Source organism: Rhinolophus ferrumequinum, chromosome X, assembly GCF_004115265.2.
Source record: "Rhinolophus ferrumequinum isolate MPI-CBG mRhiFer1 chromosome X, mRhiFer1_v1.p, whole genome shotgun sequence".
NCBI classification, from domain to species: domain Eukaryota; kingdom Metazoa; phylum Chordata; class Mammalia; order Chiroptera; family Rhinolophidae; genus Rhinolophus; species Rhinolophus ferrumequinum.
This window is the reverse complement of record NC_046284.1, coordinates 42910074-43486789: the sequence shown is the minus strand read 5'-3', so window position 1 is coordinate 43486789 and position 576716 is coordinate 42910074. Positions and strand designations below refer to the sequence as shown.

Genomic DNA, 576716 nt, shown 5'->3' with positions numbered 1-576716 from the left:
ATTATAAAGATTCTGGCTCTTTACTCTGAATGAGATGGTGAGCCATTGAGGGGAGGGCTCTAGTTAGAGAATGAGATAGGGTCTGACTTATATTCACTATTTCCTTGGGCTCACTTATCTCCACTCACCTTCATCTCTTCTCCACTTTGATCACTTGTCCCTATTACCAACCCCTGTATTTTGTCATTGTCCCAAACCACTGAAATCTTAAACTCAAGTATTATGATCACATGAATTTACACATTCAACTTCATTCTAATTATGCTTTCTCACCTCATCTAAATCTCTCATCTCTTGAATCTGCTGAGCTCTTCATGGATATCAGTCCTCCTGGCTTCTCCTCTTTCCCTCTCTCTCCTAAACCCCATAGTGCATTTCTTCCAGCAATTCTCATGTGTACGTGTGGGGACAGAGCCCCAGAAAGCAGTTTCCAGGCTCTCGGCCTCACATAGAAAGGTGCTGGCTCAGGTAGTAAATGGCCATCGACTGTGATCAAATGGCCATCAGCTGTGGCTAGTTGGCCGTCAGCTGTAACCAGTGAGCCAGTGGCCTCGGATATAACTGCCGTGGCTACGCTAGCACAAAATGGGGGCTAGCAAGAAGATGGTGGCTGGCAAGCACGGATTGCAGATTGCAGAGAAGTGGACAGCACGTTGCAGAGTGTGGCTCCTGCTTCTGTGTCTCCAACCCAGCTGCCAGCAAGACTATAGTGGTGTGACTCTCCTACCTATGGCTCCATAGGTGTTCCTTTTTGGCCACACCATATCCTGCGTTCTTGTATGGGGAGCGGGAGCAAAGACCCCGCAGGCTGCCCTGCATGACAAATGGCACAGCGAGCAGGGTCTCCCGCACGACAGTAAGTTTCCTTGTCCAGATATTCTTATACTACAGTAGTTCAGCAAAGTCCAAACTACACATCCTATCAGTGAATCTTGGTCCTGGCTGCACATTAAAATCACCTGGGGCACTTTTTAAAAACAATGCTGGTCCCTGATTTCATTGGTCAAGGATGGGGCCCAGATGTAGGTATTTTTAAAGGTCCCTCAGTGATTCTAATGAGCAACCAGATTGAAACCAGAATTATCCAATATCTGCCTCTTCCCTTTCTCTCTTTTTTTAAAAAAAAATTTATTGGGGTGACAATTGTTAGTAAAATTACATAGATATCAGATGTACAATTCTTTATTGCATCATCTATAAATCCCATTGTGTGTTCACCACCTGGAGTCAGTTCTCCATCCATCACCATATATTTGATCCCCCTTACCCTCATCTCCCACCCCCCGACCCCTTTACCCTCTGGTAATCACTAAACTATTGTCTGTGTCTATGAGTTCTTGTTTCTCATTTGTTTGTGTTGTTCTTTTGTTGTTTTTGATTTATATACCACATATCAGTGAAATCATATTGTTCTCTGCTTTTTCTGTATGACTTATTTCGCTTAGCATTACACTCTCAAGATCCATCCATGTTGTCACAAATGTTCCTATATCATCTTTTCTTACCGCCGAAAAATATTCCATTGTGTATATGTACCACAACTTCTTTATCCATTCATCTATCGAAGGACATTTTGGTTGTTTCCATGTCTTGGCCACTGTAAACAAAGCTACAACGAACATTGGAGCACACGTGTCTTTATGTGTAGATGTTTTCAGATTTTTTGGGTAGATACCCAGGAGAGGGATTGCCGGGTTATATGGTAATTCTGTCCGTACTTTTCTGAGGAACTTCCACAATGCCTTCCATAACGGCTGCACCACTCTGCATTCCCACCAACAGTGTATGAGGGTTCCTTTTTCTCCACAGCCTCTCCAACACTTGTTACTATTTGTCTTGTTGATGATAGCCATTCTGATTGGGGGGGGCGGGGAGGGAGGTGATATCTCATTGTGGTTTTTATTTGAATTTCTCTGATGATTAGTGATGTTGAGCATTTTTTCATATGTCTATTTGCCATTTGTATTTCCTCTTTGGAAAAATGTCTCTTCAGGTCCTCTGCCCATTTTTCAATTGGGTTGTTTGTTTTATTGTTGTTGAGTTGCATGAGTTCCTTGTATATTTTGGATATTATCCCCTTATCAGAGGCACTGTTTGCAAAAGTCTTCTCCCATTCAGTTGGTTGCCTCTTTATTTTGTCAATGGTTTCTTTTGCTGTGTAGAAGTTTGTAAGTTTCATATAGTCCCATTCGTTTATTTTAGCTTTTACTTCCATTGCTTTTGGAGTCAAATTCATAAAATGCTCTTTGAACGCAAGGTCCATAAGTTTAGTACCTGTGTTTTCTTCTATGCAGTTTATTGTGTCAGGTCTTATGCTTAAGTCTTTGATCCATTTTGAATTAATTTTGGTACATGGTGACAGATAGCAGTCCAGTTTCATTCTTTTGCACGTGGCTTTCCAATTCTCCCAGCACCATTTATTAAAGAGGCTGTCTTTCCGCCATTGCATGTTTTTCGCTTCTTTGTCAAAAATTATCTGTCCATATTTATATGGTTTTATTTCTGGGTTCTCAATTCTATTCCATTGGTCTATGTGTCTGTTTTTCTGCCAATACCATGCTGTTTTGATTATTGTAGCCCTGTAGTACAAGCTAAAGTCAGGCAGTGTGATACCTCCAGTATTGTTCTTTTTTCTTAAAATTATTTTGGCTATTCGGGGTCTTTTGTGGTTCCAAACAAATCTGAAGATTTTTTGTTCTATTTCTTTAAAAAACGCCATTGGAATTTTGATGGGGATTGCATTAAATCTGTATTTTGCTTTGGGTAATATGGTCATTTTAACTATGTTGATTCTTCCTATCCATGAGCACGGAATGTCTTTCCATTTCTTTGTGTCATCTTTAATTTCTTTCAAAAATGTCTTATAGTTTTCAGCATATAGGCCCTTCACAAGTTTATTCCTAGGTATTTTATTCTTTTTGCTGCAATTGCAAAGGGAATTGTTTTTTGTATTTCTTTTTCTGAGATTTCATTGTTAGTATATAGGAATGCAATGGACTTTTGTACGTTGATTTTGTAGCCAGCCACTTTACTGTATTCGTTGATTGTTTCTAATCGCTTTTTGGTGGAGTCTTTAGGGTTTTCTATATATAGCATCATGTCATCTGCAAAGAGTGGTAATTTAACTTCTATATTCCCAAAGTGGATGCGTTTTATTTCTTTCTCTTGCCTGATTGCTCTGGCAAGGACTTCCAACACTATGTTGAAAAGCAGAGGTGATAGGGGACAGCCCTGTCGTGTTCCTGAATGTAGAGCAAAGGGCTTCAGTTTTTCACCATTAATTATGACATTAGCTGAGGGCTTGTCATATATGGCCTTTTTATGTTAAGATATTTTCCTTCTACACCTATTATATTAAGTGTTTAAATCATAAATGGATGTTGTATCTTGTCAAATGCTTTTTCTGCATCAATTGATATAATCATATGATTTTTGTCCTTTATTTTATTTATGCGATATATCACATTGATGGATTTCCGGATGTTGAACCATCCTTGTGCCCCGTGGATGAACCCCACTTGGTCGTGATAAATGATCTTTTCAATACATTGTTGTATTCGATTTGCTAGAATTTTGTTTAGGATTTTTGCATCTGTATTCATCAGACATATTGGTCTGTAGTTTTCTTTCTTTATGTTGTCCTTGCCAGGTTTTGTTATCAGGGCAGTATTGACCTCCTAAAATGAATTAGGGAGTACTGTCTCTTCTTCTATTTTTGGAAGAGTCGGAGCAGGATTGGTATTAGATTCTCTTTGAAGGTTTGGTAGAATTCACTAGTGAAGCCATCTGGTCCCGGACTTTTGCTTTTGGGAAGGTTTTGGATGACTGATTCAATTTCATTACTGGTGATCGGTCTGTTTAGATTTTCCAGTTCTTCATAGTTCAGCCTTGGAAGGCTATATGTTTCTAAGAACTTGTCCATTTCTTCTAGGTTATTGAATTTGGTGGCATATAGTCCTTCATAGTATTCTTGGATGATCCTTTGTGTTTGTGTGTTATCCGTGATAGCTTCCCCTTTTTCATTTCTGATTTTGTTAATTAGTGTCTTCTCTCTTTTTATCTTAGTGAGTCTAGACAACAGTTTGTCTATCTTGTTAATCCTTTCAAAGAACCAGCTCTTTGTCACATTAATTTTTTCTATTGTCTTTTTGTTCTCTATTTCATTTAGTTCTGCTCTGATTTTTGTTATTTCCTTTCTTCTGCTTACCTTGGGTTTCACTTCTTCTTCTTTTTCTAGTTCTTTATGGTGTACCATGAGGTTATTTATTTGGGATTTTCCTTGTTTCTTGAGATAGGCCTGTAATGATATAAATTTCCCTCTTAAAACTGCTTTCGCTGCATCCCAAAAGTTTGGTAGGACGTATTTTCATTACCATTTGTTTCTATGTATCTTTTGATCTCTCCTCTAATTTCTTCTTTGACCCAGACGTTCTTTAAAAGTATGTTGTTTAATCTCCATGTATTTGTGTTTTTTCCTGCTTTCTTTTTGCAGTTGATACCCAATTTCAAAGCCTTGTGATCAGAGAATATGCTTGTTATGATTTCAATCTTCTTAAATTTGCTGAGGCTGATTTCATGTCCCAATATATGGTCTATCCTTGAGAATGTTCCATGTATACTAGAAAAGAATGTATAGTCTGATGTTTTAGGATGAAGTGCTCTGCAAATGTCAATTATGTCCCTTTCATCTAATGTGTCATTTAGGGCTGCTACTTCGTTATTTATTTTCTGTTTGGATGATCTATCCATAGCTGTCAGTGATGGGTTTAGGTCCCCTAGTATAATTGTGTTTTGGGTCAATTTCTCCCTTTAGTTCTGTTAATAGTTGCTTGGTATATTTCGGTGCTCCCTGATTGGGGGGATAAATATTGATGACTGTTATGTCTTCTTGTTGTATAGTCCCCTTTACCATTATGAAATGTCCATCTTTGTCTCTTGTTATCTTTTCACCCTGAAGTCTTTTTCATCTGATATCATTATGGCTACACCTGATTTTCTCTGGCTAACATTTGCTTGGAGTGTCAATTTCCACCCTTTCACTTTGAGTCTATGCTTGTCCTTGTAGCTGAGATGTGTCTCTTGGAGACAGCATTCGGTTGGGTTTAGTTTTTTGATGCAATCTGCTACTCTGTGCCTTTTTATTGGTGAGTTCAGTCCATTTACATTGAACGTGATTATTGATATGTGAGGGTATCCTGTCATTCTATCTTTAGTTTTCTGATACGGCTGTGTCTCTATTGTTTCTTTGTCTTTTTGTTGTCTATTATTTCTGTGTGGTGGTATTCTATGATGTTTCCCTCTGTTTCTTCTTTTATTACAGTATGTATTTCAGTTCTGGATTTTTCTTGAGTGGTTACCCTTAAGTTTAAGTAAAAGAAAGTTTGACATTTAGAGTATTCTATTTTCTTTAGCATGCTTACTTTTCCATTCCCATATTCCGGTTCAGGCCTTTAATCTCCCCCTTTTTATGTTTTGGTTGTTACAAATTGTCCCTGTTGATGGTGGTCGAATAGCCTCCTTTAGTATTTCTTGTAGTGCAGGTCATGTATTAGAAAATTCCCTCAGCTTCTGTATGTCTGGAACGGTCTCTATTCCTCCTTCATATCTAAAGGATATGTTTGCTGTATACCTTATTCTTGGCTCATAATTTCTCTCTTTCAATAGTTTGAATATTTGGTTCCACTCCCTACTGGTTGTAGAGTTTCTGCTGAAAAATCTGATGATAATCTAATGGGCTTTCCTTTGTAGGTTACCGTCTTCTTTTCCCTAGCTTCCTTGAGGATTCTTTCTTTGTCATTGATTTTAGACAGCTTCAATACAATGTGCCTTGGAGAAGGCCTGTTGGGATTGAGGTAATTAGGTGTTCTATTTGCTTCTTGGATTCGAGGACCCAATTCTGTCCACAATTTTGGGAAGTTCTCATCAACAATGTGTTTGAATATATTCTCTGTTCCCTTGTCTCTTTCTTCTCCTTCTGGTATGCCCATCTTTCTATATTGCTCTTTCTGATGGAGTCAGAAAGTTCTTGTAGAGTTCTTTCATCTCTTTCAAGTCTCAAGTCTCTTTCTTCTTCCGTCTGTGTAATTTCCAGGTTTCTGTCTTTGATGTCACTGATTCTTTCCTCCATCTGGTCAACTCTACTACCTAAACTGGTTATTTCATTCTTAATTTCTTCTACTGAGTTCTTAATCTCCAGATATTCTATTTGGTTCTCTTTTAAAATTTCAATCTCTTTTGTAAAATGTTCATGTTATTCTTTGATTATGTTTCTGAGTTCATTAAACTGCCTTTCTGTGTTTTCTTGCATCTCGTTGAGTTTTTTCAGAACTGCAATCTTGAATTATCTGTCATTTAAGTCACATATTTCCATATATTTAAGTTCCTTTTCTGGAGAGTTTTCACTTTCTTTCTGAGCTGTCTTGTTGCCTTGGTTATTCATGGCAATTACTGATTTATTATTTCTCTTCCTGGACATCTACAGGAGTCACTTCTGCAACAAGTTGATAGGAATAAGTCTTTCTTTTGTTTTCCAATACTTGTTGGTAGAATGTTTTATTTTCTCTCCGACTGCAGCCTTTTATTTCTCTCACACGGTAGTGCTATGTTTTCTCTGCACTATTCCAGCTTCTCACACAATGGGGGGATTCCCTGGGAGCTGGGCTTCTCCTCTGTTAATAGTTCGCTTGGGTCACAGGGCTCAGTGTCCTTGTGGGGATGCGGAGAGGTTTTGAAGTTCCAAAGCTCTTCCTGCACCAGATTCAGAGCCCGTATATTTCAGCAGTTCTGTTTACTCCTGCAGGGATCCACTCAGATTGGTGGGGCCAAGCGGCGGGGTGAGTTGTGAGAGGTGGCCAAGAGCAATATCGGTGACCACCACTACAGCCGGTTCTGCTTCCACAGCTCCCTCCCCTCTGCCGGAACTAGTTGGGCTGTGAATCCTTGTCTGCGGTCCTCAGTTCTCAGAACAACAAATATTCTGTTCTTTTGATCTGACACTGCTACTGTTCTACTTCTAGCACAGGCCAGGTTGGGGCAGGATGAGCTCTGGGAGAGTAGGCAGGAGGCGACTAGTCTCAGTGCCTAAGTCTTCCGTTCTCTTCTCTGCACTGACGGCGTAAACCACCGTTTTCAGCCTTCTTCCCTCAGTCTTTGCTCCGAGGTCTCTGCCGTGAGCGTTGGGTTCAGCCGTGTTATATGCTGCCCCCTCAGCCCTGTGGGCCAGAAGCGGAGCCCTAGCAGTCCAAGTTCTTCCCTCTCCCGCAGCTGCAGTAGTTCTGAGATGCAGCGAGCTTGGAGCACTGTGCTAGGTCTGCGTCCTGCGCCCGCCTTAGTGGCTCAGTCTCCACACGTCTCCCTTCCCTCCTCCCTGACTCATGCGATTCACCCACCTTTCAGTGAATTCAGTAGTGGGCCTCTTCGTGTTGCCCCTCTGCTGTGCAGGGAGTCCTTTGTGGAGTTATTGTTGTTCGATTAGTTGTAAATTCTAGGGGAGCTTTACAGAGGCTCACCTCACGCCGCCATTTTGATGACGTCTGCCTCTTTCCTTTCTATACGTCAACACATGGACAGGAAACCATGCTGAATTGTTCCCTTAAAACTGCTTGGACATTTCTCACTGTGACTTTAGTACGCTACATCTCTCATTCATTTTATTTCTCAAAGCAAAGTGTACCACCCTTCTCCAGCCTCCAAACCTACTACCATCCCTGTAACTCTTAGAAGATGGCTTCATTTTCCATTTCATAGAGAAAATGGAGGATTCCAGTACCTCAACATCCTGCTCTGCCGCCTCAAACCTAGAAGTATATCTGTCCATTTTTATTCTATTCTCTCCTCTGCCTCTTCCAAAACGTTCCTCTATTTTGTGATCTTCTATATCTTATTTACCATTGGCTCCCTTCAAAACATCTACAGTCTCTTTTATCTTTTAAAACCTTCTCTTCAACCGCATATCCTCTGTGGGGACAGAGTCCCAGAGAGCAGTTTCCAGGCTCTCGGCCTCACGTGGAAAGGTGCTGGCTCAGGTAGTAGATGGCCGTCAGCTGTGGCTAATTGACCATCAGCTGTTACCAGTAGGCCAATTAGCCTCTCATATAACTGCGCTGGTGCGCTGGTTGGAGAGTCAGTCGACTCGAGTCAATCGGTTGGTTGGTTGGCAGGCAGAGAAGTGGACGGCAGGTTGCAGGTTGTGTGACTCCAGCCTGCAGTGAGAGTATAGTGGTATGACTCCCCTACCTATGGCTCCTTGGGTGTTCCTTTTTGGCCTAGCCATATCCTTCATTCTTATGTGGGGAGCAGGACCAGAGATCCCACAGGCCGCCCTGCATGACACATGGTGGAGCGAGTAGGGTATGGCACCGGCCAAAACTCTCCGAAGGATGGAGGAGCAGTTTGTGCATGTGAAAATGCAGTCTCTGGAAGCCCATGAGGAGCCGCCCCAAAGACGGGGAGGACAGTCTGCCTGAGAGAGACGTGACCCCTTGGTGAATTGGTCCTCTAGAGCCTCCAGATGGCATGTCGCCCTGTTGGCCATAGCAGGCATCACCGGCTTTTTGGTGGGCTGGTGCTGTAGGCTCTTAAGGTTGCGGACATCTTACACCAAGGCCTCCACCCTCTCAGACACCTGGCATGGCGAGCAAGTTTCTGACCAGGAAGGAATGGTGTCTGAATCTGGGCAGGAGGACAGGTGGCCCTCACACAGTGGGTGGTGCCCGGTGGTCACTGTTCTCAGAAGTTGGAACTCCAAGGATGGGAGGGAGGACGTGGATGGCTCTCCAGGCGGCATGGAGAGGGCCCTGTAGGTTTTGGCTCTGTGGTTGCCAGAGGAGGCGAGGCTACAGGCGGCCATGTGGGCTGGATATTCCTCACCGCTTTGAGTGTCAACACAGAAAATGCGCTTCATGAAATGGCCCAGGTGCCGGATCAGGTGTCCCAGTTGGAAGCGCTGGAAGCTCGGGTCTGCCTGTTAGAAGAGGGGCCCCACTGTGGAGACTCTGAGGCAGAGGGGGAGGAAGCTAATGGTGACAATGTAGCTCCCAACCCCCAAGCCTGGCCAATCTTGAAGCAAAAAGTAAAACGTGAGCAACCTTTAGGCCCCATGGGCATTGCTGCAGGCAACCCAGCTGTGACTGAGTTCACAACCTACACCCCTTACACTCCCACTGAGTTGCAGGAGCTGGGGAGGCAGTACAGACAGCGCCCTGGAGAGCCAGTCTCTGCTTGGCTATTACGTTTATGGGATGAGGGAGCAGACAACATTCACTGCTCTCCAAGCGAGATGGGAAAGCTAGCCTTCGTGACAGTGCATCTGTCCCTGCAACCAAGGTTACCGAACTGCCATAGGTTGGCCCAAGACCAGGGCAACCACACTCTAACAGAGTGACTCACTGCTGAGGTACACACAGTATGGGGACAGGCTGGCGAGCTGCCTGACACTGAGTCAATGGCAGTCATATACGGAACTTACTCAAATCACCCATGAAATGGGTATGAGACGTGCTATTTTCAACTCAATATGCAGGGGCCAGATGACAAGCTTTTTACAGCCAGCATGAGAGATCTGGTTTTGGATCCTTGGTTGCCATTCTTATGCCCTATGTGGGGAGACGGATCCATGAAGTTACAACTGCCATGGCCACCCTAGGGGATGTTGAAAGCCGGAGGCAAAGGAAGTTAAGACAGGAGGTCCCAGCAGTTGAGACCCGGAAGCCCAAATCAAAAGTAAAGGGGCAAGGTCACGGGCCTCAGAGAGCAACACGCGCACAGATGTGGCATGATCTCGTGGCAGCAGGGGTCGATCGGGAAAAAATAAACCGACAACCCAATGCACTCTTGTTGGAACTTTGGAAACAGTTGCATCCAGAACTGCAATTCCGGAGAAGCCTGAAGGAGAAGTCTGGGAAAGCGCAACCCATGTCCCTTGATTTCATGCGGCCGCTTAAGGCTGACACCTTTCAGCTTGATTATGGGTGGGGCCAAGGTACCTGGTCAGAGTAGAAGAGAAGGGACTGGAGGCCCCACGTGGAACTCTCCATACATTGGTCCCCTTCTAATGTGCAGAGGGTTTTAGCCCTAGTTGACACTGGTGCAGACTGCCGTCTTGTTTATGGGAACCCAGAACTGTTCCCCGGACCAGCAATCTGCATTGATGGCTACAGGGGAAAGACTGTGACTGTAAAAGCTGTTTCCTTACCACTGGTATAAGAAGGCTTCCCCCTCATACCTACAAGTTTTATGTCTGCCCCTTTCCGGAGTATATTCTAGGGGTGGACGTGCTACCTGGCCTCAGCTTACAGACGTCCGTAGGAGAGTTCCATCTCCAGATCCGGGTGGTGAAAGCAGTGACACGCAGGCATGCTCACCACCCTCCTCAAGTGTTGCCAAATCCCTGGCTCGTGGTTACAGTGTGACAGTATCACCTTCTAGGAGGGCAGGAGACTGGTGGTACCCTAAGAATCCCAGGAGTCTGGCTGTACCCAGAAGGACTGGTGGTGCCGAGAGAAACCCTGGCTGTATCCAGAGAGCCTGGCTGTGTCCAGGATACTGCATTCCCCTCCAGGCTCCTCCCACAGGGACCCTCGGGGAAGATGCTTGTCGCGTAGATTGTGAGGCGAGACCCTGTAGGGGTGGAGTGTGGGGACAGAGTCCCAGAGAGCAGTTTCCAGGCTCTCGGCCTCACTTGGAGGTTTGCTGGCTCAGGTAGTAGATGGCCGTCAGCTGTGGCTAATTGACCATCAGCTGTAAACAGTTAGCCAATTAGTCACTGATATGACTGCCGCGGCTGTGTTTGTTGGTGAGTCGGTGGGTCGGTTGGCAGGCAGAGTGTGAATCCAGCCTCCAGTGAGGCTGTAGTAGTATGATTCCCCTACCTATGGCTCCATGGGTGTTCCTTTTTGGCCTAGCCATATTCTGCGTTCTTATGTGGGGAGCGGGAGCAGAGACCCCGCAGGCCTCCCGCACGACAAATTGCACAGCTAGCAGGGTCTCCCGCATCACACGTGGTGCAGTGAGTAGTGTCTCCCGCACGACAATCTCTCTTCTTCCTTTCACAGCCAAGCTTCTTGAAAAAGGAATCTACCGTGTTTCTCGGAAAACAAGACGTAGCTGGACAATCATCTCTAATGCATCTTTTGGAGCAAAAATTAATATAAGACCCGGTCTTATTTTAATATAAGACCGGGTCTATATAATATAATATAATATAATATAATATAATATAATATAATATAATATAATATAATACAATATAATATAATATAATGTAATATAATATAATAACTGGTAATATAATGTAATATAATATAATACTGGTATAATATAATATAATATAATGTAATATTATACCATAGCGGGTCTTATATTAATTTTTGCTCCAAAAGACACATTACAGCTTATTGTCCAGCTAGGTCTTATTTTCTGGGAAACACGGTATATTTGTTTATAAAACTGCCTGTGGGTTGTCTCTGCCTGGAAATTCCACTCAACGTGTCCAAAATTGAACTTGACCTTTTATATACTGATTCCACTAAAGCAGAAACCTGAGTCATCTAAGATGCCCTCTTAATCTCCCTTATTTTCTGCAATTACCAGTTCCTCCCAAGTCTATCTCCAAAATAGATATCTATTTGCTCCCTTGCACCTTCACTGCCACGTCTCTAGATTTTAGTCATCTCTCATCTGGACCATTACAATACCTGCCTAACTGTAATGCCTGCCTTTATAGCAACCTCCTTCAAGTTGTCTTCCGAGCCTGAATAATCTTTCTACCATGCAAAATGTTACTTCCCTGTTCATATGACATTAATAACTCCCAGGGACTTATAGCAGTGGTTTCTAAGTTATACTTCATGGATTCCTGTATGTCTTTTGGAGTGAAGATGAGAGGCAGTGTGCTGAGTGGACTGTATACCAGAGCTAAATTCTTAATTTAACTAGGGCAACTGTGCTTTGTGCCTGTTTTTCATTCTGGGCATATGAGGACATTTTCCATTACAGTAGAAATTCTACAGCAAGAAGAAAAGTTTAAATGCCATTGACCTTGATCTTCACCACAAATGCTAATGAGTTCACTGTTTATCAGTAATAGAAGAGTATTTCTTACATCAAAATTGTGAAAGCTTCATAGAGCTGTGTCCAGAAACAGTGTCCCCTCCAGATGTGTAAATTTGGTTGCCAAGCCCCAGACAGAGGGCCCTCACAGCTTTATGTGACTTTTTGCGAGTGTTCTAAGGCTCCTCTTTTTCCTTTTTTGGTTGCTAGTACCTCTTGCAGATATACAAATTGAAGAACTCTCCCTGAAGAACACCCATTGCCTTGATGCAGGCAGCATCCCTGGTTAACTTCAGATAGCAAATTACACACTGTTCCATAACTTGCATTTTTTCCATTTGACATAGCTCTAATATATTTCTAAGTGATTAAAGAGTCTTTTTTAAATCTGCAGAATACTCCACTGAATCAAAGATTGTTACATATTTACTTTGTGAAATGAAGTTATTTTCCCTTTCTCAGAACTGGGAGAACGTTATGACACCCTGTCCAGCCCCCATGCCATGATCTCAGTAGGAACTGATTCCTAGTGAGTTTAATTCTCAAAGTAGCTCATGGACAGTGGCCCTTATTCGCTCTCCCAAACTGTGATTTGAGTTCAGGCTGTAGGCTTTTCATCTACATTCAGGAAAGGGGACAATGTACACCCTCACTTATAAAAGGAAATTTTGACATTGACAAATCTGATGGTTCCCAGCCACATGGTGTAAAAATAGTCTTAATTTATCCAGTTTAGAAAATGTTTGTGGGTGAGTCATCTGTAGCCATACCCTCTGTAGCTTGATCTGAGCCTCTAGTATCGTCTCTCCTTAAATAAATATATGTGTGTGTGTATATATATATAATTTTGTTTTGTTTTGTTTTGTTTTTGTGTTGTTGTTTTTTGTTTGTTTCTTTCTTTTTTCTTTTTTTTCCCCCAAAACTGCTATTAAGTAAAAACACTGAGCTGGTTATCAGGTTTTAATGCTGATTGTGCCACCCAATTTACTGTATGACCTTGGGCAAGTCACTAAACAGTCCTCATCTGAACAAGAAGGGTATTGGACTGGATGGTGTCTGGGCTCCCCTTCAGCTCTGATACTCTGGGTCTTTGATGCGAGGAGATAACTGGTGTGGAAGTGCTTTGAAAATTTCCAAGTGCTATATCACTGTGAAGTGTTATTAATTAAATCTACTGCTTTAAGTTCCCACAGCAGCAGAAGGGGAAGTAAAGGGGACTTCCTGATTAATATATATATATCTGGACAACTCAACATCTGAATCATCTAAAGTTGGCATCTTTACTGGCAAGTAAAATAATAAGAGCTATTATTTACTGAGAAATGATCATATGCCAGCATGATCCTAGTGACTTTCATATACATTTTTGTTGTTCAGCCTTACACTAAACCTATCATTATTATTATTTTTGCCTTTTAACAAATGAGGAAACTGAGGCTCAGGGAAGTTATGTGGCTTGGTTGACGTCACACACCTAGTAATTGACAGAACTAAGATTTGAACCATGATTTTTTCTGATTCGAAAGCTCACGCACTTTCAAGTATGTGAAAATTTGGGACTCGGGGTCTTGTTTTCTAGTTCAGTACTTTTCCAACTTTACTGTGAAGATAAATCACCAGATCTTGCTAAAATCAGATTGCTGATTCCCAGGTCTGAGGTAGAGCCTGAGCTTCTGCATTTTAAACAGGCTCCCAGATCCTGTTGAAGTAGCACGTCCATGGACCACATACTCTGAATAGCAAGGGGCTAAAAGTCTTTCTATAGAAATCTCCTGGCTTTCATTTGCCCCAGGAGCAGGGCCGCATAGGCAGTGCCCTGCACAACTCCATGGGCCACTATTTGCATTATACTCTCTGTGTAGCGTACCTTCTGGAGTTGTGTACTGTGGGTGCTCCCATCCTGGAGTGAGAGAACATGGTAAACAGTACATCTACAGACTTTTCCTCCACCTGGGCCAAGTGTGAAGAAAGGAAAGTGCTCTTTATCCCACAAATGAAAAATTGATCAGTGCAGCTGAGGAAAAAAAGAAAGCAAAGCCAGTCTGCTCACAATGAGGGTGGCCCATTTGGTGTTTTAGGCAAGATGGGGAGGAGGGAGAAAAGGAAGCTGGCTAGCTGGCTAGCTGGCTTGGCTGGCTCCATTCTTATTCTAACAAAGCCCTGATTCCAGGCTGCAGCTGCTGCCTAGCCTGGAGCTTGGGCCATTCATAGCAGCTTGCTTTAGAGTGCCAGACCCTCAGAACAGGTGCAGTCCCACTTGTAATTTTGTGCAGCCCTGACTGTTCAGACTGGGAGATGATTATCACTGTGAATCAGGGATTACTGCTGATTTCCCAGCTACTCCTGAACAAAGGGACCATCCTTGAAACAGCTGTCTCTTCTGGCCAGAGTGAGACTGACTGCCCCTAAGGCAGGAGTGTCCAAACTTTTTTCAATGTTTTTCACCAAAGGCCATATGCGGTAAAATACACAAACAACCGGGCCACTCACTCGAGGTGAAGTACGTGTTGCCTCACCTGGTTTATTTAAGTAAACTAAATATATTTTTGGAACTTGCTGCAGGCCAATAAAAAATGGATTGCGGGCTGCAGTTGGCCCGTGGGCCGCAGTTTGGACACCCCTGCCCTAAGGCCATGTGGGCCTCAGGGAGGTGACATTGAAGTGGAAAGGGGCAGAGGAAAATCAGACCCAGGTAGCAGTTCTTCTAGGACAGGTCAAAGTGTCTGAGAGTCAGAAGGCTGGGGGCTGAAGTCCACAGTCCTCAAGCAGGAGATCAAAACCTAAAGAGATATCTCTAAGCTCCCTTTCTCTGGTTGTGGGCTGTTGCTTGGAGCAACCCTCAACCTTGGTCTGAGGTCAACTGCAGTGGCCTAGGATGCAGGAAGGCCAGCTGGCTATCATTGTCCCCTTCCTCCTCTGCTCAGCCTCAACACCAGGCTTTGGGAACAAGGAAATTTCCTATTCACAGAAAGGCAAACCTACAGCTCTATGGTTAAGACCAGCTCCAGGGTGAGGCAGCCTGTATCCAGATCTTAACCTGATTACTTACTAGCTGCATGGACTTTGATAATCCTTTGAGTTCCCCAAGCTTGTTTTGTTACCTCTCATAGAAGAATAACAATAATACCTCAGGCTACTGTGAGGATTTATTATTAACATTAATTTATTGTTAATAATAATTAACACTGAGAAGCACCTACTGTGGATTAGGTACTCTTTTATGCACGTTATATACTGTAATTCACTAAATCTTCAACATAACCCTATGAGTAGGTGCTCTCATTTCCCCCATTTTATAGATGTAGAATGCGAGGACCAAAAGGCTTAAGTAACTTGTCCAGAGTTACACAGCTAGTAAGCAGCAGAGCTGAGCAGTAAACCCATTCATCCTGCTCCAGAGGCATCCTCTTAAGCACTATGCTTTATTTACTTTACTGCACAAACTCACGTAAGTAGAGTGGTGAGGACAGCACCTAGCACACGTAAATCCTTGGTAAATAAGGCTGGTTATGATTCACTAACCTGATGTAGCCTCACTGTTTCAATGAATGGCTAAATATGTGTCACCTGAAAATGGAATATATTTTTCTAATATGAAAAATGGATTTCTACAGCTAGAGTCTCCATAATGGAAACAATGGTGGTCTTTGTTGTCCCCAGGGCTCCAGCTCTATTCACTCACATGCAAAGAAGGATAGGTCAATTCATTTTGCTACTTGGTTTCACAGACCATTTTTAGTGTCCAGAGCAGGTTTTTCTCTCTACCCATCAAACCTCCTCTTTATTCTACAGCTTCTTTAGGCCCACTGCTTCCCCCTAAACCTTTATCACTATAAATTTGATTCAGTTAGTATGTCAAAGATAGAGGGAGAGTATGAAGCAGGGAGGGAAGGAAGAATTAGAAAGAGAAGGAGAAAGAGGATGAGGAGGGGGAAGTGGAGAAAGAGGAGAAGGAGGAGAAGGAGGAGAAGGAGGAGAGGGAGAAAAAGAAAGAGAGAGAGAGAGAGAGAGAGAGAGAGAGAGAGAGAGAGAGAGAGAGAGAGACCAGACTCCCTCTTCAAAAATGAGAAGGAAAAATAGGACCAACAGTCCTCATTCAAATCTAATCTTGAATAGTATATCGGCAGAGTTGTTTTTTATAAGAATGTTTATTGACAAGAAAACATGTCCATAATATACAATTAAGTGAGAAAAGCAGGCTGCAAAATATATTGAGTGTGACACCATTTTTGAGTGTGTGTGTGTGTCAGTATACAAATATAGAAGAAAGGACTGGAAGGAAATATGCCAAAATGTTAACTAACAGTACTTATCTGTAGGTTGTGAGGTTACAGATTATTTTTTCTCCTTTAAATTTTTTGTAATATTGTCAGAATTCTAAATGAATATGAATCACTTTTGTAAATAAATCAAGTTATAAGGAAGAGAAAAATATAGGGTCAAGATATGTCTGTATAGTTTGTATCAGTGGTGGATCATGCCCCCAAGAATGCCCTGTCCTAGAGAACAATGATTGTGTCCTGTGCCAAATAGCACTCTGTGTACACAAAGGAATGCTAGACTACACAGCAGGGTCTCAGAGAGCTTTGAGGTGCATGCTGAGCTCTCAGTCAGCTCTGAGAATGTCTAATCTTCCAGCCCAGACAGGTAGGTAGGGATGGAGAGCCCTGATCTGTGACGTGCCCACTTAGGACACCCTATGTCCCTGACTGTGGTCCAGAAAACCAGTGTTACAGTTAAAATCCTAAAGGCTCGCCATATGGGGCAAAACCTAGAACAGGGCTAGAGGGGCAAAAGTGAACACATCAGAAACTAATGAGTGAGGGAAGGTCAGAGTTGATAACAGAAAGATGAGGCCTAGAGGTATCTTTCTTAAGCTGGAGGTTTCTTATACTGGATTACTGTGTGGGGTATGGCTGTTTTGGAAATGGGTAAAAGGTTTCAGGCAACGAATCACCAGAGGCCAGCAATTCACATGCCTTTGGGGGCCAGGCTAGTAGAATAAATGACTACAGGGACCTGTGTGAGGACTATGTTGGCTAAAGAGAACAATCCAGTGTAAAAGAGCTGTGGGAAACGTGGGATTGTGGGCCCAGGGTTTCGATATTTTAAGACTTTTCAAGAGAATATGGAAACCCAGATATTTATATAAAATCTTAAAAAAAAAATTGTGAAGACATTACAGGCCAAGAAAAATGCTTATGTGGGACACAATTTTTTACACTTTTTATTTTTTAAATAATTATAAATTCACAAGAAGTTGTAAAGATGTTATGGAGAGGTCCTAGGTACCCTTCACCCAGTTTCCCACAATGGTTACATTTTACATAACCATTACACATTATCAAACCAGAAAATGTATTTTGGCACAATGTGTGTATACAGTTCTATGTCAATTTATCACATATGTGGGTTTATATATCCAACATCACAGTCAAAATACAGAACTACAGTTGTCCTTCCATATCCATGGGTTCTGCATCCACAGATTTAACCAACTACAGATTGAAAATATTTTTTTTAAAAGTTACCATTGTAAGTTAACATTGTTACTGACATGTACTATGTAGTTAAGCTTATGATGGGTGAGTCTGTACTGAATATACACAGACTTTTTTTCTTGTCCATTATTCCCTAAATAGTACCGTATAACAACAATTTACATAGCATTTATATTTTATCAGGTATTATAAATAATCTAGAGATTATTTAAAGTGTAACGGAGGACTTGCATAGGTTATATGCAAATACTACACAATTTTATATAAGGGACTTGAGCCTTTGTGGATTTTGGTATCCTTGGAACCAATCCCCTGCAAATACTGAGGAACCACTGTATTACCACAAAGATCTCCTTCCTACTACCTCTAAATATTCACACCCACTTTCCTCCCCCCACCATCCCTAACCCCGGGCAACTACTAATCTATTCTCCATCTCTATAATTTTGTCATTTCAAGTATGTTATATAAATACAATAATATAATATGTAACCTTCTGAGATTGGCTTTTTTACTCAGCATAATGCCCTAGAGACCCATCTAAGTTGTTGTATATATTAATGATTAATTTGTTTTTAATGCTGAATAGTATTTCATGGTTTGGATAGACCAGAGTTTAACCACTGGCCTACTGAAGGACAATTTTGTTTTTTCCAATTTTGGGCTATTACAAATAAAGCTGCTATAAACAATTGTGTGCAGGGTTTTGTGTAGACAGAAGTTTTCATCTCGAGGAGTGTGATTGCTGGGTCATAAGGTAAGTGCGTGTTTAGTTTTATAAGGAACTGCCAAACTGTTTTCTAGAGTGGCTTTGCCATTTTCATTCTCATGAGCAACATATGAGTAATTCAGTTACTCTACATCTTTGTGAATATTTGGTGTTGTCACTAATTGTTTACTTTAGCCAATCTCACAGGTGTGTAGTGATACCTTTTTCTAGTATTAATTTGCATTTTCCTAATGGGTAATGATGTTGAACAACTTTTTATGTGTTTATTTCCTATCTAAATATCCTCTTCAATGAAATGTATATTCATGTCTTTGGCTCATTTTCCAATTGAGGTGTGTGTGTGTGTGTGTGTGTGTGTGTGTGTGTGTGTGTGTGTTTACTGTTGAGTATTGAGAGTTCTTTATATAATCTAGATACTAATCCTTTGTCAGATACATGGTTTTCAAATATTTTCTCTCAGTATTAACTCATCTTTTCTTTTTTTTAAACAATCTTTTACAGAGCAAAAAGTTTTTAATTTTTCAGTTTTCATGAGGTCCAATTTATTATGGATTGTGTCATGCTTAATAACTCCTCACTAAGCCCTGGGTCCCTAAGATTTTCTCTCGAAAAGTCTTCTATAAACTATACATAGTTTATTAAACTATGTGTATGTAGAGTTTTACATTTACTTTATTTTATTTTTTTATTATTATTATTTTTAAATTTATTGGGGTGACAATTGTTAGTAAAATTACATAGATTTCAGGTGTGCAAATCTGTATCACATCATCTATAAATTACATTGTGTGTTCACCACCCAGAGTCAGTTCTCCTTTCATTACCATATATTTGATCCCCCTTACCCTCATCTCCCACCCCCCAACCCCCTTTTTAACATTTAAATCTATTATCTATTTTGAGTTAATTTTTGTATAAGGTGTTAGATTTAGATCAGAATAGTTCTTTTGTGTGTGTTATTTTGTTTGGTTGGTTTTTTGCCTATGGATGTCAAATTGCTACATTATCATTTGCTGAACAGGCTATCTTTTTTTCCATTGAATTGTTTCTGCCCCTTTGTCAAAAATCAGTTGTGCATATTTGTATGGGTCTATTTCTGGGCTATCTGTTCTGTTTCATTGATTTCTGAGTCAATCCCTGTGCTGATGTGAAGCCTTAATACAGGTAAAGCAGTTACTCTTACTTCATTCTTCTTTTTGAAAATGGTTCAACTATTCTAAATCATTTGTCTTTTGAAATATAATGTAGAATAACATGTTCTAAATGCACAAAAATCTTGCTGTGATTTTGATGGGAATTGCATTAAACATGTATATCGATTTTGAGAGAATTTATACTTTTATTATACTGAGTTTCCCAAACTATGAGCCAAGTATGCCTATCCATTTATTCAGATGTTTGATTTATTTCTTCATTGTATATTTTGAAATTTATTGGGGTGACAATTGTTAGTAAAATTACATAGATTTCAGGTGTACAATTCTTTATTGCATCATCTATAAATCCCATTGTGTGTTCACCACCCAGAGTCAGTTCTCCTTCCATCACCATATATTTGATCCCCCTTACCCTCATCTCCCACCACCCACCCCCCTTACTCTCTGGGAACCACTAAACTATTGTCTGTGTCTATGAGTTTTTGTTTCTCATTTGTTTGTCTTGTTCTTTTGTTGTTTTTGGTTTATATACCACATATCAGTGAAATCATATGGTTCTCTGCTTTTTCTGTCGGACTTATTTCGCATAGCATTATACTCTCAAGATCCATCCATGTTGTCACAAATGTTCCTAAATCATCTTTTCTTACCGCCGAATAGTATTCCATTGTGTATATCCATTCATCTATCGAAGGACATTTTGGTTGTTTCCATGTCTTGGCCACTGTAAACAAAGCTGCGATGAATATTGGAGCACACGTGTCTTTAAGTATAAATGCTTTCAGATTTTTTGGGTAGATACCCAGGAGAGGGATTGCTGTATGGTAATTCTATTCATAATTTTTTGAGGAACCTCCAAGCTGCTTTCCATAGCGGCTGCACCAGTCTACATTCCCACCAACAGTGTATGAGGGTTCCGTTTTCTCCACAGCCTCTCCAACACTTGTTACTATTTGTCTTGTTGATGATAGCCATTCTGACTGGAATGAGGTGATACCTCATTGTGGTTTTTCTTTGCATTTCACTGATGATTAGTGATGTTGAGCATTTTTTCATATGTCTATTTGCCATTTGTATGTCCTCTTTGGAGAAATGTCTCTTCAGCTCCTCTGCCCATTTTTCAATTGGGTTGTTTGTTTTATTGTTGTTGAGTTGCATGAGTTCCTTGTATATTTTGGATATTAGCACCTTGTCGGAGGCACTGTTTGCAAAAATCTTCTCCCATTCGGTTGGTTGACTCTTTAGTTTGTCGATGGTTTCTTTTGCTGTGCAGAAGCTTATAAGTTTCATATAGTCCCATTCGTTTATTTTAGCTTTTACTTCCATTGCCTTTGGAGTCACATTCATAAAAGGCTCTTTGAACCCAAGGTCCATATGTTTAGTACCTCTACCTCTGTTTTCTTCTATGCAGTTTATTGTGTCAGGACTTACGCTTAAGTCTTTGATCCATTTTGAATTAATTTTGGTATATGGTGACAGATAGCAGTCCAGTTTCATTCTTTTGCATGTGGCTATCCAATTCTCCTAGCACCATTTATTGAAGAGTCTGTCTTTCCTCCATTGTATGTTTTTAGCTTCCTTGTCAAAAATTATCAGTCCATATTTGTGTGGTTTTATTTCTGAGTTCTCAATTCTATACCATTGGTTTATGTGTCTGTTTTTCTGCCAATACCATGCTGTTTTGATTATTGTAGCCCTGTGGTACAAGCTAAAGTCAGGGAGTGTGATACCTCCAGTATTGTTCTTTTTCTTAAGATTGCTTTGGCTATTCAGGGTCTTTCGTGGTTGCAAACAAATCTGATGATTTTTTTGTTCTATTTCTTTAAAAAGTGTGATTGGAATTTTGATGGGGATTGCATTAAATCTGTATATTGCTTGGGGTAATATGGCCATTTTAACTATGTTGATTCTTCCAATCCATGAGCACGGAATGTCTTTCCATTTCTTTGTGTCTTCTTCAATTTCTTTCAAAAATGTCTTATAGTTTCAGCATATAGGTCCTTCACATCCTTGGTTAAGTTTATTCCTAGGTATTTTATTCTTTTTGCTGCAATTGCAAAAGTAATTATTTTTATATTTCTTTTCCTGAGATTTCATTGTTAGTATATAGAAATGCAATGGACTTTTGTACGTTGATTTTGTAGCCAGAGATTTTACTCTATTCATTGATTGTTTCTAATAGCTTTTTGGTGGAGTCTTTAGGGTTTTCTATATATAGCATCATGTCATCTGCAAAGAGTGATAATTTAAGTTCTTCATTCCCAATTTGGATGCCTTTTATTTATTTCTCTTGCCTGATTGCTCTGGCAAGGACTTCCAACACTATGTTGAAAAGCAGAGGAGATAGGGGACAGCCGTGTCGTGTTCCTGAACATACAGCAAAGAGCTTAAGATTTTCACCGTTAATTATGAGATTAGCTGAGGGTTTGTCATATATGGCTTTTATTAGGTTAAGGTATTTTCCTTCTACACCTATTTTATTAAGTGTTTTAATCATAAATGGATGTTGTATCTTGTCAAATGCTTTTTCTGCATCAATTGATATAATCATGATTTTTGCCCTTCATTTTGTTTATGTGATGTATCACATTGATGGATTTGCTTATGTTGAACCATCGTTGTGCCCCAGGGATGAACCCCACTTGTTCGTGATGAATAATCTTTTTAATGCATTGTTACTTTCGATTTGCTAGAATTTTGTTTAGGATTTTTGCATCTGTATTCATCAGAGATATTGGTCTATAGTTCTCTTTTTTTTGTGTTGTCCTTGCCAGTTTTTGGTATCAGGGCAGTGTTGACCTCCTAAATTGAATTAGGGAGTATTATCTCTTCTTCAATTTTTTGAAAGAGACTGAGCAGGATTGGTATTAGATCCTCTTTGAAGGTTTGGTAGAATTCACTAGTGAAGCCATTTGGTCCGGGACATTTGCTTTTGGGAAGGTTTTGGATGACTCATTCAATTTTTTTTACTGTTGATCAGTCTGTTTAGATTTTCCAGTTCTTCATTTTTCAGCCTAGGAAGGCTATATGTTTCTAAGCCGTTGTCCATTTCTTTTAGGTTATTGAATTTTGTGGCATATAGTCCTTCATAGTATTCTGGGATGATCCTTTGTATTTCTGTGGCATCTGTGATAACTTCCCCCTTTTCATTTCTGATGTTGTTTATTAGTGTCTTCTCTCTTTTTATCTTAGTGAGCATAGCCCAGGGTTTGTCAATTTTGTTAATCGTTTCAAAGAACCAGCTCTTTGTCACATTAATTTTTTCTGTTGTCTTTTTGTTCTCTATTTCGTTTAGTTCTGCTCTGATTTTTATTGTTTCCTTTCTTCTGCTGACCTTAGATTTCATTTGTTCTTCTTTTTCTAGTTCTTTAAGGTGTAACACAAGGTTATTTATTTGGGATTTTTCTTGTTTCTTGAGATAGGCATGTAGTGATATAAATTTCCCTCTTAAAAGTGCTTTTGCTGCAACCCAAAAATTTTCTAGGATGTATTTTCATTGTCATTTGTTTCTATGTATCTTTTGATCTCTCCTCTAATTTCTTCTTTGACCCAGTCGTTCTTTAAAAGTATGTTGTTTAATCTCCATGTATTTGTGTTTTTCTTGCTTTCTTTTTGCAGTTGATCTCCAATTTCAAAGCCTTGTGATCAGAGAATATGCTTGTTATGATTTTAATCTTCTTAAGTTTGCTGAGGGTGATTTTATGTCCCAATATATGGTCTATCCTTGAGAATGTTCCATGTACACTAGAAAAGAATGTATAGTCTGATGTTTTAGGATGAAGTGCTCTCCAAATGTCAGTTATGTCCATTTCATCTAATGTGTCATTCAGGGCTGCTATTTCGTTATTTTCTGTTTGGATGATCTATCCATAGCTGTCAATGATGTATTTAGGTCCCCTAGTATAATTGTGTTTTGGTCAATTTCTCCCTTTAGTTCTGTTATTAGTTGCTTGGTATATTTCGGTGCTCCCTGATTGGATGCATAAATATTGATGACTGTTATGTCTTCTTGTTGTATAGTCACATTTACCATTATGAACTATTCATCTTTGTGTCTTGTTATCTTTTTCACCCTGAGTCTGTTTCATCTTATATTAGTGTGGCTACACCTGATTTTTTCTGGATACCATTTGCTTGGAGTGTCAATTTCCACCCTTTCACTTTGAGTCTATGCTTGTCCTTGTAGCTGAGATGTGTCTCTTGGAGACAGCATATGGTTAGGTTTAGTTTTTTGTTCCAATGTGCTACTCTGTGCCCTTTTATTGGTGAGTTCAGTCAATTTACATTTAGGTTGATTATTGATATGTGAGGATTTCCTGTCATTCTGTCTTTAGTTTTCTGGTAAGACTGAGTCTCCATTGTTTGTTTGCCTTTTTGTTGTTGTCTATTATATTTATGTGGTGGTATTCTCTGATGTTTTCCTCTGTTTCTTCTTTTATTACAGTATATGTTTCAGTTCTGGATTTTTTTTTGAGTGGTTACCCTTAAGTTTATGTAAAAGAAGATTTGATATTTAGAGTATTCCATTTCCTTCATCATGCCTACTTTCTCCATTCCCATATTCCCGTTCAGGCCTTTACTCTCCCCCTTTTTATGTTTTGGTTGCCACAAATTTTCCTTGTTGATGGTGGTAGAATAGCCTCCTTTGGTATTTCTTTTAGTGCAGGTCATGTATTAGAAAATTCCCTCAGCTTCTGTATGTTTGGAAAGATCTTTAATCCTCCTTCATATCTAAAGTATATCTTTGCTGGGTATATTATTCTTGGCTCATAATTTCTCTCTTTCAATAGTTTGAATATTTGATTCCACTCCCTTCTGACTTATAGAGTTTCTGCTGAGAAATCTGATGATAATCTAATGGGCTTTCCTTTGTAGGTTACCGTCTTCTTTTTCCTGGCTGCCTTGAGGATTCTTTCATTGTCATTGATTTTTGAAAGCTTCAATACAATATCCCTTGGAGAAGGCTTGTTAGGGTTGAGGTAATTGTGTGTTCTATTTGCTTCTTGGATTCGAGGATCCAGTTCTGTCCACAGGTTTGGGAAGTTCTCATCAAGAATTTGTTTGAATGTATTCTCTGTTCCCTTCTCTCTTTCTTCTCCTTCTGGTATGCCCATTATTCTTGTATTGCTCTTTCTGACGGAGTCAGAAAGTTCTTGTAGAGTTCTTTCATTTCTGTTAAGTCTGAAGTCTCTTTCTTCTTCCATCTGTGTGATTTTCAGATTTCTATCTTCGATGTCACTGATTCTTTCCTCCATCTGGTCAACTCTACTTCCTAAGCTGGCTATTTCATTGTTAATGTCTTCTATTGAGTTCTTAATCTCCTGAAATTCTATTTTGTTCTTTTTTTTTAAATTTCAATCTCTTTGGTAAAATGCTCATGTTGTTCTTTGACTGTGTTTCTGTGTTCATTATACTGCCTTTCTGCATTTTCTTGCATCTCGTTGAGTTTTTTCAGAACTGCAATCTTGAATTCTCTGTCATTTAAGTCCCATATTTTCGTATGTTTAACTTCAATTTCTGGAGACTTGATTTTCTTTCTGAGATGTCTTGTTGCCTTGGTTATTCATGGCCATTAATTATTTATTATTTATCTTCCTAGACATCTATAGTAGTGGGTTTTGCAACAGGTTGATAGGAAGAGGTTTTTCTTTTGTTTTCCAGTACGTGTTGGTAGAATGTTTTATTTTTTCTCCGACTGCAGCCCTTTATTCTCTCTCACACTATATTGTTGTTTTCTCTGCACTATTCCAGCTTCTTACACAATGGGCGGAATTCCGTGGAAAGCGAGCTTCTCCTCTGTTAACAGTTATTCTGGGACATAGGGTGCTGCGTCCCTGTGGGGATGCAGAGAGCTTTTGAAGTTTCAAAGCCTTTCCTGCACCAGATTCAGAGCGTGTGTGTTTCAGGAGTTCTGTTTACTGCTGCAGGGATCCTCCCAGATAGATGGGAACAGGGCCGTGGTGCGTTGTGAGAGGTGGCCCAGAGCAATGGCAGGGACCGCCATCACAGGCAGTCCTGCTTCCACAGCTCCCTCCCCTTTGCCGGAACTAGTTGGGCTGTGAATCTGTGTCTGTGGACCACAGTTCTCAGAACTGCAAATATTCTTTTCTTTTTGTCTGACACTGCTCTGTTCTGCTTATAGCACTGGGCAGGTGGGGGTGGGGCAAGCTCTGGGAGGGTAGGGAAGGGGCGACTAGTCTCAGTTCCTACGGCTTCTGTTCTCTGCTCAGCAGTGAGGGCTTAAACCACTGTTTTCAGCCGTCTTCCTCAGGCTTTGCTCCAAGGTCTGTTCCATGAGCGTTGGATTCAGCTGTGTTATATGCTGTCTCCGCAGCCCTGTGGGCCATAAATGGAGCACTAGCAGTCCAAGTTCTTCCCTCTCCAGCAGCTGCGGTAGTTCCAGGATGCAGTGAGCTCAGAGCACTGAGCGAGGTCTGTGTCCTGCACCTGCGCAGCTCCGTCTCTGCACTTCTCCTTTCCCTCTCCCCTGCTGGTGCAATTTACCCACCTTTAGGTGAATTCAGTAGTGAGCCTCTTCGTCTTACCTGTCTGCTGTGCAGGGTGTCCTTTGTGGAGTTATAGCTGTTTAATTTGTTGTAAATTCCAGGGTAGATTTCCGGAGGCTCACCTCAGGCCGCCATTTTGATGACGTCTGGAGTTAATTTTTTAATATGGCATGAGGTAGGAGTCCAACTTCATTCTTTTGCAAGTAGATATACAGTTTTTCTAGCACCATTTTTTCAGAAGACTTTTCTTTTCCCATTGAAGTTTCTTGGCTTGCTTATCGAAAATTAATTTATCGGAAAAGTGAGTGTTTATTCCTAGACTGTCAATTCTATTTCATTGTTCTCTATGTATATATGTGTGTATATGTAGATATCTAGATATGTAGAAATATAGATATGGATTATAGAGATATAGATACATCTTCCAATCCATGAACATGAGATGTCTTTCCATTTAATTATGGTTAGGTCCCATTTATTTTTCCCATTTATAAAAGTCTCTTTAATTTTTCCAACAATATTTTGTGTTGTTCAGATGATAAATTTTGTACTTATTCTGTTAAATTTACTCATAAGCATTTTGTTATTGTTGATGAAATTTTAAATGGAATTGATTTCTTTATTTTATTTTCATTTGTTTATTGCTACTGTGTAGAAATAAAATTGATATTTTGTACATTAATCTTGTACCTTGCAACCTTGCTGAAATTATTGTGGTTTTTCTTTAGTAGATTTCTTAGGATTTTATAGATATAAATCATGACATCTGTGATTAGATACAGTTTTACTCCTTCTTTTCCAATCAGGATACCTTTTATTTCATTTTTTTGCCTAGTTGCCCTAACTAGAACTTCCTGTACAATGTTGAATAAAAATGGCAAAAGCAGACATCCTTTTACTGTTCCTGATCTTAGGGGGGAAGTTTTTAGTCTTTTACCATTAAGTATGATGTTAGTTGTTTATTTTTGTTTGTTTTTCATAGATAGTCTTTATTAGGTTGAAGAAATTCCTTTCTGTTCATCGTTTGTTGAGTGTTTTGTGATGAAGGGATGTTAAATTTTGTCATATGCTTTATTCTGTGTCTATTGAGATGAACATGCGGTTTTGTACTTTATTCTATTGAAGTGCTGGACGTTACATTAAGTTACTTAATTTTTTAATGTTAAGCCAAATCTGTGCTCCTGGAATAAATCCCAGTTGATCATTGTGTATAATCCGTTTTAGATATTGCTTGGTTCAATTTACTAGCTATGGGGGTCTTTTATATTTATTTACTTTTTGCTTTATGAAGTTGAGGAATTTCTTCTCTATTCTTTTTTCTTTAATTTTTAAAAAAAGTTTTATTAGTTTCATGTATACAAAGCACTGTAATAATTAGACATTTATCATTTATACCCCTCACAAAGTGATAAGCCCCTCCTACAATCTACTTCCCTTCTGACATCGCATACAGCCATTACATTTCCACTGTCTCTATTCCTTATGCTGTACTCCACTTCTTGTGAATATATATATATATATATGTATATATATATATACACACACACACACACACACATACACACACACACACATAATTATAGTTGAGAATTTTTTTTTAATCATGATGAATGTTGGATTTTGTCAAATGTTTTCCTGCATCAATTGACATGATCATATCATTTTTTTTCATATAACCTGTTGATACTTTAGATTTTCAATGTAGCATGTTGTATTTTCATTTTCATTCTGTTCTGTACGTAAGAAGTCCTGGTAGTCTTGACAGGGTTTTCTGTTCAAGATGTCAGGTGGGCTGGACTTTTATCTGGAGGTTTATGGATGAATCTACTTCCAAGCTTATTCAGGTTACAGGGGACAATTTATATTTATGAAAGTTGCCTAGATGGCCAGATACCTGTCTAGGGAGGAAGTGGGTTCTAACGGAATGAGCCCAGCCCAGGAATGAGGAGATCTGGCTTCTCCTGCTGACTTTGATTCTTTCTATGGAAAATGCAGCACTGAGCAACACACTTCTAGTTTAATTTCCCCGACCCCTACCCCTGCCGTAGCACTAATCAATCTATAGTCTTCTGCTGCTAGATGTTAATGCAACCAAAGAGATCACAATGAACTTAAGATTTCTTGATTAATTATTTTTTTGTCCTAGTCAGCAATACTTTCTTTAATTTCTCAGTGCTTGACTCATATTCTCAGGTCACTTGGCTCTATTCCATGCTCCAAGTACCTTTTACCTGTACTGGGGAGAGGGTTTGGGTGATGTGATGGAGCTCTGAGCTGCTTGGCAGTGGCAGATGTGCTATCCCTGTCCTTGGATGAAGGCATATTCCCTAAAGAGGAAGGTTTTAAGAAAATGCAATCTCAGAAAGGTACATTTGGAAATGGTAAGGGGAGAGAGAGAGAGAGAGAGAGAGAGAGAGAGAGAGAGAGAGAGAGAGAGAGAGAGAGAGAGAGAGAGAGAGAGAGAGAATGATTGAGACGTGTCAGGGTCCTGTAAATAAATGAGGAATCTTGAGAAACTGGTAGGAAAAAACTGAAATCATTATTTCATCTCAGGCCAAAGGAGGCACAGAAAGAAACCTGCTGAGGCAAAGACAAGTATCAGGGATTATCAATTATCCAGAGACCACTTGTGTTTGAGATCCTCAGTGGGAAGGAGCTTAAGATACAGAGACTGAGAGATCTATTGCTTAGGTGGGCAGCTAGAGTTGATGCAAACTGCCCAAAGCAGGACTTGTGATTTTTCTCCTACAATGTTCCTCTCCCCATCAATCTCACTTAGTAAATCTCACTCACCTGATTGCTTAAGTCAAACTCCTAGTTATTATCCTGAGTTCTTCTTGGTCCCTTACACATCACATCCTAGCCGTCAACAAATCCTGTTGACCTCCCTTCAAAATATATCCTGAATTTTCCCACTTCTCACCACCTCTTCAGCTATTACCTAGTGTGAGCCACCATCATCTCTCTCCTGGACCACTGCAACAGCCTCCTAACTGGTCTACTTGCTTTGATTCTTGTGGCCCCAACCTCCATTGTTGGATATTCAGGTTGTATACTACACAAGGGTACCATTGCTCTGGGTGTGCCATTTTTATCACAGACACATACTAACTTACATAAGAGTGTGCAGATAGGTGCAGACATTTTGGGCTTCTTGGCTTCAAATCTGAGAGCAGAGGAAGAGAGTCTGCTCCTTCATAAGCCTGTATCAGTGCACATGGTGTTGTATAGACTCTGGAGAGCACACACACACACACACACACACACACACACACATAAACACATACATTCAATGTCACACATGAGAGGGCTCTGTCCCACCCAAGCCCTGAATTTACTTGTCTCACTCACCATCCCTTATTCTCACAGTCTAAAGTCCCATCCCTCCAATCCACAGTTTCTTCATCTGGAGGGTGATGTGGAACAGTGGGGTACAAGGTTCAGTTGATGTTACAGGTATTCCAGTGATGTGAAATGCTTCAGTGAGAAGAATGTGGATGCACACAACCAAGGCTGCTGCCTGCCAGGACTCTGGCAAACTCCCTTGGGCAGGTCTTAAAGTTGTTTAGGATTTATATTAAAAGACTGACCTATTTTTAATTTGTTTTAGAAGAGGGGTGTCTTTTTTGTAATTCACACAAAGACACTATATCTGATAGTGGCAGCTCTGTGACCAACAATCTCAGGTCCATACAATGGTCAGCAAGAACTTTATCAAACATTTGAGTATACTGATCCTTTGCTTAAAACCTTCCCTTTATTTCCCAATGATCTTTGAATGAAGACAAAATTCCTTACCTGGCTTACAAGGCATGAATGATCTGGTACCTGCCTCCCTCTGCAGCCTCATCTCATATTACCTTCTCTCATGCCTTCTTGCCAACCCCAGCCACACTGACTTTTTGCCTGAAAGTTCATTTCTGTCTTATTCATTGCATTTCTTGTCTATCTGTAACACCCTCCACTTTCAGTTTGTGAACTCTATTAAGCAGGGACTTCATGTTTTTCATTATCGTGTCTTCATCACTTAATGCAGTGCCTACCATGTAATAGGTGGTTAATAAATATTTGCTGAGTGAATAAATAAATGAATAGAAAAATGGGAAATGCCAATCCACTTGAATGGCTCTAAGGTTCATCTTGGTTTAACCTCATCTCTAATGTGGTTTTAAATCCTCTGGTGAAATGAGATGGCCAGAAAATACAGGCTGTTAAACATCAGTAAGCTGAAACATTGGTTGGGTCAGGATAATAGTCAGCATATCCAGCAGTTATTGTGATATTAGCATGTGCTGGGCATTGCTCTAGTCACTTTACTCTTTTCACCTCCAGAGTAACCTTATGAGGTATAGCCTTAGTGTTATTCATCCATTTGATGATGAGCAAACCAAGTTCCAGGAGATTCAGTAACTTGGATTCAAATGCAGGCAGTTTGATTTGACTCTGCTGTACTGCTGAAGAGTGAGAATACTCCCATTTCCTCTGGATTCTTTTTTGAAATGCCCTGGGAGTGGTTTCCTCGTGCAACCTCATTGTCTTGAACCCAGCCCTGGGAAGCAGGTAGGAAAGGGTCACATATTATGTTGGCAAGCAGCAATGCGTTCAAATCTAGTTAGTGTCCTCATGGGGAAGGAGCCACCTCGGTGATTGACAAGTCAAATTAAAAAGCTAAGATATTTTTTACTTTATTGGTATTGAAATCTATAAAACTATCAAATCCTAAGCCACCCTCACCAAACTGAAAAAGAGTTGGAGTCACAAAGTAAATTTAACACCTCTTCCATTTTTTCTGACTTCAAGTGGAGTGCTTCCATTGAGGTGAGAATAGCATTAGCTTGAAACTTTTAGGGGCTGAAACCTCAGCTATTACAGGGCTAGATTGCACCCGCCACCTTCACATGGGAAGAGAAATTGACACAGGGAAGAGGTACTGAGTAGGCATGCTATGCTGCCCTGACTACGCATAAAAAGAATGAAAAATAAAACAAGAGAGGGGAAAGGAAGATGTGGGGAGCCATGATTTCTTGTTATTCTGAAGCCTTGCAGACTGGCTCAGTTTTAGCTCCTAAGGCATTGTCTCTGCCTGCACCTGGAGGGTGCTTACAAGCTGCTGAGGAATGAGGTGGGAACGGCCAGTTTCCGGACACAGATCACTGATGATTATCAGGGTAATTGGTGGGCTTTGTCATGAGAAAATGACTTTGGGGAAGTTTCAGTGATTCTGTAGTTTATATGTAAAAGTTGAAAATTTTACTCTCAATGAGGTAATGCACACTCGTGATTGTTAAGCAGCATGTACACAGATGGTATAAATTGGTAAAGGAAAGTAAACTCGGTGCTTCAGGATCACTGAAGACCGGCCGCATCATCATTTGTGTGAGTGTCTTTTTTCATTCCCACTCCCCCATTCAGGTACTGTTCGATTTGTGGCGGCTGGCACGCCACAGGAAGAGTAATCCTCATCGTTAGATATTAGCATACTCGTGGGCATAATAAAAATTTTTTTCTCTATCCAACTTTTTTTGATCCACTTTCAAAAAGATGACTCTTAAAACACAATTTGAAGTCAGTTTGCACCTTCGTGTTCAGAGCCTGAATCACAAATCTGTGGGCTACATATGGGGTTGCCCCAGATATTTTATCAGAATCCTAGAGCCAGAGAATGGACCTAACAGACCATTTGTTAGGTCTGTTATAAAAAAAAGAAAAATTTATTTTACTTTATAAGTGGGAAGACTGAGGCCAAGAGAAGGGTGTTGATGAATTGACCTGCATTGTGAAGGGCAAGGGGGTGAAGAAAAATGTTAGAATCAATACAGTGTCTGATAAATAGCTAGTCATTTGTCACAGAAATATATACACAATGCAAACAATACCCCTCTCTGTGACAGAAACAGAGGGGATATTCTCAATAGAGGGAAGGCCTCAGCTGAAGGGGCTAAATGGGGGTTATTCATCCCTCCAACCCCTTTCTGCATTGCAGAGATTGGTCCAATCTACCACCTAGGTTTTCTGTGGGCTCTCAACATTTTGCTCCACAGAGACTTCTAAACATTGCTTCACTAGTGGCTTGTGGCGTCTAACCTCTGTGGGAGTGATGGGGCCGTGTCCTTTTATTAAGGAATCCATTCTTTTTCTTTGAAGCACAGTGCATAGCTTTTTACAAATTGCATGACAAAAATAGAAACACAGCCAGTTCTCAGCAAACCCCTGTTTAGGAGATTCAGGGCAACCTGTCCTTCAGGTAGTGTGTCTACAGAGTGTGCTCATTTCTGAACTAGATGGTAAATATTTTAGAGAAGGAGACAGAAAGCAAACCATTTCTTCCACTTCTGCCTTAAAGGGAGATAGACTTTAAACAGGGTGGATCTGAAAACTCTCGAGAAAATCAGCCCAAGTGCAGTAGTAGACCCTGCCCGAGGGAGTCAAAGTAGTGCGACTTGGCTGTGAGACCTTGGGTACCTCACTTCCCCTCTTTGGTCTCTAGTTTTTAATCTTCCCTTTCTGCTTCACAGGGTAGCTAAAAGGTATAAATGTGGAGAAAAAAGACACACATATGCTTTGGAAACTGTTAAACTCAACATAAGTGCAGAGTATTATTGTTGTTTTATGTCTTCTCCTTGCCTCTGATCGTTGGATCATCTTGGTGTCTGACCTATAATTTGAATTGGTATAAAAAATTCCAGGGCAAGTCTAAGGTCTCTGGAACTACAGAGGGAAGAGGGTGGAAGGGGTCAGTAAAGGTAGAAACAGACCCCGCATGAATCACAGCCCCACCATTTCCTTAACCTCTCAGTGTGTATCTTTCAGCAGCTTGTCGACTCTCTCTGAGCCTCAGTTTCCCCATCTATAAAGTGGATGATAACCTCTTATGCCAATAGTACTAATGAAATAGGCATTTGATAATAATTATTGATGTTAATTGGCTCTGTCTGCTGAGAAGAACTGTGATTACTTAATGTCAGTGCATGGCTAGTCCTTGGCAAAAAAATATAGATTGCTGGGCCTCACCTCAAAGAAATTCTGACTCTCTAGGTTTGCAGTGGAGCACAAAATTATGTATTTAACAAGGACTCCAAAGGATTCTGATGTGGGACCAGATTTGGGAACCACTGGTCTAAAGAAGTGTTTTTCAATACTGCTTGGGAAATCAATGTAGTGGGAAGTGATCAGCATTAAAAAAACAAAAAAGAATGGAATAGGAAAAGACAGTATGCACTGCATACAGTAAGGGTAAGTATTGTTTCATGAAATGTTTGTTGTATATTTATATACACATATAATTCAGTAATGTACGCTATATGAATGTCAAATGTATTTCTTACTGTAGGTCACGGTGAAAAGTGTTTGAAATACACTAGAAGACACTATCTTCCATTTGGGGACACTACTAGCTAGAGAAATAAGCTGTCAAGTCCCAGCCCAGACAAGTAGAAGTGACCAGCAAGAGAATGGACATATCCATTTCTCCTCTCTCCCCATCTCTCTGATGCTATGTTTGGGTCGACAGAGTTGGTTGTTCTCTAATTGAAATGAGTTCTATTATCATGTATTGAACCTGGCCTGATATATAAGGGCAACTTGGGGGTATTTTTTATAGGTACCAGGATAATTTTATTGACTCCATTAAACAGAAAATGCATCTGAGTTTATTCGGATGTTTAATTCCTCTTGGTTAGTGAGTGCTTTGTACACACGCTTCACTCCTCTCCTTCTCTCAGACTTTGATATTTATTTTACCATTTGAAACTTTTGTTGCCTTTGTGAAATCAAATAATAAGCTTAGAACTCTGTTTCAATTGACATCAACTGACATCAGTATCTTTTTCCTCTTTAATTGGTATGTTGAGGATATTAGCAGCCCTAAACCTTTCAACCACATGCTCCATCTAAAGGGAGCGGATGCTCCTTGGCTCCAGTCCATTTTGGTCTGGTGACAATGGGCTCACCTTGTCAGCAAGGCCTTCTCAGACCACTCTCTATGAACTACAGTTGCCACTTGGTATCTACAGGGGAATGGTTCCAGGATCCCCCGGTGGATACCAAAATCCACAGATGCTCAAGTGCCTTATATAAAATGGTGTAGTATTTGCATATAACTTACACATATTGCCGTGTATACTATAAATCATCTATAGATTACTTGTAATACCTAGTACAATGTAAATACTATGTAAATAGTTGTTATACCATATTGTTTAGGGAATAATGACAAGAAAAATACATGTTCAGTACAGATACAATGATTATAGAGGCCTAACCACGTAGTACACATCAGCAGCAAAGAAACTTTTTTTCCCCCCAAATATTTTTGATCCATAGTTGGCTGAATCTTTGGATGTGGAACCTGCAGATACTGAGGGCCAACTTCATAGGTTTTGCAGGATGCCCTTACCCCTACCACTTCAGAACTCCTTATAACCCCCACCTTTATTTTCCCCATGGTGCTTATCACAATCTAACACACTATATTGTAAGTAATAAACAGATGATGAAAATAAGCACATGTATCTAGAACTTTTTTCTGGAAAGATTGGAAATCAAATTTTATGTAGTATTTGAATTTTAAAATGTTGTTAGATCAGGTTTTTCTTTTTTTAAATTTTTATTTTTTTTTAAATATTAGTTTCAGGTGTACAAAACAAAATAATGATTAGACATTAACACCCCTCACTAGCGAATAACTCCCTCCCTCAAGTCTACTACTCCTCTGACATCATGTAAAGCTGTAAGAATACCATTGACTATGTACCGAGGGTTCCCAAAAATGTATACAAGTGGACACTTTAGTCAATGTCGCTCAAGCAGTAGTTCGCCATAATCAGAAGTGTCTGGACACTGATGGTAACCACTTTGAGCACCTCTTGTAATTGCAGAAGTCAAACATGACTTGTATTCATCTTTTGTTATCGGTATATATTATTAGAATTTTAATGTTTTTTCCTTTGTTAAAATGTGTATACATGTTTTTGGCACTGTGTGTGTGTGTGTGTGTGTGTGTGTATGTGTGTGTATACACATACATATGCATACACACATATATTTAATTATCATTGACATTCAATACTAAATCTAATTCAGCTTCAGGTGCACAATGCAGTGGGCAGGCATCTACACAATCTATGAAGTGACCCCCCTGATAAATCCAGAACCCATCTGGCACACTACATAGTTTTTACAACATTATTGATTACATTCCCCATACTTCACTCCCTTGTGAATATTTTGTGACTACCAATTTGTACTTTTTAGTACCTTCACTTTTCTTCCCCATCTCCAAACCCCACTCCCGTCTAGCAACCATCAGTTTTTTCTCTGTACCTCTGAGTCTGCTTTGTTTGCTTGTTTATTCTGTTCTTCAGATTTCACATATAAGTGTGATCATATGGTATGTGACTTTCTCAGTCTGACTTATTTCACTTAGCATAATTTTCTCTAGGTTCATCCATGTTGTTGCAAATGGTAAGATTTCATTTTTTATTTTATTTTATGGCAGAGTGATACTCCATCGAATAAATGTACCACAATTTCTTTACCCAATTGTCTATTGATGGGCATTTCGGTTATTTCCGTATTTTGGTTATTGTGAATAGTGCTGCAATAAACATAAGGGTGCATATATATTTTTTGAATTAGTTTGAATTGGATTTCTTTGGATAAATACCCAGGAGTGGAATTGCTGGGTCATAAGGTAGTTCCATTTTCAATTTTTTGAGGAACGTCCATAGTGTTTTCCATAGTGGCTGCACCAATTTGCAATCCCACCATCAATGCACTAGGGTTCCCTTTTCTCCACATCCTCTCCAGCACTTGTTGTTTGTTGATTTATTGATGATAGCCATTCTGACAGGAGTGAGGTGGTATTTCATTCTGGTTTGTATTTGCATTTCTCTAATGATGAGTGACATTGAGCATCTTTTCATGTCTATTGACCATCTGTATGTCCTCTTTAGAGAAATGCCTCTTTATGTCCTTTGCCTATTTTTTAATGGGGTTGTCTTTTTTTGTTTGTTTGTTTGTTTGTTTGTTTTTTGGTGTTAACTTGTATGAGTTTGTTATGTATTTTGGATATTCACCTCTTATCAGATGTATCATTGCCAAACATCTTCTTCCATCCAGTAGGAAGTCTTTTTGTTTTATTAATGGTTTCCTTTGCTGTGAAAAAAGCTTTTTAGTTTGATGTAGTCCTTATGTTTATTTTTTCTTTTGCTTCCCTTGCCAGAGGGGATATATCAGTAAAAATATTACTAAGGGTAATGTCTGCAAGTTCACTTCCTACATTTTTTTCTAGAAGTTTTATGGTTTTGGGTGTTAACCCTTCCGTCTTTAACGTATTTTGAATTTATTCTTGTATATGGCATAAAAAGATGGTCCAATTTCATTTTTTGCATATATCTGTCTAGTTTTCCCAGCACCATTTATTAAATAGACAGTCTTTTCTCCAATGTAAAATTTTGCTTCCTTTGTCATAGATTAAATGACGACATAGGCATGGATTTATTTCTGGGCTCTCTATTCTGTTCCATTGATCTATGTGTATGTTTTCATGCCAATACCATGCTGTTTTGATTATTATATCCCTGTAGTATGATTTGATGCCATGTAGCAAGATACTTCCAGCTTTGTTCTTCTTTCTCAGGATTGCCATCACTATTTGGGGTCTTTGGTGTTTTGATATAAATTTTAGGATTATTTGTTTCAGTTTTGTGAAAAATGCCATTGGTATTTTGATGGGGATTGCCTTGACTCTATGTATTGCCTTGGATATTATGGACATTTTAACTACAGAGGGTGCCGAAAAACAAAACAAACAACAACAACAAAAAACTGTATACACATTTTAAGAAAGGAAAACTGTATTAAAATTGTAATACTCAATATATACCTATAACAAAAGATGAATGCAATTACAAGATGTGCTCAAAGTGGTTACCATCAGCATCCAGACACTTCTGATTATGGTGAACTACTGCTTGAGCAACGTTGAATAAATTGTCCACTTGTATACATTTTTTTGGCACCCCTGGTACATTAATTCTTTCTATCCATGAGCACGGTTTATGTTTCCATTTATTTCTATCTTCTTTAGTTTCTTTCTTCAATGTATTATAATTTTCGGAGTACAGGTCTTTTACTTCCTTGGTTGAATTTATTCCTAAGCATTTTATTTTTGATGCAATTGTAAATGGAATTGTTTTCTTAAATTCTCTTTCTGATAGTTCGTTATTGGTGTATACAAATGCAACTGATTTCTGAATATTAATTTTATATCCTGGTACTTTACTAAATTTATCAGTTCTAATAGTTTTGTAATGGAATTTTTGGGGTTCTCCATATATAGTATCATGTCATCTACAAATGATAATTTTACTTCCTCCCTTCCAATTTGGATACCTTTAGTTTCTTTTTCTTGTCTGATTGCTGTGGCTAGAAGTTCCAGAACTATGTTGTATAGAAGTGGTGATAGTGGACATCCTTGCCTTGTTACTGATCTTAAGGGGAATGCTTTTAGCTTTTCCCCATTGAGTATGATGCTAGCCGTGGATTGTCACATATGGCTTTTATTATGTTGAGATATGTTCCCTCCATTTCTACTTTGCTGAGAATTTTTATCATAAAAGGCTGCTGGATTTTGTCAAATACTTTCTCTACATCTATTGATATGGCCACATGATTTTTTATTTTTCATTTGGTTAATGTGGTGTATCATGATGATTGATTGCAGATATTGAGCCAGAGTTGCATACCAGGAATGAATCCCACTTGATTGTACTGTATGATCTTTTCAATGTATTGCTGAATTTGGTTTGCTAATATTTTGTTGAGAATTTTTGCACCTATGTTCATTACAGATATTGGTTCACAGTTTTCATTTTTTGTAATGTCTTTGTCTGGTTTTGCTATTAGAGTAATGATAGCCTCATAAAATGAGCTTGGGAGCCTTCCCACCTTCTGGATTTTTTGAATAGTTTGAGGAGAATAGGTGTTAATTCTTTTTTGAATGTTTTGTAAAATTTACCTGTAAAGCCATCTGGTCCAGGGCTTTTGTTTGTTGGGAGTTTGTTGATTACCGATTCAATTTCCATGGTAGTAATCAGTCTATTCAGGTTTTCTGTTTCTTGTTGAGTTAGTCTTGGAAGGATGTATGCTTCTAGAAAATTATCCATTTCTTCCAGATTGTCTAATTTGTTGGCATATAGTTCCTCTTAGTAATTTCTTATTTATTTTTATTTTTATTTATTTATTTATTTTATTATTTTTTTCTGTGGTGTCTGTTGTCGCTTCTCCTCTTTCATTTCTGATTTTATAAATTTGGGTCCCCTCTCTCTTTTTTTTTCAATGTGTCTGGCTAAAGGTTTGTCGATTTTGTTTATCTTCTCGAAAAACCAGCTCTTGGTTTCATTGATCTTTTGTATTTTTTTTGTCTCTTTTTCATTTATTTCCACTCTGATCTTTATTATTTCCTTCCTTGTTCTCCCTTTGGGCTTATTTTGCTGTTCTTTTTCCAATTCCCTTAAGTGTTGATAAACTTGATTTGTGATTTTTCTTGTTTCTTTAGGTAGACCTGCATTGCTATGAATTTCCCTCTTAGGACTGCTTTCACTGATCCCATAGGTTTTGGGTAGTGTTTTCATTTTCATTTGTCTCGAGATACCTTGTGATTTCTTCCTTGATCTCATAGTTGACCCATTCATTATTTGGTAACATGTTATTCAGCCTCCATGTATTTGTGTGTCTTCCAGTTTTTTTCTTGTAGTTGATTTCTAATTTCATAGCACTGTGGTCAGAGAAGACACTTCATATGATTTCAATTTTCTTAAATTTATTGAGACTTGTTTTGTGGCCTAACATATGGTCTATCTTGGAAAATGTTCCATGTGCGCTTGAGAAGAACGTGTATTCTGCAGCATTGGGATGAAATGCTCTGAAAATATCGATTAAATGTAAGTGGTCCAATGTGTCATGTAAGGCTGCTGTTTCCATATTTATTTTCCATCTGGAAGACCTGTTCCTTGAGGTCTTCTGGTGTGTTGTCAGTGGTGTGTTGAAGTTCCCAACTATGATAGTGTCACTGTTGATCTCTGTCTTTATGTCAGTCATATCTGTTTTATATATTTAGGTGCTCCCATGTTGGGTGAATAGATGTTTACTAGAGTTATTTCCTCTTGTTGGATCGATCCCTTTATTATTATGTAGTGCCTATCTTTGTCTTTTATTAAAGTCTTCGTTTTAAAGTTTATTTTGTCAGATATAAGTATTGCTACCAGCGCTTTTTTCTCATTTCCATTTCTGTGGAATATCACATTCCATCCTTTTACTTTCAGTTTGTGTGTGTCTTTTGATCTGAGGTGGGTCTCTTGTGTACAGCATATGTATGGGTCTTGTTTTCTTATCCGTTCAGCTACCCTATGTCTTTTGAGTGAAACATTTAATCCATTTATTTTTAAAGTGATTATGGGTAGGTACATAGTTATTGCCATTTTAGTATTCATATTCCTAATCTTCATTAGTTAGTTTGTTTTCTCCTTTATTCTGCTTAAAGAAGTCCTTTTAATATTTCCTACAACACTGGCTTGGTGGTAATGAATTCCTTTAGTTTATTCTTTCCTGGGAAGCTCTTTACCTCTCCTTCAATTTTAAATGATAGCCTTGCTGGGTAGAGCAATCTTGGTAGTAGGCCTTTTTTTTTTTTTAATCACTTTGAATATTTACTGTTACTCCCTTCTGGCCTGCAACATTTCTGTAGGATTGTCAGCTGATAGTCTTGTGGGAGCTCCCTTGTAAATAATTAGCTGTCTTTCTCCTGCTGCTTTTAGGATTCTCTCTTTGTCTTTAACCTTTGTCATTTTAACTATGATGTGTCTTGGTGTGGGCTTGTTTGGGTTCATCTTGTTTTGGACTCTGTGTACTTCCTGGGCTTTTATGTCATTTTCCTTCACCAGGTTAGGGAAGTTTTTGGTCATTATTTCTTCAAATAGGTTCTTGTTCCCTTGCTTCCTCTCTTCTTCTTGTATTCCTGTCATGCAAATGTTGTTGTGCTTGATGTTGTCCCACAGGTCTCTTAAACTTTTTTTATTGTTTTTATTATTTTTTCTTTTTTGCTGTTCCAATTGGGTGAATCCTGCTACCTTGTTTTCTGAATTCCTGATTCAATCCTCTGCTTCATCTAATCTGCTGGTGATTCCTTCTAGTGTATTCTTCAGTTCAGTTATTGTATTTTTTTAGTTCTGACTGGCTATTTTTCATGGTTTCTATATCCTTTTTTATGCTTACTATCTCATTGTTGAAATTCTCACTCAGTTCCTTAAGCATTCTTATAATCCAGTGTTTTAAACTCTGTCTCTAGTGGGTTGGTTGCCTCTGCTTCATTTAGTTCCATTTCTGGAGGTTTCTTCTGTTCTTTTATTTGTGACATGTTTCTTTGTTTCCTCATTCTGGCTGCCACTTTGTATTTGCTTCAGTGCATTAGGTAGATCACCTATGTCTCCCAGTCTTTTCTGGGTGGCCTCATGTAGTATGTGTCCTTTGTAGTCGAATTGAACATTTTCTCTTATTTCCTGTGTGTGTGTTCCAGAGGTGTCCCTTGTGTTGTGTGTTTTCTCCTGTTGTTGTTGAGCCTTCATTACTTTTGGCATGTCAGTGGGTGGGATTGACTCCCAGGCTGAGTAGCTATGAAGATTGTCTATGCTCACAGTATACGTGCTGCTGTGTGAGGGCTGACCCCTCAGAGGAGCCTTCGCCCCTGTGGGCTCTTGTACCTGTTGAGAACCCCCTTTGGGTATGCCATTTGTGGGTCTAACCGGGTAGTGCTCTGGTGTTGTCTGAAGCTGACTTCTGGGTGTGTTGTTTCTTGTGTCTCTTGGGTGGGGCTCCCATGCAGTGCAATTTCAACCCTGCTTGTTACCAGACCTTGGCTGCCTGGTGGGTGTCTCAAAGCTGTATGTGTTTGGGTGTTCCCTGTGCTGGCCCTGGAGGTATGTGGGAGTGGTCTCTCTGTGAACTGAGGCAGGCTGCCTCAGTGGGACTGAGGCAGTTTAGCAAAAGGCCCAGAGACCCCTAGGCCTTTTGTCACCTATCCGTTTCCTGTAAGGCCCAGTTGTTGAGAGATCCTCCTTAGGTGTATGTGCTGGCTGGTTGACCTGGTATTGAGAGTGCCCTTGAAGGATGCAGCACTAGCTGGGCAGGGTGGAGTTCAAGCGAGCCATGAGAAGTGACCAGTGATTTTTACAACGTTAATGCAGATTCAGATCTTTTGCCAGTACCTGGCCTTTGACCACCTTGTACAGTGCCCTGAGGACACTGGAGCCAGACTCCTCCTCAGACTTACAAATTCCTGAGAGCTGCTCCTGAGTGGTTGCAGTGCAGTTTTGGGGTCACTGTTTACCACCCAAATCACCCCAGGCCATTGCTGGTTGTCCGCTGCTGTAAAAATATGTCTTGTGTGGTTTGCGGGGGCAGGGCAGATCACCCAGGAGCCCAGAGTGCCCATGGCAATGCAGCACTAGGTGGGTGGGGCAGAGTTGCAGGGAGCTAAGGCGTGTGGCCAGTGGTTTCTACAAATTCAGTGTAGTCACAGCTCCTGGACCAGTGCTGGGCCACACCTCCGCACCAAACGAAACAAAACAGAACAAACAAAACAAAAACAACATACCAAAACAAAGCAAACCAAAACAAACCAACCAAACAAAAAGCAGAATAAAACAACAACAACAAAAACACCACTACCACTACAACAACAACAACAAAAATGGAAGAAATAAAAAAAAGCTACGTCCAGCCACTGCCTGTTTATGAGGCAGTGCACATCTAGGATTAACATTCTCTAGGAAATGTTTCCTGGCCACCACAGCCCCTTCACCAGCTTTAATCTGCAGCCTGTGTGGCAGGGCCAGCAGACCAGCAGTAAAGATTTTCCCAGAGTAGCACCAGCTATGCAGAGGGTGTGGCCCCAGGGCATCACCAAGGCAGTGCACATGCATGAGGATTCCACCAAACCCAGACTGGTACAGGCCCAGACTTGGCCCTTTGGGGGCAAGTTTGATCCTGAAAAAATGGTGCCCTCCTCTATAGGAGGCCACACGTGTGCAGGCTCCACACAGGGAAAACAATAGCTTCCATCTCTCCAAATCCTGCGCCAAAGGCACTCAACTCAGTCCTTCCCCGCATGTCCTTGGCCTTCCCGAGCTGCCATCCTTCCACCAGGGACCAGGTGGGTGCCTGCCAGCAAGCAAGACTGTGTGCTGGCTCTATGTGAGGGCATCTGGGCTTCCAGGCTCCTTGTGTCCTACCGGGAAGGGCATGTAGAGTCCTCACTGTTTTTCACCGCCAGGTGCCATGGGAACTCTTCCTCTCACCACAGGACCCCTGGGCTGGGTTGTATAGCATGGGGCTGCGAGGCCCCTTTCTCCTCAGGGGGGCCCTCACTACTGAGGTGTCCCTCCCAGTGTTCAACCTTTCTCTGTGTGCCTGGGGTCAGCCCGTTTTGCATCCCCGCCCCTCCTACCAGTCTCAATGTGGCCTCTTCTTTATGTCCTTAGTTATGGTGGTTCTGTTCATCTAGTGTTCAGATGAATCTTGAGGTTGATTGTTCTATAATTTATTTGTAATTTTAGTGTGATCCTGGGGTGCAGTAGGCATAGTATTTACCTAATCTGCTGTCTTGGCTTCTCCAGATCAGATTTTTCTAGAGAGCTTGGAAATCCAAATATTTATTAGGTTGGTGCAAAAGTAATTGCCGTTTTTACAATTATTTTTAACCTTTTAAACTGCAATTACTTTTGCACTAACCTAATACGTAAAATCTTCTGATTTTTAAATGGTAGTTATGAGATCAAAAATGTTTAAACATTATTTGGGCCAAAGAAAATATGTCTGTGGCCCAGATTTGGTCTGTGGATCACCAATTTGTGACCTTTGTCATAGATTTGTGAAATGCTGGGGCTCTGAGAGACCCTAATTGACATCTTCTATTGAGGAAGTATAGCCTCAGAGAGGTTAGGTACCTTTCTTATAGACAAGTGGTTAGCTCATAGCAGAACTAGATATTGCACCCGTCATTCTTGCCTCCTAGTGCTCTCTCACATTCACCCTGCTACCTGGTAGGCTGCCTCCCTTCTGCTGAGCGTTGAGTTAATATGCCCTGTGTTAAGTTCATTCTCCAGTGCCCTCCTCACAAAGGACTTAATAGAGTCATCACCACCCATCTGATAAGCCCCAAGCTCTGCTCAACACAGAGTATATGAATTTACCTTCCTTTCCAATCTCAACCTTGGTTATTGCGTCCTGGCTTTGTATTGCTTTTGCTCCAGTGATAGAATCAATACAACAAGGTCTTTATAGGGATGTTATTAGCATTGCTCTCAGCTAGCTGTGCCTTTGGTAGAATTGGTGTGGCCTACTGCAAGGAATCTGGGGCTCAAAGTCCAGAGGGCTGAGCTCAATTCTCAGATATGTGACCTTAGACAACTTACTTATCCAACCTGGCCCTCAATTTCCTTAACTATAAAAATGAGAAAACTAAGATCTGCCTTTCTTATCTCTCTGGTCTTCTGTGAAGCAAAAATGAGATAATATGTATGACAGCTCTTTGAAAAGAGAACATTTTACAACTCTAAGGGTATAGTATCATTATGAAGTCAGCAAATAATTATTGAGAACCTACCTTGTGCAAGCTGATGTACAATTTATTCAGGGCATGCCAACCTGCTCAAGGACTAGCTATAGTACAATTGAGAAGAAGGAACATATGTTAGTGGAAAGAGAGCCAGCACTGTAAAGCCAGAGATGACCAGTACCAAACAAAATGAATAGTGTGTGGTGAGAAATTGTGATGGAATAGGCCAATCATGGAAGGATTCATGGAAGGAGTTGCATTTGAACTATGCTTAGGGGAGAGAAAAATGGTAGTATTGGGTTGGCAGAGGGAAGAAGTATTGGGTTAGACAGAGACAGTGGCACAAGTAAGGGCTGCAATCATGTGTGGTGGAGGCTGAGAAGCAGATAATTGCTTTTTGGTATTCTTCACTTGGCTAGAACACAGGAGAATCAATGAATGCTTCTCTTGAAACCAAAGCAGAGTCCAAGTGTGACAGTGGGTATGGTATGGTTTATTATATTATAGGAGGGTCTATTACTGTAAAATGATCATAATAATAGTTCCCACCTCATAGTTCCCACCTTTAATGCTATTGTAAGCATTAAATGAGGTGATATGTTTTAAACATTTAACTCAGTGCTTGATGCATGATTAGTACAAAATGAATGTTAGCTATCATCATCAATTTTCATCTTATGCTGAAGTCAGGAGGTAATAACATGGGCTACGTCATCTTAGTTGTGATACCATGGACAAGTCATATCACTTCACTGTTTCTCAGTTTTCTTATCTTTAAAATGGGAGTAATAGTTGTGCCAACTTGAAAAGAGCTATTGTGAGGATTAAATGAATTAATCCAAACAATGTGCCTATCACACAATGCCTGGCACATGATAAGCACTCAATAGATGTCACCTACTATAATGATTATAGCCAGGTAAGCATTAATGTAATATTAATGCATAACAAAAAATTGGGGAAATTGAGAAACATAAACAAAATCACAGGGAGGAGTTTGAAGGGGAACAGCCTGCAACGCCTATAATTTTAAAGAGGGTGGTCAGGGAAGACTTCATTGGGAAGTTGATCTCTGAGTCTATCCCTGAAGGAAGTAAGGGAGTGGGCCACGCAGGTATCATCTCATGGAAGAACATTCCAGGCAGAGAGATTAGCAATAGCGAAGCCCTCAAGTTAGGAGCATGCCTTGGATTTAAGAAACAGCCAAGAAGCCTTTGTACCAGAAGTGGAGTGAACGAGGTTAATGGTAATAGGATAGGAGATCAGAGAAGTCATAATGGCGGTTCGTTTAGGGTTTTGTAGGCCATTGTGATGACTTCCATTTACAGGGAGTGAGATTGAAAGCCATGGGAGCATTTTGTCCAGGTGCGTGTGGGGGGGGATGTGATATAACTTAGTCATTTGGCTCTGCTATAAGCAATGCGTCCCTCCCGCACAGGCCTTGGACAATAATTAACAAGAGGTGGCAGTTCTAGAAGTTCTCGCAGGGCTGTCCTTGCCACTGTATTGACTGCAGAGAGAGGGCTCATTGGTCCAGAGGAGGGACCGAAGTGGAAGTCATGGCATGGAGAATGGGAGAAAGAGATGCAATCTCTTAGAGCTGAAAAGGACCCAATTAATATAATTCTACCATTGGGTATTTGTTCATCCAACTTGACTTAAAACACTCACTGCCTCACGAGTCTGCTCAGCTTTTTGCAGGACCCTCTCAAGGTCAGAAAGCCTTTTGATAAGTTTACTGAAAAATCAGCCTCCTTCACCACTGTGTGGCAGTAGTCCTAGTTCTGTCTCCTGGGCAATCCAGAATAAGTGTATACTTTCCATAGGAAAACACTTGAGATTTGAAAGCAAGTGGGTATCCTGTATATCCCCTGACGGTTCTGTTTTTCATGGCACATGTCTCTGGTCCCTTCAAGAGCCATTCCTGTTATGGAATGATTTCCCAACCCTTTGTAAATCTTGTGGACCTCCTTTGGAGGTGTTTCACTTTCTCAGTGATCCTCTTAAAATGTGGTACCTAGAATAGAACCGGAGACTCCAGGAGAGAAGAGCACATATTGCAGTGCAACAATTATGTTCTGGGATCCAAAAAATGTACTTTGATTCATACAACCTAAAATTGTGCTTTGTTTTTCGCAGCTGAATAATTTAACTATATTAAACTGTTAGCTCAAATTATGCTTATGGGGTCAACTCAAACCCCTAGATCTTTTTTGGTTTGTTTGTTTTTCTGTGACTTGCTGCTAAGCCATGCTTCCCTTATTCTGGCCTCACAAAATAGACTTTTAAAATTTTAATTGAGGTTATTTTTTCTTATCTTATAAATCTCACATTTTTCCTTTTTTTTTTAATTTTAGTGCAGTATTCCAGCCCATCTGAGCTCATTTTGAATCTCAATTTTGTTCTTCAATTTATTTGATATCCCTGCCAGCTTGGATCATCTTCAGAGTTGGTAAGTACATTTCACATGTCATCTAAGTTATTAATAAAAGTGGAAAAGCCCTGTGGCCTTTCTATAGTGTTTTTTTCTGTGGGTTGCCACCTATGCTTTGAGTAAAATTCTTTAATCAATTGCCAATATATTTGACTTGTGTCATAATCTGGTTAATATGTTGCTATCTTATCTTAGTTCATTCACGAAAAAGTTATAGGAGACAATTTCAGACGCACTGTTGAATCCAGATATGTTACGGTTACAAAAGACAGGATGGATAAAGGATGATCTAAGAAGGAGCCTTTTGTTTTGAAAAATGGAAACTATTGTAGCTTTTTCCAATTATAGAAATAATATTGGCTTGTTGTTAAGGTCAACAGCATGCCCAAATATACAAATTAGAAAGTGTAATTCTGTGCCAACACCCTATCAGATAACTGTGGTTATTGATTTTGTGCATACATAAATATGAATCTGTGATTTAAATGGAATCATACTATAGAGACTGATGTGCAACCTGCTTTTTTCACTTACAATCTTTTGGAAACATTTTCCCTTATTAGAACATATAGTTCTACCTCATCCTTTTTTTTTAAATTTATTGGGGTGACAATTGTTAGTAAAATTACATAGATTTCAGGTGTACAACTCTGCATTACATCATCTATAAATCCCATTGTGTGTTCACCACCTGGAGTCAGTTCTCTTCCTCATCCTTTTTTACAACAACACAGTGTTCTTTTCTGTGGATGTTTTTTAAATTATCTCATCAATCCCATATTGATGGACATTTAGATCATTGACAAATTTTTGCTGTTACAAGCAGTGTTACATGATGACCTTTTTTTGTTAGCTTGATGAGACGTTGTGCTAGGTGCTGGTTGCTGGCTTCTTTAGATTTCCTGTTCTTTTCTGATCTTGTCAATGTTCTAAGTGCTCAAGGACTGCTTCCACTGAAGAAAGAACTAAATAGGGGGCTGCCAACTCCCTACTCATCATGGTTTGAGTTTGAAAATCTATACCTTGTCATCCCTTGGAGTGGAGTTAAGGCTGTTTGAGCTTCTGGGAGCCTTAGAAAAACCATAGCACCAAAGATCAAGCCCTGAGTGACAGACAGACTTGATGGTAAGCTCAGTCCCTGGCAGGCAGAGGTGAGGTGATTAGGATTAAGAAGGGGAAGGAGTTTTTGTTTCTCATTTGTTTGTCTTGTTCTTTTGTTGTTTTTGGTTTATATAACACATATCAGTGAAATCATATGGTTCTCTGCTTTTTCTGTCTGACTTATTTCGCTTAGCATTATACTCTCAAGATCCATCCATGTTTTCACAAATGGTCCTATATCATCTTTTCTTACCGCCGAATAGTATTGCATTGTGTATATATACCACAACTTCTTTATCCATTCATCTATTGAAGGACATTTTGGTTGTTTCCATGAGACACAAAAACTCATAGACACAGACAATAGTTTAGTGGTTACCAGAGGGTAAGGGGGATCGGGGGTGTGAGATGAGGGTAAGGGGGATCAAATATATGGTGATGGAAGGAGAACTGTCTCTGGGTGGTGAACACACAATGGGATTTATAGATGACGTAATACAGAATTGTACACCTGAAATCTATGTAATTTCACTAACAATTGTCACCCCAATAAATTTAAAAAAAAAAGAATTGGAAAGAGAACTGCCTTGCCTTTGAGCCACTATTCCTTATCACACCCTCAACTCTGTCAAGTGGGGCTACTTGGTGGTCCCTGAATAGGCTCCACCCTTCTCGTCTTCACACCTTTCCTCCTCGTTTGGGGCTTCTTCCCTATACACATACACCTCCCAGAACAAGGTTGGAGCTAATTGCTCTAAACTTTCAGAATACTTTAAGAGCCTGGGCTTGAGAGTCAAATCTGTGTTTGAATATCAGAGCTGCACCAACCTAGGTCTGTGATCTTAGATAAGTCACTTATACTTTCTGGGCCTAGTTATCCTCATCTATAGGATGAACATATACCTGTATAAGACATTTCAAAACACCTAACCCGATGCCTGGCTGATATGAAGCACTTAATAAATGTTAGCTGTTATTATCACCATCAGCATCATGATCATCATGGGTGATCATATTACCTATACAATAGAGTTGTGAAGATTAAATGAGAACATATGTCAAACATCTAACACAGTGCTCAGCATAAATTGAGTGCTAAATAAATGACAGCAAATATTGTTTGTATTTATATCTCTGTATACTTACCTCATTCTCACTTGTTCCTATCTTGATCTCCTCCTCTAATTTATAAGCTTTCTCTAGAACATAGAGTTTTCTCTCTCTCTCTCTTTCTCTCTCTCTTTCTCTCCCTCTCCCTCCTTCTCCCCCCCCCAAAAAAAAACAAACAAACAAACATAAAAGACCCAGTGCTGGGGATTAATGGGACTCTTTAAAATGTAAATGAATGAATGCTGCCATCACTTTTTCTAAGCCCTTTCATCACTGTATTGTTTTCTAGTTCGCATGTCTTCCAATAACCCATTAACTGGTCAACAGGAATTTGTCCCTAGGTCAGGTCATAGCATACATATACCAACCACTGAGCCACTGATCACAGAATCAGCAATCTACAGAATCTTAGCTTGTGTGTTTATCTGAGTAGAATGGATTTGATACCACTCTCAGGCTTCTGCTGTCTAGATGGAAAGTGTCATTAGTCAACAGTCTAGTTCAGGCTACCATCAAGTCCCTCTTAGACTATGACAACAGATTCCTTAATTGGTTCCCGGCTTTCATTCATGTCATCCACATAGCAGCAAGAGCAAACTTTAGAAAATAGTAAGTCAGATCACATCATTCCCCTCCTCAAAACGCTCTAATGGCCCTCACCTTATGTAGTATAAAGTACAATTTCCTTACCATGATGTAAAGGCCCTGAATAATCTGGCCCCAACCAGAATATTTCTGCCAGTATCTCTCCAAACTCATCTTGTTCCACTCTTTCCTTGGCCCACTCTGTAGCCTTCCATTGTGAGAACACACCAAGCTCATTCCTGCTTCAGTATCTTCATTCTCATTCTGCCCTCCACCAGAAATTGAATCTCACCAATGCCGCAACTTCCTCATGATCCCTTTTGTCCTTCATGGTTCCACTTAAATTATATTATCTCACAATAATATCGTTTATTTAGGCCTTCCCTCTACCCTATCTTAAGCAGGTTCCCATTCACCCTGGTACTCTCAAACTCATTGGTTCTCAGACTGCACTTCACACTAAGAATCACCTAGAGAACATTAAAAAGAATAATCACCAGGTTCCCTTCTAAATCACATAAATCAGAATCTCTGGGGATGAGGCAAAGATTTTTTTTCTTCAAGTTATTGGGGTGACAATTGTTAGTAAAATTATATAGATTTCAGGTGTACAATTCTGTATTACATCATCTACAAATCCCATTGTGTGTTCACCACCCAGAGTCAGTTCTCCTTCCATCACCATATATTTGATCCCCCTTACCCTCATCTCCCACCCCTCTCCCCCCTTACCCTCTGGTAACCACTAAACAATTGTCTGTGTCTATGAGTTCTTGTTTCTCATTTGTTTGTCTTGTTCTTTTGTTGTTTTTAGTTTATATAACACATATCAGTGAAATCATATGGTTCTCTGCTTTTTCTGTCTGATTTATTTCGCTTAGCATTATACTCTCAAGATCCATCCATGTTGTCACAAATGGTCCTATATCATCTTTTCTTACCGCTGAATAGTATTCCATAGTGTATATATACCACAACTTCTTTATTCATCTATGGAAAGACATTTTAGTTATTTCCATGTCTTGGCCACCGTAAACAAAGCTGCAATGAACATTGGGCAAAACGTATCTTTATGTATAAATGTTTTCAGATTTTTTTGGGTAGATACCCAGGAGAGGGATTCCTGGGTCATATGGTAATTAATTCTATTTGTAATATTTTGAGGAACCTCCACACTGCCTTCCATAATGGCTGCACCAGTCTGCATTCCCACCAACAGTGTATGAGGGTTCCTTTTTCTCCACAGCCTCTCCAACATTTCTTACTGTTTGTCTTGTTTATGATAGCCATTCTGAGTGGGGTGAGGGATATCTCATTGTGGTTTTTATTTGCATTTCTCTGATGATTACTGATGTTGAACATTTTTTTCATATATCTATTTGCCATTTGTATGTCCTCTTTGGAGACATGTCTCTTCAGGTCCTCTGCCCATTTTTCAATTGGGTTGTTTGTTTTTTTGTTGTTGAGTTTCATGAGTTCCTTGTATATTTTGGATATTAGCCCCTTGTCGGAGGCACTGTTTGCAAAAATCTTCTCCCATTCAGTTGGTTGCCTCTTTATTTTGTTGATGGTTTCTTTTGCTGTGCAGAAGCTTGTAAGTTTCATATAGTCCCATTTTTTTATTTTAGCTTTTATTTCCATTGCCTTTGGAGTCAAATTCATAAAATGCTCTTTGAACCCAAGGTCCATAAGTTTAGTACCTATGTTTTCTTCTATGCAGTTTATTGTGTCAGGTCTTATGCTTAAGTCTTTGATTCACTTTGAATTAATTTTGGTACATGGTGACACATAGCAGTCCAGCATCATTCTTTTCCACGTGGCTATCCAATTCTCCCAGAAACATTTATTGAAGAAGTTCTCTTTTCTCCATTGCATGTTTTTTGCTTCTTTGTCAAAATTATCTGTCCATATTTAGGTGGTTTTATTTCTGGATTCTCAATTCTATTCCATTGGTCTATGTGTCTGTTTTTCTGCCAATACCATGCTGTTTTGATTATTGTAGGCCTGTAGTACAAGCTAAAGTCAGGGAGTGTGATACCTCCAGTATTGTTCTTTTTTCTTAAGATTGCTTTGGCTATTTGGGGTCTTTTGTGGTTCTAAAGAAACCTGATGATTCTTTGTTCTATTTCTTTAAAAAATGCCATTGGGATTTTGATGGGGATTGCAATGAATCTCTATATTGCTTTGGGTAATATGGCCATTTTAACTATGTTGATTCTTCCAATCCATGAGCACGGAATATCTTTCCATTTCTCTGTTCCTTCTTCAATTTCTTTTAAAAATGTCTTATACTTTTCAGCATATAGTTCTTTCACATCCTTGTTAAGTTTATTCCTAGGTATTTTATTCTTTTTGCTGCAATTGCAAAAGGAATTGTTTTTTGTATTTCTTTTTCTGAGATTTCATTGTTAGTATATAGGAATGCAATGGACTTTTCTACGTTGACTTTGTAGCCAGCAACTTTAGTGTATTCGTTGATTGTTTCTAAGAGCTCTGTGGTGGAGTCTTTAGGGTTTTCTATGTATAGCATCATGTCATCTGAAAAGAGTGACAATTTAACTTCTTCATTCCCAATTTGGATTCCTTTTATTTCTTTATCTTGCCTGATAGCTCTGGCAAGGTCTTCCAACAGTATGTTGAAAAGCAGAGGTGATAGGGGACAGCCCTGTCGTGTTCCTGAACTTAGAGCAGAGAGCTTCAGTTTTTCAAGATTAATTATGAGATTAGCTGAGATTTTGTCATATGTGGACTTTATTATGTTAAGATATTTTCCTTCTATACCTATTTTATTAAGTGTTTTAATCATAAATGGATGGTGTATCTTGTCTAATGCTTTTTCTCAACAATTGATATAATCATGATTTTTGTCCTTTATTTTGTTTATGTGATGTATCACATTGATGGATTTGCGGATGTTGAACCATCCTTGTTCTCCGGGGATGATCCCCACTTGGTCGTGATGAATGATCTTTTTAATGCATTGTTGTATTCGATTTGCTAGAATTTTGTTTAGGATTTTTGCATCTGTATTCATCAAAGATATTGGTCTGTAGTTTTTTGTTGTTTTTTTGTGTTGTCCTTACCAGGTTTTGGTATCAGGGAAATGTTGGCCTCATAAAATGAGCTATGGAGTACCGTGTCTACTTCAATTTTTTGGAAGATTTTGAGAAAGATTGGTATTAGATCCTCTTTGAAGGTTTTGTAGAATTCACTAGGGAAGCCATCTGGTCCCGGACTTTTGCTCTTTGGAAGGTTTTGAATGACTGATTTAATTTCGTTAGTGGTGATCGGTCTGGTTAGATTTTCCAGTTCTTCATGTTTCAGCCTAGGAAGGCTATATGTTTCTAAAAACTTGTCCATTCTAGGTTATTGAATTTGGTGGTATATAGTCCTTCATAGTATTCTTCGATGATTGTTTGTATTTCTGTGGCATCCGTGATAACTTCCCCTTTTTCATTTCTGATTTTGTTTATTAGTGTCTTCTCTCCTTTTATCTTAGTGAGTCTAGCCAAGGGTTTGTCAATTTTTTTAATCTTTTAAAAGAAGCAGCTCTTTGTCACGTTAATTTTTTCTATTGTCTTTTTGTTTTCTATTTCATTTAGTTCTGGTCTGATTTTTGTTATTTCCTTTCTTCTGCTGACCTTGGGTTTCATTTGTTCTTCTTTTTCTAGTTCTTTAAGCTGTACCATGAGGTTATTTATTTGGGATTTTTCTTATTTCTTGAGATAGGCCTGTAATGATATAAATTTCCCTCTTAAAACTGCTTTCGCTGCATCCCAAAAATTTTGGTAAGATGTATATTCATTGTCATTTGCTTCTAAGTATCTTTTGATCTCTCCTCTAATTTCTTCTTTGACCCGGTTGTTCTTTAAAAGTATGTTGTTTAATCTCCATGTATTTGTGTTTTTTCCTGCTTTCTTTTTGGAGTTGATATCCAATTCCAAAGCCTTGTGATCAGAGAATATGCTTGGTATGATTTCAATCTTCTTAAATTTGCTGAGGCTGATTTTATGTCCCAGTATATGGTCTATGCTTGAGAATCTTCCATGTACACTAGAATAGAATGTATAGGAGGATGTTTTAGGATGAAGTGCTCTGTATATGTCAATTATGTCCATTCCATCTAATGTGTCATTTAGGGCTGCTCTTTCGTTATTTATTTTCTGTTTGGATGATCTATCCATAGCTGTCAGTGATGTGTTTAGGTCCCTTATTATAATTTTGTTTTGGTCAATTTCTCCCTTTAGTTCTGTTAGTAGTTGCTTGGTATATTTCGGTGCTCCCTGATTGGGGGCATAAATATTGATGACTGTTATGTCTTCTTGGAATGGTATGTCTTGGAATGGTTATGTCTTCTTGGAATGGTAGAGTTCCCTTTACCATTATGAAATGTCCAACTTTGTCTCTTGTTATCTGTTTCACCCTGAAGTCTGTTGCATGTGATATCAGTATGGATATACCTGATTTTCTCTGGGTATTATTTGCTTGGAGTGTCAATTTGTACCGTTTCACTTTCAATCTATGCATGTCCTTGTAGCTATGTCTTTGCAGAGATGTGACTCTTGGAGACAGCATATTGTTGGGTTTAGTTTTTCGATCCAATCTGCTCCTCTGTGCCTTTTTATTGGTGAGTTCAGTCCATTTACATTTAGGGTGATTATTGACCTGTGAGGATTTCCTGTCATTCTATCTTTAGTTTTCTGGTAAGGCTGTGTCTCCATTGTTTCTTTGACTTTTTATTGTCTATTATTTCTGTGTGGTGGTATTCTATGATGCTTCCCTCTGTTTCTTCTTTTATTACAGTACATATTTCAGTTCTGGATTTTTTTTGAGTGGTTACCCTTAATTTTATGTAAAAGAAAATTTGATATTTAGAGTATTCCAATTTCTTCAGCATGCTTACTTTCTCCATTTCCATATTCCTGTTCAGGCCTTTACTTGCCTGCTTTTTATGTTTTGTTTCCCACAAACTGTCCCTGTTGATGGTGTTCGAATAGCCTCCTTCAGTATTTCCTGTAGTGCGGGTCATGTATTAGAAATTTTCTTGAGCTTCTGTATGTCTGGAAACATCTTTATTCCTCCTTCATAGCTAAAGGATGTCTTTGCTGGATATATCATTTTTTGGCTCATAATTTCTCTCAATAATTTGAATACTTGGTTCCACTACCTCCTGGCTTGTAGTGTTTCTGCTGAAAAATCTGATGATAATCTAATGGGCTCTCCTTTGTAGGTTACATTCTTCTTTTCCCTGGCTGCCTTGAGGATTATTTCTTTGTTGTTGATTTTAGACAGCTTCAAAACAATGTGCCTTGGAGGAGGCCTGTTTGGGATTGAGGTAATTAGGTGTTCTATTTGCTTCTTGGATTTGAGGATCCAGTTTTGTCCACAAGTTTGGGAAGTTCTCATCGACAATTTGTTTGAATATATTCTCTGTTCCCTTCTCTCTTTCTTCTCCTACTGCTATGCCCATTATTCTTATATTGCTCTTTCTGATGCAGTCAGAAAGTTCTTGTAGAGTTCTTTCATTTCTTTTAAGTCTCAAGTCTCTTTCTTCTTCCATCCGTGTCATTTCCAGGTTTCTATCTTCAATGTCACTAATTCTTTCCTCCATCTGGTCAACTCGACTACCTAAGCTGGTATTTCATTCTTAATTTCTTCTATTGAGTTCTTAATTCCAGATATTCTATTTGGTTCTTTTTTAAATTTCAATCTCTTTGGTAAAATGCTTATGTTGTTCATTGATTTTGTTTCTGAGTTCATTAAACTGCCTTTTTGTGTTTTCTTGCTACTTGTTGAGTTTTTTCAGAACTGCAATCTTGAATTCCCTGTCATGTAAGTCACATATTTCCATATCATTAATTTCCTTTTCTGGAGACTTTTCACTTTCTTTCTGAGCTGTCTTCTTGCCTTGGTTATTCATGGCAATTGCTCATTTATTATTTCTCTTCCTAGACATCTACAGGAGTGGCTTCAGGTTGATAGGAAGAGGTCTTTATTTTGTTTTCCAGTACTTGTTGGTAGAATGTTTTATTTTCTCTCTGACTGCAGCCTTTTTTTTTTCTCTCTCACACGGTAGTGCTATGTTTTCTCTGCACTATTCCAGCTTCTCCCACAATGGGGGTATTCCCTGGGAGATGGGCTTCTCCTCTGTTAATCGTTTACGTGGGTCGCAGGGCACAGTGTCTGTGTGGGTATGAGGAGAGCTTTTGAAGTTCCAAAGCTCTTCCTGCACCAGATTCAGAGCCTGTATGTTTCAGCAGTTCTGTTTACTCCTGTAGGGATCTGCCCAGATAGGTGGGGCCAAGGGTGGGGTGAGTTGAGCATGGCAGCCCAGAGCAATGGCGGCGACCACTACCACAGCCGGTCTTGCTTCCACAGCTCCCTCCCCTTTGCCGGAACTAGTTGGGCTGTGAATCTGTGTCTGTGGTCCACAGTTCTCAGAACAGCAAATATTCTGTTCTTTTGACCTGACACTGCTACTCTTCTGCTTCTAGCACCAGGCAGGTGGGGGCGGGGCGATATCTGGGAGGGTAGGGATGGGGCAGTTAGTCTCAGTGTCTATGGCTTCCGTTCTCCACTCAGCAGTGAGGGCTTAAACCACCGTTTTCAGCCTTCTTCCTTCAGTCTTTTCTCCGAGGTCTCTCCCGTGAGCGTTGGGTTCAGCCGTGTTATATGTTTTCCCCTCATCCCTGTGGGCCATAAACGGAGCCCTAGCAGTCCGAGTTCTTCTGCCTCCCGCAGCTGCGGTAGTTCCGGAATGCAGGGAGCTCGGCGCACTGAGGTAGGTCTGTTCCTGCACCCGCGCGGCTCCGTCACCGCACTTCTCCCGTCCTGCCCCGCATGCTTGATTCGCCCACCTTTCAGTGAATTCAGTAGTGGGCCTCTTCGTCTTGACTGTCTGCTGTGCAGGGAGTCCTTTTTGAGTTATAATTGTTCGATTAGTTCTAAATTCCAGGGGAGAGTTACAGAGGCTCACCTCAGGCTGCCGTTTTCATAACATCTCTTGAGGCCATGATTTTTAAATGCTCCTCCAGTAATTTTAATGTATAGCCATGGTTTACAACCTTTACTCTCACCCATCAGCTTGTTTATTTCCTTCTTAGTACTTATCACAAGCTACAATTATTTCACTTATTTCATTCATTTATTCAATAAGTATTTGTTGAACCCCTACCATGTGCCAAGCACTGCTTGAAACACAAATACAGGGATTAAAATAGTGAACACAATAAACACAAATACTAACCTTTATGAAACTTCCATTCTAGTGGGGAAGACAGAAAATAAATAAGATCATTAAAATATATAATGATACATGTATATAGTGGTATGGAATGAATGTATCCCGCCAAATTCATATGTTGAATCCCTGACCTCCAAGGTGATGATATTTAGAGATGGAGACTTTGTGACGTAATTAGGGTTAGATGGGATCATGAAGGTAGAGCCACGGTGTCATTAGTCACCAGCCTAGTTCAGGGTACCATCAAGTCCCTCTTAGACTACAATAACATGGTCTGATGGGATTAGTACCCTTATAAGAAGATACACTAGCGAGCTTCCTTTTTCCTCCCCATTCCATTATGCCCATACCCACACTCAAGAAAAGATCATGTGAGCACAGAGCAAGATGGCAGCTACCTACAAGGCAAGAGAACGGGACTTGTAATGAAACCTACCTTGGTGGTTCCTTGATCCAAGCCCCTAGAACTGTGAGAAACAAATTTCAGTTGTTTAAACCATCCAGTATATGGTATTTTGTTATGGCAGCCTGAACAGACTTAAGACATATGGTAGTTTAGATAATGATAAGTGCTAAGGAGAAAAATAAAGCATAAATGGAGATGTGATATTTTTTCGGTGGGGAGGGAGACAAGTTTTAGATAGAATGGTCTGGGAAGGTGAATCTTGAGTAAAGACATAAAGGAAATGAGAGATCTAGATCTGCAGCTATCTGGATGTACAACATTCAAGGCAGTGAAGAGTCAGTGCAAAGGCCCTGAGACTGGATCATACCTGGTGTATTTGAGGAACAACAAGGGGTCCAATGTGGCTGGGGAGTGGAAAACAAGGGGAAGAGTAGTAGGAGATAAATTAAGACAAGTAATGGGGGAAAGCTAATGTGGAGCCTTAAAGGTTATTGTAACATCTTTGGTTTTTACTCTGAGTAAGAAGGAATATCATTGAATAATTTCTAGTAGAGTATAACGTAATCTGACTTAGATTTTAATAGGCTCACTCTATCTGCCATGTGAGAATAAACTGAATGGGGGTGGGGGGTCAATGGTATAAGTAGCAGAACCAGCTAGGAGGCTTCTGTAGTAATCCAGGTGAGAGATGATGATGGCTTAGAAAAGGATGGTAGAAATGGCAGTGATATGGGAACCACTGAGAAATGGTCAGCATCTGTATGTATTTTGAGAGATAGAGTATATAGGATTTGTTCACAGACTGTTTGTTGGGCATAAGACAAAGTGCAGTCAAGAATGACACCACAGTTTTTTGCTTGAGCATCTAGAAGGGAGTTGCCATTTAACTGTAATGGAATGGACTGTGGGAAGAGTAGGTTTTAGTGGGGAAATATCAAGGGCTTAGTTTTGAACTAGATAAGTTTGAGGCACCTATTAGACATTCAACTGGAAATGTCAAGTAGAGAAGTGGACAAACCTGAAGTGCATAGGAGAGGTCTGGCTTGGAGGTAGAATTTTGAGAGTGATGAAACTGGCTGAAACACCTAGAGTGTAAGTTTAGGTGGAAAAGAGAAGAGGTCCATGGAATGAGTCCTAAACCATTCAAAAGTCTAGACATTGAGTTGACGAGCAACAAGCAAAGTGGACTGAGAAGCATCAGAGTAGAAGAATGAAATCCATTAGAATGTGGTTTCCTGAAAGCCAAGGCAAGAAAGTGATTAAAGGAAGAGAATGGTCACTTAGGTCAAATACTGGAGAGCTCAAGTAAGATGAGGACAGAGAAATAACTGCTGGATTTTTTTATGTTTTTATTTTTTTATTATTTTTTAAATTTTTAAAAAATCATTTTTCAAGTACTATTGACATACGATGTCATTGGTTTCAGGTGTACAAAACAACATGGTGATTAGACATTTACACACCTCACAAAGTGATAAGCCCAGTAAGTCCATTACCCATCTGACAATTTACATACTTATTACAGTATTATAGACTATATTCCCTATGTGGTACTTTACATCCCAATGACTATTTTTTTCAATTATAGTAGACATTCAATATTATTTTATATTAGTTTCAGGTGTACAGCATAGTGGTGAGGCATTTATATAATTTATGAAGTGATCTCCCTTGTAAGTGTAGTACCCACCTGACTTTACCCATAGTTATTACAATATTATTGACTATATTCCCCATACTGTACTTAACATCCCTGTGACTTTTTCGTAACTACCAATTTGTACCTCTTAATGACTTTACATTTCTCACCTAGTCACCCAACCCCCCTACCATCTGGTAGCCGTCAGTTTGAGCACAATATGTATGAGTCTGTTTCTGTTTTTTTTTATTTTGTTCTTTAGATTCCACATATAAGTGAGATCATATGGTATTTGTCTTTCTCAGTCTGACTCATTTCATTTAGCATAATACTCTATAGGTCCATTCATGTTGTTAAAATTGATAATATTTCATTATTTTTTATGGTAGACTAATACTCCTTTGTATAAATGTACCACTTCTTCTTTATCCAGTCGTCTATTGATGGGTATTTCAGTTGCTTCCTAATCTTGGCTGTTGTAAATAGTGCTGCAGCAAACATAAAAGTGGATATATGTATTCGAATTAGTATTTTGGATTTCTTTGGATAAATACCCAGAAGTGGAATTGCTGGGTCATAAGGTAGTTCTATTTTTAATTTTTTGAGGAACCTCCATATTGTTTTCCGCAGTGGCTGTACCAATAGTGCACAAGGGTTTCCTTTTCTCCACATCTTCGCCAATGCTGGTTGTTTGTTGACTTATTGGTGATGGTGATTCTGACAAGTGTGAGGTGATATTTCCTTGTGGTATTAATTTGCATTTCTCTGATGATTAGTGATGAGGAGCATCTTTTCATATGTTTATTGGCCATAGGTATGTCCTCTTTGGAGAAATGTCTATTCAGATCCTCTACCCATTTTTTAAATTGGATTTTTTCTTTTATGTTGAGTTGTATGAGTTCTTTATAAATTTTGGATATTAAGCTCCTGTGAGATGTATCATTGGCGAATATCTTCTACCATTCAGTAGGATGTCTTTTCATTTTGTTGATGGTTTCCTTTGCTGTGCAAAACTTTTTAGTTTGATGTGATCCCCTTTGTTTATTTTTTTTCTTTTGTTTCCCTTACCTGAGGAGATATATCAATGAACATATTACTAAGGATAATGTCTGAGAGTTTACTGCCTATGCTTTCTTTTAGGAGTTTCATGGTTTCAGGTCTCATATTTACATTTGTATCCATTTTGAGTTTATACTTGTATATGGATTAAGAATGTGGTCCAGTTTCAGTTTTTTACTTGTATAGGTCTATTTTCCCAGCACCATTTATTGAATAGACTGTCTTCACCTCACTATATATTCTTCCTTTGTCATAAATTAAATGAACCTATAAGTGTGGGCTTATTTCTGGGCTCTGTATTCTGTGTCATTGATCTATGTGTCTGTGTTTATGCCAATATCATGCTTTTTTGATTACTACGACCTGGTAGTATATTTTGATATAAGGTTGCATGATGCCACTAACTTTATTTATTTTTCTCAAGATTGCTGTGGCTATCTGGGGTCTTTTACGGTTTCATATACATTTTAGGATTATTTGTTCTAGTTCTGTGAAAAATGCCTTTATGTTTTGATATGGATTGCATTGGATCAACAGATTGCTTTGGGTAGTATGGATATTTTAATTATATTAATTCTTCCTACCCATGAGCATGGTATATGCTTCCATTTATTTGTATTCCATTTAATTTTACTCTTCAATTTCTTATAATTTTTTGAGTACAGGTCTTTTACTTCCTTGGTTAAATTTATTCCTAGGTATTTTTATTTTTATTTTCTTATTATTAGTTTCAGGTGAACAAAACAATGTAATAGTTAGACATTTATACCCATCACAAAGTGATAACCCCCCTCCCCCAATCTATCCATCTGACCACATACAGCCATTACATTTCCTCTGTTTCTATTCCTTATGCTGTACTCCACTTCTTGTGACTACATATATATATACATGTAATTATATATACTTATATATAATTATATATATAATTTTATATATATAATTATATATACATATATAATATAAAATTTTGTATGTATATTATTCATATATATGGATAATAACGAATGTCAGCTATAATATTGCATATATATAAATTACATAAATATATAATTTATATGTATATAATATCATAGCTGACATTCATTATTATCCATATATATGGATACTATATTTACATATATATAATTGTATTTATGCATATATTTATATATATATAAAATTACAGTTGACATTCATTATTATCCAGCTTCAGCTTCAGGTGTACAGCGCAGTTATCAGACATCTACACCGTCCCTGAAGTGGTCGCCCTAATAAGACAAGAATCTATCTGATACCCTACAAAACCTCTATGTTATTGATTATATTCCCCAAACTGCCTTTTGTATCCCTGTGGCAATCTTGTGGTTACCAATCGTGCTTTCTAATCCCCTCATCTTTGCCCTCATCCCCACCCCACCCACATCTAGCAACCCTAAATTTTTCCTCTATGTGTCTGAGACTGTTTCTGATTAGTTTGTTCATTTATTCTATTCTTTAGATTCCACATATAAGTGAGATCATGTGGTATTTGTCTTTCTCCATCTGACTTATATCATGTTCATTGGGTCCATCCATATCTTTGCAAATGGTAAGATTTCATTCTTCTTTATGGCTGAGTAATACTCCATTGTATAAATGTACCACAGTTTCTTGATCCAGTCATCTACTGATGGGCATTTTGGTTGTTTCCATGTCTTGGCTATTGTAAATAGTTCTGCAATAAACATAGGGGTGCATAAATGTTTCCAAATTAGTGTTATGGATTTCTCTGGATAGATACCTAGGAGTGGAATTGCTGGGTCATAAGGTAATACCATTTCCAGTTGTTTGAGATACCTCCATACTGATTTCCATAGTGGCTGCACCAATCTGCAATCTCACCAGCAGTGCACGAGGGATCCCTTTTCTCCACATCCTCACAAGCACTTGTTGTTTGTTGATTTATTGATGATAGCCATTTTGACTGGGGTGAGGTGGTATCTCATTGTGGTTTTTATTTGTACTTCTCTAATGATTAGTGAGGTTGAGCATTTTTTCACATGTCTGTTTGCCACCTGTTTGTCCTCTTTAGAAAAATGACTCTTCATGTCCTCTGCCCATTTTTTAATTAGGTTGTTTATTTCTTTCGTGTTGAGTTGAATGAGTTTTAAATATATGTGTGTATATATATATATGTATATATATATATTTTTTTAAATATATATATAATATATATATATTTAAAATACACATATATACATACACACACACACATATATATACATACATATATATACATATATATGTATGTGTGTATATATATATATATATGGATATTAACCCCTTATCAGATATGTCATTGACAAATATCTTCTCCCATTCAGTAGGATGCCTCTTTGTTTTATTTATTGTTTCCTTTGTTGTGAAAAAACTTTTTAGTTTGACATACTCCCATATGTTTATTTTTTTCTCTTCCCTTGCCCAAGGCGATATATCAGTAAAAATATTACTCAGGGTATGTCTGTAAACTTTCCTCCTACATTTTCTTCTAGGAGTTTTATGGTTTCAGATCTTACATTTAAATCTTTAATCCATTTTTAATTTATTCTTATATATGGTGTAAAGAGGTGGTCCAGTTTCATTGTTTTGCATGTGTCTGTCCAGATTTCCCAGCACCATTTATTGAATAGACTGTCTTTACCCCACCGTACATTCTTGCTTCCATTGTCGTAGATTAAAAGACCATATAGGCATGTTTTTTGTTTTTTTTTTTTTATTTCTGGGCTCTCTATTCTGTTTCATTGATCTATGTGTTTGTTTTTATGCCAGTGCTATGCTGTTTCAATTACCATAGACTTGTAGTATAATTTGATGTCTGGTATTGTGATACCTCCCACTTTGTTCTTATTTCTTAATATTCCCAAGGCTATCCAGGGTCTTTTATGGTTCCATATAAATTTTAAGATTATATGTTCTATTTCTGTAAAAAATGTCCTTGGTAGTTTGAGAGAAATTGCATTGAATTTGTATATTGCCTTAAGGAGTATGGACATTTTAACGATATTAATTCTTCCTATCTATGAGCATGGTATGTCTTTCTATTCATTTGTATCTTCTTTAATCTCTCTCTTCAGTGTCTTATAATTTTCTGAGTACAGGTCTCTTACTTCTTTGGTGAAATTTATTCCTAGGCATTTTATAGTCTTTGAAGCAAGTGTAAGTGGAACTGTTTTCTAAATTTCTCCTTCTGATATTATATTATTGGTATATACAAATGCAACTGATTTCTGAGTATTAATTTTGTATCCTGCTACTTTACTGAATTCATTTATCAGTTCTAATAGCTTTTTTGGGTGAGTGTTTGGGGTTCTTTATATATAGTATTATGTCATTTGTATAAAATTACAATTTTACTTTCTCCTTACCAATTTGGATGCCTTTTGTTTCTTTTTCTTGTCTGATTGCTGTGGCTAGAACTTGCAGAACTATGTTGAATAGAAGTGGAGACAGTGGGCAACCTTGCCTTGTTCCTGACATTAAGGGGAATGGTTTTAGATTTTCCCCATTGAGTATGACGTTAGCTGTAGGTTTATCGTATATGGCCTTTATTATGTTGAGATATGGTCCCTCTATTCCCTCTTTCTTAAGAGTTTTTATCACAAATGGCTGCTATATTTTGTGAAACGCTTTTTCTGCATATATTGATATGATCAAATGATTTTTTTCCATTTTATTAATGTTGTGTATCACATTAATTGATTTGCGGATGTTGAACCAAATTTGCATACCAGGAATGAATCCCACTTGATCATGGTGTATGATCTTTTTAATGTATTGCTGAATTCTGTTTGCTAATATTTTGTTGAGGATTTTTGCATCTATGTTCATGAGTGATATCACCCTGTTATTTTTCTTTTTTCTTTTTTTTTTTTTTGGTGATGTTTCTGTCTGATTTTGTGATCAGGGTGATAGTGGCCTCGTAAGAAGTGTTTTGGAGCCTTCCCTCCTTCTGGATTTTTTGGAATAATTTGAGGAGAATAGGTGATAATTCTTTTTTGAATGTTTTGTAAAATTCACCTGTAAAGCCATCTGGACCAGGGCTTTTGTTTGTTGGGAGCTTGTTGATTACTGATTCAATTTCCATGGTTGTAATAAGTCTATTCATGTTTTCCATTTCTTCTTGAGTTAGCCTTGAAAGGTTGTATGCTTCTAGAAAATTTTCCATTTCTTCCAGATTGTCAAATTTGTTGGCATATAGTTACTCTTAGTAATTTCTTAAAACTTTTTGTATTTCTGTGATGTCTGTTGTCACTTCTCCTCTTTCATTTCTGATTTTATTACTTTGGGTCCTTTCTCTCTGTTTCTTCATGAGTCTGGCTAAAGGTTTGTCAATTTTATTTATGTTCCTGAAAAACCAGCTTTTGGTTTTTTTGATCTTTTGTATATATATATATATATATATATATATATATATATATATATATTGTCTCTATTTCATTTATTTCCAATCTGATCTTTATTATCTCCTTCCTTGTACTCCCTTTGGGCTTGTTTTGCTGTTCTTTTTCCAGATCCCTTAAGTGTAAAGATAAATGGTTGACGTGTGATTTTTCTTGTTTCTTTAGGTAGGCATCCATTGCTATGAATTTCACTCTTACGACTCCTTTCACTGCATCCCATAGATTTTGGGTCGTCGTGTTTTCATTTTCCTTTGTCTCGAGATATCTTTTGATTTCGTTCTTCATCTCATTGTTGATTCATTCATATTTAGTAACATGTTTTTCAGTCTGCATGTATTTGTGTGTCTTCCAGGTTTTTTCTTGTAGTTGATGTTTAATTTCATAGCTCTGTGGTCAGAGAAGACACTTGATATGACTTCAGTTTTCTTAAATTTATTGAAACTTTTTTTGTGTCCTAACAAGTGCTCTATCTTGGAAAATGTTCCATGTGCATTTGAGAAGAATGTGTATTATGCAGCTTTGGGGTGAAATGCTGAAAATATCGATTAAATCCAACTGGTCCGGTGTGTCAATTAAGGACCCTATTTCCATATTTATTTTCGGTGTGAAGGACCTGCCCATTGTCAGTGGTGTGTTGAAGTTGCCTACTATGATAGTGTTACAGTTGGTCTCTGTCTTTATGTCAGTCAATAGCTGTTTTATATATTTAAGTCCTCTTATGTTGGGTGCATAGATGTTTACTAGGGTTATGTCCTCTTGTCGGACCGATCCCTTTATTATTATGTAGTGCCCATCTTTGTCTTTTAACATATTCTTCATTATAAAGTCTATTTTGTCAGATAAAAGTATTACTACCCCAGCTTATTTCTCATTTTTGTTTGCACAAAATATCTTACTCCAACCCTTCACTTTCAGACTGTGTGTCTTTTGATATGAGTTGAGTCTCTTGAATACACCATGTACAAGGGTCTTGCTTTCTTATCCACACAACCACCCTATGTCTTTTGAGTGGAGCATTTAATCCATTTACATTTAAAGTGATTATTGATAGGTACATAGTTATTGCCATTTTTAAAATTTGCAATTACATTGTTCTCATCTTTCTTCTGTTTACAGAAGCCCTTTTAATATTTCCTGCAAAGGTAATAAATTTCTTTAGCTTATTCTTTTCTGGAAAGCTCTTTATCTTTCCTTCAATTTTAAATGATAGCCTTGCTGAATAAAGCAATCTAGGTTGTAGGCCTTTGTTTTCCATCACTTTGCGTATCTCCTGCCATTCCCTCCTGGCCTGCAATATTTCTGTAGAAAAGTCATTTGATAGTCTTATAGAAGTTCTCTTGTATGTATCACTCTGTCTTTCTCTTGCTGCTTTTAGGATTCTCTCTTTGTCTTTAAGCTTTGCCATTTTAACTATAATGGGTCTTGGTGTGGACCTGTTTGGGTTTGTCCTAGTTGGAACTCTCTGTACTTCCTGAGCTTGTATGCCGGTTTCCTACATCAGGTTAGGGAAGTTTTCGGACATTATTACTTCAAATATGTTCTCCATCCCTTGCTTCCTGTCTTCACCTTCTGGTATTCCTATGATGTGCATGTTGTTGCGCTTGATGTTATTCCAGAGGTCTCTTAAACCACATTCATTGTTTTTTATTCTTTTTCCTTTTTGTTGTTCCATTTGGGTGGTCTCTGCTAACTTGTCTACTAAGTGGCTGATTCGATCCTCTGCTTCATCTAACCTGCTGCTATTTTCTTCAAGTGTGTTCTTTTTTTCAGTTATTGTATTCTTTAGTTCTAACTGGTTGTTCATTATGATTTCTCTATCCTTCTTTATGTCGTCACTAAGCTCCTTAATCGTTCTTATCATCAGTATTCTGAAGTCTGTCTCTGATAGGGTGGTTACCTCTATTTCATTTATTTCCAAATCTGGAGGTTTCTTCTGTTCTTTTATTTGGGACGTGTATCTTTGTTTCCCCATTCTGGCTGACTCTCTGTGTTTACTTCAATGTATTAGGTAGATCCCCTTGGGTTCTTAGTTTTTGCTGGGTTATTGTATATAGTATGTGTCCTTTATATTTGACTTGCACTATTTCCTTCTTCTCCTGTGCGTGTGCTCCAAAGGTGTTGTGTGTTGTGTATATTGTCCTGTTAAAGAAGATCTTTAATTGTTTTTCGCTTGTGAGTAGGTGGGGTTAACTCCTAAGCTGACTAGTTGTGAGACTTGGCTCTGCCCACAACAGGATGTTCTGCTGTGTGATGGTTGACCACTTAAATGAGGCTTGGCCTCTATGGACTCTTGTGCCTGTAGAGAATTCCCTCTGGATGTGTCACTTGTAGGTCACACCCGATATTACTCTGATTTGGTCTGGAGTTGACCTCTGGGTTTGTTGAATCTTGTGCCGGGCCCTGGTGTAGGGCAATTCAGAACAAAGCAAATCACCAAGCACAACAACAACAACAACAACAACAACAACAAAGAAAAAACCAAATACATTCACATGTAAAAACAACCAACAACCCACACTCAACACAGGCAAAAATACCAAAGATATAAAAGCGAAACAAAAAAGCAGCGCCAGTCTTGGCTTAAGCCCACCAAGTAATCTCCAGGTTGTCCTCTGCTGTACCAAAGAGTCCTCTGCGTATTGTGCAGGCAGAGTCGGTTACCTGGTGCCCAGAGTGACGTTGGGACTGCAGATTTAGATGTGTGGGGCTGAGGGGTCTGGATGTTAGTTTTTACAAAGTCAGTGCAGTTTCTGCCCTTGCCTGCACATATGCACCCTGAGAGTAGCACCACCAGCCCTGCGTCCAATTCTCCGAGTCTTAGGGCACTTCTTCTGTGTGTGTGTGTGTGGGGGGGGGGGGGGGGGGACGGGAGATTTCTGAGTTCCTGAAAGCCCAGAGCTGCATCTGCTGCCTACTGATGATCCCTGGAGTGTCTCTGCATTTGTAGTTGCCCTGCCCTAGGCAGGCCAGAAAGGGTAGGGGCTGGGGATGGAGGAGTCTTCTCTCTTCCAGACCAGCAGTGTCACATTCTTCCAGCAGGCCAGAAAAAGTGGAGGCTGGGGGTGGAGGAGTCTTCTCTCTCCCAGCCCTGTAGTATCACACTCTTCCCAGCCTCTTCCTTGGGTCAGAGCTGCAGGCCAGGTCTTCACAGATCATGAGCACTATGGCTCCTCTGTAATCTGACACTACTCCTCAGTTCAGGGGCCAGCTTAAGTCTCTGGAAGGGCATTGGTAGGATTTGGAAAGTGGGGGGGAGGGGCCCAGGTCTGGAGTTTAAGTCCATTGTCCATACTAGGGCTCAGTTGGAGGTCTCAGCTGAGGTTACTGCCTCAAATGCTGGATATACTGCTCTCTCAACGGAAAGATCAGCTGTGGGACGCAGGGAAAGAGCCCCCCTGCTGGATTTTGTGGTCTCTGTTCCGTCCTAGGAACAGAGGATCCCCTGCGTCTCTGCAGCCACAGATGCGGGCCGTGTCTCCACTCCGCTCCCTTCCCTCTTTCCCTGCTCGTCCAATTTGCCCACCTTCAAGTAATCCTTGTATGAGTCTCTTAACAGTTTTGTGTGATGAGCAGAGAGTCCTTTGATGAGTTATAGATGTTCAGTTTGTGATAAGCTCCGGAGGAGAACTCAAGAAGTCCGCCTTGCTGTCGCCATTCCTATGACCTGCATCTATTAATATGATGCTTTTTTTCATTCTGTTTATGTGGTGTAGCATGTTAATTGATTTGTGGATATTGAGCCAACCTTGCATCCCAGGAATGAATCCCACTTGACTGTAGTATATGAACTTTTTAATGTATTGCCAGATTTGGTTTGCTAATATTTTGTGGGGTATTTTTACCTCTATGTTAATCAGGTTTATTGACCTATATGTTTCTTTTTTTTGTATCCATTTAACATATCTTGTAAAAGTGGCTTGATGATAATGAATTTCTTTAGGTATTTCCTGTCATGGGAGCTATTTATCTCTCCTTCAATTTTCTTATTAGTTTCAGGTGTACAAAGCAACGTAGTGGTTAGAGATGTTTAAACCCCCCCAAAATTGATAACCCACCCCTAAGCTACTGCCCCACTGAAATCTTATATAGCTTTTATGATACCATTGGCTATCTTCCCTATGTTGTTCTCCACATGCCGTGACTATATATATGTATATATTTAGTTATAGTTGACATTCGGTATTATTCTACTTCTGCTCTTCAGGTGTATAGTGCATTGGTCAGGCATCTACACAGTTTATGATGTGATCCCCCTGATAAGTCCAGTGCCCATCTGACACCTTACATGACCTTTATAACATTGTTGATTATATCCCCCGTACTGTGTTAGCTATCAATTTGTATTTCTTAATACAATACTTCACCTTTTTCACCCTGACCCCAACCCTATTCCCATCTATCACCTGATAGATCTAGTACCTATCTGGCACCATACCAAGTTATTACAATATTGTTGACTGTATTCCTTATGTCATACCCTACATCCCCATGACTACTGTATTGTACCAAATTTTTTCTTCTTAATCCCTTCCCCTTTCACCCATCCTTAACCCCCCTCCCAACTTAAGGAAGGCCCTCTAAGTTTCCTTCTAATACTGGTTTTGTGGTGATGGAACTCCTGCTTTTTCTTGCCTGGGAAGCTCCTTACCTGTTCTTCAATTCTAAATGACAGCCTGCTGGACAGAGCAATCTTCAATGTAATCATTGCTTTTCATCACTTGGAATATTTTGTGCCACTCCCTTCCTGCCTGCAAAGTTTCTGTTGAGAAATCAGCTGACTGGTTTGTGGGGACTCGCTTGTAGGTAACTAACTACTTTTCCCTTGCTGCTTTATGATTCTTTCTTTATATTTAACCTTTGGCATTGTAATTATGATGTGTCTTGTTGTTGGCCTCTTTAGGTTAATCTTGTTTGGAACTCTCTGTGCTTCCTGGGCTTGTATGTCTGTTTCCTTCACCAGGTTAGGGAAGTTTTCTGTCATTATTTCTTCAAATAGGTTTTGAATTCCTTGTTCTCTTCTCTTTCTGGTACCCCTACAATGCGAATGTTGGTATGCGTGATATTGTCCTCATTTTTTTTGGATTCTTTTTTCTTTTTGTTCTTCTGCTTGAGTGTTTCCTGCTACCTTATCTTCCATATTGCTAGTTTGATCTTCTGCTTCATCTAATCTACTGTTGATTCCCTGTAATATATTCTTTGTTTCCATTATTGTATCCTTTATTTCTGACTGGCTCTTTTTTATGGTTTCTGTTTTCATTTTTATGAGATCATTGAGCATTCTCATAACCAGTGTTTGCAATTCTGTGTCTGATATATTGCTTATCTCTGTTTCACTTAGTTCTTTTTCTGCAGCTTTGTTCTGTTCATTCATTTGGGACATGTTTCTTTGTCTCCCCATTTTGGCTGCCTCCATGTGTTTGTTCCATGTATTAGGTAGGACTGCTATGTCTTCTGGTCTTAATAGAGTGGCCTTTTGTAGTAGGTGTCCTGTGGAGTTCAGTGGCTCAGTCTTTCTGGTTACCTGAGCCACTTGCTCCAGGTGTGTCCCTTGTGTGGGTTGTGTGTGCCCTCCTCTTGTAATTGAGACTTGGTTGATAATTGCACATCAATTTGAGGCAGTGATGCTTGGGCTCACTGGTTGTGAAGACTGGCCTTGATTAAAGTAGAAAAGTTTGTGCAGGGACTGATCCTACAGAGCAGGATCTGCCTCAGCAGGACTCTGGTGCCTATCCAAATCGCCCCTTGGGTGTGTTATATGTGGAGATGGCTACGTGATGCCCCAGCTTGTTTTGAAGCTGGCCACTGATGGCGCCAGCCCCAGGACCACCTTGGAGGAGATCCGTTCTAGGTCAACTTCAGCCACACTTTGTGCCCCACCTGAAGCCAGCTAGCCAGAGCCAAAAAGAAATCCGCAGATGTTTGCTGCCTGTGGTGTGCTTGGAAGTGCCTTGAGAGGCCAAATGGCGAACCAAGGCCTGCTGCCACTAGTACTGGCTTAGGGCTGCTCAGTCAGAGATACAGGACACACTCAAGGCAGATACTGCTTTTCTGGGTTCTGCGAACCTTTGAGATACCCTAGGAAAGCATGCAGCTTGAGCCAAGGTGAGCAGTCTGCATGAAAAAACCACTAAAAGCAGCCTGGGTGTGCCTGAAAGTTGGGTGGGGTCAGGTCTTAAATCGCCAGGGCTGGGTGAACAAGTGGCGGAGACTCAAAAATGGTGCCACCTGTGTTCATACTCTGGGAAGACAGAGGGCTGAACAAAGAAGCAAAGTGCCCTGCCAGCTCCTCTATCCAGGAAAAAGCTGCCTCTCCAACCCCCATTCCAAGCCAGGCAACTCAATTCACCACCATTTGTCCCTGCCTCCTTTCCAGCTGCTGCCGCAGTGCTGGAGTTCAGAGCCAGTGATCCCGTTGGTGGGCAAGACTGTGCACAGTCTCTTTAAGAGGAGCACCTCTTTTGTTGTTTTTAGTTCGTATACCACATATCAATGAAATCATATGGTTCTCTGTTTTGTCTGTTTGACTTATTTCGCTTAGCATTATATTCTTAAGATCCATCCATGTTGTCACAAATGGTCCTATTTCATCTTTTCTTACCACCGAATAGTATTCCATTGTGTATATATACCACAACTTCTTTATCCATTCATCTATCGAAGGACATTTTGGTTGTTTCCATGTCTTGACCACTGTAAATAAAGCTGCAATGAACATTGGAATGGGATTTATAGATGATGTAATATAGAATTGTATACCTGAAATCTATGTAACGTTTCTAATAATGGTCACCCCAATAAACTGTAATTAAAAAAAAAAAAGAATGAAAGAGGAGCACCTCTAAGTGCGGTCACACTCAGACTCATTCAGTAACAATCTACCCTGGTTTTCAAAACCAAAAATTATGGGGACTTCTCTCCCTGGCACTGGAACCCTGGGCTGGGTTGGGGTTAGTATCCCTCATTCCTTCAGGGGATGGGGGGGACCTCCACAGCCGAAATAGCCCTCCAGATCTTTAATGCTCACACGTGGGTGTGGGACCAGCCAATGCTAAGTCTCTGACTTTCCTACCAGTCCGGAGGTGGATTCTTCTTCAATTCCTTATTTGAAAGGCTTCAGTTCAGCTTGATTTTAGGCAATTCTCAATAATAGTTGTTTTGTAGTTTAGTTGTAATTTTGATGTGGTTGTGAGAAAAGATAAACACAGCGTTTACCTACTGTGCCATCTTGGTTGTCTCTCCCTCAATTTTAAATGATAGCCTTTCTGGGTAGAGTAGTCTTGGTTGCAGGCCCTTGTTTTTCATCACTTTGAGTATTTCATGCCATTCTCTTGTGGCCTGCAATCTTTCTTTCTTTCTTTCTTTCTTTCTTTCTTTCTTTCTTTCTTTCTTTCTTTCTTTCTTTCTTTCTTTCTTTCTTTCTTTCTTTCTTTTTTTTCTTTCTTTCTTTCTTTTTTCAATTAAAGTTTATTGTGGTGACAAAAAGAGGAAAAAAGGCCTGCAATATTTCTGTTGAGACATCAATTGATAGTCTAATGGGAGCTTCCTTATAAATAACTAGTTGTCTTTCTCTTGCTGCCTTCAAGATTCTCTCTGTGTCTTTATCCTATGCTATTTTAATTATGATGTGTCTTGGTGTGGACCTCTTTGGGTTCATTTTGTTTGGGACTCTCTGTAGTTCCTGTGCTTTTATGTCTATTTCTTGCACTAGGTTAGGGAAGTTTTCATTCATTATTTCCTCACATATGTTCTCAATCCCTTGCTTTCTCTTTCCTCTTTTGGTACTCCTATGGACCAAATGTTGTTACACTTGATGTCGGCTCAGAGGTCCCTTAAACTATCTTCATTTTTTGGATTTGTTGTTGTTGTTGTTGTTGTTGTTGTTGCTGTTCTGATTGGGTGTTTTCTACTACCATGTCTTCTAAATCACTGTTTCAATCCTCTGCTTCAACTAATCTCTTGTGATTCCTTGTAGTATATTTTTCATTTCAGATATTGTATTATATCTTTCTTTTTTAATTAAAGTTTACTGCGGTGACAATTGTTAGTAAAGTTACATAGACTTCAGGTGTAAAATTCTGTATCACATCATCTATAAATCCCATTGTGTGTTCACCACCCAGAGTCAGTTCTCCTTCCATCACCATATATTTCATCCCCTTTACCCTCCTCTCCCACCCCCCACACCCCTTACCCTCTGGTAACCACTAAACTATTGTCCGTGTCTATGAGTTTGTATCTCACTTGTTTGTCTTGTTCTTTTGTTGTTTTTGGTTTATATACCACATATCAGTGAAATCAGGTGGTTCTCTGCTTTATCTGTCTGACTTATTTCGCTTAATATTATAATATCAAGATCCATCCATGTTGTAACAAATAGACCTATTTCATCTTTTCTTCCCGCAGAATAGTATTCCATTCTGTATATACACCACAACTTCTTTATCCATTCATCTATTGAAGGACATTTTGGTTGTTTCCATTTGGTGGGTTTTTGGCCACCATAAACAAAGCAGCAATGAACATTGGAGCACACATGTCTTTATGGGTAAATGTTTTCAGATTTTTTTGGTAGATACCCAGGAGAGGGATTGCTGGGTCATATGGTAATTCTATTTTTAATTTTTTTGATGAACCTCCACACTGCCTTCCATAGTGGCTGCACCAGTCTGAATTCCCACCAACAGTGTATGAGGGTTCCTTTTTCTCGACAGCCTCTCCAACACTTGCTACTATTTGTCTGGTTGGTGCTATCCATTCTAACTATGGTGAGGTGATATGTCATTGTGGTTTTTATTTGCATTTATCCGATGATTAGTGATATTGAGCATTTTTCATATGTCTATTTGCCATTTGCATGTTGTCTTTGGAGAAATGTCTCTTCAGTCCTCTGCCCATTTTTCAATTGGGTTGTTTGTTTTTTTGTTGTTCAGTTGCATAAGTTCCTTGTATATTTTGGATATTAGCCCCTTATCGGAGGCACTGTTTGCAAACATCTTCTCCCATTCATTTGGTTGCCTCTTTATTTTGTCGATGGTTGCTTTTGCTGTACAGAAGCTTTTAAATTTGATATAGTCCCATTATTTATTTCAGCTTTCACTTCCCTTGCCATTGGGGTCAAATTCAAAAATCGCTCTTTGAACCCAAGGTCCGTAAGTTTAGTACTCATGTTTTCTTCTATGCAATTTATTGTTTCAGGTCTTTTGCTTAAGTCTTTGATCCATTTTGAATTAATTTTGGTACATGGTGACAGATAGCAGTCCAGTTTCATTCTTTTGCACGTGGCTTTCCACTTCTCCCAGCATCATTTATTGAAGAGGATGTCTTTTCTCCATTGTATGTTTTTTGCTTCTTTGTCAAAAATTATCTGTCCATATATATGTGGTTTAATTTCTGAGTTCTCCATTCTATTCCATTGGTCTACATATCTGTTTTTCTGCCAATACCATGCTTGTTTGATTATTGTTGCTCTGTACTACAAGCTAAAGTCAGGGAGTGTGATATGTCCAGCACTGTTCTTTTTTCTTAAGATGGCTTTGGTTATCAAGGGTCTTTGGGGTTTGAAACAAATCTGATGATTTTTGTTCTATTTCTTTAAAAAATGCTGTTGGGATTTTGATGGGAATTGCATTATATCTTTATATTGCTTTCGTAATATGGCCATTTTATCTATGTTGGTTTTCCAATTCATGAGCACGGAATGTCTTTCCATTTCTTTGTGTCTTCTTCAATTTCTTTAAAAAATGTCTTATAGATTTCAGCATATAGGTCCTTCACATCCTTGCTTAAGTTTATTCCTAGGTATTTTATTCTGTTTACTACAATTGCAAAAGGAATTTTTTTTTAATTTCTTTTTCTGAGATTTCAGTGTTAGTATATAGGAATCCAATGGACTTTTGTACGTTCATTTTGTAGCCAGCAAATTTACTGTATTTGGTGATTGTTTCTAATAGCTTTTTGGTGGAGTCTTTAGGGTTTTCTATATATAGCATCACGTCCTCTGCAAAGAGTGATAATTTGACTTCTTCATTCCCAATTTGGATGCCTTTTGTTTCTTTCTCTTGCCTGTTTGCTCTGGCAAGGACTCCCAACACTATGCTGTAAAGCAGAGGTGATACGGGACAGACCTGTTGTGTTCCTGATGTAGAGCAAAGGGCTTCAGTTTTTCACCGTTAATTATGAGATTATCCGAGGGTTTGTCACATATGGCGCTTATTATGTTAAGGTATTTTTCTTCCATACTTATTTCATTAAGTGTTTTCATCATAAATGTATGTTGTATCTTGTCAAATGCTTTTCTGCATCAATTGATATAATCATATGATGTTTGTCCTTTATTTTGTTTACATGAGGTATCACATAGATGGATTTGCGTATGTTAAACCATCCTTGTGCCCCTGGGATGAACCCCACTTGGTCGTGATGAATAATCTTTTTAATGCATTGTTGCATTCAATTTGCTAGAATTTTGTTTAGAATTTTTGCATCTGTATTCATCAGAGATATTGGTCTGTAGTTCCGTTATTTTTTGTTGTCCTTAGCAGGTTTTGGTATCAGGGTAATGTTGGCCTCATAAAATAAGTTAGGGGGTATGGTCTTTTCTTCAATTTTTTGGAAGAGTTTGAGCAGGATTGTCATTAGATCCTCTCTGAAGGTTTGGTAGAATTCACTGGTGAAGCCATCTGGTCCCAGACTTTTGATTCTGGGAAGGTTTTGGATGACTGATTGAATTTTGTTACTGTGATCGGTCTGTTTAGATCTTCCGGTTCTTCATAGTTCAGCCTAGGAAGGCTGTATGTTTCTAAGAATTTGTCCATTTCTTCTAGGTTATTGAATTTGGTGGCATATAGTCCTTCATAGTATTCTTGGATGATCCTTTGTATTTCTGTGGTGTCCGTGGTAACTTCCCCTTTTTCATTTTTGATTTTGTTTATTAGTGTCTTCTCTTTTTATCTTAGTGACCCTAGCCAACATTTGTCAATTTTGTTAATCTTTTCAAAGAACCAGCTTTTTGTCACATTAGTTTTTTTCTATTATCTTTTTGTTCTCTATTTCATTTAGTGCTGCTCTGATTTTTGTTATTTCCTTTCTTCTGCTGACCTTGGGTTTCACTTGTTCTTCTTTTTATAGTTCTTTAAGGTGTAACATGAGGTTGTTTATTTGGGATTTTTTTTTGTTTCTTGAGATAGGCCTGTAATGATATAAATTTCCCTCTTAAAACTGCTTTCGCTGCATTCTAAAAAGTTTGGTAGGATGTGTTTTCATTCTCATTTGTTTCTATGTATCTTTTTTTTTAAATATATAACATACTTTAATATATATTAAAACAACAATAGCAAAAATGAAAGAGTAAAATGAATCACTTAGGATGAACTGTTTTCAGTTTTTCTTGATGCCTGTAAGTTGTCTTCTATATGCCTGTTGACCTCAAATAAATAGACAGATATTTCTCTAGCAAAATGGGTTTATTCAGAACAACACAGACTTGCAGTTTAGGACATGTCGTCTAATGGTGCACCTTTTGACCTCTAATTTCTTCTTTGACCCAGTCGTTGTTTAAAAGTATGTTGTTTAATCTCCATGTATTTGTCGTTTTTGTGCTTTCTTTTTGCAGTTGATATATAATTTCAAAGCTTTGTGATCAGAGAATATGCTAGGTATGATTTCAATCATCTTAGATTTGCTCAGGTTAGTTTTATGCCCAATATATGGTCTATCCTTGAGAATGTTCCATGTACTCTAGAAAAAAATGTATAGTCTGATGTTTTAGGATGAAGTGCTCTATAAATGTCAATTATGTCCATTTCATCTAATGTGTCATTTAGGGCTGGTATTTCATTATTTATTTTCTCTTTGAATGATCTATCCATAGCTGTCAATGATGTATTTAGGTCCCCTAGTACAATTTCGTTTTGGTCAATTTCTCCCTGCAGTTCTATTAGCAGTTACTTGGGCTATTTCCGTGCTCCCTGATTGGGGACATAAATATTGATGACTATTATGTCTTCTTCTTGTATAGTCCCCTTTACCCTTATGAAATGTCTGTCTTTGTCTCATATTACATTTTTCACCCTGAAGTCTCTTTCATCTGATATCAGTATAGCTACACCTGATGTTCTCTGGATACCATTTGCTTGGAGTGTCAATTTCCACCCTTTCACTTTAAGTCTATGCTTGTCCTTGTAGCTGAGATGTGTCTCTTGGAGACAGCATATGGTTGTGTTTAGTTTTTTGATCCAATGTGCTACTCTGTGCCTTTTCACTGGTGAGTTCAGTCCATTTGCATTTAAGTTGATTATTGATATGTAAGGATTTCCTATAATTCTATCTTTAATTTTCTAGTAAGACTGTGTCTCTATTGATTCTTTGCATTTTGTTGTTGTCTATTTTTTCTGTGTGGTCGTATTCTATGTCCCTTTGTTTCTTCTTTTGTTACAGTGCATATTTCAGCTCTGGATTTCTTTTTTGAGTTGTTATCCTGAAGTTTATGTAAAAGAATGTTTGATACTTAGAGTATTCCATTTTGTTCAGCATACCTACTTTCTCCATTCCCATATTCAGGTTCAGGCCTTTACATTCCCCCTTTTTATGTTTTGGTTGCCATAACTTGTCCCTGTTGATGGTGGTCAAATAGCCTCCCTTAGTATTTCTTGTACGACAGGTCGTGTATTAGAAAATTCCCTTAGCTTCTGTATGTCTGGAAAGGTCTTTATTCCTCCTTCATATCTAAAGAATTTGTTTGCTGGGTGTATTATTCTTGGCTCATAATTTCTCTCTTTCAACAGTTTGAATATTTGGTTCTACTCCCTCCTGGCTTGTAGAGTTTCTGCTGAGACATCTTATGATAATTTTATGGGCTCTTCTTTGTACGTTACCGTCTTCTTTTCCCTGGCTGCCTTGAGGATTCTTTCTTTGTCATTGATTTTTGACAGCTTCAATACTATGTGCCTTGGAGAAGGCCTGTTGGGGTTGAGGTAATTTGGTGTTCTATTTGTTTCTTGGATTCAAGGATCCAGTTGTTTCTGGAAGTTTGGGAAGTTCTCATCAACTGTTTGTTTGAATATACTCTCTGTTCCCTTTTCTCTTTCTTTTCCTTCTGGTATGCTAATTATTCTTATATTGCTCTTTCTGATGGAGTCAGAAAGTTCCTGTACAGTTCTTTAACTTCTTTTCAGTCTCAAGTCTCTTCTATTATCCGTGTCATTTCTAGGTTTCTATCTTCAATGTCACTGATTCTTTCCTCCATCTGGTCAACTCTGCTAACTAAGCTGGTTATTGCATTCTGAATTCCTTCTCCTGAGTTCTTAATCTCCAGAAATTCTATTTGGTTCGTTTTTAAAATTTAAATCTCTTTGGTAAAATGTTCAAGTTTTTCTTTGATTGTGTTTCTGAGTTCATTAAACTGCCTTTCTGTTTTCTTCTATCTTGTTGAGTTTTTTCAGAACTGCAGTCTTGAATTCTGTGTCATTTAAGTCACATATTTCCATGTCTTTAAATTCATTTTCTAGAGACTTTTCACTTTCTTTCTGAGCTTTCTTGTTGGCTTGGTTATCCATGGCAATTAATGATTTATTATTTCTTTTCCTAGACATCTACAGGAGTGGGTTCTGCAACAGGTTGATAGGAAGAGGTCTTTCTTTTGTTTTCTAATACGTGTTTGTAGAATGTTTTATTTTCTCGCCAACTGCAACTTTTTTTTTCTTTCTCACACTGTAGTGTTTTGTTTTCTCTGCATTATTCCAACTTCTCACACAATGGGACGATTCCCTGGAAGGCAGGCTTGTCCTCTGTTAACAGTTCGCCTGGGTCATAGGGCACCGCGTCCCTGTGGGTATGCGGAGAGCTTTTGAAGTTCCGAAGCACCAGATTTAGAGCCCATGTGTTTCACAGTTCTGTTTACTCCTTTACGGATCAACCCAGATAGGTGGGGACAGTGGCACGGTGAATTGTGAGAATTGGCCCAGAGCAATGTTGGAGACCACCACCACAGCCAGTCCTGCTTCCCCAGCTTCCTCCTGTTTCCCGGAACTAGTTGGGCTGTGAATCTTTGTCTGCAGACCACAGTTTTCAGAACTACAAATATTCTGTTCTTTTGATCTGACACTGCTAGTGTTCCGCTTCTAGCACTGGGCAGGTGGGGGTGGGACGAGTTCTGGGACGGTAAGGAGGGGGCGGCTAGTCTCAATGCCTAGGGCTTCCGTTCTCTGTGGCAGTGAGGGCTTAAACCACCGTTTTCATCCTTCTTCCCTCAGTCTTTTCTCCAATGTCTCTGCCGTGAACGTTGGGTTCAGCCGTGTTATATGCTGCCCCCTCAGCCCTGTGGGCCATAAATGGAGCCCTAGCAGTCCGAGTTCTTCCCTCTCCCGCAGCTGTGGTAGTTCCAGGATACAGCGAGCTCACAGCACTGAGGTAGGTCTGCGTTCTGCGTCCAGGTGGCCCCGTCTCCGAACTTCTCCCTTTCCTCCTCCCCTGCTCACGCAATTTGCCCACCTTTAGATGAATTCAGTAGTGAGACCCTTTGTCTTGCCTGTCTGCTGCACTGGGAGTCTTTTGTAGATTTATAGTTTTTCAATTTGTTGTAAATTCCAGGGGAGATTTCCAGAGGCTCACCTCACGCCGCCATTTTGATGACATCTCCCTATTATTTCTTTCTGATTGGATTCTTTTTATGGTCTCTATGTCCGTTTTTTATGCTTACTATCTCTTCATTGAATTTCTAAGTTCCTTAAGCATTCTTTTTTCTTTTTGTTTTTTTTCTTCCTTAAGCATTCCTTTAAACAATATTTTGAAGTCTGTGTGAAGTTGATTGGTTGACTCCATTGTTTTTAGTTGTTTTTTTCCTGTTCTTTTATTTGGGACATGTTTATTTGTTTTCTCATTTTGTGTGCCTCTGTGTGTTTGTTTCTATGTATTACGTAGATCTCCATTGTCTCTCAGTCTTAGCCTGTTGTCCTTATGTACTAGGTGTCCTGTGTGACCCAGCAACTCAATATCCCTTTTCATCTGCTCTGTGTTTTCCAAGAGTGTCTCTTGTGTGGGTTGCGTGTGCCCACCCATTGTAATTGAGCTTTGATTGCTTTTGGTATGACAGTCGGTGGGATTGACTTTTAGGCTGTCTGTCTGTAAGGATTGGCTACACCCGTAGCACATGAGGTGCTGTGTGGTGCATGACCCCTCATAGGTGGATTTGTGTCCCCCAGGCTTTTGTGCCTGTTGAGACCACTCTTTGGGTTTGCTGCTTGTGGTGTTAATTTGGTGGTGCTCCAGTGTGGTCTGAAGCCTGCCTCTGGGTTTCTTTTTTCTGAAGCCCCTTGGGAGGGGCTTCAGTGCAGTCTAAGTTCAGCTATTGCCTGTAACTGGCCCAGTGCTACCTGGTATGAGCTACAAAGCTATATGTAGTTGGTTGCTGCCTGTGCTGAACCTGCAGGCATGTGGGCGTGACCTCACTGTAATCCAAGGCTCGCTGCCACCAGTATAAGGCCTGAGGAAAATTATCAAAATGCCCAGGGAATGCCAGGGCTGTTGCCATCTACCAGCTGCTTATAAGGCTCAGCCCCTGAAAGAGCCTTCTTAGGTGCACAGGTCCAGCTGTTGAAAGTGCCCCTGGTAATGCCATTCTATTTGTGTATGTTGGGGTCCCAGGGATTCACCATTGTGGTGTGGATGGTGTTCCCAAAGTTAATGCAGATTCATTTTTGCACCAATGCTGAGCCTGTGGCCACTCTGGAAAATGCACAGAGAAAACTTCAGCCAGCTTTCACTTACCTTAGGCCCACAGATCTCTGAGAACCGTCTAAGAAGGCTGCCGTGCCATTATGGAAAGCAGTGTGGAGTTTCCTCAAAAAATTACAAATACAATTACCATATGACCCAGCAATCCCTCTCCTGGGTATCTACCCAAAAAATCTGAAAACATCTACACATAAAGACACGTGTGCTCCAATGTTCATTGCAGCTTTGTTTATGGTGGCCAAGACATGGAAACAACCAAAATGTCCTTCAATAAATGAATGGATAAAAAAGTTGTGGTATATATACACATTGGAATACTATTCAGCGGTAAGAAAAGACGATATAGGAACATTTGTGACAACATGGATGGATCTTGAGAGTATGATGCTAAGCAAAATAATTCAGACAGTAAAAACAGAGAACCATATGATTTCACTGATATGTGGTATATAAACCAAAAACAACAAGAGAACATGACAAATGAGAAAGAAAAACTCATAGACACAGACAATAGTTTAGTGGTTACCAGAGAGTAAAGGGTGTGGGGGGTGGGAGATGAGGGTAAGGGGGATGAAATATATGGTGATGGAAGGAGAACTGACTTTGGGTAGTGAACACACAATGGGATTTATAGATGATGTAATACACAATTGTACACCTAAAATCTATGTAATTTTACTAACAATTGTCACCCCAATAAATTAAAAAAAAAAAGAAAGAAAGAAAGAAAAAAAGGCTGCAGCATGAGCTGGGACTGATTACCAGACACTGCAACTTTGCCAGGTGGCCTCTCAGCATGTTGTGGGCCCTTTGCTGTTATAAAAGCCTCCTGCAGCTTGCAGGGTGGGGCTAGCCACCAAAGAGCTGAGAGTGCCCCCAGAGATGCCACATGTGGTCCCAGGGATTCACCAGCATGGGGTATATGTGGAGTTCACCATGCCAATGTCGTCTCAGATTTGGCTGTGTGGGGGTGGATTCAACACAGGAAAGATGGTGCCTGCCTGTAGGCTACATGTGAGGTAGGTTTCACACAGGGATAATGGCGGCTTTTCTGCTAACCCTCACTCTGAAGCCATAAAACTTAGTCTTTCCCTCTATGTCTCTGGTAACTCTTGAGTTACTGCCCCTCCCTCAGTCCATGGTGAGTGCTTGTAAGCAAGTGAGTCTATGTGCAAGTCTCTTAAAAGGATGTCTGTGTTTCCAGCCACCTTTTGTGTCACCAAGGTGGGTGGAATCCTCACTGATTTTCACTGTCAAATGTTGTGGGGACTCATCTTCCTGCACTAGGACCCCAGGGCTGGGAAGCCCAGTGTGGGGCTGGGCCCCCTCACTCTTCAGGGGGTCCTCCATTGCTGGGGTGTTCCTCCTGGTGCTCAACCACTACCTGTGGGTTTTTGGTCAGCCCGTTTCACATCTCCAACCATCCTATCAGTCTTGGTGTGGCCTCTTCTTTATATCCTTAGTTGTAGGGGTTCTGTTCAGCTAATCTTCTGATTATTCTTGAGGTTGATTGTTCTATAATGTAGTTGTAATTTTAATGTGGTCAGGTGAGGTGGCAGGCATAGTTTTTTCCTATTCTGCTATATTGAAATCTCACCTGGTTTTGACCATTGGATTTTGTATCATTTAGATAACCAGTGACCTTGATCAGAACTGTGATTTGAGTTGAAGAGAGAAGTAGATAACTTGAAGACAATGAGTGTGAACAATTGTTTCAAGGTTTTAGTACAAAGAGGAAGAAATTATTAGGGTAGGATCAGTATCTGGAGAGTTAGTTAGGGTTGAGAGAGGATTTTATTAATTTTTTGGATGAGATAAATAATATTCTAATGAGAATGATCTAGCCTCCCACATTAGAATATAAACCCCTTGAGGGCAAAGACTTTGTTTTGTGCATTCTAGCACCTTCCACAGTGTCTAGCACAGAGTAGGCACTCAATAAATGTTGAATAGTGAATTATCAAATGAATGAAGGAGTAAATGAAAGTAGATGTAAAAGACTTGAGTACAAAATAATAAGACGATAAAGTAGCAGGTAAATTGGATAGCATCACCCTGGCTTCAGTTGCAGTCATTCCTTCCACACTCCTGACACAGTAAGCTTACCTTAGGGCCAGACAGCCTAAGCATGGGTTAGCATGGCGCAAGTCCCTTTGCCAAGAAGGCATGCTATGTCTGTATTCATCCGTTCCAGGGAGCAGACCAGCTTTGGGACTATAAGAACTGGGTGTGGCCAGACAAGACCACAGATTTCAACAGTGCACCAATAGAGAAACCCCTTTGCGTGATCACCATTCTCTGGACATGGTCTGTCTGCAGCACAGGGTGAGACATGTGCCACAGTGGCATTCCAGACTGCCTCTGCTGTCTGAAGGGTAATAAATAACTTCATGTAGCTTAAACCAGAGTCCAAGTAGAAGAAGCCCTCGCCCATGCAGTGTCCTTGGCACCTGCTCCATCCTAGTTGCTGCATTGTACAATTTCCACAGTGTAAGGTGATGGGGTTGGCCAAGTGGGGCTCCCCCATGATGCCTATGACTCAGCTGTTGCTGGAAAGATGTCATGGTCCAGCGCCGGGCTAGCATATACAAGACACTCAGCAACTTTTGAATGAATGAACCCTTTAGGACTCTGAGAAGTGAAACAAAGGGTGAGATAGAATGCTTCTTTTCCGTGCTTATCCTGTCATCCCACCTTATCCCATGCACAGCTCTGTGCAGGAACACAGCCAGCAGCAACAGCATGTCCTGGCTTTGGAGGAAGGGACAGAGAAACCCCTGTAGTCAGTTGGGAGCAACACCAGACAGACCTTTTCCATCTCCTTACCTTGCACCCAGAGACTCCATCATTGTGTCAGGTCTTAGGAGTCCAAAAATTCATTTCAAGCAACATTGACCTAATACCTGATCTGGATCCCGCCCTGCATATGTTTTCAAAGTTGAGACTATAATACTAAATACTACAACAACCACTATTGTTGTTACTACTACTACTACTAATTGCAGTTAACACATACTGAGCACCTACTATGTGCCAGGCACTGGGCTAAGCACTTTACATATATTATCTTTTGTACTCCTCACTTCACCCTGTGAGGTGAATACTATTATTGTGTCCACTGAACAGAAGACATTCAAGCTATGAAGGGAAAGAGCTGAGATTCAAGCCCAAGTCTGTCTCACTGTAGAATCACTCTACATGGCTTCCTGTTATAGCATCAATGTGCTCTTTTAAAAATGTAAATCAGATAATATCATTCCTTGGCTTAAAAGCTTCCAGTTGCTTCCCATCACATGTAGAATAAAATCCAACTTTTTTCCTGAGCCATCAAGGCCTGCAGAATCCAGCCCTTGTCTGCCTCTCCAGTGTTGTCTCATTCTCCTCTTTATCCACCCCTGTAAAACCTGGACTAGGTTCCATGGCTGTAGCAGCTCCCTGCTTTCGGTACATTTGGTAGGTTGAGTTGGGTGCTTACTCCTGTTTACAGTGATGGTTCCTTTGGAAAATACCTTCCATAGTTCAAACAACCATCTTGGAAGCCTTATTTGTATAAGTTGGAAGCTGCCTGTGATTGTCAGCTTCACCCATTGTCAGCTACACCCATTGTTCTAGGGGTACTTGTTGAGCTATCTTAGTACTCTCTCTCCTCTCACTTGTATTGTAATATCCTAGAAGGTTGACATTGTCCCAGATCCTGGCCAGTACTAAGAAGAGTTTGATGCTCAGAGGTAAATCTGAGCCCAAATTCTTATTCTGTGACTGTTGGAATTTGGCTAGGGCAGTACAGAAACAACACTGGACTAGGAAACATATGACCTATATCTTTCTCCAGTTCTCTCACTCATTAACTAGGAGAACTTAGATTAATGCTTTTACTCCTCTAAGCCTCAATTTCCTATCAGTCAGTGAAAGTAATAGTTTCTGCCCCTAAGCGGTTGCTTTGAATATCTAATGAGATGATCTATTGGATAGCAGTGTTCTGGAAAGTATAGAAATTTGCATAATGCCTACTCAGTACTTACTGTATTTCAGATACTGCTCTACGCTTCTCACATGAATTGTCTCCATCAGTCCTCAGAAAAACCCTGTGAGATTAATATTAAAGGTATCTCCATTTTACAGATGAGAAAAATTAGGCACAGAGAGGTTGAAATTTGTTCATCATTACATAGCTGGTAAGTGGCGGAGCCAGATTGTGAATCCAGGCAGTTTGACTTCACAGCCTGTAGACTGAGCCACTTACATATGTAAGGTATTGGGTTTTATGTGGGGCATGTCTTATTCCATCTGGGTTGCTATAACAAAATACATTAGGTAGCTAATAAACAACAGAAATTTATTTTTCACAGATCTTGAAGCGGGAAAGTCCAAGATCAACATGCTGGCAGATTCAGTACCTGGTGAGGCCCACTGCCTGGTTATAGATGCCCATATTTTTGCTATAACCTCACATGGTGGAAGAGAACAAGAGAGCTCTCTAAGGCCTCTTTTATAAGTGCCCCACCCTCCTGACCTAAAGGCGCCACATCCAAATATCATCATACTAGGAATTAGGTGTCAGCATATGAATTTGTGGGGGACACACACATACAGCCCATAGCAGGGGGCAGGGTAGTACTATTTTTAGAATTAAAAAAAAAATCTTGCTATAATTTTGTCCAAGTGTTATACCATTCTTCCTCTTATTGGATCACATGCTACTTAGGTTCCTTCACCTATTACTATTTAGCTTAGTGGTAATGAACTCTCATCCTTACCTAACCATCTTACCATTCCCTTCCTCAAAGCCATAAGAGGTTCTCAACAAACATATTAATTCCATAAAACATAATCTTCCCATGTCCAGAAAGGAGTATACATGCCTGATGGTCTCATCCCTTTGTGTGTTCCCAAATACAGAGCACATCCTATATGTCAGGCCCTGTTCTAGTCAATGGGGGATACAGCAGTAGACAAACAATGAAAAAAACCACCTTCCACAACATCATTTCTGCAGTGTTCTTGCTCAAAATGCACAACCTTAATCTAACCATGAGAAAACATCAGACAAACCTCAATTGAAGGAAACTACAAAATAATTGGTCTAAACTTGTCAAATTGTCAAGATCAGAAAGACAAAGAGTGAGGAAGTGTCACAAATTAGAGGAAACTAAGGAGACATGACAACAAATATAATATGAGATTGTGGATTGAATCCTGGAATAGAAAAAGGGCATTGTGAAAAACCTGGGGAAATTTGAATAATATTTGTATATTAATTGAAATATTGTATCAATGTTAATTCCCTGTTTTTTTACAAATATTTTAAAAGTATTTGCACAATAATACTTTATTGTATAAAGTATTACTATTAGGAGAAGCTGGATGAAGATATATGGCAACACTCTGTGCTATGTTTACAATTTTCCTGTAAAGTCTAAAATTATTTCAGGCAGTTTGAAAGCAAGCTGGCAGGCAAAAAAATGACCAAGGCCAAAAGGATACAGGGCAGGGCACTGACAGTATCTGCTGTATTTCCTGAATCTCAGTTTCCTCATCTATAAATTGGACCCAATAATAATGTATCTTAAAGAATGTGTATGAGAACCTGATTTTGAAGTAGTATAGAAATGTACATTTTCAATATTCAGTTTTGTGACAAAAGCTACAAAATTAATTAATATCATCTCTCCATCCTCCAGAAAAATATTTTAATAAAATTTATTTCAAAAGAAAAAGTTAAAAATGTCCCTTCCTTCCTGAGGCTTATTTTGGGGGAGGAGGGAGGGCATATGAATGAATAAATAAAACATCGAGGGCATATAAATGAATAAATAAAACAATCTGGAAATTACATAATATGTTAGAAGGCAATGGATGCAATGGAGAGAAATAAATCAGGAAAGGGAGATAGACAGGAGGAGAGGAACAATTTTTAAGTAGGAAGGTCATAGAAAGCCTCACTGAGCAGATGACATTTGAATAAAAACTTTAAAGAGTGGGAGCAAGAGCCCAAAGAAGGAGAGTACCACTCAGAGGGAACAGAATGTGCAAAAGCCCTCAGCCCTGTGTGGCTAAAGAAGAGTGAGCAAGGTCAGTTTGCTTCATCTGTGGTCTTAAAGATAATGGAAAACAAAACTGGCCACAGGGGAAGGATTAGGGAAGTGAAAAAAAAAAAATAGACACCAACTAGAGGGCCTGCTATTATCCTGTATTTCCAGCAGAGTCACATATGACAGCAACATGAAGGGAACAAAAGAGCAGGGCAGTGAAATTGCTGAAGTCTCGAATCCCTGTCCAATTTCTGGTGAGGAAACATCATTATTAAGTACCGTAACAATTCTAAGTCTCCTGTGCTTTATTCCCCTCTGTTCATTGACCTCTAATGCTCAGTGTGGCAGTAATACCACAGCCTGAGACATCTTTATGATTTTGCCTTAATGAGAAATGTAATTGGTAGCATAGAGGGGTAGGCTGATTTTTCTTGGACTAATAAGTGGAATTGACAAAAAAATTGAGAACATACGGGTTTGGTTTAGGATTATTATCAAAAGTCCAGAGTCATTCACTTAGCATCATTTGGATGTTTGGGACTCGTAAAGCATGCACTAAACAGAATGCAGGCAATAATGTCACATGGGAAGCAGCCCCCTGTCCTGATACCTACCTGCAAAAGACAGGCCAAGTACCAGAGGAGTTTCCTGGAGGCTCCTTGACTGGCAGCCACGCTTATTCTTCCAACTGTGCAGAAGCAAACATCCACATGGGGAGAGACCAGTAGATAGAAATGATGTTTTTGGAATACCTTAATCTATCTGGAAGTCCACACTAGTGTTCTGGCCTTGTTCTTATAGTGTTATAATGATCAGAGGAGAGGATTTAGTGTATAGTATTCTGAAAGTGTATATTACATATGTGTGAGTTGTTACTATTATTGTTATTAAGTACTATGGGGAGGGGTAGAGAAAGTAGATCTACAGCCATAGTGTTCTCTGGTTCCCTACTTGTTTCATGTTATACAGTGGACATTACCCTCTTTTTAGAAATAATAGCTACCATTTTTGAGCCTTTCTATGTGCCAGCCACTGTGGTAAATGCCTTGCATGCATTATCTTATTTATTTCTTATAACAACCCCATGAAATAGGTACTGTTTCTCTCTCTATTTTCAAGTTAAATAAGTGATGCTAAGAGATATTAACTAACTTACCCAAGGTTAAGTTAGTAAGTGGTTAGAACTAGGATTTATGTGCAGGAGACCAGCTCTATGATTCTGTGTCCTCCTCTCTGGGCTAACATACCTTTTAAATACCACACACAAGACATACATGCTGTGAAATGGCAGATTTGGGTCTCCAAGAAGGAGGGTGCAAACTTTGCTCTTTGGGCTCCATACACAGGGATGACTGTAAACAGGGACTCGGGACTCCCCCCCATGTCAGTGTACCACCCAGCTTGGGATGATGGTGGACAGAAGTGGGCACTGGGATGCTTGAGGAGGTGCTGTGGGGATATCTGGCTTCCTAACTTGAAAGACTGGGCTGGAAAATGAGCAATCGACCAACTCTGAATTCTAGAAATACCCAAAGTGGCAATCACCACCTTCACCCCATCTTTGTTTCTGTGAGAAAGCTAGAGACCCAGAGCAGTGCTGACACTTGCCCAAGGTTGCTAGAGCCAGCAGCTGAAGTAGAACCTTGATCTTCAGCAAGCAGTGTCACTAGAACTTATTACTCCTCCCATCCCCACTGGCCCCTCAAATTCAGTGGCAGCACATTTGCGGCAACATGGATGGATCTTGAGATTATCAGGCTAAGCGAAGTAAGTCAGACAGAAAAAGTAGAGAACTGTATGACTTCACTCATATATGGGATATAAAACTGAAATCAACAAAGAAACAAGAAAAACAAATAAAGAAACAAAACCTCATAGACACAGACAACAGTTTAGTGGTTACCAGAGGGTAAGGGGGGAAGGAGGTGATAGATGAGGATAAACGGGATCAAACATATGGTGATGGAAGGAGAACTGACTCTGGATGGTAAGCACACAATGTGATATATAGATGATGTATTACAGAGTTGTACAGTTGAAACCTATGTAATTTTATTAACCATTGTCACCCCAATAAATTTAATTAAATTAAAAAGTGTAGACCACCGTGCCATCAAAAATCTGCATATACATTTTGACTCCCCCAAAACTTAAAATAAAAATTCAATGGGCAGCAGTCAGAAAAGGCATCTCTTTGTGAGTGAAGCCATTGCCTGAATAGTGGTTCTCAGTGTGGCAATGTCACCTGGGAACCTGTGAGAAGTGCAAATTCTCAGTTCTTACCCTGGACTTAATGGGGCTGGAGCCCAGCAATGTGTGTCTTAACAAGCCCTCAGGATGACTCTGATACTTGCTAAACTTTTAAAACCAGTGGTCTAGACTGAAAGGCAAAGCACCAAGTGCTACAGACATCAGTATGTGTTTGGATCATCAACTCACACACCACAATGAATAGTCTTTATAGGGAAGGGATGTGACAAGGACTCAAGCTCTCGAGCCACACCTGCATAGCAGTGTCATCTTCAAATACACATGACAGTGATGGAGAGACATACGAAGACTGAGAGGGAGAGTAGCCAGTACTTGTTTATCTGCATGTGCATTACAGATAATGTAGTTTTGTTACCTCAGCAGCTCCCCAGAAAGGCCAGCTACTCTGCTTATTTTTGTGGAGGGTGCATCCCTGCCCTCAGGGAAACTGCCACCCAAGATTATAGAATCATCGAGTTGGGAGTGAGCTTAGAGATTACCTACACCTTTGCCCACTGCTACCACATCCCTAGTGATGCACCCTACTAGCACTCTCTTGACTTCAGCATTACAGAGCTATAGTGATAGTGAGCTTGGCTTCCTGTAAGGCAGGATGGAAGTAGGTAGGAGGAGGAAACACATGTACAGGTAACTACAATAATAAAAAGTAGTATACGTTCTAGAGCCAATGCTATGAGAACACTGAGCCAGGAGGAATGAATTTTAGCTGTGGGAATTCAGGGGAGGCTTTATAAAGGAGGTGCTATATGATGTGGGCAAGATTTCAACAGACAGAGATGTTAGAGCAAAGAGTGTTGTTTCCATATTTCCATGAACAAAAATATGGAGGTATGAAAATGCAAGACAAATGCCACAAAACATGTTTAGGCAGACTAGATAAAGAGGACAGGCTCTAGAGTGAGGCTGTTTGGCTTCCAACCCTGACTCCACGCTTTACTAGCTGCCTGAGCTTGGGCAAGTTATTTAACATTGGCCTCTATTTCCCTACCTGGAAAATGAGAGTAATTTAACATACCTCATTGGGTTGTGGGAAGGAATAAATAAGATAATGATATGAAGTTGCCAACAAAGTGTCTGGCACATTGCAGGCTTTCAAAAACATTTTTGGCTACCTTATTTCATATGTAACAGCAAATGAGATGGTCTGCCTGGAGCACTGGGTATAGGACTGGGTATAGGACTGGGAGTGTTGGAAGCAGTCTTTGATAGTAAGTAGGTTGAATGCTAAACTAAGGATTTGGAGCTTTTATTCTGAAGGCAGGGGAAATATGTATTTGGAGGATTGGAGCAGGATGAAAGGACAAAGGGAGAGTAAAGAGGCCACTGTATCTTAACTGTGGCAATGGGAAAAAAAAAACCTGAAAGGGATGGGACAAGAATTAGGGTCAGAGAAGGAATATTTGAGTTAGTCTGAACTCCACTATTACATATAAACCTGAGCGCAGGTTATCAGTGTGTGTGTGTTTGTGCATAAAATATTAAATATGTATATATTATATTAAATATGTATGCACATTTAAATGTGTATATTATATTTAATATATTAAGTGATTAGAGAATGAAAATTAATGATTGGAAAGAATATTAGCCAATATTTTACAGTTTTGATGTGAAAGACAGTCCCTTTGTTAACTTGAGTTAAGCTATGTGAAATTTCATATTCTAAGAAGACACTTCCTGAAGCTGGCCTTTTTGTAAGAAAATTTGAGATATGTACAACTCACACATAGTTGGTAAATTTAAGCACATTCTGTCTTACTGGCAAGGACCAAAATCTGTAATAAGGTAAGTAGTCCTCTGATGAGAGATGATTAGAAATGGCAATGACAGTGCACACTGGGTCCTAATTAAGGAATTTTCTAATGGTTGTCTAGGAATATAAGTGTTCTCCATTTGGATATTGGCAATAACTAGAGTATTCTTTAGTTCCTAATCAGGATAAACACAATTCAAAATGTTCTCGAGTCCTGGGCCACAGGAAATGCTCTCATTTGGCACATTACTTTGTTCCTGCAAAGAGTAAATACACTAACCACTCACAAATATTTTGTCATTGACTAACTGAAAAATTCATCTGTCTGTAAAAAGCAATCTATCTGAATAGGCTAGTTCTCTTGAATATTAAGGAATATTGATACATAGTAAAAGCAAGTCGATTCGTCAGGCATTTTCAAAACTGCTTTGAAGCCCATGACCCCTTTTTACTTTCACCTTTATTCCAGAATATATTCACAACACATACAAATCTCAACTCAGCCTCCTCTGTTAGAGCCTTTCAAATAAAGCTGACTTTCTTTGGCTGCTGTGAAACAGATATTTGAGTGGGAGGGGTGCAAGGAGTGGGTTACGGCTGCTTCAGTGCTAGGGAAATGGTTCTGCACCCATCAGACTCTAAATTGTAAAGTTTTGGTCAGCTCCCTTTCAAACCTGTCAGGCTTCCTCTTCATCTGCTAACATATGGAAACAGAACAGATTCATTGAAGCAGTTAAACTGTGGAGTTAAGTTGACACAAATTCTTTCAGGAAATGCAAAAGCTAATCTTATGGGATTAACTTTAGTCTCTTGATTGCTCCCCATCTGCACATTATCTTTCTGTCCACTACAGCCCCAGATTGCCACATCTGCTCACTTTAGCAGCTTGCTTTCCAAGCCAAGAGAATTTGAGAACATTCTAGTTATGAGAAAGCAATTGTCAAAATTTAGAGGAACTTTGTGGCCAACCCAAAGAGAAATTTGGCCCTCACCTTAATTGATTTGCTGTATCTCTGGTGTTCTTGTCCCACTATCTGCCCTTGTTATTCTGCAATTCAAGGTGATGCAGCCAATTTGTTAGATGTAGATTTGTGGAGAACACAGCACAGAGCATATACCATTAAAGGCTTCATCATCATTATTATTATTATTATTATTATTATTATTATTATTATTATTATTATTTTGTAAAGAAAGAGGGACTCTGCTGAGCAGCTGTAGGGAAAATAGCAGGATGGAAAAATGAATGTTTGGTTTCCATTAGAGAGGAGACATCAGAAGGCAGTGAAGAAAGGCCCAGGCAACTTCGTAGTCAGTTAGTGAGCAACTTCGTAGTCAGTTAGTGATGTCAGAACTCAGATTAAAGGAGACATGGGGTCTAGGCAAATTATACTCAGGGCTTACCCCACTAACAAGAGTTCTACCCCTGTGACACACAGGGCTCACAGACAAGCCTATCACACAGAGGTTCTTAGCTTTGGCTGCACATCACAATCTCCTGGAGAGCGTAAAAATGTATATGCATTGGTCCCTCCCTCAGAGAGTCCGTTGTAATTGGTGTGGGTTTAGGGCCACAGCATTGGCACTTTTTAATAGCTCTCCAGATGGAAAACAAAATCACCATAAAGGACATCACTGAGACGAGTGGCCACATTTAAATATGTACTATATATTAGATAATATTATTGTATCATTGTCAGAATTTCTGAACCTGTGCTGTGATTATGCAAGAGGATGGCCTTGTTCTTAGGAAATACATGCTAAAGTATTTACAGGTGAAGAACGTGATGTCTGCAACGTACTCAAATTAATTAGGAGGGGACAACCACATAGCAATGTAGAGAGGCAGGAAAAAACCAAATATGGCAAAATGCTAACATTTGGTGAATCTAGGTGAGGACTTACCCCGCTGACAAGAGTTTTTTGTACTTTTTAAAGATCTCTTATGTTAGTTTAAAATTATTCCCAAATAAAAAAAAAATTAAAATATCCAGCTCCCCAGATGAAATAATGTACAACCAGATTTGGAAACCACTGGATTCAGAAAACAGAGGGAATGGGGACCTATTATAGATGAGTGGCAGTGAAAGCCTTTTGAGCCACTGTCTTACATCAATGCTTCTCCAACTTTAATGCTCATACAAATCTCCTGGAGGTCTGGTTAAAACTCCGTTTGTGATTCAGAAAGGTTGCAGTGGGGCCTGAGATTCTGCATTTTTAATAGACTGCCCAGTGATGCCAAAGACACTGGTCCAGGGGCCACGATTAGGAGTAACAAAGTTCTAGGACTGAGTAACCCCACCGTAAATCTGTTAGCTAACCAACAAGTATTTTGGAACCACCTACTCTGGGCTCAGCACTGTAGGAGAAATTATGTAATTGAAGGACGTTGGGCATGTGGAGCTCCGTGGATTGGCAGCCCATCATCTTGACCTCTTGACATGGCAACTCCCTGTGAGCCACGTGATCTGGCCCTGTGAGAGTTACTGTGATCCACAGAACAGCACACAACAGAACAAACATAAACAAAAGCTTATAGCAAATGGAAGAATGACTCAGTCTCTTCAAAAGCAAGCCCGTGATACAGGTCATAACAGAAGTTCAGCCCTTCCTGGTGGGTGGCACTAGGAACTTAGCTGAGGCTCTTGCAGAGAGCAAAATAATTCTGCCTGAGCATGGCTGCCCGCTCTAGCATGGGGACTCATTTATTAGAGAGAGATTTCCAAGGAAGATTCCTATATTCTGCTGGTTGTACCATGTTTTGAGTTTGTTGCTTCTGCTGTAAAAGGAGCCAAAATGTCTCTCCCTGGTGGGAGCATATGGAGAAGAGGCCCTGCCTCCATCAAAAGTTTCCAGTCCTCTTCCCAACTCCTTACTCTATGGTAGCTTCCTTTCCCTCTGCCTGCATGCTATGCTCACTTTTTTTTTTTTTTGATATTTCATGTTTACTGTATTACTTATAAGATGTGATTTTAAAAACATGATGTATGTAATCCATATCATTGTAAAAAAATAGGAAAATACAGATAAGTAAAAGTTAAGATCACCCTATTTCCAAAATTTAGACATAATCACTGTTAGCATATTGATATGTTTTCTATATATCAAAAGACTCATTTACAAAAGACCTGAACTTGGCTAAGTTAATCTTTCAACAAATATTAATTACTTATTCTGAGAAGATATGAGAGATACATATTGCTGCCTTCAAGGAGCTTGCAATCTAGTTCAGATATGCTCACTTTTTTAATTCACTGAATTAGAGAGTAGCCTGTTATTTGTACCTCCCTTGCTTGTGGTCCAAATCAAGGCCAACTGACATAAAGCTCAAGAGGCAGCTGAGCTTTAATGAACACACAGCCCCATAGAAGCCTCTAGAAGACAAATGAGAATGGCTGGGGAAGGTCCATGATGGTAGACTAGGTATACACCATCCCTACTGCCTCCCAGGATCACAGCAAAATTACAAATAAATTATAGAACAATCAACCTCAATAATTATCATCGGAAGACTAGCTGAACAGAACCCCTATAACTAAGGATATAAAGAAAAGGCCCCATTGAGACTGGTAGGAGGGGGAGAAATTTGAAATAGGCTGATCCCAAATCAACAAATAGTGGCTGAACACCAGGAGGGACACCTTGGTGGTGGAGGTCTCTCTGAAAGAGGGTGGGATCCCAGTCCCACACTAGGCTCCCCATGTGTCTTGTGCAGAGAAGAGGAATTCCCACAACATCTGGCTGTGAAAACTCACTGAGGACTATGTCTGTCCATCCCAGTAAGATGGAAAAAAAACTGAAAACCCATATGCCCTCTTTTTTTTTTTATAATTAGTTTCAAGTGTACAAAACAAAGTAATAGACTTTTACACCCCTCACAAAGTGATAGCCCCCCATCACACATACTCAATTGCAAACATTCATCTGATCTTTGGTGGAAGGGCAGCAACTCGAGAGGTGCCAGAGAAATACTGGTAAAGAATGAGTTGTGTGGCTTCGCAGTGAGGGCTGGAGGGACAGAAACCATTGCCCCAATGTGGAGCCTCCCTCACATGTAGCCTACAGGAGGTGCCATTTATTCTATGTGACCACTTGCCCAAAGGGGCAAATCTGAGACCACATTGGTCTGGTAAAATCTGTGTGTGAGTGTGTTCCACTTTGGTGATGCCCTGGGTTCCCACCCCACACAGTTAGTACTGCATCACCTGGAGCACTTTTATCTCCTGTGTGCCGGTCCCGTCCCACAAACTGTGGAAGACTTTACAGCAGTGGATGGCCTGCAGTGGCCCATGGAACATTTGGAGTAGGCAGTAAGCCACAAACTGCCATTGCCTCTCTTGGGTGGGTCTTGGGAAACTGCAGGCCTGAGGCAAGCAGTGGCTAGCCACAGTGTTCTCAGGGTGTTTTTGTGAAGTGGCCATGGGCCTGGCAGCAGTGCAAGAACCAAAATTGCATTAACTTTGTAAAAACGTCTGCTCACACCACCTAACTCCGTGGATTCCTGCCCTGCCCACCAAGAGCTGCATTGCCAGGGGCAGTCTTGGCTCCTGAGTGACTGGCCCCACCCCACAAGCTACTGAAGTCTTTTATACCAGCAAACAGATTGCAGCTGCTTGGAGAACATTTAGTGGTGGACGATGAGCCACAATATCTGCCACAGTCTCTTTTTTGGTGACTCTCAAGGATCTGCAGGCCCTAGACAAGTGGGCGCTGGCTGCAGTATTCACAGAGCATTTTGCACAGTGGTCACAGGACAGGAACTGGTGCAAGAACTGAATCTGCATTAACCTTCTTAAAACCACTGGCCACGCATCATAACTCCCTGGGACCTTGCCCCACCCAGCTAGTGCTGTATCTCTGGGGACACTCCCAACACTGGGTAAACCAGACCAGCTCATATACCTAAGCAGGTTCTTTCAATCACTAAACCTTATAGGCAGCTGGCAGGTGGTAATAGGCTTAGTGGGGCCCTGCACATTTTGCTAAGCTCTCCAAGGCCCAGTACTGGTAGCAGCTGGTGTTGGTTCACAGCAAAGCCACCTCCATATGCCTCCAGGTCCAGCATAGGCAGTGGCCAACCACATATAGCTTTGTAGCTCATACCAGGTATCCCAGGCTGGTCACAATCAAGGCTGAAATTGGCTTACATGGGAGCATCTCCCGAGAGACACCAGAAACAACACACCCAGAGCCTGGCTTCAGACCATACCAGAGCAATACTTGGTTAGCCCCACAAGCAGTACACACAAAAGGTGGTCTCAATAGGCACACATAAGGGTCACTCCTGGAACACATGCACAGGAGATCAGTGAAACTGCACCAGAAATGTGTCTCAATAGGCACAAGAGCCCATGGGGGTGAATCTCCCTCTAAGGCCTCACCCCTGCATCAGCTCATACATTGTGGGCATAGCCAATCCTCACAGTCAGTCAGCCTAGGAGTCAGTCTGACCCACTGACTTGCCAAAAGCAATCAAGACTCAATTACAACAAGAGAATACACACAACACACATAAGGGTCTCTCCTGGAACACATGCACAGGAGATCAGTGAAACTGCACCATTGGACCACACAGGACACATCCTACATAAGGCCACCCCCCCAAAAGACTGAGAGACATAGGAGATCTACTTAATACATAGAAGCAAGCACAGAGAAGTAGACAGAAGGAAACAAAGAAATGTGACCTAAGTAAGAGAACAGGAGAAAACTCAAGGAAATAAAACTAAATAAAATGGAGGCAACTACCCTACCAAAGACAGAGTTTAAAACAATTGATTATAAGAATTTTTAAGGAACTTAGTGAGAAGTTCAACAAAGAGACAGAAAGCATAAAGACGGGCAAAGAAACCATACCAAAAAAAAAAAAAGTCAGAAATAAAGAATACAATAACTGAAATGAAGAATACACTAAAAGGAATCAAGAGCAGATTAAGTGAAGCAGAGGATCGAATCAACAATTTAGAAGACAAGGTAGCAGAAAACACCCAACCAAAAAAAAAATAATAAAAACAAAGATACTTTAAGGGGCCTCTGCGACAACATGAAGCATAACAACGTTCGCATGATAGGAATACCAGAAGAAGATAGGGAGCAAGGGCTCGAGAACCGATTTGAAAAAATAATGACTGAAATCTTTCCTAACCTGCCAAAGGAAATAGACATACAAGCTCAGGAAATATAGAGAGTCCCAAACAAGATGAACCCAAACAGGCCCACACCAAGACACATTATAATTAGAATGGCAAAGGTTAAAGACAAAGAGAGAATCTTAAAAGCAGCAAGAGAAAGACAACTAGTTACTTACAGGGCAGCTCACATAAGACTGTCAGCTGATTTCTCAACAGAAACTTTGCTGGCCAGAAGGGACTGGCAGGAAATATTCAAAGTGATGAAAAACAAGGGCTCATAATCAAGACTACTGTACACAGCAGGACTAAAATTGAGGGAGAGGTAAAGAACTTCCCAGACAAGAAAAAGCTGAAGGAATTCATTATCATCAAGCCAGTATTACAAGAAATGTTATAAGGACTTCTTTAAGCAGAATAATGGAGAAAACAAATAAACAAATGGAAATAAAAAATATGAATAAAATGGCCATAACTGGGCTGGCCCGGTGGCTCAGGCGGTTAGAGCTCCATGCTCCTAACTCCGAAGGCTGCCGGTTCTATTCCCACATGGGGCAGTGGGCTCTTAACCACAAGTTGCCAGTTCAACTCCTCGAGTCCTGCAAGGGATGGTGGGCAGAGCCCCCTGCAACTAAAATTGAACACGGCACCTTGAGCTGAGCTGCCACTGAGCTTCCAGATGGCTCAGTTGGTTGGAACGCGTCCTCTCAACCACAAGGTTGCTGGTTCGACTCCCGCAAGGGATGGTGGGCTGTGCCCCCTGCAACTAGCAATGGCAACTGGACCTGGACCTGAGCTGCGCCCTCCACAACTAAGACTGAAAGGACAACAACTTGAAGCTGAATGGCACCCTCCACAACTAAGATTGAAAGGACAACAACTTGACTTGGAAAAAAGTCCTGGAAGTACACACTGTTCCCAATAAAAAGTCCTGTTCCCCTTCTCCAATAAAATCTTTAAAAAAAATGGCCATAACTATGTACCTATCAATAATCACTTTAAATGTAAATGGATTAAAAGCTCCAATCAAAAGACATAGAGTAGTTGAATGGATAAGAAAAAAAGACTCATGCATATGATATCTATAAGAGACCCACGTCAGATTAAAAGACACACATAGACTGAAAATAAAGGGATGGAATAAGATATTTCATGCAAATGGAAATGAGAAGGAAGCTGGGGTAGCAATACTTATATTAGACAAAGTAGACTTTAAAATGAAGACTTTAATAAGATACAAACAAAGACATTACATAATGATAAAAGGAGTAACAAGAAGACATAACCCTAGTAAACATTTTTGCACCCAACATAGGAGCACCTAAATATATAAAACAAATATTGGATGACATAAAGGCAGAGATCAACAGTAACACAATCATAGCAGTGGACTTTAACACACCTCTGACACCAATTGACAGAACTTCCAGACAGAAAATCAACACTGAAATAGCAGACATAAATGACAGGCTAGAGCAGATGGATTTAATTGATATATTTAGAGCATTTCACACCAAAGCAGCAGAATATAAATTTTTTTTTCATGTGCACATGGAACATTTCCCAGATATATCACATATTAGGCCACAAAAGGAGTCTCAGTATATTTAGGAAGACTGAAATAATATCAAGCATTTTCTCTGACCACAATGGTATGAAACTAGAAATCGAATACAAGAAATAAAAAGCATACACATGGAGGCTAAATAACATGCTTCTAAATAATGAATGGGTCAAAAATGAGATCAAGGACGAAACCGTTGAGACAAACAAAAATGAAAACACAATGACCCAAAAATCTGTGGGACACAGTGAAAGCAGTCCTAAGAGTGAAATTCATAACAATGCATAGCTACCTAAAGAAACAAGAAAAATGTCAAATAAACAGTCTAACTTTACACCTAAGGAAACTGGAGAAAGAATGCAAACAAAACCTATGAGTACAAGGAAGAAAATAATAAAGATAAGAGCAGAAATAAACAAAAGAGAGGCTAAAAAACACCAAAGATCAATGAAACTAAGAGCTGCTGTTTGAGAAGATAAAATTGACAAACCTATAACAAGACTCGTGAAGCAAAAAAGAGAGAGGTCCCAAATAAGTAAATCAGAAATGAAAAAGGAGAAGCGACAGTGGACACCACAGAAATACAAAATAATAATAATAATAATAATAATAATAATAATAATAATAATAATAATGAAAATACTAGAGAAACTATATGCCAATAAATTGGATAATCTGGAAGAAATGGATAAATTCCTAGAAGCATACAATCTTCCAAGGCTGAATCAGGAAGAAACAGAAAATCTGAACAGACTGATTATTACTAACAAAATCCAATCAGTAGTCAACCAGCTCCCAACAATCAAAAATCCTGGACCAGATGGCTTCACAGGTAAATTTTACCAAACATTCAATAAAGAAGTAACACCTATTCCCGTCAAAGTATTCCAAAATATCCAAGAGGAGGGAAGGTCATTTAATGAGGCCATCTTTACCCTGATTCCAAAACCAGACAAAGATATTATAAAAAAAGAGAATTATAAGCCAATATCCCTGATGAACATAGATCCAAAAATCCTCAACAAAATATTACTAAACTGAATTCAGCAATATATTAAAAAGATCATACACCACAATGAAGTGAGATTCATTTCTGGTATGCAAGGTTGATTCATATCTGCAAATCAATTAACGTGATACACCACATAAACAAAATGAAAAGCAAAAATCATATGATCATATCAATAATGCAGAAAAAGCATTTGACAAAATCCAGCAACCATTTATGATAAAAACTCTCAGCAAAGTGGGAATAGAAGGTACATATCTCAACATAATAAAGGTCATATATTACAAACCTACAGCTAATATACTCAGTGGGAAAAAGGTAAAAACATTCTTCTTAAGATCAGGAACAAGATGCCCATGTTCACCACTTTTATTCAACATTGTACTGGAAGTCCCAGCCACAGCAGTCAGAGAAGAAAAAGAAATAAAAGGCATCCAAATGGGAAAGGAAGAAATAAAACTGTCGTTATTTGCAAATGAAATGATCCTAGATTGAGAACCCCAAAGATTCCACCAGAAAACTATTAGAACTGATAAATGAATTCACTAAAGTAGCGGGCGGGATATGAAATGAATATTCAGAAATTGGTTGCATTTTTATACACCAATATCAGAGAAATTAAGAAAACAATCGCATTTACAATTGCCTCAAACATTATAAAATACTTAGTGATAAACCTAACTGAGAAATCAAAAGACTCAGAGAATTATGAGATATTGAAGAGAGAAATTAAGGCAGATACAAATAAATGGAAACATATACCATGCTCATGGATAGGAAGAATTAATATAATTAAATTGCTCATATTACCCAAAGCAATCTATATATTCAGTGCAATCCCTATCAAAATACCAATGGCATTTTTCAAATAACTAGAACAAGTAATTCTAAAATTTATATGAAACCATAAAAGACCCCAAATAGCCACAGCAATGCTGAGAAAGAAGAACAAAGCTGAAGGTATGACACTCCTGATATCAAACTATACTAGAAGCCCATAGTAATCAAAAGAGCATGGTATTGGCATAAAAACAGACACATAGATCAATATAACAGAATAGAGAGCCCAGAAATAATTCCATGCATATATGGTGGTTTAATCTATGACAAAAGTAGCAAGAATTTACATTGCGGTAAAGATAGTCTATTCAATAAATGGTGCTGGCCAAACTGGACAGATGCATGCAAAAAAAATGAAACTGGACCATCTTTTTATGCCATATACAAGAATAAACTTATAATAAATTAAAGACTTAAATGTAATATCTGAAATCATAAAACTCCTAGAAGAAAATATAGGAAGTAAACTCTCAGACATTACCCTTAGTGATATTTTTAATAATATATCTCCTTGGTCAAGGGAAACAAAAGAAAAAATAAACAAATCGGTCTACATCAAACAAAAAAGTTTTTTTTATTTTTTCACAGCAAAGGAAACCATCAATATACGAAAAGACATCCTACTGAATGGAAGATAATTGTCAATGATAAGGATGTAATCATCAAAATTTGTTAAAAATCTCATACAACTCAATACCAATAAACAGTCCAATTAAAAATGGGCAGAGGACATGAAGAGACATTTCTCCAAGGAGCACATACAGATGGCCAATAGACATATGAAAAGATGCTCAACATCAACATCAATGCAAATAAAAACCACAATGTGTTATCACCTCACCCCAGTCAAAATGGCCATCGTCAATAAATCGACAAATGAGAGTGGGCGAGGATATGGAGAAAAGGGAACCTTGTGCCCCGTTGATGGTATTGCAAATTGATGCAGCCACTATGGAAAACAGTATGGAGGTTCCTCAAAAAATTAAAAATAGAACTACCTTATGACCCAGCAATTCCACTCCTGGATATTTATCCAAAGAAATACAAAACTCTAATTTGAAAAGATAGATGCACCCTCATGTTCAATGCAGCACTTCACAAAAGCCAAGATATGTAAACAACTGAAATGCCCATCAATAGATGATTGGATAAAGAAATTGTTGTACATTCATACAATGGAGTATTACTCTGTCATATAAAATGAAATCTTACTATTTGCAACAACATGGGTGGGCCTGCAGGGTACTATGCTAAGTGAAATAATTCAGACTGAGAAAGACAGATACCATTTCACTTATATATGGAATCTAAAGAACAGAATAAAGAAACAAAACAGAAATACTCTCATAGATACAGAGAACAAATTGGTGGTTACTAGACAGGAGGGGTTTGGGGTGATTTGTGGGAAAGGTGAAGGAATTAGGAAGTACAAGTTGGTTGTGACAAAATAGTCATGGGGACGTGAAATACTTTATGGGGAATATAGTCAATGGTGTGAAAACTATTTGTGGTGTCAGGTGAGTGCTGGACTTACTGGGGGGATCATTTTATGAATTATGTAAATGCCTGGCCACAGTGCTATATTCCTGGAACTAGTGTAGAATGATATTAATGTCTACTATAATTAAAATGTATCTATAGTCACAGGTTGTAAAGTACAGCATAGGGAATATAGTGAATGGTATTGTAATAGCTATGTATGGTGTCAGATGAGTAGTAGACTTGTTGGGGTTATCACTTTGTGAGGTGTGTAAATGTCTAATCATTATGTCATTTTGTACACCTACAACTATTAAAATGAAAAAGAAAGGCTGGGAGTTGGCAGACCTGCATTGGTTTGGATAATAATTTTGCCACTTTGTAGCTGTGTGAAATTGTATAACTTAACATTTCTGAGCTTTAGGTTCTTTATCTGTAAAATGGGGCCAATAATAGCACTAAATTCATAGGGTTCTGAGATTAAATGAATTGGGAGCATAGCAAGAGCTCAATAGTTGGAAGATACTTATTTGATGGGTATGTATTGAGTTTCTTCTACGTATAAACAAAGAGCAGTTCAAATCCAGTCTACCCCTACCTGCTAATTGTGCATCCTTGGGCAAGTTACTTTGTTTTATCTCTCAATATCAGTTCCCATGTTTTTAAATGAGGCTGGCACTAGGTATTATATAACTTGCAGGATTGCTGTAAGGAATAAATAAGGTCAAGTGTGTTAAACATGTGTCAGGCATATAGAACAGTGCTCAGCCAAAGTAATTGTTGTGTTTGCTATTACTGTCATCTCTGAGTTTCTTCTTATTATGAGTAGATTTACTCAGCAGCCAAGAATTATTTAAAATGGTCTTTTGCAGTCTCTCCCGGTAGACCCTCCCCAATCTGCATTATTATTTTCTTGATGGTCATGTCCTTTATACCATTCCAGTGTCTCCATGGCACCTGGCAGAGAGTAGGTATTTGGTGCCTGAAGCAGAGAGCATTATGCAGCAAGCACATCAATCAGTTGGCTTTACTGTCTGGGTTTAAGTTTTTGCATGTCCACTTTGCTTACTGAGTGACTTCGTAGCTACTCCTGGAACTTGAGTCTCCATTCTCTCATCTGTAATATGTGTGCGATAATTCCTACCTCTGGAGCTTGCTGTGAGGATTAAATCTAGGCACATAGTAGGAGCTTAATAAGGATTAAGTGTTATTATTGTTGCTATTATTTAGAAAATTCACAGTCAAGCATCATAGGAATTATTCTGAGAAATCTCTCTCTCTCTCAAACACACACCACCTCCTGAGTGGGCAGCACTGAGAGGACAGGTAACCGGAGAGACACAAACAGGTATTCATTGCCCATGAGTGGCTCTTTGAACCCCTGGCCAGGGCAGCATCTGCATAAAATTCTCTCTGGGACCATGGTGCTCTAACCCCTTGAGTTCTTTTTAATATTGAAGTAAAATTCTCGTAACATACAATTAACCATTTTAAAGTGAACAACTCATTGGCACTTAGTTTGATCACAATATTGTGCTACCACTACTCCCTGTGTTCTTTACAATTGACTACCCATGTAAGCTGGCTGTATCCAGAGGAATACAGCAGTCATTCACTTCTATCATTCCTCCTGTCACTGTTCTGTACCTCTCCCCATCCCCATTTTCTTCTTCTCTCCCATTTTCCAATTGCTCCATCTCTCTCCACCATCCTGCTCTTTGGAGCAATGGGATAAGTTTATCTGACTGACATGTTTAGGGAGAGTGTGGGTGTTGACCCACTGAAAAGATGCTCAGCCCCAAGGTTGGCACTAGCAGAGTATGTGTTAGGACTGCCAAAGCCACTTCTTGCCATTGCTGAAAGCAGGCATAGCACAGTGGCAGCTGCCCAGTGTGGCTTAGCTTTCTGGTGGCCCAGGTGATGAGAAAGGGATTATTACCAATTATGGCCTCTGAGAGTTGCAGTCCCCTTTGTTATCATGTCTTCCATCTTTGGGCTTCTTGTGGTTACAAATAAATTTGCTCCGTATCAAAGCACCTATACAAAATAACCTTAACAGGCTCCACAGCCTCATAAATATCTACTTTGTAGTTGTACTTGTGAGCAAGAGCAACATCTTGAGTATTTTAAAATATAAAAAGAATAGTTTATAGGTACTGAATTCTTCCTGTATGCCAAGCAGTGTGTTAAATGTTCTACATGAGTTGTCTCTAGAAGAATTCTTACAATGACTCTAAGAGGTGGGCATTGTTACTATTTACTTTTTGTAGATGGTGAAACTGAGACATAGAGCTGGTCAGTGACTTGTCCAAGGCCATATAGTGAGTAAGTAACAAAATCCATATTTTATGCCACTAAGTAATACTGTCTCCCCATAATCCCAGCATGGGTGTTAATTAGTTGATTGAACAGGAAAAAAATGTACGAACCACAGATAGTAGCTTCCTTCATTCACTTACCTGGATTTTAGTTCTGCCTCATGAATTTCCTGGCTTTATGACTTTGGACATGTCACCTAACCCCTCTGAATATAGATGTTTTATACAGATATTTCTTCATCTATATAATTGGGGTAATTTTCTAGTCTTATCTCCCTCAGATCTGTGAGTATAAGATATAAAACCATCCAGGAAAATTTTTTGCAAAATGTAAAGAGCTAGTATGCCAATGTCAGGAGTTGATATCACAAATAATGGCTTCCTGGGATTGTGTTACATGTTGGAGAACTAGAGCTTCTTTGGTGTTCTGTAATAACCCAGGGAAGCTGCACATTTTTCTGGCTCAGTTAAATCCTGGACAAGCCATTACCATTTCCACTTTTCATGGCTCTGTGAACTTTTAAGCTGTAACCAACTTCTTTGAATTCCTTATCTGCATCTTTCATCAAGTGTAGTTGGAATACCACCGGGGAAATCCTCAGCCTTTGGTATATCAAGGTATTAAATAAACTCAGTGAAGCCTGTCATGCGGGGTGTCATGTGGGGTCTCTGGTCCTGCTCCCCACATAAGAATGCAGGATATGGCGAGGCCAAAAAGGAAACCCACGGAGCCATAGATAGGGGAGTCATACCAGTATAGTCTCACTGGCAACTGGGTTGGAGACACAGGAAGCAGGAGTCACACTATCTGCAACCTGCCATCTACTTCTCTACCAACCGACCTCTCCTGCCACCTGTAATCCGCACTTGCCAGCCCAGCCACCATCTTCTTGCTATCTCCCCATTTTCTGCTAGGGTAGCCATGGCAGTTACATTAGTGTCCAATGGCTTACTGGTTACAGCTGACGGCCAACGAGCCACAGCTTATGGCCATCCAATCACAGTTGAAGGCCATTTACTACCTGAGCCAGCACCTTTCCATGTGAGGCCAAGAGCCTGGAAACTGCACTCCTGGCTCCGTCCACACAAAGCCATCTAAGATGTCTCCAGCCTATTCCATTTTTGCAAAATCACAATTTACCTGTCACAGATGTTGTGGTGCAGATTAAATTATGTGAAAATGTCTTATACAATGAGAGCACCTGCCTCATTGTGGGTGTTCAAAAGATGGTGACTCTTTCAGTGATTCATTCTTGGGGAGAGGGAAGAAATGCAAAAGGGGAGGGAGGCAACAGCAAGGGGCAGGCAGTTTGGGTAGTTGGGACTTCTTGATCACAGAGCGTGCCAATTTCCCGATTCCTTGAAATGAAGGTGAGGTTTTGAAACACAGCTGCCTCTTGTTCACACAGGAGCAGTACATGCACATGGCTGTGTCTGACTTCCCATGTAGGTTCTTTATGTTTCCCAGATGTTGGGAAGTGGCAATGGGATGAAGCCTAGTTAAAGGCCTACCTGTTCCACCATCCTTCATTCTTCACCCCTCTGGCATGCAAACAACTTAGCTGCAAAGCAGGCAAAAGTCTCTGACCAAGAAATAACTTTTATTATCCCTCAAAGCAGACATGAAGGACAGGGGAGCAGATAAATCCAGGGAAACAATGGAGAGGAGCAGTCTCCTAAGTCCTGTGTAAAGTTGCTTTACAGAATTAGTAAATTTTTTTAGAAATTATAAATGTTGCACGTGTTTAGCGCCATACTTGAAAAAATACACAGGCATACAAAGAAAAATAAGCATTGCGCTCCTCTATCCATTCCCTCTCTGCAGAGTAAGTAATAGTAACACCCTGGGTCGAAATCCTCCCCCAACCTTCCTGTGCACATGCAAATACATGCAGGCATGGAGCACATCTATAGGGTATTTTGCTGTCTGTACTAGAATGGGACTGTGATATATACATTCCTCTGAAGCTTGGCTTTTGCACTTAAGAGTACATCCCAGTACATCAGTAGTTACAGATCTTGGCTCATTGTTTCAAATGTCTGTATAATAAGAATATACCAGGATTTATTCAGCCATTTATTTATTGATGAGCTTTCAAGTTGTGTAAGAATTTGTGGTAATTCCCCTGAAAAAGGGCAGCAGCCTCATACATCTGGGCATTTTTACCTGTGTTAGTGGGAAGATTGCTGGGTCAAAGGGTTTTAATTTACCTATGGCAAGATTGCTTGACTGGTATTTATAAATAGCATTCTGATTTCCTCCTTTTATTATCAAAAAGTTTATTTTTCATCCATTATGCAGATTGCATTTGCCTTCTCAATTAATGTATCGCCCCATAGTGAAGGGTATGACTTGAAAAGGACTTCTGTAAAGAGTGGGCATCCAAGGATATGATCTTCTCTTTTGTGGGATCCCTGAAAGAGGAAGATTGTAATTTATCAAACTGGACTAAATTATCTTGATGTCTTCCTTTACTGACTGAGTCCAATTATTGTCCTTCCCTTTCTAGCCATGATAACCCTAAGCCCAACCTTGAGAAGCATACAGAAAATAAATTTTGTTGGCAGTAAACATGTTCTGGGTTCTCCCTCAGATAAAGATTCCTTTGCAAAATAATAAGAGGGACTAGAAAGGCTGGAATAGGAAGATAAACATATATTACAGAAAATGAGGAATACCAATCTGCTTTACTAATTTCTTTTGCAAAAGTATTGCTGAATCATGCCTTTTAATATCACGGACATGGTGGGGCATGGTTGTTCATTGTAAAATTCTTTCAAACTTGTATAACAAAATGTTAAGATGCTAATATGTGGCTTGATTTATAAAAATTCCAGTCACATATCATTTTCCATGCATGTAATGTCTATATAAAAATATTTTGCCATATATATTATACTTTATGCTTTTAAAGCACTTTCACAATCTAATTCCAGCCTTCCGGCAGCCTTCTATGACAGGAATTACTCTCTTCATTTGACAACAGAGAAAATTAGTCCTGGAGAGGTAAATGACTTGTGCAAAGTCACATACATAATTGGTAACAGGGTTAAGCTATAAAGAACCTACATGGGAAGTCAGACACAGCCATGTGCATATACTGCTCCTGTGTGAACAAGAGGCAGCTATGTTTCAAAATCACACCTTTGTTTCAAGGAATCAGGAAATTGGCAAGCCCTGTGATCAAGGAGTCCCAACTACCCAAACTGCCTGCCCCCTGATCTTGGGATTCCCCATCTGGTGTTCATTCTACTTAGGGAAGAGGGGTGTATCTGGAGATCTTAAGTCTATTTCTCATCAGGCCTTTGCTTTAGTCTCATTTGATCTAACCCAATTTCTTTTACTTTAGGTATACGGATCCATGCTTCTTTCCATGGTTGATTTAATGCTGATTGAACACCAGTAATGTGCTAGGCGCTCTAGGGACCATTGAATTAAATCTGGTTAGTGCCCTGTAGCTCCCAATCTCAATTTGTTGGAGCCCAATCTAAAATAGTTATTGCTCTGGACAGACAGTACAGGCTTATAAGAACATTCTTCCTCTCTAAGCTTGTTTCTCACCATTTTTCCTTAGGACCTCTAAGGGAATTTCTTATTGTCAGACAGGAATATCTGGTAACTGGTCTCTGACTAGTCCAAAAAAATAGCCCTTTATTTTTCCCAATTTGTGCTTAAAGGTGAATGTGTCAGTTTGTTTTCCTTTCCAGAATAACAAAGAGAGGACAACTTTCTCTTCTGAGGACTCAGAAGTGCCACTTACCTAACATGGTTTGGGGCACACTGGAATGGGTTCTCTGACCCCCAAAATTTCCCTTATCATCTGAAATGTCCTTCTTAGAGAAACCCTTGCCTGCTTCCTGACTTTCATATCCTGTCAGTTATCATGGTGTGTTGACCATGCTCTGTGTATGTCCTTGGGAATATTTCAAACATCTATCCTTTTTCTAACAATTTCTACTGCGATTGACCTTGCCACCTTAAACAGTTACAACAAGGTCCCAGCAAACCTCCCTACTTATATCATCTCTAGTCCATTCTACATTCTATTGGCAGAATTATATTTCTGAAACACCATTCTGGTCATGTCATACCCCTGGTCAAAAACCATAGCTGGCTGGAATGGTAGTTATCAAAGCCCATTTGTTAGTTTGTTCTTTGTTTTTCAATTAGCAGGGGGGCACTTTTTTCAAATAAAATACTAGGCAATTAAAATCCCAGAATGAAAATCATTTAAAAGTAGACATGCTCACACAATGCAGTATATAGATGACGTATTACAGAATTGTACACTTGAAACCTATGTAACTTTACTAACTATTGTCACCCCAATAAACCTTAATTTAAAAAAATATAGATATGCTTTAGTTGAAGCGAGGAGGGAGGACCCAGAACCTCCCTTCTTTCAAGGGCCTCAGGGAATACAGTTTGAATTAAGACCACTGGCCTATACATGAGGCCCCAATCCCTAAGTTTGGCATTCAAGACTGCACTAATCTTACCCTAACATGCTTTTCCTGTCAGACTTCCAACTCTTCTTTGGGGAAAGGAACCCTTTGCTCTAGTAGTTTGGTCTGCTCTCTCTTCCTCACACATCTGTGGCATTCCCCACTATTTACCCTTGCACGTGTCACATCCCTGAGACTGAAATGACCACTGCTGCTCTCTCTTCTTGTCTGAGTTGCATTCATCCCTCAAGGGCCAGCTCTAGTCCTCTTTATTTCAAGAAACCTTTCCTGGCTCCGCTTTTAAATAGGGACTCACTTCCTGTGGCTATAATGACTTTATCTTCCAAACAAACAACCACAACAAAAAAATGGAGACAGAAGCTATTCAGCAGAGATTTCTATAGACTCTGTTTTTATGTACTCCATCTAGCTAAATAAGCCTTATGTCATGATTGTTAAATGTGGGTCCAAAATTCCCTGAGTTTGTGTCCAGGCTTTGCTACTTATTAGTCATGTGATTCTAGTTACCATGCCTCAAGTCCCTCATCTGTAAAATGGGAACAATAACAGTACTCATCTCAAAGGGTTACATGAGGATTACATTGTGCCATGCTCCTAGCACACTGTTTAACAACTTAGTATGCAGTTGGTAAATATTAATTGTTATTAGGATAGCCCAGACATGAGGTGATAAAGGGCTGATCTAAGGCAGAGGCAATAGGGTGTCCACTGAGGGCAGATATGTTGGGAGGTCTAAAAGTAGGGAATTATGTACAGAATAAGATAAAGAGACTAACACACAAGCGGTGGAGGGTAAAACAGATTGCTCCATCACAAAGTGGGGAAGGAAATGTCCTGAGAGGTTGTTTTCCCAAAGCCCCTATCAGCAAGGCTCAATTATCACTGAGCCTGTGCTCAGTAATCAAATTTATCAGTCATGAGTACTTTAGCAATTTTTTTCCCAGTTAATTGGGAGCTAAGAGGATAGCCATTTGGAATTGGACCACAAGACAGAATGTGTTGGAGGGGTGAAACAGAGCTCGAGAGTCTGTCAGGAAAAGGAGCTTCTGTGGCAACAGGTGGGGGCACTGTACCAGGCATAGCATAAGCTTTCTATAAATGTTAGCTGGTATCATTAAGACTTCACTAGTTGCCTGGGGCAGGTTGAGACAGTGCCAAGATAACTGAATAGAGACATGAAAAAGCCAAAAGAGAAACTTTGGTAGTTTGCCAATGTAAAAGTGTGTGTGTGTGTGTGTGTGTGTGTGTGTGAGAGAGAGAGAGAGAGAGAGAGAGAGAGAGAGAGAGAGAGAGAGAGAGAGAGAGAGAGAGAGAGAGTGTGTGTGTGTGTGTGTGTGTATGCTAGAGTGCAAAGAGAGAGGTCACAGGATCCAAATTGATTTTCTTACCTGGAAGATTATTAGCTGTTTAAATTCTTTCAAAGAATAGCCATTATTCCAGATAGAATGGAGGACCACAGAAAATATTACTATTCAGTGAACTCTTTGGGGGCAAGGTCCATGCCTTACTCATCTCATGTGTACATCATCAGTTCTTGTTCAATAGTTGTTCCGTATACAGTTGTTGAGGAAAGGAAGGGAGGAAGAAAGGAGGGAGGGAAGAAGGGAGGCAGAGAAGAAAGGAAGGAAGGATGGATTAGGATACAATGATTAAAGCATCTGTCCCAGGGAGTTTTGGAGGTAAATAGAGGTTTCTGACCTGTTCCTTTTATTCTAAAATTGGTGTTTCCTTTGGCACTCACAATGATAAATAGTAAAAATTCAACAAGGATAGTAGTCCCTGTTTTTGGCTGGAAATGAATATGAGTTTGGCATGGAAGAAGCGTAGAGACTAGACCTGGATTTATTTTTACCTCCTGGGAGTGAGATGAGAGTGACATATGGCTCCAGTCCATTCATTTTGTGTACCATCTAATGAAATTCATATCTGATGTTCACTCTGGGTAAAGGCAAAGCAAGGATAAGAGCTAAAAGCCAATTCAATTATATAAAATCAATAAATATTTATTAAACGCCCACATTGAGCAAAGTAAGCAAATGTTGAGTACCTACTCGGTGTAAACACAGCAGAAATTATGAATGGTTCCCTATCCTAGGGGATTTACAGTTTAGGTGAAGACTCAAGCTTAATGTACCTGAAGCAATAATAAATAATGCAAGTCAGATTAAAATTCAGTCCAACAAACATTTGTTAAGCATTTGCTATATGCCATTCATTGTAGATTCCATGATTAATAATAAGCGCAAACAGGTGATGTGAGGAAGATAGTGAACTAGGATGCTCCAGGCCTTCATGAAAACATCAACTAAACATATAAGGACTGATTAAAATAACATTATAGGAACTCTGAAAACCAGTCAAAGACAAATAGCAACCAAGCAAATGCCCAATCAAGAAAAAGCTACATTCAAAATGGCAGGAAATTTCTTGGCATTTTACTCACCTTTGCCTCACCCCCTCCCCAGTTTGATGCAGCATGCTTGGGAGGAATCAGCCCCATTCCTAGTTCCCACCCTTGGGATAGAAGGAGCAGAGTGAAACTTGTTTGCAATGTTCTGAACTGTCTGTGGGCTACCCAATGAACTGGTTTCTGTCTCACCTGACTCAGAGATTAGATGGAGAATGGCAGCATAATTTAGAAGTCTGATTGAAAATGACAGTGGTAATGACAGGTGCTGCAGTGTGTGAAAATTGCAGAAGAATTGTGGATGCCTGGGAGCAAGAGATTATGGGAAAAGGAATACAATAGAATATCGAAGGCCCCAAGAAAAAGCAAGGGTGAAACTCTGGGAAATTAAGACATTTAAAAGCAGCTGGAGAAAATAAAAAATAAAACCATATGTACACAAGCCAAGACAGGATGTATACCCAGAAAAAGACCTGAAAAGAACTTAAAAGCTTTGACCTGGAATAATCCCAAGGCTCAGTGGCCTGCTAATTATTAAAGGTCTTCCACATTAGTCTGCAGAGACTTGAAAAGGTGACTGCCTTGTTAAATGTTCAATTTTGAAAAAAGAAAGATCACAAGATACAAAAACACAGGGAAAACTGGCGTGTTAAAAGGAACAAAATACATCTCCAGTAACTGACCCTGAAGAAATACACACATTGGGCTCACTAGACAAAAACTTTAAAACAGCTGTCTTAACCATGCCGAAAAAGCTAAAGAAAAACACAGACAAAGAACTAAAGGAAATAAAGTGCTATGGACTTAACTGTGCCCCCCATTCACATATTGAGGTCCAAACCCCGAATGTGATGGTATTTTGAGATGGGGCTTTTGGGAGGTAATAGGGTTTAGATGAAGTCATGTGGTGGGTCTCTCATGATGGGATTTGGGCCTTCATTAGAAGAGACACCAGAAAGCTTGCTTATGCTTTCTCTTTTTCTCTCTCTGTCATGTATGGACAAAGCAAGAAGGTGGTTGTCTACAAGCCAAGAAGACAGTTGTCACCAGAACCCAACCATGCTGACACCATGATCTCAGACTTCCAGCCTCCAGAAGTGTGAGAAAATCAATTCCTGTTGTTTAAGCCACAGAATCTGTGGTATTTTGTTGTGGCATCATAGACAGACTAAAACATCAGAAAAACAATATATGAACACATGAGAATATCGACAAAGACAGAAATTATGCAAAAGAACCAAATTCTGAAGCTGAAAAATAAATGAATTGAAAACTGCACTAGAGGATTTCAAAGGCAGAGTCAAACAGACAGAAGAAGTAATTAGCAAAGTTGAAGACAGATCATTTGAAGTTATCAAACAGACAGAAGAAGTAATTAGCAAAGTTGAAGACAGATCATTTGAAGTTATCTAATCTGAGGAGCAAAAAGAAATGAATAAAAGTGACCAGAACCTAAGAGACTTATGGGATATCATTAAACACAGCAGTATGGACATTATCAGAGTCCCAGGAGGAGAAGAGAGAAAGTACAGAAATTTGAAGAAATAATGTCTAAAACTTCCAAATTTGAGGAAAGACATAGAATATACACAAAAGGAAATGAAAAGGGAATCTAATCCAAGATGTTTAATAAACTCCAATTAGGATAAACCCAAAAAGATTCACATAAAGGCACACTACACTAAGTCAAAAGAAAATGACAGAGAATCTTGAAAGCAGCAAGAGAAAAGTGACTTGTCATATATAAGGAATTCTCCCACAAGACTATCAGTAGATTTCTCAGCAGAAATCTTGTAGGCCAGAAGATAGTGGGATAATATATTTTAAATGCTGAAAGAAAAATAAACTGTCAACTGAGAAGTCTATATCTAGAAAAACTCTCCTTCAAAAATGAGGGAGATATATAGACACATACAAGACAAACAAAAGCTGAGGGCATTTATTCCTACCAGACCCACCCTGAAAGAAATGCTAAAGGAAGTCCTTCAAGTTGAAATGAAAGAATACTACACAGCAATTTGAAGCCATATGAAAATATAAAGTTCTTCAATAAAGGTAAATACATGGGCAAATACCAAATGTGTGTGTGTGTGTGTGTGTGTGTGTGTGTGTGTGTGTGTGTGTAGTTTTTGTTTATAACTCCTCTTTGTATTTTCTAAAGGATTTAAAAGACAAATGCATTAAAAATATAAATCTATGTTAATGGGGTACACATTATATAAAGATCTAATTTGTGACATCAGTAACAAAAATAGAAGAGTAGGTGGAGCTATAAAGGAGTAGAGTTTTTGTATGTGTAAGTTGGTATCAATTAAAGGCAGATTGTCATAACTTTAAGATGTTATGGTAACCACAAATAAATTATCTATAAATATACATAAAAGGAAACGTAAAGAAAATCAAAGAGCATGGAATGGACATGCCTCAAGGAACAGAAAGTGCAGGCCCTTTCCCGGGGACAGGAGGAAGGCTGCTAGCCTTCTCTGGGAGATATATCTCACTTGACTGCACTCGACTACATTAATTCCAGGAAGTGAAGAACTGATGTCGATCAGGGACTAAGATACAATGCCATCTCATGCTGCCCTGTTCTCTCTGCCTGGTATTTCAGCAAATTTGTATAGGATGCTTGGCTTGGTGGGACAACCTCCCATGCAGCTTTCAGATATTTCTGTTCTTCTCCTGCTGATTGTTCTCTGGTACCCTCCCTCAGGAATTGGCAACCTCTGAGACCTCAGTGAGTTTTAAGGGGAGGAGGTGAGTTTTATGGCGAGGTTCCTTTTGTCACATCCTCCCTAAACCTCCTTACTATTTCTCTGCATCTATCAAAAGACTACAGCAGAATTCCCACCTTGATGCTGAGGAGGAAGCCTCCCCTCCCTGACAAATACTTATCATTGTTCACTGAGGAGAAACTTTGGGTAGAAGGGTAACAGGATTGATGTGTGAGAGTTATTGGGAATCTGCAGTGAGAGGGAAGGGCAGAACTGAAAAGATCTAGGGAGCTTTTCAAGAGAGGGGCTGCTTAGTTCAAGTCAACTATTGTTAAATATTAGATTTCAATACTCCACACCAGAACTTTCACATGACATTCACTTTGAGAACTAGATTAACGATAGAATTCATTTGCTGTTTTTTTCATTTTTTTAAAGATTTTATTGGGGAAGGGGAACAGGACTTTATTGGGGAACACTGTTTACTTCCAGGGCTTTTCCCAAGTCAAGTTGTTGTCCTTCCAATATTAGTTGTGGAGGGCACAGTTCAGCTCCAGGTCCAGTTGCTGTTGTTAGCTGCAGGGGGCGCAGCCCACCATCCCTTGCAGGAGTCATGGAATTGAACCGGCAACCTTGTGGTAGAGAGGACACGCTCCAACCAACTGAGCCATCCGGGAGCTCAGCGGCAGCTCAATGCAAGGTGCCGTGTTCAATCTTAGTTGCAGGGGGCGGAGCCCACCATCCCTTGCAGGAGTCGAGGAACTGAACCGGCAAACTTGCAGTTGAGAGCCCACTGGCCCATGTGGGAATCGAACTGGCAGCCTTCGGAGTTAGAAGCATGACACTTCAACCGCTTGAGCCACCTGGCCGGCCCCTCATTTGCCTTTAAGATTCCAAAAAGATTAAACTTCCTAGTTATATTGGCCGAATGGATGGATGGATGAAGGAACTTTGGATGTATGGATAAACCATAGATGAACACATGGATTGATGTTGGATGTATAGTTGAAGGGATGTTGGATGGATGGATGGATGGATGGATGGATGGATGGATGGATGGATGGAAGGACAGGCAGCCTGACTGAGACAAAACAAAACAAAAACACTGAAGTTGATCTGCTTGCTTCCTGATTGTTTTTGAAGTTCAAGACAGCATACCTCAAGACATCAAGAAATACTTCCTGTTCATTTCCCATTCCTTTCATTAGGTTTTAAATGTTCCCAACAGTGGTACAAATGTTGCATCTTAACTTAGTCAATACATTTCAATAACATTAATTCTCACTGTGAAAGTTTAACCTTCATTACAGGTCAGTTTGTTCTTAGCTAAACTCTCTCCATTGTCTTATAATTTTGGCAACTAGTGAATAACTAACTCCAAGGAACCCATGATCACCCTTGTCCCAATCAAATTACAAAGTGAAACTAGTGATGTGGTCAAAGCTAGTTGTTTGAAATGGTTCATCCGCTGGAAACAAGACTTTTCACTCATTAGCATATACATGTCACACATACAGATTGATTACCTACTGTTAGACAAAACATAGCTCCCATCTTTGGGGAGTTTACAGTATAGTGGAAGAAATTGATATGTGAAATAGGGAACTAAAATGCAGTAATGAGTACTATATTGGAAGTAGATAGAAAGAGCTGGGAGAGTCTAGAGCAAGGGGTGATTAACTACTTGAGAGGGTTAGAGGTTTCTTATAGGAGGGATGTACTGGGAATCCCTGGAGGCCAACTCAAGAAGATTAGGCTTCCTCCTATATATAGAGGGAAACCAACGAAGGGCTTCTTTGAGCAGAGAACAAAGTAGCAAAATATATTTCAACACTTTCTGGTTGACTCTGGCCCATCATCATGCTCAGTTACTACAGTGACTGTAAAAATCTATGGATAAATCAGTTCTGATTTCCAAACATTTGGTGAACCATATCAGGGGTGGGAGCAGCATTTTTCTTTGTTGTTGTTTGTTTGATTGTGTACTTGTCATTGTTCTTTTTTCCCTCTAGTATAAACACTATTTTCATCGTTCTCAGCCTCCTTTGCCTCTTCAGCAGTGGTCAGAACATACTCTTATTTAGGGGTTACTACTACAACCTATTTTCAGCTTTGGTTCTCTCTCTCTCTCTCTCTCTCTCTCTCTCTCTCTCTCTCTCTCTCTCTCTCTCTCTCTCTCTCCCTCCTTCCCTCCCTCCTTCCCTCCCTACCTCTCTCCCTCCCTCTCTCTCTCATTTAACATTTTAGGCATCTGTGGATAGAACTCAGGGGGTCTATGAACTTAGATGGGAAAAAAGTACATTTGCATTTTTACTAATCTTTAACTGAACTTTAGCTTTTTCTTCAACTACAAATGCAGTAAATGAACCACAGTAGTATTAGCAGTAGTTAATAAAGAAGTTCATATATGATTACATTAAAATATTTTAATTAATAGGGTTATTTCAATATAGTTGGTTTCCTTGGTAATCCTACATATTTTATACAGTTAAAAACATTGTTCTGAGAGGGATCCATAGTTTTCATCAGACTGCCATGGGGATTCATAGCACAAAAATGTTTTTGAGGCCCAGCATTGCATTTACTATAACTGCTTGCTCTAGAAAGTAAGGAGTAACACATTTCTTTTTGGTTAGCATGTTGGCATCTTTTATCCAGAAACTTGCCCAAGCTTGTAAACATTTGGATCAGTGCTCTTGAAGACCATGAAAATGGGGTTGCATTTGCGTAATTACAGGCAAAAAAAGGGACATTGTGTGAACAACTCTAATTTTCAGCCAAGCCTGATTTTTAGGGGTCAGACCTCTGGATGCAAGATAATCCATTTACTGTTCTAGTTCTCCTATTATTTGCAGGAACAGTCAAAAATTGAGATTCAGGTAGGTCACCGTAATGCAGGGTCTCAGCTCCCGCTCCCCACACAAGAACACAGGATATAGTGAGGCCAAAAAGGAACAACAACAGAGCCATAGATAGGGGAGTCATACCACTATATTCTCGATGGCAGCTGATCGAGACACAAAGCGAACATACGCCAGTACCCCAACGAGGGGTCTTCCTGCACCCCAGTCTCGCTAGTGTACAGGCAAGACACAGGAAGTAGGATCAACACGATCTGCAATCTACAATCCGCTTGCTAACTGGACTTGCTAGCCGCAATCCACACTTCCTAGCTTAGCTGTGGCAGTTATATCAGTGGCCAATGGCTAACTGGTTATAGCTGATGGCCAACTGGTTACAGCTGATGACCATCTACTACCCAAGCCAGCCCCTTTCCACATGAGGTTGAGAGCCTGGAAACTGCTCTCTGCAACTCTGTCCCCACACTCACAATACTGCATTTAACTCTTCTTCTCTGGATGCCTGTGGGGACAGAGCCAGGATTGCAGTTTCCAGGCTCTCGCCCTCTGTGGAAAGGTACTGGATCAGGTAGTAAATGGCCATCAACTGTGATTGGATGGCCATCAGCTGTGGCTAGTTGGCCGTCAGCAGTAACCAGTGAGCCATTGGCCACTAATATAATTGCCGTGGCTACATTAGCAGAAAATGGGGGTCCTAGCAAGAAGATGGTGGCTGAGTTAGCAAGCGCGGATTGCAGTCAGCACGGTGGATTGCAGCTAGCAAGTGAGGTTGGTTGGTTGGCAGAGAAGCTGCCAGTGGATTGCGGATCATGTGGCTCCTGCTTCCTGTGTCCCCAACCCAGCCACCAGCAAGAATACAGAGGTATGACTCCCCTGTCTATGGCTTCGTGGGTGTTCCTTTTTGACCTCACCATATCCTGCATTCTTATGTGGGGAGCAGGAGCTGAGACCCCGCCTGATAACCTGCATGACAATGCCCCTGTGAACAACTTACCTGTGTAGATCAAATGAAGATAATTAAAAACAAAGGTAAGACTGCCTGATGCTGAGCCCAAGCTAGGCAGGTACTCACAGACACTTGTTAAAAAAGAGACATGGAGGACGTGTACATTTCATGGGGGATGGGGGATTTTGCTCTGTTTTCCTTTGTCCTGATGACTGATGTGGAGGAAGAAGTGGGGGAAGGGCTTGGCCCAATTTTCAAGAAAATGAATTACTTTGGTTCAGCTCCGTGGCAATTCAGGGTCTAATGAGGTAGGTACTTAATCAGCCAGATTTTTTTCCTTGTACACTTCTTCAAGGGCCCTTTATGGGTTCACTGTCAGTTTCTTTCTTCCATGCTCATATACTTGTCTTCTTTTCCCTCATTACTAACATGCAGGAAGGTGCACACACACACACACACACACACACACACACACATCAATGAGCAAGTCACACTGAGAATTTGAGACGTGCTATACAATACATACGTACACAGCACCATTGTTACTTGATTTATTATCATTGGATTTAGGTATGCCAACTCTGAAACATTCCAACCCTGTATAGTGAGAGTTGGGTGGAACTTTCATATTCACAGCCTCCCTCTGCACACGTAAGACACACACACATACACAGACACACACACACACAGTCTTCATGGCCACAGTCCCATACACATGCATGTTACATGTAGCTATGAGAAGCCAAATCTTCATACCCATTACTTACTTCTTTTAGCGATAATACTTGTTCACGCATACATGTCTATGGGGAGTGCACATTGCTAAATGTGCCACGCTCCTCTTCTTCCTCTTCCTACCCCCATACCTGCAGACCCAAACACATACACACACACACAGAGTCATTCATATCACATAGGACTAAGAGTAGTGGATGGCAGATGCCTACCTAACAGCCACTACACAGACCTGCAAAGGTCCCAGTTTGGCCTGCATTCACCTTGCTGTTTCTGCTGACATGTTGAAAAGTAACTCACCCTAGGTTGTTTCTAATTTTTGTAGAGACATCTGAGCTGGCAAAAGAAGAACTCAGGTGGACCCTTTGATAAGACTTTTCAGCATGTGGGAATGCAACTCTCTTGGTTAAGATGTCTAGCTAAAGTTACAGGATATACTGGGAAGTCTGCCACCGACACATTTTAAAGATGATTCCTTGACACCAATTTAGCCATTTAAAAATTTAGCTTAAGTGATTCTCATTTGATTAATTGCTTTTAGGGAGTCTGTCAAAACCGCTCACTTACTCCAGCCCACCAATGTTTGAAATTCCAAAATAACACTGTAACTGGGGCAGTGGCTGGGAACAGCTATAGTCGCTAGAATGGAGACAGCCTGGTGTGGTGGCTTGGACCCAGTGGTAACTTCTTAGGGGGTGTTTATTGGGCTTCCCAAGCTAACAATGAGGAGAAGCTGACCTCATGTTGCCAACCACTTGGTTTGAACACAAGCTGAGCACTGAGAAATGCTGGACTCAGTGACCAGTGGTGGATGAGAAGCCCTATATTTACTGGCACCATGCTTAGCCATGGCTATCAGAACTTCAGGGCAGAGGAAACATTGAAGCAGACCAAGAGGTGATCTTTGGATTTACATCCCTCTCCTAGAGTTACAAAGCTCACCTATATATTTTTTCCCCTCAACTCTCTCAAGGGCTGTGTCGTGAATCTGTTTTTCTGTGAATAAGCAGATCAATGAAGCAGCTGGCTGGAATCATATTGTGTTAATTATTTATTGCTATGTAACAAACAACCCCAAACCTGAGTGGCTTCACACACTATCTTCATGTCTGGGCATCAGGAATCCAGGCACAACTTAGCAGAGTCTATAATAAGGCTGCAATAAAAGGTTTTGGGCAGGGGTGTAGTCATTTCATGGCTCAACTGGGGAAGGGTCCACTTTTAAGCTTACTTAGGTGGTTGTTGGGAGGATTCAGTTACTTACAGGTTGTTGGGCTGAGGGCCTCAGCTCTTTGCTGGCTGCTGGCCAGAGACTGCCCTCAGTTCTTTTCCACAAGGCCTCTCCAATGTAGCAGTTTATTTCATCAATGTGCCCAAGCTGAAGAGGCAATGGAGAGAGAGTTGGATTAACAGTTTGTGGTATCCTAATCACTGAAGTGGTATCCCATCACTATTGCAATATTCTTTTCCTTAGAAGCAAGTTGCTAGGTCCAACCCACACTCTATAGCTGTGGATACCAGAGTAGAAAACACTGAGATCCATGTCAGAAGCTCTTGAGTAGACATAATATAATGGAAAATAATTGGCCTAGGAGGCAGGAAACTTGTCTTTTAATTCTGCCTCTGTCGTTACCTGGCTGTGGAAACTTAAGCAATTTTCCTTATCTTCTCCTTCCTATATTTTCCTCATTATTGGAAAGGGACAAATAATACCTGCTTTAAGGATGAAACAAGGTAAAAAGTATAATGATACTCTGGGGAGCTTTTGGTAAATATTGTCTTATTTGGATTTCCAGTCAAGATGGCAGAGTAGGTAAACACTATGCTTGCATCCTCTCATGACCACCTGAAAGTACAACAAAACTACAGAACAACCATAACTGACAATCACCTGAAGTCTAGCTGAACCAAAGTGCTACAACTAAGAACACACAGAAAAAGCCACCTCGAGACTGGTAGGAGGAGCACAAATGCAGAATGATCTGGTCCAATACCTGTGTGAGACCATTAAAAGTCAAGAAAGGGAGACGTCATCAAAATGGCAGCGAGAGATGAGCGTCTGTAAAGCTCCCCTGGAATTTACAACTAATCGACCAACAATAACTCCACAAAGGACTCCCTGCACAGCAGACGGGCAAGACGAAGAGGCGCACTACTGAATTCACCTAAAGGTGGGCGAATCGTGCGAGCGGGAGAGGTGGGAAAGGAGAAATGCAGAGATGGAGCCGCGCGGGCACAGGACACAGACCTAGCTCAGTGCCCCAAGATCGCTGCATCCCACACCTACCACAAATGCGGGCGAGAGAAGAACTCGGACTGCTAGGGCTCAGCTTATGGCCACAGGGTTGAGGGGGCACCATATAACACGACTAAACCAAACGCTCACCGCAGAGACCTTGGAGAAAAAACTGAGGGAAGAAGGCTGAAAACGGTGGTTTAAGCCCTCACTGCCGAGTAGAGAACAGAAGCCTTAGGCACTGAGACTAGCCGCCCCCTCCCTACCCTCCCATAGCTCACCCCGCCCCAACCTGCCCAGTGCTAGAAGCACAACAATAGCAGTGTCAGATCAAAAGAACAGAATATTTGCTGTTCTGAGAACTGTGGAGTGCAGACACAGATTCCCAGCCCAACTAGTTCCGGCAAAGGGGAGGGAGCTGTGGAAGCAGGACAGGCTGTGGTGGTGGTCGCCATCATTGCTCTGGGACACCTCTCACAACTCACACCGGCCCTGGCACCACCTATCTGGGCGGATCCCTGCAGGAGTAAACAGAACTGCTAGAACATACGGGCTCTGAATCTGGTGCAGGAAGAGCTTTGGAACTTCAAAAGCTCTCCGCATACTCACACAGACACTGCACCCTGTGACCGAGGCAAACTATTAACAGAGGAGAAGCCTGTCTCCCAAGGAATCCCCTCATTGTGTGAGAAGCTGAAATAGTGCAGAGAAACCATAGCACTACCGTGTGAGAGAGAAAAAAAAGGCTGCAGTCGGAGAGAAAATAAAACATTCTACCAACAAGTACTGGAAAACAAAAGAAAGACCTCTTCCTATCATATCAACCCATTGCAGAAACCACTCCTATAGATGTCTAGGAAGAGAAATAATAAATCAGTAATTGCCATGAATAACCAAGGCAAAAAGACAGCTCAGAAAGAAAGTGAAAAGTCTCCAGAAAAGGAACTTAAAGATATAGAAATATGTGACTTAAACGACAGAGAGTACAAGATTGCAGTTCTGAAAAAAAACTCAGTGAGATGCAAGAAAACACAGAAAGGCAGTTTAATGAATTCAGAAACACAATCAAAGAACAACATGAGCATTTTACGAAAGAGATTGAAATTTTAAAAAAGAAACAAATAGAATTTCTGGAGATTAAGAACTCAATAGAAGAAATTAAGAATGAAACAACCTGCTTAGGTAGTAGAGTTGACCAGATGGAGGAAAGATTCAGTGACATCAAAGACAGAAACCGGGATATTACGAAGATGGAAGAAAAAGAGACTTGAGACTTAAAATAAATGAAAGAACTCTACAAGAACTTTGTGACTCCATCAGAAAGAGCAATATAAGAATAATGGGGATACCAGAAGGAGAAGAAAGAGAGAAGGGAACAGAGAATATATTCAAACAAATTGTTGATGAGAATTTCCCAAACTTGTGGACAGAACTGGGTCCTCGAATCTAAGAAGCAAATAGAACACCTAATTACCTCAATCCCAACAGGACTTCTCCAAGGCACATTGTATTGAAGCTGTCTAAAATCAACGACAAAGAAAGAATCCTCAAGGCAACCAGGGAAAAGAAGACGGTAACCTACAAAGGAAAGCCCATCAGAATTTTCAGCAGAAACTCTACAAGCCGGGAGGGAGTGGAACCAAATATTCAAACTATTGAAAGAGAGAAATTATGAGCCAAGAATAATATATCCAGCAAAGATACCCTTTAGATATGAAGGAGGAATAAAGACTTTTCCAGACATACAGAAGCTGAGGGAATTTTCTAATACATGACCTGCACTACAAGAAATACTAAAGGAGGTTATTCAACCACAATCAACAGGGACAATTTGTGGCAACCAAAACATAAAAAGGAGGAGAGTAAAAGTCTGTACTGGAATATGGGAATGGAGAAAGAAAGCATGCTGAAGAAAATGGAATACTCTAAATATCAAACTTTCTTTTACATAAACTTAAGGGTAACCACTAAAAAAAATCCACAACTGAAATATGTACTGTAATAAAAGAAGAAACAGAGGGAACTCTCATAGAATACCACCACACAGAAATAACAGAAAACAATAAAAAGGCAAAGAAACAATGGAGTCACAGCCTTACAAGAAATCTAAAGAAAGAATGACAGGAAATCCTCAAATATCAATAATCACCCTAAATATAAATGGACTGAACTCACCAATAAAAAGGCACAGAGTAGCAGATTGGATCAAAAAACTAAACCCAACCATATGCTGTCTCCAAGAGACACATCTCAGCTACAAGGACAAGCATAGATTCAAAGTGTAAGGGTGGAAATTGACACTCCAAGCAAATGGTACCCAGAGAAAATCAGGTGTAGCCATAATAACATCAGATGAAGCAGACTTCAGGGTGAAAAAGATAACATGAGACAAAGATGGACTTTTCATAATGGTAAAGGAGACTATAGAACAAGAAGACATAACCTTCATCAATATTTATGCCCCCAATCAGGGAGCACCTAAATATACCAAGCAACTACTAACAGAAAGGGAGAAATTGACCAAAACACAATTATACTAGGGGACTTAAATACATCATTGACACCTATGGATAGATCATCCAAACAGAAAATAAATAACGAAATAGCAGCCCTAAATGACACATTAGATGAAATGGATATAATTGACATATATAGAGCACTTCATCCTAAAACATCCTCCTATACATTCTTTTCTAGTGTACATGGAACATTCTCAAGGATAGACCATATATTGGGACATAAAATCAGCCTCACCAAATTTAAGAAGATTGAAATCATACCAAGCATATTCTATGATCACAAGGCTTTGTAGTTGGATATCAACTGCAAAAAGACAGCAGGAAAAAACACAGATACATGGACATTAAACAACATTCTTTTAAAGAATGACTGGGTCAAAGAAGAAATTAGAGGAGAGATCAAAAGATAAATAGAAACAAATGACAATGAAAATACATCCTACCAAAATTTTTGGGATGCAGCGAAAGCAGTTTTAAGAGGGAAATTTTTATCATTACAGGGCTATCTCAAGACACAAGAGAAATCCCAAATAAATAACCTCATGTTACACCTTAAAGAACTAGAAAAAGAAGAACAAGTGAAACCCAGGTCAGAAGAAGAAAGGAAATAATAAAAATCAGACCAGAACTAAATGAAATAGAGAACAAAAACACAATCGAAAAAATTAATGTGACAAAGAGCTGGTTCTTTGAAAAGATTAACAAAATTGACAATCCCTTGGCTAGACTCACTAAGATAAAAACAGAGAAAACACTAATTAAGAAAATCAGAAATGAAAAAGGGGAAGTTATCACGGACACCATAGAAATACAAAGGATCATCCAAGAATACTATGAAGGAGTATATGCCACCAAATTCAATAACCTAGAAGAAATGGACAAGTTCTTAGAAACATATATCCTTCCAAGGCTGAACCATGAAGAACTGGAAAATCTAAACAGACCAATCACTGGTAACGAAGTTGAATCAGTCATCCAAAACCTTCCCAAAAGGAAAGGTCTGGGACCAGATGGCTTCACTAGTGAATTCTACCAAACCTTCAAAGAGGATCTAATACCAATCCTGCTCAAACTGTTCCAAAAAAATTGAAGAAGAGACAGTACTCCCTAACTCAGTTTATGAGGCCAACATTACCCTGATACCAAAACCTGGTAAGGACAACACAAAAAAAGAAAACTACACACCAATATCTTTGATGAATACAGATGCAAAAATCCTAAACAAAATACTAGCAAATCGAATACAACAATGCATTAAAAAGATTATTCATCACGACCAAGTGGGGTTCATCCCCGGGGCACAAGGATGGTTCAACATCCACTAATCCATCAATGTGATACATCACATAACCAAAATAAAGGACAAAAATCATATGATTATATCAGTTGATGCAGAAAAAGCATTTGACAAGATACAACATCCATTTATGATTAAAACACATAATAACATAGGTATAGAAGGAAAATACCTTAACATAATAAAGGCCATCTATGACAAGCCCTCAGCTAATCTCATAATTAACGGTGAAAATTGAAGCCCTTTGCTCTACATTCAGGAACACGACAGGGCTGTCCCCTATCACCTCTGCTTTTCAACATAGTGTTGGAAGTTCTTGGCAGAGCAATGTGCCAAGAGAAAGAAATAAAAGGCATCCAAATTGGGAATGAAGAAGTTAAATTATCACTCTTTGCCAATGACAGATGCTGTATATAGAAAACCCTAAAGACTCCACCAAAGAGCTATTAGAAACAATCAACGAGTACACTAAAGTTGCTGGCTAAAAAGTCAACGTAGAAAAGTCCATTGCATTCCTATATACTAACAATAAAATCTCAGAAAAAGAAATACAAAAAACAATTCCTTTTGCAATTGCAGCAAAAAGAATAAAATACCTAGCAATAAACTTAACCAAGGATGTGAAGGACCTATATGCTGAAAACTATAAGACATTTTTGAAAGAAATTGAAGAAGTCACAAAGAAATGGAAAGATATTCCGTGCTCATGGATTGGAAGAATCAACATAGTTAAAATGGCCATATTACCCAAAGCAATATACAGATTTAGTGGAATCCCCATGAAAATCTCAATCACATTTTTTAAAGAAGTAGAACAAAAAAATCATCAGATTTGTTTGGAACCACAAAAGACCCCGAATAGCCAAAGCAATCTTAAGAAAACAGAACAATACTGGAGGTATTACATTCCCTGACTTTAGCTTGTACTACAGGGCTACAATAATCAAAACAGCATGATATTGGCAGAAAAACAGACACATAGACCAAAGGAATAGAATTGAGTACCCAGAAATAAAACCACATAAATCTGGACAGATAATTTTTGACAAAGAAACTAAAAACATACAATAGAGGAAAGACAGCTTCCTCAACAAATGGTGCTGGGAGAATTGGATAGCCACGTGCAAAAGAATGAAACTGGACTGCTATCTGTCACCATGTAACAAAATTAATTCAAAATGGATCTAAGACTTAAGCATAAGGCCTGACACAATAAACTGCATAGGAGAAAACATAGGTAGTAAACTTATAGAACTTGGGTTCAAAGAGCATTTTATGAATTTGACTTCTAAGGCAATGGAAGTAAAAGCTAAAATAATCGAATGGGACCATATGAAACTTAAAAGCTTCTGCACAGCAAAAGAAACCATCGACAAAATAAAGAGGCAACCAACTGAATGGGAGAAAATTTTTGCAAACAGTGCCTCCGATAAGGGGCTAATATCCAAAATATACAAGAAACTCATGCAACTCAACAAGAAAATAACAAATAACCCAACTGAAAAATGGGCAGAGGACCTGAAGAGACATTTCTCCAAAGAGGACATACAAATGGCAAATAGACATATGAAAAAATGCTCAACATCACTAATCATTATTGAAATGCAAATAAAAACCACAATGAGATATCACCTCAACCCAGTAAGAATGGCTAACATCAACAAGACAAATAGTAACAAGTGTTGGAGAGGCTGTGGAGAAAAAGGAACCCTTATACACTGTTGGTGGGAATACAGAATGGTGCAGCCGTTATGGAAGGCAGTGTTGAGGTTCCTCAAAAAATTACGAATAGAATTACCATATGACCCAGCAATCCCTCTCCTGGGTATCTGTCCAAAAAATCTGAAAATTTCTACACATAAAGACACGTGTGCTCCAATGTTTATTGCAGCTCTGTTTACGGTGGCCAAGATATGGATACAAGCAAAATGTCCTTCGATAGATGAATGGATAAAGATGTTGTGGTATATATACACAATGGAATACTATTCGGCGGTAAGAAAAGATGATATAGGACCATTTGTGACAACATGGATGGATCTTGAGAGTATGATGCTAAGCGAAATAAGTCAGACAGAAAAAGCAGATAACCATATGATTTCACTGATATGTGGTATGTAAATCAAAAACAACAAGAGAACAAGACAAACAAATGAGAAACAAGAACTCATAGATACAGACAATAGTTTAGTGGTTCCCAGAGGCTAAGGGGGGTGGGGGGTGTCCGATGAGGGTAATGGGGATCAAATATATGGTGATGGAAGGAGAGCTGACTCTGGGTGGTGAACACACCATGGGATTTATAGATGGTCTAATACAGAGTTTTACACCTGAAATCTATGTAATTTTACTAACAATTGTTACCCCAATAAAATAAAAATAAAAAAGAAATTCAAGAGGGATATCTCAGCTGCAGAGGTCCTCCCAGAGGTGCAAGGGGACTCAATCCCAAACCAGGCTCTCCAGCCCGGGGTATTACTGCTGGGGAGAGGAATCCCCATAACTTCTTGTTGTGAAAACAAGCAGAGATTTTAGCTGAGAGATGGATGGTGCATACAGATCCAGGCGATCCTCTTAAAGGGCTTGAACACATAAGTATCCATTGATGGAGTCACTCACTTTGAGCGCAAGTCATGGGGCAGGACCTTGAAAGTCATCAGAGACATACAGGAAGGAACTGTCTTGTCAACTCATAGGGCAAGGGCTGGAAGGGCAGCTGGAGGAATTGGTGGAAGCCATTTTTCCTTTGTTGAGCCCTCCCTCTTCCCAGCATGCAGACAAAGGTGGGCGCCATATCTGAGTCTCCATCAATCTAGCTAACACCATGTATTTCCCCTGCCCCGGTGATTCTGAGACTCCTCTCACCCAACTTTCAGTGACACCTATCCAAATTCCAGTAGATTTTCTGGACAAAGGCCTGCCCTGGCTCATGCTGCAGATGTTCCTAAAATCTTTCAAAGGTTTACAAAACCCAAACAAGCAGTATCTGGCTTCAGCGTGTTCCCTACCTCTGGGTGAGTAGCCCTAAGTCTGGCACTAGCAACATCTGGTTTTGGTTCTTGTCTAGGCCTCTTGAGACACCTCCAAGCACAAAGCTGGTTGTGTCTACTTGCAGATTGCTATGCGGCTCATTCCAGGTGGCTCCCAGCAGGTCACAGGCTACAGCAGAACTTGGCCTGCATTGAGTCCCCTTCCATTAAGCCTCAGGGCTGGCATGCCCAGTGGCCAGTTTTGGAATGAGCCAGATGACACACACAAAGGGCAGACTGAATAGGTATCAGAGATTAGCTATTGTGAATCCTGCTCTATTGGGGTCAGGTCATGTACATTAACTCCTCCATTGTAGTCAGGGCCAGTCCTAACAACTAATCAGCCCAAGGGTCAGTCCCTCTCATTGACTTGCAAACAGCAACAAAGGTTCAAATACAGCAGGAGGACACAAACCACCCACACAAAACACATACCTGAAGGACCCAGCTCAAGTGACCAGGGAGACTGTGTCACTGTATCCCACAGCACACTTACCCATAAGACCACTCTACTAAGACTGGGAGACATAGCACCCCTACCTAATATATAGAAACAAGCCCAGGGAAGTAGCCAAAATGGGGAGAAAAAGAAACATGTCCCAAATGAAAGAACAGAACAAAGCTCCAGAAAAAGAAGTAAACAATACTGGAGACAATCTATCAAATGCAGAGTTTCAAAAACTGTTTATAAGGATGATCAATAATCTCAGGGAAAACTTCCACAAAGAGGTAGGAAATATAAAAATGGAGATAGAAAACATATGAAGGAACCAGTCAGAAATATGGAATACAATAACTGAAATGAAGAATACAATAGAGGAAATCAAGAGTAGATTAGATGAAGCAGGGGATCAAATCAGCAATTTGGAAGATAAGGTAGTAGAAAACACCCAATCAGAACAGCAAAAAGAAAAAAAAAATCCAAAAAATTAGGAGAGTAAGGGGCCTCTGGGACAACATCAAGCATACCAACATTCACATCACAGGAATGCCAGAAGGAGAAGACACAGAGCAAGGAATTGAAAACCTATCTGAAGATTTAAAGACAGAAAACCCCCCTAACTTGGTGAAGGAAATAGACAGATAAGCCCAGGGAATTCAGAAAGTCCCAAACTAGCTGAACTGAAGCAGGCCCACACCAACACACATTATAATTAAAGATCAAAGACAAAGAAATAATCTTTTTTTATTAAAGTTTATTGGGGTGACAATTGTTAGCAAAGTTACGTAGATTTCAGTTGTAAAATTATGCAATACATCATCTGTATATCACATTGTGTGTTCACCACCAATAGTCAGTTCTCTTTCCATCGTCATATATTTGATCCCCTTTACCCTCATATACCACCCCCTCCGCCCTTAACCTCTGGTAACCACTGAACTATTGTCTGTGTCTATGAGTTTTGTTTCTTCATTGGTTTTTCTTGTTCCTTTGTTGTTTTCAGTTTTATATACCACATATCAGTGAAATCATATGGTTCTCACTTTTTCTGTCTGACTTATTTCACTTAGCATTATAATCTCAAGATCCATCCATGTTGTCACAAATGGCATTATTTCATTTTTTCTTATGGCAGAATAGTATTTCATTGTGTATATATACCACAACTTTTTTTCCAATCGTCTATCGAAGGACAATTTTGTTGTTTCCATGTTTTGGCCCCCATAAAGAAAGCTGCAATGAACTTCAAAGCACATATATCTTTATGAATAAATATTTTCACATTTTTGAGGTAGATACCCAAGAGAGGGATTGTGGGGTCATATGGTAATTCTATATTTAAGTTTTCTGAAGAACTCCATACTGCCACTCATAGTGGTTGCACCAATCTGCATTCTCACCAACAATGTATGAGGATTCCTTTTTCTCCACAGCCTCTCCCACATTTGTTGTTATTTGTATCGTTGATGATAGACAAAGAGAGAATCTTAAAAGCAGCAAGGGAGCTCCATACAAGGGTGCTCCGATAAGACTGTCAGTTTATTTCTCAACAGAAACTGCTGGCCAGAAGGGATTGGCATGAAATAATGAAAGCAATGAAAACCAATGACCTGCAACAAAGATTACCCTACACAGGAAAGCTATCATTTACAATCAAAGCTCAGATAAGGAGCTTCCCAGACAAGATAAAGCTGAAGGAGATAATCACCACCAAACCAGTATTACCAGGAATGTTAGAGGGACTTTTTTAAGATGAAAAAAAAGATCAAAAATGTGAATAATCAAATGGCAATAATACATATCAATCAACAATTACTGGAGAAAGCCCACCTTCCAGGGACCCCACCTCCCCCATTGTGTGAGAAGCTGGAACAGTGCAGCGAAAATACAACACTCCAGAATGAGACAAAATAAAAGGCTGCAGTAGGACAGAAAATAAAACATTACACCAACACCTACAAAGCAAAAGAAAGACCTCTTCCTTTGAATCTGTTGCAGAACCCACTCCTAAAGATGCCTAGGAAGAGAAACAATAACTCATTAATTGCCATGAATAATCAAGCTAACAAGGCAGCTGAGACAGAAAATTAAAAATCTCCAGAAAATGAACTTAAAGACATGGAAATATGTGACTTAAATGACAGAGAATTCAAGATTGTAGTTCTGAAAAACTCAATGAGATACAAGAAAACACAGACAGGCAGTTTAATGAACTCAGAAACACATCAAAGAACAAAAATGAACATTTTACCAAAAAGATTGAAATTTTTAAAAAGACCCCAATAGAATTTCTGATGATTAAGAACTCAATAAAAGAAAGGGAGAATTAAATAGCTAGCTTAGGTAATAGAGCTAATCAGATGGAGGTAAGAATCAGTGACATCGAAGATAGAAATTGGGAAAGACACGGTTGGGAAATGACATGGATGGAAGAAGAGAGAGACTTGAGAGTTAACACAAATGAAAGAACTCTACAAGAACTTTCTGACTCCATCAGAAAGAGCAACATAAGAATAATAGGCATACTAGAAGGGGAAGAAAGGGAGAAGAGAACAGAGAGTATATTCAAACAAATGGTAGACAAGAACTTCCCAAACTTGTGGAAGGAACTGGATCTTTGAATCCAAAAAGTAAACAGAACACCTAATGACCTCAATCCCAACAGGTCTTCTCCAAGGAACATTGTACTGAAGCTGTCAAATTTAATGACAAAGAAAGAATCCTCAAGGCATCCAGGGAAAAGAAGATGGTAATCTACAAAGGAAACCCCAGTAGATTCTCATCAGATTTTTCAGCAGAAACTCTACAAGCCAGGAGGGAGTGGAATAAAATATTCAAACTATTGAAAGAGAGAAGTTAGGAGCCAAGAATAGTACATCTAGCAGAGATACCCTTTTGATACTATGAAAGAAGAATAAAGACCTTTCCAGACATAAAGAAAGCTGAGAAAATTTTCTAATGCATGACCTGCACTACAAGAAATACTGAAGGAGGCTATTCGACGTGAAAAAAAAAGCCAAACAATACAAAACCAAATAGTATTCCATTGTGTATATATACCACAACGTCTTTATCCATTCATCTATCAAAGGACATTTTGGTTGTTTCCATGTCTTGGCCACCGTAAACAAAGCTGCAATGAACATTGGAGCACACGTGTCTTTATGGATAAGTGTTTTCAGATTTTTTGGGTAGATACCCAGAAGAGGGATTGCTGGGTCATATGGTAATTCTATTTTTATTTTTTGAGGAACCTCCTCACTGCCTTCCAGAGCGGCTGCACCAGTCTGCATTTCCACCAACAGTGTATGAGGGTTCCTTTTTCTCCACAGCCTCTCCAACACTTGTTACTATTTGTCTTGTTGATGATAGCCATTCTAACTACAGTGAGGTGATATCTCATTGTGGTTTTCATTTGCATTTCTCTGATGATTAGTGATGTTGAGCATTTTTTCATATGTCTATTTGCCATTTGTATGTCCTCTTTGGAGAAATGTCTCTTCAGGTCGTCTGCCCATTTTTCAATTGTGTTGTTTGTTTTGTTGTTGAGTTGCATGAGTTTCTTGTATATTTTGGATATTAGCCCCTTATCGGAGGCTCTGTTTGTAAAAATTTTCTCCCATTCAGTTGGTTGCCTCTTTATTTTGTCGATGGTTTCTTTTGCTGTGCAGAAGCTTTTAAGTTTTATATAGTCCCATTCATTTATTTTAAGACTATACGTTCTTTTTTAGTGTACATGGAACATTCTCAAAGATAGACCATATATTGGAACATAAATCTAGCCTCTGCAAATTTAAGAAGATTGAAATCATACCAAGCTTTTTTTCTGATCACAAGGCTTTGAAATTGGATATCAACTGCAAAGAGAAAGCAGGAAAAACCACAAATATGTGGAGATTAAACAACATACTTTCAAAGAATGACTGGGTCAAAGAAGAAATAAGAAGAGAGATCGAAAGATGCATGGAAACAATTGAGAATGAAAATGCATCCTGCCAATATTTTTGGGATGCAGCTAAAGCAGTTTTAAGAGGCAAATTTATATCATTACAGGCCTATCTCAAGAAACAAGAAAAATCCCAGTTAAATAACCTCACATTACATCTTAAATTACTAGAAAAAGAAGAACAAATAAAACCTAAAATCAGCAGAAGAAAGGAAATAATAAAAATTAGAGCAGAACTAAATGAAATAGACAAGAAAAATACAATAGAAAGAATTAATGCAAGCAAAAGCTGGTTCTTTGAAAAGATTAATAAAATTGACTCACCCTTGCCTAGACTCACTAAGATAAAAAGAGAAATGACACAAATAAACACAATCAGAAATGAAAGAGGGGAAGTTACCACGGATGCCACAGAAATACAAAGGATCATCCAAGAATACTATGAAGGACTATATGCCACCAAATTCAATAACCTAGAAGAAATAGACAAGTTCTTAGAATTATATAACCTTCTTAGGTTGAATCATGAAGAACTGGAAAATCTAAATATACTGATCTACAGTAAGGAAATTGAATCAGTCATCTGAACCTTTCCTAAAAGTCTAGGAGCAGATGGCTTCACTAGTGAATTCTACCAAACATTCAAAGAGGATCTAATAGCTGTCCTAGTCAAACTCTTCCAAAAGATTGAAGAAGAGGCAATACTCTCTAACTCATTTTATGAGGCCAATATTACTCTGATACCAAAACCTGGTAAAGATAACACAATAAAAGAAAATTACAGACCAATATCTCTGATGAATACAGATGCAAAAATCCTAAACAAAATTCTATCAAATTGAATGCAATAATGCATTAAAAAGATTATACATCATGACCAATTGGGATTCATCCCCCAGGGCACAAGAATGGTTCAACATATGCAAGTCGATCAATGTGATACACCACGTAACAAAATGAAGGACAAAAATCATAAAAAAAAAATTACTTTCAGTGTAAATTGATTAAATACTCCAATCAAAGATAGGATGGCTGAATGGATAAGAAAACAAGACCCTTACATATGCTGCCTACTAGAGAGTTACTTCAGATCGAAAGAACACACCAGCTGAAAGTAAAGGGATGGAAAAATATATTTCATTAAAGTGGAAAAAAAACAAACAAAATACTGGCATAACAATACTTATAGCAGAGAAATAGACTTTAAAAGAAAGGCTATAACAAGAGGCAAATAAGGACTGAGTGATCCCACTTTTTGGTATTTGTTGGAAGCAACCCAAAATGCTACTTCAAGGGGACATGTGCATCCATATGAGGTCTGACAATTAAGTTGAAGAACTCATCCTAGAAAAAGAGCTGCATACCTCATTTTGAATATCACTAAATTTATCTTTGAAGTACTCCTCTTGGGAAGCTATGCACTAATGCCAGCGCCTAGTCCACCCTTCAAAGCAATATTGGAACTCTTTTTCTGGAATGGCCATCAGAGCTGTCGTCGTATTACCCTTGGTATCTTGAATGTCATGAAAATATCTTCCTTTCAATATTTGCTTTATCTTCGGGCAAAGAAAGAAGTCATTGGGAACCAGATCAGGTGAGTAGTAAGGGTGTTGCAATACAGTTATTTGTTTACTGGCTACAAACTCCCTCACAGACAGTGCTGTGTGAGCTGCTGAATTGTCATGATGCCAGAGCCATAAATTGTTGGCAAAAAGTTCAGGTCATCTACCTTTTTCACACAGTCTTTTCAGTACTTGCAAATAGTAAACTTGGTTAACTGTTTGTCCAGTTGGTACAAATTCATAATGAATAATCCCTCCGATATCTAAAAAAGGTTAGCAACGTCGTTGCAACAAGTTCGCAAACTTAATTTTCAGACCTCGTATAGTCAATAGTATTGTGATAGTGTGATATGATGTCACATGGTTGTTGGACTTATCATGGTGATCACTTATTTAGTTATATGAATGTTGAGTTACTGTGATTTACACCTGAGAGTAATATTATATTGTTTGTTAGCTATATTTTAATTAAAAAAAAAAAACAGAAATAAAAAGTACTGTCTCATTTTCTGGGTTGAGGGTTCCATCTACCTGCATTCATTCAAGAGAATGGTGTGTAATTTGTAAGTCATAGGCAATTGAGCTGGATCTTTGCTTTCAATGTGAGCTTTGATATTAACTATGTGACCTTTGTCTAATTACTTAATCACTCTAAGCATCCATTTGCCCATCTGTAAAATGGGAATGATGATAATACCTACCTCACAGAATTGTATGGAATAAATAAAATAACATTTATAGAACATTTAGCAGGACACTTGGCACATAGTGAGATCTCAATAAATGTGACTTATTAATTTTGTTCTTATTATTTTGCAATCATGTGTGGGGGGCATACTCACATACTCTTAAAAAAGAATTCCACAATAATGTCTTAGGGTATTTCAGTGTCATTATCACCTCAGCAGAGCTTGGTACTCTTTCTTCTAATTTCAAACTCTCATCTCTCATCCCCCTGCGCGCGCGCGCGCACACACACACACACACACACACATACAAGTGTATACACACAATTTTACTTCACATTTCTCTCCTATATTTCATTTCTATACTTTATTTTCTCCATGAGAATGGCAGCTAGAGAGTAAAACTGAAGGATAACCTATTTCCTGGGAGATAGTCACAGTAACCTACTCGGAGAGCTCAAATATTCCTAAAGAAGATAGATAGGTGATAGATAGATAGATAGATAGATAGATAGATAGATAGATAGATAGATAGATAGATAGATAGACAGACATACAGATAGATGATAGATAGATAGATAGATAGATAGATAGATAGATAGATAGATAGATAGACAGATAAAGGGAAAAAAGCCCAGGGGTGATTTAAAAAAAAAATGATCCTGAGAGCAAAAAATGGAGGTCACCTTCCACAAGCAAGAGGCTGTGGACAAAAATACTTTGATGATCACATAGTTATTACTTCTCCACTCCCCCTTCTCCAACAATGTATAAAATCCAATTTTTGCATGAGATTGTCTGGCTGATCTTTTAGATAACCTCTTTATTTCTCCATGGATGCTGCTGTTTCAGTCCTTTGGTAATTTTCCAAGTCTGGGCAAATACATTAGAGTGGGGCCAAAGGGTGTGCTTGTTGTTACCATTCATCTATATTTTTCACAGGACAACCTCTGTATACTGTCTGAGGTACTGGACTTATTTGAAATTGACGTTGACAGCTGTGCCAGGACCTGTAGTATAGTGGAAGGAACTCTAGACTACCAGAGAGGAGACCTAGGTTCTCATTTCACCTCTGCTGCTATTCACCATATGACCTTAGGTAAGGCTGTCCTCTGAACCTTACTTCCTTGTTTTCTCAATGGCAATGATAATATATTGCCTGCTGACCTCATAGCCTTGTTGGGACACTCAACTGAGATGTCAGGAAAGCATTCTGAAACACATTCAGTGCTATGCTAATGTAGGTAGTTGTGGTCAACAAGGGTCAGATTCTGCGTCTTGTTTTATCTCCTGCACTCTGCAGGAACTTGCCCAAAGCTCTTAGTCTCAGTTTATTTACCATAAAATAGCCACTGCAATTCCCAGAGGGAGTTGTAAGCAGTTGGCTGAATTTTCCCAAACCACCTGTTTTTCTTTACTGTAACTAATGTCATGCTGGGGACTGAATGGCTCCTGACATGAGAGTGGGGTGGAAGTGGTATGGTGTGGCAGCAGACAGATGTTGTGGTCATGACTATGAGACATTATTAGCTATATGTTTTCAGGCTTTCCTAGAGAGAGGAAGACACAAGTAGAAAATGCTTTTAAAATAGTATTTTAAATGCTGTGCAAGTATAAGATATTACATTTTAGCCTACCTTATTTATTATTATTCTTACTGTGTTGAGCACAGTGCCAAGTTCTTTACATGCAGTATCTCATTCCATCTTCACTTCACCCTTGTGAAGGAAGTATTAAATATATGAGGAAATTGAAGTTCCAAGAGAGGATAAATAGATTTATCAAAATCAAACAGCTTGGAAATAGCAGAATCTCTCTCCAAACTCATCTTGAGAGGTGAATGAAACCAGCCCCAAATTATAGGTCAGAGGTTACTAAATAAACAGAGTGATAAGGAAACTCCTTAAAGATAAATGGCTAGATAAAAGGCCATACTTATTATCTGTATATTTTACTGCCATTCCCATCAGCTCAGTGATCTCTAAGCAGTCATTACTTGAATGTGTACTAAGTGCAGGGGGCTTGCCGAAGGAGGTGGCAGTGGACATAGAGCAGAGGCCAGATGAGACACCAAGAGACACAAAACTAAGTTTGACTGTCCATGGCAGTGTGTTGAGTGTCTGTTGAGTAAGTAGGAAGGCCTGTGGCCCAAACCATGGCTGCTTTCTCACTCAGGTCCAAAGCAAACCATTATATGTCAAAGGGTCTAAACATGCAGGCTTAATATACTTATTAACAAATTTCTTTACAGAAAGCTTGTCCAGTTTCTACTAGCCATGTATAAGAGTGTGCATAGGCCATTCTCTTGCCAGCATTAAGTCCTCTAATTTTTATAAAAATTGTTTATTTGATGGGCAAAATTTCCATTGCTTCATTTTTATGTATTTTATTACTAGGTGACATTGAATAATTTTCACATATTTAATAGCCATTTAGAGTTCTCGTTTAGAAAGTGTTTGTATCTTTTGCCCATTTAACCATTAGAGTCTTAGTATTTTTCTTAACAAATGTGTAAACTCTTTGTATATAAAGACTATCAACCCTCTGTCACATTTGTGGTGACTTTTTTAAAAAGGTTGTTGGTTCCTTGCAAGTGTTTTAAAATTGAGAGGATTTCCACTTGGTGTTTGGTTTGGTGTGGATGGCTTTTTAAATCTTCCCACATCCCTTGCTTGTTAAAAAATCTGGTCTTTTCTTGGTGTTATGGTTTTTACCTCTCAAGGAAAAGCAAGTTTTTCAGTTTTGGACTGAAGTAGAGTGAATATTTTCTTTCCCTTAATCAGAGAGTCAGCATAACTCTGGCAAGAAACAAATCGAGCCTGTAAAGTGACAGACAGCACAGGTCTACTATGTTCCTAGGACAGTGCCTGGTATATAGTAGGTACTAAGAAAAATTAAATCAAGTATGAATCTTCCCCAAGAATCATTATTATCAGTTATAGCCTCATGACTTATCACCTGAGTTGTGAGGCAAACTCCCTTCTTTCTCTCTTTCTCTCAAATTCTTTCCCAATATTTAAAAAAAATTATCAGATTATAACAGGAAGAGGATATCTATAGGTATTCATAGGTCTTTAGCACTAATAATCTCCCTTTCAACAAGGGATTCCCAAGATGCCCCAGGTTTTTTGTGAATATAATGGAGAGGCCTGCAACATAGTCATTAAAAGCCCAGATTCTGGTGACAGAAAGATCTGGGTTCAAATCCAAGTACTGAAACTTACCAGCTGTTTGGCTATTTGCAAATTATTTGACTTCCCTATGCCTCGACTTCTATCTCTGTAAAATAAAGATGATAGTATTTCCTATCTCACAGAGTAGAAATGGTTCTGAGGATTAAGTGAGATAATGTATGCAGAGCATCAGACACAGAATAGGTAAGCACTCATTGAATGGTAGCTGCAATTATATCAATAATAATGATGTATTTATTGGGAGCAGGAGGCAAGGATGGAGGTAGTGTCAGGGACTGTATCATAATGGACATTGACATGAAGTTCAAATACATAGATTCAAGTTCAAACTCTCTCATCAACTCACTCTTTGACTTTGTAGGAGTTCCTTTCCTTTGTGGGTCTGGTGCTTTGATAGTAAATTGCCCTGCTATTCTGTGCCGAGCTGGGCTATGGTAACTAGCCCTATCATTGTTATAGCAATGGCAGCAGCATCCTAATCTGCCTTGTGCTTAGGAAAAGGCCTTTCTGAGGTTATATATAATGTGGTCTATGGGAGTCCAGAAGGAGTAAGTATTAGGACCAATGTTGTGCATGTTACAAAGAGGTTTCAACCCAATAAAAGAGTTTTTCATAGTGCAGTGATTCAGTAAAAAACCACATTGCCTGGGTTAGAATTCTGACTCAGACACTTACTAGCTGTCTGACTTTGAGTATCTTAAGTTTTCTGACACTCAGTTTCCTCACTGTAACATGGGGATAATAATAGTACCTACATAATATGGTTGTTATTAAGATTAAATAGTTTGATACTTGTGATTTGCTTAGATCTATATTTGACATATATGAAGCACAATATAAGGGCTTGTTAAATAACAAAATAGAAAATATTGGAAGCTCACTAAAAGTTGGAGGAAATGCTCTGATGGGTAGCAAGTTCCCTGTCACTCCCAGAATGCCAGTAGAGGCTGGTAGTATTAAATATATATCAAAAGAGAATTACACAAGAGATTTCTGGTCAAGATGGCAGAGTAGGTAAATGCTGTGCTCACCGCCTGTCAGGACAACAAAACTACAGAACAATGATCATTGAGAATCCCCCGAAGTCTAGCTGAACTGAAGCCCTACAACTGCAGACATACAGAAGAAGCCACCTGGAGACTGGTAGGAGGGGCGGAGACATGGAATGAGCTGGTCCCCCACACGTGTGTGACCATTAAAAACCAGGAGGGATATCTCAGCTGCAGAAGTACCCCCTGGAGGATTGAGGGATCCTAGCCCCACACCAGGTTCTCCAGCCCTACACCAGGCTCTCCAGCCCAGGGTTCCAGTGCCAGGGAAAGAAGTCTCCAAAACTTCTTGTTGTGAACACCAGTGGAGATTGTGGCTGAGTGAGATGGAGGACGACTGGAGTCCCAGGCACATCTGTTAAAAAGAGCTTGCACAGACTTTTTCACTGACGGACTCATTCTGAGCTCCACCACTGGAGCAGTGGCTCAAAAAGCGCCATAGAGACATACAGAGAAAAGCTGAATTGTCTGCCCTTTGGGCAAGGGCTGGAGGGGCAGCTTTCTCCCAAAGGGAGCAGCTGGTGGAAATCATGTTTCTTTGTTGAACCGTCCCCCATCCCTGCGTGCAGATGCAGGCAGATGCCACATCTGAGTCTCCATCAAACTGTCTATCACTTTTTGTCCCATCCTAGTGATTCCCAGAGACCCTACCTCACCCAACTTTCAGGCACACCAAAGCTGCTTCTAGTGGATTTTTCATGCAAACAACCTGTTTTAGCTCATGTTGTGGACTTTTCTAAATTCTCTCAAAGGTTCACAAAACCAAAACAACCAGCATGTAGCATCAGCATGTTCTGTACCTCTGGCTGAGCAGCCCTAAGCCTGGCACTAGTGACAGCCAGCCTCGGCTCACAGATTGGCCTCTAGAGGCACCTCTAAGCTCAGTGCAGGTGGTGATCATTTGTGGATTACTTTGTCACTCATACCAGGTTGCCCTGGGCAGAGCACAGGCTGTGGCTAAGCTTGGCCTGCAGTGGAGTCCCTCCCAGGAATGCCCAGGGCGGGCACACCTGGTGGCCAGCTTTGGACCAAACTGGAGCATCACCTGGCTGCCTCCAAAAACAGCACACCCAAAGGGCAGATTGGGCAAGAACCAGAGACCCACTAAAGTGAACCCTGCTCTATAGGGTCAGCCCTTGTACCACAGCTCATCCACTGTAGTCATAGCCAGTCCTCATAACCAATCAGCCTGAGGGTCAATCCCTCCCATTGACGTGCAAACAGCAACCAAGGCTCAACTACTTCAGGAGAGCACACACAATGCATACAAGGGGCACACCTGGGTCACTCGGCTCTGGTGACCAGGGAGACTGCATCACTGGGTCCTACAGGACATCTACTACATAAGGCCACTCTGCTAAGACCGGGAGGTATAGCAGCCCTACAAAGAAGCAAATGCAGGAAGGCAGCTAAAATGGGAAGACAAAGAAACATGTTCCAAATAAAAGAATTAAACAAAGCATTAGAAAAAGAACTAAACAAAATGGAGACAAGTGATCTACCAGATGCAGTGTTCCAAACACTGGCTATTAGGATGCTTAGTGATCTCAGGGAGAATTTCAGCAAAGAGATAGGAAACTTAAAAAGGGAGATAGGAAACATAAAAAAGAACTAGTCAGAAATATAAAATACAATAACTGAAATGAAGAATACATTACAGGGAATCAACAGTAGATTATATGAAGCAGAGGATTGAATTAGCAACTTAGAAGATAAGGTAGCAGAAAACACCCAATCAGAGCAGCAAAAAGAAAAAAAATAATCCAAAAACTGAGGCGACTTTAAGGGGATTCTGGGACAACATTAATTACACCAATATTCACATTATAGGGGTACCAGAAGGAGAAGAGAGAAAGGAATTGAAAACCTACCTGAAGAAAAGGTGATGGAAAGCTTCCCTAACCTGGTGAAGGAAATACATATACAAGCCCAGGAACTGTAGAGAGACCCAAACAAGATGAACTGAAACAGGCTCACACCAAGACATATCATAATCAAAATGCCAAAGGTTAAATACAAAGAGAGAATCTTAAAAGCAGCAAGAGGCAAGCAGTTAGTTACCTACAAGGGAGCTCCCATAGGCTGTCAGTTTATTTCTCAACAGAAATTTTGTAAGCCAGAAGGTATTGTCAGGAACTATTCAAAGCGATGAAAATTAAGGCTCTACGACCAAGATTACTCTTTCCAGCAAAAACTGAAGGACAGATAAAGTGCTTCCCAGACAAGAAAAAGCTAAAGGAGTTCATCACCACCAAGCCAGTATTACAACAAATGTTAGAGAGAGTTTTTAAAGAATAATAAGAAGAAAACAAAGAAAACCAAAAATATAGATAATAAAATGGCAATAGCTACATATCTATCAACAATTATTTTAAGTGTAAATGGATTAACTTAAATTCCCCAATCAAAAGACAGAGTGGCTGAATGGATAAGAAAACAAGACCCTTATATATGCTTTCTATAAGAGAATCACTTCAGATCAAAGGGTATGCAGAGACTGAAAGTAGGGGGATGGGGAAAAGATATTTCATGAAAATGAAAACAACAACAAAATAGCTGGTGTAGCAATACTTACCGCATAAAAAATATACTTTAAAACAAAAGCAAAGAAGGACCCAGTAATCCCACATCTGGGTATTTATCTGAAGAAACCCGAAACACTACTTAGAGGGGATATGTGTATCCACATGTTCACTGCAGCATTGTTTACAATGGCCAAGATGTGGAGGTAGCCTGGGTGTTCATCGATAGAAGAATGGATAAAGAGGAGGTGGTACATATATACAATGGAATACTGCTCGACCATGGAAGGAATGGGTTCTTGCCATCTGTAGCAGCATAGATGGTCCTGGAAGATATTGTCGTAAGTGGAGTATATGAGACAGAGAAAGACAGATGAAATGTGATTTTGCATGTATGTAGAATCTAAAGAAAAATAAACAAACAGATAAAACAGAAACACTCATAGATACAGAGAATATTTTTGATTGCCAGATGGGAGGGGGGCTGGAGGTTGGTGAAAAAGGGGAAGAGATTAAGAAATACAAATTGATTGTTACACAGTAGTGTTACACATGAGGATGTAGGATCTAGCATAAGGAATATAGTCAATAATATTGTAATAACTATGTATGGTGTCAGATGGGAACTAGATTAATTGGGGTGATAGATAGGAGGGCAGATGGGGGCAGAGTGGAAAAGGTGAAGGGATTAAGAAGTACAAATTGATAGTTACAAAATATTCATGGGATGTAAAGCATAGAGAATATATAATAGTCAATAATATGGTAATAACTATACATAGTGCCAGGTGGGTACTAGACAATCAGGGGAATTATTTCTTAAGTTATATAAATGTCTAATCACTATGCTGTACACCTGAAATTCATATGAAAGAATATTGAATCTCAAAATAAATAAAGTGTTACAAAAAAAGAAGAGGATTGGGCAAGATGGACTTTTTACCATCTCTTCATGATTAGAAGTTCTATGACGTGCCTCCCCAGGTCACCCACATAGTCATTAGTAAAAAAGACCTATGATAAACCCAGGTTAAGCCAGAACATGAAATTTTCTTTCCACTCTGCCACTGTCATTTAAGTTTGTTTCCTTGGATGACATTTTTGAATTGATCCATGAAATTCAGTGGTATGAGGGGCAGGCTCAACCAGCCACCCTTCCTGTGCTCACAAAGCAGCTATATTCTAAAAGCCAGTTTTACTTTGTGTCTCCTTGTTAGATACTGGACAACTTTGATTGACAAGAGGCTTTTGTTGAAACTGTTTCATTAATGTGCTAGATGTTGTTTGCTGATTTACAATCTTCCCATTTGTAAGGTTCCTGTTGCTATTAAAGAAGAGGAATTATCATCTCATAAAACTGATGCCTCCCTTTGTCAGTTTTATATCTGATCTAGCTTTTTCTGCATTTGCCATTTGGCTTTAACCTCTTATTTGGGCAGAAAGTAGCATCCATTCATCCACATGCCACTCACTAAAGACCAGAAGAAGTATGCCTCCAGGTGAGGTTTCTCAATAATGGGGGGGGGGGAGAGAGAGAGAGAGAGAGAGAGAGAGAGAGAGAGAGAGAGAGAGAAAGAGAGAGCATTACTCTGAGCTTGGCACACCAGGCTGATACTTTAATAGAGAATGCAGACAAAGGGCTGTGTGCAAACTGGGAAAGAGATGATTTCTCACTTGGAGAACCAGGCTAGACTGCAACCTACACAGATGTGGCTTCTTGAGTGATTTGAGAGGGAGTGTTAGTGTACCCTGCCCTGAACTAGGCTGAAATCCAAACTAGGAAGGCAAAACAAGGTGTGAGCACATAAGTGAATGAATTTATCCGATGTAGCTAAGCCCATGGGGTGCCCTGTGGCTAAGAAGGGTTCCTCTGAGGCACATAATTCCTAGGGTCTTGGCTGAGGCACACCTGCCAACCCTGAGACTCCAGAGGGACATCCTCGTTAGAGAAGGGCTGGGCCCCTGGAAGTTCTTAACCACTCCAGGAAAAGCAGGTATAGTGAAAAATATCATCAAGACGCCATTAGAGTAGTGGAAGTTGGAGGTTTGCATACATTGGAAGACTCAACCTAGGTCCAGAAACAATGCCACTCAGTGACTGCACATGGCAGTATGGCCTTGTAATCAGAGACTTTGGTTCATGTCTCTGCTTCGCCAAATTCCACTAGATGAGTTACTTAACCTTTCCAAGCCTCGATTTCCTCTTCTCTAAAATAGAGATGATAAGAAAAGTCACTGATTTATTGGGCTCTTGTGAGAATTACATAAGCTGGAATGTAGGTAAAGTACTTAGCCCTCTTCTTGGCAAAAACCAAGTGCCTAGTAAATGTGAACTCTTATCATCCATCATCATCATCATCATCATTTTGGATCAATTACTGGAAGCAGATAAATATCACTATTTAAGAAGATACATGTACATTTTCATGCGGTTTTTTATGCATACAATATTTCACAATAAAAAGAATAATTAAAAAGAGAAAACAAAAGCAATGTTACATAGTGGTTAAGAATGTAGGACAAATCATGGTTCACACCGCCAGCTCTATGATGTATTCCCTGTGAGTGTCTGGGTAAATCATTTAGCCACTCGAGTCTCAGCACCAACCTCAAACAATATTGTGAGAATTAAATGAGGAAACCCCCATAAAGTGCTTAGTGCAGTGCCCTGTGCAGAATAAACTGATTTATATCTGGTAATTATCAATAAGGGTGTTTTCCCTTCTACAACTCTCAGCTCTGTTGTGTTTCATGTGATTCTACCAGTTTTCATCCCATCATTCTGAGCTTACCATAAGGAAGTACAGAGTGTCACTGTTGGTTTCGTGAGAGGGTGGTTGGGATTGAGACCATCAGGCCCTAGAGAATAACCCAGCGATAATGAAAAGAGGCAAAACATGGTTAGGAGCACAGCCTATTAACTAAAGGCACTGTGATTTTGGAAGGTAATTGTTTTCCAGTGACCCCCACAGCTGAGTTTGTTCCCTATGGACCCTGTATTATGATACAGCCCCTTCCTCCCAGCCTCCCACCCCACTGGTCAGTCCTACACTCCTGGCTGATGCATTTGTCACTTTCTTCAAATATTTGTGTGTGGGGACAGAGTCCCAGAGAACAGTTTCCAGGCTCTCGGCCCCACGTGGAGGGGTGCTGGCTCAGGTAGTAGATGGCCGTCAGCTGTGGCTAGTTGGCCGTCAGCTGTAACCAATTAGCCAATTAGCCACTGATATAACTGCCATGGCTACACTAGTGAGTTAAGTCTGGAGTCGAGCCGGTCGGTTGGGTGGCAGGCTGAGAAGCGGATGGCAGGTTGCGGATCGTGTGACTCCAGCCTCCAGTAAGACTATAGTGCCACCAGTGAGACTATAGTGGTATGACTCCCTATCTATGGCTCCGTGGATGTTCCTTTTTGGCCTCACCATATCCTGCGTTCTTATGTGGGGAGCGGGACTATAGACCCCGCAGGCCGCCCCACATGGCATTGTGAAAAGCTTCCCAGAGCAGGAAGCCTCTCTGTTGCAGAGCACTCCATGAGAAAGATGAAGCAGTGGTTTCTATGGCAATGCTTTGGCACTTATTAGTGTTTTCATAGGCACTAAAGCAAGAGCTGGGGTTCAGACAGACCCGTGCTGGAAAGAGATGTGGAAAAGAGAGGTCTGGGGAGTACAGAATTGCTCTCATTTTGCCCTCTTGGGTGGTAGCCCTTGGGGACAGTCCTGGGGGAATGTTTGGGACACAACTAAATCAGATGGCCTTATAGGGAGTTAGAATTCTCCCCTGGGAGCTCCAGAACCACTTGTCTCCCCCAATATCCCCTATGTTTACCACTAGATTCAGCTTCTTACAATACCTCTTCATCCTGCAACTCCTCTGCTACTCAAAACCATTGCTGCTTTCCCCCACTATCTAGAGATAAAGTCTAAATCTTGGCATTTGAGGCCTTCCACACCTTCCTTGTTCTAGAAGCTCCTGTTGCTCCCCTCACCCTACCTGTGGGTACAAAGTCAGGAGTGCAGTTTCCAGGCTCTCGCCCTCAGGTGGAAAGGTGCTCACTCGAGTAGATGGCCATCAGCTGTGCCTAGTTGGCCATCAGCTGTTACCCGTTAGCCATTAGCCACTAATATAACTGCCATGGCTACACTAGTAGCAAATGGGGGCTAACAAGAAGACGGTGGCTGGGCTAGCAAGAGCGGATTGCAGTTAGCACAGCAGATTGCAGCTCGCAAGTGAGGTTGGTTGGCAGAGAGAAGTGGATGGCAGGTTGCGGATAGTGTGGCTCCTGCTTCCTATGTCTCCAACCCAGCCGCCAGGGAGAATATAGTGGTATGACTCCCTTATCTATGGCTCCGTGGGTGTTCCTTTTTGTCCTCACCATGTCCTGCATTCTTATGTGGGGAGCGGGACTAGAGACCCCACATTGCCACCCTGCGTGATACATGGCGCAGCAAGCAAGGTACGGTACCGGCCAAAGCTCTCCGAAGGGTAGTGAAGCAGTTTGTGCGTATGAACACTCAGTCCCAGGAAGACCAGGAGGAGCAGCTGCTGGAGAGCTGGACCCCTGTGGAGGGGTGGGAAGATGTGGATGGTTCCCCAAACAAATTAGGACAGAGAAAGTGAAGGTCATTGTAGCCCTGTGGGCTGGGAAGTGCTTGCTGAGGTGGTCACCCCCAGGTTGGGGAGGACTTGGAGCCCTCGCCCTGCAGAGAGGGCACACATTGTGAGGCTAATGCACAGCCCTGGCAAATGACTGTGGACTATGGGGAATGGGTTCCATTCCTAATTTAATGGACCACTTGACTGTTTGCTTGGGAACGTACTGACATGTAGTGGAACTGGCGGATGTTTGCTTTTGTGTCACAACTGGTCGCCATCGAGAATACGTGAGAAAGTCTGGCTGTGCCCAGAGAAAGTGGCTGTCATGCAGGGTGCCATGGAGGGTCTCTGGTCCCGCTGCCCACGTAAGAACGCAGAATATGGTGAGGCCAAAAAGGAACACCCACGGAGCCATAGATGGGGAGTCATACCACTATATTCTCCCTGGCGGCTGGGTTGGAGACACAGGAAGCAGGAGCCACACTATCCGCAACCTCCCGTCCACTTCTCTGAAATCCGCAACCCACACTCCACCATGCTAATGCAATCCGCACTTGCTACCCACCCTTTTCTTGCTAGCCCCCATTTTTTTCTGCTAGTGGAGCCACGGCATTTATATTAGTGGCCAATGGCTCACTGGTTACAGCTGACGGCCGTACAATCACAGTTGATGGCCGTTTACTACCTGAGCCAGCACCTTTCCACATGAGGCTGAGAGCCTGGAAATTGCACTCCTGACTCTGTCCCACACTCCACTTCCGCAGGGTCTCACCTCTCAATCCATGCGACAAACGTCTTTCGCGAGGGGCCCTGTGTGAGGAGCCTGGAGGTGAATGTAATATCCTGAACACAGCCAGGCTCTCTGGGCACAGCCAGGATTTCTCAGAGCACCACCAGTCCTTCTGGGCACAGCCAGACTTCCTGGGCTTCTTAGGGTACCACCAGTCTCCCCGGGCACAGCCAGGGCCTCTCAGGGCACTGCCACTCTCTCTGGGCACAGCCAGACTTCCTCGACTCAGCCAGGGCTCTCAGTGCATTGCCACTCTCACTGGGCCTCTCAGGGTACTGTGCTGGAACAACAGCGACTCACAGTCAAGGTACTTACATATTCTTGATGGCGGCTGGTCAAGACACAAAAGCAAACATCCCGCCAGTTCCATTACATGGTGGTATGTTCCCTAGCAAACAGTCAAGCGTTCCATTAAATTGCAGATGGAAGGCAATTCCCCATAGTCCATAGTCATTTGCCAGGGCTGTCCTGGAGGTGAGGGACGACCTTGACCTCACCCTCTTCTCCCTCAGAGGATTCAGCAAACATTTCCTCCTGGGACTACTACTCCTGCATCCGGGCTGCCTAAGCAAGAACTTCCCAGCCAACAGCGCCACAACGACCTTCACGTTCTCCAGCCTATGCTGGTTGGAGAACCATCTGCGTCTTTCCACCCCTCCACGTGGGTACAGCTCTCCGGCATCTCCTCCTCCTGGTTTTCCTGAGACTGAGTGTTCATATGCACAAACCGCTCTACTGCCTTTCGTAGAGCTTTGGCCAGCACAGTACCTTGCTCGTTGTGTCATGTGTCATGCAGCGTGCCATGCGTGGTCTCTGATCCTGCTTTCCACATAAGAATGCAGGATATGGTGAGGCAATAAAGGAACACCCACAGAGCCATAGATAGGGGAGTCATACTACTATATTCTTGCTGGCGGCTGGGTTGGAGACACAGGAAGCAGGAGCCACACTATCCGCAACCTGCAGTCCACTTCTCCGCAATCCGCAACTTGCACTCCACCATGCTAACAGCAATCCGCGCTTGCCAGCCACCATCTTCTTGCTAGCCCCCATTTTTTTTCTGGTAGCAAAGCCACAGCAGTTATATTAGTGGCCAGTGGCTCACTGGTTACAGCTGACGGCCAACTAGCCACAGCTGATGCCCATACAATCACAGTTGATGGCCATTTACTACCTGAGCCAGCACCTTTCCATGTGAGGCCGAGAGCCTGGAAATTGCACTCCTGGCTCTGTCTCCACAGTGGCAGTGCCCTGAGATGCCCTGGCTGTGCCCAGGAAGTCTGGCTGTGCCCAGAGAGAGTGGCAGTGCCCTGAGAGGTCTGGCTGTGTCCAGGAAGTCTGGCTGTGCCCAGAGAGAGTGGCAGTGCCCTGAGAAACCCTGGCTGAGCCCATGAAGTCTGGCTGTGCTCAGAGAGAGTGGCAGTGCCCTGAGAAACCCTGGCTGTGCCCAGGAAGTCTGGCTGTGCCCAGAGAGAGTGGCAGTGCGCTGAGAGGCCCTGGCTGTGCCTGGGGAGACTGGTGGTACCCTAAGAAGCCCAGGAAGTCTGGCTGTACCCAGAAGGACCGGTGGTGCCCTGAGAAACCCTGGCTGTGCCCAGAGATCCTGGCTGTGTCCAGGATATTGTATTCACCTCCAGGCTCCTTGCACAGGGCCCCTTGCAGAAGACGCTTGTCGCATAGATTGTGAGGCGAGACCCTGTAGTGGTGGAGTGTGGGGACAGAGCAAGGAGTGCAGTTTCCACGCTCTCGCCCTCACGTGGAAAGGTGCTCACTTGAGTAGTAGATGGCCATCAGTTGTGGGTAGTTCGCCATCAGCTGTTACCGGTTAGCCATTAGACACTAATATAACTGCCATGGCTAAGCTAGCAGCAAATGTGGGCTAGCAAGGGCGGAGTGTGTATTGCGGATTGCAGAGAGGCAGATGCCGCCAGCGAGAATATAGTGGTACAACTCCCCTATCTATGGCTCTGTGGGTGGTTTTTTTTCGCCTTACCATGTCCTGCATTCTTATGTGGGGAGTGGGACCAGAGACCCCGCATGACACCCTGCATGACACTACCCTATGCACCTTTTATTTCAATAAGATTGTTCAACCTCATTCTACCTCCATTCCTATCATACTTAGAGGGTTTCTATTTCCCCTCTTTCTCCCATACCAGTCTCCTTGCTCAGAGTTCCTAAAACCCTCAGTCTTGTATCCAGGGCTTACCTTTACTTTAAGACCCATCTTAAGCATCAGTTTCTTCAAGAAACTTTCTCTGACCACCCTGACTCAATGAACTCCCCTTCTCTGAACTCCAATTGCGTTATTGCTCTGACCCATCATGAATTTGGTATTTAAACATATGCTACTTTTACAGTTGTTTTACAACTGCTTACATGTCTCTATCTAACTAGACTGTAAGTCCCTTCCTGAAAGGGAATTTAAAAAAGAATTTCTGGTTTTCCCACAGCATCTAGTACAGTACCCTGCTTATAATTTGGAATTAATTTGACAATATGTGCAAAAAGTTTATCCAGTGCCTGGTATATAGTAAATGCTGAATAAATATGTGGTATTATTAAAATAACCCTCAAATAGTTCCTGATGGATGCCCTGGTACCTTAATCACCACTTCCACTCAACACATCTCAAGCTGCATATGGTGCCTCTGGGGCATTCATTTAGCCTCTGGCTGGGAGCCTTCAGGTAGGTTTGCAAAACTCAGTGAGTGGCCATTGGCCTTATCTTCATCTGCTGCTGTCCACTTACCACTCTAGCTCTCAGGGCTGGCTATATAATTTGAAGGGTCTGGTGGAAAATAGAAATGTGCGGTCTCCGGTTAAAACATTAAGAATTTCAAGACAGTGAGAGTACAGCCTTAAACTACACATGGAGTTCTTCTGAGTGTGGGGTCCTGGGCAACTGTAAATGTTGTACAACCATGAAGCCAGCCCTGCTAACCATTCTCATTCGTTATGCTGTTCCCTAAGTCTTTGGAACAATAGACAGGGGAAACCCACATATAGCAAATACATATCAAATGGGTCTAGATTATTATACTAAAAGCCAGTTCTATACAAGTAAATCCATTGCAAGTCAAATCACCAAGTGGTCAAGTATCCAAGCAACCAATTGTCATATTTGTAGTAGTTTTTATTTTGTGTTCTGTTTGCCTTTGCTCAGGCCTTGCCCAGGCCCCATGGACTGTGCCCATGTGTATGCTCTCAACTTCTCATTCCACAGGTCTCAGCAAATTGGACATAAAGGAAACACTGTAACTATTTTATGTCCATTTTGTCCCCATGTTCTGATTTCTTTTGAATCAGTCATGGTTTCCTCCAGTGAATAGCCACTCCATCACCCCATACCCCACTCACAAGTAAACCATGCAGTAGAAATTGATGAATATTTAAGAATAAACACTGAAAGTAAAAAGCTGCTTCTGTGCTTACTGCTATTAAGGTTTCCAAATCACAATAATCTGTTGCATTTGTTAAACATTGTCAACTTTTACCTAGTATTTCCATCTGCATTATCCATGGTGATTATTTACAAATTTTTATTTTGCTTCCCACATGTGCTTCTCTTTCTTGTCGTCTCCTTTCTTGCCTTCTTTGGCATTGATTTTATTTTTTATCATTTTATCTTTCTCCCTACTAGTTTGGAAGATAAAAACCATTTATGTTCATTTAGTTGTTACCTAAAAATTAGAGCATATATATTTAACTTGTTATAGTTTTTTGATCATATTTTTACCCCACTCATGGATAATATCAGGAGCTTAGCACAGTTTAACTCCATTTCTATAAATGCCGTATAATTTTATTGTCTGTCTCTGATATGTCCAATATCTGAAGTATTTCAGGGTCTGGTTCTATTAATTTGCTTTTTCTGCAGGATCCTGGACACAGTACCTTATTCCCTTGTGTATCTGGTTATCTTTGTATGCCAGTTGTTGTACTTGAAAAATTATTCATAGGGATAATTTGTCACCCACGATAAAGTTATATTTCTTCAGGCAGAGAATTTATGTTTGTTTTGGCCACGATCCTGGGGGCACTGATAGTCTGAGACCATTTTATTTTATGACTTAAGTTTTCCTTGACAATATAAACTCAGGCTGCAAGTCCACAATATTCATGTGTAGTTCACTCTTTCCTGCAAGTATAATCACTTGGAACCCTAGATTTCTTTGGAGAAGAATTTCCTACCAGATATCTCACCTTCTATTGGTTCTGGGATTTGATTTCTGTTTCTTTTGACCCACCAGGCTTTCAACATGAAAATTGCCATTTGCTGACATTGGAAAATGTCCTTGGGGCAAAAGAACCTACCTCCATTCTTACTCAGATCTCTACATTCCCATTATCACTTCAGTTTTGGCCAATAGTACTTGCCTCCTTGTTAATTTTTTACTGATTTCAAGAAGATTAAAAAAAATATATTTGTCCAGAGATTTTTGTCTGTTTCAACAATTATAAAAAACCAAAGTATACTGCATGTGATTCTGTCATCATGCTTAGTAATAGACAGGTAGACTGAGAAGCCAGAACTGTATAGGAGTATATTTTGTAGATGAGGAAACTTCTTGAACTTATTTGCCCAGAGCCACACAGTGAATTAGTGATGGGTCTGAAAGAGAACCTACACTTCCGTCACGTATCCCTTGCCCTATACTTTGTCACTATCACATTATCAAATGACGGAGTGTTATTTCCCAAAGTTCTACCCCTTTTTTTTCCAAATGTGGGCAGGATGGCCATTGGTTGTTGCTGTTATTCTTTCTATCAACCTTCCCTTATTGGCTGCTACTAGCAACATTCTCTAAGAGCAATATGTGCTTTCTTCATTTGTTTTTTGACCACCCTGCTTTGTGTAGGAAACCCTAGAAAAAGGGTTGGAAACTTTTCCAAAGCAGTGGTGTCAAGGTTCCTGGCCCTTTCCTTTTTTTTCTGTCTAAGTTCCCTGATCACACCCTGGATGTTGCTTTAGAAATATGGAGATAAGTGTGGCAGTGAGGCCTGATCATTGGCAAATATATGGGTACCTCTTGGTACTGTGACTACCAAGGTGCCCTGTGGTGGCCTGACTACTGCTGCTGATGAACAAGGTCTCTGCTCCTCCCCATCTACCATTATCTCTCTCCTTGCAGTAGTAGTCCCTTAGGTGTAGCTCTGAAGAACCTATATACCAGAGTTCTGGGATGCTTTTACACACATGTATTAGTTTCTCCATCTGTGCTGTCATCTGTGACTACCATAATTTGATCTGGGAATGTGTTTAAGTAGGTTAGTGGAACAAAAACTCCAAGAAAATATGCCATTTTGGCATTTCCAACATAAACTGGATCATTGAGATTGTACCTTTTTCAGGGGCTGGTGTAGGAGACTTAGAAATGTCTGGGAGATGGAGGATTCAGGCTATGACATATGACATGAAAACTAGCAGTGGTTTAGATACCCTTTGCTAGGGAAGCCCAGTGGACTGACACCCTAGTCACAGACCTCCCCAGACTTTTCCATCTTTCCTCTCCCCAATGAAATTGACTTCCACCTTAGAGTTTAGGCACTGTAGCAGATGCTACAGGTAAAATCAAGTACAGGTATCTGGAAAGAGGCCAACAAGCATGGGGAAAGTGCCCAAAATGTATACAAAATTACACTGAATGTCAGTTTGAAAGTGCTAAGGTGGTTTGACACTAGTGAAAAGAAGAACCACACTGCTAACACTTTCCAATATGTTATGGGTGGATACTGCCCAGTTGCCAGGATTATATTATATTTTCATTTTCAGTAGTTATATTTTTTGACATTTTGAGCACAGTATTTCGAGTGATATTTGAGAAGAAGTGTGGATAATTGAGCCTATGCATCTATTTTTTTTTCATTTAAATAGGAGATATCACTAATCTTGCTATCCCCCTAAGTGTGATGTGATTGCATTCAATGTCTGATGTTTTTCCAGGATAATGAGAAGGAAGATAACTGGAAAGTTGAGAAAGGAAAATGATTGGAAAGTTGGATTCACTAAACAGAAGTTAGATGTATTCTGTTAAGTAAGGGCCATAGGGCTGCATATCTTGCCAGTTGTCATGCCTAGTGACATACCTCTAGTCATAGAGGCTCTATTGTAATGAGCAACATTTATTTTTCTCTAGGAAGTTATGATTTCAAGACTGCCTAGGCACCTGCCTCGATAGCCAATCCCACCTGCTGTTTTCATGGGCCAGAGCTGAGCTAGGCTGTAGGGAGAGTGGGTGACTTTCAGTTTTACATTGGTAATGATGGTCTGGGGCTCCAGTGGACAGAAACTTTTCAACACTATTCACCTTTATTTGACCCTGCTTTTGAGCTTTTGTTTCTGACAATCCCATGCCACTAAGCTGAGGTAACAGCCTTCTCATTTACTGATCTACATTTCATGCTGTAACCTCATCTCTTATGGTTAACAAGGGCCACCCTAGCTGACTTGCTCAACTGGGGTCCAGAAAAGAGTCTTGACTGATAGTGGGCAGACAGAGCTGTATGGAGCTGATACAGAGAAAGGCAAGAATGGATCTATCATTTTCTGAGTACTTACATCATTCTGGGTGCTTCACATGCATGAATTGTATTCATTCACTGTCAACAAAAGGAAGGGTCAAACTGGCTCAATCCTAAAGAGTGGGAGGCTGACTTGTTTTCCCTGCAATAGATGAGGTGTTACTGTGTAGGAGAGGGATTACTCGAGGAAGAGTAAGGAGCCTGTGGTAAACAAACATGACTTGAAATAAGCCATTTCCCTTTACTGGGTTTCAGTTCATCCCTCTGTAAAATGGCCACATAATCTTTGCTCAGCTTATCACACAATATTGTTGTGAGGATACAGTGATATTGATTAGGCAGTTTAGAAAAGTAAAAAATATTGCATAATTGCATGTGTGGCACTATAGAGTCAGAGTACAGATGGGGTGGAGAATTCTAAATCTCATCCAGCAACTTGCCACCTGTGTGAGTTCGGCAAGTCATTTAACCTCTGTGTCCCTCAGTTTCCACATCTGTAACTGAAAACATGGATAATACCTCTTCATAAGGGTTTTGTAAGGAAAAATGAGATAATATATGAAAAGCATTTAGAATAGTACTGGCACATAATAAATGCTATGGAGTACTATTTAATGTTACAAATATTAGATATTATGAGTAATCTATTCCCCTCTCTTTCCCATATGCACTCTCCAGGTGTTAATAACCCTTAATGCAGCAGAACTAGGGTAATACTGCAATTCTATATATATCATATATTAGCTGTCAACATGCAAGGGCATAACACATAACCCTGCTTTAGAATGCACATATCCCACAGCATCTGGCTGTACAGGGGATGGGAGCTCAATACTCCCTGGTGGATGAGAGACAGGCCTCCTTAAAACTGAGAGCCTTTGTGGTGAATACCGTAAATGATTCATTTACATAAATCAGGATGCTTTTCAACTTTCAGAAACATCTTTACTGCATTAAGTGAGATATACAGGTGACTAGAGGAAGATACAGCATCATTTCATCACTCTACAACATTTAGTGAACACATACTTTGTGTCATTTTGGAGGTACACATAGGACTAAGGTCTAGTCGCTGACCTCAGAGAGTTGATCATTTAGTGGGAGAGATAAGACACATACTCAAACTCAACATGTTGTAAGACAGGACAGTGTTAATTACGAGGCTAAATGAAAACATACTCATATCCTTTATAAGCTCAAACTGTGTTAATGGTTGTACTTTTTGTTTGGGCCTAAGAATTGTAAAGTGTTGTAGGTGCGAGGGAAGGGAAGGATCATTTCTTGCCAGATCATCAGGAAAGGCACTGAAGAACTTAGGGCCAAGGGCACCAGCAAAGCTCTGGAGATGAGAACATGCAGAGTATGAAGGCACCAGGGAGTAGCTTGTGTTGGCTTTCACATAGAATACACAGGGGGACTTGCTGAGGGATAAAAAGGCTGGAAAGTTTGGTTTGGGCTGGGCTTAAATGCTAATCTAAAAAGTTAGGTTTATGTTGTAGGCAATGGAGAACCATGGGGAATTTTGAGCAGAGGAATTTCATCAGCAAAACTGCCCTTTTAGAAGGCACTCTGACAGCAGAATACAGGAAATGCCATCTCCTCAGGCCACCTGAAGGACTTCTCTCTTACAATGGTATCTTTCTCTTCTGTTTCATCAATATTTCTCTCTCCACAGATTTGTAATGGTAGCCTACTGCTTTCAAAAAACAAACAAATGATTTCTAAGAGCTTTTACTTGATCTTTGAGTGTCCCTTAAAACTTTCCCCTTCTTTTTTTTTTAAATAAATGTAGTGTTTTCTCTTCTCTTTTAAAAGAAAATAATTAAAATACTTGGCTCCCCTTATGGTATCTATTTCTGTCTTCCCAGCTTTTTGGTACGCTTCCTGTTGCAGGCTTTTCTGAAATGTCTGATGTTCCTCAATTACCTACTCACATTTAAGAGTGAGGCGCTAGAAAAAAAGGGTCAAATGTATGGTGACGGAAGAACTGACTCTGGGTGGTGGGCACATAATGTGATATATAGATGATGTATTACAGAATTGTACACTATGTAATTTACTAACCATTGTCACCCCAATAAATTTAATTTAATTTAAAAAAAAAAACAAAACAAAAAAAACAAATGAAAACCCCCATTTGACTCCACACTGCCTGTCAGCCTCTTTCCCATTTCTCTACTGCCCTAATAGTGAAATTTTAGGGGATGGGGAGGGAGGTATCTATACTCTTGTTTCTACTTCCTCACTTATATTAATAATTATCTTCTCAACTTGCTCTAGACAGGCTTCTACCCCCAGGTATGTTATGGTCAATACTCATGTCAGAGTCACCAATGACCTACATGGAGTCACATTCAATAGTTGTTTCTCCACCCTCTTTTTGCAACACTCGTCTTTTGATTTTTCACAGCCCCATACTCTCCAGTTTTCCTCATATCTCTCCAACCATTCTGTCTCAGTCTACTTTGCTAGCTATTTCTTCTCTACCTGATCTCTAACTGTTGGAACACCCCACAGCTCAGCTCTAGGTCCTCTCTATCAGTACTCTCTCTTAAAACGATTTTACTCAGTTTCATAGTTTTGAAAATTATCTACAAGCTGATGATACCTTTATATTTTTAGCTCACCTCTCCATTGAGATTTAGACTCATGTATCCTGCTGTAACCTTACATCTCTACTTAGAGGCCTAATAGCATCTCAAACTCTTGTCATGGCCCTCCATATTCTCATGAACCATGCACCTCCCCTCCCCGACACCATACTGTTCCTACCTCAGGCTTCCTCATCTAAGTAAATGATGCCATTTGTCCAAGACCAAAACCCGTCTCATTTTTGATCTTACTTTCTCTCTCCCAACACATCCTATTCATCTGTTGATCAAAAAAATCCTATTGGCTCCACCTCCAAAACATTTTTTAAAAGTATCTATTCTATCTCCACTGTTCTCATCTTGGTCTAAGCCACAGTCATCTCTTTCCAAGACTACTGTAATAGTCTCCTAACTGGTCTTCCTACTTCTATTTTTTCTATTTTTGCTCATATATAATTATTAATTATAAGGTCTCTAATTAATTCTCCACAGAGTCTCCATAGTGAACTTTTAAAAATGTCAGTCAGATCATGTCATTCATTTGCTTGAAACCATCCAATAGCTTCTCATTGAACTTACAAAAAAAAAAAAATCCAAACTCTTTCCTATGGCCTACAAAGATCCCTATAGGACCTGGTCCTTGTGTGTTTCTTCAGCATCATCTTGTGCCATACTCCCTCTTGCTTACTATATTTCAGTCTCACTCTTTTCTGTTCTGTAAACAAGCTAATTAGGACCTCTGCACCAACTCTTCTTTTCTTCTTGGAATGTTCTTTACGTGTGACAGGTTTCTTCTTGTCATTTAGATCTCAGCACAAATGTCACCTTCTCAGAAAGACCTGTCTTGACCACCTAAAGAAGCCTCCCTTCCTTGCCATCACTTTCTAATACATCAACATGCTTTAATTTCTTCATAGTATTTACCAAATTATCTTGTTCTTTAAAGAACAAGATAATTGTTCTTTAGTGTTTACTGACCTCCCAAAGTAGAATATAAGCACCATAAGAACAGAAACCTTTCCTGTCTCATTTGCTATTGTATTCCTGTGCCTGAAATAGTGTCTGACATGTAGTAGACACAATAAATATGTATTGAATGAATGTTGAATAAATTAATTGGCAACACAGTTGTGGCTGCAGTAACACAGACAATGAAGCCTTAAATTAGATTGGTGGTAGTAGGAAGCAAAAAGTAGGAAAAAAAGCAATATTAGACCAGACCCACCCAGATTTCATCTAAGGTTATTTAATACTGGAAACACTGGACAACTCTTTCTAGGTCACTATTTCTGTACAGAGTATCAAAACTGGGACCACAAATCAATTAAGCAATAAGTAATTATCCATCCATTAATCATAAAAAAATAAATGAAGGAATAGATCAGCACAACTTGTTGTATGGAAGTTATAGGAGTGGAAGAAACAGGTAAATGGTGATTCCATAATTTCATACCATCAAAACAAAGCAGGAAGTTTGGGAGAAGAAGTGCTGCTGGGTGAAGTGAGGATAACAGGTTTGGTTTGGAACATATGATTTTTAACTCATCCCCTGAGGTTTCATGCAGAGACTTTTAGTGTGGGTCTAGGATTCTGCAGGAAGGGCTGAGGGGGAGATAGAGATTGAGGATATTATCAAACTAGAGATGAGAGTTTAAAGTAATGGGTGCGGGATCCTTGAGGAGTACAAAACAACTGAAAGATAGAGGAAATCCTTATTTCAGGGGATCTGTTTATCACATCTCATAGCTCCCAGCAAGTACAACTGGAAAGTGTGGATTATAATAATCTCTGATTACCCCAGCTTCTTCCCCGCAATTCACTCCCTCCCTTGAACAATCTTCTGTATTTTTTCCCAGGCAGTGGGCCCCAAGCATTGGCTGTGAAGAGGTATTGTTATCCTTCCTGACATCAGCCTCATCACATATGCTCCTCACCACTAACAGGGATTCAAGATAAGTGATGGAGAATACCTCAGAATAATTGATATCTGTTGGACAAAAAGCCTGGCTATAAAGTCATCACCACTATTTTGCTTTCCCAATATAAATGCACATTTTGATCCATCAAACACCAGAAACAATGCAGTCAGCAGCAACAATCTCACCCAAACACATAAAGCATTTTGTAAATCTGGCTAATTATTATCAGTTGAAATGTTGTTATACTTTTATTCATTGCCAATGTGTGGCTTGGCAAAATGAAAGAGCTCATCTGAGTTAGTAGCAAAGCTGGGATGAGGTCCTTAGACCTCTAGGCCCAGCTCCTCAGCTCAGAAAGAGCTGTTGGCAACAATCTCAGATTGTTATCCAACCCTCTCACTTTGTCAGCAAGCAAGGTCTAATCCTCTATACTGGGCTTCATCCTGAACCCCTGATGGGAGCCAAGGGTCTGTCAGAGACTGATTGTTCTGCTTCCCTTGGCAGATTGGCATCAGCAAGTGTCAGAACTTGTGCAGAGTATATAATAGGATCCCTAATGACGACATGACAATGAGGGTTTTGTTTCAATTGAAGGGCTTATTTGTCGTATGTGTGTGTCTAGACCCTACAAAGCAAACCTGGTAGCAGGGAAGGGGAGGGAGAAGTCTATAAAACAGAGATTCAGAGAACAAGGTGGCAAGTAGCCCAAGACTATTAGCTGCTGCAGAAACCAAACCTAGAACTAATTTTGTCCTGGGTCTTGGGCTTTGGGCTTGACCAGAAAGAGAAGGGTAGGTTTAGGTGTTCATAGTGGGCTATTGTCTTCTGAACAAGACAAGACAGTCTGAATTTGGACTTTGGAAAAAAATTTCACTCCAATTGGGGGAAAAAAAAAAGACTAAGCTTCACTGACATAACAACTTTATGTGTTTTGCACCTCTGTATCCCCAGAGCCTAGAACAGTACCACATAGTAGACACACAATAAATATTGAATACATTAATGAATGAAAAAGAGATTTGAATATAAATCCCAAATCTTAAAAAATAATTAGTTAATTAAAATGTATTATGGTTACAATGGTCAACAATACTATATAGATTTCGATTTCTAGTGCACAATTGTATAATACATCATCTATATATTGCATTATGTGTTCACTACCCAGAGTGAGTTCTCCTTTCATCACCATATATTTGACCCCCTTTAACCTCTTCTACCATCCCCTCACTTTCCCTCTGGTAACCACTAAACTGTTGTCTGTGTTTATGAGTTTTTTTGTTTGTTTGTTTTGTTTTTTCTTAAGGAGCGTGCAGCTCTCAGTGGCCCATGTGGGAATAGAAATGGCTATCTTGGTGTTATTAGCACCATGCTCTAACCAACTGAGCTAACTGGCCACCCCTGTGTCTATGAGATTTTGTTTCTTTATTTGTTTCTCTTGTTCTTTTGTTGCCTTCAGTTTTACATCCCACATATGAGTGAAGTCATACGGTTCTTGACTTTTTCTGTCTGACTTATGTCGCTTAACATGATAATGTCAAGATCCATCCACGTTGTTGCAAATGGCAATATTTCATCTTTTCTGATGGCAGAGTAGTATTCCATTGTATATATATACCACATCTTCTTAACCATCATCTATTGAAGGACACTTGGTTTGTTTCCATGTCTTGGCCACTGTAAATAATGCTGCTACGAACATATGAGTATATATATATCTATAGATAAATGTTTTCAGATTTTTTGGGTAGATACCCGGGAGAGGGATTGATTACTGAGTGGTATGGTAACTCTATTCTTAATTATTTGAGGAACCTCCATACTGTTTTCCATAGAGGCTGTACCAATTTACATTCCCAACAACAGTGTATGAGGGTTTCTTTTTCTCCACAGCCTCTCCAACCCTTGTTATTATTTGTCTTGTTGATGATAGCCATTCTAACACGTGTGAGGTGATATTTCATTGTGTTTTTTATTTACATTTCCCTAATAGCTCCTGAAGTTGAACTTTTTTTTCATATATCTATTGGCTGTTTGTATGTCTTGTTTGGAAAAGTTTCTCTTCATATCCTCTGTCCGTTTTTAAATTGGATTGTTTGTCTTTTTGTTGTTGAGTTGTGTGAGATACTTATATATTTTGGATATCAGTCCATTATCAGAGGCATTGTTTGTAAATATCTTAAATATCTTCTCCCATTCAGTTGGTTGCCTTTTTGTTTTGCTCATGGTTTCTTTTGTTGTGCAGAAGCTTTTTAGTTTGATATAGTCCCATTCATTTATTTTAGCATTTACTTCCCTTTCCTTTGAGGTCAAATTCATGAAATCCTCTTTGAACCCAAGGTCCATAAGTTTAGTAGCTATGCTTTCTTTTTCTTTTTTTTTTTAAGCTGGATTCTATGTATGAGAGAATCTTTTTCTTTTTTATAGATTTTATTGGGGAAGGGGAACAGGACCTTACTGGGGAACAGTGTGTACTTCCAGGACTTTGTTCCAAATCAAGTTGTTGTCCTTTCAATCTTAGTTGTGGAGGGCGCTGTTCAGCTTCAAGTTGTTGTTCTTTCAGTTTTAGTTGTGGAGGGTGCAGCTCAGCTCCAGGTCCAGTTTCCATTGTTAGTTGCGGGGGGCAGAGCCCACCATTCCTTGTGGGACCCGATGAGTTGAATCGGCAACCTTGTTGTTGAGAGCCCACTGGTCCTTGTGGGAATTGAACTGGCAGCGTTCGGAGTTAGGATCACGGAGCTCCAACCGCCTAAGCCACCGGGCTGGCCCACCTATGCTTTCTTGTATATAATTTATTTTTTTAGGTCTTATGTTTAGGTCTTTGATCATTTTGAGTTAATTTTGGTATATGATGACAGCAGTCTATTTTCATTCTTTTGCACATGGCTTTCCAATTTTCCCAGCACCATTTACTGAAGAGGCTGTCTTTTCTCCATTGTATGTTTTTGACTCCTTTGTCAAAAATTATCTTTCTGTATTTATGTGGGTTTATTTCTGGGTTTTCAGTTGTATTGCACTCGTCTATGTGTCTGTTTTTCTGCCAATGCCATCCTGTTTTGATTATTGTTGCCCTGTAGTACAAGCTGAAGTCAGGGAGTGTGATACCTCCAGTATTGTTCTTTTTTCTTAAAATTGCTTTGGCTATTTGGGGTCTTTTGTGGTTCCAAACAAATCTGATGATTTTTTGTTCTATTTCTTTAAAAAAATGCCATTGGGACTTTGATGGGGATTGAATTAAATCTGTGTATTTCTTTGGGTAATATGGCCATTTTAACTATGTTGATTCTTGCAATCCATGAACATGGAATGTCTTTCCATTTCTTTGTGTCTTCTTCAATTTCTTTTAAAAATGTCTTACAGTTTTCAGTGTAAATGTCCTTCACATTCTTTGTTAAGTTTATTCCTAAGCATTTTATTCTTTTTGTTGCAATTGCAAAAGGAATTGTGTTGTTTTTTTAAATTTATTTTCCTGAAATTTAATTGTTAGTATATAGGAATGCAATGGGTTTTGTACATTGATTTTTTAGCTAGCAATTTTACTGTATTCCTTTGTTGTTTCTAATAGTTTTTCACTGGAGTCTTTAGGGTTTTCTGTGGTAAAGAATCATGTCATCTGCAAAAAGTGACAATTTAACTTCTTCGTTCCCCATTCGGATGCCTTTTATTTTTTTCTCTTGCATGATTGCTCTGGCTGGGACTTCTAATACTATGTTGAATAGCAATGGTAATAGGAGACAACCCTGTCTTATTCCTGAACGTAGAGTGAAGGGCTTCAGTTTTTCACCATTAATAATGATACTAGCTGAGGGTTTGTGATATATGGCCTTTATTGTGTTATTTTCCTTCTGTACCCATTTTATTAAGTGTTTTAATCATAAATGAATGTTGTTAAAATTTTGTTGATATACTCAGGTTCTCTTGTATTAACTTTTACCTAGCTTTCACTGGAAAGTTTAATTTGGTAACATTCCAGACCAAATGCCAAAACCCCACAGAGATTGCTTTTTAAAAAGTAGTCTTGTGCTCATTTCTTCCTTTTATGTTTTTCTTTAGACATAGTCTTCCATATTGAACATTTTATGTTTTTTTTCTTCTGACCTGATAATCATTGTAAGCTCCAATTTTTCCTCCTTCTGTCACTTAGTTGCTGCTGCAGACTGAGCTTCTTATAACTTGGATTTCCATTTTTATACTGATTTCTGTTTACAGTGACATTAATGGGTGTAGCCCTTATGGAAAACGTTTGTGTTCATGGTGTGTGTGTGTGTGTGTGTGTGTGTGTGTGTGTGTGTGCGTGTGTGTGCTCTCGCATGTGTGTAGGCAAATTTAACTGCCTGGAAGAAGGAAAGCAACCTAAAGAGGGCAATGGAGAGTGATGACTTAACATGTAAGTGAAATGATTAGGCACTTCTTAGCCTGATATTAGAGCCATTATAAGTACTAGACAGGAGACCAGGTCTCATTGAGACCAAGCCCCAAATTGACCCTAAGGTGGAGCTCTCAGTTAAAGGCAGTGGATGGCCTTCCAAAAACACACAGTTGGTGAACCCAGTAACTCTCGGAAGCTCCAAGGTCATTTTAAAATATAAAACTGGGAAGCCTGGAAGACAAGCAGGTCCATGGCTGTAAACAATGCCTCCACTTACCTGTGAGGAAGACATTGGGGGCATCAGGCCACACCCTATTCCCTTGGCCTAGCGTGAACGTAGTTCCTTATGCTGCCTAATTCAGAAACCAGAATCATGAACTCCAAGCCTTCCTCCTAGCTTCTCCCACCATCTCCAGAAATTGCTGAGGAAAGGAAATTAGCATTAAGTTAGATCCCTTATTGGTGAATGGGCAAGAATTGAAGGAACAGGCAAGTGTCAGAGGTCGTGAACAATCTATATGTCAGCAACACAGAAGAATGAGTTATTTAAGAAAACAAAACACTGGAATGTGAACAAGATGCCCTCCCTTCCAACGTTTTATGTAGCTGTGTAGTTTAAACAGAACTGAATTTTCTTTATCTTATAGAGAATGCAGACTAATGGTCAAGGTTCTTTCTTTCTTCTTCTTTTTTTTTAATTTATTGGGGTGACAATTGTTAGTAAAATTACATAGATTTCAGGTGTACAATTCTGTATTATATCATCTATAAATCCCATTGTGTGTTCACCACCCAGAGTCAGTTCTCCTTCCATCACCATATATTTGATCCCCCTTACCTTCATATCTCACCCCACACCCCCCTTACCTCTGGTAACCACTAAACTATTGTCTTGTCTATGAGTTTTTGTTTCTCATTTGTTTGTCTTTTTCTTTTGTTGTTTTTGGTTTATATACCACATATCAGTGAAAGCATATGTTTCTCTGCTTTTTTCTTTTTTGTTCCTCTACCTTGTTGTGTTAATAATGGAAGCTAACATTTATTATTTATTATGTGTTAGACAGTGTCTTAATCTTCTTAAGCACATTATCTCACGATTTCATTTAATCCTCACAATGGTTCCCAGGGGGGCAGTTACAATTAATATTGTCACTAGGTTTAGAGGACAATGCTGAGGCTTAGAGTGGTAAGTTTTGCTAACTTGTACAGCTACTCAGTGACAGAGAAGGATTTGAAGCAAGGCTCTCTAACCTCAGAGCCAAATCTGTTAAGCAATTCAATATAATAGGTGTGTTCCTTTCTTTGACTCTTTTATGTAAGTAACAATTTTATAAAGTCTTAAGCTGATGCAGTGGCAATGGAAGTGGTGATTTTGTAAAAAGTTTTGGCTTCTTTCATGGAAGATGAGAGTTAATAACAACTGCCATACCTCTTTTTCTATGTCAGAAAAGCTCAAAAGATAAGTATATTGTGGTATATTTATACTTTTATTAAATAACAAACCATATCATATATGTTATTAAGCTATGAATAAACAATGGTGGCTTTTACTCTGGAAACTTTTGATAGATGTACAGTACAGGTTATCTCATGCACACAATTGTATTAGGTTCACATGTGTTCTTCTTAGATATGTGACATACTCAGGAATGTACCCCCTGTGTAACTGAGGTGAAAGATATTTGAGGCAAGGCCTTCTTATATATTTACTTCCACGAAAGAACTAAGATTAGAATATAGACAGGTGTAAGCTCCAGGGATACTTGATGGAGTGAGCTGTGCCTGATTGAGGAATGAGTTTCCACTGCTGTCTCAGGAGTGAGTGAGAGAGTTGGGGCCACAACACTTTCTAAAGCTTAAGGTTCATAATGTTCTTTGCCAGCTAGCTACCAGTGTCTGCTAGTGCAGGTGGGGGAACTGAAGGCTTAGTGTCTTCCAGGATACAAGATTAAATAAGCTTCCAGTTCCTGGAACAGATCCAGAAGAACTGTTACATTGTTTCTATTTCTTTATCTATATAGATATTAAATGACAGAAAGTTATAGACCATTGAGTAGTCACCAGTTGGTGGCTTTTCTAGAGTACCGTAAGTCCTCCCTTAACATTTTTATAGGATCTGAAACTTTAAGCAAAACATAAAATGAAATGATGTTTTACCATAGGCTAATTGATATAAACAAGAGTTAGGTTCCTACATCTCATCAATGTTATAGCAAAATGATATTGAATGAAACAATGTTATTCAAAGACCTACTATATCTGTTACCTATGTGCTATGGTTATCTGGTTGTAATTTGCTCAAAGGTCCGTTTCAGGCCCAGGTACTTTTGACACACTACACACTATTAGGAGGGATCTTTCCAAGGTGGAGCCTCTCAGATCAAGCTACATACAGTGGGGTAACTCTCACCCCAACTAAGACCCTCATTATGATGCCATACCACACTGCATAGGCTGTTACACAGCCAAGATAAGACTTTGGCACAGCCCTTCAGGGCCCTCCACTGATCAGAACTCCATACGTCACCTCCTCAGACTGAGGTCCTCACCATCACAGTGCATACACCAAGGCAGCCTTCCTGGCACTCGTTCATGTTCCACACACCACCAGGCAGACCTTGCTCACGGGAGAACCCATACCCCAACTGTGTATTGGGTAAGAGCTTTCTTTTTGAGATCACAAAGATGTGATATACACTGAGACAAGTCTGCTCTACACCAGAATGTACCCTACAATCATGCAGCCTTGACCTCCATGACCTACTTAAGCACTCTTTCCTCTGTGAGACAACCCTTGCTCAGGTTGGAGCTTTCACTGAACTTCTCAATGCAGTGAAACCAGCCCTACCTAGTATGTCATTATGCTGCCACTCTACAACTGCATGAGGTCAATCCTGACCACCCAGTCACCACTTCTCACAGGACAACCAGACCAGAGACTCTCCCATTGCTGGGTGCACTGTGAGTCTGATTTCACCAGCTTTCACCTTCACCAGGGCCTATACTGCCATTTTGCTCAGAGTAAAGTAACTGTCTCCCAGACTAGGGTCCACATCTCACCATAAACAAAGTGAAATGACTTTTCAATCCCCCTAATCAGTGCTGTGTGATACAGTAGTCCAGGTAAGATGTGCTTAGCACACAATACTGCAGGGACACAAACCAAATAATTTCTTAAAGAATTCTAAATTTGATGTAAAATTGTGAAATAGAGTTCTGCTCATGATGGTGGAGTAGGTAAACACTATGCTGTCCTCCTCCCACAACCACATCAAAATTTCAATTAAACTACAGAACAGCCAAGATTGAGAACTGAATGAAGTCTAGCTGAACAGAAGTCCTATAACTAAGGATATGCAGAAGAAGCCATGATAAGACTGGTAGGAGGGGCAGAGACACAGAACAAGCTGGTCGTACACTCACTTGTGAAAATTCAAAGTCGGGAGAGACATCTTGGCTGTGGAGGTTTTCCCAGAGAAGTGCGTCGTCAAAACCCACATTGGGCTCTCCAGCCCAGGATTCCAGTACCAGGGAGAGAAGTCCCCATAATTTCTGGCTGTGAAAACCAGCAGAGATTGTGGCTCAGTGAGACAAAATGTGGCTGGAGTCCCAGGCTTTCCACCTAAAGGGCCACACATGGACTTACTTGCTGATGGACTCACTCACTCTGAGCTCCAGCACAGGAGCAGCAGCTCAAAAGGTGCCAGAAACATGCTGGATGAGCTGAATTGTCTGGCTGCAGGGCAAGGACTAGAGGGGCAGCTTTCTCTTAGATAGAAATGGTGGCAGAAGCCATTATCCCTTCACTGAGCCCTCCCCCAACTCAACCTGCACAGGCATGCGGGTGCCATATCTGAGTCCCCATCAACCTATCTAACACTGTTCTCCCTACCCTGGTGATTCCCTGAGAACCTGCCCCACCCAATCTGCAGGCCCACCCAAGTCACTTCCAGTGTTTTTTTTTCATATAAACGACCTATTCTGGATAATGCTGATGACTTTCTTTAAATCTCTCAAAGGTTTACAAAACCTAAACAATCAGCATATGACCTCAGCATGCCCTGTACCTCTTGCTAAGCAGCCCCAACGCTGGCACTAGTGGCAGCCAGACTAGGTTCACAGCTCAGCCTCTTCCAGGCACCACCAAGTGCAGCATAACTGGCAACAGTCTGCAGATCACTTTGTAGCTTATACCAAATGGCCTGGGCCAGTGATCAAACAAAGGCTGACCTTGTGCTGCAAAAGAGCCCCTCCCAAGAGACACCACAATCAACACACGTGGTACCCAGTTTCAGAACACACCAGAGCACCACCCACCCTCCCCAAATGACACAACTAAAGGGCAGAATGGACAGGGACTAGAGCCCTGATAAAGTGAACCCTGCTCTGTAAGGTCATTCCCTGCACAACAGCTCCTCCACTATAGTCATGACCAGTCGTCACAGCCAATAAGCCTGAGGGTCAGTCCCTCCTACTGATGTTCTAAAAGCAACCAAGGCTTTTAGATCAAGGCCCTACAACATGAGGACACACACAAACACACAAGGGACATACTGGAACACCTGGCTCAGGGGACCAGGGAGACTGTGCCACTGGGTCCCACATGACACCTACTACATAAGGCCACCTACTATTAAGACCAGGAGACATAGTAGACCTACCTAATACATAGAAACAAACAGAGAGAGCCAGCCAAAATTGGGAGACAAAGAAACATTTCCCAAATGAAAGAACAGAACAAAGCTGCAGGAAAAGGACTAAACAAAACAGAGAAGCAATCTACCATATGCAGAGTTGAAAACACTGATTATAAGGATGCGAAATGAACTCAGTGAGAACTTCAACAAAGAGACAGGAAACATAACAATGAAGACAGAAAACATAAAAAAGAACCAGTCAGAAATGAAGAACACAATAACTGTACTGAAGAATAAATTAGAAGGAGTCAAGAGTAGATTAGATGAAACAGAAAATCAAATCAGCTATTTGGAAGATAAGGTAGCAGAAAACACCCAATCAGAACAGCAAAAAGAAAAAGAATTTTTAAAAATTAGGACAGTTTAAGGGGCCTCTGATACAACATCAAGAGTACCAACATTCACGTCATAGGAGTAGCAGAAGGAGAAGAAAAAGAACAAGAAATTGAAAACCTATTTGAAGAAATAATGAGAGAAAAAAGTTACTAACCTGGTGAAGGAAATAGACATACAAGCCCAGGAAGTGTAAAGAGTCCCAAACAAGATAAACCAAAAGAGACACAGACCAAAACACATCATAATTAAAATGCAAAGGTTAAAGCCAAAGTGTGAATCCTAAAAGAAGCAAGAGAAAAGCACTTAGTAAAGCCGTCATCAAAATGGTGCTGTGAGGTGAGCCTCGGTAAGGCTCCCCTGGAATTTGCAACTGGTCGACAAACAATAACTCCACAGGGAACTCCGTGCACAGCAGACAGACAGGACGAGGAGGATCACTACTGAATTCACCTAAAGGTGGGCGAATCGCACGAGCGGGGGAGGAGGGAAGGGAGAAGTGCGGAGACTGAGCTGTGGGGGCGCAGGACGCAGACCTAGCTCCGTACTCCGAGCTCGCTGCATCCCGGAACGACCGCAGCTGTGGGAGAGGGAAGAACTCAGACTGCTAGGGGGCTCCGCTTATGGCCCACAGGGCTGAGGGGGTAGTATATAACACGGCTGAACCCAAGGCTCACGGCAGAGTCCTCGGAGAAAAGACTGAGGTAAGAAAGCTGAAAATTCTGGTTTGGGCCGTCACTGCCAGGCAGAGAGCAAAAGCCTTAGGCAATGAGACTAGCCACCCCTGCCGACCCTCCCAGAGCTCACCCTGCCCCCACCTGCCCGGTGCTAGAAGCAGAACAGTAGAAGTGTCAAATCAAAAGAAAAGAATACTTGCTGTTCTGAGAACTGTGGACTACAGACACAGACTCCCAGCCCAGCTGGTTCCGGCAAGGGGGAGGGAACTGGGGAGGCGGGAACAGCTGTGGTGGTGGTCGCCACCATTGCTCTGGGCCACCTCTCACAACTGACCCCGCCCCTGGCACCACCTATCTGGGCAGATCCCTGCAGGAGTAAACAGAACTGCTGAAACATACGGGCTCTGAATCTGGTGCGGGAAGAGCTTTGGACTTCAAAAGCTCTCCGCATACCCACACGGACACTGCATCCTGTGATCCAGGTGAAATATTAACAGAGGAGAAGTCCGTCTCCCAGGGAATCCCCCCATAGTGTGAGAAGCTGGAATAGTGCAGAAAAAACAGCACTACCGTGTGAGAGAGAAAAAAAAGACTTCAGTCGGAGAGAAAATAAAACATAATACCAACAAGTACTGGAAAACAAAAGAAAGACCTCTTCCTATCAACCTGTTGCAGAACACACTCCTGTAGATTTCTAGGAAGAGAAATAGTAAATCAGTAATTGCCATGAATAACCAAGGCAAAAAGACAGCTCAGAAAGAAATCAAAAGTCTCCAGAAAAGGAACCTAAAGATATGGAAATATGTGACTTAAATGACAGAGAATTTAAGATTGCAGTTCTGAAAAAACGCAACGAGATGCAAGAAAACACAGAAAGGCAGTTTAATGAACTCAGAAACACAATCAAAGAATAACATGAGCACTTTACGAAAGAGATTGAAATTTTAAAAACGAAACAAATAGAATTTCTGGAGATTAAGAACTCAATAGAAGAAATTAAGAATAAAATAACCAGCTTAGGTAGTAGAGTTGACCAAATGGTGGACAGAATCAGTGACATCGAAGATAGAAATCTGGAAATGACACAGACGGAAGGAGAAAGAGACTTGAGCTTTAACAGAAATGAAAGAACTCTACAAGAAATTTCTCACTCCATCAGAAAGAGCAATATAAGAATAATGGGCATACCAGAAGGAGAAGAAAGAGAGAAGGGAACAGAGAATATATTCAAACAAATTGTCGATGAGAACTTCCCAAACTTGTGGACAGAACTGGATCCTTGAATCCAAGAAGCAAATAGAACACCTAATTACCTCAATCCCAACAGGACTTCTCCAAGGCACATTGTATTGAAGCTGTCTAAAATCAACGACAAAGAAAGAATCCTCAAGGCAGCCAGGGAAAAGAAAACGGTAACCTACAAAGGAAAGCCCATTAGATTATCATCAGATTTTTCAGCAGAAACGCTACAAGCCAGGAGCAAGTGGAACCAAATAGTCAAACTATTGAAAGAGAGAAATTATGAGCCAAGAATAATGTATCCAGCAAAGATATCCTTTAGATATGAAGGAGGAATAAAGAGCTTTCCAGACATACGGAAGCTGAGGGAATTTTCTAATACATGACCTGCACTACAAGAAATACTAAAGGAGTATATTCCACCATTACAAACAGGGACAATTTGTGGCAACCAAAACATAAAAAGGGGGAGAGTAAAGGCCTGAACCGGAATATGGGAATGGAGAAAGTAAGCATGGTGAAGAAAATGGAATACGCTAAATATCAAACTTTCTTTTACATAAATTTAAGGGTAACCACTCAAAAAAAAAAAATCCAGAACTGAAATATATAGTGTAATAAAAGAAGAAACAGAGGGCAAAATCATAGAATACCACCGCACAGAAATTACAGAGAACAACAAAAAGGCAAAGAAACAATGGAGACACAGCCTTACCAGAAAACTAAAGATAGAATGACAAGAAATCCACACATATCAATAATCACCCTAAATGTAAAAGGAGTGAACTCACCAATAAAAAGGCACAGACTAGAAGAATGGATCAAAAAACTAAAGCCAACCATATGCTGTCTCCAAGAGACACATCTCAGCTAAAAGGACAAGCATAGACTCAAATTGAAAGGGTGGAAATTAACACTCCAAGCAAATGGTACCCAGAGAAAATCAGTGGTAGCCATAACGATATCACATGAAACAGACTTCAGGGTGAAAAAGATAACAAGAGACAAAGATGCACGTTTCATAATGGTAAAGGGGACTATACAACAAGAAGACATAACAGTCATCAATATTTATGACCCCAACCAGGGAGCATCCGAAATATACCAAGCAACTACTAACAGAACTAAAGGGAGAAATTGACCAAAACACAATTATACTAGGGGACTTAAATACATCATTGACAGCTTATGGATAGATCATCCAAACAGAAAACAAGTAACGAAAAAGCAGCCCTAAATGACACATTAGATGAAATGGACATAATTGACATATAGAGCACATCATCCTAAAATATCAGACTATACATTCTTTTCTAGTGTACAGGGAACATTCTCAAGGGTAGACCATGGATTGGGACATAAAATCAGCTTCAGCAAATTTAAGAAGATTGAAATCATACTAAGCATATTCTCTGATCACAAGGCTTTGAAATTGGATGTCAACTGCAAGAAGAAAGCAGGGAAAAACACAAACACATGGAGCTTAAACAACATCCTTTTAAAGAACGACTGGGTCAAAGAAGAAATTAGAGAAAAGATCAAAAGATACATAGAAACAAATGACAATGAAAATACATCCTACCAAAATTTTTTGGATGCAGCAAAAGCAGTTTTAAGAGGGAAATTTATACCATTACAGGCCTATCTCAAGAAACAAGAAAAATCCCAAATAAATAACCTCACCTTACAACTTATAGAACTAGAAAAAGAAGAACAAGGGAAACCCAAGGTCAGCAGAAGAAAGGAAATAACAAAAGTCAGAGCAGAACTAAATGAAATAGAGAACAAAAATACAATAGAAAAATTAATGTGACAAAGCTGGTTATTTGAAAAGATTAACAAAATTGACAAACCCTTGGCGAGACTCACTAAGATAAAAAGAGAGAAGACACTAATTAACAAAATCAAAAATGAAAAAGGGGAAGTTTTCACGGAAACCACAGAAATACAAATGATCATCCCAGAATACTATGAAGGACTATATGCCACCAAATTAAATAACCTAGAAGAAATGGACAAGTTCTTAGAAACATATACCCTTCCTAGGCTGAACCATGAAGAACTGGAAAATCTAAACAGACTGATCACCAGTAACGAAATTGTATCAGTGATCCAAAACCTGCCCAAAAGCAAAAGTCCGGGACCAGATGGCTTCACTAGTGAATTCTACCAAACCTCCAAAGAGGATCTAGAACACATCAACAAAATAAAGGACAAAAATCATATGATTATACCAAGTGATGCAAAAAAGCATTTGACAAGATACAACATCCATTTATGATTAAAACAATACAATCGGTATAGAAGGAGAATACCTTAACATAATAAAGGCCATATATAACAAGCCCTCAGTTAATTTAATAACTAATGGTGAAAAACTGAAACCATTTGCTCTACATTCAGGAACACGACAGGGCTTTCCCTTATCACCTCTGCTTTTCAACATAGTGTTGGAAGTCCTTGCCAGAGGAATCAGGCAAGAGAAAGAAAAGGCCTCCAAATGGGGAATGAAGAAGTTAAATTATCACTCTTTGCAGATACTGTACATAGAACACCCTAAAGACTCCACCAAAAAGCTATTAGAAACAATCAATGAATACAGTAAAGTTGCTGGCTACAAAATCAACGTACAAAAGTCCATTGCATTCCTATATACTAACAATAAAATCTCAGAAAAAGAAATACAAAAAACAATGTCTTTTGCAATTGCAGAAAAAGGAATAAAATACCTAGCAATAAACTTAACCAAGGATGTGAAGGACCTATGTGCTGAAAATGATAAGACATTTTTGAAAGAAATTGAAAAAGAGACGAAGAAATGAAAAGATGTTCCGTGCTCATGGATTGGAAGAATCAACATAGTTAAAATGGCCATATTACCCAAAGCAATATACAGATTTAATGCAATCCCCATCAAAATCCCAATGGCATTTTTAAAAGAAATATAACAAAAAATCATCAGATGTTTTAGAAACCACAAAGACCCCGAATAGCCAAAGCAATCTTAGGGAAAAAGAACAATACTGGAGGTATGACACTCCCTGACTTTAGCTTGTACTACAGGGCTACAATAATCAAAACAGCATGCTATTCGCAGAAAAACAGACACATAGAGCAATGGAATAGAATTGAGAACCCAGAAATAAAACCACATGTATATGGACAGATAATTTTTGACAAAGAACCTAAAAACATACAATGGAAGAAAGACAGCCTCTTCAATAAAAGGTGCTTGGAGAATTGGATAGCCACGTGCAAAAGAATGAAACTGGACTGTTATCTGTCACCATGTAACAAAATTAATTCAAAATGGATCAAAGACTTAAGCATAATACATGACACAATAAACTGCATAGAAGAAAACATAGGTACAAAACTTATGGACCTTGGGTTCAAAGAGCATTTTATGAATTTGACTCCAAAGGCAATGGAAGTAAAAGCTAAAATAAACGAATGGGACTACATGAAACTTAAAAGCTTCCGCACAGCTAAAGAAACCATCGACAAAATAAAGAGGCAACCAACTGAATGGGAGAAGATTTTTGCAAACAGTGCCTCCGATAAGGGGCTAATATCCAAAATATACAAGGAACTCATGAAACTCAACAACAAAAAAACAAACAACCCAATTGAAAAATGGGCAGAGGACCTGAAGAAAAATTTCTCCAAAGAGGACATATAAAGGCAAATAGACATATGAAAAAATGCCCAACATCACTAATCATCAGAGAAATGCAAATAAAAACTACAATGAGATATCACGTCACCCCAGTCAGAATGGCTATCAGCATCAAAACAAATAGTAACAAGTGTTGGATAGGCTGTGGAGAAAAAAGAACCCTCATACACTGTTGGTGGGAATGCAGACTGGTGCAGCCGTTATGGAAGGCAGTGTGGAGGTTCCTCAAAAAATTACGAATACAATTACCATAGGACCCAGGAATCCCTCTCCTGGGTATCTACCCAAAAAATCTGAAAAGATTTATACGTAAAGACATGTGTGCTCCAATGTTCATTGCAGCTCTGTTTACGGTATCTGGCTTCATTTGCTTAGCCATAATGTTCTCAAGATTCATATATGTTATAGCATGTATGAGTACTTTATTCCTTTTATGGCTGAATAATATTCCGCTATATGGATATTCCACATTTTGGTTAGCCATATATCCGTTGATGGACATTTAGGTTGTTTCCACTTTGGGACTTTTATAAATAATGCTTTTATGAGCATTCCTATACAATTTTTTGTGTGGGTATATGTTTTCACTTTTCTTAGGTATATACCTACATAGGAATGGAATTGTTAGGTCACGTGATAACTATATGGTTAACACTGAGGAACCATCAAACTCTTTTCCACAGTGGCTAAACCATTCTTACATTATCATCAACAGTGTATGAGGGTTTCAATTTCTCCTAATATTTGCCAACATTGGTTATTTTCCTTTTTAAACAAAATTATAGGTATCCTAGTGGGCATGACGTGGTGGTATCTAATTGTGGTTTTGATTTGAATTTCCATAATGATATTGAGCATCTTTGTATGTTACTTGGTTATTTGTATATCTTCTTTAAAGTAATGTCTTTTTAAATCCTTTACCATTTTATTTTACTTTGTTTAATTTTATATATTTAATAAAAGCACAGGAAGTTTATTGAAACAAATGTACACACTTCAGAAGGAAGTGTGGGCAAACTCAGAGAGACAACCATGCCAAAGAAGTCCCAATCAGGGGTTTTTATCCCCTTAGGGCCAGGCATTGGTGACATCCCATTGATGTGGTTCATTCATCTTCTCCCCACTGTATGGGACCCTCTGTTTCCCGCTTTTTTCCTTATTTGGCTCCTCTGGGACTGCAATGGCATCAGATAAGTGAAGGGAATCATAGTAACCACAATGTAAATGAGATTATAGTGACATTAAAATTAACTTAAAGTCAGGTCCCACTCATAGGGATTAGCCCAACTGGATGAGACTGGTTCTTGTTTTTCTCCAGGTGCACGTGCCGAATACAATCAGTTGTTACTTGTGTAAGCAGTGAGGTGCCTCATGTTGTATCTTGGAGTGGGTGGTCAATTTCCGAGGCCTTATCCTGCCTCATAAATCCTTTCTGAGAGATTTTTGGACCCATAATCATATACGTTGTTGAGGGAATGGAGGTCAGACTTCTGTAACTGCTTCAGGCTGAATTGAGGCGTCGACCCTACCTGGCCTGGGGCCAAAAATCCCTCTCTGTCTGATCTAAGGGGTCAAGACCTCCCTCTAGTGTGGTCTCTGTTGAGGGCATCGGTTTAAATCCCTGAAATGCCATCATTTTTATGTGGAACTTTTGTAACCTGGAGGAGACAAATTTGACATGGAGGTTAAAAAGACATAGTCTGAACAGTAACAGTGTAGGATAAAGATCAAGGGTCCCAGCAGGGGCATAAACCGGGTTATGGAGGGGAAAACATTCTTTACAACCTGCTAGATGGAGTCAACCGTTGGATTAAATCCTTTCCAATTTTAAATGGATGTTATCTGAATTATAGAGCTGTAAGAGTTCCCTACATATTCTAGATACAAGTACTTCATCAGATACATGATTTACAAATATTTTCTCTTTTTGTGTGAGTGGTATTTTCCCTTTGCTGATAGTATTCTTTGACACAGAAAGTATATATAGTTTTTAATTTCAATGAAGTCCAGTTTATTTTTCCCCTTTGGTTGTTCATAATTTTGGGGTCATATATATATATATTTTTTTATTGTTTAGTCCACTTTAATATTAACCCTTATGTTTCCTTCTTAAAGTTTTATACTTTAGCTCTTATATTTATTTAGGGCTTTGAACCATTTTGAGTTAAATTTTGTATATGATGTAATGTTGGAGTCAAATTTATTCTTTTGGATGTGCATATTCAGTTGTCCTGGCACCATTTGTTGAAGAGACTGTTCTTTTCTCTTTAAATGGTCTTGAAATTTCAATTCTATACCACTGATCTATGTCTATTCTTATTCCAGTACCATGCTATCTTGATTATTGTGATTTGTACCAAATTTTAAAACTGAGAAGTATGAATCTTCCAAATTAGTTCTTCTTTTTCAAGATTTTTGGCTATTCTGAGTCCCTTGTGTTTCCACATGAATTTCAGGATCAGCCTGTCCTTTCTGCAAAGGCCATTGGAGTTTTGATAGGGACTGCATTGAATCTATAGATCAATTTATGGAGAGTTGGCATCTTAATAATATTAAATCTTCCAATCTATGAACATGGGATGTCTTTCCATTTACTTAAGTCTTAATTTCTATAAACAATGTTTTATTGCTTTTAGTGTACAACATTTGCACTCCTTTGGTTAATGTTATTCCTAAGTATTTTCTTTTTTAATTAAACTTTATTGGGGTGACAACTGTTACTAAAGTTACATAGGTTTCAGGTGTACAATTCTGTAATACATCATCTGTGTATCCCATTGTGTGTTCACCACCCAGAGTCAGTTCTCCTTCCATCACCTTATATTTGATCCCCTTTACCCTCATCTACCACCCAAATACCCCCTTACCCTATGGTAGTCACTAAACTACTGTCTGTGTCTACAAGTTTTTGTTCCTTCATTTGTTTGTCGTATTCTTTTGTTGTTTTCAGTTTTATGTAAAACATACCAGTGAAATAATATGGTTCTTGACTTTTTCTCTCTGACCTATTTCGCTTAGCATTATAATCTCAAGATCCATCCATGTTGTCATAAATGGTATTATTTCATCTTCTCTTATGGCAGACTAGTATTTCATTGTGTCTATATACCACATCGTCATTTTTTTTCTTTTTTTTAAATTTATTGGGGTGACAATTGTTAGTGAAATTACATAGATTTCAGGTGTACAATTCTGTATTACATCATCTGTAAATCCCATTGTGTGTTCACCACCCAGAGTCAGTTCTCCTTCCATCACCATATATTGGATCCCCCTTACACTCATCTCCCATCCCCCCCACCCCCTTACCCTCTGATAACCACTAAACTATTGTCTGTGTCTATGAGTTTTGTTTTTTTTTAACTTAGACATTTATCATTTATATCCCTCACACTGCGGAACCCCCTCCCCCCATCCACTATCTCTCTGACATCGCACCGAGCCATCCCATTTCCACTATCTCCACTCCCAATGCTATACTCTGAAAATTGTAAATGTATACATACATATATATATATATACACACATACATATATATGTGTGTGTGTATATATATATATATATATATATATATATATATATATATATAAAATATTATAGTTGGCATTCATTAATGTTCAGCTTCAGGTGTACAGTGCGGTGATCAGGCATGTATATCTTCCCAGAGATGGTCTCCCAAATGGGACACGTGTCTATTGGATACCCTACAAAATCTTTACAACATTATTGATTACGTTCCCCAGATTAATTTTCAAAACCCCGTGGCCATCTTGTGGTTACTGATTGTTCTCTAATCCCCTCACCTTCCCCCTTATCCCCACCCCCCCGCCCATCTAGCAACCCTCAGTTTTTCCTCTTTGTCTCCAAAACTCTTTCTGATTAGTTCATTCACTTATTCTTTTCTTTAGATTCCGCATGTAAGTGAGATCATATGGTACTTATCTTTCTCTGTAGGACTTATTTCACTTGACATAATGTTCTCTAGGTCCATCCATGTTGTTGCAAATGGTAAGATTTCTTTCTTCTTTATGGCTGTGTAGTACTCCATTGTATAAATGTACCACAGTTTCTTAATCCAGTCATCTACCGATGGGCATTTCGGTTGTTTCCATGTCTTGGCTATTGTGTATAGTGCTGCAATAAACATAGGAGTGCATAAAGATTTTTGAATTGGAGTTTTGGATTTCTCCGTATAGATACCTAGGAGTGAAATTACTGTATCATAGGGTTGTTCCATTTTCAGATTTTTGAGAAACCTCCATACTGTTTTCCATAGTGGCTGCACCAATCTGTAATCCCACCGACAGTGTACAAGCGTTCCCTTTTCTCCACATCCGCGCCAGCACTTGTTGTTTGTTGATTTATTGATGATAAGCCATTTTGACTGGGGTGAGGTGGTATCTCATTGTGGTTTTTATTTGCATTTCTCTGATGGTTAGTGAGGTTCAGCATTTCTTCATATGTCTGTTTGCCATCTGTATGTCCTTTTTAGAAAAATGTCTCTTCAAGTCCTCTGCCCATTTTTTAATTGGATCGTTTGTTTTTTTGGAGTTGAGTTGAGTGAGTTTTTCATAGATTTGTGATATTAATCCCTTATCAGATATATCATTGGCAAATATCTTTTCCCATTCAGTAGGATCCCTTTTTGTTTTATTGAGGGTTTCCTTTGCTGTGAAAAAACTTTTTAGTTTGATATAATCCCACATGTTTATTTTTTCTCTTACTTCCCTCGCACGAGGGGATATATCAGTAAAAATCTTACTCCAGGTAAAGTCTGTGAAGTTTCTTCCTATATTTTCTTCTAGGTATTTTATGGTTTCAGATTTTACATTTAAGCTTTTAAGCCATTTTGAATTTATTTTTGTATATGGTGTAAGGAGGTGGTCCAGCTTCATTTTTTTTCATGTGTCTGTCCAGGTTTCCCAGCACCATTTATTAAATAGACTGTCTTTACCCCATCATACATTCTTGCTTCCATTGTCGTAGATTAAATGGCCATATAGGCATGGATTTATTTCTGGACTCTCTATTCTGTTCCATTGATCTATGTGTCTGTTTTTATGCCACTACCATGCTGTTTTGATTACTGTAGCCTTGTAGTATAATTTGAAGTCAGGTATTGTTAAACGTCCCACTTTGTTCTTATTTCTCAAGATTGCCTTTGCTATTCGGGGTCTTTTATGGTCCCATATAAATTTTAGCATTATATGTTCTATTTCTGTGAAAAACGCCGTTGGTAGTTTGATAGGAGTTGCGTTGAATATGTATATTGCCTTAGGCAATATGGACATTTTAACTATATTAATTCTTCCTATCCATGAACATGATATGTGTTTCCATCGATTTATATCTTCTTTCATTTCTTTCTTCAGTGTCTTATAATTTTCTGAGTACAGATCTTTTACTTCTTTGGTTAAATTTATTCCCAGGTATTTTATAGTCTTTGGAGCGATTGTAAATGGGATTGTTTTTTTAATTTCTCCTTCTGATGTTTTATTATTGGTATATAGAAATGCAACTGATTTCTGAATATTAATTTTGTATCCTGCTACTTTACTAAATTCATCTATCAGCTCTAATAGCTTCTTGGTGGAGTCTTTAGGGTTCTCTATATATAGTATCATATCATCTGATTATAATGATAATTTTACTTCCACCTTACCAATTTGGATGCCTTTTATTTCTTTTTCTTGTCTGATTGCTGTGGCTAGAACTTCCAGCACTATGTAGAATAGAAGCGGAGATAGTGGGCAACCTTGCCTTGTTCCCGATCTTAGGGGGAATGGTTTTAGCTTTTCCCCATTGAGCATGATGTTGGCTGTGGATTTGTCATATATGGTCTTTATTATGTTGAGATATGCTCCCTCTATTCCCACTTTCTTAAGGGTTTTTATCATAAATGGCTGTTGGATTTTATCAAATGCTTTTTCTGCATCTATTGATATGATCAAGTGACTTTTATTTTACATTTGTTAATGTGGTGTATCACATTAATAGATTTGCGGATGTTGAACCACCCTTGCATACCAGGGATGAATCCTACTTGATCATGGTGTACGATCTTTTTAATGTATTGCTGAATTCTGTTCGCTAATATTTTGTTGAGGATTTTTGCATCTATGTTCATTAGAGATATCGGCCTGTAGTTTTCTTTTTTTGTGGTGTCTTTGTCTGATTTTGGGATCAGGGTGATAGTGGCTTCGTAAAAAGTGTTTGGGAGTCTTCCCTCCTTCTGGATTTTTTGGAAGAGCTTGAGGAGTGTAGGTGATAATTCTGTTTTGAACGTTTTGTAAAATTCTCCTGTAAAGCCATCTGGTCCAGGGCTTTTGTTTGTTGGGAGATTGTTGATTACTGATTCAATTTCCCTGGTGGTAATCAGTCTATTCAGGTTTTCTGTTTCTTCTTGAGTTAGCATTGGAAGGTTGTACGCCTCTAGAAAATTGTCCATTTCTTCCAGATTGTCAACTTTGTTGGCATAGACTTGTTCATAGTAATTTCTTAAATTTTTTTGTTTTTCTGTAGTGTCTGTTGTCACTTCTCCTCTTTCATTTCTGATTTTTTTTTTTTAATTTGTGTCCTCTCTCTCTTTTTTTAAATGAGTCTGGTTAAAGGTTTGTCAATTTTGTTTATCTTCTCTAAGAACCAACTCTTGGATTCATTGATCTTTTGTATTGAATTTCTGGTTTCTATTTCATTTATTTCAGCTCTGATCTTTATTATCTCCTTCCTTGTGCTCCCTTTGAGCTTATTTTCCTGTTAGTTTTCCAGATCCCTTAAGTGTGAACATAAACTGTTGATTAGTTTCTTTCTGTTTCATCTAAACTGTTGATGTTTCTTGTTTCTTTAGGTAGGCCTGCAATGCTATGAATTTCCCTCTTAGGACTGCTTTCACGGCATCCCATAGATTTTGGGTCGTCGTGTTTTCATTTTCGTTTTTCTCGAGATATCTTTTGATTTCTTCCTTGATCTCATGGTTGACCCATTCATTATTTAGTAACATGTTATTCAGCCTCTATGAATAGATGTGTCTTCCAGTTTTTTTTTCCAGTAGTTAATTTCTAATTTCATAGCACTGTGATCAGAGAAGACAATTGGTATGATTTCAATTTTCTTAAATTTATCAAGACTTCTTTTGTGGCTTAACGTATGGTCTATCTTGGAAAATGTTCCATGTGCGCTTGAGAAAAACGTGTATTTTGCAGCATTGGGGTGAAATGTTCTGAAAATATCAATTAAATCCAAGTGGTCCAATGTATCATTTAAGGCTGTTGGTTCCATATTGATTTTCTGTCTGGAAGACCTGTCCCTTGTTGTCAGGTGTGTGTTGAAGTCCCCTACTATAATAGAGTTACTGTTGATCTCTGTCTTTATGTCAGTCAGTACCTGTTTTATATATTTAGGTGCTCCTATGTTGGGTGCATGGATGTTTACTAGGGTTATGTCCTCTTGTCGGATCGATCCCTTTATTATTATATAGTGCCCATCTTTATCTTTTAATATGTTCTTCATTTTAAAGTCTATTTTGTCAGATATAAGTATTGCAACTCCAGCTTTTTTCTCATTTCCATTTGCATGAAATATCTTACTCCAACTCTTCAGTTTCAGCCTGTGTGTGTCTTTTGTTCTCAGAAGAGTCTCTTGTATACAGCATGTACAAGGGTCTTGCTTTCTTATCCACTCAGCCACCCTATGTCTCTTGATTGGAGCATTTAATCCATTTACATTTAAAGTGATTATTGATAGGAATATAGCTATTGCCAGTTTGAAATTTGTAGTTAGGTTGTTTTGATCTTTCTTCTATTTACAGGAGTCCTTTTAGTATTTCTTGCAATGCTGGCTTGGTGGTATTAAATTCCTTTAGCTTATTTTTTTCTGGAAAGCTCTTTATCTCTCCATCAACTTTAAATGATAGCCTTGCTGGATAAAGCAATCTAGGTTGTAGGCCTTTGTTTTCCATCACTTTGAGTATCTCCTGCCACTCCCTCCTGGCCTTCAATGTTTCTGTAGAAAAATCATTTGATAGTCTTATGGGAGTTCCCTTTTATGTAACCCTTTGTCTTTCTCTTGCTGCTTTTAGGATTCTCTCTTTGTCTTTAAGCTTTGCCATTTTAACTATAATGTGTCTTGGTGTGGACCTGTTTGGGTTTATCCTGGTTGGAACTCTCTGCACTTCCTGGGCTTGTATGTTGGTTTCCTTCATCAGGTTGGGGAAGTTTTCGGACATTATTACTTCAAATATGTTCTCAATCCCTTGCTTCCTCTCTTCACCTTCTGGTATTCCTATGATGCGCATGTTGTTGTGCTTGGTGTTATCCCAGAGGTCTCTTAAGCCATCCTCATTGTTTTTTATTCTTTTTTCTTTCTGTTGTTCCATTTGGGTGATCTCTGCTACCTTGTCTTCGAAGTCGCTGATTCGATTTTCTGCTTCATCTAACCTGCTGGTAATTCCTTCAAGTGAGTTCTTAATTTCGGTAATTGTGTTCTTTAGTTCTAACTGGTTGTTCGTTATGATTTCTACATCGTTCTTTTTGTCTTTTCTAAGCTCCTTAAACATTCTTATCACCAGTGTTCTGAACTCTGTTTCTGATAGGTTGGTTACCTCTATTTCATTTGGTTCAAATTCTGGAGGTTTCTTCTGTTCTTTTATTTGCGACGTGTATCTTTGTTTCCCCATTGTGGTTGACTCTCTGTGTTTGCTTTGATGCATTAGGTAGATCCCCTAGAGTTCTTAGTTCTTCCTAGGTTATCTTATGTAGTATGTGTCCTTTATATTTGACTTGCACTACTTTGTTCTTCTCCTCTGCATGTGCTCCAAAGGTGACTCTTGTGTTGTGTATATTGTCCTGTTCAAGAAGATCTTTAATTGCTTTTTGCTTTTGAGTAGGTGCAATTAACTCCCAGGCTGACTCATTGTGAGACTTGGCTCTGCCCAGCGCAGGGTGTTCTTCTGGGTGATGGTTGACCACTTAAATGTGGTTGGCCTCTATGGGCTCTTGTGCCTTCAGAGAATTCCCTCTGGATGTGTGACTTGTAGGTCAAACCCGGTGGTACTCTGGTTTGGTCTGGAGTTGGCCTCTGGATATGTTGAATCTTGTGCCTCTTAAGCTGGGCCCTCCTGATTTTTGTGTTCTCTGTTCTGCCCTGGGATCCCGTGCGTGTTTGGAACTGCGGGTGCCACCGTGGTTTTTTTCGCTGCCGCCACCGCCGCCGCCGCCGCCGGCCGGGACTCCGCCTCTGTCGCCTGCCGGGACTCCCAAACCTAATTTCTTTTTATATTTTATTGCATTGGCTAGGATATCTAATACCATATGGAACAGTGGTTCTTAATGATTATCCTTTAATTGTTTTTTTAATTATAATGAAAAACAATGCTTTTTAATTTTCACCATTAAACATGCTTGCTATAGGTCTCTAGTAGATACGTTTCACCAAGGTAAGAAATTCTTAATTTACTGAAAGGTTTTTGAAATCATATATGTATGTTGTACTCAATGTAGCTCCAAACTTGAGACCAAGTACCATTTTCATTAGAAAAAATGCATAGGCAGCATGGACTTCTGGGCTGCAGAGCATTAGCTCGGTTTGAATTGCACTCTTGGCAAATGGACCCTGCAAATAGACCCTGCCAGACATCTGTGGAATCTTCTAGAATTTAAAAAAAAATTCCCAGAGGAAAGGCTCTGTATACACCATACAAGCTCAGTCTCACCAAGAAACAGGATCTTCTTGAAGGAAGAGTGGTAGAAAAGGGTGGCCTGGAGAGGTCTAGCCCCAGCAGATGAGATTTCTGCTGTAGACTCTGTTGCCTGCCTGCCTTAGGTTATCAAGCCAATGGGAACAGAAGAGAATGGAGAACTGTGGTTTGTTACACCTCCATCAAGCTGTAGAGCCATTGGGTGAGGAAATTACCATATTTTGCCGTGTATAATGCACTCCCTTGTATAATGTGCATCCACGTGTTTGGCCCAAACTTACAAGGAAAAATCTTTCATTGTAATTTTTAAATTCAAATTTTTATTTGTTTACATTTAGGTACTTGTTTTTTGTATTATAAAGGAATTTTAGCAATTTTTTTAACATATTATGGTATAAAAAATTTTATGTGACAAATAGTTGCAAAACACAAGAACAGATACAAGGTACAAGAAATTTTATGTACCGGTAACAAATTTATATTTACACACTATAGAAGGTCAAGAACTCTTTGTTGTTGCAAGTTCGTCATAAGTTCAACAAAAGCAGTTATCATATTCCAAGGCATTATTTTGCATACTGATATTGTTACTGATTTCTATAGTTATACTTTTAACCTATAAGCACCAATAAAAGAATTAAAAACATTTATATAGATATAGAATTAGTACTACCCATGTATAATGTACATCCTTATTTTTCCCTCACTGATTTAGGCATAAAAGTGCAGATTATACACGGCCAAACATGGTACCTCATTTTTTTCCCCTCTGCCTCAGGGAAAGAAAGGCCACTACTTTGAAGTCCATCATCCTGTCATTGTGGCAACCACAGGTTAGGGTTGACTAGCTTTGCCCATTCTATGCCACACTATTTGCAGTTCCATATGACAGCTTTAGCTTCTGCTACCTGAAAATAAGTGTTGCTACTTACTTTAGTTTGGAAAAACTGGTGGCTGAAGCCAAATGCTTAACAGGTGCTTTCCTCAAAAGAACCTCTCTCCCTCACACTTTTAGTAAATACCTGGAAAGCAGAATGGAACAAAGTATTCTTCTGTCAGGTAATGATCATGTGGAAAGAGCTAGATGTCCACAAACCTGGATGCTAATACTAGCCCCTTTCTTCACTTGATGTGTGAGCTGGGACAAATCAGTTAATTTCTCAATGTCTCAGTTTCCTTTCTTCTAGAAAGGAATTAAAATTCCTTAATTCTTGGAGATTTAATTTAATTTAAAAGTGAGGATTAAAATAGTATCTACCTCTAAAGTCACTGCAATGATTAAAGGAGATGATATGTATAAAATGCTTAGCAAAGGATATAGCAATATTTAGTGTTCACAAAATATTATCTGTTAGAATGAAGTAGTGAATGGAATCATTGTGAAAAACCTCAGAATGAAAAGGAATAGACACTATCTTATTCTATATCAATCTTTCTCTAGTGACTTACAAGCAGACACTCACTGAATTATTTGAACCTAACTAGAGGACACCAGGATTCCCCAAAGAGGTCCTCAGTAGCCCTCTGCTTCTGTACTAGCCATCTCTTCTTGTGGGTGAGGGTGGACAAGTGAAACTGGATAGTCATTGCAAAAGCAGTCACTCCTAGACATGGAAAGAAGCTCTAGACCCCTTAACATTGTTCAAGATTAGCTGGACTCTGAGACTGATTTGAATTAACCCCTGATTAACTCCAAGATTGTCCTGGCCTTGCAGGGAGGTTATTGGCTAGGAGAAGAACACAATTCCAGGACTGCTCTACACTACAAACCCCTTATATGCACCTTGAACTACGGTAGTTTGTTTACTGCTCTGAACAGAATGCCTTGGTTGTTTAAGTGGCAAACCAGGTAGTGTCTCTAATTTGGGCTCTCATATGCTCCTACTTTGGCTAAACCATTCCCTTACTCTGTATGAACAATTTCTTATTTGCAGAAAGAGAATGACATTTGTGAGTTACACCTCTTTCACCAGGACTTTGTGAGGAAGAAAATTAGAAAAATTTAAAACAACAATAACAATAGTAATAATTATGCTACCATTTAATAAGTACATAGTCTGTGTCAGGGAGAACACTGTTAAGTACTCTGCATATTTTGTCTCATTCAATTCTCATAGGAATCTTTTGAGGTAGGTACGACTAATTCACCAATTTGACATATGAGGAAGTTGAGGTCCAGAGAGATTAAGTAATGTGCTCAGGGTCTCATAACTCATACGTTATAGTTTCTGTTGGTATTGCAAATGAGGTATTTTTTCTATCAGCTATTCTAATAAATTATTGCTGAAGTATAGGAAAGCTATTGATTTTTATAAGCTGGAGTTTTATTTAAGCACCTTGCTGGACTTTCATATTGGTTCTAATATTTTATCAGTTGATTGTCTTGGATTTCTATATAGCCATATTTTTTCTAAATAACAGAAATTTCATCTTTGGCTTTCAAATCCATATTCTCTTATTTACTTTTCTTACCTTATTGCATTGGTTAGGACCTCAGAATGATGAATATTAAGTGGTAACAGTGGCCATTTTTGTCTTGTTTCTCATCTTTTTTTTAATTTTTATTTATTTATTTATTTATTTATTTATTTTTAATTTATTGGGGTGCAATTGTTAGTAAAATTACATAGATTTCAGGTGTGCAATTCTGTATCACATCATCCATAAATCACACTGTGTGTTCACCACCCGGAGTCAGCTCCCCTTCCATCACCATACATTTGATCCCCCTCACCCTCATCCCCCACCCCCAACCCCCTTACCCTCTGGTAACCACCAAATTACGTTCCCCAGATTAATTTTCAAACCCGTGGCCATCCTGTGGTCACCAACTGCCCTCCAATCCCCTCACCCTCCTCCCCACCCCCCACCACTCCCGCCCATCTAGCAACCCTCAGTTTTTCCTCTTTGTCTCCAAAACTCGTTCTGATTAGTTCATTCACTTATTCTTTTCTTTAGAATCCGCAAATAAGTGAGATCATATGGTACTTATCTTTCTCTGTCTGACTTATTTCGCTTAACATAATGTTCTCTAGGTCCATCCATGTTGTTGCAAATGGTAAGATTTCTTTCTTCTTTATGGCTGCGTAATACTCCATTGTATAAATGTACCACAGTTTCTTAATCCAGTCATCTACCGATGGGCAATTTGGTTGTTACCAAGTCTTAGCTATTGTGTATAGTGCTGCAATAAACATAGGAGTGCATAAAGATTTTTGAATTGAAGTTTTGGATTTCTCCGTATAGATACCTAGGAGTGGAATTACTGGATCATAGGGTAGTTCCATTTTCAGATTTTTGAGATACCTCCATACTGTTTTCCATAGTGGCTGCACCAATCTGCAATCCCACCAACAGTGCACAAGCGTTCCCTTTTCTCCACATCCGCGCCAGCACTTGTTGTTTGTTGATTTATTGATGATAGCCATTTTGACTGGGGTGAGGTGGTATCTCATTGTGGTTTTTATTTGCATTTCTCTGATGGTTAGTGAGGTTCAGCATTTCTTCATATGTCTGTTTGCCATCTGTATGTCCTTTTTAGAAAAATGTCTCTTCAAGTCCTCTGCCCAGTTTTTAATTGGGTCGTTTGTTTTTTTTGGAGTTGAGTTGAGTGAGTTTTTTATAGATTTGTGATATTAATCCCTTACCAGGTATATCATTGGCAAAAATATTTTCCCATTCAGTGGGATCCATTCTTGTTTTATTGATGGTTTCCTTTGCTGTGAAAAAACTTTTTAGTTTGATATAATCCCACATGTTTATTTTTTCTCTTACTTCTCTCGAGCGAGGGTATATATCAGTAAAAATCTTATTCCGGGTAATGTCTGTGAAGTTTCTTCCTATATTTTCCTCTAGGTATTTTATGGTTTCAGATCTTACATTTAAGTCTTTAAGCCATTTTGAACTTATTTTTGTATATGGTGTAAGGAGGTGGTCCAGCTTCATTTTTTTGCATGTGTCTGTCCAGGTTTCCCAGCACCATTTATTGAATAGACTGTCATTACTTCATCGTACATTCTTGCTTCCATTGTCGTAGATTAAATGGCCATATAGGCGTGGATTTATTTCTGGATTCTCTATTCTGTTCCATTGATCTATGTGTCTGTTTTTATGCCAGTACCATGCTGTTTTGATTACTGTAGCCTTGTAGTATAATTTGAAGTCAGGTATTGTTAAACGTCCCACTTTGTTCTTATTTCTCAAGATTGCCTTTGCTATTCGGGGTCTGTTATGGTCCCATATAAATTTTAGCATTATATGTTCTATTTCTGTGAAAAACGACGGTGGCAGTTTAATAGGAATTGCATTGAATATGTATATTGCTTTAGGCAGTATGGACATTTTAACTATATTAATTCTTCCTATCCATGAACATGATATGTGTTTCCATCTATTTATATCTTCCTTTATTCCTTTCTTCAGTGTCTTATAATTTTCTGAGTACAGATCTTTTACTTTTTTGGTTAAATTTATTCCCAGGTATTTTATAGTCTTTGGAGCGATTGTAAATGGGATTGTTTTTTTTTTAATTTCTCCTTCTGATGTTTTATTATTGGTATATACAAATGCCACTGATTTGTGAATATTAATTTTGTATCCTGCTACTTTACTAAATTCATCTATCAGCTCCAACAGCTTCTTGGTGGAGCCTTTAGGGTTCTCTATATATAGAATCATATCATCTGCATACAATGATAACTTTACTTCCTCCTTACCAATCTGGATGCCTTTTATTTCTTTTTCTTGTCTGATTGCTGTGGCAAGAACTTCCAGCACTATGTTGAATAGAAGCGGAGATAGTGGGCAACCTTGCCTTGTTCCTGATCTTAGGGGGAATGGTTTTAGCTTTACCCATTGAGAATGATGTTAGCTGTGGGTTTGTCATATATGGCCTTTATTATGTTGAGATATGATCCCTCTATTCCCACTTTCTTAAGGGTTTTTATCATAAATGGCTGTTGGATTTTATCAAATGCTTTTTCTGCATCTATTGATATGATCATGTGATTTTTATTTTTCATTTTGTTTATGTGGTGTATCACATTAATTGATTTGCGGATGTTGAACCACCCTTGCATACCAGGGATGAATCCCACTTGATCATGGTGAATGATCTTTTTAATGTATTGCTGAATTCTATTCGCTCATATTTTGTTGAGGATTTTTGCATCTATGTTCATTAGAGATATCGGCCTGTAGTTTTCTTTTTTTGTGGTGTCTTTGTCTGATTTTGGGATCAGGGTGATAGTGGCTTTGTAAAAAGTGTTTGGGAGTCTTCCTTCCTTCTGGATTTTTTGGAAGAGCTTGAGGAGAATAGGTGATAGTTCTTTTTTGAACGTTTTGTAAAATTCACCTGTAAAGCCATCTGGACCAGGGCTTTTGTTTGTTGGGAGACTGTTGATTACTGATTCAATTTCCGTGGTGGTAATCAGTCTATTCAGGTTTTCTGTTTCTTCTTGAGTTAGCCTTGGAAGGTTGTACGCCTCTAGAAAATTGTCCATTTCTTCCAAATTGTCAAATTTGTTGGCATATAGTTGCTCATAGTAACTTCTTAAAACTTTTTGTATTTCTGCAGTGTCCGTTGTCACTTCTCCTTTTTCATTTCTGATTTTACTAATTTGGGTCTTCTCTCTCTCTTTTGTTAATGAGTCTGGCTAAAGGTTTGTCGATTTTGTTTATCTTCTCTAAGAACCAACTCTTGTATTCATTGATCTTTTGTATTGTTTTTCAGGTTTCTATTTCATTAATTTCTGCTCTGATCTTTATTATCTCCTTCCTTGTGCTCCCTTAGGGCTTATTTTCCTGTTCTTTTTCCAAATCCCTTAAATGTGAAGATAAAGTGTTGATTAGTGCTGTTTCTTGTTTCTTTAGGTAGGCCTGCAAAGCTATGAATTTCCCTCTTAGGACTGCTTTCGCGGCATCCCATAGATTTTGGGTCGTCGTGTTTTCATTTTCGTTTGTCTCGAGATATCTTTTGATTTCTTCCTTGATCTCCTGCTTGACCCATTCATTATTTAGTAATAAGTTATTCAGCCTCCATGAATTGGTGTGTCTTCCAGTTTTTTTTCCTGTAGTTCATTTCTAATTTCATAGCATTGTGATCAGAGAAGACAATTGGTATGATTTCAATTTTCTTAAATTTTTCAAGACTTGTCTTGTGGCTTAACATATGGTCTATCTTGGAAAATGTCCCATGTGCGCTTGAGAAAAAGGTGTATTTTGCAGCATTGGGGTGAAATGTTCTGAAAATATCAATTAAATCCAAGTGGTCCAATGTATCATTTAAGGCTGTTGGTTCCATATTGATTTTCTGTCTGGAAGACCTGTCCCTTGTTGTCAGGGGTGTGTTGAAGTCCCCTACTATAATAGAGTTACTGTTGATCTCTGTCTTTATGTCAGTCAGTACCTGTTTTATATATTTAGGTGCTCCTATGTTGGGTGCATGGATGTTTACTAGGGTTATGTCCTCTTCTCGGATCGATCCCTTTATTATTATATAGTGCCCATCTTTATCTTTTAGTATGTTCTTCATATTAAAGTCTATTTTGTCAGATATAAGTACTGCAACTCCAGCTTTTTTCTCGTTTCCATTTGCATGAAATATCTTACTCCAACCCTTCACTTTCAGCCTGTGTGTGTCTTTTGTTCTGATGGGAGTCTCTTGTATACAGCATATACAAGGGTCTTGCTTTCTTATCCAGTCAGCTGTCCCGACCGGCGGGACACTACACGAGGGACCCCGAAGCACCTAGAAGGGAGGAAAATGGGAGACACAAAGACCGGAGACAAGACAGGAATTCTGATCAAGTCTCTCTTTATTGCAGCTCAATCATGGGTTATATACTTTTTTGTGCTGGGTGGAGGGGCATTAACATAAGCAGGGTTGCCGCAGGCTGATGGTCTTAAGCCCTCTGGACATACCCTACAGAATGTGAGTGTTATCTAAAGACCCAAGTAACTTCCTCTATCTCATGCTTCTCAGTCATGTGATGGTGCCTTACAGGCACCCGCCCACTACAGTCAGCCACCCTATGTCTCTTGATTGGAGCATTTAATCCATTTACATTTAAAGTGATTATTGATAGGTACATAGTTATTGCCATTTTTAAATTTGTAGTTAGGTTGTTTTGATCTTTCTACTATTTACAGAAGTCCTTTTAGTATTTCTTGCAATGCTGGCTTGGTGGTATTAAATTCCTTTAGCTTATTTTTTTCTGGAAAGCTCTTTATCTCTCCATCAACTTTAAATGATAGCCTTGCTGGATAAAGCAATCTAGGTTGTAGGCCTTTGTTTTCCATCACTTTGAGTATCTCCTGCCACTCCCTCCTGGCCTTCAATGTTTCTGTAGAAAAATCATTTGATAGTCTTATGGGAGTTCCCTTTTATGTAACCCTTTGTCTTTCTCTTGCTGCTTTTAGGATTCTCTCTTTGTCTTTAAGCTTTGCCATTTTAACTATAATGTGTCTTGGTGTGATCCTGTTTGGGTTAATCCTGGTTGGAACTCTCTGCACTTCCTGGACTTGTATGTTGGTTTCCTTCATCAGGTTGGGGAAGTTTTCAGACATTATTACTTCAAATATGTTCTCAATCCCTTCCTTACTCTCTTCAGCTTCTGGTATTCCTATGATGCACATATTGTTCCGCTTGATGTTATCCCAGAGGTCTCTTAGGCCATCCTCATTGTTTTTTATTCTTTTTTCTTTCTGTTGTTCCGTTTGGGTGATCTCTGCTACCTTGTCTTCTAAGTCGCTGATTTGATCCTCTGCTTCATCTAGCCTGCTGGTAATTCCTTCAAGTGAGTTCTTAATTTCGGTAATTGTGTTCTTTAGTTCTAACTGGTTGTTCGTTATGATTTCTACATCCTTCTTTATGTTTTCTCTAAGCTCGTTCGTTATGATTTCTACATCCTTCTTTATGTCTTCTCTAAGCTCCTTAAACATTCTTATCACCAGTGTTCTGAACTCTGATTCTGAGAGGTTGGTTACGTCTGCTTCATTTGGTTCCAGTTGTGAAGGCTTCTTCTGTTCTTTTATTTGGGACGTGTATCTTTGTTTCCCCATTCTGGCTGACTGTGTTTATTTTAATATATTAGGTAGATCCCCTAGAGTTTTTAGTTCTTGCTAGATTATCTTATGTAGTATGTGTCCTTTATATTTGACTCGCACCGCGTCGTCCTCCTCTGCATGTGCTCCAAAGGTGACTCTTGTGTTGTGTACACTGCCCCGTTCAAGAAGCTGTTTAATTGCTTTTTGCTTGTAAGTAGGTGGGGTTAACTCCTGGGCTGACCCGTTATGAGACTTGGCTCTGCCCCCGGCAGGGCGCTCTGCTGCGTGAGGTTTGACCACCCTAATGTGGTTTGGCCTCTATGGGCTCCAGTGCCTGCAGAGAGCCCCCTCTAGGTGTGTGACCTGCAGGTCAAACCCGGCAGCACTCCGGTTTGGTCTGGAGTTGGCCCCTGGATATGCTGAGTCCTGTGCCTCTCAAGCTGGGCCGCGGCAGTGCAGCCTCAGAACAAAGCAAATCACCAAGCACAACAGCAAGGACAACAGCAAAAAAAAAAGAAAAAAATCAAGTACATTCATATGCAAAAAAACAGCCGATAACCCCCGCTCGACACAGGCAAAGATATCAGAGATATAAAGACAAAGCAAAACAAAACAAAGCAAAGCAAAACAAAAAGCAGCGACCGTCTCGGCCTGAGCCCACCAAGCAATGTCCAGGTTGTCCTCTGCTGTACCAAAGAGCCCCCTGCTTATTGCGCAGTCAGAGCCAGTCACCTGGTGCCCAGAGTGACTTTGGGACTGCAGACTTAAATGCGTGGGCCTGAGGGGTCTGGATGATAGTTTTTACAATGTCAGTGCAGTTTCTGCCCTTGTCTGCACTTATGCACACTGAGAGTAGCACCACCAGCCCCTTGTCCAGAACTCCTGAGTCCTAGGGCACTTCTTCAGTGTGTGTATGTATGGGTGCGGGTGGGAGATTTCTGATCTGCTGACCGTGCCTCACAAGCTGGGCCCCGGCAGGGCAGTTTCAGAACAAAGCAAATCACCAAGCACAACAGCAACAACAACAACAAAGAAAAAATTCAAATCAAATACATTCACATGCAAAACCATCTGATAACCCCCACTCGACACAGGCAAAGATATCAGAGATACAAAGACAAAGCAAAACAAAACACAACAAAGCAAAACAAAAAGCAGCGACAGTCTCGGCCTAAGCCCACCAAGCAATGTCCAGGTTGTCCTCTGCTGTACCAAAGAGCCCCCTGCTTATTGCGCAGGCAGAGCTGGTCACCTGGTGCCCAGAGAGACTTTGGGACTGCAGACTTAAATGCGTGGGCCTGAGGGGTCTGGATGATAGTTTTTACAAAGTCAGTGCAGTTTCTGCCCTTGCCTGCACATATGCACACTGAGAGTGGCACCACCAGATCCGTGTCCAGTACTCTTGAGTCTTAAGGCACCTCTTCAGTGTGTGTGTGTATGAGTGCGGGCGGGAGATTTCTGATCTGCTGAAAGCTCAGAGCTGCTCCTGCCTCACTGCTGATCTCCTGGTGTGTCTCTGCAGCTGCACCCGCCCCGCCCTAGGCAAGCCAGGAAGGGTGGGGGCTGGGGTTGAAGGGGTCTTCACTCTCCCAGCCCAGCCGTGCGTCGCCCTCTTCCCGCAGGCCAGAAAAGGTGGTGGCTGGGGGTGGAGGAGTCTCTCTTCTCCTAGCGCAGCCAAAATCACACACACTTCCCAGTCTCCCTGGGTCAGGGCTGCCCGTCAGGATTCCCAGAGCCTGAGAAATACGGCTCCTCTGTAATCTGACGCCACTCCTCAGTTCAGGGGCCGGTTTAAGTCTCTGGAAGGGCGGGGTAGGATTGGAAGAGCGGGGCGGGGGTGGGGCCCAGGTATGGAGACTGTGTTCTTTGTCTGCACTACGGCTCTCTAGCTGCCCTCCCGGCGGGAGAAATCAGCCGTGGGACTCAGGGAAAGAGCCCCCCCTCCTGGTCCCTGCGCTCTCCGCTCTGCCCTGGGATCCCGTGCGTGCTCGGCACAGCGGGTTCGCGGTTTCCAGTTTAAGTCTCTGGAAGGGCGGGGTAGGATTGGAAGAGCGGGGCGGGGAAGGGGCCCAGGTATGGAGTCTGTGCTCCTTGTCCAGCGTAGGGCACACTGGCCGCTTTCCCGGCGGGAGAAATCAGCCGTGGGACGCAGGGAAAGAGTTCACCTCCTGGTCTCTGTGCTCTCCGCTCCGCCCTGGGATCCCGTGCTTGCCCGGCACAGCGGTTTTCGGTTTTCGCTCCCGCCAGCTGAGGCTCCGTTGCGGGCTGGGATCTCCCGCCGCTGCCGGCCAGGCGTTTTCACTCCGCTCCTCTTTTTCCTTCCCCTGCTCGCCCAATTAGCTCACCTTCAAGTACTCCTTAGCTTCAAGTAATCCACGAATCTCCCCGCTATTCTGTGTGATGAGCGAAAAGTTCTTTGATGGGTTATAGGTCTCGTTTGCAACAAGATCCGGACGAGAACTCAGAAAGTGCGCCCTGCTGCCGCCATTCCTATGACGTCACCTTGTTTCTCATCTTAATGTTTTGTCAGAAAGTACTACTAATAAAAACAAATGTTTATTGAGTACTTGATGTTTCCTGTAATCACCTTTACATATTTTATGTGGTGTGTGATTGAAAAATACGGTGAATGTTTAAATAAAAAAAAATTATTATAGTAAAAGACATATTGCCATTAATCCCCCTCAAAATACTCCTCCTGTCTTTGGACATACTTATCCCATCATTCTTGCCACTTTCTGAAGCAGTTCTGGAAGTCTTCTTTCATGAGAGTCTTTACTTCATCCTCTGTCATGACAAGGTTCTGTGTCACACATCACTTCTGGTACAGCAATTTCTATAAAAAATATTTCGTTGTGTCCTCACCCACCTTATTCACCAGATCTGGCACCGTGAGACTTCTGTCAAAGTCAAAATGACCATGAACGGAAAATGTTTGAATTGATTCAGGACATCGAGGCAGGCATGACAGCGCAACTAAAGACTCTCATGAAAGAGGACTTCCAGAACTGCTTCAAAAAGTGGCAAGAACGATGGGACAAATGTGTTCGAAGGAGGTGGAGTATTTTGAGGGGGATTAATGGCAGTTTGTCTTTTACTCTAATTTTTTTTTTAATTTAAACATTCACTGTAATTTTTTAATCACACCTCATATATCATTTAATCCTCATATCAATAGTATAAAGAAGGTACTATTGTTCCCTCATTTTATGGATGAGGACATTGAAGCTCAGAGAGATTAAGTAATTTTGCCAAGATCACACAGCTTGTACTCGTATATGATGGAATGAAGATCTGAACCTAAGCTGTCTGACTCCAAAGCTTGTGCTCCTAGCCAAAATTACCTCCTGGTAGTTTTCTAAAGTTTTGTTGAGGAATTTCTCTTCTATTCCTTGTGTGCTATGGGTTTTTGTTGTAGACTGGTATTAATTTTTGTCAAATGTTTTTTCTGCATCTGTTGAAACGATTGTATAGTTTAACTCTTTAATCTGTCATTGTAGTGAATTACATTCATAAATTTGCTAATGTTGAACTATCCTTACATTGCTGGAATATACCCTACCTGGAAAATGTATCATTGATTAAGCTGTTAGATTTCATTTGATTTAGGATTTTTTTATTTATAACCATAAGTGAGATTAGTCAATAATTTTCTTCCCTCTTTTGTCCTTTCTGTCTAACTTGTGGAAGCGTTTTATCTTTTTCTACACTGTGGAACAACTTGTATAAAATGGGAATTTTCTATGATTTAAACATTTGGAAGGATAAAACTATGTATCCTGCTAATTTGTCCTGTGATTTTTGTCTATGATTTTCTCTTCCTTGTTGGGTAAATTTTACTAATTTGTCTTTTTTCTAGAAAATTTTCCATTGAAACATATTAGCTTAAAATTTTATGTAGCATTCTCTTATTTGTAATATCACCTTGGTACCTCTATTCATGACTACATTTGGCTTCCTGGTGGCATTTATTTGTATTTCCTTATTTTTTAAATCAGTACTTTTTTAAATGAAGGTTTGACTTTAAAAAAATGTTTTGGTTTTATGAATCAACTCTATTTTGTTTTCTATTTCCCCATATTCTGATTTTATCTTTATCAATCCCTTCCCTCTAGTTTTTACTGTGTTTTTATAACTTCTGGCATTGATAGCTTAATTCATTTATTTTCCATTTATTTTTTCTAATAAGTGAATTTAAGGCCATATGTTATTCTGTGAATATTGCCTTGACTGCATCCAACAGAATTTGACATGTACTGTTCTCATCATTCAGTTCTAAAGCATTTGTAGTAGCAATTAAATTCCCATTTCACTTAAGAGTTATTTAGAAGTGTTTTTAATTTATAGATTTATGTTGTGTTGGAGCTGTGTGATGGGAGTGGGATAGTTGGTTGGCTTTTCTTTGCTGATTTCTAATTGTTTTGAGTCCTTCATGACTGGATTTTGAATCTGTGTTCTCAATCAATATAAACAGTAATTGTTTGTCAGTGTGTGTCTCTGTCTGCTTCCCAACATTGAGGCAGTGTGATATTGGCTTTTTTAATACTCAGCACTACCTTGGAATGAACATTTGGGGATGTAAGAAATGAGACTGAATGTCAGCTCCAAAAAGTAAGTTGCTCCACCAAGAAAGGGGCAGCTTTTTCCCTGAAGAGCTTGCTCTTCAAGGTTGGAGAGAAAGTATTTGCCTTATGAGACCCATTTGCCAAGCAGGAAACCCTTACCATGTTGACTAATCTGATTCTAGTGGTTCATAGTTGCCCCAAAGAGCCCTAGCTAGTTGGTTATGGGCACATCCCATAGGTCATGTGAGACTGAGGAAGGAGAATCTTCAAAGTCCTGTTCTGGAGAAAAAGCAATCCATCTGTGCACGGAGGTTAGGACTTTTGGTTCATTTTAATTCTATTCAACACCACTGCTGTCTTGCTCTTCAAATCCAGTGTCCATAGCAAAGGGGGCACTTTGCATATTACCTTATAACCTATGATATTTCTTTGCTTGTGTTTATAACTCTTGTGTAGGTGTCTTGTCTTCCCACTTACATTTTAAGTTTCTTGAAGGCAAGGACTGGATCCACAGTAGTTCCTCAAGCACTTAGTACAGAGCTAAGCAAAACAAATGCATCAATAAGTGCTTGTTGAAAGAATAAATGGAATAGATAAATAAAGACCAGATGTTCTTAGCAAAGTAAAACAAAACTAAAGCTAAATACATCTTTATCCTGCTTCACAGTCTGGATGCGTATTTCATATCTCTTTATACCTTATCTATAAGAACATAGTCTCATTGCCATGTGTCACAGGTCTGTTTATCATATCTCAGGATAGGGGCCTCCTTCAGACTGCTCTCAGGGTGTCTCCCTCCTTCCACTGCTACTGCCAATCCCCCATTGCTGCCTGATACATATATCCTGAGAATGATGGGTGTTAATTTGTTTTTCAAATGAATAGAGCCACTTTCTCCCAACTTGACCCCAGCAGAGTGTTTTGTTTTCATGCCCACATCCTTTGTTTCTAATGTCCTTGCTTCCTTGATTGTCCTTAATTGGACTATTCTTCAGACTGAATCTGACTGTCTTTTTCTTCCTCACTTCTGTATTATTAATAAAAGTGCAGGATAAAGTGGGACCTGACATTGCATTCTACTAGCCTCCCTACGAGATATTCCTGTGCAGTGCAGTGGATTATCTACTAGCTCTTTCTTTTCTATGTTCAGTTTCTATTCATTCAAGCCATTACAAAACAATTTTGAATTATATGGGCACAAGGTAACCCCGAAACAAAGGAACAAACGGGTTGGGATTCCAGGGCAGTTGCACGAACCCAGAGCTTTTGTGAAGTCCCTATTTTACACTGCTGAATTTGATCATCTATATGAACAAAGCCTGTTAGTTTTGAACTGTGTGTGCTTCCAGTGAGTTTACTAGCACTGTGTGACTTCAAAGTGGTTGCAGTTGTGTGTCTAGGTCAGGGCATGCCTTAAATGGAGACATCTTGCCTTTCTGAGGCTCAGCTATGTGTGCTGCAGAAAAATCTTTGCAGTTCCTCACTGCAAAGGAACACTGGGAAATCTTTTCAGTTCAGGTTGAATTGGGGGGCAGGGATAAGGAGGGAAAGCTTTTTTTAAGCACAAGAATGTTTTAATCTAATTTTAAGGCCTCCTTGTACTTGTAGTCATCACTATACTCATGAGTCACTCTTTCAAATGAATCATAGACCTTAGAGCTGGAAAATACCTTTAGGCCTGATGTAGATCCCTTCCTTTAGCTAGGGATGCTACACAATAGCATTCCTTTTACAGGTGAGGCAGTTAAGGCCTACAGAAAATGCCATTCTGTAGTCCCAGGATCATCTGAAAACTCCATACTTGACCCTGACACTGTTTGAACTTTGCCTGTGTTGTGCTACTGCCTTCGTAATTGATTTGATTTGATGATGCCCTCCAAAGAGTCTAACCATGTTACTACATGCTGGGCACCTTGTGGGAAGAATTTTCACTTCCAACTCCTATAACTGAGGGTAGATCTGACTCACTCCTGTTTGCCTGTAGAGAATTGTATCCTCTAAAGCAGTGATACTTTCCTTCAGCCTCTGGAGTTGCATGTGGTTCTTTCAGGTGCAACCTGCCATTTCCCAACCCTTTGATGTCTATATTAAAGTTGATACTTCATAGGGTACATGTACTTATCAGTTGGCTCTCAGGGTTAATGAATGATTGCAAATCAGACTCCAGAATCCATGTAAGTGACCCAAGCTAATGGGGCAGCCTGTTGCATACTTATAGTTTAGCTGGATGTTAAAAGTGTTTTGGAGGATTCTTACATACACCATTGAGGTAACCAGTTCACTGAGGCAATATTGGTCTTTGGAAATCAATAGAACTGGATTCTTAGACTGGCTCCACTATGACATAGTGACTACCTAACTAGCAATGTGGCATTGGACATATTACTATAAACTTTCTGTGCCTTACTTTCCTTACCTTTAATGGGATAATAATAGTACCTGTGTCACAGGTTTGTTGTGAGGATTGAGATAATCCACATAAAGAATTTAGCTCACACAATGTGAACCACATTATAAAGATTTAATGCATTGCTATTATTATTATTATTATCATCGTCATCATCATCACCATCTCCAGCTATATTTTAGAATTGTTGTAAGGTTATGAAATAAAATTATATAAACTATATGGCAGGGTTTTTTGTCCCCTGTAGATTCCAAAAAATAGGCACTCTTACGATTATGGTTATTAAAGTGCGGGGAGTATAACATGAAGCTGTGACATTTATGGAGCATGGTTTATTTGCTCACATAGGTGGTTTACCTTGAGCAAATAGTACTGTTCACATTTTCTAATGAAAGCCTGCTTGTCTGCACCAGAGAGTAGAGTGATAAACGTCATGGAATCCTTTAGAAATGGATCACCTTTCAGAGTTTTCTCATTAACGCTTTGTCAGTTTTCTAAAAGTAGTCTAAAATGTACTCTCAGAAAATAATTTCTTTTGCAGGTAGAATTGTGACAAATGGTATTACCAAGGTGGCTAACTAACAGATACACACATTTTTCAAGGCATAATTTTGAGATTTGCTCTGATTACTTGAGGTCAAACTTTGTTTAATTTCAGCGTCCACCCACACACCCTACCTCCTACATAAACACACAGCCAAACTTGTGTACAGGAAATCAATAACAAAAGGTAGGAGTCAGAAAGATCTTGATTCTATTCCAAGCTCCACCAGTTGCTAGCTCTGTGACCTTTTCCAAGTCTCTGAATGTGTCTGAATGTTAGTTTCCTTATCTATAAAACTGATATAGAAATAGTTTTCCAATCCTTTATCCAAAAGCCTGGGGCCAAATAAGTTTCATAATTCAGTTTTTTTAAAAAAACACCTTCGGTGGGATTTGGAACAAAACCCAGTAATCAATCACATCAATATTTCTGCAATGAAACATGTGAATATTTTCACTGAGAGGGCCTCACAGATTTTGTCACTGCTTAAGTTTTGGCAGGAAACTTATAAAATACTGTTTGGTTTTAAGGGCTTTCTGGAATTTGGAATTATTGATAATGGAATGAAGAATTATACCTGACCACATAAGATTATTCTAAGGGTAACATGAAATACATTGTATGTGGCAGGGGTCCCCCTTAACCAACATTGAAATTCAGACACATCTGGGTGTGTGAAGACCCCCAGATGTCTATTTGCTTGAGATGATCTGTAGAAAGGAAAAGGCTCTATGAGGAAGACTGTGTCAGAAAACTGGGACTATGGGGGTGCAGGAACAATATGGTAGGACATGATGGTGTTTGTCCTCCAGGCACAGAAGCCAAGTTGAAAAGTCTGAGTTGGGGTGGTGGGGGTTCTGGCAGAAGAGTGACACTGCAGGAAGAAGCTGAAGCTGTTCCGCTCACACCAGCCTCACTGAGACATAGGGTAGAAGCAATGTTGTTTCAGTGTCCAAGTGACAAAGTGTTGCACAGAACAGAAAGTGGCCATTTCCATACAGCTGGGTACACTCATTGGTGACTTCAGGTAGAAACTCCTGAAGGGAGGACCGCACCATTCAGGCCCCTTGTGGATTTGCAGAATCCATGCCCTTCACCAACAACGGCCTCTGTTTTCCCACAGACAGAGGAAAATATCAGCAGCTAGGGCAAGGCAGAGGGGCTGCCACAGACTGTTTTTCATTAGGAATGTAAGCTCCCTAAAAAAATGGATTCTTTTGTCTGTTATAGTCCCGCTATATCCCCAGCAATTGGGCATGTGCCTGGCACATAGTATGTAGCTAAGAAACATTTTTTTCAATTAATTTATTAATAGCTTATGTTCTTGAGGAGAAAGAATAGAAGAACAACACAAAAGGACTGTTCTTGAGGACTGTCATGTCAAAAATAACTGGGGGAACATTAAGGGGAAATGAGGCCCTCTGTTGAGCAGGTGGGGACACATGTGAGTTATTAAAATGTGTATGATCTCACTGGGAACGAAGGTCAGATATAGCCTGGGGAAACCTGAGACCTAACATTTTATAAAGTTTCAAAATGCCTTCTAGACCATTCTGGGTATTAGATAAACTTCATATAGACACCAAGTGGCTCTTGGAAAGTTTCTAATTAGAAAGGAAAGCTTCAGGATGGAATCAGGGTGAAGGAGTAAGGGCTGATTCTTTTTGGGTTTTTGCTTCTCCATTTGGCCCTTATGATACTGGTTTAGAGGAAGGAAGAGGCTATAATAATTGGATGGGGTGAAAGGCAAAAAGAAAAGATTTTCTGTTGTCCTCCACTGTGCCAGGAGGAAACAAGTTTTACTTGAATTATTACTATTAAGGTGAATTCATTTGCACCATGTGCTGCTAAGCATGGGGGAAATACAAGCTACAAATGTTAAGACATCATCAAAATGGCAGCGTGAAGTGAGCCTCTTGAAATCTCCCCTGGAATTTACAACAAATTGAAAAACTATAACTCCACAAAGGACTCCCTACACAGCAGACAGGCAAGACAATGAGTCTCACTATGGAATTCACCTAATGGGCAAATTGCTCCAGCAGAGGAGGACGGAAGGGAGAAGTGTGGAGACGGAGCAGCACGGGTGCAGTACTCAGACCTAGCACAGTGTTTAGAGCTCCCTGCATACCGTAACTACCGCACATGCAGTAGAGGGAAGAACTCGGACTGCTAGGGCTCCGCTTATGGCCCACAGGGCTGAAGGGACAGCATATAAAACTGCTGAAACCAATGCTCACGGCAGAGACCTCGGAGCAAAGACTGAGGGAAGAAGGTTGAAAACAGTGGTTTAAGCCCTGATGCCACAGAGAACTGAAGACTTAGGCACTGAGACTAGCAGGACCCTCCCCACCCTCCCAGAGCTCGTGCAGCCCGCACCTGCTCGGTGCTAGAAGCGGAACAGTAGCAGTGTCACATCAAAAGAACAGAATATTTACAGTTCTGAGAACTGTGGTCAGCAGATACAGCTTCACAGGCCAACTAGTTCCGCCAAAAAGGAGGGAGCTGAGGAAGCAGGAAAGGCTGTAGTGGTGGTCGCTGCCATTGCTCTGGGCCAATTCTCACAACTCACCACGCACCTGTCCCCATCTAGCTGGGAGGATCCCTGCAGGAGTAAACAGAACTGCTGAAACACATGGGCTCTGAATCTGGTGCAGGAAGAGCTTTGGAACTTCAAAAGCTCTCCGCATCCCCACAGGGACGCTGCACCCTATGACCCAGGTGAACTGTTAACAGAGGAGAAACCCGCCTTCCAGGGAATCCCCCCATTGTGTGAGAAGCTGGAATAGTGCAGAGAAAACATAACACTACAGTGTGAGAGAGAAAAAAATGGCTGCAGTCAGAAAGAAAATAAAGCATTCTACCAACACGTACTGAAAAACAAAAGAAAGACCTCTTTCTATCAACCTGTTGCAGAACCCACTCCTGTAGATATCTAGGAAGAGAAGTAATAAATCACTAATTGCCATGAATAACCAAGGCAACAAGACAGCTCAGAAAGAAAGTGAAAAGCCTCCAGAAAATGAACTTAAAGATATGGAAATATGTGACTTAAATGACAGAGAATTCAAGATTGCAGTTCTGAAAAAAACTCAACAAGATGAAAGAAAACACAGAAATGCAGTTTAATGAACTCACAAACACAATCAAAGAACAACATGGACATTTTACCAAACAGATTGAAATTTTAAATAGAACCAAAGAATTTCTGGAGATTAAGAACTCAATAGGATCAAAATGGTGACGTGAGGTGAGCCTCTGTAAATTTCCACTAGAGTTTACAACTAATCAAACAACTATAACTCCACAAAGGACTCCCTGAACAGCAGACAGGCAAGACGAAGAGGCCCACTACAGAATTCACCTAAAGGTAGGCGAATCGCGCGAGCAGGGGAGGAAGGAAGGGAGAAGTGTGGAGACGGAGCCGCTCGGGTGGGCGACGGACGCAGACCTAGCTCAGTGCTCCAAGCTCACTGCATCCCGGTGCTACAGCAGCTTCAGGAGAAGGAAGAACTCGGACTGCTAGGGCTCCGCTTATGGCCCACAGGTCTCAGGGGGCAGCATATAACACAGCTGAACCTAATGCTCACGGCAGAGACCTCGGAGAAAAGACTGAGGGAAGAAGGCTGAAAACAGTGGTTTAGGCACTCACTGCAGAGCAGAGAACAGAAGCCTTAGGAACTGAGACTGGCCGCCCCCTCCCTACACTCCAAGAGCTCGCCCAGCCCCCACCTCCCCAGTGCTAGAAGCGGAACAATAGCAGTGTCAGATCAAAAGAACAGAATATTTGCAGTTCTGAGAACTGTGGAGCACAGACACAGATTAACAGCAAAACTAGTTCCAGCAAAGGGGAAGGAGCTGTAGAAACAGGACCCGCTGTGCTGGTAGTCGCCGCCATTGCTCTGGGCCACCTCTCACAACTCACCCCACCGCTGGCTCCACCTATCTGGGAGGATCCCTGAAGGAGTAAACAGAACTGCTGAAACATTCGGACTCTGAATCTGGTGCAGGAAGAGCTTTGGAACTTCAAAAGCTCTCTGCATACCCACAGGGACACTGTGCCCTGTGACCCAGGCGAACTATTAACAGAGGAGAAGCCCATCTCCCAAGGAATCCCCACATTGTGTGAGAAGCAGGAATAGTGCAGAGAAAACAGCACTACCGTGTGAGAGAGAGTAAAAGGCTGCAATTGGAGAAAAAATAAAACATTCTACCAACAAGCACTGGAAAACAAAAGAAAGCACTCTTCCTATGAACCTGTTGCACAAGCCATTGCTGTAGATGTCAAGGAAGAGAAATAATAAATCAGTAATTGCCATGAATAACCAGGGCAACAAGAGAGATCAGAAAGAAAGTGAAAAGTCTCCAGAAAAGGAACTTAAAGATATGGGAATATGTGACTTAAATGACAGAGAATTCAAGACTGCAGTTCTGAAAAATCTCAACGAGATGCAAGAAAACACAGAAAGGCAGGTTAATGAATTCAGAAACACAATCAAACAATGACATAGCATTTTATGAAACAGATTGAAATTTTAAAGAATAACCAAATAGAATTTCTAGAGATTAAGAAACTCAATAGAAGAAATTAAGAATGAAATAGCCAGCTTACGTAGTAGAGTTGACCAGATGGAGGAAAGAATTCAGTGACATGGAAGATACAAACGTGGAAATTACACGGATGGAAGAAGAAAGAGACTTGAGACTTAAAAGAAATGAAAGAACTCTACAAGAACTTTCTGACTCCATCAGAAAGAGCAATATAAGAATAATGGGCATACCAGAGGGAGAAGAAAGAGAGAAGGGAACAGAGAATGTACTCAAACAAATTGTTGATGAGAACTTCCCAAACTTGTGGACAGAACTGGATCCTCGAATCCAAGAAGCAAATAGAACACTTAATTACCTCAATCCCAACAGGCCTTCTCCAAGGCAAATTGTATTGAAGCTGTCTAAAATCAATGACAAAGGAAGAATCCTCAAGGCAGCCAGGGAAAAAGAAGATGGTAACCTACAAAGGAAAGCCCATTAGATTATCATCAGATTTCTCATTAGAAACTCTACAAGCCAGGAGGGAGTGGAATCAAATATTCAAACTATTGAAAGAGAGAAATTTTGAGCAAGACTAATATACCCAGCAAAGATATCCTTTAGCTATGAAGGAGGAATAAAAACCTTTCCAGACATACAGAATCTGAGGGAATTTTCTAATACATAACTTGCACTGTAAGAAATACTAAAGGAGGCTATTCCACCACCATCAACAGAGATAATTTGTGGCAATCAAAATATAAAAAGGGGGAGAGTAAAGGCCTGAACTGTAATATGGGAATGGAGAAAGCAGGCATGTTGAAGAAAATGGAATACTCTAAATATCAAATTTTCTTTTACATAAACTTAAGGGTAACCACTCAAAAAAAAAAAAAATCCAGAACTGAAATATATACTGTAATAAAAGAAGCAACAGAGGGAAACATCGTAGAATACAACCACACAGAAATAATAGACAACAACAAAAAGGCAAAGAAACAATGGAGACACAGCCTTACCAGAACACTAAACATAGAATGATAGGAAATCTTTACATATATACAATCACCCTAAATCTAAATGGACTGAACTCACCAATAAAAAGGCACAGAGTAGCAGATTGGATCAAAAAACTAAACCCAACCATATGCTGTCTCCATATATCTCAGCTACAAGACAAGCATAGACTCAAAGTGAAAGGGTGGAAATTGACACTCCAAGCAAATGTTATCCAGAGAAAATCAGGTGTAGCCACAATGATATCAGATGGAACATACTTCACGGTGAAAAAGATACCAAGAGACAAAGATGGACATTTCATAATGGTAAAGGGGACTATACAACAAAAAGACATAACAGTCATCAATATTTATAACCCCAATCAGGCAGAACCGAAATATACCAAGCAACTACTAACAGAACTAAAGGGAGAAATTGACCAAAACACAATTATACTAGTCGACATAAACACATCATTCACACCTATGGATAGATAATCCGAACAGAAAATAAACAACGAAATAGCAGCCCTAAATGACACATTAGATGAAATGGACATAATTCACATATATAGAGCACTTCATGCTAAAACATCAGACTATACATTCTTTTCTAGTGTACATGGAATATTCTCAAGGATAGACCATATATTGGGACATAAAATCAGCCTCAGCAAATGAAAGAAGATTGAAATCATACCAAGCATATTCTCTGATCACAAGGCTTTGAAATTGGATATCAACTGCAAAAAGAAAACAGGAAAAAACACAAATACATGGAGATTTAACAGCATACATTTAAAGAACGACTGGGTCAAAGAAGAAATTAGAGGAAAGATCAAAAGATACATAGAAACAAATGACAATGAAAACACATCCTACCAAAATTTTTCGGATGCAGCGAAAGAAGTTTTAAGAGGGAAATTTCTATCATTAGAGGCCTATCTCAAGAAACAAGAAAAATCCCAAATAAATACCTCATGTTACACCGTAAAGAACTAGAAAAGAAGAACAAGTGAAACCCAAGGTCAGTTGAAGAATGGAAATAATAAAAATCACAGCAGAACTAAATGAAATTGAGAACAAAAAGACAATGTAATAAATTAATGTGACAAGGAGCTGGGTCTCTGCAAAAGATTAACAAAATTGACAAACCCTTGGCTAGGCTCACTAAGATAAAAAGAGAGACGACACTAATAAACAAAATCAAAAATGAAAAAATGGAAGTTACCACGAATGCCACAGAAATATAAAGGATCATCCAAGAATACTATGAAGGACTATATGCCACCAAATTCAATAACCTAGAAGAAATGGGCATGTTCATACATACAGCCTTCCTAGGCTGAACCATGAAGAACTGGAAAATCTAAACAGACTGATCACCAGTAACGAATCTGAATCAGTCATCCAAACTTTCCCAAAAGCAAAAGTCTGGGAACAGATGGCTTCACTAGTGAATTCTACCAAACCTTCAAAGAGGATCTAATATCAATCCTGCTCAAACTCTTCCGAAAAGTTGAAGAAGAGACAGTACTCCCTAACTCATTTCATGAGGCCAACATTACCCTGATACCAAACCCTGGTAAGGACAACACACAAAAAAAAGAAAACTACAGACCAATATCTCTGATGAATACAGATGCAAAACTACTAAACAAAATTCTAGCAAATCGAATGCAACAGTGCATTAAAAAGACTATTCATCACGACCAAGTGGGGTTCATTCCGGGGCACAAGGATGGTTCAACATCCACAAATCCATCAATGAGATGTATCACATAAACAAAAAAAGGAGAAAAACCTATGATTATGTCAATTGATGCAGAAAAAATATTTGACAATATACAACATCCGTTTATGATTAAAACACTTAATAAAATAGGTATAGAAGGAAAATACCTTAACATAATAAAGGCCATATATGTGAGATCCTAAGCTAATTTCATAATTAACAGTGAAAAACTGAAGCCCTTTGCTCTAAGTCAAGAACAAGACAGGGCTTTCCCCTATCACCTCTGCTTTTCAGCATAGTGTTGGAAGTCCTCGCCAGAGCAATTAGGCAAGAGAAAGAAATAAAAGGCATCCAAATTGGGAATGTAGAAGTTAAATTGTCACTCTTTGCAGATGACATGATGCAATATATAGAAAACCCTAAAGACTCCACCAAAAATCTATTAAAACAATCAACAAATACAGTAAAGTTGCCAGCTACAAAATCAATGTACAAAAGTCCATTGCATTCCTATATACTAATAATGAAATCTCAGTAAAAGAAATTAAAAAAAAAAACAATTCCTTTTTCAATTGCAGCAAAAAGAATAAAACATCTAAAAATAAACTTAACCAAAGATGTGAAAGACCTATAGGCTGAAAACTAAAAGACATGTTTAAAATAAATTGAAGAAGACACAAAGAAATGGAAGGACATTCTGTTCTCATGGAGTGGAAGAACCAACATAGTTAAAATGGTCATATTACCCAAAGCAATATACAGATTTAATGCAATCCCCATCAAAATCCCAAGAGCACTTTTTAAATAAAATACAACAAAAAATCATCAGATTTGTTTGAAACCACAAAAGACCCTGAATCTCCAAAGCAATCTTGAGGAAAAAGAACAATGCTGGAGGTATCACACTGCCTGACTTTACCTTGTACTACAGGGCAACAACAATCAAAACAGCATGGTATCGGCAGAAAAACAGACACATAGACCATTGGAATAGAATTGAGAACTCAGAAATAAAACCACATAAATATGGACAGACAATTTTTTGACAAAGAAGCAAAAAGCATACAATGGAGAAAAGACAGCCTCTTCAATAAATGGTGCCGGCAAAATTGGAAAGCCACGTGCAAAAGAATCAAACTGGACTGTTATCTGTCACCATCTACCAAAATTAATTCAAAATGGATCAAAGACTTAACCATAAACCCTGAAACAATAAACTGCATGGAAGGAAACATAGGTACTAAACTTTTGGACTTGGGTTTAAAGAGCATTTTGTGAGTTTGACTCCAAAGGCAAGGGAAGTAAAACCTAAAATAAATGAAGGAGACTATGTCAAACTTAAAAGCTTCTGCACAGCAAAAGAAACCATTGACAAAAGAAATAGGCAACCAACTGAATGGGAGAAGTTTTTTGCAAAGAGTGCCTCCGATAAGGGGCTAATATCCAAAATAGACAATGCACTCATGCATCTCAAAAACAACAAAAAAGAAACAACCCAATTGAAAAATGGGCAGAAGACCTGCAGAGGAATTTCTCCAAAGAGGACATACAAATGGCAAATAGACATATGAAAATATGCTCAATATCACTAATCATCAGAGAAATGCAAATGAAAACCACAATGAGATATCACCACACCACAGTTAGAATGGATAGCACCAACTAGACAAATAGTAACAAGTGTTGGAGAGGCTGTGGAGAAAAAGAAACCCTCATACACTCTTCGTGGGAATGCAGACTGGTGCAGCCGCTATGGAAGGCAGCGTGGAGGTTCCTCAAAAAATTAATAATATAGTGACGTTATAGGAATGTAGGTAGCAAGGATAATTTTTTGACTTCTCCTCCGGATCTTATCACAAACGGGACATCTATAACCCATCAAAGGACTCTCTGCTCATCACAGAGAACAGCTAAGAGACTCGTCCAAGGATTACTTGAAGGTGGGCAAATTGGGCAAGCAGGGAAAAAGGGAAGGGAGCAGAGTGGAGACGAGGCTAGCATCTGTGGCTGTGGAGACACAGGAGATCTCAGGATGGAACAGAGAACACAAAAGCCAGGAGGTGGGCTCTTTTCCTGAGTCCCACTGCTGATCTCTCCCACAGAGAGAGCAGCATATCTAGCACGTGAGGCAGTAACCTCAACTGAGACCTCGAGCTGGGACCTAGGTTTGACAAAGGACACAGACTCCTTACCTGAGCCCCTCCCCCCACTCTCCCAATACTACCCCTTCCAGAGACTTACACTGGCCCCTGAACTGAGGAGTAGTGTCAGATTACAGAGGAGCCTTAGTGCTCAGGTTCTGGGAAGACCAGCATGCAGCTCTAACCCAGGGAAGTGGCTGGGAAGAGTGTGATTTTTGCTTGGCTGGGAAACACTAGACTCCTCCACCCCCAGCCACCACCTTTTCTGGCCTGCTGGAAGAGTGTGACAAGGCTGGGAAGACCCCTCCATTCCCAGCCCCCACCCTTTCTGGCTTGCCTAGGGCAGGGCAATTACAACTGTGGAGACACACCCAGGGATCAGCAGTAGGCAGCAGAGGCAGCTCTGGGCTATTAGCAGCTCAGAAATCTCCTGCCCGCTAAGACACACACAAGGAAGAAGTGCCCTAAGACTCAGGAGAAATGGGCACAGGGCTGGTGGTGCTACTCTCAGTGCGCATAAGTGCAGGCAAGAGCAGAAACTGCACTGATTTTGTAGAAACTACCATCCAGACCCCTCAGCCCCACTCATCTAAATCTGCAGTCCCAAGGTCACTCTGGGCACCAGGTGACCAGCTCTGCCTGCACAATACACAGACAACTCATTGGTACAGCAGAGGACAACCTGGAGATTACTTAGTGGGCTTAAGCCAAGACTGGCGCTGCTTTTTTTGTTTTGTTTTATTTTTTTACCTTTGATATCTTTGCCTGTATTGAGTGTGGGATATTGGTTGTTTTGACATTTGAATGTATTTGTTTTTTTCTTTGTTGTTGTTGTTGTGCTTGGTGATTTGCTTTTTTCTGAAATTGCCCTACACCAGGGCCCAGCTCAGAGGCACAAGATTCAACACACCCAGAGGCCAACTGCAGACCAAACCAGAGTACTACTGAGTTTGACCTACAAGTTGCACACCCAGAGGGAATTCTCTACAGGCACAAGAGCCCATAGAGGCTAAACCTCATTTAGTTGGTCAGCCCTCATGCAGCAGAACATCCTGCTGCGGGCAGAGGTAATCTCACAACTAGTCAGCCTAGGAGTCAACCCCACCTACTCACAACCTAAAAGCAATTAAAGATCAACTTTAACAGGACAATATATACAACACAAGAGTCACCTTTAGAGCACATGCAGAGGATAAGAAGGAAGTGGTGCACGTCAAATGTAAAGGACACATACTACATAACATAATCCAGCACGAACTAGGAACCCTAGGGTATCTATCTAATACATCAAATCAAACACAGAGTCAGCCAGAATGGGGAAACAAAGATACACGTCCCAAATAAAAGAACAGAAGAAACCTCCACAACTGGAACCAAATGAAGCAGATGTAACCAACCTTTCAGAGACAGAGTTCAGAACACTGATAAGAATGTTTAAGGAGCTTAGTGACCACATAAAAAAGTATAGAAAAATCATAATGAACAACCAGTTAGAACTAAAGAATACAATTACTGAAATAAACACCTCAATTTAAGGAATTACCAGCACGTTAGATGAAGCAGAGGATCGAATCAGAGACTTAGAAGACAAGGTAGCAGAGATCGCCCAAACGGAACAACAGAAAGAAAAAAGAATAAAAAACAATGAGGATGGCTTAAGAGACCTCTGGGATAACATCAAGCGCAACAACATGTGCATCATAGGAATACCAGAAGGTGAAGAGAGGAAGCAAAGGATTGAGAACATATTTGAAGTAATAATGTCCGAAAACTACCCCAACCTGATGAAGGAAACCAACATACAAGCCCGGGAAGTGCAGAGAGTTCCAACCAAAATAAACCCAAACAGGTCCACACCAAGACACATTATAGTTAAAATGGCAAAGCTTAAAGACAAAGAGAGAATCCTAAAAGCAGCAAGAGAAAGACAGAGGGTTACATACAAGGGAACTCCCATAAGACTATCAAATGACTTTTCTACAGAAACATTGAAGGCCAGGAGGGAGTGGCAAGAGGTACTCAAAGTGATGGAAAACAAAGACCTACAACCTAGATTGCTTTATTCAACAAGGCTATCATTTAAAATTGAAGGAGAGATAAAAAGCTTCCCAAAAAAGAATAAGCTAAAGGAATTTATTACCACCTAGCCAGCATTGCAGAAAATATTAATAGGACTTCTGTGAAGAGAAGAAAGATGAAAACAATCTAACTACAAATTTAAAAATGGCAATAGCTATGTTCCTATCAATAATCACTTTAAATGTAAACGGATTAAATGCTCCAATCAAGAGACACAGGGTGGCTGAGTGGATAAGACAGCAAGACCCTTGTATATGCTGTATACAAGAGACTCACCTCAGATCAAAAGACACACACAGGCTGAAAGTGAAGGGTTGGAATAAGCTATTTCATGCAAATGGAAATGAGAAAAAAGCTGGGGTTGCAATACTTATATCTGACAAAGACAAACTAGACTTTAAAATGAAGAATATATTAAAAGACAAACATGGGCACTCTATAATAATAAAGGGATCGATCCGACAAGATGACATAACCCTAGTAAACATGTATGCACCCAACATAGGAGCACCTAAATATATAAAACAGATATTGCCTGACATAAAGACCGAGATCAACAGCAACTATCATAGTAGGGGATTTCAACACACCTCTGACAACAAGGGACAGGTATTCCAGACAGAAAATCAACAAGGAAACAACTGCCTTAAATGACACATTGAACCACTTGGATTTAATTGATGTTTTCAGAGCATTTCACCCCAAAGTGCACATGGAACATTTTCCAAGATAGACCACTGTTAGGCCACAAAACAAGTCTTGATAAACTTAAGAAAATTGAAATCACACCAATTGTCTTCTCTGATCACAGTGCTATGAAATTAGAAATGAACTACAGGAAAAAAACTGGAAGACACACCAATTCATGGAGGCTGAACAACATGTTACTAAATAATGAATGGGTCATCCATGAGATCAAGGAAGAAATCAAAAGATATCTCGAGACAAACGAAAATGAAAACACGGCAACCCTAAATCTATGGGATGCAGCAAAAGCAGTCCTAAGAGGGAAATTCATAGCATTGAAGTCCTACCTAAAAAACAAGAAAAATCACTGATCAACAGTTTATCTTCACACTTAAGGGATCTGGAAAAAGAAGAGGAAAATAGCCCAAAGTGAGTACAAGAAAAGAGATAATAAAGATCAGAGCAGATATAAGTGAAATAGGAATTAGAAAACAACACAAAAGATCAATGACTCCAAGAGTTGGATATTAGAGAAGATAAACAAAATTGACAAACTTTAGCCAGACTCATCAAAAAAAAAAAAAAAGAGAGAGAGGACCCAAATTAAATAAAATCAGAAATGAAAGTGGAGAAGTGACAACGGATACTACAGAAATACAAAAAAAAAAAAAAAATTAAGAAATTACTATGAGCAACAATATGCTAACAAATTTGACAATCTGGAAGAAATGGACAATTTTGTAGAGGCATACAACCTTCCAAGGCTAACTCAGGAAGAAACAGAAATCCTGAATAGACTGATTACCACCAGGGATATTGAATCAGTAATCAACAATCTCCCATCAAACAAAAGCCCTGGACCAGATGCCTTGACAGGTGAATTTTACAAAACATTTAAAAAGGAATTATCACCAATTTTCCTCAAGTTCTTCCAAAAACTCCAGAAGGAGGAAAGCCTCCCAAAAACTTTCTCCGAGGCCACTATCACCGTGACCCCAAATTCAGACAAAGACACCACAAAAAAAGAAAACTACAGGCCAATGTCTCTAATGAACATAGATGCTAAAATCCTCAACAAAATATTAGCAAACAGAATTCAACGATACATTAAAATGATCATACACCATGATCAAGTGGGATTCATCCCTGGTATGCAAGGGTTGTGCATCATCTGCAAATCAATTAATGTGATACACCACATTAACAAACTGAAAAATAAAACTCACATAATCATATCAATGGATGCAGAAAAGGCATTTGACAAAATCCAGCAACCATTTATGATAAAAACCCTTAAGAAAGTGGGAATAGAGGATCATATCTCAATATAATACAGGCCATATATGATAAACCTACAGCTAACATCGTACTCAATGGGGAAAATCTAAAACCTTTCCCCTTAAAATCAGGAAGAAGGCAAGGTGTCCCACTTTCTCCATTTCTATTCAACATAGTGCTGGAAGTTCTAGCCACAGGAATCAGACAAGAAAAAGAAATAAAAGGCATCCAAATGGGTAAGGAGGAAGTAAAATTGTCATTATATGCAGATGACATGATACTATATATAGAGAACCCTAAAGACTCCACCAAGAAACTACTAGAACTGATAGATGAATTTAGTAAAGTAGCAGGATACAAAATTAATATTCAGAAATCAGTTGCATTTCTATATACCAATAATAAAACATCAGAAGGAGAAATTAAAAAACAATCCCATTTACAATTGCTCCAAAGACTATAATATACCTGGAAATAAATTTAACCAAAGAAGTAAAAGATCTGTACTCAGAAAATTATAAGACACTGAAGAAAGAAATGAAAGAAGACACAAATAGATGGAAACACATATCATGTTCATGGATAGGAAGAATTAATATAGCTAAAATGTCCATACTGCCTAAGGCAATATACATATTCAACGGAATTCCTATCAACCTACCAACGATGTTTTTCACAGAAATACAACATATAATCCTAAAGTTTGTATGCAACCATAAAAGACCCCGGATAGCCTCAGCAATGTTGAGAAATAAGAACAAAGTGGGAGGTATAACGCTATCTGACATCAAATTATACTACAAGGCTACAGTAACCAATACAGCATGGTACTGGCATAAAAACAGACACATAGATCAATGGAACAGAATAGAGAGCCCAGAAATAAATCCATGCCTATATGGCCATTTAATCTACGACAATGAAGGAAGAATTTATGGTGGGTAAAGACAGTCTGTTCAATAAATGGTGCTGGGAAACCTGGACAGATACGTGCAAAAAAGTGAAGCTGGACCACCTCGTTACACCACATACAAAAATAAATTCAAAATTGCTTAAAGACTTAAATGTAAGATCTGAAAGCATAAAATTCCTAGAAGAAAATATAGGAAGAAACCTTACAGACATTACCCGGTGTAAGATTTTTATTGATACATCCCTTCGCACAAGGGAAGTAAGAGAAAAAATAAACATGTGGGATTACATCAAACTAAAAAGTTTTTTTCACAGCAAAGGAAACCATTAATAAAACAGAAATGGATCCTACTGAATGGGAAAAGATATTTGCCAATGATATGTCCAATAAAGGGTTAATATCACAAATTTATAAAATCTCACTCAACTCAACTCCAAAAAAACAAACAGCACAATTAAAAAATGGTCAGAGGACATGAAGAGACATTTTTCTAAAAGGGGCATACAGATGGCAAACAGACATATGAAAACATGCTCAACCTCACTAACCATCAGAGAAATGCAAATAAAAACCACAATGAGATACCACCTCACCCCAGTCAGAATGGCTATCATCAATAAATCAACAAACAACAAGTGCTGGAGAGGATGTGAAGAATAGGGAACCTTGTGCACTGTTGGTTGGATTGCAGATTGATAAAGACACTATGGAAAACAGTATGGAGGTATCTCAATAATCTGAAAATAGAACTACCTTATGATCCAGCAATTCCACTCCTAGGTATCTATCTGGAAAAATCCAAAACTCTAATTCAAAAAAAAAATTTATGCACTCCTATGTTTATTGCAGCACTATACACAAAAGCCAAGACATGGAAACAACCAAAATGCCCATTGGTATACGACTTGATTAAGAAACTGTGGTACATTTATACAATGGAGTGTTATGCAGCCATAAAGAAGAACGAAATCTTACTATTTGCAACAACATGGATGGACCTACAGAACATTATGTTAAGTGAAATAAGTCAGACAGAGAAAGACAAATACCATATGATCTCACTTATATGTGGAATCTAAAGAAGAGAATGAGTGAATGAACTAATCAGAAACAGTTTCGGAGACATAGAGGAAAAACTGAGGGTTGCTAGATCAGAGCGGGGGTGGGGATAAGGGGGAAGGTGAAGGTATTAGAAAGCAGTCAGTAACCACAAGATGGCCATGGGGTTACGAAAGTTAATTTCGGGAATGTAATCAATAATGTTGTAAAGATTTTGTAGAGTATCCGATGGACACTTGTCTCGTTAGGGAGACCACCTCAGGGAAGTTGTAGATGCCTGATCACTGCAGTGTACACCTGAAACTGAAGGTGAACAATAATGAATGTCAACTACAAGTTCATATATATATATAAATAGTGGATGGGGGTAGGGGGATTGACACAGTGTGAGGGATAGAAATGATAAACGTCTAACTATTACTTTGTTTTGTGCACCTAAAACTAATAAAAAAAAAAAGAAGAATAGAATTACCATATGACCCAGCAATCCCTTTCCTGGGTATCTACCCAAAAAATCTGAAAACATTTATCCATAAAAAGAAGTGTGCTCCAATGTTCATTGCAACTTTATTTACAGTGGCCGAGACATGGAAACAACCAAAATGTCCTTCAATAGATGAATGGATAAAGAAGTTGTGGTATATATACATAATGGAATACTATTCAGATTTAAGAAAAGATGAAATAGGATCATTTGTGACAACATGGATGGATCTTGAGAGTATAATGCTAAGCGAAATAAGTCAGACAGAAAAAGCAGAGAACCAAATGATTTCACTGATATGTGGTATATAAACCATAAACAAACAAACAAAAAAAAGACAAACAAATGAGAAACAAAAACTCATAGACACAGACAATAGTTTAGTGGTTACCAGAGGGTAAGGGGGGTGGGGGGTGGGAGATGAGGGTAAGGGGGATCAAATATATGGTGATGGAAAGAGAACTGACTCTGGGTGGTGAACACACAGTGGGATTTGTAGGTAATGTAATACAGAATTGTCACCTGAAATCTATGTAACTTTGCTAACAATTGTCACCCCAATAAACTTTAATTTAAAAAAAAATGATGAATTGTACACCTGAAATCTACGTAATTTTACTAGCAATTGTCACCACAATAATTTTTTTTTTTTAAAAATGTTAAATATACAACATTTCTTGTGACATGTGGTAGACATTCAGTAATGATTTTTAAATAGATGATATTTTCCTCTAATGCCCTTCCTCCATCCCTGATCCCTGACTATGAGCTTCTTGAAGTCAGGGAACACAGATTGTTTCTTCGCTACCTAGCATGCTTTCTGACATATAATAGGTGTTAATCAAAAATATTCAGTGAATGAGTGAGACACATTGATAAGTAGGACATGGTTATACAAATTAATGCCACAGAAATAGTTAAAAGAAATTATCTTCTCTCAAGCTGATTAAATCCTGTCTGACATGAACACTAATAATTTACTTAGCAAAGAGTTATTTGGTAGGAATGCAAAAGGTAACTTTATTCCACCCTAGGTCTGGAATTATCACAAAACTGAATTGGGTAGATCCAAATGAGTGAAGTTTTCTTTGTGTTTTTTGTCATGGCTTTTGACCTTCCTTCCCGTAAATCAGAATACAGCACAGAAAGTATAACCAGTCCTTTTCTTCATAAGATTTGGTATATCATAGTTGCTGGTTTCAGTTGGCTCACATGTCCTAAGTAGTCCCTTACCTCATTCTGGTTGGTTGATGACTGTTTTTATGAGGCTTTTGTGAATTGCTTCTCACCTAAATTCGCTTATTCATTTCTCTGCAAGCTGACTTTTAAAACGGCTTCACTCTTGTAGGATTGAATCATTATTCATTCTATATCCTGTCTCACTTGTTACATGGCTAGTTTTTGGTCTCTCTTTTCCGTCATTTAGTCACATGAGCCGTTTCTGTTCTCCTTAACCTCTTCTTTAAGTGGTGCCATTCTTCCTTTCCTTTGACACAGTAAGCATGCTCTGAACATCTGAATTGATGAATTATATTCTTGTTTGTGTATTTCCTTCTTCCTCTATTTTCATGTCAGCCAATCCTTGGCCTCTTTGAACAGCTGCTGCATATAAGACTTCATCTATGAATTGTTCATTCTGAAAGGTGCAATACTATTCTCTTCACGGGGAGCAGTGAAGGGATTCGCCATCCAGGCAGTACCCACAATTGCCCTGTGCTTTCCCCATTGCATACACCAACTTTTTTCTTTATGCAGTATGTCTTTCACTTGGTTCATAAATACCACATACCACTAGATGCCTGGTAGAGTGCTAGGCACTGGAGAGATAGTGGCGAACATGGCCTCGCCACCAAGCACTCATCTTTCTTATTTCATTTATGGACAGTCAATTCTTTTATCCATAACGTGAATAGAGGCAACTTCAAAATCACATATTGATTGCAGATGTACCCATCCTGATTAATTTTATGTTAAAATTAATTTTTTATTTCTTGAGCTATAACGTTCAACAACCCCATGGTGTGCTAGAGAACTGACAGGATGCTCCATTCAAATGTGTCTATGAAATATCCACAGAGGCCCACGTGATACTGCACAATGTTTGTCCAATATTTCTTACATGCACGTTTCTATTGCTTCCTGGAATATCTGTCTTTGTGAGCATCCAGAGGGCAGGCACTGGAACAGTTTGACTTGGTTTGTAGGGAAACTAGCTCAGAGTCATATCATTCCATTGCATATAAACTAAGGTATACAAGAGGCCACTGATTAACTGGACTTAATTAGTTTTCTTTTTCCTATCTTTCTAAGAGCAGTGACTGTGAAATGAAATGAAACGACATGACATGACATGACATGACATGAAATAATATTAATCACAGGCTGTAGATGTTTAGCCCTAATTGTGACGCAACCTTTAAACATGGGCTGCTTATCCTCCTTCTGTCCTTATGGATTTTTATATTCCACCCTCAGCTCTAGCTGTACATCAGATAGCAAAGCTCCTCCTGGTTGCTTCATTGGGGCCTGCCTACCTTGCTATGATGTAGTTGGATGGCTCCAAATCGTTTCCTAGCTGAGCAGAGTAAATGATAAGCTCTGGTGTAAATCTTTGTGGATGGTTCACACCCAGGGTTGTTTCAAACTACCTTGTCCAGCAGCTGAGTCTTTGAGCCTCTAAGCGTTTCTGTAATTTATATTTATGAATCAGAAACTTTGAAACTATCTCTTGACTAACTCAGAAGAATGTCTGATGTTTTATTTTATTTTTGTGCTTGATTTTTATTGTGTGTGTTTGGCACAGTAAATTATTTGAAAAACTACTGTCTCTAGGAGCTTTGCAAATGACCTATTGGATAAATGGCCTTGTCCATTTCTCTGAGCTTTGGACTCATAGTTCATCCAAAGTGGGCCAGGGAGAGAATCTCCTTAGAGGAAAATCTATTTGATTACACTAGTCCTCCTTTATTTCTGGGGGATACATTTAAAGCCCCCCCCCCCGATAGATACACCTGAAACCGCAGATAGTACTGAACCCTATATATACTGTTCTTTTTCCTGCACATACATACCTATGATAAAGTTTAATTTATAAATTTGACACAGGAAGAGATTAACAACAATAACTAATACTAAGAACAATTATAACAATATACTGTAATAAAAGTTATGTGAATATGGCATTGTTAATTAAAATAAGGGTTCTTTGAACACAAACAGCTATACCATGACAATCTTATCTGATAATCAAGATGGCTACTAAGTGACTAATGGGACGGGTAGGGTATATAGCATGGATAAGTTGGACAAAGAGATGATTTATGTCCCAGTTGGGATGGAGCAGGAAGGTGTGAAATTTCATCATGCTATTCAGAACAGTGCACAATTTAAAACTTATGAATTATTTATTTCTGGAATTTTATATTTAATATTATTGGACCATGGTTGATTGCCTGTAACTGAAACCACAGAATGCAAAACTGTGGATGGATGGACTACTGTATTATTATTATTATTAGTAGTAGTAGTAGTAGTAGTAGTGCAAACAGGTTTTCCTAAAGTTGCAGAAAGCATTCAACTTATCTTCAAGTGTTGAATTATTTTTAAATGTCATGTTTAGGATTTAAAAAAATAAATTTATTGGTGTAACATTGTTAATAATGTTATATGAACTTGAGGTGTACAACTTTGTAATACTACATCTGTATACTGTATTGAATGCTCACCACCCGAGGTCTAGTCTCCTTCCATTGCCATATACTTGACCCCCTTTACCCTCTTCATCCTCCCCCTACTCCCTTCCCCTTTCATAACCACCATAGTGTTGTCTGTATCTATGAGTTTGGGTTGATATGGGTGAAATCATACTGTTCTTGACCTTATCTGTCTGACTTATTTCACTTATCATAATCCTCTCAAGATCCATTCATGTTGTCACAAATGACAATATTTCATCTTTTTATGGCTGAGTAGTATTTCATTGTGTAGATGTACCACATCTTCTTTATCCAATCATCTGTTGAAGGACACTTAGGTTGTTTCCACATCTTGGCTACTGTGAATAATGTTGCAATGAACATAAAGGTACATATATCTTTACGAATAAGTATTTTGAACATTGTGGACTAAATACCCAGAAGAGGAATTGGTGGGTCATATGGTAGGTCTCTTAATTTTTAGAGGCACCTTAAACATCATTTTTAAAACAAAAGAATGTAAGTATTTAAAAATGACAATGTTATTTTAAAATAAAGCATTGCATTATAGCCAATCAAAATCCCCAGACCAGAAAATGGTTTTTCAATTTAGTCAATCTGTTTTAATCCAGGTTATCCCAAGGCTTCGCTACAGTAGCCATGAGATTGCTCCCCAATCCCAATGTCACTCCAGCTTTCTAAATCAGCACGCATAAAAATGCATGGTAGCAAAGAAAAATGCTCTGAGACAGGGACTGGCCCTTGACTACTAATATGGTCAAATTGCAATTAATCAGAAAGCTGTGGGTCAGCAGCACTGGGAGGCATTTTAAATTTCTGTTTAACCAAAAGCCCTATTTTTGTCTTAAGCTTCTTGGAGTTGATGAAGTCTTGCTTTCATGTATGAATACAGAACTCTGTCTTTGAAGTTATGGAGTGGATTACTGTATGATGACTGAGAACCCTGGCGGTAGCCCACATCACAACAAAATGTGTGTGGAAGGGCTCTTTAGTAATGTGATTAGCAATATTTCTCCACCAAAAATACCCCTCTCTTATCCTCTCTTCCAAAGTCTGCAGTGGCTTCTACATTTCCACTTCTGCAATTCATTCTTTTTAGTCAAATATTGCCCATGCTAGCAGGATCCTCCTAAAATACAGATACCTAAAAGAAACAATAAATGAAATTGCTAAGACTATACTAAGAAGTCAATCAAATTTTCTTCTTCCCAGACTCAAGAAGGAAATCGGCAGCAACTTTAGCTCATTGGCTGGGATGGCTGGGAGAAGTCCCTGAAAAGAATGATGGAACACAGGAAAGGAGAAAACAAATTAAGACTAGTTTAGTCCCCTTGTGTCCACTGGTCATTGTCTTAAACTGTAAAGAGAAGACTGATATCAGTTTGTGTGTGTGTGTTTGTGTGTGTGTGTGTGTTTGTGTGTGTAGGTTACAGTAGAATATAGAAAAATAATAATAAATTTATTATTTGAAGCTGCTGTTTTTGGGATTCTAGATCATTTAGATTTTACTAAAAATCTAAGGAATTTGAAGGCTGTGTGGTATAACTAGAACAGGATAACTTCACCACACTCCCCTCTACCAGAGGAATCCAAATAGAACCAGGCCTGGGATTGGGAAAGAAGGATAAATCCTCAGCTTCCCAACCCCCAAAATAGCTCTGATAAAGGTCTGATAATTTCAACTGGAGTGTATGGACAATAATGCTCTCTCTACTACTCTCTTAAGAACAGAATTTGCTTTAAATGACAAAAAGCCGGATTAAGAGTGTTTTCTGGCCTTACATGGGTGGTGAAATTTAAAAAGGGTCAGACATCCTAAGATTAATGAGAAAGTACACCCTCCTCCCGTTTACAAAGACACCCCGTTGTCTTTCAAAAGATAACCAGCAAATTGCCATGGAAATCTGCCCCAACAGGCAGTGCTCAAGTGGGAGTCAGAGCCTTTGTTAGCAGGGCGTTGTGGAGGTTGGCACCATAGTGAACACAGTTAAGCCTCATTAATTCCCTGAATGGGGTTAAGGCCAATCTTGATTTGTAAGAAGCTTGAATTTGAAAATATGTTTAAAGAAATGCCATGTTATTATTTCCAAAAACCTGAGGTCAAACTGCTGGCTGGGTCTGTGCTCTGAGCTGCTGGGACTCTTAAAGCCTCGAACAAACAGATAAGGACTGTAATTAGCATATTGGTCATTTGAATGTAAAGAATGTAAAGCAGTTAGAGTGGCACTTAAAAACCGCGTGTTAGCATATTCTCCTAGCAGGCTGTCACTTTCCTATGTTTATAGTGTTAATTTGCCTAGCAACCTGCTCCTTTTCCTTTTTGGCAGTAAACTTTAGCCTAGCATGTCAGAATTCGTTAAATTTTCCGTATTAGTACCTGGAATGAATAAGGAGTGTGTGTGTGTGGGGGGGGGGGAGGTGAACAACTTTTAAAAATCAACATGAACATATTTTAAAATTCTATTTAGCTGACCTTTAAAACTCATCAGTTGATTCATATTTATTATTTGCTGAGTATGGAATGTATTCTCTTGGATGACTATAAGGGGAGCAAGCTGTTTCAAATGCCCCTCCCCCACAAGTGGCCTGATCAAGTAAACAACAGAGAACGTTGACTGTAATGAGTTCCTGGATTATAACAAAATAAGGATTTTGTTATAATGAGGCTCAACAAGTGCTTAATTATATAGAACAGCAGCACATTGAAATCTGCATCTATTAAACATGTCTGTGATGGTCAGCCAATCCTGCGTGCACATACTAACTTTGTTTTTAAATTCACACTTGAGACCACTTAATTTGAAGTGTGACTGAATTATGTTTGGGAAGGGGAAAAAGAGGGAGAGAGGAATACAGCTACAATTTTACCCAAATTGTCAATGTCTTCATTATTTTGCTATGCACGCGGAAGAAAAGAGCTATGTTCTTTTCCTTGAACATACCATATGGCAGAAGGGGTGAGGACTGCAGAAAAAAGCTGGGTGAGGCTCAGAAATGACCAAACTTTAATGCCTGCCCCTTGGGAAAATTCCCTCATTCTTGATCCTGGCCTTGTGAGATTCAGACATTCCAAGAAAGATGGCCAGAGGTTGCACACAAACCTAAGGAGGAAAGATAATCCTTGAACAATAAAATCCCTAATGCAGTGGTTCCCACACTTAACTGCACATTAGAATCTGAGGAGATTTTTAAGTATCCTGATATCCACATTCTTTCCATACAGTTAAATTAGAATGTCTGGGAATCAACCAAAGACTACCAGAGACAAGACTGTAGTTCCACAAAGTCAAATTTATTGAGGAAGTGCATTGAAAAGAAGGGAGAGAGAACATGTTTTGTAACATTTGGGATCCCACCAAGTGATTCTGAGGAAGCAGGTATTCTGAAGGGCAATCAGAAGGGGGTATTGACTAGGTATTGGGTATTGTCATGAGAAGAGTGTGACTGAGCAATTGGGAATCCCTAGTAATAAATGAATATAGCAAAGTAGGTCTGGAGCATCACTGATAAGAAAGCAGTAGTCACTCAAAGGAGGTGGAGGTTGTTATGGGATTTTATAATCGCTGTGTGACCTTGAGAGAAAATGTTTTCCACTAACTTTGCTGCTGGGTTTAATCTGTCTGTCTTCCCAGCCTGATTAATAGCAGAACTGCTTTTTCTTAGTCCAAGCTGATTCTTTCTGTCACTCCTGAGCAAGTTTTGACTGTTCCAAGTGTTGGCCTTTTTCAGAGTGGATGTGACTGAGAAAAAAAAAATTGACAATAAGATCAATTATTAATAGTTTTTTGTATTTTCAGCTGAGTTGGTAAATTACTTAATGGAAGAGTGCATATAAAACCGGTGAATTTTGAATAAGGCCTGTATTTCAGTTAGTAGTATACTAATGTCAATTTCCAAGGTTTTCACAATGTGCTGTGGCTGTGCATACTAAGATTAATACAATAGTATACTAAAATATTGGGGGAAACCCGGGGAAGGATACCTCAGAACTCTCTGTACTATTTCTGCAACTTCTTGTGAGACTTAAACTATTTCAAATTAAAAATAAGATGCAAAAGATCATTAGTGGGAGATTTGTGTTGATTATCTAAATAAGACTTTTTAAAAGTAGTCTGACTTTACCTATGCTCTTCTCTGAATAATCAAAAATTGGTTGTACCAATGTTCTGTTATGTATCACTGGATTTGAATGTACTGGAATTTAATACAGTACCCATTATGATGTCAGTCAACATCCATGTCTATCAGGTACAGATCCCTGTGTGGTTATAAATATGATACCAGTTTGTGCATCTGCAAGGTGCCCTTTTAATAGAGTCTGGAAATATGCCTTAAATATCCCCAGGTGGGAAAAGGAGAGAGAAAGCTATAAAAGTCAAAGGGAAGGGCAGGAGAAAAGAAAGGCACAGAGGTATGCAAAATCTAGGTATATCAGGGAAACAATAGTTTCATGCTTGGGATGTAAAGGAAGACTGGTGGGAAAGGAATCTGGAAAGATGGGTTGGAAGTGGAATATGTCAGTCTGGATGTGATTCTCCACTCTCTGAAAATAAGGACTTTGGACTTTCCTTGTAGTACTTACTACATCAAGGTTACTTGGGTATATATCTTTTCTGCCCAACTAGATTCCAAGTTCCTTAAGGAGATGGCCCAAGTTTGGTTCATCGTGTAACATTTGTAGCCCTCAGCTGTGTGCTTTGTACTTAGTAGGTGCTAATAAAATTGCACTAGGAATGAGTAATGTATTACAAAGATGCATTTGATATTCCTTCTCCAGAACATCTGGAGCCCCAAGGTAATGTTAAGTGAGGTGTTTACCCACAGGGAAATGAAGGTAATGGCAGAAAATCGAACAACTCATTCTCCTCAAGCTCTCTTTGTGTCTGGCTTTGGTTACTGGGTATGGCCATGCCCTGCCATCTTTGACACATGCCTCCCATTGCCCCTGGACCATGACATGATGACATCCTATGAAGAGAGGTAACATGCCTTTCCCTAACTGATTTAGTATTCCACTCACACCTCCCTCTATTTAGCTTTGCTGGAGGGTTACAGAGTTTCCTCCCCAGCCACCACCTGTTCTTCAGATCTCTAAATTATAGCAAATAATGGTTCAGGTGAGACCTGGAGATGGTAGGTAAGGAACTCCTCAACAAGGAGATTTTCTCCAGGATTTGGCTGACATACATTACCTAAGGAGATCTCCACCATGCCTGCTGGTGATTTTTTTCCCTTCGCCTCCTGAGAGAAATGTTCCATTGCTCACCATTTCATACTGTTGGGCCTGGAGATGGGGGTACTTCTGTTCCTGACAACCTCATTATGTGGTTATCAGGAGCAGACACTTCCCAGGTTGTCAGGACAACCAGTAATGACTCAAAGCTTCCCTGAAAGATCTGTATCTCTGGCAAATAATCATCCTTTAGTGCTCAGCAGATGCTGAACTGAGACAGCCAATCATAGGTGAGCTGGGAAAACATGACTTCATAGTCCAGCCAGTCCAAAAAATATTTTAAGATTTGGTGTTCTATTTCTCTGCTTGGTTCTTTGTCTCTTAGATTTTTGTCCTCCACTTTCTCCTATCTCTCTTTTTTTTTCTGGTAAAATGGAGAGAACAATGAAACCAATTTTCCAAATTCAGTTTACTTTGCAGTTTGACTCAGGTTTGGAAAGTGCAATGATCAGAGTGTGTAGGGAAGGAATGTATAGTGTGATCCACTGAGGATCAAAATCAGAGCATCAACTCAATTAAAACATGTGGTTTGATATGTAAGACCATGGTGTAAGTGGGACTAATTAAAACCAAGTCAAAGGAGAGGAACTTCCTAATTCTCATATTAATTCATCTGGAGCCACTTGCACTTAATTGTCTTCTGCTTTCCCTTTGCTAACACCTTGGTGGAAGGGAGGAGGGCAGAGGATGTGGGCTTCTGAAAGCTAACAGGTTCTACAGGGCAGGTCTCTAACCAGTGCTAACTATAGCAAAGGAAGGGGAGAAATCCCACCATTCTCAAGATCCCACCATACAGGAGCATATGTAAATGAGGACTCAACAAGTCAATTCCTCAAGGTGTATTTATAGCTCTGAAATCTGTTAAATCCCCTGTTGTTACATTAGCCATTTGCATCCATACAAGAGCCCAGAGAGATAGGTAGGGCAAGCTTCACAGAGGGGCAAACTAAAGCCCATGGAAATTTGAGTCTTGCTTAAGGTTTCCTAGCCAGAAGCTAGACAAGAATCTGGGTATCCTGTTTCCATGGCCATAACTCTGAAGGCCCAAGAGAATGGTGATGTCTTAGCCATGGGCTTCCCTCTTTCCCCAAACTCTGTTTTTTTAAGGAACCTAGGATGAAACCTTTCGGCATCTCTGAGGCTCCTTGCTTTTTGGCCACCAGGCTGCCCACTCTGTTGCTTCCTACAGGAGAGCTGGAACCCCTAACGATGAGAGTGGAGGCAGGAAGGAAGAGTCCCAGTAGGGCCTGACTGTAGTGATGGCAACAGGTTGTAGTGAGTGGACTCCGAAGAAGGAGGAGTGGGCAATGTGCTTCCAGATAATGCTTTGTGCACTAGCTACCAAACCAGGTTCTTCTATGTTCAGAGCGGGTGTAGGGGTGGGGGAATTGTTTTAAGTGCAGCTGCAGTAGCAAAAACTAGAAAGACTAAAAACCATAGAGACCCAGAGTCCACCACTGGGAATAATTTCTGGCTGTGGGACTGGAGGCTGAGGTGGGAAGGGAAACAGGACATCCAGGCTTCTTTTCCCCTGTGGGTTGTACATTTCTGTCCTATATCCAATGCTTGCCCAGGTATGGCTCAGGTCTGCCTGGCACACCATAACCTTTACTGAACAATTGACCTGGAATTCAGACCCCTTTTGGGATAGCAGGGATGTTTTTCATTTGTTTGTTTGTTTGTTTCATTTTTTCTTAACCCAAATAAGGCTATATTTTCCCTTTTTAATGTTTCCTACATTCAGAATACTGTCTATGCTTATTGTAAAAAAAAAAAAAAAACGTACAAACAATACAGAAGTATATAAACAAAATGGTTAATGTCCCCAACCACACACACATAACTACATGTCTCCCTTCCCAACTTTTTAATTTCCAGAGTCACCCTATTAGCAGTTTGATGTGTATAATTACAGCTTAAACACACTCACACACACACACACACACACACACACACACACACACACAGAGTTTCTGTAACAAAAACAAAATAATAGTATATATGCTATTTTGTCACATTTTTTCACCCAAGAATGTGTTAAGGTGTTTTTCTATTTCAGTACGTAGGAGTCTGCTTGATTCTTTTTAGGTGATGTATACTATTTCAAAATACGTTTATACTATAATTGATTTAACAATTCCCTTATTGAGGGACACTTAGATTGTTCTTTATGTGGTTTTTTTTTTTTCATTCTTACGTAAGATACAGCAGTGAACCTACTTGAATATATCTTGGCATGTTTTTATGAGTATATCCATAGTCAAATTCCTTGAGTTGAAATTCCTTGGTCAAGTGGCATATGCATTTAAAAATTTCCTAAGTATTGTCAACTTGTCTTCCAAAAGGGCTCTGCCACTTTGCACTCCCATCAGTGGTATATTAAAATGAACAATGTTCTCTTTTTCTGGAATTTGACTGGAACAGGTTTGAAGATACTCTTTTTAGTTTACTTCTGTTGCTACAAGCTGCATCCCAGAGTCGCTCACTTCTCATGTGACTCAAGGGACTGGATGGGTTGGTGCGAACCAAAGAAGAAATACAACTAAAAATGCCCTGTAGGGTGGTAGAAAGAACACAGAACTGAGTGTGGCAAACTTGGTTTCTAGGACCATTGGGCAGGCTACTTTAAACCAATTCACTGGGCATCCACATGCTCATCTATGAAATGAAGATCATAATAATTGCCGTAGTACACTTCTGTGGTTGTGAGGATCAAGCAAAAGTGGTCTGTAACCTGAGAAGTAGGATACATATGTCAAGTGGTTCATTTGATAGTGTTGTTATTATAGCCTTAAATCAATGAGCTTGAGGAAGGGAACAGGACAGTGGTAGTTGAGTAGGAAAAATTACACAGATGAAATCTTTAAAACATTTCAGCTTCCCTGAATTTCCATGCAGTTGTCCTATATTCTTGGAGAACAAACCATGTTGGCAGTAAAGACTGCTTTATGGTATCAAGAATAATATAGGAAATTGAAATCATACCAATTGTCTTCTCTGATCACAATGCTATGAAATTAGAAATGAACTACAGGAAAAAAACTGGAAGGCACACCAATTCATGGAGGCTGAATAACTTATTACAAAATAATGAATGGGTCAAGCAGGAGATCAAGGAAGAAATCAAAAGATATCTCGAGATAAACGAAAATGAAAACACGACGACCCAAAATCTATGGGATGCCGCGAAAGCAGTCCTAAGAGGGAAATTCATAGCTTTGCAGGCCTACCTAAAGAAACAAGAAACATCACTAATCAACAGTTTATCTTCACATTTAAGGGATTTGGAAAAAGAACAGCAAAATAAGCCCAAAGGGAACACAAGGAAGGAGATAATAAAGATCAGAGCAGAAATAAATTAAATAGAAACCAGAAAAACAATACAAAAGATCAATGAATCCAAGAGTTGGTTCTTAGAGAAGATAAACAAAATCGACAAACCTTTAGCCAGACTCATTAAAAAAAAGAGAGAGAGGACCCAAATTAATAAAATCAGAAAAGAAAGAGGAGAAGTGACAACGGACACTGCAGAAATACAAAGAGTTTTAAGAAGTTACTATGAGCAACTATATGCCAACAAATTTGACAATTTGGAAGAAATGGACAATTTTCTAGAGGCGTACAACCTTCCAAGGCTAACTCAAGAAGAAACAGAAAACCTGAATAGACTGATTACCACCACGGAAATTGAATCAGTAATCAACAGTCTCCCAACAAACAAAAGCCCTGGACCAGATGGCTTTACAGGTGAATTTTACAAAGCGTTCAAAAAAGAATTATCACCAATTCTCCTCAAGCTCTTCCAAAAAATCCAGAAGGAGGGAAGACTCCCAAACACTTTTTACGAAGCCACTATCACCCTGATCCCAAAATCAGACAAAGACACCACAAAAAAAGAAAACTACAGGCCGATATCTTTAATGAACATAGATGCAAAAATCCTCAAGAAAATATTAGCGAACAGAATTCAGCAATACATTAAAAAGATCATTCACCATGATCAAGTGGGATTCATCCCTGGTATGCAGGGGTGGTTCAACATCCGCAAATCTATTAATGTGATACACCACATTAACAAAATGAAAAATAAAAATCACATGATCATATCAATAGATGCAGAAAAAGCATTTGATAAAATCCAACAGCCATTTATGATAAAAACCCTTAAGAAAGTGGGAATAGAGGGATCTTATCTCAACATAATAAAGGCCATATATGACAAACCCACAGCTAACATCATACTCAATGGGGAAAAGCTAAAACCATTCCCCCTAAGATCAGGAACAAGGCAAGGTTGCCCGCTATCTCCGCTTCTATTCAACATAGTTCTGGAAGTTCTTGCCACAGCAATCAGACAAGAAAAAGAAATAAAAGGCATCCAGATTGGTAAGGAGGAAGTAAAGTTATCATTGTATGCAGACGATATGATACTATATATAGAGAACCCTAAAGACTCCACCAAGAAGCTATTAGAGCTGATAGATGAATTTAGTAAAGTAGCAGGATACAAAATTAATATTCAGAAATCAGTTGCATTTGTATATACCAATAATAAAACATCAGAAGGAGAAATTAAAAAAAACAATCCCATTTACAATCGCTCCAAAGACTATAAAATACCTGGGAATAAATTTAACCAAAGAAGTAAAAGATCTATACTCAGAAAATTATAAGACACTGAAGAAAGGAATGAAGGAGGATATAGATAGATGGAAACACATATCATGTTCATGGATAGGAAGAATTAATATAGTTAAAATGTCCATACTGCCTAAGGCAATATACATATTCAATGCAATTCCTATTAAACTGCCAACGTCGTTTTTCACAGAAATAGAACATATAATCCTAAAATTTATATGGGACCATAAAAGACCCCGAATAGCAAAGGCAATCTGGAGAAATAAGAACAAAGTGGGAGGTATAACAATACCTGACTTCAAATTATACTACAAGGCTACAGTAATCAAAACAGCATGGTACTGGCATAAAAACAGACACATAGATCAATGGAACAGAATAGAGAGTCCAGAAATAAATCCACGCCTATATGGCCATTTAATCTACGACAATGGAAGCAAGAATGTACGATGGAGTAATGACAGTCTCTTCAATAAATGGTGCTGGGAAACCTGGACAGACACATGCAAAAAAATGAAGTTGGACCACCTCCTTACACCATATACAAAAATAAATTCAAAATGGCTTAAAGACTTAAATGTAAGATCTGAAACCATAAAATACCTAGAAGAAAATATAGGAAGAAACTTCTCAGACATGACCCGGAGTAAGATTTTTACTGATACATACCCTCGCTCAAGGGAACTAAGAGAAAAAATAAACATATGGGATTATATCAAACTAAAAAGTTTTTTCACAGCAAAGGAAACCATCAATAAAACAAGAAGGGATCCTACTGAATGGGAAAAGATATTTGCCAATGATATATCTGATAAGGGATTAATATCACAAATCTATGGAAAACTCACTCAACTCAACTCCAAAAAAAAAAAAAACAAACGAGCCAATTAAAAAATGGGCAGAGGACTTGAAGAGACATTTTTCTGAAAAGGACATACAGATGGCAAACAGACATATGAAGAAATGCTCAACCTCGCTAACCATCAGAGAAATGCAAATAAAAACCACAATGAGATACCACCTCACCCCAGTCAGAATGGCTATCATCAATAAATCAACAAACAACAAGTGCTGGCGCGGATGTGGAGAAAAGGGAACGCTTGTGCACTGTTGGTGGGATTGCAGATTGGTGCAGCCGCTATGGAAAACAGTATGGAGGTATCTCAAAAATCTGAAAATGGAACTACCTTATGATCCAGTAATTCCACTCCTAGGTATCTATCCGGAGAAATCCAAAACTTCAATTCAAAAATCTTTATGCACTCCTATGTTTATTGCAGCACTATACACAATAGCTAAGACATGGAAACAACCAAAATGCCCATCGGTAGATGACTGGTTAAGAAACTGTGGTACATTTATACAATGGAGTATTATGCAGCCATAAAGAAGAAAGAAATCTTACCATTTGCAACAACATGGATGGATCTAGAGAACATTATGTTAAGTGAAATAAGTCAGACAGAGAAAGATAAGTACCATATGATCTCACTTATTTGCGGATTCTAAAGAAAAGAATAAGTGAATGAACTAATCAGAAACAGTTTGGGAGACAATGAGGAAAAACTGAGGGTTGCTAGATGGGCGGGAGGGGTGGGGGGTGGGGGGGGAGGGTGAGGGGATTGGAGGGAAATCGGTGACCATAGGATGGCCACAGGCTTGAAAATTAATCTGGGGAACGTAATTTGGTGGTTACCAGAAGGTAAAGGGGTTGGGGGGTGGGGGATGAGGGTGAGAGGGATCAAATGTATGGTAATGGAAGGGGAGCTGACTCTGGGTGGTGAACACACAATGTGATTTATGGATGATGTGATACAGAATTGCACACCTGAAATCTATGTAATTTTACTAACAATTGTCACCCCAATAAATTAAAAATAAATTAAAAAAAAAAAAGAATAATATATGTTACCCCCCTTTCATAAGAAGACTGAAGTCTTTTGTGCTGGGCCTGGCTCTTAAGTCCAGTCCTCTTTCTATGACATCACTATGTTTTAATTTGTCAAGCATCTAATAGGATTTTGGTCCCATACTGCTTTCTATAATCACCAGGGAGAGAAGAAATACACACACGAAATATTCAAATAACCATGTGTAGTGACTGCATAAATAGCTCTGAGTTATAGCACAAGCATACAGGAGGATTAAAGTGAAACCAAATACCTTTTAATTACACTTTAAATTGATAGCCTAGAAGACCCAAGTTAAATCATTAGACAGGAAAATCCAGTTATATCATTCTATTTCTTTAAAAGATGTTATTATTTAAAATAACTCAAATAAGTGCATTTTACAAATCAATGATGTAACATTTAAGTAAATGACATTCATTTACATCAGTGCATTTTTAGATTAGTTTTACCATAATGTGAAAACAAAAATCAATGTGATGGGTTATTTTTTTAACTCCAAAGTTAATTAAAAATATATCTGTGAAATCATTGGAAGTAGAACCATACTGATTTCAACCCATCAATCAGGGATTTGAGAAGAAGCATGATGGGTATTTTGTGTTAGGAGACAAGTAACCACTATGCAAGAAAAAAAAAAAAAAGCTATTTAAAAATGCCTGATTTTTTGAAAACATCAATCTGGTATAATCTGTTGGTTTTTTTTTCAAAGAAAGTATGTATTTTAATAGAACCATACTAGCACGTATTATGTTAGAAAAAGCATGGACTTGGGACTCAGACATAGATACAAATCCCAGCTCTGCCATTTTCTGTAAAGTTCATGTCATACTCATGCATGCATATATGTTTTTAATTAAGGAAAATAAAAAGTAGAATGCAAAGTGATCCTTTGAACAGTCTGTAGTATGCAGTTCACTTAGTCTTTGTCTCCCTCTTTCCTGCTTTGTCATAGATTGGAAGGGTCGTTGTTTTTTTTTCAGTTCCCAGTATCATCACAATTTAAAATAAATTAGTCCAAAGAGGCATCCCATCCTCCAACTTCCCCAGATATTGTCTCTGGTGAATCTAGAGGCCTGCTGTGTGACTTTTCCTAAAATGATTTTGGCAGACATATTCGTTAACTCTCGGTCTTGAAATTTATTTTGTTGGCATTATGGAGAAATGATTGCTGGATGTTATGTGGAGTAGAGAATATTGGATAAAAGCACATTGGGGAGGGTAATGACCCATGTTGACTATTTAAGTATGTGAGGATATATTTATCTTTTTAAAAAGTTTGAAAGTGGAGAGGAAAAATCACCCATAATCCTACACTTTAACTTTTGTAATTTTATGTTCTTTCCTGATCTTTATTTGTAGGCATATTTTACATCATTGTAATTCAAATGTACTTATTAGTTTGCATTCTATGTCACGTTTTATGACTGTTTAATGTCTTCTTGCTGGGATTTACCATAATTTCCACAAACAAGTTTGGGGGTATGGATTTTGGTGTAGCAAAAGATGATTTTTGGAGCTAGATTGTAGGCTTTGGACACTGACAAAAATTTGATTTTTTTCTTAAAGACAAGGGAGACCATGGAAGGTTTTAGGGAGTGTCACATTTTAATGAACTTAAATGCATATATATCTATAGATATATACATTTGAAGTATATTAATTATTCTTTTTCGTGTATAATGCTCTGTTTCGAAATGTGTGTTTCTTGCACAGAAAGGTAGTTTCTCTATCTAGATTGTCATCTCTTTGAATCCCATCACCATATCTGTCTCTCTGAGTTTACTGTGCATTCCAGAGACTCCTTCAGTGTAACCTGCTTGCCTGACAGGTGGTGGTCCAAATTCAAACTATTCTACCCCCTAAGAGTGCCATACAGCTGGACAGATTTCCTCCCCTGAAAATTTATCTGAAATCCCAGTCTTCCTGAGGGGGTCAGTTATGGAAGAGACGTGAATTTCCCACTCCCCTTCCTACTGTCAGGTGGCCCCGTTTCTTGCTGGCTCAACCTCTGTCTCCACAACCTTGACAGTGTAGAAGTTTCCATCTCATTTTCCTTTCCCTCTCCCTGTTCCTTCCCCTCCAGTTTTTTTCTCCTTCCTTCCTTCCTTCCTTCCTTCCTTCCTTCCTTCCTTCCTTCCTTCCTTCCTTCCTTCCTTCCTTCCTTCCTTCCTTCCTTCCTTCCTTCCTTCCTTCCTTCCTTCCTTCCTTCCTTCCTTCCTTCCTTCCTTCCTTCCTCCTTCCTTCCTTCCTTCCTTCCTTCCTTCCTTCCTTCCTTCTTTCTTTTCTTTTCTTTTCTTTTCTTTCTTTTTTTTCCCTTCCTAGGCGCTTCCTGCCTGGAAACAAAAGATTGGTCCCCAGTAGTCCACTCAGGGTGATTTTAGTTTGATGCTCATCCTCTGATTGGCCTATATACGGTGCAGAGCCCGGGTGACGTCATAGCAGAGAAGGGCTAGGGAGCGGTTGTCTAACTGGACTCTACCGCGGGCGGGCAGCTGTTGGCGGCGGGCGGTCTGGGGTCTCGCGTCGGGGGCTGGCGCTTTTCCCTGCCTGAAGCAAGCGTGCGGGGCCGGGAGGATAGCCTGGGAGGGGGGAGGGATCAGGCTGGCCCCGGGGCTGCGGCTTCAGCTGCGGGGCTGCGGCTCCCCAGCCCCGCCAGCCCGAGCGCTTGGAGGTAGAGGAAAGGTCTTGACAGGGTGGCTGGACCAGTGGCAGGTAAATCCCGCGATTTATGGCACCTAGCTCGCTCAGGGGAGTGGGTGGCGGCTGGGCATTGCTTTTAGGCTACTGGGCAGATTTTCTGCTTTCCCGGACCCCCTCCCGCTCTCGCGGCGTTTCCAGCCTCAAGTCTCAGACGTTGCTTCCCTGGAGCCCTGAGCCCCAGCGCGCACTTTGCAGGATCTCGGGTCACGAACGTGGACAAGTGGGTGTGTCAGGGCCCTTCCCAGGGGGCTTGGGCCCCTTCGCTGGGTCAAACCCTAGATTTGCTTATTGGGGCCTGGGCCACTAGAGGCAAAATCCGCCGGTAAAGCTACGTCAGCCTGTAAATCCTTTGCCATCTACCCGCCCCTTCCCCCAGCCACTGTAGCAAGGACGGTACCACCCCCCACCAGGGGGAGGAGTGGTGGTGGCAGCTCTGGCAATTCTATGGGAGGGGGAAGAGGCCTACCTGAGCAGACAGAAAAAGTGACGATTTTCTTAAAGGGGTGGTTTGCCTCCTTTCTTTTATTTTTCTTTACCCCTTCCCCTTTTTTGGTGGAGGGAGGGTAATGTCAGGAGGGCTCTTTACTTCTGTGGCGTTTGGAATGATGCAATGATGTCCCTAGAAAGCCTGGAGTCCCTCAGTTGGCTTTTGTCTTTGGGGAGGGGGTTATTAAGTCCACTGTCCCCCTTCCTTGTTCCCCTCAGCTCCTGGGGGGCATTGCCCTCAGTTTGTGAATTGGTTCTGGCAAGATTACTGCCGCACTTTGGAAGAGATTGAACATTTTAGGTTCTTGCTATTGTATATTTTCCTTCCTTAGGTGATGGTTGAGGGGTGGGGTGGGGTTGGGGAGCGGCTGGAGGGTGATGCCCACAGGCAGGGAGCCAGAGGCCCCACTTGTTTGTTTGTTGTTTTGTTTTGTTTGGTCCCAACTTTCAGAATCCAGGCCAGACTCTGGACTTGAGGGTTCTGGGCTGTGGTCTGTAGTAGCCAAGGAGAGAAGGGTGAGTGGCTTTGCTTCGGGAAGTATGAAAGGGGCAGTTGCAGCGCTATTTTTTTAAATGGCTTTAAACAGCAAAGCCTTTAGCCATGTTAGTCTTGCTCCCCGCATGGTTTTTCAGATTCAAATCCAGGCCAACTGTATGGCTGTCTGAGGTGTTGGAACAGAAGGAGGTCCATTCCTATTGTTGACAACAGTGTGGTCCTGTTCTGAGATGACCAAGGTATAAAGGTCAGTGTGGTTTTCACTGGGCCATTTGAAAAATTATAATTGGGCAGGTCTGTATTTTGGTACTTGAGGCACATAATCAGGAGCATCTTTGGGCAAAGGGGCTTAATATGGTAATGGATGATTAATAGGCAAGGGCTTGGAAAGACAGCCATGTAAGCCTCTGTTTCTGGATACAAATGTCATAGCCCACGTCCCCATGAAAGAGGCAAAATGAGGAGAGACTGGGACGTATGCTGATGTAAAGCTCATAGTTGAGAATCTCAAGGACAGAGGGACCTTGAGGGTTAAGGAACAGATCCTCCAAGCCAGCAAGTGGGCCCATTAGGAGAGACCTAACAGAAAAAGGAGGTTCAGCTGTGATAGAGGTGCAGGCAAGGGGCCACGACACCTTAAAGGATATTCCAAGTAGCTGACCGTTCCTGCAGGTTGCAGAGTTTTGGGTTGGAGGTGGAAATGGTATACAGAGGTGCCACAAAAATGTATACACATTTTAAGAAAGGAAAAAAAATCTATTAAAATTGTAATACTCAATACATACTGATAACGTTTCACTTCTACAATTACAAGAGGTGCTCAAAGTGGTTACCATCAGCATCCAGACACTTCTGATTACGGCAAACTACTGCTTGAGCAACGCTGACCAAAGTGTCTACTTTTATACATTGTTTTGGCACCCCCAGTATACAGCAAACAAGCTTGCTGAGGTGTTTGGGGGAAGAGCAGTGGACATGGCAGGTGAGGGACATGAGGAATAACTGTGAGGATGGGCAGTTGCTGCCTCCCCAGAGACTCTGCTATTATGAGGTCAGAGACTAAGCTACTATAATGTCAACAGAGTAGCCATGGTGGGGGTGGGGATCAGCTCTAGAAATCAGAGTAGGTAAGATCAGATGGAGTAGGTAGGAACAAAGTGATAGAAGAAAAAACTGTCTTACCAGGAACCCAAGGCCCTGATTTCCCCGGTGAGATGGGGAATTTGGTGTTTGTGACACCTGTGGTTCAGTCCAGACTTAAGGGGACAAATTCTTGATTTTTAGGGAATCATTAGCATTTCCGCCCTTGTAACCCACCTTTGAGAGCCAGTATCTTTTGGTCAAGGAAAGGAGAAGAAACTCCATGAATGGCAGCCTCAACAACCAAAAGCCTCTCCTTTCCTCCTGGGTAAGGAGAAGGGAGTGAGGGTCCAGGGCTCCGAAGGGGACTGGGAGAGCTTTGAATCTGTCCTAGACAGGTAGGTTGATTGCTTTTAGATGGGGTGGGCCAGGGTCAGGTCTGAGGCCCTTGAGACATGGGGTATCTGCCTGGGCTCAAAAAAAAAAATTCTTTTTAAAGCCCTCATTCCCAGGCAGAGGCCCATGGGACAGTGTAAGGGATGAGGGATAGCGGAAACAACTACCCTAGAAGGTAACTGCAGCTTAAGCTTCAGCTGTCCTGTTTTCCCCCAACCTCTTCACCTGCCAGAGGCTAGGTGGTTTCATCTGCAGGGCCTGGGGTGGACACACCTGCCAACTCCGGACTATGTGGCTTCTCCAGCAGGGGGCAGGAAAGGGCACGCAGTGGAGCTCAGGGCTGGAGTCCTCCATTTCAGGTTTGAAGCCAGTCTTGAATCCAGTAATAGCCAGACATAAAATCTAATATAGGGGTATGTGGGGACAGAGCCAAGAGTGCAGGTTCCAGGCTCTCGGCCTCACGTGGAAAGGTGCTGGCTCAGGTAGTAAATGGCCATCGACTGTGATCAAATGGCCATCAGCTGTGGCTAGTTGGCCGTCAGTTGTAACCAGTGAGCCACTGGCCACTAATATAACTGCCGTGGCTACGCTAGCAGAAAATGGGGGCTAGCAAGAAGATGGTGGCTGAGCCTGCAAGCGGCGCAGTGAGGGTTGCGGATCGTGTGGTTCCTGTTTCCTGTGTCTCCAACCCAGCCGCCAGTAAGACTATAGTGGTGTGACTTCCGTATCTATGGCTCCGTGGGTGTTCCTTTTTGGCCTCACTGTATCCTGCGTTCTTATGTGGGGAACGGGACTAGAGATCCCGCAGACCGCCCCGCATGACAAGGTACCAAAGAACCAAGTGAACCCCCAGGTCTGACAGTTTGTTTCCATTTCCCCTCAGAAATGTGTGGCTTCCTATCGTACTCTCTGACCTTAGAAGGTATTTGAATTTCCACATGTGGTGATTACTCGGTGATTACTCGAGTCACTAAGCCTAATCCGGAGTTTAATTGGAAATGTTAATCAATGCGATGGATCCGTGTCTGATTTACATATTCGGTCAATTATCTGCAGGTTAAGGCAATCTGTGCTGCACTCAGGGGATGTGATGAGGGGCAAAAAGGCATAGCTACAGCTAGGTGTGTGGGTGGGAAGCAAAATGGGGGAGGTGAACATTGAAGACTGAAAGAGATGAACAATTTACTAGTGGGGAATGGAAACCCTTCCAAAGGTGTGGCAACAGAGAGGGCTTGGAGACTTATGACTGAGATGAAATAGGATGGTCTTGAAGGCCACAAAGTGGAGGTGGAGTCCAGGGTTTTGCTATGAGGTGGGAGGGGGCTAGATTTGGAGAAGGAAGTGTTTTAGGAAATAGAGGACCAGAATCTGGTATGGAATGAATTCTGGGAATCGGAAGTCAGGCATTCTGGTCTGAGTGTTTCTACCCTTTTCTGAGCCTCAGTTTGCTTGTCTTACAAACAATGGGGTTGGAGGAGGTGGTTTCTAAGGTGGTCATGAAATGTTAGGATGTGGGTCCATTTGGTCTTGGTAGTAAAGACAGGTCCACTAAAGGACAGCTCTCTTCCCCAAATTTACTTCTTTTAAATAGCACTCCTTTTGGTATGATGTCCAATTTGGGGGAAAACAGTACAAAACAAACCTATAACTCCTACACAGATTTCATCTCTTTCAGCAGTATGACTTTATTTTTATTTCACGTGAATGAGGGTAAAGAAAAGAGAAGCTTAAGTGGAGAATATGCTAAGGACCTTATAACCAAGCCCATGAAAAGCTCTATGGGGATCTTATACAGATCTTAGGTGGTTGGAGAGGAGGGGAGGGGCAGAGATTCGCTACTGGCCCTGACTCCCTAAATGAGTCTCAAAACAGAAGGGTTTGGAGTAAGGGTGAAGGAAGGGGGCTTTGCTTGGGGTTTGGATCCTTTCACATCTATCTTTCTCCCCCATCTGTCTCTGAGCCAGGTGGACTTTTTGGAATTCTGCAATCCTCAAGAGACCTACCCCTAACAGTCAGCACAATCGCGCCGTCTAGTGACTTCAGTGGACACACCTTTGGCAGAACTCCCCATGCATCTCATATCCCAGCTCTGGTGCCAAAGCTAAACCCTTGTGCAGCTCTTACTCACTGTAGAGAAGTGCTCCAGTCCTTCCAGCTGGCCTGAAGGAAAGATTCAAGGCAGCTGTGGCTTCCTTAGGCCCTTCTCATGTATGTATGGGGCTGGGAATTGAGAGAGGGAACCATGCCCTCGCAGTGCCCATTTTCTTCCTTTGGGCCTGAAAAGGGCTCCAGAATTCGTTTCCAAGATATCTTCAGTGCTGGGCCAGGTACCTGCCATGAGAGGGCTCTGTGGTAGAGAGACTGGTTATCTGCAGCTTCCTTCACCCACCCCCAACAAGGTGGCAGCCCTAGTCCCCATATGGAGATGCTGGCAGGAGGCTGAAATGCAGCAAGGCTGGGGTGCTAATAGACACAAGATGGGTGGGCTAATCCCCACCCCACGCTCCAGGAGGAGGATGGTCCACAGGTGCACACACAAGGCAGTATAGACACACAACATGATATAGACATACATAGACGTATGGATTAGCCACATGGTACACACACAGCATGGAAGAGATGCAATAAACATGCAACACAGTGCAGACCCACAGTACTAACACAATACACACAAAATGATATAAACACAACTCAGCACACATGATACAGACTTGATATACACACAACATAGTATAGATATGATATGGCACACACACAACATAGTACAGGCACATAAGGCACACAATACAACATGGTACAGGGAGCAACACAGATATACTTGACCCTGCATGTGCTCACTCACAGGACACACCCCCAGGCCAACAGGAGTGTGGCCACCAGGTGGAGCACTGTGTCCTGCCAGTAGCATCTGCACTGACTCCTGCTGTGCAACTGGTGGTTTTGAGGCAGGCTGCATGGAGTTAATAAGCGATGAAGGGAAGTGGAGACAAGCCGAAGGAAAGCTCCGGATCTTGCGCAGAAACAGAGGTACTTGGTTAGTACAGGTTGGTGCATTTCTCCCCACCTCCAACCCCCAGATCTTTTAGTGTTATTCCCCACCATCATGGGGGTATGCTATCTCCCTGGGACCAGCTCTCAGCCCTGGGGATGGGCAAGGGGCTTTTTTGCAGCCATTCTTCTTGAGCCCTCTTTGAGCCTTGCCCCTCTCTAGAGCTTTGACAGCCCTCACTCCTCTACACCCACCCTACTCCCTTTTAGAATGAGCTCATGCAGTGGGGGAGCCTGCGGGCACCACTCAGCTGAACAGTGGGTGGGATTTGGAAAGGCAGCTTGGAGTGTGCATGTAGGAAGCACTCCAGGAATGCCAGGGCCACTAGGGTACAGCATACAGATGTACTCTGGAGTCTGGCAAGGAGTGAGTGGCAGACCTGGGGTATGGCTTGTTTTTTATTTGTTTTGTTTTGTTTTGTTTTTTTATTCAAGAAGGGGGAATTGGAAATCATGGGGCTTTTCTTGGCTCTCTGGGGCTTTAATTTTGCTCTCTCCACATTTAGATATCCATCCACCCATCCCTGACTTTGAATTAGGACCCTGTGTCTTTTGATGTTCTCTAAAAGCATTTGTGCTAGCCTGGATCCAGCTTTATTGCAAGTTACATATAGGTACTGCTTTTCTTTGAGGACAAACACCATGGAGGGAAAGGGGGACAGGGTAGGAAGGATTGCAGAGCTTGGGGTGCTGTCAGGGGAAGTTTGGTCACCTCTTTGAGAGGCATAAGTGATTGTGGGGAAAGACAGGAAAAGGAGGGGTTAAGGAGACCCCATCTCCTTCAGGGCTGGACATGGACAAACCTCTGTGGGGAAGATAGGGTAAATTCACACACACACACACCCAGTATATACTCACCTAAGAAATCTGGGGAAGATTGTGAAAGATATTCCTGTGGTGGAGATTGGGGAAAGGCAGAGGGAAGTTCCAGTTGGATCCAGAGACTGAGGCCCTCAGCAGCTGTGAGATGATATAGGGACTTCAGAGTGCTTCCTGCCCTGGAGAAGGAGGTTGTTGAGAAGGCAAATGGAAATGGAGAGGGCCACTTAGAGTTGAGGGATGAAATAAACTGAATAGCAGTGCCAGGTCTTCAGGAAGCTCAGTTATACTCAGAGTCCACCTGCATTTGCCATCATCTTTCATTTTTGTGCACTAAATTATAACACCTCTGGTAAATATGCAAGTATTTCATGCCTGTCATATTTGATTTAGTCCTCCCAACACTTGTCAAAGGTGACAAGGACAGGTCTTTTCCACTGGATAGCAAACAGATCCAGAATGAAGTGACAACATTTCTTAACTTGAATCTCCCAGTTCAATGCCCTTTCTGGACTCCTACATAACAATGCTTTTTTCACATTTCTGTGATTCTCTGCCTTTTGAAGGGATTTCCTGAAATTCACTGTAGTGCATGTGTAATATCTGTGGGGTTGGGTGAGGGAGTAGTAGCAGATGAGGTTCCCGCTCCCCCACAATACTTCTCTTGGCAGGTTTCCCCCAAGAAAGAGCAGCTGAGTCCTTGCATCTTGTGGCAGCTGGTGTGCCCAGCACTGAGTCCATTGGAACTAAAGGCAGCCCAGCCCCTTCTCATGGGCAGCACCCACCTGAGCTGAGGTCCTGCAGCAGTGGTGGTGTGAGGTGAGTATTGGATTCCAAGGCAGGGAGTTAGGGATCTCCAAGTTCAGGAAAATGCCTCCTTTCCACCACAGCTCCCAATATTAAAGGTCCTGCCTGGGCATCACGAGGCAGACCTCAGGGCATGGCCTTTTCTTTATGGGGGATTGACCCCAGTACAGGGTCTCTTGGTTCTCCCATGTCTAATATGGGAATGACAGCCTTGACCTACATCCTAGGGAGAGTAGGAGAAACAACATAACAGTCACTGCCAAGTCCTTTGCTAATGTTAAGCTCCATCTAAGAGTTTCAATATAACACAGACATGCTTCTCATCAAGCTGTCCTTTCCTTTCCCCCTGCCTTTGGTATCAAAGTGGCATTTCAGCCACATGCCACATATTCACCAATCAGTTCCTATAATTTCTACTGCCTCATAACCTTAATTTTACCTGCCTATTCAAAGTGTAACCCCAACCCGATCCATCCCAGCTTAACCTTCTAGAACTTTCCCTCTACCTTCCCACCCAACCAGGGATCACTTACTCCTTCAGCTCTCAAACAACACTTGAGTCCGTAGTGTGTTGAGTAGCTCTTGCTTCTATGCTGCGTGAAATACTTCTTGCATGGTTCCTGCAGCATTCATCTTGGCAGGTAAACTAGACTGTAAGCTCTTCAGGGTGGGGACCGTATCTCACAGGCCTCTAGTCTCTCTCACAAGTGCCTGACATTCCCCAGCAGCTTTCAGTTTGCGCCTTTCTCTCTTCCTCTCTACTTCTTGCAGGTTTCTTGGCCTGCTTCTCTGATCATCTCCCTGTTCTCTTTGCTTCACAGGAAACTATTATAGCTTCCTCTGTCAGCTTCTCCATCTGGCCTTCTGTTGCCATACACTGCAGTCCAACCACCTGTTTGTATCAGGCTGTCCCTCCTCTCTCTGTCCTGTCTTCTGTCTGTTTCTTTGTCAGTTACTTAAATATCTCTCATATTGCCCAAGTTAAAAACAAACAACCAAAATTCTTAAAAACACCCAAGAAGAAAAACAAAAACCAAACAAGGAATATGCAGTGCAATTCTGTTTCACGCTGAGCCTGTCCTGGGCCCATAGGACAAAAGAAAACTGCAGTTCAGCGGCAGCTGTTTATGTGATGCCTTCTCACGAAGGGGAAGCTCCAGAGTTTTGGCCGTGAAATTGAAGGTATGAAATTACAGCCTTGCCGATACCAATGCATTCAACTTTCTAGCGATGCCCTGGTAGGGGATCCTCTATAGATCTTGAGTGGCAGAAGGTAACGAGAACTGGCTAAAATAAGAAGCAAGCCCCTGGGTCACTGCTGGGTGTTCTATGACAGCTACAATAACTTGTGTTTATTGAGTGTCTACTGTTGCTAGCACTATACTAGGCATTTTACTTGAACCAAACCATTTAATCCTACAGTAACTCTGCAAGGTAGGTATGTTTTTCTAATAGTTAATGTACTTGTTTCTGATTATAAAAATGATACTAGCTCATGGTAGGTATTATTATCCCTGTTTTACTCATGAGGAGATAGAAGTTGAGAGGGGCAAAGTAACTGGACACATGCGACTTTGGGAGGAAAGACCCTTCCTCGAGAGTTTCTCATCATCCCAAATTATTTTGGTACCCTTCAGTGCTCATACACACACTCTCACAATCAAATTTACGTACTCTTGTGCATTCATGCAATCATGTTTACTTCTTTGATTCACACTCACTTTTCACACTGGACACGTTTATAGTGATAATCACTTCTACCCCTCACCCTCTCACACAATCATATTTACAAGCCCACTACATACAGTCACATTCATACTGACACATACTGACACATATATTTATATAGTCATGTTTTCATACACAAACTTACACTTGCCATACACCCTACTCTCATATTCTCACCCCACTTATACCTGTATGCTTTCTTCTCACACACTCCCTGTCACACTTTCACTCTCACATCCACACAGATGATAGAATCATCCGTAATCCTCACATTCCTACACAATTACACACACTGTACACACAAATACATATTGACTTTCCTCTGCTTGTTTCTGTCATATACACCCTCAGTTTCATTCACAACACATTTATACTATTACTTTTTCCTCTTCACATTCACACATTTACACAACTTCTAACTCATCACAGGCACCCGCACATATGCATGCATGCTCAGATGCTCACATTTGTACATGATGACACCATAAACACAATCCCACCCATTTAAACTTTTATACTTTCTTGCATTCTTGCACTCAGAATTACAAGCTTTTGTATACTCAGCACTGACACAACTTCCGTACTCTGTCACATTCACATATAGTCACATTTACACGTGGAAACACACTTATTTTGATACACACTCAAACACTCATATACATTCATCTTCACACTGAGACATAGTTGCACTGTTCACCAAACTCACAGGCATACATAATCAAATAATCAAATACACTCATTTTCATAAATGTATCAATTTTCACTGGCACATGTCACCCTCCTATCAGACTCATACATAATAACACACAGGTACAGTCACATTGACACACACTGACACATATATTTGCTCACTCACATTCAATACTCACACAAATTTATATTAACACAGTCACACTGCACACCGAGGCTTACATACTTACATGCTCACATTTTCATATATTCTCACATCCACAACCACACAATCAAAATCATAACTCCTACACATTCCCATGGACATACACTCCTACTCCCTGACACTCATATCCATTCCCATGTACACCCTCTCATGCACCAACTCCCATTTGTATATCACACATATTCACACTGGCACAATCACACTTGCCACACACTCACATTCTTACACATTCTCACTCTCATACTGATACCCCTCACTCACATTGCTATACACATTCACACCAATCTACATATAGTGACATGCATAGTCAGTGACTGCATTTACACTGGCACACCCCACACTGACCCACACAATTCTCACTATCACAGTCAATTCACAAAAATATGTAAATGTACTCACACAGAGGCAGTGACTGATTCCATGTATGACCACATAGACTGATCTTCACTTAGACTCACATTCACCCTGTCACATCCTCTCTTACACTGATACACTTGCTCAGACTGACCCATATGCCCACGGAGTCACTGATTCATAAACCACTGACTCTCACTTGACACATTCTGAACTGCCATGTATTCTTACCCGGACTCTCACATGGACACATTGCCACTGACATATACTCAGATTGACAGTAACCAACACTCCCTTACTGAGATGGTCCCATTGACCCACATCTACTCTCATTGATTTACACATGCTTATAGTGATCTACACTTTCATGTACACACCCAGATATACTTTCCCAAACTCTTATACCTGCCCCACACTGATATTGCCACATTCACTCACCTTTTCACTAGTGTACACACACTATAGCACACCTAATTGCAGGTAATAGTTCATAATCACGGTTGTCACTCTTTTTTCCTACTTGCCACTAGTACTCTCCTCACCCCTGCTTAAAGGTTTTCCAGCAACCTGTGGCCAAAGGAAGAGTGTTGGTCTCAGCCAGGGTGCTTATGGGACTAGATCTTTCCAGAGCAGAAAGGAATGGGATTTATGTCTAGGATTAAAAAGAGAAAGTTCAATTGCACAAAGCAAGTTTTGTATCCTTTCACCAGTTTCCTTTAACAGAAATCATCTCTCATAGGCAGAACGTTAGCCAGTTCTATCCAAAAGAGATTGGGATTTCAATGTTCATTTGTTTTTGTTTGGTTTTTTTGTTTGTTTGTTTTTCTGGAAGTCTGTGATTAAACTTGCTACCTTATCTCTCTTCCAAAAGGTGGGGAAGATGAAGAATGTGTTTCTTTGTGCACACTTAATGGTTTCCTATGCAAAAGTGTGTGTCTCCAATTTTATGTTTATGATTTGGAATTGCCTGTGGATCAGACACATGGAAAGGGCAGTACTACTCTAAGCAGGCATCTCTAATCTAGCCAGGTCTACTTTTACATGTTAACCCAGGAACATGGTATTCAAGAACGAGAAAGAAAGGGTTAATGAGTTAGCAAGATGATAAAATAAATTCTATTGTGAGTGTGCATGCTCATCCGCAGACCTCACTGGAATTTCAACAGCTGTTACTAACAAATTAACAGAGCAAATTTCTCAGTACATATGGGTAAAGACAAGCTAAAGAAAACTTCCTTGAACTCCAGACAGACTGTAGATTTCCCTTTAAGGAGATAGAAAAAAAGCACAAAATCCAGGAGTGAACCACTAGACCAGGAGCCTGGTGCCAGAGCCATGTGCCACCTCCGTTCCCTACCAGGGATTTAGAAATATGAGAGCACCTTGTAGCAACTTCCCTAGCCCATGGCTTCCCCTGCTGAAGACTCTCTGGAGTGAAAATGAGTGTAAAATATGACCAAGCTACTATTTGATATGGGTTCTGGTACACCATGTGGAAGAGCCTATACTCTGGAATACCACCCACTACCCCTAACATCCGCCATTAGATTGAGAAGTTCTTTGATAGCAGAGACCACATTGTCTTACTTATTTAGGATTTCCAGTGCCTATCACAGTGTCAGGCCCAGAGCAGCTACTTGTGAATTTCAGTTAAGAAACTGAAAGTGGTATGTGGGCAGCAACATGTTGTCAGGACAGATCCAGTGACTCTTCCTCAATCCCAGAATTCCGATGGTATTACCAACTTAGATGGAGGATCTTCAGTGGGCCCCACACAGTGCTAGGGGATTCAAATGGGTGAAAGAAACATACTTTGCCCTTGTGTTACTTTCATTTGAGTGGGAAAGGTGAAGACACCATGAAACAGTAGAACAAGGCAACACTCTTAAGGCTTGAGATTAAAGGAAACTTTTTCATGTAATCCAGTGGTCTTCAGGCTCCAAAGGCCTTGAGGGCCTATGAGTGGCTGAAAACAGCAGCAGTCAGGATATAGGGAACTCACTTCCCAAAGTAAACCTCTTTGTAGACATCTTGCTCAGCACAGGGCTGTACCAACTTTCCAGAAGATTGTGTAAAAGAACACTTTGTCACTGGGCCTAAGGTAGAGGACTAAAAGTGAGCTACAGACCTAGATGGAAATTTTGTACCACCTCCATGAAGAGATGGCTTTAGAAAACTAGCCTCGCAAATTTACATTTGACAGTTCCTGTTGACATGCCAAGACTCACCAAAACTAATTTATATAATTTACAAGACTGGCTGAATTTTAGGAAGGGAAAAATGTGCCTGCTTAAATTCACTTGAATATAGTGAGAAGATCTAAGTGAGGAGAACCAGCCCTTTGCATTTATATATTTTATACTTTTCAAAAACATTTAATAACCCATTCATTCATTATGATAGAGGCATTAAGAGCACCACCTCTGGAGTCAGTATACCAGCATTTGAATCCCAGTTTGACCACTTCTTAGCTCTGTAACCTTGTTTGAGTCAATTACTTTTCCCCCTAAAGCCTCAGTTTCCTCCCATCTTTAAAATGGGAGTGACACTAATGGGAGTAACTCAGCCTCACTGAGTTATGAGGATGAAATGAGATAATATAGGAAAGCATTTAGCACAATGTCTGGCCTATAGTAAGTGCTCAATAAATGATAGGTCTTATTATTATCCTTACCATGGCCCTTTGAGGTAGGTGCCTTCAGAGGGACAGGACCTTAGGATAATAGACAGTATAGTTCTTTGCATCCAAAAACCCAATTTTCACAGCCCTTGTTGCCTGCTTTCCTTTAAGTCTTTATTTCTGTTTAACCATAAGCTAGGAATCAGTGCTCATTCCTACTTAAGAAGATGAGTGAAAAACAGAATTAACCAGTGGAGTTCTTTTCATTTCCTGTGTCATTTTAGTACATGTTTATCAGGCCATTGCTGCAATGTTTCTTGTTAATTTAAATGTCCCCTCTAGTCCTCCAACTTTCCCCTTGAAATAGTGAAGCCCTCACTGTTGTCATTTTCATTTGTTGGCACAGAAACTTGGGAGAGGGAAATAGAATAGACTCCTAATGCTGGTAGAGGAAGAGGTCTGGTCTCTAACCACACTCATCTGCCCTTCATTCTAATGCTGAAACATCTGCTTTATGGATAGAAGTTATGCTTATTTCCAGGCTTTGGTCCCAAACACCACACTGGAAGCACAGTTCACTTACTCTGAAGCCCTGAGAACATTTGTGTCTGTGCAAAAGCTGCAAGTAACTGAGAACTCATCATATCATATGGAACTATAGTATGATTGAGGAATCATAAGAGGATTAGCTTTGAAGTCACACAGACATGGGATTGTATAGTCTTAACTCTTCCACTTACTAGTAGCTCTATGACCTTGGTAAGTGACCTGATGTCTCTGAACATCAGTTTCATCTGTAAAATGGAAATAATAACACCTCAATGGTTACACAACTTATGTTAACTTGTACATGAGTAACTTTTAGCAGAGTGCCAGGGACATCATAATATCTCAATGAATGGTGGCAATTTTGTTTATGGCTTGTGAAATCTGTGGCAGTAATTGTAAATATCTTCTATTGGTAGAATATCTTCAATTACTCCAAAGCATTTCCCACATATGGATCACTTGAGGTCCTCACAACCTCTTAGTGTTGTAGTTACCTTTTGTATGTGAGGAAATAGATTCAGAGGGACCAAGAGATATATTCAATGTCATGAAGATCATTAGCAGCAGTGCCAGGCTGAGAAGGTATCAGTCCAAACTGAATATTTGCATCTTTGCAAATATTGGCAAAGCTTTCTGGGGCTACAGTCAGCACATAAGAATTGCTTGAACTGAGCATAATGCTCCTTGTAAAAAAGTATGTAAATGCTAGCTACAGCTTATCTGCTAACCAAGCCACATTGTGTTTCTCTCTGTTTCCTATGTGATACCCAACACATTTATAAGAGAGCAACAAATGTGACATCGTTGAGTACCCTTTGCGACAAGGCTGAATGATATATGGCCACAGTGGTACCATTCACCTCCATAATCCGAGGCTTGCTGTATGGTTTTGTTCATACTGTTGGAGTAATACCAATCTGGACATGCATTATGAAATGGTTAAATGGAGAGCTGGACACATGAGCTGGCTATTACCTGCCCAGTTGCACTTTACTCCCGTGCTGATGGTCTCCAAATTAATGTCATAATGCCAAGTAAACATGTTAGAACTACTGCTACTATATTTGTGTTTATTGTCTTAATCTTGCTATCTATACTGAGAGGAACTGATTTAGCTAAAGAGATTTTTTTTCTACTACATGTAAATTGACGTTTCCTTCAGCTTTTTGCTACTTGCTATGTAGTTTATAACTCTCAGAGATAAGATACTTAGATACACATTTGTTTTGCTTCCCACTAGATATTCCTAGTTTAATCTTTACTGAGATAGCCAACGTGTCACTGGGTTATCTCTTCTTTGTATATTGACTTATGCAAAATTTACATATTTGCAGTCCATTTGCAGATATTCAGTATTTGTAGAATTTTTGTTTCTTTGTAGAGTCTGTGTAAAAATTTAGATGAATTTTCTGTAAAACTCAAAAGTGCTATTCTATTGGCCCAAACCAGAATAGTGTGCTCCTATTATTGTCTTAGGAATATGATTATTACCGGTGATCCAATGATGGCTAATACAAGAGGTCTCTAACATAATCATATTTGTTATCAGCACACCAACTTCATCAGTTTGTTATTAGTTCAGATGTACAAAACAACATAGTGATTAGACATTTACATACCTCATAAAGTGAAACCCCAACAAGTCTATAACCCATATGACATTGTGCATAGTTAATACAATATTATTGACTGTATTTCCTATGCTGTACTTTACACCCTGTGACTATTATTTTTTCAATTATAGTTGACATTCAATATGTTATTTTCAGGTGTACAGTATAGTGGTTAGACATTTATATAATTTATGAAGTGATTCCCCCAATAAGTCTAGTACCCTGTTTTTTAATCACCATTCTAAGCTAGTTGTTTATGCTCACTTAAAAAAAAAAGAAACTGAGGCACAGTTCTGTTTGGAATCCCAAACAAAAACTAAAGGCTACACTGTGGATGTAATGTACAACATGGTGACTATAGTTAGTAATACTGTATACTTGACAATTCACATAATAATGTATACTTGAAATTTGTGAAAACAGTAGTTCTTAAGTGTTCTCACCATACCAAAAAAAAAGTAACTATGTGAGTTGATGGATGTGTGAGTTAACTTGATTGTGGTAATCATTTCACAGTGTATACAAATATCAAACCATCACTTTGTATACCTTAAATAAATATAATTTTTATTTGTCAATTATACCTCAGTAAAGCTGGAAAACCCCTAAAGACTGGAAAAAAAGGCCTGCCAAACTCCTCTAGGCCTCGTGAGATAGAAATATATTTCTACCCAGATTTCCATTCAGGGTCATGAGATATGTTAATCCCACCAGGCCTACCATCCCTGCCATCTTTGGCCAATGTCTAAAAGAGAGTCCCTTCTTGAAATCTCTATTCTGTCTTTCTATTCTCATACTGCCTGTGCTGGTTCATTTTCTCAGTGTTGTCTCTCCTCAGAATTATTACCATGGTGCTACCTGGAACATCCCACTCCATGGGGGAAAAATACCCCAGTCTTCAACCTGAGACATCTACTACATTGTCATCCAAACAGTAGTTCTGAAATTCAAAGCTAATCTTGCCATCCCACTGCTTAAAACCTGTTCATCTAGACAGGAAGGGTCCAAACCACAAAAAAAAAAAAAAAAGGCATACGGGACCATTCTTCATTTGGTCTCTACTGATCTTGTATTTTTCTCATCGCTTCTCTTTGCTATAGTCACATCAAGTTATCTGCAGTTCCTAGAATACACTGTGTTGTCTCTAATCTCCTCTGGACCTTAACAACTTGTTCTTTGCACTGAAAATTTCCCTCCCTGTGGTTTGGTTACTCATTCTTCCCAATTCAGCTCAAGTGTACTTCCTCTGTGAAGCCTCCTTCTTCAGGCTGTTGGAAGTCCCTTTCTCTGTCCTTCAATAGCAACCTGTTGTCATGGCCAAAACCCATTACATTTTAAGTCTATTCAAGGGCAGGGACTGTACCTTGTTCATTTCCTGCCCTAGAACCTGGTGAACTCCTACTCATCCTCCAATAGCCTGCTTAGGTGCTATGTCCTCTGAATCCCCTGGATAGCATTATCTACCCTTCCTCTGCTGTCCTTCCAAAGCATCCTCTGTCTTTCTGGGTACATGCTAGACATTGTAAATGCCAAATGAATGGATTTATGAAGGTTTAATGATTTCCCCAAGATTACAGAATAGTCCAGAAGTTGAGCTGGAATTAGCCATTCTTCTTTTGCTTGAGACAATTCTTTTGTTTTTATAAAAGACCTACTAACTAAAAATTAGCCCCCCTCCCAAATTAAAATTGCATAACAAGATAAAAATTAGTTCTTCTAAGAGAAGAGTTTTTTTCTAAGAGAAAGGAAGGAGTTTCTTTTCCCAAGCTTTCTGTTCTTAATACATTTCCCCCATATATGTCCTGCTCATATATGGCTATAGTTACAAAAATGCTTTACATCAGGCCATATTGATTCCTTCTTTTATAGTTCATCAGGAACCAATGCTTTTGCTTTTTTTTTTTTTTTTAAATAAATCTTGTATGTATTACTTTCTTCCAGAGTTTGGAGATCTGTTCTCTTCCTTACATAATACCAGCATCACTTAGTTCAGTAAAAGCAGGAGGAAGGTCAAACAAACAAACATGAATTTAGCATGCTCAGAGTATTTGTTGGCTAGAATATACTGTTGAATAATGGTTTAAACCAACCTAGTGGTTTCCACTTTTCTTTTTAGTGCATTGGGGTAACAATTGTTAGTAAAATTACATAAATTTCAGATATACAATTGTGTATTGCATCCTCTATAAATCATGTTGTGTGTTCCCCACCCAGAATCAGTTCTCCTTCCATCACCATATATTTGATCCCCTTTACCCTCATCTGAACTCCTATTCATCCTTCTACACCCCGCTTCTATATCCTCAGGTCCCTCTGGAAACATTAGTTACCATTCCTGCTACGTCCCTCCAAAGCACTCTGTGCCTACCTGGGTTGCATCACACTGTATTCTCTATTGTATGTATGCATGTCTGCCACCCTCACTGAACTGTGAGCTCTTAGAAGACAAGAACTAGTCTTCATTCATCTCTCTTTGTATACACCCTGACACAATACCTGGTACATATAGATGTTGGTGGCATGAGGATGAAAGGCAAGGCAATGATGTTCTTTGGAACAATATCAAACCCTTTCCTTATGTATGAAGGTGTGATCATTGCCACTGGTTTCTCATACAATAGGATAGCAGTCAAAGAGAGTCTTACCTTCTTCTGAACTGCTGTAGTCCTCTTTTTTTAGCTCTTCATTTTGCAACACACGTGCCCTTATTTGTTTTGTAATTATATTTTTATCTGTGTATTGAATATACATTTTAGATAGCAGCCAGGGATAAAACTCAGTGCTGAAGCATATAGCCTCACTCAGTGCTGGGCATTTATCTCTTTACTCCCAGCATTTTGAATGGTGCATGGAACATAAGCTTCAATAAATATTTGTTGTTTAAAAAAATGAATGCATGCACAGATGGGTTGCTTAAGAGGCATATTCTTGGAGTTACTGTCTGGCCTCTCAAAGGGTAGTATGTCTCTGTTTTGGTCTCAGGATTCTTTGAAATGAAAATCAACCAGAAATCAACAAGAAGAAAGCATGTAATTGGTTTACTTTTCTGTAAAAAGAAATGTTAGATTGACATAAGATATTTTCCTTTTTTATACAGCTGTGTAACCTACAGACCCTCATTATTAATCTAGGCAAAAGAGTATAAGGCATGCCTAGGCTACCTGCTAAAATCTAAAAAACTGGCTGGTGGTTGGCTGACATGATTGTGAGTGCAGGGAATGTATCAGGCTCAATCTCAAAGGAGAAAGAATGCTCTGAGATGAACATTGTTTCATACAAAGTTATAATGCAGACACACACACACACACCACACACACACACCAGGGGTGCCAAAAAATGTATACACATGACTTGTATTCATCTTTTTTTATCGGTATATATTGAGTATTAAAATTTTAATACAGTTTTTTCCTTTCTAAAACGTGTATACATTTTTGGGCATACTTTGTTTGTTTGTTTATTATAAACACTGAGCTTTCTTCTCCTTTCTCTCCCCCAAATTTTTGTCAGGATGTATTGTAAGCCACAGTACAGGCTCTGCGGGAGTAATTTGGAAACTCTACTGCCTGATTCTCCCTCAGGCCTACTGAATCCAGCTCCTGCACCAAACCCTGCTTCTGCTTTATCTGCAATTTTCCTACCAGAATATCATATCTTCCTTTGAGGTGAGCGCTAGGCCCTGTGATCTCAGCCTGGAGCATTCCCAGGGCCACAGAAAGACTAGGCACATGGCAGTCTTCTCTTTGTGTGTGTGTTTGTGGTGGGGGTGGGGTGCCTGGGGAAGCAAAGCTAATCATGTGCTGGAGTAGAGATCTGCTCTAGCATGAACCAATGATGAGCCATATTTTATATAAGTGTACAGTGGCAGCTGCAACCAGGTAGTAAGGTAATGGGAAGCAAGGGGAACATACTATCTGATGGATCCAACAATTTGCAAATGAAGATCTTATGTTAGCTGGGCACAGGCAAGCCATGGGAAAGCCAGGATGATCAACTGTGAGGTCATCCTTCAGATCTGACTTTTGGTTTCTAGAGGAATTTTCTTTGCATGGATTATGACCTTTTCTTAGACCCTTGGTCAATTTTCTTTAAAGCAAAAGGAGTGGTCTTTAGTGGGCTAGGAGGTAGGAAATTCCTACAACTGAGACTGTGATCCACTGAATGTTTATCTCCTACCATTTGTAAAGTGGGATAGATGGAAATTAGGTCTTGTTATGTTCCATTCTTCCTTTAGTATTTGAGTGAACTTTTTTTTAATACATAGTGTTTCTTCTTCCTTAACCATAGGCCTCAAATAAGATGCTGAGATGCATACTCAGCTCTTTTAAAATGTGGACAGGTGAACTTAGGTCAAGGAACAAAAGCTTGAAGAAGAGTTGGTGCATTTTATGCCAGCTCAAATTCATTGACCTTCAGTTCTGGCAAGATGCTTTTTTTTTTTTTTTTTTTTTTTTGGTGAAATATGAGCATTGCTAAATCTAAATTACTGGTTTAGAAATAATACCAATGTCTCAGTTGACCCCATGTAGCTCTTCTGTTCAGACATGCAATAGGCACCTTCCCTGTAGAGAAAGCTGATTTGGGTACAGGCAAAATGAGAATAGAGCAAGGACCTAGAATGATGAGCCATAACACATAGGTTGGAAAAGAATGTCCAGGCATCTATATGGTATACAAAAAGCCCTAGCAAATTCTTGAGTTGAAATTTTAGGCTTAGATTTGAGGAAATTTCTGGCTCTTTCACTGGAGTGGATCAGGGAAAGGTATAATTATCATCCACGCATAGTAACAGGAGCAGCCAGAACCCCAGAGACTTAAGATGTTGGTTTACCATATCCTGCTCACCTGGGCTGTTAGTCTGCATCTAATATTTTTTCATCTGAATGCTTCCTAGGATACTACATTCTCTTTTGAGAACTAAGAAATATTTTATTACTAGCTTTTGTTTCCCTTTACCTTGTCCCACACATTTCTTTGAGGCATCATTTAAGGTAATCACTTTTTTATGCTTAAAAAATTTCTGCTTCTGTTCTTTATGCATTTTATTTTCTCTTCTTAGAAGCATCAGTGTTGGAAATGAAAAGCTGAAACCTGCAATAATGCCTCAAATTGCAAATATAAATACACATCAGAGGATTATTAGCATTTTCTTGGCATGAGTTCATGCAGCCTACACAATCAATAATAAAGTATGGTATGGCATACATTTAGAAGCTTAAGAAGTCATTGGAAAACGAACTATTTGTCCCACATAATATATGCAGTATATGAAGTCTGGATGCTGGAGTATACCTATTGATTTCCTTATTTGCAGCCTGTCATTGAAATTTGCAACTATAATATGCTACCTTATTGGATTAAATTAATGTCAAGTTCCTGCTGAAAACCATGGAAGTCACTCAAAGATGTTAGTAGAGAACAGGACCACAGCAGGACTGACCTCATTTGCTTTTGCGTATGAGAAAAAACATGAATGTATTCTATGAGAGTGTGCTTATATGTGTGTCAGTAGTGAGGTATCTTGCAGGATCTAAGATTGAAACTAGGCGACTGTAAAAAGAGCTAGTTACCTCCCTTGCTTGTCTGGCTGCTTTTGCAAATCTGCTTAATAAGTAGCTCAGCTCCTGCTGATTAAATGATCTTAGAAATGGCTTCCCTCCATTATACACTGTAATGGTATCTCCCAGGCGAGGCTCTCTGAAACACCACACCCCTGTCTCTGGTAGCAGAGTTCCCTTGGTGAGTGCCCCAGAATAGACAAGCTCCAAAACAAGGCCATCTAAGAATTGGTATTACCGGCCAAGGAAACCTGTTGGAGTTCTGTCAGTAAATTACCTAGCCTTGGGTCTTTGGATGAGAAAAGCAGTTGAAATCAGTAAGTACCAGCCTGAAGTAGGTTGAAGTGAAAAAGCTACCACTATTATATGAATATTTTGGAAGGATAAAAGTGTATATATGAAGAGTGTGTTTCTTTGTGGGTTTATTTGGATACATGTTGTATTGGTATAGTGGAAAGGGAATCAAGAAGAGTTTGAAATTCTAGTCTCAGTTCTTTCACTTATTTTGTGATCCTGGGTAAGTCACTTAACCTTTTTTTTTAAACAATTCAATCTCTTAAGCATTTATTAGACACCTACTATGTGCACTCCAAAACCATCTAGGGATATAGAACTCAATGACTCTGGGCTCGCAGCCCTGTCTCCTGAGAGCAGAGTGAGGAGGGAGAGCAATACTTGTCAGTCAGGACGGCAGGTCTGAAGTGATTGGGGTCTTTGCCACTACGGCCCACTGGTTGGCAAACTGGTCGGACCTTGTGCCCTCCACTTCATGGCCACTGTCTCCATAATTAAAAAGGTCAGTGACTCTCTGAGAATTCTCTCTGGCATTGCTGATCACTTTAGCAGCCCAGGCACCCCCAGGTCCCTTTTGTGCAGCGTCATAGTTCCTGCAGGCATAAAAGTATCTGTCTGAATCTTTGTAATTGGCTTCTCTCATGTCAGAGTAGGCACTCCACATGTCTTTCATGCTCTGTTATGCTCTGTTAATTCCTCAGGTGGAAAACGGGGATAGTACTCCCTTTTTCACATATTGGTGTCTGCATCAAATAAAAGCAAGACTTAGAAGCCCTTTGAACATTACAAAGTTGTATAGTAAAAACAGATATTGATAATCAGATGGTAGCTGGTTTATATATGATGTTCAATTGCTTGACAGACCAGTGCTAATATTTCCAAACATTATTGGCTCAGACCTTCTTTGAGTGGACATATATGCTTATGCAACATTATGGAAAACTTAGAGCTGCAACAATTGCATAGAATATATAGAGTTCTATTTCATTACCTCACATGTGTATTTAATGCCTACTGGGAACAAGACACTATTTTAGGCAATATGAAAGCATTCAGTTATGACAGAAGGGGACTTACCCTCAAGGAGCTTATGATCTAGTGATGATCTGGATGGCAAAGGTTAGTGGCTGGTCTGTCCCTTGCCCACCTAGTCTGGGAATGGGAGTATGGGTTTAGAGCTGCTCGGAGACCAAGACCAGGCTCGTTCTCCTTCCTGTAAAATGAGATGAATGCTCTTTCTCTCCTCTTTGGCATCCTAGCATATTACAGGAGTTAATGTCTGAAAAGTCACTAGACATCTTCAGATGCATGTTGCTGTAGAAATGCAATGCAAAAATATAATTTTTCTTTTAAATTATAATATTTTGTTCCTTTTGTGGAAAGCTAGATGATTTCTTCCCCCCTCCTCCTCCTCCTCTTCTCCTTCTTCTCTTCCTCTTCCTCCTCCTTCTTCTTTTAAATGAAAAACATCCATTATATCTTCTTACATTGTCAGTCATAAGTGTCTGAGTTGGTTGGTTCAGTTGCTAATAATGCGTCTAAGATAAATTGGGTTTAATATCAGTGGAGACTAGTTAGCAAAGCAGAATTTGCTTCCCAGTCACAGTCTATACCTGGAAGTTCAGCTAGCCATCTTGAAAATGTGTGCTTTTGTTTACAGGGAGCCCAAGAAAGAGCCAGCAGTTAACTCCTGGATCCTTTTTCCCACTACCAAAGTACTATCAGTGTATACATCATCCTGATAGTAAAAGTAGCAACCTCATCCTCAAATACACAGAACAGCCTAGTGTTGAGATCATTGTCTAAGGAGACATTGGCTGACTTTCAATCTACGTGTACATTTACTGAATACCTCAAAGTCTGGAAGCTGTCATTAAAAGTTCAATTTGTCTTGATACGTAGAGCTAATTCTTGTTATAAAGATTTCTCAAATTCTAGAAATTTGAATTACTTTCATGTTTTGTTACTGTTTTTAACATAATGGGAGTTTTTTGACTTGTTTACTACAATCTTGAGATCCTAAAATCCATTTTTCTGTCATATGTGCTCATATCAGGTTGGCTGTCATCTCATCAGCTCAAGGTGTCTTGCAACCCCATTCTTCATGTAGATATCTTAGAAACAATAGGAAGTTCACCCTGGAAGTTTCTCCTAGGCTACATCTCATTCCTGTGTTAAATCCTCTAGTTTGATATGAAAAGGATACTAAGAAATACTGGTGTGCTCATAAATTTATAGTACTAAACTTGTGTGGCTGGGGCTTTTGGAGCTTTACCTCTGGTTTTATTAGGTCATAGCTGTGTATCTCCTGGCCTGGGATTTTGTTTTTAAAAGGAGGTTAGTATTAGTTTGTCTCTCATTGGGAAGATATGCAAAGAAACAGTTATTTAGATTTTGAAAGCAGACAGGATAATAGATATGTGGGTTGTCCCTGATGGCATCAGGTCTGATGAAAATTTAGTTCAGTTGTTTATGGATTAACAGATGGCCTTGCAAGTTGTAGTGCCAGTGTTTCTGGAGTCTCACCTTTCACACACCTGGGTAGAACACCTGTGGCAAATGGGCACACTTGGCATTTTTGGTTGCATGTAATTCAATATGTATACCAGAGTATGAATTTTGGCCACATTAGCTAGAGTATAATTGATTACCTATGTTTCCCCTTGACTCTTGGAACATGCAAATCGGTGGCTTTTTTTTAACCTACTAACCTACTAAGCATTCTATGTTTAGTTTGGCACTGTACTGATTAAAAGAATGCGTTTTTGAAGAATGAGAGAATGATGGCAATTGTTTATCATGCCTAATCCTTTCATTAAAGTTGCCATGCATCTTGATAAAAGTTTTCCTCTAACATGCTATGCAGTAAATCTCTATGTCAAAAAGTAAATCATGCTAAGCGAAATAAGTCAGACAGAAAAAGCAGAGAATCATATGATTTCACTGATATGTGGTATATAAACCCAAAACAACAAGAGAACAAGACAAACAAATGAGACAAAAACTCATAGACACAGACAATAGTTTAGTGGTTCCCAGAGGGTAAGGGTGTGGGAGGTGGGAGATGAGGGTAAGGGGGATCAAATATATGGTGATGGAAGGAGAGCTGACTCTGGGTGGTGAACACACAATGGGATTTATAGATGATGTAATACAGAATTGTACACCTCAAATCTATGTAATTTTACTAACAATTGTCACCACAATAAATTTAAAAAAATAAAATAAATTAAAAAAATAATAAATAATAAAAAAATAAATGAACAAACAAAACAGAAACAGACATAGATACAGAGAACATTTTGATGGTTGCCAGATAGGAGGGGGGTTAGGGAATGGGTAAAAAAATGAAGGGATTAAGAAGTACAAATTGGTTGTTATGAAATAGTCATAAGGATGTAAAGTACAGCATATAGAATATAGTCAATGATATTGTAATAACTACATATGGTGTCAGATGATCACTTTGTATGTTATATAGATGTCTAATCACTATGTTGTATACCTGAAACTAATATAGTATGTCAACTGTAAAAAAAAAAAAAAGGTAAATCAGTGAAGGGCTGTGTGTATGTATTTGTATATGTTTCTGTGTGTGCATGTCCTCATGTTTTTTGGGGGAGGGAAGGAAGAGAAGGATAAGGAGGGAGGAAAAAAGAGAAGTAATCTTTCCTAGTATTCTGAAAAATGGGTGTTTAGGCTCCTTGGTTGTCATGAGACAAGAGGCTCATTTTTATTACTGATGAATTTCAATGGTAATTACCGAGCATTGGTAAATCACATTAAGTCTCAAGGGCTGGATCAAAAATGTATACCATTCACAGAAACTATTTGAATTCTCTTTGAAAAACCTAGTATGCAAGTATGAAGTCAATCTGTAAACATATATAATCTGTTGCTGGTTGTCCATTAAAGTTAGCTGTTTCTCCACAATGCTAAGGGTCAATTCTAAAAGTGAAATGAATGGCTTGTGACTGTATCCATTGTGCCACTCACTTACAAGTTCCTGTTCTGTTACAGAAGTGAACAGTCAAACTTTAATGATAGTTTTTTGATTGGGTTCCTAGAGAATAATGGTACTTTTGTACAATTCTTGAAATAGAGCCTACAGCCACCCCAAACAAAATAGTCTCTTTCAAGATCTTGGAAGTAATGACATCATAGGCAGATTGAAACAGCAATCCATTAATAGTATCCTTTGTACGAAGCTGCCTCAGGGGAAGGACCTGGCTTAGTAAATTGGCATTATTTACAAACATATCATAATAGAATCCCCCTATTTCTATGTTTGTGGACTGTTCAGAGACACCTCCCACTTGGTAAACAAATACTGGGGGTGCCAAAATAATGTATACACATGACTTGTATTCATCTTTTGTTATCAGTATATATTGAGTATTACAATTTTAATACAGTTTTTTCCTTTTTTAAAATATTTTTACATTTTTTTGGCACCCTCTGTATATTAACAGCAAGGCTTCCTTACAGCTCTTTACCATTTTTCCATCCATCTCTAAAAATGTGCTTTGAAGCATTGGCTTTGAAGTTTAGTTAAAGATAACAAGAGCCTCCTGAATTATTCTTTTGCCACCAAATCAGAATTATTTGGAACCATTAAAAGAAGGTGAAGATTGGTTGTGCCTTGCAAAGGGTAATAAAGAACTGAAGTAATATCAGGATAATTCAAGCAAAAGCAAAAAAAAAAAATAGTGCTTTGTTTTTGGTGGCAAATTCTTCTCAGTGACTAAATTAAAATCATGAACCTATCCAAAACAGAATAATGAAATGCCACTGGTGAAATCAGTCTTAAATTCACTTTTCTTCTGGAAAAAAAAAAACAAAAAACAAAACAAAAAACAAACGGTGAATTTAGAAGGACCAAAATCAAAATGCAAAAGAAAATGCAGACCTCTTAGCATTACTTTCACATTACAGTTAAAATATATTCTAGTACCAGTAGAAGCCATGAATAGAGTTTATCCTGGATATCACAGTTACCATATTTTGCCATGTGTAATGCATACTTTTTTGGCGCAAATTTGTGAGGGAAAAATACAGATGCACGTTATACATAAGTAGTACTATTTCCGTATCTATATAAATGTTTTTAATTCTTTTCTTTATGCTTCTGAGTTAAAAGTGTAACTCTAGAAATCAATAACAATATCGGTATACAAAATAATACCTTGGAAAATGATTATCGGTTTTGTTGAACTTATGACAAACTTGTAACTACGAAGAGTTCTTGGCTTTCTATGATGCATAAATATCATAAATTTGTTACTGACACATAAAATTTCTTGTACCTTGTATCTGTTCTTGTGTTTTGTAATTATTTGTTATATAAAATTTCTTGTACTATTATATGTTAATACAAAAAGCAAGTACCTAAATGTAAAAAAAAAAATTGAATTAAAAAATTAAAATTTTTTCCCCTCAAAATTTGGGCCAAAAACATGGGTGTGCATTATACATGGGAGTGTGTTACACATGGCAAAATATGGTACGTTTCATTTTGCCTTGTGTTTCACTTATATAGGAAAATGTGAGACTTATCAAGTTGTGGTCACTGATGACAAAATATTTAATACTGAGTATTATCACTATCATGATTACTGAAACAACATACAGAATTGGTCTTAATTCATTAATATAATGCAAGGCATGACATTAGGAAAGGAAAGAGAATTCTTGTCCAAATCAAGATCAAGGCAATCATTGTTAGCTGGCAGTCACCTGTCCACATAGAGAAGCTATTAATTTTTTTGCATTAAAATTAAGCACTTATATTCACCAAAATACCAATTAGAGAGTGCGAAAATAAACCATAGAGTCGGAGAAAATATTTGCAACATTATGTAAATGATTGTTACATAAAAGAATTCCTAAAAATTAGTATAAAAGAGACAGACAACCCAATAACTTTATCCAAAAGTTTTGAATAAACACAAAAAGGAAAATCTAATTGCCAATGAACACTATAAAAAGATATTCAGCCTCATTTCTAATTGGGAAATACAAATTAAAGCCCAACAAGACACCATTATATATCCCCCAGATTGGCAAAATTAAAATATCTGAAAATAACAAATGTAGACAAGGTTGTAAACAAAGAGAACACAAATACACTGCAGGAGGGAGCATAATTGGTATAATTACTTTGAGTTTGGCATTATTGAGTACTTTATGACCCACCAATTGCACCCCAGAGAAATATGTCTACATGGGCACCAAGAAATATGTGAAAGAATGTCCATAACATAGTAATAAAAAGCCAGAAACAACCTAAATAACTATAGATGATAGAATGGATAAATATTTATGGCTTGTTCTTACATTGGAATACTACTGGGTAATGAAAATGAATGACCAATAGCTACATGCAACAACATGGTTAATCCAAGCTGGCAGGAAGTGGCAAAAGAGTATGGAAGAGGTATGTCCATTGTCCTTCACAACTAATGGCTTTGCCTTCTGAGAGGTTCTTCTTCATCTGTTTTCCTCTCACAATATTTGAAGTGAGTTTTGCGTTAAGCTTTCTTTGGAGCTGCGCAAATACAGTAGCCGGCTTCTTGCTGGAGCAGATGTTGGCGCCTGAGTGTTGCTTTATGCCTTCAATACTTAGAGACTAGCTTTTTGACGAGGCTTGTAGTTTCTTTGACAATATAATTGTCTCAAAAACTGAAAAAGCTTCTGTTAGTTCCATGAGGCAGTCACCACTTCCAAAGTTCTTTTCTGAACACAGTTCTCAAAGCTGCTTTATTTTTTTAATTTATTATTTTAATTTATTGGGGTGACAATTGTTAATAAAATTACATAGATTTCAGGTGTACAATTCTGTATCACATCCTCTATATATTACATTGTGTGTTCACCACCCAGAGTCAGTTCTCCTTCCATCACCATATATTTGATCCCCCTTACCCTCATCTCCCACCCCACACCCCGCTTACCCTCTGGTAACCACTAAACTATTGTCTGTGTCTATGAGTTGTTTTTTTTTTCTTAGATATTTATCATTTATATCCCTCACACTGTGGACCCCCCACCCCCCATCCACTATCTCTCTGACAATGCACCAAGCCATCCCATTTCCACTATCTCCACTCCCAATGCTGTACTCTGCCTCTTGTAAATGTATACATACCTATATATACATACATATATATATATATATAATATTATAGTTGGCATTCATTATTGTTCAGCTTCAGGTGTACAGTGCAGTGATCAGGCATCTACATCTTCCCTGAGATGGTCACACAAATGGGACACATGTCTATCGGATACCCTACAAAATCTTTACAACATTATTGATTATGTTCCCCAGATTATTTTTTTGCTTACATAATCAGCCAATGATTCTCTCTCTCATTTTAGTGGTAGCTACTTTGAGTCCATCTGAAACAATTGGCTTCATAGCCAATCCTTAGACTCCTAATCTCATTTTAGCCACAGACCTGGCTTTTAGTTTGGCTTAGTTTTAATGGGACTTTGAAAGCTCTTTGAGTAACTATAGTTTTTTCTTGTTTTGGACACAGAAGCAATTGATTTTTCTAACTCTGTAACGATCCACATTTCTGGACATTCTTTGCAAACTGACCAATTCTTACCTGCACTTTGTAGTAATATCTTGCTAAAAATCAAGAAGGAGTAGCTAGTAGATATTAACAATATATTTTTAATTAAATTTATTGGGATGACAATGGTTATTAAAATTACATAGGTTTCAAGTGTACAATTCTATAATACATCATCTGTGTGTCACATTATGTGCTTACCACGCAGAATCAGTTCTCCTTCCATCACCATATATTTGACCTCCTTTACCCTCTTCTACCACCCCCCTAGCCCCTTACCCTTTGGTAATCACTAAACTGTTGTCTGTGACTATGAGTTTTTATTTCTTTGTTTTTTTTGTCTTGTTCCTTTGTTGCTTTCAGTTTTATATCCCACATATGAGTGAAATCATATGGTTCTCAACTTTTTCTCTGACTTATTTCATTTAGCATAATCTCAAGATCCATCCATGTTGTCACAAATGACACTATTTCATCTTATGGCAGAGTAGTATTCCACTGTGTGTGTGTGTGTGTGTGTGTGTGTGTGTGTGTGTGTGTATCACATCTTATTTATCCAATTATCTATCAAAGGACGCTTTTGTTGTTTACATGTCTTGGCCACCGTAAATGATGCTGCAATGAACATTGGAGTACATCTATCTTAATGGATAAATGTTTTCAGATTTTTGGGGGTAGATATGCAGAAGATGGATTGCTGGGTCATATGGTAATTTTATTCTTAGTTTTTTGAGGAACCTCCATACTGTTTTCCATAGTGGCTGAACCAATTTACATTCCCACCAGCAGTGTGTGACGGTTCCTTTTTCTCCACAGCATCTCCAACACTTGTTATTATTTGTCTTGTTGATGATAACACCATCAACAATATGGTTTTATGCAACTGCTTCCTCTAGAGTTAGGCAAGAGGTCTGTCCTTCAAATTATCACCGATGACAATCTTACCAATTTTTTTTTTGCCTCAACATAACAAGGACGATGGCTTTCTAGTAAGCAACATCAGTTTTCTTATCTTCCAACAAGTAATCCAAGTCCACATATGTTGTGTGTTTGTAAAAGCAATACCATACTTTTGGTACCATTTTCCATATTAATTAAGGTGAGGTTAGGCTGCTCTAACAAAGAGACCCATCAATAATCTGACACTTTAAAGAAGACAAGTTTAGTTATTTCTCAGGTAACAGTACAAGGTAAGTATTTCAGGCAGTGGCTGGCTCTGCTCCACCTGATCACATAGGGATCCAAGTTTCTTCTTTTTTTTTTTTAATTAAAAAAATTATTTTTCAATTACCATTGACATACAATATTATATTAGTTTCAGGTGTAGAAAACAACATAGTGAGTAGGCATTTATATAGCTCATAAAGTGATAACCCCCAATAAGTCTATTACCCATCTGACACTGTACATAGTTATTACAATATTATTGACTATATTCCCTATGCTGTACTTTACATCCCACTGACTAGCATTTTTTTTCAATTATAGTTTACATTCAATATTATTTTATACTAGTTTCACATGTACAACATAGTGGTTAGACATTTATATAATTTATGAAGTTATTCCCCCAGGTAAGTCTAGTACCCCCCTGATATTATACTTAGATTTTCAATATTATTGACTATATTCCCCAGATTGTACTTTACATCTCTGTGACTATTTCATAATGACCAATTTGTACTTCTTAATTCCTTCACCTTTGTCACCCAGCTCCCCTCTGGCAACCATGAGTTTGTTCTTTGTATCTATGAGTCTGTTTCTGTTTTGTTTGTTCCTTTGTTCTTTAGATTCCATATATAAATGAGATCATATGGTATTTTTTCTTTCTCAGTCTGACTTATTTCACTTAGCATAATACCCTGTAGATCCATCTGTGTCGTTGCAAATGGTAAGATTTCGTTCTTTTTTGAGGCAGAGTATATTCTATTGTATACGTGTACCACAATTTCTTTATCCAATCATCTGTTGATGGACATTTCAGTTGCTTCCATATCTTGGCTATTGTAAATAGCACTGCAGTGAACACAGAGGTGCATATATCTGAGAACCTATTAATTGATACTCAATTATTCTTGAATACTTACAGGCTGTATATATTTGAGAAAATTTAGAACATAGTAAACTTTTAAAAAAATTTTGACATAACATGATGTAACTTAGAGTTCATTACTGAAAATAATATGCATTTTAACAACTAAAGTGCTAAAATAATTATGATAAATTATTTTTCATAATGAGAACCTGGGTGGGCTTTTTTTTTTCCCTTGCACTTAGGTTTGTTTATAGTAAATGTTTTTGGAATAAGGTGATGTGTTAAGTTATGTTTGGAAAGTTCTCATACTCCTAAATTAGTGTCAGTTAATACCTCGTGAATTTATAGAGATTTTGTTGCAATGGAATTTGATTTTCCTTGCATTCAAACTAGTGATCCACTTGGAAAGTACTCTTAACACCTGACTTGTGATAGCAAGTTTCAGGTTCCTAATGAAGGACTGAAATTAGAATAGGAAAACAGCCAGAAATGGAAACATTTTGTTGGGGAATCCATACTCTTCTAGTTCACATTACCCTCCCATTGGGATGAAACCCAAATGTATTAAGCTCTAAGCACAAAATGCTAAAGAATAATTAAATTAATGGCAGATACATTGCTAAAACCGAGACTTGTTCTTACAACCCTGTTACCCCTGTCAACTACCTTGTTCCTTTTTCCAGGACATAAAATAACACACGGAATAAAATTGTGGTATCTCATCAGGAAGTGGTCTTATCCTTTGAGCTCCTCTTTTCTCATGGTGACATTTGGCTCAACTTTATCTTCTGTCTGCTACCTGAAGATGGGGCATTGTTTCCCCTATCAGTACACCCCAACGCTGCTGAAACTTCCAGGTCTACTGGATTGATTCTCAGTTCTTTCTCATAAAACAGTAGAATGTGTTTTGTAAATCAGGTACACACATGTAAGAATCAGACGCCAAAGGTATCCCAATGTCAAAGCAGCCAACAAACCATTCTTATGGACCATTAAAAATGAACAGCCAAACCTGTGTCAATTCTGGACTCTAAGGAAGTCGTGTTACCTGACCATGACAATAAGCAGGATAGAATTTTTAAAGAAGATTGTAAATTGTTCATTAAAAGACTGAGTGGACAGCCAGCAGGAAATAGTTTTATTGTGAGAAAAGGAAGGGCCTTATGTGTTTGTATATGCATATTGAAAAGCTAGTAATTATTGCCTTCACTTTCCTCTTTGAGAAATTGCATCATTGGTTTATAGGGAGGCAGCACCTTCCTCTCTAGAAAGCAGACTCCTCAAAATGGTCAATGCAAAATTTGAGACAACATGAGAATAATGCTTTTGTTTTCAAGATGTTACAATCCCCATATTTACCAGATTGTTTTTTAGACTGCTCCTTTCTTAACTGCTGTTTTGTCCTCCTCCTCCTTTAGGAGCTGTGCAATTAGTTGAAAATGTCTGACAGTCTGGATAATGAAGAGAAGCCCCCAGCTCCCCCACTGAGGATGAATAGTAACAACCGGGATTCTTCAGCCCTCAACCACAGCTCCAAACCACTTCCCATGGCCCCTGAAGAGAAGAATAAGAAAGCCAGGCTTCGCTCTATCTTCCCAGGCGGAGGGGATAAAAGTAAAGTATCAGTGGCCGGGCATTGAAAAGGGTCTAGTTTATTCTTTCATTGTCACTTTCTTTCTTGGATGGTCATTTCTTGAGCATTGGCTGTTCAAGGCCTGCCTGACCTTTACATCTGCATCTTCTTAGGTTGCATTTTGTCAGAGGTTAATGTTTGATTGAATTACTATGAGTTTACAGAAAATATATTTATGCTATGTTTGCCTTTCACATAAAATTCATAAAATTGAATTCATAGTGTTAAGCCAAGGGAAATCAATAGCCAAGTAGCAATAAGCCAAGTAGCAATAGTACTGTCTTAAATATATAAACAGTGACTTTCTTTCTGATAACTTAGAGGAGAATTTATGGTAATCCCTTCCAAACTGCAAGTTCTCCTTATTGGAAATTGGAGTATTTGAAAATTGGAGATTTGCTTCTGTATACCTTTTTGACAGCTTTGAAAATTTTGAATTCAGTATACTGGAATCAGTCCAAGTTGCCACAGTCTCTCTGAATGTATCACAAGGTGGAAAGAAATTTTTGAGTATATTTATTTTCTCTCTCATTCTTTTGCAGTTGTCCCCTACTCCCCTACACAATCAGCCCTATTTGCACTAGGTATCACAACAATATATTATCATTTGTCCTTGGTGTTCTTCATAATACCATTTGGAGCTTAAATAACATATGCTGACACTTTGTAAAACTGGGGTATATAAAGGCTCCAGTAAGTGTCAGGTTTCATTAATTAGCGTGAAGCTTAAATATGGCTTCTATAAATGTGACTATTGAGGCAAAGGGGAGTGAAGCAAGTACAGGGACAATAGCAGCACAGAAAGTTGCCAAAGGGTAAGAAGGGTGATGACTTTAGAAGAGAAAAGGGACATTCCTGATCTGCTTCTTCAAGATAAACCAAATAGCTTTGTAGGTTGCTTATATGGTGTTAGTGAATCCACAATTCCTACCATTAGGAAAGCTGAAACTCTTATTGGGCCAGTATTGTCTCTTGTACACCTATATCATTTAAGAGATGCTTTATCTCTCATGACCTAAGGATGTAAAAGATGGAAATGATGTTAAACATCTGGATTAAAGATAAGCAAAAGAATAATGAAACACTTTCCTTGTAAGAGATCTGTGACCATGCAAGAGGAAATTTTGAAGACATGTTTACAGACACTGAAGTGGGTGCAGAAAAATTTTTTGCCAGGAACAAGGGATGGTTTGAGAAACTTATGACCTGGGAAGCAAGTCTTATGTGACAGTGGTGCTGAAGAAAGAACTACTAAATCCTATAGCTTCTGCTTTGTATCTGCCACAACTGCGAAAATGATTGAGGAAGGGGATTATGTGCCTGTACAAATCTCCGGTGCTGTTAAGAACATCATGCTTTGGAAGCCCTTGAACAATTCTACTTGCCCTTTTGAAGAACAAGAGCCAACTGATGCTGAGATGAGGTCAGCAAAAACAGGAAAGCTGACATTTCTGTTTTGTGCCAATACTTCAGGTGACTTCATAACAAAACTACTACTACTCTACAGAAAACTATGCCCAAATCTTCTCAGAGGAAAAAAAAAATCAAAGTTTCTGGTGTACTTGTCAGCAAACAGAAAAGCCTGGATGACTCTTTCTCTCCTTCAGGAATGGTTTGAACAGTGTTTTTTTGTGGAAATTCAAGACTATTTAAAAGAAAAAAATCTTGATTTCAAAGTCACGCTGATTCCTCACAGTCCTCTTGACACCTCAGATGCATTTGCCAATATACATCCTAATGTTAAGGTTGTCTTTATAACTAATCTCATGTCTCAGATCCTCGAGCCCTTAGACCAGTGTTTGATCCGGTCATTCAAGAATATGTATGCCAAATTAATATATAACTTTGTTGTTCAAAACCTTACAGAGGTTCCTCTGTCTGAAGACCCTAGTGCATGGGATTCATACACTATCACTAATGCTGTATTCTTAACAAAAGAGGCATTAAATAGTTTAATAGAGCTTGTCATTAATGCAATTTGAGAGAGCTTTCAGTGATTCCCTCCTTAAGACAAAAAAAAAAAAAATACAAACAAAACAAAACAAAAGAAAAAACCCCACTTTGGATCAAGAAGAAACTACGTCCACACATGAACATTTGGTACAGGAGCAATCATTGGCTGACATTTAGTGCTGCTAGAGGATGATTCAGGAAATTTCCAGTCCCCCAGAGGTAATTATCATAAGTGATAATGAAGATAATTAGTAAGCTATGGAACTGGAGCAACAGTAGCAAATATTTTAGAACAAGATTAAAACATTCCCAAGAAAGTAATGAAAATTAGTACCTTTATGTTTCAAACCTTCAAAGATTGAGGTACCTCTTCAAAGTACCTCTTCAAAGTTTGAGTGATATAGCAGAATTCTGTAAGGAAGTGCTATGATGTCTTAAAAAGAAAATCACATTGGACAGAAACCACTTTCAGCGGAATTTAAATCATCAAATAGTGCCAGTTAATACTATTGTTGGACCTCTGATAAGCTGCCTTCAGATAAAGCTTGAATGATTTAATTGAACTCTAGAAAGAGGTGCTAAGAGTCTTTTCACAATACCATATTGGGAAGAAAGCAACCTCAGAAGAGCCTAAAACATTAAGTAATGATATTTAAACACCCGAGCTGTTAGACAGCTATCAATCTGCCTTCAGACAAATTATTTAATTTGAACTCTATACAGAAGTGCTGAGATGTCTTCAAAAAAGACTTGAGAAGACAGAAAGAATCTTCAGAAGAACAAAAGTCATTAAGTCATACCACTTAAATTCACTTGCTTGATAGGAGAAAAGCCACAAGCAAGTTGTTACAATTTCAGGATTGGGTTTAGATGGCTCAGAGAGCATGGAAAGCGATAATTTGAATTAATAATCTAACTCTGCCAATTTTCGATCAAAATGGTGGCGTGAGGTGAACCTCTGTAAAGCTCCCCTGGAATTTACAACTAATTGAACAACAGTAACTCCACAAAGGACTCCCTGCACAGCAGACAGGAAGACGAAGAGGCTCACTACTGAATTCGCCTAAAGGTGGGCGAATCGTACGAGTTGGGGAGGAGGGAAGGGAGAAGTGCGGAGACGGAGCCACGCGGGAGCAGGACGCGGACTTAGCTCAATGCTCCAAGCTCGCTGCATCCCGGAGCTACCGCACCTTCGGGAGAGGGAAGAACTCGGACTGCTAGGGCTCCGCTTACGGCATACAGGGCTGAGGGGACATCATATAACACAGCCGAACCCAACGCTCACGGCAAAGACCTCAGAGAAGAGACTGAGGGAAGAAGGCTGAAAACAGTGGTTTAAGCCCTGCCAAGCAGAGAACGGAAGCATTAGGCACTGAGACTAGCCACCCCGTCCCTACCCTCCCAGAGCTCGCCCTGCCCCCGACTGCCCAGTGCTAGAAGCATAACACTAGAAATGTCAGATCAAAAGAAGAGAATATTTGCTGTTCTGAGAACTGTGGACCGCAGACACAGATTCACAGCCCAACTAGTTCCGGCAAAGGGGAGGGAGCAGTGGAAGCAGGACTGGCTGTGGTGGTGGTCGCCGCCATTGCTCTGGGCCACCTCTCACAACTCACCCCGCCCCTGTCCCCACCTATCTGGGCAGATCCCTACAGGAGTAAACAGAACTGCTGAAACATAGGGGCTCTGAATCTGGTGCAGGAAGAGCTTTGGAACTTCAGAAGCTCTCCGCATACCCACATGGACACGGCGCCCTGTGACCCAGGCGAAGTATTAACAGAGGAGAAGCCCATCTCCCAGGGAAACCCCCATTGTGCGAGAAGCTGGAATAGTGCAGAGAAAACATAGCACTACTGTGTGACAGAGAAAAAAAAGGCTGCAGTCGGAGAGAAAATAAAACATTGTACCAACAAGTACAGGAAAACAAAAGGAAGACCTCTTCCTATCAACCTGTTGCAGAAGCCACTCCTGTAGATGTCTAGGAAGAGAAATAATAAATCAGTAATTGCCATGAATAACCAAGGAAACAAGACACCTCAGAAAGAGAGTGAAAAGCCTCCAGAAAATGAACTTAAAGATATGGAAATATGTGACTTAAATGACAGATAATTCAAGATTGCAGTTTTGAAAAAACTCAACAAGATGTAAGAAAACACAGAAAGGCAGTTTAATGAACTCAGAAACACAATCAAAGAACAACATGAGCATTTTACGAAAGAGATTGAAATTTAAAAAAAAGAACCAAATAGAATTCCTGGAGATTAAGAACTCAATAGAAGAAATTAAGAATGAAATAACCAGCTTAGGTAGTAGAGTTGACCAGATGGAGGAAAGAATCAGTAACATCAAAGATAGAAACCTGGAAACTATACAGATGGAATAAGAAAGAGACTTGAGACTTAAAAGAAATGAAAGAACTCTACAAGAACTTTCTGACTCCATCAGAAAGAGCAATATAAGAATAACGGGCATACCAGAAGGAGAAGAAAGAGAGAAGGGAACAGAGAATGTATTCAAACAAATTGTTGATGAGAACTTCCACAACTTGTGGACAGAACTGGATCCTCGAATCCAAGAAGCAAATAGAACACCTAATTACCTCAATCCCAACAGGCCTTCTCCAAGGCACATTGTATTGAAGCTGTCTAAAATCAACGACAAAGAAAGAATTCTCAAGGCACTCAGGGAAAAGAAGACAGTAACCTACAAAGGAAAGCCCATTAGATTATCATCAGATTTTTCAGCAGAAACGCTACAAGCCAGGAGGAAGTGGAACCAAATATTGAAACTATTGAAAGAGAGAAATTATGAGCCAAGAATAATATATCCAGCAAAGATATCCTTTAGATATGAAGGAGGAATAAAGACATTCCCAGACATACAGAAGCTGAGGGAATTTTCTAATACACGACCTGCACTACAAGAAATATTAAAGAAGGCTAGTCGACCACCTCAACAGGGACAATTTGTGGCAACCAAAACATAAAAAGGGGGAGAATAAAGGCTTGAACCGGAATATGGGAATGGAGAAAGTAAGCGTGCTGAAGAAAATGGAATACTCTAAATATCAAACTTTCTTTTACATAAACTTAAGGGTAACCGCTCAAAAAAAATCCAGAACTGAAATATATACTGTAATAAAAGAAGAAAGAGAGGGAAACATCATAGAAAACAACCACACAGAAATAATAGACAACAACAAAAAGGCAAAGAAACAATGGAGACACAGCCTTACCAGAAAACTAAAGATAGAATGACAGGAAATCCTCACATATCAAGAATCACCTTAGATGGAAATGGACTGAACTCACCAATACATAGGCACAGAGTAGCAGATTGGATCAAAAAACTAAACCCAACCATATGCTGTCTCCAAGAGACACGTCTCATCTACAAGGACAAGCATAGACTCAAAGTGAAAGGGTGGAAATTGACACTCCAAGCTAATGGTACCCAGAGAAAATCATGTGTAGCCATAATGATATCAGATGAAACAGACTTCAGGGTGAAAAAGATAACATGAGACAAAGATGGACATTTCATAATGGTATAGGGGATTATACAGCAAAAAGACATAATAGTCATCAATATTTATGCCCCCAGTCAGGGAGCACCGAAATATACCAAGCAACTACTAACAGAACTAAAGGGAGAAATTGACCAAAACACAATTATACTAGGGGACCTAAATACATCACTGACAGCTATGGATAGATCATCCAAACAGAAAATAAATAACGAAATAACAGTCCTAAATGACACATTAGATGAAATGGATATAATTGATATATACAGCATTTCATCCTAAAACATCAGATTATACATTCTTTTCTAGTGTACATGGAACATTCTCAAGGATAGACCATATATTGGGACATAAAATCAGCCTCAGCAAATTTAAGAAGATTGAAATCATACCAAGCATATTCTCTGATCACAAGGCTTTGAAATTGGATATCAACTGCAGAAAGAAAGCAGGAAAAAACACAAATGCATGGAGATTAAAAAGCATACTTTTAAAGAACGACCGGGTCAAAGAAGAAATTCGAGGAGAGATCAAAAGATACATAGAAACAAATGACAATGAAAATACATCCTACCAAAACTTTTGGGATGCAGCGAAAGCACTTTTAAGAGGGAAATTTATATCATTACAGGCCTAGCTTAAGAAACAAGAAAAATCTCAAATAAATACCTCATGTTACACCTTAAATAACTAGAAAAAGAAGAACAAGTGAAATCCAAAGTCAGCAGAAGAAAGGAAATAACAAAAATCAGAGCAGAACTAAATGAAATAGAGAACAAAAAGACAATAGAAAAAATTAATGTGACAAAGAGCTGGTTCTTTGAAAAGATTATCAAAATTGACAAACCCTTGGCTAGACTCACTAAGATAAAAAGAGAGAAGACACTAATTAAGAAAATCAAAAATGAAAAAGGGGAAGTTATCACGGACACCACAGAAATACAAAGGATCATCCAAGAATACTATGAAGGACTATATGCCATCAAATTCAATAACCTAGAAGAAATGGACAAATTCTTAGAAACATATAGCCTTCCAAGGCTGAACTATGAAGAACTGGAAAATCTAAACAGACAGATCACCAGTAATGAAATTGAATCAGTCATCCAAAACCTTCCCAAAAGCAAAAGTCTGAGACCAGATGGCTTTACTAGTAAATTCTACCAAACCTTAAAAGAGGATCTAATACCAATCCTGCTCAAACTCTTCCAAAAAAATTGAAGAAGAAACAGTACTCCCTAACTCATTTTATGAGGCCAACATTACCCAGATACCAAAACCTGGTAAGGACAACACAAAAAAAGCAAACTACAGACCAATATCTCTGGTGAATACAGATGCAAAAATCCTAAACAAAATTCTAGCAAATCGAACACAACAATGTATTAAAAAGATTATTCATCACTACCAAGTGGAGTTCATCCCCGGGGCACAAGGATGGTTCAACATCTACAAATCTAACAATGTGTCACATCACATGAAAAAAATAAGGGACAAAAATCATATGATTATATCAGTTGATGCAGAAGTAGCATTTGACAAGATACAACATCCATTTATGATTAAAACACTTAATATATAGGTATAGAAGGAAAATACCTTAACATAATAAAGGCCATATATGAGAAACCCTCAGCTAATCTCATAATTAATGGTGAAAAACTGTATCCTTTTGCTCTACGTTCAGGAACACGACAGGGCTGTCCCCTATCTCCTCTGCTTTTCAACATAGTGTTGGAAGTCCTCGACACACCAGTCAGGCAAGAGAAAGAAATAAAAGACATCCAAATTTGGAATGAAGAAGTTAAATTGTCACTCTTTGCAGATGACATGATGCTATATATAGAAAACCCTAAAGACTCCACCAAAAAGCTATTAGAAACAATCAACGAATACAGTAAATTTGCTGGCTACAAAATCAACGTACAAAAGTCCTTTGCATTCCTATATACTAATAATGAAATCTCAGAAAAAGAAATACAGAAAGCAATTCCTTTTGCAATTGTAGAAAAAAGAATAAAATACTAGGAATAAACTTAACCAAGGATGTGAAAGACCTATATGCTGAAAACTGTAAGACGTTTTTAAAGAAATTGAAGAAGATACAAAAAAATTGAAAGATATTCTGTGCTCATGGATTGGAAGGATCAACATAGTTAAAATGGCCATATTACCCAAAGCAATATACAGATTTAATGCAATTCCCATCAAAATCCCAATGGCATTTTTTTAAAGAAATAGAACAAAAAATCATCAGATTTGTTTGGAACCACAGAAGACTCCGAATACACAAAGCAATCTAATGAAAAACGAACAATACAGCATTCTTAAGAAAAAAGAACAATACTGGAGGTATGACACTCCCTGACTTCAGCTTGTACTACAGGGCTACAATAATCAAAACAGTGTGGTATTGCAGAAAAACAGACACATAAACTTATGGAATAGAATTGAGAACCCAGAAATAAAACAACATAAATATGGACAGATAATTTTTGACAAAGAAGCAAAACACATATAATGGAGAACAGACAGCCTCTTCAATAAATTGTGCTGGGAGATTTGGATAGCCACGTGCAAAAGAATGAAACTGGACTGCTATCTGTCACCATGTACCAAAATTAATTCAAAATGGATCAAAGACTTAAGCATAAGACCTGACACAATAAACTACGTAGAAGAAAACATAGGTACTAATTTTATGGACCTTGGGTTCAAAGAGCATTTTATGAATTTGACTCCAAAGGCAATGGAAGTAAAAGCTAAAATAAACGAATGGGACTATATGAAATTTAAAAGCTTCTACACAGCAAAAGAAACCATCGACAAAATATAGAGGTAACCAACTGAATGGGTGAAGGTATTTGCAAACAGTGCCTCCAATAAGGGGCTAATATCCAAAATATACAAGGAACTCATGAAACTCAACAACAAAAAAACAAACACCCCAATTGAAAAATGGGCAGAGGACCTGAAGAGACATTTCTCCAGAGAGGACATACAAATGGCAAATGGACATATGAAAAAATTCAAAACATCACTAATCATCAGAGAAATGCAAGTAAAAACCACAATGAGATATCACCTCACCCCAGTTAGAATGGCTATCATTAACCAGACAAATAGTAACAAGTGTTGGCGAGGCTGTGGAGAAAAAGGAACCCTCATACACTGTTGGTGCAGCTGTTATGGAAGGCAGTGTGGAGGTTTCTCAAAAATTTATGAATAGAATTACCATATGACCCAGCAATCCCTCTCCTGGGTATCTACCTAAAATATCTGAAAACATTTATACATGAAGACACGTGTGCTCCAATGTTCATTGCAGCTTTGTTTACGGTGGCCAAGACATGGAAACAACCAAAATGTCCTTCAATAGATGAATGGATGAAGAAGTTGTATATATACACAATGGAATACTATTCGGCAGTAAGAAAAGATGGTATACGTACATTTGTGACAGCCTGGATGGATCTTGAGAGTATAATGCTAAGCGAAACACGTCAGACAGAGAAAGCAGAGAACCATATGATTTCACTGATATGTGGTATATAAACCAAAAACAACAAAAGAACAAGACAAACAAGTGAGATACAAACTCATAGACACAGACAATAGTTTAGTGGTTACCAGAGGGTAAGGGGGATGGGGGTTGGGAGATGAAGATAAGGGGGATCAAATATATGGTGATAGAAGGAGAAATGACTCTGGATGGTGAACACACAATGGGATTTATAGATGATATAATACAGAATTTTATACCTGAAGTCTATGTAATTTCACTAACTATTCTCACCCCAATAAATTAAAACAAAATAATAATCTACCTGCTTTTCAGTGCTTCACTGTCACCTCCATTTTCTACTTCCTTAATGAGTATCATCGCCTCTGGAAATCATCTCAGGATCTAAACGGAAATTATGTGGAGCGTATCATTTTTACTAATTTAAGCTATGTAACTCTCATTATTCTTTTTATGTAATATACCGTTGTCATTGTTTTGTTTTATCGCATGAAAAAAATTACGAAAGCTTTCAAAAGTTCACATGTAACCTCATTTCCCCTGCCCTTTCTTTTGTCCCTCCTAAAATCTTAATTTCCTCAGCTGAACTCTACTACCATGGGTGTCATTCAGGAATCTGACACTCATAGGTAAGGAGGGGTTACTGTTTCTATGTTTCTGCCTTTCCGTGACTGCTTGGGTTACACCACAATCAGTCTTGAATGAATGGAAAGAACAATAGACTTAGGTTCTAGAGACCTGTGTTCGTTATTGTGACTTTGGTGTAGTCACTTAGTTTCTGTAAGCCTCAGTTTTATCATCTGTTAAATATCTAGCTTACCTCACAAGATACTTTTGGTAATCAAATGCTATTAAAAGTACATAATAATTGTGAGATGTTTTAGATTTGCATCATTTTGGACCTTGCAAACAACCAAAAAACTAAATCTTAAGTAATTTTGTTTCTACCTGGAATTTATATGTCAATTATAGAAAATTGAAAATTAAAATCGCCCATAATTCCACAAGCCTAAGATAACTAACTGGTTTGATATTTTTCCTCCTAGTCTTCCTTCTTCTCATCACAGAGAGATTTTTCATTGATATTAAAAACTTGGACAATAAAGACAAGCATATAGAAAAGAAATGAAAATTAGCCATATTCAGAAATCTCAGAAACAATGTTAACATTTTGGCAGATTTCTTTCCACACTTTTAATGGCTATATATAGACATATTTTTACATTGGTAAGATCATAATACATACAGTTTTATATCCTGCTTTTTCACTTAACATTTTTATCATGAATATTTCCTACATTTTAAAAAAGTTTTCATAAACATCAGTTTTGATAGTGTATACATTTCATCATATAGTAGCAATAGTGACATCATGATTTATTTAATCATTTGCTTTTGTTGGATATTTGGGATCCTTTCCAAATTTTTGTCATAAATAATGTCACAATGTCTATTTCTTTAGTTAAATTAAAATACTTGTTTTGGTGACAGGAGAGGTTTTTGTTTTAAGAAGTCTCTAATAGCTACATTTCATTGAACAAAGGGAACTTCAAGAGACAAGTAGAACAACAAAAGAAGTAGTAGATATAATTTCAAGATTGTGGATCTATCTTTGTTGGAGACTGTTTCAGGAGCTGAATCTTAGTGGTAGAACAAATTAGGAGAGAGAATTTGCCACCATTTTATACTTCATTATAGAAAAGTTTTCAGAACTTAGACCAGGAAAAGGGCCTTCTGAACAAGTGGCTTGATTTTATTTTATGTACCCCATGAAGTGTAAGACTGATCAGGTTTGTATTTTGTTAGCTACTGGAAAGTTTGGAGCTAAATGCATAGTCCATGCATAGCACTTGTAATGGGACTCTATGGTTTGTATGCACTTTGCATTAGTTTTCTTACAGACTCCATTTTATGTTCCTATCTTTTTTGTTCCTTTTACTTTCTTATCTACTTTGAATTTATGCTATCATATTATATTTTGTGTATTCTTGTAAGCCACCTGATATCCACTTTGGCACAAAGTAGAGGGAATAAATACATGAATGAATGAATAAATACATGAAAAAAATTACATGAATAAATAAATAAGTTAAAGGCAATGAGGCCAATAAATCTGCCAGGACTCTGAAAATGGCACAGTGCCTCTAAAAATAATAAATGTTAAGGACTTGAAGCTTGAAGGAACATGTGGGAAAGAAGCAGGTGAGGCTGCATTTGGAGGTGACATGTTCTGTGTGGCGTGTGTCTCTTCTGAAGCATGTTAATGTGTCTTGTGCTGCACTTGAGCATTAGGTGTGTTCCGGAGGACAGGGAATGCTGTATGAAGGGCTATGTCTTTAGCGAACACAGTTCATGTGCATTTTTGTTTGTGGGGAATCCAGAGAGCTTGGGGAGCTGGTGAGACTGGAGATAAAGTGAAGGCCCTCTTCCTGGAGGAGTAGTAAGGGATAGTAGGATATAAATCACATCAAGACAAATGGGAAGTGATCTACCATTTAATGACTGATATACCATTAGTTCCTAGCTGCTAAGCTGCGTGTCAGGCACTTTACATGTGTTGAGTCTTTTGATCCTTACAACCACTCTGTATTATCCCCTTTTTACAGATAAAGCAATTTAAGTTCAAAACATTTAAGTAGACAGCCTAGTGTCACATAGTAAATGACAGAAGCTAGAAGTCTCCAAACCCTATGCTTCTTCCACTCTATCACACTGCTTTGCAGCAGAACAAAGGGAATATATGGAAAACTACTTTCCTAGCATCCAAACCCAGCAGTGGCTGTCATGTTTCCTTAAGAAGATGGCACTGTGCTTTGAAACTTCCCAGAAAAGGAGACTTTTTTTATCAGCACTCAGAAGGAAAGGAAGACAAGTTTTTAATTTGTTTTTTAATGATGGCAAGAAAATATTCTCAACAATAGAAATGTGTTAACATTTGATTTGGGTGTTTTGTGGTTTAGACTCATTTAGTGTGTGTACTTTACAGGCTTGCACATTGCTTACTTTAGAAAGTTGAGGCTCTAAATCAGTGTGCTCATATATGTGAAAAAGTTCTTAAAGTGTCATATAGTTAGTTATTGTATTGCATATATGTTGTTGTACTAATCCCTAGAGTATGTTGTCTTTTATATATGCTACACAGCAGGAAGCATTACTGTGCAACAATTATATTAAAGAAGACTCTCAGTTATCCTTTATGGTCTTGTTAATCAAATGTTTTGGTCAAAGCACATTACTAATTCTCATCAATACACAATAAAAAATACTTAGTGTGATAACTAGACTGAACAGTATGCAGTCTTTCTTCAGTGATGTTGAAGACCCTTTGGGATCTTGCAGTAGCTCAAGGTTATTATTGCACCAACAATGAATGTGAGTCTCAAATAATTGTGGGTTCTGTTATCAGAATGCAAGGTGTTAGAGACTGCTAAATGCTGAATAATACTTGCATTCCTCTTGGTTCTCCAAATGTAACCCATACAGCTCAGCAAAGAGTACTCTTTGGAGATCATTGCATCCCCTCCTTTGGAAAGCCTGAGGGGCATGGCATCTCCCTTGTCTTCCAGGGTCAGTGCTGTGTCCCAGCAGAAGAGACTTCTGTACTACTACTCCTTTATTCCTAGAAGTCCCCTGTAGCTGAAATGAGAAGAAGGTGGGATAATGATGCATTCTATCTACTAGGGCCTGTGCTTCCACTTCAAGGCCAATAAATAGGGAAATTGGGCAGAATTTGGTAGACCATTAAAACCAGCGACAGTCAAACTCAAGAGAAGTATGGAATGCAGGATTGGGAGATGTATATACTAAAGGAAAGAAGTAATAGGGAGAAATGAATTGAAAGAAGAAGTAATGTTTGAGAGGGAGATTAGGAGGTAGAGAAGATACAGGGGATGGATGAGAAGAGGGGAAGACAGAAGAGAGTTGTATTAAACATTAAAATGAAGAAGTGAATGGAGAAGATGCTAGCTAAGGGATATGAAATTACTTTTATCCTTAAAGCAAATGAGGCCTCCCACTTGTTTTTCTTTCAAACTTGTGTCCTGTATAGTTATCCACATAATCAGATGTGTATGGTTTAGGACATTGCCTCATATTTGCGTTTTGTTTTCAAACATTTTCCATTGAAATTGTTGCACGTGTGAATTGGGTATAAATGAGTGTGGAATCAGTGTGTGTTTCCTGGAAGGAGATGGGCATAAGAGTCAACTTTCTAATGATTTGCCAGAATGATCACTGTTGCTGAATGTTTTTGAAGATGATACCACTGAAGGTGATGGCTGTCTGCAAGGGTGAGTGTGGTAGGAGGGATCACATGGGACCATCATTTCCTTTCCCCCATCCTCGTCATGGAACATCCAACCTATGTATTGGGCTTGTAGCGCCTCTTGCAGAATCGGGTACCACTTTGAGTATTTTTCTATACATTTTTCTATATTTTACGGAGGGCATATACTGTTTCCCATAGCCACTGAAGACCTGACAGGAGGAAATGGGCTTATTTCACCACAGAGAATAGAACTAGACATAAAGATATGCTTATTGGATACTATGAATTACCAAGGGTGAAATTTCCTATTGGGTCTCATGGCTTTAGCAGGTTCTACCTGAAGGCAGGAGAATGGGCCTTCCCAACTATATACTTCTGGGAGTTGCTAATATAATGAAAGATATAGTAAGAACAGGCCAGTTTAATCTTCTTTTTTTGGTAGTTATATTTCTAAGGACTTCACTCATAAGATGGAAAAGCTAGGTTTAAAAAGTGGCAGATTACTTAGTTGTCCAGCAAACATAGTCACCCTATTACTAAGTATATTGCTAATGAGATGATGTATTTTGGATAGCAGTTATAGGGATATTACAGTGTTCAAAGTGCTTTCATATTGATTACCTCCTTCAACCTCCTATGATGGAGGCAAGGATTATCCCAATTTTACAAAGGAAGGCAAGACACTTAGAGAAGTTAAGTGACTTCCACAAAGTTGTCCCATTACTAATTAAAGAAAGGCAGACCTAGAATTAGACCCCCTGACTCCTAGTCCAGTAGTGGTTGAACACTGTACTGCTTGCCATGAAATGAGAGTTACCTAACTTCTTTTGAAAATAGGTTATAGCCAATGGAATATGCAAAAAATTGAATTTTTACTGAAGCAGATGAAACCTAGGTGAACCTAACCCACTTTCTCAGTCAGCAATTACAATGGTAACCATACCTTTATCTTTACTAATTACTACTCCCGAGGGCCTAACTTGCTAGCAGAAAGTAACAGCCTTTGTAAAACAGAAAATTGTTGATTATTTTCCTCTGATTCCTGTGTTATTTTTTTGGTCTTCAAAATTTTTTTCTATTAGAAAAATATCTGATGCTTTTACAGTTAAAATATTAAATAATTGTATTAAAATAGAACATGAGAGTCACTTCTCATCCTTCCCTGTAGGTTCATTTGTAATCCAGTATTTATTTAGAGATTTGGGTCATTTTTCCCTCATTTAATAAACACTTATTTCCTTTTCTGCTCAGAATTAGTATATATTTTACTCAAGATGCTAGATTTAAGCCAGGAATATATCTGTTATGTAGAAACTCTTTTAAAATATTTTACTTGCACTGTCAATTTCTTTAAATACTTAGAGCCAAGAATAAACTCTATGCCTACCTTTCCATTGTAATTATTACAAGATATTTCCATTGTAAATATCTTGCAGTATTTCCACTGGGTAAAATAAATTTGAAGACCCACACACTAGCATTTTTTTTCTACCAAAAAAGTAGAGGAAAACTAGAGAATTTCTCCCCATGTCAGGGGAAATGTACATTACATGAGTCCAAGAGGTAATAAATTCCTGTGGGTCCCTTCTCATAATATGCCCCCAAACAGAATATTTGTAACTGTTCTCAGATACTTATTCTTACTCAAGTATAAGACTTCAGAAAGCTTCCCTCTGGGGAGTTATGGCACAGTGTACTCTGTGACCCCATAAGTCAGAGGATGGAGCAGAACAGCTCCAGTACTTAATTAACTTTCCTGGTAGTTAAGTAGACATTAAGGCATTTTAATTCTTAAAAGCCACCAAGGCAGCATTTTATGAAAAGATTCCTGTGAGGCGTTGACTAGCAGCCTCTAAGTTAAAGAAATTAACCACTGAAAGTACCTGTCACCCAGCTAAAGCGTGACCAAGTCACTAAGGATCATCTATTAGGAAAAGTGAAAGTTGCCACCCATAGGAGATGGATGGCCCGTTAAAAATCTTTCTGTATCCTTCTAACATGGTTTTCCCAGAGCAAAGCCTAGGAATATTGAGGTACAAAAGGCATTTTCATATAATGGATCTCCAATCCAGCCATCCTCACTGCCCCTGCCTGAAATGGCCCCTATATCTGCACAGATTGTTTGGCTCCAGGAACACATGGCACAGTACAAATTGTACCTGGGCAGGGGGAGTGGGACAAAGTAGGGGGGAGAAGGGGAAGGGCTTCTAGTGTCATGATTAGGGGTTGTGGAAAAAGCATGCCTCCCAGGAAAGTTCCAACCTCAGCAACTCCAGTACAAAAATCCTAACAAAATACTTTATTAGACCTCCTTTATCTCAAAGGACTTCATGGAGGATCACTGGTTAGCGACATATGGGCAACCAGCCAGTTCATAAATCTGAGCTCATGCTAAATTTGAGCACAGATCTAGTTTATTAGCTCTTTCAGTTTAAAAATCAGATATAACAGAATTGGATGTTAATATAGGCTTACTTGGAGCATGTTTTATAGTTCACACAAAAGATTTGTGCCTGCTTTTTATGTACCCAGCTCTGTGCTGAGTGTTGTTCGCGATAGTACATGTAAGACAGGAATCCCTGTCCTCAGGTAATTTTCAATCTAGTTGCAAAAATCACACACACACACACACACACACACACACACACACGCACACACACACACACACTTTGTAAGAAATGTCCAATAGCTGACCTTAGAGATGACAGATGTAGTGTTAGATAGGTCTTCCCCATTCCACCTCCACTATTCATTTTCCTCCTCAGCCTGTGTGAAATAGCAACCATTTTGAAGCCTGCCCCACCATGTATACCTAGCAGCACATAGCTACCTGGCTTGTCTTCCAGAAAACATCTTTTCTATCATGTCATCCATATGCTCAAAAAAGTTTCCCATACATTCTTTATTATTATCCAAATGCATCTCCCTTCCTGATTTCTAAGGCCATATCCCATCTATTCACCCCTCTGTCTTCTCACTTCCTCATCAATACATATTTCTACTTCCAAGTTTTCTCCTATTTTTCCTACTTTAGACACCTTAACCTTTCCTGCCTATCCATTCTTTAAGACCCATCTCTTTAGTCTTACCTCTGCCATTAAGCCTTCACTGGTCACCACAGATTCCTATGATCTTTTCTTTTGACATGCTACAGCATTTATACTCTATTCTTTGAAATTAGCACCTAATTTTGTTTGATCTGATAGTGTCAATTGCTGTTTCTTGTGTGCTCAGCTTATTTCCGCAATGAAATCGCAAGTTTAGAATATTAAGTTCCTAATGAGTTACCCAGCATAATCTGTCACTGCTCTGATCCTCAATTCTATATATACTTGTTAACTGACCCACTGACTGATTCAAAGGAAAAGAAGTTGGAACAATAGCAGGAGGGGAATGGCTATTAGAACCAAGGTTGTTAAATGCTTGCTGCTTAGAACTAGCCAGCCTATGTGCTTTTTTCTTTGGAAAAATTACTTCTTTTTAAAAATGTTTTATATAATATTTTTTTTAGATTTCTGTATAATTGTGGCTTGAAATGTCACTTTTTTAGTATGCCATATATAGTAACTTTGCGTGCTTTCATTGCTTTTTCAAAAATGGTTATTGTTCTGTGCTTTCAGGCTAAATTTATATAGGAAAGCGTTTCTCTATGTTTGTCCTCTGTCATTCCTTTTCTTTTCCTGCATGCTCTGTCTTCAAGGAGCTAGAAAGTGTTATAAAAATAATTCTAGACTTGACCATATGACATCCAATGAGAAGGCTCAACAAAACTTCCAGGAATTTTAGGGGAAGATGACAAGTGGAACTCCTACAACAAGGAAGACTCAGGTGACAGTTTTCTAAAATGCTTTCAGAAGGCAAGCATAGCACCATCCAGGGATTTCATCTGGGGGAGAATTGGTTGTTTTGCTATGCCTTGAACCCTGCACATCTGTGTTGCCAATATATAGTTTTGACCCCAAGGTGACACCGGAGAAGAGGTATGCCTGAATGAGTACAGAGTCATCCCCACTGTTGGGGAAAGACAGCAACAATGACATCACCATCAACTTCAACTATAGCAACTACTCTAAAACAATTCCCCCTACCCCTAGCCTTCTTGGGGAACCTGGATCATTGTCTTCTCATCTATGAACACATAATGGCAAATAGATATGACCTGTCTCCATATATTGGGTCTCATTTCATATAATGAAGGTCATTCATCCATTCATTTGTTTATTTGTTTATTAGTTAAATATTTATTGAATAAGATACTTTGCTAAATAGATGTTGGGTTACAGAGGTGAATAAGTCCCAGTTCCTGCCTTTAAGAAATGGATTGCCTAATGAGGGATACAGACAAGTTTAGAATTTAATGTGGTAAGTATAATAGAGAAGTGAGCACACAGGAGGGGCATCTATTCAAGACTGAGGAGAGGAGCAGTTAGGGAAGGATTCCTGGAGGAGATGACCACTGAACTGAGCTAGGCACATAATAGATGGGTGACATTTCAGATAGAAGGAACAACATAATAAAGGGAATAGGCATGACACACTATTAGCTAAAGTTCTATGAATACAACTACAAGTAGTTCAGAATAGCTAGTGTGTAGAGTTAGAGTGGGAAAGGGGTGTGAGATGGAGCTGTGGAAGTAGTTGGGGACTGGATCCTGGTTAACTTATTTATGCCACACTAAGGGCTGTGATTCTGAAGCCAATCAGGAAACATTGAAGCGGGGGAATGATATCAGACTTGTGTGCCACAGTATCACTCTAGCCACAGGAGAAGGATGGATTTGAGGGAGATGGATGGAAGGAGACAAGTCAGGCTGTTGGAGTCATGCAGGTGAGAAATAACAGTGGCCTGGCTTCAAGGCCTATATCAATATGAATAGTATAGGACAATACAGTCAAATATTTATGAAGAAGAAGTAATAGAAATAGGCAACTAATCAGATGGTGGGAGCAGAAGCTGGAGATGGATGAGGTAGGGGACACAGGAGGAGTTGTAGCTTCTTATTTTAGGTGGGGAAATGCAGTGGAGAATTAGTTTACTTGTGAAAATATTTAGCGTGAGGGGCCTATGAAGCATCCAAATAGAGGTGTTCAGTAGACAGTTAACTCCATGGGGTCAAGGTATAGCAGAGAGGTTAGGGTTGGAAACATATGGGAAGTCACTAGTATAGATGGTAATTGAAACCATACAAGTAGATGAAGTAACCTAAGGGAGAGGTGTGATGATAAGAGGAGATGAGGACCTAGGACAGCTCTTGGGAAATACTATTTAAAGAATCAGTAGAAGACCCAGAAATGTAGGAATAAACTCTAGAAAAGTGTTGCATGAAAGAAGATAGGGAGGAGTTAGTTCCATGAAGTTTAAGGTTGGCAATGTCAGTTTTTGACTGAGAGATCAACCGTGGTAAGGACTAAAAAATGGCCATTTTCAAGGAGGAAGTTAATTTGTGATCTAGGACTCATTGCAGTGTTTCAAGGAGTGAGGGCTAAGGAAGTCTAGATTGCCTTTTCAAGAAGTTTAAGCTAAAGAAGGAAAGGCTGAGAGACTATAGCAGCTAGAGAAAGGTACAAGACAGAAGAAGGTTTTAATTTTAAGGACAAACGAGATCTCAGTATGTCTTTTAAGCTAAATAGGAAGTGTCAGTAGAGAGGGAGAGATTGAAGATATAAGAAGAAATAGAAGATAACTGATGAAGTGAGACCCCTGGAGAAATTAGAAGGACTAAGATCTAGGGCACCAGTGGAGGGATAAACCTTAGGCAAGGAGGGGACACTTCTTCCAGTGATATGTGAGTGGAGAAGATATTATTGATAGAGATACATGCATAGGAGTGGAAGAGGAAGTGAAGTCAAAAGAGTTCTAAATTGATGGCCTCCATCTTTCTCATTGAAGTAGAAGGAATTTCATATGCTGAAAGTAAGGAAGTCGAGAGGATGAAGCAGAAGTTTGAGTGAACTGGTAAAATTCTGGAATATTCACTGAAGAATTGGAAAGAAAGTTGGCAGTGGGCAAGAAAAATATTGTCAAACACCACTGATGACCCAACTAGGGTCTGTGAGCACCACTCTGCAGGACTATATGATTTTTCCCTAACAACTCTCAGTAACCTCAGTATAGAAGTGAAGATTTCATACTTGGATTCTGTCTGGATAGAGTTTTGCAGGACAATTGCAAGAGAAGGTCAAAGGTTGAGAGTTTCCAAGGAACTGGCTTAAGAGCAATTTAAATGATGGGTCAGAGTCTGGGCCAGGGGGAAGCTGAGAAACTGGCTAAAAATGGTGGGATCCAGGAATTGGAGGATTTCATGAGACCAAAGAACAGGTAAAATACAGTGTTTCCCCGAAAATAAGACCTAACCGAACTATCAGCTCTAATGTGTCTTTTGGAGCAAAAATTAATATAAGAACCAGTCTTATTTTAATACAATATAGGACCAGGTCTTTAATATGATATGATATCATATGATATCATATGGTATATGATACCAGGTCTTACATTAATTTTTGCTCCAAAAGACACATTAGAGCTGATGGTTCCGCTAGGTCTTATTTTCAGGGAAACATGGTAGGAGTAGGGCTTGAAAGAATGGGAACACTAGCAGGATGGGAGGCTGGGCTCAGAGAATGAATGAGATAACAGGGTTGAATATTTCAGATAAAGGGTCACTCTGGATAATGAAAGAGACTGGGGTAGCTGTTATTCTCCACTCTGACTGCACATCATCCGTGGAGCTAAAAAACTCATTTACCCAGATCTCACACCCAGAAATCCTGAAATAGTAGGTTCTGGGTGGGCCCTAGACATTGGTATTTTATAGAACTGTGCAAGACATTCTGATGTGCAGTTCTGATTGAGAACCACTGATTTAAAAGTTGGTGATGAGAATGGATTGCAGAAGTGGAAGGGAAGTTAAGTTCATTAGAGTTGAGGAAGTCAAGGAGTTGAAAGGGTGTGAAAGGTTTCCATTTATGTTTTACATTTCAGAGTGATGGCAGCATTGAGTGTAGGAAGGAAGACTGGGAACCAAAGTCCTCAATAGATGTGGGGGGTTGGCCAGGAGAACTAAATTGCAATAACCTCAAAGGGAGGGGGTTTTGCAGGCAAGTGCTGTAGTACTGAGCTCAAATAAAACAATTTGGAATAAAAAGGGGGAACCACTGCCCTTCCGCATTCCCCCAGGCCTAAAGACTTGGGATGGGGAAGAATGAGCAGCGTTCATCAGGATTATCTGAAGAAATGGTACCCTCATTGGATAGGAAGATTTACAGTTGTTTTTCCTTAACCCCAGCTGCTTAATGGAAATACCTGATGAATTTTTAAAATGAAAGGTGCTTTGGTCTACCCCGTACTAACAGAATCTGAATCTCTGTGGGTGGATCTCTGATCTCTCTCTCTCTCTCTCTCTCTCTCTCTCTCTCTCTCTCTCTCTCTCTCTCTTTCTCTCTTTCTATTTTAAGTTTATCAGATGAGAGTTATGCACAGTAAAGTTTGAGAACCTAAGGTAGGAAGTGAAGAGGGGCATTTAATGAAGAGGTTGAAGGTGTAGGGGAATTTATAATGGAACAAGCTCTAGCCACTGGAGGAAGTGCAGAACATTGGGGTGGGGCATATAGGAGATGACAGATGACTAGAGAGACTTTTCTTTTAAAGGTAGTGGGTTGGAGAAAGGTGTCAGGATGAGAGACAGGGTAGATTAGCTGGCCCTTGGAGATACAACCAGAACTCATGTACATCTAGAGGGTCCCAAGGCCAAACGTTATTTGCAATTTGTGGTCTAGTCAGAAATTTGTGGACTTTGTTTTAAGTTCCTGTAGATTATGGGTGATATGTTTAGAAACTAGCACTCATTTAGTCTTCTGCTCTCTGCAAATATCAACCCAGAGCTGATCAGGCTGAGTCTTATTCCAAGATTTAGGTTAGGCTGAATCTTAATATAAAAGACCAATGCTCACAGAATTTTCTGGGGGAGATACAGACATTGTAGTGTTCCTAAAAAAAGGTCTCATCTAGACTCCATTCAATCACTAAACATTTACTGAAAACTAGGGCTCAAATATGTTGAAGTTATTTTTAAATTATACTTAGTAATAAATAGCGTAGCTATTAAGAGCTTAGGTTTCACAGCCACAGTTGGGACCTCAGTTCAAATGCTGACTCTCACACCTGCCAGCTGTATAACCTGGGTATGTGGTTTAAGCTCACTGAATCTCACTTTCCTCATCCATAAAACAATAATAATAAAGCCTATCTTATAATATTGTGATTAAATGAGATAAACTTAGAAGCACTTTGCACATGGTGAATGTTCCATAAATGATAGTTATTAACTGTGCAGACATAAGGCAGGTGCTAGGTAATGTGACAATGTATAAGATACAGTCTCTGCTGTCACATATCTCAAATTTTAGCTAGAAAGATATGTATGTAAAGAAGAAATAACAATCCACTTTTGATAAGTGTCAAGCTCAGATTATACACGGGGTAGCATGCATAAAAGGACATTTAATTTTCTCTGCAGAGGGAAGACAGGAAAGACTTGCTAAAGGAGAGGAAGCCCAAGAGTGAGTCTTCAAGAATGACTAATAGGAGTTATCTGCACAAAGCAGAGGGGGAACAATAAAAAGTAAGGCTTCCCAGGGTTTAACCTAGATAGCATGTATAAAAGCTTGGCAGTAAAAGAGCAGAGAATGGATGAAAATGGTGAAAGGGATTAAGAACTACAAATTGCCTGTTACAAAAAGTCACAAGGGTGTATAAAGTGCAGTATAGGGAATATAGTCAATAGTATTGTAATAACTATGTATGATGTGTGATGGGTTCTAGACTTATTGGAGTGGTCACTATGTATGGCATATAAATGTCTAACCACCGTGATGTATACCTGAAACTAATATAATATTGTATGTCAACCATAAATGAAAAATAAACTTTAACAATAGAGAAAATCCAGCAGTTTAGGAAGCATGAAATGGGTATGGGACAGTGGGGGCCATGGCAAGAATAGACGATGGAGAGGAAAGATGGAGGCAGATCATGCAGGCCCTGGGATAGCATGCTAAGGAGCATAAACTTTTAACATATGGGTAATGAGAAGCCCTTTAAGGACCTTAAAAAAAGGCAGGAATGCAGTCAGATTATTATATATAAAAATATTACTCTAGCCACAGTGTAATGAATTGCAAGGGGAAATACTGGAGGCAGTAAGACCAGATAAGAAATGCTAGTGCTGTGGTCTAAGATAATGGATGAAAGGAAGAAGATGGATTTACGAAGCATGACAATTAAGTTTGCGAGCTCATCCTAGAAAAGTGCTACATACCTCATTGCTGAATATCACTACTGTCACGTTCAAAGTACTCCCCGTGGGAAGCTATGCACCGATGCCAGTGATTAGTACACCCTTCAAAGCAATTCTGGAACTCTTTTTCTGGAGTGGTCATCAGAGCTGTCATCATATTACCCTTGATGTCCTGAATGTCATCAAAATGTCTTCCTTTCAATATTTTCTTTATCTTCGGGTAAAAAAAGAAGTCATTGGGGGATGGATCAGGTGAGTAGGGAGGCGTTCCAATACAGTTATTTGTTTACTGGCTGAAAACTCCCTCACAGACAGTGCTGTATGAGCTGGTGCATTGTCGTGATACAAGACCCATAAATTGTTGGTGAAAAGTTCAGGCCGTCAAACTTTTACACATACTTTTTCAGCACTTCCAAATAGTATAAAGTTGACTAACTGTTTGCCCAGTTGGTACAAATTTATAACAAATAATCCCTCTCATATGAAAAAAAAAAAAGGTTAGCGATATCATTGCAACAAGTCCGCGAACTTAATTCTCATACCTCATATTCCTATTCATTTATTTTTGCTTTTACTCTCTTTGTCTTTGAGATCAAATTCATAAAATCCTCTTTGAACACAAGGTTCATAAGTTTAGTACCTATGCTTTCTTCTATGCAATTTGTTGTTTCAGGTCTTATATTTAGGTCTTTGATCCAGTTTGAGTTAATTTTGGTACACGGTGACAGATAGCAGTCTAGTTTCATTATTTTGCACATGGCTTTCCAATTTTCCCAGCACCATTTATTGAAGAGGATGTCTTTTCTCCATTGTATGTCTTTAGCTCCTTTGTCAAAAATTATCTGCCCATATATATGTGAGTTTATTTATGGGTTATTAATTCTATTCCATTGATCTTGTGAGTGTTTTCCTGCCAATACCATGCTGTTTTGATTATTGTCACTTTGTAATAAAAATTGAAGTAAGGAAGTGTGCTATCCCAGTCTTGCTCTTTTTTCTTAGGGTTGCTTTGGCTATCTGGGGTCTTCGTGATTTCATACAAATCTCATTATTTATTTGTTATATTTCTTGATAAAATGCCAATGGGGTTTTTGATGAAGATTGTTAAATCTGTATATTGCTTTGGGTATTATGGCCATTTTAACTATGTTGATTCTTTCTGTCCATGAGCACGAAATATCTTTCCATTTCTTTGTGTCTTCTTCAATTTCTTTCAATAATGTTTTATAGTTTTCAGTGTATGGGGTCCTTCTAATTCTTTTTTTTTTTTTTTTTTTTTTTGATTATCACTTTTTTAAAATTTATTTATTTATTTTAATTTATTGGGGTGACAATTGTTAGTAAAATTACATAGATTTCAGGTGTATAATTCTGTATTACATCATCTATAAATCCCATTGTGTGTTCACCACCCAGAGTCAGTTCTCCTTCCATCACCATATATTTGATCCCCCTTACCCTTATCACCCACCCCCCACACCCCTTACCCTCTGGTAACCACTAAACTATTGTCTGTGTCTATGAGTTTTTGTTTCTCATTTGTTTGTCTTGTTATTTTGTTGCTTTTGGTTTATATACCACATCAGACAGAAAAAGCAGAGAACAATATGATTCCTTCTCATTCTTTGTTAAGTTTATTCCTAAGTATTTTATTCTTTTTGTTGCAATTGCAAAGGAATTTCTTTTCATTTCTTTTTCTAAAATTTCATTTTCAGTATATGTGAATGCAATGGACTTTAGTACATTAATTTTGTATCCTGCAATTTTACTGTATTTGCTTATTATTTCTAATAGTTTTATGGTGGAGTCTTTAGGGTTTTCTGTAGAAAGACTCGTTATCTGCAAAAAGTGACAACTTAACTTCTTCATTCCCAATTTGAATGCCTTTTATTTCTTTCTCTTGCCTGATTGTTCTGGCTAGGAATTCCAATACTATTTAGAATAACACTGGTGAATGGGGGCATCCCTGTCTTGTTCCTGACTCTACAGGAAAATACTTCCAGTTTTTCACCATTAAGTATGATATAAGCTGGGGGTTTGTCATATATAGCCTTTATTATATTTAAGTACTTTCCTTCTATACTCATTTTATTAAGTATTTTAATGATAAATGGATGTCATATCTTGTCAAATGCTTTTTCTGCATCTAATGATATAATCATGTGATTTTTATCTTAATTTTGTTTATGTGGTGTATCGCATTGATCTACTGAATTATGTTGAACCATTCCTTGGCCACTGGAATGAACCCGGCTTGATCATAATGTGTAATTTTTTTAATATATTGTTGTGTTCAATGTGCTAGAATTTTGTTTAGGAGTTTTGCATTTGTCTTCATCAGAGATATTAGTCTGTGGTTTTCTCTTTTGTGTTTTATCCTTTCCAGGTTTTGGTATCGGAGTAATGTTGGCCTCATAAAATGAGTTAGGAAGTATTGCCTCTTCTTCAGTGTTTTGGCAGAGTTTGAGGAGGACAGGTATTAAATCCTCTTTAAGTGTTTTGTAGAATTCACTAGTGAAGCCCTCTGGTCCAGGAATTTTGCTTTTGGGAAGGTTCAGGATTGTTTCAATTTCCTTACTGTTGATCAGTCTATTTAGATTTTCCAGTTCTTTGTGATGCAGTCTAGGAAGGCTATATGTTTCTAAGAAATTGTGCATTTCTTTTAGGTTATTGAGTTTGATGGCATATAGTCCTTCATAATATTATTGTATGATCCTTTATATTTCTGTGTGTCTGTCATAATTTCTCCTCTTTCATTTCTGATTTTGTTTATTTGTGTCTCTTCTCTTTTTGCCTTAGTGAGTCTAGCCAAGGGTTTATCAATTTTATTAATCTTTTAAAAAGGGCCAGCTCTTTGCTGCATTAATTTTTTTTCTATTGTCCTTTTGTTCTCTATTTCATTTAGTTCTGCTCTAATTTTTCTTATTTCCATCCTTCTGCTGACTTTGGGTTTCAATTGTTCTTCTTTTCCGAGTTCTTTAAGATGTAATGTTAGGTTGTTTATTTGGGATTTTTCTTGTTTCTTGAGATAAGCCTGTAATGACACAAATTTCCCTCTCAATACTGCTTTTGCTGCAACCCAATGATTTTGATAGGATGCATCTTCATTCTCATTTGTTTCTATGTATCTTTTGATCTCTCCTCTTATTTCCTCTTTGACCCAGCTGATCTTTAATAGTGTGTTGTTTAATCTCCATGTATTTTTGTTTTTTCCCCACTTTCTTTTCGCAGTTGATCTCCAGTTCCAAAGCCTTGTGTTCAGAGAATATGCTTGGTATTATTTCAATCATCTTAAATGTGTTGAGGCTAGATTTGTTTTCCAACATATGGTCTATCCTAGAGGATGTTCCATGTATACTGGAAAAGAATATATAGTCTGGTGTTCTAGGATGGAATGCTCTACAGATGTCAATTATGTCCGTTTGGTTTAATGTATCATTTAAGGCTGTTTTTCCCTTACTGATTTTCTGTTTGGATTACCTATCCATAGCTGTCAATGGTGTATTTACCTCTCCTACTTAATTGTGTTTTTGCTAGTTTCTCCCTTTAATTCTGTTAGTAGTTGTTTTGTATATTTTGGTGCTCCCTGATTGGTGGCATATATATATTGACTAATGTTATGTCTTCTTGTTGTATTGTTCCCTTTATCGTTATGAAATGTCCATATTTGTCTCTTGTTACCTTTATTGTCCTGAAGTCTTTTTTGTCCTACATAAGCAAGGTTACATCATCTTCTCTTTGGATTCCATTCGGGTGGAGTATTGTTTTCCACCCTTTCACTTTGAGTCTCTATTTGTACTTGTAGCTGAGATGTGTCTCTTGGAGACAGCATATGGTTCGTTTTTGTTACTTGATCCAGTGTGCTACTCTGTGCATTTGTATTGGTGAGTTCAGTCCATTTATATTTAGAGTGGTTATTGATATATGAGGTTTTCCTATAGCCATTTTATCTTTTGCTTTCTGTTATTTCAGTGTCTACATTGTACATTTGCCTTTTTGTTTCTGTCTGTTATTTTAGTTTGGTGGTATTCCATGATTTTTCCTTCTTTTTTATGTTAGGCCTCTCTCTTGTGGATTTTTTAAAGTGGTTACCATTAATTTTATGGAAAAGAAAGTTTCATGTATACAGTAGTTGTTCTTCTTCCATGTGCTTCTTATCTCCACTCCCCTCTGCAAATTCAGACCTTTACTCTCTCCCCTTTTATGTTTTTGTTGTCATGAAGTAATCCTATTTATGCTTTGAGTTGATTTCTGAGTTGTAGTAACAAGTTGTCTTCTTCTTCTCTTTGTATTTTTTTTAATCTTCTTTAGCCTTTATGTAAAGTTTAAGTTTATAGTGCCCTATTCTGTGTAGCGTTTGCCGTTTCCTGCTTCTATCTGTCCATTACTAATCTTTTCTCTTTTTTTTTTAATTAAAGTTTATTGGGGTGACAATAGTTAGTAAAGTTACATAGATTTCAGGTGTAAAATTCTGTATTATATCATCTATAAATCCCATTGTGTGTTCACCGCCCAGAGTCAGTTCTCCTTCCATCACCATATAGTTGATCGCTTTTACCCTCATCTACCACCCCCCTTCATCCCTTATCATCTGGTAACCACTAAACTATTGTCTGTGTTTATGACTTTTTGTTTCTCATTTGTTTGTTGTATTCTTTTGCTGTTTTGGTTTATATACCACATATCAGTGAAATGATATGGTTCCCTGCTTTTTCTGTCTAACTCATTTCGCTTAGAATTATAATCTCAAGATCCATCCATGTTGTCACAAATGGTTCTATTACATCTTTTCTTACCGCCGAATAGTATTCTATTGTGTATATATACCACAACTTCTATATCCATTCATCTACTGAAGAACATTTTGGTTGTCTCCATGTCTTGGCCACCGTAAATAAAGTTGCAATGAACAATGCAGCACACGTGTCTTTATGGATAAATGTTTTCAGATTTTTTGGGTAAATACCCAGGCGAGGGATTGCTGGGTCATACAGTGATTCTATTCGAAATTTTTTGAGGAAACTCCACACTGCATTCCATAGCGGCTGCACAGTGGTATTCTCACAGTGTATGAGGGTTCCTTTTTCTCCACTGCCTCTCCAACACTTGTTATTATTAGTGTTGTTGATAATAGCCATTCTGACTGGGGTGAGGTGATATCTCATTGTGGTTTTTATTTGCATTTCTCTGATGATTAGTGATGTTGAGCATTTTTTCATATGTCTATTTGCCATTTGTATGTCCTCTTTGGAGAAATGTCTCTTCAGGTCCTCTGCCCATTTTTCAATTGGGTGGTTTGTTTTTCTGTTGTTGAGTTTCATGAGTTCCTTTTATATTTTGGGCATTAGCCCCTTATCGGAGGCAGTGTTTGCAGAAATCTTCTCCCATTCAGTTGGTTGCTTCTTTATTTTGTCGATGGTTTCTTTTGCTGTGCAGAAGCTTTTAAGTTTCATATAGTCCCATTCGTTTATTTTAGCTTTCACTTCCATCGCCTTTGGAGTCAAATTCATAAAATGCTCTTTGAACCCAAGGTCCATGAGTTTAGTACCTATGTTTTCTTCTATGCAGTTCATTGTGTCAGGTGTTATGCTTATGTCTTTGATCCATTTTGAATTAATTTTGGTACATGGTGACAGATAGCAGTCCAGTTTCATTCTTTTGCACGTGGCTATCCAATTCTCCAGCACCATTTATTGAAGAGGCTGTCTTTCCTCCATTGTATGTGTTTAGCTTCTTTGTCAAAAATTATCTGTCCATATTTATGTGGTTTTATTTCTGGGTTCTCAATTCTATTCCGTTGTTCTACGTGTCTGTTTTTCTGCTAATACCATGCTGTTTTGATTATTGTAGCCCTGTAGTACGAGCTAAAGTCAGGGAGTGTGATACCTCCAGTATTGTTCTTTTTTCTTCAGATTGTTTTGGCTATTCGGGGTCTTTTGTGGTTCCAAGCAAATCTGTTGATTTTTTGTTCTATTTCTTTAAAAAATGCCATTGGGATTTTGATGGGGATTGCATTAAATCTGTATTCTTGGATGATCCTTTGTATTTCTGTGGCATCCTGTGTTACTTCCCCTTTGTCATTTCTGATTTTGTTTATCAGTATCTTCTCTCTTTTTATCTCAGTGAGCCGGGCCAATGTTATGTCAATTTTGTTAATCTTTTCAAACAATCAGCTCTTTGTCACATTAATTTTTTCTATTGTCTTTTTGTTCTCTATTTCATTTAGTTCTGCTCTGATTTTTATTATTTCCTTTCTTCTGTTGACCTTGGGTTTCATTTGTTCTTCTTTTTCTAGTTCTATAAGTTGTAAGGTGAGGTTATTTATTTGGGATTTTTCTTGTTTCTTGAGATAGGCCTGTAATGATATAAATTTCCCTCTTAAAAGTGCTTTCACTGCATCCCAGAAATTTCGGTAGGATGTAATTTTATTCTCATTTGTTTCCATGTATCTTTTGATCTCTCCTCTAATTTCTTCTTTGACCCAATCGCTTTTTAAGACTATGTTGTTTAATCTCCATGTATTTTTGTTTTTTCCTGCTTTCTTTTTGCAGTTGATATCCAATTTCAAAGTTTGTGATCAGAGAATATGCTTGGTATGATTTCAATCTTCTTCAATCTGCCAAGGCTAGATTTATGTCTCAATATAAGGTCTATCCTTGAGAATGTTCCATGTACACTAGCAAAAATGTATAGTCTGATGTTTTCGGATGAAGTGCTCTATAAATATCAATTATGTCCATTTCATCTAATGTGTCATTTAGGGCTGCTATTTCATTGTTTATTTTCTCTTTGCATGATCTATCCATAGCTGTCAATGATGTATTTAGGTCCCCTAGTATAATTGTGTTTTGGTCAATTTCTCCCTTTAGTTCTGTTAGTAGTTGCTTGGTATATTTTGGTGCTCCCTGATTGGGGGCATAAATATTGATGACTGTTATGTCTTTTTGTTGTATAGTCCCCTTTACCATTATAAATTGTCCATCTTTGTCTCTTGGTACATTTTCACCCTGAGGTCTGTTTTATCTGATATCAGTATGGCTACACCTGATTTTCTCTGGATACCATTAGCTTGGAGTGTCAATTTCCACCCTTTCACTTTGAGTCTATGCTTGTCCTTGTAGCTGAGATGTGTCTCTTGGAGACAGCATATGATTGGATTTAGTTTTTTGATCCAATTTGCTATTCTGTGCCTTTATATTGGTGAGTTCAGTCTGTTTACATATCGAGTGATTATTGACATGTGAGGATTTCCTATCATTCTATCTTTAGTTTTCTGGTAAGACTGTGTCTCCATGTTTCTTTGCCTTTCTGTTGTTGTCTATTATTTATGTGTGGTGGTATTCTATGACGTTTCCCTTTGTTTCTTCTTTTATTACGGTATATGTTTAGTTCTAGATTTTTTTTTTTTGAGTTGTTACCCTTAAGTTGATGTAAAAGAAAGTTTGATATTTAGAGTATTCCATTTTCTTCAGCATGCCTACTTTCTCCATTCCCATATTCCAGTTCAGGCCTTTACTTTTCCCTTTTGATGTTTTCATGGCCACAAATTGTCCTTGTTGATGGTAGTCGAATATCCTCCTTTATTATTTTTTGTAGTGTGGGTCGTGTATTAGAAAATTCCCTCAGCTTCTGTATGTCTGGAAAGGTCTTTATTCCTCCTTCATATCTAAAGGATATCTTTGCTGGTTTTATTATTCTCGGCTCATAATTTCTCTCTTTCAATCATTTGAATATTTGGTTCCACTCCCTCCTTGCTTGTAGAGTTTCTGCTGAGAAATCTGATTATAATCTAATGGGCTTTCCTTTGTAGGTCACTGTCTTCTATTCCTTGGCTGCCTTGAGGATTCTTTCTTTGTCATTGATTTTTGACAGCTTCAATAAAATGTGCCTTGGAGAAGGCCTGTTGGGGTTGAGGTAATTAGGTGTTCTATTTGCTTCTTGGATTCAAGGATCCAGTTCTGTCCACAAGTTTGGGAAGTTCTCATCGACAATTTCTTTGAATGTACTCTCTGGTCCTTTCTCTCTTTCTTCTCCTTGTGGTATGCCCATTATTCTTATATTGCTCATTCTGATGGAGTCAGAAAGTTCTTCTAGAGGTCTTCATTTCTTTTAAGTTTCAAGTCTTTTTCTTCTTCCATCCATGTCATTTCCAGGTTTCTATCTTCGATGTCATTGATTCTTTCCTCCATTTGGTCAACTCTACTACCTAAACTGGTTATTTCATTCTTAATTTATTCTATTGAATTCTTAATCTCCAGAAATTCTATTTGGTTCTTTTTTAAAATTTCAATCTCTTTCGTAAAATGCTCATTTTTTTCTTTGATTGTGTTTCTGAGTTCATTAAACAGCCTTTCTGTGTTTCTTGCATCTCGTTGAGTTTTTTCAGAACTGCAATCTTGAATTCTCTGTCATTTAAGTCACAAATTTCCATATTTTTAAGTTCATTTTCTGGAGACTTTTCATTTTCTTTCTGGGCTGTACTTTTGCCTTGATTATTCATGGCAATGACTGATTTATTATTTCTCTTCCTAGACATCTACAGGAGTGGGTTCTGCAACAGGTTGATAGGAAGAGGTCTTTCTTTTGTTTTCCTGTTCATGTTTATAGAATGTTTTATTTTCTCTCCGACTGCTGCCTTTTTTTGTCTCTCACGCTGTAGTGTTATGTTTTCTCTGCACTATTCCAGCTTATCACACAATGGGGCAATTCCTTGGAAGGCGTGCTTCTCCTCTGTTAGCAGTTCGCCTGGGTCATAGGGTACTGCGCCCCTGTGGGTATGTGGAGAGCTTTTGAAGTTCCAAAGCTTTTCCTGCACCAGATTCAGAATCTGTGTGTTTCAGCACTTCTGTTTACTCCTGTAGAGATCCGCCCTGATAGGTGGGGACTGGGGGGAGGAGGGGTGAATTTTGAGAACTGGCCTAGGGCAATGGCGGCGACCACCACCACAGCCAGTCCTGCTTCCACAGCTCCTTCCCCTTTGTCGGAACTAGTTGGGCTGTGAGTCTGTGTCTGAGGACCACAGTTCTCAGAACTGCAAATATTCTGTTCTTTTGATCTGACACTGCTAATGTCATTGGACAGGTGGATGCGGGGCGAGCTCTGGGAGGGCAGGGAGGGGGCGGCTAGGCTCAGTGTCTATGGCTTCTGTTCTTCCTTGGCAGTGAGTGCTTAAACCACCGTTTTCAGCCTTCTTCCCTCAGTCTTTGCTCTGAGGTCTCTGCCGTGAGCGTTGGGTTCAGCCGTGTTTTGTGCTGTCCCCTCATCCCTGTGGGCCATAAACAGAGCCCTAACAGTCCGAGTTATTCCCTCTCCAGCAGTTGCGGTAGTTCTGGGATGCAGCGAGCTCAGAACACTGAGCTAATTCTGCGTCCTGTGCCTGCATGGCTCCGTCTCTGCACTTCTCCCTTCCCTCCTCCCTTGCTCATGAAATTTGCCCACCTTTAGGTGAGACTCTTCATCTTGTCTGTCTGCTGTTCAAGGAGTCCTTTGTGGAGTTATAGTTTTTCAATTTGTTGTAAATTCCAGGGGAGATTTCTAGAGGCTCATGTCAAGCTGCCATTTTGATGACGTCTCTCCATTATTAATCTTGATCATGGTTTTTTAACCTTTTGTCTTTTGGTTTCATGTCGCATAACCTCCTTCAGTATTTCCTGTAATGCAGGTTTTTGGTGGAAAATTCCCTCAGCTTTTGTGTGTCTGGAAGTGTCTTTATTCCTCCTTCACATCTTAAGCATAACTTTGCTGTATATATTATTCTTGGCTGGTGTTTTCTCTCTTTCAATTGTTTGAATATTTGATTCCATTCCCTCCTGGCTTGTAGAGTTTCTGCTGAAAGTCTGATGATTTTCTAATGGGCTTTCCTTTGTATGTCACCATCTTCTTTTCCCTGGCTGCCTTGAGGATTCTTTCTTTGTCATTAATTTGTGACAGCTTCAGTATAATGTGCCTTGGAGAAGGCTTGTTGGAATTGAGTAATTTGGTGTTCTGTTTGTCTTGGATTTAAGCTTCCAGTTCTTTCCATACTTTTGGTAAATTCTCCCCAACTACTTGTTTGAATAGAGTGTCTGTTCCATTCTCCCTCTCTTCTCCTTCTGGTTTACCCATTATTCTTATGTTGGTCTTTTGATGGAGTCAGGTAGTTCTTATAGACTTCTTTCATTTCTTTTAACTTTCAAGTTTCTCTCTTGTTCCATTTGTGTAGTTTCCAGATTTCTATCTTCAATATCACTAATTCGTACCTCCATCTGGTCAGCTCTATTTACTAAGCTGGCTATTTCCTTCTTCATTTCTTTTATTGAGTTCTTCATCTCCAGAATTTCTATTTGGTTCTTTTTTTATAATTTCATTCTCTTTGGTAAAATACTCATTTTTAAAAAATTAAGGTTTATTGGGGTGACAATTGTTAGTAAAGTTACATGGGTTTTAGGTGTACAATTCTGTGACACATCATCTATATATCACATTGCGTGTTCACCAGCCAGAGTCAGTTCTCCTTCCATCAACATATATTTGATACCTTTTACCCTCCCTACCACCCCCCACCCCGCTTACCCTCTGGTAACCACTAAACTATTGTCTGTGTCTATGAGTTTTTTTTTTCTTCATTTGTTTGTCTTTTTTGTTTTTAGTTTTATATACCACATGTCAGTGAAATCATGTGGTTCTTGACTTTTTCTCTCTGACTTATTTCACTTAGCATAATAATCTCAGGATCCATCCATGTTGTCGCAAATGGCATTTTTTTCATTTTTCTTATGGCAGAATTCCATTGTGTCACTGTGTACCAAAATTAACTCAAAATGGATCAAAAACCTAAACGTCAGATCTGAAAGAATAAACTGCATAGAAGATAACATAGGTACTAAACTTATGGACCTTGGGTTCAAAGAGGATTTTATGAATTTGACTTCAAAGGCAAGGGAAGTAAAAGCTAAAATAAATGAATGGACTATATGAAACTAAGAAGCTTCTGCACAAAGAAACCATCTACAAAACAAAGAGGTAACCGACGAATGGGATAAGATTTTTGCAAGCAACACCTCTGATAAGGTACTAATATGCAAAATATAAAAGGAACTCATACAACTCAACAACAGAAAAACAAACAATCCACTTAAAAAATGGGCAGAGGACCTAAAGAGACATTTCTCCAAAGAGGACATACAAATGGCCAATAAACATAAAAAGATGCTCAACATCACTAATCATCAGAGAAATGCAAATAAAAACCACAATGAGATATCACCTCACACCTGTTAGAATGGCTATCGTCAACAAGACAAATAATAACAAGTTTTGGATAGGTTGTGGAGAAAAAGGAACCCTCATACACTGTTGTTGGGAATGCAGATTGATGTAGCCGTTATGGAAGACAGTGTGGAGTTTCCTCAAAAAATTAAGAATAGAATTACCATATGCCTCAGCAATCCCTCTCCTGGGTATCTACACAAAAAATCTGGAAACATTTATCCATAAAGATATACGTGCTCCGATGTTCATTGCAGCTTTATTTATGGTGGCCAAGATATGGAAACAACCAAAGTGTTCTTCGATAGATGATTGGATAAAGAAGGTAAAGTATTCATTTTGTTCATTGATTTTATTTTATTTTATTTTATTTTATTTTATTTTATTTTATTTTATTTTATTTTATTGCATCTCATTGACTTTCTTATTAACTGCAATCTTGAATTGTTTGTCACTTAAGTCACATATTTCCATTTCTTTAAGTTCATTTTCTGGAGATTTTTCATTTTCTTTCTGATCTGCCCTGTTACCTTGGTTATTCATGGCAATTAATAAATTATTATTTCTCTTCCTGGGCATCTGCAGCAGTGGATTCTGCAGCAGGTTGATATGAAGAGGTCTTTCTTTTGCTTTCCAGTAGGTGTCTCTGGAACATTTTATTTTCTCTTGTGCTGCAGCATTTTATTTTCTCTTGAACTGTTCTGGCTTCTTCCTCAATGGGAGGTTTTCTGGGAGTTGGGTTTTCCTCTGTCATCAGGTCACCTCAGTCTCAAGGCAGTGCCTCCTTGGGAGTATGTACTGGGCAATGGTGTTCCTAGCCTCTGAAATCCCAATGCTGCCCCTGCAGCTAGATGCAGACCATGTTTGTCTCAGCAGCCCTGAGTGCCCACAAGGTTAGCCTCGAAAGGTGCGGGTAGGGTGGGGTGGGAGAGGCTGCACGTGTGTTTTTGGCCAGGAGCCATGGTGACCTCCTATTCACAGCTGTCTAGCCCCTACAGCTCATTCCCTGTCACTAGAATTAGCCTCATTGTGCATCTGCCAGTCTCGTATTGTCTCTCCAGTTGTCAGCACTGTATATATTCTGCTCTTTCATCCAACATTGCTTTTGGGGCCTGCTTCTAACACTGGGAGGTGAGCTCTGGGAGGGTGTGAGGAGGCAACCAGGCTCCATGTCTTGTTTTCTTCATGGCAATGAGGCCTTAAACCACAGTTCTCACCCTTCTATGTTTGGTCTTTGCCCCAAGGTCTCTGACCTGATATCTTGCTTCAGCTGTATTATATGCTGATCCTCAGTCAGGACTATGGGCCACAGAAAGTGCACCTGCAGTCTCAATCCTTTCCTCTCCTGGGAACTGCAGTGTTCTCTGGGCTGTGTCCACAAGCTTCGGCTATGTCTCTGCATTTCCCCCTTCCCTCTTTCCTTGTTTGCACCAATTTGCCCACCTTCAGATGTTACAATGACTGGATCTCTCAGACGTGCTTGTGTGTTGTGAAGAGTATCCTTTGCTGAATTATGGTATCCTTAGCTGTTCAATTTGTTTTAACTTCCAAGGGAGATTTCAAGGAGCACCAATCACGCTGCCATGTTTCTGACATATTGTTGCTTTTGCTTAAAGGGAGCTTTCTTTTCAAATTATATGAAGTATCTGGTCCCACAAAATCTGGATATACCACCTGCCACCCACAGATCAGGAAATTACCCAACATGAGTTATATCTTGCAATGGATGCCATCCAAGATGAATGATTATAAAGAAAGGATTGTGAAAGGACACTAGGAAAGGAAGAAGGAGAAGAAATGCCACTCACATAAAGAATGGTCACTGAGGGAGCAGGAGAATAAGACCACATTTTCAAGGAAGTAGAAACAGAAATGTTTAGCCATGTCCAACATGGTTATCTATGGGAGATCAGGAAAGAGGAAAACTAAGAAAATGTTTACAGTAGTAACTAGGATACATTTTGTGCAATGGCAAATACAGAAATCTGATTGTTCTGTTTTGACTTTCTGAACAAGTAAAAACAGTAGTTGAACAAGTGTAAATGGTAGCTACAGTCCACAAAAATGCAGAGAACTCTAAACAGAAACTCTAAACAGAGTTTAGAGTTACCAACAGAAAATTCTAAACTTCACTGTTCGTTTACAATAATATTCATCAATAAAGTAAGCTCATTGTAAAAATGGAATGTATACTAAAGTTAAGTTAAATGGTATATATGTACTTTTCAAAATGGGTCTTAAATGTGTTCCATGGCTTGGGAAAGGCTTTGAGTGACCCTTGTCCCCCCATCTCAAGCCTTTCCTAATCCTGTATCCTCATCCTCTCACTACTTGAATTTCCATATTTCTGTTCTATATGTCTGTCCTCTGGCTGGAGATATGGAGCAGTGAGAGAGTTAGAAAGAGAAAGGTAGCCATAAGAATGAGATTGGAACATAAAAATTTCTGTATTTAAAATTTATCCTGGGTAACAAGCAATCCTTATAAGGTTATTTTAATGTTGTCTGAAATCGAGGCTAAGGAAACATCTATTTGAACTAGAATATTCTAAATTGGCCACCCTGGCAATTCTGAAGTTGATTGGTTTTAATTGAGCATATGTGGTTCATGATGACTTACTTGCCCATTATTAGGAGAGTGAGTTTTGTTTTGGGATTTTTTTGGTTGTTCTTTTTTTTGAGTGTGAAATGCACCCTTATTACAGATAATGTGCTCGAATATGCTGATATGTCTATTATGGAAGCTACTAAATGCCGTTTTACAATATTTCCACAGTAACTTCCTTCTGGGATCTATTTCAAGATAGACTAATTTCATTACAGTTACCAACATAATTTCTTCAGTGATTATATTTTTAAAGGCTTTTGACTTATTAACTATTGATGTGCTTATTCATAATTGTGTCACTATGAAAAATCTGCTAATTAAGGACAGTGATTTTAAATCGCTAATAGGACAGAATATAATAGAGACATGGAAAATAGCTACAAACTAGAGTGACTAAATCAAGGAACTGGTTTGAGGTTTCTAAGAACTAAATAAAATTAATTCAGTATAAAGCAGTAATTTGTATTTTTTACTAGCAAAGTGCTGGGTAGGAAATGATTAAAAACATTTTAATGATAAATTTGTAACATTATAGATTTGCAATGGTATTCTCGTTGAAAGAAAACCAAGAGTCTATTGAGACATGCTTCATAATGTAAACATGTAAATGAAAGAAGTTCTAGCTACTTGATAATTAGCTATGGTTAACATGGAAGCAATTCATAACACTTTTATAGATAGCATAAGCAATTTTCTTTTCTATTCTTTCTAATAGTAAGCCTTAGCTTGATTTGAGTGTAATGAATTTCTTCTTTAGTAAGTAGTATTTGATCCAACAAAGCCAGTTAAACACAAAATACCTAGATACATATTGATTACATTGACTAGTAAAGGACATAAATCAGTTTGACTGAAGGTTTTGTTTTAATTGGATTTAGAAATGTGTAAATTATTTGAACATAACATTTTCTATCAAACTCTCAGCCACTTCTGCAAATAAAATTATTTCTGAAGTTAAGTATTGTTAAAATGGTGTTGGAATCAATTGTCTCTCAAGTTTATAACTATTTTGATAAACCTAATTGTACAACTTTTGGATGGCAAAACTGTATCCCAAATAAATTCATGTTAACATTTTGCCTTTAGCCAATAAGAAGAAAGAGAAAGAACGCCCAGAGATTTCTCTTCCTTCAGACTTTGAACATACGATTCATGTGGGATTTGATGCAGTTACCGGGGAATTCACTGTAAGTAAGCTTTGTATTTTAGTTTGTAAGCCATGAAAAAAAATCCTTTATTAAAACAGGTTTCAAGCAAGAATCACCATGTCCCAAAATGTCAGACTTGAAGTGTTTGATGATTTCAAGTAAGATGAACTTTGCCTAGACAGTTATAGATGGAACTAGCGGGTGGTAAGAGTATTGGCAAAATTATTTTTTCCATTTTAACAAAAATGGCTGATAGCTGTATAGTGTTCAACTTGATTGAAAATGCTAATTTACCATGGCATAGGAGATGTAGTCCTGTTAGAGACCATGCTTGATTGAGCCTATTCTTTATCATTTGAGGTGAATCAGAGAATCATGGACTCAACTTGGCCAGTGAAGACAATCTGTCTCAGTAATGCAGGCTTTACACAAGAACCTGGATTACCCAGATCAGCTACCACACTAAACAAAAATCTCTGTAAAATTGACCTGTTCTTCCCTTTGATTTGAAAAATGTAGCTTATTTTTAGGCTTAACAGGTATATTTTGTAGACATTTAAAACAACAAACCTCATGTTTCAGGAAGAAATATTGATGGATATATTATGTACTTTAGTGGTTATGTACTTTGTATATAATCCATTATAATACTAACAAGAATTCTCTAGAAAGGCCATAGCTATAGATCCAGCCTTTCTTTGAATATTTGTAGTGCTCAAATAGCACAAAATGTCAGATCTATGATATTTTATACTTTTCTTTTTAAAGATCTGGCACTTATTTTTTTTAGATGGATGATGGAAATGATATGGCTAAAAATATGTCCCCAGGAAGATCAGCTACCTTTTTCCATACTATTAAGGAACTCAGTCAAAATATGCATTCTGAGATAATGAGTAATTTTGAACGCATTCAGAAAAAAAAACAAAAAACTTTGATACAACCATCGCCATTGATTCTTGGGTTAAAGCAGATATTAAATAATTGAATCTTGTGTTTCATAACATGATGGTTAGTAAGTAGACTGTGTCATATGATTAAGTGAAAGAAGAAAACAGGGGACAAATTAATTTGATTTGGAGAATCAAACATTGTGTCTGAATCGACAGCTGAATTATCTTTTTTTTTTTTTTAATTCCAGAGGTTAGCAACATGAGAATGAAATGGAACTGAGTAAACATCTTAGCCTTGTAAAGTGATGTGAGCTGATTATATCTGTGTTCTCAGTAGCAAGCAGAAGAGAGCATCAGGAAGTACTGACATTGATAAAGTTGAGATATTGGTAGGATTTCACCAATTTCATCACTAGAATCAGAGACATTATTCCAATGGCTTTGAGTTTGATCCAGCCTCTGTTCTTTACTATATTTGAGAATATTCTCTTAGCAATACTTAGGAAATATAATTTCACTGTCACCACAACCACCACCATCGTCACCACCAAAAATTATAATTTTTATAAACTGAACAAGTTTAGACTTCTTAAAAAATCATATTGACTATTTCTGACATTTTAAACAGTAAAAGCACTTAAACTTTATAAGTTTTATCTAATATCTCTTTCCTTTATTTTATGAACTTTTCATTTCGAGTTTTGACGTTTTTATTCTGTATGTGCTTTCCTTCTGTTTAAATTTTTCTTATGCTTTATTGTTGTCATTCCATATTTTTCTTTTCTTTTTCTTACTCTTTTGCTTTTTGATGTGTGACAGTTTTGTCCTCCACTATTCTTATGTGACATTCTAGTTTATTTCCATTTTTTATTTTTTTTCTACTTTTTCCAACTTGCTTGACTTACAACCTATCTTTAGCTCTTTCTTATTTCTTTATGAATTCTGAATGGAAATGAATGAAAGTGAATCACCATCATCTCGATGACTGCAGTCCAGCCATTTTCACTTTTCTATCAATTAGAAGCCAAAGAACCAACCAGAGAGGAATAGGTTAGAATATGTGATGGGTAATCTTTCTAATCATGAAAAAGAGATTGAAGCAACCGAACGAAACCAAACAAAAACCTGTCCCTTCCTCCCCAAAACCCAACTTGAAATAAATCAGTTGTTTGAATACAGTCAGCTGTTAGAAATCCATTGAATATATAAATAAGACACAGGCTAAATTTGGAAATCTGATGCAATTTATTATCATCTTGATCTTTCACAACTACTTGCCCACACATCATTTCTAAAGATGCCAAATTTTGCCTTTTTTTACTATCTTAATCTGTGATTTACATTTACTGATTTTAGAAATACAAAATGATAATAAGCTTTTAAAAATCATTTTATTGTTAGGATTTAAAATTGAGTCCTAATTCCATAGTACCACTAATTCATTGTATTTGTGTGTAGAGGGGGAGGGCCATCTTACTAAATTTGATTACTGTAGTTGTTTAGGTTGAATTTTGAGTGATTTGTTAAACTGTCTAGTCCAGTTGTCTTATAAGGGCCTGTTACTTTGAATATTTGGACACTAATTTGCTGTGTTGCTTGGTGATTATCCTATGGCTAATTGGCCCATAAAACCTTGTACACCTGTTCATACACTTGGACACTAAGGTTAAAATTAGGTTGGGAGGTGACATTTTTTGTATTAAACTATTACAAGTCCTTATCCTTTATATTGCCATTTTTATCCCAAATACTTCAGAACTCCCCCTTCCAGACTTCTAGACCTGTGACGGTTGCTTCAAGTCAATCAGAGGGAAAAATGGTATGAGTGATATAAATTATTATTTCTTATGGTAAGGTAAATGCTTGGCCTGTTGTATCATGCTGCCATTCTCCTGGGCTACACCGGACAATCACCAGCTTAATGTACATCTAGCTGTTATTGTATACATGGCCAGGCATTGATATGTGCTCCTGCTTCTGATGCTCACACCTCTAGGTCTCCATTAGCTGTCTAACTTTTGGGATTTGTACCTCAATTTGAAGTAATGAGATGGTTTTCTGATTATGTGCCTTTGTGGCATATGTTCAAATTTAAGTGTCAGGTTTCATTGATTAACTAATTTATTTAATTTTTAAAAAGAAAATAGAAATTATCTCAGCAGTGTAGTCATGTGGTAAGTATAGTTGTCTGGAGGATCTTCTGCAATTGACAGCATTTTTTCCTGCTGTCTAGTGATCACATGACTGTATTTATCACAAAAGTTGAAAAGTGCCATGAGAATGTATAATTGCAAATATTCTAATGATTATGGTAATGATTACGCTAGTGATGTCTGCTCTAGTGGTTACGTGCAATGCATACCTGGTTTTGTAACACTTAATAACTCCTTTGGCCATTAAAGTATTAACCAAATGCTATTAACTGCACTTAGAATCAGAACTGGGATCATGCATGGGCTTCTGAGTTCAAATTTTTGGCTTAAGGCTTTAGCATCAAATGGCGTGATAAATGCATGTAAAAGTGTTATTTCACTATGCTTGGAGTAACCCTAAATGCTAGGAATCAAAGACCTATATTTCAAATCAAACCAGTGGGGTCAAAGCATGTTTTTTATAGCAAGAGAGATAATATATTTATTTAGATAAAGCTGTTACCTTATACATCTGATCTTATTTTATGGGAAGTGGGACTTTGGAAATGCAGGATTAAAATGGAAATTATTTCTGTATTGTTTGAAATGAAATGGTTTCCCTTTCCCTGGTCTAAATGTCTAAGAAACTCAAACATAGAGTCTGGCTGTATGGAAAATCCTCAATCTAGTTTTCTCTAAGCCAGCCATGACTTTATCTACAAAGTACGGAAAAATCACATCAACAATAACAAACGTTAAATTCAATATCACCATATAGCCATCCTTTGAATCTTCACCACACAGATACTTCCAATGTGAAACTAAAAATGGTTAACCACAATTGGTAACCAAAATTTGTAAGTTTATCACATGGCCATTGGCTATCTGTGATCACCCAGTTATACAAACAACTTACAAATTATTGTTGAAGCTGTTCATGGTACCATCCTTTTCCCCTCCAAATTCATGTTTTTACCTTTTTAGTAATTTCTCCAATCATTTAGGGATAATTCTTATTATGGCATATTTATGGAGGAAGCATCTGGCCAAAAGTAGAATTATGCATCCAAACTTTGGAACGTTGTCATTTTCTCTGTTTTCTTAAATCTGTTGTCTTGTAGCCTGTCCTGTCCCTGATTTAGTTAATATCTCCCTATTTTCATAACTGCCCCACTTTAGATGGGATTACCCCCCCCATTCAGACCCATTGGTTTCATCTCCTCCCACCTTCTAAGTTGTCCCACATTCTGTTTTAACTTTCTTTTCTTTCTTTATTTACGTCCATTACAGCCAGATCTCTATGGCTCACAGATGTGCCCAGGGAAGCTCCCAGAGGTGCGTCACAGGCCCAAAAGAAGCTTGCATCAAAGTGCTTCTTTGAGATGTCATAGCACTGCAGCAGCAGGTTCATGTGTGTGCAGTAGAATTGTTGCTTGGCTTATCTTACTTTTTTGTTGTCATTCCCAAACTCTGGAGGCCCACATCACACATTGTTTTACTGAGACTTCATAGGACAAAGCCACAGAAATTGTGTCTTGATGCACTTCAGGAATACTGTGTCTGTTTCTCATCCCAAGTTGCTCTTGGAGGTTGGATAATTATGAAATGGGGACCTCTGCAAGCTGAACATGTAGGAAAGAATGCTCAATGCTCAATGTAAAACTAACCTCTCTCTGTAATTTTTTTCAATTCTCCTTGGATAGATTTCCAAATACTCCCTCGTCTCTGCTCTAAATGCTTCAGATTATTGCAAATTCTCACAAGGATTTGGCATGGTTGTCACAGTCCCCAGGTTCTTCCATGTGGCCAGTGAATGAAGAGGGGAGGAGGGGATGAAAGGAGGAGAGGAGCAATCTGCAGGGAAAATGCCCAAAGCAGCTTTAATGTTAATGTTACTATTTAGCATCTCAGTGGTTATTGCTCCTCCACAATTATATTTTTGTCTCCTCTCAATCTCCCTTTCTATTAAAGCTCTAGATCCAAAAAATTACATTTTGTAATCACAAAGTATACACTGACCAAGGGTGAGGCTTTCCTTTTATTGTAAAAGATACTCTAATTACAGCATGCCCAGAAACAGCTTATGATATTCAGTCAAGTAAAATCTATTGATCTGCACTATACTATGCTGTGCATAAATTTAGAGAAGTCTTGCTATGTCTGCCCTGAGTCACCAGAAAAATCAACAACAACAACAACAAAAAAAAAAAAAAAAAAAAAAAAAAAACTAAGCCGTAAACATCATTTCATGGATGAGCAGAGTTAATATGGAGGTGATTTTCATGCACTTTTTTTTCTACCACGCTTTTTAAGTTGGAACCTAGTTTTACCTATGTGTTTTAATTATATAAGAGAATGATTGCATTATTAAGTTACTAACTTTAAATCTAGAGTGTAACTTCAGTTTCCCAAGTGTAATCCTACAGGTAGCATGGGCTTCTTGGTGCAGAACTTTACTGGAACAGAAAAATGTAGCTGCTGAATGTTCTGATCTGTCATTCTTTCCCTTTGGTTGTCCACAGGGAATTCCTGAGCAATGGGCACGATTACTCCAAACCTCTAACATAACAAAACTTGAACAAAAGAAGAACCCACAAGCTGTTCTAGATGTTCTCAAATTCTATGATTCCAAAGAAACAGTCAACAACCAGAAATACATGAGTTTTACATCAGGAGGTAAGAGTAAATCTAGGGTATAAAACGTGAAAAAAATAATTCCAATCTCAGAGCCTCAGGATTAGAACAGAAGACTTGTAGGGCATTTGAAGTCAGTTCTAGTTCCTTCTCAGAATGACTTCAACAGAAGTAACCTAAAAGATGAGTTGGAAATTGAAGTTGGTTTACAGTGCTTGGATAATTTTAGAACTGAAATAAGTAAATTATTCAATGAAGCAGTAGTTGTCAGTTTGAATCAGCAATCACAATTGTCCTTTCCTCTCTTCCCTAGCATGAAGACACTCAGTTAGAATCAGGCCTTGTGATGTGGTCAAGAAGTAAGAAGTATATGGATCAAACCATGGTCTCTTGAAATTTATTTTATCCTTTAGAATCATTTGATTGCACCATGATGATACAGCACGAATTTTGTGGCTGCCAGGTTTTTTTTTATCAGACCTCAAAATCAGACTTAAAAAAAAAAGAAATTACAGTTTGCTATTTATAAGAGTTTGAAAGGTCATGTGTCTGCCAAATCTCGATTTCTTTTGTTAGCTTGTCGATCTGGCCTTTGTTTGAAGCTTTGATGTTCAAATTTGCACTGTAAGCAACTTAAAAACATGTATTAATAATACTTCTGCATTTGAGAAAAAGGATCTGGTTGCCTCTTTAGAACAATTTCTTATTAACATCTAAAAAAGAAGAGAATACTATCATTGGTGCCCCAGCTATAAAGAGCCCCTACATTTTGACACTGGTTTTAGTACGGTTGGGGGGCATGATCTTTTTAGGAATGGTACAAGAACACACTTGGAAGTGGACATATCAGATTTGGCCATATCAAATATCAAAGTCCAAACTTAAAGGTATATGGCAATTTACATGTTAAATGGGACTTTTTTTTTTAATGAGAAGATTGTTTAACTTCTGTTATTTAATGGCAAAAGCCTAAAGGAAAAAAAAACATAAAAGAGAGCTTTTTTATGATGTTGAGTCCATCACATGAAATAAAACATTTAAGAGATCCTGGTGACACATCAAACAATGATTAATGTAAGAGCTGTGCTCCAAGTACACTGTAGAACCATAGACAATGAGAACCGAGAACGGATTTAAGAAATCATTTCAGTGTATCCATTAATACTTTTTGGATTCTCAGAATTTGTTCTTTATTCTAAGTTGCCACTGCTTTTTAACCTTTTTATGTGTCGAATTCTCTCAACTTAACAAAGAATAAATCCTGAAAACTATGTTGGAACTCAATAGTATATGAGTTATTGCACTATTCTGAGTTGAGTGAAACTCACCATATGTTGTCTGGATGCTCTAGTGTTGCAACTGACTAATAGGCTAGGAGGGGAAGAGAAGGGGAGAAGGAGGGTGAGTAGAAGGGAGAAATGGAAAGGAGGGAGAGGGGGAGAAGGAAGGGGAAAAATTCCGGGTGTAGACGTACAGTATTCCCCCTTTATCCACGGTTTTGCTTTCTGTGGTTTCACTTGCCCATGATCACTGATGGTCTGAAAATATTAAATGGAAAATTTCAGAAATAAACAATTCATAAGTTTTAAATTGTGCGCTGTTCTAAGTAACATGATGAAATCTCATGGGGTCTTTCTCCAACCCACCTGGGACATGATTCGTCCTTTGTCCAGTATATCCACAGTGTACATGCTCCCCACCTGTTAGTCACTTAGTAGCCATCTAGGTTATCAGATCAGCTGTCAGGGTATTGCTGTGCTTGTGCTCAATTAACCCTAATTTTACTTACTAAGGTCCCAAAGCACAAGAGTACTGATACTGGCAATTTGGATATGCCAACGAGAAGCCATGAAGTGCTTTCTGGTAAAAGTTCTCGACTTAATAAATAAAGAAAAAACTTGTATGCTTAAGTTGCTAAGATCTACAGTAAGAGCAAATCTTCTATTTATGAAATTGTAAAGAAATAAATGCCAGTTTTGCTGTCACAAATCAAACTGCAGAAGTTACAGCCACAGTGTGTGACAGGTGCTTAGATAAGATGAAAAAAGCATTAAATTTGTGGGTGGAAGACATGAACAGAAAACCTAGATTCCATAAATCCTCACTTAATGTCCTCCAAGGGTTCTTGGAACTGTGGCTAAAGGATGTATAATGAAACCAGTGTTACCACAGGCTAATTGATATAAAGAAGAGTTAGTGAAGTTCCTATAGAATCTCACTGATGTTATGATGAAACAGCATTGAACAAAACTGCATTATTCAAGCACATGCTGTGTGTGTGTGTGTGTGTGTGTGTGTGTGTGTGTGTGTGTGTAGGATTTGGTACTATCCGAGATTTTAGTGATCCACTGGGGGTCTTGGAATGTATCCCCCCCATTAGGGGGTACTACTTTGTAGAGTCATACCAATCTAGGAGTGGTAATTTCAACATTCCTCCATATAGATGACATTAACTAGAGGCTTCCATTAAAATCTATAAAATGACCTGGTGGTAATATGTTGAGGAAGTAAGGGTATGAGATATTTTAAGAAAAACTGTTGTTTATCATAATATCTATTTGATACTGAATTGGAGAATTTCCTTCTAGTGAAACACATGCAGGTGTTTTTTGTTTGTTTGTTTTGTTTTACTTTTTAAGTATGGTCTTTAAACAAGGTAATGTTTATGAAACAAAGGTGACCGCTTTATCTTCACTTTTCAGATAAAAGTGCACATGGATACATAGCAGCCCATCCTTCGGTAAGTGAAAAATTGAAAACTGTTTTGTGTAATCAGTGTTTCTGGTAGTCCAACAGAATGCAATTGCACAGATCTAGTATTTAGATATAGAATCTGTTTAAAACAGTTTTTTTAAGGTATAATTGAGATATATAAAATTCACCCACCTGTATGTATACAGTACGATTAATTTTAGGCATTCACTAATCTGCTTTTAAAGGTTTGTCTTTTTGGGCATTTCAGGCAAATGAAATAATACAGTATCTGACCTTTTGGGATCAGCTTTTCTCACTTACAATAATGCTTTTAGGTTTTGTCAAAGTTGTGCATATCAGTAGTTTGTTCCTTTTTTGCTAAGTAGTATTCCATAGTGTAGATGCATCACTGTTTATTTAACAGTTCACCCATTGAAGGATTTCTTGGCTATTTATAGTTTTTGGCTATTATAAATAAAGCTACTGTGAACACACATGTATAAATCTTTACATGAACAAATGTTTCCATTTATCTTACATATAGAATCGTAAAAATAATAATCATAATGACAGCAAATTCTCTTCACTGAATATTTATAATGTGAAAGGTGAAAGGCTAATAATACTTCATATTCACTTCACCTTTTCTACAACACAATTAGGTAATTTTTACCATTGTCTCCATTTTACAGATGAGGTTCAGAGAGGTGAAATAACTTGTCTAAGGTCATACCACTAAATCTTTTAGTGTCACCTGTTCCAACAAACTGAGAGACAGTAGGGAAGATGACTTTACCCAAAGTCACATGGGTAGTTTTATCAGAGAAGTAACTAGAAAATAAGTGACCTAACAGAACACAAAGATGGCAAAGTAGGTAAATGCTATGATTACCTTCTCTCACAACCATATCAAAATTACCACTAAACTACAAAACAACCGTCATTCAGAATCTCCTAAAATCTTGCTGAACCGAAGCCGTACAACTAAAGACGTGTAGAAGAAGCCACATCAAGACTGGTACAAGGGGCAGAGACATGGAACTGGCTGGTCCCACACCCATGTGTGACCATTGAAGATCAGGAGGAGTGAGAGGTGCCAGCCAAACCCCAGACCAGAGTTCCAGTGCTGGTTAGAGAAGTCCCCATAATTTGTGATTGTGAAAAACAGCAGAGACTGTGATTGAGTGAGAGGGTGGGCGGCTGCACTCTTCTTTTTTTTTTTTTTTGATAATATAACAGTTGTTTTTTTTTTTTTAATTTATCTGGGTGACAATTGTTAGTAAAATTACATAGATTTCAGGTGTAAAATTCTGTATCACATCATCTATAAATCCTATTGTGTGTTCACCACACAGAGTCAGTTCTCCTTCCATCACCATATATTTGATCCCCCTTACCCTCATCTCCCACCCCACATCCCCCTTACCCTCTGGTAACCACTAAACTATTGTCTGTGTCTATGAGTTCTTGTTTCTCATTTGTTTGTCTTGTTCTTTTGTTGTTTTTGGTTTATATACCACATATCAGTGAAATCATGTGGTTCTCTGCTTTTTCTGTCTGACTTATTTTGGTTAGCATTATACTCTCAAGATCCATCCATGTTGTCACAAATGTTCCTATGTCATCTTTTCTTAACGGCGAATAACATTCTATTGTGTATATATACCACAACTTCTTTATCTATTCTTCTATCGAAGGACATTTTGGTTGTTTCCATGTCTTGGCCACCGTAAACAAAGCTGCAATGAACATTGGAGCACACGTGTCTTTATGTGTAGATGTATTCAGATATTTTGGGTAGATACCCAGGAGAGGGATTGCTGGGTCATATGGTAATTCTATTTGTAATTTTTTGTGGAACCTCCACACTGCCTTCCATAGCGGCTGCACCAGTCTGCATTCCCACCAACAGTGTATGAGGGGTCCTTTTTCTCCACAGCCTCACCAACACTTGTTACTATTTGTCTTGTTGATGGTAGCCATTCTGACTGGGGTGAGGTGATATCTCATTGTGGTTTTTATTTGCATTTCTCTGATGATTAGTGATGTTGAGCATTTTTTCATATGTCTATTTGCCATTTGTATGTCCTCTTTGGAGAAATGTCTCTTCAGGTCCTCTGCCCATTTTTCAATTGGGTTGTTTGTTTTTTTTGTTGTTGAGTTTCATGAGTTCCTTGTATATTTTGGATATTAGCCCCTTATAGGAGGCACTGTTTGCAAAAATCTTCCATTCAGTTGGTTGCCTCTATTTTGTTGATGGTTTCTTTTGCTGTGTAGAACCGTTTAAGTTCTTTTGCTATGTAGAAGCTTTTAAGTTTCATATAGTCCCATTCGTTTATTTTAGCTTTTACTTCCATTGCCTTTGGAGTCAAATTCATAAAATGCTCTTTGAACCCAAGGTCCATAAGTTTAGTACCTATGTTTTCTTGTATGCAGTTTATTGTGTCAGGTCTTATGCTTAAGTCTTTGATCCATTTTGAATTAATTTTGGTACATGGTGACAGATAGCAGTCCAGTTTCATTCTTTTGCACGTGGCTATCCAATTCTCCCAGCACCATTTATTGAAAAGGATGTGTTTCCTCCATTGTATGTTTTTAGCTTTATTGTCAAAAATTATCTGTCCATATTTATGTGGTTTTATTTCTGGGTTCTCAATTCTATTCCATTGGTCTATGTGTCTGTTTTTCTGCCAATGCCGTACTGTTTTGATTATTGTAGCCCTGTAGTACAAGCTAAAGTCAGGGTGTGTGATACCTCCAGTATTGTTCTTTTTTCTTAAGATTGCTTTGGCTATTCGGGGTCTTTTGTGGTTCCAAACAAATCTGATGATTATTTGTTCTATTTCTTTAAAAAATGCCAATGGGATTATGATGGGGATTGCATTAAATGGGTGTATTGCTTTGGGTAATACGGCCATTTTAACCATGTTGATTCTTCCAATCCAGGAGCACGAATGTCTTTCCATTTCTTTGTGTCTTCTTCAGTTTCTTTAAAAAATGTCTTACAGTTTTCAGCATACAGGTCCTTCACATCCTTGGTTACGTTTATTCCTAGGTATTTTATTCTTTTTGCTGCAATTGCAAAAGGAATTGTTTTATGTATTTCTTTTTCTGAGATTTCATTGTTAGTATATAGGAATGCAATGGACTTTTGTACGTTGATTTTGTAGCCAGGGACTTTACTGTATTCGTTGATTGTTTCTAATAGCTTTTTGGTGCAGTCTTTAGGGTTTTCTATATATAACATCATGTCATCTGCAAAGAGTGACAATTTAAATTCTTCATTCCCAATTTGGATGCCTTTTATTTCTTTCTCTTCCCTGATTGCTCTGGCAAGGAATTCCAACACTATGTTGAAAAGCAGAGGTGATAGGGGACAGCCCTGTCGTGTTCCTGAACGTAGAGCAAAGGACTTCAGTTTTTCACCATTAATTATGAGATTAGCTGAGGGCTTGTCATATATGGCCTTTATTATATTAAGGTATTTTCCTTCTATACCTTTTTTATTAAGTGTTTTAATCATAAATGGATGTTGTATCTTGTCAAATGCTTTTTCTGCATCAATTGATATAATCATATGATATTTGTCCTTTATTTTGTTTATGTGATATATCACATTGATGGATTTGCGGATGTTGAACCATCCTCGTGCCCCTGGGAAGAACCCGACTTGGTCATGATGAATAATCTTTTTAATGCATTGTTGTATTCGATTTGCTAGAATTTTGTTTAGGATATATGCATCTGTATTCATCAGAGATATTGGTCTGTAGTTTTCTTGTTTTCTGTGGTCTTTAGCAGGTTTTGGTATCAGGGTAATGTTGGCCTCATAAAATGAGTTAGGGAGAACTGTCTCTTCTTCAATTTTTCGGAAGAGTTTGAGCAGGATTGGTATTAGATTCTCTTTGAAGGTTTGGTAGAATTCACTAGTGAAGCCATCTGGTCCCGGACTTTTGCTTTTGGGAAAGTTTGGATGACTGATTCAATTTCATTACTGTTGATCGGTCTGTTTAGATTTTCCAGTTCTTCGTGGTTCAGCCTTTGAAGGCTATATGTTTCTAAGAACTTGTCCATTTCTTCTAGGTTATTGAATTTGGTGCCATATATTCCTTCATAGTATTCTTGGATGATCCTTTGTATTTCTGTGGTTTCCGTGTTAACTTCCCCTTTTTCATTTCTGATTTTGTTAATTAGTGTCTTCTCTGTTTTTATCTTAGTGAGTCTAGCCAAGGGTTTGTCAATTTTGTTAATCTTCTCAAAGAACCAGCTCGTTGTCACATTAAGTTTTTCTAATGTCTTTTTGTGCTCTGTTTCATTTAGTTTTGCTCTGATTTTTGTTATTTCCTTTCTTCTGCTGACCTTGGATTTCACTTATTCTTCTGTTTCTAGTTCTTTAAGATGTAACATGAGGTTATTTATTTGGGATTTTTCTTGTTTCTTGAGATACGCCTGTAATGATATAAATTTCCCTCTTAAAACTGCTTTCGCTGCATCCCAAAAATTTTGGTAGGTTGTATTTTCGTTGTCATTTGTTTCTATGTATCTTTTGATCTCTCCTCTAATTTCTTCTTTGACCCAGTCGTTCTTTTAAAATATGTTGTTTAATCTCCATGCATTTGTGTTTTTTCCTGCTTTCGTTTTGCAGTTGATATCCAATTTCAAAGCCTTGTGATCAGAGAATATGCTTGGTATGATTTCAGTCTTCTTAAATTTGCTGAGGCTGATTTTATGTCCCAATATATGGTCTATCCTTGAGAATGTTCCATGTACACTAGAAAGGAATGTATAGTCTGTTGTTTTAGGATGAAGTGCTCTACATATGTCAATTATGTCCATTTCATGTATGTGTCATTTAGGGCAATTATTTTGTTATTTATTTTCTGTTTGGATAATCTATCCATAGCTGTCAGTGATGTATTTAGGTCCCCTGTTATAATTGTGTTTTGGTCTCTTTCTCCCTTTAGTTCTGTTAGTAGTTGCTTGGTATATTTCGGTGCTCCCTGATTGGGGGCATAAATATTGATGACTGTTATGTCTTCTTGTTGTATGGTCCCCTTTACCATTATGAAATGTCCATCTTTGTCTCCTGTTATCTTTTTCAACCTGAAGTCTGTTTCATCTGATATCATTATGGCTACACCTGATTTTCTCTGGGACCATTAGCTTGGAGTGTCAATTTCCACCCATTCACTTTGAGTCTATGCTTGTAGGGACAAGCTGAGATGTGTCTCTTGGAGACAGCATATGGTTGGGTTTAGTTTTTTGATCCAATCTGCTACTCTGTGCCTTTTTATTGGTGAGTTCAGTCCACTTACATTTAAGGTGATTATTGATATGTGAGGATTTGATGTCATTCTATATTTATTTTTCTGGTTAGGCTGTGTCCCCATTTTTTCTTTGTCTTTTTGTTGTTGTGTATTATTTCTGTATGGTGGTATTCTATGATGTTTCCCTCTGTTTCTTCTTTTATTACAGTATGTATTTCAGTTCTGGATTTTTCTTGAGTGGTTACCCTTAAGTTTCTGTAAAAGAAAGTTTGATATTTAGAGTATTCCATTTTCTTTAGCACGCTTACTTTCTCCATTCCCATATTCCAGTTCAGGCCTTTACTGTCCCCCTTTTTATGTTTTGGTTGCCACAAATTGTCCCTGTTGATGGTGGTCGAATAGCCTCCTTTAGTATTTCTTGTAGTGTGGGTCGTGTATTAGAAAATTCCCTCAGCTTCTGTATGTCTGGAAAGGTCTTTATTCCTCCTTCATATCTAAAGGATATCTTTGCTGGATACACTATTCTTGGCTCATAATTCCTCTCTTTCAATCGTTTGAATATTTGGTTCCACTGCCCCCTGGCTTGTAGAGTTTCTGCTGAAAAATCTGATTATAATCTAATGTGCTTTCCTTTTAGGTTACCGTGTTCTTTTCCCTGGCTGCCTTGAGGATTCTTTGTCGTTGATTTTAGACAGCTTCAATACAATGTGCCTTGGAGAAGGCCTGGTGGGATTGAGGTAATTAGGTGTTCTATTTGCTTCTTGGATTTGAGGATCCAGTTCTGTCCACAAGTTTGGGAAGTTCTCATCAACAATTTGTTTGAATATATTCTCTGTTCCCTTCTCTCTTTCTTCTCCTTCTGGTATGCCAATTATTCTTATATTCCTCTTGCTGATGGAGTCAGAAAGTTCTTGTAGAGTTCTTTCATTTCCTTTAAGTCTCAGGTCTGTTTCTTCTTCCGTCTGTGTAATTTTCAGTTTTGTATCTTCGATGTCACTGATTCTTTCCTCCATCTGGTCAACTCTACTACCTATGCTGGTTATTTCATTCTTAATTTCTTCTATTGAGTTCTTAATCTCCAGAAATTTTATTTGGTTCTTTTTTCAAATTTCCGTCTCTTTTGTAAAATGCTCATGTTGTTCTTTGATTGCATTTCTGAATTCATTAAACTGCCTTTCTTTGTTTTCTTGCATCTCGTTGAGTTTTTTCAGAACTGCAATCTTGAATTCTCTGTCGTTTAAGTCACATATTTCCATATCTTTAAGTTCCTTTTCTGGAGACTTTTTAGTTTCTTTCTGAGGTGTCTTGTTGCCTTGGTTATTCATGGCAATTACTGATTTATTATTTCTCTTCCTAGACATCCACAGGAGTGGCCTCTGCAACTGGTTTATAGGAAGAGGTCTTTCTTTTGTTTTCCAGTATTTGTTGGTAGAATGTTTTATTTTCTGTCCGACTGCAGCCTTTTATGTCTCTCACACGGTAGTGCTATATTTTCTCTGCACTATTCCAGCTTTTCACACAATGGGGGGATTCCTTGCAAGACGGGCTTCTCCTCTGTTAATAGTTCGCTTGGGTCACAGGGCACAGTGTCCGTGTGGGTATGCGGAGATCTTTTCAAGTTCCAAAGCTCTTCCTGCAGCAGATTCAGAGCCCATATGTTTCAGCAGTTTTATTTACTCCTACAGGGATCCGACCAGATAGGTGGGACCAGGGGCGGGGTGAGTTGTGAGAGGTGGCCCAGAGCAACGTTGGCGATCACCACCACAGCCGGTCGTGCTTCCACAGCTCCCTCCCCACTGCTGGAACTAGTTGGGCTGTGAATCTGTGTCTGCGGTCCACAGTTCTCAGAACAGCAAATATTCTGTTCTTTTGATCTGACACTGCTACTGTTGTGCTTCTAGCACTGGGCAGGTTGGGGCGGGGTGAGCTATGGGAGGGTAGGGAGGGGGCGGCTAGTCTCAGTGCCTAAGGCTTCCGTTCTCTGCTCGGTTGTGAGGGCTTAAGCCACTGTTTTCAGCCTTCTTCCCTCAGTCTTTTCTCCGAGGTCTCTGCCATGAGCGTTGGGTTCAGCTTTGTTATATGCTGCCCCCTCAGCCCTATGGGCCATAAGTGGAGCCGTAGCAGTCCGAGTTCTTCCCTCTCCCGCAGCTGCATTAGTTCCCAGATGCAGGGATCTCAGAGCACTGAGCTAGGTCTGCGTCCTGTTCCTGCACGTCTCCGTCTCTGCACTTCTCCCTTCCCTCCTCACCCGCTCGCGCAATTCACCCACCTTTTGGTGAATTCAGTAGTGGGCCTCTTAGTCTTGCCTTTCTGCTGTGCAGGGAGTCCTTTGTGGAGTTATTGTTGTTCGATTAGTTGTAAATTACAGGGGAGCTTTACCGAGGCTCACCTCACACCGCCATTTTGATGACGTTAGTATGCGGCTGCACTCTTAAAGGGACAAAATGCAGATTTACCCACCAACAGAGTCATTGGCTCTGAGCTCCAGTACTCAGACAGCCGCTGGAGCAGTGATACGACACAAGTGTGTTGGGGGGAACTGAGTTGTCTGGCCTGAGCTAGGGCTGGAGAGGCAGCTTTCTCCTGGACAGAGGAGCTGGCAGAGACAATTGTTTCCCTGTGTGCACACACAGGTGGCCGTCATATCTGAGTCTCTGCCCAAAAATCATTCACCTTGCCCTGGTGATTTCAGATCCCACCCAACCCCACCTTTATTTATTTATTTTTTATTAGTTTCAGGTGTTCAAAGCAATGCAATAGTTAGACATTTATCATTTACATCCTTCACAAAGTGATAGCCTCTTCCCCAATCTACTATCCTTCTGACATCGCATACAGCAGTTACATTTCCACTGTCTGTATTCCTAATGCTGTACTCCACTTCTTGTAAATATATATATATATATATATATATATATATATATATATATATATTATAAATAATTATAGTTGACATTCATTATTGTTCAACTTCACCTTCAGGTGTATAGCACAGTGATCAGGCATCTACATCATCCCTGAGGTGGTCTCCCTAATAAGACAACTGTCCATCGAATACCCTACAAAATCTTTACAACATTATTGATTATATACCCCAAACTGACTTTCGTATCCCCATGGCAATCTTGTGGTTACCAATTGTGCTTTCTAATCCCCTCACCTTCTCCCTCATCCCCCCCCATCACACAACCCTCAGTTTTTCCTCTATATCACTGAGACTATTTATGATTAGTGTGTTCATTTATTCTTTTCTTTACATTCCACATATAAGTGAGATTATGTGGTATTTGTCTTTCTCTGTCTGATATATTTCACTTAACATAATGTTCTCTAGGTCCATCCATGTTGTTGCAAATGGTAAGATTTCATTCTTCTTTATTGCTGCATAATACTCCATTATATAAATGTATTACAGTTTCTTAATCCAGTTGTCTACCAATGGGCATTTCGGTTGTTTCCATGTCTTGGCTATTGTGTATAGTGCTACAATAAACAGGGGTGCATAAATTTGTTTGAACTAGACTTTTGAATTTCTCCAGATAGATACCTAGGAGTGGAATTACTGGGTCATAAGGTAGTTCCATTTTCAGGTTTCCGAGATACCTCCATACTGTTTTCCATACTGGCTGCACCAATCTGCAATGCCACCAACAGTGCTCAAGGGTTCCCTTTTTTCCACATCCTCACCAGCAGTTGTTGTTTGTTGATGTATTAATGATAGCCACTTTGAATGGGGTGAGGTGGTATCTCATTGTGGCTTTTATTTGCATTTCTCTAATGATTAATGAAGTTGAGCATTTTTTCACATGTCTGTTTGCCATCTGTGTGTCCCCTTCAGAAAAATGTCTCTTCATGTCCTCTGACCATTTTTTAATTGGGCTGTTTATTATTCTGGAGTTAAATTCAAGTGCGTTTTTTATAAATTTTGGATATTAACCCTTATCAAATATATCATTAGCAACTATCTTCTCCCATTCAGTAGGATCCCTTTTAGTTTTACTGATGGTTTCCTTTGCAATGAAAAAAGTTTTTAGTTTGAGGTAATCCTACATGTTTATTTATTTTTTTTTACATCGAGGGGATATATCAGTAAAAATCCGGGTAATGTCTGTAAAGTTTCTTCCTATATTTTCTGATAGGAGTTTTATGGTTTCAGATCTTACATTTAAGTCCTTAATCCAGTTTGTATTTATTCTTGTATATGGTGTAAGGAGGTGGTCCAGCTTCATTTGCCTGCATATGTCTGTCCGGGTTTCCCAGCACCATTTATTGAATAGATTATCTTTACACCACCGTAAATTCTTGCTTCCATTGTTGTAGATTAAATGACCATAAAGTCATGGCTTTATTTCTTTGCTCTCTATTCTGTTCCATTGATCTATGTGTCTGTTTTTATGCCAGCACCATGCTGTTTTGATTACCGTAGCCTTGTAGTATAATTTGATGTCAGGTATTGTGATACCTCCCACTTTCTTCTTATTTCTCAAGATGCCCGAGGCTATCTGGGGTCTTTAATGGTTCCATATAAATTTTAGGATTATGTAGTCTATTTCTGTGAAAAATGTCCTTGGTAGTTTGATAGGAATTGTGCTGAATCTGTATATTGCTTTAGGCAGTATGGACATTTTAACGATATTAATTATTCCTATCCATGAGCATGGTATGTGTTTCCGTCTATTTGTGTGTTCTTTAATTTCTCCCTTACGTGTATTATAATTTTCTGAGTACAAGTGTTTTACTTCTTTGATTAAATTTATTCCTACGTATTTTATAGTCTTTGAAGCAATTGTAAATGGGATTGTTTTCTTCATTTCTCCTTCTGATATTTTATTATTGGTATATACAAATGCAACTGATTTCTGAATATTAATTTTGTATCCTGCCACTTTACTAAATTCATTTATCAGTTCTAATAGTTTTTTGATGGAGTCTTAGGGGTTCTCTACATGTAGTATCATGTCATCTGCATATAAAGACAATTTTACTTCCTCCTTACCAATTTGGATGACTTTTATTTCTTTTTCTTGTCTGATTGCTGTGGCTACAACTTCCAGCACTATGTTGAATAGAAGTGGACAAAGTGGGCAGCCTTGCCTTGTTCCTGATCTTAAGGGGAATGGTTTTAGCTTTGCCCCATTGAGTATGATGTTAGCTGTGGTTTTATAATATATGACTTTTATTATGTTGAGATATAGTCCTTCTATTCCCACTTTATTAAGAGATTGTATCACAAATGGCTGCTGCATTTTGTCAAATGCTTTTTCTGCATCTATTGATATGATCATATGAGTTTTATTTTTCATTTTGTTAATGTGCTGTATCACATTAATTTATTTGCAGATGTTGAACCATTCTTGCATACCAGGAATGAATCCCACTTGATCATGGTGTATGATTTTTTAATGTCTTGCTGAATTCTGTTCCTTAATATTTTTTGAGGATTTTTGCATCTATGTTCATTAGAGATATCGGCCTGTAGTTTTCTTTTTTTGTGGTGTCCTTGTCTGATTTTGGGATCAGGGTAATAGTAGCCTCCTAAAAAGTTTTTGGGAGACTTCCCTCCTTCTAAATATTTTGGAATAGTTTGAGGAGAATAGGTGATAATTCTTTTTTGAATGTTTTGTAAAATTCACCTGTAAAGTTCCAGGGCTTTGTTTGTTGGGAACTTGTTGATTACTGATTCAGTTTCCCTGGTAGTAATCAGTCTATTCAGGTTTTCCGTTTCTTCTTGAGTTAGCTATGGAAGGTTGTATGCTTCTAGAAAATTGTACATTTTTTCCAGATTTTCTACGTTGTTGGCATATAGTTGCTCAAAGTAATTTCTTAAATTTTTTTTTTGTATTTCTGTGGTGTCGGTTGTCATTTCTCCTCTTTCATTTCTGATTTTATTAATTTGGGTCCTCTTTCTCTCTCTCTCTCTCTCTCTCTCTCTCTCTCTCTCTCTCTCTGTCTCTCTCTCTCTCTCTCTCTCTCTCTCTCTCTTATTTCTTTTATTTTTTTTTGATGAGTGTAGCTAAAGGTTTGTCAATTTTGTTTATCGTCTCTAAAAAGCAGCTCTTGCCCAATCATACATTTGTCTATTTATTCTTCATCCAACTTCTATTGAGTAATTATTGTGTACTGGGCAATAAACTAGACTCTAGGGCCATAATGAGAAAAAAAAATCTCTTGGATTCATTGGTCTTTTGTATTGTTTTTGTATTGTTTTTTTTCATCTCTATTTCATTTATTTTCGCTCTGATCTTTATTATTTCCTTCCTTGTACTCCCTTTGGGCTTATTTTACTGTTCTTTTCCCAGATCCCTTCAGTGTAAAGATAAACTGTTGATTAGTGATTTTTCTTGTTTCTTTAGGTAGGCCTGCATTGCTATGAATTTCCCTCTTAGGACTGCTTTCACTGCATCCTATAGATTTTTGTGTGGTGGAGTTTTCATTTTCATTTGTGTCGAGATATCTTTTGATTTCTTCCTTGATCTCATTGTTGACCCATTTTTAATTTAGTAACATGTTACTGAGCCTCCATGTATTTGTGTGTCTTCCAGTTTTTTTCCTGTAGTTGATTTCTAATTTCATAGCACTGTGGTCAGAGAAGACAATTGGTATGATTTCAATTTTCTTAAATTTATCAAGACTGGTTTTGTTGCCTAACATGTGGTCTATCTTGGAAAATGTTCCATGTGCGCTTGAAAAGAATGTATATTCTGCAGCTTTGGGGTGAAATGCTCTGAAAATATCGTTTAAATCCAACTGGTCCAATGTGTCATTTAAGACAGGTTTTTCCACGTTTATTTTCCATCTGGAAGACCTGTCCCTTGTTGTCAGAGGTGTGTTGAAATCCCTTACTATGATAGTGTTCCTGTTGATCTCTGTCTTTATGTCAGTGAATATCTCTTTTATATATTTAGGTGCTCTTATGTTGGGTGCATAGATGTTTACTACGGTTATGTCCTCTTGTCAGATTGGTCCCTATATTATCATGTAGAGGCCATCTTTATATTTTAATATATTCTTCATTTTAAAGTCTATTTTGTCAGATATAAGTATTGCAACTCCAGCTTATTTCTCATTTCCATTTGCATGAAATATCGTACTCCGACCCTTCAGTTTGAGCCTGTTTGTCTTTTGATCTGAGGTGGGTCTTTTGTATACAACATATGCAAGGGTCTTGCTTTCTTATCCACTCAGCCACTCTATGTGTTTTGTTTGGAGCATTTAATCCATTTACATTTAAAGTGGTTATTGATAGGTACATAGTTATTGCCATTTTTAAATGTGTAGTTAGATTGTTTTCATCTTTCTTCTGCTTACAGAAGTCCTTTTAGTATTTCTTGCAATGCTGGCTTCTTGGTAATAAATTGCTTTAGCTTATTCCTTTCTGGGAAGCTCTTTACCTCTCCTTCAATTTTAAATGATAGCTTTGCTGGATAAAGCAACCTAGGTTGTAGGCCTTTGTTTTCCATCACTTTGAGTACCTTCAGGCCAGGTGGGAGAGGCAGAAGGTACTCAAAGTGATGGAAAACAACTGCCTCTCCCACCTGGCCTGCAATGTTTCTGTAGAAAAGTCATTTGATAATCTTATAGGAGTTCCCTTGTATGTAACCCACTGTCTTTCTCTTGTTGCTTTTAGGATTCTCTCTTTGTCTTTAAACTTTGCCATTTTAACTATAATGTGTCTTGGTGTGTACGTGTTTGGGTTTATCCTCGTTGGAACTCTCTGCACTTCCTCGGTTTATGTCAGTTTCCTTCACCAGGTTAGGGAAGTTTTCAGTCATTATTACTTCAAATATGTCCTTGATCCTTTGCTCCCTCTCTTCATCTTCTGGTATTCCTATGATGTGCATGTTGTTGCTCTTAATGTTATCCCAGAGGTCTCTTAAACCATTTTCATTGTTTTTTTTATTCTTATTTCTTTTTGTTGTTCCACTTGGGTGATCTCTGCTAATTTGTCTACTAAGTCTCTGATTCGATCTTCTGCCTCATTTAACATGCTGGTAATTCCTTCAAGTGTGTTCTTTATTTCAGTTATTGTATTCTTTAGTTCTTCCTGGTTGTTCATTATGAATTCTCTATCCTTCTTTATGTCATCACTAAGCTCCTTAAACATTCTTGTCATCAGTGTTCTGAACTCTGTCTCTGATGGCTTGGTTACCTCTATTTCATTTAGTTCAAATTCTGGAGGTTTCTTCTGTTCTTTTATTTGGGACATGTTTTCTTTGTTTTCCCATTCTAGCTGACTCTCTGTGTTTGCTTCAATGAATTAGGTAGATCCCCTAGAATTCTCGGTCCTTGCTGGGTGACGTTATGTAGTATGTGTCCTTTATATTTGACTTGCACCGATCCTCTATTCTCCTGTGTGTTTGCTCCAAAGGTGACCCTTGTGTTGTGTATATTGTCCTGTTAAAATTGAGCTTTAATTGCTTTTGGCTTGTCAGTAGTTGAGATTGACTCCTAGGCTGACTAGTTGTGAGACTTGGCTCTGTCCACAGTGAATGATTTGCTGCATGAGGGTTGACCGCTCAAATGAGTCTTAGCCCCTATGGGCTATTGTGTCTGCAGAGAATTCCCTCTGGGTGTGTCACTTGTAGGTCAAACGGTAGTACTCTGCGTTGGTCTGGAGTTGGCCTCTGGGTGTGTTGAATCTTGTACCTCTTAAGCTGGGCCCTGTGGTAGGGCAATTTCAGAACAAAACAAATCACCAAGCACAACAACAACAACAACAAGAAAGAACAAACCGAGTACACTCACATGTAAAAACAACTGATAACCCACATTCAACATAGGTGAAAATAACAAAAATGCAATAATAAAACAAAACAAAACAAAATAAAAAATAGCAGCGCCAGTCTTGGCTTAAGCCCGCCAAGTAATCTCCAGGTTGCCCTCTGCTCTACCAAAGAGTCCTCTGCATCTTGTGCAGGCAGAGCCATCCACCTGGTGCTCCAAATGACCCTGGCACTGCAGTTCTAGATGAGTGGGGCTATGAGGTTGGATGGTAGTTTTTACAAAGTCAGTGCAGTTTCTGCTATTGCCTGCACATATGTTCACTGAGAGTACCACAGCCAGCTTTGTGCCCAGGTCTCCTGAGTCTTAGGACACTTCTTCTCTGTGTGTGTGTGTGTGTGTGTGTGTGTGTGTGTGTGTGTGTAAGGCGTGAGATTTCTGACCTGCTGTAAGCCCAGAGCTGCCTCAGCCACCTGCTGCTGACCCCTGGGTATGTCTCCAGGGTTGTAATTGCCCTGCCCTAGGTAGGCCAGAAAAGGTCCCACCCCACACACATTTTCGACACATCCAAGCCGCTTCCAGTGGCTTTTTTCGTATAGACCACTGGCCTTAACTCATGCTGCAGACTTTCATAAGGTCTCTCAAAGGTTCACGGAACCCAGACAGGGAGCATGTGGCTTGAGCATGTCCTGTACCCTTGGCTGAGCAACCCTAAGCTTAGCAATAGTGACAGCCAGCTGTGGTTCAAGTCTTGGCCTCTTAAAGCTCTTCCAAGCACAGCACAGGTAGCAGCCATCTGCTGATTTCTTTGTCATTCCTGCCGGGTGTCCCTGGGTGGGTCATGGGCTGTGGCTGAACTTGACCTACAGTGAATGCCCACCAAGGTGTTCCTGGGTCTGTTGCCTCCAGTGGCCAGCTTAAAAAGGATCTGGATCATCACCCAGCCCCCTCCAAGATTGCCAAGGTATGAAATGGGCAGGCACCAGAGTCCTTATGAGACAGATTCTGCTCTATAGGGTTAGCCCCTACAGAACAGCTCTTCCACTGTAGTCAAGGCCAGTCCTCACAACCAGAGAGCCCAAGGGTCAGTCACTCACATTGATGTGCAATTATCAACCAAGGCTCAACTACAACAGGAGGGCACATGCAACCACACAAGGGACACACCTAGAGCGTTTGGCTCAGGTGACCAGAAAGACTGCATCACTGATTCCCACACCTACTACATAAGGCCACTCTACTAGGACCAGAAGACACAGCAGCCCTACCTAATACATAGAAACAAACACAGGTAGGCAGCCAAAATGGGGAGACATAGAAACATGTTCCAAATAAAAGAACAGAACAAAGCTCCAGGAAAAGAACTAAGTGAAATGGAGACAAATAATCTACCAAACACAGAGTTCCAAACACTGGTTAAAAGAATGCACAGTGATCTCAGGGAGAACTTCAACAGTGAGACAGGAAGCATAAAAATGGCAATATAAAACATTAGAAAGAACCAGTCAGAAATAAAGAATGCAATAATGGTAATGAAGAATATATTACAGGAATCAACAGTAGATTAGATGAAGCAGAGGATCCAACCAGTGATATAGAAAATAAGGTAGCAGAAAACATCCAACCAGAACAGCAAAAAGAAAAAAAATAATCCAAAAACTTGAGAAGAGTTTAAGGGGCCTCTGGGACAACGTAAAGGGTACCAACATTCGCATTATAGGGGTACCAGAAAGAGAAGAGAGAGACCAAGAAATTGAAAACCTATTTGAATAAATGACAGCAACTTCCCTAACCTGGCAAATGAAATAGATATACAAACCCAGGTAGCACAGAGATTCCCAAGCAGGATGTACCCAAAGAGGCCAACAACAAAACACATCATAATTAAAATGCCAAAGATTCAAGACAAGGAGAGACTCTTAAAAGCAGCAAGAGAAAAGCAGTTAGTTACTACAAGGGAGCCCCCATTAGACTGCCAGCTGATTTCTCAACAGAATTTTTGCAGGCCAGAAGGGATTAGCAGGAAATATTCAAAGTGATGAAAAGAAAGGACCTACAACCAAGATTACTCTACCCAGCAAAGCTATCATTTAGAATTGTAGGACAGATAAAGTGCTTCAAAGACAAGAAAAAGCTAATGGAGTTCATCACCACCAAACCAGTATAACAAGGAATCCTAGAGGGACTTCTTTAAGATGGGAGGGGGTTTAGGAGTGGGTGAAAAGTGGAAGGGATTAAGAAGTACAAATTGGTTGGTACACAGTAGTCATGGGGATGTAGGGTATAGCATAAGGAATATAGTCAATAATATGCAATAACTCTATATGGTGCCATATATGTAGATACTAGATCTATCAGGGTGATAGATTGCAATGGGGTTGGGGGTAGTATGAAAAGGTGAAGGTATTATGAAATACAAATTAATAGTTACAAAATAGTCCTGGGAATGTAAAGTATAGGGAATAGAATCAATAATATGGTAAGAACTATGTATATTACCAGGTAGTACTAGGTAGGGGTATCACTTCCTAAATTATATAAATGTCTAACCACTATGCTATACACTAGAAACTAATATAAATTAATACTGAATGTCAACTTGAATTGGGAAGTTTAAAAAATGGGGAAAAGATCAATAATATCCTGATAGCATGGTACAGTGTCAGATGGTTGGAGGACTTATCATAATGATCACTTATTAAGCATAGGGAATAAAATCAATAACATGGCAATAACACTATATAGTGCTAGGTGGATACTGTTGAATAACTATGATGTATACCTGAAACTAATATAATATTGTATGTTATGTCTATTTTAATTTTTAAAAATCTTTAAAATAAGAAAATAAGTAACGTAATTCAAAGTCTTTGGAAGTGCTATAGTATCTGAAAGACTACCCATGCAGGTTAGACAGATCTTAGTAAGGTTTCCCTTTATGTGATTTTCATTTTGATATCCTGATAGAAATTATTTCCTGCCTCATTTGCTTCCTTAAGAGTGAAATAATTGGTATTAGTGAAAGTTTCCTAACTGTTTATTCAGTCATAGATAATCAAGCTGATTCTTCCTTTTATAGGAGATAAATTCTGGCCTGCTTTATGTCACCCTGGGTGGCCAGTGTGACAGCAGTAGATCATTAGTGGTAAAGAATAAAGGCTCTGATATTGTACAGCAGTTCTTCAAAATTTAAAAATACAATTACCGTATGATCCAGCGATTCCACTTCTGGATCTGTCGCGTCCAGTGCAACACTGGCAGTGAGGGTGAGAGAAGGGGCGACTTGGGTTAAGTTTTTTAAGAAAGAAAGAAACAGAGACTTAATGCAGTTAAATCTCAGAAGGCCGAGAACTGACTCTGGGTGGTGAACACACAATGTAATTTATAGATGATGTGATACAGAATTGCACACCTGAAATCTATGTAATTTTACTAACAATTGTCACCCCAATAAATTTAAAAAATAATAAAAAAATAAGATATTTAGGAGCAAATTTAACCAAGGAAGTATAAATCCTCTTTACACTGAAAACTATAAAACATTGATAAAAGAAACTGAAGAAAACACAAATAAATGGAAAGATACCCCGTGGGGGGAAAAAAAATTTGGTAACACACTTGAAAAGGTTTTCAACATACTACTGGCTATAGCACCCTGTTGGAGAACCACTGTACTATTTTCTCATTGTCTTACTCTTTTGCCCTATTTTAAAATATAACAACTGATTAATACAAAAAAAAAAGGAAGGCCAAGGGCCTCACAGTCATGAAAGACTGGAGCCCAGAATTAAGTCGACTGGGTTTGGTTTTTGTTTTGTTTTGTTTTGTTTTGTTTTGTTTTAAATTTATTGGGGTGACAATTGTTAGTAAAATTACATAGATTTCAGGTGTACAATTCTGTATCACATCATCTATAAATTACATTGTGTGTTCACCACCCAGAGACAGTTCTCCTTCCATCACCATATATTTGATCCCTCTTACCCTCATCTCCCACCCCCCACCCCCCTTACCCTCTGGTAACCACTAAACTATTGTCTGTGTCTATGAGTTTTTTTGTTGTTGTTTTTTTGTTTTGTTTTTTGATAAGTATTCAAGTGAGTAGCAGTGTTTTTGGCATGGTCTGTGAGACTCATTTATCACGTTTTAGAAATATCCCAAACCAATTATGTTGATCTTTAAACAGCCAAAGCAGAAAGTCCTAGAGGTGAGATATGTTACTCCCTTGAGGGACATATATCACATGTCGAAATTGTTTTACAGAGCTGAGCAGAGAGAGCTTAATCTTATCACTCTGAAGACTCTTCTCACAATTAGGTGAGAGGGGGAAGCCAGAGTCAGCAGCGGCGTTTCCCAGGCTGGGGGAAGGGAAGACAAGGCCCCTTCCCAGATCTTTCTAAGGCAGCTCATGGGGGTCTCCACGGGGTTGCGTCTGGCTTGAGTTGCCCCCCGCCCATGGGGAATCCTACTCATCATTGATTGCAAACCCTCTTTTGGATACTAAATAGAGATAAATATACAGTCCCAGAGATGCACAGTCTCACAGACTCTTCTTTCGTTAAGGAAAGACACAAGGGCAATTGGTTAGGCTGTTGTGTGACAACATGGATCTATATACCCAAAATAATTGAAAAAACAGTCTCAAACAGATATTTCTATGTCCACATTCATAGCAGAATTATTCACAATAACCAAAAGGTGGAAGTAACCTAAATGTCCGTCAATGAGTGAATAGGTTAAAAAAAAAGAAAAAATTGGTATATCCATATAATGGAATATTAGTCTTAAAAAGGGAAGAAAATCCTGATATATTCTACAACATGGATGAACTCTAAGAACTTTATGCTAAGTGAAATAATCCAGTCACAAAAAGACAAATACTGTATGATTCTACTTTTATGAGGTACCTAGAGTACTCAAAATTATAGAGACAGAAAGTGATTGCTGGGGGAGGCAGAAATGGGGAGTTGCTGTTTAATGGGTACAGAGTTTCAGTGTTGCAAGATGAAGAGCTCTGGAGATGGATGGTGGTGACAATTGCTCAAGAATATGAATACATTTAACATTACTGAACTGTACGCTTCAAAATGGCTAAGACACTACATTTTATGTTATGTATATTTTACCACAATTAAAAATAAAATTTAAACATGCAATGTGATATATAGATGATGTATTACAGAATTGTACACTTGAAACCTATGTAACTTTGCTAACAATTGTCATCCCAATAAACTTTAATAATAATTTAAAAAAAAAGAATGAAGGCCCTGGACATAGGCCTTATTTCTCCACTTACAAGCTGTGCAACTTTGGGGAAATGACTTAGCTTCTCTGAGCTTCTCTTCCCTCAACTTTAACTGGGAATAGTAACAGTACCTACCTCCTAAAACTTGTGTAAATATTGAATGTGATAATGCATGTAATATACTTAGTGCATTACCTAGCAATGCTATCTGTTTATTAATTTTAAGCTACTATTACTATTATTTTAGATGGCAACAAGAGGAAAAACATACTATCTCAACACATAAGGCTTGAATGAGGTGATGGTACTTGTGCCTTGCTCAGAGTTCCCAAAATAGAACAGAATGTAGCCCTCCTATTCTCACTTGTCATTTCCTCTTCTTTTTCTTTGTCATGACAGCATACTGGGCCACATTAAAAACAGCTTGTGAAGGGAGGTACTAGCAAAGTGGGAAAGACAAAAATGCCAACCTTCCATGATCAACACATACCTTACCTCCCTTGATTTAATATCATTATTGTGCAATAATGACTGGGTATCCTGGCACATAAATAGTTGTTAATTTTTTAGTTAGGTCAGTTATTTTAAACACCAGCCTGCTAGAATGGTCTGTGTATTGATTTTTATTTTTGTAAACAGTTTATATCTTCAAAGATAGTGTATTTTTTTAAGCTTGCTTCAATTGTTTTGCTTGTTGAATTAAAACTGAATCTATATAATGACCAAAATATTCTCTCAAATCAGAAAAAATATGATGATCTCACTGTTTGGAGATAAAACCACTGGATATTCATGTATTTAACATATATTTATTAAGTGCTTCCTTAAAAACGCTAGGGAATTTGGAGCTCAGTCTGGTAAGGGAAGAAAAGTATGAACATAAACAAGCTCAACACAATATGGATCATGTTACATACCATAAAATATGTCCATTAGCTATGAGAATTCAGAGAAAAGAGATTATTTTTAGCTGGGGAGGGAAAAGGAAGCAGGCCCTTGTCTCCAAGGGCTTAAGCTCAGTGCCTGGTTCAAAGTGGTATTTTGTGCATATTTATCGAAAAGTTGAGTTAGAAAATGGTTCATGTAAAAGCTAGCAATTGAGCTATGTCTTAAAGGTCAGATGGATTTGGATCTGTGAAGATGGGCAAGGGCATTTTAAGCAAAAGGAAAAGCATGAGAAAGGACATAATCCTGAGGAAAGCAAGGATCTGAGAGAGGGCAGTGGGTTTGAATGAAGACTGTAATGCAAGAAAGGGAATCATAGGAATTAAGCATTGGAAGTTAAGTTGGAGCCAAATCATAGAGGCCCTTAAATGGTATTCTAAGAAATCTGGGAATTTTTCTGTGTACAGTGGAAAGCCCTTGAAGTTTTCTGGCAAAGGAGAGTTAATGATTAAATTTATACTTTGGGAAGAATGATCTGACAGCAGATGGCCAGAATGAATTAAGGACAGTTGAGACTGGATGAAGGAAGACCAATTGGGGGAATATTGCAAGCCTCCAGGCCAGAGGTAATAAATCCCTAAATGGGATAGTGGCAGTAGGAATGGAGATTGTTCAAATTCCCAAGATGTTTAAGTTATTTAGTGGAGGTTGAAGTCAAAGATGATTGTAGGCTTAGAATGATATGTGGGTGGCCAAAAAGATGGGAATGTTATCTTTCAGGAGACGCAAATTTTTGTGACAAGATATTGAGTTTCCTATTGAACAGTTTGAGTTTGAAGGGCTGGCAGGATTTCCAGGTGGAGACAATTGATTAAACTGCTTCATTAAAGCTGGGTTTCTCTTGATTGAATTAACTGAATTAGACCTTAGTTCAGATTGGATCACTTCAGTGGGATTCAGAATGGAGAATTACACCTTGTGTTCCCCTTATGGTTCTAAAGGGAGATTGCACTTTGCACTGCTTATGTTTTTTTGTTTCTTTTGTTTTATTTTGCATTACAAACACTCCCAGTAGACCCAGCTATCCTATAGGATCTGATTTAATGGGATTGACAACCCTTTATTCACAGCCTGACCTGATTACAACTTTTGGCATCCTCTAGTAGCCTGGGTGGAAATTAAAACAGAATCAATGTTGTATTCACTAAATGTATTAAACTAATGGCTATATAATTAATATTGAATTCAGCAATACCTTCCATAGTCATATGACATATGTTTCACTGCTCACTCATGGTAGCTTCTTTAATATTAGAGTATTAAGTGCTAAATACTGTTCAGGGACCTACTCTTCAATTTGATGCCGCTTTTTAAATTTTATATTTTTATTGTACTGTTGAGAGTGAAGTAATGCATTTATAATACTGGGCTATTATAAATCCACTGGGCGAGTGGATGGTAACAGCAAAAATATGAATATACCATGATTTGTGCTTAGAGAACCTGGGTGTACAGTTGACAGATTGTGCTTTTAATTTGTAGTACTGATTTAATTTGTCCATCTAGATTAGTGATTCTTTTACTTCACCGTGCATCAGAATTGACTGGAGAGTCTCTTAAAATGCAGATCCTAGGGCTCTACTCCCAGAGTAGATCTGGAATGGAACCTTGATATCTACATTTTAAGCGAGCACCAAAAGTGATCCACAGACTACTGTTTGCATTATCTAAAGTCTCTGAAGTCCTTACTTCTAATTCCTATGAGTTTTATAAGTTAAACTCAAAGAAAGGAGAGTTTTCTATGGTAGTTCCTCCAGCTGGTGTGTTCTCTGGAGCAGGGTTTATAACTTGGAGTTCATGGATGAGCTTCAGAAGATCTATGATCCCTTGAAATTGTATGTAAGAACATGTGTCTACCTGCATTTGGAGGATGACAGGCCAAACCCTTTAGAATGCTAAAATAGTCTAGGACCCAATTCAGGTTAAGAATTACCTCCCCTGTCCCAGTGTGTGTCATAATAAGAGTGTCAAAAATACCTAATCTTGCAAATGGTAACATTCCATTCTTTTTTATGACGGAGTAATATTCCATTGTATATATGTACTACCTCTTCTTTATCCAATCATCTATTGATGGGTACTTGGGTTGCTTCCATATCTTGGCTATTGTAAATAGTGCTACAATGAACATAGGGGTGCACATACCTTTTTGAATTAGTGTTTTGGATTCCTATGGATAAATATGCAGAAGTGGAATTGCTGGGTCATAAGGTAATTCTATTTTTAATTTTTTGAGGAACCTCCATACTGTTTTTCATAGTGGTTGTACCAATTTACAATCCCATCAACAGTACATAAGGGTTCCCTTTTCTCTGCATCCTCATCAACACTTGGTGTTTTTGATTTATTGCTGATAGCCATTCTTACAGGTGTGAGGTAATATCTTATTGCAATTTTAATTTGCATTTCTGTGATGATTAGTGATGTTGAACATTTTTCATATGTCTGGTGGCTATGTGTATGTCCTCTTTGGAGAAACGTCTATTCAGATCCTCTGCCCATATGTTAATGGGCTTTTTTTCTTTTTTTTGGTGTTGAGTTGTATGAGTTCTTTATAAATTTTGGATATTAATCCCTTTTCACATGTATCATTGGAAAACATCTTCTCCCATTCAGTAGGTTGTCTTTTTGTTTCAATAATGGTTTCTTTTTTGTGTAAAAAATTTTAGTTTGATGTAGTCCTTTTTCATTTTTTTTTCTTTTGTTTCCCTTTCCTGAGGAGATGTATCAGAAAAAAATACTACTAACAGCAATATTAGAGAGTTTACTATATGAGTTTTCTCTTAGATTTTTTTTCTTCTAGGAGTTTTATGGTTTTGGGTGTTGCATTAAGTCTTTAATCCATTTTGAGTTTATTCTTGTATATGGTGTAAGAAGGTGGTCCAGTTTAATTTTTTGTGTGTTATCTGTTAGTTTTCCCAACACCGTTTATTGGATGAACCTAGAGGGTATTATGCTTAGTGAAATAAGTCACACTGAAAAACACAAATACCGTATGATCTCACTTATATGGGAATCTAAAGAACAACATAAAGGAACAAACAAAGCAGAAACAGACTCATAGATACAGAGAACAAACTGATGGTTGCCAGAGAGGAAAGCGGATGGAGAGTTAGGTAAAAAAAGGTGAAGGGATTAAGAAATACAGATTGGTAGTTACAAAACAGTTATGTGGATGTAAAGTATAGCATAGAGAATATAGTCAATAATGTTGCAACAACTATGTACAGTGCCAGGTGGTTACTAGACTAATTGGGAGGGAATCACTGCATAAATTATATCAATGTCTAACCTCTAGGCTGTTTACCTGAAACTAACATAAAATAATATTGAATGTCAACTGTAACTGAAAAAATAAATAAATTATTTTTAAAAATACCTAGTTTCAAAAAGACAAAAATATTCCGTACTTGATAGCCATGTATCTATACTTACTATCTATCTATATTTTTACAAGTTTAGACATGTTAGACATAATGATTCTCATCCAGGAAGAAAAATTTTACCCTTGACTCCCAAATATACCACTAGAAAAACCTGTTAACCAAGCAAAGCTAAGTTTATTAAACTTACAGCAGCGAGAAAGAGTACTAAATTGATAGTCTTAGCAACGTCTTAGAATGTGGATGTCAGGGGAGAATGTTTACAGGGTTTTAGCCCATGGATGTGTGGTATTGAAGCAGGTCTTGCAAGGCAAGGTACAGGTTAGGATTGTACAGTGTTTGTGATAAAATAGTTTTGGACTGAGGAATAAGTGAAGTGAGGGTCTTGAAGAGAGTCTTGGCAAACAGGCTGTTATCTTTTTAAATGATTTTTATTAAAATATAGCTAACACATAACATTATGTTGGTTTCAGGAGTACACCATAGTTATCAAACATTTACATACCTAAAGAAGAGATCACCATGATAAGTACAGCAGCCATCTGACAATGTACTATGCCATCACAATATTATTGACTATATTCCCTATGCTGTACATTAACTCCCCATGACTTATTTGTGTTATACTTGGAAATTTGATCCTTATTCCTATTCATCTTTCTCCCCCTTTTTAATTTTTCAATTCCAACTGACATTCAGTATTATTTTATATTAATTTAAGGTGTACAGCATAGTGATTAGACATTTGTAAGTTATGCAGTGATTCCACCCTCACTAGTCTAGTACCCACCTTGCATTATATTAGTGACTGTATTCCCTATGCTTTACTTTACATCTCCATGAATATTTTGTAACTACCAACTAGTACTTATTAATCTTTGCACCTTTTCACCCTGCCCCCCAACCCCCCTCGCATCTATCACCCTGATAGATCTAGTACGCATTTAACACCCCCATGACTGCTTTGTAACAAACAATTTGCACTTCTTAACCCCTTTCCCTTTCTGACCCATCCCCAACCCCCCCCCCACCCATCTGGTAATCATCAAAATGTTCTCTATATCTATGAGTTTGTTTCTCTTGTTTCTTTATTTTGTTCTTTAGATTCCATATATAAGCAAAATAACATTGCATCTTTTTTCACTGTGGATATTCTCCACTCATGCCACCATATATGGCAAAAACTGATTCCATTCCATAGTCTAGCAATAGTTCATTGTATATGTGTACAACCTCCTCTATATTCACCCATCCATCAACAGACACCCAGGCTGACTCCACATCTTGGCCCTTGTAAACAATGCAGCAATCATTGGATGCCTTCATCCCCTCGAAGTAGTGTTTTGGGTTTCTTCAGATAAATACCCAGAAGTAGAATTCTGAGTCCGTCTTTGCCTCTTGTTATAGCTTTTGATTTAAAGTCTGTTTGGTCTGGTATAATTATTGCTACACCAGATTTTTGTCGTTATTTCTATTTTCATGAAATATCTTTTTTTCATCCCTTTAATTTCAGTCTGTGTATTTCTTTCAATCTGAAGTGAATCTCTTGTAGGTAACATATGTAAGGGTCTTGTTTTCTTATCCATTCAGCCACCCTATGCTTTGACTGGAGCATTTACTTCATTTACATTTAAGTAATTGTTGATAGATATGTAGTTATTGCCATTTTATTATTCATATTTTTGTCTTTTTTTTTTCTTTCCGTATTAAAGAAGTCCCTTAAACATTTCTTATAATACTCGTCTGGCCGTGGTGAATTCATTTAGATTTTTCTTGTCTGGGAAGTTTTTTTTTTTTTTTCTTTTTTTTCTTTTCTTTCTTTCTTTCTTTCTTTATTTATTTATTTATTTTAAATTTATTTTTAATTTATTGGGGTGACAATTGTTAGTAAAATACAGAATTGCACACCTGAAATCTATGTAATTTTACTAACAATTGTCTGGGAAGTTTTTATCTGTTCTTCGATTTAAATGATGGCTTTCCTGGGTAGAGTAATCTTGGCTTTCTGTTCTTGCTTTACATCACTTTGAATATTTTGTGCCAATCCCTTCAGGCCTCCAAAGATTCTGTTGAGAAATCGGCTGACAGGCTTTTGGGAGCTCCCTTGTAGGTAACTAACTGCTTTTCACTTGCTGCATTTAAGGTTCTCTCTTTGTCTTTAACATTTGGCATTTTAATTATGATATGTCTTGGTGTGGGCCTCTTTGGGTTCATCTTTTTTGGGACGCTCTCACTTCCTGGGCTTGTAGATCTATTTCCTTCACGAGGTTAAGGAAGTTTTCCATCATTATTTCTTCAAATAGGTTTTCAATTCCTTGCTGTCTCTCTTCTTCTTCTGGTACCCCTATGATGTAAATTTTGGTATGCTTGATGTTGTCCCAGAGGCCCCTTAAACTCTTCTCATTTTTATTGTATTCTCTTTACTGTTTTGCTATTTTCATTTGATATTTTCTGCTACCTTATCTTCTAAATCACTGATTTGATCCTTTGCTTCATTTAATCTGTTGTTGATTTTCTCTAACATATCCTTCATTTCAGTTATTGGAGTTTTCATTTCTGACTGGCTCTTTTTTTTGTTTTCTATCTCCATTTTTATGTTTCCTATCTCTTTGTTGAAATTCTCCCTGAGATCACTGAGCATCCTTATTACCAGTGTTTTGAACTCTGCATCTGGTAGATCGCTTGTCTCCATTTTGTTTAGTTCTTTTTCTGGAGCTTTGTTCTGTTCTTTTATTTTGGACATGTTTCTTTCTCTCCCCATCTTGGCTGTCTCCCTGTATTTGTTTCTATGTATTAAGTAGGGTTACTATGCCTCCCAGTGTTAGTATAGTGGCCTTGTGTAGTAAGTATCCCGTGGGGCTCAGTGGTGCAATCTCCCTGGTCACCTGATCCCAGTGCTACAGGGGTGTCCCTTGTGTGGGTGGTGTGTACCCTCCTGTTGTAGTTGAGCCTTGGTTGCTGTTTGCAAGTCAATGGGAGGGGCTGACCCTCGAGTTGATTGGTTTTGAAGACTGTCCATAAATATAGTGGAGGAGCTGCTGTGCAGGGACTGATGCTATGGAGCAGGATTCACATTAGCAGAGCTCTTGTTCCTGCTGTGTCTGCCTTTTGGGTGTGTCATCCTTACAGGCAGCCTGGTGATGCTCAAGCTCTGTCCAAAGCTTGCCACTGGGCATGCCAGACCCAGGGCCTCCTGGTAGGGCCCCCACTACAGGCCAACTTCAGCTGCAGCCTGTGCCCTGCTCAGGGCCACCTGGCATGAGCCAGAAAGCAGTCCACAAATGGCCACTGCCCTTGCTAGGTTTGGAGGTACCTTGAGAGGCCAAGCCATGAACCAAGGCTTGTTTTCAATAATGCCAGGATTAGGGCTGCTCAGCTAGAGGTATGGGGTATGCTGAAGCTGGATGCTGCTTGTTTGGGTTTTGTGAATCTTTAAGAGGTTTTCAGAAAGTCAGCAGCATGAACCAAGACAGGCCCTTTGTACAGAAACGACACTGGAAGTGTTTTGGGTGTGCCTGAAATTTGGGTGGAGCAGGATCTCAGGGAATCACCAGGGTGGGGAGATCAGTGTTAGCCACATTGATGGAGACTGAGATATGATGCCCACCTGTATCTTAATGCTGGGTGGGGGAGAAGCACAAACAATGGCTTCTACCAGCTCCTCTATCATGGTGAAAGCTGCCCCTCTAACCCTCACCCCAAAGCCAGACAATTCAGTTCCTCCCTGTCTGTCCCTGGTGCCTTTTGAGCTGGTGCCTTAGCACTGGAGCTCAGAGTGTCTGAGTCCATCAGCGGGTAAATCTGTGCATGGGTCATTTAAGAGGAGCACCTGGAACTGCAGCCATCCTTTTCTCACTCAACCACAATCTCTGCTAGTTTTCAGAGCTAGAAATTATGGGGATTTTTCTCCCTGGAATTGGAAGCCAAGGCTATGTATCCTGGTGTGTGGCTGGGTCCCCTGGCTCCTCCAGGGAAGACATCTGCAGCCGAGATGTCCCTCCCAATTTTTAAAGATTACAGAAGAATGTCGGACCAGCTTGTTCTTCATCTCTGCCCCTCCTACTAGTCTCAAGGTGGCTTCTTCTGTATGTCCTTAGAGTTAGGACGTCAGTTCAACTAGACTTCAGGCTATTCTCAATGATGGTTGTTCTATAGTTTAGTTGTAATTTTGGTGTGGTTGTGAGAGGTGATAAGCCCAGCATTTGCCTACTCTGCCGTCTTGACTGACAATGCAACAGGCTGTTATTCTTAATAAGTAAAGTACTTCACTTGGTTCAGTCTTGTCTTCCAAGAACAAGAATTTCTTTAAGAAAGTTTATTTTTGTTTATTCTCATACTGTTTATAATAAAAACAGGAAAATATGCTCTATTTTGATATTATTTAATACATGGAAAGAAAAGTATGCCCATTCCCAATATTATTAACACAGGGATAGAGAAATATGCCTGGCCCCAGTATTATTTAACATAAGGGCAGGAAATTATGTTAATTTCAGTTCTCAGTACCAAGGACTCATGTTATAGATATATTGCTGGGTAGTTAATGCTCCCTGGCCCAACTATCATGCAAAACAAAATGTGCACTGCAGGCCATATATTCTTTCCAACAAAACAACTGATGTGGCAGCATAGTGTTTGTTTCCAGAGGAACAGAAACATCTGTCTTCTTTCTCGCCTACAAACGTTCAGAGGATAAAATCCTTCAGTTTTCCTAATAATTCCTTAGTCCACACATGGAGATGGAGAATGTCCCCCATATGAAATAAGAATAGTGAAGGTAGTAATGAATGTTAAGAAACAGTCAGTGAAATTTGCAGGTGGATCTTCTCCAGTAAAATAGCAAAAATTGAGATGTGCAAGATTACCTCTTCACCAGTAGGCACTGATTGGTCTTTGTATTAGTCTAAGGGCTGGGCCTAGAAGCCTAGACCTTGGCCCATTATATTCACCACAAGAGCCATTTTTAGATCCTCATAGGCAGTATATGCACTCTCACTTATGAAAGTCATGTGATACATTGTATCAAATATATTAAAGGGCTCTTATACCCTACTTTATATATTGCTGTAAATTTTTTTTTAATTTTTATTTTTCAATTATAGTTGAAAATCAATACTATTTTATATTAGTTTCAGGTGTACAGCATAGTGGTTAGACATTTATAAAATCTATGAAGTGTTCCCCCATAAGTCTGTAACCCACATTCACTGTGCATAGTTGTTACAATGTTATTGACTATATTCCCTATACTGTACTTTACATCCTCATGACTATTTTGTAACTACCTTGTTTTAAAGTGATTTTTAAAATATTGATTTTGAAATTGTTTGATTACATGTAACATTTAACTTACCATTAGGTATAATTTATTGGAAATCATTATGAATACTCAAGAATTGTTGCTAAATAAGACAATCTAACCTACAATTGCTTTTTGTTTTTTTTACAATTTGTTTTGATGCAATGAAATTCCTATAAACCCTAAATTTAAATGATTAGTTAAATTGAGATATACATAATAGACATTTAATTAGACATTAATTTAGATTAATGGCATTTTGGAGTTAATGGTTTATTTCTGACTTAAAACATTTTTGTAGGCCCACATAAAGCTTATTATTCCTACACATGGTTCATATTGCCTAATAGATAAAATAACTTTGTTTGCCATATAAAAAGTAGTCAGTTTATATGCATGTTCTGCCCTTTTATCAAGGAACAGGAATTAGGTGCATTTTTGATCCAGGTTGGTGTAAAATAGAGCAGAACTTTCTGGGACAAAATAATATCAAAGCAAAATACCAATAACTCAAAAGAAATTTCTCCCTGTGCCCATTGAGATGCTCTGAAGAGTTAACTTTTCACAATAAGAAACTGATTTTTTTTTAATCTGAAAACTTAATATTGTTAATATATGTTGCTATCTACCCAGCCGCAATACAATATAATAGCCCAGTTGTTTGGGCTAAATTAAGAATAAATATAGATGTATAAATGAGAAAGTCAATAAGAATTAACTATATCCACTTCAATCTATAAACCACTCAGTATGTATATCAGGGCACTTTAATATTATCTCAAATACTTTTTTATAAACTGTAAGTTGTCGTCCTTCCTACACTAGACAAACCTTCCTGGCTCTGATCAGATATGCGACTACAACTTATTATTCCACCATAGGTTTATATATGATTGTGGAAAATCTAAAGTAAACTTTAAATCATAGACTGAGGTCTTTGATGTAATAGTCTATCAGTAGGCTGCCGGTATCTGCCTCAGGAGTTTTGTTCTCAAGAAATGAAAATCCTATTTATGATTAGCCTGAGCCAGTATACCTAAAGGCATAAAAAAATAACAGATAAATAAATAAATACACATACACAAACAAAACCAAAAAATTCAAAAAAATATTTGTAATCGTGCTTTCTAACAGAAATATAATAAATTTTCTACTAGCCACATTTACAAAAGTAAAAAGAAAGGTGAAATTGATTTTAATAAAATATTTTATTTCACACAACATATTCAAAATATTGTCATGTCAACATATACTCTATAAAAAGCAATATGAAAATATTTTACGGGAGACATCATGAAAATGGCGGCGTGAGATGAGCCTCTGTAAAGCACCCTGGGAATTTACAACTAATTGAACAAAAATAACTCCACAAAGGACTCCCAGCACAGCAGACAGGCAAGACGAAGAGGCCCACTACTGAATTCACCTAAAGGTGGGCGAATAACGGGAGCGGGGGAAGAGGGAAGTGAGAAGTGCGGAGATGGAGCCGAGCTGGCGTAGGATGGAGACCTAGCTCAGTGCTCCGAGCTCGCTACATCCTGGAACTACCACAGCTGCGGAAGAGGGAAGAACTCGGACTGCTAAGGCTGCGCTTATGGCCCACAGGGCTGAGGGGGCACCATATAACACGGCTGAAACCAACACTCATGGCACAGACCTGGGAGAAAAGACTGAGGGAAGAAGGCTGAAAACAATGGTTTAAGCCCTCACTGCTGAGCAGAGAATGGAAGCCTTAGGCACTGAGACTAGCCGCCCCCTCCCTAACTTCCCAGAGATCGCACCGACCCCACCTGCCCAGTGCTAGAAGAGGAACAGTAACAGTGTCAGATCAAAAGAACAGAATATTTGCTTTTCTGAGAATTGTGGACAACAGGCACAGATTCATAGCCCAACTAGTTACGGCAAAAGGGAGGGAGCTGTGGAAGCAAGACCGACTGTGGTGGCCACTATTGCTCTGGGCTACCTCTTACAACTTACAACACCCCTGGCCCCACCTATCTGGGTGGATCCCTGCAGGAGTAAACAGAACTACTGAATCACAGGGGCTCTGAATCTGGTGCAGAAAGAGCTTTGGAACTTCAAAAGATCTCCGCATATACCCACTGGGACACTGCGACATCTGATGAACTATTAACAGAGGAGAAGCCCATCTCCCAGGGAACACCCCCATTGTGTGAGAAGCTGGAATAGTGCAGAGAAAACATAGCACTACGATGTGAGAGAGAATAAAAAGGCTGCAGTCGGAGGGAAAATAAAACATTCTACCAACAAGTACTGGAAAACAAAAGAAAGACCTCTTCCTATCAACATGTTACAGAAGCCACTCCTAGACATGTCTAGGAAGAGAAATAATGAATCAGTATTTGCCATGAATAACCAAGGCAACAAGATAGCTCAGAAAGAAAGTGAAAAGTCTCCAGAAAAGGAACTTAAAGATATGGAAATATGTGACTTAAATGACAGAGAATTCAAGATTGCAGTTCTGAAAAAACTCAACGAGATGCAAGAAAACACAGACAGGCAGTTTAATGAACTCAGAAATACAATCAAAGAACAACATGAGCATTTTACGAAAGAGATTGAAATTTTAAACAGAACCAAATAGAATTTCTGTAGATTAAGAACTCAATAGTAGAAATTAAGAATGAAATACCCAGCTTAGGTAGTAGAGTTGCCCAGATGGAGGAAAGAATCACTGACATCGAAGACAGAAACTTGGAAATTACACAGATGGAAGAAGAAAGAGACTTGGGACTTAAAAGAAATGAAAGAACTCTACAAGAACATTCTGACTCCATGAGAAAGAGCAATATAAGAATAATGGGCATACCAGAAAGAGAAGAAAGAGAGAAAGGAACAAAGAATACATTCAAACCAATTGTTGATGAGAACTTCCCAAACTTGTGGACAGAACTGGATCCTCGAATCCAAGAAGCAAATAGAACACCTAATTATCTCAATCCCAACAGGCCTTCTCCAAGGCACATTGTATTGAAGCTGTCTAAAATCAACGACAAAGAAAGAATCCTCAAGGCAGCCAGGGAAAAGAAGACAGTAACCTACAAAGGAAAGCCCATTAGATTATCAGATTTTTCAGCAGAAACTCTACAAGCCAGGAGGGAGTGGAACCAAATATTCAAACTATTGAAAGAGAAATTATGAGCCAAGAATAATGTATACAGCAAAGATATCCTTTAGATATGAAGGAGGAGTAAGATGTTTCCAGACATTCAGAAGCTGAGGGAATTTTCTAATACACGACCTGCACTACAAAAATTACTAAAGGAGGCCATTCGACCATCATCAATAGGGACAATTTGTGGCAACCAAAATATAAAAAGGGGGAAAGTAAAGGCCTGAATATGGGAATGGGTAAAGTAAGCGTGCTGAAGAAAATGGAATACTCTAAATATCAAACTTTCTTTTACAGAAACTTAAGGGTAACCACTCAAAAAAATCCAGAACTGAAATATATACTGTAATAAAAGAAGAAACAGAGGGAAAAATCATATAATACCACCACACTGAAATAACAGACAACAACAAAAAGGCAAGGAAACAATGGAGACACAGCCTTTTCAGAAAACTAAAGATAGAATGACAGGAAATCCTCACATATCAATAATCACCCTAAATGTAAAGGGACTGAACTCACCAATAAAAAGGCACAGAGTAGCAGATTGGATCAAAAAACTAAGCCCAACCATGTGTTGTCTCCAAGAGACACATCTCAGCTACAAGTACAAGCATAGACTCAAAGTGAAAGGGTGGAAATTGACACTCCAAGCAAATGGTACCCAGAGAAAATCAGGTGTAGCCATAATAATATCAGATGAAACAGACTTCAGGGTGAAAAAGACAACAGGAGACAAAGATGGACATTTCATAATGGTAAAGGGGACTATACGATAAGAAGACATAACAGTCATCAATATTTATTCCCCCAATCAGGGAGCACCGAAATATACCATGCAACTACTAACAGAACTATACGGAGAAATTGACCAAAACACAATTATACTAGGGGACTTATATGCATCATTGACAGCTATGGATAAATCATCCAAACAGAAAACAAATAACGAAATAGCAGCCCTAAATGACACATTAGATGAAATGGACATAACTGACAAATATAGAGCACTTCATCCTAAAACATCAGGATATACATTTTTGTCCAGTGTACATGGAACATTCTCAAGGATAGACCCTATATTGGGACATAAATTCAGCCTCAGCAAATTTAAGAAGACTGAAATCATTCCAAGCATATTCTCTGATCACAAGGCTTTGAAATTGGATATCAACTGCAAAATAAAGCAGGAAGAAACATAAATACATGGAGATTAAACAACATACTTTTAAAGAACGACTGGGTCAAAGAAGAAATTAGAGGAGAGATCAAAAGATACATAGAAACAAATGATAATGAAAATACATCCTCCCAAAGTTTTGGGGATGCAGCGAAAGCAGTTTTAAGAGGGATATTTATATCATTACATGACTCAGGGTAGTGAACACACAATGGGATTTATAGATGATGTAATGCAGAATTGTACACCTGAATCTATGTAATTTTACTAACAATTGTCACCCCAATAAATTTAAATAAATAAATAAATAAATAAATAAATAAATATTTGTCCCTCATTAAAAAAAAAAAAAAAGAAAAATCCCAAATAAATAACCTCATGTTACACCTTAAAGAACTAGAAAAAGAAGAACAGGTGAAACCCAAGGTCAGTAGAAGATAGGAAATAACAAAAATCAGAGCAGAAGTAAATGAAATAGAGAAAAAAAAGACAATAGAAAAAATCGATATGACAAAGAGCTGGTTCTTTGAAAAGATTAACAAAATTGAAAAACCCTTGGCTAGACTCACTAAGATAAAAACAGAGAAGACACTAATTAACAAAATGCGAAATGAAAAAGGGGAAGTTAACACGGACACCATAGAAATAGAAAAGATCATCCAAGAATATTATGAAGGACTATATGCCACCAAATTCAATAACCTAGAAGAAATGGACAATTCTTAGAAACATATAGCCATTCAAGGCTGAACCATGAAGAACTGGAAAATCTAAGGAGACCAATCACCAGTAACGAAATTGAATCAGTCATCCAAAACCTTCCCAAAAGCAAAAGTCCGGGACCAGATGGCTTCACTAGTGAATTCTACCAAACCTTCAAAGAGGATCTAATACCAATCCTACTCAAACTCTTCCAAAAAATTGAAGAAGTGACAGTACTCCCTAACTCATTTTATGAGGCCAACATTACCATGATACCAAAACCTGGTAAGGACAACACAAAAAAAGAAACCTACAGACCAATATCTCTGATGAATACAGATCCAAATGTCCTAAACAAAATTCTAGCAAATCGAATACAACAATGCACTAAAAAGATTATTTATCACGACCAAGTGGAGTTCATCCCCGGAGCACAAGGATGGTTCAACATCCGCAAATCCATCAATGTGATACATCACGTAAACAAAATAAAGGACAAAAATCATATGATTATATCAATTAATGCAGAAAAAGCCTTTGACAAGATACAACATCCATTTATGATTGAAACACTTAATAAAATGGGTATAGAAGGAAAATACCTTAACATAATAAAGGCCATATATGACAAGCCCTCAGCTAATCTCATAATTAATGGTGAAAACCTGAAGTCCTTTGCTCTACATTCAGGAACACGATAGGGCTGTCCCCTATCACCTCTGCTTTTCAACATAGTGTTGGAAGTCCTTGCCAGAGCAATCAGGCAATAGAAAGAAATAAAAGGCATCCACATTGGGAACGAAGAAGTTAAATTATCACTCTTTGCAGATGACATGATGCTATATATGGAAAATCCTAAAGACTCCACCAAAAAGCTATTAGAAACAATCAAGGAATACAGTAAAGTCCCTGGCTACAAAATCAACGTACAAAAGTCCATTGCATTCCTATATACTAACAATGAAATCTCAGAAAAAGAAATACATAAAACAATTCCTTTTGCAATTGCAGCAAAAAGAATAAAATACCTAGGAATAAACTTAACCAAGGATGTGAAGGACCTGTATGCTGAAAACTGTAAGACATTTTTTAAAGAAATTGAAGAAGACACAAAGAAATGGAAAGACATTCGTGCTCCTGGATTGGAAGAATCAACATGGTTAAAATGGCCGTATTACCCAAAGCAATACACCCATTTAATGCAATCCCCATCATAATCCCATTGGCATTTTTTAAAGAAATAGAACAAATAGTCGTCAGATTTGTTTGGAACCACAAAAGACCCCGAATAGCCAAAGCAATCTTAAGAAAAAAGAACAATACTGGAGGTATCACACACCCTGACTTTAGCTTGTACTACAGGGCTACAATAATCAAAACAGTACGGCATTGGCAGAAAAATAGACACATAGACCAATGGAATAGAATTGAGAACCCAGAAATAAAACCACATAAATATGGACAGATAATTTTTGACAATGAAGCTAAAAACATACAATGGAGGAAAGACATCCTTTTCAATAAATGGTGCTGGGAGAATTGGATAGCCACGTGCAAAAGAATGAAACTGGACTGCTATCTGTCACCATGTACCAAAATTAATTCAAAATGGATCAAAGACTTAAGCATAAGACCTGACACAATAAACTGCGTAGAAGAAAACATAGGTACTAAACTTATGGACCTTGGGTTCAAAGAGCATTTTATGAATTTGTCTCCAAAGGCAATGGAAGTAAAAGCTAAAATAAACGAATGGGACTATATGAAACTTAAAAGCTTCTGCATAGCAAAAGAAACCATCGACAAAATAAGGAGGCAACCAACTAAATGGGAGAAGGTTTTTGCAAACAGTGCCTCCAATAAGGAGCTAATATCCAAAATATTCAAGGAACTCATGCAACGCAACAACAAAAAAAACAAACAACCCAATTGCAAAATGGGCAGAGGACCTGAAGAGACATTTCTCAAAAGAGGACATACAAATGGCAAATAGACATATGAAAAAATGCTCAACATCACTAATCATCAGAGAAATGCAAATAAAAACCACAATGAGATATCACCTCACCCCAGTCAGAATGGCTGTCATCAACAAGACAAATAGTAAGAAGTGTTGGAGAGGCTGTGGAGAAAGAGGACCCCTCATACATTGTTGGTGGGAATGCAGATTGGTGCCACCGTTATGGAAGGCAGTGTGGAAGTTCCTCAGAAAATTACGAATAGAATTACCATATGACCCAACAATCCCTCTCCTGGGTATCTACCCAAAAATCTGAAAACATTTATCCATAAAGACATGTGCTCCAATGTTCATTGCAGCTTTGTTTAAGGTGGCCAAGACATGGAAACCACCAAAATGTCCTTCGATAGATGAATGGATAAAGAAGTTGTGGTATATATACACAATGCAATACTATTCGGCAATAAGAAAAGATGATATAGGAACATTTGTGACAACATGGATGGATCTTGACAGTATAATGCTAAGCGAAATGAGTCAGACAGAAAAAGCAGAGAACCATATGATTTCTCTGATATGATGTATATATACCAAATCAACAAAAGAACAAGAGAAACAAATGAGAAACAAAAACCTGATAGACAGAGACAATAGTTTAGTGGTTACCAGAGGGTAAGGGGTGTGGCGGGTGGGAGATGAGGGTAAGGGGGTTCAAATATATGGTGATGGAAGGAGAACTGACTGTGGCTGGTTAACACATAATGGGATTTATAGATGATGTAATACAGAATTATAAACCTGATATCTATGTAATTTTACTAACAATTGTCACCCCAATTAATTTTTTAAAAATAGGAAATATTTTACAATTTTATTTGTATTGCATATATAATATCTGGTATGCATTTTGCACTTACAACCCACCTCAATTCAGACTAGCCAATCATAAGTGTTCAATAGCCATGTATGGCTAGTGGCTGCCATATTGAACAGCACAGATCTATAGCATAGTTCAGTTGTTTTTAAACTTGAGTCTGTAATCAGGATCATCTGGAAAGCTTGTTATAATACAGGTTTTAAACCCCACTCCCAGAGTTTCTGATTCATAGATCTGGACAGAGCTTGAGAATTTGCATTTCTGACAAGTGCTTTGAAAATTCTGATGATGCTGATTTGGGGACCCCAGTTTGAGAACCATGGCCATAGTTCTTTCAAAATCCAGCTTTAGTAACTTACCCCTGTATTAACATGAATGATCAAGAACTTACCATAGATAATATGGTTGCCGTTGTTATTTTTGATGCTGGTCTAATTGCATTTTTTAACATTGCAAATCACCATGTACCTGTTGGTAAAGATTGAATAATTGTTTATATAGATGGGCATTCTTTTATCTTCATGTCTGTTATTCTCTGAGTGCTTCTTTCCAGGATGCTGAACAGGGAAGAAACATTTATGGGCTTGCTTGTACTTAGTGAATATTTGCAGAGCTGTAGTAATACTATGTCCATATGCATGCTCTGATCTTTAGACACAAAATAGCCCTTTTCTGGTTGACAACCTGTCAGTCAACTAATTGACAATATTCCCAGTATAAATTCAAAGCTTTAATAGTGATTAATTTGATTTTTAAAATATATTCATCGATTTCAAAAACGTTGAACTTTAAAATAGTAAATGAGTAACTCATTGTTTTCTAGCTCAATGGGAAATAAAAATATATATAATTTTTACATTTCATGCTTTTTATACCATTACCTGAATTTATCTCTGAATGTAGACAGGTCCTGACCACCAAATTGTAGATAGTTCTACTTCTTGTGAAAGATGCAGTTCCCTCCTATCCCAACATGTGTAAATATTTCATTTCCCTTGTCTTGTTTCTGAAGGAAAACAATGAGGAGTTAATACTTTGTCTTTTAACTTTGTGTTTGTCCTAAGAGTACAAAAACAGCCTCAGAGCCTCCTTTAGCTCCTCCTGTGTCTGAAGAAGAAGATGAAGAAGAGGAAGAAGAAGATGACAATGAGCCCCCACCAGTTATTGCACCAAGACCAGAGCATACAAAATCAGTAAGTCACAAGTGACTATTTCCAAATGATTCAAACAATGTCCTTTGGAACAGTTATAGAGTCAGAATCCAGTTAATCAACTAGTACCTACTGAGCATCTACTATGTTTCCAGAATTTGAGGATACAAGATTAGCACATGACAATTAGAGAATAATACCAAACGATATACAAGTAAATGCTAAGTTATAAAACTGCTGCAGAGGTTAAGATAGAGAAGGAAATCCATGTGAATCAGGTAGGAAGACTTGCATAAGCAGAGGTACCAGTACCAGAATTAGCACAGCATGTATGAGGGTCTCAAAAGAGTAGATCCTGAGAGCTTTCAAGGACAGTTTACTCGAAGCAACTTAAAGGTATTTTTTTAATAGAAATGACTTGTCTTTAAAAATCCATTGAGGGTTGGGGGGCAGGACAGGAGGAGGGATGAATACGCAGAACATAGAGGATTTTTAGGGCAATGAAAATACTCTGCATGATACCATAATGATGGATACATGTCATTATACATTTGTCCAAACCCATACCCATAGACTGTACAACACTAAGAATGAACCGTGTGTAAACTATGGACTTTGGGTGATTATGATGTATCAGTGTAGGTTCATCAATTGTAACAAATTTACCACTGTATTGAGGGGATGTTGATGACGGGTGAAGCTATGCATGTTTTTGTGTCAGAGGGTGTATGGGAAATCTCTGTACCTTCCCCTCAATTTTGCTGTGAACCTGAAATTGCTTAAAATATTTGTGTTGATTTTTAAAAAATTCTCATTGATTTAACAGTGTCTTGACTTCATACATTTTCCTCGGCTTGCTGTTTTAATTGTAGAACTTTTTTTTTTCTTTTCTTGAAGATCTACACCCGTTCTGTGGTTGAATCTATTGCTTCACCAGCAGCACCAAATAAAGAGGTCACACCGCCTTCTGCTGAGAACGCCAATTCCAATACTTTGTATAGAAACACAGATCGGCAAAGGAAAAAATCCAAGATGACAGATGAGGAGATCCTAGAGAAGCTAAGTGAGTTTTTTGCCATTGATACTTTCTTTATGGAATGGTTTCTAATAAAATTGAATGGGAATTGATCCTTTAGAAGTTTGAACCTGCTTCCATGGACTCCAGGCTCCCTGAAGTCATGAGATGTAAAGTTTGAGACTCACGATGTATTCCAGATCACTCCCTCCCCTTGCTCTCCTACATTGACAGAAACTAAATATTTTCACTTGAAAAAAAAAATCAATTAAACTGAATATTTGAGAAAATGAACTAAGCACTTTTTACTTTAAGGTTACACTCCCAAAAGGAATAAAACTATCTGATGACACATCTTATAATCATTCTCAAAAGGCCCCCAACTGATGAATCATGATAGATAAAGTCAATCAAAGCACAGCGCAGTCAATCTAAACTGGCAACCACAATAATGTAGCCTTTTCCCTTAATTTAGGAGTGTTTCTACGGGGAGAGATGGCCAGGTCAGCAAATTCTGGCAGCCTCCTTCCCATAGTGTCATTACTGTGTACATGCTTGTTCATATGCAGACCAGTTTTTCAAAACATTCTTCTTCCAATTAGCTTTCTGGGCCACAGAGATTTAAAAAAAAAGTACATTTTCTGCTGAAGAGTCAAAGATCTGTGAAATGTATTCATTAAACTCATAGTACAAAAGCATCTAACAAATTGCTAGTTATCCAAAATCAGTGCTCCCAATCTGACTAACACCTACTCATCCTTCAAAACTCAGCTCAAACTTTGCCTTCTCAGGAAAGCCTTCCTTCTCTTTTCCAGTATGAGGTAAGTACCCCTCTTATTTGCTACTTTTATGGCAGCAAATACCGCAACATACTAATCTGTCTCATAACTTCCCTTAAACTATGAACTCCTCAAAGGCAGGGGCTGTGTCTTCTTTTCCTGCATGTGCAGCTCTAATAAAGTGCCTGGTACATAAAGGCACTTAACAAATGCTTTGTGCAAAATGGATGATAAAATGAGCAAATAAATATATCTTTGCTGGGTTCCTATTTGTCTATTTTATGCCACAATCTTTGGATGAAACAATAGAAAAACAATGTCTTGCCATCAAGAAACTTCCAATTTTATTTGGAAGATAAGATTTAATAGTGTGATACAATTAGAGAACACAAAGCCATATTATATCATGATATAATATGGCTTTGTGTAATATGATTATATCATATTATATCATGAGGTGAATATATATATATATATTTACCTCAGAAAAGGAAAAGAACAGTTTGGGCAGGCTATAGGGCACAGGAAGACTGCAGAGGTTGTCATAAGGCCATTTTGTCCTCTAGGGGGACAGTTGGCAAAGTCTACAGATATGTTTATTGTCAGGACACATGGAGTGCTACTGGCATCTAGTGGGATAGATTAGGGATGGTTCTAAATACTCTATAATGTAAACAACAAGCTCCACTCGTTTCCCCTCCGCAACAAAGAATTATTCAGCCCCAAATGTCAAGAGTGCTGAGGTTGAGACATTCCGCGCTAGAGATATTTGGAAAGGCAAAGGTTTGGGTTGCAGCTGTCACTGAGTGCTCACAACTGAAATTGCTGGACTTTAACCAACCGACTTTACTGTGAATGATTAAATATGCCTCTAGTTCTAATACCAACTATTTGATGTAATAACAACAGTAATGTTTCCCATTTATTGAGCACTTTCTGTGCTGGCCACTTTTCATACATTATCAGGTTTAATTTTCACAATAATTCCTTCTGATAGATTTTAATAGCCTCATTTTACAGATCAGTGAAAGTAAGCCTCAATAAGCTAAAGTGACCAGGTTGCCAAACTAATGAATGGCAGAGCCAGGGTTTGAACTCAGAACTGTTTGCCTTTGAACTTACAGTATTCCATTATCCTCTTTGAATATGCATATCCCAACTGTCTATATGTGGGAAAAGAAAGGAAAAAAATGGAAGAAATTGCCTGGCTAATTTCCGTTCAGTTATTCAGACAATTGCCTCAACTTTCTTCCCTACATTTTGGACATGTAGACATGACCTGTGAGATGACATTAGATTTTTTAAATCTAACAGTCTCGCTTTAGTAAAATTGACTGTTATTTGGTATCTGTTTCAAATCTCAATAGATTTATTATAATTAAAATGTATTTATAGCTTTCTGAAGTTTCTCTGTCACAGAAAACCAAGTGACAGAGAACCAAGCATTATTTTCTCGGGCCAAAATCTTGCTTTCCTTGCAAACTGCAATGATGCTGAAGATGTTGTCTCTATAATTTGTGTTTACTCTGTCCTGCATTGAGCAACATGATGGAGAGTAAAAAACTACCTTTGATTATATTTTAAATTAAGAATTAAGTGTTTTCTTCTCTGTTGGAGAATGCTTGGGCATAGAATCTTTTTCTGTCTAGCCAGTGGGCCACCTAAAGTTACAGGTGCTTACAAGACCTTGGCAGGGAGAACCTGCAGAGAAACGGGAAGTGCTTCTCATGAATCAGATCCAGGCTGACCTATACTGCAAAGTCGGTCTTTCCTGTTTCTACTCCACCAGCAGCCTCTATATGCCCTCTGTCTGACACTTACTTAGTATGTGACCTTTGACAAGTTATTTAACCCCACTCAGCCTCAGTTTCTTATCTGTCAAATGGTGATATGAATCATAACTACATATTGGTACTCTGTCTACAGGATGGATTTTACATAGGTGTACCAATGGCTAAAAAGACAGGTATTTGAGTCAGACAGTCCCAAATTCAAATTACAAACCCATGGCTACCACCTATCTACTTTGAGCAACTTATTTAACATTTATGGACCTCTTTTTCCTCACCTAAAAAATGGGGATAATAATAGTATCAAAGTCATAGCATTATGATAATTAAATAAGAATAATGCATGTAGAAACCTCAGCAACAGTACCTGGTGCAAAATAGCTGCTCCGTAAATGGTAGTAACTATTTTATTACGTGAGTATAAAGTCTTAATAAGATAATACAATGGGACAGGCTTTGAAATGAATCATAACTAAGTCTGCATTATAGACCTAGACTAGCTCTGTGTCCTTAGGCAGGTGATTCAACTCTGAGCTTCAGTTTCTTCATCTGAAAAAATGGAGATAATAACATTATCAATATAATATGGATTTTGTGAGGACTAAATGAGGTATAAAGTATGTTAAGACACCTAGCACAATAAATAGTAATATAAAATTATTATGCTATTTCTTTCAAAATGAGAGTGATGTATTTTTCAATATAAAAAAAAAAATGGGACACAGCATCTTGCAGTGGGACAAAATGTTTGAAACTATGAATAATCCCAGATATATGGTCTCTGTTCAGAAGTCATCGAGGACCAAGAAATCTAGGCCTTCATTGGAGCTTGGGGAAGAAATAAAGGAGCCTGTGCTGAGAGGTAAAGGAGATGGGGATGGGAGACAGGGAGGTAGAAGAATGACCTACAGCCCATACCAGAGTGGACCCCCTCACACACACCATAAGTATGGGGAAGAGGTAGGGGTGGCTTCACCTTCAGTCTCAGGGATCCAATTACTATGAGGTGGGCAACCCAGACCACAGAGCCTCCAGGCTATTTATCTTCGGTGCAGATACTAATGGCTGAAATGAATAGATCATCTTTCAGTTTTACACAAACTGATAGCTTGGGTCTGGCTTATTCATTTTGGTATGTCTGAATCTGTTGAAAAAAAAAAACAACCTATATTTCAGTGAAAATTTTCAAAAGGCACCAACTGTCAGCAAAATTGTGCAATGCAGGAAATTGTCTTAGGTGTCTCTCCTCTGGGCCCCACAATCACCTCCTCCTCTCGTCCCTCCCCTTCCCTGTCCCGACCCGCGGGACACTACACGAGGGACCCCGAAGCACCTAGAAGGGAGGAAAATGGGAGACACAAAGACCGGAGACAAGACAGGAGTTCTGATCAAGTCTCTCTTTATTGCAGCTCAATCATGGGTTATATACATTTTTGTGCTGGGTGGAGGGGCATTAACATAAGCAGGGTTGCCGCAGGCTGATGGTCTTAAGCCCTCTGGACATACCCTACAGAATGTGGGTGTTACCTAAAGACCCAAGTAACTTCCTCTATCTCATGCTTCTCAGTCATGTGATGGTGCCTTACAGGCACCCGCCCTCTACAGGTCCCCCTTTTCTGTTTTATAAAAAAGAGCTCTGAGCCCCTAGGGAACTGTGCCTGTCTTAGGTTGGGACAGTCCATCTCTGTGAAACCTGGTACAGCGACAGGTTTTTGATTTTTTATGTTACTTAGAGAGCTGTCCTCTTACCCGTCATTGGCTATCCAGTTCATCTCACAGGGGAGGAGTCCTGTTTTATGACTCCTGTTATTGGAGATAGGGATCTCCTCGCTCTTGCATCTCCAGTCGGGTGTAATGGACCTGTATGGGCTTGGCCTGCAAGGCCTCTATTTGTTGTCTGAGAAAGCGCATGAGTTTATTGAGGAGTATGGGTCCCAGTGATAGTAGGATAAAGCACCCGAGTATGGGGCCAAGCAGGGGTAGTAAGTAGGGTAAAAGTCCATTGAATCCGGTCCAGAGAGGGTTGGAAAGGAGGTCTCTTCTTCTTTTTTCAAGGTCTTTTTGTAATTTTTTGACTCTGTCACGAACAATTCCAGATTTGTTAGCATAAAAACAGCATTTTTCTCCGAGGGCCAGACAGATGCCCCCTTTTTCTGCAGTAAGTAAATCTAATCCCCTCCTGTTTTGGAGGACAACTTCTGCTAGGGAATCAACCTGATCTTGAAGATCTTGGATAGTTTCTGAGAGTACCTGGACATCTGATATGAGTTGTCCAGATAATTTATGGTATTGTACTAGGGAATGTCCTATTCCTGCGGACCCGGTGGCAAGTGTGGTGGTGATGCCTAGACCCGCTAATAAGGGAATAAAATGGACTGCACGTTTAGTGCGTCCTGCAATATGTTCGAAAGTCGGGATAGGGACTGGCTCATCTCCTGGAATGATGGATACATCTGGGAGGAGGGAGCCTAGGGTACAAACTCCTGTCCAGTTTTGTGGTAAATAGGTGTAGGCATAATTATTTCCACAAATATATACCGATCCATTGGGTGCACACATAGGAGAGGATACATTAATGAAGGAGGAGCAATTTGTAAAGGAGAGGCTTCCTAAATTAACCTCTGTAGTATTGTTTTGAGTGGGAGAGAGGACGCACGGGGTATTGTTAAAGCCAAGGGGTTGGACTAAAAAAGGGAGAGCTATGTTGCATGAATTATTGGTAGTAGAGGTGACAAAGGGATAGGGTATAGCTAATGGTAAAGGGGTGTCTTGTAGTAAACACAGCCAGCAGTCTGTGGCGTAGGATGAATTAACAGAAAGCAATAACTTGTGGGTAGAACTAAGAATGTCAAAAGTCTGAGGATCAATGTCCACGTGACCCGGTTTTTTAGGGTGGGCCAAAGGGTGATAGGTAAGTTTAGGGTTAAGGGTCTTTTGTATTTCAGCAAATTTTTTAATGCGTTTTTCATTGGATTGGAGATCGGCTGGACCCCCGCCGTCAAAAACATGTGGTATAGGGGATTCGATCTGCCAGCAAATATTTTTTCCTAACATATTAGATGCCGCGCAGGGTGCGGGTTTATAGGAGCCAATGCCAACCGCAGAAGGGCTGTTAGACCAGTCAGAATGAGGGACAGCGGGAGCAGTGCTTGTCATGACAGCCGTATAATAAGAGGAGTTATCTTTTGTACATGTTTTATAGGTATTGTAACAAGAACTATGAATAATAGGGTAAATAGTAGAGCATTCAGCGGGACAAGGCTGAGGTTTTTCTTGTTTATATTGGGGAGAGGAAGTACAGACCCATTCTTGCCACCTATTAAGATATCATCCATATAATGAATAATATAAAGAGAGGGCCACTGAGTTCGAATGGGATCGATGGCCAGAGCAACAAATTTTTGACAGAGTGTCGGGCTGTTGGCCATGCCCTGAGGTAAGACCTTCCACTGAAATCTCTGCATGGGCCCTTGGAAATTAGTTATAGGTATGCTGAAAGCAAAACGTTGTCTATCTTGAGGGTGTAGAGGGATAGTGAAGAAGCAGTCTTTGAGATCAATAATGATTTTTAAGGATCCCGAGGGAATAGCTACAGGGGTAGGTAGGCCTGGTTGAAGGGCGCCCATAATTATCATTGTTTCATTGCCTTCCCTAAGGTCTTGGAGAAGTCTCCAATTTCCAGATTTCTTTTTTATGACAAAGATAGGTGTGTTTCAGGAGGAATTACTGGGCTCTAGATGCCCTGCCGCCAATTGTTCCTGCACTAACTGATTGGCAGCATTTAGTTTTTCTGAACTTAGTGGCCACTGATCCACCCATATGGGCGAGTTGTCTTTCCAGGATATAGGGTCAACATGGGGTGCAGGTTGGTCAGAGGCCACTAGTGAAAATGTCCTAAGCCTAATTGAGGCGGGCGCTGGGCAGTAGACAGGGGTTTTTTAATTCCCTGTCCTTGTTTTCCTAATCCCTGACCTGGGAGAAACCCTTGTTTTAACATCTGGGTGGTTATCTTGGAATTGGGGCTGAACATGATTACTCTCATTTGGGATAATATGTCACGGCCCCACAGATTTACTGGGAGGTTGGGTACAACGTAAGGTTGTACTGTGCCAGAGTTATTTTCTTTATCTAGCCATGTTAGGAACTTGGCACTTTGTTTGGGGTTAGTTGTTTGTCCTATGCCTTGTAGGTGAGTAAGTGTGTCAGAAAGGGGCCAAGAAAGCGGCCAGTCTTCTTGTCTAATAATGGTTGCATCAGCACCAGTGTCAATAAGGCCTTTAAAGGTTTTTCCCTCAAGTTTTAAATCTAGCATGGGCTTATTGGGGGAGAGATTTTGAATCCAATAAGCATCTGAGGATCCAAAATTTTTGTTGTTTCCTGGCTCATTGTTGGCAGATTTATGGGTGGTCTGGAGTGGGAGAAGGAGTAGTTGAGCTATTCTCTGTCCCGGTTGTATAGAAATGAGAGAGGAAGTGGAGGAGGCTACAATCTGTATTTCTCCCGTAAAATCATTATCTATAACACCAGGGTAAATATATAGGCCTTGTAGGCTGGAACTACCTCTTCCGATTATTAGACCAAAAGTGTTTGGTGGTAGGGGTCCGGTGACACCCGTAGGTAGTATCTGAGGTCCCATGTCAGGAGTTAATATTGATTTGGAGGAGGGACTGAGGTCCAGTCCTGCACTGCCAGGGGTTGCTCGGAGGAGACTTGAGACGGGACAAAGTTTTGTTGTGGATGAGCAAAACGAGTCGCCCCAAGGTTTGGATTCTCTGTAGGGGCCTGGGGCTGGCCCCTCAGGAAGTTTCCCTGCTGGGGCAGGAGAGGATTGCCGTGGGCATCTATTTTTGATCTACATTGATTGGCCCAATGTTTGCCTCTCTTGCATCTGGGACATACTCGCGGGGGCAATATGGGTGTGGGAGTGGGTTGGCCTAATGGTGTCTGGCGAGGGGTTGGGCATTGTTTGGCGAAATGTCCGGGCTGGCCACATGAAAAACAATTGTTTTTGTCTTTAGACAGATTAAGTAATGAATCTTTTAAAGCTGCCCCGATAGCAAGGCCCATTTGGTGACCAGGACCAATATCAGTGCATAAGCGAATGTAATCAGAGAGTGAATCCTTTTTTCTAGGGCGGATGGCTGCCGGACAGGCAGAATTGGCATTTTCAAAAGCTAATTGTTTGAAAAAATCACTATCAGTTTCTGTGCTACCAAGGAGTCTTTCAGTGGCGTTGGTTAGGCGACTGATGAAGTCAGCATAAGGTTCATCTGGCCTCTGTCTAATACTAGTGAGTTGAGTTGTGGCCGGCCCCTTAGGGAGAAGTCTTTTCCATGCCTTAGTAGCGGCAAGGTGAATTTGAGAAAAAAGGCCAGATGGATATTGTAGTTGAGCTTCATTTGTATCGTAGGGCTTAAAGCCCCTGAGCTTATCATAGGTCCAATCAGTGCACTCGCCTCCCGCTTCTGCGTTGCGGCGTGCAGTTTCTTTACAGGCCTCAGAAAACTCAGATTTCCAGAGAACATAATCGCCCCCCGATAGGGTGGCATGGGCCAAATAGTGCCAATCATGGGTGGTTAACCAGAGGTCGTCTAGGGATTGTAAAATTGAGAGTGTAAAAGGGGCCGTGGGGCCATATTCGTCCACCGCTTTTTTGAGTTCTTTTGTGGTTTTTAAGTCAAGGCGTTTATAGTGTCTGGTGGGTTCTTTATTGTCTCTGTCGGGGTCTTCATCACTATCTGCACTGCCTCCTTCAGTTTTTATTGGGGGGAATTCAATAACGGGGAAAAGATTAAGAGGGGGTTTTTTATTTGAGATGGGAAATGTTTTTGTAGGATTTATTGAAAGGGGGGTAATTTTTTGAGTAGCAGCAGAGGAGAGTTGTAAATCTAACTGTTGAAGTTGTTTAAGGAGAGTTAGATGTTGTTTTTTGAGTTGAACAGTTCTTTGTAATTGTTGGACTTGGTGGGAGAGGAGAGTTTGATCAGGATCGTGGATAGGAGCTAAAGGCATTTGGGGATTATAGGGAGGGGGCAATTGATTAGAGGCCAGAAACTGCCAGTCAGGATTATGATATTTAGCGGCAGCTTCCTCTAAATCAGCCTCGTCTTCAGGGCTTAACTGATCGTCCTCAGGTGGGCTAGAATTTACATTAAGATCAGGACAATTAGGTGGTAGGGGAGGATATAAGGGCTTACTAGGATCTTTTTTGGTGGTCTCAGGATCTTCAGGAGGCATTGAAATAGAAATAGAATCTGAATCGTGGGAGGACTTAGAAGAGGGGTCCTGTAAGGAGGAGGAGGGGCGGGAAGCATTTTGTAAGAATGTGTTTCCTTCTTGTAACACGCGGTCAATGTCAGGGGTGTAGCGATCTACCATAAGTAGCTCATTAATGCAATGCCAATAAGTGAAAGCAGTGATGGGGATTTTTTCAGGGCCAAAAGTTTTATAAAAGTCATTAAGGGCATCTCCAACCCTTTTCCATCTTTTGTGGTCTATGGTTCCTTCCTGAGGGAGCCAAGGGCAAACATCTTTTAAGAAATTATAAAAGATAACTAAATCTTTTTTCTTGACTTTAACTCTCCTTATTTGTAAGGACTCTTTTAGTCCTGAGATAAACTTGTCATGAACACTAACCTCTTGTCCCATTATGATAAGGAATAAAGACTCTCCTCACGTAGGCAGTCGGTTGGTACAATCCGCCAACACGGACCCAAACGAGAGACACGGATGGTAACGACCCGCGGACGAATGTCTTTTGGGACTCACCTGGCCGGAGCGACGGGGGTGTTGGGGTGAGAGGAGAAAAAGCCCTTACGTGAGCAATCGGTTGGTATAATCCGCCAACACGGATCCCGAGAGGCGACGCGGCTGGTAACGACCCTCAGGCGAAAGCCAGTCGGGACTCAACCGGTCGGGAAATCCTCTGGGTGGACGATTGGAGCTCAAAGTAAGCAGGCAAAATCTCGCTCAAACGGTCCCAAACACCTAGAAAACTGTCTCGTTGGTGAACGACTAAAACCCAAAGTGAGCTGAGAGCAGATAAAAAGGGAGACTGGGACAACAGGTTAGGGGAACCCTAGTCTAGTCTAAGTGTCTGAGGGGAAGCCTGTAGACTATACATAAGTCTAGAACACAAATATATGTCCCATTTTTTGAAGGAGTCGTCCGCTTACCTGTACAGATCTCCCACAAGTTGGGTAGTCTTATGGTGATCAAAGAAGAAATATGCTGCAGCTCCTTAGACCGGACGAACTCAGGCGTCTCGTCTTCTAGGAGACTTCAGGCCCCACGTTGGGCGCCAGTTGTCCCGACCCGCGGGACACTACACGAGGGACCCCGAAGCACCTAGAAGGGAGGAAAATGGGAGACACAAAGACCGGAGACAAGACAGGAGTTCTGATCAAGTCTCTCTTTATTGCAGCTCAATCATGGGTTATATACATTTTTGTGCTGGGTGGAGGGGCATTAACATAAGCAGGGTTGCCGCAGGCTGATGGTCTTAAGCCCTCTGGACATACCCTACAGAATGTGGGTGTTACCTAAAGACCCAAGTAACTTCCTCTATCTCATGCTTCTCAGTCATGTGATGGTGCCTTACAGGCACCCGCCCTCTACACTTCCCTAGCATTCCTTACTCAAAACTTTCTGCTAATTCCTCCTCAGACATAATTGATATTTAGAGAATTATTTTGCTTTTTCTCGGGAATCAAAACCTTCATTATGCTAAAGCAATAATCCGTTAGTAGTTGTAGTTCAACTTACTTTAATATGTAGGAGAATACATTGATGGGCTTTTCTGTCACTGAAATCACATCATGAATCTTATACTAGTAATTCGTGATTTCTTAAATCCTTCTACTTCAGAATTAACAGTTTGTTTCTCATTTAGGAAATTACCCTGGTAGGAAATGTCCTGGTATTAATATCATTTTTTCCTTTTGATTTTAAGTTGCTTATTTTTGTCATTTTTTCCTATTGTGTCACAATGCTTTTTCCTTTATTTACTAAAATTTATAAAAGCAAATTATAAAGGCTCTGATGAAAGAGGTCACTTTAAAAGCTTGCTTTGTGATTCAGAATTGTAGACAAGGCCTCCTGTGCACTTGTCTAACATCAGTAGGTGGCAGCACACACTCTCCTATTAAGGGTTATGGGTATGGCAATGCCATTTTATTTGAATAGCAGTTAAATTCAGAAGCAGGATCTCATCAAAATGGTTGACTTTTGGTAATCCTCATGAAAGGATTTATTTCCATGTTCTTTTTGTTTTGTTTTGTTTTTGTTTGTTTGTTTGTTTACCTTGCATACCATGGAAATAAATGCTGAATAATTTACTACCATAAAACCTCATTAACTGAACCCTGCCAATTGGAGTTGGTTATAATTTAAAAAGTGGCTTGGACTGAAGTTTATTTGCTTTTGTTCAGTCTATGGAAAAGACTTTGCTCAGCAACTTAATAGTATAACTTTCTTAGAAGACTAAACTACTTAATAAAACTCTGATTTTAAGTGACTTTAAAATCTTATTTCATTTTTTAAAAAATGAAGAAGATGAAGTCCTGGCTCTTGCATATTAATAGTTGACTTGAATAAGAATAGTTCTCAGTGATTTGGAAATCTTTGAGAAAATTAGAAAAATGAAATTGCAACTTAGAAAGTGTTAAATTGGTGTCATTCTATAGATATAACTCAAGTGAAGTATATTCTCCACTCCCTATCTTAAAATATGGGGCATTTACCAAAGGAAATTTTATTTGAGTTGAATTCAACAGACTTTTATTTGATACCCAGTATATTCCACACACAGCATTGTGTGAGGAAACACAGGATACACAGATGAATAAGACATGGCTTCTGTCTTTAATACACAGTCTATTGGGGGATGTCAAATAAATAGATGTAAATATATAGTGTATTAAATACAGAGAAAGACAGTGAGAACAAAAGCAAGGGAGACCAAAATAAAGAGAGAGAGAGAGAGAGAGAGAGAGAGAGAGAGAGAGAGAGAGAGAGACAGAGAGAGAACAGTAGTAGTACAGACAGAGAAGGGAAATTACTAACTTTACCCAAAAGAATCAGGGCAGGCTTCCTAGAACTGATAGCATCAAAGCTGAGTTGAAGAATAAATAAGAACTTGCCAGGAAGAAAATGTAAGGAAGACATTACAGACAGAGAATAATATATAAAGAAGGTATGAAGGCATTATCTAGGAGCTCTAACTTATTCAATGTCACTTGAATATAGAATTGGTGATGAATGGTGGGACTGGAGTTTTAGGAGAGAAAACTAAACTGTTAAGCAGGAGGTGATTACGAGTTACAATTAGTTTGTTAGGGTCAAAGCATAAGGTTCTAGTAAGGAAGTGGTGAGATGATAATGGAGAATAAAGCAAGAACTAGTTCATGAAGAACCTTGCATTCCATGCCAAGGAGCTTGAGCTTTTCCCTATAGGTGTCGGGGGAAGCATCAAGGACTCCTCAACCAGAGAATCATTCTATCAGGTTTACACTTAGAGCATCCTGACAGAGGTGTGAAGTGTATATTGAAGTGGCAGAGGCTGAAAATAGGGAGTTCAGTTAGAAGCCTATTGAAATAGCCCAGACAAAAAAAAAAAAAAAAAAAAAAAAAAAACGAGAACCCAAGTAGTACATTGGTAATGAGGAAGGGACAGATTCAAATAGTATCTAGGAGGTAAACAGATATATGCCCAGGACACAGTAGACAACTGCATGTGGGGAGTGAAGGTATGGGATAAGTCAAAGATGATTGGTTCCTGGATTTCTGACTCAGGCTACTGAGTAGATGGGTGGTAGTGCGCTTGACTGACATTGAAAAAACAAGAGAAAAGAAATTGTAATACAACTCACATATTGTGTAAATCTTATTTAATCTAACTGAAACATGGACTTCTATTACAAAAAAAATGACAACAACAAAAAACAACTCGATGTACAATCCATAAGTGAAACATTTTAATTATTTATTTTTTTCAAGCTATACTAATAGTAGGTCTAAATTAAGTTGTTCACTAGCTCAGAAAACAGATCATTGTCTAAATTAAATCATGAGGTATTATATGTAGCACACAGTTTAGTATTTGAATACATATGTTCTTGTTCTTATTAATTTAGTCAACAAATATTTTTTCAGTGGCAGACACTATTTTAGGCAATGAAGTTACAGAGATGAAAAGACAAGGTCCCTGCTCTCAAGAAGAAACATGTAAGTCTTATTAGAAGGATCAGAGAAGACTTCACAAAGGAGGATGACATATTTAAGTGATAAATAAGAATTCATGGGTTAAATAGTAAAGGGAAAGGGGGAGTATCTGCAGACTTAAGCCTTGGATAGTGATAGTGTTACTAGGCTATAAAGTAGGAGGGATAGAGAAGAGAGGAATATGAGATTAGACTGGTTATGTAGGGGCTAGATGGTGCTGGATGTTAAAGGGCTTTCTATGTCAGACTAATAAATTTGAACTTGATCCTGTAAAGAAGAGGAACTTTTGAGGAACTAAGAACAATGGATCAAAATCACTCTTAAGTAGGTTGATCATACATTTCAGTTTACCCAGAAGAATCTCAGTTTATGAATTATATAGTTACCCAATTACAAAGGCATTGTGGAAGAGGAATTAGAGAAGGTGGAGTTTAGAGGTAGGTAACAACTAGTACTATTGTTTGGACAAGAGATGTTGAGGGCCTGAATAATGATAATGACTCTGGTTATGAAGAGGAGGGGATAAATAATAGTAATAATCAGGACATAGAATCTACAGACCTTCTCTTGATTACGTAACCTCCTCTTGTGTGTAAATCTTGTTTTGCTAACTGGCTCTACACTTCTTTGGGACAGGGGCCATGTTAGTAAGATATAACTCAAAGGTAATGATACTGATATGTTTGCTTCCAAAAAGAAAGAAGGGAGGACCAGAGGCATCCACATAAATGATTTCCTCCAAAGTAGATCCCTTGAGAAACTGCACCCTTATTCCCATGATGCTATGGCCCAGAATTTTTCTACACCTATTTGAGGACTGTATTGAAGAGTCAATGTCACTTCCTTCGGATTTATTCTGAGTTGTGGAAAGTATTCATCTTCTGAGAGGTGGATTTGATATTTTTGAAATAATAAAACCACTTTTTTTTCATATTCAAACTTGATAAATTAATGATTTTCTTGTGTGACTTATAAACTTACTCCACAATGTTTGGAGCAATCTTTAGAAACAGGAAATCGATTAGTGGTTGCCTAGGAATGGATTAGGAAGCTGAGGGGGATGAACAATGAGTGATAACAGGTACAAGGTTTCTTTTTTGTATGATGAAAATTCTCTAATATTAGATCATGGTAAATTTTAGTAAATTTGTACAACTCTAAAAATTTACTAAAGCCATTAAATTCTACACTTTAAATGAGTTAAATTTATGGTATGTAAATCATACCTCAGTAAAACTGTTGAAGATGATTAGAGTGTTAGTAGATTCAGAGATGTATTCTTTTTTAAAGCATGAGTCTCATTATTTTATAATTAAACTTTGTTCCCATCCTTGTCCCCATTGCCCCTAGCATAGTACTGGGTGCATGGTAATCACTCCATAGATATTTATCCAGCATAATTGAATGTAGTGTAGTGCTCAATTTCATTCTGTTTCAGAGAAGATTGTGATTTTATTAAATAATGTGTACAAGTTCTTAGATGTTTTTATCTTCTAATTTACAGTATAATTTTATAGGGACTTTCAATACATGTTGAGATGTGACCAATCCTTTGTTTCCCAAACATCATCAATTTTAAATATAAACAGCATGGGTTATTACTACTATTTTAATTAATATATTACAATTTGTTACTTTAATAAAATTTATTATTATCCATTAAAATTATAGAAATCACATGGGAAAATTGTTCTAATATTTTATTTGTCATTGACCCTGGCACCTTAATTTTTCATATTACACAAAGAGAAATCAATCGATTTTAATCCATCTCTCTCTCTCCCTTTCTTCCCCCCCCTACTCAGGAAGCATTGTGAGTGTTGGTGACCCAAAGAAAAAATACACAAGATTTGAAAAAATTGGTCAAGGGTGAGTGATTCTTATTTGAAATATCAAAAGGTAAACACCTGAGATATACATTAAAATTCAATAACAGCTTGGATTTCTGATAAATTATGCTTCTCATTTGGTGGGTCATATTCATGTTTTGCATCCTCAATGTTAACCTTTCTGGTTGACAGATGACTATTAATTAACCAAGGAACATATTCTGCTGTAATCTTCACTATTTTTGGACTGACAGTGAATTTATTTAGGGGCATTTTGATCACACATAGTTAGAAGATTCAAACTGATTTCTTTAGAAAAGGAGTACGGATATAGAAATGTCTAGTTTGTATGAAAACCCCCTTTATCTATATGAATGTTATGCTTAAGATCCTGTTTCATTATCAAACAGGAAAGTGACAGAGTGAGGGTAGGGAAAATCCTTATTGAATGATCCAGAGATGGACAGAGTTGACAATCTCAGTTAGGAAGAAACTGATCAATAACCCTAAAACGAGATGAAGTGCATCATTTTCACCTACTATGCTCATTAAGAATAAAGTTGCTGGCTCAAGATGTTGGAGTAGCTAAACACTGTGTTTGCCTCCTCTCACAACCACACCAAAATTACAACTAAACTACAGAGCAACTGTCATTGAGAATAACCTGAAATCTAGCTGAACTAAAGTCCTACCTCTAAGGACATTCAGAAGAAGATACCTTGAGACTGATAGGTAGGGCAGAGATGCAGAACAGGTCAGTCTCACACCCCTATGTGACCTTTAAAATTAGGGAGTGATATCTCAGCTGCAGAAGCCTCCCCTGTGTGAGCCTGGGGTCCCAGCTCCACACCAGGATCCCAAGCCCAGGGTTCCAGTGCCAGGGAGAGAAGTTACCTTAACTTCTGGCTGTGAAAACCAGAAGAGATTGTGGCTGGATGAGACAGAGCAGCTGAAGTCCCCTAAGATCCCCTTAAAGGGCCAGTGCACAGGCTTACTTGGTGACAGGCTCACTCACTCTAAGCTCCAGAGCTGGGGCAGCAGCTCAGAAGGTGCCAGGGATGTACAGGGAAGAACTGATTCATCTGGCTGCAGGATAAGGCCTGGAGAGGCAGCATTCTCCCAGACAGAAGTACTGGTAGAATCCATTGTTTCTTTATCAAGCACTCCCCTCTTGTGGTGTACAGACATGGCACCACCATATCTGAGTTTCCAACAACATGGCTAACACTGTTCATTCACCTACCTTGTGTTTCCCTGAGATCCTGCCCCACCCAACTTTTGGGCATACCCAAGTCACTGCCAGTGGCTTTTCTGTACAAACAGCCTGTCTTAACTCATGGTACAGACATTCCTAAAACATCTAAAAGGTTCACAAAACCCAAACAAGCAGCATCTGGCTTTGGCATGCCCCCTACTACTTGCTGAGTAGTTCAAAGCCCAGCACTAGTGACAGCCAGTGTCAGTTTGCAATTGGCCCTCTCAAGGCACCTCCAAGCCTAATACAGATAGCATATTACCTTCTGGTTCATGCCAGGTTGCCCGAGCAGGGCACAGGCTCCAGCTGGATTTGGCCTGTAACAGGGCCTCCTTCAAGATGCCCCAGGGCAGGCATGCCTGACGATCAGCTATAGACTGAGCTGGAGCATAACCCAGCTACCTCCAAGGACAACACACCCAAATGGCAGGCTGGGCAGGTGCCAGAGCCCCACTAAAGTGAATCTTCCTCCATGGAGTTAGCCCCTGCACCACAGCTCTTCCACTGTAGTCCTAGCCAGTCCTCACAACCAATCAGCCCTAAGTTCAGTACTTTCCATTGATGTGCCAACAGCAACCAAGACTCAACTACAATAGGTGGGCACACACAACCCACACAAGAGACACACTTGAAGCACCCAGGTCAGGTGACTGGGTAGATTGCACCACGGGGCCCCACAGGACACCTACTGCATAGGGCCACTCTACTTATACTGGGAGACATAGCAACTCTACCTAAAACATAGAAACAAATACAGCGAGGCATCCAAAATGGGGAGACAAAGAAACATGTCCCAAATAAAAGAACAGAGCAAATCTCCAGAAAAAGAACTAAACAAAATAGAGACAAGCAATCTACCAGATGCAGAATTCAAATCACTGGTTATAAGGATGCTCAGTGATCTCAGGGAGAACTTCAACAAAGAGATAGGAATCATAAAAATGGAGATAGAAAAAATTTAAAAAAGAACCATTCAGAAATAAATAATACAATGACTGAAATGAAGCTACATTAGAGGGACTCAACAGATTAGATGAAGCAGAGGATTGAATCAGTGATTTAGAAGATAAGGTAAAAGAAAACACCCAATCAGAACAGCAAAAAGAATCCAAAAAAATAAGAATAGTTTAAGAGTTATCGGGGATAACATCAAGCATACCAGCATTAGCATCATAGGAATGCCAGAAGGATAAAAGTGTAAACAAGGAATGGAAGAACTGACTGAGTGGTGAACACACAATATGATATATAGATGATATAGTACAGAATTTTACACTTGAAATCTATGTAACTTTACTAACAATTGTCACCCCGATAAATTTAAAAAATAAAATTTTAAAAAAAATGCAATAGATTAAAAAAAAAAAAAAAAGATGAACCAAAACAGGCCCACACCAAGATACATTATAATTAAAATGCCAAAGGTTTTTTTAGCGACAAAAAATGAATTTTAAAATCAGGAAGAGACAAGCAGTTAGTTACCTACAAGGGAGCTCCCATAAGACTGTCAGCTGATTTCTCAACAGAATTTTTGCAGGCAAGAAGGGATTGGCACAAAATATTAAAAGTGATAAAAAGCAAGGCCCTATAACCAAGATTACTCTACCCAGCAAAGCTATCATTTCAAATTGAAGGACAGATAGTTTCCCAGAAAAGAAAAAGCTAAAGGAGTTCATCAACACCAAACCACTATTAGAAAGTATGTTAAAGGAACTTCCTTAAGATAAAAATATGTATAATAAAATTACAATAACTACAAATCTATCCACAATTGCTATAAATGTAAGTGGATTAAATGCTCCAATCAAAAGATAGGGTAACTGAATGAGTAAGAAAACAAGACCCTTACATATACTCCTTACAAGAGATTCACTTCTGATCAAAAGACATACACAGACTGAAAGTAAAGGGATGAAAAAACATATTTCATGAAAATGGAAACAAAGAAAAACTGGTGTAGCACTACTTATAACAGATAAATTATAACAAGAGACAAAGAATGAAGGGAATGGGTTCTTGCCATCTGTGGTGGCATGGATTACCTGGAGGGTATTGTGCTGAATGAGTTATATCAGACATAGAAAGTCAGATGCAATGTGATTTCCATTTTTATGTGGAATCTAAATAACAAAATGAAGAAAGAAAAGCAACAAACTCAGAGAAACAGAGAACATTTTTCTGGTTGCCAGATGGTAGTGGGTTTGGAGTGGGTAGGTGAAAGAGGTGAAGGGATTAAGAAGTTCAAATAGTTTGTTACAAAGCAGTCTTGGGAATGTAGCATATAGCATAAGGAATATAGTCAACAATATTGTAATGACTATATATGGTGTCAGATTGGTACTAGATTTATCAGGGTGATAGATGGGAGGGGGTGGGGCAGGGTGAAAAAGGTGAAGGTATTAAGTAAAAATTGGAAGTTACAAAATAGTCATGGGGATGTAACATAAAACATAGGAAATATAGTCAGTAGTATGGTAATAACTATGTATAGTGCTAGGTGGCTGCTAGAGTAGTCAAGAGGATCACTTGCTAAATTATATGAATGTCTAACCACTATGCTGTACATCTGAAATTAATGTAAAATAATATTGAATGTCAGCTGGAATTGAAAAATTAAAAAGGGGGGAAGACGAAGGGGAATAAGAGATTCAAATTTCTAGGTATAAAACAAATAAGTCATTAGGAGTTAATGTACAACATAGGGAATGTAGTCAATAATATTGTGCTGCCATGGTACATTGTCAGATGGTTACTGGATTTATTATGGTGGTCATTTCTTTAGGTATGTAAATGTTCAATAACTAAGGTGTACACCTGAAACCAATACATGAGGTGTGATCAAACAATACTGTGAATGTTTAAATTGTAAAAGAAAAAATTACAGTAAAAGACACATTGCCATTAATCCCCCTCAATTACTCCCCCTCGCTTTAAACACAATTATTCCATCATTCTTGCCACATTCTGAAGTACTTCTGGAAGTCCTCTTTGATGAGTGTCTTTAGTTGTGCTGTCGTGGCTGCCTCAATGTCCTGAATCGATTCAAAACGTTTACCTTTCATAGTCATTTTGATTTTGGGGAAGAGCAGAAGTTGCACGGTGCCAGATTTGGTGAACAAGATGTATGAGGACACACTGTAATGTTTTTATTTGACAGAAATTACTGTACCAGAAGTGATGTGTGATATGGAGCCTTTCCGTTAGGATCACAAAATATGGTGAATGCTGCTGCCAAGTGCTATCCAATGGAAAGGCAGGGATCTTAACAGGGGAAGTGGAGTGTCGAATATTAGTAACAGTGTGTGACAAGTTTCAACTTGTTCGATGCAGTCAGTTGGGTATGAGCTATTGTTGAGAGAGGGTGTGTTTTAAACTGTGCCGTAAATCCTCTTCCATCATGACAAAACTCCATGTCACACATTGCTTCTGTATATGGCAATTTCTATCAAATAAAAACATTTCATTGCAGCTTTATTTACAGTGGCCAAGACATGGAAACAACCAAAATGTCCTTCAATAGATGAATGGATAAAGAAGTTGTGGTATATATACACAATGGAATATTATTCGGCAATAAGAAAAGATGATTTAGGAACATTTGTGACAACATGGATGGATCTTGAGATTAGAATGCTAAGCAAAACAAGTCAGACAGCAAAAGTAGACAACCATATGATTTCACTGATATGTGGTATATAAACCAAAAACTACAAAAGAACAAGACAAGCAAATGAGAAACAAAAACTCATAGACACAGACAACAGTTTAGTGGTTACCAGAGGTTAAAGGGGGTGGGGGGTAGGAGATGAGGGTATGGGGGATCCAATATATGGTGATGGAAGGAGAACTGACTCTGGGTGGTGAACACACACTGTGATTTATAGAGGATGTAATACAGAATTGTATACCTGAAATTTATGTAACTTTACTAACAATCCTCATCCCAATAAACTTTAATTTAAAAAAAAAACACATTATGGGGTGTCCTCATACACCGTTTTCACTGGATCTGGCACTGTGCGACTTTTGGCTCTTTCCCAAAGTCAAAATGACCATGAGAGGTAAATGTTGTGAATCAATTCAGGATATCATGGCAGCCACAACAGCACAACTAAAGACATTCACGAAAGAGGACTTCCAGAACTGCTTCAGAAAGGGGCAAGAACAATGGGATAAGTGTGTTTGAAGCGAGGGAGAGTATTTTGAGGGGGATTGGTGGCACTGTGTCTTACTATAATAATATTTTTATTTAAACATTCACTGTATATTTTTATCACACCTCATAATATTTGTGTTAGCTATATTTTAATAAAAATCTTCTTTAAATGAAACAAAATTTTATACTTAAAAAAAGAATAAAGTTTCCCACGCCCACTGCTAGAGACTTGATTCAGAAGTATGGAATGGGAAATGGGACTCAGAAGTATGGAACTGAACTTTGGAAAAATTCCTCAGCGAATCCTGATCATTAGCTAGACATGGGAACCATGGGGCTAAATCATTCACTAAAGCTAAAGATGGAAATTACCAGTTCGACAAGTCAGCTGTAATTAGGCATGGTTCTGAGGCCTCAATGTGAAACTACGCTGGAGGGCCTGAGGAGGGAACAGTGATTGAAAAAGGGAAAAGTTTTGTTTAAAGAGAATTGAAGTGTTCTTAAGGGCTGTTTTGTTTGCTTGTTTTTTTTTTGTTTTGTTTTGTTTTGTTTTAATGAGGAATGAGACAGGATATTTAAATGCACCAACTACTATATGCCAGGAACTAAGATAGTACCCCAGAGGTCTCTTGGATGAGACAAGGTGCTGGGAAGGATGGGATGCAGCTAATGTACCTGCAAAATTGTGCTAGCCACTCAGCCAATAGAGTCTGTTTTTGTATAAGGGAATGTAGAATTTATTCAAGCAGTTTACTGCTTTCCCTGGTGTTCTTAGGTTCAGAAAATTATATATTACGTGTAAGCTTTACTATTTTTCATGACTTTTATATTTTGTTGGATTCTTCCCCTTAGCGTTTTTTTGTTGTTGTTTGTTTGTTTGTTTTTTACTAAAGTTTCTTTTGAAATTGCCAATTTATCTCGAGAAATAAGGGAAGCCTTCATTAGACATTTTGACCTGAGGGTAAGCAGAGCATGATACAAAATATCTCAATAAATTTTGTATCCGTTACATGTTGAAATGATACTTTACATGCATTGTTTAAAATAAAATGTGTTAAGACTAATTTCACCTTTTAAACTTTCTAAATACACCTGTCAGAAATTTTAAAATATGGCTCACATTATATTTCTAGTGGACAGCACTGCTCTAGTTAGAGGTTTAAATATGGAAGCTATTCATGAAATGTTGTGTGTTTTTTGGGGTTTTTTTTAGAATTGTTTTTCGGGGAGTGGGGAATGGATGATGTTATAATTTTGTTTTGATTATTCATTCCCACTAGGACACAATTGAGTCAAAAATAGCATTGAATTTAGAAAGAAAAAAGTAACAAATGGTTTCAAATATCTCCCAGTTACCAGGTAATGAATCAAGACTGATTTCTGCAAGAACAAAGATTAGGCCACCAAGCAACTTTGCATACCAAAGAGATTTCCCCTCTTGGTTGTTATTTATACTTATGACCGATAAAGGTGCAAAAGGAAAGATCTATATTTCTAAAGATCTATATTTGTAAAGTCTTATAATCTAAAATGAAAAATCAAAGTAGAAATCCTGCTTGCCACTGCAGAAAGGTCTGTTTTAAATTTCCAGCAAGTACATCATTTTAATGAATAATGAAACCAGCAGATAGTTTACTCATAGGCCCAATTCAAATTTTAAATAAGTCTTAGAGGGTAGGAAGTCTATTTTATGTCTCATTTTGTCTCCTTTACTATCTTGCACAGTGCTTTTACACTTAGTAGGCCCCCCAAAACAATTTTGTACAATTTTGTATCACAGCAATAGTTTATGTGGCCAAGGTCAGAGACCTACAGAAATCCCTGTCTGCCTCCCTGTCTGCCTCCCCGTCTCTCTGGATCTGTTTTTGCCTCAATAAATATTTCTTGAACTAATAAGAATGTTTGTCGTTCTAGCTCTCCTTTTCCTCTGTCCTTTGTGTTTTCGTGTTTGTGTGTGTGTCTGTGTGTGTGTGTGTGTACTACCTTGCTCTAGCTCTACCTGTATTGATCTTTCTCTTCCTCTTTCTCAATTTGTCCTCATCTCTGTTTCCCCATAATGACTTGATCAGCTGCACCATATCTGGTTTTTTATCTTTTGTGTGTCCTGTACATTTGTCTTTTTCATTCATTTTCACCTTCCATTGTCCATTTACACACACACACACACACACACACACACACACACACAACGATCTTAATGTAAAATCAAGATACATTTTAAATAGTTTTTAAGATATAATCTAGTAACTTTATTTATTTACTTTAATTTTATCATTTATTTGTTAATTTTTGTTTTAGTATATTTTTGTTCTCTGTTCTTAGTTTTTAAAGTAAATGATCAAAGTATTGATTTATTTCTCTGTAGACCAAAGAAATCCACTTAAATTAATTTTCTTAAATTCCTCTGTGTTTTTTTCCCCGTGAATTGCTGGCCTAAGTTAAGCACACTAGTCTCTATTCTCAATATATAAAGTTTTTATTTTCTTTTCATTAATTCTGTTTTTTTTTTCATTATTGTTTGCTTTGCCTATTATAAATGGTGACATTCAAATCCCTGACAGTAATCATTTGGTGCTAGGAATAATCAGCTCCAGTATCAAGTTTTCAGCTTCAGGAAGCACAACAGGTTACTCTTGGGAGCCAGAGAAGACCTTCTGCATTAATCACCCTCATCATCTTGGAAAACTAAATTTTTCCAGTATGGGTTTCTGCGATCCCAGCATTCAGGCCTGAGGCTAGAGAATTGGGCTCCATCTTCCTTAAATCAATTTCAGAATTGCATGTCTAATCATTTGAGGCCATAGCTGTGAATCGAAGGTTAAAAATGACATTATTTTACCAGCTTTGCTGTGAAAAGTGATCTATAATTGGCCACCAAATTTAGATATATATTTTTTTTAATTTATTGGGGTGACAATTGTTAGTAAAATTACACAGATTTCAGGTGTACAATTCTGTATTACATCATCTATAAATCCCATTGTGTGTTCACCACCCAGAATCAGTTCTCCTTCCATCACCATATATTGGATCCCCCATACCCTCATCTCCCACCCCCCACCCCCCTTACCCTCTGGTAACCACTAAACTATTGTCTGTGTCTATGAGTTCTTGTTTCTCATTTGTTTGTCTTGTTCTTTTGTTGTTTTTAGTTTATATACCATATATCAGTGAAATTATATGGTTCTCTGCTTTTTCTGTCTGACTCGTTTCGCTTAGCATTCTAATCTCAAGATCCATCCATGTTGTCGCAAATGTTCCTAAATCATCTTTTCTTATTGCCGAATAATATTCCATTGTGTATATATACCACAACTTCTTTATCCATTCATCTATCGATGGACATTTTGGTTGTTTCCATGTCTTGGCTACCATAAACAAAGCTGCAATGAACATTGGAGAACACGTGTCTTTATGTGTAGATGTTTTCAGATTTTTTGGGTAGATACCCAGGAGAGGGATTGATGGGTCATATGGTAATTCTATTCTTAAATTCTTGAGGAACCTCCAACTGCCTTCCATAGAGGCTGCACCAAACTGCATTTCCACCAACAGTGTATGAGGGTCCTTTTTCTCCACAGCCTCATCAACACTTGTTATTATTTGTCTTGATAGCCATTCTAACTGGGGTGAGGTAATATCTCATTGTGGTTTTTATTTGCATTTCTCTGATGAATAGTGATGTTGAGCATCTTTTCATATGTCTGTTGGCCATCTGTATGTCCTCTTTGGAGAAATGTCTATTCAGTTCCTCTGCCCATTTTTCATTTGGATTGTTTGTTCTTTTCTTCTTGTAGAGTTATATGAGTTCCTCATATATTTTGGATATTAGCCCCTTATCGGTTGGCAGTGCTGTTTGCAAAAAATCTCCCATTTGATTGGTTGCCTCTTTATTTTGTTGATGGTTTCTTTTGCTGTGCAGAAGCTTTTAAGTTTGATATAGTCCCATTCATTTATTTTAGCTTTTACTTCCCTTGTCTTTGAAGTCAAATTCATAAAATCCTCTTTGAACCCAAGGTCCATAAGTTTAGTACCTATGTTTTATTCTATGCAGTTTACTGTTTCAGCTATTCTGTTTAAATCTTTGATCCATTTTGAGTTAATGTTGGTACACAGTGATAGATAGAAGTCTAGGTTCATTCTTTTGTACATGGCTTTCCAATTCTCCAGGCACCATTTACTGAAGAGGCTGTCTTTTCTCCATTGTATGTTTTTGGCTTATTTCTCAAAAATTATCTGTCCATATTTATGTGGGTTTATTTCTGGGTTCTCAATTCTATTCCATTGGTCTATGTGTCTGTTTTTCTGCCAATAGCATGCTGTTTTGATTATTGTTGCCCTGTAGTACAAGCTGAAGTCAGGGAATGTGATAAGTACCACAAGCATTGTTCTGTTTTCTTAAAGTTGCTCTGGCTATTAGGGGTCTTTTTTGGTTTCATACAGATCTGATGATTTTTTGCTCTATTTCTGTAAAAGTTGCCATTGGGATTTTGATGGAGATCGAATTAAATCTGTATATTGCCTTTGGGAATATGGGCATTTTAACTATGTTGATTCTTCCAATCCATGAACACAGAATGTCTTTCCATTTCTTTGTGTCTTCTTCAATTTCTTTAAAAATGTCTTAGAGTTTTGAGTGTATAAGCCTTTAACATCCTTGTTTAAGTTGATTCCTAGGGGCTTTTTTTGTTGTTGTTGTTGCAATTGCAAAAGGAATTGTTTTTTTTCTTTATTTCTTTTTCTGAGATGTCATTGTTAGTATATAGGAATGCAATGGACTTTTGTACATTGATTTTATAGCCAGCAACTTTACTATATTCCTATATTGTTTCTAATAGCATTTTCTTGGATCTTTAGGGATTTCTATATACTGTGTTTCCCCAAAAATAAGACCTAGCTGGACCATCATCTCTAATGCGTTTTTTGGAGGAGAAATTAATATAAGACTCAGTCTTATCTTAATATAACACCGGGTCTTATATAATACAATATGATATAATATAAGACCAGTTCTTACTTTAATATAAGACTGGGTATCATATCATATCATATCATATCATATCATATCATATCATATCATTTCATATACGGGGTCTTATATTGATTTTTGCTCCAAAAGACGCATTAGAAATGACGGTCCGGCTAGGTCTTATTTCCGGGGAAACCTGTAGAGCACCATGTCACCTGGAAAATATGACAGTTTAACTTCTTCATTCCCAATTCGGATGCCTTTTATTTTTTTTCTCTTGCCTCATTGCTATGGCGAGGACTTCCAATACTATATTGAAAAGTAGTAATGATAGGGAACAGGCCTGTCGTGTTCTTGAAATTTGAGCAAAGGCCTTCAGTTTTCCACCATTAATTATGATATTAGCAGAAGGTTTGTCATATATGGACTTTTTTATATTAAGATATTTCCTTCTATACCAATTTTATTAAGTCTTTTAATCATAAACAGATGTTGTATCTTGTCAAATGCTTTTTCTGCATCTATTGATATAATCGTAGATTTTTTTTTATTAGTTTCAGGTGCACAAAACAATGTAATAGTTAGAAATCTATCCTTTATATCCCTCACATTGTGTCAACTCTCCTCCCGCCAGCCACTATCCCTCTGACATCGCACACAGCAGTTAGTTACATTTGCATTGTGTCTATTCCTAATGCTGTAGTTCTCTTCTTGTAACTATATACATTATATATATATATATATATATATATATATACACACACATATAAAATATATATATATATACATATATATACATACACACACATATATATACATATATACATATATATTTACATATATACATATATATACATATACACATATATAAACTTGTAGATGACATTCATTTTTGTTCAGCTTCAGCTTCAGGTGTACAGTTCAGTGATCAGGCATCTACATCTCCCTGAGGTGGTCTCCCTAACGAGACAAGTGTCCTTTGAATACTCTACAAAATCTTCACAACATTATTAAGTACATTCCCCAAATTAACTTTCATAACCCTGTGGCAATCTGACTGTGGTTTCTAATCTCGTCACCTTCCCCCTTATCCCCAGCCCCCTTCCCATCTAGCAACGCTCAGTATTTCCTCTATGTCTCTGAACCTGTTTCTGATTAGTTCATTCATTTTTATTTTCTTTAGATTCCACATATAAGTGAGATCATATGGTATTTGTCTTTCTCTTTCTGACTTATTTCACTTAACATAATGTTCTCCATCCATGTTGTTGCAAATGGTAAGATTTCTTTCTTCTTTATGGCTGTGTAATACTTCATTGTATAAATGTACCACCGTTTCTTAATCCAGTCGTCTACTGATGGGCATTTCGGTTGTTTCCATGTCTTGGCTTTTGTGTATAGTGCTGCAATAAACATAGGATTGCATAATTTTTTTTGAATTAGACTTTTGGATTTCTCTGGATAGATACCTAGGAGTGGAATTGCTGGATCATAAGGTGGTTCCATTTTCAGATTATTGAGATACCTCCATAATGTTTTCCATAGTGGCTACACCAATCTGCAATCCCACCAACAGTGCACAAGGGTTACCCTTTTCTCCACATCCTTCCCATCACTTGTTGTTTGTTGATTTATTGATGAGAGCCATTTTGACTGGGGTGAGGTGGTTTCTCATTGTTGTTTATTTTTGCATTTCTCTGATGGTTAGTGAGGTTGAGCATTTTTCCGTATGTCTGTTTGCCATCTGTATGTCCTTTTTAGAAAAATGTCTCTTCATGTCCTCTGACCATTTTTTAATTGGGCTGTTTGTTTTTTTTTGGAGTTCAGTTGAGTGAGTTTTTTATAAATTTGTGATATTAATCCCTTATCAGATATATCATTGGCAAATATCTATTTCCATTCAGTAGGATCCCTTTTTGATTTATTTATGGTTTCCATTGCTGTGGAAAAAAAAAAAACTTTTTAGTTTGATGTAATCCCACATATTTATTTTTTCTCTTACTTCCCTTGCCTGAGGGGATATATCAGTAAAAATCTTACTCCAGGTAGTGTCTGTAAAGTTTCTTCCTGGAGGACGTCATAGGAATGGCGGCAGCAAGGCGGACTTTTTGAGTTCTCCTCCGGATCTTATCACAAACAGGACATCTATAACCCATCAAAGGACTCTGCAAATCACGCAGAACAGCTAAAAGACTCGTGCAAGGATTACTTCAAGGTTGGCAAATTGGGTGAGCAGGGAAAGAGGGAAGGGAGCAGAGTGGAGATTCAGATGCATCCACAGTTGTGGAGATGCGGTGCACGTCTGTGGCTGTGGAGACGTGGCTGGAAACCATGGCTGGAGAGATGCAGGGGATCCCAGGACGGAACAGAGAATACAAAAGCCAGGAAGTGGGCTCTTTCCCTGCGTCCCACAGCTGATCTCTCCTGCTGAGGTGGCAGCATATCCAGCATTTGAGGCAGTAATCTCAGCTGTGACCTCCAGATGGGCCCTAGGTAAGAAAAAGGACACAAACTCCTGGGCCCCTCCTCCCACTCTACCAACCCTACCCTTACCCTTCCAGAGATGTTAAATGGTCCCTGAACTTAGGAGTAGTGTCAGATTACAGAGGAGCAGTAGTGCGCAGGTTCTGGGAAGACCAGCGAGCAGCTCTGACCCAGGGAACAGGCTGGGAAGAGTGTGATTTTTGCTGGGCTGGGAGAGAAGCGACTCCTCCACCCCCAGCCACCACCATTTCTGGCCTGCAGGAAGTGTGTGACACGGCTGGACTGGGAGAGAGAAGAACCCTCCATCCCCAGCCCCCACCCTATCTGGCCTGCCTAGGGCAGGGCAATAACAACTGCTGAGGCACTCCCAGGGATCAGCAGTAGGCAGCAGATGCAGCTCTGAGCTTTCAGCAGCTCAGAAATCTCCCGCCCGCCACACACACACACATACACTCACACACACACACAAACACACACACACGGAAAATGTGCCCTAAGACTCAGGAGAACTGGACACAGAGCTGGTGGTGCTACTCTCAGTGCGCATATGTGCAGGCAAGAGCAGAAACTGCACTGACTTTGTAGAAACTACCATCCAGACCCCTCAGCCCCACTACTTTAAATCTAGAGTCCCGAGGACACTTTGGGCACCAGGTGACTGGCTGTGCCTGCACAATACACAGAGAACTCTTTGGTACAGCAGAGGACAACCTGGAGATTACGTGGTGGGCTTAAGCCACAACTGGCATTGCTTTTTTTGTTTTGTTTTGTTTTTATATCTTTGATATCTTTGCCTGTCTTGAGTATAGCTTATAGGTTGTTTTTACATGTGAATGTATTTGGTTTCTTCTTTGTTGTTGTTGTTGTTGTGCTTTTGATATGCTTTTTTCTGAAATTGCCCTACTCCTGGACCCAGATTAAGAGGCACAAGATTCAACACACCCAGAGGCCAACTCCAGACCAAACCAGAGTACTACCAGGTTTGACCTACAAGTGACACACCCAGAGGGAATTCTCTACAAGCACAAGGACCCATAGAGACCAAACCTCATTTAAGTGGTCAACCCTCATGCAGCAGAATATCCTGCTGTGAGCAGAGCCAAGTCTCACAACTAGTCAGCCTTAGAAACAACAGCACCTACTCACAAGCTAAAAGCAATTAAATATCAACTTTAACAGGACAATATACACAACACAAAAGTCACCTTTGGAGCACACGCAGAGGAGAAGAAGGAAGTGGTGCAAGTCAAATACAAAGGACAAGTACTACATAAGATATCCCAGCAAAAACTAATAACACTAGGGGATCTACCTAATACATCGAAACAAACACAGAGAGTCAGCCAGAATGGGGAAACAAAGAAACATTTCCCAAATAAAAGAACAGAAGAAACCTCCAGAATTGGAACTAAATGAAATAGAGATAACCAACCTCTCAGAGACAGAGTTCAGAACACTGGTGATAAGAATGTTTAAGGAGCTTAGAGAAGACATAAAGAAGGATGTAGAAATCATAACGAACGAGCTTAGAGAAAACATAAAGAAGGACGTAGAAATCATAACGAAAAACCAGTTGGAACTAAAGAACACAATTACCGAAATTAAGAACTCACTTGAAGGAATTACCAGCAGGCTAGATGAAGCAGAGGATCGAATCAGCGACTTAGAAGACAAGGTAGCAGAGATCACCCAAACGGAACAACAAAAAGAAAAAAGAATAAAAAACAATGAAGTTGGCCTAAGAGACCTCTGGGATAACATCAAGCGCAACAACATGCGCATCATAGGAATGCCAGAAGGTGAAGAGAGCAAGCAAGGGATTGAGAACATATTTGAAGTAATAATGTCTGAAAACTTCCCCAACCTGATGAAGGAAACCAACATACAAGTCCAGGAAATGCAGAGTTCCAACCAGGATTAACCCAAACAGGTCCACACCGAGACACATTATAGTTAAAATGGCAAAGCTTAAAGACAAAGAGAGAATCCTAAAAGCAGCAAGAGAAAGACGGAGGGTTACATACAAGGGGACTCCCATAAGACTATCAAATGATTTTTCTACAGAAACATTGAAGGCCAGGAGGGAGTGGCAGGAGATACTTAAAGTGATGGAAAACAAAGGCCTACAACCTAGATTGCTTTATCCAGCAAGGCTATCATTTAAAGTTGATGGAGAGATAAAGAGCTTTCCAGAAAAAAATAAGCTAAAGGAATTTATTACCACCAAGCCAGCATTGCAAGAAATACTAAAAGGACTTCTGTAAATAGAAGAAAGATCAAAACAACCTAACTACAAATTTAAAAATGGCAATATCTATGTACCTATCAATAATCACTTTAAATGTAAATGGATTAAATGCTCCAATCAAAAGACATAGGGTGGCTGACTGGATAAGACAGCAAGACCCTTGTATATGCTGTATACAAGAGACTCATCTCAGAACAAAAGACACACACAGGCTGAAAGTGAAGGGTTGGAGTAAGATATTTCATGCAAATGGAAACGAGAAAAAAGCTGGAGTTGCAATACTTATTTCTGACAAAATAGACTTTAAAATGAAGAACATACTAAAAGATAAAGATGGGCACTATATAATAATAAAGGGATCGATCCGACAAGAGGACATAACCCTAGTAAACATCTATGCACCCAACATAGGAGCACCTAAATATATAAAACAGGTACTGACTGACATAAAGACAGAGATCAACAGTAACACTATCATAGTAGGGGACTTCAACACACCTCTTGCAACAAAGGACAGGTCTTCCAGACAGAAAATCAATATGGAAACAACAGCCTTAAATGATACATTGGACCACTTGGATTTAATCGATATTTTCAGAACATTTCACCCCAATGCTGCAAAATACACCTTCTTCTCAAGCGCACATGGAACATTTTCCAAGATAGATCATATGTTAGGCCACAAAACAAGTCTTGATAAATTTAAGAAAATTGAAATCATACCAATTGTCTTCTCTGATCACAATGCTATGAAATTAGAAATGAACTACAGGAAAAAAACGGGAAGACACACCAATTCATGGAGGCTGAATAACTTATTACTAAATAATGAATGGGTCAAGCAGGAGATCAAGGAAGAAATCAAAAGATATTTCGAGATAAATGAAAATGAAAACACGACGACCCAAAATCTATGGGATGCCGCGAAAGCAGTCCTAAGAGGGAAATTCATAGCTTTGCAGGCCTACCTAAAGAAACAAGAAACATCACTAATCAACAGTTTATCTTCACATTTAAGGGATTTGGAAAAAGAACAGCAAAATAAGCCCAAAGGGAACACAAGGAAGGAGATAATAAAGATCAGAGCAGAAATAAATGAAATAGAAACCAGAAAAACAATACAAAAGATCAATGAATCCAAGAGTTGGTTCTTAGAGAAGATAAACAAAATCGACAAACCTTTAGCCAGACTCATTAAAAAAAAGAGATAGAGGACCCAAATTAATAAAATCAGAAACAAAAGAGGAGAAGTGACAACGGACACTGCAGAAATACAAAGAGTTTTAAGAAGTTACTATGAGCAACTATATGCCAACAAATTTGACAATTTGGAAGAAATGGACAATTTTCTAGAGGCGTACAACCTTCCAAGGCTAACTCAAGAAGAAACAGAAAACCTGAATAGACTGATTACCACCACGGAAATTGAATCAGTAATCAACAGTCTCCCAACAAACAAAAGCCCTGGACCAGATGGCTTTACAGGTGAATTTTACAAAGCGTTCAAAAAAGAATTATCACCAATTCTCCTCAAGCTCTTCCAAAAAATCCAGAAGGAGGGAAGACTCCCAAACACTTTTTACGAAGCCACTATCACCCTGATCCCAAAATCAGACAAAGACACCACAAAAAAAGAAAACTACAGGCTGATATCTTTAATGAACATAGATGGAAAAATCCTCAAGAAAATATTAGCGAACAGAATTCAGCAATACATTAAAAAGATCATTCACCACGATCAAGTGGGATTCATCCCTGGTATGCAGGGGTGGTTCAACATCCGCAAATCTATTAATGTGATACACCACATTAACAAAATGAAAAATAAAAATCACATGATCATATCAATAGATGCAGAAAAAGCATTTGATAAAATCCAACAGCCATTTATAATAAAAACCCTTAAGAAAGTGGGAATAGAGGAATCTTATCTCAACATAATAAAGGCCATATATGACAAACCCACAGCTAACATCATACTCAATGGGGAAAAGCTAAAACCATTCCCCCTAAGATCAGGAACAAGGCAAGGTTGCCCACTATCTCCGCTTCTATTCAACATAGTTCTGGAAGTTCTTGCCACAGCAATCAGACAAGAAAAAGAAATAAAATGCATTCAGATTGGTAAGGAGGAAGTAAAGTTATCATTGTATGCAGATGATATGATACTATATATAGAGAACCCTAAAGACTCCACCAAGATGCTATTAGAGCTGATAGATGAATTTAGTAAAGTAGCAGGATACAAAATTAATATTCAGAAATCAGTTGCATTTGTATATACCAATAATAAAACATCAGAAGGAGAAATTAAAAAAACAATCCCATTTACAATCGCTCCAAAGACTATAAAATACCTGGGAATAAATTTAACCAAAGAAGTAAAAGATCTATACTCAGAAAATTATAAGACACTGATGAAAGGAATGAAGGAAGATATAAATAGATGGAAACACATATCATGTTCATGGATAGGAAGAATTAATATAGTTAAAATGTCCATACTGCCTAAGGCAATATACATATTCAATGCAATTCCTATCAAACTGCCAACGTCGTTTTTCACAGAAATAGAACATATAATCCTAAAATTTATATGGGACCATAAAAGACCCCGAATAGCAAAGGCAATCTTGAGAAATAAGAACAAAGTGGGAGGTATAACAATACCTGACTTCAAATTATACTACAAGGCTACAGTAATCAAAACAGCATGGTACTGGCATAAAAACAGACACATAGATCAATGGAACAGAATAGAGAGTCCAGAAATAAGTCCACGCCTATATGGCCATTTAATCTACGACAATGGAAGCAAGAATGTACGATGGAGTAATGACAGTCTATTCAATAAATGGTGCTGGGAAACCTGGACAGACACATGCAAAAAAATGAAGTTGGACCACCTCCTTACACCATATACAAAAATAAATTCAAAATGGCTTAAAGACTTAAATGTAAGGTCTGAAACCATAAAATACCTAGAAGAAAATATAGGAAGAAACTTCTCAGACATTACCCGGAGTAAGATTTTTACTGATATACACCCTCGCGCGAGGGAACTAAGAGAAAAAATAAACATGTGGGATTATATCAAACTAAAAAGTTTTTTCACAGCAAAGGAAACCATCAATAAAACAAGAAGGGATCCTAATGAATGGGAAAAGATATTTGCCAATGATATATCTGATAAGGGATTAATATCACAAATCTATGGAAAACTTACTCAACCCAACTCCAAAAAAAAAACGATCCAATTAAAAAACGGGCAGAGGACTTGAAGAGACATTTTTCTGAAAAGGACATACAGATGGCAAACAGATATATGAAGAAATGCTCAACCTCACTAACCATCAGAGAAATGCAAATAAAAACCACAATGAGATACCACCTCACCCCAGTCAGAATGGCTATCATCAATAAATCAACAAACAACAAGTGCTGGCGCGGATGTGGAGAAAAGGGAACGCTTGTGCACTGTTGGTGGGATTGCAGACTGGTGCAGCCGCTATGGAAAACAGTATGGAGGTATCTCAAAATTCTGAAAATGGAACTACCTTATGATTTAGTAATTCCACTCCTAGGTATCTATCCGGAGAAATCCAGAACTTCAATTCAAAAATCTCTATGCACTCCTATGTTTATTGCAGCACTATACACAATAGCTAAGACATGGAAACAACCAAAATGCCCATCGGTAGATGACTGGATTAAGAAACTGTGGTACATTTATACAATGGAGTATTATGCAGCCATAAAGAAGAAAGAAATCTTACCATTTGCAACAACATGGATGGATCTAGAGAACATTATGTTAAGTGAAATAAGTCAGACAGAGAAAGATAAGTACTATATGATCTCACTTATTTGCGGATTCTAAAGAAAAGAATAAGTGAATGAACTAATCAGAAACAGTTTGGGAGACAATGAGGAAAAACTGAGGGTTGCTAGATGTGCGGGGGGGTGGGGGGTGGGGGGAAGGGTGAGGGGATTGGAGGGCAGTCGGTGACGACAGGATGGCCACGGGTTTGAAAATTAATCTGGGGAACGTAATTTGGTGGTTACCAGAAGGTAAAGGGGTTGGGGGGTGGGGGATGAGGGTGAGGGGGATCAAATGTATAGTGATGGAAGGGGAGCTGACTCTGGGTGGTGAACACACAGTGTGATTTATGGATGATGTGATACAGAATTGCACACCTGAAATCTATGTAATTTTACTAACAATTGTCACCCCAAAATTAAAAATAAATTAAAAAAAAAGAGTCCACCAACTAACTATTAGAGCTGATAGATGAATTTAGTAAAGTAGCAGGATACAAAATTAATATTCAGAAATCAGTTGCATTTGTATATACCAATAATAAAACATCAGAAGGAGAAATTAAAGAAACAATCCCATTTACAGTTGCTTCAAAGACTATAAAATACCTGGGGAAAAAATTAACCAAATGAGTAAAAGAGCTGTACTAAGAAAATTATAAGAAACTGAAGAAAGTAATGAAAGAAGATACAAATGGTTGGAAACACATACCATGTTTATGGATAGGAAGAATTAATATAGTTACAATCTCCATACTGCCTAAGGCAATATACATATTTAACACAATTCCTATCAAACTAGCAATGACGTTTTTCACAGAAATAGAACATATAACCCTAAAATCTATATGGAACCATAAAAGACCCCAGATAGCCTCAGCAATCTTGAGAAATAAGAACAAAGTTGGAAGTATAACGATACCTGACATCAAATTATACTAGAAGGCTACAGTAATCAAAACAGCATGGTGAGGGCGCACTTTCTGAGTTCTCCTCCGGATCTTGTTGCAAACGGGAACTATAACCCATCAAAGAAATTTTCGCTCACCACACAATATAGTGGGGAGATTCGTGGATTACTTGAAGCTAAGAAATTCTTGAAGGTACGGTAACTGGACGGAGCAAGGAAAGGAAAAAGAGGAGCGGCGTGAGAGCGCCCGGCCGGCAGCGGCAGGAGAGCCCAGCTCCCAACGGAGCCTCAGCTGGCGGGGGCGAAAACCGAAAACCACTGAGCCGGGCACACACGGGATCCCAGGCGGAGCGGAGAGCGCAGAGACCGGGGGTAGGCTCTTTCCCTGCGTCCCACGGCTGATTTCTCCCGCCGGGAAGGCGGCGTGCCCTGCGGCGGACGGTGGGCGCAGTCTCCATACCTGGCCCCCCCCCTGCCCTGCTCTCCCAATCCTACCCCGCCCTTCCAGAGACTGGGACTGGAAACCGCGGTGGAGCCCCGCTGTGCCGGGCGCGCACGGGAGCCCAAGGCGGAGCGGAGAGCGCAGAGACCGGGGATGGGCTCTTTCCCTGCTCCCACGGCTGATTTCTCCAGCCGGGAAGGCGGCGCGCCCTGCGGCGGACGGGGGGCGCAGTCTCCATACCTAGGCCCCTCCCCCGCCTCGCTCTTCCAATCTTACCCCGCCCTTCCAGAGACTTAAACCGGCCCCTGAACCGAGGAGTGGTATCTAAGGCTCACGCTTTGGGAAGCCTGACGGGCAGCCCTGACCCAGGCAGACTGGGCAGTGTGCGTAATTTTGGCTGCGCTAGGAGAGAAGACACGCCTCCACCCCCAGCCACCACCTTTTCTGGCCTGCGGGAAGAGGGCGACGCACGGCTGGGCTGGGAGAGTGAAGACCCCTCCATCTCCAGCCCCCACCGTTCCTGGCTTGCCTAGGGTGGGGTGGGTGCAGCTGCCGAGACACACCCGGAGTTCAGCAGTGAGGCAGGCGCAGCTCTGGGCTTTCAGCAGATCAGAAATCTCCCGCCCGCACTCACACACACACACTGAAGAGTTGCCTTAAGACTCAAGAGTTTTGGTCACGTATCTGGTGGTGCCACTCTCAGTGTGCATTTGTGCAGGCAAGGGCAGAAACTGCACTGACATTGTAAAAACTATCACCCAGACCCCTCAGGCCCACGCTTTTAAGTCTGCAGTCCCAAAGTCTCTCTGGGCACCAGGTGACCGGCTCTGCCTGCGCAATAAGCAGGGGGCTCCTTGGTACAGCAGAGAACAACCTGGACATTGCTTGGTGGGCTTAGGCCGAGACTGTCGCTGTTTTTTGTATTGCTTTGTTTTGTCTTGTTTTGCTTTGTCTTTATATCTTTGATATCTTTGCCTCTGTCGAGTGGGGTTATCAGGTGGTTTTGCATGTGAACGTATTTGATATTTTTCTTTGTTGCTGTTGTTGCTGTTGTGCTTGGTGATTTGCTTTGTTCTGAAACTGCCCTGCCGGGGCCCAGCTTGTGAGGCACGGTCAGCAGATCAGAAATCTCCACCCAGCACCCATACGCACACACTGAAGGAGTGCCCTAGGACTCTGGAGCTCTGGACAAAGGACTGGTGGTGCTCCTCTCGGTGTGCATACGTGCGGACAAGGGCAGAAGCTGCACTGACTTTGTGGAGACTATCATCCAGACCCCTCAGGCCCACGCTTTTAAGTCTGCAGTCCCAAAGTCTCTCTGAGCACAAGGTGACCGGCTCTGCCTGCGCAATAAGCAGGGGGCTCTTTGGTACAGCAGAGGACAACCTGGTCATTGCTTGGTGGGCTCAGGTCGAGACGGTCGCTGCTTTTTGTTTTGCTTTGTTTTGCTTTGCTTGGTTTTGTTTTGCTTTGTCTTGTATCTTTGATATCTTTGCCTGTGTCGAGCGGGGGTTATCGGCTGTTTTTTTTTTTTTTTTTTCTCTTTGCTGTTGTCGTTGCTGCTGTGCTTGGTGATTTGCCTTGTTCTGGGACTTCCCTGCCGGGGCCCAGCTTGGGTGGCACGGGACTCGGCATATCCGTGGGCCAACTCCAGACCAAATCAGAGTGCAGCCGGGTTTGACCTGCAGGTCACACACCTAGAGGGGGTTCTCTGCAGGCTCTGGAGCCCATAGAGGCCAAATCACATTGGGGTGGTCAACCCTCACGCAGCAGAGTACCCTGCGGGGGGCAGAGCCAAGTCTCACGGCAGGTCAGCCCAGGAGTTGACCCCACCTGCTCATTAGCGGGAAGCAATTAAAGATCTTCTTGAACGGGACAGTGTACACAACACAAGACTCACCTTTGGAGCACACGCAGAGGAGGACGACGTGGTGCGAGTCAAATATAAAGGACACATACTACATAAGATAACCTAGCAAGAACTAAGAACTCTAGGGGATCTACCTAATATATCAAAATAAACACAGTCAGCCAGAATGGGGAAACAAAGATACACGTCCCAAATAAAAGAACAGAAGAAGCTTCCACAACTGGAACCAAATGAAGCAGACGTAACCAACCTCTCAGAGACAGAGTTCAGAACACTGGTGATAAGAATGTTTAAGGAGCTTAGAGAAGACATAAAGAAGGATGTAGAAATCATAACGAACGAGCTTAGAGAAAACATAAAGAAGGATGTAGAAATCATAACGAAAAACCAGTTGGAACTAAAGAACACAATTACCGAAATTAAGAACTCACTTGAAGGAATTACCAGCAGGCTAGATGAAGCAGAGGATCGAATCAGTGACTTAGAAGACAAGGTAGCAGAGATCACCCAAACGGAACAACAAAAAGAAAAAAGAATAAAAAACAATGAAGTTGGCCTAAGAGACCTCTGGGATAACATCAAGCGCAACAACATGCGCATCATAGGAATACCAGAAGGTGAAGAGAGCAAGCAAGGGATTGAGAACATATTTGAAGTAATAATGTCTGAAAACTTCCCCAACCTGATGAAGGAAACCAACATACAAGTCCAGGAAATGCAGAGTTCCAACCAGGATTAACCCAAACAGGTCCACACCGAGACACATTATAGTTAAAATGGCAAAGCTTAAAGACAAAGAGAGAATCCTAAAAGCAGCAAGAGAAAGACGGAGGGTTACATACAAGGGAACTCCCATAAGACTATCAAATGATTTTTCTACAGAAACATTGAAGGCCAGGAGGGAGTGGCAGGAGATACTTAAAGTGATGGAAAACAAAGGCCTACAACCTAGATTGCTTTATCCAGCAAGGCTATCATTTAAAGTTGATGGAGAGATAAAGAGCTTTCCAGAAAAAAATAAGCTAAAGGAATTTATTACCACCAAGCCAGCATTGCAAGAAATACTAAAAGGACTTCTGTAAATAGAAGAAAGATCAAAACAACCTAACTACAAATTTAAAAATGGCAATATCTATGTACCTATCAATAATCACTTTAAATGTAAATGGATTAAATGCTCCAATCAAAAGACATAGGGTGGCTGACTGGATAAGACAGCAAGACCCTTGTATATGCTGTATACAAGAGACTCATCTCAGAACAAAAGACACACACAGGCTGAAAGTGAAGGGTTGGAGTAAGATATTTCATGCAAATGGAAACGAGAAAAAAGCTGGAGTTGCAATACTTATTTCTGACAAAATAGACTTTAAAATGAAGAACATACTAAAAGATAAAGATGGGCACTATATAATAATAAAGGGATCGATCCGACAAGAGGACATAACCCTAGTAAACATCTATGCACCCAACATAGGAGCACCTAAATATATAAAACAGTTACTGACTGACATAAAGGCAGAGATCAACAGTAACACTATTATAGTCGGGGACTTCAACACCCCTCTGACCACAAGGGACAGGTCTTCCAGACAGAAAATCAATATGGAAACAACAGCCTTAAATGATACATTGGACCACTTGGATTTAATCGATATTTTCAGAACATTTCACCCCAATGCTGCAAAATACACCTTCTTCTCAAGCGCACATGGAACATTTTCCAAGATAGATCATATGTTAGGCCACAAAACAAGTCTTGATAAATTTAAGAAAATTGAAATCATACCAATTGTCTTCTCTGATCACAATGCTATGAAATTAGAAATGAACTACAGGAAAAAAACGGGAAGACACACCAATTCATGGAGGCTGAATAACTTATTACTAAATAATGAATGGGTCAAGCAGGAGATCAAGGAAGAAATCAAAAGATATTTCGAGATAAATGAAAATGAAAACACGACGACCCAAAATCTATGGGATGCCGCGAAAGCAGTCCTAAGAGGGAAATTCATAGCTTTGCAGGCCTACCTAAAGAAACAAGAAACATCACTAATCAACAGTTTATCTTCACATTTAAGGGATTTGGAAAAAGAACAGCAAAATAAGCCCAAAGGGAACACAAGGAAGGAGATAATAAAGATCAGAGCAGAAATAAATGAAATAGAAACCAGAAAAACAATACAAAAGATCAATGAATCCAAGAGTTGGTTCTTAGAGAAGATAAACAAAATCGACAAACCTTTAGCCAGACTCATTAAAAAAAAGAGATAGAGGACCCAAATTAATAAAATCAGAAACAAAAGAGGAGAAGTGACAACGGACACTGCAGAAATACAAAGAGTTTTAAGAAGTTACTATGAGCAACTATATGCCAACAAATTTGACAATTTGGAAGAAATGGACAATTTTCTAGAGGCGTACAACCTTCCAAGGCTAACTCAAGAAGAAACAGAAAACCTGAATAGACTGATTACCACCACGGAAATTGAATCAGTAATCAACAGTCTCCCAACAAACAAAAGCCCTGGACCAGATGGCTTTACAGGTGAATTTTACAAAGCGTTCAAAAAAGAATTATCACCAATTCTCCTCAAGCTCTTCCAAAAAATCCAGAAGGAGGGAAGACTCCCAAACACTTTTTACGAAGCCACTATCACCCTGATCCCAAAATCAGACAAAGACACCACAAAAAAAGAAAACTACAGGCTGATATCTTTAATGAACATAGATGGAAAAATCCTCAAGAAAATATTAGCGAACAGAATTCAGCAATACATTAAAAAGATCATTCACCACGATCAAGTGGGATTCATCCCTGGTATGCAGGGGTGGTTCAACATCCGCAAATCTATTAATGTGATACACCACATTAACAAAATGAAAAATAAAAATCACATGATCATATCAATAGATGCAGAAAAAGCATTTGATAAAATCCAACAGCCATTTATAATAAAAACCCTTAAGAAAGTGGGAATAGAGGGATCTTATCTCAACATAATAAAGGCCATATATGACAAACCCACAGCTAACATCATACTCAATGGGGAAAAGCTAAAACCATTCCCCCTAAGATCAGGAACAAGGCAAGGTTGCCCACTATCTCCGCTTCTATTCAACATAGTTCTGGAAGTTCTTGCCACAGCAATCAGACAAGAAAAAGAAATAAAATGCATTCAGATTGGTAAGGAGGAAGTAAAGTTATCATTGTATGCAGATGATATGATACTATATATAGAGAACCCTAAAGACTCCACCAAGAAGCTATTAGAGCTGATAGATGAATTTAGTAAAGTAGCAGGATACAAAATTAATATTCAGAAATCAGTTGCATTTGTATATACCAATAATAAAACATCAGAAGGAGAAATTAAAAAAACAATCCCATTTACAATCGCTCCAAAGACTATAAAATACCTGGGAATAAATTTAACCAAAGAAGTAAAAGATCTATACTCAGAAAATTATAAGACACTGATGAAAGGAATGAAGGAAGATATAAATAGATGGAAACACATATCATGTTCATGGATAGGAAGAATTAATATAGTTAAAATGTCCATACTGCCTAAGGCAATATACATATTCAATGCAATTCCTATCAAACTGCCAACGTCGTTTTTCACAGAAATAGAACATATAATCCTAAAATTTATATGGGACCATAAAAGACACCGAATAGCAAAGGCAATCTTGAGAAATAAGAACAAAGTGGGAGGTATAACAATACCTGACTTCAAATTATACTACAAGGCTACAGTAATCAAAACAGCATGGTACTGGCATAAAAACAGACACATAGATCAATGGAACAGAATAGAGAGTCCAGAAATAAGTCCACGCCTATATGGCCATTTAATCTACGACAATGGAAGCAAGAATGTACGATGGAGTAATGACAGTCTATTCAATAAATGGTGCTGGGAAACCTGGACAGACACGTGCAAAAAAATGAAGCTGGATCACCTCGTTACACCATATACAAAAACAAATTCAAAATGGCTTAAAGACTTAAATGTAAGACCTGAAACCATAAATTTCCTAGAAGAAAATGTAGGAAAAAACTTCACAGACATTACCTGGCGTAAGATTTTTACTGATATATCCCCTCTCGCGAGGGAAGTAAGAGAAAAAATAAATATGTGGGATTACATCGAACTAAACAGTTTTTCCACAGCAAAGGAAATCATCAAGAAAACAAAAAGGATTCTACTGAATGGGAGAAGATATTTGCCAATGATATATCCAATACGGGGTTAATATCACAGATTTATTAAAAAAAAACTCACTCAACTCAACTCCAAAAAAACAAACAACCCAATTAAAAAATGGGCAAAGGATACGAAGAGACGTTTTTCTAAGAAGGACATACAGATGGCAAACAGACATATGAAAAAATGCTGAACCTCACTAACCATCAGAGAAATGCAAATAAAAACCACAATGAGATACCACCTCACGCCAGTCAAAATGGCTATCATCAATAAATCAACAAACAACAAGTATTGGCGAGGATGTGGAGAAAAGGGAACGCTTGTGCACTGTTGGTGAGATTGCAGATTGGTGCAGCCACTATGGAAAACAGTATGGAGGTATCTCAAAAATCTTAAAATGGAACTACCTTATGATCCAGCAATTCCACTCCTAGGTATCTATCCGGAGAAATCCTAAACTCTAATTCAAAAAAATGTATGCAACCCTATGTGTATTGCAGCACTATACACAATAGCCAAGACATGGAAAGAACAGAAATGCCCATTGGTAGACGACTGGATTAAGAAACGGTGGTACATTTATACAATGGAGTATTACGTAGCCATAAAGAAGAAAGAAATCTTACCATTTGCAACAACATGGATGGACCTAGAGAACATTATGTTAAGTGAAATAAGTCAGACAGAGAAAGACAAATACCATATGATCTCACTTATATGTGGAATCTAGAGAAAAAATAAGTAAATGAAGTAATAATTAAATGAAGAAACAGTTTCGGAGAGATCGAGGAAAACCTGAGGACAGCTAGATGGGGCGGTTGGGGATAACGGGGAAGGTGAGAGGATTAGAAAGCAGTCAGTAACCACAAGATTGCCAAGGGGTTACGAAAGTTAATTTGGGGAATGTAATCAATAATGTTGTAAAGATTTTGTAGCATATCCGATGGACAGTTGTCTCATTAGGGAGACCACCTCACGGATGATGTAGATGCCTGATCACTGCACTGTACACCTGAAGCTGAACAATAATGAATGTCAACTACAAGTGTATATATATATATATATATATATATATATATATATATATATATATATTTACAAGAAGAAGAGTACAGCATTAGGAATAGAGACAGTGGCATTGTAATTGCTGTGTGCGATGTCAGATGGATAGTGGATGTGGGGAGGGTGGGTTGACACAGTGCCAGGGATATAAACAATAAACATCTAAGTATTACTTTGTTTTGTGCACTTGTAACTAATAAAAGAAAAATTACATAAAAATAACATTCTAGAGGTCAGTGGGAGAGCTGTACTAAAAAAAGAATTTTTTTCAAAATAAATAAGTAAATGGATTAAATGCTCCAATCAAAAGATAGGGGGACTGAATGAATAAGGAAACAAGATCATTACATATGATGCCTACGAGAGACTCACTTCAGATCGAAAGACACACACAGACTGAAAATAAAGGGGTGGAAAAAGATATTTCACCAAACACCAAAACAAACAGCAAAAACCTGGGGTAGCAATATTTATACCAGACAAAATAGACTTTAAATGAAAGACTATAAAAATAGACAAAGAAGGACCTAATAATTCTACTTCTGTGTATTTATCTGAAGAAACCCAAAATGCTACTTTGAGAGGATGTGCTTATCCATATTTTCATTGCACCATTATTTACAATAGTCAATACATGAAAGCAACCTTGGTGTCTCTGAATGGATTAATGGATAAAGAAGAGGTGGTACACATATACAATAGAATATTACTCAGCCATTAAAAAAAAGACTGAAATCTTGCCATCTGGGATAACATGGATGACCTAAAGTGTACTGTGCTGAGAGTAGTAAGACAGACAGTGAAAGACAATTGTCATATGATTTCACTTATAAATGGAACCTAAAGAACAAAATAAATGAAACAGAAACAAATTCATAGATATAGAGACCATTTTGATGGTTGCTAGGTGTGGTGGGGGAGGTTGGGTGTGAGTGAAAAAGGGGAAGGAAGTAAGAAGTAGAAATTGGTTGTTTCACAGTAGCCATGAAAGTGTAGGGTGTAGCATAATGAATATAGTTAATAATATTGTAATAACTATGTATGGTGTCAGATGGGTACTAGATCTATTGGGGTGATAGATGGGAGGGTTTTTGGGGAGAGGGTGAAAAAGGTGAAGGGATTAAAAATACACATTAGTAGTTATGAAATAGTCATGGGGATGTAAAGTAAAGCATAGGGAATATAGTCAATAATATGTTAATAACTAAGTCTAGTGCCAGGTGGGTACTACACTAGTCAGGGGGTTCACTTCGTAAATTGTATAAATGTCTAACCACTATCCTGTACACCTGAAATTAATATAAAATAATATTGAATGTTAACTGTAATTGAAAAAAGGGCAGAGGTAAAGGGAAATAAGAGGTTGAAATTTTCAGGTGTAAAACAAGTCTTGGGATGTAATATACAGCATAAAAAATATAGTTGATAATATGGTGATAGTGTGGTACAGTGTCAGGTGGTTGCTGGACTATCATGGTCATCACTTCTTTAGCATAGGGAATATAATCAATAATATGCCAATAACTATATATAGTGCCAGGTAGGTACTGCTGAATAACTATGATATAACTGAAGCTAATATAATATTGTATCTTAGCTATATTTTAGTAAAAACCTTTTAAAAATAACTGGGGTACAAAGAAGTGTTAGAGGTGCTAATGGAGGTAGAGACAGGCCACTAAATTTTACTCTGCAGATTAGTTCCTGAGTATGTACATTTCAGTTGAGGATTCTACAAAGGTTGGCAGTTGAGCAAATAAAAAAAATTATTTGTTAAAGCAGTGAATTCCAAATGCTTAACAACAGATTTAATGTAGGGGTGGGAGGGTGGGAAGTGGGGTGGAGGAGGATGTCACCATTTTAAGATTGGATACACGAGTTGCGAAGGAAGGGAAAATGGCTCCCACTAGACAACTGCATGTATGCAATAAGATGGGGAAATGGGAAGTGAGGAGAAAAGTTCATTTTTGAATTGATAACTGATGTTTGTCCTAGCATTTCAGAGTTGGTTTTTTTTTATTTTATTTATTTATTTTTTAATTTATTGGGGTGACAATTGTTAATAAAATTACATAGATTTCAGGTGTGCAATTCTGTATCACATTATCCATAAATCACACTGTGTGTTCACCACCCAGAGTCAGCTCCCCTTCCATCACCATACATTTGATCCCCCTCACCCTCATCCCCCACCCCCCAACCCCCTTACCCTCTGGTAACCACCAAATTACGTTCCCCAGATTAATTTTCAAACCCGTGGCCATCCTGTGGTCACCAACTGCCCTCCAATCCCCTCACCCTCCCCCCCACTCCCCACCCCTCCCGCTTATCTAGCAACCCTCAGTTTTTCCTCTTTGTCTCCAAAACTGTTTCTGATTAGTTCATTCACTTATTCTTTTCTTTAGAATCCGCAAATAAGTGAGATCATATGGTACTTATCTTTCTCTGTCTGACTTATTTCACTTAACATAACGTTCTCTAGGTCCATCCATGTTGTTGCAAATGGTAAGATTTCTTTCTTCTTTATGGCTGCGTAATACTCCATTGTATAAATGTACCACAGTTTCTTAATCCAGTCATCTACCGATGGGCATTTTGGTTGTTTCCATGTCTTAGCTATTGTGTATAGTGCTGCAATAAACATAGGAGTGCATAAAGATTTTTGAATTGAAGTTTTGGGTTTCTCCGGATAGATACCTAGGAGTGGGATTACTGGATCATAGGGTAGTTCCATTTTCAGATTTTTGAAATACCTCCATACTGTTTTCCATAGTGGCTGCACCAATATGCAATCCGACCAACAGTGCACAAGCGTTCCCTTTTCTCCACATCCGCGCCAGCACTTGTTGTTTGTTGATTTATTGATGATAGCCATTTTGACTGGGGTGAGGTGGTATCTCGTTGTGGTTTTTATTTGCATTTCTCTGATGGTTAGTGAGGTTGAGCATTTCTTCATATGTCTGTTTGCCATCTGTATATCCTTTTTAGAAAAATGTCTCTTCAAGTCCTCTGCCCATTTTTTAATTGGATCGTTTGTTTTTTTGGAGTTGAGTTGAGTGAGTTTTTCATAGATTTGTGATATTAATCCCTTATCAGATATACCATTGGCAAATATCTTTTCCCATTCAGTAGGATCCCTTCTTGTTTTATTGATGGTTTCCTTTGCTGTGAAAAACTTTTTAGTTTGATATAATCCCACATGTTTATTTTTTCTCTTACTTCTCTCGAGCGAGGGTATATATCAGTAAAAATCTTACACCGGGTAATGTCTAAGAAGTTTCTTCCTATATTTTCTTCTAGGTATTTTATGGTTTCAGATCTTACATTTAAGTCTTTAAGCCATTTTGAATTTATTTTTGTATATGGTGTAAGGAGGTGGTCCAGCTTCATTTTTTTGCATGTGTCTGTCCAGGTTTCCCAGCACCATTTATTGAATAGACTGTCATTACTCCATCGTACATTCTTGCTTCCATTGTCATAGATTAAATGGCCGTAAAGGCGTGGATTTATTTCTGGACTCTCTATTCTGTTCCATTGATCTATGTGTCTGTTTTTATGCCAGTACCATGCTGCTTTGATTACTGTAGCCTTGTAGTATAATTTGAAGTCAGGTATTGTTATACCTCCCACTTTGGTCTTATTTCTCAAGATTGCCTTTGTTTTTCGGGGTCTTTTATGGTCTCATATAAATTTTAGGATTATATGTTCTATTTCTGTGAAAAACGACGTTGGCAGTTTGATATGAATTGCATTGAATATGTATATTGCCTTAGGCAGTATGGACATTTTAACTATACTAATTCTTCCTATCCATGAACATGATATGTGTTTCCATCTATTTATATCTTCCTTTATTCCTTTCTTCAGTGTCTTATAATTTTCTGAGTACAGATCTTTTACTTCTTTGGTTAAATTTATTCCCAGTTATTTTATAGTCCTTGGAGCAATTGTAAATGGGATTGGTTTTTCAATTTCTCCTTCTGATGTTTTATTATTGGTATATACAAATGCCACTGATTTATAAATATCAATTTTGTATACTGCTACTTTACTAAATTCATCTATCAGCTCTAACAGCTTCTTCGTGGAGTCTTTAGGGTTCTCTATATATAGTATCATATCATCTGCATACAATGATAACTTTACTTCCTCCTTACCAATCTGGATGCCTTTTATTTCTTTTTCTTGTCTGATTGCTGTGGCAAGAACTTCCAGCACTATGTTGAATAGAAGCGGAGATAGTGGGCAACCTTGCCTTGTTCCTGATCTTAGGGGGAATGGTTTTAGCTTTTCCCCATTGAGAATGATGTTAGCTGTGGGTTTGTCATATATGGCCTTTATTATGTTGAGATATGATCCCTCTATTCCCACTTTCTTAAGGGTTTTTATCATAAATAGCTGTTGGATTTTATCAAATGCTTTTTCTGCATCTATTGATATGATCATGTGATTTTTATTTTTCATTTTGTTAATGTGGTGTATCACATTAATTGATTTGCAGATGTTGAACCACCCTTGCATACCAGGGATGAATCCCACTTGATCATGGTGTATGATCTTTCTAATGTATTGCTGAATTCTGTTCGCTAATATTTTGTTGAGGATTTTTGCATCCATGTTCATTAGAGATATCGGCCTGTAGTTTTCTTTTTTTGTGGTGTCTTTGTCTGATTTTTGGATCAGGGTGATAGTGGCTTCGTAAAAAGTGTTTGGGAGTCTTCCTTCCTTCTGGATTTTTTGGAAGAGCTTGAGGAGAATAGGTGATAGTTCTTTTTTGAACGTTTTGTAAAATTCACTTGTAAAGCCATCTGGACCAGGGCTTTTGTTTGTTGGGAGACTGTTGATTACTGATTCAATTTCCGTGGTGGTAATCAGTCTATTCAGGTTTTCTGTTTCTTCTTGAGTTAGCCTTGGAAGGTTGTACGCCTCTAGAAAATTGTCCATTTCTTACAAATTGTCAAATTTGTTGGCATATAGTTGCTCATAGTAACTTCTTAAAACTTTTTGTATTTCTGCAGTGTCCGTTGTCACTTCTCCTCTTTCATTTCTGATTTTATTAATTTGGGTCCTCTCTCTCTCTTTTTAATGAGTCTGGCTAAAGGTTAGTCAATTTTGTTCATCTTATCTAAAAACCAACTCTTGGATTTATTGATCTTTTGTATTGTTTTTCCGGTTTCTATTTTATTAATTTCTGCTCTGATCTTTCTTATCTCCTTCCTTGTGCTCCCTTTGGGCTTATTTTGCTGTTCTTTTTCCAGATCCCTTAAGTGTGAAGATAAACTGTTGATTAGTGATGTTTCTCCTGTAAAGCTATGAATTTCCCTCTTAGGACTGCTTTCACGGCATCCCATAGATTTTGGGTCGTCGTGTTTTCATTTTCGTTTGTCTCAAGATATCTTTTGATTTCTTCCTTGATCTCCTGCTTGACCCATTCATTATTTAGTAGTAAGTTATTCAGCCTCCATGAATTGGTGTGTCTTCCAGTTTTTTTCCTGTAGTTCATTTCTAATTTCATAGCATTGTGATCAGAGAAGACAATTGGTATGATTTTAATTTTCTTAAATTTATCAAGACTTGTTTTGTGGCCTAACATATGGTCTATCTTGGAAAATGTTCCATGTGCACTTGAGTAAAACGTGTATTTTGCAGCATTGAGGTGAAATGTTCTGAAAATATTGATTAAATCCAAGTGGTCCAATGTATCATTTAAGGCTGTTGTTTCCATATTGATTTTCTGTCTGGAAGACCTGTCCTTTGTTGCAAGAGGTGTGTTGAAGTCCCCTACTATGATAGTGTTACTGTTGATCTCTGTCTTTATGTCAGTCAGTACCTGTTTTATATATTTAGGTGCTCCTATGTTGGGTGCATAGATGTTTACTAGGGTTATGTCCTCTTGTCGGATTGATCCCTTTATTATTATATAGTGCCCATCTTTATCTTTTAATATGTTCTTCATTTTAAAGTCTTATTTTGTCAGATATAAGTATTGCAACTCCAGCTTTTTTCTTGTTACCATTTGCATGAAATATCTTACTCCAACCCTTCACTTTCAGGCTGTGTGTGTCTTTTGTTCTGAGGTGAGTCTCTTGTACACAGCATATACAAGGGTCTTGCTTTCTTATCCAGTCAGCCATCCTATGTCTCTTGATTGGAGCATTTAATCCATTTACATTTAAAGTGATTATTGATAGGTACATATTTATTGCCATTTTTAAATTTGTAGTTAGGTTGTTTTGATCTTTCTTCTATTTACAGAAGTCCTTTTAGTATTTCTTGCAATGCTGGCTTGGTGGTAATAAATTCCTTTAGCTTATTTTTTTCTGGAAAGCTCTTTATCTCTCCATCAACTTTAAATGATAGCCTTGTTGGATAAAGCAATCTAGGTTGTAGGCCTTTGTTTTCCATCACTTTGAGTATCTCCTGCCACTCCCTCCTGGCCTTCAATGTTTGTGTAGAAAAATCATTTGATAGTCTTATGGGAGTTCCCTTGTATGTAACCCTCTGTCTTTCTCTTGCTGCTTTTAGGATTCTCTCTTTGTCTTTAAGCTTTGCCATTTTAACTATAATGTGTCTTGGTGTGGACCTGTTTGGGTTTATCCTGATTGGAACTCTCTGCACTTCCTGGGCTTGTATGTTGGTTTCCTTCATCAGGTTGGGGAAGTTTTCAGACATTATTACTTCAAATATGTTCTCAATCCCTTGCTTCCTCTCTTCACCTTCTTGTGTTCCTATGATGCGCATGTTGTTGCGCTTGATGTTATTCCAGAGGTCTCTTAAGCCATCTCATTGTTTTTTATTCTTTTTTCTTTCTGTTGTTCCGTTTGGGTGATCTCTGCTACCTTGTCTTCTAAGTCACTGATTCGATCCTCTGCTTCATCTAGCCTGCTGGTAATTCCTTCAAGTGAGTTCTTAATTTCGGTAATTGTGTTCTTTAGTTCTAACTGGTTGTTCGTTATGATTTCTACATCCTTCTTTATGTCTTCTCTAAGCTCCTTAAACATTGTTATCACCAGTGTTCTGAACTCTGTCTCTGAAAGGTTGGTTACGTCTGCTTCATTTGGTTCCAGTTGTGGAGGTTTCTTCTGTTCTTTTATTTGGGACGTGTATCTTTGTTTCCCCATTCTGGCTGACTCTCTGTGTTTGTTTTGATATATTAGGTAGATCCCCTAGAGTTCTTAGTTCTTGCTAGGTTATCTTATGTAGTACTTGTCCTTTATATTTGACTTGCACTACGTCGTTCTTCTCCTCTGTGTGTGCTCTGCGCAGGCAGAGCCGGTCACCTGGTGCCTACAGTGACTTTGGGACTGTAGATTTAAATGCTTGGGCCTGAGGGGTCTGGATGATAGTTTTTACAAAGTCAGTGCAGTTTCTGCCCTTGCCTGCACATAGGCACACTTAGAGTAGCCCCACCAGCCCCGTGTCCACTACTCCTGAGTCTTAGGGCACTTCTTCAGTGTGTGTGTGTATGTGGGGGTGCGAGCGGGAGATTTCTGAGCTGCTGAAGGCCCAGAGCTGCATCTGCCTTACTGCTGATCCCTGGGAGTGTCTCGGTAGTAGCACTTGCCCCGCCCTAGGCAGGCCAGAAAGAGTAGGGGCTGGGGAGGGGTCTTCTCTCTCCCAGCCCAGCCTCGCGTCATCCTCTTCCTGCAGGCCAGAAAAGGTGGTGGCTGGGAGTGAGGGGTCTCTTCTCTCCTAGCCCAGCCAAAATCACACTCTTCCCAGTCTCCTCCCTGGGTCAGGGCTGCCTGTCAGGCTTCCCAGAGCCTGAGCACTAAGGCTCCTCTGTAATCTGACACTACTCCTCAGTTCAGGGGCCAGTTTAAGTCTCTGGAAGGGCGGGGGTAGGATTGGAATAGCGGGGGGGAGGGGCCCAGGTATTGAGCCTGTGTTCTTTGTCCGCCCTAGGGCCCACTGGCCGCCCTCCCGGTGGGAGAAATCAGCCGTGGGACGCAGGGAAAGAGCCCACCTTCTGGTCTCTGTGCTCTCCGTTCCGCCCTGGGATCCCGTGCGTGCCTGGAAGTGCGGGTGCCACCGCGGTTTTCGCCGCCGCCGCCGACCGGGATGCCGCGTGGGCCGCGAGTTTTCACTCTGCTCCCTTCCTTCCTTCCCCTGCTCGCCCAATTTGCGCACCTTCAAGTAATCCTTAGCTTCAAGTAATCCACGAGTCTCTTAGCTGTTCTGTGTGATGAGCAAAAAGTTCTTTGATGGGTTATAGGTTCCGTTTGTAATAAGATCCGGAGCAGAACTCAGAAAGTGCGTCCTGCTGCCGCCATTCATATGACGTCACTTCTGTCACTGATTTTTGATAGCTTCAAAACAATGTGCCTTGGAGAAGCTCTGTTTGGGTTGAGGTAATTAGGTGTTCTATTTGCTTCTTGTATTCGAGTGTGACCGACCAGCAGCCACGAATCTACGAAGAACCTGAAAGGGGGAGTGGGAATTAAATGAAGACACTCACAATTCATTAAGATGCGATATCGGTCTCCAGTGATGCTGAAGCACTGAGTTTACTTTCTTTCACCAATTTATACCATCTGTGTACATGCAGCTTAACAATCATAAGTATGCATTATCTCATTAAGAGTAAATTTATGACTTTTACATACAAACTACAAAATCCTTGAAACTTTCCCAAAGTTATTATCTCATGACAAAGCCCACCAATTATCCTGCTAGTCTTCAGTCCTCAGTGTCCGAAAACCGGTCACTCCCACCTCATTTCTCAGCAGCTTGCAAGCACCCTCCAGGTGCAGGCAGAGATAATGCCTTAGAAGCTGAAACAAGTTAATCATAAACTGAGCCAGTCTGCAAGGCTTTAAAATAACAAGAAATCATGGCTCCCCACATCTCCCCCTTTTTTATTTTATTGAAGCAAAATCCATATTACAGGAGATATAAGGTGACGGTGCCTGTCTTAGGCATCCCGGGACCGTCTCATCAATTAACCCGTCTTTGGAACTTGTATTTTTTAATACAAGCCCTGTCTTAGGTGTTGAAGGACCTCCCAGGATTTACCCGTCATTGGCTAACCCGTCCCAATACATACAAGGGGGAGAGAGAGACTTAAGGCCTTGTCTTAAGCTCAAGCTGATGGATGTCAGCTCGCAAGTCTAACATCCTGTTGATGAAACATTTAATGAGGATGGGGAGTAGGCACAGAACCAAACAGACACAGATGTCCAATATAAGAAAAATCATAACAGAATGGGTAATATGAGGCATAGATGGCATAGCATTTCTAAGAGCATCAATAAACTCAGAAGCAGCCTGAGCTGCATCAAATTTTAAGGGTTCAGCTTCTCTCATATTTTGAATTTTATCATGAAGCCGAAACATATCTAAAGACACATTAGCATTATGCCAAATTTTTTTTAGTATACCAAGGTCCAGAGATATTAACAGGAAGCATAACAAAAGATGGTTGTTTAAGTTTTATAACATTAGTTTCTAACGGTACCCAAGAAATATAATTTGTTAAAGAACAATTATTACAGGAAACATTAAATTGATTTTCTACAAAGTGTACATTAATATTTTTAATCAAAAGTGTATATGGGGAAGGAACACAAGCAGATACATTAACAGATTTTTTAGACCAGTCTCTAGTCCCATCTTGTAAATCAGTCACCTGACTGCAGGGAGTGCCTGATTTACAAAACTTTCCAAATGTTGTTTCATGTGTCCATCAGAAGGCAATCCTAGGGCGTGAGTGTCATTGACATAGACTGGAATCTCAGGACCATCCCATACAGCAGGGTGGAGGATTGGTGGATCAGGTACATAGGCCCAATACGTCTGGTCTTCTTCTGTATTGCTGAGGGTCATCAATGTCATCAGCAGGTAGAGGGTCCACATGTCGCACCAATCGTTTTGGCAGCCACCGAGGGCCTTCTGCATCCTGTGGATAAACACAAACATGCCCTCGGCCCCATATGAGGACTGGATTTGGGCCTTGCCAAAAGCCTGTAAGTGGGTCTTTCCATTTGACCAAAGCCTGAGGGGCAGCAGACGGATGCCAAAAGCGCTCTGCAGCACTCTTACCATGGGCATCCAAGGTCAAAAAATTTTGAATAAAGAGAGAATGAGACAGGTAATTATGGGGCGTCAGGGGATATAACTCCCCCTTTTTTATTTTTTGTAAAATATTTTTTAATGTGTCATGAGTGCGTTCAACAATCCCTTGTCCTTGGGATTGTAAGGAATGCCAGTAACATGATTGATAGAGAATTGCTGGCAAAATAAAGAGAATTTTTTGCTGAATGGCTTTCTCAACCTTAGAGAGAGCCTTCCGTGCAGGCTCAGTAAGAGATCTGGGGGAGGTCGGATCAGAATCTCCTTTTAAAATTTTAAACAGTGGTTTAAGATCTCCAGTAGTTAATCCCAAAGAAGGGCGCAGCCAATTAATATCTCCCAACAACTTTTGAAAATCATTAAGAGATTTAAGATGATCTTTTTTAAGCTCTATTTTTTATGGAGTGAAATACTGAGCAAACAACTGAAATCCCAAGTAAGAATAAGGCTCACTTTTCTGTACTTTTTTGGGTGCAATAATAAGACCTGAGGCCAGAAGGTTTTTTTTTTATATTTACAAAGCAAGCTAACAACACCCCTTTTTTCTTACAGGCCAACAAAATGTCATCTATATAATGAATAATGTAAACAGAAGGAAACTGTTTTTTGGTGTTATCAATTGCTTTACTAACAAACATCTGACACAAGTTGGGGCTATTTGCCATGTCTTGGGGAAAGACTCGCCACTGATATCTTTTTATAGGCTAGTTTTATTTACTCTTTTAAAATCTTGTAACAATCTCTATTTTTTTTTTTAATTACAAAAATGGGCGAATTTTAAGGTGAAGTAGATTTAATTATATGGCCTTTATCAAGCTGTTTTTGTACTAAAAGATTAACAGGGAGGCTGGGAATCAAACCCAGGCCTCCTGCATGGCAGGTGAGAATTTTACCACTGAACCGACTCACTAGACATAGCATCTAAAATTGTCATTGTAAAAGGGGCGATAGGACCGTACTGTGCGCAAGCTTCTTTTAATTTTTTTTATTTGTTTTTATTGAAAAGGCCTCCATTTTCTAAACACATTTTTTGTCTGGTCAAGCCTTTTAAAAACAGGATATACTCCAAATTGTTTTAAAGACTCTCCCTGCTTATGAGTCTCTTTGCAAGCCAATTGAAGAGGGGAGCGCACAACAGAATCTGACCCTGGTTTAACATAACTTGGCGGGGGGGTCTTTACCCTGAGGATTTTACTGATCTCTTAAAGAAATCTGGGGACCCAGAGGACAATTTTTTGTACCCACAGCAACTTTGAGTTCGACTAATTGTCCTTGAATCATCTTTATCTGTTTTGTAAGTGTAACTATAGGATTTGCAAGCCGTCTGTTTTTATGAGCTGCAGCCACCACTAAATCTTTCTGATCTTGAGGGTCTAAATCTTCCCAGTGTTTATCTGGAGGTTTCTGGCTAACAGGCTCTTTATTATGTTTAGCAAGTTTTTCTGTATATCTGACTCCTTCCCCCTCCTCTTTTTTCTCCGGAGTGGCGGCAGATGGAAAAGTTTTTTTAGCATAATCAGCCCCCTCCCTTTTTCTCAGCTCTTCCAGTGAAGCGGCAAACGGAAGGGTTTCTTTATTTCCTGCCTGTTTTACTCTTTCTAACTTACAGCCTTCCCTGTTAAGATCTAAGCAATCTCTAATTAAAGTCCACAATCCAAATGTTTCTATAGGGACCCGCTGAGGTCCTTGGACACTATAATAGCCTTGTAATTGTTCTCCAACCTTTTTCCAAGTCTCCAAGCTGACGGTACCTTTATCTGGAAACCATGGGCAAACTTTCTTTACAAATTTTAAAAATTTATCTAATTGCTCTTTGCTCACCCTGTTTCCACGGGCGGCAAGTGATTTTTTGAGGCCTCTAACATACAGGTCCTTGCTGCTGGCGTGACCCATTTTCTCAAACCTTCTAACGGTCCTTGCTGATAGCGTGACCTATTTTTTTAAACCTTCTAACGGTCCTTGCTGATAGCGTAACCTATTTCTCTTTTCCCTAACTCGGCCCTTCTTTCACACAAATAGATCAATTAGATGCCCGTCTGGCCGTGCCCCTCCTGGGACCAAATCTGTCGTAGCTAGAGGCGTGTCGGTATAACCCCCCGACCAGGCAGAACAGAGTTCTGATCGCCGTTATGCCGTAAGACAGAACCGGAAACGCAGTTTCGAGCCCAAACAAGCTCCGTAACACGAGGTCGTGGAGCTATCACTCACTCACACACTCATTCGACCGAGGGGACAGTGTCCTACTCACCGTACCTTCAACACTCTATAACCGAGCTGGGCCCAACCTGTACGGTGTTCCTCACTGATTCCCCCGTGTTCAGGCCCCACGTTGGGCGCCAATTGTGACCGACCAGCAGCCAGGAATCAACGAAGAACCTGAAAGGGGGAGTGGGAATTAAATAAAGACACTCACAATTAATTAAGATGCGATATCGGTCTCCAGTGATGCTGAAGCACTGAGTTTACTTTCTTTCACCAATTTATACCATCTGTGTACATGCAGCTTAACAATCATAAGTATGCATTATCTCATTAAGAGTAAATTTATGACTTTTACATACAAACTACAAAATCCTTGAAACTTTCCCAAAGTTATTATCTCATGACAAAGCCCACCAATTATCCTGCTAGTCTTCAGTCCTCAGTGTCCGAAAACCGGTCACTCCCACCTCATTTCTCAGCAGCTTGCAAGCACCCTCCAGGTGCAGGCAGAGATAATGCCTTAGAAGCTAAAACAAGTTAATCATAAACTGAGCCAGTCTACAAGGCTTTAAAATAACAAGAAATCATGGCTCCCCACATTCGAGGATCCAGTTCTTTACACAAGTTTGGGAAGTTCTCATCAACTATTTGTCTGAATATACTCTTTGTTCCCTTCTCCCTTTCTTCCCCTTCTGGTATGCCCATTATTCTTATATTGCTCTTTCTGATGGAGTCAGAAAGTTCTTGTAGAGTTCTTTCATTTCTTTTGAGTCTCAAGTTTCTTTCTTCTTCCATCTGTGTCATGTCCAGGTTTCTATCTTCGATGTCACTGATTCTTTTCTCCATCTGGTCCACTCTACTGCCTAAGCTGGCTATTTCATTAATTTCTTCTATTGAATTCTTAATCTCCAGAAATTCTATTTGGGTCTTTTTTTGAAATTTCAATCTCATTGGTAAAATGTTCATGTTGTTCTTTGATAATGTTTCTCAGTTCATTAAACTGCCTTTCTGTATATTCTTGCATCTCATTGAGTTTTTTCCGAACTGCAATTTTGAATTCTGTCATGTAAGTCACGTAGTTCCATATCTTTCAGTTCATTTCCTGGAGAGTTTTCACTTTCTTTCTGGGCTGTCTTGTTGCCTTGGTTATTCGTGGCAATTAATGATTTATTATTTGTCTTCCTAGACATCTACAGGAGTGGGTTCTGCAACTGGTGGCTAAGAAGAGGTTTTTCTTTTGTTTTCCAGTATGTGTTTGTAGGATGTTTTATTTTCTCTCTGACTGCAGCCTTTTTTTCTCTCACACACTGTAGTGTTATGTTTTCTCTGCACTATTCTAGCTTCTCACACAATGGGGGGATTTCCTGGAAGGTGGGCTTCTCTGTTAACAGTTCGCCTGGGTCATAGGGAACTGCCTCCCTGTGGGGATGCAGAAAGCTTTTGAAGTTCCAAAGGTCTTCCTGCACCAGATTCAGAGCCTGTGTGTTTCAGCAGTTCTATTTACTCCTGCAGGGATCCATCCAGATAGTTGGGGACCGGGGCGGGGTGAGTTGTGAGAGGTGGCCCAGAGCAATGGTGGTGACCACCACCACAGCCGGTCCTGGTTCCACAGCTTCCTCCCCCTTGCCAGACTAGTTGGGATGTAAATCTGTGTCTGCGGACCACAGTTCTCAGAACTGCAAATATTCTGTTCTTTTGATCTGACACTGTTATTGTTCCGCTTCTATCCATGGGCAGATGGTAGCAGGGTGAGCTCTGGGATGGTAGGTAGGGGTCAGCTAGTCTCAGTGCCTAAGGCTTCCATACTCTGCAGCAGTGAGGGCTTAAACCGCCTTTTTCAGCCTTCTTCCCTCAGTCTTTGCTCAGAGGACTCTGCCGTGATCATTTGGTTCAGCCGTGTTATATGCTGTCCCTTCATCCCTGTGGGCCATAAACGGAGCCCTTGCAGTCCGAGTGCTTCCCTCTCCCTCATCTGCGGTAGTTCGGGGATGCAGCAGTCTCGGAGCCCTGAGCTAGGTTTGTGTCCTATGCCCAGGCAGCTCAGTCTCCGCACTCTTCCTTCCCTCTTCCCCTGCTTGCACAATTTGCCCACCTTTACGTGATTTCAGTAGTGAGACTCTTCATCTTGCCTGTCTGTTTTGCAGGGAGTCCTTTGTGGAGTTATCGTTTTTCAATTTGTTGTGAATTCCAGGGGAGATTTCCAGAGGCCCACCTCACGCTGCCATTTTGAGGACATCTCTATTTTTCAACTCCTGTTTTCTTTATTTTTGACTAGTTCCTTTTTTGTTTTCTATCTGTATTTTTATGTTTCTTATCTCTTGAAGTTCTTCCTAAGATCATTGAGCATCTTTATAACCAGTGTTTTGAACTCCGCTTCTGGTAGATTGCCTGTCTCCATTTTGTTCAGTTGTTTTCTGTAGGTTTGTTCTGTTCTTTCATTTGAGGCATGTTTGTTTGTCTCCTCATTCTGTCTACTTTCTGTGTTTGTTTCAGTGTATTAGGTAGAGCTGCTGTATCTCCCTGTCTTAGTAAAGTGGCCTTGTCATAGGTATTTTGGGGGTGGCGAGTGGCACAGTCTCCTGATCACCTGAGCCGGGTTCTCCAGGTGTGTCCATTGTGTGTGTTATGTGTACCCTCCTTTTGTAGTTGAGCCTTGGTTGCCACTGGCATATCAATGGCAGGGATTGACCCTCAGAATGTTTGGTTGTGAGGACTATCCTTGACCTCAGTGGAGGGGCTATTGTGCAGGGGCTGACACTGTGGAGCAGGATTCACTTAAGCATGGTTCTGGCACCTGTCTCATCTGCCCTTGGGTGTGTCCTGTGAAGGTGGTTGGGTGGTGCTGTGGTGTGGTCTGAATCTGGCCACTGGGTGTATTGGTTCTGGTGCCTCCTATCAGGCAGTCTGGTGCAGACCATGTTCAGTCACTTCCTATGCCCTGCCCAGGACCAGTTGGTATAAGCTACAAAGTGATCTGCAGATGGTTCCCAGTTGTGATAGTCTTGCATGTACTTGGGAGAGGCTAAGCCGTGAACTGAGGCTGGCTGCCACTAGTGCTGGACTTGGGATTGCTTAACAAGTGTTATGGGGCATGCTGAGGCCAGATGCTGCATGTTTGGGGTTTATGAACATTTGAGTGATTTTGGGAAAGTCGGCACATGAGCCAAGAGAGGTTTTTTGCACAGAAAATAGACTCTAAGTGGTTTGGGTGGGCCCTAAAGTTGGGTGTGGTGGGGTTTAAGGGAATCACCAGGGTGAGGTGGATGAATGACATTAGCCATGTTGATGGAGATTCAGGTACGGTGCTGCCTGTGCATACAGGCTTTGTGGTGGGAAGGCTCAACAAAGGAACAATTCCTTCTGCAATCATATGTCTGGGAAAAGCTGCCCCTTCAGCCCTCACCCTGAAGCCAAACTATTCAGTTTCTTTCTGTATGTCCCTGATACCTTTCAAGCTCCTGCCCCAGTGTTGGAGCTCAGACTTAGTGAGTGAGTCAACATGTAAGTCTGTGCACATGCCTTTCAAGAGGAATGCCTGAGACTCCAGCAGCCCTCTGTCTCACTCAGCCAAAATCTCCGCTGGTTTTCACAGCCAGAAGTCATGGGGACTTCTTTTCCTGGCTTTGAAACTCTGGGACACCTTGCTCTTCAGGGTTGACCTCCACAGCTGAGATAGCCCTCCTGATTTTTAACTGTCACACATGGGTGTCTGACCAAATCGTTCCATATCTCTACCCCTCATAACAATCTTAACATGGATTCTTCTTTATGTCTTTAGTTATAAGAGTTCTGTTCAGCTAGACTTCAGGTGATTCTCAATGATGGTTGTTCTGTAGTTTAGTTGTAATTTTGATGTGGTTGTGAGAGGAGGCAAGCACAGCATTTACCTACTCCATCATCTCGATCAGAAGCCAGGCCTTGTTTTCCTTTTTATTTTTAATTTTTTTTTGTCTTGTTTTGTTTTCAAATAAGGATGGACACTAGCCAGAATGTTTTGGCTGGGATATTGGAAAGGGCCAACTAACAACTCAGAAAATCAGTCATCCTCTACTGTGAAATTAATAGTAGCAGATGCAACAACAAATGACAATAATAGCAGTTACCATATTAAGCATCAACTCTGATCTGGGCAGAGCTAAATGCTTACTTAGATTGTGCCTTTTGATTCTTTGTAGTCCTGTGAGAGAGATACCATTATCATCTCATTTTGCAGATATCATCACCTTTTTTCATCTGAAGGAATTGAGCTTGTGGCCTAGGTATATAGGAATAAACCAAGTAAAGTCATTTTTAATCTTATTCTGCAAATAGATTTAAGTAGTTGCTTAGGACTTGTGCAGCTGAAATACACTCCAGGTTGATGTGATGTATTCCTTTGAACTCAGGCAGTTCCAAGTTCAGGACAAGTCACAAACTGGCCCCTGAAATCAGGAATGCTTGATAGCTTATTCCAAAAGGGAAATGTTTTATGTAGACTTAAGTAAAAGAAGACATATTTCCTTCACAGAAATGAAAGGTTTTATTCCAATTACATGTTTGCTTTAAAATATTTTTATTAATTTGTTCATTCAACAAATACTTATTGAACACCAAATATATGCTCTTAACCCAGACTCTCAAACATAAAAAATTGAGAGATTGATTTGTTTAATATAACCCTCAAGCCTAAGGAATTTCTAAAATTACCAAAACCCAGTTTAGGTGACACCTATTGTTTGAGTGTGATTTCTCAGTCTAATACCAATAGATATTTAAATACCCATGCAGAGTGAGGAGAACAGTATAGTTTGAAGATTCTAGATCATGGAATTTCAGAATCTTAAAAATAAAGTTACCCATTTCCTGTATTTTGCAGATCAGAGAATCAGATGGACTTAGATTATAAACTATATAAACTTAGTCAGGTTTCTTAACCTCCCTGAGCCTCAGGTTCCTTAACTATAACATGGGGATAATACCACTTGCCTTGTAGAAATATGGTAATGATGACATAAGATAATTTCTATAAAGTTCTTTGTGCAGTGTCTCACACACACAACATGCTCAATATACATTTACCGTTATTGTGATTGCTATTTTCCAATTGAGGGAACTGAAACCCAAAGAGGGGAAGTGACTAGCCCAAGGTGACATAGTTTGTTAATTTTACAGCAAATATTAGAACTCAAATCTCTATTAATAGTCAACTATTCCTTATATTGCATTACCCATTTTATTCTTTAGGAGCAGGTAATGTAAACTTTTTCGGCCTGTGGGAACTATTTTAGCTCATCCAGGGAGGAAAATGACAAGGAAATGGCTGACATAAGAAAATAATTCCTGGACTCAAAAAACAAGAACAAAACAGCAAGGGATAAATAGAGAACAAAGGAGAAGCAACAATTACTAGAAAGTTTAGATAGCAATGTTGGAACATTACTATGCCTGGTGAATCCTAGAACTGATCTCTAACCTAATTCCTTTATTCATCACAAACATTTCCACCAAATTGACTAGGTTTTTCCTTTATCTTGGGGATAGTGGTGGGGAGGTGGTTCAGAATGCATGAGTGTTTCACGTACTTACTGTGAATTCAACTTTAGTAGATAATTTCTATTTGCAAGCAAGGGAACCCTGTAATTGAAGTTAGAATGGAAACATGAGTATTACTGAGACTTAAGGAATGATAGATTTTAAAAGGATAGTTGGCTGGAGTGAAACCTCATAGTAGAAGCTATTAAGAAATTTAGCAAAATAAAAAAAATGGCTCAACAGTAAAGCCATTATTGTTATTCATTTGTGTAGCTATAATACAGCACTGATTTGTTAAATGAAGATATTTTTAAGAATTAGAAATGTATGGAAAAAAGTAACTCTGTGCATACACTAAAAAGAAAAGATTAATTTAGAGTTGGCTAAGGAAACAATGATATATTCTTTCCTAAACTGTACTTCAGTTTAATCAGGGAACTGCAATGTTGGTTGCTGCAACATTCAAGGAGTATTTAAAATGTTCCAGGAGTTTTCTAAAAAGAGCAGGGCCATTTTGCTCAATTCATCACTGCATAGTGCCATGGCACACACACTGCCTGGAAGTCTGAGTGGAGTTTCTAGCCCACCAAAAGTGATACATCGATTATTTCAGGTGCAATTATTATAAAACAACAGTTGTTCCTTTTTTACTTAATCCTTTAATCTTGAGTGTGCTGATTTCTCTCTCCTGAAAATAAATACATTTTACTTCAAAGAAAACATACTGAATGCACTGTGATTGCTTATTCATTTGATAATTTTCACCTTCACAGGGCATCAGGTACTGTTTATACAGCACTAGACATTGCAACAGGACAAGAGGTAAGTGCTAACATTCAGTCCTGATTTTATTTTTCTTTATTCATATTGATCAGATTTCCTCTTTGATGGCATCTACACCTGAAAAAAATGGGTAGCACTGAGTTGACATTGGAGTTTACTTTACTGGTGTCCAAAGTATCTGAAGTGGATAGTTTACGATTAACCACAGAAAAGGGGAATTGGTTTGTGGCTCAGAGAAAGAGCTTAGTAAGATACAGAATCTGTATTGCCCAAAATATGGATGTTTATATTTAGTCTAATGATTTTTATTCATTCTTGCATTTTAATTACCATTCAGGTGGCCATAAAGCAGATGAACCTTCAACAGCAGCCGAAAAAGGAATTAATTATTAATGAAATTCTGGTCATGAGGGAAAATAAGAACCCCAATATTGTTAACTATTTAGACAGGTAAGTGTTTTCTCTCATTATGTAATTGTTTTCTTTATGGGATGTCATTTTATTGGAAAATTATTTTATTTAGGATCTATTCATTTAGCATCCATTCTACAAATATTTCTCAAATGCTATAAAATAGCATATCAGATCAATAGCTAAACTTTCACCCGTTTATCTTCGTCCGTCCACACATCAAACATTTGAAGACACATTTTATGGTATTGCTTTTAAACATGAGCAGTTTGTGTAATTTCCTTTTGAGGATTATGACTGTGTCGGCAGGTAATAGCTTACTGCATATAGGAGAAAGCAGTGGTTCATTAAACATTTCATCAAGTGTTTGTTTGAAGCCAGTGTAGTCTCTGGGTGCCTAAGTGAAGAAGGCTGTCTACAATGGCCCTGCTTTAATGGGCACTTTTTAATTAACTACCAGTGAGGCCTAGGGAATTGAGACTTTAATCTCAAACCTTTTTCCTAGATCAGGTAATTAACGTCTCTTTTCTTAGTGGTATGAGCAGTGGATCATAAATACGCATTTAAAGACAGCACTGACTTCACTGTGTTTAACATCTGTCTCATTCAATTTCAATGAGTGTTTATTTAGCACCACTGTACTGTGCACTCTGGGGGTACAAAGGAGATAAGACTATGTCTACAACCTCAATGAGCTTAAGATCTTCCTTCCTGTGTTTTGTGCCAGGTACACTAGTAGTACAGAAGGAGAGGAAAGGGAGGGAAATAAAGGAGGGTCACATTTTACAGTTGAAATCAGTGTTTCACAAAGTGTCACAATTGACCTCTATCAGACCCGAGACCTCAGCACAGTAAATCCATTGCAAACATGAATCTCGTTGATTCTGTGACTGCTTAAAAGTATTCCAGTAATCAATTCAGGAGAATAAAAAATAATGCCAAAGTCTAAATAAATGTCCCATAAATCTGAACACCATGGGCCAGTTCAGTCCAAGAAGTCAGCATTGTGGCTTATCCAAAAGGACTACTCACTGATGCTGTTCATTGAAACTAGCTTTAACAAAGAATGTAGTACTCATTCACCAGAAGCCTCCTTGCTCTTTTCCTTCTTCCATGGTCCACAGTAATAAAGAATCTGGAGGGGATTGGAGGGCAGTCGGTGACCACAGGATGGCCACGGGGTTTGAAAATTAATCTGGGGAACGTAATTTGGTGGTTACCAGAGCGTAAGGGGGTTGGGGGGTGGGGGATGAGGGTGAGGGGGATCAAATGTATGGTGATGGAAGGGGAGCTGACTCTGGGTGGTGAACACACAGTGTGATTTATGGATGATGTGATACAGAATTGCAGACCTGAAATCTATGTAATTTTACTAACAATTGTCACCCCAATAAATTAAAAATAAATTAATAAAAAAAAATAAAAAATAAAAAATAAAGAATCTGATGATCCTTTGACTCCCATGCATATTCTTTTCTAATGTTAAGGATGTGTCTCGTTATCACAATCATTGATATTTTCTTCTTGTTAAGTAATATAACCAAATGCAGAGACTGAGTGCAAATTGCCTTCTTAAGGGGAATATAGAAGAGTCCCCACTTCCTAAGGCCTGAGTCAAAGTCTTTTTCTTCTCTTGTTATAGCTATTTAGTGGGTGATGAACTATGGGTAGTCATGGAATACTTGGCTGGTGGCTCTTTGACTGATGTGGTCACAGAGACCTGTATGGATGAAGGACAGATAGCAGCTGTATGCAGAGAGGTAAGAAAATAGAGCATTTTCAGCTGATGAGAACACCAAAATTGGCAGTTCTTTCTTTATCTCTTTCATTATTCAGAATGTTTAGAACATCAAAGTAATAATAGCACATCTTTTCTACTGAAAAAAAATGGAGAGCCTAAATTCAGTTTAAATCCTAGTGTAATGGCACTCGCTTTCCCCTCCCTCCCCAGCACCTTGTTTATTTTTGTTTTGCTATGGGTCTTTTGAGTTCCATTATGCCATTCACAAGGTGCCATATTTTAGCTTGCATGCTGTAGTCTCAGTGAACATGGAAAACAGTGATGTTGGCATGGAACTTTCTGATTTGCAGAAATTTTTAGATGATAGTTATTTTGTCTTGGATGTGCAATGTGAGCCATGTAAAACTACAGACCACATTACAATCCCATTTTCTAGAAGGCAGTTTAAGCAAAACTGCCTCAGCCCCAAAAGTAGTTACTTTCACAGTGCAATCTGGATTTCCCTCATAGCCCTCCAGTGGGTCTGAGTGTCTGCCTCTTTCCCAATAAGTGTCATATCCCTATTTTCAATCTGAACTAAGGATATTTTATTATATTATTTTTTCAATATTAATAAAACATAGTCTTCATTAGAATTTTATATTGGGCATTACCGTGTGCCACATTTATTGTGGTGAGGTTTTCTATAGACACAAGTAGGAACTCTGACCCACCAAAACTTAAAAAACAATAATAAGAAAACAAAACCAAATAATTTCAGATAATGTTTGCTTTTTGTATTTTAAATTGTTCACTTAAATTTCCTCCTTCCTTGCTCTCCTCTCATTCCCATTTCCTCCTCTCCAAACATGCACACATACCCACCAAACACATATATTTTCTATTCATGCAATAAATCAAACTTATTCAGAGGAATATTTGACACTGAACCTGTTGTTTCCATCTTCTAGTCTTACAATGCATAGTCATTTTCAAACCAGTACCTATATAGTGGTTCTCAAACCTGGCTTTCCATCAGAAATAGCTTGGGGCACTTCTTTTAAATACAGATTCCTGGGTACCACTCCAGACCTAGTGAATCAAATCATACCATGGAGTTAGGAGCTAACTACATCTGTATAAGACCAAGCCAAAACTACATCCTCCAGATAACTAGGTCAAAGTACGATTATATCAATTGGTTAGTTCGCCTGCATTAATGATTTAGTGCTACTGATCGTACCATCACTCTTCATGTCCTAGTCTGACCCACGAGCTTTCATATGTATAATGCTAAATTGCATTACTGATGTTAATGGTAATATGATTTCAAAATAGTGTTAAAACATTTAGTAATCTGTTTCACTTGACAACATAAAATTATACCTGCCCTAAATTTATCTAGAAATTAAACTTAATTTTTAAAAAATTATTTGTGATATAATTAGAACTTTTTTTTTTTTTTTCTGATTAAATAGTGTCTCCAAGCTTTGGATTTCTTACACTCAAACCAAGTGATCCATAGAGACATAAAGAGTGACAATATTCTCCTTGGGATGGATGGCTCTGTGAAATTGAGTAGGTATTTTGGTTTAGATGGTGTTTGAGAGAGTATCAAGGGATTTCTGTTCTTTTACTGTGTATCTTGAGAATAAATGGCTATTGAAAGTCGTTTGAGTTTTATATGTGACATATCAGTGAAATCATATGGTTCTTGACTTTTTCTGTCTGACTTATTTCACTTAGCATTATAATCTCAAGATCCATCCATGTTGTCACAAATGGTCCTATTTCATCTTTTCTTATGGCAGAATAGTATTCCATTGTGTATATATACCACATCTTCTTACCATATGATTTCGCTGATACGTGGTATATAAAACTGAAAACAACAAAAGAACAAGACAGACAAATGAAGAAACAAAAACTCATAGACACAGACAATAGTTTAGTGGTTACCAGAGGGTAAGGAGAGTAGGGGGATGGTAGAAGAGGGTAAAGGGGGTCAAATATATGGTGTTGGAAAGGGAACTGGCTCTGGTGATGAACACACAATGTGACATATAGATGATGTATTACAGAATTGTACACCTGAAATCTATATAACTTTACTAAATTGTCACCCCAATAAACTTTAATAAAAAAAAAAGTCATTTAAAAGAATTTAGAGTCCAGTGTGAAGTAAAGAATTTTTTTTAACCACTGTGTTCCTATAGATTCTGGCCATATTTTTTTGATTCAATATTTCAAAAATTTTAGTGACTTCCATCTGCTGGATGACAAATACCATGTTTCCCCGAAAACAAGACCGGGTCTTATATTAATTTTTGCTCCAAAAGACGCATTAGGGCTTATGTTCAGGGGATGCCATCCTGAAAAATCATGCTAGGGCTTATTTTCTGGTTATGTCTTATTTTCAGGGAAACACGGTACCTAATTAGAAAACTGAAAGATTCTGTAAATTGGAGGGAAGCCGATGAGATCTAGTAAAAACAATATCACACCAGTCAATTATTTCAGACTCTTTTAAAATCAGGACTAGCTGAGAGATCAGATAACGAAAAGATATGAGCTAGGTAGTTGTGGAAGCTCAGTGTCTAACAAAGGTACAGCCATATCTGAAAGAGACCTATAATAAAAGAAAAATAATTTGAGCTCTTTTTAATTGACTTTTCTTTTCTGTAGCTGATTTTGGGTTCTGCGCCCAGATCACCCCTGAGCAAAGTAAACGAAGCACTATGGTGGGAACTCCCTATTGGATGGCACCTGAGGTGGTGACTCGGAAAGCTTATGGTCCAAAAGTTGATATCTGGTCTCTGGGGATTATGGCAATTGAAATGGTGGAAGGTGAACCCCCTTACCTTAATGAAAATCCACTCAGGGTAAGTCAAAAGAAAATTCAAGTACTTCTTCCTCAGGTAAGGGAAAAGTCCAAATGTAATTTCTTGTCTCCACCAAAAGTTGCCAGACAGGGCTCTTTCCTGGAACAAGTGATATAGAAGCTCCAAGTTATTATTTTCAAAATTACTATGAGTTATTTTCAGTTTCTCTTAAGATGTCTCAACATTTTTTTTCCAGTGCTTTGATATCAGTATTTCTAACGGCAGGAGTCTTTAAAATTTTTAGTATAGCTTTCTGCTGTTAAAAAAAAATGTTTTGTTTTTTTCAAAGCAAGATGTGGGAAGAAAACAGTATTTTTATCACATGCTAAATAGATTATAAATAATCTATCTAGGAAACACTTGCTTTATAATACTTCAACAAAGTAAATAAATACATTTCCAGAGCAACTATAATGTTTAAAATTAGATTTGGTTTCATTATCAGTGATGATTTACTGAGCAACAACAACTTGGTGGGTATTGAATGGAACACAGGATAGATAGACATAGTGCCAGACTGGTGAAATCAAAAGTTAATTAGAGGAAATTGAATCAGTAATCAACAGTCTCCCAACAAACAAAAGCCCTGGACCAGATGGCTTTACAGGTGAATTTTACAAAGCGTTCAAAAAAGAATTATCACCAATTCTCCTCAAGCTCTTCCAAAAAATCCAGAAGGAGGGAAGACTCCCAAACACTTTTTACGAAGCCACTATCACCCTGATCCCAAAATCAGACAAAGACACCACAAAAAAAGAAAACTACAGGCCGATATCTTTAATGAACATAGATGCAAAAATCCTCAACAAAATATTAGCAAACAGAATTCAGCAATACATTAAAAAGATCATTCACCACGATCAAGTGGGATTCATCTCTGGTATGCAGGGGTGGTTCAACATCCGCAAATCTATTAATGTGATACACCACATTAACAAAATGAAAAATAAAAATCACATGATCATATCAATAGATGCAGAAAAAGCATTTGATAAAATCCAACAGCCATTTATGATAAAAACCCTTAAGAAAGTGGGAATAGAGGGTTCTTATCGCAACATAATAAAGGCCATATATGACAAACCCACAGCTAACATCATACTCAATGGGGAAAAGCTAAAACCATTCCCCCTAAGATCAGGAACAAGGCAAGGATGCCCACTATCTCCGCTTCTGTTCAACATAGTTCTGGAAGTTCTTGCCACAGCAATCAGACAAGAAAAAGAAATAAAAGGCATCCAGATTGGTAAGGAGGAAGTAAAGTTATCATTGTATGCAGATGATATGATACTATATATAGAGAACCCTAAAGACTCCACCAAGAAGCTATTAGAGCTGATAGATGAATTTAGTAAAGTGGCAGGATACAAAATTAATATTCAGAAATCAGTTGCATTTGTATATACCAATAATAAAACATCAGAAGGAGAAATTAAAAAAACAATCCCATTTACAATCGCTCCAAAGACTATAAAATACCTGGGAATAAATTTAACCAAAGAAGTAAAAGATCTATACTCAGAAAATTATAAGACACTGATGAAAGGAATGAAGGAAGATATAAATAGATGGAAACACATATCATGTTCATGGATAGGAAGAATTAATATAGTTAAAATGTCCATACTGCCTAAGGCAATATACATATTCAATGCAATTCCTATCAAACTGCCAACGTCGTTTTTCACAGAAATAGAACATATAATCCTAAAATTTATATGGGACCATAAAAGACCCCGAATAGCAAAGGCAATCTTGAGAAATAAGAACAAAGTGGGAGGTATAACAATACCTGACTTCAAATTATACTACAAGGCTACAGTAATCAAAACAGCATGGTACTGGCATAAAAACAGACACATAGATCAATGGAACAGAATAGAGAGTCCAGAAATAAATCCACGCCTATATGGCCATTTAATCTACGACAATGGAAGCAAGAATGTACGATGGAGTAATGACAGTCTATTCAATAAATGGTGCTGGGAAACCTGGACAGACACATGCAAAAAAATGAAGTTGGACCACCTCCTTACACCATATACAAAAATAAATTCAAAATTGCTTAAAGACTTAAATGTAAGGTCTGAAACCATAAAATACCTAGAAGAAAATATAGGAAGAAACTTCTCAGACATTACCCGGAGTAAGATTTTTACTGATATACACCCTCACGCGAGGGAACTAAGAGAAAGAATAAACATGTGGGATTATATCAAACTAAAAAGTTTTTTCACAGCAAAGGAAACCATCAATAAAACAAGAAGGGATCCTACTGAATGGGAAAAGATATTTGCCAATGATATATCTGATAAGGGATTAATATCACAAATCTATGGAAAACTTACTCAACCCAACTCCAATAAAACAAACGATCCAATTAAAAAATGGGCAGAGGACTTGAAGAGACATTTTTCTGAAAAGGACATACAGATGGCAAACAGACATATGAAGAAATGCTCAACCTCACTAACCATCAGAGAAATGCAAATAAAAACCACAATGAGATACCACCTCACCCCAGTCAGAATGGCTATCATCAATAAATCAACAAACAACAAGTGCTGGCGCGGATGTGGAGAAAAGGGAACGCTTGTGCACTGTTGGTGGGATTGCAGACTGGTGCAGCCGCTATGGAAAACAGTATGGAGGTATCTCAAAATTCTGAAAATGGAACTACCTTATGATCCAGTAATTCCACTCCTAGGTATCTATCCGGAGAAATCCAGAACTTCAATTCAAAAATCTCTGTGCACTCCTATGTTTATTGCAGCACTATACACAATAGCTAAGACATGGAAACAACCAAAATGCCCATCGGTAGATGACTGGATTAAGAAACTGTGGTACATTTATACAATGGAGTATTATGCAGCCATAAGGAAGAAAGAAATCTTACCATTTGCAACAACATGGATGGATCTAGAGAACATTATGTTAAGTGAAATAAGTCAGACAGAGAAAGATAAGTACCATATGATCTCACTTATTTGCTGATTGTAAAGAAAAGAATAAGTGAATGAACTAATCAGAAACAGTTTGGGAGACAATGAGGAAAAACTGAGGGTTGCTAGATGGGCGGGGGGGGTGGGGGGTGGGGGGGAGGGTGAGGGGATTGGAGGGCAGTCGGTGACCACAGGATGGCCACGGGTTTGAAAATTAATCTGGGGAACGTAATTTGGTGGTTACCAGAGCGTAAGGGGGTTGGGGGGTGGGGGATGAGGGTGAGGGGGATCAAATGTATGGTGATGGAAGGGGAGCTGACTCTGGGTGGTGAACACACAGTGTGATTTATGGATGATGTGATACAGAATTGCACAACTGAAATCTATGTAATTCTACTAACAATTGTCACCCCCAATAAATTAAAAATAAATTAAAAAAAAAAAAAAGATAAAAAAAAAAGTTAATTAGACTGTGAAGTAGAAAATGAATGGAAATAGTTTGTGTTGGGTAACTCAGTTTGCTACTGCAAAATCAGAGGTTTGATCCTTATGTGGTCTGGTTACCTCTGCAAAGACAAAAGCTCCATTTCATAGCCTAATGCTACCATCTTTATTCAGATATGCTATTGGTCATGAGAGGAAAAGGCAAAGGAATATAAAATAAATGCTTGTTCAGTACAGAAATCAGCCAGTTATTCTGTTTTATATAGCCTAAGGGTGTGCCAGAAGCTGTGTTGTATTAAGGTCATCACACTATTGGAAAAAGGAAATATGTACAGATTCAAATTCTACTCTCAAAATGCATGTGGAGTGCATTTACTAGGCCTACAATGCCAAAGGAATCTTGCAAATTGTTTGCATCATTACCACTAACAGTCTAAAATTGAATTTTACCCTTAGTATACAAAAACTATTGTCTTTAGTAATAAGTGTTTACATGTTAAGCTTATAAAATCCATATTCAAGCCAAATATATGTGGCGTTCTATACATGTAGAGAGACCTACAAATTAATTGTCTAATTGTTTTTGCAGTTGAACATTTTGTAATTGACAGCAGCACTCCTATGCATGGAGAGGTGGACGGCTCCTCTTTGTTCCCTCTTAATTCCTCTCTGGTACTTGTCCTCTTGTCCTAGTCCCTGCACTGATTAGAAAACACATAGGAGTGAGTACCCTAATGAATGCTATGGGCTATTGCTCTGGTCTCATGAAACAATCTGGATGTGAGATGTGCACATTGATTAGCTGCCTGCAGGGCTGAGTGGAAAAGAAGGGGCATTTTCCCACCATTTATGGGTCAGCCCTCCATGAATTTAATAAAGCCCACCCATGACCTATGGACCAGCACTTCAGGATAATTACATGGGCTTGTCCTTATTGTTTAACTGCCCTTGCCCATTAAGAAATATTAGGTTGGTGCAAAAGTTATTGTGGTTTAAAAGGTTAAAAATAATTGCAAAAACCACAATTACTTTTGCACCAACTTAATAGTAGTGATAAAACACATCAGCCCTCTTATTTCCATGTATTTCCTCCTCCAAGTCTTTGGAGTTTGGAGGTACTAAACGGATTACGGCTATTTTGATTTCTGCCTTTTAATGAGTAATTTACAACCTGCAAAATGTAAGGATTAAATAAATAGCCTGTGTAAAGCAACTGATCTCAGTAATACGTTTATTACCTTCTTCAGTTCCCCAATTACAACTGATCTCTCTTTCGCTAGGCTGTTAAACATTAGAAAAAAAGAAACAAGTTTTAATCTTTACAGGCATCTTCTAGCTTGGGATTAGAACTCATAATTAACAGCTTGTCTCTTAGCATATACAGCCTTGCATCTAAATAACTACATGGAGATTAACAAGACAGAGGTTCAGGAAGCCTACATTAAGGCTATAACAAAAAGTCCTGGCAGAAAGACCACCTTGTTGAGTTCCACTGATAGGGATTTACTTTCACTTTGCTCATTACTCTTCATGTGTGATCAACCTCCAATGAATAAATCAGTATATCCATATTGAGCCAACCTTCTATCTCTCTGCTAGGGCCCACCAGTACTTTTATAGTTTTGATTTTAAATGTGATGTCCTCATGTTCTCTTAAAGAAAACACAATGTCTGAGGCTATATGCCGTTATTTAGGATTTTTAAAATGTGGTCACTGGAACCATGGAAAGATTTGGAGAGAAAAACATATAACATGAGCCTGTCGGAAGGCTGTGGTTTTTTGGATACTGGTGTAGGGAAATAGAAAATTGCACAGCTTCAGGAAAGGTATAAAGGAGAACTAGGTTAATCCTTCTTTCTTTAAAATCCTTCCAATACTACCACCCATCCACTACTTTAGGCTTTGAGGAGGGAAAAAGGAAATAAGTGAAAGGGTGAAAGGAAGACAGAGAGGTAGATTAAAGGATAGTATGTTAATGTGAAAAAAATAGCGCACATAGTCAGGCATATCTGGGTGTGTACTTGCTTCACAACTTATAAGCTCTGTGACCTTCACCAAGTCATTTAAAACCTTTACAAGCCTGCTTCCTTTGTGTAAAATGGGGACACTATCTGTCTTGCACAATCAGTGTTAAGACTTAATGAAATAATGCATATAAATCACCTAGCATAGTGTCTAGCTCATTGTAGGAATATATATATATATATATATATATATATATTAGGAATATATATATATATACATATATATATGTATGTGTATATATATATATATATATATATATATATATATATATTCAGAGAGAGAGAGAAAGAGAGATTTATATGAATAAAAATGTGAGAAAGGAAAGAGAGATAAAGCATCCTTAGAGTGCTTTTCACCCATCCATGAAGGGAGATTGAATTCCCCACTTCCCCCAAGAACTTCCCCTCTACATCGGTTACATTCCCATCCCCTCAAGGAGTAGAGGGTTCTGCACAGTTCAGTTAAATTACCAGGATCAGATAACACTGAACAGGAGAGGTTAAAGATGAAGTCTGGGGCTATACATTTGATGGTTGTTTGCATTTCACTGTGGCTTCTTTGTGTCTTTTTTGTGTCAGTTACAACTGAGCACACCCTCTATGAATATTGCCTGTTAACATCATTGACTCAAGGAATTAGCCACTGCCTCCCCTTATAAAGTGGTTGGAATTTTTAAAAATGTAACTTTCTCTGTACTAATTGACCTAATTTGCTCATAAAAAATGCCTTTTAAAGATCAGAGAGTTATTAACTATAGGGATGTTATGAGATTGGTACCGTTCCAGAGACAGAGAGGAGACAAGCTTCTTCTTCCTTACCCCACTGCCTGAAATCTTTGCACTCATCATTATTGGCCTTGGACATATTGCTCTGTGACCCATGGACATTTTTAGTGCAGTCTCCAATAATAACATATCTTCTTTCTGTTTGCCAAAGTGAATGGGGTTAAAATTGAACTTTCCCTCTGGATGAGCAAATCAATTGTTGGTGTTCTGCTCATCAACCTGACTTTTTTTTTTTTTTTGTTCATTGAAAATAATTTTTAAAATCTGTGGTTATAAAGACTTGATTCTAAGTAAGGAGGCACAATCATTTCCATAAAATAAGTCTGGTTTGTTTTTTTCCCTCGGCACCCAAAGAGTGTCTATTTGTTAATTTTGCATTCACACATAATGGGGCTATTCTTGTCATTGGGTTTTGATGGAATTTGGTATTTGTGAAATGTCTCAGCGACATACAGTTGAGAGCCCTATACTGGTCCCTCTGGGTAGAGCCCTTTTTATGTGTAATTTTCCAAGCCTTTATCCTAGTTGAAATGAATTTTATGTGTTCTCTTTCTACCCTTGCTTTAAGCATCTGTGAAACTGTATCAAACATTGGATCTTTGGAAGAGAGTTATTGATAAGAGACATCTGAATGCTAAGAACAGCATATAGTATAGTATGTGAACCACTGATCCTATACCAGTGGTTCTCCACCTTGGTTGTTCATTGGAGTCGCCTGTAGAGTTTCAAGAACCAGTGACGTCAGGTTCCCACACCAAAGATTAGACCAAATGCAAAGCTCTGTGGCAAGCCATTTATAGAACATTTCAATATAGATTGAAAAATAATTCATTAGCCCCCTTTGAGTATGGTTGTTCAACCAGAAAGGAGCACACTATCATTCTGTCCATATTTCTTCATTTCATCTAAAAAAGTGTCATGAGTAACTTTGTCAAGCCTTGTTGAAATCCTGATGCATTCTATGTCATTCTCTGATTTACCAGTCCAGTAACACTACCAAAAAAGAAATGGCATTAGTTCAGTATATACCTCCATGAAATGCCATTTTCTTTTCCAATTTTGCTTCTCCTGAAAATGGAATTCATCATTAAACTGTGCTAGCTGCTGAGAACATAGCACATATGGGTGACAATAAAACCATCAGTTTGACTACTCATGATTAGGAGTGCATTATTTGTATGGCCAGGGAGAAGAGAGGGCAGAAATATAAAGTCAGATCTATTGTCTACATTAGGAGACTCACTACTCCCCCTTTCCCCACTTAAGCACTACACAAGAGTTATTCTTAGTTTTTTATTATAGAACCAGGGAAGTTCTGGTTAGCTTGTTTGTCTAGTGAAGAGAGTAAAGCAGAAGAGAATCTCTAGCAACTAAAAACCAGCAACTTAGGGCTAAAGTGCTTCTACTCCCTCCAGACACTGGAACCTGTGCTGTGGACTAGAAAGTCTGGGTTTGATGGCATGTACTCATTTGGAATTAAAGTCAGACATAAACTTCCTGAGTGCCAAAGAGGCAAGCATACTCTGCTAGCTCTCAGTCGATATTATTTTGAATATATTTCAGGAAGAGCTGGGAGCATTCCCATCTTTTTCCATAAGCCAATATGGAACGGCAAGGTTTATTGATGGTTTGTTGATATTCCCCCTACTTTAAAGGCAAATCTATGACTAAAAGTAAGGGCAAGTTGGGATAACTGCAACTAAAATAATTATAGAAGAGTAACAAGGCTTCTTCTTTATCAGAAAAAAAAAATATATTGCCTGTCAAAAGATAGACAGCTCTTAAGAATCATTGGTTGTCAGGAATTTAGCATAGGAAAATGGGACCTAGCCATAAGAAAGCTGCAAGTCTCATTTAGATTGTAATTCAGAAGCAGACACCTCAAACTGGTGAGTTATGACCCAGAAGACAACCACAGGAGAAATTAATTCCACAACAAGCTAAAATCGAAGAGATTCTGACCAGGTTAAGCAGGGGGCAGGGCAGAGGGGGCAAAAGATTAAAATTTTGCCTGAGGACCTACTGTTGGCTAAGACTGATCCATATTCCCTTATCATATTATTATCATTCCTCTCTGTTCTTAAAGCATGGCTTAGGTATAAGCCATGGGCACATGTGTCTATTGCCCCAATAGTTTGTTGTTACATGCCGTGCTCCAACATGCCATGCTCCAACTCCCGGTGTCCCTATGAATGAGTAAACACTCTCATTATACGGTTTTCAAAGTAAGAAAGATAAATATTGAGAAAAGAAATGCAGTGGTTTACCACTGTTTTCTGCTGCACAGGGTGTGGGTCTAACCCACATGTGCTCAGGTCTATGATGAAACAAATCTCTACACACCTATGAAATGTAAGCATTCCTGTGGGGCCCTGATAAGTACCAGACTCATAAGTAATTCAGTCCCTCAAAATCAAAGTTCATTCTACACAAGCAAACCATGGAGTGTGACGATACGCGTTTGCCCACTGAAATGCCCACTCACATGTCTTATTCTATGGCTTTTTAAATCTGTGTTTTTGCCAATGGAAAATGACTTCACCAAGAAAATCAGGGTTTCCTTGATAACTAAGATCATTTCTGACCTTTTTCATCATTTTGAAATATAACATAATTTTAGAAGACCCTTTTCTTTATGATAAAAAGATACTTTGAGATGTCTTACATAAGCCTCTCAGCAGAAAAAAGTTAACTTGATAAGGCAGTGTCAGCTCTGTAGCTAGGAGAGCCAATATTCTAACATTACCCCCAAAACCAGGCTGACCTTTTTACTGCAACTTCCCTCCCTCCTTTCCTTTCTTCCTTCTTCTTCTCCTCCTCCACCTCTTATCCTTCCCCTCCCTCTTTTTCCTCTTCCTTTTTTTTTCTTGTAAAGAATTGCCCCAGTGTTTAGATACCGTGTTTCCCTGAAAATAAGACCTAGCCAGACAATCAGCTCTAATGTGTCTTTTGGAACAAAAATTTAAAAAGGCCTGATCTTATTTTAGTATAAGACTGGGTATAATATAATATAATATAATATAATATAATATAATATAATATAATTAATATAATATAATATAATAAACATATACCAGGTCTTACATTAAGTTTTGCTCCAAAAGATGCATTAGAGCTGATTGTCCAGCTAGGTCTTATTTACGGGGAAACACAGTAGCAAAATAATCAACACTTTTCATCAAGCCATGACCAATGAATGTGAGGGAACTATACAAGGAACTGTCTAGTGTCACTATGAACTATATACATTATGAGTTGAAGAGTGAATTCTCTTCCCAGGTCTGCCAGTCAGGATCTCCATCACCTTGTATAGATTACTTTTCACTGGGTCTCTATTTCCTTATGGCTCCAAACAATCTGATGAGATTACTGGTTATCAGTAAACTCCAGAATTCCAAGGACTTCCTTGGGCTTAAAGGGCCCCAAGGGGTAGGTCACATGGTTCTTGATTCCATCAGAACACTTCCTCTTTAATTTGTTTTCAGTATTGAGCTTCCACATGAGATTCACTTAAATAGAAAGGCAATCTCTTTGGCAATCTCATCGTTCTTTCTCTGATTCTGTTTTTAGGCTATAGGTAGCCTCCAGCCTTCCCTGACACCTGTAAGGGCCATGGTTTGAGTGTGTGTTGTCTTTAGGAGTGCTTCCAGAGGAGTGATCTTCAGAAAGCATTTCAGAGACATCTCTCATTACCTCCTCACTAAATCTGTATCTCATAGAGTGGAAATATTTCCCTTTTCCTACCAAGCAAAGACACTTGATCATGATGTGAAACATGCTGTATATGGGACTGGGCAACCCCACTCTGACAGGAATCTTGGGGAGAAGCCAGGGAAGAACACTGCAGTAATAAAGCTGATACAGGGGCCTGTGGTCTGTACTCTGTGATGTGATGGGAAGAATTGTATGTTATTGTGTATGGAGCTGTTCAGCTGATCAATTGCATATAAAATAGAAGTTGAACCAGTTTATGTAACCAAAAATACATGTTTCACAGATCATATCACAGTCTGGCTGTTTTGGTCCTGATATGGTTACTTGGAAAAGCCCAAAAGAATCATGGACTTAGTCTCTTCTTGCTCTAATATTCTAAAATGAGATATGCACAAATGTATAATGTTAAATAGTACCTTAGAAATTGAAATTAGGTGTGGGTTGAAGAGAAAATGAGATGTGAAGAAGTCAGCATACCAAATATAGACAATATTTTGAGATGTTTTTGTGATAAGGACCAGAAATATGGGGCAGTGACATAATGGGACCTAAGATCAGGTCCTCTTGACCTCCCAGATTTTCTAGATTTATCTTCATTTTTCTTTCTCTTCATTCCACTACCCAACTTCTCTCCCCATTGTCCTTTGGCCCCTGTCTTTGTCCAACATTCTCCTGCTCCCTCTCTTCTCACAGCTTCTCTCCTTTACTTCCTGCTTCACTTCTCTTTACTTCCTTTTCTATCTCTATACCTACCCCAACCCCCACTTCCAAATCCCCTGTGAATCTAAACCTTGGGTTCTGCTTGGGCTGCCATGGGTTGCTTCCTGAATACACATAGCCTGCTCCACATTTCTTGACAAACACTATTAATCCTGAGAGATTAGAATGAGCACATGCATTGTCAGAATCATCTGCAATTTATTTTCTGGTAGTGGCCAGTCCTTTATGCTTGAAAGGAACACTATAAAACTAGTCCAACACCTAATCAGTCAGTGGTAACTAATTACCTTTTACCATCAACGAACAACATATAGTAGGTTCATTTTAAATGACTTTTTAAGGATTAAATAACAACATATAATAACAACCCCTCCATAATTTGGTGACAGATGCAAAGTACTATGCAAAACAATTAGGGAGCTAAAGTAGACCACAACATTGATTATTCAGTTATCACACTGGATTGTTGGGTTGAATAAGTCAAAGTATGGAATACAGCATATATATATATATATATATATATATATATATATATATATATATATATATATATATATATATATAATTTTTTTTGGAGATTTGGGCCCATTTACTCTCTTCTTAGAAGTAAAGAAATGTCAGGGCCTTTCATGAAGTTCATAAATATGTCATAGGCAGCAATACACTCTGGCCTTTAACCTCTGAAATCTCAAGTCATGAGTAAACTAAGTCATAAGGTGTCAAGTTACTCGTTGCCAAATCTCTCTCATAAAACACTGAAAGGTAGTTGAAAATTCTAAAGTGAAAAAAGAACCAGGACAGCAGTAGGTTGCAGGCAACAACCAGAGTACAAGCTGCTTATAAATTCTCAACATACCATATATATAGACACTGGTGATAACAATGTGAAACCCCTCTAACTGGGTAACTGCCCTTTGTTCCCCATTTCCAAGCAAGTGGAAAAGGATTGACCTCAAGAGGGCCTATTTTCTCTGCAGAGGCTGAGGTGGAGTTGCTCATGTTCAGTGTGCCTTATTTCTTAAAGAGGCCTTGTCTGCCTCTGGTAGGAGAATTCCTACCTCAGAGACTGGGAACAATGTGAGGTGGTATTGTGCAGTGGTCAGGAGCATGGACTCTGGACTGAAACTCCCTGGATTCAAATACTGACTCCCTCATTGCTAGTTGTATAGTTTGGAGGAAGTTATTAACCACACAAGCCTCAGTTTCTTTATCCGTCAGCTGGGAATCATAATTGAGTCTACCTCAGGGGACTGTATGGATTAAGTGAGATAATATTAATCATTCAATAAATGTTAGCTGTTAATACTTCCCATGGACATAGTGTTTTTATAGATATTAAGGTATAGATGAATAACCCTCTTGGTCTTACAGTTAAACTACTTTGTATGTTAAATAGATTTTTATGAGCTAGGCTGGGAGCATATTTACTATTTATAATAGGATATCCACAGGAAAATCTGTTCTAAGTCTCAAGTATTCAACTGACCCTGTTTCCCCAAAAATAAGACCTAGCCGGACAATCAGTTCTAATGCGTCTTTTGGAGCAAAAATTAACATAAGACCCGGTATTATATTATATTATATTATATTATATTATATTATATTACTTTATATTATATTATAAAGATCCGGTCTTATATTATAGTAAAATAAGACTGGGTCTTATATTAATTTTTGCTCCAAAAGATGCATTAGAGCTGATTGTCCAGCTAGGTCTTATTTTTGGGGAAACACGGTTTTAACCTAAAATTTATAAACTGTTATAATGACCTGGAGTCACAATCGAAGCTTTTAAATTAAATTGTTAGTCCTATTGTAAAACTGCCTTAACAAAAATTTGTTGCATACATATGGATTGTTTGGGAGAAATGTGGTAACTTCTAAGATGACTGCTTTGATCTTTTTTAACTGAGGAAATTGCAAATAAGGTAAATTGAATTATTCCATCAACTGGGTAAAGTAGTTTTCCCTGAGTACTTAGGTAAATTTGGTTACACATTGGAGTCAGTGAAAACTGTGATGTTTATATGTTATTGCCAAGAGATATGAATTATTAAGAATTCCAGAACATCACAAACTTCTAGATCTATCACAATGAAGAAGGCCACCGGCTTTTTGGCCAAAGATTGTCTTTCTAACATTATAAATAAGGTCATTAGGTCATAGGACCTATATTACCTCACCTTAGGAATTAAACAGACCTTGTCTAATGATGTAGCCGAAGATTAATCAAGAGCACCTATTCTGTTCAAGATCAGTCAGAGAAGACTAAGTTTCTGAACTACGTTTCAAGTTCCAGAGAGCACTTCTTTTTCCTCTTCCTCTCTGGGTGTGCCCAACACAGATTACCGTGTTATAATAATCTTTTTTCCCCAGTTTTCCCTCCCTTTAATGGAATCTCCTTACATATACTGCTCATGGAGCTCTCTTCCTTCTCCCATAGTGAGGGGTGGGTAGTCAGAAGTTACTACATGCCAGGCCTGTTCAACTCCGAAAAGATGCCTCTGTCATTCTCTGTGTATCTTCTCATATGTTTAATAGTTTGCTTTAGGTACTGAGCTTTAATATTTTGTATGTCAAAGTCTGTTATATTCCCAGATCAGTTAAATTTGTTTATACATTTTGACTCTCATTTCGTTCAGCATGAAAAACATTTATTGAACACCTCTTTTGAGCCAATTGCCATGAAATCCAGAGATGATCGAAATACAATTCTCCCCTTAATAGTCCAGGATGATGGATCTTTAAACAAGTAACAGCACTCACAATACAGTGTGAAAATAGGCAGATGAACAAAGGGCTGTGGTAACTCAAAGCAAGGAATAGCTAACACTTTCTGCAGGGTGACCAACTATCCCAGTTTGCTATGGTTTTGGGGGATATGGGACCTTCAGTGCTAAAACCTAGGACAGTCCCCAGAAAACCAAGGTGGTTTATCACTGTATCTATCTGGGATAGATGGAGAAGGCTGTAAAAAGGAAGTTCCTTTTGAAATAGAACTTGAAAGACAAGTAGAAGTTCACCAGGCACTTAAGGGAAATGGAAATAGCATTTTAGGCAGATATGAAAGAGCATTTCCTATTATGAGTATGATGAACAGATTGGTGTGAATAGTAGGTGAGCTCTGGCCAACATGAGCACATGTGTGGGGGTAGGGAAAGAAGGGCTCCAGAGTAAGAAGAAAACAGATAAGGGCTGGAAAGGTGGGCAGGTGCCAGGTCATGGAGGACCTCATATGCCATGCTAAGGAATCTTTACATGTCCTGTGGACCAGTGGTTTTCAAATGACTATAGTGATTCCTTCGTTCAAATAAAACCTGCTTGGAAGCGTAAATAAATAGAGAAACAAAATACAAATTTCTCAATTGAAACAGATATGTGTGGGTGCAGAGTCCTAGAATCTCTATACTTATTTCTCTCTCCCACCTTATATCCCTCTTAGATGCCCTTTGGGGAATTTGGGGAAATACAGTTTAAAAACTACATCTATGGACCAAAATTTTTTAAACAAGAAAAATCGATGGCATGAAGCTCCCTGATGGGATAGATTGTAAAAGAGTATGGACTGAAGAATAAAAAGTCTTGAGTGAAGAAAACCAAATGGGACGCTATTGTAACAGTCTGAGAGAAGCTCAAACTTAAGTAGACAATGGGGATAGAGAGAAATGGATGGTTATGAAAGACATTTCTCGGTTGTATTACCAGAAACGAGTAGACCGATTATAGTAAGGGTGGGGGAGGGGAAGGTTGCTGGATATGGAAGGAGGAAAACTCAAGGATGATTCTTGGGTTTCTTCAGTAAGAAGCAACTACAGAGGAAATCTCTAGTATAATTCTAATAGCCAGCTTGCTTTTTTTGAGTTTTCACTAACTCAGATAAAACCAAAATGTGATCACTCTTGCTTAGATATTTTCCTCAGTCTTTTCTCATCTAAGACTTTCCTTAGCTAGTAAAATCCTTTTTGCTGTGATTGTTGTATTGGCTACAATTTTATTTGTCTCTCATTAGCAGGGCTTTTAGGTAACAATTTTCCTTTAACAAAGATAGTGCCCAGCTGACACACAGGGTGTGTTCCAAAAGTTCATTAAGTTTATTATTTGAAACTCAGAGTGCATTTTTCCATAGAACTGGCATTATGTACAATGAGTAGGTTCCCAGGCCAGTCCACAAAAGCCAGTTTAGCCCATAATATAACTGAAAGTGTGGATTTTTGCAATGGAAATGAGTTAGAAATAATAATGTTGCAATTAAAATGAAAACAATAGATGAAAAAGAAATTGTCTGCGTTTTTCTTTCCTGCAAGAGGTAGTACTTGATGAAAAGCAGGTTTAATCCTAGGAAGACAGAAATAGATGAGGATTTTTGTGTAAATTGGACAGCACAGACTTTTAAATTTATTTGTTAATGTTTTGGAGGGTTTTTAAAATAATAACAGCAGTCGTATTCATTGTAGAAAATTTGGAAAATTAAAAGTATGTTAACAATTAAGTCACCAATAATCCCACCACCCAGAGAGAACCACTGTTAACATGGTGGTGTGTTTCCTTTCAACCTTTTGTTGAAGAAACGTATTTTTTAATCAGTCCAACAATATTAACTACAATACATCTACATGCTAAACTATTATGCAGTCCTTAAAATGATAATTCTAAAGAATTTTTAAAAACATCAAACAATATTTATGATATAATGTTGAATAAAAGGCCTTTGATACCTAGATTGGGGACCAGGCTGTTTAAGCAGATCAGCACTGTCATGCGGGATCTCTGGTCCCGCTCCCCGCACAAGAACGCAGGATATGGTAAGACCAAAAAGGAACACCAGCGGAGCGATGGATAAGGGGTCCACACCTCTAGTCTCGCTGGCGGCTGGGTTGGAGACACAGGAAGCAGGAGCCACACGATCTGCAACCTGCCATTGCTTCTCTGCCAACCAACCCATCCCCCAGGGTAGCCACAGCAGTTATATCAGTGGCTAAGGGCTAACTGGTTACAGCTGATGGCCAACTAGTCACAACTAATCTCTGGGATTCTGTCCAATACTCCTCCCCTCCAGGGTATCACCTCACAATCTACACAACAAGTGTCTTCCATGAGGGGCCATGTGCCATATTAGCCTATAGGGACCTATGGGTGGAAAGAAATAGTAGTCATAGGAACCAACAATGGCAAATCACATCCATCTGGGAGGATACATGCTAGCTTTTTGTCCCGGGAAAGGAGGGTCGCTGCCACCTGCACCTTTCCCAGTTTGTGGTACCACACCTTTATGACAGTGCTTGGGGTCACTTGCATAGTTTCAACATGTAACAGAACAGAGGACCCTATAATAGGCCATAGTGAGTGCACATAGGTTCCCTGCAAAATCGTCCAGGGATTGGGACCTCTGTATACCACAGTCACTTGGCGGTGGCCACTCTGCTACCACTTGCAAATCATGGGTCAAACCAGCCTTCCATGGCGCTATCAGGCCCAACCACCCACAGTGGGTGCTTTTTACCCGCTAGGTCCAGGTCCATTGCTGCCATTCCCCTGCTTTCAAGCATGTGGGTGCTGGCAGCAAAATGTGTCCATTTCTGTCATAGCCTGGCTTTAACAGAGTCTCACTTGTGGTAACCTGTAACTGAATGGGAGCAGCTGTTCGATGTAGCAGAGCTTCTATTGGTGCGGGCCCTCTCTTCCGTGGTCTCTCATTCAGGATTCTCGAAACATCCCACAGACGCGAGGCCCAGTCACGCATCATGGGAGGGTGTTTTGACACCTGGAGGCCTTGCTTCAAAAGTCTGTTGTAGTTTTCAATCATGCCAGCTGCTTATGGATTGTACAGGATATGAAATAACCATTGTATGTCCATTCTGGCAGCCAAGCGCTGCACTTCTTGCCCCGTAAAATGAGTACCCCTACCCCTGTCACTTTCAATGACTTGGGGGGCACCCATAGAGGGCGCACAGCCATGTAAGAGCAGCCACTGTATGCTGCTGATCTGCAGCTGGACATGGCCAAGCAAAACTCAACCCCATAGCAGTGTGCACGGCTGTGAATGCATACATTGCATTGCAGGCCTTAGGCAGGGGTCCAATGTAATCTACTTGCCAGTGAGTGAGAGGCACTCTATGTCGCGTAATGTGCTGTGTCTCCCAGGGCAGCCTCCACCTTCGGGGGCTGTCCTGGGCACAGTCATAGCAGGCATCTGCTATCTCCTGCCATTTCAAAGGCAGACACCAGCGTCTGGTCACCTGCCACATGGTTCAGCTTCCAGCGTGCTGCAATTTCCTATGCAGCCAATGTGCCACATCAGTGGCAGGAGCCCGTTCTAACCATCGAACCCATGCTAGGGCATCTGCTTCATCATTTCCTGGGGACACTAAGGGGGAGTGACCTGTGACATGCATTAGGGTCACCGCCTTTCTCTGCTCTAGGTCCCAGAGGTCCTGCCACATAGCTTGACCCCACAGTGGACAGTGTCCTACCAACCAGTTTTGGTGTTTCCAGTTAGCGAGCCACAACGTTAGGCCCCGGAATACCTCCCAGCTGCCAGTGCAAATAACTAGGGGCCCAGGCTCATGGCTGATTATCATCCACACAGCCCGTAGCTCAGCCCACTGGCTACTCTGGCCCATCCCACTATCAAACCAAATGGTGTCTGTTTTGGGCTGCACACCAATAGCTGTCCAAACTGTTGCAGCTCCCCGGCTAGAACCATCAGTATACTAGGCATCTTCAGGTACTTGGGGCTGTCCTTCTTTGTAGGGTGAGGGCTCCAAGTCCTCCCCTCTAAGCACAGCGCTTGGCTCAGCCTGGGCTACAAGTTCTACAGGCCCCAAGACTTGCTGTAGCTCTGTGCTCAAAGGGCTTGAACTAAGGGTGCTACGTTGCTCCAAGTAGGCACCCCACCTGGCAAGGATGGTGGTTTGTGCCACCCCCGTTTTGGGTCCCTGGGTCCATGTATAGACCCACCCCTGAACAGGATAGGTTATTTGAATCAATACCCGTGCCTTCCCTGTGATGGCTTCTGTGGCTACTAGGGCTGCATTCACAGCAGCCAGCTGTTTTTCTATTAGAGAGTACTGAACTTCCGCTCCTTTCCACTATTGGGACCAAAATCCCACTGGCAGCCAGAGACGCTCCTGCCGTTGCCAAAGACCCCAACTGTCCACCTGGGTTACGTGAACATCAAGTTCAAACTGGCGACCAGGATCTATTACTTTCAGAGGTTGTGCCTGCGTCACTGCCCATTTTGTGGCAACAAAGCCTTGATCTATAGCCTCTGTCCAATCCCATGAGGCCCCCCTTTTTATCATGTTATACAAGGACCTTGCCATTTGTGCTAACTGGAGTACAAACACCCACCAATACCCCAGCAAACCCAAATACGTCTGCAGTTGGGAGACCTTGGTTGGCCGGGGAAAGGCTTGTGTTTTATCAATAATTGTCTCAAGTATAAACTTTGTCTTACCTGACCACACAGCACCCGAAAGCTTGACAGATAAGCCAGGGCCTTGGACCTTTTCCTCGTTCACCACCCAGCCATGTGACTTCAGGTGGCAGAGAAGAGGAGCTGCTTACTCTAAATCTGAAAGAGAATCAGAAGTTAGTAGTATGTCATCAACATAGTAAAACAAGATCACAGAGGATGGGTGATCACACTGTGCCAAATCCTGGGCTACAAGCCCATGGCAGATAGTGGGGCTGTGCAAGTATCCCTGTGGAAGGACTTGGAAAGTCCACTGCCACCCATCCCAAGTAAAAGCAAACTGCTCTTGACACTCAGGTGCAATGTCAATGGAGAAAAAACCACTTGCCAAGTCTACTACATAGTGATATGTTTCCAGGTGGACAGTCAGACGATCCATCAAATCGTGTATGGAAGGTACTGCAGCGTGGAAGGGTGGTGTCACTTTATTTAACTCCCTATAGTCCACAGTCATTCGCCAGGTCCCATCAGGCTTCTTGACAGGCCATACTGGGGAGTTAAAGGGACTGTGTGTCAGCCTCACTATATGTGCCTTCTCCAATTCCAAAACTGTACGGCCAATCTCCTCCTGTCCTCCTAGCAGGTGATACTGTCGTACTGTAACCACGCGCCGGGGCTGCAGCAACACTTGAGGAGGGTGGTGAGCATGCCCGCGTGTCACCGCTTTCACCACCCGGATCTGGAGACGGAACTCTCCTACCGACATCTGTAAACTGAGGCCATGTAGCACGTCCACCCCTAGAATATATTCCAGGATGGGGGAGACATACACCTTGAAGGTATGGGGTGGGGAAGCCTTCCTACACCCAGTGGAAAGGAAACAGCTTTTACCATCACAGTCTTTCCCCCGTAGGCATCAATGCAGATTGTTGGTCCGGGGAACAGTTCTGGGTTCCCATAAATAAGATTGCAGTCTGCACCGGTGTCAACTAGGGCCAAAACCCTCTGCACATTAGAAGGGGACCAATGTATGGTCAGTTCCTTGTAGGACCTCTGGTCCCCGCTCGTCCCTTCTGACCAGTTACCTTGGTACCCCCAAATCAAGCTGAAAGGAGTCAGCTTCAAACGGCCGCATGATTTCCTGGAGGGACACAGGTTACACTTTCCTGGAATTTCCATTTGGGCTTCACTGGAATTGCTGTTCCGCATGCTACTGTTTCCAAAGTTCCAACAAGAGTGCATTGGGTTTTCAGTCTATTTTTTCCTGATCTCTTGTTCCCACGAGATCACGCCACACATATGTGTGTGTTATTCTCTGAGGCCTGTGACTTCACCCCCTTACTTTTGATTTGGGCTTCTAGGCCTTAACTTCTCGGACCTCCTGTCTTAACTTCCCTTGCCCCTGGCTTTCAACATCCCCCAAGGTGGCCATGGTGGTGGTAACTTCGTGAACCCGCCGCTCCACATAGAGCATAAGAATGGCAACCAAGGATCCAAAAGCACTTCCAGGGGCAGTATCCAAAGCCAGATCTCTCATGCTGGTTGTAAAATGCTCGTCATCCAGCCCCCGCATATTAGGGTTGAACATAGCATGTCTCATACCCATTTCACGGATGATTTGAGTAAGTTCAGTATACGATTGCCATTTACTCACAGTGTCTGGCAGCTCGCCAGCCTCTCCCCATACTGTGCGTACCGCAGCAGTGAGCCACTCCATTAGAGTGTGGTTGCCCTGGTCGTGGGCCAACCTATGGTAATTCTATAACCTTTGTCACAGGGACGGATGCACTGCCACGGAGGCTAGCTTTTCCATTTCCCCTGGGGAGCAGAGAATGCTGTCTGCCCCCTCATCCCATAAAGGTAGCAGCCAAGCCGAGATCAGCTCTCCAGGGTGCTGTTGGCACCACCTTCCCAGCTCCTGCAACTCAGTGGGAGTGTAAGGGGTGTAGGTTGTGAACTCAGTCACAGTTGGGTTGCCGCAGCAAGGTCCCCGGGACCCAAAGGTTGCTCATGCTTTACCTTTTGCTTCACAATGGGCCAGGAGTGGGGGTTGTGGGCTACATTGTCTCCACCCAGTTGGTCGGCCTGTGCCTCAGAGTTTCTACTGTGGGGCTCTTCCTCTAACAGGTGGACCCAAGCTTCCAGCGCCTCCCACCAGTACTGCTGGTCTCACACCCAGGCTATTTCAGCAAGCACTTTCTCCAAGTTATGACACAACGTGTTAGGAACATCCAGCCCACACAGCCGGCTGTACCCTTCGCCTCCTCCGGCAACCACTCAGCTAGAACCTGCAGGGCCTTCTCCACACTGGCCAGAGAGCCATCCATATCCTCCCACCCTCCTCGGGGGTCCACCTCCTGAGGACAGTGGCTACCGGGTTCCACACACCGTGTGGGGGCCACATGTCCTCCTGCCCAGTGTGAGACACCATTCCTACCTTGCCAGAACCCTGCTCGCTGAACCATGTATCATGCGGGGTCTCTAGTCCCGCTCCCTGCACAAGAACACAGGATATGGTGAGGCCAAAACGGAACACCAACGGAGCCATGGATAAGGGGTGCACACCACTGTAGTCTCACTGGTGGCTGGGTTGGAGACACAGGAAGCAGGAGCCACACAATCCAGAACCTGCAGTCCACTTTTCTGTCATCCCCCAGCATAGCCATGGCAGTTATATCAGTGGCTAATGACTAACTGGTTACAGCTGATGGCCATCTACTACCCGAGCCGGCATCTTTCCACGTGAGGTCGAGATCCTGGCAACTGCTCTCTGGGACTCTGTCCCCACAGCACTATTCAACCAGGCAGGAGTCATCTGTTATGCTAACAACCAAGACTCCCCATCATTAGTTCCACACCCCACACACACCACAGAAACACACACACACACACACACACACAAACTCACAACCATTCTTTTTGTACAAATTCAAAAGAGGACATATGCACTCTTTGAAATGCTGTAGAGGTTCATAACACTGGGTCCTTATTATTTCTATTCTCCTTCAAATTACAGGACTTTCTTCTCCCTTGCTGCACTATCACTAGATCATTCAGGCTTCACAACTTTGATCAAGCTCATTTTTAAAATTCGTAAATGGAATGGAAATAAGGGCATGTGTTTCCTGAGGTTATTAGGCATGGATTGAAGAGAGGTGAAAAGGACTTGGGTAGTGATGTATGTGTACTTGTGGGGAACAAGATTATATAGAGTAGAATGTATTGAGCTAAGAATGGTGAAAGGAAAGTGAGAAAATGAAATAGTATAACATGCAAACATAACTAGGCAGAGTGGAAAGAGAAAAGAGATGTGTTTGTTTAGGACTGGGCTTGGCTACAGAACAGAATAAAAGCAAGCAAAGGGCAGAGAGTATGGCAGAATTGTGGCCAGCTGAAATAAGCGTTTTGGGAGGAGGCAGTAAATGTAATTTTCAGTAACCAATTTTCTTTTAATAGGGGAACTAAGATGGTTTGTGAGGACAGATGATTAATCTGTAAACTAAAAACACTTTGTTTGAATTTAATTTATCTGCTGGGATTGTGTGCCATTTGATTTTAGCCCAATTGATGATTTCCTAGCAGTATAGTTTATGCATTCCTTTTCCATATGATCCCCTTTTAGTCAAGACTAGATTTGCCACTGACTTGTATTTTGGCATGGAAGTCCTAATAGCTGGCACCAGCATTTGCTGATCATCAACCAAGAAATTGAAAATTAGAAAGAATACTGAATGTCAACTATAATTATATATATATATATATATATATATATATATATATATATATATATATATATATGTATGTATACACACACACACACGCACATACACACATACATATAGTCATGGGATGTGGGGATGTGGAATGCCCCATAGGGAATAAACTCAATGGAATTGTAACAGCTATATATAATGTCAGAGGTGTAGTAGATTGGTTGGAGGAGGGGGTTATCACTTTGTGAGGGTTGTAAATGTCAAACTGTTACATTGCTTTGTACACCTGAAACTAATAAAAAAACTCATTTAAAAGAAAAAGAAAATTAGAAAGAAGGGGTTGGGGAAAGGAATGTTTGTTTGGAGGAGGGTGTATTTACATGTTTGTTTGTTTTTTATGTACTAAGGGGAAAACAAAAAGATTCATCTCACTATGTAGAAACATGTGGCATTGTAATTCTCATCACTATGCAAGCAAATCACCATCTATGGGACTTTCTGGCTATCATATTTGGTGTACTTTCATGCAGGGTGTCATGCGGGGTCTCTGGTCCCGCTCCCCACATAAGAATGCAGGACATGGTGAGGCCAAAAAGGAACACCCACGGAGCCATAGATAGGGGAGCCATACCACTATAGTCTCGCTGGCAGCTAGGTTGGAGACACAGGAAGCAGGAGCCGCACGATCCGCAATCTGCCATCAGCTTCTCTGTCAACCAACCTCACTTGCTAACTGCAATCCGACGTGCTAACTGCAATCCGCCTCTGTGCAATCCACAATCCACGATCCGCAATCCGCACTTGCCAGCCATGATCCGCTGCTAGCGTAGCCACAGCAGTTATATTAGTGGCCAATGTCTCACTGGTTATAGCTGACGGCCAACTAGCCACAGCTGATGGCCATCCGATCACAGTTGATGGCCATGTACTACCCGAGCCAGCACCTTTCCACATGAGGCCGAGAGCCTGGAAACTGCACTCCTGGCTCTGTCCTCACAGGTATTTATGATGCACAGATTCTGAGTTATTCTGTGGGCTGCAAGTCCTTGGCCAGTGACTCCATGTTGGCTGTAAATTGGAATTTCCTGGAGAGCTTGAAAAAATACCAACGCCTGGGTTCCACCCCCAGAGATTTTTACGTAATTGGTTTGGGCTGAGAACTGGGAACTAGGAATCTTTTAAGTCTCCTCAGGGGATTCTGGGAACCTCTAGTTTAGCCTGTTGCTTAATTAACTGGGTGGGTTAAACCAGTTTTCAAAGTGTGGTCCTGGAACCAGCAGCTTCAGCATCAACAGGGATCTTAATGAACATTTTTGGGCCCCTCTCCAGATTTACTGAATCAGAAACTCTGGGGGTGACCCAGAAATCTGTGTTTTAACAAGCCCTCTAGGTGATTCTAGTGCATGCTATAGGTTGACAGCCACTGCTTAAACAGTCCTTCCTAACCCTTTCTAAGGTACATCTGTGGAGTTTTCTGGAAAGGAGAGAAGCTCTGTGGGGAGAGAGTCCCTGAGAGCAGTTTCCAGGCTCTCGGCCTCACTTGCAAAGGTGCTAGCTTGGTTACTAGATGACCATCAGCTGTAATCAGATGGCCATCCACTGTGGCTGGGTGGCTATCAGCTATTACAGGTTAGCCATTAGCCACTAATATAACTACCATGGCTACGTTAGGGGCTTGGTTGGTTGGTTGGTTGGTTGGGAGGGAGAGAAGCGGAGATTGCAGTTAGCAAGGGGTTGATTGGTTGGCAGAGAAGTGGATGGCAGATTGTGGATCTTGTGGCTCCTGCTTCCTGTGTCTCTAACCCAGCCACCAGCGAGAATATAGTGGTATGACTCCCCTATCTATGGCTCCGTGGGTATTCCTTTTTGGCCTCACCATATCTGGCATTCTGGTGCGGGGAGTGGGAGCTGAGTCCCTGCATGACATGCCCTCACCAGCTGATGAAAACTGGCCTCGGAAAGGACTTTGATAGAAATGCTTTTAATAAAACTATAATATTAAGAGCCATGGTGGAGAAAGGGGAAACAGGATGATGTTTTGCTGTGAAACCCAAGCAAGTTCAGGAGATAGCATGTCTTCATAATAGTTAGGGGGTTGGTTGCATAGACAAGCATAACCCTGGTGGCAATGCCTGAAGTAAAACTCCTACTTATCCTTCAAGACCTTGTTCAAATGCCAACTTCCTCTGTGAAGCTATTTCTGAGCTCTGGTGTAAGTAGCTTCATCCTTGTATGTACTTTGCACTTGCTAGATTCCTCGATTATGTCTTGTTTCACTGTATTGTGGCTCTCTGTGTCTCTCCCCCTCACTAAATTGTGTGATCTTTGAAAGCAGGACATTCTCTTATTGATCTTTGAATCTCCAATGCCTAATACAATACCTGATACCTACTTAATGCTCTAGAATTGTTTGCTTAGTGGAGGCAAGAGGAATGGCCAGCTTTGGGGGCTGTCAAGAGCCTTTGAATGATGGGCTTTGCAAATTCATCATGATCTTGGGTTTGACTCTACCTTGAACTAAGGCTTTTGATTTTGTCAGCACACCATGAGTAGATTTCTGTCAGTGATGGCCTTATACAACAACAATTTGAGATATATTAGCAACTTACTATTTTATAGTAGGATACATAACTGTCAGGTGCCAGAACTAATAATGTCAAATTTTCTTGTATTTTCTGTTATTATAGGTAGACCTCCATGGAAATCTAATTATAACCTATAGGGATACATCTGCCACAGTTCAAAAGTACTTGAGTCCTTTGGCCCCACTAGTTACCTCTCATCCAGGCACTGCCATCTTCTGGTACTTTGTACTTCTCTAATTCAATAATGTACTCTGTTCATGCCTGGGATGCTCACAAATATTCTTTAAATAAGATAAACACTTAGTAAATTACAATAGCCTTTGCAACCATGCCTTCTGGAGGTTATATATATTCAGGTCAACACAATTGGATGCATATGTGTTCCCCAACTCTTTAGAGTCAGAGATTCACAGGTAATTCTTGGTTTAATTTCCAAGGTGATTAACTATATGTTCATTATAGTATATGTATTTTTTACTGGCTTAAATCTCAGAGGACAACCTTATAACCTTATTCCCAAGTTTTATTTGGGGGGTGGGTGTTTGACTGTCACCTAAGTTACTGCCAAGAGTAATAATTTCTAAGTGTTATAGAAATTTTGAAATTTTTGTCAGTGTCATTCTCTAAAATGGAATTTTTAAGAACCAGGATATGAACCAGAAGAAACTGGATTTGTGCCTTCTGTGCTAACTCATAATCCTAATATGTATGTGCTGAATAGATTTTTCTTTTTTTTTTTTTCTGTAGGCATTATATCTGATAGCTACTAATGGAACCCCAGAACTACAGAATCCTGAGAGACTGTCAGCTGTATTCCGTGACTTTTTAAATCGCTGTCTTGAGATGGATGTGGATAGGCGAGGATCTGCCAAGGAGCTTTTGCAGGTGAAAATAAAATAGGACAATTACAGAGAGAGTCATTATATTGAGCTTTGCTACCTCAATATGTGACAGCAAAAGAGCTCTGTCAAGAGATGTATAGTGAAAGTTATGTGATTTTAGACCACAGGCACATAAGTATAGGCATGCATCTGGTATATGGTTAATTGGCATGTTTCCTTTCTTAGAAGTTGGCAGTTAAACCTTTGAATCTCTTTTGTCCTTCCTGGAGTCTTATTTTGCAAGGAAAAAAAAAAAAACATTGTGAATCTCTGGTGTTGCTGTTTTGTTCTAAACTTTACATGTGCCCCTGGATATTGCATGCAGATGCTCTTGTCTGGAGGTAATTCTCTACATAACTATGCAATTACTTTCATGGCATTTGCTATTCTAATGCTTTACTGGTCAAAGCCCCTTTGCTTGGGATGCCAAATGGCAGGCACCTGCTTGCCTGGGTGAGTACCATCCAGGGGTGAGTGCCTCTGAAACCATTTGTCCTGTTCGTGGTTCTCAGGGATTAGTATATATGATGATAATTAGTACCTACTGTGCACCAAATTCTTTGTACACATCTCATTTAATTCTTACAACAACACTATAGGGTTGATGTTATCATCCCATGTTACAGATGTAGAAATTGAGGTTCTCGCAGCCATTGAATGGGAGAACTGTGATGTGAGCCCTAGATTATCTGACTTTCCCTCACACAAATACACAAACCAATTTAGAGCAAAAGATGTATAGATATACCTAAGAGATATTGGTGTCTGGTTCCAGACCACTGCAACAAAGCATAGCAATAAAATGAGTCATAATCTTTTCGCTGGTCAAGAGTCTTGCCTTCAATTTGTAAAAAACACAACATCCATGAAGCTCAATAACGCAAAGCACAATAAAACAAGGTATGCCTGTATTTATATTGATAAAGCAACACATGCCCAGGATTACACGTAGAGCTTCACTACTAGGGACTGTTCTTTAGGGACATATATCAAGCTCTGTGACATCCAAGAACAGTGACTGTTTGCTTGTTCTCTCTGTGACTTTGAACACAATCCAGTTAAACAAAAGGTGCAACATTTGGCTAGTAATGACAGCATCAGTCAGTTCTAGGTCAAAAAAAAACAAAACAAAAAAAACACACAACAACAACAAAAAAACTGTTTCCATTGCTCCTGAACTCCCTCCAGAAACAGAGAGCCACACCCCAGCAAAAAATATCCCACCACAACTAAAATCATACCTAGGATAAACCAATTTGCTGGAATTAAGGAGGCTACACCTTCTCTTTTCTGCTACCTGTGAGCATTTCACAGGCTGCTATATGACCCTGAAATGTCAAATGTAGAATGACCCTTTATTAATCCTCGAGTTAATCCAGTTTCAACATTACAGAAGAAAAACCTGATATTTCAGTGCTTTACTTCCGCATCTTTTCACCCCTCCCACCACCCCACATACACATCCTGATACATATTCCAAGGATAAATGAAGATACAGGTTCTCTTAATGTAGCTATACAGTTACATAGATAATTGAATCAATTTCGTAGTTCCTTCCCTAATACTTTTATCTGAACCAATCAGATAGTGAATACAAAACTATATTGAGTCTAAATTGAATAGTTTGTTTGTTGCATCTTTTCATTCATATATATATATATATATATACACATATATATCATTCATATATATATACATATATGTGTGTATATATATATATATATATATATATATATATATATATATTAGCAATAAACTATATTGACTCAAGTCCATATAACGCCATTGTCTGACTTTAGCCTATCAATGCCCATTTTTAGAGGTCGGAAAGGAGAGAGATGCATGGCATTCACACCACTGGAAGGCTTGAGAAAAGACACAGGTCTTGAGTTTTTGCGTGCCTTTTTGTATAGCCTAAATCAGTTCTCTGTCCATCAATTAATATCTATTGAGCAACTCCTATTTTTAAGGTCTAAGTACAATAGGTGATACAAACCTCTAAAGGCATGATTCCTCCTCTCCAGAAGTTCACAATCTCCTTGGGTACATGAAGAAGTGAGCATGAGTGTGAAAGAGAACTGAAACAGTAGAAGGTCACAGAGCCCAAAAGAGGAAAACATTTGAAAGGAGGAAGGGATATTCACTTATATTAAGTACTGCAGGGGAGCCAAAAAAGAAATGATGGAGACACAGCTATTGGGTTTAGTAGACAGAAAGCCATTGGTTTCAGGTTTAAGGTCAAAGCTATTTTTTCAAGCATGAGAGCTGCTCCAGATGAAATCATCAGCATAAGAAAATCAGAAAGTCAGACTATTGTAAACATAGTGAGATTTTTACAATAATCCAACTCTGACTTGGCAAAGGATATCATGACACTGAAGGGCAAAAACATCTGAAGGAAAAAAGCTGGCACTATTTTTATTAATTATGTTTAATTGGATGCTCAAAATATATTTTAATAAAAAAGGGCTGCTTGAAAAATGTAAAGTAATATAATTGTTGGAGGAAAGAATTCCAGTAATTTCTCTTTTTTTTTTTCTTTTGCAGCATCCATTTTTAAAGTTAGCCAAGCCTCTCTCCAGCCTGACTCCTCTGATTATTGCTGCAAAAGAAGCAATTAAGAACAGCAGCCGCTAGGACTGCAAGCCTTACCCCACACCATCTCCCTCATGAGTAAGACTGAAATAAAACTCTGCTGCAGGAAAGATGGAAGAAAAGACAGTCAAATGGGGTGGGGGTTCTTTAACTTTCAAATGAATAGAAACTTCTTATAAGCCTTTTTCCTACTCCCTTAGATTATGTAATTTATTTGTAAGCCTGAATCGCAGCTCAAACAGGGCAGCAATGTCGAAGTGGCCATAAAGTGGTCACTTCCACTGTGAAGCGAAAGAGCCAGTAGTGAATCCCCTCATTTTGTGCATCCACTTTGAAGAAAAAGGTTTCTCAAAGGTGCACACTTCCTCTTCATAGTGTTGTGTTTGTTTTTAAGTTAGAGAGTAGTCCCTCTTACATTCGACCCTCCTTCAAAACTCCTTACCCAATGTGATGTTTTTCACTTGCATTGTCATTAGATGTCCAGTAAAAATATGTCAAAACATTTTTAAGAAAAGGAAAGCAAAAAAATAACAAAAAACAAAAACAAAAACAAAAAAACAAATAACACTACCACCAACAAAAAAAGCAGAGCAAGTACTGGGTGAACGTGTGGAAATCCATGCCCTAATAGAGTTGCAATTTTTTATTCTTCTTCTATAGTGGTGGCTTGGTTTGTGTACCTGTTTTTCTGCATTTGCATTGGAAAAAACTTCTTTTAAGACATTTTCCAAAAGCAGAGAAGAATATGTGTGTGTTCAGGAAAGGCTTTTAAAAATGTGTATTTAAATAAATCTCAAATGGTGAAATCTTGTCACATTTTCATGGTGATGCTTAAGAAGTAGTTGATTTGTCATTTATGTAAATCAGCTTGTTCATCTTTATGATACCTGAAGAAGGACACACCAAAACTGTGACACTCATGTTCTCATGTTGGTTGAGTCCCGGTCCTATATCTAGGCAATCCTGATAGGAGAAACCATACTTAAACAAAGATGTGACTTTCTCTGAGAGCCAAAAGGAAAACAAGATAAGTGTGCAGTACTGAAATCCTTGTTGGACATTAAGTAAACAAAGATAAAAAATACCTAATTCAATCCTCTCTTATGCTTGTGGAATATATGCACTGTAAAATAGGCACATCAGGAGGAATGTGCCATTAACCAACATTTGCTTATGATAAAAATTATTTATTTTTACAATTGATAGCATTTAAAAAAATTTTTAAAGATCTGGAGAACAAAGATGTTGTAAGCATTGAACTCTGGGAGAAATGGGAGGCAATGAAAACTACATCCCAATCAACATTTGGCTCTAAGTACTTGTTCCCATTTTCCCTATTTATCACTTCAGGATGTAGCATGTTCATACTTAGTCCTTTAGGCTTTTGAATGTCAGAAACATGTTGATAAAGATCTGGAAGTTCTCCAGTGAAAATAATTAGGGTTTGCAATCATCTGTCACAAGAAATGTAAGTCCAACTGAATTCCTTTTGTGGCTTGGAGGAAATATGAAAATTTGATTTATTTCACCATAAACAATCTATTTATTAAAAATTCAACAGCTGGCACTTCCTGAATCTTCTAAGAGTAGAAGAATGTCTGGAGGGTGTCTGCATAGAAAAGAATATACTTCTCTTTCTAATGTATTATCAAATTTTATAAATTCTACGAAGTTGTTTCTCTAAGCCTTTGAAAAGCTAACAATTTGTGTTGTAGAAGGCTTCTTGATTTGTAGTATATCAAGAGTCTGAATAGAACCTATCTACATTCAGCAAGAGGGAGAAAGAGATAAATGCTTTGGGCCTCTCTCCTTCTGTGCTGAGATACATCCACCCAACCATCCAGCTATTCCTTAAAATAAAAGCACTTTCACTGGATAGTTTCTGCTAACTATATAGTGTACATGTTTATGTTTAGGAGATTACACCACTGGTGGATTTCCTATTTTCCTATTGTTTTCTCCAACTGTGAAATTTGGGCAGGGCTTGAATCTTCCCAGAAATGTCCACAGTGGGAGAAAAAAAGAAATGTGAAAAGAAAGTCAAATGGTAATATTAATATGAAGCATACCACATTATACTTTGCAAAAAGGTGTCTGGGCCTGAATTTTTTAATGCCACACTGTTCTAATGAGAGAAGGGGGGGGGTAAATTTTTATGTAATTTAAAATTAAGAGTTTTTTCTAATTAATTGTCCCATGAATTCAATAAAATAATATCTGTGATGAAAATAGAATTCAGATAACTAGGCCCTGCCAGTGGAGAGAGCCCCAAACCTGGTTGGGAAGTCCTAGCTGTCAGTTAGTATCCTTTATATGTCATAAAGGCCTTTTTTTGGTGTGGGAGACCTGGAGCAGTGATCCTTCAGATCGCTGGAGGCAGAGGAATGACTGCTCTTTTATGCTTTCAATTCAGCATATAGACCATGAGGAGCCAGGTACTTCTTTATCACATCCCACTGTACCAAGATTTTATGATAATATATACCAATAGGCTTCACTCATACAAATTTATATCTATGTAAATTTTAAAATTAGAACAGTTTCTAAAGACTCTTCCCTGTGTTGGAAAGTTATGTTTATTTCTAATAAGTATTAGAGAGAAGCTGTTTCTCCTGCCAAAATGATGCTGAAGGATTCACATTTGGTACACTTGAACAACTTGGACTCCAGATGGTTAATTATTTATTCCCTTTCCTGGATTTTTTTAAAGCTCATCTTGACACAGGTGAGTCTATCCAGATCTCTGAAGTAGCGAGTGTGCCCTCAGATAATGAAGGCACATCATCGAATGTTGATTCCAAATTGTCCTGAGATAGGGAAAGTCAGGGAAGGGTGAGAAGCACAGTAGAGATTATTTATTTAAGAAAGAAAAGAACATTAATATTGTAACCAGGATCCAGTGCGTTGTCATAATCCCATGAAGATTTTTGAATGGCACAATCTCCTCAAATCAGTCACCATGTTGGGTAATGACTTCGTTCTTGCTGATCTCATCTATGTGTCATTGTAAATATTTGTGTGTCCGTGTTCCATTTTGGCTACTGGATGGCCACGTCATGGAAGAAGATTTAACTCAAGTATTTATTCTTTAATTGTGTTATTCAGATTTCTTTCAGGCTTGTGAATTGCACTCCATTGTTTGAGTTTAACCGCGTGATCCCCACATATATCCCTCCCCTGTGAAGCACATTCCATTGCTAAAAGAAAAAGAAATATGAATTTCCTTCCTGTCGTCTGTATAACTCTTTTGATAGTTTGAAATCTTTGTCTGCAAAGGATATTTCTCAGCTCAAATGTCATGTAAATAATTATATTCCTTTGTTAAATGGGTTGTTAATTTCTAATGAGGCTGCCAGTTCTCAGAGAGACTCTACAAAATCACTTTTAAATAACATAAATAGGGATTACAACTATGTAGAAATAAGTGTGCATACAGACCAAGACTGGGAACACAGATAATTGAAATTAATTATGTTAGGGTGGTGGGATTATGCATTTTCTTTTTAAAACTCATTTGATATTGTTATAATATTGCTTTATAATAAATGTCAGAAAGTGGACTATAGAAAAATAGAAAAGATGCCAGAAGCAGATGCTTTCTGGCCAGAGCCCAGAGCATGCAGGGCACAGATATCTGCTAGCTACAATTATTCCATAGGCTTTATATTTGCCTGGGTGCTGAGGTTGGCACACGCTAGGGTATGGCACGTGCTTTCTTAGGGGACTATTATCTATAAGTTAAAGCTAGGGAAATGTTGCTATTAGAACTCTGAACACATCCTTCTGCTTTAAAACTGGCTGCCCTCTGCTTTACTATGGCATCAACATTTCAATTTTGGTTAGTTTAGAGAGGTGACATTTGATTAGCTCTCTTAATAATATTTGTTTCAGGTACCACCTTTCTAGATTATTTTAGCAGAGTTTCAGCGTGAATTTTGGAAGAATAGAAGGATAAAATTTCCAGCTCCCACCATTCTTGACAGGATATTATATCATTCAGGTAAGATTCCTCTTCTAGTGACCAGTAGGCAAGTCCCATTCATTTCAACAGAAGTTATTATGACTTGCAATTAAAAACTGACTATGAAAACATCAAGACAAATATTTAAAACTGCCTTTGCCTGTTGGCATTCGGTCCCAGGCCTGTTAGCTTTGAGTTGAGATAGCCTCCATGTACTCTGTACTGCCTGAGTATAGGTTGTATGCAGTAGTTGTCATTGTTAAAGAGAAAAGGGGGACTACCTACTAGAAGAGAGAAATTTCCTTCTAACTCACCAAATAAATTTTAGGTGAGGACTTCTATAATGAGGTAGTGGCCTCAGATATTACTCAATTTCACCAAGTGCAGACCTTGTACCTAAGAACCCACAGGCTTTCATTGACCATTCTCAACATAAAAATATTTCTGAGAGTGTTAACCCTGCCATCTCCTGTTGAATCTCATGGTCCTTTTCTGAGCTACTTGTAGTTAATATTCAGTTAAAGAAAGGCATGGCCAGTGATGTAAGCTTCTTCTAGTCTCTGAGCAAAGGGGCTGAATTTCAGCATTTGTAAATTGACAGTCTAATAGGTCTGGGATTTTGAGTGAAATTACAGTTCTGAACATATATTAGCATGTGGATTGGGAAGAAAATAAATGGGACCTTGGAAATAATGGAAATATTTTTCATAAGAAAGATTTTTTTCATAAGAGATTTGTTTCTGGTATAATTTTTTTGTTGTTAGTGAGCTTTATTTTTTTCATTCCTTTTCTAATCCCATACTCCTTTAGTAACCAAATGAATATAACCCAACTCCTCATGCTTTGGGAATGTCTATTTAATATTAACTGAATATTAACTGAATCTGAAAATGTGGGAACTGAGATATCACCTCCACATGCACACTTATGTGTACAAGTATACTATAATATTTACTGCCATGTAAGATAGTCGAACTTACAAGATAAGCTTATAGAAGAAGCTGGTTAGTGCCATCAGAGTCTACTTTGGAAGCTGCCATCTGGTGAATGCTATCTCATAATGCCAACAGTAAGGCAGGTACCGTGTTCACCTGATTCAGTACCTAAAAGGAAATCAACAGCAATTTTGAGAATCAGATGTACTGAAAGGAGATTTAGCCTAGGAGTAAGGAGACCTGGATTCTCATATAGGCTCTATTACTAACTTACTGTGTGACCTTAGGCAAGTCATTTAATCTTTTTCTCTCATCTGTAAAATAAGAGTATTGGACTAGATGATCTCCATGGTCTTTCCAAAAGCTCTAGCATTCTGTAGTATTATAGGTTGGCTTGCAAATTCAACCTGCTAAAGTGATGGCAAATATCACAGCTTAAGCCTGGGTCTCTTATGTTTCAGTTAAACAATAGCACTATGTAATGTGATGAAAAAACAAAACAAAACTCAAGTACATGAGGTTAATAATACTAAGGAATTTTGATAAAACTTGTGGCAGCCTTCTAATCCCTTCTCAGTTGTTTTGTTTTTTGTGTTTTAACGTCCTTTTTTCTGTCAAGTGTTCCCAGTTTTCATTTTCTATACACTCTGTGAAGTCTGGTTTTCATTAAGCCAGTATTTGCTACTAGAACAGAAATACACTGTCACACTTGCTAGAATAGAAATGAGCCTCTCCTTTCCTATAAAGCAGTCCTGGGCTTTATAGAATTTAATTTGTAAATGGCACAAGATGGCAGATCCCATGTATTTTAATGGCTGGGACTGCTAAGAGTGGACCTAAGCACTTGAATGTTGTAGAAAGAGAAATAAAAAAGTAATTACATGCTATTAGCATTAAGGAATATTGACAAATCCATTTGTTGGGAACCAAAGATAGCGTTTCTGATGACAACTCCCACAGTGATTGGCCAGTTATATGAACATGCTGCTGGAAAGAAGGTAAACTGGAAGTTAGTTAATGGATGGTCCCAATGCCCCGCCTACAGCAGAGTGCCAATCAGCCCTGAGTGCAAAATTCAAGTTCAATGTGTGTGCTGTGTGTGGTATGCTTTATGGACCACATATATTATATTCATTAGTGATAAGACCTTCCACAGAATCCTATAGCCATTAGTGGGTTGAGTTTTAAATCTCAGTACATCAGTAAGAAGGAGCCAGATCACAGAGTACTGATGTCTACTGGGATGATACTCATAATATTCATACAAAGCAAGTTAAGGAGGATCTACATTTTCATTGTTTATCAGAATTGTATCTCATTTGGCTGTGCATTACTTTTGTTAAAATGTGTTATCTGTAAACCCATGTGTAGTGAAATTCTTCTGTAACTTTGGATTACAGGTATTTATGGTCTTTTTGTTTGTTTGATTTTTAAGTAAGTTATTTCTTTTGTAGACCACAGCATTCAATCTTTTAAAGGGATTTTGTTTCTGATACTGTTATTTAAATTGTGGTTGAAGCAATAGAAAATTGAAATATGGATTGTGCATGACTGTGTCTTGAGTGTAAAAATATTGCAGTTTGAAACTTGGACCTAAAGTATTGCAAATAAAAATGACAAACATCAATGAGCTGGTACTTCTCTGTCAACTTTCCTCCCACTCCCTTGACATTGGCCATTTTATCTGCTTCACAGGTTAGCATGCAGCACTACCAGGTATTGAGGCAGGGAAAGTCCCAGCCTTGTGACCAATATAGGAAATGTCCTACAGATTCTGCCACTGAATAACTCGCACCCAGAGTCTCCATCTTTTTTTTACATGGAATAACGTGAATGTGTATACTTAATGCAGAGCAAAAGCCTGGCAGGTCCAAGAGGTAGGTAAAGGAAAACTGCCAAATACAATTATATGTAATATTATTGTATAAATTATATGTAATATATGTTATATAGGATATATATTGCTCATTTTTCTGCTTGGAAAATTCTGAGTGTGTAAACCCATCTGTATAATGTTTAGCTTTTATCTTATATCTGGTATCAAGGTCCACAGGTCACAGAAGAGATTCCAAACCCACATCACTGAGAACATTCATTCATTCACTCTTTCATTCAAAAAGCATATCTTGAGCTCTTGCTATATGTCAGGCACTTGTGGACATTTCTAATAAGGGTAACTTTTCTTTTACACACTACCTCCAAATGTAACTAAATAACAGTAAAGCTCATTCAAAGCTACTAGATATACTTATTGGAGTCAGGTTTGTTAGAAACTCTGAGTTCTCGAGACCCAAGATAAAAACATCAGAGATTTAGCAAACTAGAGGTTGGTCTACCAACATTACTTGCACAGAACGCATACTGCTCCTTCTGGAGTCTGTGTATATAATTTGATACTTTTGTGTAAGTGGATACACAGTGGTACTATAATCCTATGAATGGATTATATATCTTACCAACTGCAATTTTGTTGTTTTGTAAGTTCGCTGTGTTTATATGCAAGCTTTATTTCTCTCATTGAATCTCTCCATGTTAAAAGCAAAGGAGGCATTTTCTGTAAGCATGAAGAGGCAAGTGAATGAGAATCACAGTAGTTAACCCTTAGCCAAGTTCTCTACTGCCTATGTGCATGAATTACTGAGTTGTTACTCCCATTATTAGCCTCATATTCTTCCATCCTTGATTGGCAGATTTCCTCCAACTATTTTTTTTTAATATCTATTAAATGAAGTAGGAATATTTATGTGTGAGCAAATTACCAATATCTTCCATCAAAAATAAAATTTAAAAGACATTTCCGTTTGCCATAACAACTTGAACAAACAGAGCTCCACACAATGATAAATGTGCATACTACTCCACAGCTCAGCCCTAATGACTCAATTGCTGGAACTCTAGCCTCATCTAAGTCCCTCACCCACTGAAGTGGGGAGAGAGTAACCCCTGAAGTGCCATACAAATTATTGTTATCCTCCAAATCCCATGGGGCTTTGGCCCCCAGAAACTTGGATGGCATCTGGTGGCTTCTCACATACCTGGGTAAAGCATGACTGCTTCCACTGCATTCTGCTAATACTCTACGAATGCCACTGTCCTGTTGTTACCATGCTTGCCACTCTACGTATCTATATCAGCAATATTTACACCAGTCCCTGATTCTAGTAGCCTCTGGGTAGTGGACTGGGTTGACTTATCCACTTGCAGCTTCACAGCTGATTACTTTTTACTTCTTTTCCATACCTGACAGCAGAAACCCTTCCCATGAAATCAACCCATTCTACTAAATCTTTGGACATGTTTTGGTCATTCTTTCTCTATTTCCTGCACCTCACTTAGTCAGGGAGCAAGTTTGGTCATTGATTTTCCCTCCCGCTCCCTTCCTGGGGCTTGTCAGGTCAAACTGTACACATCTCAGCCCTTATCAGGGCCTCCACCTCCCATGGAGATTAATCTACAGCTTGTGCTATAGCATTCCTTTATAAATTCTCCATGTTCTCCCAAGCAGTCTCACTTGGAGTAAAAAGGAAATTGACAGTTTGGCTCCACTCTATATGTACTTTAACATTTTAACTGGAGTACCCTGGTGTTTTAGAGATATATATTCCCACTAAGTAAGAAGCAGCAGACTGTGCTGCCCTTGGGGGAAATGGTAAAGGGTGCACAGGATGTCTCTATGTTAGCTCTCACAAATGAATGTAGATCTACAATTATCTCAATAAAATATTCGGTCATCAAAATGGTGGCATGAGGTGAGCCTCTGGAAATCTCCCCTGAAATTTACAACAAATTAAACAGCTATAAATCCACAAAGGACTCCCTGCACAGCAGACAGGCAAGACGAAGGGGCACACTAATGAATTCACCTAAAGGTGGGAAAATTGCGTGAGCCAGCGGCGGGGGGGGGGGGGGGGGGGGGGAAGAAGTGTGGAGATAGAGCCCCGTGGGCGCAGGACGAAGACGTAGCTCAGTGCTCCGAGCTTGCTGCATCCTGGAACTACAGGAGCTGCGGGAGAGGGAAGAACTCAGACTGCTAGGGCTCTGCTTATGGCCCACAGGGCTGAGGAGACAGCGTATAAAACGGCTGAACCCAACGCTCACGGCAGAGATCTCAGAGCAAAGACTGAAGAAAGAAGGCTGAAAATGGAGGTTTAAGCCCTCACTGCTGAGCAGAGAAAAGAAGCCTTAGGCACTGAGATTAGCCGCCCCCTCCCTAACCTCCCAGAGCTCCCCCGCCCCCACCAGCCCAGTGCTAGAAGCAGAACAGTAGCAGTGTCAGATCAAAAGAACAGAATATTTGCAGTTCTGAGAACTGTGGTCCGCAGACACAGATTTGCAGCCCAACTAGTTCCGGCAAAGGGGAGGGAGCTGTGGAACCAGGACTTCCTGTGGTGGTTGTCACCACCACCGCCATTGCTCTGCACCACCTCTCACAACTCACCCCCCATCTCCTCACCTATTTGGGCAGATCCCTGCAGGAGTAAACAGAACTGCTGAAACACATGGGCTCTGAATCTGCTGCAGAAACAGATTTGGAACTTCAGAAGCTTTCCATATCCCCAGAGGGACGCAGTGCACTATGACGCAGGAAAAGTATTAACAAAGGACAAGCCCGCCTTCCATGAAAACCCCATTACGTGAGAAGCTGGAATAGTGCAGAGAAAACATAATACAACAGTGTGAGAGAGGAAAAAGGGCTGCAGTCAGAGAGAAAATAAAACATTCTACCAACACGTCCTGGAAAACAAAAGAAAGACCTCTTCCTATCAACCTGTTGCAGAACCCAATCCTGTAAATGTTTAGGAAGAGAAATAATAAATCATTAATTCCCATGAATAACCAAGGCGACAAGACAGCTCAGAAAGAAAGTGAAAAGTCTCCAGAAAAGGAACTTAAAGATATGGAAATATGTGACTTAAATGAGGGAGAATTGAACATTGCAGTTCTGAAAAAACACGAGATGCCAGAAAATAGAGAAACGCAGATTAATGAACTCAGAAATACAATCAAAGAACAATATGAGCATTTTACAAAAGAGACTGAAATTTTTAGGAAGAACCAAATAGAATTTCTGAAGATTAAGAACTCAATAAAAGAAATTAAGAATGAAATAGCCAGCTTAGGAAGTAGAGTTGACCAGATGGAGGAAAGAATCAGTGACATCCAAGATAGAAACCTGGAAACGACATAGATGGAACAAGAAGACATGAAAGAACTCTACAAGAACTTTCTGATTCCATCAGAAAGAGCATTATAAGAATAATGGGCATACCAGAAGGAGAAGAAAGAGAGAAGGGAACAGAGAGTGTACTCAAACAAATAGTCGATGAGAACTTTACAAACATGTGGAAAGAACTGGATCCTCGAATCCAAGAAGCAAATAGAACACCTAATTACCTCAACCCCAACAGGCCTTCTCCAAGGCACAATGTATTGAAGCTGTCAAAAATCAACGAGAAAGAAAGAATCCTCAAGGCAGCCAGGGAAAAGAAGATGGTAACCTACAAAGGAAAACCCATTAGATTATCATCAGATTTCTCAGCAGAAACTCTACAAGCCATGAGGGAGTGGAACCAAATATTCAAACTATTGAAAGAGACAAATTATGAGCCAAGAATAATATACCCAGCAAAGATATACTTTAGACATGAAGGAGGAATAAAGACCTTTCCAGACATACAGAAGCTGAGGGAATTTTCTAATATATGACCTGCACTACAAGAAATACTAAAGGAGACTATTCAACCACCATCAACAGGGACCATTTGTGGCAACCAAAAGTAAGCATGCTGAAGAAAATGGAATACTCTAAATATCAAACTTTCTTTTACGTAAACTTAATGGCAACCACTCAAAAAAAAAAAAATCCAAACTGAAATATATACTGTAATAAAAGAAGAAAGAGAGGGAAGCATCATAGAATATCTCCACACAAAAATAATAGACAACAACAAAAAGGCAAAGAAACCATGGAGACACAATCTTACCAGAAAACTAAAGATAGAATGATAGGAAATCCTCACATATTAATAATCACCCTAAATGTAAATGGACTGAACTCACCAATAAAAAGGCACAGAGTAGCAGATTGGATCAAGAAACTAAGAGACACATCCAAGAGACACATCTCAGCTACAAGGACAAGCATAGACTCAAAGTGAAAGGGTGGGAATTGACAGTCCAAGCTAATGGTATCCAGAGAAAATCAGGTGTAGCCATAATGATATCAGATGAAAGAGACTTCAGGGTGAAAAACATAACAAGAGACATAGATGGACATTTCATAATGGTAAAGGGGACTATAAAACAAGAAGACATAACAGCCATCAATATTTGTGACCCCAATCAGGAAGCACCGAAATATACCCAGCAACTACTAACAGAACTAAAGGGAAAAATTGACCAAAACACAGTTATACTCGGGGAATTAAATACATCACTGACAGCTATGGATAGATCATCCAAACAGAAAATAAATAATGAAATAGCAGCCCTAAACGACACATTAGATGAAATGGACATAATTGACATATGTAGAGCACTTCATCCTAAAACAACAGACTATACATTCCTTTCTAGTGTACATGGAACATTCTCAAGGATAGACCATATATTGGGACATAAACTCAGCCTCAGCAAATTTAAGAAGATTGAAATCATACCAAGCCTACTCTCTGATCACAAGGCTTTGAAATTGGATATCAACTGCAAAAAGAAAGCAGGAAAAAACACAAATACATGGAGATTAAACAACGTACTTTTAAAGAACGACTGGGTCAAAGAAGAAATTAGAGTAGAGATCAAAAGATACATAGAAACAAATGACAGTGAAAATACCAACATTTTTGGGATGCAGTTTTAAGAGGGAAATTTATATCATTAAAGGCCTATCTCAAGGAACAAGAAAAATCCCAAATCAATAACCTCACGTTACACCTTAAAAACTAGAAAAAGAAGAACAAATGAAATCTAAGGTCAGCAGAAGAAAGGAAATAATAAAGATCAGAGCAGAACTAAATGAAATAGAAAACAAAAAGACAATAGAAAAAATTATTGTGACAAAGAGCTGGTTCTTTGAAGGGATTAACAAAATTGACTAACCCTTGGCTAGGCTCACTAAGATAAAAAGAGAGAAGATACTAATAAACAAAATCAGAAATTATCACAGGGAAGTTATCACTGATGCTACAGAAATACAAAGGATCATCCAAGAATACTATGAAAGACTATATGCCACAAAATTCAAAAACCTGGAAGAAATGGACAAGTTCTTAGAAACATATAGCCTTCCTAGGCTGAACCATGTAGAACTGGAAAATTTAAACAGACAGATCACCAGTAAAGAAATTGAATCAGTCATCCAAAACCTTCCCAAAAGCAAAAGTCCGAGACCAGATGGCTTCACTAGTGAATTCTACCAAACCTTCAAAGAGGATCTAATACCAATCCTGCTCAAAATCTTCTATACAATTGAAGAACTCCCTAACTCATTTTAGGAGGCCACATTACATAACATAAACAAAATAAAGGACAAAAATCATGTGCTTATATCAATTGATGAAAAAAATGGATTTGACAAGATACAACATCCATTTATGATTAAAACACTTAATAAAATAGGTATAGAAGGAAAATACCTTAACATAATAAAGGCCATATATGACAAACCCTCAGCTAATCTCATAATTAACGTGAAAAACTGAAGTCCTTTGCTCTACGTTCAGGAACACGACAGGGCTGGGCCCTATCACCTCTGCTTTTCAATATAGTGTTGGAAGTCCTTGCCAGAGCAATCAGTCAAGAGAAAGAAATAAAAGGCATCCAAATTGGGAATGAAGAATTTAAATTGTCACTCTTTGCAGATGACATGATGCTTTACATGGAAAACCCTAAAGACTCCACCAAAAAGCTATTAGAAACAATCAACGAATACAGTAATGTGGCTGGCTATAAAATCAACGTACAAAAGTCCATTGCATTCCTATATACTAACAATGAAATCTCAGAAAAAGACATAAAAAAAAATTCCTTTTGCAATTGCAGCAAAAAGAATAAAATACCTAGGAATAAACTTAACCGAGGACGTGAAAGACCTATATGCTGAAAACTACAAGACATTTTTAAAAGAAATTGAAGAAGACACAAAGAAATGGAAAAACATTCTGTGCTCATGAATTGGAAGAATTAACATAGTTAAAATGGCCATATTACCCAAAGCAATATACAGATTTCATGCAATCCCCATCAAAATCCCAATGGAATTTTTTTAAAGAAATAGAACAAAAAATCATCAGATTTGTTTGGAAGCACAAAAGACCCCGAATAGCCAAAGCAATCTTAAGAAATAGGAACAATGCTGGAGGTATCACACTCCCTGTCTTTAGCTTGTACTACGGAGCAACAATAATAAAAACAGCATGGTATTGGCAGAAATACAGACATGTACACCAATGGAATAGAATTGAGAACCTAGAAATAAACCCCCATACATATGGACAGATAATTTTTGACAAAGAAGCAAAAAACATGCAATGGAGAAAAGACAGCCTGTTCAACAAATGGTGCTGGGAGAATTGGAAAGCCACGTGCAAAAGAATGAAACTGGACTGCTATCTGTCACCATGTACCAAAATTAATTCAAAATGGATCAAAGACTTAAGCATAAGCCCTGAAACAATAAACTACATAGAAGAAAACATAGGTACTAAACTTATGGACCTTGGGCTCAAAGAACTTTTTATGACTTTAACTCCAAAGTCAAGGGAAGTAAAAGCTAAAATAAATGAATGGGACTATATCAAACTTAAGAACTTCTGCACAGCAAAAGAAACCATCGACAAAATAAAGAGGCAGCCAACTGAATGGGAGACGATATAAGGGGCTAATATCCAAAATATACAAGGAACTCATGAAACTCAACAACAAAAAAACAAAACACCCAATTGAAAAATGGGCAGAGGACCTCAAGAGACATTTCTCAAAAGAGGACATACAAATGGCAAATAGACATATGAAAAAATGGTCAACATCACTAATCATCAGAGAAATGCAAATGAAAATCACAATGAGATATCATCTCACCCCAGTTAGAATGGCTATTATCAACAAGACAAATAGTAACAAGTGTTGGGGAGGCTGTGGACAAAAAGGAACCCTCATACACTGTTGGTGGGAATGCAGATTGGTGCAGCTGCTATGGAAGGCAGTGTGGAGGTTCTTCAAAAAATTATAAATAGAGTTACTGTATGATCCAGCAATCCCACTGCTAGGTATCTACCCAAAATATCTGAAAACATTTATCCATAAAGACACGTGTGCTCCAATGTTCACTGCAGCTTTATTTACGGTGGCCAAGACATGGAAACAACCAAAATTTCCTTCGATAGATGAATGGATAAAGAAGTTGTGGTATGTACATAGTACACAACGGAGTACTATTTGGTGGTAAGAAAAGATGAAATAGGACCATTTGTGACAACATGGATGGATCTTAAGAATATAATGCTACGCGAAATAAGTCAGACAGAAAAAGCAGAGAACCATATGATTTCACTGATATGTGGTATATAAACCAAAAACAACAAAAGAACAAGACAAACAAATGAGAAACAAAAAGTCATAGACACAGACAATAGTTTAGTGGTTACCAGAGAGTAAGGGGGAAAGGGGGTGGTAGAAGAGGGTAAAAGGGAACAAATATATGGTGATGGAAGGAGAACTGGCTCTGGGTGGTGAACACACAATGGGATTTATAGATGATGTAATACAGAATTGTATACCTGAAATCTATGTAACTTTACTAACAATTGTCACCCCAGTAAATTTAAAAAAAAAAAGTAAGAAGAAAATAAAATAAATCAAATGTTCAATAAGAAGAGCAATGGGCTACAAGCTACCTCCTCCACAGCATTTCATAGGTCATGGCAAGGACATAGGGTGCAGGCTGGATATCATTCCACCACCAACTACCAGTTACCTTAATATCAAGAAGTTCCCCCCTAACTTAATTCCATCTGTCACTAGCCCCTCTCACCTCAGGTAGTAGGATTTCACACTTTCTCCTCAGACATTTCTGAGGCCTCACTGGGGAAGCTGGGAATTCAAATATGATTAATTGCTTTAGAGTTTTCCCCTGTGGACCTGGATTGACTAACATAAAATTCATAATGAGAAACAACTTTTAATTTTATAACAGGTAAAACCGAATTGCTGTTCTTTAAAATACAGGAGGGGAATGTTAAGACTCTTGACTCTGTCCTGGAACCCTTCAGTAGGCACAAATGAATAGCCCTACCATGTTTTCAACATTTTCCTTTCAAACTCTTTTGAACAGACAGCAAATGGTAGTTAAAATTCTCTTCATATTTAAATAAATGTGTGACATAATATAAAAAAAATGATCACGTAAATGAGATACAGTTACTCCTCTAATATTCAAGGAAAGAGCAGGATTACCAAACTATTCCCTTTCAAGATGATCCTAATCTCTTTTTTTATTGGTCCATTACCACCTTCAGCAATGATTTTTGTTCTGATTTTGACTGTACCGGGGTTGCCAAAAAATGTTTACACATTTTAAGAGATGTTGTCTATATTCAAGCAGTAGTTCACCATAATCAGAAGGGTCTAGAAGCTGATGGTAACCACTTTGAGCACCTCTTGTAATTGCAGAAGTCAAAACCAACTTTTGTTAGCGGTATATATTGACTATTACAATTAATACAATTTTTTCCTTTCTTAAAATTTGTATACATTTTTGGCACCCATTTTTTTTGCCGCCCTATGTTAATACATTTGGTAAGCTGTTTTTCACCTGAAGCAGAAGTGTATATGTCATAATCTGCTTTCAGGATATTTCTATCATACGACTTGACTATTTCTATCATACGACTTTCTATCATACGACTTCCATGTAAATTGGAGAAGACAATATTGTCCCAGTTTACAATTTAGAGTCTTCTAACTCCTTTGGATAAAAAAATCTGAATTCCATGTTGTTATCAATTTTACCAACACCAATACATCCAGTAGCAAAGTGATATAAATGTTGCATAGTGTGCAGGCCCATATTACCAAATCCTGGACACTAATTTTTATCCCCTACATTGGCAGACAATCTCAAGATGTTCATACAAGAAGCCACATTTATGAATTTTTCAATTCTGTAGAAGATACCTCATCAATTGCAGAATTACATGGGTGCCACTCAGACTAATGTGTTTACCAATGACACAGACATGTGTATCAATATCAGAGTAGACTAGGGTACCAGGATAAATATGTGTAATCTAGAACATTTCCTTCCATTAGTGCTCATAAGAGAAGCAAAGGCATCAACTCCAGGATCACTGAAACACTTTATTTAGCTCCAAGGTATACTCCTGTGATCTTTTTTTTTGTTTGTTTTATACTATTTTTATTAGTTTCAGGTGTGTAAAACAACATACTGATTAGACATTTACACCCCTCACAAATTGATAACTCCAACAAGTCTACTATCCATCAGACACTGTACATAGCTATTAAAATACCATTGGCTATATTCGCTATGCTGTACTTCATATCCTGTGAGATTTTGTATATATATATATATATATATATATATATATATATATATATATATACACACACACACACACACACACACACACACACACATATATATATATATATAAAATAGTTGACATTCAATATTATTTTATACTGAATATTAACTGTAGTTTCAAGTGAACAGCACAGTGGTTAGGCATATAATATATGAAATTATCCTCCAAATAAGTCGAGTACCCATCTGATACCTTGCATAGTTTTTACAACATTATTGACTATATTCCCCATACTGTATTTCACATCCCCAGGACTATTTTGTGACTACCAATTTGTACTTCCTAATCCCTTCACCTTTCTCACCCATCCCCCCAACACCCCTCCCATCTAGCAACTATCAGTTTGTTCTCTATATGAGTCTATTTCTGTTATGTTAGCTCGTTATTCTGTTTTTTAGATTCTATATATAAGTGAGATCATATGTTTGTCTTTCTCAGTCTGACCTATTTACTTAGCATAAGATCCACTAGGTCCATTCATGATGTTGCAAATGGTAAGATTTCATTCTTTTTTATGGCAGAGCAATACTCTATTGTTTAAACGTACTACAATTTCTTTGTCCAATCATTTATTGATGGTCATTTCAGTTGATTCCATACCTTGGCTATTTTAAATAGCGCTGCAATAAACGTAGGTATGCATATATTTTTCGAATTAGTGTTTTGGATTTCTTAGGGTAAATACCCAGGAGTGGAATTGCTGGGTCAAAAGGTAGCTCTATTTTTAATTTTTTGAGAAACCTGCATACTGTTTTCCATATAAATTTCCATGTAAATTGGTGGCTGCACCAATTTACAATCCAGCCAATGTGTACAAGGGTTCCCTTTTCTCCACATCCTTGATAACACTTGTTTGTTGATTAATGGCCATTCTGACAGGTGTGAGGTGATATCTCATTGTGGTTTTAATTTGCATTTCTCTGATGATTAGTGATGTTGAGTATATCTTCATATGTCTATTGACAATCTGTATTTCCTCTTTGGAGAAATGTCTATTTAGGTCCTCCAACCATTTTTAATTGGATTGTTTGGTGTTCAGCTATATGAGTTTTTTTTTAAATAAATTTTGGATATTAAGTCCTTATCAGATGTATCATTGGCGAATATATTCTCAAATTCAGTAAGATGTCTTTTCATTTTGTGAATGGTTTCCTTTGCCTTGCAAAAACTTTGTAGTTTGATGTAGTCCCATTTGTTAATTTTTTCTTTTATTTCCCTTTCCGGAGTAGATATATCCGTGAAAATATTACTAAGGGTAATGTCTGAGAGTTTACTGCCTGTGTTTTCTTCTAGGAGTTTTATGTTTTCAGGTCTTACACTTAAGTTTTAATCCATTTTGTGTTTATTCTTGTACATGGAGTAAGAAGTTGGTCCAGTTTTCTTTTTTTTGCATGTATATGTCCAGTTTTTCCAACACCATTTATTGACTAGAGTGTCTTTACCCCAAAGTATAGTCTTGCTTACTTTGTCATACATTAAGTGATTATATAGGCATGGATTTATTTCTGACCTCTCTATTCTGTTCCACTGATCTATGTATTTGCTTTTAGGCCAATACCATGCAGCCCTGATTACTCTGTCTTTGTAATATAGTTTAATATTAAGTAGCATGATACCTTCAGCTTTTTCCCCCCTCAAGATTGCCATAGCTATTCTGGATATCGTATGGTCTGTATAAATTTTAGGATTATTTGTTCTAGCTCTATGAAAAATGCCATTGGTATTTTGATAGGGATTGCATTGAATCTATATATACTGTTTTGGGAAGTATGGGTATCTTAACTGTATTAATTCTTCCTAGACATGAGCATGGTGTAGCTTTCCATTTATTTGTATTTTCTTTAATTTTTCTCTTTAATGTCTTATAATTTTCTGAGTACACGTCTGAAACTAACATAAAGTAATATTGAATGTCAACTATAATTTTAAAAATAGTCACGGTGCTATATAGTCAGCATAGTGAATATAGTCAATAATAGTCTAATAACTGTATACAGTGTCAGATGGGTAATAGACTTATTGGGGTTATCATTTTCTGAGTTATATAAATGTCAAATCACTATCTTGTTCTGTACATCTGAAACTAATTTTAAAAAGGACATAATTGGCCCATAATTGAATCATACAATTAAAATCAGGCAATCTTATTGTATTTAAATTATGCTTTAATGAAAATGATTAAAAAGAAACTATGTGATTGTAAGTGTGTGTGTGTGTGTGTGTGTGTGTGTGTGTGTGTGTGAATGTATGTACCTATAATCTGACCATTTCTCACCATCAATCTGATCCAAGGCATCTTCATCTCTTTCTTGGATTGGTGCAATAGCTTTTTAACTGGTCTCCTTGCTTCTACCCTTGCATGCCTAACTACAGTCTCCATAGGATATTCAACATAAATCAAAGCTCTCCAATGGTTTCATATTCGTCTCACAGTAAAGACGATGTCCTTATAATGACTTTAAAACCTTTCACTCTGTGTACCACCACCTTCCCTTCTCATCTGATTCCCTTCTATTCCCTCCTTTACTCATTCTGCTCCAGGCACACCTGTTGCTTGCTATTCCACAAGCATTTTAGGCATGTGTTTGCCTCAGAGCCTCTGTGATGACTGTTCCTTCTGATTGGAAAACATTTCCTTCAAATATCCACACATCTCATGTCTCACTTCCTTCAAGTCTTTGCTCAAATATTTATTTTTCAATGAGGTCTACCCTGATTACCCCAATTTCAACTGCATGTTCCCCACCAGAACACCTGATATATTAATACTTTCCCTGGTCCTTTCCCCATAACAGCAATCAACTTCTTTAATACTCTTTTATTTATTTATTTTTCTATTTTCTGCCTAGTCCCAGTTGAATGTAAGCTCCACCAGGGCAAGTATGTTTTCTTTTTAATTTTCTGGGATATCCCCAGGCACACAATAAACTTTAATTGACTGAGTGAAAGTTGGCTGTTTCTTTCTTCTTGAAACCCTGTTTTCTTGGTCCTGTTACCACTCTCTCCTGATCATTCTATTACCACTCTGCTTGCCAGTTCTCCAGTTTCTTTTTCAAAATCGTGCTTCTAGTCATCCTTTATGTGTGGGTGTCTCCCAGGATTTTTTAATGATCTATTTTATTCACACCATTTCTCCAGCTCTCACCTATATCATAACTCTCAAATTAATATCTCCAGTCCATATGTCTCCTCTAGGTTTCAGATCCTAATCATAAATCCATCTAACTACTTAAAATCTCCACCAATATGTCCCAAAATCACTTGATACTCAAGTTGTCCAAAATAAATTTCATTATCTCATATTCACCATATCAGATCATCTCCCTGGGCTCCATCTCTAATCACCTCCCCTAGCCAGAAAATGAAGCACCATCCTTGAATTTCCCCTCATCATTTTTGTCCTTCCTATTTCTTCAGTTACCGTGTTTTCTTGAATCTTCCTATTAAATATCACTTAAAATATCCCTATATCTTTATCTCCACTACTGCTGGGGGATATTACAGTAATGCAAGAAAACAAATAATGATGGACTGAAAGAACTGGTCTCTCAGCTTCCACTCTTGACACTCTTCTGACATATTGCTGCGAGAGTGTTTCACTAAAATTAACTCTGACTATATCATAACATTTCTTAAATCCTTTCCATGGACTGTCAAGCACCATCAGGATGGACCTACTGTTTTTCAATGCCCTTCATGAAGGCACTCAAATCAAGCTAAAGAGCTTGTGTAGTGCTCACTTTAATAGCACATCTACTAAAGAAGATTAGCATGGCCCCTGCACAAGGATGGCATGCAAATTAATGAAGCATTCCATATTTTTAAATGGTGCTGTGAGAATTGGAAAGCCATGTGCAAAAGATTGAAACTGGACTGCTATCCATCACCATGTATCAAAATTAACTCAGAATAGATCCAAGACCTAAACATAAGACCTGAAACAATAAACTGCATAGAAGAAAACATAAGTACTAAACTTATGGAACTAGGGTTCAGTGAGGATTTTATGAATTTGACTTTAAAGGCAAGGGAAGTAATAGCTAAAATAAATGAATGGGACTATATCAAAATAAAAAGCTTCTGCACAGCAAAAGAAACCATCAACAAAATAAAGACAATCAACTGAATGGGAGAAGATTTTTGCAAGCAATACCTTAGATAAGGGACTAATATCCAAAATATATAAGGAACTCATACAACTCAACAACAACAAAAAAACAATCCAACTAAAAAATGGGCAAAGGACCTGAATAGACGTTTGTCAAAAGAGGACATACAGATGGCCAATAGAAATATGAAACAATGTTCAATATCAGTAATCATCAGAGAAATGCAAATAAAAACCACAATGAGATATCACCTCACCCCAGTTAGAATGGCTATCATCAACAAGACAAATAATAACAAGTGTTGGAGAGGCTGTGGAGAAAAAGGAACCCTCATACATTGTTGGTGAGCTACACCAACGCTCATGCACATTGGTGTAGCCACTATGGAAGGCAGTGTGGATGTTCCTCAAAAAATTAAGAATAGAATTACCATATGACCCAGCAATCCCTTTCCTAGGTATCTACCCAAAAATTCTGAAAATATTTTTCCATAAAGACATATGTGTGCCAATGTTCATTGCGGCTTTATTTACGGTGGCCAAGACATGGAAACAAGCAAAGTGTTTTTTGATAGATGATTGGATAAACAAGATGTGGTATATATACACGATGGAATACTATTCTGCCATAAAAAAACATGAAATGGTTCGATTTGTAACAACATGGATGGATCTTGAGATTATTATACTAAGTGAAGTAAGTCAGATAGAAAAAGTCAGGAGCTGTATGATTTCACTGATATGTGGTACATAAAACTGGAAACAACAAAAGAACAAGACAAACAAATGAAGAAACAAAAATTCATAGACACAGCCAATAGTTAAGTGGTTACCAGAGGGTAAGTGGGGAGGGTGGTTGTAGATGAGGGTAAAAGAGATCAAATATATTGTAACGGAAAGAAAACTGACTCTGGGTGGTGAACACACGATGTGATATATAGATGATGTATTACAGAATTGTATACCTGAAACCTACGTAAATTTAGAAACAACTGTCACCCCAATAAACTTTAATTGAAAAAAACAATGACATGATACATAGATGATGTATTACAGAATACATCACCTGAAACCTATGTAACGTTACCAAGAGCTGTCACCCCAATAAACTTTAATTAAAAAAAAAAAGAACTTGTCTAATAGTCCCTAAACAAAAACCATAACAGCTGCTTATAGATCCATGGAGATATATGTGAACCTCATATGAAAGTCACATCAAGAAATCAAAATTAGATGCGTCATCAAAATGGCAGTGTGAGGTGAGCCTCTGTAAATCTCCCCTGGAATTTACAACTAATCGAACAACAATAACTCCGCAATGGACTCCCTGCACAGTAGACAGGCAAGACGAAGAGGCCCACTACTGAATTCACTAAAAGGTGGGCGAATCGCGCGAGCGGGGGAGGAGGGAAGGGAGAAGTGCGGAGATGGAGCCCCACGGGAGCAGGACGCAGACATAGCTCAGGGCTCCGAGCTCTCTGCATTCCGGAAATATCGCACCTGCGGGAGAGGGAAGAACTCAGACTACTAGGGCTCTGCTTATGGCCCACAGGGCTGAGGGGGAAGCATAAAACATGACTGAACCCAACGCTCATGACAGAGATCTCGGAGAAAAGACTGAGGGAAGAAGGCTGAAATGGTGGTTTAAGCCCTCACTGCTGAGCAGAGAATGGAAGCCTGAGACACTGAGACTAGCCGCCCCCTCCCTACGCTCACAGAACTCGCCCCGCCCCCACCTGCCCAGTGCTAGAAGCTGAAAAGTAGCAGTGTCAGATCAAAGGAACAGAGTATTTGCTGTTCTAAGAACTGTGGACCACAGGCGCAGATTCGCAGCCGAACTAGTTCCAGCAGAGGGGAGGGAGCTATGGAAGCAGGACCAGCTGTGGTGCTGGTCGCTGCCATTGCTCTGGGCCACCTATCACAACTCGCTCCGCCCCTGGCCCCACCTATCTGGGCAGATCCCTGCAGGAGTAAACAGAACTACTGAATCACAGGAGCTCTGAATCTGGTGCAGGAAGAGCATGGGAACTTCAAAACATCTCCACATACCCACACAGACACTGCACCCTGTCACTCAGGCAAACTATTACCAGAGGAGAAGCCCGTCTCCAAGGGAATCCCCCATTGTGTGAGAAGCTAGAATAGTGCAGAGAAAACATAGCACTACCATGTGAGAAAGAAAAAAAAGGCTGCAGTCAGAGAGAGAATAAAACATTCTACCAACAAGTACTGGAAAATAAAAGAAAGACCTCTTCCTATCAACCTGTTGCAGAAGCCACTCCTGTAGATGTCTAGGAAGAGAAATAATAAATGAGCAATTGCCATGAATAACCAAGGCAAGAAGACAGCACAGAAAGAAAGTGAAAAGTCTCTAGAAAAGGAACTTAAAGATATGGAATTATGTGACTTAAATGACAGAGAATTCAATGTTGCAGTTCTGAACAAACTCAACGAGATGCAAGAAAACACAGAAAGGCAGTTTAATGAACTCAGAAACACAATCAAAGAACAACATGAGCATCTTACAAAAGAGATTCAAATTTTAAAAAAGAACCAAATAGAATTTCTGTGGATTAAGAACTCAATAGACGAAATTAAGAATGAAATAACCAGCTTAGATAGTAGAGTTGACAAGATGCAGGAAACAATCAGTAACATCGAAGATAGAAACATGGAAATTACACAGATGGAAGAAGAAAGACACTTGAGACTTAAAAGAAATGGAAGAACTCTACAAGAACTTTCTGACTCCATCAGAAAGAGCAATATAAGAATAATGGGCATACAAAAAGGAGAAGAAAGAGAGAAGGGAATAAACAATATATTCAAACAAATTGTTGATGACAACTTTCCAAAACTCTGGACAGAACTGGATCCTCGAATCCAAGAAGTAAATAGAACACCTAATTACCTCAATACCAACAGGCCTTCTACAAGGCACATTGTATTGAAGCTGTCTAAAATCAACGACTAAGAAAGAATCCTCAAGGCAGCCAGGGAAAACAAGATGGTAACCTACAAAGGAAAGCCAATTAGATTATCATCAGATTTTTCAGCAGCTCTATAAGCCAGGAGGGAGTGGAAACAAATATTCAAACTATTGAAAGGGAGAAATTATAAGCCAAGAATAATATATCCAGCAAAGATATCCTTTAGTTATAAAGGAGGATAAAGATCTTTCCAGACATACAGAAGCTGAGGGAATTGTCTAATACACGACCTGCACTACAAGAAATACTAAAGGAGGATATTCGACCACCATCAACAGGGACAATTTGTGGCACCCAAAACATAAAAAGGGGGAGAGTAAAGCCCTGAACCAGAATATGGGAATGGAGAAAGTAAGCGTGCTGAAGAAAATGGAATACTCTAAATATCAAACTTTCTTTTATATAAACTTAAGGGTAACCACTCAAAAAAAATCCAGAAGTGAAATATACACTGTAATAAAAGAAGAAACAGAGGGAACCATCATACAATACTACCACACAGAAATAATAGACAACAACAAAAAGGCAAAGAAACCATGGAGTCACAGCATTAACAGAAATCTAAAGATAGAATGACAGGATCCTCACATATCAATAATCACACTAAATGTAAATGGACAGAACTCACCAATAAAACGGCAAAGAGTAGCAGAGTGGGAAAAAAACTAAACCCAACCATATGCTGTCTCAAAGAGACACATCTCAGGTACGAGGACAAGCATAGACTCAAAGTGAAAGTGTGGAAATTGACACTCCAAGCAAATGGTACCCAGAGAAAATCAGGTGTAGCCATAATGATATCAGATGAAACAGACTTCAGGGTGAAAAAGATAACAAGAGACAAAGATGGACATTTCATAATGGTAAATGGACTATACAACAAAAAGACATAACAGTCATCAATATTTATGCCCTTAATCAGGGAGCACCGAAATATACCAAGGAACCACTAACAGAAATAAAGGGAGAAATTGACCAAAACACAATTATACTAGGGGACTTCAATACATCATTGGCAGTTATGGATAGATCATCCAAACAGAAAATAAATAACGAAATAACATCCCTAAATGACACATTAGATGAAATGGACATAACTGACCTATATAGAGCACTTCTTCCTAAAACATCAGACTATACATTCCTTTCTAGTGTACATGGAACATTCTCAAGGATAGACCGTATGTTGGGACATGAACTCAGCCTCAGCAAATTTAAGAACATTGAAATCATACCAAGCCTATTCTCTGATCACAAGACTTTGAAATTGGATATCAACTGCAAAAAGAAAGCAGGAAAAAACACAAACACATGGAGATTAAACAACATACTTTTAAAGAACGACTGGGTCAAAGAAGAAATTAGAGAAAAGATCAAAAGATACATAGAAACAAATGACAATAAAAATACATCCTACCAAAATTTTGGGGATGCACCGAATGCAGTGTTAAGAGGGAAATTTATATCATTACAGGCCTATCTCGAATAACAAAAAAAATCCCAAATAAATAATCTCATGTTACACCTTAAAGAACTAGAAAAAGAAGAACAAGTGAAACCCAAGGTCAGCAATAGAAAGGAAATAATAAATATCAGAGCAGAACTAAATGAAATAGAGATCAAAAGACAATAGAAAAAATTAATGTGACAAAAAGTTGGTTCTTTGAAAAGATTAAGAAAATTGACAAACCCTTGGCTAGACTCACTAAGATAAAAAGAGAGAAGACACTAATTAACAAAATCAGAAATGAAAAAGGGGAAGCTATCACGGATAACACACAAACACAAAGGATCATCCAAGAATACTATGAAGGACTATATGCCACCAAATTCAATAACCTAGAAGAAGTGGACAAGTTCTTAGAAACATATAGCCTTCCAAGGCTGAACCATGAAGAACTGGAAAATCTAAACAGACCAATCCCCAGTGACGAAATTGAATCAGTCATCCAAAACCTTCCCAAAAGCAAAAGTCCGGGACCAGATGGCTTCACTAGTGAATTCTACCAAACCTTCAAAGAGGTTCTAATACAAATCCTGCTCAAACTCTTCCAAAAATTTGAAGAAGAGAAAACACTTCCTAACTCATTTTATGAGGCCAACATTACCCTGATAACAAAACCTGGTAAGGACAACGCAAAAAAAAGAAAACTACAGACCTATATCTCTGATGAATACAGATGCAAAAATGCTAAAGAAATTCTAGCAAATTGAAGATAACAATGCATTACAAAGATTATTCTTCCCGACCAAGTGGCATGCATCCGCAGGGCACAATGATCGTTCAACATCCACAAATCCATCAATGTGATACATCACATAAAAAAAATAAAGGACAAAAATCATATGATTATATCCATTGATGCAGAAAAAGCATTTGACAAGATACAACATCCATTTATGATTAAAACACTTAACAAGATAGGTATAGAAGGAAAATACCTTAACATAATAAAGGCCATATATGACAAGCCCTCAGCTAATCTCATAATTAATGGTGAAAATCTGAAGCCCTTTGCTCTACATTCACGAACACGACAGGGCTGTCACCTGTCACCGCTGCTTTTCAACATAGTGTTGGAAGTCCTTGCCAGAGCAATCAGGCAAGAGAAAGAAATAGAAGGCATCCACATTGGGAATGAAGAATTTAAATTGTAACTTTTTGCAGATGACATGATGCTATATATAGAAAACCCTAAAGACTCCACCAAAAAGCTATTAGAAACAATCAACGAATACAGTAAATTTTCTGGCTACAAAAATCAACATACATAAGTCCATTGCATTCCTATATACTAACAATGAAATATCAGAAAAAGAAATACAAGAAAAAACAATTCCTTTTGCAATTGTAGCAGAAAGAATAAAATACCTAGGAATAAACTTAGCCAAGGATGTGAAGGACCTATATGCTGAAAACTATAAGACATTTTTGAAAGAAATTGAAGAAGACACAAAGAAATGGAAAGACATTCCATGCTCATGGATTGGAAGAATCAACATAGTGAAAATGGCCATGTTACCCAAAGCAATATACAGGTTTAATGTAATCCCCATCAAAATCCCAATGGCATTTTTTAAAGAAATAGAACAAAAAATCATCAGATTTGTTTGGAACCGCAAAATACCCCGAATAGCCAAAACAATCTTAAGAAAAAAGAACAATACTGGAGGTATCACACTCCCTGATTTTAGCTCGTACTACAGGGCTACAATAATCCAAACAGCATGGTATTGGCAGAAAAACAGACACGTAGAACAATGGAATAGAATTGAGAGCCCAGAAATAAAACCATATAAATATGGACAGATAATTTTTGACAAAGAAGCTAAAAACATACAATGGAGGAAGGACAGCCTCTTCAATAAATGGTGCTGGGAGAATTCGATAACCACGTACAAAAGAATGAAACTGGACTGTCACCATGTACCAAAATTATTTCAAAATGGATCAAAGACTTCAGCATAAGACCTGACACAATAAACTGCATAGAAGAAAACATAGGTACTAAGCTTATGGACCTTGGGTTCAAAGAGCATTTTATGAATTTGTCTCCAAAGGCAATGGAAGTAAAACCTAAAATAAACGAATGAGACTATATGAAACTTAAAAGCTTCTGCACATCAAAAGAAACCATCGACAAAATACAGAGGCAACCAATTGAGTTGGAAAAGAATTTTGCAAACAGTACTTCCGATAAGGGTCTAATATCCAAAATACACAAGGAACTCATGAAACTCAACAACAAAAAAACAAACAACCCAATTGAAAAATGGGCAGAGGACCTGAAGAGACATTTCTCCAAAGAGGACATACAAATGGCAAATAGACATATGAAAAAATGCTCAACATCACTAATCATCAGAGAAATGCAAATAAAAACCACAATGAGATATCACCTCACTCCAATCAGAATGGCTATCATAAACAAGCGAAATAGTAACAAGTGTTGGAGAGGCTGTGGAGAAAAAGGACCCCTCATACACTGTTGGTGGGAATGCAGACTGGTGCAGCCGTTATGGAAGGCAGTGTGAAGGTTCCTCAAAAAGTTACGAATAGAATTACCATATGACCCAGCTATCCCTCTCCTGGGTATCTACCCAAACAACCCGATAACATTTTGTTTTTTGGTGGCCAAGACATGGAAACCACCAAAATGTCCTTCGATAGATGAATGGAGAAAGAAGTTGTGGTATATATACACAATGGAATACTATTCAGTGGTAAGAAAAGATGATATAGGAACATTTGTGACAACATGGATGGATCTTGAGAGTATGATGCTAAGCGAAATAAGTCAGACAGAAAAAGCAGAGAACCATATGATTTCACTGAGACGTGGTATATAAACCAAAAACAACAAAAGAACAAGACAAACAAATGAGAAACAAAAACTCATAGACACAGACAATAGTTTGTAGTTACCAGAGTGTAAGGGGGGTGGGGGGTGGGAGATGAGGGTAAGGGGGATCAAATATAAGCTGATGGAAGGAGAACTGACTCTGGGTGGTGAACACACAATGGGATTTATAGATGATGTAGTACAGAATTGTACACCTGAAATCTGTATAATTTTACTAACAATTGTCACCCCAATAAATTTTAAAAAATAAAAAATTAAAAAATTAAAAAAATTAAAAAAAGAAGTCAAAATTAATGATTCTTAAGCTAGTGCCAAGGGGAAAAAAACAAGATAGTGAAGAATATTGGCTGTACTTTGTGAGGACTCCGAACTCTTTCTGTATGATAATCCCATAGAAAAAAACATGTAAGCTCAATGATGTAATTAGTTCTGAGGCTGAGAACTCACAGACTGAAAAATAGAAAGAGATGGAAGCCTTTTTTCAGTGGGCATCATTGAGAAGAATCAAACAGTGCTCTCCATTCCATCGTGTTTGAATTTGTCCTTCCAGTTGCTGCAGGTCAGCCTCCATCCTGGAAGATAAGCTAACTCTCCTCTTATCTTGATGTACAAGAAGGTATGGTCCTTGAAACACAAAGCAGAAACACAAAGCAAGATGGTGGAATAGGTAAATCCTGAAGGCCTTCCAGGATCTCATTAAAATTACAACTAAATTATAGAACAATCAACCTCGAGAATCATCTGAAGACTCGGTGAACAGAATAACTGTAACTAAGGATATACAAGGAGGACACATCGAGACTGGTAGGAGACAGAGATGCGAAATGTGCTTACCTCAAACCCACAGGTAGTGGTTGGACACTTGGAGGGACACCTCAGAAGTGTAGGTACCCCCTGAAAAGTGTGGGGTCTGAACTTCACACCAAACTCCTTGGCCCATGTGTACTGCGCCAGGAGGAAGTGTCCCCACAGAATCAGGCAGTGAAAACCAGCAAAGATTCTATCTCTCTATCCTGATGAGATGGAAGGCAGCTGGAAAACATCTTCTAAAGAGGCCCATGCACAGAGTCACTCACTTCTGGGCACTCACTCTGAGCTCAAGAAGAGGGGCAGCAACTGGAGAGGCACCAGTGACATATGGGGGATGACTGAGTTGTGTGGCTTCAGGACAAGGGCCGGAGGGAGAGCCACCATTGTCCCTGTGTGTATCCTACCTCATCGGTTGTCCACAGGAGAGTTCCATCTTTCCTACGCTGAATCCACCCCCCACAGGGCAAAATATATGACTGCATTGATTTGGTACAATCCTCCAGTGTGAGCACCACCTTGGTGACTCCCTTGGCACTGCCCACCCAGCTACTGTGGCATCACCCCTGGCACTCTCAGCTCTTGGGCAGCCAGCTCTGCCCCCCAAGCTGTGGGAGGCTTCTGAAGTAGCAGATGAAACACAACAGCTTGGGAAACGTTCAGTGGCAGGCAGGCAGTTCTTGGGGATCTGCAGGCCCAAGGTATGCAATGGATAGATGTGGGGTTATCTGGGCATTTGCAGCATGGCCACAGGCTCAGCACTAGCACAAGAATTGCATCAACATTAACTTTGTAAAACTCATTGGCCACACCTCATGACTCCCTGTGACCCCATGCTGCCCAGCTACCATGGCATTGACAGGGACGCTCTTGGCTCCTGTGTGGCCAGTCCCAACCCAGAACCTGAAGGAGGCTTGTACAGCAGTGGAGGGACTGTGGCAGCCTGGGGAACTTTCAGTGGCACCCCATCAGCCCTAGCTCACACTGCAGCCTTTCTTGGGCATATTTTGGGGTTCTGCAGGCTTCAGGTGAATGTCCCCTGGCTGTGGTGTTCTTGTGGTATACTGCAGAGTGGACAAAGCCTCAGCACTAGCATAAGAACTGAATCTGCATTAACTTTGTGAAAGCCACGAACCACTCCCTGTGGCTCCCTGGGACCCCACCCTACCCAACTTGAACAGCATTTCCAGGGGCATCACCAATACCAAGACCCAGCCAAGTTTGAGCACCTAAGGAGTCTCTTTCAGTGACTGAGCCTTACAGCAGCCAGAAGGTGACAACAGGCCTGGGGTGCCTGTGCCTTTTGCTAAAATGCCCCAGACCCAATACCAGTGTTTGCCAGCCTCAGGTCATAGCGAGGCCACCCCCACTTGCCTCCAGGTCCAACATAGGGAGCAACCAGCTGCATATAGCTTGTATCTCATACAATGTTGCCCTGGGCCAGTTACAGGCTCACCTGAAATAGGCCTGCATGGGATCACTTTCCAAAAGGCACCAGAAACAACACACACAGAGACAGCTTCACACCATACCAGAGCACTACCCAATTAGCCCAATAAGTAGCAAACACAAACGGTGGTCTCAACAGGCACATGAGCCCACTGGGGCGAATCAACCTCTGAGGGGCCACCACACAGCAACTCATAAGCTGTGGGTGTAGCCAGTCCTCACAGCCAGTTAGCCTGAGAGTTAATTCCACCCACTCGCGCACCAGAAACAATCATAAGTAAACTGCAGCAGAAGAATATACACAACTCACACAAGGGACACTCCTGGTACACATGCACAGGGGATCAGGGAAGACTGCATTACTGGACCACATAGGACACCTAAGATATAAGGATACCTGGCAAAGATTGAGAGACATAGGAAATCTACCTAATACATAGAAGCAAACACAGAGTGGCAGCCAGAATGAGCAAACAAACAAACAAACAAACAAACAAAATGTCCTAAATAAAAGAACAGGAGAAAACTCCAGAAAGAGAACTAAATAAAATGGAGGCAAAAAACCTACTAGAGACAGAGATTAAAACACTGGTTATAAGATGCTTATCTATAAGAATGCTTAAGTAACTTAGTGAGAACTTCAACAAAGAGATAGAAAGAATACAGAAGGACATAGAAACCATAAAAAAGAATGAGTCAGAAATAAAGAATACAATAACTGAAATGAAGAATACACTAAAAGGAATCAACACTAGATTAGAAGAAATACAGAATCAAATTAGCAACTTAAAAGACAAGGTACAGAAAACACATAATCGAACAACAAAAAGACAAAAGAATTTTTAAAAACAGAGATAATTTAAGAGATCTCTGGGACAACATCAAGCATAAGAACATGCACATCATAGCAGTACCAGAAGAAGTGAGAGAGCATGGCATCGAGAGACTATTTGAAGAAACAACAACTGAAAACTTCCTTAATGTGATGAATAAAATAGATATGCAAGGCCAGGAAGTACAGAGACTTCTAAATAAAATGAACACAAACAGTCTCACACCAAGATACATTATAATTAAAATGCCAAAGGTTAAAGACAGAGAAAATCCTAAAAGCAGCAAGAGAAAGACAACTAGTTACTCACAAGGGAACTCCCATAAGACTATCACCTGATTTTTCTACAGAAATTTTGCAGGCCAGAAGGGAGTGGTAAGAAATATTTAAAGTGAGGAAAAACAAGGGCCTACAACCAAGACTGCTCTACCCAGCAAGACTGTCATTTAAAATTGAAAGAGAGATAAAGAGCTTCCCAGATGAGAAAAAGCTGAAGGAATTAATTACCACCAAGACAATATTACAAGAAATGTTAAAGGGATTTCTTTAAGAAGAAAGGAGAAAACAAACAAAGTAACAAAGACGACAAATACAAATGATAAAAAGGCAATAACTATGTACCTATCAATAATCACTTTAAATGTAAATGGATTAAATGCTCCAAGCAAAAGACATAGGGTAGCTGAATGGATAAGAAAGAAAAACCTATGCATATGCTGTCTACAAGAGACCCACCTCAGATCAAAAGACACACACAGAGTGAAAGTAAAGTGAAGGAAAAAGGTATTTCACTCAAATGGAAATGAGAAAAAATCTGGGGTAGTAATACTTATATCGGACAAAATAGACTTCAAAATGAAGACTATAATAAAAGACAAAGAAGGACATTACATAATAATAAAGGGATCAATCCAACAAGAGGACATCACCCTAGTAAACATCTGTGCACACAACATAGGAGCACCTAAATATATAAAACAAATATTGACTGACATAAAGGATGAGATCAACAGTAACACAATCATACTAGGAGAATTTAACACCCCACTGACACCAATGGACAGATCCTCCAGACAGAAAATCAATATGGAAACAGCGGCCTTATAGGACACATTAGACCAGAGAGATTTAATTGATATTTTTAGATCATTTCACCCCAAACCAGCAGAATATACATTCTTTTCAAATGCACATAGAACATTTTCCAAGATAGACCACATGTTAGGCCACGAAACAAGTCTTGATAAATTTAAGAAGATTGAAATCGTATCAAGTGTCTTCTCTGACCACAGTGCTGTTCAACTAGAAATCAATTACAAAGAGAAAAAAACCTGAAAAACACACAAACACATGGAGACTGAATAATATGCTACTAAATAATGAATCAAAAGATACCTTGAGACAAACAAAAATGAAAGCACAATAACCCCAAATCTATGGGACACAGTGAAAGCATTCCTAACAGGGAAACTCATAGCAATGCACCCTACTTGAAGAAAAAAAATTTTTTTTGGATTAACAGTCTATCTTTACACCTAACGGAACTGGAAAAAGAACAGGAAAATAAGCCCAAAGTGAGTACAAGGAAGTAGATCATAAAGATCAGAACTGAAATAAGAGAAATACAGACCAGAAAAAACAATTCAAACGATCAATGAAACAAAGAGGTGTTTTTTTTTTTTTTTAAAGATAAACAAAATTGACAAACATTTAACCAGACTCATTAAGAACAAAAAAGAGAGAGGACCTATATGAATAAAATCAGAACAGAAAGAGAAGTGATGACAGACACCATAGGGAAAACGAATTATGATAATACTATGAGCGAATATATGTCAACAAATTAGACAATCAGGAAGAAATCGATACAAATAAATGGAAACATATACCATGCTTATGGGTAATAAGAATTGATATAAAATATCTACACTACCCAAAGCGATATATAGATTCAATGCAATAATTATCAAAATACCAGTGACGTTTTTCACAGAACTAGAACAAATAATCATAAAATTTATATGGAACAATAAAAGACCTCAAATAATCATGGCAATCTTGAGAAATAAGAACAAAGTGGGAGGTATCATGCTACCCGATATCAAATTATACTACAAGTCTATAGTAATGAAAATAGCATGATATTGGCAAAAAAAAAAAAAAAACATATACATAGATCAACGAAACAGAACAGAGAGCCCAGAAATAAATTCATGCCTATATGGTCATTTAATCTATGACAAAGGAAGCAAGAATATATACTGGGGTAAACACAGTCTACTTAACAAATAGTTCTGGGCAAACTGCATAGATACATGCAAAAAACATGGAACTGGACCACTGTCTTACGTCATGTACAAGAATAAACTCAAAATGGATTACAGACTAAAATGTAAGACCTGACCATAAAATTCCTAGAAGAAAATACAGGAAGTAAATTTGCAGACATTACCCTTAGTAATACTTTTACTGATAAATCCACTTGGGCAAAGGAAGCAAAATAAAAACAAATAAATAAACAAATGGGACTACATCAAACTAAACATTTTTTTCACAGCAAAGGAAACCATCAACAAAACAAAAAGACATCCTAAATAATGGGAGGAGATATTTGCCAATGATGCATCTGATAGGAGGTTAATATCCAAAAGTTATTTATTTTATTTTTTTAATTAAAGTTTATTGGATGACAATTGTTTATTAAAAGTTACATAGATTTCAGGTGTACAATTCTTTTTTTTTTAATTAATTAATTAATTAATTTATTTATTGGGGTGACAATTGTTAGTAAAATTACATAGATTTCAGGTGTGCAATTCTGTATCACATCATCTATAAATTACATTGTGTGTTCACCACCCAGAGTCAGTTCTCCTTCCATCACCATATATTAGATCCCCTTTACTATCATCTACCACCTGCCTCTCCCCTTACCCTCTGGTAACCACTAAACTATTGTCTGTGTCTATGAGTTTTTGTTTCTCATTTGTTTGTCTTGTTCTTTTGTTGTATATGGTTTATATACCACATATCACTGCAATCATATGTTTTTCTGCTTTTTCTGTCTGACTTATTTCGCTTAGCATTATATCCTCAAGATCCATCCATGTTGTCAAAAATGGTCCTATTTCATCTTTTCTTACCACCGAATAGTATTCCATTGGGTATATATACCGCAACTTCTTTATCCATTCAACTATCAAAGGACATTTTGGTGGTTTCCATGTCTTGGCCACCATAAATAAACCTGCAATGAACATTAGAGCACACATGTCTTTATGTATAAATGTTTTCAGATTTTTGTGGTAGATACCCAGGAGAGGGATTGCTGGGTCATATGGTAATTCTATTTTTAATTTTTTGAGGAACCTCCACAATACCTTCCATAGTGGCTGCACCAGTCTGCATTCCCGCCAACAGTGTATGAGGGTTCCTTTTTCTCCACAGCCTCTCCAACTCTTGTTACTATTTGTCTTGTTGATGATAGCCATTCTAACTGGGGTGAGGTGATACCTCCTTTTCACTTCTCTGGTGATTAGAGATGTTGAGCGTTTTTTCACATGTCTACTTACCATTTGTATGTCCTTTTTGGAGAAACGTCTCTTCAGGTCCTCTGCCCATTTTTCAATTGGTTGTTTGTTTTTTTGCATGACTTTCTTGTATATTTTGAATATAAACCCCTTATCGGAGGCATTGTTTTCAAAAATCTTCTCCCATTCAGTTGGTTGCCTCTTTATTTTGTCAATGGTTGCTTTTGCTGTGCAGAAACTTTTAAGTTTGATATAGTCCCATTCATTTATTTTAGCTTTTAATCCCTTGCCTTTGGGGTCAAATTCATAAAAAGCTCTTTGAACCCAAGGTCCATAAGATTAGTACCTATGTTTTCTTCTATGCAGTTTATTGTTTCAGATTTTATGCTTAAGTCTTTGATCCATTTTGAATTAATATTGGTACGTGGTGACAGATAGCAGTCCAGTTTCATTCTTTTGCACGTGGCTTTCCAATTCTCCCAGCACCATTTATTGAAGAGGCTGTCTTTTCTCCATTGTATGTTTTTTGCTTCTTTGTCAAAAATTATCTGTCCATATTTATCTAATTCTTTTTCTGAGTTCTCAATTCTATTCCATTGGTCTACAATCTCTTTTTCTTCCAACATCATGCTGTTTTGAATATTATTGCCCTGTAGTACAAGCTAAAGTCATGGAGAGTGTTACCTCCAGCATTGTTCTTTTTTCTTAGGGTTGCTTTGTCTATTTGGGGTATTTTTTCGTTCCAAACAAATCTGATGATTTTTTGTTCTATTTCTTTGAAAAATGCCATTGGGATTTTGATGGGGATTGCATTAAATCTGTATATTGCTTTGGGTAATATGGCCATTTTAACTATGTTGATTCTTCCAATCCATGAGCATGGAATGTTTTTTCATTTCTTTGTGTCTTCTTCAATTTCTTTTAAAAATGTCTTGTCCTTTTCAGCATATAGGTCTTTCACATCCTTGGTTAAGTTTATTCCTAGGTATTTTATTCTTTTTCCTGCAATTGCAAAAGGAATTTGTTTTTTCTTTCTTTTTCTGAGATTTCATTGGTGGTATATAGGAATGCAATGGACTTTTGTACGTTGATTTTGTAGCGGGCTACATTGCTGTATTCGTTGATTGTTTCTAATAGCTTTTTCGTGGAGTCTTCAGGGTTTTCTATACACAGCATCATGTCATCTGCAAAGAGTGACAATTTAACTTCTTTATTCCCAATTTTGATGCCGTTTATTTCTTTCTCTTGCCTGATTGCTCTGGCGAAGACTTCCAACATTATGTTGAAAAGCAGAGGTTATAGGGGACAGCCTCGTCGTATTCCTGAACATTAGAGCAAAGGGTTTCAGTTTTTCACAATTAATTATGAGATTAGCTGAGGGCGTGTCATATATGGCCTTTATTATGTTAAGGTATTCTCCTTCCATACCTATTTTATTAAGTGTTTTAATCATAAATGGTGTTGTATCTTGTGAAATGCTTTTTCTGCATCAATTGATAAAATCATATGATTTTTGTCCTTTATTTTGTTTATGTGATGTATCACATTGATGGATTTGTGTATGTTGAACCATCCTTGTGCCCCTGGGATGAAACCCACTTGGTCGTAATGGATAATCTTTTTAATGCATTGTTGCATTTGATTTGGTAGAATTTTGTCTAGGATTTTTGCATCTGTGTTGATCAGAGATACTGGTCTATAATTCTCTTTTTTTGTGTTGTCCCTGCCAGGTTTTTGTATCAGTGTAATGTTGGCCTCATAAAATGAGTTAGGGAGTACTGTCTCTTCTTCAACTTTTCGGAAGAGTTTGAGCAGGATTGGTATTAGATCCTCTTTGAAGGTTTGGTAGAATTCACTAGTGAAGCCATCTGGTCTCGGACTTTTGCTTCTGGGAAGGTTTTGGATGACTGATTCAATTTCGTTACTGTAGATCGGTTTGCTTAGATTTTCCAGTCTTTCATGGTTCAGCCTAGGAAGGCTATATGTTTTTAAAAACTTGTCCATTTCTTCTAGGTTATTGAATTTGGTGGCATATAGTCCTTCATAGTATTCTTGGATGATTCTTTGTATTTCTGTGGCATCAGTGATAAGTTCCCCTTTTTCATTTGTGATTTTGTTTATTAGTGTCTTCTCCCTTTTTATCTTAGTGAGCCTCACCAACGGTTTGTGAATTTTGTTAATCTTTTCAAAGAACGAGCTCATTGTCAGATTAATTTTTTCAATTGCCTTTTTATTCTCTATTTCATTTAGTTCTGCTCTGATTTTTGTTATTTCATTTCTACTGCTGACCTTAGGTTTCACTTGTTCTTCTTTTTCTAGTACTTTATGATGTAACGTGAGGTTATTTATTTGGGATTTTTCTTGTTTCTTGAGATAGGCCTGTAATGATATAAATTTCCCTCTTAAAACTGCTTTTGCTACATCCCCAAAATTTTCGTAGTATATAATTTCATTGACATTTTTTCTATGTATCTTTTGATCTCTGCTCTAATTTCTTCTTTGACCTGGTCGTTCTTTAAAAGTGTGTTATTTGATCTCCATGTATTTGTGTTTTATCCTGCTTTCTTTTTGCAGTTGATATCCAATTTCAAAGCCTTGTGGTCAGAGAATATGCTTGGTATGATTACAATCTTTTTAAATTTGCTGAGGTTAGTTTTATGTCCCAATATATGGTCTATCCTTGAGAATGTTCCATGTACACTAGAAAAGAATGTATAGTCTGATGTTTTAGGATGAAGTGCTCTATAAATGTCAATTATGTCCATGTCATCTAATGTGTCATTTAGGGCTGCTATTTCATTATTTATTTTCTGTTTTGATGATCTATCCATAGCTGTCAATGATGTATTTAGGTCCTCTACTATAATTGTGTTTTGGTCAATTTCTCCATTTAGTTCTGTTAGTACTTGCTTGATATATTTCTGTGCTCCCTGATTGGGGGCATAAATATTGATGACTGTTATGTCTTCTTGTTGTATAGTCCCCTTTACCATTATGAAATGTCCATCTTTGTCACTTGTTATCATTTTTATCTTGAAGTCTGTTTCATCTGATATCAGTATAACTACACCTGATATTCTCTGGATTCCATTTGCTTGGAGTGTCAATTTCCACCCTTTCACTTGGAGTCTATGCTTGTCCTAGTACCTGAGATGTGTCTCTTGCAGACATCATCTAATCTGCTACTCTTTGCCTTTTTATTGGTGAGTTCAGTGCATTTACATTTAGGGTTATTATTGATATGTGATGATTTCCTGTCATTCTATCTTCAATTTTCTGGTAAGATTGTGTCTCCGTGGCTTCTTTGCCTTTTTGTTGTTGTCTGTTATTTCTGTGTGGTGGTATTCTATGATGTTTCTCTCTGTTTCTTCTTTTATTACAGTATGTATTTCAGTTCTGGATTTTTCTTCCATGGTTACCATTAAGTTCATGTAAAAGAAAGTTTGATATTTAGAGTATTCCATTTTCTTCAGCATTCTTACTTTCTCCATTCCCATATTCTGGTTCAGGCCTTTACTCTTCCCCTTTCTATGTTTTGGTTGCCACAAATTGTCCCCGTTGATGGCGGTCGAATAGCCTCCTTTAGTATTTCTTGTAGTTCAGGTCGTGTATTAGAAAATTCCCTCCGCTTCTGTATGTCTGGAAAGGTCTTTATTCCTCCTTCATATCTAACGGATATCTTTGCTGGGTATATTATTCTTGGCTCATAATTTCTCTCTTTCAATAATTTGAATATTTGTTTCCACTCCCTCCTGGCTTGCAGAGTTTCTGCTGAGACATCTGATGGTAATCTAATGGCCTTTCCTGTGTAGGTTACCATCTTCTTTTCCCTGGCTGCCTTGAGGATTCTTTCTTTGTCATTGATTTTTGACAGCTTCAATACAATGTGCCTTGGAGAAGGCCTGTTGGGGTTGAGGTAATTAGGTGTTCTATTTGCTTCTTGGTTTCAAGGATCCAGTTCTTTCCACAAGTTTGGGAACTTCTCATTGAATATTTGTTTGAATATACTGACTGTTCCCTTCTCTCTTTCTCCTCCTTCTGGTATGCCCATTATTCTTATATTGCTCTTTCTGATGGAGTCAGAAAGTTCTTGTAGAGTTCTTTCATTTCTTTTAAGTCTCAAGTTTCTTTCGTTTTCCATCCGTGTCATTTCCAGGTTTCTGTCTTTGATGTCACTCATTCTTTCCTCCATCTGGTCAACTCTACTTACTAAGCTGGCTATTTCATTCTTAATTTCTTCTATTGAGTTCTTAATCTCCAGAAATTCTATTTGGTTCTTTTTTAAAATTTCAATCTCTTTCGTAAAATGCTCATGTTGTTCTTTGATTGTGTTTCTGAGTTCAATAAACTTCCTTTCTGTATTTTCTTGTGTCTCGTTGAATTTTTTCCGAACTGCAATCTTGAATTCTCTGTCATTTAAGTCACATTTCCATATCTTTAACTTCATTTTCTGGATACTTTTCAGTTTCTCTCTGAGCTGTCTTGTTGCCTTGGTTATTCATGGCAATTAATGATTTATTATTTCTCTTCCTAGACATCTACAGGAGTGTGTTCTGCAACAGATTGATAGGAAGAGGTAATTCTTTTGTTTTCCAGTACATGTTTGTAGAATGTTTCATTTTCTCTGACTGCAGCATTTTTCTTTCTTTCTCACACTGTAGTGTTATGTTTTCTCTGCACAATCCAGCTTCTCACACAATGAGGGGATTCCCTAGAAGGCAGGTTTCTCCTCTGTTTACAGTTCACCTGGGTCATAAGGCACAGCGTCCCTGTGGGGATGTGGAGAGCTTTTGAAGTTTCAAAGCTCTTCCTGCACCAGATTCAGAGCCCGCGTGTTTCAGCAGTTCTATTTACTCCTACTGGGATCCGTCCAGATAGGTGGGAACAGGGGCTGGGTGAGTTGAGAGGTGGCCCAGAACAATGGCAGAGCGACCGCCAATACAGCCATTCCTGCTTCCACAGCTCCCTACCCTTTGCCGGAACTAGTTGGGCTGGGAATCTGTGTCTGTGGACCAAAGTTCTTAGAACAACAAATATTCTCTTCTTTTGATCTGACACTGCTACTGTTCCGCTTCTAGCACTGGGCAGGTGGGGGCTGGGCGAGCTCTGGGAGAGTAAGGACGGGGTAGCTAGTCTCAGTTCCTAAGGCTTCCATTCTCTGCTTGGCAGTGAGGGCTTAAACCACCGTTTTCAGCCTTCTTCCCCCAGTATTTGCTCAGAGGACTCTGCCGTGAGCATTGGGTTCAGCCATGTTATATGCTATCCCCTCAGCCCTGTGGGCCATAAGCAGAACCCTAGCAGTCTGCGTTCTTCCCTCTCCCACAGCTGCATTAGTTCCAGGATTCAGGGAGCTTGGAGCACTGAGCTATGTCTGCGTCCTGCATCTGCACGGCTTCATCTCCATATTTCTACCTTCCCTCCTCCCCTGCTCATGCAATTTGCCCACTTTTATGTGAATTCTGTGGTGAGAATCTGCATCTTGCCTGTCTGCTGCACTGGGAGTCCTTTGTGGAGTTATAGCTGTTTAACTTGTAAATTCCAGGGAAGATTTTCAGAGTCTCACCTCACGCTGCCCTTTTGAGGACGTCTCTCCAAAATTTATTTTTAAAAACTCATACAACTCAACATCAAAAGACCAAGCAACCCAATTAAAAAATGGGCACCGGATGTGAAGAGTCATTTCTCTAAAGAGGACATATAGATGGCCAATAGAAATATGAAAAGGTGCTCAGCATCACTGATCATTGGAGAAATGCAAATAAAAACCATTCTTGACCTACTACCTCACTCCTGTCAGAACGGCTGCCATCAATAAATCAGTAAACAAGTGTTGGCAAGGATATGGAGGAAAAGGAACCCTTGTGTTCTGTTGGTGGGATCGCAAATTGGTGCAACCACTATGGAAAACAGTATGGAGGTTCCTCAAAAAATTAAAAATAGAACTACCCTAAGACACAGAAATTCCACTCCTGGGTATTTACCCAAAGAAATCCAAAACACTACTTCAAAAAATATATATGCACCGCTCTGTTAACTGCAGCACCATTCACAATAGCCAAGATATGTAATCTACCAAAATGCCCATCCCATCAGTAGAGGATTGGATAAAGAAATTGTAGGGGGAGAGGGCATGGCAGATGAGGGTAAATGGGATCAAATATATGGTGATGGAAGGAGAAGTGATTCTGTGTAGTGAACACACAGTGTGATATATCGATGATATATCACAGAATTGTATAACTGAAACCAATGTAACTTTACTAACAATTATCACCCCAATAAACTTTAATTAAAAAGAAAGAAAGAAAGAAATTTTGGTACATATATAATGGAATATTACTCTTCCATAAAAAAAGAATGAATTCTTACCATTTGCAACAACATGGATGGACCTAGAGGGTATTATGCTAAGTAAAATAAGTCGCACTGAGAACACCAAGTACCATGTGATCTCACTTATATGTGGAATATAAAGAACAGAATAAATGAGCAAATAAAACAGAAATAGACTCACAGATACAGCAAAACAATCTGGTGGTTGCTAGATGAGACAGGTGTGGGAGGATGGAGGAGAAGGTGAAAGGATTAGAAAGTACAAATTGGTAGTCACAAAATAGTCATGGGAATATGAATTATAGTATGGGAAATATAATCAATAATCTTGTATAGATATTATAGTGTGCCTGATGGGTACTGGACTTATAGGGGTATCACTCCATAGATTGTGCTGTACACCTGAAGCTGATGTAGAATAATACTAAATGTCAAATATATACAGAGGATGCCAAAAAATGTATACACAATTTAAGAAAGGAAAAAAAAAACTATATTCAAATTATAATACTCAATATATACCAATAATGAAAGATGAATACAAGTCATGTGTATACATTTTCTTGGCATATATATATATATATATGTGTATATATATATATATATATATATATATATATATATATATATATATGTAAATTATAGCATAGGGAATATAGTCAATGGTATAGTAACAGCTACACATGACATCAGGGTGCTAGTATACTCGGAGGGGGGTTATCACTTTCTGAGGAGTACAGATGTCTAATCATGTTGTTCTATACACCTGAAACTAACTTTAAAAAAAAAAAAACCCACTAAAAAAAAAAGATGCTCAATGTTACTAATCATCAGATAAATGTAAAGTAAAACCACAGTGAAACATCACCTCACACCTGTCAGAATGGCCATCATCAATAAATCAACAAACAACAAGCGTTGGCAAGGATGTGGAGAAAAGGAAACCCTTGTCCACCTCTGGTGAGATTGCAAGTTGATGCAGCCACTATGGAAAAATGTGTGGAGGTTCCTCAAAAGATTAAAAATATAACTACCTTATGACCCAGCAGTTCCACTCCTGGATATTTGTAGAAAGAAATCCAAAGCACTAATTCAAAAAGATATATGTACCCTTATATTTACTGCAGCCTTATTTACAAATGCCAAGATATGGAAACAACTGATACGCCCATCAGTACATTATTGGATAAAGAACAGGTGAATAGATATATTAGGTTGGTGCAAAAGTCATTGTGGGTTTTGCAATTATTTTTAACCTTTTAAACTGCAATTACTTTTGCACCAACCTAATAGATATAAATATTATATATATAAAATAGAATGTTATATATAATATGTATATATATTATATATATTATAAACGAGGTTAGAAGTTAAGTTCGTGAACTCATCCTAGAAAAAGTGCTACATACCTCATTGCTCAATATCACTATAGTAACCTTTGAAATACTCCCCTTGGGAAGCTATGCACTGATGCCAGTGCCTAGTCCACTCTTGAAAGCAATTTTGGAACTCGTTTTCTGGAATGGCCATCAGAGCTGTTGTCATATTACCCTTGATGTCCTGAATGTCATTAAGTATCTTCCTTTCAATATTACCTTTATCTTTGGTTAAATAAAGAAGTCAATGGGGGGCCAGATCAGGTGAGTAGGGAGAGTGTTTCAATACAGTTGTTTGTTTACTGGCTAAAATCTACCTCACAGACAGTGCCATGTGAACTGGTGCATTGTTGTGATGTAAGAGCCATGAATTGTTGGCAAAAAGTTTAGGTCGTCTAAATTTTTCATGCAACCTTTTCAGCACTTCCAAATAGTAAACTTGGCCAACTGTTTGTCCAGTTGATACAAATTCATAATAAATAATCCTTCCGATATCAAAAAAAAGGTTAGCAACATCATTACAACAAGTTTACAAACTTAATTGTCCAACCATGTATACCTGGCAAAATACAGTAATATTGAAATCCAGCTATATTTTTAAAAATCATCATGGGGATATATATTACAACATAGGGAACATAGTCGATAATATTGTAATAACTATGTACAGTGTCAGATGGATAATAAACTTATTGGGGTTATCTGTTTGTGAGGTATATAAAAGTCTAATCACCTGAAACTAATAAAAATATGGTACTTGAAAAAAATAAATAAAATAAATAAAACACACACGCACACACACACACATGAAGGTATGGTCCTTCACCAATAGCCTGGATAGGTTTGATATATTCAGAATCCTTGAAAGGGGCCATATAGTGGCTGAAGCTAGACACACAGAAACTTCTCACTAAGTAAACTGGGTTCTTACAGAATTGTAACTGAGAAATTCATTTGAAATGTTTAACCAGGTAAGAAGGTCTACAATGAAATCCAAAAGTATGAGTGCTGTTAGTTTCACTGTAAGTCCAGCCCTGGGACAATAGGAAGTGTCTTACTCTGGGCAGAGCTCTTCTGGAAAAATGTACTGTGCCAGTGCCCACGTCAACTTAAATAAGAATCCTGGCATAGAATCTGGACTTTCCTCTTGAACTTTAACATATGTAAGGAGCATCTGGGATCAACTCTATAGTCTAAGAGGGTCCAGATAAAGGATATGAGACCCCTCTACCAGATCTGGGCAGTAAGGTTAGATAGTGGTTTGAACAAATGTTTTCATACTCTCAGTGGTCTCAGAGCATGGGAGCGGTGGGAGTATCAGAGACTCTGGAGGTAGAACAACTTTAATTCAAATCCCACCTCTGCTGCCTAATAGTCCTGCTAGTTTGTTCCAATTATTTAACTTCCCCAAGTGTTCACTTCCTCATCTGTGAAACTAGAATAGTTATGGCCATGCATAAGTTTTTTTATAAAGATTGAGTCAGTTGTGGGGAAATGCAGGGCACAGGGCTTGGCAAACATTATGCTCTTGATAAATGGTAGTTTTCTTCTATCCTTCTCCAGCCTGGGACTGCATGAAAAGTAAGTCTGCAAAACCAAGAATTCTAAGTCAGAGCTGCCCTTTTCGATATGTCCCAGTTCTAATAGCAAGGTCTTTGTTTCTATCTCTAAAAGACCAACTAGAAAAAAAAAAAGAGAGGGAAATTGGGCACTTGTTTAAATGGGGACCTTAAAAAAGGGTTAGTGCACCATTAGATAAATAAATCATATTAGTTTTACTTTTATCTAAAAAGTAACACTTGCCCCATGTTCGTTTTGATGTTGTTAAGATAAATGTTATTTAATATTCTTAAGGTGGCGATATTCCGAAATTGATCTGCAAATTCAACGCAATCCTTGTCAAAATTCCAGAAGGCTTCTTAATTGCAAGCTTATGCTAAGTTTTTTATAGAAGTGCAAGAAATCCAAAATAGACAAAACAATTTTGAAAGAGAAAAATTGGAAATCTCACACTTCCTGATTTCAAAACTTACTACAAAGCTAAAGTAGTAAAGACAGTATGGTATTGATATAAAAATAGACTTAAAGATCAATGAAATAGAATAAGAGCTCAGAAATAAACCCATACAATTGTTGTCAATTGGTTTTCAACAGAGTGTCAAGACTATTCAATAGGAAAAAATAATCTTTTCAACAAGTGGTACTGAAACAACTGGATATCCACATGCAAATGGATGAATTTGGCTCTTGCTTTATACCATATACAAAAATTAACTCAAAATAGGTCAAAGATCTGCATGCAAGACCTAATACTACAAAAGTCTTGGAAGAACACATATGCATAAACCTTGTGGCATTGGATTAAGTAATGATTTCTTAGATATTACACCAAAACCATAAGGAACAAAGGAAAAAGTAGATACATTGGACATCATTAAAATTAAAAAAAAATTGTGCTTCAAAGAACACCATCAAGAAGTAGAAATGAGAATCCACAGAATGGTAGAATTTATTGGCAAATCACATATCTGTTAAATGAATTAAATCCAAAGTATAAAAAGAACACCAACAACTCAATAATAAAACGAAAAATAATACAATTAAGAAATGGGAAAAGGCTCTGAATAAACATTTTTCAAAAGAAGATGTACAAATGGCCAATAAGCACATAAAAAGATGCTCAACATTTTTAGTCATTAGAGACATGCAAATAAAAACCACAATGAGATATCACTTCACATCCACTAGGATAGAAATAATCAAGAACACAGACAATAGCAAGTATTGGCAAAAATGTGGAGAAATTGGAATGCTTATCCATTGCTGGTGGGAATGCAAATTGGTACAGCTGCTTTGGAAAACAATCTGTAAGTTACTCAAACAGCTAAGCATAAAGTTATCATGTTGTCCAGCAATTTCACTCCTAATTACACGTATGCCCAAGAGAATTGAAAACATATGCCCACACAAAAACTTCTACACAAATGATCACAACATCAATATTCATAATAGTAAAAAAGGGGAAACAACCCAAGTTTCCATTAACTGATAAGTGAATAAATAAAATGTGGTACATCCACACAGTGCAATATTATCTGGCAATAAGAACAAAAAAAGTACCATTTCTGGTCAAGATGGAAGGAGTAGGTAAATACTGTGCTTGCCACATCTCATAAGCACACCAAACTACAACTAAACTACAGAAAAACCATCATTGAGAATTGTCTGAAGCCTACCTGAACTGAAATCTTACCTCTAAGGACATACAGAAGAAGTCACCTCAAAACTGGTAAGAGGGGCAGAGTTGTGGAATGGGCTGGTCCCAGAGAAGCTGATCCCAGACCCCCATGTGACCTTTAAAAATTGGGAGGGATATTTTGGCTACAGAGTTTCTTTTGAAGGAGTGAGGGGACCCAGCCCCACACAAGGTTCACCAGCCCATGGATTCAGTGCTGGAGATAGAAGTCCCCATAAATTCTGGCTGTGAAAACCAGCAGAGATTATGGCTGGGTGAGACAGAGTGATGCTAGAGTCCCAGGTAATTCTCTTAAAGGTCCCATGCACAGACGTACTCACTGATGGACTCACTCACTTTGAGCTTCAGTACTGGGGCAGCAGCTCAAAAGGCATCAGGGAGAGGAACTAAGTTGTCTGGCCTCAGGCTAAGGTCTGGAAGGACAGCTTTCTCACAGACAGAAGTGCTGGTAGAATCCATTGTTTCTTTGTTGAGCCCTCCCCTCTCCCACTGTGCAGACACATGCAGTTGCCTACCTGAATCTCCATTAATTTAGCTGACATCGTTCATCTGTCCTGCCTTGGTGATTCCCTAAGACCCTGTTCCACCCAACTTTTTGGCACACCCAAACCCTTTGCGGTGGTTTTTCCATACAAATGGCCTGTCTTGGTTCATGTGCAGACTTTCCTAAAATCTCAAAAAGGTTCACAAACCCAAACAAGCAACATCTGGCTTCAACATGTCCCATATTTTTTGTTGAGTAGCCCCGAGCCAGGCACTAGCAACAGCTGGTCTCAGTTCAGAGCTTGGTCTCCTGAGGCACCTCCAAGATAGCAGAAAACACTCAGTCAGAACAGCAAAAAGAACACAAAACAAATGAGGATAGTTTAAGGGGCCTCTGGGACAACATCAAGCATACCAACATTCACATCATTGGGGTACCAGAAGAAAAGAGACAGCAAGGAATTGAAAACCAAATTGATGAAATAATGACTGAAAAGTGTCCGAACCTGTGGAGGACATAGACATACAAGTCCAGCAAGCACAAAGTCCAGAATAAAATGAAACCAAATAAGCCCACACCAACATATATTATAATTAAAATGCCAAAGGTTAAAGAACAGAGAGAATCCTAAAAGCAGCAAAAGAAAGGCAAATAGTTATTACAAGGGAGCTCCCATAAGACTATCAGCTGATTTATCAATGAAAAATTTGTAGGCCAGAATACATTGGAACATAATATTCTAAATTATGAAAAGGGCCTACAACCAAGATTACTCTATCCAGCACAGCAATCATTTAGAATCAAAGAACATATAAAGAGTTTCCCAGACAAGAAAAAGCTAAAAAAGTTTATAACCACCACACCAGTATCACAAGAATGTTACAAGAACTTCCTTAAGATGAAAGAAAAAGATAAAATATATGAATAATAAAATGGCAATAATTAAGTATCTAGAAATACTTATACCAGACAAAACCGATTTTATTTTGTGCAGTCCCATTTATTTTATTTTATTTTTTCAAGATTTTTATTAAAAATAGCTAACATGAATGACTACTGTGTAACAATCAATTTGTACTTCTTAATCCTTTCCCCTTTTACATACACCCCCCCAACCTCAGTCCTATCTCGCAACTATCAAAATGTTCTCTGCATTTGTGAGTTTCTTTCTGTTTTGATTCTTCTTTTTTTTTTTTTTTTTAGATTCCGCACACAAGCAAGATCACATTGCATCTGTCTTTCTCTGTCTTACATACTCCACTCAACACAATACCCTCCAGGTACATCCATGCTGCCACAGATCATAAAAACCCATTGGGTTCCATGGCCAATCAATATTCCATTTTATATAAGTACCACCTCCTCTTTATTCACTCATCCTTTGATAGATACCCAGGGTGCATCCACATCTTGGCCATTGTAAATAATGCTGCAATAAACATATGGATAAACATGGCCCCTCAAAGTAGAGTTTTGGGTTTCTTTGGATAAATATCCAGAAGTGGGATTATTTGGTCCTCCTTTGTATCTTGTTATAGTCTTTGTTTTAAAGTCTATTTTGTCTGCTATAACTATTGCTACTCCAGATTTTTTGTTTGTTTGTTTTGATTTCCATCAAATATCTTTTTCTCATCCCTTTACTTTCAGTCTGTGTGTCTTTCCATCTGAAGTGATTGTCTTGTAGACAGCATATGTAAGATTCTTGTTTTCTTATTCATTCAGCCACACTATCTTTTGATTGGAGCATTTAATCCATTTATATTGAAAGTAATTGTTGACAGATATGTACTTATTGCCATTATATATACATACATACATATATACATATACATATACATACATATATACATATATATATATTTGTCTTAAATTCTAAGACTCTTTGTAACACTGGTTTGGTGGTCATGAACTCCTTCATTTTTATCTTGTCTTTGTCTGGGAAGCACTTTATCTGTCCTTCAATTCTAAATGATAGCTTTGCTGGGTGCAGTAATCTTGGTTGTAGGTCCTTACTTTTCATTGCTTTGGATATTTCATGCCAATCCCTTCTGGCCTACAAAGTTTCTCTTGGGAAATCATCTGACAGTCACTCTTATAAGAGCTTCCTGGTAGGAAATTAACTGCTTTTCTCTTGCTGCTTCTAAGATTCTTTGTCTTTATCCTTTGGCATTTTAATTATGATGTGTCTTGGTGTGGGCCTCGTTGGGTTCATCTTGTTCGGGACTCTGTACTTCCTGTGCTTGTAGGTCTATTTCCTTCACCAGGTTAGGGAAGATTTCCATCATTATTTCTTCAAATAGATTTTCAATTCCTTGCTGTCTCTCTTCTCTTTCTGGAAGCCCTATGATGTCAATATTGGTTCACTTGTCCCAGAGGCCCCATAAACTATCCTAATTTTTTTGGATTTTTTTTCCTTTTGCTGTTCTAAGTGGGTGTTTTCTGTTACCTTATTTTCTAAATTGCTGATTTGATCCTCTGTTTCATCTGTTGATTTCTTCTAATGTATTCTTCATTTCAGTTATTATATGCTTTATTTCTGACTAGTTCTTTTTTATGTTTTCTATCTCTGTTTTTGTTTCCTATCTCTTTGTTAAAGTTCTCCCTAGTCACTAGAGCTGGGTGCTCCAGGTGTGTTTCTTCTATTGGTTGTATGTGCCCTCCTATTGTAGAGGAGCCTTGGTTGCTGTTTTCATGTCAAAGGGAGGGATTGACCTTCAGGTTGATTGGTTGTGTGGACTGGCTATAACTACAGTAGAGAAGGTATGATGCAGGAGCTGACCCAGATACAGAACAAGCTTCACTTAAGAAGGGCTCTGGTGCATGCCCAGTCTGCACTTTGAGTGTGTTGTTCTTTGAGGCATCTAGGTGATGCACTGTCTCAGTCAGAAGCTGGCCACCTGGTGTGCCAGCCCCAGGGCCTCCGGGAGGAAACCAGTTGCTGCCTAAGTTCTGCCAAAGTCTGTGCCTTGCCCAGGGCCACCTGCCATATGCCACACAGAAATCCACAGATGGCCACTGCCTTTGCTGGGATTGGAGGTGCCTGAAGAGGCCAAGCCACAAACCAAGGGTGGCTATAACTAGTGCCAGGGTTATGGCTGCACAGCCAGAGGTACAGGATATGCCAAAGCTGGATGCTGCTTGTTTGGGTTTTGTGAAACTTTGAGAGAATTTAATAAAGTCAACAGCATGAGCCAAGACAGGCCATTTGTACAAAAAAAAAAAAGCCACTGGAAGCAACTTGGTTGTGCCTGAAATTTAAGGGAGTGAGGTCTCACGTAATCACCAGGATGGAGCAAACAGTGTTATGCAGGTTGATGGAGACTCAGATATAGCACCAGCCTTTGTCTGCATGCTGGGAGAGGGGAGGGCTCAACAAAGAAATAATGGATTCTGCTAGCTCCTCTGTCTGGGACAATGCTGCCCCTCCCACACTCATCCCGAAGCCAGGCAATTCAGTTTCTCTCCTTATGTGTCTGGCACCATTCAAACTGCTGTTCCAGTGCTGGAGCTCAGATTGAGTGGGTACATTAGTGAGTAAGTGTGAGTGTGGGCCCTTTAAGTGGGTCACCTGGGTCTGGAGCCACCCTTGTCTCCCTCAGCCACAATCTCCATGTGTTTTCACAGCCAGAAGTTATGGAGACTTCTCTCCTCAACACTCAAATCCTGGGCTGGGGAACCTTGTCTGGGACTGTGACCCGTCGCTCTTACAGGGGCTACCTTCACAGCCAAGATATCCCTCTTGATTTTTAATGGTCACAAGCAGGTGTGGGACCAGCTTCTTCTGAGTCTTTGTTCCTCCTACCAGTGTCAAGGTGGCTTCTGTATGTCCTTTGTTGTAGGGGTTCAATGCAGCTAGACTTCAGGCAATTTTTAATGATGGTTTTCTTGTAGTTTAGTTGTAAATTGGATGTGGTCATGACAGGAAGTAAGCACAGTGTTTACATAATCACACATCTTGAACAGAAATTCCCCAAGTAGACTTTAAAACAAGAGAGAAAGAAGTACCCAGCCATCCCACTTCTGGATATTTACCAAAAACAAGCAAACAAACAAAAAAAAAACCCAAAACAAAACAATAATTTGAGGAGACATGTACATCCATATGTGCATTGCAACATTGTTTAGAATGGCCAAGATGTGGAAGCAGCCTGGGTGCCTGTCAATGAATGAACAGATAAAGAGGAGATGGTACGTACATACAATGAAATATTGTTCGGTGATGGTATGGAATGGGTTCTTGCTATCTGCAGCAGCATGGATTAACCTGGATGGTATCGTGCTGAGTGGAGTATGTCAGACAGAAAAAGACAGATGCAATGTAATTTGGCTTATATGTGGAATCTGAAGAACAAACTAAAGAAACAAAACAGAAACAAGCTCACAAATACAGAGAACACTTTGATGGTTGCCAGATGAGAAGGGTGTAGGGGGTGAGTGAAAGATTGGAAGGGACTAAGAAGTATAAATTGGTTGCTACAAAGTGGTCATGGGGATGTAGTGTATAGCATAAGGAACATAGTCAATAATATTGTAATAACTATGTATAGTATCACATGGGTACTAGATTTATTGGGGTCATAGATGTCAGGGGTGATGGGGGGCAGGGTGAAAAGTTGAAGGGATTAAGAAGTACAAATTTGTAGTTAAAAGACAGTCTTGGGGATGTAAGTTAAAGCATAGGGAATATAGTCAATAGAATGGTGATAACTATGTATAGTGCCAGGTGGGAATTAGACTGGTCAGAGGGATCACTTCATAATTATATAAATGTTTAACCACTATGCTGTACCCTGAAATTAATATAAAATAATATTGAATGTCAACTGTAACTGAAAATTTTTAAAGGAGGGGGAGTTGAAGGGGAATAAGAGGTTCAAATTTCCATGTATAAAACAAATGAATCTATGAGTTTTTGTTTCTTCGTTTGTTTAGTTCCTTTGTTGTTTTCAGTTTTATATACTACATATCAGTGAAATCATATGGTTCTTGACTTTTTCTGTCTGACTTATTTCGCTTAGCATAATAAGATGAAGATCCATCCATGTTGTTGCAAATGACACTATTTCATCTTTTCTTATGTCAAACTAGTATTCCATTGTGTATATATACCATATCTTCTTTATCCAATCATCTATTGAAGGACACTTTGGTTGTTTTTATGTCCTGGCCACCTTAAATAAAGCTGCAATGAACATCAGAGCACATATATCTTTACGGATAAATGTTATCAGATTTTTAGGGTAGATACCCAGGAGAGGAATTCAGATAATAGTTTAGTGGTTACTAGAGAGAAGGTGGGAGAAGTGTGGTAGATGAGGGTGAAAGGGATCAAGTATGTAGGGATGGAGAGAGAACTGACTCTGGGTGGTGAACACATAATGTGATATATAGATGATGTATTACAGAATTGTACACCTGAAAGCTATGTAACTTTAGTAACAATTGTCACCTCAAAAAACTTTGATTATGAATAAATAAATAAAACAAATGAGTCATGGGGATATAATGTATAGCATAGGGAATATAGTCAGTAATATTATGATAGTGTGGTATAGTATTAGATAGTTGCTGGACTTATCATGGAGGCCACTTCTTTAGGTATATAAATGTTAAATAACTATTGTGTACTGTGAAACTGGTATAATATTGTATATTGGCTACATTTTAATAAAAATATTAAAAACAATATCGATTTATACTACAATAGGGATGAACATTGAAAGTATTGTGCTAAATAAAAGAAACCAGACAAAAAAGCCACATTTTGTGTGAGCCCATTTATATATAATGTTCAGAATAGGCAAATCCATAGAGACTGAAAGTAGATTGGTGGTTTCCTAAGGTGAAAGGGAAGGGGGTTGGGAGGAAGTGGGTGTGACTGGTAAAGGGTACAGGGTTTCTTTTCAGAAGTGACGAAATTGTTACAAAATTGATTGTGGTCATAGTTGCTCAAATATAAATATTCCAAATACTGCTGGATTGTACACTTTCAATTGGTGAATTGTATGGTACATAAATAATATTTTACTAAAGCTGTTATAATAGAAAAGTGATACATGTCCATTATACAAACATGAGAAGATTCAGAAAAGCAAAAAAAAAAAAAAACAAAAAGGAAGCTCCATTCACATTAAAAAAACAAAAACAGAAAACTTTCTATGTTTTCCAATTGTCCTCAGCATTGATTAAGTCAAAAATCCTTACCCTGAAATATGAGACCTCTCATAACTCATTTCATTTGCTTCTCCAACAGCATTTTTCATCATTCCTTTATTGGCAGAATATGTTTCAATAATAACAAACTATTTTTCTCCAAACATTCCATGCTTTCTTACAAGTCTGCCCACTTGCACCCATGATTTTTACTGCCTATAACTTGTGGTCCCTCCCTTCTTCATTCAGTTAATTACATTAACCAATCAGGATTCAGCTTAGCTATCACCTCCAGAAAGCTTTCCCTGACCCCTGGGATTAGGTATACCTAATTAATGCCTAATAGTTTTCTGTGCTTATTTCTATCAAATCATTCATTGATTGCCTGTAAATTTTAAAAATTAAAACAATTATACGAATCAAAAATGAAAAACAATTAAACAGAGCCTTCAAGATCTCTGGTACAACATCAAAAGGTCTCACATTCATGTTATTAAAGGCCCAGAGGGAGCAGAAAAAAGGGATTGGTACAGAAAGTAATTTTTCAATAAATAAATGCTGAAATCACCACAAAAGTCTATCAGACATATATCTATAAATTCAAGAACTCAGTGAATTCCAAACTGTAAAAATAAAGAACATCACTCCTAGACAGATAATACAACTGCTGAACACTAAAGATAAAGAAAAATCTTGAAAGCAGCTAGAGAAAAATGACATAAAATATATGATAACAATACTTTGAAGTACTGTGCATTTTTCATCAGGAACCATAGAGTGCAGAAGACGGAGGGACAATGTCTTCAAATTACTGAAAGGAAAGAACTGTCAAACCAGAATTCTATATCCAGTGAAAATATCCTTCAGGAATGAAGGTAAAATGAAAACATTCTCAGGTAAACAAAAATTTTTTAAAAATCACCTACAGTTCTAAAAGAAATATCAAAGGAATTTCTTCAGGCTGAACATAAACAATATCAAAGGGAAGAGTGAAACTTCAGGAAAGAAGACAGAGAAATAGAGGCATTATGTTTCAGAAATGGTGACATGAGGTGAACCTTTTGAAATCTCCCCTGGAATTTACAACAAACTGAACAGCTATAATTCCACAAAGGACTCCCTGCATAGCAGATAAGAAAGGCTAAGAGACACAATTGAAACATCCTAAATGTGGGCAAATTGGGTGCGCGAGGGAGGAGGGAAAAGGGAAGTGAGGAGACGCAGGCCACGCTGGCCACAGGCCTCAGACCGGAGCTCCCACCTCCCTGCATTATAGAGCTACTGCAGTCACAGGAGAGGTAAGAATTTGGACTGCTAGCACTCCCCTTATGACCCACAGTCTTGCCTGAGGGATCAGCGTATAACACAGCTGAACCCAACACTCAGGACAGAGACCTCAGAGCAAAGACTGAGGAAAGAACAGTGGTTTAATCCCTCAAGGCCAAGCAGAGGATGGAAGACATAGGCATGGAGCCTAGCCGACCCTCCCTACCCTCGCAGACCTTGTCTCACCACCACCCTCCCAGTGCTAGAAGCAGGAAGTAGCAGTGTCAGATCAAAAGAAGAGAATATTCGCAGTTCTGAGAACTGCTGGCTGCAGCCATGGACTTCCAGGCCAACTACTTTGGGCGAGGGGGAGGGAGCTTTGGGCACAGGATGGGCTGTGTTGGTGGTCCCCACCACTGCTCAGAGCTGCCTCTCATAACACACCCCACCCCATCCCCACCTATCTGGGCAGATCCCTGCAAGGGTAAACAGAGCCGCTGAAACACACAGGCCCTGAATCTGGTGCAGGAAGAGCTTCAGAACTTCAGAAGCTCTCCACATCCCACTTCGGAGGGGGAGCCTTGAGACCCAGGTGACCTGCATACAGAGAAGCCCACCTTCAAGAGAACCCCACCCCCGATTGTGTGAGAAGCCAGAACAGCACAGAGAAAATATAGCACTACAATGTGAAAAAGATTAGAAGGCTGCGGTCACAGAGAAAATAAAACATTCCACCAACACCTACTACAAAGCAACAGAAAGACCTCTTCCTATCAACCTGTTGCAGAACCCACTTCTGTACATGCCTAGGAAGAGAAATAATACTTCATAAATTGCCATGAATAGCCAAGGTAACAAGGGAAGCTCAAAAATAAAAGGAAAAGTTTCCAGTAAATGAACTTAAGGACAGGGACATATGCGAATTAAATAACAGAGAATTCAAGATTGCATTTTTCAAAAACTCAACTAGATGCAAGAAACACAAACAGGCAGTTTAAAGAATTCAGAAACACAATCAAAGAACAAAAAGAACATTTTACCAAAGAGATTGAAATTTTAAAAAAGAACCAAATAGAATTTCTGGAGATTAAAACTCAGTAAAAGAAATGAAGAATGAAATAGCCAGCTTAGGTAATAGAGCTGGCCAGATGGAGGAAAGAATCAGTGACACTGAAGATAGAAATCTGGATATGACAGATGGAAGAGACAGAGACTTGAGAGTTCAAAGAACTGAAAGAACTCTACAAGAATTTTCTGACTCCATCAGAAAGAGCAATATAAGAATAATGGGCATACCAGAAGGAGAAGAAAGAGAGAAGGGAACAGAGAATATATTCAAACAAATTGTTGATGAGAACTTCCCAAACATGTGGACAGAACTGGATACTCGAATCCAAGAAGCAAATAGAACACCTAATTACCTCAATCCCAACAGGCCTTCTCCAAGGCACATTGTATTGAAGCTGTCTAAAATCAATGACAAAGAAAGAATATTTAAGGCAGCCAGGGAAAAGAAGACGGTAACCTACAAAGGAAAGTCCATTAGATTATCTTCAGATTTTTCAGCAGAAACTCTACAAGCCAGGAGGGACTGGAACGAAATATTCAAACTATTGAACGAGAGAAATTATGAGCCAAGAGTAATATATCCAGCAAAGATATCCTTTAGATGTGAAGGAGGAATAAAGACCTTTCCAGACATACAGAAACTGAGGGAAATTTCTAATACACGACCTGCACTACAAGAAATATTAAAGGGAGCTATTGGACCACCATCAACAGGGACAATTTGTGGAAACCAAAACATAAAAAGGGGGAGAGTAAAGGCCTGAACCGGAATATGGGAATGGAGAAAGTAAGCTTGCTGAAGAAAATGGAATACTCTAAATATCAAACTTTCTTTTACTTAAACTTAATGGTAACCACTCAAAAAAAAAATCCAGATCTGAAATGCATAACACAAAAAAGAAGAAACAGAAGGAACAATCATAGAATACCACCACACTGAAATAACAGACAGCAACAAAAAGGTAAAGAAACAATGGAAACACTGACCTACCATAAAACCAGAGATAGAATGTTAGAAAATCCTCATATATCAATAATCACCCTAAATGTAAATGGGCTGAACTCAGCAGTAAAAAGTCACAGACTAGCAGATTGAATCAGAAAACTAAACCAAATCAAACTAAACTCCAAGAGACAAATCTCAGCTACAAGGACAAATATAGACTCAAAGTGAAAGGGAAATAGACACTCCAAACAAATGGTATTCAGAGAAAAGCAGGTGTAGTCATATGATAGCAGATGAAACAAACTTCAGGATGAAAAAGGTAACAAGAGACAAAGATTTACATTTCATAACGATAAAGGGACTATACAACAAGAAGACATAACAGTCATCAATAATTGTGCCCCCAGTCAGGGAGCACTGAAATATACAAAGTGAAATCATATGGTTCTCTGCTTTTTCTGTCTGACTTATTTCACTTAGCATGATAATCTCAAGATCCATCCATGTTGTCACAAATGGAGACCCATATGATTTCACTGACACGTGGTATATAAACCAAAAACAACACCCCCCCCCAAAAAAAAAAGAAAAACAAATGAGAAACAGAAACTCATAGACAAAGACAATAGTTTAGTGGTTACCAGAAGGTAAGGGGGGAGGCAGGTAGTAGATGAGGGTAAAGGGGATCAAATATATGGTGATGGAAGGAGAACTGACTCTGAGTGGTGAACACACAAGGGGATTTATAGATGATGTAATACAGAATTGTACACCTGAAATCTATGTAACTTTACTAACAATTGTCACCCCAATAAACTTTAATTGGAAAAAAAAAATATACAAAGTAACTACTGACAGAACTAAAGGGAGAAATTGACCAAAACACAATTATTGTAGGGGACCTAAATACATCATTGACAGCTATGGTTAGATCATCCAAACAGAAACTAAAGAAAGAGCAGCCCTCAATGACACATTAGATGAAATGGACATAGTTGACATTTATAGAGCACTTCATCCTAGAACATCAGAATATACATTCTTTTCTAGTGTACATGAAACATTCTCAAGTCTAGACCATATATTGGGACATAAAACTAGCCTCAGCAAATTTAAGAAGATTGAAGTCATACCAAGCATATTCTCTAATCACAAGGCTTTGAAATTGGATATCAACTGCAAAAAGAAAGCAGGAAAAACCACAAACGTGGAGATAAAGCAACACACTTTAAAAAAAAAAAAAAGACTGGGTCAAAGAAGAAATAAGAGGAGAGATCAAAAGATACCTAGAAACAAATGACAATGAAAATACATCCTACCAAAAATTTTGGGATGCAGCGAAAGCAGTTTTAAGAGGGATATTTATATCATTACAAGTCTGTCTCAAGAAAGAAGAAAAATCTAGATAAAAAAACCTTATGTTACACCTTAAACAACTAGAAAAAGAAGAAATGAAACCCAGGTCAGCAGAAAGAAGTAATAATAAAAATCAGAGCAGAACTAAATGAAATAGAGAACAGAAAGACAACAGAACAAATTAATGCAATAAAGAGCTGGTTCTTTGAAAAGATTAATAAAATTGACAAACCCTTGGTTGGACTCCCTAAGATAAAAAGGGAAAAAACACAAATAAACAAAGTTTGAAATCAAAGAGGGGAAGTTACCATGGATGCCACTTAAATACAAAGGATCAACCAAGAATACTATGAAGGATTATATGCCACCAAATTCAATAACCTACAACAAATGGACAAGTTCCTAGAAATATATAGCCTTCCTAGGCTGAATCATGAAGAATTGGAATATCTAAATAGACCAATCTACAGTAAGGAAATTGAATCAGTCACCGAAAACCTTCCCCAAAATGAAAGTCCAGGACGAGGTGGCTTCACTAGTGAAGTCTTCCAAACATTCAAAGAAGATCTAATACCTGTCCTACTCAAACTCTTCCAAAAAAACTGAAGAACAGATAATACTCCCTAACTCATTTTATGAGGCCAACATTACCCTGATACCAAAACCTGGTAAGGATAACACAAAAAAAAGAAAATTACAGATCAATATTACTGATGAATGCAGATGCAAAAATGGTAAACAAAATTCCTGCAAATCTAATGCAAGAATGAATTAAAAAGATTATTCATCACGACCCAGTGGAGTTCATTCTCAGGGGCACAAGGATGGTTCAACATACGCAAATCCATCAATGTGATACACCACATAAACAAAATAAAGGACAAAAATCACATGATTATGTCAATACAGGCAGGAAAAGCATTTGAGAAGATGCAACATCCATTTATGATTAAAACACTTAATAAAATGGGGATAGAAGGAAAATACCTGAACATAATAAAGGCCGTATATGACAAACCCTCAGCTAATATCATAATTAACAATGAAAAACTGAAGCCCTTTGCTCTACATTCAAGAACAGGACAGGGCTGTCCCCTATCACCACTGCTTTTGAACATAGTATTGGAATTCCTATCTGGAGCAATCGGGCAAAAGAAAAAAATAAAAGGCATCCAAATTGGGAATAAAGATGTTAAATTAACACTTTTTGCACATGACATGATGCTATATATAGAAAACCCTAAAGATGCCACCAAAACGCTATTAGAAACAAGTAACGAATACAGTAACGTTGCGGGTTAGAAAATCAATGCATAAAAGTCCATTGCATTCCTATATACTAACAATGAAACCTCAGAAAAAGAAAAAAAAAACGTTTTGCAACTGCAACAAAAAGAATAAAATACCTAGGAATAAACTTAAACAAGGATGTGAAAGACCTATATGCTGAAACCTATAAGATACTTTAAAAAGAAATTGAAGAAGACACAAAGAAATGGAAAGACATTCCGTTCATGGATTGGAAATATCAACATAGTTAAAATGGCCATATTACCCAAAGCAATAGACAGATTTAATGCAATCCCCATCAAAATATCAGTGGCATTTATTTTAAGAAATAGAACGAAAAGTCATCAGATTTGTATGGAACCACAAAAGATCCCGAATACCCAAAGCAATCCTAAGATAAAAGAACAATGCTGGAGGTATCACAGTCCCTGACTTCAGCTTGTGCTACAGGGCAACAATAATCAAAACAGTATGGTATTGAGACAACCAAGATGGTGCAGTAGGTAAATGCTATGTTTACCTTCCCTCACAACCACATCAGAAGTACAGCTAATCTACAAGACAACTTTTTTTTTTAATTTTATTATTTTTTTTTAATTTATTGGGGTGACAATTGTTAGTAAAATTACATAGATTTCAGGTGTGCAATTCTGTATCACATCATCCATAAATCACACTGTGTGTTCACCACCCAGAGTCAGCTCCCCTTCCATCACCATACATTTGATCCCCCTCACCCTCATCCCCCACCCCCCAACCCCCTTACCCTCTGGTAACCACCAAATTACGTTCCCCAGATTAATTTTCAAACCCGTGGCCATCCTGTGGTCACCAACTGCCCTCCAATCCCCTCACCCTCCCCCCCACCCCCCACCCCTCCCGCCCATCTAGCAACCCTCAGTTTTTCCTCTTTGTCTCTAAAACTGTTTCTGATTAGTTCATTCACTTATTCTTTTATTGAGAATCACCTAAAATCAAGCTGAACTGAAGCCTTTCAACTAAGGAATTGCCGAAGAAACCACCTCCAGACTGGTAAGAAGGTCAGAGACGTGTCACGGGCTGGTCCCACACCCACGTGTGACCATTAGAGATCAGGAGGTCTATTTCGGTTGTGGGGGTTCCCCCTTCCCTTAGAAGAGCAACAGATACCAGCTCCAATCCATCTCAGGCTTCCAGTGCCGGGGAGAGAAGTCCCCATACTTTTTGGTTGTGAAAACCAGCAGAGATTGCGACTGAGTGCAGCTGCACTCACTGGCACTCCTCTTACAGGGACAGCACACAGACTTACCCACCAATGGAATCACTCCCTCTGAGCTCCAACACTGGGTCAGCAGCTGGAAAGGTGGCAGGGACAAATGATGGGAAATTGAGTTGTTTGGCTTGGGACGGGTGCACGAGGAGCATCTTTCTTGTGGACGGAGGAGCTGGTGGAAGCCATTCTTTCTTTGTTGAGCCCTCCCACTTCCCAGTGTGGGAACACAGGCAGCTGCCATTTCTGTTTGTTTGCCCTGTCCTGGCAATTTGAGACCTGGCCCTGCCCAACTTTTGGGCACACCCAGGCTGCTTTCAGTGGCTTTTTCATGCAGATTGCTTACCTGGGCTCAAGGTGCACTTTCCTAGGGTCTCTCAAAGGTTTGCGGAACCCAGATAAGCAGCATCTGGCTTGAGCATGTCCTGTATCTCTGGCTGAGCAGCCCTAAGCTGGCACTAGAGGCAGCCAGCCTTGGTTCTCAGCTTGGCCTCTCAAGGAGCTTCCAAGAACAGCACGGGTGGCAGCCATCTGCTGATTTCTTTGTGGTTCCTGCTAGGCAGCCCTGGGTGGTGCATGGACTGTGGCTGAAGTAGACCTACAGCGAATCCTCTCCAAGGTGGTCCTGGGGCTGACACCCTCAGTGGCCAACTTCAAAATGAGGTGGAACATCACCTAGCCATCTCCAAGTATGACACACCCCAGAGGTGGATTGGGCAGGCCCCAGAGTCCTACTGAGGCAGATCCTGCTCTATAGGATCAGCCCTTGCACAACAACTCTTTCACTGTAGTCAACCTAGTTCTTACAACCAGTGAGCCCAAAGGTCAGTCACTCACATTGATGTGCAATTATCAACCAAGGCTCAATTACAAGAGGAGGGCACACACAACCCACACAAAGGACAAACCTGGAGCCTGTGGTTCAGATGACCAGAAAGACTGCACCACTGAAACCCACAGCACACCTACTACATAAGTCCACTCTACTAAGACCAGAAGACATAGCAACTCTATCAAATACATAGTAAAAAAACACAGGGAGGCAGCTGTGGGGAGTCATAATTTCTTGTTATTCTGAAGCCTTGCAGACTGGCTCAGTTGTTATCTTTGCCTGCGACTGGAGGGTGTTTACAAGTTGCTGAGGAATGTGGTGGGAATGGCCAGTTTCTCGGACACAGATCACTGATGGCTATCAGGATAATTGATAGGCTCTGTTATGGGATAATTGCTTTGGGGAGCTTTTAGTGATTTGTAGTGTCTATATGTTAAAGTTAAAAATTTACGTTCAATGATGTAATGCATTTCTGTAACTGCTAAGCTGCATGTACTCTGATGGTATAAATTGGTGAAGGAAAGTAAACTCAGGGCTTCAGGATCACTGAAGACCGGCCGCATCATTACATGTGTGAGTGTCTTTTTTTCATTCCCACTCCCCCATTCAGGTACTGTTCGATTTGTGGCGGCTGGCCCGTCACAGGCAGCCAAAATGGGGAGACAAAGAAACATGTCCCAAATGAAAGAACAGAACAAAGTTGCTGAAAAAGAACTAAGCGAAATGGAGATAGGCATTCTATCAGACACAGAGTTCCAAACACTGATTATAAGAATGCTGAATGATCTCATAAAAATGGAGATGGAAACTATAAAAAAGAACCAGTCAGAAATAAAGGATACAATAATGGCAACAAAGAATATATTACAGGGAATCAACAGTAGATTAGATGAAGCAGAGGATCCATTCAGCAATGTAGAAGATAAGGTATCAGAAAATACCCAACCAGAACAGTGTAAAAAAAAAAAATTCAAAAAATTGAGGAGTGTTTAAGGGGCCTCCGGGACAACATCAAGTGTACCAACATTTGCATTATAAGAGTATTAGAAGGAGAAGAGAAAGAGCAAGGAATTGAAAACCTATTTGAAGAAATAATGACAGAAAACTTCCCTAACTTGGTGAGGGGAATGGACATACAAGCCCAGGAAGCACAGAAAGTCCCAAACAAGATAAACCCAAAAAGGCCAACACCAAGAAACATCATAGTTAAAATGCCAAAGGTTAAATACAAAGAGAGAAACTTAAAAGCAGCAAGAGAAAAACAGTTAGTTACCTACAAGGGAGTCCCCATAAGACTGGCAGCTGATTTCTCAACAGAAATTTTGCAGGTAAGGAAATAGTTCAAGTGATGAAAAGCAACAACATTCAACCTAGATTCTTCTACCCAGTAAGGCTGTCATTTATAATTGAAGGACAGATAAGGAGCTTCCCAGACAAGTAAAAGCTGAAGGAGTTCATCACCACCAAACCAGTATTACAAAGACTCCTAGAGGGACTTCTTTAAGATGGGAAGGGGGTTAAGGATGAGTGAAAGAGGAAAGGATTAAGAAGAACAAATTGGGTGTTACACAGTAGTCATGGGGATATAGGTTATAGCATAAGGAATATAGTCAACAATATTGTAATAACTAGGTATGGTGCCAGATAGAGTAATAGATGGGAATGGAATTGGGGTCAGGGTGAAAAAGGTGAAGGCATTAAGAAATATAAATTGATAGTTTATACAGTATGGGGAATATAATCAACAATGTTGTAAAGATCATGTAAGGTGCCAAATGGGCACTGGATTTATCAGGGGGATCACGTCATAGACTGTGTAGATGCCTGACCAATGTGTTATACACCTGAAGAGCTGAAGTAGAATAACATTGAATGTCAACTATAACTAAATATATAGGTATCCAAAGAGGACATACAAATGGCCAATGGGCATATGAAAAAATGCTCAATGTCACTAATGATCAGAGAAATGCAAATAAAAACCACAATGAGATGTCTCCTCACGCCAGTTATAATGGCTATTATCAACAAGACAAGTAGTCACAAGTGTTGGAGAGGCTGTGGAGGAAAAGAAACCCTCATACACTGTTGGTGGGAATGCAGATTGGTGCAGCCAGTATGGAAGGCAGTTCAGAGGTTCCTCAAAAAATAAAGAATAGAATTACCATGTGACCCAGCAATCCCTCTCCTGGGTATCTACCCAAAAAGTCTGAAAACATTTATCCGTAAAGATATATGTGTTCCAATATTTATTTCAGCTTTCTGTATGGTGCCCAAGACATGGAAACAACCAGTGTCCTTAATAGACGATTACGTAAAGAAGATGTGATATATATGTATAATGGAATATTATTCTGCCATAAGAAAAGATGAAATAATGCCATTTGCAACAACATAGCTAGATCTTGAGATTGTTATGCTAAGCCAAATTATTGAGACGGAAAAAGTCGAGAACCATATGATTTCACTGATATGTGGTATATAAAACTGAAAACAACAAAGGAACAAGACAAACAAATAAAGTAACAAAAACTCACAGACAATAGTTTAGTGGTTACCAGAGGATAAGGGGGGAGGGGTGGTAAATGAGGATAAAAGGGATCAAATATATGGTGGTGGAAGGAGAACTGATTCTGGGTGGTGATCACACAATATGTAGATGATGTATTACAGAATTGTACACCTGAAACCTATGTAACTTTGCTAACAATTGTCACCCCAATAAACTTTAATAAAAGAAAAACTGAGAAACAGAAATAGTCAATATAAAAGACTATTTTCTTACTCTTAAAATCTTTAAAATATGTATGACCACTGAAAACAAAAAGTATAACATTGTCTGAAGAATTTTTAAACATATTTTAACATAATACCTGTGATAACTTTAGAAGATTGGTCAGGGAGGGTAAAATGGTTATGAGGCTTCATTTTTAAAAAATGTATTTATAGTAAAAATCAGTTGAGCTTTGAAAAATGCATACAGTCATGTAAACCAACATGACAATCAAAATACATAGTAGTTTTAAAATAATAGACAAATCATTACTCCCTAAAATTTCCTCAGACCACTTTGTATTCCTTTCCTTTCTCCCCTCCACACCTCCTCAGGCAAGCAATGATAAGATTTATGTCATTATAGAGTAGTACACATTTTTTAGATTTTATATGAATAGAATCAGGCAAGATACATTTATTTTTTTTTTTACTTCTTTCACTCAGCATAATTATTTTGAGATTCATTTATGTTGTTTTTATCAAATACATATTCATATGTGTTAGTGCATTGGATTTCTTTTGAGCAGACCAGGTCTACCGACACGTTATATGCATGTGTGCATAAGTATCTGCTTGCATACATAAGTTAGAGAGCTAAAGATTCTGAGAGAAACATTTGGTATATCTGTGCAGTTGTTGATATAGTATTGTGGATACACAACTAGTAATACAGATGTAGGGAAGATGCTATAACTTTCTGGGGACAGCATATTTTCATGGAAAAGGTTAAGGTTTAGGAATCAAATAGACATGATCATCTGACTAATAATCATGACATGATTGTTGACTGGACATCCTTGAGAAAGTTATTTAGCTTCTCTGTTTCTTAATTTCCTTATCTGAAAATCAGAGATAATGACAGCACTTCATATGGTTATGGGCATTAAATGAGATCACATATATAAATCATTGTGCATAGTGTCTGACATATAGCAGACAATTAAAAAGTGTTAGTTCCTTTCTTTTCTACCTTTTTAGTTGGGAAAAAATTCTCATCCTTAAGAAACAAAATAGTGGTAGCTTCTTTGAATTTAATTATAATGTCATAGTGCCATCTGGTGACGATATAAAACTACTACATTACCTGAATTGGATACCGCACTTTTGACAAAGCTCTACCACGTCTTAATACCTGTATATAAGATGTCATTTCTAATGTGTTTTGGGCTAGCTTTGAAGGGACAGGGGATGAGGGATGTGCTTGAGGATTGTTCTCTTGAGCTTAGAGACCCCTCCCCTGCCTGCATATCCTTTCCTGTCAGGAGGCAGGGCTTAAGGAAAAAAGAGAAGAGCTTCCCCCATAACCTACTCTGAAATGGGCAGATGGCAGACTGAGTGTTGAAACAAGTGGGTGAAGTCTTCACATTCATTCAGCTGTAATGGATATGCTGGGAGGGAAGGTTTGGGATTTTTTCCTGTTGGGAGGTGTGCCTTTGAAAAATCTGGCCACTATAGCTTTGACCTTGAGTCCAATTCCAGAGGGATTTCAAATCGTGTAACCCAAAATATCATCCAAATATTCTTAAATATGGAATAAAAGAGGGCCTTTCTCCATTTTCCCAACCACCCACCCCCACGACCTGGATGAAGGACTGTACCATCAGAGTGCAGCTGGTACCTCTGCACCCATCAGACTTGTACCTGGGTTCAGGTTGCATGAAGTACCCCTACCCCACCTCTACCTCTACTGGCTCTGAAACAAGTCTCAGCAGATGGCCACTCTTGTCATCTTTCCTGTGCCAGCAAATCAAGTCAGAACTGGTCAATTTATTGAATGTGAATTTTATTGTGGTTTGGATTATGTAAGGCAGTGTAGTGAAGGCACTGCAGAAGTTACACAGAATGAAAAACATGATAGGAAAGCTAAAAAAAAAAAAAAAAAAACCTACAAAATATTTTTAAATGAATGCGTACTGTACTAGACTAGGTACTACAACTATGATATTTTCATCATTGCAGAAGCATTGAAATATTGTTGGATATGAGGGTTTAGGACGGTTAGGAAAGGCTTCATGGAGGAGGTGGTATTTATGCTGGGCCTTGAAGGAGGGGTAGAATGTTGATAGATGAAATGGAGGGAAGAACATTTGAGAATGACTGACTCTAGAGAAAATGTTGTAGAAGTACTGAAAAATAAGAATGCAAACAAACAACCCCAGGGATTGAAGCTTCCTAACTGAGAGAAAAGCCTGGACTGGGACCCAAAGTCCTAAGCCCTCAGATGGGGTCTTCACTACCAATGATATTAGGAGGCACAGGACAAGAGGCTTGTTTGTAAACCTAGCAGCAGGAGGTTTCACATTGCAGTCAGGGGCCCCAAACTGGTTGTACTATGCCTGGATGGATTTTCTTATACTTTCAGGGTGTGTGGTACTTATTCATCCTTCCTCTTGCCCACTGACTGCCTAAATGGTAGTTCATGTGTGCCCATGTGCGCGTGTGTGAGTGTAGGTGTGTGTGGATGGGTAGGGGACAAAAGCTTTGTCTCCCACTGCAGCTTCTTCCACTTTTCCCTCTTGTGGCACACGGCTGGCTTCCATTGAGCTGGAGCTCAGGCCTTTCCCACTGTCTAGGCCTCACTGAACTCCGGTTCTTGATTAAGCACCCAGGAAGCTTCCTCGACATGAATGTAAAACCAACTGTGGGGGGGTGACATAGGTTAGGGAAGGACTACACTTTCTGGAGATGATGATGGTGATAGTGGAGGTGGTGGTGGTGCTAGTGGTGGTGCTGGTGGTGATGGTAAGGGCTGGAGACTTATAAGCAGGCTCTGGCTGCTAGGTAAAATGCTGCTGAGAAATCTATAATGTTCAGTGAGGAGCTGGGATGTCAGGCTAGACCAGCTTGGCCTTGATCACCCCTCCTCATTCCTCAACATGCCCTCAACAAGACATATTGGGCACCTGAAAGCAGCAAAGACATCTGTATGGTATCCAGGCTGTTGTTATTGTCCTGCTTGAATCTCACCCCCAGAAGCTCCAGAGATCTTTTCTTATCAAACATCTGTATAATCTCCAGATATGACTGTCACTTCCCCCTGTCCAGCTGCTGGAGGTATATAGATTATGTTGCTACTGATGCTACTTGGATCGGGAGGTATGGGGAACTTATCAGAAGAAAGGAAAAGTTAATTACTATTAATTTCTTTCTTTCAAAAGATTATACATCTTAGATAAGACCTGGCATCTGACAGAAAATAAAAGGATGGAGAGCTCTGTCAGGACTTTCTGGAGCTGGAGATTTAAAACTCAGTGAGATCATCGCTGGAAATAATCTTAAAGCTAATGTGGCCTTGCTTGACTTTGGCAGTTGGACCACCCTTCTTACGCAAGTACAGAGACTTAAGATCACGGCAGTCACTGGGGTCAGCATCCAGAGTAACCTGCCCCAAGAACTGATCACAGAATTTTCGGCTGTTCCAGACCTGGAGAGACAAGTCAAGAGAGTGAAGGTGAGCAACCCTCTATGAGATTAGACTTTGTCCAGTGGCATCTAGAACCTAATGCTGAGCTTGAAAGTTCTGTTTAAAAACCAAAAGATGATCTTTCATGATACCTCTCTGGCTGAGGGGAAGATACCTCAAACAGTGATGAAAAACCAGCAAGCAGAGCTCAAGATCAACCTTGACCTATGAGATGGCTACTTCAAGGTAGCTGGTCAGAATCATTAGTCAGAAGAACAACCAAACTATAATGGTTTATCCTGACCTAGCAGGATCAGGGTCATCTGAACTGGCATATGCTTCTTCTCATGAGATTTTACAGTACATCTGTTAACGTGTGTACCTATGAACATAAGAGCTTCTGCCAACAATGAAATAAGAGGGAAAATAAGATATTTAGGATGGAGATTAATAAGGAAGTCAGTGTCTGTGCCTGGTGGGACGTGTCTTTGAGTATGAAACAAATATACAAAAAATAAGGATAACCCTTGCTCTGTATCCTAGACATATATGAGGCACTTGGGATAATCTGGTATCTGATGGTGAATACGAGCCATTCTGGGGACCAGTATTGATATTCTTACCTGCACTATAATAGGAATGTCAGTGGTCCTTCTGTAGAAAATGGCCTGAGTGTCAAAAATGGCATGAACAGTATTCTTTTGGATAGGAGAACGGACTTCTTCCTTTCCACACTTGATGACCAAATATGGGTTCACATCTGGAACAAAGTGACATTTGTTTTTAACACAGTGATTACAGTTCTCTTTCCAGATAGTCAAGAAACTATCTTCCTAAGTCTATTCTGGGACTTTGAGCACAATACCAGGTACCAGAAAGACCTAGGATTTGTGTTTGTGCTTCCCTTTTCTTTTCTATACTTTATAAAGAATATAAAAATATAAAAAGAATATTCTATAGGCCTTGCCCAAAGAAGTTTACATTCCATTCACTGCCACAATTGAGAGCCATCCTGACTTGTCTAGACTGAAAATACCATTGGAGAGAATTATTTATGACCACTTTTTCTAACATACATGCAATAAATGAAACTGAATTTTGTTTTACCAGACACCCCTGCATTTCTTACTTTCATTGGCATACTTCTTCTCCAGGCCTTCAGCGCTGTGAACAGTGATCTGTGTAACTACCTTTGGGTAGCCACGAGCCAGGTTCCAGCAGGACATCTTGGGCATGTCCAGAGTCAGTTCCCTGGAACATCAAAAGGAAGGCACATTATTGATGATGAATGCCTTTTGATGAGGAGACAGGCTTGCCAAAGCAGACATTGTTGCTGAAAAGCATGAAATGCTGAGTGACCTAGCCCATTCCTCCTCAAACATAGCTTACATTTTATGAGTGTGTTTTCCTTTCCCCTTGCTTTAAGGACCAGCAGATAAAGATCAAAGTAGGCAGAACTGGGGTGAAAAGGTAGCTTTAATGGCCCAGCATTCAGAACATAACAGAGGAACAGTGAAGAGTGCCAGCTGTCTTAGAGAAGAGAGTCAGCCAGAGAACAGAGATAAAATATAAGTGGAAAAGCTGAGGCTGTAGGCCTGTTCCCCTTTAATGGCAGGTCAGAGCTTTGAAGTTCAGACCACCACTGGGTAATTTCTCATAACCCCACTTTGAGAAATATTTCTACCACCATCATTTAAGTTAAATCTGATGTGCTTATGTTGTCCCTTTCAGTGTCTGCATAAGGAGAAAGGGCCAAGGTGATTAGGATTGGAGGCAAAGCATAGAATGGGAGTTTGCAGTGCTGGCCGAGAAAACTGAACCTGAGCTGGACAGGCAATTCAGAGAAGATTCTCAGGAGAAACTCGCTGGTGCGGCCATGCTGAAACATGGTTGGGATAAGCACATAGTTGCCCTTCTTCAGGTACTTGCTCAGGAACACTGTGCGTGTATCAATATAGGTGGAAGTCCCAGCACGCTCCTGGATATAGAGGTGGTGAAGGCGGAATTTGCGGTTCATCTCCACCTGGAAATGAAATAGAATGAAATGCTCCATTCCACTCAAGTCATAGTTTTTGTGTTGGAACATCCTAGGTCCTCTTCTTTATTTATCCCTGGACCTTTCTTAATTCTCCTAACTGCAAGCAATCCTAATTTTTACTCCATTTGCCATCATTCTCTCAGCTCCAAATACCCATTCTTACCTTGAAGAGCTCAAAGCCAATGATGTAATTATCAGGTCTTCCCATGCGACGGTAAGTACGTAGGTCCTTCTGTTGCAGTGACATGATGACCTTGTGTCCATCCTCAGGCACAGTGAAGATGTACTAAGGGAGAGGCCACCAGGGAGCTTAGTTAGCATTCCCATTTCAGATAAGCCAGCTCAAATTTTAGGAAAGAAAACTACATTGGAAAGCAGAGACGTGGGCTATTTTCTGGGCTATGACACTGGCCATACAATGAGGCCTTGAATAATTTGTTGACTTAGTAAGTGTAGATCATACTTGATTTTCCCTATAGCATTCAGCATGTATTGAAATAACTTCAATAGAGATAACTTCATGCCTACGTCTTTGATGCCAAAGAGGGTATGCTTTGTTTTAATAAGTTCTTGATGGATCTTGGGTGTTTTTATTATTGTCCTCTTACTTTTAAAAGCTGTACAAAGAAAAATTCCAGAACATATAAAGACAGAAAGTATTCTTATTTAACTTAACCTGACAGTGCAGCGTCCCCCTAGGCTAACCTCCTATTGCCAGCCCAGATATGTTGCTTGTAGAGGGCTGGATCCACTTCCTCAGAGAAGTGATGCTTTGCTACCACCATTTTAGGGTAGCAAGTCAAATCCTGGGAAAAAAATGACCTGGTTCTAGATGAGAAAAAGGAGGTATAATGATGGGGTTCAAAAGAGTCACCTGCATGAGAAAGAGGACACATATAGTAAATGTGCCCTCAAAATAACAGTTAGGCAGAAAAGAAATGAAAAATAATTGAGAAAATGTCTGGCAGAAGATCCTTTCTCTCCAATGTGGGACCATCACAAGGAAGTGGGGGTTGTCAAAGAGCTATATTAGGCAATATGGCCAGGGGAGAGGCAGGTTAGAGGAGATGGCTCAGACTTGATAATGTTGCTAAGATATGTCTCTGCCAAGAGACACAGTCTGACATGCTTTACAAGCATGTGAGCCAATTGCTAGGTATCTTGTTTGACGAATGTTACACAATAGCTGCAAATGGAAGAACTGATGTCAGACAAATACTCCAAGGTGAGCCTGGGTTCCTATTGCCTTGACAACTTGGAGGCAAAGAAAAAGAAATTACTCAAACCTGAGGATTCTGCAGGAAGGTGTCCTGGTTGTTATAGCAGCCACCTGAACGGTTCATCAGGGGATCATCATTCACAGTCCAGCATCCCACTACCGACTCCAGCTCCTTTTGGCCCAAAATGGGGTTGTACACATTGCGGCAGACATTTAGTTCACGAAAGTTGCGGCAAAAGTCCTCTAGGCTCATCCTGAATGGAAGGAGGACAAGAAAGAAATGAAGATGTACTCAATACCTACCCCTGTGGTTCCATGTAGAAGCCACAATTTCCTTAACACAGAAAACTTCTCCTCACCAAAACTCTCCATCATCAGACATAACCAGCCCCAGGTTCTTGCGATCTGCTGCAGTCAGTTGCTGCCATTCTTCAGAACTAAAGGCAAATGAACAAAGGGATAAGCCGTTTTGTCTGCCATTGACTTCCTACAGGAAGCAGTATGCCAAAGAAACAGAATGCATGAGGATTGGGCCTGCTTTATCTCACCTCCAGCTGGGTCCAAGACCCCATGCTTAAGAAGAGCCCACAGATGTCATTGAGCATCAACAGGCCACTAGCAGTCTAAACTTTAGAGTTTGGGAGAACGATAGGGCTTTGGGGATGTAGTAGCCAAACTAGAATGGCACTCACATTTCACTCCAGGGGCCACTCCATTCCTGTCTTCCCAAGGGGTTCCTCAGACGAACCATATACAGCTTCTCAGTACCGAAGACTTGCACAAGTCTCTCTCCAAGACGGATCTTGCGAATATCAGTCATGGTGTAGGTATGGCCCTTCAGTAGACCCCAATCAGTTTCAACTTCTTGTTCTTCTTGATTGGGAGACTGAGAGCAAAAGAAGATACATAAGAGCACAAGAATTGGGAGACCCAAGGCCTGGCTCCTCATCTTCCTTTATTGGTATACCACAGTATGGTTGAAGTTAGTTTTCCCTAAGCAGATAAAAATTTGATCCTGACCCCTAAATTGTCACAGAGCACGTGAAGGAAAGGAAATGAAGAATTTAATATAACAAATCACCTAACCAATTCAGATTCAAATGACCCACAGTACTACATTGATATGAACAGCATTAAAATTTATATGGCTGGTTTACTTCTTGAGCAACAAAGCTATAACTTCAACATCCAGGAACAGAGAGGCATGAGGGATAAATTAACAGAGGCTATTTATACCAGCTCAGATGCTATGTTGGCCCCCAGTGAAATGACAGGTACAAACGATAAAACAAAAAGGGATCCCACTGAATGGGAAAAGATATTTGCCAATGATATATCTGATAAGGGGTTAATATCACAAATTTATAAAAAAACTTACTCAATTCAACTCTAAAAAAACAAACAACCCAATTAAAAAATGGACAGAGGACATGAAGAGACATTTTTCTAAAAAGGACATACAGATGGCAAACAGACATATGAAGAAATGCTCAACATCACTAAACATCAGAGAAATGCAAATAAAAACCACAATGAGATACCACCTCACACCAGTCAAAATGGCTATCATCAAGGAGGATGTCATCAAAATGGCAGAGTGAGGGTAGCCTCTGTAAAGCTCCCCTGTAATTTAAAACTAATCGAACAACAATAACTCCACAAAGGACTCCCTGCACATCAGAAAGGCAAGACGAAGAGGCCCACTACTGAATTCATCTAAAGGTGGGGGCATCGCGCGAGTGGGGGAGGAGGGAAGGGAGAAGTGTGGGGACGGAGCCGCGCGGGAGCAGGACGCAGACCTAGCTCAGTGCTCGGAGCTTGCTGCATCCAGGAACTACCGCAGCTGCGGGACAGGGAAGAACTTGGACTGCTAGGATTGTGCTTATGGCCCACAGGGCTGAGGGAGCAGCATATAACACAGCTGAAACCAACGATCACAGCAGAGACCTCGGAGCAAAGACTGAGGGAAGAAGGCTGAAAACGGTGGTTTAAGCCCTCACTGCTGAGCAGAGAACGGAAGCCTTAGGCAATGAGACGAGCCGCCCCCTTCCGGCCCTCACAGAGCTTGCCCCGCTCCCACCTGCCCGGTGCTAGAAGCAGAACAGTAGCAGTGTCAGATCAAAAGAACAGGATATTTGCTGTTCTGAGAACTGTGGACCGCAGACACAGGTTCGCAGCCCAACTAGTTCCGGCAAAGGGGAAGGAGCTATGGAAGCAGGACAGGCTGTGGTGGTGGTCACCGACATTGCTGTGGGCCACATCTCACAACTCACACAGGCCCTGTACCCACCTATCTGGGGAGGTCCCTGCAGGAGTAAACAGAACTGCTGAAAGATACGAGCTCTAAATCTGGGGCAGGAAGAGCTTTGGAACTTCAAAAGCTCTCCGCATACCCACAGGGACACTGCGCCCTGTGACCCAGGCGAACTATTAACAGAGGAGAAGCCCGTCTCCCAGGAAATCACCCCATTGTGTGAGAAGCTGGAATAGTGCAGAGAAAACATAGCACTACCGTGTGAGGGAGAAAAAAACCACGGCAGTCTGAAGGAAAATAAAATATTCTACCAACAAGTACTGGAAAACAAAAGAAAGACCTCTTCCTATCAACCTGTTGCAGAAGCCACTCCTGTAGATGTCTAGGAAGAGAAATAATAAATCAGTAATTGCCATGAATAACCAAGGCAGCAAGAGAGCTCAGAAAGAAAGTGTTTTCTGGAGACTTTTGTCTATTCGAGGCTATTCGACCACCATCAACAGGGACAATTTGTCTCCAGAAAAGGAACTTAAGGCTATGGAAATCTGTGACTTAAATGACAGATAATTCAAGATTGCAGTTCTGAACAAACTCAGTGAGATGCAAGAAAACACAGAAAGGCAGTTTAATGAACTCAGAAACACAATCAGAGAACAACATGAGCATTTTACAAAAGAGATTGAAATTTTAAAAAAGAACCAAATAGAATTTCTGGAGATTAAGAACTCAATAGAAAAAATTAAGAATGAAATAACCAGTTTGGTTAGTAGAGTTGACCAGATGGAGGAAAGAATCAGTGACATCGAAGACAGAAACCTGGAAATTACACAGATGGAAGAAGAAAGAGACTTGAGACTTAAAAGAAATGAAAGAACTCTACAAGGACTTTCTGACTCCATCAGAAAGAGCAATAAAAGAATAATGGGCATACCAGTAGGAGAAGAAAGAGAGAAGGGAACGGAGAATATATTCAAACAAATTGTTGATGAGAACTTCCCAAACTTGTGGACAGAACTTGATCCTCGAATCCAGGAAGCAAATAGAACACGTAATTACCTCATTCCCAACAGGCCTTTTCCAAGGCACATTGTATTGAAGCTGTCTAAAATCAATGACAAAGAAAGAATTCTCAAGGCAGCCAGGGAACAGAAGACAGTAACCTACAAAGGAAAGCCCATTAGATCATCATCAGATTTTTCAGCAGAAACTCTACAGGCCATGGAGGGAGTGGAACCAAATATTCAAACTATTGAAAGAGAGAAATTATGAGCCAAGAATAATATATCTAGCAAAGATATCCTTTAGATGTGAAGGAGGAATAAAGACCTTTCCAGACATACAGAAGCTGAGGGAATATTCTAATACATGACCTGTACTACAAGAAATACTAAAGGAGGCTATTCGACCACCATCAACAGGGACAATATGTGGAAACCAAAACATGAAAAGGGGGAGAGAAACGCCTGAACCAGAATATGGGAATGGAGAAAGTAAGCATGTTGAAGAAAATGTAACACTCTAAATATTAAACTTTCTTTTACGTACCTTAAGGATAACCACTTAAAAAAAATCCAGAACTGAGAAATATACTGTAATAAAAGAAGAAACAGAGGGATACATCATAGAATACCACCACACAGAAATAATAGACAAAAACAAAAAGGCAAAGAAACAATGGAGACACAGCCTTACCAGAAAACTAAAGATAGAATGACAGGAAATCCTCACATATCAATAATCACCCTAAATATAAATGGACTGCACTCACCAATAAAAAGTTAAAGAGTAGAAGATTGGATCATAAAACTGAGCCCAACAATATGCTGGCTCCAAGAGACATATCTCAGCTACAAGGACAAGCATAGACTCAAAGTGAAAGGGTGGAAATTGACACTCCAAGCTAATGGTACCCAGAGAAAATCATGTGTAGCCATAATGATATCAGATGAAACAGATTTCAGGGTGAAAAAAGATAACAAGAGACAAAGATGGACATTTCATTATGGTAAAGGGGACTATACAACAAGACATAACAGTCATCAATATTTATGCCCCCAGTCAGGGAGCACCGAAATATACCAAGCAACTACTAACAGAACTAAAGGGAGAAATTGACCAAAACACAGTTATACTAGGGGACTTAAATACATCATTGACAGCTAGGGATAGATCATCCAAACAGAAAATAAATAACGAAAGAGCAGCCTTAAATGACACATTAGATGAAATGGACATAATTGACATGTATAGTGCACTTCGTTTTAAAATATCAGACTATACATTTTTTTCTAGTGTTCATGGAACATTCTCAAGGATAGACCATATTTTGGGACATAAAATCAACCTCAGCAAATTTAAGAAGATTATAAACATACCAAACATATTCTCTGATCACAAGGCTTTGAAATTGGATATCAACTGTAAAAAGAAAGCAGGAAAAATACACAAATACATGGAGAATAAACAACTTACTTTCAAAGAACGACTGGGTCAAAGAAGAAATTAGAGGAGAGATCAAAAGAAACATAGAAACAAATGACAATGAAAATACATCCTACCAAAATTTTTGGGATGCAGCGAAAACAGCTTTAAGAGGGAAATTTATATCATTACAGGCCTATCTCAAGAAACAAGAGAAATCCCAAATACATAACCTCACGTTACATCATAAAGTACTAGAAAATGAAGAACAAGTGAAACCCAAGGTGAGCAGAAGAAAGGAAATAACAAAAATCAGAGCAGAACTAAATGAAATAGATAACAAAAGGACAATAGAAAAAATTAACGTGACAGGGAGCTGGTTCTTTGAAAAGATTAAGAAAATCGACAAATCCTTGGCTAGACTCAAGAAGATTAAAAGAGTGAAGACACTAGTTAACAAAATCAGAAATGAAAAAGGGGAAGTTATTACGGACACCACAGAAATACAATGGATCATCCATAGTACACATATAGTACTATGCAGGACTGTATGCCACCAAATTCAATAACCTAGAAGAAATGGACAAGTTCTTAGAAACATATAGCCTTCCAAGGCTGAACCATGAAGAACTGAAAAATCTAAACAGACCGATCACCAGTAATGAAACTGAACTAGTCACCCAAAAACTTCCCAAAAGCAAAAGTCCTGGACCAGATGGCTTCACTAGTGAATTCTACCAAACCTTCAAAGAGGATCTAATACCAATTCTGCTCAAACTCTTCCAAAAAATTGAAGAAGAGACAGTACTCCCTAACTCATTTTATGAGGCCAACATTACCCTGATACCAAAACCTGGTAAGGACAACACAAAAAAAGAAAACTACAGGCCAATATCTCCGATGAATACAGATGCAATAATCCTAAACAAAATTCTAGAAAATCGAATAAAACAATGTATTAAAAAGATCATTCATTACGACCAAGTAGGGTTCATCCCCGGGGCACAAGGATGGTTCAACATCCGCAAATCCACCAACGTGACACATCACATAAACAAAATAAAGGACAAAAATCATATGATTATATCAATTGATGCTGAAAAAGCATTTGAAAATATACAGCATCCATTTATGATTAAAACACTTAACAAAAAAAGTATAGAAGGAAAATATATTAACATAATAAAGGCCATCTATGACAAGACCTCAGCTAATCTCATAATTAATGGTGAAAAACTGAAGCCCGTTGCTCTACGTTCAGGAACATGACAGGGCTGTCCCCAATCACCTCTGCTTTTCAACATAGTGTTGCAAGTCCTCGCCAGAGCAATCAGGCAAGAGAAAGAAATAAAACACATCCAAATAGGGAATGAAGCAGTTAAATTATCACTCTTTGCAGATGACATGATGCTATATATAGAAAACCCTAAAGACTCCTCCAAAAAGCTGTTAGAAACAGTCAGCGAATACAGTAAAGTTGCTGGCTACAAAATCAACGTACAAAAGTCCATTGCATTCCTTTATACTAACAATGAAATCTCAGAAGAAGAAATACAAAAAAAAAATTCCTTTTGCAATTGCAGCAAAAAGAATAAAATACCTAGGAATAAACTTAACCAAGGATGTGAAGGACCTATATGCTGAAAATTATAAGACATTTTTGAAAGAAATTGAAGAAGACACAAAGAAATGGAAAGACGTTCTGTGCTCATGGATTGGAAGAATCAACATAGTTAAAATAGCCATATTATCCAAAGCAATATACAGATTTAATGCAATCCCCATCAAAATCCCAATGGCATTTTTGAAAGAAATAAAACAAAGAATCATCAGATTTGTTTGGAACCACAAAAGACCTCGAATAGCCAAAGCTATTTTTATTAAGAAAAAATTTTCTTAATTTTTATTTATTAAGAAAAAAGAACAATACTGGAGGTATCACACTCCCTGACTTTAGCTTGTATTACAGGGCTACAATAATCAAAACAGCATGGTATTGGCAGAACAACAGGCACATAGACCAATGGAATAGAATTGAAAACCCAGAAATAAAACCACATAAATATGGACAGATAATTTTTGACAAAGAAGCTAAAAACGCACAATGGAGGAAAGATAGCCTCTTCAATAAATGGTGCTGGGAGAATTGGATAGCCACGTGCAAAAGAATGAAATTAGACTACTATCTGTCACCATGTACCAAAATTAATTCAAAATGGATCCAAACTTAAGCATAAGACCTGACACAATAAACTGTGTAGAAAAAAACATAGGTACTAAACTTATGGACCTTGGGTTCAAAGAGCATTTTATGAATTTGACTCCAAAGGCAATGGAAGTAAAAGCTGAAATAAACAGATGGGACTATATGAAACCTAAAAGCTTCTGCACAGCAAAAGAAACCATCGACAAAATAAAGAGGTAACCAACTGAAGGGGAGAAGATTTTTGCAAACAGTGCCTCCGATAAGGACCTAATATCCAAAATATACAAGGAACTCATGCAACTGAACAACAACAAAACAAACAACCCAATTAAAAAATGGGCAGAGGACCTGAAGAGATATTTCTCCAAATAGGACATACAAATGGCAAATAGACATATGAAAAATGCTCAGCATCACTAATCATCAGAGAAATGCAAATAGAAACCACAATGAGATATCACCTCACCCCAGTCAGAATGGCTATCATCAACAAGACAAAATAAGACAAATAGTAACAAGTGTTGGAGAGGCTGTGGAGAAAAAGAACCTTCATACACTGTTGGTGGGAATGCAGACTTGTGCAGCCGTTATGGAAGGCAGTGTGGAGGTTCCTCAAAAAATTCCAAATAGAATTACCGTATCAGCCAGCAATCCCTCTCCTGGGTATCTACCCAAAAAATCTGAAAACATTTATACATAAAGATACGTGTGCTCCAATGTTCATTGCAGCTTTGTTTACAGTGGCCAAGACATGGAAACAACCAAAATGTCCTTTGATAAATGAATGGAGAAAGAAGTTGTGGTATATATACACAATGGAATACTAGTTGGCAGTAAGAAAAGATGATATAGGAACATTTGTGACAACATGGATGGATCTTGAGAGTATAATGCTAAGCGAAATAAGTCAGACAGAAAAAGCAGAGAAACATATGATTTCAATGATATGTGGAATATAAATCAAAAACAACAAAAGAACAAGACAAACAAATGAGAAACAAAATCTCATAGACACAGACAATAATTTAGTGGTTACCAGAGGGTAAGTGAGGTGGGGGGTGGGAGATGAAGGTAAGGGGGATCAAATATATGGTGATGGAAGGAGAACTGACTCTGGGTGGTGAACACACAATGGGATTTATAGATGATGTAATACATAATTGTACACCTGAAATCTATGTAATTTTACTAACAGTTGTCAACCCAATAAATTAAAAAAAAAATCTGAAAAAAAAAGGCTATCATCAATAAATCAACAAAGAACAAGTGCTGGCGCGGATATGGAGAAAAGGGAACGCTTCTGCACATTTGGTGGGATTGCAGATTGGTGCAGTCACTATGTAAAACAGTATGGAGGTATCTCAAAAATCTGAAAATGGAACTACCTTGTGATCCAGCAGTTCCACTCCTAGGTATCTATCTGGAGAAATCCAAAACTCTAATTCAAAAATCTTTATGCACTCCTGTGTTTATTGCAGCATTATACACAATAGCCAAGACATGGAAACAACCAAAATGCCCATCGGTAAATGACTGGATTAAGAAACTGTGGTACATTTATACAATGGAGTATTATGCAGCCATAAAGAAGAAAGAAATCTTACCATTTGCAACAACATGGATGGTCCTAGAGAACATTATGTTAAGTGAAATAAGTCAGACAGAGAAAGAGAAATACCATATGATCTCACTTATATATGGAATCTAAAGAAAAGAATAAGTGAATGAACTAATCAGAAACAGTTTTGGAGACATAGAGGAAAAACTGAGTGTTGCTAGATGGGAGGGGTGTTGGGGATAATGGGGAAAGTGAGGGGATTAGAAAACAGTCAGTAACCACAAGATGGCCATGGGGTTTTGAAAATCAATTTGGGGAATGTAATCAATAATGTTATAAAGATTTTGTAGGGTATCCGATGGACACTTGTCCCATTTGGGAGACCACCTCAGTGAGGATGACCTGAAGCTGAAGCTGAACAATAATAAATGCCAACTATAATTTTATATATATGTATATGTATGTATGTATATACTTACAAGAAGCGGAGTACAGCATTAGGAATAGAAACAGTGGATATGTAATGGCTCTGTGCGATGTGAGAGGGATAGTGGATGGGGGGAAGGGGTTTCACACAGTGTGAGGGATATAAATGATAAACACCTAAGTATTACTTTGTCTTGTGCACCTGAAACTAATAAAAAAAATTTAAAAAAAATTAAAAAAAGTCAAAGCTCTCCAGACTCTGTGCTAGGGCTCCATGCGTATTGTTAGCTTTCTGAGTCCCATAATGGCTTTTTGTGATTCTCCAGAATACGGGTGATATTCTCTACTAAATTTTGTATTTTCCTCTGCCAGAAGTGAGCATACAATTTTTTTTTTTTGGTGGATACAAACCTCAATGGAGCAACAGACCAGACCTCCTTTGGTAAATGTTTTGTACATTTCTCTGAACAGCTTGTACTTCTCCTCAAGAAGCTCAGTGTATCTTCCCTTCTGCACGTCAACAGTTTCAGCCAATGTGCCAGTAAAGTCCACTATGATATCAGTGGTGGTCAAACCATCAAGGGCTTCATAACAGCCAAGTAGTCTGGGGACAGATATGCAGGGTTGTCTTTATAAAATTATTTTTCCAAGTCAAAGACATCTTGTTCCCAAGAATTAGAACAATCCCTTCCCAGCCAGATTATATCCTCTGGCTTTTCTCTAAGTATGAAATGACAAATATTTTGAGATTATAGTCAGAGATTTCTAAGCTTAGGCTATGTTTGTTAAGTACAGTCCACATAGAAACTTCTTTCTACAAGCAAATATTAGACAAGGAGAAAATCTGAGGCTATATGCCATTATTTACAGATTAGCAGCAGGAAGGGGCTCCTAGGAGCAGGTAGGAGGTTAACAGAAACCAGAAAAGCTGATTTCTCTCTCATTTTAGGAATTTTGAAGACCAGTCCCAAGACCAAAGAAATGCCTTGGATTTGACTGAGATCGTACCCAATTGAAACTCCAGGGCTGGGCTGGGAGAGAATGCCAAGGAAATAGGTGGCCTTCCTTTTCTCATGTACTAGTCAACTCCCCTCCTTACTTTGCATAAGCTTTTTCCAACAGAGCATTCCAAAATTCATTCATGGAGGTGGAGAAGGAGAAAACCAGATCTCCATTGATGGTGGGCAGCATGTCATCAATCACCACCTCGGTCCATTCTCCAAAATGCCAGAAACGGAAGCGAAATATCCCAGCATACTTATCTAGTTTTCGAGGATCCCATTCCTGTTCCTTATGGTTGGGAATTGTCTGGAAATATAAGAACATTCATTCAACTCTTATTCACTGGACTATATCCAAATATTAAGGTTACAGTTGACTTCTGGCAAATCCATGTGGCAACAAAAAGCCCACTAAATACATCTGGTTTAGATCTAAGTTTGGAAGTCCTAAGTAGGGCATTTTTTCCCACAACTGTTGCTTTCCCAGTTCAGGTTTGCTGAGGATAGTATTACCATGTCTGTCCTGAATACACACAAGGTGACTGGGAGCAGTCAGTTAGAGATTAAATTATTGCCCACATATAATCTATAAACTCAATCATGAGAAACTGTCTATACATATTCATGGTTGCATGTTTAACCACATAAACTAAAAATCAAAATCAATAAAAATACAAGGCCCCCTGTGATTTCAGTTTTTAAAAGTCCATCTTAGATATTTCATGTAGATTCTATGGAATACAGATTTTATTCACAATTTGAGTAAAATTACATTTAGGAAATTCTCCTCTTTCTATACATTTACACATTAATCTTCTAAAATTATTTTTCTGAAGAAATGTTCCAACTTTGTCCCAAATCAAGTCAACACTTCATTTCCTTGAACTCTAAAATGCCAAAGGAATTTTTGTACTCTTAATAATTTATTGGAACCTCTTTAAGGATCTATTTCCATCTTTACCACATTTTTGGTTTTCCATATCTGTCAATGACTTCCTGGTCCCTACTAGCTTTATACCCCAGTTGGTATAGAAAACACAAGCATGCAGAGCTATTGAGTCAAAGCACTGCAAGTGACAAAAGATCAACTAATATGTGTGACAAAGCATATAGAGTAAAATGTTAATGGTAGAATCTGGGTGAGTATATGGGTGTTTACTGTAAAATTCTTTCAACTTTCTGTATTTGTGAAAATTCTCATAATAATATGGAGGGAATTAACCTAGTTAATACTCTGACTTCAAGAATTTGACAATCTAGAAAATTATGACCTGACTTTTTCTGAAATTATTAAAGAAGACAAGAAGTTAGAAACTGAGTGAGGTCCCACAGGAGAGGGGAATACCTTTGTCCAGTGAGACTCCTGAACAGCCAAACAGGAGAATGCAGAGACCATTGGCTTGTGTCCCAGTCTCCCTTGGATCAGCTGATGGTTGCTGATCTTGCCCACAATCAGATGGGGGTCATCACAGATGTCCTGTGGATAAAACAATTGGCTCTAAGAGTCTGGGAAGTGTTTCCAAAGAGTCAGTGTGAGCTGAGCTAGGCAGGATAGACTTTACAGAAGAGGGGGGGTAAAAGATGCTAGGACTTCTGCAGGTTGGGAGGCTATGAGGAAAAACACAAAGCAGTAGATCATCTAGACACAGGAAAAGGGTAATGTGGGGAAGTGGCAGGAGAGGTGAAAGGAGAGGATAGATGAAACGGGATGAGACATGAGACGTGCTGGTGGGGAGTTCTCAGATATAGCTATCACTGAGATGTGGAAGAGTTTCACCACAGCAGTAAGCTTTAAAGGAGAACTAGGAATTAGCACATTATATTATGATCCTATTCACCAGGATGAGATTTTTCTGAAGCACCTGTGCTTGAAAGGGTGATTAAATTTAAGCGACAAGGGCTGATGGAGGTGAACATAAATTCTTCTCCCTCTCTAGGAAAATGATTTCTGAGACCTTACACAGGAAGGCCTTTCCTAACATAAAGCAAAGGCAACAGTGGTCTCCATGGCAATTATATTTTTCCACATCTTTGGATGAATATAGATAGCAATAGCACTAATAGCAGGTGGTAATAGACCGCTCACAGGAGCATTTCAGCAGACACTCTTTCCCCACAGCGGATGTTCTGAGGGAACCTGGAGAGAGTGGGGATGGTATTTGTCTGGGGTGCATGTGTGTGTCTTCCCCAAACGTATTATTAGTGGCACCACTCCCACTGTGAGTAGGAAAATAAGACCCAAGGAGTACAATTATAACAAAATGTGATGAGGACACCGTGGAGGCATTTTCAGAGTATAATCAGAGCCTACAGGATAGATCTCCAAAATTTACCTGGTGAGTAGATTGAATAGCAGTGGTAACACTCAAGTTGAAGCCTTAGGAATGACTAGAGTTAGGCAGTTGGACACGGGAGGGATATGGAGACGTAATCAGTAGAGAGATAAGCTTGGACAAAGGTATAGCTGTATACATGACACCATACAATTGAAGACATGATTGTGTGACTCAGAGAGTATCAGCACTTGCAGTGTTCAAAGGCAGGAAATATCAATGAAGTCAAGTACCTTGACATTCTACTTACACAGCAGAAACAAATCCTAGTCTCAAATGGAAAGAATATCTAGGCATATAGCCATTTAAAATTATTAAAAAGAGACAGCTATATTTTTCTGGTTTTCAAACCTCTTTTTTTTTTTTAATGGACATAATTCTCCTTGATGAAGAGAATGAAACATTCCATCTCTTCTTTAAAAGCCAAAGCAACTCTGGAAAAGAATAAGCATTCTGGGCAGGGACAAGTCCAAACTAAAGATTAAGTGGGCATGCCTCTGCCAAAATAAGAGGGCTAGATGTGTTGTCAGCTTTGATTTTCTGTTTTGTTTTTTTTTTTAAATTAAAGTTTATTGGGGTGAAAATTGTTAGTAAAATTACATAGATTTCAGGTGTACAATTCTGTATTACATCATCTATAAATCACATTGTGTGTTCACCACCAAGAGTCAGTTCTTCCATCACCATATATTTGATCCCCTTTACCCTTTTAAATGCATATCTAGTGTTTCATTACCTTTGTGTCTTAGGAGAAGACTTCTATCTTACTAAATGTTTTTGTGGATTGGGAGCTGCCTGTTTTTATACTTATTGAACATAAAGCAGGTGTGTTGGATGAACTAGATCCTATTATTCTTTCTCTTATTGTTTCTTTACACTTTCTAAGATGAAACTAAACACAGTTTTTCCTTTCTGGGTCAGGTGTTACCATTTTATTTGGCACAAAATGTAAAGTTATACAATTAATTCTTGGACTTAGATGATGCATATAATAGTTTCCTAGGATGGAAAACAGTACAGTGAACACTGACGTGTGAAAAAGTGTCTTTTAAATTATTAAGGTATATTATTGGTTTGTTTTACATAGAGTTATTAATGGTTGGGGTTACATTACAGTGTCTTGAATTTATACAAGGCTTTAATTTCAAAGCAGGGATCTAGGCTCAGCCAACACTTTTGGCATGTCAGCTTCTATTCAAGACATAAAAGGTCACATAAATGAGCAAAAAGACATATAAACAGAAGTCAAATTGAGGAACCAGGTAATTATTCTCCCATTGACTTAAGCTGACCATATAGATATAGTGTGTGTGTGTGTGTCTGTGTGTGTGTGTGTGTGTGTGTGTGTGTAAAGCTAAGTGTAATCATGACAGAATATAAATTTGGACAAAACACCCACTGTACTTTCCATTTACCCTTATAAACTGGACCATGTCCCAGTTTTACGTCACCACTTTTTATACGTGAAGGATGACTACTTAACAGTGGGTTCTAAAACATGATAAGTTAACAGTTTATAGACTATCAAAACTGGAAGGAATTTTAGAGACTATTTAGTCAACACATTTATTTTACAAAACAGATTCAGAGAAGGGCAGTATCTGGACCCTCCACTCATTCAGCGAGTTAGTAGACCTAGGATTGAAATGTTAGGTTCTTCAAAACCACATACAGTTATAGAAAGAACCTCAAGATCTAAGCTGGTCCATCCATTTGGCTTTAGGTTTATCAATGCACACCACATAAAAGGTAATACTGTGCAGCTTTTCAAGGACAGAGTTGTAGCTACCACTCTCAGTAATCCATCCCTGTGTTTTATGTCTCTTTGCTTAACCCTTTCCTAAAAGCTTGGCATCATTCTGGAAGACTTGCTTAAGCCATGCCTTAGCTTTTGATTCCAGGCTAAATATCACCAAAAGGCTTTAATTTCCTCAATTTAAAACACTAAATATGAATCGATCTCTTTTGAATGTCAGCACCATGATGTGAAACACGAGAGCAAATCTTTATTAAGCCACATTTCTACCTCTTTAAGGAAGTGAAAAACTCAAAAGCAGCTAAGAAGCCAGAAATGGTAATGAGTCAATACAAATCTAACAGCCAAATGCACATTTTGGTTACAAATTTGAAAACAATGAAATGGCCAATTATTGACTTTTCCCCTAGTTTTGAACAACTGGGTGTCTTCCTTTTGGAGGTAAGTAAGTAAGTCTGGAGTATTTTTTCTGTAACTCAAAGCTGAGATGCTGAATGCAGATGGGACATTTCAGCCCAAGCTCTGCTGGAATGGTAGGGAGTGGAGTTGGGGGAGAGGTCACAGCTCACAGGATGGGTGGCTTGGAAGGGAAGGGAGATTGCTGAGCCCCTAATAGCTCCCAGCTGTGTTGGCACAGTTAACATGATCCTTGAACTTGGCTGTTTGTGAAGGCAAAATAATTTTTAGGGGGAAACACACACACAACTAGAAAGTTGAGCACCAAGAGTAAAGCCAGGAATGATCCCTACATACCCTGATCCCTGACCCAAAGCCTTCCAAAGAAAAGCAAGTTCTCTAGGAAATATATTCCCTTAGCTGAGCATTGAGGGACCCTCCCATTGTCCTCACCTCATCTCCCTTCACAGATATCTCTGGGGGGGAGGGAGGCATACAATTACAAGTCTTGGAACCCTGCATTTGTCACTCTATGTGACTTCCTTTCTATTTAGCGCATCTACATCTCTAGAAATTTTTTAACATAGATAGAATTTGATGACAATAAACACTGTGGTACAGGGTAAACCTGAATAACCAGAGTAAAATGAAAGACTGACTAGAAAACCAGCAAACAGAAGAGTAGAGGCACTTTCAAAAGTGTTATGTGCAATCCAACAGTACTGGGGGAATGGGGGTATGGATACCTACAAGTGAGGCTGGCCCTGCAATAGGTATATTATGACTAAGTCCAGGGCTCTTAAATAGTCCCAGAAGGTTCAGGACCTGAGGGCTTTGTGAGCTCACCCAAGTAACCATTATCTTATCCTTAGAATATTGAACCATCTTCAGACAGAGCATTGATAGGTGAACCTAGGCTCAGAGACCAATGTTGAACCAACCTCTCAAGGAGTCCATTTTACCTGCTGTGGAATTTTGCTTCTGCATGAAAATATTGTCACCAGTAAAACATTCTCTTCTTTCCTAACCCCTCCAAGGAAAACTCAATATGGAGCCTGGGAATAAGATTTTAAACCCAACTTCCAGTTCCAATGTAGACAACCAAGTCACAACATAATATACCAGGGATGTCAAAAAAAATGTATACAAGTGGACATTTTGGTCAACGTTGCTCAAGCAGTAGTTTGCCATAATCTGCACGTTGAGCACCTCTTGTAATTGCAGAAGCCAAACATGACTTGTATTCATCTTTTGTTATCAGTATTTATTATTATAATTTTAATACAGTTTTCCTTTCTTAAAATGGCATCATCTGTATTTTTATTTGACTCTGCAGACTTCTGCTAGGAGACTTCAAATATAAATCCCTAAATGCTTTACTGGGACGAGTTTATATATCCATACAATGGAATACTGTTCAGCACTAAAAAGGAATAAACTGTTACATGCTACAATATGGATGACCCTTGAAAACATGCTAAGCAAAAGAAGCCAGTTACTTTTATGATTCCATTTTAAGTGAAATGCCCAATATAGACCAATCTAGATCGAAACTAAAAGTAGATTCATTATTGCCTATGACTAGGTAGTGGGGAGAGGGGTTTACTCACTGCAAATGTACATAGGGGATCTTATTAGGATGACGCAATTGTTCTAAAACTGAATTGTGGTGATGTTTGCACAACTCTGTAAATTTACTAAAAATCATTGCATTGTATACTTAAGACAGATGAATATTACGGTATATAAATTGTACTTTGATAAAGCTGTTAAAATTTTAAATGTGGTTTTTAAAATAAATAGGATAGATGGAAAGAGTATGGGCATATTCAACTCTTCAATTGTGTCATCAGTGGAAAACAGGACTACTCGAGCGGGGCGGGGGGCATGATTTTTGGGAAGAAAAAGAAATTCATGAACAGTTGAGGCCCAAACTATTGTACATAGGTGTCACATTCAGCTGGGTTTTAGAAATTTCTATTAGCACAAAGAGAGAAATATTTCCTCTTTTACTGTTACAACATGCAATCTGTCACTGAGGCCTGCGTCTTCTGATTCTGTCTCCCCTCATCAACCTACCCTTCCATTCTTACTACCTTAGCTTTAATCCATAACTGCACCACTGTCCTCCCACCCACTGTAGTGAAATGGCCCCTGGGGAAGGTATTCCCTAGTGGGAGACCTGGGCAAGGACATTGGTAGTGAAAGCTGAACTAAAAACTTGACCAGGATAACTGACAGAGATTTTGTGCAGATGCATTTGCCTCCCCTACAGCTGGCTGTGCAGATACTCACGAGGCCTTTCTCTGTTTTAGTCTGAAATTAGATGTGTCTTTCTCTAAAGCACTATTGTAGCTGGGTATGAGTCAGCCAGGAAAAAAAAAAGCCAGAGGCAGGGAGAAGGGGAGAGAGGCTGGAAGGAGTTGGATAAGAGATTTTCTGTGGGAATTTGGCAACCAAATTTCAGCCTAAAAATCCTACTTGCAGTCTTATGATCACACTGTAACTCAGTATAACTCAGCTCTTAGAATTTACTAAGACTTTATATGTTGAGGCCACAGGAGGACAGGAAAGTTGAGGAATACATGTCTCAGGCAATATACCTGTGTACCCAGCAAGCTAGGACAGTAGCTGGGTCCATGGGACCACTGGAGAAGTTAAGGAAAATTATTTTCCTCTAGGGGTATGGGAGATGAGCTGGCATTAAACAATTGCAAAACACTCTATAATCCCTGATTATCTAAAATGTCTCCTTAAAACACATCAAGGAAGTGGCAAGTAGGAATAAGGGGAACTCTATTCTGCCCTAAGAAGGTGGGGTTTGACTGTCATTGGTTGGTTCGATTGGCAGTGATGTTTACAGTCATGGCTGCTTGTAAAGGCAGAGGCTTTTCAACACAAAGAGGAAAGAGACAGAAAATACCAGGTTAATCATGCTTCTTCCATTTTAGAGACTTCAGAAAATAGCCCTGGTGGAGTATGAGACTATGTGGCATGCCAAGGAACAATAAGTCTGTAAGCTTCCTTGCAAACCAGGGCTTCAATCTTGCCAATGAGGAGGGTGAGGCTAATGACCCATCTGGTCTTCTTGAGCCAATTCAGAAAGGCATAGGGCTGTCTCTCTGTTTTTCTGATGGGAGACCAGAGAACTCGGACATGGTTCTTGACCAAAGGCTTGGCCTCCACTCTGGCTGAAAAAAAATCCACAACTTTTTGAGGAGATTCAGATGGTGATCCAGAACTTTGTTTTTTCCCTTACTCCCCACAAGAGGCTCCTTCCCCCAACCACTTTCATCCACAATAATCTTTTCTTCTTCAAAACCTTACATGATTTACTGTCTGTATGCTTGAAAATAGTATTTCTTATATCTGGCATTAATTTATTATTTAACCGTTTGATAGCTCACTATCCATATCTTCAACTAGAATGGGAGTGCCTTGCCCAAGGCCATGTCTGTATCTTACAAAGAGGTTGGCATAAAGTAAGTCTACTAACCAGCTGGATGACTGGAGCGGTCAGTTACTGCCCTTCTCTGAATCTGTTTCCTCATTTGTAAAATAAATAGGTTAACTAAATAGTCTCTAAAATTCTTTCCAGTCTATATTTGACGGTCTATAAACTGTTTCTTAAGTGATTCTCCCTTTGGGCTTAATTAAGACTAAGCTCACTGTGTGCTCTCAAAAGGGATAATTTGGATCAATAACATCAAGACAGTAAGGAGAACCGACTGGAGGGAAGCTACTTATTTTAACAAAAGAGACACAACTATATCTCCCTAAAATAGCAGCATGGTAGTGTGAAAACTAATGTGAGCTTTGCAGTCAAACCTGGATTCAAATCCTAATGTGTTAGCAGTTTGATCCTGGGCAAATGCTTACCTTTTCTCCGAGACCCAGTTTCCTCATCAATAAAATGGACATAGTATCTAACTTCAATTTTTAAACCAGAAAAAATATATCAAAATGATTTTTAAGATATCTACCTTGGTCATTTGCACTTGTCTTATTAGGGAGACTACTTCAGGGACTGTGTAGATGCCTGACCACTGGCCTATACACCTGAAGCTGAATAATATTGAATGTCTCTCTCTCTCTCTCTTTCTCTCTTTCTCTCTCTCTCTCTCTCTCTCTCTCTCTCTCTCTCTCTCTCTATATATATATATATATATATATATATATATATATATATATATATATATATCAAACACACACACACACACACACACACACACACACACACACGGGATGTGGAGTACAGCATAGGGAATAGAGTCAATGGAATTGTATGTAACAGCTATATACAATGTCAGAGGGGTAGTAGATTGGAGGAAGGGGTTTGTCACTTTGAGAGGGGTGTAAATGTCTAACTACTACATTGCTTTGTACACCTGAAACTAATTTTAAAAAAGAGCAATAACTTGTTTATTGAAGAAGGCAAACCTTGAGTTGCTGATTGAAGTGGTTCCATAATAGTGCACACAAAGGTACACCGTTAAGTAGGATCATAATATCTTCAGGATATTGTGAAGGTCCAGGAATTTGCATTTCATAATAGCCTTCTGTGGCCTATATTCCTGGTCATCCATTTTGGTAAGGAACCCAGGTAGCCTATCCTTCTATGTAGTTATACCCTTGAGATGTAGCAAGGTTGTCATTTATTCTCCAGACTCTATTATCTATCATTTTATGCACTGAGCTCCCACTTGTATAGGACTTCTGAAGGGGTCCCAAGATTTGCTTTAGACACAACATACATATGTTCCACAGAGAACCATAGTAATTATTAATAGGTGGTGAAAGAGCTGCAGTCCTACTTGGATCCCATTTTGCTAACAGTGGGAGGATACAGGTGATGGTATTTAAAAAGCAGCAAAGAAGCCTCCTTCCCCCAAATGCAAAGTTCATTTCACTTATGCTCATCATATAAGGAGTTTTTCTCCTCACTGGTCTGAGATTATCTTGAAGTTGCTGTGATAGGTAACTCAGGAAAGAGACAATTTATTGTTTTTTTGAGTCACCATGTTTATTCAAATGAACTTCCAAATTAAAACAAGCATGGTATATTTCTTTTTCTGTTGTTCTTTTAAAATTACTGTGTGACAACATTTAACTAAAATTCAATTCTTTAAACTAGAGCCAGAAGCACAGATTCATAAAACTTCCCATTTCAAAGTTGTCTTCCAGATTGTTCTACATGAAGGAGGCTGTGTGAGTGAAATAGTGGACCAAGTAGAGTTATGATGAAAGAGATAAAGAGGGAGACTGAAATTGAAAAAAAGAAACTTACCTGGGGACGTTTCCACACCACCTTTCCAGGAAGCAGTCGGTTGTAAAAAAGTGAATCATTCTCAGTCAGAAAGGTTGGATCACAGAAAAGTCTACCATCTTTGATGCATTCCTGCTTCAGTTCCTGGTACTTCTGGTTTTTGAAGAGCTTCAGAGGAGGACCCATAGCATCAAACTATGTCTAGAATGAGAAAAAAATAACTGTTATTAGAGGAAGTTCTCAAGTCTTTTAAAAATTACCTGAGATTAGACAAATTGTAGTCATCCCAGTGACTTATTCCCGCAGGTAAGCACTTCAAGTTTGGCTTTAATGGAAAAGTCACCCTTTACAGGGAAAGATGGGTCCAGGTTCTGTAACTACAGTGGTACCTTGGTTTTTGAACGTAATCTGTTCAGGAAGACCATTCGAGTTCTGAAACGTTTGAAAACAGCTAACAGCTAGGCCTCAGGATCTTTCACTCAGCGGAAGCCGAGTGACATGTTCGACTTCGAGGAGTGTTCGAAAATCGAAGCATTTACTTCCGGGTTTACGGCATTCGTTAATCGAAATGTTTGTCGATGGAGACTTTCAAAAACCGAGGCACTACTGTAATTAGTTTGGGGCTTTGGATAGGGCACCCAAGCTATTCTGTGGCCTCAGTTTTTTTTATCCAATAAAGGAAGTAATATGGGCCTTAATAATCTTATTGGAAAAATAAATAATAAATGTTAAGATTGCTAGTTAGATATGAGCCATTATAATTTAAAGGACAATCTTCCATTTCACACTGGCAGGGAGGAGTTCATGGCAAATAATTTGAATATGAAGAAATAAATCTCTTTAGTATATTCAGAATAAGTTAGTGCCCTGTGGGCCACACACTTTGTGCTTGAAGGGAGAAGCAGCCCCTTTCACTTCTAACAAGCCCTTTTACACAGTCCCTTTCCTTTCATTGTTAAAGATTTTGCACTTTTATTACTGTCCAGGAAGGCTAATGCAAGAAACAGATCTGGGCAGATGACCTCCAAAGACAAGGAAAGATAGAAAGATTGTGTGTGTCTTTCTTCTTCAAAGTCTAATGTGTAATCATTTTCCCTTGATAAATGGCAGACTCTGAAATTCAATTACACTAATTTTGTGGACTATAGATTCTTATCCCATGGCAATACATTGCTGCTTTCTTTAAAAAAAAAAATTTCCTATGGCTAAACAGTGAATTAATATAGTGGTTCTTCAGGCAATGTATACTGGAGTGTCCCACACACAAATACCCCCAACAACTGTTTTTCATGAGGATAATTTGAAAGGAAAATTTGATTTTAAATAGCTCTGGGGTCATAATAGGATTTTTAATGCCTTTTCTTGATTCACAAAGATGGATTTGGATGATTTTAATGATCCTCTCATGGCATTCAACAGTAAATAGGAGGGAGGTTGTGAAATGTACATGGCGCCAATTATTTAAAAATATATTTTAAGGATAATTGTCTATATTCTATGATTACATGAGGATTCAAAATAAAACGTCTAAGGTCAGAGTATCTGCTAAAAATGTACGAAATATGAAAAAAAACAGCTAATTTTCACTTTAAAGAGTATCTGTGTAGGTAATACAGTTCAAAACCCAATTATTGCATGTGCTCGAACTTATAACAAACACTACTGTGCCTCTTACTTTATTCCTGGAAGGCTTGGTGGATTGTCAGAGACTGGAGACTGTAAATGGGGGATAGTCTGCGGCAATTAGGATATTTAATTTGCCAGAACCTCTTAGTCCCTGATCACTTTGGATAAATGAGTGTTTCCTGTTCTTAGGAAGGCCCTCTGCCCATCAGTCTCCCTTGCTGCTCAGTCAAATGGCAAGGCAAGCAGGAGCCTGTGAAAGTGATACCTGTTATAAAAAGAGGGCCTGTCTACACACTGAAGCAGTATCAATTGAAAAGAAAATCAACTTTGATTGTAAAAACCAGTATGATCCCAGTAGGCTCTTTCGGAGGTAGAATGTACAGCTGTTGTGGATGGGTCAAGCTTTTTGACCAGCATTTTGGGGATGAACAGTAAATAAAGAATAGCGGGCTATCAGCTTGAACTTTGACAGATTTTCATTAGAGTACAATTGTAGTCTGACTTGCAGAGTAGAATTGACCCCCATTCTGAGTAGGTATTAGGATAACTGTGTTCCACTTGCTGTGACCTTGATTTCTTTGTGCCTCAATTTTCTCATTAGGGGAATGGGGTTATCTATCCTGCCCTCCTTACACTGTGGCTGTACCTGTTGAAATGGTTAGTGTAAAATTATTTTGAATGGTTAGTAGAAAAAGCTCCATAAATACAAGACATACATTGCAAGCCCTCTCATTGCCTGGCACAGAGCTGGGCACGTAACCATTGTTCATGAAATATTTGTTGAATGGGGTGAATGTCTTACATAGAAAATTAATGTTTATATGGCATGTCGTTGTTCGAAATGTACATTTTAGTTCACGTTCTCTAAACATGGCAACCGTGTTTAGTACATATTATCTATGCCCTTCATTTTGTATCTGCAGAAATGGCAGCTCAGAGAAGAGGCACTTAGAAACTTGCACAGCCAACTCAAACCTGGGTCTGTGTAATGCCAGATTTAGTGTGCAGCTTTCCATCACATCACACTGCTTCTTTTGGTTACTGCCTTTTTAAAGAAAGGCGATTATATATATATATATATATATATATATATATATATATATATATTAGCTCAAATGAGAAAAACCCTTAAAAGCGAACATCATACCTAAATTTGAGGCATTCTGCCTATAATTAATTGTCCTGGTGGATACTAAAAAGGTTCTTTATTTCTGTGGTTTAATGATCACTGGAGAATCTGAACCCTTCACATCTGAGGGTTCATCAGTTAACCCTCAGAAAATTTTGGAAACCCACAAATTTGTAAGTTGTGTTTCTCATATACAACTTGCCATGTGAGAGGGTAGGAGAGTGGAGAAGGAAATGTTCCTTCTTTGCTATCTTGCTGAACTCAGCTGTGAAGACAACAGAGCCTTTAGGTTAACAACCATGTATTAACAAAGTCAGTAAACAGAATCAAATCTAGGGCTTTTAGCTTGTGGAGGCAGGATATGGAGTACAGCATAGGTAATAGAGTCAGTCAATGGGAATATAACAGGTATATATGAGGTCAGAGGGGTAGTAGATTTGGGGAGGGGGTTACCACTTTTTGAGGGGTGTAAACGTCTAATTTTTAAATTGTTTTGTACACCTGAAACTAATTAAAAAACCTAGGGCTTTTAGGAAAAGAGCCTCTAGCTAACAAATAGCTAACAAAGGTAACATGCACATCTAAGAAGTGGGACACTGTGTCCTGAGGGCAAGTATCATGGGTGGTTGGGTGAAGCAGAGTGTGGGGTTTTGAACTGAGATAATGGTCTTAAGCAGTACTATTTGAATTGGGACCCACCACCTAGAGATAGAGCTGGAAGAAGGCTGAGTGGATGAAGGCAAGCGGGAGGGGTGGATGCAGAGATTGCAAAGTTGAGAATTGTCATGGAAGTTGAGGGAGCCTCCTTCCACGTAGAATACAAGGCAGCAGTAAGGAAAATTTTTCTCCTCACTGGACTGGAAAACTTGGGGAGCAATGCAAACTCTTAAGAGGAATATCACTTGTTTGTTACCTATGGGTTAGCCTTAAAATAGAAACAAGATTTTGCTCTAAAACGTGAAATCTGCCTCAGTTTATTAAATTGAATTATAACCGATAGAGGGAACCCAGTCTGCAGTTTACAAACTGCTGTTGGATTGCAGTGAATGGGAGGGTAAAGGAGGGTACTTAAGGGGGAGAGAGGGAGAGAGCATGGTTTCAGGGGTGTTGTCTCTGGCTAGTTTCTCCTTTTCCCCAGGTTTTACCTTGTGCTGTACGTGGGACAAAATTGGAGGTAAAAGCAATTAGGAGTTTTTGTAAAGCAAACCGAATACAGAAGACCTAAGTCTGCCCTGGCATGAAGTATGGGTCACGTTAGCCACGATCAACAGTTCCTTTCCTCACACCTGGGAATAGTGTGTTGAAAGAAATGAGGATTGGATAAGGTGACAGAATAACAATTAGCATCCACATGTTACTTAGAGAATAGTACTTTCCATGTCTACACAAGCAGAGTCCATCCACATCTATGGACAGGCATCTACCAGAAGACATATGGGTGTTCAGATTCAGATTGTTAGCCAGATATTCTGGGGTCTGAAAAGGACCATAAAAATTCTCTGATCCAGCTTTATCTAGGACGTATCTATTCTGCCCAGAGAGAAAACTCTGTTCAAAGAAATTCAAAGAAAAAAAAGAGCACACAACTTCCTTTAATTCCATTGTTAAAAAACTCTATCAAAAATAAAAAGCAATTCAAAATCATAAAAAAACACAGGTAGTCAGGAGATCCAAGATCAAGTCCCAAATACCAGCATTTAGTGTAGGTAATATCTCTGTCCCTCAGTTTCTCCATAGCACAATGGGAATATGATGACTGCCCCCTATATCTCAAGGTGTTATTGGGGGAATCTAATAAAATTAAGTACATGAACATACTTATTAACTGTTAAGGATAAAATTAATGTAAGACAGTAGTATTAGGAAACAGTCTTTATTTTAGAAAATTAAATCCCTTTTCTGTCCTTAGTAGAAAACGAGGGGATTTGATCACATGCTTTCAATAAGATACTCAAGGACATTTAAAAGACCAACATAAAATGGCTCCTCCACCATTCAATACCTCCTCTCTTTTTCACCTCTCCCTTTTGGCTGACTTGCCCCGATACAGGTTTTTTCCCTCTTGCATGAATAAGTTCGTCCTATAAGTCTAATTTTACAGCCTTTCGAGAATCTAATCCCAATTTTTATAGAATGGTATGCTGGAAGGACTCTTAGAAATCACTTAACCCAAATCCTTGCTTTTACAGGAAGGTGAGGGAACCTGCCCAAGGTTGCATAGTTAATGACATATCTGGCACTAAAACCTGGACCACCTGACACTTTTCACCACAATTTTTTAAAAAGGGGTTGGGGGATGTGTGCAAACACAAAACCTCAAGACATTGCTTTGGAAAATTCTCATTGTTCTCTTCTTACAAGAATGCACTTAGGAGTTTTATTTTTGAATTGCAAGCTGTCAGGAGCTTTGATTTGATGATTTCAAATCAAAGCTAATCAAGAAACACTGTTTTGGGGTCACAAAGGGGCTGTTTCTGCTTTTAATTTAGGAACTGAAAACTCCCAAGGATAGAGATAGCTTGCTTTTTAACCTATTCCTGACTACACAAATGTTGTTAGGCTTTTCCCTAGACTGCTAGGGACTCTAAGGATAAATAAAGACTGCTATTCAAATCCAAAGGATTCACACACACACACACACACACACACACACACACACACACAGGTGCATGCATGTACATGCACACAAACTGCTAGAGGAATAAAAGAGTTAATTAGCAGCCCCCAAAGAATCTTTTTTAAATTCTTTTAGAATATAAAATATTCTTAATTTCACAACGAAGATTAGCAAATACGACATTAGCCAAATTTTAATAAAACATTAGTACAAACCAGGATGTTTTATCCTGAAGCCAGAAGACTGTCAGGAAGGCAGAATTTGTTTAATCTTCCTCTGTGCTTTTCACCAAACTTCAAGCTCCAAATCCTCACAACCAATTTTTAATTGCAATGCTTCCATCCTTTTTTTTTGCCCTCCCCCCAGCCCACTTTGTTCAGGTAGCCCAGTTAAACCCCTAGAACACCAGTGTACTGTATTCAGGGTGGGAGGATAGAGCCCCAACTGCAAATTAAAGTTCAAACCAAAGCAAGAATCAGAGAAGAACAAAACCAGGCCAGCTAGGGGCTGAAAATGAAATATCCAAGATCAACCTGTCACCAGGACAAGAACATGCCTGCTGTGCAGACAGGACAGACTCCTGCCACCACTCCCTCTCATCTAACAGTACACAACCCATGCGCTCCACTTCCAGAGCTTAAAGGCCTTTTGTACACAGTGTGGTTCCAAGATTTTGTCTGCATTTCAATAATTTGCCCATAGCTGTGGGTTAGCAAAAGCTAGAATGAAGCCTTGACAGTCAGCTTGGATTCACCCTCTCACTTGCCCAAGGAAGGTTTGTCCTTTCTTACCAGAGATTTTGGATAACAGAAGACAACAAAACAAACAAACAAACAAACAAAACAGAAATCACCAGAAAAATATCATTGCCAAACAACCACAATCACTCCACACACACTCAAAAATAACAAATCAAAAAATTCCATTAGTTTGGAAGTTTCCAAACTACTATTACACATGCACATTGGATTCAGACAAACCATAAAATTATAGCTGTGGATTTCGACTAACTATAAAGTTCAAGTTTCGTCACCTTTCTTATACACCAAGTTATCAAGCAAATAAAATTCCAGGATAAGTTTGCAAATACCCTCTCTACTCACCTGAGTTATCCCACTTTTCTGCTCCTGCTGCCGCTGCTGCTGCTCTTGGCCAAGTAACCCCTACAAAGTCTGTTCAGTCAATGCAGCTGAACAAAGATTCTGGCTTTCTTAACCTTAAAACTATTTGGGCTGTACCAAGCTCTGCTCACAGGGGGAGGTGACTCGCAGAAACTTCAGGAGACTTTGCCCCGCCTAGCAGTTAGAAACTGATCCCTGCATTCAGAAACTGAGTCATGAGGAAAATCTGGAAAGCACCCCTGCCAGATGTGCAGACAGCATGCCCACTCCAGACCCACCCACCAACAAATCGGAAAACCCAGGAAGCCACGTTTGAAAGCTCTCTCTCTTCCAAGAAGAAATAGGACTTTTCTGCCCCAGGGTTAATAGTGCAAACATAGACATTATTTGAGAGAGAACATGGCAAGAAAAATCTTGAAGTGTTGGCAGTTCTTGTGGGCCAGGCTGCAGACATAGCCATTGTACACGGATCTACGATAGTGATGAGGACTTCAGCAAGCGAGTGGGAGTGAAAGAGGAGCTAATGGAGCACAGGAAAGAAAAGTTTGCTCTGTGAAGTAATTTGGCCAAGGGAAGAGAGAAGGCATCATTAAGAGGGAGGTGAATGGAGTTTGATTCTATGGCAGTTGTAAGAAGCTTAATTTCTAGCAACAGGGGTGTGGAGATTTTGCCTGGCAGTGTTATGTAAAAAGCAGAGCATATAACTGTGTTTTCTCTGAAAGACCAACCAAAAGGCTTCATTCAACAGGATCAGACTCCTGTGAAATGCTATGTAGTCAAGGTCCTGTTCCTTGAGACAGTCACTGAAACACAATTCCAGGGACACAGTTGTCAAGTTGTTGTTAATTATTTTAGTTTTCACATGTCATTTAATTTTCATCTCATTCCCCACCTCTCCCAACCAATGTGGTTTTAAACTTTTGACCTGAAATTACCACCCTTATCCCTGCATTAATTCTTCTTTTGGAGAGAGAGAGGAGAGAGGATAGAGGATAGAGGAGAGAGGAGAGAGGAGAGAGAAGAGAAGAGAGAGGAGAAGAGAGAGAAGAGAGAGAAGAAGGAGAAGAGAGAGACGAGAGAGGAGAGAAACACAAGTGAGCAAGGGGAAGCCTAAGAAACAAGGGAAGTGTGCTCTTCCTGTTCACTGGCCCCATACTAATATTTTCATGAAATATCTGAGCAGTTGCCCTCTTGGGGGTGATTTCACCCCCATTGAGAATATATACTTTATATCACCAAGTTTCTTTTATCTGCATATTTGATCAACCAGACTAATAAAAGTATTGAATGACTTAGAGTACAGGACAGAATACTGCAGCACCATCTTTGAGCCCTCTCCTTGTTAACAATCACTTTTAATAAGGCTATTCAAACTTAAAGCAATCCATGTAATTTCTGCCACCACCCAGCTCCTATTTCTCTATCTTCTCCATGAAGATACCATAAGACTTTTCAAATGTCTTGCCAAAGTTCAGATACATTATGCTATAGTATTCCTTCACCTACCCTTCTGGATACCCATTCAAAAAGAGGAAATGGACTTAGTTAAGCATGACTTGCTATTAGTGAGCTAACGCTTACCCTAGTGATTTCCGCTCCCTTTCTAAAGCCTCAACAATGATCTGCTTAATGGTGCATGGTATACTTTTGCCAAAGACCAGTGCCATGTTTACTGGTCTAGTTTCCAGAATCCACATTTCACACCCTGCTAAACTACCGCATCTTTTCTTTCACTAAAAAGTGGAACAATGTTTGACTCTTTGCCTCTTTTACCTCTTCCCTTTGCCATAATTTCTCATAGATTACTGACTCTGTGATCATATCTGCACATTCTCTAGTAGTCTCAGATGTAATTTGTCTGGGCCTGGAAACTTGAACTCATTGAAGGAAGCTAAATGCTCCCTTATTATCTCCTCATGTATCTTGAGCTTAATTCTCTTTCCAGTTCAAAGATCATGCTCCTGATGGAGAGGTTTAGTAACTTGCCCATATTCACACACCTAGTAAATTGGCAGAGCTAGAATTTAAATCCCGCTCTGTCTGAATCTAAATTCTGTCAGTAACCAGTGTCATATGTAGCTTTCAAATATCTAATAGTGGTATGGCCCACGACGAATGCTGAGGGAGAGAGCGAGAGTGAGAGCGAGAGTGAGAGAGAGAAAGAACTCTTCTTGCAACAGTAGTCAGTGCAGGTTTGGTAAAGGAGATGATATTTGTGATATTTGAATTAGATCTTTACGAGTGAGTACGATTCCCCTTTGTGGTAAAAAAAAAAAAAAAAAAAAGAAGAGTACAATTCCAATAGGAAGAAAAAAATAATGTGTGCATATATTGTAGAATGATAGAGGAAATTGAGGATAGCATCCCAGGTAGGGGAAATAATAAAGAATAGCCACTTTCGGCTTGCCACATAGTATACTTGGTTGATTATTATCAATACTAAGAGATCACAAATGGTCAAGGGCGCTCCTACCTTATCTCAGCAAGTAACCATTCATTTAAGCAAGCTCCATTGCTTACTACTTGTATACTCTTGGACAAGGCACAAGCCTCCTGAGCCATTCTTTCCTGCTATGTAAAATGAGAATATTAATAGGCCTACTTTCAAGGGCTTGTTGTGAGGATTCAATCAGCTAGTTACATGTACTTAGAACACAGTGTGGTGTACAAATGGGGCTCAACAAATATTTATTACTGTCATTATTATTATTATTATTAATATTATTATTATTACTGTGATTCATTTATTCATTCAACAAGCATTAACTGAGCTCCTACTCAGTGTCAGACACTATGCTAGGTCCTGGGGATATAATGGTGAGCAGTAAGAAACATGATTGCATCCCTCAATGAGTTAAAGATCAGCCATCCTTTTACTCTGTGGAAGTTTTCAGTCTGTACATTTTATTTATTTCTTTGTTTCATATTCTGGATAAAGTGTTACAGTTTACTTATTCCTTCAAAAGTTTTGACCTCCTTCAAAAGTTTGTGGGTATAGTGGTAAAGAGCCTTTTGATACAGCAGCCAAGGATTTGTGGAGCTAGTTGGTGGCTATGCTCTCCAAGATGCTATAGATTGTAATTAGTTCAATCTCAGCCTTCACCCAAGTCTTGGGTTCTGCCCTATTGCATCCTTGAACTTCTTTCTTAGCTCAATCATTTCCCCAATTTGGGGCATTTTCCAACCCTAGATTGTAAAATCAAGTTCCCCTATGGGGAAAAGAATATCAGCTGCATCCAGTGTGTGTGTGTGTGTGTGTGTGTGTGTGTGTGTGTGAGTGTGTGTGTGTTGGGGTTGCTGCACACCAGTGTAGTTTGGCTGTGGGGCAGCACCATTTGGTTTTAGCCAGCTAAATGCAGTCCCTGCCTTTTTTGACTTTACAATCCACCAAGGCCAGTGAAAGTGTGAACAGAAGCCACGGAAAAGGATGGACTGTCAGCTTCCAAACGAAATAGTCTTGGACCAGTGTGGGGTGAAGTTCAACCCAGATTTTGGAAGGGGGTAAACTGGACGTTTTCCCTGTTGGCCTGGTTAAAACAAAAATATGCTTCACTGGGCTGTTGGCAGAACTTCCTTTAATTAAGGGAAGCAACTCATTTGCCTTGTCAAATAAAGGGCTCTAGTTTCTCAATATTAGTCAAAGGAAAAATCTGTCACTAGTAATTGGAATAAATGGTTACAGCAGTTCCTAATCTCTGATTATTATCAAATCTATGCTCTTCTACTTGGTCATCACGGCCCTTCCTTCATCAAGGGATGTCATTTTAGCCATTTCCCATTATTGGTTTCACCACTACTCCTTGCTGCTGGTCTAGCTGGCCTTTGTGTTTCTTTTCTCAGGACTAGACGTTTCTCAGGGCACTATCATCACTGGCTGGTGTAGGGAACTCAGGGTTGGGAAAGGTTCGATGGGAATGATGCTTTGGATACAGATGTTACCCATGCCTTAAGAAAATATTGTAGATGAAGGTCAGCTGCAGAGAACTGAGAATTTGGGTACCAGGTGAAAGTGGGCAAGACCATAAACAGAAGGTAAGGTGAGCAGTTGGGAATTGAGGTGACCCAGAACTCACAGGCCAGGAAGCATGGTACAAGGTTGGATGGAGCCAAAGGCTAAGAACAAAGCCAAAGATCAGGTAATCATTCTAAATGGATGCATGGTATGATTCAACCCTAGCCCCATGTTTTTACTCAAGATGTCCCTCTACTGAGATTGTCCTTTCCTATACCTCTACCTATCCAAGTCGTGCTTATCCTTTGATTCTCCATCCTTACCTTCTTTCAATTTTTTTTAAAGTTTATTGGGGTGACAATTGTTAGTAGAATTACATAGATTTCCGGTGTATAATTCTGTATTACATCATCTATAAATCCCATTGTGTGTTCATCACCCAGAGACAGTGCTCTTTCCATCACCATATATTTGATCCCCCTTACCCTCATCTCCCACCCTCCACCCACCTTAACCTTTGGTAACCACTAAACTATTGTCTGTGTCTATGAGTTTTTGTTTCTCATTTGTTTGTCTTGTTCTTTTCTTGTTTTTGGTTTGTATACCACATAACAGTGAAATCACATGGTTCACTGCTTTTTCTGTCTGAATTCTTTCGCTTAGCATTATACTCTCAAGATCCATCCATGTTGCCACAAATGGTCCTATTTCATCTTTTCTTACCACCAAATAGTATTCCATTGTGTATATATACCACAACTTTTTTATCCATTCATCTATCGAAGGACATTTTGTTTGTTTCCATGTCTTGAGCACCATAAATAAAGCTGCAATGAACATTGGAGCACACGTATCTTCATGTATAAATGTTTTCAGATTTTTTGGGTAGATGCCCAGGAGAGGGATTGCAGGGTCATATGGTAATTCTATTTGTAATTTTTTGAGGAACTTCCACACTGCCTTCCATAACGGCTGCACCAGTCTGCATTCCCACCAAAAGTGTATGAGGGTTCCTCTTCCTTTTTATCCACAGCCTATCCAATAATTGTTAATATTTGTCTTCTTCTTTTTTTTTAATTTATTGGGGTGACAATTGTTAATAAAATTACATAGATTTCAGGTGTGCAATTCTGTATCACATCATGTATAAATTGCATTGTGTGTTCACCACCCAGAGTCAGTTCTCCTTCCATCACCATATATTTGATCCCCCTTACCCTTATCTCCCACCCCACAACCCCCTTACCCTCTGGTAACCACTAAATTACGTTCCCCAGATTAATTTTCAAACCCCGTGGCCATCCTGTGGTCACCGACTGCCCTCCAATCCCCTCACCCTCCCTCCTACCCCCACACCCCCCGCCCATCTAGCAACCTTCAGTTTTTCCTTTTTCTCTCCAAAACTGTTTCTGATTAGTTCATTCACTTATTCTTTTCTTTAGATTCCGCATATAAGTGAGATCATATGGTACTTATCTTTCTCTGTCTGACTTATTTCACTTAACATAATGTTCTCTAGTTCCATCCATGTTGTTGCAAATGGTAAGATTTCTTTCTTCTTTATGGCTGCGTAATACTCCATTGTATAAATGTACCACAGTTTCTTAATCCAGTCATTTACCGATGGGCATTTTGGTTGTTTCCATGTCTTAGCTATTGTGTATAGTGCTGCAATAAACACAGGAGTGCATAAAGATTTTTGAATTGGAGTTTTGGATTTCTCCGGATAGATACCTAGGAGTGGAATTACTGGATCATAGGGTAGTTCCATTTTCAGATTTTTGAGATACCTCCATACTGTTTTCCATAGTGGCTGCACCAATCTGCAATCCCACCAACAGTGCACAAGCATTCCCTTTTCTCCACATCCGCGCCAGCACTTGTTGTTTGTTGATTTATTGATGATAGCCATTTTGACTGGGGTGAGGTGGTATCTCATTGTGGTTTTTATTTGCATTTCTCTGATGGTTAGTGAGGTTGAGCATTTCTTCATATGTCTGTTTGCCATCTGTATGTCCTTTTTAGAAAAATATCTCTTCAAGTCCTCTGCCCATTTTTTAATTGGGTAGTTTGTTTTTTTGGAGTTGAGTTGAGTGAGTTTTTCATATATTTGTGATATTAATCCCTTATCAAATATATCATTGGCAAATATCTTTTCCCATTCAGTAGGATCCCTTTTTGTTTTATTGATGGTTTCCTTTGCTGTGAAAAAACTTTTTAGTTTGATATAATCCCACATGTTTATTTTTTCTCTTACTTCCCTCGAGCGAGGAGATATATCAGTAAAAATCTTACTCCGGGAAATGTCTGTGAAGTTTCTTCCTATATTTTCTTCTAGGTATTTTATGGTTTCAGATCTTACATTTAAGTCTTTAAGCCATTTTGAATTTATTTTTGTATATGGTGTAAGGAGGTGGTCCAGCTTCATTTTTTTGCATGTGTCTGTCCAGGTTTCCCAGCACCATTTATTGAATAGACTGTCTTTACTCCATCGTACATTCTTGCTTCCATTGAGAAGATTAAATGGCCATATAGGCGTGGATTTATTTCTGGACTCTCTATTCTGTTCCATTGATCTATGTGTCTGTTTTTATGCCAGTACCATGCTGTTTTGATTACTGTAGCCTTGTAGTATAATTTGAAGTCAGGTATTGTTATACCTCCCACTTTGTTCTTATTTCTCAAGATTGCTGAGGTTATTTGGGGTTTTTTATGGTCCCATATAAATTTTAGGATTATATGTTCTATTTCTATGAAAAACGACGTTGGTAGTTTGATAGGAATTGCACTGAATATGTATATTGCCTTAGGCAGTATGGACATTTTAACTATATTAATTCTTCCTATCCATGAACATGATATGTGTTTCCATCTATTTATATCTTCCTTCATTCCTTTCTTCAGTGTCTTATAATTTTCTGAGTACAGATCTTTTACTTCTTTGGTTAAATTTATTCCCAGGTATTTTATAGACTTTGGAGCGATTGTAAATGGGATTGTTTTTTTAATTTCTCCTTCTGATGTTTTATTATTGGTATATACAAATGCAACTGATTTCTGAATATTAATTTTGTATCCTGCTACTTTACTAAATGCATCTATCAGCTCTAATAGCTTCTTGGTGGAGTCTTTAGGGTTCTCTATATATAGCATCATGTCATCTGCATACAAAGATAATTTTACTTCCTCCTTACCTATTTGGATGCCTTTTATTTCTTTTTCTTGTCTGATTGCTGTGGCTAGAACTTCCAGCACTATGTTGAATAGAAGCGGAGATAGTGGGAAACCTTGCCTTGTTCCTGATCTTAGGGGGAATGGTTTTAGCTTTTCCCCATTGAGTATGATGTTAGCTGTGGGTTTGTCATATATGGCCTTTATTATGTTGAGATATGATCCCTCTATTCCCACTTTCTTAAGGGTTTTTATGATAAATGCTGTTGGATTTTATCAAATGCTTTTTCTGCATCTATTGATATGATCATGTGATTTTTATTTTTCATTTTGTTAATGTGGTGTATCACATTAATTGATTTCCGGATGTTGAACCACCCTTGCATACCAGGGATGAATCCCACTTGATCATGGTGTATGACCTTTTTAATGTATTGCTGAATTCTGTTCGCTAATATTTTGTTGAGGATTTTTGCATCTATGTTCATTAGAGATATCGGCCTGTAGTTTTCTTTTTTTGTGGTGTCTTTGTCTGATTTTGGGATCAGGGTGATAGTGGCTTCATAAAAAGTGTTTGGGAGTCTTCCTTCCTTCTGGATTTTTTGGAACAGCTTGAGGAGAATACGTGATAATTCTGTTTTGAACGTTTTGTAAAATTCACCTTTAAAGCCATCTGGTCCAGGGCTTTTGTTTGTTGGGAGATTGTTGATTACTGATTCAATTTCCCTGGTGGTAATCAGTCTATTCAGGTTTTCTGTTTCTTCTTGAGTTAGCCTTGGAAGGTTGTATGCCTCTAGAAAATTGTCCATTTCTTCCAAATTGTCAAATTTGTTGGCATATAGTTGCTCATAGTAACTTCTTAAAACTTTTTGTATTTCTGCAGTGTCCGTTGTCACTTCTCCTCTTTCATTTCTGATTTTATTAATTTGGGTCCTCTCTCTCTTTTTTTTTAATGAGTCTGGCTAAAGGTTTGTCAATTTTGTTTATCTTCTCTAAGAACCAACTCTTGGATTCATTGATCTTTTGTATTGTTTTTCTGGTTTCTATTTCATTAATTTCTGCTCTGATCTTTATTATCTCCTTCCTTGTGCTCCCTTTGGGCTTTTTTTGCTGTTCTTTTTCCAAATCCTTTAAGTGTGAAGATAAACTGTTGATTAGTGATGTTTCTTGTTTCTTTAGGTAGGCCTGCAAAGCTATGAATTTCCCTCTTAGGACTGCTTTTGCGGCATCCCATTGATTTTGTGTCGTCGTGTTTTCATTTTTGTTTGTCTCGAGATATCTTTTGATTTCTTCCTTGATCTCCTGCTTGACCCATTCATTATTTAGTAATAAGTTATTCAGCCTCCATGAATTGGTGTGTCTTCCAGTTTTTTTCCTGTAGTTCATTTCTAATTTCATAGCATTGTGATCAGAGAAGACAATTGGTATGATTTCAATTTTCTTAAATTTATCAAGACTTGTTTTGTGGCCTAACATATGGTCTATCTTGGAAAATGTTCCATGTGCACTTGAGAAAAACGTGTATTTTGCACCACTGGGGTGAAATGTTCTGAAAATATCGATTAAATCCAAGCGATCCAATGTATCTTTTAAGGCTGTTGTTTCCATATTGATTTTCTGTCTGGAAGACCTGTCCCTTGTTGTCAGAGGTGTGTTGAAGTCCCCTACTATGATAGTGTTACTGTTGATCTCTGTCTTTATGTCAGTCAGTACCTGTTTTATATATTTAGGTGCTCTTATGTTGGGTGCATAGATGTTTACTATGCATTTACTAGGGTTATGTCCTCTTGTCGGATCGATCCCTTTATTATTATATAGTGCCCATCTTTATCTTTTAATATGTTCTTCATTTTAAAGTCTATTTTGTCAGATATAAGTATTGCAACTCCAGCTTTTTTCTCATTTCCATTTGCATGAAATATCTTACTCCAACCCTTCACTTTCAGCCTGTGTGTGTCTTTTGTTCTGAGGTGAGTCTCTTGTATACAGCATATACAAGGGTCTTGCTTTCTTATCCACTCAGCCACCCTATGTCTCTTGATGGGAGCATTTAATCCATTTACATTTAAAGTGATTATTGATAGGTACATAGTTATTGCCATTTTTAAATTTGTAGTTAGGTTGTTTTGATCTTTCTTCTATTTACAGAAGTCTTTTTAGTATTTCTTGCAATGCTGGCTTGGTTGTAATAAATTCCTTTAGCTTATTTTTTTCTGGAAAGCTCTTTATCTCTCCATCAACTTTAAGTGATAGCCTTGCTGGATAAAGCAATCTAGGTTGTAGGCCTTTGTTTTCCATCACTTTGTGTATCTCCTGCCACTCCCTCCTGGCCTTCAATGTTTGTGTAGAAAAATCACTTGATAGTCTTTTGGGAGTTCCCTTGTATGTAACCCTCTGTCTTTCTCTTGCTGCTTTTAGGATTCTCTCTTTGTCTTTAAGCTTTGCCATCTTAACTCTAATGTGTCTTGTTGTGGACCTGTTTGGGTTTATCCTGGTTGGAACTCTCTGCACTTCCTGGGCTTTTATGTTGGTTTCCTTCATCAGGTTGGGGAAGTTTTTGGACATTATTACTTCAAATATGTTCTCAATCCCTTGCTTACTCTCTTCACCTTCTGGTATTCCTATGATGTGCATATTGTTGCGCTTGATGTTATCCCAGAGGTCTCTTAAGCCATCCTCATTGTTTTTTATTCTTTTTTCTTTCTGTTGTTCCGTTTGGCTGATCTCTGCTACCTTGTCTTCTAAGTCGCTGGTTCGATCCTCTGCTTCATCTAACCTGCTGGTAATTCCTTCAAGTGAGTTCTTAATTTCGGTAATTGTGTTCTTTAGTTCTAACTGGTTGTTCGTTATGATTTCTACATCCTTCTTTATGTCTTCTCTAAGCTCCTTAAACATTCTTATCACCAGTGTTCTGAACTCTGTCTCTGAAAGGTTAGTTATGTCTGCTTCATTTAGTTCCAGTTGTGGAGGCTTCTTCTGTTCTTTTATTTGGGACGTTTATCTTTTTTTCCCCATTCTGGCTGACTCTCTGTGTTTATTTTGATATATTAGGTAGATCCCCTAGAGTTCTTAGTTCTTGCTAGGTTATCTTATGTAGTGTGTGTCCTTTATATTTGACTCGCACGACGTCGTCCTTCTCCTCTGCATGTGCTCCAAAGGTGACTCTTGTGTTGTGCACACTGTCCCGTTCAAGAAGATCTTTAATTGCTTTTTGCTTGTGAGTAGGTGGGGTTAACTCCTGTGCTGACCCGTTGTGAGACTTGGCTCTGCCACCCGCAGGGCGCTCTGCTGCGTGAGGTTTGACCACCCAAATGTTGTTTGGCCTCTATGGGCTCCAGTGCCTGCAGAGAACACCCTCTGGGTGTGTGACCTGCAGGTCAAACCGGCAGCACTCCGGTTTGGTCTGGAGTTGGCTCCTGGATATGCTGAATCCCGTGCCTCTCAAGCTGGGCCCTGGCAGGGCAGTTTCATAACAAAGCAAATCACCAAGCACAACAGCAACAACAACAGAGAAAAAAATCAAATACATTCACATGCAAAAACACCCGATAACCCCCACTCGACACAGGCAAAGATATCAAAGATATAAAGACAAAGCAAAACAAAACAAAACAAAGCAAAACAAAAAGCAGCGACAGTCTCGGCCTAAGCCCACCAAGTAATGTCCAGGATGTCCTCTGCTGTACCAAAGAGCCCCCTGCTTATTGCGCAGGCAGAGCCGGTCACCTGGTGCCTAGAGTGACTTTGGGACTGCAGACTTAAATACGTGGGCCTGAGGGGTCTAGATGATAGTTTTTACAAAGTCAGTGCAGTTTCTGCCCTTGCCTGCACATATGCACACTGAGAGTAGCACCACCAGCCCCGTGTCCAGTACTCCTGAGTCTTAGGGCACTTCTTCAGTGTGTGTGTGTGTATGGGGGGGTGCGGGCGTGAGATTTCTGATCTGCTGAAAGCCCAGAGCTGCGCCTGCCTTACTGCTGATCTCTGGGTGTGTCTCTGCAGTTGCACTTGCCCCGCCCTAGGCAGGCCAGAAAGGGTGGGGCTGGGGATGGAGGGGTCTTCTCTCTCCCAGCCCAGCCGCACGTCACCCTCTTCCAGCAGGCCAGAAAAGGTGGTGGCTGGGGGTGGAGGAGTCTCTTCTCTCCTAGCCCAGCCAAAATCACACAATTCCCAGTCTCCCTGTGTCAGGGCTGCCTCTCAGGCTTCCCAGAGCCTGAGCACTACTACGGCTCCTCTGTAATCTGACACTACTCCTCAGTTCAGGGGCCAGTTTAAGTCTCTGGAAGGGCAGGGTAGGATTGGAAGAGAGGGGCGGGGGAGGGGCCCAGGTATGGGGTCTGTGTTCTTTGTCCGCCCCAGAGCCCACTAGCCGCCCTCCCGGCGGGAGAAATCAGCCGTGGGACACAGGGAAAGAGCCCACCTCCTGGTCTCTGTGCTCTCCGTTCTGCCCTGGGATCCCGTGTGTGCCCGGAACTTTCGGGTGCCACCGCGGTTTTCGCCGCCGCTGGCTGAGACTCCGCTGCGGGCTGGGATTTCCTGCTGCCGCTGCCGGCTGCGCGTTTTCACTCCGCTCCCTTCCTTCCTTCCCGTGCTCGCCCAATTAGCGCACCTTCAAGTAACCCTTAGCTTCAAGTAATCCACGAGTCTCTTAGCTGTTCTGTGTGATGAGCAAAGAGTTCTTTGATGGGTTATAGGTCCTGTTTCTAATAAGATCCGGAGGAGAACTCAGAAAGTGCACCCTGCTGCCGCCATTCCTATGACTTCACTCTTGTTAATATTTGTCTTGTTGATAGTAGCTATTCTGAATGGGGTGAGGTGATATCTCATTGTGGTTTTTATTTGCATTTCTCTGATGATTAGTGAGATGTTGAGCATTTTTTCATATGTCTATTTGCCATTTGTATGTCCTCTTTGGAGAAATGCCTCTTCAGGTCGTCAGCCCATTTTTCAACTGGGTTGTTTGTTTTTTTTGTTGTTGTGTTGTGTGAGTTCCTTGTATACTTTGGATATTAGCCCCTGTTCGGAGGCACTGTTTGCAAAACTCTTCTCCCATTCAGTTGGTTCCTTCCTTATTTTGTCAATGGTTTCTTTTCCTGTGCAGAAGCTTTTAAGTTTCATATAGTCCCATTCATTTATTTTAGCTTTTACTTCCCTTGCCTTTGGAGTCAAATTCATAAAATGCTCTTTAAACCCAAGGTCCATAAGTTTAGTACCTATGTTTTCTTCTATGCAGTTTATTGTTTCAAGTCTTATACTTAGGTCTTTGATCCATTTTGAATTAATTTTGGTACATTGTGACAGATAGCAGTCCAGTTTCATTCTATTGCATGTGGCTATCCAATTCTGCCAGCACCATTTATTGAAGAGGCTGTCTTTTCTCCATGGTATGTTTTTTGCTTCTTTGTCAAAAATTATCTTTGTCAAAAACCCAAAAAAAATTATATAGGGTTTTCTATATAGAGCATCATGTCATCTGCAAAGAGTGACAATTTAACTTCTTCATTCCCAATTTGGATATCTTTTATTTCATTCTCTTGCCTGATTATTCTGGCAAGGACTTCTAACACTATGTTGAAAAGCAGAGGTGATAGGGGACAGTGTTGTCGTGTTCCTGAACATAGAGCAAATGGCTTCAGTTTTTCACCATTAATTATGAGATTAGCTGAGGGTTTGTCAAATATGGTTTTTAGTATGTTAAGGTTTTTTCCTTCTCTACCTATTTTATTAAGTGTTTTAATCATAAATGGATGTTGTATCTGATCAAATGTTTTTTCTGCATCAGTTGATATAATCATATGATTTTTGTCCTTTATTTTGTTTATGTGGTGTAACACATTGATGTATTTGCTGATGTTGAACCATCCTTGTGCCCCTTGGATGAACCCGACTTGGTCATGATGAATAATCTTTTTAATGCATTGTTGTATTCTATTTGCTAGAATTTTGTTTAGGATATTTGCATCCGTATTCATCAGAGATATTGGTCTGTAGTTTTCTTTTCTTGTGCTGTCCTTACCAGGTTTTGGTATCAGGGTAATGTTGGGCTCATAAAATTAGTTAGAGAGTACTGACTCTTCAATTTTTTGAAGAAAGAGTTTGAGCAGGATTGGTATTAAATCCTCTTTAAAGGTTTGGTAGAATTCACTAGTGAAGCCATCTGGTCCAGGACTTTTGTTTTTGGGAAGGTTTTGAATGACTGATTCAATTTTGTTACTGGTGATCAGTCTGTTTAGATTTTCCAGTTCTTTATGGTTCAGCCTAGGAAGGTTATATGTTTCTAACAACGTGTCCATTTCTTCTAGGTTATTGAATTTGGTGACACATAGTCCTTCATAGTATTTTTGGATGATCCTTTGTATTTCTGTGGCGTCCGTGATAACTTCCTTTTTTTAATTTCTGATTTTCTTAATTAGTGTCTTCTCTCTTTTTATCTTAGAGAGTCTAGCCAAGGGTTTGTCAATTTTGTTAATCTTTTCAAAGAACAAGGTCTTTGTCACATTAATTTTTTCTATTGTCTTTTTGTTCTGTATTTCAGTTAGTTCTGCTCTGATTTTTGTTATTTCCTCTCTTCTGTTGACATTGCGTTTCATTTCTTCTACTTTTTCTAGTTCTTTAAGGTGTAACGTGAAGTTATTTATTTGAGATTTTTTCTTATTTCTTGAGATAAACCTGTAATGATATAAATCTCCTTCTTATAACTGCTTTTGCTGCATCCCGGAAATTTTGGTAGGATGTGTTTTCATTGTCATTTGTTTCTATGTATCTTTGATCTCTCCTCTAATTTCTTCTTTGACCCGGTCGTTCTTTAAAAGTATGTTGTTTAATCTCTATGTATTTGTGTTTTTTCCTGCTTTCTTTTTGCTGTTGATATTCAATTTCAAAGCCTTTTGATCAGAGAATATGCTTGGTATGATTTCAGTCTTCTTAAATTTGCTGAGGCTGATTTTATGTCCCAATATATGGTCTATCCTTGAGAATGTTCCAAGTATACTAGAAAAAAATGTATAGTCTGATGTTTTAGGATGAAGTGCTGTATATATGTCAATTATGCCCATTTCATCTAATGTGTCATTTAGGCCTGCTGTTTCGTTATTTATTTTCTCTTTGGATGATCTATCCATAGCTGTCAATAATGTATTTAAGTCCCCTAATATAATTGTGTTTCGGTCAATTTCTCCCTTTAGTTCTGTTAGTAGTTGCTTGGTATATTTCGGTACTCCCTGATTGGGGGCATGAATATTGATGACTGTTATGTCTTCTTGTTGTATAGTCTCCTTTATCATTATGAAATGTTCATCTTTGTCTTTTGTTACCTTTTTCAACTTGAAGTCTGTTTCATCTGATATCTGTATGGCTACTCCTGATTTTCTCTGGCTGCCGTTTGCTTGGTGTCAATTTCCACCCTTTCACTTTGAGTCTGTGCTTGTCCTTGTAGCTGAGATGTGTCTCTTGGAGACAGCATATGGTTGGGTTAATTTTTTAATCCAATCTGCTATTCTGTGCCTTTTTATTTGTGAGTTCAGTCCATTTACATTTAGGGTCATTAATGATATGTGAAGATTTCCTGTCATCCTATCTTTAATTTTCTGGTAAGTCTGTGTCTCCATTGTTTCTTTGCCTTTTCATTGTTGTCTATTATTTTTGTGTGGTGGTATTCCATGATGTTTCCTTCTGTTTCTTCTTTTATTACAATGTATATTTCAGTTCCGGATTTTTTTTTTTGAGTGGTTACTCTTAAGTTTATGTTAAAGAAAGTTTGATATTTAGATTATTCCATTTTCTTCATCACGCTTCTTTTCTCCATTCCCATATTCCGGTTCAGGCCTTTACTCTCCCCCTTTTTATGTATAGTTGCCACAAATTGTCCCTGTTGATGGTGGTCGAATAGCCTCCTTTAGTATTTCTTGTAGTGCAGGTCGTATATTAGAAAATTCCCTCAGCTTCGGTATGTCTGGAAATGTCTTTATTCCTCCTTCATTTCTAAAGGATATCTTTGCTGGATATATTATTCTTGGCTCATAATTTCTCTCTTTCAATAGTATGAATATTTGGTTCCACTCCCTCCTCGCTTCTAGAGTTTCTCCTGAAAAATCTGTTGATAATCTAATGGGCTTTCCTTTGTAGGTTACCGTCTTCTTTTCTCTGGCTGCCTTGAGGATTCTTTCTTTGTCATTGATTTTAGACAGCTTCAATACAATGTGCCTTGGAGAAGGCTTGTTGGGATTGAGGTAATTAGGTGTTCTATTTGCTTCTTGAATTCGAGGATCCAATTCTCTCCACAAGCTTGGGAAGTTTGTGTCAACTATTTGTTCGAATATTTCCTCTGTTCCCTTCTCTCTTTCTTCTCCTTCTGGTGTGCCCATTATTCCTATATTGCTCTTTCTGATGGAATCAGAAAGTACTGTAGAGTTCATTAATTTCTTTTAACTCTCAAGTCTTTTTCTTCTTCCATCCGTGTGATTTCCAGGTTTGTATCTTCTATGTCACTGATTCTTTCCTCCATCTGTTCAGCTCTACTACCTAAGGTGGCAATTTCATTCTTCATTTCTGCTATTGAGTTCTTTATCTCCAGAAATTCTATTTGGTTCTTTTTTCAAAATTTCAATCTCTTTCATAAAATGCTCATGTTGTTCTTTGATTGTGTTTCTGAGTTCATGAAACTGCCTTTCTGTGTTTTCTTGCATCTCATTGAGTTTTTTCAGAACTGCAATGTCGAATTCTCTATCATTTAAGTCACATGTTTCCATATCTTTAAGTTCCTTTTCTGGAGACTTTTCACTTTCTTTCTGAGCTGTCTTGTTTCCTTCGTTATTCATGGCAATTAATGATTCATTATTTCTCTTCCTAGACATCTACCGGAGTGGCTTCTGCAACAGGTTGATAGGAAGATGTTTTTCTTTTGTTTTCCAGTACTTGTTGGTAGAATGTTTTATTTTCTCTCCGACTGTTACCTTTTTTTCTGTCTCACATGGTAGTGCTATGTTTTCTCTGCACTATTCCAGCTTCTCACACAATGGGGGATTCCCTGGGAGATGAGCTTCTCCTCTGTTAATAGTTTGCCTGGGTCACAATGCATAGTGTCCATGTGGGTATGCAGAGAGCTTTTGAAGTTCCAAAGCTCTTCCTGCACCAGATTCAGAGTCCGTATGTTTCAGCAGTTCTCTTTACTCCTGCAAGGATCCGCCCAGATAGGTGGGGCCAGGGGCGGGGTGAGTTGTGAGAGGTGGCCCAGAGCAATGTCAGCGACCACCATCACAGCCGGTCCTGCTTCCACAGCTCCCTCCCCTTTGTCGAAACTTGTTGGGCTGGTAATCTGTATCTACGGTCCACAGTTCTCAGAACAGCTAATATTCTGTTCTTTTGATCTGACAATGCTACTGTTCCGCTTCTAGCACTGGACAGGTGGGGGTGGGATGAGCTCTGGGAGTGTAAGGAGGGGGCGGCTAGTCTCAGTGCCTGAGGCTTCCGTTCTCTGTGGCAGTGAGTGCTTAAACCACCGTTTTCAGCCTTCTTTCCTCAGTCTTTGCTCTGAGGTCTCTGCCGTGAGTGTTGGGTTTATCTGTGTTATATGCTGTCCCCTCCGCCCTGTGGGCCATAAATGGATCCCTAGCAGTCCGAGTTCTTCCATCTCCTGCAGCTGCAGTAGTTCTAGTATGCAGGGAGCTCGCAGCACTGAGCTATGTCTGGGTCCTGTGCCCACGTGGCCTTGTCTCCCCACTTCTCCCTTCCCTCCTCCCCGGCTCTTGAGATTCGCCCACCTTTAGGTGAATTCGGTAGTGGACCTCTTTGTCTTGCCTGTCTGCTGTGCAGGGAGTCCTTTGTGGCGTTATAGTTGTTCCGTTTGTTGTAAATTCTAGGGGAGATTTACAGTGGCTCACCTCATGCCTCCATTTTGATCCTTCCATCCTTACTTTCAATGGCATCTTTTTCTTCTCTCATTTATCTGCAACCTCTGAATAATCATCTCTCTTTGAATCAGTATCATATCATATAGTGTTCTAGTTAATCATTCTCCAAATATTTCACATTTTTACTTGTGTTTCCTCAAACTGTAAACTCTTTAAAGACAGTAGCTCTGGCTTTTGCACTCCCCATAGTGTGAAACACAGGGTGAGGTACTAAGTAAATGTGCAGTAAATACTTGGCAATGGATTCCAGAGACATTCAGAATGAAAGTCAGTAACAGCTTAGCAAGAAACCCTGAGAGGGGGTCATCCTACACTCACAATAATTGCTTAGATTTCAAGTAGAACTCTCTTCTGGGATTTCAAATTTTGAAAAAAACAGGGGAGGTCTGAGGGAATAATAGTATGTGTTTATCAGAGCTACACATCCATAAATCACCCCTTGAGTGCTGGGAAAGCTTATATAATTAGAATAAAAAGGGTGAAGGCAGCCTTGAGCTGTCACTGAGCCTGCTAATGAAGTAAAGACTGGGAGGGGGTTGGAAAGAGAATTACAAAAAATTTCCAACACATGGGAGAGGAATCCTTTTCAATCCCAGTAAAATGTCATTCATATGGACTTCACTAATTTAGGATTTCTGAAAAAAATAAAGTAAGGGAGGCTGTGGCTTGTTATAGCCAGATCTTAAAAGAAAAGAGTTGCTAAATTAATTAAGCCTCTTTGATGTTGGGAGAGGGAATAGGGAGTAGAACAAGGTCTTTTCTGACTTAGTTAAAACAAGTTTTCCCAGTTCCCTCCTAGGGCTCTTTGGAAGTCTCAATAAGCTAATTTTAAGTACTATTTTTATAGTCATTCTTGTCCTATTTTTCCCTTCTTACAAATACTTAGGCGTATTAAAACTACATTTAATTTTTTTTTCAGTTTTGTCTTTTCACTACTTTAGATCCATTCTCCCTCCTCAGCTGGTGCCAAGAAACAAGGAATTATGGATAGCTCCAAAGTACTGGGAGCTTTCATGTGCTGTATCATTTAATTTTCACAAAAACAACTCTGCACAGAGATATTGTTTTTCCTGGTTAACAGACTGTGGGACAGAGTCCCATTGAGCAGTTTCCAGGCTCTCAACCTCATGTAGAAAAGTGCTGTCTCAGGTAGTAGATGGCCATCAGCTGTAATCAGATGGCCATCAGCTGTAACTAGTTGGCCGTTAGCCATTGACATAACTGCTGTGGCTATGCTAGGGTTTTGGAGGGTTGGTTGGTTGATTGGTTTGTTAGCAGAGAAACACAGATTGCAGCTAGCAAGTGGGGTTGTTTGGCAGAGAAGCAGGCGGCAGATTGTGGATCGTGTGGCTCCTGCTTCCTGTGTTTCCAACCCAGCCACCAGTGAGAATATAGTGCTATACCTCCCCTATCTATGGCTCCGTTGGTATTCCTTTTTGTCCTCACCATATCCTGCGTTCTTGTGTGTAGAGCGAGACCAGAGACCCTGCATGATACAGACATAGGGGTGATGGTGGTGAGGTGTTAAGTAACCAGCCTCAGGTCACATAAGAAAGAAATAATAGAGCCCTGTTTAAAAAAAAAAAATCTTCCAACTCCAAAGTCCCCCAGGTTTCCCCTGGACTGTATTGCCTCTAAACTGAAAATAACCGTTGACTGATAGGGAATTCGAAGACTTTTCTTGACAAATCTTGCTTTATTAGTTCATTTAAGTGGTCATAAATTCATGATTAGAACACATAGTCAAAAACAGGGTGTTATTCATAATAGCCAAACACTGCAACCAGCCCAGATGTCTTAATTTTTAGTAATGGTGAACAGATTAATGTCTAGTGAGGAAAGAGGTTGCAGAAGGAAGATGGGTGTGGTAATGCAAGGGTAGCACCCAGAAGGATTCTTGAGGTGATAGCACTGATATCTTGACAGTGGTGTTAGATACATGAACCCATGTGTGATAATATTGTATACAATGAAATGCACACACAGATAATTATAAGTAAAACAGGAAATCTGAAGGAGATTGGTAAATTGTATCAATATCAATATCCTAGTTGTGATACACTAGAGTTTTATAAAATGTCATCATTGGGGAAAACTGGGGAAAGTGTACACAGGATCTCTCTGTGCTATTTCTCACAACTGCATGGGAATCTACAATTATCTCAAACATTTCAATAAAATAAAGAGATATGTAGTGGGAAGGTTTATATATATTCAATATACTCAGGCAGAAAACACTTCCAAAAAAAAGAGTTTCACGTGTATAAAACAATGTAATAGCTATATGTGGGGACAGAGTCCCAGAGAGCAGTTTCCAGGCTCTTGGCCTCTTGTGGAAAGGTGCTTGCTCGGGTAGTAGATGGCCGTCAGCTGTGGCTAATTGACCACCAGCTGTAGCCAGTTAGGCAATTAGCCACTGATATAACTGCCATGGCTGCGTTGGTAGATCAGTCAGTTGGGTGGCAGGCAAGAAGGGGACAGCAGGTTGCAGATCATGTGGATCCAGCCTCCAGTGAGACTACAGTGCCTCCAGTGAGACTAGAGTGGTATGGCCCCCCTATCTATGGCTCCATGGGTGTTCCTTTTTGGCCTAGCCATATCCCGTGTTCTTATGTGGGGAGTGGGACTAGAGGCCCCACAGGCCGCCCCGCACGACAAATGGCACAGCAAGCAGGGTTTGGTGTCGGCCAAGGCCTACCGAAGGTTGGTGGAGCAGTTTGTGCGTGTGAAAGCTCAGCTTCGGAAGGCCGGTGAGGAGTGACAGCAGGAACGGGAGGCACGGTCTGCCTGGCAGACAAAACCTCCGGATGGCACGCCGCCCTGTTGGCCAGAGCAAGTGTCATCTTCCTTTTGGTGGTCTGCTGCTGCCGTGGGCTCCTAGAGTTGTGGACATCTTACACGGAGCCCTCCACCCATGCAGACACCTGGCACAGCGAGCAAAATTCCAACCAGGAAGGAATGGAGTCTGACTCTGGGCAAGATGGCAGGTGGCTCCCACACAGTGTGTGGTGCCCAGTGGCCACTGTTCTCAGGAGTTGGACCCCCAAGGAGGGGTGGGAGGACATGGATGGCTCTGCAGCCAGCGTGGAGAGGGCCCTGCAGGCTTTAGCTGAGCGGTTGCTGGACGAGGGGAAGCCTACAGCCAGCTGCATGGGCTGGATATTCCTCAAGGCCTTGAGTCTCAACACAGAAAATGCACTTCGTGAAATAGCCCAGGTGCTGGATCAGGTGTCCCGGTTGGAGGCGCTGGAAGCTCGGGTCCGCCTGTTAGTAAAGGGGTCCCACAGTGGAGACTCTGAGGCAGAGGCGGAGGAAGCGAGTGAAGACAATGTAGCTCCCAACGCCCAAGCCCAGCCAATCTTGAAGCAAAGGGTAAAACGTGAGCAACCTTTGGGCCCCTGGGGCATTGCTGCAGGCAACCCAGCTGTGACTGAGTTCACAACCTACACCCCTTATACTCACTGAGTTGCAGGAGCTGGGGAGGCGGTACCGACAGCGCCCTGGAGAGCCAGTCTCGGCTTGGCTATTACATTTATGGGATGAGGGAACAGACAACATTCTCTGCTCCCCAGGCGAGATGGAAAAGCTAGCCTTCCTGACAGTGCATCCATCCCTGTGTCAAAAGTTACAGAACTGCCATAGATTGGCCCAAGACCAGGGCAACCACATTCTAATGGAGTGGCTCACTGCTGTGGTACCTATAGTATGGGGACAGGCTGCGAGCTGCCAGACACTGTTAGTAAATGGCAGTCATACACGGAACTTACTCAAATCATCTGTGAAATGGGTATGAGACATGTTATTTTCAACCCTAATATGTGGGGGCCCGATGATGAGTTGTTTACAGCCAGCATGAGAGATCTTGTTTTGGATACTGCACCTGCGAGTGCTTTTGGATCCTTGGTTGCCATTCTTATGCCCTATGTGGGGTGGTGGATCCATGAAATTACAGTTGCCATGGCCACCCTAGGGGATGTTGAAAGCTGGAGGCAAAGGAAGTTAAGACAGGAGGTCTGAGCAGTTGAGACCCGGAAGCCCAAATCAAAAGTAAAGGGGCGAGGTCGCGGGCCTCAGAGAGTAACACGCGCACATATGTGGTGTGATCTCGTGGCAGCAGGGGTCGATCGGGAAAAAATAGACCGACAACCCAATGCACTTTTTTTTTTTAAATTTATTGGGGTGACAATTGTTAGTAAAATTACATAGATTTCAGGTGTGCAATTCTGTATCACATCATCCATAAATCACACTGTGTGAAAAACTCACTCAACTCAACTCCAAAAAAACAAACGATCCAATTAAAAAATGGGCAGAGGACTTGAAGAGACATTTTTCTAAAAAGGACATACAGATGGCAAACAGACATATGAAGAAATGCCCAATGCACTCTTTTTATTTTTATTTTAATTTATTGGGGTGAAAATTGTTAGTAAAATTACATAGATTTCAGGTGTACAATTCTGCATTACATCATCTATAAATCCCATTGTCAGTTCTCCTTCCATCACCATATATTTGATCCCCTTTACCCTCATCTCCCACCCCCCACCCCCTTACACTCTGGTAACCAATAAACTATTGTCTGTGTCTATGAGTTCTTGTTTCTCATTTGTTTGTCAATGCACTCTTGTTGGAACTTTGGAAACAGTTGCATCCGGAACAGAAATTCCAGAGAAGCCTGAAGGAGAAGTCTGGGAAAGTACAACCTGTGTCCCTCCAGGATTTCATGCGGCCGCTTGAGGCTGACTCCTTTCAGCTTGATTAGGGATGGGGCCAAAGTACCTGATCAGAGGGGACTAGCGGGGACTGGAGGCCCCACGTGGAACTGTCCATACATTTGTCCCCTTCTAATGTGCAGAGGGTTTTAGCCTTAGTTGACACTGGCTCAGACTGCGGTCTTGTTTGTGGGAACCCAGAACTGTTTCCTGGACCAGCAATCTGCATTGATGGCTACGTGGGAAAGAGTATGACTATAAAAGCTGTTTCCTTACCACTGGGTATGGGAAGGCTTCCCCCTCGTACCTACAAGGTTTATGTCTCCCCCGTTCCGGAGTGTATTCTAAGGGTGGACGTGCTACATGGCCTCAGCTTACAGACACCAGTAGAAGAGTTCCATCTCCGGATATGGGTGGTGAAAGCAGTGACACACGAGCATGCTCACCACCCTCCTCAAGTGTTGCCACAGCCCCAGTGCGTGGTTACAGTGTGACAGTACCACCTGCCAGGAGGGCAGGAGGAGACTGGTGGTACCCTAAGAAGCCCTGGCTGTGTCCAGGATACTGCATTCACCTCCAGGCTCCTCGCACAGGGACCCTCTTGGAAGACGCTTGTTGCATAGATTGTGAAGCGAGACCCTGTAGGGGTGGAGTGTGGGGACAGAGTTCCAGAGAGCGGTTTCCAGGCTCACGGCCTCACATGGAAAGGTGCTGGCTCCAGTGGTAGATGGCCGTCAGCTGTGGCTAATTGACCATCAGCTGTAGCCAGTTAGCTAATTAGCCACTGATATAACTGCCGCGGCTGCACTGGTTGGTCAGTTGGTTGGTTGGCAGGCAGAGAAGCAAACAGCTGGTTGCAGGTCGTGTGGATCCAGCCTCCAGTGAGACTATAGTGCCTCCAGTGAGACTATAGTGGTATGACTCCCCTATCTATGGCTCCGTGGGTGTTCCTTTTTGGCCTAGCCATATCCTGTGTTCTTATGTGGGGAGCAGGACCAGAGACCCCACAGGCCACCCCGCATGACACTAGACATTTATCATTTATACTCCTCGCAAAGTGATAATCCTCCTTCCCCAATCTATTACCCCTCTGATATCGCACATATCCATTACATTTCCACTGTCTCTATTCCTAATGTTGTACTCCACTTCTTGTAAATATATATATATATATATATATATATATATATATATATAAAATTATAATTGACATTCATTATTGTTCAGCTTCAGCTTCAGGTGTACAGTGCAGTGATCAGGTATTTTGAAAGATGAAGGAGCAGTGGTCTGGTAGATTTGAGTAGTGTAATCACCAAGACATGGAGGTGGTGGGACTCTGAGATCAGGAAGAAAGTTCACACAGGTCGCTAAGCCTGACTAAGTGCAAAATAATGGGAGTCTGGTGTGAAATTCGAAGGAACAGATGTCATGCTTGGGGGCCTTTTATTCAAGGCCATAACTTTACAGGTTACTCTGCTCTTTTCTGGGAGACTAAACCCTGCTCCCAGAGACCTGACTACATGGGCCTCAGCCAGAAACAGCTACATAATATACAAGGCCCAGTGCAAAACAAAAATGCTAGGCCTCATCTTCAAAATGTATAAGAAATTTCAAAACTGCGACTGCAGAGCATTAAACCAGGCATAGGGCCTCTCTAAGCACCGGGGCCTGTGCAATTGCAAAAGTCCTGACACAGTTAACATTTCTTCTAAATCCTTAAAGCTGCAACAGCTAGAGAATACAGACTAGCTCCCCCTTCCCAGACCTTCCCTGCTGGTCTGAATTTACTGAAATGACTGAGGCCCAAGTGGCCCTTTGGAACCTATTCATTTTGAAGTCACAGTTCTGGGCATTTGGATCAACTAACTGATCGACTGCACTGCTGCAGCATAGACCAGATCTAGAGCAAAAGAAAGAGGAGAGTTGGAGTGCAGAGGTAGAAGGCAGGCTGGAAAACCCTGGGTGAAGACTGACAAAGAGAAGCTGGCAAGATGTAGATCAGGCTCACAATGGGATTTATAGATGATGTAATACAGAATTGTACACGTGAAATCTATGTAATTTTACTAACAATTGTCACCCCAATAAATTAAAAAAAAAAAAGGAGTAGATCATGCTAGTTGTCATTCCTAACACGTGTTCCTTTAAGCAAGTAGCAAAGGGAAATTGTTACAAGAGTGGTGGGAGTTCTGTACTACTGGAAGGCACTAGGAGTAGCAAGTTTAGAGAATGGACACAAGAACACTGACCCCCTAGTGAGCTGATAGTCCAAGCACAGGAAGCAAATTCTTCCTTAGCACCTCTGATTCAGCTAACTTTTTTTATTAGTTTCAGGTGTACAAAACAATGTAATAGACATTTACACCCCTCACAAAGTGATAACTCCCCTCCCCCAATCTACTACCCCTTTTGACATATATAGCTGTTACAATTCCATTGAGCATCTATCATGTACAATGTGCTTCCTGTATACTGTCATGTTCAGTTTTCACAAAAATAACATGACTCTCTCAATGGCAGAGCTGAGACTCAAACCCACGCCTTCTGATGGCAAGGCCTGGCCACTTCCATTATGTCATACTGCCATGGTTAGCTGGACCCCAGTTTGGGGTCCAGAGGCATTCTTAGTGAACTTCTTCCTTCCTTCCCTTTCTCCCTCTATAGGTTTCTAATCTTAAAACACCCCATTCAGAACAGCACAGACACCCTCAAGAATGGGGGACCCACGAAGATTTCCAAGATTGGTAAGGCAATTTACACAGATTCCTCTGAAGGGTTGCCAGGGAACTGGCTGCAGTAGGCTCTTGCCTCAACCCTTTGGAGCCCCTTTCTCCAAGTTAAGCTCAGTTGTGAAGTATCAGGCAAAAGTTTATGCCAGGCAGCTTTTCTTGATGCCTTGTTGCCACTTGGTGGCTGTGGAAGAGGTCAAGTTGTAAATTTCAAGGGTGGGTGATGTCACTGCTTCCTCTGACTGACTGTCAGCATAGTTGTTCCTATGTAGGGAGAATTAAACTCCCTAAAGCTGGAGAATCATAGGAAGAAGGTCAGTAGCCAAGGAACCAGATTACTTAAAAAAGCCAAATACTAATAGTAAGGATATCAGTTTTTGAAGGCATCCAAGGTACTTGCTTAAAGCCTTGGTAAAGGTTTCTGTGGTTCTGGACTTAGAATTGTTCTTCTGAATGCTGACTTTTCATGTGACTGAACACATCTGCTCCTAGGGGGTGGTGAGAAGGGAGGTGGGAGTGAACGGGGGGCACCAAGGGCTTCATAATGGAAGAGTCCAAGAGAGAGTATGGTCTGGGCAATCTTCTCATGAAGGCCCACAGCCAGTAGCTTCTCACTTTCCCTGAGGTAATTGGTAGTGCCTGTCCTCAGTAAGGAATACCCTAAAGGCCTCTGTAGTTTGTGCCTTGCAGAATGGGTGTGGAGGAAGTGGGGTATATTTCTCCTTCTCCATCTCTCTACTTTCTAGAAGCTGAGGAGCTATTGCTATCTGTCCAGCTTGGCCTTCAACCAATATAATTGTCCCACTGTTCATTTCCAAATAGCTCTTGCAGTCACACCTCTACCAGGAAGTCAGGCCTCCTCATTCCCAATAATAAGCATTCACTCTTCTCCTCCAAGCCAGAGACTCCTAAGCCATGTATTTTTGCTTCTCTGTCAAAACTTTTCCCGACAGATTCTTCAGACTAAAGAAACAGGAACAAACCATCTATCAGCCCTTACTACCTGTTAGACCATGTCTAAGACCCTGGAGCAGAAGGGAGCAGCACTATTCCAGGTGACTTATGTTCATTATTTCATTGAATTTCTCTATTTGCCCAATGATGTAAGCACTGTTAAGTTTCCTATTTTATAGATGAGGATACTGAGGTTCAAAGAAGTTGGGCAACTTATGCCTAGTTATGCAACTAGTAAGCAGCAGGACCAGGATTTGAACTCAGGCACGGTGTTCATCATACTTTTATTGTATTTGTCTATTTTATTGTCTACATTCCCCACTACATTGTGTATTTTTTATTAGTTTCATTTATTACAAAACAATATAATAGACATTTACACTCTTCACAAAGTGATAACCCCCTCCCCCAATCTACTACCCTTCTGACATCATATATAGCTGTTATAATTCCGTTGAATTTATTCCCTATGTTGTACTCCATATCTTATGACCATATATAAATATATATATATATATATATATATATATATATATATATATATATATATGTCATTATTCATTATTATTCAGCTTCAGCTTCAGATGTACAGCGCAGTGATCAGGCATTTACACCATCCCTGAAGTGGTCTCCCTAATAAGACAAGTGTCCATCAGATACCCTATAAAATCTTTACAACAATATTGATTATATTCCCCAAACTGTCTTTTGTATCCCTGAGGGGATTAGAAAGCACAAATTGGTAACTACATTATGCATTCTTAATATTTGCTTCCATTTTGTAGAATTTAGTTGTCAGGAACTTTTTTTTTCTTTAGTTTTAGGTGTACAAAATAATGCAATAGTTAGACATTTCACCCCTCACAAAGGGATAACCCCTCTCCCCCAATCTATTGCCCCTCTGACAGTTTGGGGAATATAATCAATAATGTTGTAAAGATGTTGTAGGAACTTCTTTGTGCAATCCATGATACTTCAGCTGGTCCTGGAAGGGTAATGGTGCTTTGAGAGAAAGTAGGCATTTGGCGTATGGGACAGAGATCTGTAGAATTTAAGGCCTTAGAGTCAGTCAGGTGGAAATGTGCTGTGTGTTGGGAATGGGCTTCAGAGAGAATAGTGAGGAGGACTGGTGAGGCTGGGTTTCAGAGTTCATGTTGGCAAATAATGGGAGATCAGACTGGATAGAGCCTAAATCTGGAGGAGTTAGGAATTTATGTGAATTCTGAACGCTGGTATGTAGACACAGGAGCCTGCCTCTCCAAATATAGTGGTAGGGATAGTAATGGATTAGTTGACTGGGGCAGCTGGGAAGGCTGACACTAGGGATGGGTAATATGATTGAAACTTCTTTTATATCAAGCTCCTCTGAAATGGAGATGGTGAGAAAAGGCCCACCTATGGGAGAATTGTGTGCCGTGTGTCTCTTCATGCAGATTTATTGCCCTCTTTCTCCTTGGATTTCAATAACTCCATTCTGCCTTCTGCATGCAGAGTTCTCATCTTCTATCACTGGCAAAATCTCACCCAGAACCATCTCCCATAGGAAGCATGTTTTTCTGTCACTTCTAATGCCCTGTCCTTTCTCCATCCAAACCATATCACTTTTTCTCGTGGTTCTATTATATTACTAGCATAAATTTGATGCACAAATTCACCATAAATGTTAATGGTTGATAATGTCTTGATAACATTTAAATTTGAACAAGAGCCTAAGATGTCTTTGCTAGAAGCAAGGGTGTGGGGATTTTCAGACTTAGAGAAAAGGGGGATGAGGGTAGGGTGAGAATAGGGGTAGAGGTGGAAACTTGAGAAGGGGACATTTCAGTGACTTTTGCAGAAGGATAATCCTGCTTATTTCTTAAATATTTGAAAAGAGGCTCCCCCTCCATTACCCTCACTGCCCCCTACACATTCTGCCCACCTTGTTCCTACATTCCAATATCCTGCCAGGAATAACTGTATTAATTATACAGCCCTAGATGCAGAAAAAAATGCCCAATTTGGTTTGGGGATAGTAACTTCCTGAGTTGTCAAGGACCCCACATAATTGAAGCTGCTGCTATTAGAACTCCTGTTCACAGCTCCCTTGGACACTAAATTTAACAGATGGGACACTTCAATCCAGGGCACAGTTGTTAAAAACCACAGTTTAAATCAGTCACAGACAACTGTTTCATTCCCCACACTTGCCTGGGTGTAACAACTGCAGGAATGCTTCTGCTTAAATTACACCCAATGACACCACAGGGAGAGACATGTCTAGGTTGCATTCATTCTCTGTCCTTTCTGAGATTCTTTTATAGCAGGGGTTGGTGCTCTTTTCAAAATGAAGTACCAGGATCCTGAACCATGTTCTTTTATTGGATTAAAGCATGTGGATTTACATATGCAATCAATGGCAAGTGGAAGGGTGTTGAGGTAGGAGGGAGAGATGGAAATGAAGGGAGCTATACTGAATCTTGCAGAAGGATATGTAGTGGCCAAGAATAGTCCAGAGATGTGACAAATTGCGTGATGACTTACAAAAATAAATGATAAGGAGGGCGTTCTAACTGTGGCCCCTGATCTGTGTGTGTACCTGTAGTAACTTGTCTATAAGTCATCACTGGGTATCTAGTCTCAGGGTACCATCTCTTTTATTACGGAGTCCACCCATTCATCTATTCACTCAGGCATTTACTGAGTGACCACACTGTTCAATTCACTGTGCCAGACTCTGGGAACACAGAAATGAATAAGACACAGTGTCTGTCCGTAAGGAACTCACAGTCTAGTCTCCCTTCCCAGCAATTCAACTATTCATGCAGCCTAGAACTGACTGTTGTTCATTCCACTAGCATTTTGCTGAGTGTAAGACACTACACTGGTTGGTGGAGATACAGAGACACAGAGAAAAATAGGACAAGGTCCTTGACCTCAAGAGAAGTCCAGTATAGTAGTGTAGACAGACATGTAGACATGCCCATTTGCATTCAGTGTGTTAAGGGACGTTTGGTTTAGATGAGCCTCTAAGACACCCTCTGACCAAAGGTCCTTGACCTAGAAGGAGCATTCCTTAGAACTAGTGAACAGAAGGTCTGGGGGAGGCAGACTTTTGTGTCATAGACTTGTCCAGTCACAATACCAGACAGCTAGGTAGGGGCTTGGTAAACATTCGTTATTTCTGTTTTGGGAAAAATCTTTTTCATAATTTCCTTTATATGGGGGAAAAAAAAACTTAAGTTAGTGAAATATGATTGAAATAAAGCAGGGAGGCCTCCTGATGGACAGATTCTGTTCTACTTCTGGTTCATGGGCTTCAAAGCTTCTTAAACTGGTAGTTATCCTGTCAGGGTCCCCACTACCTTGTACTGGCAGTTCTCAATCTGGAGTTCTCTAAAGGTAGTATCTGGTGCCCTTAAGCTATTTTTTAATATTTCAAAAAGTTTAATAGGAATTGCACATTCAGCCAAGACAAAGCCACACAGAGCTTAGTACAATATCATGTTTCTTTGCTATTGGTTGAAATGTATATTAGATTGGTGTGGTTATCTCATGAAGATCAGAAGTTCTGAATGAGTAAAAATTGGGAAAATGAATTATTCCATAATGAATGTAGCTTTGCTGGATAAAAATCTTTCCAAATGTGTGGCCCAGAGGGGAAAAACTAATAAAAAGGATCCTTGGTGGTGAAAAGGTTGGAAATCTCTGGCCTCCAAGTCGGGATGCCAATGTTTGGCTGCAGATTCAAAGCCTATGACCACAGAATCCTGGGATTATTGGCATCTGACACCCCTGATGTGGTTCTTGTTGGAAAAGCAAACATGCTCCCTGCCCATCTTTCTAAAGTGTTATATATTAACTGGCTTATAAAGCACTGTTCATGGGTGGACAGGTTTTTTTTTTTTTTTTTTTTTTTTTTAGATTGCGGTTTACTGTGTTTTTGTACCTGCAGTGAAAGAACATTTCAGAAGAAGCATGGGCTTGCTTGAAATCTACAAAGCTATGCTATTGCTGAATAAGCATAGAGCTTCTTATATGGCTGGAATAAGCTGTCTACACTTTCTCCTTCTCATCAACAGCCTTCATCCAGTATCTCTGAGAATGCAAATTCCATGAACACAATGGAAACAGGCTGAGAACATTAATTTGCTATAAACAAGAGAAATTCTTTAGGCTTGGGGAGGGAGGGAAGAGGTTTAGAAGTGGCCTGGTCAGAGAATCGTTCCTGGTCTTCCCATTGTCTGAAAATGTTTTCTGAAGGAGGTTCAGAAAAACTTATGGGAGAGGGGTACTGAGGTTTCTAGAGAGAGAAGGAACTCCCAGAAATATAGATCCCAGCCCACATTTAAATTTTTTAATTAAAAAAAATTTAAATTGTAATTGTGATAAAATAGACATAACATAATATGTACCATCTTAACCACTTCTAAGCGTATGGTTCAGTAGTGTTAAGCATATTCAGAGTGTTGTAAAATAGATCTCCAGAACTTTTTCGTCTTGCATGACTGAAATTCTATGTTCATTAAACAACAACTCCACTTTTCCTCTTCCCCCAGTCCCTGGTAACCACCATACTACTTTCTGGTTTTATGAATTTGAATACTTCTTTAGATACCTCGTATAAGTGGAATAACACAGTATTTGCGTTTTTTATGACTGCCTTCTTTCACTTAGCGTAATGTCCTCCAGATTTCCCCATATTGTAACATGTGTCAGAATGTTCTTCCTTTTTAAGGTTAAATTATATATATATATATATATATATATATATATATATATATATATATATATATACACATGTACATATATATGTATATATATATACACATGTACATATATATGTATATATAAATTATATATATGTAATTTATAATGTATACAATATTTATAATATGCATAATACTTATAACATTATATATACACACACATTTTATTTATCCATTTGTCTGTCAGTGGACACTTCAGTTGCTTGCATCTTTTGGCTATTGCAAATAATGCTGCTATGAACATAGGTGTACAAATATCTCATTGAGACCCTGCTTTCAATTCTTTTGCATATATACCCATAAGTGGTATCGCTAGGTCATATGATAGTTTTATTTTTAATTTTTTGAGGAACCACCATACTGTTTTCCATAGCAGCTGCACAATTTTACATTCCCATCAGCAATGCACAGGGGTTCCAACGTCTCCACATTTTTGTCAATACTTGTTATTTTCTGGTTTTGTTTTTGTATGTTTTATAGTCTCCATCCTAATGGGTATGAAGTGGTATCTCATTGTGGTTTTGATTTGCATTTCCCTGATGATTAGTGATGTTCAGGATCTTTTCATGTGCTTGTTGGCCATTTGTATATCCTCTTTAGAGAAACGTCCGTTTAAGTCTTTTGCCCATTTTTAAATTGGGTTATGTTGTTGTTGTTTTTTTTGTTGTTGTTATTGGGTTGTAGGAGTTCTTTATATATTCTGGATATTAACCCCTTATCAGATATACGATTTGCAAATATTTTCTCCCATGCTATATGAGTACATTGCCTTCTCACCTCGTTGATTGTGTCCTCAGATGTTCCAGCATACATATTTAAAGACAAAGACAATGTGCTAAAATGGGAAAAGAACCCAGCAAGAATGATGCCCTTAGGTTGGAAACCACATTGGGTGATTTCTCCAAGTTCTTTGAGCTCTATGTTTTTGAGTTCCAGTCCTACTGGTGATGCTCCTCCCAAGCTTTTTATATACTGCTTTGTCTTTACCTTATTAGCTCCAGGCTGCTTCTTAGAGAAAATATGTTGCAATCTAAGTACGATTCGCCTTTAACACCCCACAGCTTTATTGTTATTTTCTCCATTGCTATGAGAGCTGCCTTTTCATCCCACAGCATCTTCAGTCTTGGATGTTGGGGAGCCTCAAATCCACTTGCAACCTCTCTGTTATGCCAGGCAGAGATGAGCTTAAACTCTGCTTTTATGGCAGCCATAGTGGCAGGACTGAGTATAGAGGCCATGTGATGCATCAAAATTTCTCTGAGAAGCAAGTCGGTCTAATAGAAAGACCATCAGACCATAACTTCCTGGATGTGTGACTGTTGACAGGTTACTTCACCTATATGAACCCCAGTTTCCTACCTGTGAACAGAAAGAAAACACCACCCACCGTGCTGGGGTTTGGAGAGTCTTGTTCAAAACAAAGCATGTGCAGTGCTGAGGTCATGTGTGGGAGAGCTAAGCTATTGACAGTTCCTTGTGCTGGGCCCAAACTCTTCAGCCAGAAGGAATCACAATGCCGAGCCAGGGCTCATTCCACTTAGAGACTGCACAGCACGGAAAGAGGGAATAAGAGAAGTCTCTCAACCACCCCTTGCCTCTTGTTTGCAGCTCAGGTTCTGTGAGAGCCTGCCACTGCCCAGCGAGAGGCCCCTAAACATGTGTCTTGGTGACACCTTTCAGTGGACTTCAGTTCTTCTTGGCTTGGTGGTCTTCCTATCCTCTGACTCATTCCTCTCAAGCCAGAACTGAAACCTTTTCTCCCACACCTTCTCACAGATTTAATAGTTCACCAAGCCCTGTATATTCCACCTCCTGAAAGTATCTCCGATATTTCACCTCCTTCTTGTCCACACTGCCACACCCTTGTCCAAACTACTATCAGTTCTAGCTTTGCCTGGATCAGGACATCACTGCCCTGCCCACACACACCAATGTTTTCTTTGTTTCCTGCTCTTGTGCCCCTCCTGTCCAGTCTCCACAGGAGGAGTGATCTATCTACAACTTTTATCTGATACTCTGACTATTCTGCTTAAAACTCTTAGTCACTCACTGGGTGCTCTTCACGGGGGAAATTCAAACTCTTTAATGTGGCTTACAGGCCCCAGGCGGTCTGGCCTCCGTCTACCTCTCTGATGTCATCTCTCACCGCCTCTCTTCCATCACACTCCACACTTCAGCCATATTGAAGGTCTTTCAGTTGTTCCAACAAAACAGTGCTTTTTCTCAGAGCCTTCACATATCCTTTCCCCCTGACCTGGAACATTCTTCCTCCCTCTGGCTAAATTTTATCTATCTTTAAGTCTCAGCTAAGATGTCTCTTCCTCTGGGAATGCTCTCCTAACCACTCACCCTCACCACTGAATTAGGTGCCCCATGTGATCCCCCTGCCATTTTACGTTTCCTCATGTCATAGCACTCAACATAATATGTTATAATTACTATCTACCTTAGCTAGACTTAGAGCTCGGTGAAGTCATAGGCTACATTTACCCCCAGAACCTAGTACAGTGCTGGGCATGTAGCATATTGCCTGTTTGACAATGTGGTTTTCATCCACTCACTCCCCTGCTTTCCACACCCAAGGCCCCGCCACCTCACTGAAGGACTTTCTGATCCCAAGATACATTGACATGGATCATGTCTATTTGCCTTTGTGCATACTGGTCTTTGTGGCTGGAGTACCCATCTCCCACTCCTCTTTTCACCTAACAAACTCCAACCTGTCGTATAAGCCTCAGCTCAAGTTTCATCCCTTAAATGAAACCCATGCCTGAAAGGGACCATTAAAAGTAATTCTTAGCTAATTTGTTATCATTAATGCTTTATTATACTAACTCCAATGTCTACAGCCTTCATCACCCTAGCAGCCAGACTGCTCCTCCTCTGGGCTCTCCCGACTCCTTGCAGTACCTCCATTATAGCACTTTCTCAAGGCTTTGTTTGGTGATGTTCCTTTGTTTGGTTGTTTTATTATTATTATTTTTCTGGAGGAGGTAGGGTTACATGGTGTGACCTTAACCCTCCACCCACAGCTACTAGTAAGGGAACCTTGCCTCATATCTTCAATTAAAATGAGACATAAATTCCAGGCCTTCCCCCACCCTTTGTCTTCTCCCTGCCAGTGTGTCCATTCGTTACCGAGTAGCATCATTTTTTTCAATTAGCCTTTGATTGGAAACAGTCCCATTGCTACTGGGCTGCTTTTGGTGCCTGCTGGTGATAGGCAGCCTGGTCATGTAGAAGGAAACTGACCCAGTAGTCAGGAGACCCCAGTGCAAGTTCATCTGTGCCTCTACCCAAGGTTGTGAATGTGAGCAACTTCCTTTCTATCCCTGGTACTCAGTTTCTTCCTCTTTGGAACAATGAGGGTTTTGAATTTCATGCTTTGCTACTTAAGGTATGGTCTGTGGATCAGGAGCATAGAGCATCAGTGGGTAGCTTGTTAGAAATGCAGAATCTGCATCCCACCTCAAACCTCATAAATCAGTATCTGCATTTAACAAGATCCTCAGATGATTCTATCTAAAATAAAGTTAGGCGACCACTGTGAACTTCTCAGATGAAAGAATCACTGGGCTCTTGTTAAACATACAATTTCCCTGGCCACTGTACTGGAGATCCTAATGAATTGGGACTGGGATGGAGCCCCAGAACTTATATTTGTAACAAGTGCCTGAAGTGATACACATCCCTAGGGAAGTTTGGGACACATTAGACAAGTGGTTGATAAAGACCTTTGCATCTTTGACGTTCTGAAATTCTGTATGCAACTGGCTCATTACTGGGCATAGTAAATAGTAGTACATAATGCAAACATCCCTGACATAATTCTCTAAATTGGGAAAGCTGTTTTCAGAATTATCCCAGGCTGTGCAGGCAGGGGTTAAAGGAAGAGAGATTACAACAATTTAAGCCAAGTCTTCTTGATTGGAGAAAATCAGCATCCTCCAGCATTCAAAGAGAGATTAGGTCCTGCTTACTCAAGACTATCTCCTTGAAGCAATCAGGCTTGATATAATCAGACCCTCGGGGAGCACTGAAAAGGCAGGATTAGAAATAGAAGAGGCAGAGTCTCTCCCACAGGGCAAGGGGGTCAAGGAGAAGGAGGCCAGATAAGTTGACAAGGAAACCTAGGGAAATCCTCTCCCGGAAAGAATCATATTTTCCAAACTCTCAGTTCAGATGTGTATCCTGACAAGGAATGTTTTCTAATTTATGAGTGAGTTTATATAAAAATGTAAATAAAGGTCAAAAAATGAAATCACGTTAAGTTATACATTTAACAAACCACTTTTTTTTTTTTTGAAAAGGGAAAAAAATTACATAAGATCAGGACTGCTCTGGAAAGTTCAGGGTAGAAAGTTGTAGTTTTCCCTCCATGTTTGGGTTTGTTTTTTCTTGTAAATACGTCTTAAGTTCTGTTGCTGGTAGCTTTTGGCTACATCTGAGATTTAGACAGGTGGAGAGAAGGTGGAAGGACATTCAGAGGGTATTTTTCTGGGCAGAGAAAGAAGGGTAGACTGTCAGCAAGAGTGAAGTGTGAATGAGCATTTCATAGCCAGGGCACAAGTCAGGGGAGGAGGTGGATACGAGGGAGGCTACTGAACTTTCCAGAACAGAGAACCATGTCTAGGGACAGGAAAAGTTAAAACTCAATTGCTTAAGTCAAGTCAGGGTTTCCCTTCTTTCACATTTCCTCCATACATCCAGTTTGTCCACCAAGTCCTGTCATTTCTATATCAACAGCTCCTTGCTCCCATTTTTCCTCTTCTCCACCGTTCTGACCACAGTTCAGGATCTCCTCATGTCCCCATCTGGACACTTGCAACAGCTGCAAATACCCATTCTCAGTATGTATCTACCTATGCAAGTTTTTTTTTGTCAAGCCTGAAAAGGTAGTATTTCTTCAGAAAACCAAATATATAGATACTTTGCCAGAGTTAACAGCCTTTTGGGTCTTTGTTCTTCCTGGAAAGGTGCAAACTCTAATTCAAATGACCCAAGAAATCATATGTACTACTTAGGCCCTCAATGAATCCTGGGGAAAAGGTAGTGGAATTCGCAAGAACAGGGGTCCTCAAAGGAGGGAAGGCCTTAGAATCCACTGCAGGGCTTGTTAAAACAGGAATCACTGGTTCCCACTCCCAGAGCTTCTGATCTATTATATACAAGGTGGGATCCAAGGATTTGCATTTCTGACAAGTTCCTAGTTGGTGCCAATGCACTGCTCTGCAGTGTGAACACCTTGAAGGCAAAAACCGTGTTTTATTTCTGTACCCCAGGTCCTTAGTGCAGGGCCTAGAGTATATGAGGCTTTCAGTAGCAACTGTTGAAAAAAGGAAATCATAAAACCAGAGAAAAGAGAGGGGAGTGGGGATGAGGGGAGGAGAAAGGAAAAGGGGCTGAGGAAGGAAGACTGAAGAAGGGAGATTGGGAGAGACAAACCACTGATCTAAACCACCCAAACTATAATTTCAGACTATGCTTTTCTGTTTTCCTCCCAGAACCCTGTGTACTGTGTCTATATAACCTTGCTACTTCAGGTAATTTTCAATTCTCAGAGCAGGCCTTGCTTTTTCTGCCATTTCCTGTGCTATTCCACATGCTTAGTTAGAATGCTCTCTGCCCACCTGGAAAACTCTTAATCATTCCCCAAGTATTTCCAGTTCTGTGAAGTTTCCCTGACCTTTATCATCCTTGGACATTAATTTGCCCAACATTGGTCTTCACATAACACTTTCTCCTTTGCACTGGACTCATTTATTTACAGGTCTGATTTCACTAGGCTGGAACTCCTGGAGACCCAAAGGTACCTAGAACATAATTAGCACTCCACAGATTTAACAAAAATAATAAAGAGGAGTTAGATTTGATCTGGGTAATAGACAGCTGTCATAAGTTCCTGGTCAGAGGAATAGCACAATCAAAATAATCTTTTAGAAAGATTTTGCTTGCAGTGGAGACCAGGATAGACCAAAGTGGGAGAAAGGGATATCAAGAGAAAACAGCAATGAGAAAGGCCTGATGATAGTGGGGATGAAGACTGGCCTGGCCAGTCTGGTGGCTGTATCTAGCTTTTCTTTGGATTAGGAACACTAAGAAGTTCCACCTCTACCTACTTTCTTTGTCTCCACCAGAGTGATGGTCCTGGTGGTATGGAGGAAGCATTCCTAATCATCTGAGTCCTTGGGAACACCCAGGATGCTGGCATCTTTGCTTCTTCACATACAGGTCAGGTGGAAGCTCCAGGGTTGGCCTTCATTGTGAGGTTGTTCAAACAGTTTTCTAAGATCTCAGCCTCGTTTTTCTGTACCTTTTTCTCCCACCATTTCCATCAACTTCTGCACAAGCCCAGTGCCTTGTATTCTGCCTGTTAATAAAACCTTATCTGTAAAAAACATTTAATTAGTCACTTATGCCTGATGGTGAATAAGATATTTAGGAGTTCCCTCTCCCAAAGAGTGGTTGTACCATCAACCTATGGAGGGAGAATTGGCACACTGTCAAAGGAATTTCAGGCAACAGGTAAAAGTATTTTTGAGGAACTCATGGAGTCTTTCTTGGACCTGTAAAAACACAGTACTAGAAGTGACCACCTATTCTGATGGTACAGACTGACCTTAGCCAAAGCATCTTATATGTAAAAAGAGGTCATTTGATTTCTGCTCAACTCTGGAAGGGAGATCCAAGATCTTATATGTTGCAAATGTGTTGTTTTGTTAATTATGGTATTTCCATCATACATTGATCCTCAGCTTCTTCATCTATAAAATTAAAGGTTGGACAAAATATTGTCTAAGTTTTCTGCCAGATCGGACATTTTGTGATTATATGATCATTGGTTCAATGCTTAAAAAGAAAGAATATCAGCCAGAAATATTGAAATCAAATTTTATTTTTGGAAAATGACATTACACACATCTTGCAAATATACACAGAAATGAGAATGAGATGAAGAACAGAGCTTGAGAGCCAGAATGATTGCAAGAGCAGCTCTTGGCTGCCTGGTGTTGAATGCTGTGAATGTACAGCATTCATAGTTCACAACATGCTACACACATGGGGAAATTTTCTAGACTTTGAGGTCCTCTGACCAAAGAAAGCCCTCATCAAATTGTGGAGGGAGGAAGAGGGAGATTAACAGGCACAGGAGATGAAAAGGGTCTGCTCCAGCTGCTTTACATGGGCCTCACCAAACCTACCAGTCCAAGTGGGAACAGCATACCAAAAATGAGAATGCATTCTTGGAACACTGCTTTTGAATTACAGTCTATGAGAAGGCTAGGCATTACCTGGGAAACCAACAGCAGTGAATATAAACCCATGTCCTTGTCTTTTCTGCCTGTAACTATTCTGAAGGGGCAGCTAATAATTCCTAAATATCTGTTGTCTTTCTCTGTTGTTTTTTTTTTTCTTTTTAAAAAATAATTATTGGTCGTTGGTCAAGCAGAGCCTTCAAAACTGCTGCAGGGATAAGGACATCATTGTTTGCTGTCATTTGATTATATGTGACTCTGAGAACTAGACAATTCTGCAATGTAGTTAAATGGCCAATTGCACTCCCAATTTGCCACTGATTTTTATGTAAAGGGAAGTTTAGTCTTTGATCACAATGCCATTCCGTGAGAAATGGTCAATAACTGCTGCGAGACTGTTGAGAAATGCTTCGTCCCCCCTTTTTGATTTGTTTGTTCTTTTCTGACTTTACTTGAAAAATGTTGTTGGCCCCCAAATCAGTTATTTATGACTGCAAAGACACCTGGGAGCAGGGGGAGGGAGAGGCCAAGGGAGTGAGGAGGGATCACAAGGAAGAATATTTTCTTTTCAGAGATTAAAATGAGTTATTTAAGAAATGTGATGTACAATACCATGCATTTACTCTCCAAAGCTAGTCACTAGCAAGCTAACATCTCTAACACTACAACCACCAATTACAGCTGTTTTGCTACACTTACTGAGTTCTAACTACAGATATAAGACAGAAAGGGTGGGCTGTTTCCATTTTAAACTTTCTCCCTTTGAAAATGGCCACAAAACAGGTTTCTGTACAAGTTTAATGGCAGAAAAAGATGACCAAAAATGTTTTAAAGAAGTTACCACACATGAGAAATGCAAAAATTCAATCAAAACATGCGTCAGTTGTGTACAAGTTATAAGGGATCATTGGCTTCAAGCTGTAATATATTACAGGACCATACATTGAAGACATTTTGATATAACCTCTTACTTGCTCAAATCCCATTAAGAGGACTTATAAAGAAATGGCATTGGAAAGGGCATTCCATATCGTATTGCCAAGCAGTGACATTCCCAAGGGCTGTGTACCCTGTTAAATAAATTAGCACCTACAGGCTGACTTATTTGTCTAATAGTTACTTTTATATGGACTACCTGAACAAAATCATGAACAGTTGGTGTCGACAGTAAATATTTAGGTTAATTGAGTAACACATGGAAAAACACATTTCAGTTAAGCGAATGTTTTTTTTTTTTTTATGGTATGGATTTGTTAAATACACTTTTCATTTAAATCAACCCCAATTGCCTATAAGTTTAGCAAAAAAAAAAAAAAAAAAAAAAAAAAAAAATCAGCAGTTGGCAAGCCCAAAACATAAGGTTGTTATGCAGAGCTTAATGTGTATTGGTAAAACATTAAACAAATTGTTCCCCCACTCAACACCACCACCCAACCAAACCAAATGACAGGGGAAATTACCTGTGGTCTCTTATTATATTACACTGCAGCTTTTCAAACTAAGAGCACATTAAACAAGATTAATTAATAGTATTTAGCTGATATGAATCCATGGGCGGACTTTTCTGTTCTGCTGATTATTTCTCTGAGCACACTTAACTGCTCCACAAAATGGCAGACTAAAAAGGAATCACAAAGTATTCTGCACAGTGCTTGGAAAGCAAAGACCAAAAGGTACATGAGCTATAAGGAAACTGCTTGTGTGGATCTGCTTCAGGTAATTACAACTGAAAAGGGAGAAGAATAAAGGGCCAGATTTGGATTATTCCCACCAACATACTTCTTACTAGACTTGGGTAGGATCAGGGCTGGCTGAGTAGGGAAATAATTCTCATCACCAAGGCGAAATCACAGGGTTAAGCAGAGACATATGCCCAATGCCTAGACAAGGAGGAAGGAAAAAAAATTAAAAGGCTTTGAGAGGACAAAAGACAGAGTAAAAAAATTGCAGAGGACAAAGGGTGGATGTGTGTACTGTGGAAAGAGAGTGGCAACACAGAGTACAAAACTAAAATAAAAAATAGTGAACTAGAGAGAGAAAGCAAAGAGATATGCAGGGGAGGTAGAGAGTGGAAAAAACCCATTGATTTCCTCAGGTTACTAACCCAGAAATGAGAAGTCCCAATGCCTGTTTTTGCCTTAATTTACAAGGTGTTTGTTCTGACTTAGGCTGTGCCATCTGCCCTCTCTCACTAGCCTGTCTTTCTAATCTGGAGCAGGAAGGTGCCTTTATTTCCAAAGGGGATTCTATATTTTCCTACCCCTGGTATCCAAGGCAAGGCAAGATTGCCTCTGATTCCAGAAGATGTTGAAGCCTATAAACTAAGAGATACAAATTAGGCAGTCAAAAGGGGGCTTCAAGAGTCTTGTCATATGATAACCAGTGTCACGCTACCTAGGCCAAAGTGGGAGATCTGCATGGATCCTTAATGGGAAACAAGCAGGAAGAAACACCAATACTGAGGAGCTGGGTATAAAGATCACACCAGATCTTTGAGGACCCAGGTATGGGAGAGAGAGGAGGAAGTCATTTTTTCCTGAAGAGATGTGGGGGGGGGGCAAAATTCTTTAACCAGGCATACTAAAAGAAAGGCCAATGGCGAGTGAGCCTTTTAGTCTCTGAAAAGAAAAAGTAGAAGGAGCTAGGAGAAGCTGCTGACAGTCCCAGACTATAGTAGGTTGCCCATTGCTCTGTCGGTTTAGAAATGCATTTTCTCCCCACACACGTGACTTGGCTACTGTGTGACAAAAACCTCCAGCCTTTTACCTACTAGAGAAGTGAGGTCTGCAAGCCAGAGGAAGAATAAAATTGGGAATTCATTTTTTTGGATTTATTGCTTTTTTAAATTATAAGCATATTTTTAAAATTGAAATAGAGAATTTTAATTTTACCTCTAATTTATTTCTTCCCAAAAAATCTCAATCAAAAATTTAAAAAATGTAAGCAAGGGTAGTGCATACTTTCATGTTTCATATATTACTTTGTACTCGCAGCAAAACATTGCATAGGCCATAAATGAAAATTATTGGGCCTGTTGGGAATTCATTTTTAAGAAATGACCTGTGTTGTCTTGGTTTAGGATCACAGCCTTTAGCTATGATTAAGGACAATTCACTGAGTATTAAGAGTACTAGACTGGGTGTGGACCAACAATAGCCAGAGAACCTGTTGGAGATGCCTCTCCATCCAAAAGCTAGGCATGAGGGATCAATGCAGTATCCTTGTTCCAAGTGGT

General features: G+C 39.2%; 2 protein-coding genes and 1 pseudogene across 2 annotated transcripts; 2 read left to right on the top strand and 1 right to left on the bottom strand.

Moving 5' to 3' along the window:
• The first annotated feature begins 230205 nt into the window (after positions 1–230205).
• On the top strand, positions 230206–446835 carry PAK3 (p21 (RAC1) activated kinase 3). The gene is made up of 19 exons (XM_033114094.1): positions 230206–230284; positions 231002–231066; positions 231184–231293; positions 261841–262036; positions 299561–299661; positions 302272–302334; positions 303938–303982; positions 305170–305323; positions 307984–308021; positions 345755–345883; positions 346739–346904; positions 361452–361515; positions 407468–407516; positions 407815–407927; positions 409531–409648; positions 411087–411186; positions 412294–412490; positions 437584–437721; positions 440265–446835. Exons 4-19 carry the CDS (start codon positions 261862–261864, stop codon positions 440352–440354), a joined length of 1740 nt encoding a protein of 579 aa, XP_032969985.1. The 5' UTR covers positions 230206–230284; positions 231002–231066; positions 231184–231293; positions 261841–261861; the 3' UTR covers positions 440355–446835.
• A 13708-nt stretch (positions 446836–460543) lies between these two features.
• Positions 460544–460634, top strand: LOC117030342 (uncharacterized; annotated as a pseudogene).
• Positions 460635–505071: 44437 nt separating this feature from the next.
• CAPN6 (calpain 6) lies at positions 505072–536143 on the bottom strand. The gene is made up of 13 exons (XM_033120181.1): positions 536031–536143; positions 529577–529756; positions 521150–521281; positions 519903–520111; positions 519215–519407; positions 510631–510824; positions 510298–510375; positions 510006–510192; positions 508883–509005; positions 508502–508704; positions 507811–507932; positions 507305–507441; positions 505072–506702 (listed from the first exon to the last, which is right to left on the bottom strand). The coding sequence occupies exons 2-13, from the start codon at positions 529739–529741 to the stop codon at positions 506520–506522; spliced, it is 1926 nt and encodes a 641-aa protein (XP_032976072.1). The 5' UTR covers positions 529742–529756; positions 536031–536143; the 3' UTR covers positions 505072–506519.
• Between the last annotated feature and the right edge of the window lie 40573 nt (positions 536144–576716).

Bases quoted from the DNA above. Each gene is read 5' to 3' on its own strand.
- CAPN6 (XM_033120181.1), bottom strand. From the start codon at position 529,741: ATGGGTCCTCCTCTGAAGCTCTTCAAAAACCAGAAGTACCAGGAACTG. The intron at 519,408-519,902 runs GTAAGGAGGGGA...ATCTGTCCCCAG, and splicing joins TTGGAAAAAGCTTATGCAAA to ACTACTTGGCTGTTATGAAG. The intron at 506,703-507,304 runs GTAAGAATATCA...TTGTCTCTCCAG, and splicing joins ACATTCCTATTATAGTGCAG to GTCTGGAACAGCCGAAAATT.
- PAK3 (XM_033114094.1), top strand. From the start codon at position 261,862: ATGTCTGACAGTCTGGATAATGAAGAGAAGCCCCCAGCTCCCCCACTG. The intron at 308,022-345,754 runs GTAAGTGAAAAA...GTTTGTCCTAAG, and splicing joins ACATAGCAGCCCATCCTTCG to AGTACAAAAACAGCCTCAGA. The intron at 411,187-412,293 runs GTAGGTATTTTG...TCTTTTCTGTAG, and splicing joins GGATGGCTCTGTGAAATTGA to CTGATTTTGGGTTCTGCGCC.